This window comes from Balaenoptera acutorostrata, chromosome 2 (genome assembly GCF_949987535.1).
Source record: "Balaenoptera acutorostrata chromosome 2, mBalAcu1.1, whole genome shotgun sequence".
In the NCBI taxonomy this organism is placed as follows: domain Eukaryota; kingdom Metazoa; phylum Chordata; class Mammalia; order Artiodactyla; family Balaenopteridae; genus Balaenoptera; species Balaenoptera acutorostrata.
The window spans coordinates 91,246,419-91,823,134 of NC_080065.1; the positions used below are offsets into that span (position 1 = coordinate 91,246,419).

A 576,716-nucleotide genomic window follows, 5' to 3' on the forward strand; every position below is an offset into this window, starting at 1 on the left:
CAGGCTGCAGGGTTGTGGTGGTCCTGGGTCTGGTGTCTGACTACTACTAATTGAGGCCAGGTCCTGAGGCTACTGCCAGCCCAGTGGTGGGCAAAGGCTGTTCCCAGGGTCTCTGGTTGCAGGACCCTGGGGGATCCCAGAGTTGGTGATGACCCACTGGTAGGTGGGTCCAGGTCCTGGGTCCTCTGGTGGTTGGGGCCAGTTCACAGGGTGGCTGTGGGCACAGAAAGCCTTAAGGCAGCTGGCCTACTGGTGAGTGAGGCTGTGTCCCTGCCCAGCTAGCTCCTTGGCCTGAGACATTTCAGAACTGCTCCTGACAGGCTATTGGGCAGGACCAGGTCCTGTGGCTGATAAGCTAGAGGGAGGACTCCAAAATGACACTTGCCAGCACTAGTGTCCTCGTGGTATAATCAACTCCCAAAACGGCTGTTTCCAGTGTCTGTCCCCAGGGTGAGCTCCACTTGCCTCCTGCCTCTCTGGGAGACTCTCCAAGATCAGCAGGTGGGTCTGACCCAGGCTCCTTTCAAATTACTGCTTCTGCCTTGAGTCCTGGAGTGTGTGAGATTCTGTGTGCACCCTGTAAAAGTGGAGTCTCTATCACAGCCCTCTGGGTCTCCTGAAAGTAAGCCCTACTGTCCTTCAAAGCCAAACATTCTGGGGGCTCTTCTTTCTGGTGTAGGACCCCCAGAGCTGGTGAGTCTGATGTGGGGCTTGGACCCCTCTCTCCTTGGGGAGAAATGCTGCACTGTGATTGCAATTATTCTCCCTTTTGTGAGTAGTCCTCCTGGAGGTATGGATCTTGACTATATTGTGTTTCTGCCCTTCCTACCCTACTACTGTTTTATTTTGGTTTCTTCTTTATATCTTTAGTTGTAGAAGATCTTTTCTGTTAGTCTGTCAGTCTTTCTCATCAGTAGTTGCTCTGTAAATAGTTGTAATTTTGATGTACCCATGGGATGAGGTGAGCTCAGGATCTTCCCACTCCACCTTCTTGGCCATTCCTCTCTCCTATACCACATCTTCTTTATCCATTCATCCAATGGACATTTAGTTTGATTCCATGTCTTGGCTATTATAAATAATGTTGCAGTGAACATGGGAGTGCAGATATCTTTTTGAATTAGTGTTTTCATTTTCTTTGGATAAATACCCAGAACTATAATTCTTGGATCATATGGTAGTTCTATTTTGTATTATTTGAGATACATCCATACACATTTCCATAGTGACTGCTCCAATTTACATTCCCACCAACAGTGCACAGTGTTCCATTTTCTCCACATCTTCACCAACACTATTATTTTTTCTCTTTTTGATAATAGCCATTCTAACAGGTGCAAGGTGATATCTCATTATAATTTTTGATTTGCATTTCCCTGATGATTAGTTGATGTTGGGAAACTTTTCATGTATCTCTTGGCCATCTGTATGTCTTCTTTGGAAAAATACCTACTCAGATCCTCTTCCCATTTTTTAATTGGATTGTTGGATTTTTTTGTTACGAAGTTCTACGAGTTCTTCATATATTTTGGACATTAACCCCTTATCAGATAATGGATTTGGAAACATTTTCTTGGTAGGTTGTTTTCCATCTTATTGATGGTTTCCTTTGCTGTGCAGAAATTTAGTTTGATATAGTCTACTTGTTTATTTTTGCTTTTATTGAAGAGACCAATTTCTCCCCATTGTATATTCTAGACTACTTTGTCCATAAATTAATTGTCCATATATAGATGTGTTTATTGCTGGGCTCTCTATTCTATTCCATTGATCTTTGTGTCTATTTTGTAATAATATAATACTATTTTGATTACTATAGCTTTGTAATAGAATTTGAAATCCAAGTTTGTGATGCTTCCAGCTTTGTTCTTCTTTCCTGCCCCAAGTCACAGTACAGAGGCAGCAGATTGCTTTGGCTATTGAGGGTCTTTTGTGGTTCCATTAAATTTTAGGATTATTCAAGTTCTATGAAAAATGCCATTGGAATTTTGATAGTGATTGCATTGAATCTGTAGTTTGTTTTGGGTAGAATGGACATTTTATCAATGTTAATTCTTGTAATCCATGAATACAAAATATCTTTCCATTTATTTGTGTCTTCTTCAGTTTCTTTCATCAGTGTCACAGTTTTTACTGTACAGGTCTTTCACCCACATGGTTAAATTTATTCCTGGGTATTTTACTCTTTTTGATGCAATGGTATGTGAGATTGTTTTCTTTTTTAATTTTATTTTTATAATTGACATATAACGTATTAGTTTCAGATGTACCCCATAATGATTCTTTATTTGTATATATTGCAAAATAGTCACCACAATAAGGCTATATATCCATCACCCTATATATAGTTTAAAATTTTATTTTCCTTATGATGAGAACTTTTAAGATGTACTCTCTTAGCAACTTTAAAATATACAGTACAGTATTATTAGCTATAGTCAACATGCTATATATTACATCCCCATGACATTTATTTATTTTATTTTTCATTGAGGTAACATTGGTTTCTAACATTAGGTAAGTTTCATTTGTACATTATATTTCTACTTCTGTGTACCCTACAGTATGCTCACCACCAAAAATCTGGTTTCCATCTGTCACCATACAGTTGATCCCCTTTACCAGTTTCACCTTCCCCCAAACATTCCCCTTCTGATAACTACTATTCTGTTCTCTGTATCTATGTGTTTATTTTTGTTTGGTTTGGTTTGTTCATCTATTTTGTATTGTTTATCTTCTATTTTCCACATATGAGAGAAATCATATGGTTATTGACATAACATTTATTTTGTAACAGGAAGTTTATACTTTTTTAACTCCCAATCCATGAGCACTGTGTATGTTTCCATTCATTTGTGTCTTCTTCATTTTCTTTCATCAATGTCATAGTTTTCTGGGTACAGTTTTCACCTCCTTGTTTAAATTTATTCCTAGGTATTTTATTATTTTCGATTCAGTTGTAAATGGGATTGTTTTCTTTCATTTCTCTTTCTGAAAGTTCATTATTAGTGTATAGAAATGCAACAGATTTCAGTACACTGATTTTTTTATCCTGCAACATTACTGAATTCATTTATTAGTTCTAGTAGCTTTTGGTGTGGAGTCTTTAAGATTTTCTAAATAATATCATGTCACTTGCAAATAGTGAAAGTCTTTCCAATTTGGTTGCCTTTTATCTCTTGTCTGATTGCTGTGGCTAGGACATCCAGTACTACATTGAATAAAAGTGGTGATAGTGGATATCCTTGTCTTGTTCCTGATCATAGAGGAAAAGCTTTAAACTTTTCATTGTTGAGTATGATGTTAGCTCTGGCCCTCATTATGTTGAGGTATATTCCCTCTATACCCAGTTTGTGGAGAGCTTTTATCATAAAAGGATGTTGAATTTTGTCAAAAGCTTTTTTCACATGTACTGAGATTATTATATAATTTAATGCTTCATTTTGTTAATATGGTGTATCATATTGGTTAATTTGTGGGTATTATTAAACCATCCCTGCATCCTGGAATAAATCCCACTTGATCATGAGGTATGATCCTTTTAATATGTTGTTGAATTTTGTTTGCTAATATTTTGTAGAGGATTTTTGCATCTATATTCATCAGGAATATTGGCCTGTTATTTTCTTATTTGTAATCTCTTTAATTTATTTTGGTATCAGGGTGATGTTGGCTTCATAGAATTAGTTTGGGGACATTCTTTCCTCTTCAATTTTTTGCAATAGTTTGAGAAAGAAAGTTAATAACTCTTCTTAAATGTTTGGTAGAATTCACCTGTGAAGCCATCTGGTCCTGAACTTTTGTTCATTGGGTTTTTTTTTTAATTGCTACTTCAATTTCATTACTGCTGATTGGTCTGTTCAGGTTCTCTATTTCTTCCTGATTCAGTCTTGGAAACGTTATGTTTCTAGAAATTTATCCATTTCTTTTAGGTTTTTCAATTTGTTGGCGTATAATTGTTCATAATAATCTCTTGTGTTTCTTTTTATTCTGTGGTGTCATTTTTAACTTTTCCTCTTTCATTTCTTATTTATTTGGGCCCTCTGTCTTTTTTTCTTGATGAGTCTGGCTAAAGGCTTATCAATTTTGTTTATCTTTTCCAAGAAGCAGCTCTTAGTTTCACTGATCTTTTCTGTTGTTTCTTTTAGTCTCTATTTCATTTATTTCCACTCTGTTCTTTATTATTTCCATCCTTCTACTGACTTTGGGCTTTGTTTGTTCTTTTTTTTAGTTCATTTAGGTGTAAGTTTAGATTGTTTGAGGTTTTTTTTATTTCCTGAAGTAGGCCTTCATCACTATAAACTTCCCTCCTACTACTTTTGCTGGATCTCATAGCTTTCTGGAACATTTTGTTTCCATTTTTATTTGTCTTGTTGCATCTTTTTTAATTTTCTTTTTGATATCTTTGACTCATTCGTTGTTTACCCTCAAATGTTTGTGTTTTTTCCAGTTTTCTTCTTTTAATTGATTTCTAGTTTCATACGGTTGTGGTCAGAATGGATGTTTGATATGATTTCAGTCTTTTATTGAGACTTTTTTTGTAGCCTAACATCTGATCTGTCCTGGAAAGTGTTCCAAGTGCACTTGAAAAGAATGTGCATTCTGCTGTTTTGGTTTGCAATGTTCTGCATACATATCTATTAAGTCCATCTGGACTAATGTGTCATTTAGGGCCAATGTTTCCTTTTTCATTTACTGTCTGGATGATGTATCCATGGAGGTAAGTGTGGTGTTAAAGTCCCTTACTACTGTTACTGTGTTATTGTCAATATCTCCCTTTAAGTCTGTTACTATTTGCTTTATGTATGTAAGTGATCTTATGTTGGGTATATAGATAGTTACAAGTGTTACATCCTCTTGTTAGATTGATCCCTTTATCATTATGTAATGCCCTTTTAGTCTCTTGTTGTGGTCTTTGTTTTGATGTCCTCTATATCCACGATTCCACATCTGCAGATTCAACCCACTATGGATTTTGTAGTACTGTACTATTTAGTGAAAGAAATCCATATATAATTGGACCCATGCATTTCAAACTCATGTTGTTCAAGGGTCAACTGTAATTATTTTAGATATAGATTATTTTGCTACTTATATCTTTAACCTTCATGGTAGCTTTATACATGGTTGATCCACTACCTTTACTGCAGGCATACTTTGAAGATATCGCAGATTTGATTCCCGATCACTAAGTAAAGCAAATACTGCAATGAAACCAGTCACACAAATTTTTGGTTTCACAGTGCATATAAAAGTTTTTACTCCATCATAGTCTATTAAATGTGCTGTAGAATTTTGTCTAAAAAATAAGGTACATATCTTAATATAAAAATACTTTATTTCTAAAAAAAGACTAACCATCGTCTGAACCTTCAGTGAGTCTCATCTTTTTGCTGGTGGATGGTGTGGCCTCAGTATTGATGGCTGCTGACTGATCAGGGTGATAGTTCCTGAAGGTTGGGGTGGCTGTAGCAATTTCTTAGAAGAAGACAATAATAAAGTTTGCCACATCAATTGACTCTTCTTTTCGTAAACGATTTCTCTGTAGCATGCAATACTGTTTGACAGCATTATACCCATACTAGAACTTATTTCAACATTGAAGTCAATCCTCTCAGACCTTACTGTTGCTTTATCAACTTAGCTTATGTAAAATTATGTAACATTCTAAATCCCTTGCTGTCATTTCAACAATTTTCACAGCAGCTTCACCTGGAATAGATTTCATCTCAAGAAACCACTTTCTTTGCTCATCCACAAGAAGCAGGTCCTTATGCATTCAAGTTTTATCATGAGATTGTAGCAGTTCAATCACATCTTCAGACTCCAGCTCTAATTCTAGTTTTCTTTCTATTTCTACCACATCTGTAGTGATTTCCTGTACTGTAAATCTTGAACCTTTGATGTTACCCATGAGGGTTGGAATAAACTTCTTCCAAACTCCTGTTAATGTTGATATTTTGACCTCTCCCCATGAATCATGAATGTTCTCACTGACATTGAAAATAGTGAATCCTGTTGAGAAGGTTTTCAATTAACTTTGCCCAGATCCATCAGAGGAATCACTATCTATAGCAGCTATAGAGTTATGAACTATATTTAAGACTTGAAAGTTGAAATTACTCCTTGATCCATGTGCTACAAAATAGATATTATGTTAGCAGGCATGAAAACAACATGAATTTCATTGTACATCTCCATCAGCATTCTGGGTGACCAGGTCCATTGTCAATGAGCAGTAATATTTTGAAAGAAATCTTTTTTTCTGGGCATTAGGTCTCAACAGTGGGCAAAAATATCCAGTAAACCATATTATAAACAGATGTGCTGTCATCCAGGCTTTGTTGTTTCATTTATAGAGCATAGGCAGGGTAGATTTAGCATAATTCTTAAAGGGCCCTAGAATTTTTGGAATGTTAAATGAGCACTGGCTACAACTTCAAGTCACCAGCTGCATTAGCCCCTAACAAGGCAGTCAGCCTGTCCTTTGAAGCTTGGAAGCCATGCATTGACTTCTCTCTAGCAATGAAAGTCCTCGGTGCCATCTTCTTCCGATAGAAGGCTGTGTTTGTCTCCATTGAAAATCTGTTGTTTACTGTACCCACCTTCATTAATGACCTTAGCTAGATCTTATGGAATGCTTGCTTCAACTTCTACATCAGCACTTGCTGCTTCACTTTGCATTTTGATGTTATGGAAATGTCTTCTTTGCTTCACCTAATGAATCAACCTCTGTTAGCTTAGGATTTTACTTCTGCAGCTTCCTCACCTCTCTCATCCTTCATTGAATTGAAGAGAGTTAGGCTCTTGCTCCAGATTAGGCTTTGGCTTAAAGGAATGTTGTGGCTGGTTTGATCTTCTATCCAGACCACTAAAACTTTCTCCATATCAACAATAAGGCTGTTTCACTTATCATTCATGTGTTCACTGGAGTAGCACTTTAAGTTTCTTTCAAGAACTTTTCCTTTGCATTTACAACTTATGCTGAAGTTAGGCCTCTTGCTCCAGTTAACTATCTTGGCTTTTGACATGCCTTCCTCACCAAGCTTAATCAGTTCTAGTTTTTGATTTGAAGTGAGGGATATGTGACCCTTCCTTTCACTTGAACACTTAAAGGCCACTGTAGGGTTATTAATTGGCCTAATTTCAATATTGCTGTGTCTCAGGGAATAGGGAGGCCTGAGGTGAGGGAAAGAGATGGGGGGGATGGCTGGTTGGTGGAGCAGTCAGAACACACACAACGTTTATCAGTTTAAGTTCACTGTCTTATGTGGGTACAGTTCAAGGAGCCCCAAGGCAGTTACAATAGTACCATCAAAGATCACTGATCACATATCACCATAACAAATAAAATAATAATGAAAATGTTTGAAATATTGTCAGAATTACCAAAATGTGGCACAGAAACATGAAACAAGCAAATGCTGTTAGAAAATGGTGCCAATGGACTTGCTTAATTCAGGGTTGCCTCAAACCTTTAATTTGTAAAATACACAGTATCTACAAAGCACAATAAAGTCAAGTGCAGTAAAACAAGGCACACCTATATATGTTTGCCTTTACCAGTGAGAGATTTTTCTTTCTTTATTTTCTGTTTCTAGTTATGGCCTTTTCTTTTCCATCTAAGGAAGTCCCTTAGCCATTTCTTTTAAGGCCAGGTTAGTGGTGACAAATTCCTTTAGCTTTTGCTGTCAGGAAACTCTTTATTTCTCCTCAATTCTGAATGATAACCTTGTAGGGTAGAGCATTCTTCTTTGTAAGTTTTTTTTTCTTTTAATACTCTGAATATATTGTGCCAGTCCCTTTTGACCTGTAAGATTTCTGCTGAAAAGTCAGCTGATAGTCTTCTGGGGGTTTCCTTGTATGTAACTAGTTGTTTTTCTCTTGCTGCTTTTAAGGTTCTCTCTTTACAATTAAAATGGTGAAAGTGAAAAATAATGTGTCTTGGTGTGGGTCTCTTTGGGTTCATCTTTTTTGGGACTCTCTGGTTCCTGGACTTTGATGTCTGTTTCCTTTACCAGGTTAGGGAAATTTTCAACCATTATTTCTTCAAATAGATCTTCTATCCCTTTCTCTCTGTCTTTTCCTTCTCAGACCCCTATAATGCAAATATTAGTATGTTTGATGTTGTTTCAGGGGTCCCTTAAACTATCTTAGTTTTGGGTTTTTTTTTCCATTCTTTTTTCTTTTTGTTGTTCTGATTGGGTAATTTCCACTACCCTGTCTTCCAGATTGTCAATTTGTTCTTCTGCCTCCTCTAATCTGTTGTTGATTCCTCCTAGTGTATTTGTCATTTCAGTTTTTATATTCTTCAGTTCTCATTGTTTCTTTTTTATATTTTCTATATATTTGTTGAATTTCTCACTGAGTTTATCTATTCTCCCAAGTTCAGTAAGCATTTTTATGACTATTATTTTAAACACTTTACTTGATAAATTGCTTATCTCCATTTAATTTAGTTCTTTTTCTGAGGTTTTGCCTTTTCTTTTGTTTGGAAGGCCCTCCATTGTCTCCTCATTTTGCCTAATTCTCTGTGTTTGTTTCTTGTACAGGCATACCTTGGAGATAGTGTGGGTTAGGTTCCAGACCACTGCAATAAAGTGAATATCCTAATAAAGCAAGTCACACAAATTTTTTGATTTCCCAGTGTATATAAAAGTTATATTTAGGAATTCCCTGGTGGTCCAATGGTTAGGGCTCTGTGCTTCCACTGCAGGGGGCATGGGTTCAATCCCTGGTCAAGGAACTAAGATCCTGCATGCCACATGGCATGGCCAAAAAAATAATAATAAATAAATAAATAAGTAAATTTTAAAAAAAATAAAATAAAATGCTGATATCTTTGTTATTTTTTTAAAAAACATATTTATACTATATTGTAGTCTATTAAGTATGGAATAGCATTATGTTTAAAAAACAAAGTACATAATTTAAGGATACTTCATTGCTAAAAATTTCTAAGCATCCTCTGACTACAGTTTGTTGCCATAAACCCTCAGTTTGTAAAAAAACACACTATCTGAAGTGCAATAAAGCAAAGCATAATAAAATGAGGTATGCCTGTGTTAAATATATCAGCTATGCCTTCTGTTTTGAAAGAATGGTCTCATGTAGAAGGTGTCCTGTGGGACCAGTGGACACCAGGGCCAGGTGTTCTAGAGACATATCCTGTGTGGGCAATGTATGGCCTCCTATTGTGTTTGGGTTGTGATTGCTGTTGATATCTGGTGGGCATTGCTGGCCCCTGGTACGTCTGTCTGTGAGGCGCAGCTGCAACCACCGTGCATGTGCTGTTGTGCAGAGCTAGCCCCCCAGAGGGAGAAGGGGCAGCGGTGTTGGCTGGGGTGGCTTGCTGGGTGGGGCAATGCAGAAGTCACTTTGGTGAGGCCAGCAGGGTCAGGTAGGTTGGTCAAGTCTGGTCCTCAGGAGAGTTGGAGTAGGGCATGTGGTGTTAGCTAGGTTAATGGAGAGTGACAGAAATGGTGTCTGCCAGCACCAGGCCAGTTAGGTGGAAGGAGAGTAAAAAGAAAATGGCACCCATTAGCACTTCTGTCTCTGAAGAAAGTTCTACCAGATCCCTCTCCCCTCCAGCACACACTATAAAATTAGTCAAGTCTCCTTCTCATATAACCCAGGTGCTTTTCAAGCTAATGCCTCTAGGCCAGGACTTGGAGCAAGTAAACTTGTGCTCGAGCCCTTAAAGGGTGGAGTCTTGGTTTTTCTACAGCCCTTCAGCTCTCCCATATATTCGCCCTGCTGGCTTTCAAAGCTAGACGTTATGGGGGCTCATCTTCCTGCAGCAGGTTTCTTGGGCTGGGAAGCCCGATGTAGGGCTCATACCCCTCAATCCTCAGGGAGGATCTCCACAGTTGTGATATTTCTCCCACTTGTTGGGTTGCCACACTAAGCATGGGTTCTGACTAAACCATGACTCTGTGCCTCCTATATGTCTCAGATGTGGCAGTTTCTTTATATTCTTAGTTGCAGAAAATCTGTTCTGCGAATCTTCATGTTTTTCTGAGAGATAGTTGTTCTATATATAGTTGTAGTTTTGCTACGTCCATGGGAGGACATAACCTCAGGATCTTCCTACTCTGTCATTTTGATCCCAATCCCTCTTTTATTTCTGATTTTATTTGAATTCTCTTTTTTTCTTGGTGAATCTAGCTAAAGGTTTGTCAATTTTGTCTATTTTTTTAGTGAACCAACTCTTTTCGTTTTCTTGTTCTCTATTTCATTTATTTCTACCCTAATCTTTATTATTTCTTTTCTTCTGCTCACTTTAGACCCACTTTGTCATTCTTTTTCTAGTTCCTTTGGTCATAGAGTAACGTTGTTTATTTTAGATCTTTCTTATTTCTTAATGTAGGCATCTGTTGCTATGAATTTCCCTCCTAGAACTGCTTTTGCTCCATGCCATAAGTTTTTTTATGTTGTGTTTCCATTTTCTTTTGTAAAAAGATATATTTTTAAATTTCCCCTGTAATTGTTTCTTTGATCTATTGGTTGTTCAAAAGAATGTTTTATTTTAAATACTCGAGAGTATTTTTATTTTTTAATTTTTATTAGAGTACACTTGATTTACAATGTTGTTACTTTCTGCTTTACAGCAAAGTGAATCAGTTATACGTATACAAATATCCACACTTTTTTAGATTCTTTTCCCATATAGATCATTACAGGGTATTGAGTAGAGTTCCCTGTGCTATACAATAGGTCATTATTTGTTATCTGTTTTATATATAGTAGTGTGTATATGTCAATCCCAAGCTCTCAATTTAACACACCCCCCTTTCCCCTTTGGTAACCATAAGTTTCTTTTCAAAGTCTGTGAGTCTGTTTCTGTTTTGTAAATAAGTTCATTTTTATCATTTTTTTTTTTTAGATTCCACATATAAGTGATACCATATGATATTTGTCTTTCTCGGACTTACTTCACTTAGTATGATAATCTCTAGGTCCATGCATGTTGCTGCAAACAGCATTATTTCACTCTTTTTATGGCTGAGTAATATTCCCCTGTATATATATGTACCACATCTTCTTTATCTATTCCTCTGTCAGTGGGCGTTTAGGTTGCTTCCATGTCCTGGCTATTATAAGTAGTGCTGCAGTGAACATTGGGGTGCATGTATCTTTTCAAATTATGGTTTTTCTCTGGGTATATGCCCAGGAGTGGGATTGCTGGATCATATAATAGCTCTATTTTTAGTTTTTTAAGAACCTCCATAGTTTTCTCCACAGTGGCTGTGTACCAGTTTACATTCCCACCAACAGTATAGAAGGGTTCCCTTTCCTCCACACCCTCTTCAACATTTATTGTTTGTAGTTTTTTTTGATGTGGGCCATTCTGACCGATGTGAGGTGATACCTCATTGTAGTTCTGATTTGAGTTTCTGTATTAGTGATGTTGAACATCTTTTCATGTGGTTTTTGGCCATCTCTATGTCTTTGGAGAAATGTCTGTATAGATCTTCTGCCCATTTCTTGAGTGGGTTGTTGTTTTGTTATTGAGCCACATGAGCTGTTCACATATTGTGGAGATTAATCCCTTGTTGGTGGCTTCATTTGCAAATATTTTCTCCCATTCTGTGGGTTGTCTTTTCATTTTCTTTATGGTTTCCTTTGCTGTGTAAAAGCTTCTAAGTTTAATTAGGTCCCATTTGTTTATTTTTATTTCCATTACTCTAGGAGGTGGATCAAAAGAGATCTTGCTTTATGTCAGAGAGTGTTCTGCCTGTGTTTTCCTCTAAGTGTTTTATAGTCTTTACATTTAGGTCTTACATTTAGGTCTTTAATCCATTTTGAGTTTATTTTTGTATATGGTGTTAAAGAGTGTTCTAATTTCATTCTTTTACATGTAGCTGTCCAGTTTTCCCAGCACCACTTATTGAAGAGATTGTCTTTTCTCCATTGTATACTCCTGCCTCTTTTGTCTTAGATTAGGTGACCATATGTGTGTTGGTTTATCTCTGGGCTTTCTATCCTGTTCCATTGATCGATATTTCTATCTTCATGCCAGTACCATACTGTTTTGATTAATGTAGTTTTATAGTATAGTCTGAAGTCAGGGGGCTTGATTCCTCCAGCTTCGTTTTTCTTTCTCAAGATTGCTATGGCTATTTGGGGTCTTTTGTGTTTCCATAGAATTGTAAAATTTTTTAGTAGGCTAAATGCATATAGAAAAGAAAAAGGATGATAAATTTAAAAATTCAGGAATGGGGTTACCTTTAGGTGGGAGAGAGAAGGACATAATTGCAGATTTTTAGAGAGAAAGCTTCAATAACATTGGTAAAGTTCTGTTTCTCAAATCAGGTGGTGAGTTTATGGCTATTTGTTATATTTTATATCTTACATATAACAAATTATATAAATGTAGCCAATATTTGATAATAAAATACTTGAAATGATAGGAAAAAATTGTAAAATTTTTTGTTCTAATTATGTGGAAAATGCCATTGTTAATTTGATAGGAATTGCATTGAAACTGTAGACTGCTTTGGGTAGTATAGTCATTTTGACAATATTGATTCTTCCAATCCAAGAATATAATACATCTCTCTATCTGTTTGTGTCATCTTTAATTTCTTTCATCAGTATCTTATACTTTTCTGAGTACAGTTCTTTTACCTCCATAGGTAGCTTTATTCCTAGGTATTTTTGATGCAAAGGTAGATGGGATTGTTTCTTGAATTTCTGTTTCTGATCTTTCATTGTTAGCATATAGGAATGCAAGAGATTTCTGTGTATTAATTTTGTATCCTGCAGCTTTACTAAATTCATTGATGAGCTCTAGTACTTTTCTGGTAGCATATGCAGGATTTTCTATGTATAGTATCACGTCATCTGAAAACAGTGACAAGTTTACTTTTTTTCCAATTTGGATTGCTTTTATTCCTTTTTCTTCTTTAATTGCCATGGCTAGGACTTCCAAAACTATGTTGAACAAAAGTGGTGAGAGTGGACATCCTTGTCTTGTTCCTGATCGCAGAGGAAATGCTTTCAACTTTTCACCATTGAGCATGAAGTTGCTGTGGGTTTGTTGTATGTGGCCCTTATTATGTTGAGGTATGTTCCCTCTGTGCCCACTTTCTGGAGACATTTTATCATGAATGGGTGTTGAATTTTGTCAAATGCTTTCTTTGCATCTATTGAGATGATCATATGGTTTTTATTCTTCGATTTGTTAATGTGGCCTATCACACCAATAAGTTTGCAGATATTGAAGAATCCTTGCATCCCTAGGATAAATCCCACTTGATCATGGTGTATGATCTTTTAATGTGTTGTTGAAATCAGTTTGCTAGTACTTTCTTGAGATTTTTGTGTCTAGGTTCATGAGTGATATTGGCCTGTAATTTTCTTTTTTGTGGTATCTTTGTCTGCTTTTGGTATTAGGGTGATGGTGGCCTCCTAGAATGAGTTTGGGAGTGTTCCTTCCTCTGAAAAATTTTGGAAGAGTTTCAGCAGGATAGGTGTTGTCTCATCTCTAAATGTTTCATAGAATTCACCTGTGAAGCCATCTGGTCCTGGGCTTTTGTTTGTTGGGAGTTTTTAAGTCACAGTTTCAATTTCAGTGCTTGTGATTGGTCTATTAATATTTTCTTTTTTTTTCCTATTTCAGTCTTGGAAGATTGTACCTTTCTAAGAATTTGTCCCTTTCTTCTAGGTTGTCCATTTCATTGGCATATAGTTGCTTGTAGTAGTCTCTTATGATCCTTTGCATTTCTGTGGTGTCAGTTGCAACTTCTTTCTCATTTTAATTTTATGGATATGAGCCCTCTCCCTTTTTTTCTTGATAAATCTGGCTAAAGCTTTATCAATTTTGTTTATCTTTTCAAAGAACCAGCTTTTATTTTCATTGATCATTTCTATTGTTTTCTTCATCTCTATTTCATTTACTTCTGCTCTGATCTTTATGATTTCTTTCCTTCTACTAACTTTGGGATTTGTTTGTTCTTTCTCTAGTTGCTTTAGGTGTAAGGTTAGGTTGTTTGAGATTTTTCTTGTTTCCTGAGGTAAGTTGTACTGCTATAAACTTCCCTCTTAGAACTGCTTTTGCTGTATCCCATAGGTTTTGGATCATTGTGTTTTCATTGTCATTTAACTCTGGGTATTTTTTGACTTCCTCTTTGATTTCTTTGGTTAACCATTGGTTATTTAGTAACATATTGTTTAGCCTCCACGTGTTTGTCTTTTTTACAGTTTTTTTTCCTGTAATTTATTTCGAATCTCATAGTGTTGTGGTTGGAAATGATGCTTGATATGGTTTCAGTTTTCTTAAATTTACCGAGGCTTGCTTCATGGCCCAGCATGAGATCTATCCTGGAAAATGTTATTTACATGTGCATTTAAGAAGAATGTGTATTCTGCTGCTTTCAGATGGAATGTTCTATACATATCAGTTAAGTCCATCCAGTCTAATGTGTCATTTAAGTCCTATGTTTCCTTATTGATTTTCTGTCTGGATGATCAGTCCATTGGTGTAAGTGCCTCACTATTATTGTGTTACTGTCGATTTTCCCTTTTATGGCTGTAAGCATTTGCCTTCTATTTTGAGGTGCTCCTCTATTGGACGCATATATATTTATAATTGTTATATCTTCTTCTTGGATTGATCCCTTGATCATTATGTAGTGTCCTTCCTTGTCTCTTGTAACAGTCTTTATTTTAAAGTCTATTTTGCCTGATATGAGAATTGCTACTCCAGCTTTCTTTTGGTTTCTGTTTGCATGGAATACCTTTTTCCATCCCCTCACTTTCAGTCTGTGTGTGTCCCTATATCTGAAGTTGGTCTCTTGTAGACAGCATATATATGGGTCTTGTTTTTGTATCCATTTCGCCAGTCTATGTCTTTTGGTTGGAGCATTCAATCCATTTACACTTAAGGTAATTATCAGTATGTATGTTCTTATTGCCATTTTGTTAATTATTTTGGATTTGTTTTTGTAGGGTTTTTTTTCTTCCTTTCCTCTTTTGTTCTCTTGTGATTTGATGATTATCTTTGGGATTGTGTTGGGTTGCTTTTCTGTTTTTGTGTGTGTATCTGTTGTAGTTTTTTTAGTTTGCTATTACCATGAGGTTTTTATATAGCAGTTTATATATGTACAAGGTTGTTTTAAGTTGCTGGTCTCTTTCCTGCCTAGAGAAGTTCCTTTAGCATTTGTTGTAAATCTAGTTTGGTGGTGCTGAATTCTCTTAGCTTTTGCTTGTCTGTAAACCTTTTTATTTCTCCATCGAATCTGAATGAGATCCTTGCTGGGTAGAGTATGCTTGGTTGTAGGTTTTCCCTTTCATCACTTTAAATATGTCATGCCACTCCCTTCTGGCCTGCAGGGTTTCTGCTGAGAAATCGGCTGATAACCTTATGGGGATTCCCGTGTGTGTTATTTGTTGCTTTTCCCTGTTGCCTTTAATATTTTTTCTTTGTCTTTAATTTTTGTCAATTTGATTAATATGTGTCTTGCTGTGTTCCTCCTTATGTTCATCCTGTATGGGACTCTCTGTGCTTCCTGGATCTGAGTGAGTGTTTCCTTTCTCATGTTAGGGAAGTTTTTGGCTATAATATCTTCAAATATGTTCTCAGGCCCTTTCTCTTTCTCTTCTCATTCTGGGACCCCTATAATGCAAATGTTGGTGTGTTTAATGTTGTCCCAGAGGTCTCTGAGACTGTCCTCATTTCTTTTCTTTTTTTTTTTCTTTATTCTGTTCCATAGCAGTGACTTCCACCAATCTGTCTTCCAGCTCACTTACTACTCATTCTTTGCCTCATTTATGTTTCTACTGATTCCTTCTAGTGTATTTTTCTATTTCTGTTATTGTATTATTCATCTCTGTTTGTTTGTTCTTTAAATATTCTAGCTCCTTGTTCACATTTCATGTATCTTCGTGGTCTATGCCTCCATTATTTTTCTGAGATCTTGGATCATCTTTATTATCATTACTCTGAAGTCTTTTTCAGAAAGATTGGCTATCTCCACTTTACTTAGTTGTTTTTCTGTAGTTTTATCTTGTTCCTTTGTCTGGAACATATTTCTCTGCCATCTCATTTTGTCTAACTTTCTGTGTTTTTGGCCTCCATTCCTCAGTCTGTGGGATTGTTGACTCCTCTTACTTCTGTTGTCTCCCCACTGGTGGGTGATTTTGGTCCAAGGGCTTGTGCAGGCTACCCGGTGGGAGGGGCTGGTACCTGCCCACTGGTGGTTGGAGCTGGTTTTTGTCCCTCTGGTGGGCAGGTCTGTGTCAAAGAGTGTTTAGAGTTGGCTGTGTGATCAGGACAACTTTAGGCAGCCTGTCTGCTGAGGGGTGGGTCTGCATTCCCACCCTGTTGGTTGTTTGGCCTGAGGAGTCCCAGCAGTGGAGCCTGCAGTCTGTTGGGTGAGGCCAGGTCCCAGTGCCAAAATGGTGACCTCTGGGAGAGCTCACACCGATGAAATTCCCTGGGGCCTCTGCCACCATTGTCCTTGCCCCCACAGTGAGTCACAGCTGACCTCTGCCTCACCAGGAGACCCTCCAAGGCCCACAGGTATGTCTCCCAGGCTCCTGTGGAGTCACTGGTTTTCCCTGGGTCCCAGTGTGCATGAAAACTTGAGTGAGCCCTCCAAGAATGGAGTCTCTGTTTCCCCAGTCCTGTGGAGCTCCTGCACTCAAGCCTGACTTGCCTTCAAAGCCAAATGGTCTGGGGGCTCCTCCTCTTGATGCCAAGACCCCCCAGGCTGGGGAGCCTGACATGGGGCTCAGAACTCTCCTGTGGGAGAAGTTCTGCGATATAATTATTTTCCAGTTTGTGGGTCACCCACCCAACAGGTATGGGATTTGATTATATCACGAAAGCGCCCCTCCTACCCTCTCATTGTGGCTCATTTTTGTTTGGATGTAGAATATCTTTATTGGTAGGTTCGAGTCTTTTTTGTAGATGATTGTTCAGCAATTAGTTGTGATTTTAGTGTTTTCATGAGAAGAGGTGAGCTCAAGTCCTTCTACTCCACCATCTTGTCTCCACCTCCTATACTCTCTTTTATAACATGATTTTATTTTTGTTTTAAATCCTCATGATCGCCTGACTGATTGGGAGCTGTGGCTCTCTGCCACTGCCCAATATCAGAGGAGAATATCATACTGCATATCACAGCTCTGCTTATCTCCGAGTCCTGGGCTTCAGATCACTTCCTACCTGATTGCACGAAGCCCCGCCTGTGGTTCTGCACAACTTTGGGCACCATCTCATAAAAGCGTTGTTTGATTTTCATGTGTTTGTGAGTTTTCCTGTTTCCTTCTTCTCGTTTTATGTTATTGTGTTCAGAGAAGATACTTGGTATGATTTCAGTCTTCCTGAATTTGCTAAGACTTGTTTTATGGCCTAACATATGGTCCATTCTAGAAAATGTTCCTTATGTGCTGAGAATAGTGTGTGTTCTGTTTTTGGATAAAATGTACTATATATGTCTGTTAGGTCCTTTTCACTTATAGTGTTGGTAAATCCTCTGTTACTTCACTGGCTCTTTGTCTGGATTTTCTAACCGTTGTTGAGAATGGGGGATTAAATTGCCCAATTATTGTTTTATTGCCGTGTATGTCTCCTTTTTAGCTTTGTTAACACATTATTGACCGGAGACGTGTTAATACATCTTTTGTTACCTGAACGTTATTGACTGGAGAAGTATTAATCTGTTTTTAGAGAGTGATACAAGTAACATCACTGTGCAAAGTTGTTAGAGCTTAAAATTGATCAAGAGTAAATTATACAACTTATGATCGTCGTTATCATTTACATTTTGCTCCATTAGGTTTTTGTTCCAACATTGCATATATTTTAATCACATGTTTATTACTGTAAAGTTTTCAAAAATGATGCATTGTGAAATTTTGAGTGAAGAAGAAGTTTTTGGTGAATTTTATGCAGGTGCTTTGTCTGATTGTCCAAGCAACATACATACTAGTGTCTCAGAAGATGATAGTTCTTAAGAATATAGTTCTGATTCAGACGATGTGAATATTAGACCAAAAAAGACAAAAAAACCTTAGTGATTGATTCTGATACAGAAAGTGAAAATGAAACTCATGGTGCTGGAGAATGCTCCTTTGCTTCTAGAGAAGTGTGGATTGAAGACAACATTTCATGAAATTACAAGACATTACAGGTGTGTCAGATGTAACTATTGAATGTAATAACCTGCAAAGTGTTAGTGAAATAACAATTAATTTTGGTAACAACTTTTTCAAGTTGGTTGCTTCTCAAACAAACTTGTATTACCAACAGAATGAAAAATCATATAAAAAGTATGATAAGGCTTTAAAATGGACTGATGTAACCAATAGTGACACGAAGAAGTTTCTTGGATTAATAATTTTGATGGGACAAATAAGAAAGTCACACTGGAAAGAATATTGGTCGACTGATCCCTTACTTGAAACATCTATCTTTCCAAAGATTATGACGAGAAGAAGGTTCAAACTAATAATGACATTTCTTCACTTTCATGATAACTCGGAAACTCCGCTTCCTGCAGACAGAATTTCAAAAGTTAAACCTCTTTTGGATTATTTTCTACCAAAATTTCAATTGATCTATATACCCAAACAAGAGCTATCACTTGAGGAGGCAATGATAAAGTGGAGAGGATGACTCAGATTCAAAACCTATAATCCTGGAAAACTTACAAAATATGGAATTTTCATCAGGATAGTTAGCAAAAGTGACACTGGATATATATGCAACCTTGAGATTTACGTAGGGGAAGGAAAGAAACTGCAAGAAGCAATATTATCGGTCCTACAACCTTATCTTGGTTCATGGCACCATATTTACCAAGACAGTTATTACAACAGTGTGTCCACATCTGAAATATTGTTGAAAAATAAAACCAGAGTTTGTGGGACTGTAAGAGATAATCGTGGTCTACAAAACCAATTAAAGGAGAAATCTCAAAATCTACAGAGGGGAGAAATGACATTCTTATGGAAGGGAGAAGTGATTCTTCTTATATGGAAAGACAGGAGGCTAATCCGCATGGTGACAACTATTCATGATGCCTCTACAGCATCTACAGAAAAGTAAGACAGGAAGACTGGCTATCAAATTACTAAGCCCACTTGTATATTAGAGTATAATAAATATATGAAAGGAGTTGATCGGTCTGATCAATATCTGGCAAACTTCAATATCCTCTAGAAAATTAGAAAATGATATAAAAAAGTGGGTTTCTATTTGAGTAATTGTGGTTATTTAATGCATTTAAAATTTATTGAAGCCTTAATGCACAGAATAAAATGACTTACAAGCAATTTTCATTAGCAGTAGCTAGAGAATGGGTAACTGACCATTCTGATGAATGTAGTGATAGTCCCGCACCTGGTCCTTCTTGTGGCATTTCTAAAAGATCCCCCCGCAAAGATCCACTTTGTCAACTATCAGGTAAAATAAAAGAACATATTCTAGAGGAAATAATACCAACAGGACTAAAAAAAAAAAAATGCCACCAGAAAGTGTAGAGTCTGCTCTTCCAGGGGAAAACACAGTGAAACACAGTATATTTGTAATAGATGTTCTTTTCCGCTGCACAGAGCTGCCTGCTATACTGCCTATCACACTCTAACAAAATATTAGAATGCTTTACTAAGATATACAGAGTTTCAAATAAATACATTAACTGCAAAATCATTTGTTGATATTTACTCAAATGCGGGTGTTTTGATATTCATTTACATAACAAATCGCTGACCACAGGCATTAGTTTCTGCAAAAATCCCCCAGCCATTAACGTGTTAATTTTGCTTTATATATTTGGGTGCTCTGATGTTGGGTGCATACAAATTTATAATTTTTATATCTTCTTGATTGACCCCTTTATCATTATATAATGACTTTCTTAGTGTCTTTTGACCATTTTAAGTTGAAAGTCTATTTGTCTGATATAAGTATAGCTTACCCTGCCGTTTTGGTTGCCATTTGCTTGAATTAACTTTTTCCATTCCTCTATTCTCAGTCTATATTTGTCTTTAAGGATTAAGTTAGTCTGTTGTAGGCAGTATATCACTGGATCTTGTTTTTTAATCCATTCAGCCATTCTGTGTCTTTTGATTGGAGAATTTAATCCATTTCCATTTAAAGTAATTATTGATAGGTAATGACTTAGTATTGCCATTTTGTTCATTGTTTTCTGGCTGTTTTGTAGATCCACTCTTCCTTGCTACTTCTCTTGCTGTCTTTTTTTGTGTGTTTTGATATCTTGGTATCAGTATGCTTTGACTTTTTTATGGTATCCTTTTGTGTAATTATAACAGGTTTTTCCCATGTGGTTACCATGTGACTTACATAAACTGTCTTAATTATAACATTATATTTTAAACTGATAACACTTTAACTTTGATAGCATTTTTAAACTTTATACTTTTCCTTCTCCTCTCCCTTACAGTTTAAGTAATCAGTGTTACATTTTACATATTTTTACATTGTGTATCCAATAACAGATTATTGTAGTTATGGTTATGTTTATTATATTTTTTAACTTTTAAACTAGAGTTATAAGTGAATTATGTACCACCACTACTATATAACACAATTTAACTTTGACTATATATTTATCATTACCAGTGTGTTTTACACTCCCTTCTTATGTCTTTATGATATTATCAACATTTTACTTCCACTCAAAGAATTCTCTTTACCATTTCTTATAAGGCAGGTCTAGAGATGATGAACTCCCTTGGCTTTTGTTTTTTCAGAAAAGTCTTTATATCTCATTTATTTCTGAAGGACAGTTTTTTTGCATATAGAATTCTTGGTTGACAGTTTTTCCTTTCAATATTTTGAGTACAAAATTATCTTATTCTCTCCTGGCCCAAAAAGTTTCTGTTGAGAAATCTCCCTATAGCCTTAGGGTTTTTCCCTCGCATGTAACTTCTCTCTTTTTTCTTGCTGTTTTCAAAGTTCTTTTTTTGTCTTTGATTTTTTTTTAAATTAATTAATTTATTTATTTTTGGCCACATCAGGTCTTCATTGCTGCACGTGAGCTTTCTCTAGTTGCGGCAAGCAGGGGCTACTCTTTGTTATGGTGCGTGGGCTTCTCATTGCGGTGGCTTCTCTTGTTGTGGAGCACAGGTTCTAGGCATGCAGGCTTCAGTAGTTGCAGTACACGGGCTCAGTAGTTGTGGTGCATGGGCTCTAGAGTGCAGTTCAGTAGCTGTGGCACATGGGCTTAGTTGCTCCACGGCATGTGGGATCTTCCTGGGCCAGAGCTCGAACCGGTGTACCCTGCACTGGCAGACAGATTCCCAACCACTGCATCACCAAGGAAGTCCCTGTCTTTGATTTTTAACAATTTAATATAATGTGTCACAGTGCAGGCCTATTCAGGTTAAACCTATTTGGGATCCTTTAGGCCTCAAGTATCTGGATGTCCTTCTGTTCCCCCAGATTTGGGAGTTCTCGGCTATTATTGCTTTAAATATACTCTGTCCCTTTCTCTTTCTCTTCTCCTTCCAGAATTTTTGTAAGGCAGATATTATGTGCGTGTGTGTATTTTTTTGTGTTCCATAAGTCTCATAAGCTTTCTTTATTCTTTTTCAGCCCTCTTTCTTTTTACTCCTCTGACTAGAGAATTTCAAATGTTCTGCCTTGTAGGTCACTGGCTTTTTTCTGCATGCTCAAGTCTGCTTTTGAAGCTCTCTGTTGAGTTCTTCAGTTAACTTACGGTATTTTTCAGCTCTAGGATTTGTTAGGAGTTTTTTTGTTTGTTTGTTTTGATTTTTGATTTCTTTGTTGAACTTCTCATTTTGCTTATGCATTGTTTTCCTAATTTTGTTTAGGTATCTGTCTGTGTTTCTGTAGTTCATTCCTTGTCTGATATTTCTTTTTATATTGTGTATCCATTAACAAATTATTGTAGCTATTTTTACTACTTTTGTCTTTTAACCTTCATACTAGCTTTATGAGTTACTAACTTACCACCTTTACAACATTAGATTATTCTTAATTTTACTGGTTACATTCAGCAGTGATATTTTATATGTTTTCCTGTCACTAGTTGTAAAGTCCCCTTAACATTTCTTATAACACTCGTGTAGTGATCTGCCAGCGTTAATTGTATTTGGAGAGTATTTCAGTAGGCTTTTTTTTTTTTTTAGAAGAATTAATTCCCTCTACAATTTTTTTTTAAATTAATTAATTAATTAATTTTTATGGCTGTGTTGGGTCTTCGTTTCTGTGCGAGGGCTTTCTGTAGTTGTGGCAAGCGGGGGCCACTCTTCATCGCGGTGCGCGGGCCTCTCACTATCGCTGCCTCTCTTGTTGCGGAGCACAGGCTCCAGACGCGCAGGCTCAGTAGTTGTGGCTCACGGGCCCAGCCGCTCCGCGGCATGTGGGATCTTCCCAGACCAGGGCTCGAACCCGTGTCCCCTGCATTGGCAGGCAGATTCTCAACCACTGCGCCACCAGGGAAGCCCTCAGTAGGCTTTTTGATGTGTGTTAAATTAGAAGCCTGCCCCTTAGGCTGAAGCTTTTTTTTTTTTTTTTTAATTTTATTTATTTATTTATTTATTTATTTATTTTTGGCTGTGCTGGGTCTTCGGTTCGTGCGAGGGCTTTCTCTAGTTGCGGCAAGTGGGGGCCACTCTTCATCGCGGTGCGGGGACCGCTCTTCATCACGGTGCGCGGGCCTTTCACTATCGCGGCCCCTCCCGTTGCGGGGCACAGGCTCCAGACGCGCAGGCTCAGCAGCTGTGGCTCACGGGCCCAGCTGCTCCGTGGCATGTGGGATCTTCCCAGACCAGGGCTCGAACCCGTGTCTCCTGCATTAGCAGGCAGATTCTCAACCACTGCGCCACCAGGGAAGCCCTAGGCTGAAGCTTTAAGATAAGTTGATTGGCCTCTTCCACAGAAACACTGGGCACATTTAATTCTGCTGCCTCTGCACTGTGACTTGGGGCAGGAGTTTGGGAGGTAGCCAGTTAAGAACTGTTCTTCTGTTTGTTTCAATCCTATTGGACCTGCAAAAGTAAGCCCCACTGGCCACCAGAGGCAGGCAATCAAGGGGCATCTCCTAGGTGGCATCCACAAAAACTGGTGCCAGACATTTGCACAGTCTCCTTTCTGGGAGATACTGGTGACCTGAAACAGGGTAGATGGAGATTCAAAAGGTGGTATCTGTTGGCCTCTGTGGTCTTTAGAGAATATTTCAATAGGGCCCTGTGTGTTGAATAGACACCTGCACCTAAAGTTGAAGCTTTTACAATACGCAGATAGGCCTCTTTCACAGTCAACTCTATGCACTGTACCCTGGGGTGTTAGCCACAGTGAGTCCACACAAGCCTTTTAAGAACTTTTTCTTTGTTCGCTGTAGCCATGAGGGTCTCATGGACACAAGCCCCATTGGCTTTCAAAGCTAGCTGTATCAGTGACCCATCTCACAGATGCAGGTCTTAAAAGTTGGGGCTCCAGGTAGGGGCTTCAAACCTGTCACTTCTCAGAGAGAAGCTGGGATTTGTGAGTTCCCTTCTAATTTTGGGTCACCATGCTGGGGATGGTCTTTATGGAAGATTGTGTCTCTCCTACCTGTTTTGTTGTGGGGTTATTCTTCTTCATTTGAGGTGTAGGAGTTGCTCAGCTAGTTTTTTGATTTCTTCAGAGGGATTTGTTCTGTATGTTGCTGTAGATTCAGTGTATCCATGGGAGGAGGTGAGTTCAGGATTCTTCTACATTGCTGTCTTGAGCTGGAACATTTTTTTAATGGAAGATGGAAAAAATGCATAACAAATATAGGACATGCAAGACTTTTTTTCTTTTTCAAAATTGCAGTTCTAAAATTTGGGGTAATAAATAGTCCTCCACTGGGTTAAGCATATAAATGACTGGTACTGAATCTTTGTAATCAGACCAGCTAGCACTGTGTTTGCCTGATTTTGTACCTATTATGTCTACTGAGTATATAATTAAATAGGTTGAGTAATTATGCTATGATCTTTGTTGGCTGTTCTCAAAAGCTTTTCACAATCAGGTCCCATTTCTTTAAGTGGCAAAGGGGTGAAAGTGGCGTTTAGTCAGAAATGTGCTGAAGAGCATCCCAGTGATGGCAGAAACCTCTGTTTATTGTTCCCAAAGGTTTGAGACATGTACCCCTACTGCCATTAAAGATGAGTTATTCTAAGTGGTGGGTAGACCTGACATTAAATAACTTTAAATGCCACATGAAGGAATACAATATATGTCCCTTTCAAAAGTCTTTCAAGCTCTTAGAAAAACTCAGGTGGTACTAAAATGTCTCTCCTGAACTTGCCAGTCTCTCTCTTCCCACCTCCCCCCACCCCCCTTACTTTAACAAACAGCAAGGCTAGGACTCAGAGTATTTGACAGCAAAACTTCCCAGCTGGAGTTTACTAAAACTGGTTTATTTTTATTATATTTATTTTTATAGTTATCTCAAGTGATATTGACTTGTCCCTTTTATATTAGTGACATAAATTTTTCTTTAAAAAAATGTGTGTAGGTTTTTGCTAAAAGTAAGCCATTTAAGGAAAATGTAAGCAAATAATACAGATAACATGCAGATTTTTAAAATACTAAAGTGGTCCAGAAATGGATTTTGAGAATCATTACTGAGGACTCTGAAGAGAGATCTCTTATTCTCTGGCCTAGAAAATAAATGAATGCAGTCTTTCTGTTTTTTTTGTTTGCTTCCAATTTTAATATGAGTAGTAGAAGAAAAATCTAGGTTTTGTTTTTACAATTCACTGAACAAGTTATATTTTCTCCTTAATCAGCCCTAGAGGGGTTTCAGCTAGAGCTTCATGGGTTGCGGCTATTAAGGGTAGCTCCTGATCAATACCCATCAGAGACAGCTCAGAATAGGAATTCAGCTGGCATTCTAGGCTTAATTGAAGGAGGACATCAGTCATATTCTTTTACATATGAGATTGTGTTTATAATACATACACCTAAATTCATGTTATTTTTGTTCCTTGTGTACAGTATGTCTTAGTTACACTCTGATAATTTATGTATGGAGACCTAGAGAGGCTAATACGAAGTAATCTTTAAGAAAAAGTTTCAGAAGCTACAAAACTGATTACAGAAAAACATGTTAGAGAGAGGGGATTCATTCAAATAGTTTTTTCAGACCACTAATGAAATAGCTATGTGCAAGACACACATATAAATTAAAAATTTATGTTCTAAACAATACATGCATTTTTTGTTTTATTACCTTATGCACTTTTTTTTCCTCTCCTAGTTAAAAATGTACATTATTTCTTTTTTGTCATGTGTGTCGTCTGGTCATTTAAATATGCCAGATGTCTTTAAATAGACCAGAATACGTGGCAAATAAAGCTATTCACATAGCAAATAATTACACAGATTTTTATAAAATGCAAAATCTCTCAGAACCAGTTTTTTAATCAATAACTCTTCTAGACAACTCTATGAATGAAGAAGCATTTGGGTCAATGTTATGAACCACCTCAGAGATGGCAAGATTGAAGGATAAGTTGATTATTTGGAAAACCAAAGCAACAGTTGAAGTATTTATTTAAGTGTTTAGATAAAATAAAATAACAAAAATATTGGTCACTTAGAAGAAGATAGAAGTGGGGTATAGGATGGGATTTTAACCTGATTATTGTGATCAAATGTCCAAATGATCAAATTCATTGGTTAAGTGTTGATATCATTCATCTGGTACAGATATAATCACAAGTTCCAATGAAACTGTGGGTAAGACATAAATATACATTCAACCAGGACTGACTTGGATGTTACTATGGGGATTGCTCTTTCTTACAGTTATTGTGGGATTAGCATTTTGAGTTAAATGATTCCAGTTTATATCCTGTTGGGGCTTTATTTTAAATTGTGGAATTGGGGGAAGGAGACACCCTAGAAAATAATTCTTTCATTAGGCCAAACCATATTTATCCCAACCTGGAGAGTCAGACTAAGGGCTGCCATGAGCTCAGAGTACCCTTGTGCAAACCAGAATAGTTGCTTTTTCCTCTGGGTGTACACAGCTCTACTTCAGAGCACTCAGCATGGCAGATGGAGTGTAGGATGGATTTCAGCCCTCACTTTGTCCCTCACTTAGCCAGTAACCTGTACAACTGTATGGAACAGCCCTGAACAGAATGAAGGATTTCTATAGCATCATCAAGAATATATCTGTTTGCACTTCTTCTTGACAACTTGTTTGAATGTTTAACAACCAATATTATCAAGAAAGTCTTTTCAATAGTTAACCAACTACCTTGACAAACTAGGTCACTTACCTCTATACACTAATAACCCTTCAAATTTTTTACGAGAAACCCACTGCTATTCTCATTTGTGAAAAACAGATGCCCTGTGATAGGCACATTGAAATTTTAATCATTGAAATTTTCCTCAAGGAAAGCATTGATTCATGACTTGCAATGATTTCAACATTGACCCAGTGGCCCTGGGAGCACAAAGCCTCATATAAGAGCAGAGCTTATGTGGCAATTCAATTTCTATCTGGTGGAATTATACTGAAATCCAAAAGACAATAATGGTTAGATCCATTAAATTAACATCTGTGACAATAAATATAATAAAAACATCTTTTAATGCAATTTGTTCCACCATCCCAAGATTTAAATGTAATTGATTTTAAACTTTAAAATATCTTTAAAATTATACTTTAGGATTAAATTCTATAGTTCCTTGAAAGTAAAATTGTGGAAAATATATTTAAAATATTTTAAGCTCTTTTAGATGTCGCTGGGTATATAATTGGTATATTTTTCTTTGTTCCAGATCATTAGGAGTCTCAAAAACTTTGTATTTCCCCCCCCTGCTTAAGGAAAAAATCAGGAAAGGAGATGACCTTTAATTTAAGAAGGCTAGAATTATCATATCATGTGGTATATTAAACTTGCAAAAATGCAGGGTCCTCATTTAACTTGCTTTGGGGAACCTAGTAATCTATAAATTCGACATTATTTTTATAAAGTACATTAAAACAAAAAATGCAAGCTGAATTCTTATTAAATTTGTGTAAATGCAGTCACTAAATTATAATAGTAAAGCATTATTATGCAAATTGGAGCTAATTTTACAATATCCCTACCTAATTGTTTACAGTACAGCAGAATTATGGCACTGTTAAGCAGGACAGGATATTGTATGAAAGAGCGTGTTTTTAATTTGAACCATTTTTACTCTCTGCGATTTTTTTTTTTTCCTTTTAGCATGGAAAAGGGATTTAGCATGGAGAAAACAAGGGCAGATGTCTCCTGCACTGTGTATTCATGGACTTAGCTAATTGATATTTTCCATGTGCTTTAGATGTAGAGATGGAGATGGGCTCTCTTCAGAGGTGCACAAGCTTCCTCTTTTCAGTTTTTATGAGATGTCAGACAGAACTGTCTACAAAGACTTGCTCCAAGGAATATTTTTAAGAGGTTTGTTTTGAGATGAAGGGCTACTTGAGTGTGAAGCATCCTAAGTGGTCCTCGGCCTCCAGCTGTGTTCCTTAGCAGAAGGGGTTAGACAAGGCTGCTCTGATGTGACAGTACCAAATTACGTTTGAAACAGCACTTAAGGAAGGTTTGGGGAAGAGTACAAGACCACTCTCCATCTAGTGGAGAAATCACACTGAATAAACAGTTTTAGCAGGAGGTCAATGAACGCTGCTTCAAAGGAAAGTCCCTTCATCTTAGATAAGCAAAAATCAGTGTCTGGGATTCGTTTGTGGAGGGCATTCTGCTTCCTGTTCCCCTGAAAATCCTTATTTTATCCTTCCTATTACTCAGCGATTTCATATAAGCTAAACTGCCAGCATATGAGAAACCTCTCTGCCAATGAGATGATTTTTTTTTCTAGAAAGGCTTGCCAAGTTTATGAGCCAAGAAATAGCTGAATTATAATGGCTGGAACTTGAAAGAGAAAGAAGAGTGAAATGTATTAAAATATTTTTGTAAAAATCCCTGACTCTTGAAATCAGCAGGAGCTGATCAGTCTGAGAATAACATAGTAAATTTTACGGATGGGACAGGGAGGGGGCTGAATATCTGGTGATAGGAAGGTGCCCCCAGGTGGAGCCTTCTTGCCTAGTTATTCTGAAAGTCTGAGGGGGTGAAATGTGACTATAACATTCAAGGGAGAAACATGTCAGATGAACAGGATTGCACTGTTTTTCTTTTGGCTTAGCACAAGTTGCCCTGCTGATGTGATTCACTTTTTTTTTCTCTGTTTTGGAATCTTCCAAAAAATCTCAATGCAAAGCCTCTTGATCACTCCTCCATTTATATTAAAATGAGGCAATTTATTATCTTTGTAGTTGTTTATTTGGTATGCCCTCCATGACAACTACAAACACCTCTTTCGTTCACTCTAAAGCGTTCCATCTCTACTTTCTCTGTCCTTTGAAAAACCTGCTGGACAGAAATGACCATAAACTCAACAAGGGGACCTCCTCCAGGGGACTTCACATTTCTACAGAGATTAAAGCTTAAGGCTAACAAGATTGGGAGGGTGGGAGGGAGGCGCAAGAGGGAGGGGATATGGGGCTATATGTATGCATATGGCTAATTCACTTTGTTGTACAACAAAAACTAACACAGCATTGTGAAGCAATTATGCTCCAATAAAGATATATTAAAAAAAAAAAAAAAAAAAAAGACTAACAAGACCCATTGCCTTCTAATCTTAGACAGTAGTGAGTATTTTACTCCAGATACCAATTAGGAATTTTGGTTGACTGCTAGTAACAGAGACTAGAAATAACAATGACTTAAATAAGTGGGTTTCTCTCAGATAAAGAAGTCCAGTGATAGGCAGTCCAGGAGTATGGGTACTCCACAGTCATCAGGGATGCAGTCTCTTTTACTTTTCTGCCTCTTTATTCTGAAAGCATAGTTTTCATCCTCAAGTTCACTTTGTGCTCTAAGATGGGTGCTGTCATTATGTTCACGTCCAGGCAGGAAATAGGATAGGGGAGGGTATGCTGGTCTGACTGTCCCCCTTTTATGGTGTTTCCTCAGAAGTTCTCCAAACAACTTTGGGCTTACATCTTATTGACCATAACTTTTGCCTGGGAATATCTCTGCCCTAAATAAATTCAGGGGGGTTGATATTAAGGAAAAAGAAGATAATAATTATTGGATAGGTGACCAGAAGTTTCTGTTGTACCTCTTAATATACAAACTCCCTGAGAGTTATCTACCTACTTCAGTTATGCCCAAGCCCAGTCCTCTCACTTTTTTAAAGGACCTAAATTGTAGTTAATATAAGGAAAGAAATGTGGTCCTATAATCAAGAGTGGTTCATTTCTTATTCTCAGCTATATTGAGAATAGCCGATTGAGCGTTTTTATTGCTCAGAAGTCTTTCATGATTAGGCAACCCTTAATTTTTCACAGTAATGGGACACTAGATTATCATGGATAACAACAAACAAAGGAAGCTGGTGAAATGCCCAAACCAAACACCAATTTTCAGAGTTTGAAAAAGAATCCCCACTTAAATTGTCAGTTGAGTTTCACACATATGAAACTAAATGAAGAAACCAAGTACTTTTCTAAATAATCTCAAATTCTGTGCCTGTAGACAAACCCACACACAGAAGAAAATTATAGTTCGTATAAGTGAAAAAGGCAGAAGGAATTCTTCCTGTTGTTTAAAGGAAGTTGTCAAGAAAAGTGTCTTAATATTTTAGTATGTTGGTGTGAATTATATGTCATGTAGGGATAAACAACTAAGGTAATATCTTTTTAGTTTCTCTCTTTTGCCTTTCCCTGTTTACCCTAACAGAGTGGGGTTAATGAGGAGTCAAATAGTAAAACTCTGAAGAAAGCCAGAGTCAGGGCTGCCAGAAAGCATATGGTTAATGCTACATGAAGGAGCAAGGGAAGGACATATTCGAATCCACAAAGTGTGTCATAACAGCCATGAAACTCTTGGATTGGTTAGATAATCCTAAAGCCTCTTCCCCTTGTTCAGTTAAGACCTTGGCAAAGGTCAGTTGATGGCTTTTGCTTAAGCCAATTTGACTCACCAGGACTTCTTGGTGGATGCTGGACTTGTAGTCACACACAACTGGCTTCAAGTCCTTGCTCTACTCCTTAGAAGACCGGAGTCTTTGGGCAAAGGACCCAAATTTTCTGCAGCTTAGTTTCTTTATCTCTAAAGTGTTGTTATGAAGATGAGGGAGATAACATGAGGAAGAGATTGGTACATAATAGTGGCTCAAAAATTTGTTAGGTGCTAAAGAGACAAGGAGAGAACAAGAGGCTAACTGGAGACTTTCAGACAAAACCAGGTGTTGTTTTTTTGTTTGTTTTTTGTTTTATGTTGGAGGATAATTGATTTTAAAAGTTATGTTACTTGCAGGTGTACAGCAAAGTGAGTTAGTTATACATGTATCTATTCTATTTCAGATTCTTTTCCCATATAGATTATTATGGAGTATTAAGTAGACTTTACTGTGCTATACAGTATGTCCTTGTTGATTATCTTTTTTATATTTAGTAGTGTGTATATGTTAATCCCAACCTCCTAATTATCCCTCCCCCTCACCATTCCATTCCCTTTGGTAACGTAAGTTTTTTTTCTAAGTCTGTGTGTCTGTTTCTGTTTTAGAATTAAGTTCATTTGTAACATTTTTTAGATCACACACATAAGTGATATCATATGATATTTGTCTTTGTCTGACTTACTTCACTTAGTATGATAATCTCTAGGTCCATCCACGTTTCTGCAAATGGCATTATTTCATTCTTTTTATGGCTGAGTAATATTCCATTGTATATATATACTAACTACATCTTCTTTATCCATTCATTTGTCAAAGGACATTAGGTTGCTCCCATGTCATGGCTATTGTAAATAGTGCTGCAATGAACATTGGGTTGCATGTATCTTTTTGAAGTATGGTTCTCGCTGGGTATATGCCCAGGAGTGGGAGTGCTGGATCATATGGTAATTCTATTTTTAGTTTCTTAAGGAACCTCCATAATGTTCTCCATATTGGCTGTACCAATTTACATTGCCACCAGCAGTGTAGAAGTGTTCCCTTTTCTCCACACCCTCTCCAGCATTTATTGTTTGTAGACTTTTTGATGATGGCCATTCTTACTGGTGTGGGGTGATACCACATTGTAGTTTTGATTTGCATTTCTCTAATAATTAGCGATGTTGAGCATTTTTTTCATGTGCTCTTTGCCCATCTGTATGATAAACCTTTAGATAGACTCATCAAGAAAAAAAGGGAGAGGACTCAAATCAATAAAATTAGCAATGAAAAAGGAGAAGTTACAACTGACACCACAGAAACATAAAGTATGATAAGAGAAAACTACAAGCAACTATATGCCAATAAAATGGACAACTTAGAAGAAATGGACGAATTCTTAGAAAGGTACAGTCTTCCAAGCCTGAACCAGGAAGAAACAGAAAATATGAACAGAACAATCACAAGCACTGAAAATGAAACTGATTTAAAAACTCCCAACAAACAAAAGTCCAGGAACAGATGGCTTCACAGGTGAATTCTATCAAACATTTAGAGAAGAGACAACACCTGTCCTTCTGAAATTATTCCAAAAAATTGCAGAGGAAGGAACACTCTCAAACTCATTCTATAAGGCCACCATCACCCTGATATGAAAACCAGACAAAGATACCACAAAAAAGAAAACTATAAGCCCATATCATTGGTGAACATAGACACAGAAATCCACAACAAAATACTAGCAATCTGAATCCAACAATACATTAAAAGGATTGTACACCATGATCAAGTGGGATTTATTTCAGGGATGCAAGGAATTTTCAGTATCCACAAATCAATCAGTGTGATACACTACATAAACAAATTGAAGAATAAAAGCCATATGATCATCTCAATAGATGCAGAAAAAGCTCTTGACAAAATTCAACACGTATTTATGATAAAAACTGCAGAAAGTGGGCACAGAGGGAACAAACCTCAACATAATAAAGGCCATATATGACAAACCTACAGCTAACATCATACTCAACATTGAAAAGCTGAAAGCTTTTCCTCTAAGATCAGGAACAAGACAAGGATGTCCACTCTCCCCACTTTTATTCAACATAGTTTTGGAACTCCTAGCCCCGGCAATCAGAGAAGAAAAAGAAATAAAAGCCATCCAAACTGGAGAGGAAGAAGTAAAACTCACTATCTGCAGATGGCAGATGACATGATACTATACATAGAAAATCCTAAAAATCCAGCAGAAAACTACTAGCACTCATCAATAAATTCTCTTGCATTTCTATACACTTACAATGAAAGATCAGAAAGAGAAATTAAACAATCCCATTTACCATCACATCAAAAAGAATAAAATGCCTAGCTATAAACCTACCTAAGGAGGCAAAAGACCTGTACTCAGAAAAGTATAAGATACTGATGAAAGAAATCAAAGATGACACAAACAGATGGAGAGATATATTATATTCTTGGATTGGAAGAATCAATATTGTCAAATGACTGTACTACCCAAGGCAATCTACAGATTCAATGCAATCCCTAACAAATTACCAATGGCATTTTTCACAGAACTAGAACAAAATGTTTTCAAATTTGTATGGAGTCACAAAAGACCCTGTATAGCCAAAGCAATCTTTATAAAGGAAAACGGAGCTGGAGGAATCAGGCTCTCTGACTTCAGACTATATTACAAAGCTACAATAATCAATACAGTACGGTACTGGCACAAAGACAGACTTATAGATCAATGGAACAGGATAGAAAGGAATCTACCTCAACCTAATAAAGGCCATATATGAAAATCCCACAGCTAACATACTCAATGGTGAAAATCTGAAAGCTTTTCTTCTAAGATCAGGAATATGACAGGATGCAACTCTTGCCACTTTTATTCAACACAGTATTGGAAGTCCCATCAGAGCAATTAGTTAGAAAAAGAAATAAAAGTCATCCAAATTGAAAAGGAAGAGGTAAAACTGCCACTATTTGCAGATGACATGATATCATACATAGGAAACCCTCAAGACTCCACCAAAAAAAACATTAGAATAAATGAGTTCTAAAAAGTTGAAGGATACAAAAATCAATATTCAAAGATCTGTTGCATTTCTATAGACTAATAGGAATAATAATATTATTTCAAACTGATCATTCATGTTGATGATTTATATACAGTAGGTGGAACAAATTTCAATCTTTGCACATGTTCAATTAACCATCATGTCCCACCAGACAATCATAAAATAACAAGAACATCCGGTTTTGGACAAATGTCTATTCAGGTATTCTGCCCATTTTTTGATTGGGTTTGTTTTTGTGGTATTGAGTTACATGAGCTGTTTGTATATTTTGGAGATTAATCCCTTGTCAGTTGCATCATTTGCAAATATTTTCTCCCATTCTGTGGTTTGTCTTTTCATTTTGTTTATAGTTTCCTTTGCTGTGCAGAAGCTTTTACCAGGTCCAATTTGTTTATTTTTGTTTTTATTTTCATTACTCTAGGAGGTGGATCCAAAACGATAATTGCTGTGATTTATGTCATAGAGTGTTCTGCCTATGTTTTCCTCTAAGAGTTTTATAGTATCCAGTCTTACATTTAGTTCTTTAATCCATTTTGAGTTTGTTTTTTGTATGGTGTTAAAGAATGTTCTAATTTCATTCTTTTACATGTAGCTGTCCAGTTTTTCCCAGCACCAGTTACTGAACACACTGTCTTTTCTGCATTGTATATTCCTGCTTCCTTTGTTGTAGATTAACTGACCATAGGCGCATAGGATTATTTCTGGGCTTTCTATCCTGTTCCATTGATCTATAAGTCTGTCTTTGTGCCAATACTGTACTGTATTGATTATTATAGCTTTGTAGTATAGTCTGAAGTCAGGGAGCCTGATTCCTCCAGCTCCGTTTTCCTTTGTCAAGATTGCTTTGGCTATACAGGGTCTTTGGTGGCTCCATACAAATTGTAAAATTTTTTGTTCTAGTTCTGTGAAAAATGCCATTGGTAATTTGTTAGGGATTGCATTGAATCTGTAGATTGCCTTGGGTAGTACAGTCATTTGACAGTATTGATTCTTCAAATCCAAGAACATGCTGTATCTTTACAGCTGTTTGTGTCATCTTTGATTTCTTTCAACCACATCTTACAGTTTTCAGAGTGCAAGTCTTTTGCCTCCTTAGGTAGGATTGTTCCCAGGTATTTTATTCTTTTTGATGTGATGGTAAATGGGATTGTTTCTTTAATTCCTCTTTCTGATCTTTCCTTGTTGGTGTAGAGAAATGAAACCGATTTCTGTGTGTTAATTTTGTATCCTACAACTTTACCAAATTTATTGATGAGTTCTAGTAGTTTTCTGGTAGCATCTTTAGGGTTTTCTATGTATAGTATCATGTCATCTGCCATCTGCAGATAGTGAGTTTTACTTCTTCTTCTCCAGTTTGGATGGCTTTTATTTCTTTTTCTTCTTTGATTGCTGTGGCTAGGAGTTCCAAAACTATGTTGAGTAAAAGTGGCGAGAGTGGACATCCTTGTCTTGTTCCTGATCTTAGAGGAAAAGCTTTCAGCTTTTCAATGTTGAGTATGATGTTAGCTGTAGGTTTGTCATATATGGCCTTTATTATGTTGAGGTTTGTTCCCTCTGTGCCCACTTTCTGCAGAGTTTTTATCATAAATACGTGTTGAATTTTGTCAAGAGCTTTTTCTGCATCTATTGAGATGATCATATGGCTTTTATTCTTCAATTTGTTTATGTAGTGTATCACACTGATTGATTTGTGGATATTGAAAATTCCTTGCATCCCTGAAATAAATCCCACTTGATCATGGTGTACAATCCTTTAAATGTATTGTTGGATTCAGATTGCTAGTATTTTGTTGCAGATTTCTGTGTCTGTGTTCATCAATGATATGGGCCTATAGTTTTCTTTTTTGTGGTATCTTTGTCTGGTTTTCATATCAGGGTGATGGTGGCCTTACAGAATGAGTTTGGGGGTGTTCCTTCCTCTGCAATTTTTTGGAATAATTTCAGAAGGACAGGTGTTGTCTCTTCTCTAAATGTTTGATAGAATTCACCTGTGAAGCCATCTGTTCCTGGACTTTTGTTTGTTGGGAGTTTTTAATTCAGTTTCATTTTCAGTGCTTGTGATTGTTCTGTTCATAGTTTCTGTTTCTTCCTGGTTGAGGCTTGGAAGATTGTACCTTTCTATGAATTTGTCCATTTCTTCTAGGTTGTCCATTTTATTGGCATATAGTTGCTTGTAGTATTCTCTTATGATCCTTTATATTTCTGTGGTGTCAGTTATAATGTCTTTTTTCATTGATTTGAGTCCTCTTCCTTTTTTTTCTTGGCAAGTCTGGCTAAAGGTTTATCATTTTTGTTTATCTTTTCAAATAACGAACTTTTAGTTTCATTCATCTTTTCTATTGTTTTGTTTGTCTCTATTTCGTTTATTTCTGCTCTGCTCTTTATGATTTCTTTCCTTCTGCTAACTTTCAGTTTTGTTTGTTCTTCTTTCTCTAGTTGCTTTAGACATAAGGTTAGGTTGTTTGAGTTTTTTCTTATTTCTTGAGGTAAGATTGTACTGTAAACTTCCCTCTTAGAACTGCTTTTCGTGCTTCCCATAGGTTTTGGATCATCGTGCTTTCAGTTTCATTTGTCTCTAGGTATATTTGATTTCCTCTTTGATTTCTCCAGTGATCCATTAGTTGTTTAGTAGCATATTGTTTAGCCTCCACGAGTTTGTGGTTTTTTTAAGTTTTTTTTCTTGTAGTTGATTTCTAATCTCATAACGTTATAGTCAGAAAAAATGCTTGATATGATTTCAGTTTTCTTAAATTTACTGAGGCTCACTTTGTGGCCCAGCATGTGATCAGTCCTGGAGAATGTTCCAAGTGCACTTGAAAAGAATGTGTCTTTTGCTGCTTTTGGATGTAGTGTTTTATAAATATCAATTAAGTCTATCTGGTCCAATGTGTCATTTAAGGCCTGTGTTTCCTTATTGGTTTTCTGTGTGGATGATCTGTTCATTGATGAAAGTGAGTGTTAAAGTCCCCCACTATTATTATGTTACTGTCAATTTCTCCTTTTATGGCTATTAATATGTGCCTTATATATTGAGGTACTCCTATGTTGGGTGCATATATATTTACAATTGTTATATCTTCTTCTTGGATTGATCCCTTGATCATTATGTAGCGTCCTTCTTTGTCTCATGTAACTGTCTTTATTTTAAAATCTATTTTGTCTGATATGAGTATTACTACTCCAGCTTTCTTTTGATTTCCATTTGCATGGAATACCTTTTTCCATCCCCTCACTTTCAGTCTGTATTTGTGCCTAGATCTGAAGTGGATCTCTTGTAGACAGCATATATATGGTTCTTGTTTTTGTATCCATTCAACCAGTCTATGTCTTTTGGTTGGAATATTCAATCCATTTACACTTAAGGTAATTATCAATATGTATGTTCTTATTGCCATTTTGTTAATTGTTTTGTCTTTTTTTAAAATTTATTTATTTATGGCTGCGTTGGGTCTTTGTTGCTGTGCATGTGCTTTCTCTAGTTGCGGTGAGTGGGAGCTACTCTTTGTTGTGGTGCGTGTGCTTCTCATTGCGGTGGCTTCTCTTGTTGTGGAGCATGGGCTCTAGGCATGCAGGCTTTAGTAGCTGTGACCCGCAGGCTCAGCAGTTGTGGCTTGTGGGCTCTAGAGTGCAGGCTCAGCTATTGTCATGCACAGGCTTAGTTCCTCTGCAACATGTGGGATCTTCCCAGGCCAGGGATCGAACCCATGACCCCTGCATTGGCAGGCAGATTCTTAACTGCTGCACCACCAGGGAAGTCCCTAGTCTATGTCTTTTGCTTAGAACATTTAATCTGTTTATGTTTAATGTAATTATCAATATGTTTTTTCTTAGTGCCGTTTTGTTAATTGTTTTGGATTTGTTTTTGTAGGTCTTTCTTCTCCCCTTCCTATTTTGTTCTACTCTCTTGTGATTTGATGACTAACTTTAGTGTTGTGTTTGTATTCCTTTTTCTTTTTTGTGTGTGTGTATCTATTGTAGATTTTCAGTTTACAGTTCCCATGAGGTTTTGATATTGCAGTCTGTATATAAACAAGATTGTTTTCTATTGCTGGTCTGTTAATTTCAAATGCATTTCCAATATCCTGCATTTGTACTCTCCTGATGATTGCTGGTTTTGATATCATATTTGTGTGTGGATGATTTTCTACCTTTACTGTATGTTTGTCTTTACTGGTGAGCTTTTTTATTCATAATTTTTTTGTTTCTAGTTATGGCCTTTTCTTTTCTGGCTAGAGAATTTCCTTTAGCATTTGTTGCAAAGCTGGTCTGGTGGTACTGAATTCTTTCAGCTTTTGCTTGTCTGTAAAGCTTTTGATTTCTCTGTTGAATTTGAATGAGAGTGTTGCTGGTTAGCGTATTCTTGGTTGTAGGTTCTTCCCTTTAATCACTTTAAATATATTGTGCCACTCCCTTCTGGCCTGCCAAGTTTCTGCTGAAATGTCAGCTGATAACCTTATGTGATTTCCTTTGTATGTTATTTGTTGCTTTTCCCTTGTTGCTTTTAATATTTTCTCTTTGTCTTTAAGTTCTGTCAATTTGATTACGGTGTATCTCAGGGTGTTCCTCCTTGGGTTTGTCCTGCCTGGGACTGTCCTTCCTGGACTCGGATGACTGTTTCTGTTCCCATGTTAGGAAAGTTTTCAGCTATTACCTTTTCAAATATTTCCTCAGGTCCTTCCTCTCTATCTTCTCCTTCTGGGACCCCTATAATGTGACTGTTCGTGCATTTAATGTTGTCCCCACAGGTCTCTTAGACTGTCCTCTTTCTTTTCATTCTTTTTTCTTTATTCTGTTCCATGGAACTGATTTTCATCATTCTGTCTTCCAGCTCACTTATCCATTCTTCTGCCCCATTTATTTTGCTATTGATTCTTTCTAGTGTATTTTTCATTTCAGGTTTTGAATTGTTCACCTCTGTTTGTTTGTTCTTTACATATTCTAGCTCTTTGTTAAACATTTCTTGTATCTTCTTGGTCTATACCTCCATTCTTTTTCTGAGATCTTGGATTATCTTTACTATTATTACTCTGAATTCTTTTTTGGGTAGATTGCCTGTCTCCACTTCACTTAGTTTTTCTTCTGGAGTTTTATCTTGTTCCTTTGTCTGCACAATATTTCTCTGCCGTCTCATTTTGCCTAACTTTCTCTGATTGTGGTTTCTGTTGTGCAGGCTACAGGGTTGTAGTTCTTCTTGCTTTTGCTGTCTGCCCCTTGGTGGATGAGGCTGGTCTAATAGGCTTTTGCAAGCTCCCTGGTGGGAGGGACTGTTTCCTGCCCACTGGTGGGTGGAGTTGGGTCTTGTCCCTCTGATGGGCAGGGCTATGTCAAGGGGTCTGTTTAGAGGTGGCTGTGCACTCTGGACAAGTTTAGGCAGGCTGTCTGCTGATGGATGGGTCTATGTTCCCACCCTGTTTGTTGTTTGGCCTGAGGCATCCCAGCACTGGAGCCTACAGGCTGTTGGGTGGGGCCAGATCTTGTTGAGAAAATGGCAGCCTCCAGGTGGGCTCACAGCAATGAGTACTCCAGAACTACTGCCACCAGGGTCTTTGTCCCCACAGATGGCCCTGCCTCCGCAGGAGACCCTCCAATACCAGCAGGTAAGTCTGGCCCCGGGCTTCTATGAGGTCACTGCTTTTTCCCCTGGGTCCTGGTGCTCACAAGACGTTGTTGTGTGCACCCTCAAAGAGTGGAGTTTCTGTTTCCCCCAGTCCTGTGGAATTCCTGTGATCAAACCCCACTGGCCTTCAAAGCCAGATGCTCTGGGAGCTTCTCCTTCCGATGCCAGACCCCCAGGCTTGGGAGCCTGATGTAGGGCTCAGAACTTTCACTCCTGTGGGGCAACCTCTGCAATATAATTATTTTCCAGTTTCTGGGTGGCTCACCCGGCAGTTATGGAATTTGATTTTGTCACGATTGCACCCCTCCTATCTTCTCATCGTGGCTTCTTCTTTGTCTTTTGATGTAAGATATATTTTTTGGTAGGTTCCGGTGTTTCTCTTTTGTTTGTTTGTTTGTTTTGTTGTTTTTTTGTTATGGTTTTTTTCCCCAATGATTGTTCAGCAGTTAGTTGTGATTTTCGTGTTTTTGTGAGTGCAGGTGAGTTCAAGTGTTTCTACTCCACCGTCTTGTCTCTGATTAGGGAAGCCTTCAACCGAACAGGAACCTGAAGTGTGTCTCTTGTAAGCAGCATATAGTTGGGTCTTTTTTTGTTTTTTTTTTAATCCGTTCAGCCACTTTGTCTTTTCACTGGAGATCAAGTTAGTACATTTATATTTAAAGTATTGATTGATAAGACTTATTGCCATTTTGTTTGTTTTCTGGATGATTGGAAATTCCTCTGTTCCTCCTTCTCTTGGTCTCTTCATTTGTGATTTGATAATTTTCTGTAATGATATGTTTAGTTTCCATTCTCTTTGTCTTTTGTGGCTTATGAGGCTTACACGAAACAACTTATATTTATAACAGTCCTTTTACATTGATAACATATTAAGTTTGATCACATTCTAAAGCTCTACATTTTTAGCCCCCCTCATGTTTTATGTTGATGTCAAAATTGACATCTTTTTTCTTGTGTATTCCTTAACAAATTATTGTAGTTATAACTATTTTTTACTAATTTGTCCTTTAACCTTAATATTAGCTTTACAAGTGATTATCTTATCAACTTTACAACATTAGATTATTCTGAGTTTTACTATTTACCTGCCTTTATCAATGAGATTTATACTTTCATATGTTTTCCTCTTACTTATTTGTGCCCCTTTTCCAGCCTGAAGAAGTCCTTTTAACTTTTCTTGTAAGGCCAGATTAGTGGTGATAAACTCCTTTTGCTCATCTGGAAAACTCTCTATCTCACGTTCATTTCTGAAGGATAAATTTGCCGGGTAGCATATTCTTGCTTGACAGTTTTGGTGTTTTTTTTTTTCTTTCTGCACTTTGAATATATCTTACCACTCCCTTCTGGCCTGCAAAGTTTCTGCTCAAAAATCTGCTGATTGTCTTATGTGGGTTCTCCTGTACATAGTTGTTTTTCTCTTGCTGCTTTTAAGATTCTTTCCTTTTATTTAACTTTTGACACTTTAATTATAATGTGTCTTATTGTAGGTCTCTTTGGATTTCTCTTGTTTGAACTCTGGGCTTCTTTGATCTGGGTGTCTTTTTCCACAAGTTAGGGACGTTTTCAGCCATCATTTCTTCAAATAAGTTTTCTGCTCCTTCTCTCTCTCCTTTTTCTGTACTCTTAAAATGTAAATGTTGATTGCTTGATATCCATAACTCCGTTAAACTATCGTCACTCTTTTTTATTCTGTTTTCTTTTTGCTTCTCTGATTAAGTGAGTTACACTACTGTGTCTCTGAGTTCACTTTTCTTTTCTTCTGCTTCATCTAGTCTGCTGTTGGACCCCTCTATTGTGCTTTTCAGTTCAATTATTGTATTCCTCAGCTCGATGACTTCTATTTGGTACTTTCTTACATTTTGTATGTCTTTAGTGAAATTTTCTTTGCTCATCTGTTCTTCTGAGCTCAGCAAGCATATTTATGACTGTTATTTTGAGCTTTTATCCAGTAAATCACTTATCTCCATTTCACTAAGGTTTTTTTCTGAGGTTTTATCTTGTTCTTTTTGGAACATATTCCTCTTTTTCTTAATTTTGCTTGACTCTCAGTTGGTGTCTATGCATTATATCAAAGAGCAACATCTCCCCATCCTGAAGGATCTGCCCTTGCTCTTGGTTGTCTCTCAAACCTTTGTGACTTTCCAATCAGCCTATTTTATTTTTAGTGACTCCCTGTAGTTGAGGGTTTGCCAAGATCTGTCATTGTCCCAAAGGGAAGGATCTCAGTCAGCATCTAGATTCAGACTGATTGGAAACCAGACTCTCAGATAATAGATTTTAATGCCTGAAAATATACCTCTTTCAGAGGAGACAGGGAGCTGGGTTTTTCTATTTGCTCCCTCTGTGCTTAGCCATGGGGTAATTGCCAGGTAAGAACTGTTTGTTTCTTTGCCACTGTCCCATTGAACTCGTGAACACAAGCTCCACTGGTGATCAAGGGCACCCCTGGATGGCAACCAAAAACCTGGGCACCAGACATTAAAAACTGGGGCACAAGGTGCATGTACAGGCCCCCCTCTGGGAGTTACTGATGCTCAGGAGAGTGGCAGAAGGATATCGTGAAGATAGTGCTCATCCTCCAAAGTCTCTGTAGAAGATTACAGTCAGCCCTTAGATGTGTGTTTAATTAGACATCTGCCCCTCAGGTCTCTGCTCTGAAGAAAAACTGATAGGCCTCTTTCACTGAAAGACTGGGTGCCACAGTCTGTTGCCTCTCTCCTGGTCACCAGAGCCAGGCAATCTGGAGTTGTCTTCTGGGTGGCGGAAGCAAAAGTTGGGGTGCTAGATGAAGGTACAAGCTCCTCTCTCAGAGATACTGATGAGCTGGAATAAGGCAAAGAGAGAATGTAAAGGTGGCCCCTGTCTTCAGAGAATATAGCAGTAGGCCCCTGGATGTGTGTTAAATTAGATGCCTGCCCCTTAGGGCTATACTTTAAGATAAGCAAATAAGCATCTTTCACAGAATGTCTGGATGCTTTTCAGTCAGGTCCTGGCGTGAGTGAGCCTACATGTGAGCTCTTTAAGAACTGCTCTTCAGTTTGCTATAGCCTTGCAGGTCTCGTGGACACAAGCCCCACTGGCTTTCAAAGCTAGATGTTTTGGAAGCTTGTCTTTCAGGTGCAGATTTTAAAAGTTGGTGTGCCAGATGTGGGCTTCAAAGCCTGTGCTGCTCTGGGAGAAGCTCAGGGTTTTGAATTCCCTCTTGATGTGGGATCACTTAGCTGGGAGTGGGGTTTATTGCAGTATTGTGTCTCAGCCTCTCCTACCTACTTTGTTGTGGGATTTTTCCCATTTGCCTGGTATATAGGTGTCACTCAGCTAGTTTTGGAATTTTTTTTTTTTTGGAAGAAATTGTTCTGTATGTAACTGCAGATTCAGTGTATCCATGTGTCTGGTTTGCCATCTTGAACCAGAACCTTCATCATTTTTTTTTTTTTAATTTTTCAATTTAGTTTTTGGCTGCGTTAGGTCTTCATTGCTGTGCGTGGGCTTTCTCTAGTCGCGGCGAGCCGGAGCTGCTCTTTGTTGCGGTGCATGGGCTTCTCGTTGTGGTGGCGTCTCTTGTTGCAGATCATGGGCTCTAGGCATGCAGGCTTCAGTAGTTGTGGCATGCAGGCTCAGTAGTTGTGGCACACGGGCTTAGTTGCTCCATGGCATGTGGGATCTTCCCGGACCAGGAATCGAACCCGTGTCCCCTGCATTGGCAGGCAGATTCTTAACCACTGAGCCACCAGGGAAGTCCACATTTTTTTTTTTTTTGATCGTTCATAAAGTATACTATCCTGTACGCCTTGGGATGACCATGATTATGGGAGATTTTTATTGTACTGCCAAAAAATACTAGTAAATAAGACGCCCAGGTACAGAAGTTTGCTGTGTTGAATGCTGTCAACCTTCACTTGCCTTACAAGTATTATTAACTAGTTTCTAGACCAGAATGTTCCCATTAGGCTACAAGTACTTTCACACAGCATATAAAATGCACATCTTGAGCTGAAAAATAAGAAATCTGATCTACTCCATAGTAAAAATTTCTAATTGCTGAATTTTTCACACATTTTAAATTACATGATATATTACAAATGTGAGAAATGTCACCATCTCTGGGTCTATAAAGTGATGACTGTGACTGTGTATATTAAACACAAAGAGAGTTAAGTAGCAAAAATAGTTGTCCTTCAAAGGAATAACTTTAGAAACTCATACTGATTCCAGAAATACTGAGTTTATTCAAAATATCTTTGGACTTTCCCTCAGAAATGCTGAAAATCCACGCAAGAAAATTACATCAATGCTTCACAAGTTAAATTTCATTTTTGCTTAAAAACAGTACTACACAGATAGATCACCTTCTGTACTTATCAGTTTTGCTTTCAAGAACTTTTGGCTATTTCTCAAAATTAAATGCAACTTCAAAGCACACAAATTTATCATCATCAAGGACATTGAAAGATTTTTAAAACATTTACAAAATGGGAATGTTGAGAAAACTTTTTAAACAAGGGTAGCAACATTGGGAGTACGTGTATGGATTCCAGAAGGACTGTTCAGAAGCAAGAGATTCTCATTTGGCAGGATATGTTCTGATGGGTTTCTTTTTATAAAGCTGTCATCTCAGGTGTACCATCTGCAGAACTTTCCTAATTCTGTCAGACAAGAACATTTGCATCATTTCCTCTGTTCTTAAGGAGTTTGACAAGCAATAGAGATCAGGGTAGAATTTGGGAAAGCTACACATTTGCATCTCAGGTAAAGGAAAAAGAAAGGGAAGAGAAAACAGGAGAAGATAAGCACGAAAAGGCAAAGTAGGAGGAATTAGTTACTATGTTCAAATATTTCCTAGATACTGTTTTAAATATTCTGGTTGGTGACAGTTATTATTGAACATTTAACATGAGCCAGTCACCATGGTTGTTACTTGACATATAATGTCTTATATAATTCTTTTAATAACTGCATCTAAGGGAGGTGTCCTTACCAGTCCTTTATGGGTGAAAAGATGGGGAAATTTTTTTCCTGTAAGTAAATGGCCTAGACAAGATTCAAACTCACGTTTCTCTGATTCCAGAGCTAGTGATCTATTAAATTGTACCAAGAAGCGAACAGAAATCAGCATCTCACTCATTTTTAGTAAGATGGCAAGTTTAGATACAACTAAATCTCTCACGGGATTAGGACCATCTGTTTGTCACTCTAAACCTGTCACTCTGAACCTGTCTCATGTGGTTTCTGTGGATTCCATCGTGTACCTTTATTTTAGACTTGGCCCATCTTTTGAGATCTCAAAGTACATGCTTGGGATCAAGGGAACCACAATTAGATTGAAATTAGTCATTATGGTACTACTTAGTACTGTTTTATTTGATTGATTAACTTTCATTTTAAAACTGTGTAAATTTTTTCCACAAAGGTTTTTGGTACATGTCTGTTTTCCCCATGACCTTAATACTTCAATGCCACGAAAAGCAATCATTAAGAATTAATTACCTTAACTAATGAAATACCCATTGAATGGAAAGAGTTGACACAGACTAGTGCTGATATTTTTCTACAGATCATTATTGCCTTAGGTTTTCCATTCTTTTCTTTTTCTCTCATCCCACACTTCCTGCTCATCCTTTGTAAACTGAAATAAATGGAGCAAGAAAGCAGAAAGTCTTCCTTCCACTGGCCTCTGACCCCAGATAACCACGCAAACTATTTTAAATGGTCATTTTCCTCCAATCTCTGTCATGGATGTTTTACCTATGGTTTTAGACACCAAGTCCTTGATAGTAGGTCCCATGTCCAGCTAAGTGTTACACTGGATCTCCACCTGACCGAGTGTGACCACCATACCCATCAGAAGCAAAAGTCAGACCTGAGGTCCTGCTCTTTGTCTCAACATTATTGTGATGTTATAATCATGTTATTTTGGTACTGTCAGCTGTTATTGTACCTGGTGCACAAATAAATTGTTGGGTCTCCTAGTCCATGGAATTAGGTCCATTGGAATTGGAATGCATCTACATAGATTTCAGCCTTTGGAGTGATTAAGTTTTTTGTTTTGTATGATTAAAAAAAAAAAAAAAAGCCTGCTTGTTTCTTCTAAGAGATCTTTGAGTTTTTCCTGCCAGTCAGGTGGCAAGGGCAGAGACTTTTCTTCCAAGGCTACTTAGTCTCCTTTCTATTAGGTTTTCTTCTTCTCCATCCTTTCTTCTTCCTCCTTCCCTTTTAGCTTTCCCTCCTCTAGCTCTGTTTCTAATTCCCTGGGGAGGCCATCCAGGGTCTGTCCTGTATGAATCCAGTTCCCAGTTACTCTTTGCTGTATGAAACACCTATCATCACTTCCGCAGATTTTAATACCTAGACAGATGTGTGTGCTCCATGAGAAGGGCTGTGGAATGCGGTATGTTGTGTGCCAAGACTAATCTTCTACTCTGTAGATGCTGGTACTCAGTCTTGAGTGGGCAATTCCCATGTAGCTTTTGCTTAATGTCTGAGTTATTGGAGAGAGAAGGACTTTGGTCTGTAATTTCTCCTTTTGTGACTTCCTCTTTTTGCACTTTATTTGAGATTACGAGTGAGTGTGATTTCAGATGTGAAACACTTAACAGTGAGTCAGGGAGATGAAATTTCACTGAAATGAAGAATGCAGGAAGAGAAAATGTGTGAAAAATCACGTTGACGGGGTTTTCTTGGTAGCTAGTAAAGCAGAGAAAGGAAATTCCCACACAGCAGGCTTTAATAAAATAGGCAGGCAGCGAAGTCGGACTGTGTGAGATACTGGTGAGGAATATAGAGATGGAGAGTGAGTGAAGGAATCACAGGGCCCTCTCAGACATTCTTTCTCTGCACCTAATTTACTCTTTAAATGAGTTTCCAGATGAGAATTGTTTTCCCATAAATTTGCATCAATAGATTTATGAGCATGATTGTGCATTTCCCAACACAAGGGTTAACCAAATATTAGGCAGTATTATTGTTTGGTATTTGTTTTCCAATCCCAAGTATAGTTTATGTAGAGTGGACATTTATGTCTATGTATACCAAACTCAATATATGGAAATTCAGACTCCCAAAGGAGATAAAGCAGGACGTGGTCATTATTTAAGGAAGGTATTCATCATGTGATTGTATTAAGACACATGCTCCTTAAGGACTTAAAAATATCATTTGATTTTCATACAATTTTCCTGGAATTTTTGTATTTATGACATCAAGCGAGCCTATTCCCAAGATAAACATGGAAGTCCTATTTCCTTGTTGCCTGAGTCACTTTATCAAGTATCCACCATTTACTTGGTTTGCTTATGTTTTATATTCTTTTCCACCTACCAGTTTGTAAGATTCTTGACACAAGACCATTGTTTTTCTTCTTCCTTGATGTATCACACACGCTTAGTATATTTTGTGGCATGTAATAGGTGCTCAATAAATATTTACTGAATGAATGAATGATCTTGGGGGATGGGGAGAGTTTGCTTCACATGAGTAAATCACCTAAGCCAAAGGTGGCAGCTAGCCCAGAGCTCCTTGATCTAATCCCCCATTATGTCAGTGGCTGTCCTTTGAGTCGCTGCCAGGCAGGCTGCAAGAGAGTAGGAACTGGGACAGAGAGTGGCCTTACATGCCAGAGCCTGGCAGGTTCACATAGGGAATTCTTTGCCTTTAATATATGAAATATTGGTGGAGATAACAACCGTAACGTTTACCTTTTTGGAAACTTCTGCTGAAGGCCCTTCCCAAGTTGAGGTTTGTGAGAGAGTCAGCAGCTTCCAGAGCAAGGGCCTAGCAACTTTAGCCTCAGCCAAGTGCTTTTTAACTAGTAAGTGGCTCAGAAGAGGCAAAGCAGCAAATTCTGGTGGTGACCGAAGCCTGAAACAAATACTGCAAGGTCACTTGACAACAGTGTCTGTCACCCTGAGCTTCCCTTACCTCCAGAGGACACCGTGAGCTTAGGCACAAAGTAGGGATAAAATGCCTATTTTAGCTGAAGACATCTGTTAAAAGAGTGGAGAAAATAGGCTAACCTCTGTGCCCCTGCTTTGCACTTGGTTCTGGTGAGAGAGGAGGGGAGGCCCGCAGCTCCTGCTGTTCTCAGTGGGGTCCCTCCAAGAGCAGTTCTTGTATTAACCACTTCTCTGTTTTGTCCCCATCTTGTTATCTGTTCTTGTTAGAATCTTTATTATTCATGGATGCAAAAAAATCCCATCATTAAACCATCATAAATATTCATAACACTTTGCAATTGTGTGCATTTCATTTAGCCACTTGGCAAAACTCTGAAGAACCAAGAGTTTTAAGGAAATCTGGCTAATGAGACCAGAGCTCAGGAAATGCAGGGTGGCTTTTCTACTCTCTGTTATTTGATTTTCACCTGAAAACAAATGTAGACTATAAATAATAATTAACAGAGATAAGCAGGGGTGGTGTTCCCTTGCAGTGAAGAGCCGCACGTTCCTCGGCTTTGTCTTGATGGTGCTTTTGTGTCAAGCGGAAGATACGGGTAAACACTGTACTACCAGAGAGGGGCTCACGAGGCTGCAGTGCTAATGGATTTATCCAGGAGCCTACAAAGGCCAGATAAACCCCCTGCTTTGGTTAACAGGGATCTCTCTTCTCATGTTCTGTATGATTACTGACATCAGGTTGGAGTTGAGATAAGCATGGCTCCTTTCTTGGTCTTATTATAGTAGACAGCCATCCCATTTTTAGTGTCTAAGAAAGAATTATATCCATCTCTCTCCCTTCTTCTAATCCAGTTTATCTAAACTGTGCACTCTCCATCAGTACTGAGAGCTTTTCACGGGAGTCAAAGAGAACCCAGCAAACTTTGGCAGCAGCCAAGTAGAATTGGAATAATGTGTTCCCCACGGCCACCCCCTCCCATTCAGAGCACACAGATTCAAACCAGTGGGGACATCTTTTTGTTTCGTACCAAAAATTCATGCCTTGAAACGTTTCTTTCCTGCCTTTTCAGCTTAAGGATTCTCACCACTGAAAAGGAATTTTTAAAAGGTATGAGCTTGTAGAGAGAAAATATTTATTCCAATATGTGTCATGGGCCTTGCCTGCACAAGTTGAGGATTCCTCCATGCCATTCTGACAGCATTTATGTTTGATAATGAGATTCATTCCCTGCGTAACGGCTACCAGGTGCTGGAAAATACTGGTACAATCGAGACTGCTCAGCAGGTTCTGCTTTCCCTGGGGAGCTTGTGCTAAGTAGAAACAAGTTACCACCAATCCAAGTATTAGCCTGGCTGCTCGTGTGTGTCACTTTGTTAAGGAAGTGTCACGTGTTAATAGGAGAGTGCTCCTGGTTCCCAAACAGAGGACCAGTTAAAGAAGTTTCTGCTTGGTCTGCTCCTGTGGAATTAGAGTCGGTCCTTTTTTCCACTGTTGATCATTAAGCTCATTTGCGGTGGTGTTTGGCAGTTGTCTCGTTGTTTGTTGGCCCATCTCAAATACTCTCTAATTGGAGACTTAACTCTTGTAACTCCTCTCTGTACCAACTGATACGGGGTATCAGCAGGGAGAAGAGGCTCTTTTCACCATTTTTTACATTGACCCCACCAAGAGAAAAAAAAGTACAAGTCTTCAAGAAAATCACGTGTGTCCTTTTATATAATTCACTGCGTCAATTTAGATATGGTGACCTTTGAAATACGGCAAATTTCTTCAGTACTATAACTCTGAAATTCAGAATCAGGTTTTGAAAATTCTAGCAGTGTTAATTACTCCCTCTGTGCTTCCATTGCACTTTCTTTGTACCCCTCTTATCCTATCATATTTGTTTAATAGACTATTTTGCTTGCAAGGAACTATGATTCACTCAGGCTAGCTCAAATAATGAGGGCTTATTTTAAGGATGTCTATGCCAGTAATGGAATCAGAATCTCATGAACACTTCAAAATAGAAGCCAGATAATGACCAGGCATTACAGTGACTGGAACTCGAAAGTGGTCCTGGGTTTATGGAAGCAGCTCTATGGAACTGAGCAGGTAAAAGTTAGGGCTTTGCTAGAAGAAATGTGACCAAATTGTTTTCTGTATATCTGCTCCTTTTTTGTTTATCTCCCCCCCACCCCTTGCTTCTAACTCATTCTATTTATATTATCTCTCAAGAGGGCCATACTAATTGCCCTGGGTAATTACTAAATAGCAAGTAAAGGCAGAGATGTTTTTTCCTTGCAAGGACACATATAGGACACTGACTAGCCTTTGGATTGGCTGCCTCTGAGTCAGGTGCCCGGTCCTTGTCCAATCAGCTGTGACCATGGATGTGAAGACGTCATATATGACATGGCTTCCGAGGACTGCCTCCTTTGGTTTCCTTGGAAGGGACTGTGGATATGACAGGCCCTATAACTGCATGTATAGCCCATAATGACTGGGAGCTTTACCTGGATGAAGCCAGTCAGTCTCCTATTAAAAAATACCCACAGTGCTTAGCGCAGGTTCTGGCATATAGTAGGTGCTCCATAAAGTGTAGCTACGTGAATAAGCGAATCTTATATTTTTTCTTGGAGCTTGTTTTAGGTGGAGTGAAATAACTTGCAGTCTGCCTGTGATTTGATATCATTTATTTGCCAACAGCATCCCTGCTGGATTCTGGATTCTAAGGCACGGTGTATCTTACTTTCCCTCTGTCTTTTCCAGTAGATTTTTTTCCTTGATCTATCAGAACCAAGCCATTGTGGTAGAGTCAGCAAGTTAGTATTCTGTGACGTGAAGTCTTAGTCAGCTTAGGCTGCTATAACAAGTACTATAGACTGGGTGACTTAATAAAAACTTACTTCTCACAGCTAGAGGCTGAGAAGTCCGAGATTAAGGCGCCAGCATGGCCATGTTCTGGTGAGGGCCTTCTTCTGGTTTGTAGGTGGCTGTCTTGCTGGGTCCTCACAGGGTGGAGAGCAGGTAGAAGCAAGCTCTCTTCTGTCTCTTCCTATAAGGACACTAATCTCATCATGAGGACTCCACCCTCACAACCTAATCACCTCCCAGAGGACCTATGTCCAAATACCATCACACTGGGGGGGACTAGGGTGTCAACATATGAATTTTGGAGGGATGCAAACATGCAGTCCACAACAAGGCTAAATCTCATTTTAAGATGAGAAACTTGCTGTGATTCCAGCTGTTTTCTCTAATTCCCTGGAGTCACTTTCCGCAGGAGACTAGAATAAATCCCCACTAACTTCCATGGGAACAAGTTGTTCTGAGGAATATAAATTTGTATTCTGGTTTCAAGGAGGTCTGGGCCTGTTTCTTTAGAGGGAAGCCTGAGATCCTTCCTCACAATGTGAACTCCCCTAACGGCGTGCTCTGCAAGGCCATGGACAGATGTCACAGATGTTGGGGGTAGGGGTTAGGGGGGGCATGGGTCAGCCCCCTCACAGGGATTTCAGGCACACTGCGTGACTATGCTTCAGTCTCTCATGTAGATTTCCCAGTGGGAGGGTCTCCAGATGACAACTGCACCAAGATTCTGTGACCACAGTGGGCAGCACAGACGTGCAGTACCAGTTACAGGATTTTGCTAGACAAAGGCTTTTTCCTTATGTCCCATCACATAATCATCATTCAGTTGTTTCTGCCTATACATCCATAAAACTTGATCAGGGCAGAGAATGGGATTAGAAGCAGAGAAAATATTGTAGTGAGTGGAAAATCAATCTTCCCTTTTGTAAATCACCCACCAAAAAAATGAATGTCTGTTCCTCTGAGGTAGGTTCTTGGTTCTTCCCATATTGCTTGAATGGAAAACATTTTCTGGTACTTGGGGGGCTGCTGCTGACAGGCCACCCACTGCACACAATAACTAGGCTTCCTGATGACTCCGTTTCTGCTGATGCTTTTGCTTCCCCATGGCATTCTGGGGAGTTTTGGTCAGTTTCTGTGGAAATGTAGCACTCCCCCACTCTTCCCTCCTCTCTATGGAGCTGTCAAAATTTGGGCCAGAGCAGTGGGATGTGTGAGCCGGCTGTGAACAACTTAGCAAAGGAGCCTGGTGTCCTCAGTAGACAGAGTAGCTGGTAAGTCGTGTGGACCGGATCGATGATAAACGGAAAAAAAAAAAAAAAAGCCGAACTAAGAGATGAGGACAGCCAAACAGATTCCAGCTAAAACTGATTCAGCTTGCTAATGAATCCTCTAGCTGGTACTGAATTCTCCTCACTTCTCAAATCAAGTTAAAAACTTGATTCCATGCCAGTTACAAGGGGCAGAGCTGTCACTTACCGCGGAGATTAACTTGCTTTGTTGAATACTGACAGGGACCAGGGACGGGCAGGACCCACACAGAATGCAGGGCACTCTAATTCATGGTAACCTCAACTCTGAGGTAGAAGTGAATTGAGGGTTTGTAATTTGCACTGGTGTCCGGTCCAGACTAAGTTAAACCTAGAGGGAGAGTTCAAGGAAGTCCTCTGTGGGTCCTCGTGCCATGGCTAGTCAGCCCTTTGGAGGTACAGACCCTAATCCCCTGGTGCTCATAGCCCACACCCTCCTATTTAGCCAGCTAGACCGATCAAGCAAGTTGTAGGTCTGAACGCTGATGTAACGATGGCTCTGTCTGCCTCCAGAACTTGGGGTACTCTGTGGGTGGGCAAGTCAGCTGAGTTGAGGAAAAGACACCAAGGATTCAAAATGTCAAGTGATTCTCCCTGCCAGTGTAGAAACTTTTCCATTTACAGCTGGGCTCTGGGAAATGATCCACACTGTGGTCAGATCTGTGAACACCACAGGGCCTGGCTGGCCATCCCCTAGCAGGATTTCTTTTAACCACTAAGTTTTTGCCCTATGGCTTTAGATGTTATCAGATTGATGTTTAAATGTATCTCAAGTGACCCTCAGTGTCCTTACACTGCTTTGCGTAGATGATGTCAAGAAAAAAAGTGCTGTGAAAACATAAAATTAGAAAAAAATGTAAAAGTGTGAGTGTGTGTATGTGGGTCAGGGGAAAACGAATGAAAGAGGAGATGATACAAATGATTCTTCTCTTAAATTCTTCCTAAGTTTTAGATAGGTTTGAATATGCACAGAAACTGGGACTATCTTGAGAAATTACAGAATTAAAGTTTTGTTTAAAAAGTCCACTTTTTTTTTTTTTAAAGGTTGACTTGCACATTTTATTTTATTTATTTATTTTTGGCTGTGTTGGGTCTTCGTTTCTGTGCGAGGGCTTTCTCTAGTTGCGGCGAGCGGGGGCCACTCTTCATCGCGGTGCGCAGTCCTCTCACTATCGCGGCCTCTCTTGTTGCGCAGCACAGGCTCCAGACGCGCAGGCTCAGCAATTGTGGCTCACGGGCCTTGTTGCTCCGCGGCATGTGGGATCTTCCCACACCAGGGCTCGAACCCGCGTCCCCTGCATTGGCAGGCTGATTCTCAACCACTGCGCCACCAGGGAAGCCCCGAAGTCCACTTTTATAATAAAACAGACAAGAAGATTTGGGGAAGTTGCCTAGTGCCCCTCTCCCAATTGTACTGCGTTAGAAACTTCTCAAAGACGGGATAAACATGTCATTTGTTTTCCTTTTGCTGGAGCTCTTAATCAAGTTATTAGGAAGGAAGAGTAACAGACTGGGGCCCTCTGTCCAAATTTTGGATCAACTTGACTCTGGATCTTTCCCTGGGCTACCTGACTTAAGTCGCTTTCTTCTTGTATCTCCAGGGAAGAATGATGACAATCCTCCTTTCCATTTCATTCTTCCCAAGCTTGTTGGAAAGAGCCATTAGTTCATGTTTTCTTCTTTATGCCCGTAAGATCTTGGGATGAAATACTCTCAGTAAACCACAAAGCCTATTACTATTTTAAGTACCTGCATCTTCTAGGAGAAGGAACACGCTGACTCCCTGCAGGAGAAATAAATGGAGTCAGCTTGCTGGCTGGCACACTGTCTTTAGGAAAGAATAAAAAAAGACACAGAACTTCTTGTTCTGTCTACTGCAGAAAATGTGTCCAGATCTAGTAAAGCAAAGCACAGATTTCAGGGGAGTTATGTGTTCCACACTCTCTGCTACACAAATCAGGGTTTTTGTTGTTTGGCCCAACAGAATAAGCTCTTAACACAAAAGGAGAGGATACTAGGGTGTTGATAAAATGCATTTTCTAAGATGTGTGTAGGAAGAAACATGTTCTTTCTCTTATTTTAGTGACTTGTTTCATGGCTGTGATGGAAAGAAAATGACTTTGGCTCCTTGCATCTCAAATGATACATGCAGTTTGAGGGATCACCTGGCACTTGTGAACAAAACAGCATGCAAAAATATTTTGTTCTGCTTTACCATTGTAATCTTAGAGATTTTTTTGGTCCCTCTCTTTGTGTTCTTGTCAAGATTGACAAGCATCTGTGTGTTACCAAGTGACATGAAGTTCTTGCTTGAATAATCATGACTAAAATCCAGGATATCTCAAAGCACGTTATTGACTCAGAGAGCCACCCAGTAGATTGAATTCTTCTGAATTAACTCTCAGTGACAGCATCAGGGGTAGTGCTTTTACCCCAAATTGTCAGGTCCTCCCATGTCCGCACCGTGGCTCTGATGCTGGCATCCTCATCCCAGGGTGTTGTGATAGGGGTTGTTACTAAAAATGTTTCTTTTATTAATGTTACAGAAACCCCAGTATTTAGGACTTAAACTGAGTCAAAAAGCAGACAGCAAGAAGAGGAACTGAAAGTTCTTTTTATTTGACCTTCCTTCAGGGTGGACACTAAGTAGTGCCATTGCTGGGAGTAAGATGGCAGAACTCATGGGACTCTTAGAATGGAACCAGGGGTGATTTTTTTAATGAAAACTAATGAAATCATGCTTTAATCTTAGAGCGTACTGCAGTTCTTGGGAAAAGAGTATGATGATCTCCGACGGGAATTGTCAAAAGGGTTATTATGTTGGGATGTGCTGTACTTGAGGCCTTTGGTCCCCTTCCTTCTGCCACTTCAGACATCATGTATAGGAAGGGCTTAGAAGCTGCTTTCTGTTTGGAAAGGGGAAGGGAGGGAGGGAACTTGCCTGGAAGCAGCGTTTGTACAACAAGCTCACTGTTTTTACTTAGGTGCTATTTTTTTTTTTAAGAGTGGCTGGCGAATCACCCCTTCCCCAAAGCAAATGAACCCTCGGTGATGCTCTTGACCAATTCCTTGGGCAATGCAATTTCTTGCCTTTTTAAAAGAATCTTGTACATTCATTTATCATCCATATTTTAAAAAGGACACACAATTATTGCAAATTTACTGCTTACAGGGTCCATCAGCACTTACAACTCCATTTTAAAAATAGGCACACATATGTATTTAACCACTGAACAACTTGACCAATATAGCGGAATGTATCAAACTAAACGCTGACGGAGAATATCGGCCTGATTAGTTATTTGCAATCATTTTCAGAAGCACTTGTTTTCCAGAGGGACTGTGCAAAAATCATCATGCTTTTCACAGCATTTTTGCCAGAGCTTTCCTGAAGTACGCTTATGTTATCAGCAGAATATGGAACTAAGCTTTGCAAACAATCTCTAAGAAACTGTTTTGCCAATAGTTCCTAAAAAACTGTTAGAATGGTCAATGAGCAGTTCATCAGAATTATCTTGAACTTCCTTTACGGCACCTAGGTTATATACATTCCTATAATAAGAGGTGAAAGATTCTAATCATTATCACTGGAATAAGAGATTCAAATACTTATATGTGTCTTACTCACCACAATTTCTCCTTTGATTCTTTTTGTGTAACAACTTAGGTGACTCAAGAATTCCAAATACTTTGCTACCAAAGTGTGGTTCTTGCAGCACTGCTCATGTCCTATCTCCGGTCCTGCCTGCTTTCCCGTTACGTGTGCAGCACTATCTATCAGGAACTGGCCTCTTTAATCAGGGACTCACAGTCACTTTCAAATGATCTTAGTCCCCACTTTTGCACGTTTTGCACTTTATCCCTTTGCTCTAATCTAAGAAAATGTAGGCTTCATCTTGGCTGAGATCCTGGACAGCTCACAATTCAATGTAGATACAGTCTCAGCTTCCAGAACAGGTGTATGATTATTCTCTAAAGCAGAATCTGAAGTTGTCATCTTTTCATCACTTCCCCTACTTTCTTAGGGCACTAAGGTGATTCCTCTGGACCAGTCTCCTCATAATTTGCTTCAATGATACTCAGGTTTTCTCATCTCCAGTCACCTTTGTAGCTACTATGAAAATTGACTCCATGCACTTCACTGTCCTTTTTAAGCCCACAGTGCTTTTTAACCCACCAAGATTTCTATTTTGTAAGAAGCTCTTAACCCCATTTTGACAAGATAATTTCCTTTAACTCTAAGCTTTCTAATCTGAAAATCCCGATCTTTTTTTTTCACTCACTTTTATCTTTTAAAAATATCTATCTCCTCTCTCATTTATGTATAATAAAAATGCTTGAATTTTATATTTTCTCTATAAATCGTTACTGTTATGTTTACACGTAATGTCTGCCTTATGTTGTAAACTTTACAAGTACAGGTTGTAAACATTAACTTTATTCTGCATAGCGCTGAGCACAATGTCATGATCACTTAAATGCTTTTGATGATGATGGTGATGATGATAATGACCACGTAATGCTGTTCTGGTTTGAAAATATCACATAGGTAGTCCAGTACATCTTTTTTTAATGAGTTGTTCCTCATTCTATAAAGCTGTCATTCTTCATTAGCAAAAAAGGTTACAGTAAGTTGTAATTAGTGTTTAGTGCCCTGTCAAATAATTAAGTATAATAAAAAGCTTTCAGTGAGTTTAATGTTAACATGGTATAATTAAAGCCAAGTCTTGAAATGCATTAGGTGTCTATTTTGTCAGACATTTGATGCTTTTTCCCTCTCCAGATGAAATTCTCAAATTGTGCTTATAGCAATGTCATCATCAAAGACAAAAAACTCACATCTCTCAGATGCAGAATGGGCTTCACAGTGTCCAGCAAGGGCAGTATTTAAAAAATCAAAGCACTTATACAACCTTGTTATTAACTGATAAGGAAAGTGAGTCCCAAAGATATTGTGTGACTTGCCCAAGGTCACACAGCAGTAAGTTAATTTTCCTTGGTAGTGAGAATTGTGGCGTGGGATTGTACTGAGGTGATTATTGTCATTACTGTCATTCTTTCTTTCTTTTGGAAGTATATTTTCTGTAAAATTATTTTTATCTTTTTCTTGATGAGGTGAAAAAAATAGATAAATACATGCGAAGTAAAAGAACATAATTTGTGTTTAGCTCTTGAATTTAACACTTGTTTTAGGATGCAGGGCTTGTCATAGTGCCTATTTTAAGGCTCAAATACTGAGACAAGACTGAAATCTCACCATTTTCTCATCAGAATAACTGGAATGTGCCTAGATACTTGACCATTTCAAACCCTGCACGTTCTTTGACCTTCTCAGGCCTTCTCTTGTGCATGTCGTATTATCTTTTCTGTCCACAAAGATTTTGAAAAAATCAGCAGAGTACAAGTAGCCCCTGAAATAAAGGCGTCATTCAAGGAACAAAGAAGTAGAAGGAGGGCTCCACTTAAAATGATGAAAATCTTTAATTTTTATTTAGGTATACTTGTACGGACACGTGTATATACAAATACAGATCGTATGGGTTTGTTTGTGTGTGTTCTTTTTTTTTTTTTTTTTTTTTACATTTTCTTTTACGTTTATATAATGTCAGCGTTTCAAAACAGCACTCGATGAGTAAGTGCAAAGGAACTGCAAAGCGGGCAGTACAAGCACAGGAACACACGGAGCTGGACTTCACACCCAGACGCACACACAATGAGTGGCTTCAATGGGGTGTCAAGAGTAAGCATGGAAAGCGGATTTGGACTCATGGGTAACCTCCAACATGCCAGCATCTATTAAACTGTACAGACAATGGGAGCAAGCCCATTGTAGGGAGATTTGTCTCACATCCGAGCAGCTCTGGGGCAAATGCATGGGAAAAACTCAGTGATGCCAAACCAGAGACAGACCTGCCCATTCACGGTTCTGAGGGAAAACCAAACGTGGGAGGAAGGCGAGAGACAGAAAAAGTAAACATAAGAAATAAAAGGGGGGTGTAGGCAAACGGGGGTGTTGGTGGAGGTGGTTTCCAAAAGAAAAACTAGTGATCACAGCTCTGAGAGCAATGAATGGAGGGTAGGGGTTTAAACTGTTTTTTGTTTTAAATTTTGGGGAAATTAATAAAAATGGCTGCTGCCGTTGCTAAGGCACCAGAGACAGAGTCCCTGAAAGTCCACAGGTACTGTGTGAGTCTTCCTTTCACAATGACTCAGAGAGAAAGATCCCCCATTTAACCTTCCTAAATGAACTGGTTTGAAACCTTTCCCATGCTTGGGCTGCACGTGATACTGACAAGACTCTTCCTGGGGAAGAATGAAAACCACCACAAACAGAAAACCAAACCAAAGTACAGAACCGTTACTAAATTCCCTAAACCTTTTCAAACCAACATGCTGGGGGGAAGAACACCACAGGGCTCCAACATCAGACCTTGAAAACATTGAGGACAAAATGTTGATCAAAAAAGTCATGTTGTTCCAGGTCCCAAGATGGTGGAGTCTTAAGATTGGGAGGGCGACGACCACACGTGAGTCCTGTATGGAGCAGTGTCTCGGCCATTTGTGACTCCTCTTAGCCACGTCTACACTGGATGTTTCAAAGCCTCAATGCATGTTTTGTATCCTGAAAGACTATTGTTCTCACTTACAAAAGACATAAGAATCAAATTAATACTTTATTATCAAACACTATATACAACAGAGGTTGCTAATAATACAGAATTTAACGAATGCAGTTTTTTTTAACGTTTTACTTTTCTTTCCTCTGCCACCCAAGAAAGTACAGTACAAAACAATAGTCTAAACTAACACGAACTATTACCTGGTCTATTAAAGGATACACGGTATCCACTAAACAGACAGAGCCTTATTTTCCCTGCTTCATGTTGCAAAGCCCTTGGCAACCAGGGGCAAAGGTCGCTGGGGTTTGACTGACTGGGGCTGAGAGGCAGCAAAGGCTGCCCTTCATACTTCTGAATTGTTTTTGAAATTAAAAGCTGCTACAAAGTTGCGTCGACATCCTCCTAAGCCCCCTGAGGGTTGTAACACCATCACAAAAGGCCACCAGCACTTTTTGGACAAGATGAAAACTGCATGATACCAATCGTCTTCTTGAAAACTCCATGGCAAGCGTTACCTACAATTAACGTCACTTTTAGGGAGAGAAGCACATTGTCTACTGGTGTGGATAGTCTTGCTTTTTTTTTTTTTTTTTTTTTTTTACATTTAATTTGTAGCGGCACAGTGGTGAGGGGGTCTAATTTCACTGTTAAAAATGAAAGACAATGGCAGAGAGGGCCATGAGTAATTAATTATTTTATCATTTGTTAGAGACAAATGCTAGAAAAACCACAGAAGTCACCATTTCTAAAATGAAATTAGCACTGATAATGTAGTTATGACTAACTGGAATCATTACAGGATCATTTAATTTCCTTGTGGTCATAGAACATGCAATATTATTTTGGTTCTATTGATCCATTTTAGAAGGCATCTTTTTCCCCCTACCCAAATCCCACTGGACCAACAAGCCTGTAACTATTAATAAAAAAGAAGTATTACTGGATATTACTGAGAGTTCTGAGTATATAAATAGTTAATGCAAAAAAATAATCCAATGCTGTGAACTTTTGTTTCAGTGAAATCGTGGCTGCCTTCTGTGATAAGACTCTGCCACTCCAGAGAAGTTCCTGATGTCTGGGGGAATAGGATTTAATCGGAGAGGCTGGCAACCTCTCACATGGTTCCAAGTGCGAACAGACCCAGCATTAACATCCACTCCAAACGGATCGGGTAAGCCCAGATTACATTTCAACATGTGTACAACTCTCCAGCGTGCAGCGCCTTAACAGCTGCCTTTCATTCACATATCTCTGTAATTCAGAACCACTCACAGTTCTTAGCAAATTCCCATTCATGAAGTCTATCCATAATATGACCCCTCTTTTTTAACATGTACATTAAAAAAAAAAAACCCAGTATATTAAAAATTCCTTATTGTGCTGGAACGCTTCCAGCTTTTCACATCTTACACGATCATTGCATTTATTTTTTGTTTTGTTTTGAAAGGCATGGTTTCTATTATTGACATGTCCTGCAATAGCAAAAAAGGCTTGATTTCTTTTCTTTTCCATTGGTCTGACACTTTTCCCTGTCTAGGCTTTGGAGTTCAAAGTTCGTGACAGCCTCACCAGTAGCAACCCCCAAGGCTTGCATTTCCTGGTAATCGACTGGGAACATCCCTGTTGGCCGTGCTGATTTACTCTCCTCTTGCCCACCCCTACAATGAAACAGGGCAGCACCCCCCCCCCATATTTCTAAATGTATCAAGGGATACCACTTTTTCTCACAAGTTTAAATAGGACAAGCATATATACTCACTCTCAGCATAAAGTATATCTAAATAATGTATATTCTATTCTAGTGGATTTTTAAAAAAATAGTTTGTTAAAGTCTTTGGGACTCCATCTTGTTTATCTCCCACAGATAAACACATGTTCCCCCTACGCTTCAGGCTGTGTCAGAAAGGGAAAGAATATAAAAAAATCAACTCTTGAATTTTTTTTGTTCCAAACTTTGGAATTTTTATTCCAAATTTCCCTTTAGCCCTCCCAAGTAGTATTGACTCTTCCGGGGACAGGGGTTTGTTGTCTGAGCCCCTGTAGTCGTGGAGTGTGGAGCAAAGTGTGGGTGTGAGGGTGGGAGTCAGGGAAAGGCCACAGCACAATGGCGCTCCAGCAAAGCCAAATTACATCTCCTCTGGCCACTGACACCCTTTCCTTGGTACACATTGTTCCCCCAGAGGAGTATCCAAAGCTATTCCATATACACTCATCAACCCTGGCTTGTCAGCCTCGGGGAAGGTCACTTTATTTGTAAAAATGCCTCTTTCAGTTTCTTTAAAAAAAAAAAAAAAAAAAAAAAAAAAAAGTTGTAGCACCATGGTGATCTGTATTCAAAGGAAAAGAAAAAAGTCTGGTGTGCGCTGCCCAGTCACCAAAAAAATTAATTAGAGGCACTCACACATATATATCCCCCACCCAACGTAGCGTGTTTTCACACTTGCTCTGTGCTAACATTCCGGCACTCGACCCGCCTCCTAGACAAAAAGGCTTCTTTTACGGAGCACAAGTTTTGCTGTCAAGAATGCTTTAAGAAGACAGTCAGTCACCTTTTAAAAAAAACAAAAACAAAAAAACAGAAAACCAGTGTCTCAACCTTTCAGAAGCCTGTTCATTTACACACTCCTAGAGGAAATGGTGTAATATTATATCTATTCTTAATACCTCCCCTCTGGACTTGACATGGTGACATGATGCCCTGCACGATCATCTTACAGTCCTGAATGAGAAGGCGTAAGTAAGTATTGCATGGGAGAGGAAAACCCTCCTGGGCCTCGGCATCACCGGCTGCATCTGCCACTATCCTTCCTCGTCCACGTACCGCTGACACCGCGCTAGAGGAGGTGAGCTCTCGGAGGAGAATGCACAGGAGCAGACGACCACGGCTGTCGCTATAACCATTGGGCATTTTCATCTGGAGTCCATCTAATTTGCAAGGGGTGAGAGAAGGCAAGGGCAGGGGTGGGGTGAAGTGAGGGAGGCAGCAACTGTGTTAGCTCCCCCGGCCCCAAGTTGTTGCTTAGAATTCAGGCTGAAAGAAAGAAAACAAAAAATCTGACATCTGCCAAAAAACCAATAACAAATCCCTTCTTAGGATGAGCAGTTGGGTGGATCTCTGGTGTTCCAAGACCCTGATGTTTTCTGTGACAGGTGACGGGAGGAGACGGTGCTATAATGTCAAAAGCATCGCCAGGAGGAACAGCAGGATTGCCAAAAGGCGGCTGGGTATCCTCGGTGTTTGTGCCGCATTCTCGCCGCGGGATGGCTCGGCTGACTCATGTACGGTATCATCTGTTCAAATAGAAAGCACACATTCCAATGAGATTTCACATCCTTAATAACTCTCTTGCAGCAGCCTGCTGTTAACAGACCGCGCCACCCTCTGCAAAGTAGGGTAATGAACCTTGTGCCACCATTGACTTTCATGTCTGCATAATCACTCATTATTTACAGCAAACAAAGGAGAGGCAGAGGAAATTGGACTTTCTTGGCAATATTAATACTTTCCGTAAAAGCTGAGGTGAAAAATGTGCACACACTGTAACCTTTGGCACGTGAGCTACTCGGGTTTGCTAGCAGTCAAACAAACACACTATGCACAAACTTGGTATCTGAATGTACCTTTTAAACCCAATATGCCATGGAGAAGCGAGTAACGGGGGCAGGGGTGGCAGGATGCAGTTAATGTTGGCATATTAGTGGTTAACCAGAATGGGCTGCCCTTTTTCCTCTTTTTAGCGGTTTCATAGGATTAGTGTTGAATGCCTGGTTGCTGGATGTCTAGATGAATTTTCAAATGTGAAGAATTAAATGCCAAAACAACAGCATTTTAACTAAACTACACGTAATGCTCACTAAACCTAAATAAATAAATTGGTGCCCACTGGCTTGCCTACAATTAGGAATCAATTATGGTGCTATTTCTATTACAAACCCTGTATCTCCAGGATTAAATTACTTGAACTTGACTATTTTTATTTTTGTCAGGCTGAAGCTGGGCACATAAATTATCAGTGTGGATGCAAATTTTCCTCTAAATAAAATGGATTAAGTGAGGTAAGCTTCTTTTATTTCGCTATAAAGTGTTCTATGAGACTGCCTCTGACTTTGGATAGCCTTCCTGAGCTGCGTGATTAACAGGCTTAACTTCGAAACAGGAACTTTGCAGCAATTAGTACCCAAAGATAGACTGGAGGCTTGCCTATGAGCCATGCTATGCTCTGGTGTTGCCGGTCTTCTTCCTTCCACCTGGCGTAACTCGTGCTTTTAGACTCAGTGATCTCTGAACTACACGTGGGGTCCCCAGTGGGATTCTTTGGTAGATTTTATTTTAGCATCAGGAGAACTTCCTGTAGGAGCTCAGCGATTGTCAGGCTGGATTCACTCTATGGTCAGTCAGAGAGAATGGGTACAAGTGAGACTCTAGTGGTTGTTCCCAATTCTGTAGACCTCAAAGGATAATCCCTAGATATCCCTGAATGACCCACCTCGAACACCTTAATGGATTAACTCTATTCTATTAAATTCATTTCTGTTTTCACATCACACAGCACGTCACAACAGGGATGCTTTTTCTTTACTAGGCGGAGTCACACTCCTTGTTATTTGTCCTAAAGCGACCACCTTTTAGGCTCAGGCTGGCCTCTACTTCAGGTATGCTCACGTGGGCTGTTTCTGTTCATTACATCCACTCCCTATATGAACTTAGAAATATGTCTTCTCAGCATCGAGGCTTCTGCTCTGGAGTGCTCGTATCATTTTAGCCTGTCCCCACGTGTAGAAGCTGCTGCATCCCTGTGTCAAATTTGCTCTCCTCTCCCGGACCTTAGCAAACCTGCGTGGAATACCTATTAGCTTAGGAGACTAGAAAAGGTTAGGGAGCAAGAATGGGAAGTTAAATGGATGCAGGGGAAAATATAAAGCCCCACATGATGCAGTCAAATACTTGTGTACTCTTTTCTCTGCTGTTTCTTAGCCTTGCAGATGTATTAAATCTGTAGTTAGGAGGTAGACATAAATGCCCTCAACAGCCCTGAAAAGGAAATCCAAATCACTGTCTTAAGAGCACCAACCTGTTGTTATTCGGAATAATAGAGTACTTCAGGCTTAACTGTGAAAGAACCATAAACCCAGAGGATTCCAGAGTTCATTGTGAAATACCACTTATATTCATACACCTGAAATTACATCAGCTATTGGGTTCTTCTCAGTCTTATCTTCACCAACACATTACCCAGTCCTCTTCCTTGTAAAGTTTGGAAGTGTACTGATAAAAGAGGTACCCAAGTAACACGTCGATACTCAGCTGTGAGCTTGACGGGGACTCGCCTTCTCAGTCTGACCAGGGTGCTCAGCGAGGGCTGTCCATGCTCTAGCCCACGCAGCACAAGGTGGGGGAATGAACCTTGCACACCTTTGAGACGAAAGCGTTTGTTTATCATGTAAGAGAAGCCATGAGGCCAATGTGCCTTTTGATCCTCGAATCATGGCCATCTTTGGAATTAGCCTTTTTCTAAGCAACCAACCAGTAAGTACCCTCTTGCCCTCAAAGGAGAAAATCAGTCCCCTTAGGGGACCAGGGTTCTTCTCTTCTCACTGTAACATTGGTCCCGGCCCAGGATTCTACACAGCATCCTTTGATTAAACAGGGAATCAGTGTTGGGAGGTTCTACAGCCCCCAGGAAGCAAAATGAAAAACAGGCTGTTTGTTATTTAGGTAAGTCTGAGCAATTTCAGAATTCTAAAGAGGAATTCATAAGCCAAATCTATCCCAATGGAAATTACACCTAAACATGAGAGAATTTCTAAAACTTGTAACAGTGAATGTGGCTTGGAAAAAGAAAATACTTCTCTTCAGAAGCCAAATCAAGTCTTGCCTCCTGGCTACAGGATTCCACAACATGAGGGTTTCAGTGGTTTTGGAGCATATTATGTGTCAGTGTCTGCCCTGAGATCATCCTGTATCCCTGATGATAGGAAACTGGCAGGCAGAGTGTACAAGCAAACAAAAAAGACAAATACATTCCAAAGACAGGTGAATTAGTATACATTGCTGAGAACATGCAGTGGAATCCTTTCAGCCTTGCTGGCTTCATAAAGTCTGGGTCTGCACTCAACCATCCAGCACAGTGGGTGCGGAGCTGCAAGTATGAATTTTCTAAGGAGTACAGGGAAGTATCAAATCTATTATTGCATTCGTGCAGCCAGGGATCATAGTTCAACCTTGTCTTACTTTTTTAGTGAAGGTGATCACCAGAACACCCTTAAATATAGTCATAACTGACTCAGGGAGCTTCTTCCTGCAAGCACACCTGCATGCCTCTCCCCAACACACACACAGTCTAACCACATTCTGTCAAAGCTTTGCAAACTTCTATCAGTTACAGGTGTATAGATTTGGGGGCCATCATGGATTTAAATGCTCACTGAAAGAAGAGTCTGTTTCCCCAAAGACAGTGAAATATGTTCACATGTGAATGCATGTTAGTATCTTGCATTTTATCATTAGTTGAATTCAAAGGTAGTTTTCCTAATGTCAGAACAGTCCTCAGTGTGCCTCTTCATTACCAGTGAAAAACATGCAATCTGTTATGTTTCTAAACAGCCTCTTGCTTTCCCGATAAGCAATGGAATTTACCTGGAAAAAGGATTACTGGAAAGCTCTGCCTACATTCTGCAACGGTGCAACGGTGTGCATCAAAAACTCTTAATTCAGGGTAACTTATAACATGCCCAACCCTGCCGCTCAGCCTACACGTGACTTATGAACAAAGCCAAGATAGTAAAGTTCTCTCCATGGACATTTCTATGTCTAGCAATGGTAAGAGAATCCTTTTATACTAATGTAGGAATGGGAGTTGAGAAATATGAATATTACACCTGGATCTGTGTGTAACTAGCTGCATGGCCTGGGCAAGTTACAAAAGGAAGAGTGTAGACTCTGGGGTCCTTAAAAGATCTCATCTCACTCACAGATCCTGTGATGGCCCAAGTCCTCAAGCTTGTGAGGAGTCTGGAACCTTGAAAAGCCACAGTAATGCTTCTAGATTTCCAGAACACAATTAAAATGTCTCCATGTCAGCACTCATTCCTTGCAACTTTCTAAAGCAGCTAACGGATCCCTGGGGAGCCACTATGGCCTCTGAGAGCTTATTGTACACACCTCTCCTCTGTGCTCTAGATAAGATGCCTGCCTTAGAAAAACAGGAATGCTTGGGGAAAAAGCCTAACTCTTCCTGTCAGTTACAACGTGGAAGCTATTGTATGTCCTGAGGCACCACATTTACTCAAGGTAAGTCTCCCTAGGCTCATTGACTGTGTGTCCCAGTAACAATACTCAAAGGATAAAGTGGACCTCACAACCTTTTAATTTCCAGGGCCATCAGAAAGGTAAGTCCTACTGCAAATAGGTGAAAAAAAGTCTCTGTTTACATAAGAGGGGGCTTACAACTTTCTGGGAAGAGGAAATAATTCTACTGTCCTTAAGCTTTGAGATAGATAGTCACAGGAGATAAGTAAGGAAACGAGTGAAGATCTCAAGCAAGTAGGGTGAGGAAAGGAAACCGCAGGTAGGTGGGCATCCAGGGGCTTTGAGGCACACTCAGTGAACAGAGGATAGAGGGCTCCCCACACCTCATAATCAGTCTAGCTGCATTAAAGAGCCAGATTGGATTTATAACCAAATGGAGAGTTTACAGAGTTTACATTATCCACAGTATGCTGCAGTACAAAGGCTTCAATGATCCCGTTGGTGGGTTTTATTTTTCTTCATAGTGATGATGGGAAAGTTTGGGTGTATGGAAGATAGAAGCAGTAGAAAAAATTTACTTATCCTCGATACTTGTTTTGCCTCAGTTATCAAGGATCACGTTTGGCTCGACAGACTACTGCGGATACGTTTGTGGGAGCAGCAGGTGCCTGAGTTTGTGGTGTTAGGAGGCAACATGATTATGCTTCTCCAGACCTATTTATTTCTATTGACAACAGCACAAATAATATTTGAAGTAAAATGAAGTCCTTTAGATCAGTTCAATGATGCATGTGAATTTCTAGAGAAAACTAAATAGGTTGAATTAGTTGCTATTTTGTGCACTAGTCTTATGACTTTTATCCATAGGTTTGGATATAATATAAAAGTAAAGTTTTATAAGCACATACAGTAGACATTTTTTTCTGTCTTACATGAAAACAGATCCATTAATAGTCACAGTGATTCACCAGCATGCTCAGAGGATATGGTAAAAAAGTAGTGAGACGTTTAGCATTCTGATGGGGCTTCTATACTAGGATACTGCATTGTATCAAACCCATGTCAAAAAAAAGAAAAGTCATAATTTATCTAACATGCATTACACAGAGATACTGGAGGAATGAGGTAGAATATAAGTAATATTAGCATTGCTAGCAATGAGCAAAAGCAGAGCAACTGTAACATGCAAACATGCGGAGAGGAAGAAAGGAAAAAAAGTACTGAAGCACCAGAGAGAGATGCATTTGTTAAGAGAGATTCTCTAAGCATACTAACCTGCTGGTTCTAATGAATTTTCTACTTTGTCGTTAACATCGAAAACACGATCATGAACACCTATAGTTTTCATACAGCTATCTATAACAAAAATAGAGATAACAGCCAAATATGTTAGTGAAGACACCCTTAAACTCCCGTTTCTTTCTTTTTTCTTTCTAATTTTTCCTTTTACTTATGGAGAGACTGTTTTACAATCAGTGGCATGTATCCAAATGCCAATATTGTTCCCATTTGCTGTGCACGTACAACAGTCTGAGAAACAACAAGTTAGCAACTGCTGTGTACTTAAAGGCATCATGAAAAATAATGAGAAAAAATATGATGAAAACTGAAACATGGATGTTGATAATACAAAACAGATACCACACAGGATTTACAGTAAAAAAAAGTTTTACCGCTGTGAACCAGACCACACAATAGAGCATGCGCAGTGAAGCCACCCTCGGAAGCTCATTTTAGTGAACTTACTTGTTGGTCGCACAAAGACTTTGAGCTTTAGACAGGACCGTCTTCCATTATCTGGGATTGCAGAGGCTGTGGAAAAGACAAAAAGAGAGAGCAAGAGAGAAAGGAGAGAACACCACCAGATTATTCATTTTCAAATGCAAATGGTCCACAGTAAATTCTTTCATGAACAATGGGCGCTTACTCTAATTCTTCCCAGAAGATGAAAACAGAAATACTTTTCAGACTGACACTGACTGACTGCTATCGAAGGGGCTACTTTCCTATACCTATCTTTCCTTTGCAATACAATAAAGAAAGAATCATGCAAGAACATTGGTAATCTACAGAAGAATACTTTGGATTCTTATTTCAAAGGCTCTTGCGTTTAACTTGATCTGTAATCAGTTTTCTCTAAAATACGAAGATAACGCCTGAGTCCTCCTGCTTTCATAGAGAGCTCCTCCTCTGCTGCAGGAAAGGGGCCCGCAGCCACCAGAGCCCAGGGTGTAAGCGTTGGCAAAATCCAGTTAACAGTTACAAGGCCAACTTCAACATGACCTAGTTCTGCTGGGGAAAGCAAAGCTCTGTCTGTCCTGAAAGCCTGTCTGTCAGTGCTTTGCAGGTAATTCAATTAGAGGTTTTACTCAGAACTTGGCTCCACATTCTGTGTGACTAAACCGAACCCAGCAACTTCCATCAAGCTATTATAAGTACAATATGCTATTGAGAAAGTACTGGGTTGCAAATGGTACATTTATTTTTAAAAATTTGCCACAGAGAAGGATGGAATTAATAAAGTGGGCTTACCAAAACATGACAACATGTTTCAAGTTATAAATCATTTGAGGAAGAAACTTTCTTCTCCTCTTCAAGATAATAAGACTGTAAACCTCCCCTGCGTTTGAAAGATGATCGCGCCTCAGTATACCCAGCATAACGTCAAAGGGATTTCCAAGGCAGTAAGACCCTTAACAATCACATATGTTTACACATGCATTCTAGAGATGACAAAAATTACAGACATGAGTGCTGCATACTTTCCTTCCTATGTATTTGCTTCAAGTGTTTTCTTTGTTCAGAAAGAGCAGATGATATCAGTCAAAATACACATGGCTCACAATTAGTTTGGTAATACCCTCAGTGACAAAGCGAGGACCAGTGTTCAGTGTGCCTTCTCCCTCCTCTATTCTTACTGTCCCTCACGGTGAGCCCAGAAAACCAAAATGCTGATTTTGCAGGTGAGAGGATTCAAGATGCGAACTCCAGACTAATTTCCCAACAATCTCCTCATGTAACTCCAGGTCCACATCCTGGAGGAGAACTTATAAAGTCAGTCACCACCTAAAAGACATCAAGCTGGAAAGGACCCCCGTGTCGCTATTCAACACCTGTTGAAAACTCTCTTAATTCTTAGACCAAAGTAGATACAGAAAAAATGTTTTCAGCCCTCCTCATCTTCGTGTTCGCTCTGACAAGCAGTTAAGAAGTGCTAACAGCTGGCTTTGCTGTAGGCTTTCATTAAATCAAAGTTGGAAAAACTCCCTCTACTGACATTTACAGTAACTAGTGTGTTATTTAGGGCACAATATTTGCACTCTGTGGTTTGATCCAGGAAATGATGTCCTTCCTGTGGACCCCAACTGCAAATGTGCATGTCACAAATACAGTACACATAGGTGACTCCAATTCATTAGAAAAACCATGGGTTCTTGAGATAGTTTATATCTTATTTATGAGAGGTGGTGTGAAAAAGTGACACATGGATATTTACGCTGCTGTGCTTATGGATTTCTGAGCTGAGATGAACTTACTGCAAGCCTCGTGAACTTGATTTACCACATGCAATAGCTGATTTTACTGATGATACTGTAAGATATAACAGGCTCAAGGCAAGATAAAATGTTTGTTTTAGTGGGGGAACTTCTTAGAGTTAGCACACATTTTTCAGATTTATATATAGGAGAAATTCTATAAATCCAGGACATAAAAATCAATCATCGTGGGGCACGCTGGAATAACTAAACATCAACAAATGATAAACTGTCCAGGAAAAATTCAAGAGAGTTCTCTCACCAGCTCGCAAAGAGGGACAATTAGCCTTAGTTACTGGATGAGCTATATTATTCTGTACACTAAGAATATTAAATGTACTTTTTATATAAAGACCTCTCTTCCCCATCAGACTTCTCCCTTAGTTCCTCTTCTCCTCTCTATCACCAGAAAAGCTATATAACAATGATAACGTGACTGATACCTTATGATGCTGTTTGACTATTATACTCTAATCCTTAGAAAGACTGATGAACAAAGAATATAGACATATAATGTGAGTACACAGTGCAGATTACATTAAGTCACTTGACTCCACAGCCTCTGACCTGAGCTCATGAAATCTTAACCTAAGTCGGTATAACTTGGGTTCCTTGTTTGCCACGTTGAAAAACAAAAATGATACCAGAAGGCATAAAAACTTTTCCCATATGTCAGCAAAACTCAATTTTTTATGCAAGCTTTAAAAAACTGGGAGTGTGGCTTTATTCCATGTCATGTTCCAGGTTTCTTAACCCCACACCTCTTGCCTGACAAATAGAGGGTGCCTTTATACCACTTACTAAGAGCGATTATTATTAATTATTAGTAATATTTGAATATATAAGGTAATATGAAAGTACTTTACTAGTCACACCTAAACAACAAAGCAGAGGCTTGAAGCATTAAAAACACAAAACAGAGGAACTGAAAAATGTAATAGTCACACAAGTAAATTTATAAAGAAAATCCTCTTGGGATCAATTATGAGCAAGATTGAAGATGGACAGTAAAAACTGAAAATGTGTCTGGCCTTTGTCAGGAGGTCGGTATTATCGATCTCTATGATTCTAGAGACACACATCACTTTATAATAGGCAACACTATTTTAGTTAAAACAATACGCTGTTTTCCTTAGAAAATTAATAGTGAACGTTTGGAAACTGATTGATAGTGAATAATTACTACCATGTATTATATATTACTGCAGCTTTATCTATCTAGCCACTCAAACGCTTTTAAAACTGCTGCTATGCACAGTTGCCCTGTTAGGTGCTATGGATGCAAAGATGTAAAAGACAAACTGTTTCTGTCCTTGTGCTGTGCTTATCCCAGCTGAGGACATAGGTAGGAAACACAGTTTAGGGACCAGGAGGCATCCATGTGGTAACTGAGGTTTGCATGAGCTTCATCTGGGCATGTGAGGGTGTCCCGGGAGTGTATATCAGAGGGAATTTTATCCAGGCTTTACAGGTCCTCCAGAAGCCAACCAACAGCAACTGGGGCAAAAGAATTATAACATTTCATCCCTAAGTTCCCAAATTGGAGCTTTAGCAACCAAAAAGGGGTCTTCACCTGCAACAGGGGAAGAAAACCTAGACCTGAACTCTTCCTATAATGATATTTGGATTTTCTGTGCTGGAGAGGGTGTGGAGAAAAGGGAAGCCTCCTACACTGTTGGTGGGAATGTAAACTGGTGCAGCCACTATGGAGAACAGTATGGAGGTTCCTTAAAAAACTTATAATAGAACTACTGTATGACCCAGCAGTCCCACTACTGGGCATATATCCGGAGGAAACTCTAATTCGAAAAGATACATGCACCCCAATGTTCACAGCAGCACTATTTACAATGCCAAGACATGGAAGCAACCTAAACGTCCACGGACAGATGGAAAGATAAAGAAGATGTGTATATATTTATACAATGGACTATTACTCAGCCATAAAAAAGAATGAAATAATGCCATCTGCAGTGACATGGATGGACCTAGAGATTATCATACTAAGTGAAGTAAGCCAGAGAAAGATAAATATCATATGATATCACTTATATGTAGAATCTAGAATACAACACAAATGAACTTATTTACAAAACAGAAACAGACTCACAGACATAGAAAACAAACTTATGGTTACCAGGGGAAAGGGGGGAGGGAGTTTGGGATTACAATATACAAACTACTGCATATAAAATAGATAAACAACAAGGTCCTACTGTGTAGCTCAGGGAACTATACTCAATATCTTGTAATAAACTATAATGGAAAACAATCTGAAATATATATATATATATATATATATATATATATATAACTGAATCACTTTGCTGTACACCAGAAACTAACACAACATTGTAAATCGACCACACTTCAATAAAAAAAAAGATATATGGATTTTAAAATAGAATTTGTCAGATTAAAATGAGAAATTCAATTCATGTCTTGAACATTTGTCACATAATCCAAATTCATATCCCTTTACTCAGTTTACTGCTGAAAATGTACATTTGGAGTCAGGAAGCTGGGAGTAGGGGTGCGGGGACCATTAAAACAAGCGCAGCCTCCCATTCCACGATCTTAATAGCAACTTTATAAATCAATCCACAGAGTCCCTTCCCCCTAATGATCTGCAAAGTAGCCATCACAACCTTACAACACATAACGAAATATAATCTAGGGGCCCTCTGGTTCTCCGTGTTTAGAGTAACCTGCTAAAAAAGGGCTGCTTATCTTCACTCTGTTGCATGACCTCAGACAGGAGCTCTAACTTCAGCCATTCCTGAAAACCTGTTTGCTTGCTCTGCTGGGGCGCAGGTGAGCACCGCTCAGCACTTATCAGCCAATTTGATACATAAAGGGGACCACATTCAATGCCTCCAAATCAGTACTTCCAAAGGCTGTATTCAGCATTGCAAATATTTGTAGCATTCACATCACAATTAACTGTGGGCCCGTCGGCTGGATGTGGCATCCTGCTTGTGGCAGGCAACTTCTGACCTAGCTCCCACAGTCCGCACCTGGTACGCATGCGCCGTGTCTGCCCCTCCCCTTGAGAGTGGGCTGGCCCTGGTTTCTTGCTTCTGGTGAGTAGAATACAGCAAAAGTGATGGGATGTCACTTCTTCGATTATGTTGTAAGAGACTGTGCCCTCCTTCTCCTTAGCACTCTCGCTCACCTTCTGAAGCAAGGTGCTATACGGTGAGATCCTCAGCGGAAAGGCCCACCCACATGGCAAGGAGCAGAGGGAGACTTCCAGACAAGCGCGTGCAAGGAACTGACACCTCAAGTGCAACAACCCGCAAGGAACAGAACCCAGCTAACAATCACGCGACTGAGCTACAAACTGAATCCTTCTCAGCCGAGCCTTCAAATGACTGTTGCTTTGGGAGAGACCCAGACCCAGAGGACCCAGCTAAGCTGCCCCTGGATTCATGACCCACAGAAATTGTGAAATAATAAATGCTGTCTTAGCCACAAATTCGGGGCTTAAGAGCTAACTGACATAATGCTGTGCAATCAAGGGTTTCCCATGCCCACTTGAGGCTTCAGGACTGAGGCACCGGAGTGCACTGTGCTGAAGGCTTCCCCAGCAGCTGCGCCCTGATTCCGCTGCCACGTCTAAACAAACGCACCCCTTAGGAGTTTACTTTTCAAGCTACTGGTACAAGTCCACTTAAAACAGGCCTTGAAGAGAGGTAATTATAAACTGCTGTTGAGGAAACGCTACAAGACATCTCTATTTGTTTTCACTCCAGCATTTAAAAACTGTTTTTCATTTTCCTCCCCATGCCGCTTAGCTTTTGCTAATGTAATCGCAGCCTGTGCCGTTTCTCGTCATTAGCATGATGCCTCACATTCACTCCAAATTGCTGGGGGAACCTAAATGAGCTTTGATACAAGAACGTAAACTTAAATCATAAGAGAGAATGCCGTTCCTCAAATGTGAGAAATAGAATATAAAGATGGGCTTGAAAACACTGGAAATAAAAGGACTTTAAATAATAAGTTAAAATTTCTCTTCGTATCAAAAAACTCCTATTTATCTTTTACACAGGCTCTCAAATTAAACATAAACATCGTGAGATTTTAAGCAACTCAAAAGCAATCAAGGAAACAAATGTTCTTCTTCATAAGGAACCGAAAGTTTAGAAGGAGAGGGTTGATTCTCATATTTTCTTCACATTTTCAGGCCCAATCCTGTACTCATTAGTTCATTTTATCATCCCTCTGCCTAACCTTATTCATCCTCAAATCGTAATTCCAAAAGCCAAATCCTTCTCCTTTTCTGTGTCCCTTGTCAACCTGGGTACTTTGGGAAATTTTATTTTTAAAAAATAATCAGCTGCTTCTTTTCCAAAGAAATGAGTGTGTGTGTGGGGGGGGGGGAGGGCGGGTATTAAAAACACAGTTTTCCATTGTGTTTGCCACAGACAATATTTCTTAATTTGTGCAAGTCCAAAGAAAAGATGGGCTATTAGCTGTTAGCACAGCCCAGTTTTTCCTCTGGCTGGGTAGGTTTTCATGTGGTCTCACATACAACATAGATATATGTAAATTAGAAAGGCGATGGCAGAATTAAGCATTAATATTCTTTTCACAATAAATGCTGAAGAAGTAAAGCCCATTTAAACAAATGGTACTATGGAAAATGTCTTGTAGAATTTAATGAGTCAATAAAATCCATTTTGTGTATGTGGGTGGAGAGTGGGTAACAGAAGAAGAGGTGGGAATAGGATAGAGATTAACCAAAGCCATATGGACTTCTTGGAAAATGGTTACCAGATCCTCAGGAAAAGTCTTAAAACAAAAGTTAGGCCTCTTGAAAGAAGACCCCAGCAACAACTTGCAGCTGGCTATCTGCCCTTCTTAAAAGCAGCACAATACCTAATTTTCATATTAAAAACAAAATCACCAGTTATGATGCAATACATCTCACCAGTCTACCTTTTGAGATTTAAAAGTCACGTTTTAATAACCTGCTTTTGGCCCTGGGTTTATCAAGCTTGCCCCCTAAGAGCAACCTCAGCCCCCAACTACTCTGCCCACACAATTCATCTCCCACAGCCTGCTGTGTCTCAAGACTTGAATCACTGGCAGGTTAAGGTCAAAGCCCCAGAGGTAAAACTTGGAAATGAGGTTACTAAGTAAAGGTGGAAGCGTTGGAGAAATTTAAAATATCATGTAAACAACAGATACTTTGATATGGCTCTGGGGATGTTTCTTTTTAAAAAACTAGAAAAGGAAGAGGGGTATTTCCAACAATAAAATAAGGGTAGAGTGTACTCTGCAAGCTAAATCTTGGTTTCAACAACAGGGAACTGTAACAGGGATAACAAATTAGAGCAGAGTTCAGGGTGAGAGAAGTAAAATAAGTTCCAGCTGTGCAGCCTCAGACAAAAGAAAAAATAGGCGGTACCCACCCATCACACCCATGTCCCCCCGTATCTCTCTACCCCCTTAGGCAAAGTTTCCCTGCAAACCCTAACCTAAGTGTTATTTAAATTCCAGCAGCTAAGCCTCAGTAGATCAATTAATTTTTCTTAGCAACCTCAAATAAATGGCTGAGGACAAATTCTTTCCGCTGATTTCTAGGAATAAACAAATAAGACATTATCATGTTTTTGTACACATTTGAAGTGTGGGCAAACTTTTACTTGCTTTTTAAAGCACAGTGACAACAAACTTGTTTCTACTGCTTATTGAGGAAGGCTAGTCCCATGTATTTTGATATCTATTAAGGCATGACCAAAAAATAACCTGGATTTCAGAGAATGCTTTTAAAATATCCTCTATAAGAAGCATTTCTAATTCTTTTTAAGAAAAATTTAAGTCAGCTTAAACCTCAGATTCTGAACCTAGACTTGATCTTCTTCCGTGATATGACTGGCAAATTCCAGCCCACATAGGCACAGAATGCAACATAACACTTACATATCATTTGAATTGTTAACAAAACCTTAAACACGAGGAAATATATAGTTCAGTTCCTAAATGGATATTTTACTATTTTTCAAAAATTCACTGAACATCTTTGAACAGTTAGGGGGAAAAAAAGTTTCCTATTATACACTAGTGTTGTAACTATTTTCTGAGACCTGGGCTTGCCTGAGGCAGTACTACTGAAATGACTGTACCAGGCCTTTAAGGTCAGATAGTTCTGTGTCTCTTGTTTGTGATGATTTTGGTGAATTTCACCTGCTCTACCAAATAGGTATAATCTGGCAAAAGACAGGAAAAATGATTCATTTATAAAGACTCTTCTTCAGCTAGAAGCCACATAATAAAGGTAATAACAACAAAAACAAAAACTCAGACAAATGCAGAATTCCTAGAATCCCAAGGAGGAACTGTTTATATTATTACTTTGACACAGGGTCCTTGGGTCATCTCTGTGATGTGCTATTGGGGTGACAGTTAACTGATAAGCAATGAAAGCCACAAATGCCATTACTCATTTATACAGTATTAACAGAAACAATGTCATTATCATACAGCACTAATGTAGCAAGACAGCAAATTACTAATAAACATCAAGTTAATACAATCTAAAGAAACTCCTAGAAAAAAGTTAATATTTCTTTGAACCCTTCATAACCACTTTCATCCTTATCTTCCTTGGTGAAGGGCCTTGGAAAGGACATGGGTTAGTAGTTTGAGTGCATGTATAATGATGATCTGAACTTTCTCCCTGGTTCACCCGTTCTGACTTGTTTTGTGCCTTTCAGTCCGCTGGTAAACCCACATAGGCTTTGGTTTCCCTGTGAGATTACCCCTCTAGAAAAAAAGTTGAAGTATGACCAACTTTAGAGGGCCTGTGAACTTCTATATTGCACTTGGAAACTCAGGGGACAGATCCCTTTAGATCTAGAACATCATTTCACTACTCCACAGATTGATGCCATCAGCTCTGCCCGTATTGCTCCCTCTGCACGGCAATTTCCCTAAAGCAAGCAGCCTCTGGTTCTAAGTGCAAATTTAGAGGGGGGTGGGGAGAGGGAGGAAGGGATCAGCTCTGGATAGTTGTGACAAAAAGTTATTTATGAGGCGTAAGGGAAACCAGGGGGACAAGTGTGACCCTTTATGTCTAGCCTAAATTCGACAAACTGGATTCTCCCATAGTTTTGTGTGTATGGAGGTTGGGGGTGGAGGGCAAAGGGGTTTATGTGAGGGTGTGGCCTGAAGCTGGGGTGAGAGTTTAGAGAAATCGGAAAGGGCAGTGAAAGACCCTGTTCCTTTTGGAAAAATCATGCTTAGTTTCTGTGAGTTCTTTTTTTCAACCCGTTTTAAGAGTGTGAGCATGTGATTATATTAGAGGGACACTGCCAAAGATGAGGACATAAATCCTGTAGAGAAGCAACCGGGCTGTGCACTGAGGCGGCCTCTGCAGCTGCACAGACTAACTGTGCTACAGCGATGGCCCTAAATAAAACCAGCCCAGAGGCGGTGCAAACACTGCACCCATGCCCACACCCATCTCTGGATATTGTGCTGCTGTAAATGGTTCCTACTCCTGTCTTTAATGTTCTTTTGCATCACATTTGGGTAAATATCTCTCTACACAAATCAGTCGTTTCTTTGGTTGTTCTTAGTCAGCAGGTCACCGTCCCCCCACTGTCTGCCATCTCTAGTAGTATGATTCGTATCTAGACAGGAGTCGCATTTGTTTGGGCAGCAGGCCCCTAAAGGAACCCTAGAGCCCTGAACAAATTAATGTTCTCTCTTTGGAAAGTTGAGTTCTACCAAGGATGGAGTTATTTAGGCACCAGGACTGTATGTTTTGTTTCACACCAAAAATGCTTTCCTTGATGAAGAATTTATGTTGACGGAGTGAAGAAAATCAAAGCTAATGATAGGGGCTGTATTCTTGTTTGCTCTGGTTGTCTCTAGGTTGGACCACTTCCAGTCAAGTTAAGGGGTGTGCGTTGCAGGGCATCACGCCACAGAGAGCAGCCAGGGTCTTTCATAATCTGCCCAACCCTGACTTGCGTCTTTCTCTCTCCTATTCTTTTCCCTCCTTCAATCCACATTAACAGCTAGTCCCAACAGTCTTTCCTTTCAGAACCCCCCTGGCTCCCTTTTCTCATGTGACCTTCCCTTTGCCTCTTAAAAATCCCAGCTTGCTCTGGCCACGTGAGATATTTCTCCATTTTTCCAACACACAGCCCTTCTGGGTTCTTACACTGGTCTGTTTCTGTCCCCTTGGTAGCACACAACCCATATTTCTGTTCTGTCTCAGAGCTGGCTGCTACACTGCATCTCTGCTACTAGAGTTACGAGTTTCCGGCGGGCAGGAGCTGTGCTGGGTTCTCAGTTCTGGGGAGGCCACTGCTTTGTTCGTAACATGTTCGATAAAGATGTGATTAGTCTACAGGTAACAAAAATCTGTATAGCTGCAAAGTGATTTGTTGACCAAATATAAACAAACTCAGGATTAGAATAAAAAAGAAAAATGAAGAGAGTGGTTAAGGAAGTTTTGTTTTTGTTTTTGTTTTAATTTATTTTTATATTTATTTTTGGCTGTGTTGGGTCTTCGTTTCTGTGCGAGGACTTTCTCTAGTTGCGCAAGCGGGGTCCACTCTTCATCACGGTGCGCAGGCCTCTCACTATCGCGGCCTCTCGTGTTGCGGAGCACAGGCTCCAGACGCGCAGGCTCAGTAGTTGTGGCCCACAGGCCCAGTTGCTCCGCGGCATGTGGGATCGTCCCAGACCAGGGCTCGAACCCGTGTCCCCTGCATTGGCAGGCAGATTCTCAACCACTGCGCCACCAGGGAAGCCCCGGAAGTTAGTTTTTTTTTTTTTTTTTAATCCCCTTTCCTGGAAGGTTCCTCAGCCCTCTCTACTGGCTCCTTCTTATGGAATGATGTTGGAAATTGAGACTTGATAGCCAAAACCCGAAGAGACATACAAAATTCAAGCAGGTATTATTTTCACGTTTTTGCGTATGTGGTCTAAGAGATAAGAAGTAAATGAAGGGAATGTGGGCATCATTAAACCCAAAGACATGCAGAATCTCATCAAATACCCAGCCTCAGTAGGGGTTGCAGGCCTCTCCAGTAAACAGGAGAATAAAGGCAAGTGGTGCTAGAATACAGGTGACCATGGGCTGCTTTCAGTAAGGACAGGAAAGTGATGTTTGGGGTGATTATGATCGAAGGTGAGAGTGAAGCCATCTGGCTGAAACCCTCTAGTCATTAAGAAGCCTTGGCAAGTTAAGGTACCTCAAATATTAAATGAGAACGTAATCCCAAAATTGTGTTGAGGGGATACAACCATACTTTAGTCACAGTTGAGTTTAAAAACAAAGTAGAGGCATTTTTAAAAGAATCAAGACCACAGAGCTAGTAATTTTTGTGTTAAAAGAAAGCATCTGAGGGGCTTCCCTGGTGGCGCAGTGGTTGAGAGTCTGCCTGCCAATGCAGGGGACACGGGTTCGAGCCCTGGTCTGGGAGGATCCCACATGCCGCGGAGCAGCTGGGCCCGTGGGCCACAACTACTGAGCCTGCGCGTCTGGAGCCTGTGCTCCGCAACAAGAGAGGCCGCGATAGTGAGAGGCCTGCGCACCACGATGAAGAGTGGCCCCCGCTTGCCGCAACTAGAGAAAGCTCTCGCACAGAAACGAAGATCCAACACAGCCAAAAATAAATAAATTAATTTAAAAAAAAAAGCATCTGAGAATGTGGAACTTTAATAAGCTGTAAGGTGTAGGAATACTTTGGCCATTTAGAGTAACATGTCAGACATGTAACTCCAATTTAAAATATATAATGGAACAACTATTTAGACTTGTGACTAAGTGAAATTGTAGGTTGATACGCAGTTTTAAACCATTTTAGAGAACTAAAACCTCATCATATTTTTAAGTTTAAATTATGATGAATGATAAGAATTACTTAAGTACTTGGGAAGTTTTATAGTCAACTTAAGTACTTAAAAAGGAAAGAAAATATATTAAATCTTTAATGGTTAGAGGAGTTTAATTAACCAAATTTGTAAATAGAGCCAAATACTTAAATTTACTCATCTTATATATAGAATAGTAAGATGTATAAACTAATCTGAATAGGCAAAATTTGATGTTTTACAGAATTATTTTTAAAAATGTGTTACTTTAATAAATCAAATATCAAAATTTAAATCCTAACTCTTTAAATAATCTTTCTTAAGACAAAGTACTATCCTGAATATTTCTGGCTTATTCAGTTTTTTTTTTTTTTTTGCTTATTCAGTTTTTACTTCATTTATTTATTCCTTCAAAAAATCTTTTTTTTGTATGCCTGCTTTGTACCAAGCACTGTGTCAAGTTTTGGAAACACTGTGGTATATTAAAAAATGGTTCCTGCTTCTGGAGCTTACAGTTTAATTGGGATAGAGACAATAACCAGGAAACAAACAAATCCCTAACTGCCAATTATACTAGGACCTATAAAAGGAGCATCTAGCTCCTGAATAAGCCAGAAATATTCAGGTCCGTATATTACAAAAAATAACCAAATGGACCAAGGTGTCGAAACTTGAAATCTTCACTGACTGATGGGCTATGTTTTTCACTCTCTGAATATTACTTTTATATTTCCTCTTGCTAAAATGCAGAGAAATCTCATAGCTAGATGACAACTTTGCCCACTTTATTGCTGCAGCAAACTTTTTGAGATATTTGTTTACTATTTGATTTGCCAGAAAGCCTCGTTTACCAAGCAGATAATGCACAGATGATACTAAGATGAGATAGTAAAAGGTTGATACATTACAATTATGACTCTAATATGAAGTATAGTAAATAAATCAATGATGTATTTTTTAGAAGCTTCTAGTATTTGAGAAGTCCACAGAATGGAGAAAGGGATAACCATACTTCAAAATATGTTCCTATTTCTTAAGAAATCTGTGAAGCTAGCATATAAACACAAGCATTCTATCCACGAGCTATGATATTAAATCCAGGAATCACATTTTGATACTGATTCCATATGTCATATTAACAGGAATTTTTTTGTTGTATATCGCATGGCATTTTGGGCAAAAAATTCATTTTATTTTTCTTTTGCTTAGTAGAAGAAAAAGTATGTACTCTTGGGTCAACTTATCTTTTTAATCTAAGAGGTCTCAGTTGAAATTGGCTTTGAAGTTTTGCTAATTACAAAACTCAATAGGGGTTTTTCCTTATTTGGTGTAACTCATATTTCTATTCATTAACCCCAGTTTTAAAAAGATTAAAAAGTCTGAAGAGAAACAACTTAAAAGTTTGAAGAACAGCCTCTCCCCTGTGATACCTTTAGATGCTTCAAGTGCAAACTTCCCCCCATACTATCTAATTATAAATCTTTTGTGGTTACGGGAAGGGGAGGTAAAACTTACACATTCTGAACTTCGTAACTGCACAGTGCTGCAGGGAGATGAGAAATCATCAATTTTTTGTACATTCTATATATTGGGAAAAGTAATGTCAACCTGAGTCACAAGGAAATCAGGGTTCTGAAGGGCCATCCTGCTAGCTGCTTTTCTCAGGGCCAAGCCACTGGGTTCAGATGCTTTCATTCTGGTGAAAAGATCATTACCAGGCGGCTCTGGGGAAGTTGGCCCTCCTGTAAGTGTACTCCTTTGTTATGAATATGGAACAGATGGAGCCAAATCTATCTGCTCCGTAGGAACAAAAACACTTACAACCCAGCTCTCTCTATTAAAGACTCTACTTAGCTCCTTTATACCATCGGCTTTCTGTGCACTGCTGTGAGGTTTTGACTTTATAGAAAAAGGCACTTCATAAAAGCAACAGTTCTTACTCTTAAACCAAAGTGGCCTAAGAACTAAAAAAGATGGATACATGGTTTCACCCACAGGACTCCTTGGAGATATGCAGATATTCAGTTAGGGGCGTGTGTGTGTGTGTTTGTGTGTGTGTGTGTGTGTGTGTGTGTGTGTGTACTTGGAAGACAGTATTCAATTCTGGTAAATGTCTGCATTAAAACAACATGAAAATACAGAGGAGAGTGATGGAGATGTCATGTTTCTCATTATGAGGATGGCATCTAATTGCTCTAGCATAATAAAATGCCAGGATTTAATTTTGTATATATGTCTGTAAGTCTAGCGAGGGCTGCCTTGAACAAAAAATATGACTTATGCATAACAAAATCACGCGGGTAAATATAATTAGTAATTAGGACCTATCACAAAACAAAGGCTATACTATGAGTCCTCCCCATGAAAAATAGTAGTAATTACATTCAGCGTCATGCCAATTTGTTTTTATAATCGGGAAGATGTAAACACTGCAGGTAAAACCAATGTATGCGCTTGTTTATCATGCTGATGGGCCGAAACTCATCCACGGGCCATCCCTACGGTGTGCTGTTGCCAAGATATGCATGTTGACAGATAGCTGGGTAAGTCTCACAGGCTTCAGGGTGTGGATGCCCAAGGGTAGATGCACCTCCCCTTGATGGCAGCAGGGGGAAAGGAGTGTCTGCCTTATTTCATTACATTTATTATACTGATTCATTTACATTCTGACTGCCTCTTCGGAGATAATTGAAAAAAGAAATTCTGTGGCGGGATGCTTTGATTCTGACTAAATCAAGTCTTCGAGCGAATATCCTTCTGCCAGTGGAAGCACAGCTTGCCTGAAGTCGTAACCTTTGTTGGAGGAAAGGAACTGGCCTTGAAGCAGATCATGAAGCAGATGTTTTATGCCAAATCAGAGTCTGGGGATACGTAGGCTACTGCAAATAAAACTCTTCTTCTGTCTGTTCAATCATTTCAATTCCCTGCAGTGTGAAATACGAACTTGCCAACAAATGGCCAGCGTGCTGTGCCTCGCAGCAGGGGGGGAAAGTGCCACAGCTGTGCCCGAGTCTGGAAGACTTGAGACGCGCATGACATGTTCATTAGTTCTCCTGTTCAGCCAGGCCCGAACCAGGCCTTTCTCCGGAACCCATAACGCTGGGCAGGAGCAGGACTGCTGACTCCGCCCAGGAGTCAAAGACATGCTTTCCACCAGAATGAGGTGCACAACTTGGCCTGACCTCTTGGATGACCCCAGAAGGTTAGTCTTTAAAACAAGAAATCATCGGGGTACGAATAGATTGAAAAAAAGATGTATGAAAATGATCACAGCTTTTCTCTAACTTTATTAGCAGCCTGCTCTGTGAGCAGTAAAAAAGTGAAGAACTGAAACGTACTTCGAGCCTCAAAGCATCTATGGGAGACTGCAATGTCCCAGTGAAGAACTCATCAGAAAGATATCTTGTCTTTATCAGAAAGATGAAATTGTGGAAACTGTCCGGCTCGCCTGTCACTGGCAAGTGGAACACTAGTTCTTTCTAGGTTGATTCCACATTACAGTTCCCCAATTTAAAAAATGGTTAATTTATCTAAATTAAAGTAAAATTAGAGTAACAAGTTTCAATGTGAGGTCCTTTGCAGTATACTGAACACACATATTCACATATCTCCTTATGCTGTAATCCTAGATTATAAATATCCCATATTCACATGCTTTCTAGTGCCACATTCTTTCACGTTTTAATCACGAGCTCCTTAAATAGAAGTCATTTGCATCTGTAAACATTCCCTTGTAGTAGTATTTAGCAGTATATTCTCTTTGTGAAGAGCAATTTAAAAGAAAAATAAAATTTAATATGGAATAACAATCAAACATAGGCACAAAATGATAAATCAGAGGCTTGAGAAGCCTATCTAACCTCTTTATGCAATTTCTGAAAAAATGTTTTAAGTTTCCCAATCTTAAAATAGCCCAGAATCATATAGGTTATTCTGGATGTCGGATTATAGGATTACTAGTCATATAATCCAAAGCATGACCTAAATCATAGGGGCATTTTCAAGAAATGAAATGAGTTTGAAATAATTTATTATTTTGAAACCAGGCCAAATAAGTACACATGGTTCAAGCTCGAAATGATAAACCATTATCACAGCTAATGGCCAAGTTCTCATTAGTTTAGCATTTCTAAATGAATGCTGTAGTCAATAAATCTGTCGCACAGTGGTTACAAATATTGTTTTAAGGGATTAATAGCAAGACCTATATTTTTATTTTAGGATTCTTTTGGTACCAATTACTCTAGAATATTATTTCCCCATAATGTTTCTTTTTCTCTATTTAACTTGACCAAATACAAATTAGAAACATAAAATTATTTCTTAACTGATATGGAACTTGGTGGGAGGGAACTTCATTTCAGGATAGCTACCATTTATCTACTATTTCTATGCAGCAGGCACTGTGCCAGGTTTCTTAAATTTAAGCCTCAGAACAGTTCTATAAGGCAGATATTATTATCCTCATTTTAAAGATGAGGAAACTGAGGCTTAGAGGGATAAGTAGTTAGCTGATGCCATACATAGCTCGTGTATGGCAGAGCAGACATTCAAATCCAAGTCTTTCTGATGCCAAAACTATACAACCTCAGTTTACAGTATAAAGCATACTTTTCTTCATGACAGTCCCACTTCAAATATTTGTTTCATAATTTCCCGTAAGTTCTTAAAAGTCCTTCCAAAAAGTCTGGGGGTAGATTAAACTTGGTGGAACTTGACTATGTAGTCTTAAGCATTTGCAGTGGGTTTTAGTAAGAAAACCAAGTGAGAGTTTTGCTGCAGAGACATGCCCTATGCCTATTTCCTAATCAGATGCATGTCACGAAAAAGCCTTTAATATTATATTACTATAACTGATGTACTCCTAAGTACCCCTATGCACCACTGTAGGAGGAAATATGAAACAAAACACAGTAACCCAATGTTCCAAAAAGAAAACGGAAAATTGGCAGCGTCCTTAGTACACACAGCCTTAAAGGAGAGATTTCTCAGCCTGGCATTGCTGTCTCTGACCTCATGGCATCCCTTGGGATTTAGGCACCTCTTGCCTGCTCCCACCCCTGTGGTGCCTTAGCCTTGGCCCGGAGGAGAAGTAAATTAGCTGACAACGTTGTGGCACAAGAACCGAAATTCACATGTTAAGCAGAAATTCCTCTTCTCCAAAACCCAACTCAGAGGGTTGTGTCTGGGGGAGAGGCCTGCTGAGCCCAAAGCCGCCTGCCTGTATATATGTAGACAGAGTCAACCGCCTTTCCTGATGCCTCAGAAAAATAAAAACAGATGCAGCAGATTCACTAACTTTTACCTTAAATTCAATAAGGATACGGGTTCATTAATAAAGTGCACCAAGGGTGATTCTGTATCTATTTCTTCTTTTTCTCTTGCAGTATAGGTATTTGATCCATGAATGTCCTACTCAACAACGCATGTAACATTTTTTTCTGCACCATCTATTTTCCAAGAATTCCTCCCCTTAATGGACTACATCCAAAGGATCCCATCCAGCCAGAGAAACAAAAGACCCTGCTCCACTTTGGACAAATGGACAAGAGTCCCAAGTGATCCTGGCAGAAGCTAAGTCAGATCATGTTAACTCCTCAGCTCAGAACCCTCCAATGGCTCCCATCTCACTCAAGAGTGAAATCCCAGACCCTTACCATGGTCCACCACGACCCTGCCCTCTCATCCATCTCACACACACTTGCACACATTTACAGAGCTCTCCCCCTGCTCATCCTGTCCCAACCATGCGGACGTAGACAGGCAACTCTCCTCAGGCCCTTAGTGTTTTTCTGTTCCCTCTGCCCAGACAGCCCTTTTGCCAGACAGACACGTGGTTTGCTGCCTCACTTCTTTTACGTTCCTCCTCAAGTGTTAACTATTAGAAAGGCCTTTCCTGATCACTCACTTTCTATTTATCACCCCTATATAATTATAGAAATATATAATTATATAAAATTATATTGATCACCTTATATGTAAAGATAGATTACCCTATATAGATATATGTTTAATACATTATATATTAAATATATATAAAATAGTGATTTTTTCCCTACCTTTATATTGTCTATTCTCCTTACTATTTTATTTTTTCATCCTAGCATTTACCAACTGCATGACATATTGCATATTTATTTATCTGCTTGTTTATCCCCTTCCCCACCCCCGGCTCTTCATTAGATTGTAGGCTCCATTAAAGCAGGGCTTTTGCCTATTTTTTTCTCTACTGCATTCACAGAATCTAAAATATATCTGGCCGGCAGTATGCACTCAATAAATATTTGCTGAATGAAGGAAGGAAAGAAAGGATAAATGAGCGAAAGACAAAGTGAGCCCAAGAAAATGCTTGTTTGCTCACTGAGCTACTATAAATGCCCCACAAAATCACAAGCTCAGAGTAGAAAGGTAAAGTAAAAAAGCCAATAACTGAGTAAGCATGTGGGTTTCCTGCAATGTAAGTAGGTCCTTAAGCCTGCTATAAATGTGAAGAAGTGGCTTATTTTTCAACATAGAGTGGGTTTTTCCCCCCACATTCAATTAAAATGCACTAAAACATATTTGTTTAAAGCAAAATGATTTTAAAGTACCTTTGAAAAAGCTACTAACTAATAACCTGATGGCTGTTTTCAAGGCATTCCTGTGAAGGGTGAAGGCAGATGATGACAAGATATCAGCTAAGTATCAAGTGCAAGAAGGAGGTCAGGTTTTTGTTGGTGGCCTTTATTTGGAGTAATGCTGAGCAGCAACAGCCCTGAGTAGCCTGCAAATGCATAAGGGGCTGACGTGGACCTGGAGGTGAATCTCATCACCATCATCATCAAGAGCTAAATAAACAATGGGCACTTTTGCATCCTTACATCAGCCTGCAAGCTTAAATCACTCCATCATAAAACTCAAGGTCATGAACCTTAGGGACCATCTAGTTCAGTCTCCTCACTTTACAAGTTTAAGATACTGAGCTTCAGGGTTTCAGGGAGGCCAAGTAGCCCACCAAAGTCCATCTTACTTTGGAGAAGGATACTGAACAGGCTGACATGGCCCAGGGACATTTATCAAAAGCAAAAAAAGCTTTCACTCGAACTACCTTGGACCTAACTAGAGCAAAGAAATCATCCCCAAAGCTCCTCTTCAATACAAAGAACCAAAGTATCAGGAAGTAAATAATTAATGAATTTACAGTATAGCTAGTTGTGCTAAAATTTATGAAATAGTCTAATTGAACTTTTTATCTGCTGAACATATTCTTTAGAGTGCATGTAAAATCAATGTGTATAATACATTTATGTCCCCTTTATAGAAAAGAGTATAATTTTAGTATTTTAAATAAATGTGGAAGGTATGGCTACTGCATCTTTGCCTCTGACACAGGGGTGATCATAGTTATAATTTATTTTTTCTCAAATATATGGTCAGAGACACAGTCTCAATTAAGATATTACTCCTGGAGGAAAATGAGAGGCACTTTACAACTCTCTGCTTTATGATTCTATTTCCAGAAAGCACAGCAGTGAAAAGTGGGAGCTGTCTCTGATACTAATTTGAAAAACTAATGAAGTTATAAGAACTGTTATTTCTCATAAGTAGCTACCAGCCCTCATTCTCTGCACAGTGTAAAACTGTATTAACATGTACAATTTCAGCCAAGGTGAGAGCTACTGCCACAACCCGCCCTCAGCAATACAACACACACATAACTCCTTCCCCCACCACTGCCACCATCTTACTGAGGACGAGGTTTACAAAATGTTATCTCGATTCTCAGGCATCTAGAATTTCGTCCCACTCTCAAAGAAATGTTCTTTCCATTCCCTATAGCTGTCTTTTCAAAATTTTCAACTACTTTTGCTCCTTGCAACCAATTTGATCCTGAAAAATATATGTAAACTGGATTTTTAGAAATCAAATCATTTAAAAAATGCTCAAAGGCTACTGAAAAGAATTCCATTTCTGTAAATGGAATGATCACTCTGCAATTTACCTTTTGTAAAATCCGAATTTTCATATGTCATGCTTGTTTAAAATGATATAGACCTGTTCAGATTTCCTCCAGGGGATAAAATCAACATTAATTATTTCTTTCTACCCCATTTCAGTTGAAAACTTCCTCTAGAATAGAAAGCAGAATTTAAAAAATATTTTGCAGGGTCTGTCTTAGATTCTTTAAATCTGCACCGATCAAACAGTCCAGAAAGCAGGAATCCTCACTGTCAAAGCCTTGGTGGGCTGTGTCTGAATCCCCTGAACTCTCATAGAGGTAGATTTTTATTCTTTATCTGTACCTCCTTCCGTTCCCCGTGCCACTATGTTTACAATAAGAAAGAAGAGATACACAGTCCCTGCCCTCAGGACCTTATATTTTACAGAGTATGGGACGAAATTCGAAATTGTCATCAGGGTTCTGAAGGAAGAAGCAAGGATTTGATAGACAGATGGAGGCTGGAGGCTTTGTATGGGATGGGGTGTTTCCATCAACTTTAAACCAAAGGACCTGATCAAATTTGGGCACAAAGACATTAAAAGCCTCCAAGGGGGCAGGTTCAATTAGGGCCTTTTGGCCCTCCTGCTCACCTGAAGGGAGTACCAGACACAAGGCAGTTAAAAAGCATTACCAAATACCTATTCCATGCTCACCCTAGGACCGAATGCGTGTGGGTAGGAACTATGCCTCATCCTTTGTTTGGGTATCACTAGCATAGGAAGCCCCTATATAGCTACATCCCAGAATAGCTTCCAAAGATATCAAGGATTTGGGGACCCTTTCGGCCCAGCGAGCAGAACCTCATGATTCAAAGCTCCACGGGCACTTTCCACATGGGTCCGTGGGGAGGAGAAGGACTCATGAGGGTACAGCAGGGACAAGGCCTGGAGGGGCTACGTGGGCAGCATGAGAGAAAGACTATTAGATGAAAAGACTTCATAGATGAGAAGTCTAGTACCTCGTACAGGAGAGTGTAAAACTGGCTAGTATTCCTTGCCAAAATAGGAAAATCACTGTTCAGGACCAACTTTGAAGGCATATTAGTGAGTGCCTCCCTTCCTGTAGCCCGCTGCTAAGTCATTCTTAAGGTATTACTTAATATTTTCATCAGAGGATGTGAGATGGATTTGAGAATAGGTTTATAAGTAGAATTATTTGGGTGAGGTAACTAGTCCTCTCAGGCAACTAGTGAACTGGTCCACAGAAGTGGGATGAAGTTCAGTAAAAAATAACACAGGGGCTTCCCTGGTGGCGCAGTGGTTGAGAATCTGCCTGCTAATGCAGGGGACACGGGTTCGAGCCCTGGCCTGGGAAGATCCCACATGCCGCAGAGCGGCTGGGCCCGTGAGCCACAACTGCTGAGCCTGCGCGTCTGGAGCCTGTGCTCCGCAACGAGAGAGGCCCGCGCATCGCGATGAAGAGTGGCCCCCGCTTGCCACAACTGGAGAAAGCCCTCGCACAGAAACGAAGACCCAACACAGCCAAAATCAATCAATCAATCAATCAATCAAACATACGCATCTGATTCAAGATCCTCATTAAAAAAAAAAAAAAAAAAATAACACAGGACAGAAGAATGGCAGACTGCAGGCATAGGTATATCTCAGGAAAGACAACCCCCATGGCGGACTACAAAGTGAACATGCATCACACGGGTCTACTTACCAGATCTAATCACAGTGTTGTTTTCATGTTTTGGATCTACATTTAAAATAAGACTCCAGAAAAGTTAAAAAAGTTATTTGCAAAACTTAAAACAGCTCTCATAGGAACAGCCAGAGGAATTTAAGCGGCATAATTCACTACAAACACATGAATCTTTGAAGGACGAAACAACCAGCCTGTAGTTGTTCCTCATCTCCAAAAAGGATGAGATGCAAGGACGTGGATTGAACTACACAGCAAGTCTGGTTATGCGAACTACGTAGAGAGGGCTGGGTGATGAATGCTATTAAAATGTATTCCACATTTTTCATGACTAGGAGAAGTATATACTTAGTATATTTTAAAGCTGAATGGGGTTTTATAAATAATCTAACCTTATCCCATGGAAGCCAGGTCCCTCAAGATGCTCCAATGAAGAAAGAGTTCCAAAATCCAGTAAGTTTGGTAAACAATATATATTATATCACTCTCTTCGGAGAGTTACAATCCATGGTATCACGTTTAAGGCCCCAAGAAGTCTTACAGGGAAAAAAATTAACTTTATTTAACCCAGAATTTCCCAAACTTAATTTAAGCTTGACTGTCAGCAATTGTAACATCTGAATAATTTCTTGTTCCTTGGAACCACCTTGGGATCTTCAAATCTAGCCTAAACCCCCTCATTTTACATTTGAAGAAACAGTTATATGACCCAAATCTGACTAGAGTTGGGCAGTGGCAGAAATGGGACTTAGCCCATTCCACTACATTTCTTATATTCTGTTGATGTCAATGAAATAAAGCTGGAAGTCAAGAAATAGGGTGTTTCCCTTTTTTTTTTTTTCGGTCCGGAGTCTTTGCTTTCTCATATTATCTCCATTAAAAGAAAGAAAAGCAATTAAATGTGAGAGAAATCCTAACTGAAAAATATGAGCCACGTTTTTTAACTTGTTGGAACACAGTAAAGCCTGCAAAAGTACTAGACAAAGATAAAATATTATTGTACAACGAACTAGAAGTATAATGTTAAATTGATGCTCTGCCCCTCTTTCACTTAAAGGGTTTATTACATAGATTTTTCTCTTCCTTTTGAACAATTCCACATGTTCTACACTACTATCCGTCAATGAAATATACCTATGTTTTGGCCAGTGGTGGTTTCCACCTACTTGGCATCACTGCCTATCTTCCTTAGGTTAAAAACCAAACAACAATAACAAAAACGTTGAAGAACTCCTCTTTCCTTATTCCATGCAGTCTTGGTGGGGTTGTCAGTCAAGGTGCTCTTCATTCTTTCCGAAGGAAAGGCATATATGCCAAATTCCTTTTCCCAGGAATTTGAATCCTGAGTAGAATGATCCAAGGAATGGAGGAATGTTAGAGTTGAGGAAATCCAATGGTTGGGTCTTGATGAGATAATTCTATTTACTTGTTTCTATGTTCTAGATCCCCAGCATTGCCTCGGTTTCTGTCCATCCTGAGGTCTTCAGTTGAAATAATCTCTTTAGTAGGGAAAGAATTCTTTTTTTGTTTAAGTTAGCTAGAATTGATAAAAATTGTTTACGAGTGGAAAACCTTAATGAATATAGTACTCATCTATGGGGTACACTGCAAATGGATGAGGGACATTATCAAATATTCATAATTATTATAAGGGTCACGCAGTTGGAGATGAATTTTTCCAGAAAGAGAGTGGACATAAAAATGAAATTTAAGGGTGATGGGTAAAAATATAGCTGCTCATATTCTAAGATTAGATAGGCATTTTGCTTATTTTATCTATAAACAAGGCTTGCCACAATTTAAAAAATATGGGTCAGGTGATATAATCCTTGGGTTCCTTATTGATTAATCTGTTTCTGATGGTGGAAAGAATTATACCAACTTGCGTCTTCATTGTATAATTTTATCAAGGAGATGACAAGCCATGCTTTTCAGAGACGCCTTGAACTGAAGTGGAATGTACAGTAAAATATAGATTTCCTCAAATAAATTGCCAAAACCATTCATCTTTATCTAAGGACCCATAATAACAGTTTGTTCTCAGTAGCAGGCGGGGGAGGGAGAGAAAATGTCTTCCAGAAAGCACTTTGGCAGTCAATCTGGTTGATAATAAAACTTGATGAAACATCTGTGATTAATATTAATTCTAATTCTTCCTTTAATGGATAATTGTGAAAAAGATAATTTATCCCATTTCATTTAGACTACAGCTGAGTTTTTCAATTTAGGAAAAGAACATTTCTCTATATTTCTCAGGTATGAGACTCTATGGGGAAAAAAACAGGTGCATAAAACCTGCTAATGGTGAAGCAATTTTCTAGTTAGCCCTGGAAAATATTTTGAACGAATTCAACTGACCACTGCAGACTTGGACGTGATCCAAAGAATGGTTCTCTAAGTGACAGGCTGGTATTTCTGCATCTTTACCCTTGTAGAATATTCTAAATGAACCACAGTGAACTAATTTAATACATTTTGGTCATATTTGATCCTGCAAAGAGTGTGAGAAAAATGCCCTTGTGAGTAAATGACAGTCAGCTATTTCTGACCACCAGTGTATTTCAAACTAGATGATGAGAGGAACTATTTTTGACACATGTAGATGTATAATTTAAAGTACCCATAAAAACTTGTCATGGTAGCTACCATTAATTTTGACAGAAACTCGGAAAGTAACTAATTGCCTTTCAAATATCAATATTAAGAATACCATTTTTTAAACTAGCACTTTAACTCATTTATATATGGAAAACTTGAGGCATGGCTTGAAGCCTTCCGCCCAAATTAACACACCTAATAAGTGACGGACTCAAGAGCCAGATCTCCTCATTTTCATCTATTTTTCTGCACTTAATAGTATTTTTAAAAGGAACCTATTAAATAATGGTCTTACTTTCTAAGAATCAGAACATATTATATGGTTAAAAACATGATTGCTGTCTAACTTTATAAGTAGTAAATAGTGATTAAATATACATCACTGTTGACCTTTAATCAAAACCAAATCATGGCTCCATTTAGATATAGTCCTTTTTCATCAGACTCTAACTAAACATCAGGGAGAAGAAAACATAAACTGACAAGCACGAAAGGTCACAGACAATAGGTACCCACTTCTTTAATGTACCTTCCAAAAACCTTGTGTTATATATATAGAATATTAAAATAGAATATTACAGGAACTACTCATTATTCTTTCCTTCCTCCCCAGGCACACATTTTCCTTCTAAACTATTGGTCCAAAATGAATATTTCTTATCACTTGATATCATGCCTGTTTCCTCTCTATTTTTATGTGGCTTTCTGATTCTTATCCTCACTTAACAAAGTCTACCACTTTGTAAAAGGAACTCATTTTATAACAAAAATTTTTATAGTTGTATAAGAAATACAAAAACTCCCACAGGGTTACCTAGTTCTTGTTTGCAGCAGCCTGGTGAAATTGTATCTTATTTACAGATGAAGCAAATGAGACAGTTTGCTTTGTGAGGCAGAGGAGAAATTTGTTATGACCCTGGTGAGGGAGCTGACTCCCAGAATCTTAGCTTCTCTTAGTCTTTATCGTAGACTAGGACTAGCATGGTCTCTCTCTGACCAGAGTTCCCCGGTTTAAACAAACATTCGTATAACAAAGCCTGCCTTTTCTCAACACTGATGCTGCTGTTCCATCCACTCAGATCCTCCAATACCCGCTGCTGCTATGTCTTGAATTCAGACCCATCTACTCCCACTTTAAGCCAGTGTTCCCAAAGTGTGGCACAAAATCACCTTCAGGGGAAATTTCTCGAGGGCTTGTTAAAAATGAAATTCCCTATGCAACCTAATAAAATTGAATGAGTCAGACTTTCTGGAAGAGGGTTCCAAGAATCTGCATTTTAACCCCCCTGTGCAAGTGGGTCACTAAAGTTAGGACAGTATCTTAAGCCCGGAAACCTGAATTCCACCTTGCCTTGCAGATCAGCACTTCACATCTTTAGCGTCTTCCTTTTGACACAATCTTCTTTTTTTTTATGGACAGTGTCAATCTTGTGATTTACTCCTTTTTTTGCTATCATTTTCATGGATACATTTTTCTCATATTGGAATATGAGCTCCTGGAGGAAAAAAATTACATCGAGTACTTTCTATTGTTGCCCTACGGTGTCTGCTACATTGGCCTGATGGTAAACACAGCTCAGCGAGAACTGAAGGGTTGACTAATGAGAATACATAATACTGAAGTATATCCTTCTATAGCCACTGTAGATTTTCTACAAATTTAATGATGTACAAGTACTGACAGCCCAAGTAAAGTTTAACAAATGGATTTGTATAGCATTTTTAATATAAATATTTTAGGAAATAACTACAATAAATCTTCTAAAATGGACTTTAGTAATAAACTAACACATCATATCAAAAGGCCAGAAATTCAGCTATTTGATTAATAATCCAGCAACTGTTATTGATTTAGCAATTTCACTTAACAGAAACATCATAAAAACCTACACACAAAAAAAACCAAACACCCTAAAACTCTGCAGCAATGGCAACGAAGCTGAAGGCAATATAGAAACAATAGAAATTCAAGTAAAGGGTATTTATATCTCTGAGATGAGAATAATTTTTTCATAAGTACCAGTAGTATTTATGGAATAAGCTTCCAAACATTACTTGCCATTCAGGGAAAAGAGCTAAGAGCATGAACATTGGAGTTGGGATGCTCAACTCTGGCCATCGCCACACATGGACAGTGTGATTTTAGACAAGTTATTTGACCTGCCTGTGCTTTGGCTTCCTCACCTGTAAAATGGGAACAATAATAGTGCGTAACACATAGTTGAAATAAGGTATGGATGAGACACCATATGTAAATAGGTGGGCTGGATAAGTGTTCACTACCTGCTAGCTTTTATTGGATAGCCAGCCTGCATCTAGCCCTAAACTAATTATTTCAATGTAGTTATAAGGCCCAAATGAGTTTCCATTTCAGAAACATACTACTCCCTAGTGCCTGCTGGATAAGTTCCTAATTCTTCAGACCAGACGTAATGGCCCTCAACAGTCTGGCTCAATCTATCCAGTTTTATTTTCCGAATACCTTCCATTCCAGTCAGACGTGTCTTGTCATTGATCCCACAGTCCTTGCTGTTCTGATTTCCTTATCCGGAGAGGGAGGCAGGTGAGAGAGGAGCCCCATGCGCTGTGTGAAGCCTGTTCTCTGGAGGACTGCCCGGAGTCTCCCCAGCTCTGACAACCACCCTCATGAATCAGAGCCAGGACCCCTTCTGCGTGAAATCTGGGTGCTTGTCAATCCCAGACTCACTGCTATATTTAAAATGGATAACCAATGACCTGCTGTATAGCACAGGGAATGCTGCTCAATATTCTGTAACAACCTAATTGGGAAAAGAATTTGAAAAAGAATAGATACATGTATATAACTGAATCACTTTGCTGTATACCTGAAACTAACACAACAATGTTAATCAACTATACTCCAATACAAAATAAAAAGTTAAAAAAAAAATATCTGGGTGCTGCACATGGCTGCTGCGATTCCTGAACCTCATTCTAAAGATTTCAAATGCTCTAAGTTCTCAGAGTGGCTCTTCTTCTCGTAGAATCTCTACTCCTGTTTCTTGAATCTGCAAAAATGTGTAATAACCAAGTCTGTGAAAAACTCGTGGATTTTAAATAACAACGACAGCAACAGCAAGTACAACTAATAATAATAGAAACAGTAATTGCAGCTGCTGTGCTGCTTAAGGATGAGCGAAGGCAACAGGCAATCCCCAGCGCGTCATGTTAACAAGCTGCGATGTTGAGACAGTCACCAGGCTTTGCGTAATATCCACCAATGCCTACAATGTGCTATTGATTCTGTTCATCAAGTTTAAACCTCTGAAAAATGACTCAGGGTACCAAAGAGACATAGACTTTCAATAGTCTCGCTAATCATTAAATGTCTTCATTCCAATTGAAGCAGGGAGAGTGAGTGACACATTTTATTATGTCATCATGTTCTGACACCACAAACCATTCAATAGTGCTCTACTTTGTTTTAAAAATCCATAAGCATCCTAGTATGTGAGTCTCAGGGATAGGTTGACATGAAACATCCCTCTGTACATCACATTAGCCATTTTTAGAGCTGGGTCTGCCTTGAATTCTTACCTAATCACTTGCCAAGGGTGCTTCAAATCTCTCTCCTTCTAACTTCTTTTAAAATATTTATTATAAAAAATATTTATTATGATATAAGTGAATAACAAGTTTAGACTTGGAGTCAAACTGCATGGGTTCAAATCCTGACTCCACTGCAAACTACATGATCTCAGGCAACTTACTTAACCACTCTCAGCCTCAGTTTCCTCACCTACACAATGGGGATAATAATAGTACCCACCTCACAGATGAGAATTCAATGAGTTAAAACAAGTAGAGTGTTTGATACAGTGCCTGGCACATAGTAAACTTGCAATAAATGCTAAATCACATCATTATGATTGTCACGGGGAGCATTATTGTTAGGGGAGCAGTTTTCAGGCAATGTATGAGTAAGCCTTTAGCAAAAGGATGCTTTTTTACTCCCCTGTGCAGGTTGGGCACTAAAGTTAGGATAGTATCTAAGCCCTGAGACCTGAATTCCACCTTGCCTGTCAAATCAGCACTTCACATCTTTACTGTCTTCCTCTTGACGCAATCTTCTCTTTTTTTTTTAATGGAAAAAAAAACCCGAAAAAAAACTCTGAACTGACCTTTATTTAAATCATTACAATATTCATTACGTGGTCTCAAAGTTGACTGAACTGAACTGCCCCTGCCCCTGGTGTATATAGCAAGACCTTTAAGCAATCTATTAAAAGTAAAAAAAAAAAAAAAAAAAAAAAATCACCTGTCCTATATTTGGCATCTATTTTTACTCTCCTTGTTTAGATTTATTCCTTAAAAATGAGGCCTACAATAGAGCAAGAAGTTCTGAATTCAAGGTTGAGGACCCACTGAAATGGTTAAAGCAAAACATACAGGGAAACCTCATCAATTCAGATTTTAGTCAGAGCCTGTGATAATGTACTTAGGGAGAAAAAATTGACTTTGAGAAACTTTTGTTAAAAATAAGTCTGAAAAAGACAGTTTACATTAGAATCCAGATATTGGAGCTACTAACATTTGGGCAGGTTCCAATTAAAAACAATATATATTCTTTCTTAATGACTCAGAGACATTGTTTTTAAAGATTTGGCTGTAAATGGGACTGCTAACTATAAACTAAAACTTACCTAACATTAACGTAGATGAAACTAGTTGGAAATATTGCACATCTCTGAAAATAGTAAAATGAAAAAGATATTGTAATTCCAATTTCTAACAATAATAGACTGGCTGGCTATTCTCCAATTCATGATACTTTACTTTTGGGGCTCAGAATGAATTAATATTTTGTAAAGCTTTAAATTTTAAAACTAAACCTGGATATAGCCCATCTATTAAAGTACTGTTCCTAACGTGGACTTTCTACAACCTGCCTAAAAATATTTGATGGAAAAGAAGCCTGTTGCCAAAGTCCACATATTTCCCCCATTAAACAGAGGTAAGCCATATCCCCAGAAACCATATTTCAAGCCCACAGGATACTCATGAACTAAAATAATGAATGATAATGTCTCGTTCTCTGCATTAATATTAAAGAAAAGAGAAAATAGAAAACTTTATAGCCACTATCAGCCCTCTGGACCATAAATCTCAAGCTTTGAGAATTGCTTCTCAAAAGGGTAGGGAGCGGGGATGAGTTGTGAGAGAGCTCTGGAGCCTAGAGATATTTTTTAGCAAGCCAGCAAAGCACTGACACAAATTTCTACATATCTCTGGCTGTGAAAAGTCTCATTTGTGGTGATTTATATTTCCTCATAAAGAACTCAGTAGATAATATAAGCCTGCTGTGAGGCTGTCTGACAACTTTCAAACTGAGAGTTACACGACCATTCTGTTAAAATAGAGCACGAATAGATGAGCGGGAAAATCTGTAGAAATAGTATTTCTTCTGACGAAAGGCCAAAATACTGTTCTTCCAGCATGCACAATGTTGACAGAGTCACCTTTTCACTCTGTGTGCATGCTTCATGGATAATATTTTGGTCGTCTATATGAGGAAGTACTATTTTTTTCTGAAGATTGACTATGCATTTCATGTGTGCATGCTTGTATTAATTTACAACAAATGACACTTAGACATCATCACACTGGAGTTCAGTTGCCTTAATAAGTTACTAAGGGAAACACAGAGAATCGCACGCTGACAACCCAAAGTCAATGGAGTATAAACACTGTTATTCCAAGTGTCACTGGTGTGTTATTTCCATTTCTCCTGGCATCTGCTCTATGTAACACTGCACATACACATGATACAGCAGCTCATTAAGCTGCTTTCAGTTAACTCTGAAACCAAATTAGTACATTACTTGTTTATAAGGCTGAGAATTACCGCTTCCCCGTGAAATTACACAATTAATCAGGTGTGTTTTTTCTCTCGGCGATGCGGCCACTTCTGACATTTAGGGATTAAAAAGAACAGTCCTTTCATTTGTTTCCACATCAGCATTTAGTCTCAGTGGGGTAAAAGGAAGCAAAAGGTGACATAATTCCTTCCTCCCCCTTAGGAGGTCAGAACTCTACATGTTCCCTCAATCTTATAGCATTTTAAACTCTTAAAAGGAACACAGAAATTATTTTGTTTTTGAACTTCTTATCTGAGTGTCACAGCCTTTGAAAAATTCGAGCAATGGGAAGAATTCTTATGAGTCTTCTGTTTCTTATGGCTGATACCATGAATTGCCAGCAAGCCCCAATTATTCAATAGGTTTTAAGGCTCCCTTTGCAAACTTTAAGAACGGTCCCAAAGTCAAAATCTATTAAGCAGTGATGTTTGCCCCAGTTTCCTTTTTCACAAACCCAGCATTCATTTCTCTGATTCTTTTTAACAGTATCTCATCCTTTAGTCATTTAATAGGGCATGCATTTCTTTTTTAAATTCTCCCTACTTGATCAAATGATACTGCCCAAAATTTTAAAAATAATAAAGTGTTTTAAAATATCCTTTGTTCCTATTAATTGCCTCCTCCACCTTTGATTTCACTCAGACTCTGTGAAACACACCAGGTGAAGCGTCTGTGCTCCAGCCGTGCCCGAGCTGACACCCAGCCTTCCCGTTCAGGTTAACAGGGTACCTGGCAATAAACAACCATTTTCATAAGAGAAACCTACAGTTAACACAGAAGACTATCCTGAAGTCTCTAAATATCCTCTTTTATGTTCTTTATTTAACCTTCATTTAAGAGCCCTTGAAATCCATTCAAGCTTTCCTAAAAGATGGCTAGGGACAACTTGAAACAGACACAATTCTCTAAACTCATTCTTTAAATAAAAAGGTGCATTCTTGCAGGTTCACTAAAGACCACTGGAAGTATACGAAGGGAATAGAATGACTATTTTCAGACAGAAATCTGATATAATCCCAGACAAGCGTCTAGTGTCTAAGTAGAGAAAAACTGTTTCATTGTTTGTTAAAAATTTTTTAAAACTTAAGAAAAACCCTAAATTTTAGCAACTAAGATATACTCTGTATCTGAGCAATTACTATTTGATGTCTGTGCCATATTCATTCTTTTCCACTTTAGAAAATATTAAAATTTGTCGATTTCCTAACACTGCCCTTCAACTCCCTTCTCTGTTAATATAAATATGCATCACTAAGTACCATGCTCTGACTCTACATACCTAAAAAAATGCAGGAGGTGCATTAGTATTTGACCACAGTCCTGGAAATTTCAGTTATAAGCCCCTTGAATCTCAGCTGGAGTATGTGCTAGAACCTTTAATGCTAAAATAAGACTCCAGTAATCAAAAACATTTTTCGATAATAAAAGCAAAATGCACACACACGCTGAAGCAAATATTGAGTTGTTCATTTTAAGACAGTACATTGTACTTACAGGTCACCTCCCCTGCAAGAGTAAAAGACTATGAAAGATGAAAAAGATTACCTCCTGCTTTGATAAATATGCCGTTTTGACACTCTTCTATTTCAATAAGAACAACTCAGAAAAAAAGGCAGATTCATGTGAACTGTCAAGACCAAAATAATTCTTAATGCAGATTACTAAAGTAAGCTGCTGAAAATCCAGACATCTAAAGGGGGATGAAGACTTCCTCAGGCATATGTAAAACTGGCATAATATTCCTTCACAGTATAGGGCATGAGCTTAAAACGTGAATTTTTATGAGGCATTTATGACGTTTTCTTTTACTAAACTAAAATATCAATCAGGGCTATTCAAGTTGCCATAACTTTTCAAAGGGTGCAAAATTTTGGGGATGTAGATTATTGAAGTTATCTTTTTGGTAGTCAATTGGTCCTTTAAAAATATTTCTTTAATTGAGCCTTGGAAATAAGAAAGATTGTGATAATAAACGATTATTATATACCCATCTTACAGATTAAGAAAGTGAGGCTTGGTGAGGTTAAGTTACCCAAAGTCACATAGCTATTAGGAGTATAGAAGAGGGATTTGAGCCCAAGGGTGCATTCACTAGAGTCTGTGCCTTTTCTTTCTTTTTTTTTTTTTTAACCGTGATCCACTCTCTCCTTTGATGCAATGTATCCCCCTCTCCTTTGATATAATCCCCAGCATATGATCAAAAAATGTTACTAAGAAACTAGGGAACTGCTGCAGTGGGTGCAGCAAAACCTAATGCTTCTAATTTATCTGCTTGTCTCAAACAGTATCATCTAAGAAAAATTTTAATTGCTTTTTCTATTTGGTTTACTATTACAGTATTTATTCATTCAACAAATACTCAACAACTCTTCTATGTGCTGTTTTCTAGTATTTTTTTCACTTAAAATATACAGTTTTAAATCAACATTACGGTTAAGCAGATTTTCCACATTATAGAGAGCTTGCCTGATTTTAGAAACACTTGTGTGAGAAACTGCACTCTAAGTTCCAAACAACTCACCTGTAAATAAGCTTTTGGAACATATCCCGTTGGCAAGTGAAGCACTTTCTTTATATTAGTATTCTCTGGATTTACTGAATATTCTTACACTTCTTAAAGGATAGTCAGTAACCATCTTATACAATCAAATGGTTTCTGTAGCTGATCTTGATCATTTCAATAAGATACCTCTTCAGGACTTAGGTTTCTTCTTTTGTCAATTTTAAAAACTGTGTAGTAGATATTAAAATTACTTCACAGTTTAAGACTGTAAATTTTAAAGTACACAAAGCAGAGAATTAGCAGTTAGCCACATAAATTCAAGTAAGCACTGAAGAATGATGCCCATAAAAACATAAACTGTCCTCATGATTTTCATTCTAATTTTAAAAAATATGTATACCAAAAAGACTGGAGCAGAAAGCTTCAGCTCCTTGAAAGTTCTTTTCATTGATGAGATTTTTTAGGATTCTAACTTCAAGGAAATGGACATTTTCCAGCTCCACACTTACATCACCATGTCAATTATGAAGGAGTAAAACTAAAGCATCATGGGTATTCAAGTTTACTTGCCAATAAGCTTAGGAAGAGTATTCCCTAATAATCTCCCAGAAACTCCTGGATTCCACCTGAACGCTATGACTATAAACTATCTTTACTCCAAGTATCTTCTTTTGAAGGAGATCAGCTATACCTTAGATGTGGCAAATGCTAGAAGAATTCTCTGCCTTTTTAGTATCATTTTAAGAAAATGACATCTGTCTTCCTTATTGTAGGTCTCTCATTAAAAATCACTCGTTTCCTGAATCGAGTGTGCAATCATAATTTAGTCTGGATGCTGAATATTCAGTGGATTTAAGAAGAATTTCTTTGAAAATACAACTTTTCTGAAGTTATTGTATTAAAAAGGTCAACCATCTGGGAAGATACAGTTGAGATGGAAGAGTATCCTTTGGAGAGCTGAAAATGTATAAATGTGTTTAAAATGTATCTTGCACTACCTGATTTGGGGTTCCAGTAGAGTTGATAAAGTAATATTCTCTAAACAGTAATGCTAATAATTTCTAATCTTTTTTTAATACAAAATATATTTTTTCTTTTTAAGCATATAAGACCTAGGACCTTATCTCTTCACTTCCTTTTAGTTGTTTACTCACTTAATTTCTTCTCAGATTAGCTACGTACTTCTCGTTTGTGTGAACTTTTTTCAAGTTAGCTAACTTTTCTGTGCCTCAGTTTCTCCACCTGTAAAATGGGAAATAAGAACAGTACCTCATAGTGCTGTTTTGAGAACAGTAGGGTGTTTAGAACACTGCCTGGAACAGAGTGAGTGCCACATAAACACTAGTGAGCCTTATTTATTGATCATCTACTACATGCCGAACAATATAATAGAGGACATAGAGCAGAAATAGCCATGAACAAACCAGCATAAATATATAATGTGATAAGTGCTTGAGCGAAAATAAAGCAGAGTTAAGAGTGTAGAGAATGGTACAGATATTATCTTTATATAGGGAGGTCAGAAGAGCCTCTCAGATAAAGACATTTTTTGGCCCAACCTAAAGCAAGTGAGAGCAAGGGATGTGGATACCTGGGCCAATGAGAACCTCAGGCAGAGAGAAGATAAAGAACCAAGGCCTTGATGTCAGGGGGTGCTGAGCAGGTATGATGAACAAGGAGGATAGGGTGGCCGGAATAGAGACAATAGGCAGAGATGGTAGGAGGAGAAGTCCAAGAGACTGAGGGTGGGGAGGAGAAGAGGACTTGTCTCAGAGGACCTTGTTTGCCAGGTTAGAGACTTTGGATTTTGTCTTGGTGAGACAAGAAGTCTCTGGAGGGCTTTGACAGAGCAGTGACATGAGGAGGGGAAACAGATAGGAGCCTGCCACGCTAGTCAAGACAGTGGATGATGGTGGCGTGGATCACGTGGCCAATGTAGAACTAGTTCAATAATTCCAATATGCTGCTCCACTCTCCATTTTCCTTAAAAATATCCCTTTAACTGGCATTTATTGCACATCTACTAAGTAAGGCTTTGGGCTGGGCCATTTTACAGATGTTAACTCTACCCTAGTGTGCAGACCCTATGATAAAATATATTAAAGCTCCAAGAAAGTTTGAAATCATCTATTGCAACCTCATTATTTTACAGATGTGGAAATAGAAACCCAGAGAGATTAGATGATTTATCCAAAATCATATACCTCGTTAGGTCAAGAGAAGGGCCCAGGACTCAGTTTTCCTTACTTTACAGAAGAGGACACATTCAAAACCAGCGGTTCTACTAACTTACAAAGATAACTTATGGTGCCCTTATTTATTCCCCTTCGCCTCTTCTGATTTAAAAATAACGACACAAAACTTCTTTCAAACATGTCCTCATTAGGTCAATGTTTATGAGAATCATTTCTAAAATGAGCATTTTTGAAGTTTCTAAAATAACTCTTTGCCTTAGGAACTCTATATAAATGACTATTGCCATAATCTATTGACGGGCAGTTCTGCAAATCTACCACTGGTAGAAAAACCACCGACCTTCTCTAGTTATTTTAGTATGCCAATCTCTTACCAAAATAACTCCTGTAGATTAAAAACAGTATCTGTCAGATTGAGAGGATGGGCTCAGTCTGCCTGACCGATAATTGGCAATTCCAACAACTTAGTACACTGCCTGTTCCCAGGGAAAGGAAGACATGGCATAGAGTCGTTCTTGGGACAAATAAAGGATCTAGAATTGTGAATGGTATTTTATTTTTAATGTAAACAGGAAACTTCATGAGGTATTTCCAACTACTGTATTTTCTTAATTTTGTATAACTTGGAGAAATTAAGAAGGAAATAAAGCTTGTTGAAGATAAAGCAGAACTTGATGAGAACACTCTGATCTGTGTCCTGAGTCTAAGTGATGAGGTGGACTTCCTGTTATGAACTATTCCTCTTCCCTTCCCCCCCAGTTCAAGCTTGTATCTGACTTTCAGTCCTCTGCAGTCACCCCTGAGCTTAAGCCTTCCTCCGGCACCTTGAAGCAGGACTGTCAAAAGGCTATAGCTTTCATTTTTCTCTTGGAAAACTTGGAAGAGATTTTAAGGCCTTGAGGAGCTGAAATCTACCCCTGGCCTAGTAAGGACGTTTTATAAAACTGACAAGTGGGCAGTCAGGCTGGCTCCTGAGATCAGCAGTAGGGCTCCATGTAATGTAATGAGTGGGAAAAGAGCCATTTCCCAATCATCTTGTTCATTCCACGCACATTAGGAAAGAGGAAAATTCAACTGAGGGCCAATTCTCCCCTAAGAATCCTTTAGTTTAATTATGACCACAGTATATGAAACGTCTGTAAGACGACCACAGTATATGAAACGTCTGTAAGACGTCCACTCTCAGCAGTGAAAGGAAGAGAGGAAACCCTTTCCCTACTAAAAAGACAGGGAAGGATGCTCTTATGGTTCTAAAACATGGTTGAAAATTCAATTTAACCGATGACCAGGCCACTGCGCTTCTTGTAAATGAACGTCTTTTTGCTGCTAATTTTGTGCTATTTTACCTTTCATTAAAAGAAGTAATTCAGGTTAAACTCAGCTGAACAGCAAAAAGCTCTTGATATTTTGAAGCATTTTGAACAATTACTTTGACAGGAGCCCTTGACAGTTAAATGACTCCGTTAAATGAATGTTATAGAAGACACATAATGATTTTTAGTGAAATATTGAATTTAACCACAAATGAGGAAAAACCAGTCATAAGCACTATGGGTGTATTTGAATAATAACATCTTGCTTATGAACCTCAATGGATTCTATAATTTCTAATAATCATGCAATCAGCTAGTTAGCTAGTGAGTATGTTTCCCATCTTCGTGCCCTCTATTCATTTTTGCTTTTGGCTTTTGTTGCTGTTTGTTAATCTGAGAAACCATGTGAAAGTTTTGAAACTGGTAATAATATCCTCTTACATCAGTATGATATTTTAGAGTTAGGCAGTTAATGAGTCTCTGTCCCACAGCTGAAGTCTTCCTTTTTCCTTTTTCTCCTTTGCTGAATGAGATTCTTTCACAAAGTAAAAAATCAGCAAAAGGCAAGAGCCTGCTGCCTGAGAACATGTGAATTCACTGTATGCTAGTGTTTCCTCCATCCACGGGACTCAATATTCCTTTTCTTATTTTATGGATCGAACGTGAGATACTATCGAGACTTTTACATGTTTCTTCATGACTAGCGACTGAAATATGTACTGAAATAATAAAACTGGTGCTGTTCAATTTCCTTCTTAAATTCAATTCCAATAAGTGAGAGTGCCCTTGTGATGGGGAAATCCGGCTTATTAGAAAACTCTGTTTTCTGGAGAAGAAGAGGAGCTAGAAATCCTTGTAGACTTAAAACATGTGGGTGAGGAGAGGTGGGGGAGGACACTGGGATTGAAGAAATGAATCAGAAAACCAGGAACGTTCTTTATCTCGTTTGCCTGGCAGGCGGAGGTGACAAGCAGCTCAGCACACTGGGAGGCCCCGCCTGGCTCTGCACTTCCTGATTCTTCCAAGCAGGTGAGGTCCAACCTCCCCTACGTTCCCACGGCTCCCTGCACTCATCGGCATTCAGCAACTGTCTATTTCCACTTTCACTGCCTACTTAAATGTCTGCTCCCCACTAGACAGTCACTCCTTGAGGACAGGGAGTGTCTTTTCATCTTGCATCCCCCAAATTTCTGAGCCATGATAAGCTGGTCAGTAAATGTACTTCTGAACAAAGTACTTTTAACATTTAACTCCTTCAGCTGACAGTCAAAACACGTGGGAAAGGCCAGATAGCTTAAATATCTGATACTAGTTAAAGGCAAGTCCAGATACACAGCAAGCTGCCTAAATTAGGTATTTCCTATAACCCTGCTAACTCAACTGTGGGCCATAGACCAGCAGCAGTGGCATCACCGGGGAGCTTTCCAAATACCACATCTCGGGCCCCACCCCAGGCCCCCTGAATCAGAATCTGCATTATAACAAGATCCCCAGGTGACCTGTGCACAGTGAAGTTTGAGAAGCATTTACCTAGAATACATGCCCAGTATGATGCCTGAAGAAGTAATGGTGTGTAAGATGGAGAAAAAACCAAGATACTTCTTCACGCTCTTTCCTGTTTAAAGACACAGCTGCTCTTAATAATTGTCTTTTCTCCTTGGTGCAAAGCGAGTATTTATCATCAGCTTGCTGACATTTGCAGGAGTTTTGGCTTTCTCCAACTGAAAATGTGGATGATTGAAAGGATATTGCTGACACCTGAATGAGAAATCCAACGACTCCAAGCTATGTAAATTTAATTATTTCCTTTAATTCTTTTTTCAGGAATCTCTTTTTCTTTTCCTGAGCTTTGGAGAAGTCCTAGCCATTTTCATTTAAAAGAAATACAAGTCAGCAGTGGTTCACTGAACAGGCTGACACGCAATTTCATAGGGGGAGAGGCGCTGTGTGTTTAATCTAATTTGTGCTCTCAATTCCCAGCTAATGTATCTAGGGATCCTGATGTATGCATGTACAAGGAGACATGTATAATGCAGAGTCCAGTTCTCTGCAGTTCTCTGAAACACGGCTAAAAAATCAGTCTGGGTTCTTGCAGCTGCCCTACAACATGATAAATCTCTGTATACTCACAGATGTAGAAATATTCCCGGCCTGGTCTGAATTCAAATCCTAGGGAAAAGGGTGTGAAGAGCTGGAATTTTTCAGAGAACTTCAGTGGTCCGTTTGGAGAGTGAGGCCGGTTACATTCCCATCTCTTGAACCCTTTGGAAGTATGGTCGCAGGCACTGTAGCCATCAAAGTTCACCATGTAGAGGACATAACGCTCAGTCTTATCTTCCGGGACTGAGTCCTCATAGTGAGGGCAGAACACATCCAGGTAGTCATTGATACAGACGTCAATGTGGTAGTCACCCCTCTGGAATCTGTTGGAAGAAGAAAAAGATAGGATTATTCATAGAGGAAAGGCTTCCTGCTTGGAATCAGTGGTTGAACCCATTAATAACGCTCAGGCTAAAGATGTATTATGGTAAGTTTTTATTCGGTGCCGTATGATTTGAGGCGTGGTTTGAACTGTTGCTGTTCCGAATCTAAATAACAGCATGCCATTTTACAGAGGAATTCTACTACCGTTGTTTCAAAGTACCCCACCAATGGAGTGCTTCACTTTCATTTTAAGTATTAAAGGTACTGATTTGCTGTTTCCCTTTCATTGTTAAAATCAGAGTTTTCACATTTCTAAAGTAGTGTTTCATTTCATAAATGTTTTTGAATAAATGAGTAAGAAATTTAAAGAATAAATGAGTTGTATTTGTTATAACTGAGACCATTCTTAATTTCCTATGCAACTGTGGACAAGTAGAGTGATAAAATTGAGAGAATTAGAATCATAAAATTTAAAAGTTGAAAAGCAAATTCCTGGAACAACACCTCCACTTTAGAGGAAAAGAAAACCCGAAGGCATAATGATGAAGCAATGAGCCACTGAGCTAGACCTGGAACCAAGACTTAGGATCCTAGATAGGTGTTTCCCTTAGTAAATCTGCTTTTGTCACAAACTCGTTTTAGCCAATCTCTGTTTTGATGCCCTCGCCCTTTCCCTATTAAATTGAAACCATCTAGGTCGAATGACTTTTCTGCCCATTTCTTTCACTTTCATAGGTTGTGTTCTAGGGCTGGACTGAGGAGTAGAGAAAGTAAGAAGTCAGATGAAAACAGCAAAACCACGGCCACTTCATCCTGAAAGGGTTAAATGTGTGCACACAAACACACCACTGCCCACATCACAGTGTCTGCTTCAATTCTTATCTTGAAAAAGTTTTGCTTATTTGTTTTAACTAATGTGCCTTTCCCCATCAACTGAACAGTTTTTCCCAGGACCCAGTGGTGTGTGAAACAGGAATTGTTATGTACACAACTTTCCAAAATCAGAGAGGAAAAGCCTACAAAACACTTTTGTTTTTAGCTGGTGAGGAAATTCTTCTCTGAGCCCTTAGGAGGGTCATCACAAAACTATGTCACTGCTGAAATACAATGCCCATAAAGTCATAAAGTCTTCAAGTCAGACAGTCTCAGGGAGAACACTTCCCAGTGACGGTGAGCTAGTCTATTCTATCTTTGGACATCTCTAAATGTTAGCAAGTTTCTTCTTATATTGAACATAAATCTACTTCTGTGTAATTTCCATCCAGTGATCCTACTTCTGCTGCCTGAAATTACAAAGAGCAAATCTAATTCCTCTTCCACCAGGTAGTACATAAAACATTCGGAGATGTCAGCTGTATCTCTCTGTATCTTCCTTTCTCCAGACTTGAAAATCCCGATTCCTTTGGTTATTTCTGGTATAGTTTCCAGACTCCTCATCATACTAGTATTTTGACCCTCTTCACATCTTCTAGTTTCCCAGTGTTCTCCTTAAAAGGCAGCACCCAAACATAACAAGGACCTCTGACAGGTTGTTGTGAATACTACCTTTGCTCTGGATGCTAAATATTCATTGACAAAGTCGAGAGTCCCTTCTGAAATACACCGTGGTAAAAGTGGAAGAGCTACTTATTTTGAGTGAGTAGAACTAGATCTGCTGCTGGTTGAGTAGGAGAGTCATAAGCCATCCTGAGCCTCAGTTTCCTCACATGTTAAGTAGAATAATAATGAGAATCTTCCTTGCTGACCTCACACGGCTGCTTCAAGCCTCAGATGAGGAAATGTATGAAAAGCACACGTGAATATAAAGCACTGTTACTATTAACAGGATATATTAAAATGGGTAAGTAACAAAGTATTACTTTTTAAACAATGGCAGTAAGAGCATACAACAGAAATAAAAATAATCCCCAGGTTTCCCTTTTTAAAAATCCCAGAAGAAAGGAAATCATATAAAAATCCTAAATTCTGTCCTCAAATATCAAATGATCCCCAGAAACTTCACTTGCTCTGTGCTTTTGAAAAGCAGCATGTTGATTTATGCAAGAGAAATAAGGAAAGATGATCAGATCACTTCTCAGTTAGAGGATCTCAAAATACATAACCATTTTTAAAAACAAGAAAACCCTCAGAAGTATTTATTTCTTTATATTTACAGTGATGACGAAACCAGGTTTTCTTTTTCTTCATTACTGGCAGACAACGATTTGTCAAGATACAAGGAAAGCCTGTGTTGCTTTGAAAAGATTTTTGAACATCAAGGTAACATCACTGCCAAAGTACAAAGAAAAGACACTGCAACGTTCAGATAAAAGGGTGCTGGGCTGTGAATCATCAGCCCTCAGAGTAGGCTGACAGTTCTGGCTGAGAGCCAGACAAGAACTGCAGCAGAAGGCAATGCCCAGATGCACTTTATATTATTATATTATTATTATAGATTTTAAAGACGTGCAAGGGGGAAGTTTTTCCTTTCCCTAAGTGTCACTCATCTTAGCTTCTACTGGCACTGGACACTGCTTAAAAGTGAAAACTAAGAAAACTGCCACTGTCTGGATCCATTCGGTTATTGCTTTATTCTACAAATTGTCATAGTTTTTTGGTGCCTCAAGTTTAGCTACCCTTCTTCTAAATTTTTATCCCTGTTAATTCTGCTATAATTTTAATAAAGCAAACCATGAGACTGAAGACCCATTTTACATTGGGTTGACCAGTTATCCTTTTCTGGTGACAATTTACTTTGTGTGGGGTGTTAAGTGAATCACCGTAGAGCCAATTTTAAACATGAGATTGTCCCAGCACTTAACGCTTATACCCTTCTATGCACATGACAAAGAAATGATTATGATTTACCATAGAATCAACGTACACTTCTGTTTCAGATATTCAACTTGCATAAATTATTTTACTAATGTAAATTTCAAAGAATGGACAATGTGAACATAAAAACAGTGACCAATTGGAACTCATAAAAGGCATCTGTATAATGTAGCTAAGTACAATCCAAAGAAAGGTTGAGCGTTAGATAGTCTAAGACTATCCCAAATTATGCTCTTTGACTACAAAGTCACACTGAATCATTCTTTTCTGGCCTTACTGTGAAGAAGCACATATGTATGGCTAATATTATTGAGTGGTTATTATGTTACATTCATTATCTCAATTTAATCTCCATCACAACGCCACAGAATAAACACTATTAGTATACTCAGTTAGAGATGAGGAAACTGAGATTAAGAAGTCAAGGGCTTCCCTGGTGGCACAGTGGTTGAGAATCTGCCTGCCAATGCAGGGCACACGGGTTCGAGCCCTGGTCTGGGAAGATCCCACATGCCGCGGAGCGACTAGACCCGTGAGCCACAACTACTGAGCCTGCGCGTCTGGAGCCTGTGCTCCGCGACAAGAGAGGCCACGATAGTGAGAGGCCCGCGCACCGCGATGAAGAGTAGCCCCCCACTTGCCGCAACTAGAGAAAGCCCTCGCACAGAAACGAAGACCCAACACTGCCATAAATAAATAAATAAATAAAATTTAAAAAAAAAAAAAAAAAAAAAAAGAAGTCAAGCAACGTGCCCAGTGTGACAGGAGTAATAAAAGGTGGAGGCAGAATTCAAACCCAAGCAGTCTGACCTCAGAACTGAGATTTAATTGCTCAAGTCAAGTTCTTAGGTCCACTCTGTATTTCGCCAGTGGGATGATTCTCATTCTTGATGGGGTTTCAGTTCTCTCCTACATTCACTCATGCAACAAATATTTGCCATGTCCAGGATCTGCTATTTTATGGCTTTACGTCTGTTGTCACATGAAATCCTCATTGGGTAGTTATAATTAGTTTCATTATACCAATGAGAAAATGACATTCAGAGAAGTTGTTACCCACTTAGTTCAATTTTTTTCCATAGGAAATAAGTAGCAGAGTTAGGATTTCAACCCCAGTCTGATGGCTTCTGAAGCATATATACTTTCCTCCTAACCATAATGGCCCAAAGCTTTACTGACTGTAATTCCCCTCATCCTGTTTACACTGATCTTCTAGGAAAGTCTGCTGCAAGGGGTCCTGGCCCTTCTCTCTTCCTCACTAGGTTGAGCCTAAACTCCTGCACTGAAAGCAGAAGGGTGCATCAAAATCTGAATAAGCCTCAGATCACAGGGTTAGCTCCTGACTCATGCACATCATTCCAACCTTTCACAGGATAAAGTGCTTTTAGGCTCTGTAGCCATTCACAAGAAGGGAACTTTTTTTTTTTTTCCCCATCAGGAAACTTTCACGAGCTTTAGTTCATATTAAATGAGCAAATTCACCTCTAGGAAGAATGATTCCACATGCCAATATTTACAAATTTCATGGGTAGCCCGCCCCTGCTTTGACACATTTGTAAATTTCTGGGAAATTTTCTTATAAATATCTCCTCTTTACTCCTAATCTTTAATTCCATCTATTGTATCTGTGGTTCTCTACCTCTCTGAAACCATTGCATATTATGAACTGTAGGAATTTCTGGCTGCATACCAACACGCCAACAATAATTACAATACAATCTCTACTAAATTATCACAGTGGTTTACAACGTAAAAGCAGGCATGGTTGCCACACTTAGAAAAGTGACTGCGTTTGAGTAAAATGATTACCACTCTGCCTGTGTTCTCACAATACAAGTCCCAAGTGCCAGGAAACATCTCATATGCATAGAGTGATGGCCCTTGTCCTCCACTGGGTTGCACAGCTACTCAGGTCAGTGTTCCATATAACACGATGACAAGAACACATTGTGTACATTTATCAAAATGTGGCAGTAGGCTGGTTGAGAATGTCATATATATTGTGAAAGGATCATTTTAATTAAGAAGAATAAAATTCAGTACGGCAACTAATTCTTCGTAATCAGTTCAACTACTAAAACTGAATTATGCACTTTATGATTGTTTTGATGACCCAGAGGCTGCCTGAAGGGTTGGATAAAAAATACAGTTTGGGGCTACCGACAGCAAACAACAACAACTAAAGGTGGGATTTGAGCTACAAAGTCTCTATGCAGACATGTGTTTTTGTCTTAGTTTGTCTTCAGTGTTTACCTGATGACATTCCACAGCTAAATACAGTTTTTATTATAAATTTAAACTACTATTAATATCTCTTTCCTTATATAACCTGTCTGGAGAAAGTGAATCATGGATTGACTATTGGAATTCAAGTGAAATCAAGACGACAAAGGTGAAGTAAGAGTTGACAGGCTGTCTGGGACTTCCCTGTGGCGCAGTGGTTAAGAATTCACCTGTCAATGCAGGGGACATGGGTTTGAGCCCTGGTTGGGGAAGATCCCACATGCCGCGGAGCAACTAAGCCCGTGCGCCACAACTACTGAGCCTGCGTACCACAACTACTGAGCCCGCGCACCACAACTACTGAGCCCGTGAGCCACAACTACTGAGGCCACGTGCCGCAACCACTGAAGCCCGCGCACCTAGAGCCCATGCTCCACAAGAGAAGCCACCGCACTGAGAAGCCCACGCACCGCAACAAAGAGTAGCCCCCGCTCGCCACAACTAGAGAAAGCCCGTGGGCAGCAACAAAGACCCAACGCAGCCAAAAATAAATAAATAAATTTATAAAAAAAAAAAAAAAAAGAGTTGACAGGCCGTCTTTGCATTTAGTTATCAACAATGTGCCCCCAAGTTTCTACTGAGACAGGGACCAAAACATTGTTTCATGACCATAGTTAACCTGATCCGTAGGACTCTGCTCCTAACTAACTAGTTTATTTTCAAACTTGGGTCGCTCCACTGGGGACATCTAGTACTTGAACACTCCAGTCCTTGACCTCAAGTGGAAGTTCTCTACTCTGATCTCGGTTCCTCTTTGCTTTGGCAAGGAGACATCACCTAGCTTTCTTTCTCAATGGATAGTTTTTCACGTCATTGACCTTACTTCCTCCTCTATCACCATATGCTCTCGTGGTGTGGAGACTGACAGCTGGGAGGCCGAGTTCACAGGACACACAGGCAGTGCCCTGGGCTCAGGCTGCAGAGAAGCAGCGCCATCATCATCATCCTTCTCTGAGTTCATCTTTAGCCACTTTCCCCTGCAGTGTTCCTCCTCTCATTCCATCCCTCATTTGCTAAGGCCAAAATACATTTCATTTTAGTAGCTGGAAAAGGAAGGGTACGGTGCATATTTAAAACGTTCCAAATTGGCCTTCAGCATATGTTGCTGGCACAGCAGAGAGCCTGCTTCCAGGGAAATACGTACTGAGGTATTTTATCAAGCAGCTCCTGAGTGAAGTTTCTTTACTCCATAAATAGAGAAACAGCGTTACTGAAAGGAGACAGTGCTTATGAGAGGTTAGGAAGCTGTGAGGCACTTTCTTCCCCTTTTCATGTAATGTTTTAAAGGACTCAATGATGAAAATGCTATTTCTCATCAACTGGAGAGTTGATTATTACATTTTAAATGTATTTTAATCTGTCAAGGAGGTGATTGTTTTAATATTCCTATCTGAACAGAACTACACTGTCACGTCTTTAATTACAAGGCAACTTATTATACCACATTCTGAAATTGAAATGTAACAGAAGGATGATTTATGGTCAAAGATTAAGCAAATTTATCAGCTCAGGGTTCCTCCCAAATTTTAAACTAAATCTAAAGTGAATATGTCTTGACAGCACAGTCTTTCAATTCTATTACAGATTTAAAGGCTAATTTCAGAATAAGATGTCTTTTTAACCAGAAGAATTTCTCATTTGTCCTGAAGGGCCTAATGGGTCCAGCAACAGACACAGGATTTGTTTTATAAATACGTTTTGGGAGGAGATGGGCAGGACGGCAGTCTCTGTTGCGTTGCATAACACGTCTCTTCTTGTCTCCTTCTGTTATTCCTTTCAGCACAGAATGCAAGCCTTATGGCTTCCAGATCCTAAATCTGAAGATGCTCTTTTTTTTTTTTTTTTTTTTCCAGCAGAGGTTAAAGCGAGAAATACAAACAGCAAAAATCAAACTTGGGGTAGATAAATCATATTAGCATCAGTGGGGGATGAAGAAAGACTTGTTTTGCTGAGTTTAAATGTTCCCTCTCTCTCACAGGCTGAAATATGCCAACCTTTCAAATATATTGGTCATTGACCTTTGTTTCCAGTTCTGAGACAGTCAGAGTCATAGACAGTTTCACTGTTACCAGGCCAGTTGTTAAGGCTGAATGAGGTGTAGTACATGGTGACCAAAACCCACCATTTCAGGCAGCCCAATCCAGCTCTTCCAGGCTCTAGAACATACCAAGAATGACTAAAATTCCCATAAAAGTGAAGATTTACAAGTGTAAAAAAAACCTACTCAAGGATGAATTTCAAAGATATCTCCTACATATTCTTTTGCAGTTGAAAGGCTGTAGGCTACAACACACACTTTCATTCAACAAAGCACATGATACTGACAAAACATTTAGAACCCAGAGTTGGTGCTCTGCTTATCCATTAATGAAAATTAGAATAAAGTTCTTACACATGCAAGTTGGAAGAAAGGAAATAAATGTTGTAGTAATCACAAATTCTGCAGCATGAGAGCTTTGTCTTCAATTTAATAACTGTTGGTGATGAGAATAGGATGTAATTTACTTAGCCAGATATTTAGAATTTATTAGTGGTCTAGTATACTAACCTGTCCTTTTTTTTCTCTCTGTGTGTGTGTGTGTGTGTGTGTGCGCGCGTGCTTTAAAAGCAAGTGGTTTAAAAATTCCTCCATTAACATTAATTAGTCATCTCAGATAGATGGATAGACATCTCAAATACCTTGTGTTATTGCTTTTCTAGTTCAAGTCACATCAGGCTGAATGACTTTTTAAAATTGATATCTCCCAGGAGGAGTACCTGTTTCAAATACAGGGCCCACAAAATGTTCTCTCCTCCAGTGTTTTAACTCATTTGGAGTTTGTTTTATTAGCCTGACTGAGGAGCTCCAAAGGAAACAAAGCATTAAATTGGCGGAGCCTAAACAAGACTTTCCTTCAGGAAGGGACCCGGAGCTCTGGGTGACAGTCTAATTGCTTCTAAGCCCCCAAAGAGGCCTCGGGCTTGGAGTAAGAATGTGTCAACGTCAACAGGCTAAATCAGCCAAAGAATTAAGCAGGCAGAGTTCCACACACCCGACACATCGCAGACCACTGCAAATGGTTTTCAAAAAGGGATTAAAATAAAATAAAGAATTATTGTCTGGCAATCAGTGTATGGCCTCACAGAGGTCACTTCCACAAGGCAAAACAGGCTCCTTCTTGACTCCTGCTGGCCAGGAGCTTCCTGACGAAGCTGCCCTTCATGCCCCAAGTTATCCAGAGTTTTACATCATGTCAAGCACACGGAACAGAGCAGCTGAAACACACACACAGATCCAAAGGCAGATGCGGGAAATCACTGACCTGGTTATCCAGCCCCTGTCCTAGGAGAACAGGATTCAACAAACTGATTCTGTTCTGAGGATGCAGGAGGTGGGGAGTCAATCAAACAAATAAGCCACCTGCCAAACTGCTTACATACGTGTAGCCCTTTTGTATCCTACGAGGATGGAGTTACCCAGCAGAATTTCAGGTTATTCCTAGTTTCAAAATTAAGAACAATAACCAAAGAGATATAGTAAATGTCCTTCCTATTAACCACCTCAAATAATGATTTCGTAGTTCTTACGTACTGCTGTACAAGCAGTAAATTAAATATTTGTATTATGGCTTGATGATAACCTATTGGAATCATTACCATCTAAGTCTGAAATTTGGCCCCGACTTTTCAAAAACTGGGTGGGTGTTCGAGATCTACATGGCGTGGAACTACTGTCTATTAGTTTATTGTTAAACAAAAAACAAGCTGGAAGAAAGGAAACAGATGTTTTATGGCTTTCTTTTATGTTTGATCTTCACAGGACCAGGGTAAGCAAATATCTTGCAACGCTAGGGCACAATAATGGTAATAGTGTTTTATACAAAGCTTTAGGATGCAAAGCAGAAACTGTTGCTGTTTCTATGCAAATTGGCACGTGAGAAGTAGTTATTTTTATTTGGTATGGTTAGGACCTTGTGAGCAGTTGGATACAAATCTGGAACCAGGCATGAGGCTAAGGTGAGAGAGAATTGATCTAGAGTCATTAGAAATTAGGTGGTGGGTAGAGCCATAGAAAATATTGAATTCATTCAAGGTAAATGCATAGATGTAGAAAAAAACTGGGACTGCACTGAGAGCAGATCACTGGAACTATGATTATTCTGGTATTTTTATGGAGACCTCCGTTCTTTACACTGAGAGCCCCTTGAAGGTGGTGCTGGTGTTTACTCATCTCTGCATCCCCAACGCTCAGCACAGTGTCTGCACGAAGTGGTGACTTGAGAGACGTCCCAGAAAGTAAATTGTAGCTGATGGATATTAGAAGCAATGTTTGAAAACAGAAAAAACTTTGTAAAGTGCCCAATAATCTCCTTCTGTGTCCTGGGTCCCAGTATCAAGTTTTGAGAACAGCTAAATAATATGACAAACAAAGGTCAAGATCAGGAAACAAAATAATGGCCGACGGCAGAAAGGAAAATGATAATCAGGCCTATTGTTCAAGCAATGCTAGAAAATCATGCCTAGCCAAGTAGACGACTTAAGCACCTAACGCAGAATGAAAGTTTCTCTCTTGTCATTAAGTCCTCTATTCAATTACCATTTATCGGGGTAATTAAACACTGGAAAGTGATGCCAGGCTAATTGTTAGATTATGATAATTACATGTCTTTGCTATGCTACAGCTGATCAAAATAAGATGTGGTCCCGTGCACTTCGCTGGAACTGCTCTGTAATCGTCAGACTTCCGGAGAGCGCTAGGCCATTTATTACCAATTCATTACAGATCAGGCGGAGAAGCTTATTATTTGTAATGCTTCTTTCTTCCCCCCACATACAGTCTCCTGGAACAAGACTCCCCAAAGGTTAAGCCCAAACTGCTGCCTCTCATTGGCCCATTTCCATCCCAATTACACAGCTGAATGGCATTAGGTGCCTCTATTTGAGAGGGTTCATCAGACTGCTTCACAAAATCCTGCAAGCGCCTATCACATTGGCAGGAACACCCAAGGCTCCCTTTCAGCCTCTGCCAACCACTGTTGTGCTCTGTGCTGTGTCCCAGCAACCGCAAGCTGGCAGTGCCGAGAATCTTCTGGTCTGAGGCTCCCTTCTGCTCAGGTTAGGACTAGACCAGGCTGGGGTATGCCCGGGGTTTGCCCCAGTTCACAGGAGTCGTAGGGATACAGACTGTGCCTCTCCTGTCAGGATATCCGGCTTTTGTTGCTCAGGCCAGGATCACGAGAGGAAAGCAACTTCCTCGTCACCTCAAAGCTACCAAATAGTAGCTCAAATCTTTGTAGAAAAAGACTAGAACCAACCCCTTGTCCTTGGACATTTCCGGGGGTTAGAAATCTCCCCTCCCATCCCTCTACTGTTGGAAGGTGGGAAGGCAAACAGGTATTTGAGAGTCTTCCTTTGGCTTTTTCCTGGGACTTCTCAACTCTCCCCTGCAACTGTCATCAGAGTGTGTTCACGTGGGCCATTGCCAGTGGAGGAAGCGCAGAGTGTCAGGTCAAAAGTTTACTAACTGCTACAAAGTTCATGTCATGTTATGGTTCTCTATTTTAGGGGTTTATTTTCTTCTTTTATTTGGGCAGTATTATGGACTGAATTTGTCATTCATATGTTGAAGCCCCAATGTGACTGTGTTTGAAGATAGATATGGAGGAAATTAAGGTTAAATGAGATCATAAGGGTGGGGCCCCAACCCAACAGGATTGGTGTTCTTCAAGAAGAGACACCAGTGGCCCCTCTCCCCTTCTCCACTTTCCCTTCATGTGCCTCTGCAGGCCAGGAAGAGAGCTCTTACCAGAAACTGACATTGCTGGACCTTGGTCTGGGACATCTATCCTCCAGAATTGTGAGAAAATAGATTTCTGTTGTTTAAGCCAACAAGTCTATGGTATTTTGTCACTGCAGCCTAAGCGGACTAATACAGGCAGTTTAAAAGTTAATTAATGGGGCTTCCCTGGTGGCGCAGTGGTTAGGAATCTGCCTGCCAATGCAGGGGACACAGGTTTGAACCCTGGTCCGGGAAGATCCCACAACCAAGCCCATGCACCACAACTACTGTGCCTGCACTCTAGAGCCCGCGAGCCACAACTACTGCGCCCGTGTGCCACAACTACTGAGCCTGCACTCTAGAGCCCACGAGCCACAACAACTGAAGCCCACGCACCTAGAGCCCATGCTCCACAGCAGGAGAAGCCACCGCAATGAGTAGCCCGCGCACCACAAGGAAGAGTGGACCCCGCTCGCCGCAACTAGAGGAAGCCCGCACGCAGCAACGAAGACACAACACAGCCAAAAATTAATTAATTAAATTTATTTTTTAAAAAAGTTAATTAATGGTAGATTTGGGGGTGGGTGCTACTGAATTACATCACTGCCAGGGACTTCAGAGACATAAAGAATTATCGAACAACAATAAGGGAACAATGGCCAGGAAGGAAGGGAGTAAAGGAGGCAAGAGAGCGGAGTTAAGCCACTGCCAGCACCCCGCAATACCCTGGAGCAGGGGGGACACTCAATATCCATCTGCTGTTCTGAGCAAGCGGCTGGTCTGAGGGGAGAAGGCACATTATATTCCTACGTAAGGATAGTTTCACCCCTGAAATTAACTCATAGCACCACGAAAATGACTGTATTCTCACCCAGCAACTGTTATCTCACTGTTTCAGCAAGGCTTTCGCCCAAAGATAGAATGAAGGGTTTTACAGAAAACTCACATACTCCATTTTACCCTTCCTCGACCCTGGAAATTAAAACAGAATATGCCACTGCCTTTCAAAAATCATATTAAGTGCATTCTGGGGACAAAACAGACCGTGAGGTACCTTTGTTAACACCGGAATACATAAAACTGTCATTTTATGCACACATTTACTGGTGGCCTGTGGCTCAAGACTGGGGAGCTGGGAACAAAGGTACTTTGGTTCATCACATAAAAATGGTTTTGCACTACTTAGTATTATTATTTCCTCCCCACACTCATTAAAAGGATATTCATTCATACAGCTGGATCCTCTATTTACTTTTATAGCCTGGACCACAGGAAGATATATGCAAGAATAATGTAATCATAAAAAATAAGAAACTAATTGCTCTATCCCAAGGAAACATAAGGGGGAGAAAGAAATAAACAATTCACCATTTATTTCTCAGAAATAAATCTAAGCACTTTAGGGGATTCTCAAGTGCTATAATATCTCCACCTACTTAAATGCTTGTCTGTCTCAATGACAGAGAATAGAGTTGTTTTTCCCCTCCCCCTTCCATTTTAGCAAACTCTACTTTCAAAGTGTCTACCCTGGAAAAGAACTGTAGTTCAAAGCAAACGCACATGACCCTCCTCTTGAACTTTCAGAATTTTTGGTCCTGCTACAAGCTCTGAATGAGCCACTTGTAGAGATTGTGAAATTTCAGAGGGATGGTTAATGCCAAGACACAAAGATGAAGAAATAAGAGCGTGATAATGGGCCTGCCATGCTGGGTGGCAACTCAGCACCGTGAGCCTTGAGAGGACAGGGTCACAACTGGCTTTCTCCAGCACTTAGTAGTACAATCCCAGATCCCAAAGTTTCGTCCATGTGCACATTAACATTTCATTGCTGTTCAAGAGAGGAAGAATGTGAGCTACTACTGAGTTATCCACTCAGTGCTGATGAGCTGGGTCAAAAAACAACAAAGGCATGAACGAAACCTATGGGAGCTATTAAATGAGCCTGGAACTTAGCACAATCTGTATCCAGTGTAGAGACAAATGGGACTATATCGCACTGATCAATTTATTTACAAAATAGGGCAATTTCATCTATTGATGTTTTAATTCAACATCTGGGTACCTACTCTGTGTGTGTCAATTATTTAATTAAAATCATAAGCCATTTGGTATTCTAAAAGGAATGTAGATCTTTTTCCATTCTAAATATAAACTATACCTAAATAAATTACAAATATAAAATATACCTTTCACCCTATCTCTGGGAAGTAAAAGGGTAACCAAACAGGATATTCCCTTTAGTACACTCTCAGATTCTGTCTCAGGCACCCTGTAGCTGAGAAAAGATTCACAGCAGCCAAAATCTACCCAAGGATGTTTTCATGAATCCAGCCATTAACTGAAAAGCCTGAGTCTTGGTCACTGAAAGTGCTGGTGACTCTGGTTTTATGAACGTGACTAGAGAAAGTAACATATGTCGTGCGCTGGCCAAGTGGGCAGCCTAGAAGCACAGTCTACAAGGTTGGTCGAGAGTACACCCACTATTGGGGCTGGGGGGCGGGGGGGGGCCGCCCTATGGCGGGCACTGCATGCAGGGCTGGAGGAAAGGAAACGGTGTCCGGGCTGCAGAGACACCTCTCCTGCTCTGCTCCTACCGGCAGCCAAGTGAGCTCGAGCTGTGTTTGCCACAGGCCTGGGACAGGGTCTGACGCTTACACGCACCTCAACAGGGTCGTGAAGCCTAAGAAGTTACAAGCCATTCTAACCCACTGGAGGACATGAACTGAACAGTAGGAACTCTGGAAAGTGTTGTTGGCTTTTGTTTTAGTTTAAATACGAGTTTCTGGCATGAAAGCCGAAGGAATCAACTTACTTATTATGCCCAGCAGCACTTCCCGGCAGAGTATTAAATTTAGTTTTGTTTATTTTTAAAATCAGGGTGGTGGCTTCAAGATATAATTAATATCTCTAAAGACGTCAGAGATGTGTGGAAGTCTATGGGAACACGAAATACTGCTATTCTCTGTTAGACAATTAGGATATGTAAAAATTCGTATCACATGTGAGGAAACTGTATTGGTTCTAATGACTAGGAAAATTTATAGAGCAACTCAAAATTAGACATATCACTCCTGTTTCTCTTAATGGTAAAATGCAACCCAGCATCCTCAAGCACTCACTGGATTAAAAATGGAACTCTCAGCATTACAGTTGCAGCTAAGTATTTATGTATGCCATTGAATCTACGCACTCCCCTCATATGCAACTTTCTGTAGTTGGTTTGACTCAAGAACAACCACAACCAAGTTACTAGAGTCTAGAGCGATAAAATCCTAACTCACCACTCCTTAAAAACAGCAAGTTGCTTGCCTTTGTAGTCCTAGACACTACTCATGTTTACTAGTCTTAACCTGCAGTAATTATAAATTCTTCAGCACACAAAGCATGCATGACATAGGCTTGGTAAAGAGACAGCCTCTGGTCTTCCCTTGGGACCCGATATTTGATAATAATTTCACAAGAACCCTACTTCTGCATCAAGACTAGAGAGACACACACTAGTGGAAGGAACTTTGAGCACCATCTCATCCAGCTGTTTCCTTTCAGGACTATTAATTATCTAGTCTCTTAAAAAAAAAATCTCCAGGGAGAATTCTGAGTCTTAAATAGCTCTTCCCAGGACCTGTGGATGTCATTCAAAATCCAATGCATAAAGAAATTCTCTATTCAGGGGCAACCAGCTTTCCAGTGTTGTTCAGAGCATTTCCCTCACTCCCGCCCGATGAGAAGATTTGAGAGAAAAATAGAGGAAATTTAGCTCATGTTTTCCTAGGAAAGTCGAGCTGATTGTATTATCGACTGTCTACTGCATTAGCAATTTCCAACTGAATTACAAACTGTTTCCCTGCATTATACTGCTATTGTTCAATACCATTTTCATTGCCCTAATGAAACAAAGCTATATAATATAACCATAAAGTACTGATTACAGTTAACAACAATGATAGAAGAGAGCTAAGGAGAGACCTATTTTTAAAATATGCAAAGAAAAAGATACGAAATGCTGATACTCAGCAGACTATTTTTTTTTTTTTAACTCTTTTTGGCTTTCTGGATTGAGATCAAAACAACACTGACAAGTTAATTCTTTCTCTTCCAACAATACAAATGGTATTTCCCCTAAGATAGAATTTCTAGAAGATTTCCCAAAGAACAAAATTTCTCCAGGTGCTGTAAAAAATAATAACAACAATGATAACAATGTGGATTTCACACATACTTTGTCTTAAAAAGTGCCTACTTCAAACCAGAGGATTCCCTAATATCATGAAAGAGGATAACCAAATTTTCCCCAGGGTGCAGGTTTCTCACCGTCTATAATTGAGCTCCTTTAGAGAAGAGCCATCATGAAAGCACCAGGGTATTTTCTATTGGCCCATATTAAATCAACCAGCAACACAAATGATCACGTTGCTGGGCTGGACTGAAGGCTGCCCCAGTGAGACAGCAGATCCATGGCTGAGATTTCTGCCTTTTAGCAAAGGCCCTGAAGGTTACTTGGCAGCCTTTTATACTCCCAGTTCCTTTCCCATAGATAGAAGCAGTCAACAAAGAGGTGGAGGGCACAGGAAGAAGTGGTAGAGAAAATTCTTGGGCATTGCTAATTATATTAAGACTAGAAGCTGTAGCATCAGACACTTGCTACCCTCTGACATTCGTGCCAGAGCTACCATATCCCACCCCCCCCCCCAAAGCAGAAAACAATCGGGATAATGGGGAACAGAGCACGTTGCTGTCATTCCCTAAGAACTCCTTGAGCCGAGCCAGTGACAGATAATGAAATTACTGTATGGTGCTCTAGTGGCAGATGATCCGTGACTGCCCAGGTCCTAGACACCCAGACATCCTTCATCTGACAAATCCTTCCTGCCATTTCCTGAGTGGACATGGTGTAAACATAGAGTTCACTGAAAAGGCCTGAATGTCAGTATCAGAGACTAGTTCCTCCAAGACAAACTCCGGTCTTGGAACAAACCTTCCTCAGGAGATCTTTCTGAGTGTTTATATTTCTACGAGCAACACTGGATAGTGTCATCCATGTGAACACAACATTCTGAGTTCTACGTACTGTATTTGAAACACTGATCTGATTTCAACGGTTCAGAAGAGTCACCTCAACGCTCACTTTACTCGCATTTTCTAGTTTTTGGAACCCTGAAAAAAAGATTAAAAAAAAAATCAGGATGGTATCTGTTAGACCTCTTTCAATAATGTGTATCACTTGAAAGATGAAAGGGAAGGTGCATTTATCTGTTCCTATTAGAGTGCTAATTTATGCAAGTTTCTTTGCCTTTTGCATCTATTGATTGGATTCTTGTTGTTTCATCCCCTGCACTCCATTAGAATCCTTGCTGACCTCACAATAATGCCAAGCCCGACAAAATGTGTACTACAGATTTTTATATGCTCTTGCATCTACAGCCTATTTAAAAGTTGGCATAAGCAAAATGATGGTGTAAACAGAAATTATGGGCAAGATGAAAAAGTATTTCGCTTCATCACATCAGAAAGAAAATCTTAGAGAAGATGAGAAGACTTAATGGTTGAACTTCTCTCTTTAATTTTAAATAGTCATGTCTGAACATTTGAAAAGACTCCTGTGCTTTAGGCATGCTGAAATTAAAATAGAAGTGCAATTTGGGATCACAGATTATAAAACCAGTAAGCACAGCTGCTATACGGAGGGCAGGAATGGCTCTTCTTTTCCAAATCCATTTTTGTAAGACAGTCAAACGTGGAAGTAAAATAACCTTTGCTGTGAAAATTAGAAAAAGGGCTAGACCCCAGGAGAACAATTTTCAGACATGGTCTGCTATTTATTTGCTCCCAGTCTCAAATAATACTTTTGTTTAGTGCTTCATTCTGAAGAAGAAGAAAAAAAATGTAGATATCATCACATATTTTTCAGGATTTATTAGTCTAAATGCTTTCTGTTTATAAGCCCAAGTAAACAAATTTAATTTTAGTCTTGGGACTAATAAAATAACTTATTTAAGTATGAAGCGATCCAAAGCCGTCAATCATAGGACAAAAGAATACAAAAGTTGCCATTTTGAGATACGATTTTTAAACCCCAAAGAGCATTTTAATCCACTTTGTACGGAGAACACACCTGCTTTATTGAAAGGTTTATAACTATTTCTTCTTGTTTCCACCTCACTAATTTACCTATGTCCAAAAAGGCATGGGGGAAATGTAAAAGCCCAGCGAGAATCTGTTCTCATCTTCCTGCGGGGTGATTCCTGGCAGCACGGATTTGACAATGGAGAAATCACAAGTTGTTGAGACTGTGAATGGGGAGACTCCCGCAGCTTATTGAGCATTCTAGAATTGCTCAGGCAGGGATGTCAACAGGGGCAGAGGGACACCTGGCAAGTGTGGAGTTCAACCACCCGGACCTCTCTAAGGATGGCTGCAAATCGTACAAGATGTCCAGAAACACTAATAGGCGTCCGCTGAACCACTTGGGAGGCGTCACTAATAAAAAGTGAAAATCAGAGTGGAAAGAAAATTTCATTTCCAGTCCTCCTCATGGCACTTGGCTTTTTCAGCACATATGGTTTGTAAAGTTTGCTAATGTCTGGTGGTTATCAAGGAAATCAGAGTTGATTAAAGATATTTCAACTTTATCTTCATTTCCCAGACTTTGCAGACATCCACCTGATGACTGAGAAGGGAACTACTATCTGATCGTTTGTGGCAGGCAGCACAGGAAAGAGGTCACGAGAAAGGGATAGAGAGCCATCTGCCAAGCTTCAAATCTGGCCTCTGCTACTACTGACTCTGGAACCTTGGCAAGTTATTTTACCTCTCCATGCCTCAGTTTCCTCATCTGTAACACTGGAATAAGAATAACACTGCACTCCTAGGTCACCAGTTAGGATCAAATGAATAAATTAAATGAGTAAATCAGGACTGACTGTAAAGTGCTTAAATAGTGCTTGACAAATAGTACAGGTAAGAGGAACATGTACAATTACATTATTTACATAACTAAAAAGGTATTTTTTTGAGCGCTAAAGACAAAGAATTTTAGTACTTTGAAAAATATCTTGAGAATCTCAAAGATCTTTAGAAATAAAAATGTTGATAGCCATTGCAACATCTCTTGAATAGGCAGAGTGTAATTATAATAGATTTTTGTTTATGAAATAAGGAAGTGTATAGAATAGGGGAGGACAAGTGCTGACTCTTTGGAGGAACTGGGCATACACAAGGCAACTCAGCTTTGTGGAAGTGTGTTGGATATAAAAATACATGGAGGAAGCATGGGCAGTTGCCCGTGTGGTGTGATTTCTGGGACACAAAAGCCATCTTTAAACAAAAAAAACTTCCCAAGAGGGAATTTCAGTTCTTAACTGTGTAAAGTGTTATTTTGCCTGGGAGGGAAATTATACTTGTCAGCCAATGCATTAACATATTTTCATTTCTCTGACTCATTAATACCTGTCACCTAGCAGAGTTAAGGCCCCTGAAAGACTATGGGATACAGCAGGTAAATTCTGATGAGAAAGAGTAAGTGGTCTACAGGGTTGGGAGAACAAGCCTCAGGAAAGGGGCACTGGACACAGGTGTAGGGCAAGGTACTAGAGAAACACTTGACACTTCCCAATTCTGCTTAGGTCAGCTCTACAGACTAAATGTCATCACATTTCATTAGAATAAATGGCATTCTCTTCAAGAAGGCCTATTTTAACTTAAAATTTAAAATTATACTTCCCTTGAACAATATGATACTAGACTGACCTTCTATCCTTTCTTAATTTGATTGACTTTTCACATATTTATGTCCTATCTCTCTTTGTTCATTCATTCATTCTTTCAACACAAGTATATTGATTGCCTCCAGTGGCTCAGGCATTGTTCTTGTGGACAAACAAAAATGAACCAAGACAGAGTCCTACCCTAAAGAAACTGACAATCTAGTAGGGGAGACAGTAAATAAATCACTGCAACAAAATGTGATACATGTCAGAAGAGAAATTTGTACCAAATACTGTGGAAAATAGGAAACAGCAAGAGACTTTGAAAGAGTTCTGGAAGACCTCACAAAGGAGCCAGGTCTTGGAAGATGGACTGAATCATTCCAAGAGAAGGAGCAGGGGTGGGCTTTCTAGACACAGGTGACAGGTACAAACCCTGAGACTTGAAAACAAGGAGTTTGTTGAGAGGGCAAACGAGGCTACAGAGGGAGGTGAAAACCTTATTTTGAAAAAGGAGTTGATGAAGGTGATGAAGAACCAGGGAAGATTTTTAAGAAGGCTCACAACATGATTGGGTATGTATTCTTAAAGTGATTATTAGCCCTGGACAAGACAGACTGGGTGGGGAGAAAGCCTGGGGTAGGATGATCACAGGAGTCTACTGCAATGGACCAGGCAAACAAATATACACAGACATTACAGGCTTCAGCTGAGGATTCCTTACTTCCTCACACCTGACAATAAACTATTCCCTTATTCATCCATTCAACCATTATTTGTAGAGGCCCTACTTTGTGCAAGATACTTTGTGTTGTAGAAGCTACAACATGAGTCGGACACAAACTCTTCATCTCAGCTTCTTAGGATTGTCTAGACGTGAAGAGCTTGAAGTAGGGCATTTGTGGAATTAAACAAAAGGACATGGACTAAAGAAATTTCATAGATGCAGAAACATCAGAAGAAGATTAAAAGTAATCCTTACCATTTGATCATATTTTGCAGTGCTTAAGTATCACCACATATATTAAAAGTTAATCTGCAGTGGCCAAAAGAACAATGATAGTGGCATTAAAAGACCTAGGCTTAAATACTGTCTCTGTCTTAAATATGGTGTGAATTGGGCAAGTCATTTAATCTCTCTGTATCTCACGTTTTGAATAAATAAACAAAAAACTTGATGCCCTAAAGGTTCTACAATGCTATTTAGGTTTGGCATAGAGATAATGCAGAATCATCTGACTGTATCATCTCAGAAACTAAATAAGACATAATAGAACACTAAGATTTTGCCAAATTCCATTCCTGGATTTCCATTCACTACATCCATTTCAGTAGAGTGAGGAACAGCTATAACCAAACTCTCAAGTTGGTATCATGTCCAGTGCCTGGGGGCATAGGGGGTCACGATGACTAGGTGTCCAGTGTCTGGTACGTAAGGTTAGAAGGGCAAAAATATGGCTAAAATCATGAAGAGGATTCCACCCTTTCCCATGGAAAGGGGCAAAAACTAGGGACCATTTATGTGGTGACAACTCATAGGAATGTCACCACGGATGAAAAGCTGTAGTTACAGGTTATCACATCATCACATCCCCCCGACACCTGCTCTCAACCTTACTGAGGGCTGAAGCAGCACAACAGGAAATGGCGAGCATAATGATAAGAATCAGTGAGGTCACCATTTAGAAGTTTCCCCCCAAGTATCTTTTGAACTGTTTCATGGAGTCTCTTAACATCTAAAGTCCTTGAGGAGCTCTCCTGGTTCCAATGTCCACATCTCAATTTCAGGGATATAAATACATAATGCGTACTTAATCAAAATTGCTTTACACCTGTTCCCTCCTACTAAAAACGATGGGAAAAAAAACCCCACATCTGTATTACCCTCTCTGGACAGATAAAACTTCTTCTCTTCCAAAGTCTTTTGGAAAGTAATTAGGGACCTTAAGTGTGGAGGTAATTTAAGACTTTTGTCCGTCTCCAAAACTGTTGACGATATGTTAAGCAGATGGAGGTCATTTCTTTTATTTCTCTGACTTTCCCTTTTGGCTCTCTGATGAAGGATATGCTGACATAAATGTTTTGTTGTTATGCATGGTAGATAGACCTGCAGGTCCCAAAGGTGAGGCAAATCATGTCCTTTCAAATGATCTGTTATTTTTGGCAATAAGTTTGGGTTAACTATAACACAGAGCCTTGAAATATTTTATATGCCTCAACTTTAGCATTAATAGGACAGAGGGGGGGTTATAAGAGAGGGAATGGGACGTGCCAAACAAAAATGTGTTTGGGTCATTTTGATTCATTGAAACAGAATGGCTTTTGGAACACCCTGTGACTCTGGAGGTTTATGGTTAGGATTCCAGAGACAAAGTTCTTGGCTTCTCTGGTTGACAGCAAAAACTTCACTTCCAGGAAAACTGGTGCTATTAGCCTAATTGTGGCTTGCTTTAAATTAAGTCACAGGCCTTGAAGTGTGAAACGCCTTCTGCCATTTTCTCTTCTGAACTAGTTTTGCTGACTAAGTATTTTCTCCTCTTGATGTCTTTAAGCATGTTCAAAGCTATAATTCATACATAACATTCATAAGAGCCTACTGCCTGAAAGTATTGCTCAGTAACTCAAATGTTTTTTTTTTCCTACTTTTGCACCCTTAAATTTTGCTTATAATTGATAAACGCATGAAACACCGAGCAATTAGAGGACGAAGGGTGAAAACCAGGGCACTGGCTCTATGTGGTTCATCTACTAAATCCTCCAACAAAGTACTCATTATTTCACATGAACTGGACTCTGTTTCGTGAGACACTGGGGGTGTTTAGAATTCTAAAATTATATGGTGTACATGAAGTCAACCGGAGACCACTCAAACCCGTGAGGATATGAGAGTTTTGCTTATATGTCGCAACTCATAAGCAAGATTTAAAAAGTCACAGTGCTTTATCATTCGTTACATTTCTTAAGAGAACAAAGGTAATGATTCTGGAGGCTTTTCATTTTCTTTAGACAACCGCAGGAAACTGAGAGCTACGTGGCCTTGGCTTTTGATCCCTTGGGGTTATTCCCTTGGGAAGTCAGAGAGCTTTCTTCTCAGTGTGTCGGAGGGCAGCACTCCTCTCTTGCATAAAAGCTGTAGATCTCACCAAGATCGGAAACCTTAAATATAGTTTATTAGACTGTTAAAAGTTTATGACATCACTTCTCTCTTCTCTGGTATTCACCCCATTGATCTCTACAGGGATCTTAACGTAGCCTCTTGTACAGTAATACCTATGTGCTCAAGCTTCAAAGACCCATTTACTTCACATGTGTAATCTGCCCACTTATTCCTGCTGAGATAATACTCCTGGTTTAACTGCTCATGGAGCAACTGGATAAATCAGCTACATTGGTTTGTGTTAGCTATCTATGCATATGTGTAAAAGCAAAAAAAAAAAAAAAAAAAAAGCAAGATCGTTCAAGCTATAAACTGCAGAAATTAGGATAAAAATACGATTCCTATGAAGAAACAGACCCAACAAATATTTCTAAATTTTGAGAAATAGAAAGGAAAAAACCTTAAAAACATACTTGGAGGTATTAACTACTTCACTGTTTAGGGAGGTAGATAATAAATATCCTCAATATATGTTCATATATGTAGATTTATTTATACATAAAGAGAGAATGAATGATGATGAATGACTTAATGAATAAATAAATGAAAGCTTGAATGAGTGAATAAATAAATGCATAGAGATATTACATAAATTACCCAAGCCTGGTCCCATTTAAGAAATGTCATACTTATGACATTTGCTTGGAAAAACTCAAGTTTATTTTCATCAAATGATCAGAACTATGAAAGAAAAGTCTCTTTATATAAAACACGCTATTATTTCTTATGTATTAAACTCTTAAAGAATCATTTTCAAATTGATCTTCCCTGTTAGAGTCATTAGCTAAATATAAGAATTATAGTGCATACACATGTGAAAACTCATGAATACACCAACAGGCACACACGAAGACCTAACTCAAAAATATAAAATTAATATTTCAGTAAAACACCTTAAGCCTTCAAGTAACTAAAAAGGAATGCTTGTCTGGTTTTCCCTTTCTCTTTTTTTAAAAAATTTTTATCAATGTTGCATCCTTGTATAGAATAACAAGCTCCACACTGTTTTAAGTAAATCTCTCTTTAATCTTCTTGCTTCTAAAGACACTCTACTTTTAAATGATAATATACTCATTAAACTAGATAGTGAAATAAATGATATGTATTTGACTACAAAACCCTAGAACAGAGTTACATTCTAGACTGAGTTCTAAAACTGGCAGAATGTTCAACTAGAAAGATGTGACGCCTATTTAGACATATCAGGTATTAAAAGAGTTGATAAAAGGCATTGCTTTTTTGATTAGAAAACTTTTTAGTATCTGGAAAATCAGGCAATGACCAGACAATTATAATAAATAAATCTAACATTCAGAACAAAATTTATTTCATTTGAAAAATATGAAAACGTATTATTGTCAAATGGGTTTTATGTCAGATTGAACTAAGGCTTAAAATATGCTAGGCCTATTATTATATGTGGGACTGTCTTATGCACTATATGTTGTATGCATTTTACATAGGAATTGAACTCTATAAATCGAATTTCGTAAGTGCATAATAAATACAGAAACAAACAGAAACCTATTTATAGGTAATTGATTTCATGATTTTTAGAGCTATTGACTGGGTAATTTTAAAATGGTACCAGCAATGGAGGTTGCCAAGTTTCCACTTTTGAAAATTTCAATACCTTGTGGTCTCAATTTAAATATACAAGAACTCACAAACTCAAGCAATTCCAGAAATGAGAGGCAGACCCTAAGGGCAGCAGGCGGAGCAGAGGAGGTATTACTGAAATACTTGTTGATATGTTTCAAGAGTGCTCAAGGCCATCTGATGCTAAGGGCCACATGCGAAATCAGCAGGGCCCTAACCTGACTAATTGTCTCCCCTGATTGTGACAGTTTTGATTAGAAGAATAATCAGCTCTCAGCAGCCTGTAGGCAAAAATGCCACCTGAGGGGTGTGTGTGTCTCTGTGTGTGTGTGTGTGTGTGTGTGTGTGTGATGAATGCACAGCTGAATGAATGCAGATCACCATTAACCCACTCTTCAAACATTAGAGGGATTCCAATATGAACAAAGCCAATAATTCCCTTCATAATTAGTGTGAACATTTTCCTTCTGTCACTCTGCAGTTGATTTTATACAAACTAAAACAAATGCTGATACTCAGGCTTTCTAAAAGTAGAAATGTACTCATATTTTGTCACTGAAATTTTGAAGATGGAAAATTGAAGTCATAAAATTCTATAACCCACTTTTTAGTAGTTATTTTAAAATAGTTTATGCTAAACTCAATGAGAAATTGTTTTAAGATAAAGGAAACTTTCCTTAACTGTTTCTACTTATTTTTACCTAAATATTGATGAAAATTTTAAAAAAAGTTTAATTTTTTAAATAAAGATTAGGAATATTAAATCATCCAAAATGCTACATTAAAATCAGTTCAATTCATCATTTGAAACCCTACTTTGTGATCTTCTGCTTCTTTCAATTTTAGATTAAAATGACTTCAGTCTTTCATAAGCTTCGTGCAGAGAATCTTTTACCTAGAGTGGTAATCTACTTCAACTAATATTCCTATGTTAGTGATTTTTAAACCTTGAGATTTAGAAACAGAAAACTTCCAGAAGTTATTAAGCTGTTGAAAGTGAAAATTTACGGAAATGTTGTAATATGCAAATACTAACATTTTCAGTAGCCATGATAAATTTAAGGGCATTTTGTTAGTGTGAGAACGTAAAATGTATCATGTTTAGTTTTATATTTGCTCATAAATTTATCATGTTTAGTGTGTTTAGAGATGGGTAGGGATAAGGTAGAAAACATTCCAGGAAAAAACATTTTATAACTACTTTGTAAATATAACTTTTACTTCTTAAACTTTCTTCCTGCTGTGGCTATAAAAATCAGAGACTGGGTGAGAGAGAGAGAGAGAGAAGTATTTAGGTCTGAAGAGCTAAAGCTAGGTTATTTTGAGCTCAATTCCATGGACAGAGGTGAGTTTATCTTCAGTTAAGTGTTTAAAGACATGTGATAACATTAAGTGTGATTTCCATCTACCTGACGGACTCGACAAAAATCTCAAACCCTCGAACGGTGCCTCCAAATGTAACTGTCAGTCAGCTAATGTCAAAACCTAACGTCTTTTCATGGCCTTACACAGCTGGTCCCTGTCAGTGTCAACAGGCTTTGTTGGATGCGGTGTCACGGCAGGCAAGATGATTTATATACACAGACCCAAAGATCTCAGAGCTTATCCGGAAGAGGCATTTCATCTGGTGTACTTGCCATCAACAAATGATTGACTGAAATTAAACAAAACCTTATACCCTGAAATTTAAGCAGTCTCTGCTCCTCCCCTCACTCAGATCATTAATATATTTAGTTAGCTTCGGAATTCACAAAAGACCCATGTCAACAGTCTATTAGGGAGAGAAAAAAATGCGCATTAAACACCTCCATGCTTTAGCCTCGGACCTCCTTAAACTGGCACATTTTTAAAATTCTTTGTGGGATAAGGAATTACTAACCAGCCACACTGGGAACTCATGAATATGTGGTGTTCAAACCTGACCAACGTTTTACTTGAAAAGCTTTAACTGAGGGAAGACCTGACATACTATATATATCAGAAGTGGGCACTGCCTTTATCAAATAAATTATTTAAAATACTGTATCTATTGGATTAGGATGGAAAGGTCCTCACTCTCTGCCTTTAACCCGTCTTGATTCCATCTCCCTAGGACAACACACAGGCATGTAATATATAAGACACCCAAAAATGTCTCTGTTTCTCTGCTGTTAAAAAGCTCATTGTTGCAATATCTGGTAATGGATAATTCTCTCCACTTTACTCAGCGTTAATTATTCTTTTTCACAAGCATCGTAATGATCTGTAAAACTAACACTTTGGTCCGGTTAGCATATGTTCAGAACAAATTTAATGCACAGTTGCCCTGACTGGGTGCAGGCAAACTTCTGATTTTGAGTACTTCCTGCAGAGAAAAGCCATTCACTGACTGGAAATGCTCCATACGCTACTGTTGTTTGATCCACACAGTTTTAGCTTTGATAGACACAGTACAAGTTGGAGGTACTGACTGTCCCTTTAACTTAGAACTCTTAATTCAAAAAGAATTAGGAAGCCGGTGGGTGGTTACAGGTCCACATTCCACATACAGGGGGCTCCTTAAGAGCTCCGGGGTGGTGTGTGGGTGGGTCAGCTCCTAAAAGGGGATGTCCATATATATCAATCCGAAGTTAACTTCACCTAAGCTAACTAGGGTGTGACATATATTTTTATCCCAGGGCTCTAGGCCATTTCCCACATACCTCGTTTCTAACATGCTGAAACTTGCTTAAGCACTGAAGGAAGAAAAAAGTAAGTAATGACTGTTTAGGTAATGTCATGGCAGTGCAAATCAGCTCCTGACGAAGCCAGCTGTTCTGCACTGTCATCTATCTAAGCAGGCTTGCTTGAACATGCAAAACAGTGGGGTACAGTGCTTTCCATCTAGGTAAAGGTGTAATAAGTGGCATGTGTGGCAGCCCAGCAAACAGAAGCAAAATCTTTTCAGCTCTTGTTAAGCTTCTAGGGAGCTGAAAAACAGTCCATTTTAGGAAGAGATGATCTGAAACCAAGCGCTGCTGCAACCATGCCAGTGGTTGGGGTATTTGTCTCTGTTAGTTGAACAAACCACACTTCTCCCAGCAAATCAATCTGGCCTGGCTACTGTTTTGGACAGGGGCTGACCCGTCACCGCTTCTGCTTCTTTCATCACTTATCTCCTGTCCAACTGAGCCCCCTGGCTGTTTTAGCTTTCCCCTTGTTCAAGATGGCCCTGCAAGAACTTTCTTTGGGCTTTTAAAATCCAATAATTCCTTTAATGACAGATGCTGTTTATATATGCAGAGAGCTTTCCATAACCCCAAATGTCCATTTTGACTCTGTGCTCAGTGGCTCGGCCCTTGTCCACTGCTTCCCTTCACGCTCACTGTGCTTTTCCAGCTGGGGAGTCCCCTCTTTGACAGGTCAAATGCTCTACACTGATTTCCCCTTCTCCCAGCGTCAGCTGGGCCCACAGACTCACAGGCCCTTCAGTCGACTTACCAGTGAACAGCCACAGTGACCCACTCAACTCTGCTTGAAAACCCTTTTTTTTTTTCTTAACAGACTTAAAAAGTGTGTACATTCTAAATTCCAAACGCTAGTGAAAGAAACATAACTTGCATGATTTTTCCTGTTTTAACTTTTATCACTGACCTGTTATGTCTCAAGTTATCTTCTCCCAAAGAAAGTTCACTTGCCACTTAATACTGCACTCCATAGAGGTGACAGAAAATGGCCAGATAGTCTTTAGAGATAAAGGCACTTTACTTGGCCTCTGACCCTATTAATTATATGTTTACCATATAATTTAAGTAAGTTATCTAGTTAAAAAAAGGAAAAACAGCAGTTAACTGTTCTAAAAAGTAAGTCTACAATTAAAAAAAAAAACCCATAGAGACCCTCTGAATGACCTCAGTCTTGAACAGCATCTATATTCACCTCACATGTATTAATTCTTTAGAACAACTCTATAAAGTAGATGTTGTTCTTCCCATTTTGCAGATGAAGTAAATGAGATGAAGAAAGATCCTAGAACTTGCCCAAGGTCACTAGTAAATAATGAAGCCAAGATTCAAATCCCCTTCTCTGTCCCTCCAAATCCTACGCTGCTTCCTCTAAACCACATTGCTTTCTACTATATTTTGGTCACGTCATATTTATTGTTGGACTTGGCTGCCAGGCAGCTTAGAGCTAAATGAGAGTAAGATATTACCTTTGATATATTTGTTTCCCTAACCTCTTTCCATTTTAACTATTATTATAATTATTACTATTTGAACGGTCTCATGTGACATGCCTTCAATCAGTCATTCAAAAGCCTTCACTGAGCTCTACCGAAGTGGTAGGTATCAAGTTGGACAAGAGTACTAGGATGAATGAGATACCATTCCTGCTCACAGAATTCAGCCTACTCAGGGAGACAGACGCATAAACTTGCAATTATATTCTGAGATGTAAAGATGGGATTCCACATATATCCTTGGAGATAAAAGGCTTCCTAGAGTCAGAGTTTGAATAGGAGTTATCTGAAGGCAGCGGAGGCAATCTAGGCAGGGTAGACAGCATGAGGGCAACAAAAGGCACAGAGGGAAAAGCAGGATGCATGGAACATGGACTACTTAAGCCATTTTGGAAGTAGTGAGACAATAAACCATGGTTATAAATAAATACTTTGTTATAGCAATTCTGTGATGCAGAAACAGAGTGCTGGAAAATCTCAGTGTAGGTCAGCATCATGAATTATCTGCTGAAATCATAAGGGAAACTAAGCTCCAAACTCCCTCTACCTCACAACTGCATTTAAAACATTTGTTGAACGGACCAAATCTCTGTATGGAAGAGTGAGCCTTTTAGGAAGTATTTTTTTATTATCTCTCTGTTATGTGCAACAGAAACTCAGAAACTTCATCACTCATTGAACATCAGAGAAAAAGAACAGGATAATTTTAATCTTTCTTTGGAAATTTCAGTATATAACTGATATCTTAATAAATGCATTTTAGATCTTTGTGTTTTTAAGTTTGATTCTTTATAAAGGCTCCTTAGGTTTAAGTCTTAATTATTGGGATCAAAAAGTTCATTCAAAAAGTTCATTCAGGTCAAAAAGTTCATTCAAAAAGTTCATTCGGGTTTTTCTGTAACATCTTACCTTGTCATATTACCTTGACATCGAAATATACTTTTTTGTATATTCAAAAAAAGTTCAAAAAGTTCATTCGGGTTTTTCTGTAACATCTTACCTTGTCATATTACCTTGACATCGAAATATACTTTTTTGTAAATGCTTATCTGACAATCCTTTGTTCTTTGACCCAAGGAACACTTTTTTCTTTCCTTTAAATTTACTTTTAAAATTAACAGTGTTTTATTTTAGAACCTCAAGTATCAACTGGAATACTATTTTTTTTAATGTCCAGGACACAAAAAAAATGAAATGCCCCAGGGAACAACAAAAGTCCAGAACTGCAAACAAATGGAGGCTTAGAGATTAGAGGACCTTGGGGATCCTTCATCCTATGCCCATATTTTACAGCTGAGTAACTGACACCCAGAGAGGTAGTAGACTCACTTGGAAAGATCACCAAGTATATTAATGACAGAGTAGAATGAGTTCCTGAGTTCCAGGACAATGTTATGAAAATCGTCTCCTGGAGTTCTGTGAGTACAAAAGAATTGAAGACCCTGTAGGGTTGATATCTTCTTCCTCAGGAACATCAAGAAGATACCAGTGGAGGAGAGGACTGGTCAGAATTGAGCTGTCAAGCAATGGCACAGGCAGAAGCAAGCTCTGAGCTTCAAATGTGATGGGTGAGTTTACACCACTTCTTCAGTGGGTCCACACCAGCAGCTCAGTGAGGGGACATCAGCTGACGATGGGTCCTGCAGGATGCTTCACGGGGGTTTGCTGCCTTAGTAGCCACAACTCTCCAGCTGCCAGCAGACACCAGAACCTGCCCGACACAGGCGGCTACAGGTGGTGCTGTGGCCACTTCATACTCTTGCTTCTACTCTGTTTTGTGCCACTCAGTTCCTTGTCCTTAGGAACTGTTCACCACTGCAAAGGAAACATTTTGGACTACATTTTGGCTTTTCTTGTTTCATGCTATCTCTTGAATCAGGAAAGGCTACTGTGCCACACAGACAACTCCTACATCCAATAAGGAACCACATGCAGGAATGGCCAGCTCTGCCCATCAGAAGGGACAGAGACCCTTTCATTTGACAACGATTGAACAATCTTTATTAGAATAAAAGCAGAATGATTTGTAAAGGTTTGGAAAGTATCTGCTTTTTTATTTTGCTGATGCCATATTCATACGGATGAGACCAGGATTTTTATTTTAAAAAGACACTAAAAATGAATTAAAAAAATGGACCCAGCACCATGGAGCAAAGGATTATGGGCCCCATCCATTTGTGCTCTGTGTCTTCTATTATTGCCTGCTGACTATTTCTGCTCATAAGGGACCGTGAACTATCCATGAGTGGAAAATGGATACAGCACAAATTGATTCAGTAACATCACACAGACATGTATGAATAATGAGGTTCAGTTGCAGTCTGTCACACAGCAAGCACATCAGTGTAACTGATTTATTGAAAACCTGACTGGGTAAATTCTCATTCTTAAGAGAAGGCATCAGATGCGTTTTGTGTGGTTTTTTTGTGTGTTTTTTTTTTTTTTTTACTTTTTTTGGTAAAAGAAACAAATTTGAGCAAACTCAGATTTTGTAATTTACATGTGGAAAAAGCTGAAACTGGCATAGAGCTGACCTAGTTCCTCTCTCTTCACCAATAAATGGAGGAAGAGGAGGAGGAGGAGGAGAAAATGATACTAACATTACCATAAACCTTGAAGGCTCATCAGAGATGCTAATCAATTTCAAATTTCCTAAGGAAAGCTGTGTCTTCGTATGGGTGTCTATAACTGTTAAGAGGAATATAGCTAAGTCATTAAAACAAGAAAAAATGAGCTTCTCATTAACCCCTCCTTTAGAAATATCCTAAGATATTCTGTGAGAAAAACGAAAGGGCACTCTGCATTCATTCCTCATTCGTCATGCAAATATGGTGGGTGTAGGTGTCAAAACCAAAAAGGAACAGTAGCCCCTCAGGCCCAGCAGCCCACTATTTCTGAAACGTGCCCCGTTATTTCTTTGTGTTTTCTGAGTACAGAAATTTCAAATTCTGACCACCTGCCCATTTAAATGAAAGAGGTAGGAATCAGACTACATGACACCCAAGATTTCTTCCACTTCCCAGGTTCTGGGAGACCTTGAAGTTAAAAAAAAAAAAAAAAAAAAAAAAGTAAAGGATAGAACAAGGAAAGTTAAGATTTTCTGAAAAGAGAGATTGCAAGTAAAAGCATGGGTTAAAATACTCTTAATTACAACATGTAGTCCTATGCAACTTTCAGATAAAGCAAGGACAAAGTACACAGATGTAGAAATTGAACTTGGCTAAGAGTAGAGAGAAAGCTATTCAATGGAATTCTTTAAGGGTATAAAAGTATCACTTAGTAAGTCACTGAGTTCAAGCCCCAAATAGCATCTTTGTGAATCTAGTCAATACACCCCTAAAGAGAGGCCCTATGTGCTGGATAGTAAATACAGAGAAAAAGACCCTTTCTACAGGTTGGAATCCAGACGAGAGAGTACAGGGGAAAAGGTGAACCACCACTCAACTAAACAGACCTGAAACAGCTTATATAGATGCAGCATTTCTTCTATAGGTCAAAAGTGTTTAATTTTATACAAGGATAACAAAGGATCCTGTTATTGCCTCTATAAACAAGGCATTATAAAAAAAAAAAAGTGGGGAAAATTAAGCAAATCCAGCAATAACTTGATTAACCTATGTAGTCATGTTGGTTCATAAAAAATCAATCATTTAATATAGGCATTAAGTAAAAAAAAATTTTTTTTAAAGCATCTGTAATTTATTCACTGGCCCTGGGGATATCTTTGGAATCAAAGACAGCTTAACTGAGTTCTGAAGTTCTCACCAAGTACTTGTACACGTTTTCGAAGGGCCGTGAAAGCAGCTGGGCACTTTCTGCTTCGGGCTACACATTCACTAAATTCCAATGTGCCCCGCACAGACCAACCTCTTGATCAATTATTTCCTGCAACTCTTCAGAATGTTCTTTCTGTCTTAGGCCCTGGGATCTCTGGAGAGATCCTGAAAATGCCAGGACACACACATTCACACCCCAAACCTCGTGGTCCTAAAACGCATGCATCTTGAAATGTCATCTTCACAGCAAAGAGTGAAGAGCCGCGAGAATTCAGAAGAGGTCAGGAGGATAGGGTGTGGGGAAGAGGTCTGCAGCAAGAAAAAGTCAGAAGGGAGAAGGAAGAGATGGGAAAAAAGAGAAACAGAGAGGAGCATCTTTTGTTTAAATCAACAGTTTCCGGGTTGAATTCTTTATGTTGAGAAATCCAGCAAAAGAATGGGACAAATGCTATACTGAGAAACTGGTATAACCATTTCAAACGGAAACTTTGCTCCACAATAAACACCCACAATGCGGAAAGCCCATAGTAGATGGCCCCAAGTCCAGGCTATGAGCTAGACCTAAAGGTTCAAGCACAGCTAGTGTATTCTCGAGTCCCAGAATTTAAGCCATTAGTTCAATGCAAACCATCCCCACTAATCTTTGCGATGATCAAAAACCGAGAAGAGAGATCAAAACGCCTGGCAAAGTATAAAGCTGCGTTCCGTCGTGAGGGGCACTCTCACCCACGCTCTCCGGACCGAAGCACTGCCCGGTAACTATTGTGAGTAAGCAACCTCGCAGCCTGGGCTCAACTAAGTTGGGTTCCCTCTTCTTCCCTTTACTAATCCCTTGTGTGGATGGCTGATGCCTTTTTTTTGTGCTAGGATTCAAAAGGTCGATGAACCTGAAGCTCATTCATGCGAGGAAAGAAACATACCACACAAAGATGTGTACTGGAGAGAAAACCCAGCTGGCTGTGACGGAGGAGGCCTGGGTCCCAGTCCTCCCTCATTCTGCCACCAACTCCAGTGACCTCGAGTCTGTCCTACACTCTCCAGGGCTCAGTATCCTTATCTACGAAGAGAGGGCGCTGCAGTGAGATGGGGGAGGGGGCTCTAGTTCTACATTCTTTAATCTTAAGGTGGCACACTTTTTATTGTGCTCCAAAATACAACCACAATCATTCGCCAAAGATTTTGACATAGTTCAGTTTGGTCATTTCTCTAGTAAAATAAATATTGTATTACTAAACGAAAAAGCAGATTACAATATAAAAATCATCTTGATTATGTTAAAACACTCACACACACAAATATCTATCTTAAACCCTATATATAAAATCAACACTCTGAATGGTAGTATTATGAATAAAGTATATTTTCATCAGTGCACTTTAAAAATATATATATATTTCTAAATTTCTTCAATGATAATGTACTTCTTTTATTATCAGAAAAATAGCATTGGAATGAAAAAGTTAAGCTACTACGCCTAGCTGTTTTCAGGACTATCTTCCAAGATTTCCCCAACAAACATTTGTGACATACATACATGGTTGTGTGTGGGTGTGTATATAATTTATAAAGCACTGAGATTCAGTGAGAGAAATTGTGACACTTAGTAAAAACAACTGACCTCAACATTTTAGAAAACAATTAAAAATTAAAATCTGTTAGAGGGCTTAGAAGAATTCTGATAATCAATAAAAAGATAAATTCAGTGAACAACAAAATTAAAACTATTGTTTGAATTAATCTAGCTATAAGAATTTTCTTATAATCAAGTAAAATTTATTAAGATTGAGCTTTTCTATATTCTTTCATACGCTTCCATATACTTTCCTTCCACAAAATCCATGGACATTACTTCCCTGCAAGGATGACCTGAAGTCAGTAATGTGGACGTCAAGGGCGTAAAGTCACACCTCCCCCACCACATCTAAGCCCTTGATTGTGAGAATGTTGCAGGCAGAATCAGCCACCTCATATTAGACCAAAGTTTACTCTGTATGACAGCAGCAAGGGAAGTGGTTGAAAGCATTCAGAAAGCAATTTTAAAGCTTAGGAGACCTTTTAGGAAGTTGTAATACTCAATCTCTGAACCAGAAGCAATGAGTACAGAAAGGCGACAATAGTAACTTTATGAGATTTAAATAGCAGGCAGGGAAATAACTTAGGCACACCTTGCCCTAACACCTAATCAAGGAGACTGGGCTGGCTTTAATTCAGCCTCAGGGACAGCACATCAGCGGTTTCTAGAGCCAAGAGGAAGTTTGGTTCATTCTGTTGTCCTCCAGGGCTAGGTGTCTCAGCCTATCCCTACATCCTTCATCACCCCTGTCACAGCTCAGGTCCTGGGATGCTTTCTGATACGATGACAGTATCTGAGCCGCCCCTACCCAGGATAGACTAGAGCAAGGCTGTGCTCTAGCAAAGGTGGGGAACAAAACACGGAGGTGACACTGCTTCAAAATCTACTGTCTGTATGTCCTCAGGGGACAAGGGGAGAAATTCTGCACATCATTTTCCAGAGAAGCAAAGCATCACAGAGGATTTCGGGCACAGACTTCTCCTTCCTGCCACAACTCTTTTCTCTGGGGATGGTGAACAGTTTCATTTCCTCCCTGAGCTTTCTACAATGAACTCTAATAACTCAGCCCTCTGCTGTCCTGACAGTTTAGTTAAACCCACAGAGCAAAATGTTACAAATAGAATCCCAGGCAAGAAGGGAGTTGCCCATAGGCTCAAATTAACTACCAGTCCCCAAGTAGCTAACCTTCACTTATCACACAGAAAGAACTCTGAAGCCAAACCAAACCCATGAGCAAAATTCATCATGCCAGGAAACAGAAGAGGGGAAATCAACACGTCAAGTCCATGGCTACTGATTCCAACTCTCCCTCCTGACTCTGGGTCCCGACAGAGACTCTGTTCACAGCCAACCCTCCGCCTGGAGAGGTAAACCTGTTTTTAAAGCAAAACTTCTTTTTTCTCTCTCTTTTTTGTCCTTGAGACCAGCACTGAGCTCACTGAGGAAGCAGGGCCTAAGGGTTTACACCTGTGACCCAAACTTTCCATTCTGTGTGAGGTGTTTTTTGTTTTTTTTTTTAAAGAAAAACAATTCAAGGGAAGTTTCTGAACCACTGCTTTTCCTGAGGCCAATGGTTACCAACAGCGACAGAAAAGTCCTTTATTTTCAAATGTGACCCAAATTATGGCTTATCCCAGACTTCACCTTCACTTCTTTCCAAGTCCCTCCCAAGGCCATCTTATCTTGTGTACCTGGAGAGAGTGAACATCAACATGTAAGCCTCTAAAGATAATGGTTGAATGTTACCTAAGATGGTGACCCAATGTGATTTCTTTCCGTTTCCTAGATCTTGTTCTGTCCCAGGTTATGTAGGACGCTAGAAGAAGTAATATGGCCAGGTGACTCCTAAAAAGGAGTCGTGTATGCTCTTACAGGGCAGAAGACTAAGGGTCTACTTCTTCGCTCCAGGGACACCACATAAACACGTGGCTTTGCCTAATAAAGTGTAAGCAAGTATGACAGCAAAACCACGGTGTTCATGAAGCATGGAAGTTAGCGTGTGAGAACTCGAGTCCAGCACAATTGAAAATCAAATAAAGAGGTCGCTAAATAATTAACAGAGGTTTTATTCCCAAGCAGATCCATCAAAACAGCATAAGAGGGCTTCCCTGGTGGCGCAGTGGTTGAGAATCTGCCTGCTAATGCAGGGGACACGGGTTCGAGCCCTGGTCTGGGAAGATCCCACATGCCGCTGAGCAACTAGGCCCATGAGCCACAATTACTGAGCCTGTGCATCTGGAGCCTGTGCTCCGCAACAAGAGAGGCCGCGATAGTGAGAGGCCCGCGCACCGCGATGAAGAGTGGCCCCCACTTGCCGCAACTAGAGAAAGCCCTCGCACAGAGACGAAGATCCAACACAGCCAAAAATAAATAAATAAATAAATAAAATTAAAATCTCAAGCTAAAAAAAAAAAAAAAAAAACCAGCATAAGAAATGTAATGAACACTGATGATAATACTCTTCTCCCCATTTCTGGCTATTTCAGCCTGCTTGCAGAAATGTTCCCTCATTTTAAATATATTGTGGAAAAAAACGGGGGTGGGGTGGTGCACTCCCAAAGATACACACAATTTAAGCAAGAAGGGACCTGAGATCCTCACTGAAAACCAAGAAAAAGGGGAATGAAGCAGGTTCCATGACTACTGGTGCCGTGCGGTCTACACCACCCTGCCTGCCCCAGCACACCCAGCAAGTAAGAACCATGGTCCCATTATCATCTCCAGCTCACATGAGAACATCTGGGGCACTAGGAGGCTGACTCACTCACGTCAAGTCACCCAGCTTCTAACTGCAGGACTAGGATTTGATCCCAGGTATTTCTGACCCCCAAGCATGTTTCATGATGCCATGATGCCAAAGATGATGCCCGAGTTATTCAGAGATGCATCCCTTTGCTGAAACAGTCACTGCTAGTGCTTTGCTATGATACCAAAGTTTCACGGTGGATTTAGAGACAGTGGACAGCTCATAAATCATGTTAAGCCATAGTCTATGTCAAAGGTGCAGGTATTAAATGCCAAGTCACTGCTATGCTTTGCAGAGATAATACTTTATCCTGCCTGTCCACATATTCTAGCCAGTCAGCTAGGCTTGGAGAAAGACAGCTCAAGTGGAGCTGGGCGCCAGAGCTGAAACGATAGAAATGGTTTCTCTGTCCCAAATTCCCTCGCCTACTCCCACAGCTCGGCAAGCCTCAGTGTCTGCCTGTTTTAATGATTCATACACAAGAGAACACAGCTAATGTCACAGGGCCAAATCTGGGTGAATGGAATGCTACCCTCCCCAGCTGTATTGCATGAGGAATATTCTTGCGAAATCAGCTTAGAGAACTTGCTGTGACACTCGCTTCTCCTACTTTCTGTCACAATCAATGAAGTCAGATCTCCTGTTGATATACCACTCACCTGGTGTCAGCTAGAGGAGGAAAGGCGAGCTCACGCTAGCTATAATGTAAATTAGCGGGGTGAGTTCCATAAGGAAGATGCACAGAGCCTTCAACATCTGGGGTGGGCCATCAGAGAGGACACAGAGGTGTTGGCATCCGAGCCCAATGTTACAGACGGTGTGACAGCCAGAGTCTTGGGGGAACGAGAGAGAGACTGTCCTAGGCTGAGAGAAATGTCTAAGAAGAAACTACCACCCAAGTTAATTGCAAAGAGTGTCTGTTTGTCTAAAGTATTTCTTTCATTCTTCCACAGCCAGAATCTCTAGCCCGTGTGTCCCCCTTTGGAGGAACCTTAGTCTCAATGAAGAAAACGAATCTTTAGAAGACTACTAAGGGGTTACAGAGTAATTTACATTTAAATAGGTAATTACTGAACAAAATCGAAACATAAATCTAAAGGAATGATTATAACAGTGGAATCTGAGACAACATGACAAATGAGGGGCCCCGTTTAGCATCTCTCAAATCTCATCACTTAAGGCAGCATTTTCAAAGTGAGTGATCTAGACCCCTAGCAGTATTATGAGACCCACAGGTGATATGCAGATACAGCATTAACAAACAATGAACCACATGATGAGAAAATTAGTCCTTTATGAACCCTCTCTTAAACAGTCAAGGAGAAAATCTCAGTATGTTGCTAATAGGTCTAATACCTCCCTAACACCAGCTAATCTCTACTTTTAACAGTAGGTTTCAGGAACAGAGCCTTGTTTGCTTACTTGTGGCAAGTAATTATTCATGGCAAAGGCATATTTAGGAGGAGGATATAAAGTTTCCTGGAAAAAAATATTAGGTAAAAAATATTAGGGTCTAGGGCTTCCCTGGTGGTGCAGTGGTTGAGAATCCGACTGCCAATGCAGGGGACACGGGTTCGAGCCCTGGTCTGGGAAGATCCCACATGCCGCGGAGCAACTGGGCCCGTGAGCCACAACTACTGAGCCTGCGCGTCTGGAGCCTGTGCTCCGCAACGAGAGGCCGCGATAGTGAGAGGCCCACGCACCTCAATGAAGAGTGGCCCCCGCTTGCCGCAACTAGAGAAAGCCCTCGCACAGAAACGAAGACCCAACACAGCCAAAAATAAATAAATAAATAAATAAATAAATAAATTTAAAATATTAGGGTCTAGTTTTAAAAAATATGTTAATTCTGGCATAGGTGACACATGCACATAGCAAAACTTTGAAAGTGGCACATAGATGATCAAACTTTGAGAAACCCTGTCTCATAGACTGTCCGTAAGGCAGCTTTACCTTTTGACTTTACTGACCCAGAAGTAAAATCAAAGAGTGAGAGTCAGCAGGGAAAGCCAGCTCTGAGCACTGAGGGCAGCAGACCTAGAGGCAGCGTATGGAAATGCGACCACTCTGACTTTCCCAGGAAAGCGATCCGTGACCCATGTCCAGGGTCTTTTCCTTTGCACAGCAGATCACAAATAATCAGAAAAGGTAACAGAAGTACGTATGCATACATGCTGACATCAAAACCAGGCTTCGGGTTTTTTACAGTCAATTCAGAATCATATTATAGTTACAGGAACGAGGACTTTAAATCCCAATTTTCAAATGCAACACAGCATTTTGTTCTCTTTTCATGACCTATTTATGCTGATAACACACAAAGCCATATAACTTTCCTTTTTAAGAGCAGAGTTATGTAAACTGTGCTTTAAAACGTGCAAAGAAATGCGAAATCACAATATTTTTTAAAGGGAAGAAATCTTGGCTGTCCTTTGTTTTGTCAGAAAGAAAGTTTATCACCCAATAAAAAAGAAATTATACTTACAGCTTTAAAATGGGCAAGACTCACATTGTCAAAATGCACATATTTTCTTGAAAATAGTCTCCCTTAGGCAGGAAACACAAAATTGCTTTTAATGACAGAACTTTTTAGATTGTAGTTGGAAGGGAAGGGTGTTTATGAGAAATAAAGCTAATGAGTCACAGAGCAAAATAAAATGAATGGAGTAGTTCCTCACTTGTCAGTACAAAACTTGATAAGAAACCAAGCTCTGCCAGCAGGAATCATTAAATGTCCATTCTGCACTGACCCAGTGCCAGGTGACCTTCCTTAGAAGGTGCTTTTGAAATCTTCCAGGTCTAAACAACCACACCCTTAGAAATTAAGGAATGTGCCCCAGGGTTTGTGGGTGTTAAAACCTCACCATTTTTGATATTCCACCAGCTTTAACAGCTCTTTTGGTTGAAATACACATTAAAAATGTATGAAACTAAGCTCATTATTTACTACTTCATATTTCAACATGAATCCATAGCCTGCATTGGATATAGAAACACCCACTTGAAAAGTAAAAAAAATTAGGTCAAACAGGTTATTTGGCATCCTGTATCAAGGAAATACAGCTGCTTAACTAAAGGACATTTTTCAAAAAGGAACAAGCCTGCAATGTTGTCAAACCAGTTTGTGTGTTGATAAGAGTACAGAATTTAATTACTCATGGGTGGTTGAGCAGGCTCTGACTTCTAGCACACGTGGTGAAATTTTAAACCACATTCTGCCCCAGTCACCAATGAGTGCTCAGTAGGACCGACTATGTCATTTGCAGGGCCCAGTGCAGAATGAAAATGTGAGACCCCTTGTTCAAACATTACTAAGAACTGCAAGACAGCAGCAACGTAACATTATATCAAGCGTCAGGCCCTGTGTGAATGAATGCCCAGGTCGAACATCCATGAAGCCTGTTATACCTCTTTCCAGCCCTTAAGAAAGCTCTTTCCAAACCAGTGTCATAGAGATGCCCCTCCTACGTTCAAATGAACGTCTTGGTCCAGATTATTTGGGACATTTGAGGATCTATGCCCCAAACAATATTCCACTTAACAGATTCAAAGATTGATAAACTTCGGTATTTCCTCTTGCTCTCTCTATTTTTTTTTGCAAGCCTGAATAAAGATGTCTCAAAATATTTCAGTTTCCTGTTGCAGAGCTAAGCCAAGGAGCCGCTTGGTTGTGAACAACAGGCAGTTCAGTGTATTGTAAAGGAAGAAGTTCACAATCATCTGAAAGTTAAGGCCTGGAGCCCACCACCGTCTGGCTGACCTTGCCACAGTGGCGTCTTTCTTTTCTTGTTAATGTGCCTTTCAACATTCAAACAGGATGTCAGCTATGAATGAAAGTTTCTGCCCTTTTCCTGCTATAAACCCCAGAGCCATTTCCACGCCTCACAGGAATCCGTTACTTTCCAGCGATCGTCTGTACATTGTGGCTTAACCTCAAAATGAAACAGACATATAGTACCTTAAAAGTAAACAAACACACACACCAGAAAGAGCAGTCATCCCACAAATTCTGCCCTAAATTCCAGCATCTTTTCTCTTTTCTCCATTTGGAAGCTTCAGATGATCCTCTTTGAGTTTAACAACTCTTTCTGGCAATGAAATGTGAAGAGGTGATGATTTCCTCCAAATTAGCAGGACATTAACAATTAAGTGTTAATGCGAACACCGTTAACAGTAATGCAATTATAACTGTATTCCACAAAGGGCAATAGGAAATAATTACTCTGATTCTCAAGTGATAGTTCTAGGAGAATGAGATTCCCAGTCTAAAATTCATTAGGAGGGGCTCTAAAACTCAAACGCACACCTACAGCTGGAGGAGCCTCTCCTCCCCTGAAAGGATGACCCCGTCGGTGCCCGCACAGGCACTCTATGGCCGTCCGCTTTTGCTCCTGAAAAATGGCTGCAGTGGGGGCCCTGGCACCACTAACTTGCTGTTCCTGGAGCTGCCATCCAGTCCTGAACAAGGCTTATCTGAATCGCCAGAGATGCCGTTTTAAGCCTCCAAGCTGGACCAGAAGCAAATAACACCCAATCATCATTGTATGGCTTCTAAGGATGATGAAGCATATCCCAGGAAATGACTAATGTCCAATTACCATATGCATGTCAGCATTGAGACTTGACCAGAGAGAGTGGTATAATAGCAGATCAACCATTAATGCCTGTCTCGGTCTTATTTGATTAAAATTGGAGGACTAAACAGAGAAGCTGATAGAATCAGTCAATTGCTAATGCTTTTTCCTAATGATGCATAGATGGAAGTTTAAAATGTGCTTCTAAATTCCATGACAACCCTCGATGTTAGCAGTCCTTCAATAATCCATAAATCCTTCTCCCCTTTCATTCAAAGCTTAACAGTACTAATAATGAATAAAATGAACATGTTGAAATTTCATTTCTCTATTCCCTGCTCTCTGATAGACATGGCCACAAGAATGATTAAAGGAAATCAGGAGAAAGCTGTCTCTTTTTTTTTGGTCTCTTTTCTTCTACACAAGCTCATCTGTTATATTCTGATGATTTCTTTCTCCGCGATCCTGCTCAGAGCTATCGTGATCTATTGTAACACCACAGGCTCACACAGGCCCTACTGTCACACATGTGGATTAGCATCATCACCTCCTAGCTGGTCTCCCTTATTCCTTTCCATTCTCTCTGCCCAATTCATCAGGCCGTCCCAGGTGAAGAACCCAGAAGACTCCCTATTCTGTAAGAGCAAGTCGAATCTGTGCTCGGTCCTTCATCACACCCTCCATGCTTTGGCACCATGGAACCTCTCCGACCTCAATTCCCAAGACTCCTCTGTCAACCTGGCCTTCTCACGTGCCCTGTGAGCTCCCACCTTAGGTCTCTTCTGATTCTCCCTTTGCCTCTAATTCCCTCAATTCCTCCCCTGGACTTTTTGCAGTGGTTCAGCTCCTCTATAAAGCCTTCACCACCTTCATAGCCCACAAAGAACTCTTCCCTTTCTGAAATCCAACAGGACTGAGAACATTATTACACAGGAGGTGTATATTTATAGAGATGATCTTTTCTAAATTGGGGCATGATCCCAATTGCATTTTATATTCTTTGGCATTGATAAGGACCATGTCACCATCTTCTCTTTATCCTTCATTTTGGGGTACATGGTCTACAAATTCATGCTAGTCAGGTGAGGATAGAAATATCAATCCTCCAACTGAATAATGCAGCTTGGTTGACTGATAAGGAACTACTTCAGCTAACAGGTTAGTCCACCCGCAAATTATGGAGAAGGCAAGGCCATGTTGCTTAGTGATGCCAGACCATGAATTGTGGCGTTAAAAGCAAGTCCCCCTAAAACCAAGGTCCTTTGCTGAGTTTATGATTAACTTCTCTACCCAAAACCTTATTCCCTTTCTTGCCCTGCCCCTAGTCCTCTCAGGATTGAGGGAAATCAAAGAAAAGGGGGGACTGAAACCAAGCAGAACCCTTCAGGTCCCTCCCAGGGGCAAGCCCCTCAGTGGCCCCTGCTTCTTGTTTGGCCTTCCCTGAATTCCAAAGAGCAGACTCAAGCAGTTAATGATTAGGACAATAGAACCACAGGACTCCTAGTTCCTCCTGAAGGGATATAACTAACAATCCGATGTATACCTTTGAGCTGTTCTGCAGGAACTAAGATCCCCACCCAGGTGGAGGATGGTGACTACATGCTGACCACAAGCACACAGACCTCAGACTGGTTAGAACCAGAGGGTTGAGAATTAAGATTCCCGAAACATCACCATGTTACCTCACCACCAACCAATCAGGAAAATGTTCAGGAGCTGATCACACACGCACCCTGCCACCCTCACCCCTAATGCTGCCTTTAAAAATTCTTGCCTGAAAGCCATTGGGGAGTTCGGGTTTTTTAAGCCCTGGCTGCCTGTTCTTGTTGCTTGGTACCCTGCAATAAATGCTGTACTTTCCGTGACCACAACCCGGTGTCATTGAGTAGCTTTGCTGCCAAGGAAGAGTGATTCATGACAGTACGCCTTCTACCAAAAGATGCCAAAAGGAATGTATTTGGTTATCAGTTCAGGTGTAAATGGTAACCAAGGAAAACAGAATTTAAAAATCAAAAAATTCAGTATTTCCCTTCACAGCTTGGCATTATATTTATAAGGAATAATAAAGTCATTAATATTACATGTATAGTAGTTCTTATACATAGTTGAAGATTCCTCTATTATTTCTTTCAACATTTAGTAAGTGACTTCTGTGTCACAATATTTTAGAAATAACTGCTGTAAGATATCCTTGCAGAAAGTCAGAATAAATAGCCTTAAGTCTGAACTGATATACCAAATTCTGGAAATTGTAGAAAAAGCTATAGCTCTTCAGAGAAAACACATACACACATGCACAAAACCACATACACAAAATATAACAGGTAACTGAATAATTTATTACTACAGAAAAAGACGACAATGTAGACGTTGAGGGAATAAAAACAACTCCAGTCTTTACAGTGCTTGAGGCTGGTTTCACCGACAGTAATTGGACATCTTGCAGATCTCTGAACTAGTCAAACCAGTTCTTCCAAACACTTGCCTTATCACTTATTGCACAACAGAGTCATTTAAGGGTCTATGCTTGCAATGAGTTGAAACCAGGTTTCTTTCAGCTATGACAAATAATGATGTTAGTAACACTAGTAATGATAAAAATTGTAACATTTTCTCAGACCCTAAAGAAGAACCCGAGATACATTTTGCCTTCCTCTGTTGCTCATTAGCAACCATCACTCCACGGCTTTCATATAAAAAGCATGGGCACTTGAAGACTCTACTCCTTAATGAACGTTGCTCAAAGGACGTTAGCAAGAAGCATGCATCAGGTGACAAGATAGTGCCACCCAGGACAGGGGGACTGGTCAGACTGTGCAACAGGATCCCAGGGACCTGTCTCAATCAAGTTAATTAGAGACATCTGCAGCACAGAGATCAAGCCAGGCAAGCCTGGGCAGCTTATTTGCACCAAAAAGGTACAAGTCATGTGGGAGGTAAGAGGGCTAGAATGACAAACAGATAGCAATCAGTAACGTGAGCTGCTCTGTCATCCGCGCATACTCTCCGCTGAAATAAAGCTGGTAGGACCAAGGGATGCAAATGTCCCAGTTGATCAAAAGGCTAAAGGATATTTGAATAAACCTTTGATATTCTTAGCTCTTGGCAGGAATCTCACCACTATAAATGGAGTCTACCCCCAGCACCTGCTTGAACTCTTCATTCACCTGTGTATCACCTGCCTCCCGGGGGTTGCTCCAACTCATTCCAGGGACCCTGCCCACTGTTTTACTGCAAACAACTCTGCCCTCTTCCAAGATGTTGTTTCGGATGGAGATCTAGCTCAGAGATATGCTGTGTTTGAAGTTGTAGCCTTTGTATAGCTGACACTTTGAAACTTTGCCTCTGGAACTTACACTCCACACAGCTCAACTCTTGGCTCAAGGAAGCCATATATCATTCCCAAAGGCTGCATTCCAGGCCTGGTGTTTAGCAGCCTGGCTCTACTGAAGTTTGCAGAGTTTGAGTCTTTAAAGTATTTATTTTATTCAACTCTTTGTTCTTATTATTCTTAAATTCCCAAAAATGATAGCACCCAGCTTCTCAAGGATTCCACTGGATTCCACTGACTATGCTTTGCATACAGACACTGAGAAGAACTAGATGTCTTCACCAATGACAAACAAGCTGTTTTCTCTAGGTTATTACTAGGGATGATGTCTTGTGTTAATGTTAACTACAGCTCACTGGAGAGGCTGACAGAACTGTGCCCCAAGTCAAGAACTGTGGCTGTGATAGACCCAATTCTCAAAGCTCAATGAATCTGAAAATACAATTAGCTTAGCCATCTATAATTTGATGTGGGATGGATGTCATACCACGACATATTCTTCCAGCCCCAGAACATGTTTTGATTCAGTGTTCTAATTTATTAATAATTATATTTTCATTTGACTTTAACATCCACATGCACCACTATCATGATTTAGAAATGAATCTCCATAAAAGCCAGATTGTAAACTGATAGCCTATGAACCAATTTCCGCTCCATATGTGTAAGTTTTGGCCAATCCAGTGTTTCAGACTAATCTGAACCAATCTTTAGGAATCCAGAGATTTCACATAAAGTACAGATTTCGGCCTTCTAGTGAAAAATTGGAAGATCTGGCATCATTGGTTCCATATTCTTCTTTCACAGAAATATTCTGCTAGAATGGGTGAGCAGCCATCCCTTTCAGTAGGGTCCTTACTCACCAAGTTTGTACATCAGGCCTGATATTCTCACTGAGGTATCTGTCTGGCTGCAGTAGCCATGAAAGTTTGCATTTCCTGCTAAAGAACCTCTGTCTTTGTCATGTCTCTGAGTCTGCCATGTAATCAATAATATTTTACAGATTGTCTTCTACTTTAAGAAATATTCATCAGCACAGAACAGCCAGAATAGAGTTTTTCAAGGATTTCAGACAGTCTGAATTCCAATTTTGAATGTAAAAATTTCCCAGAGGATCAGAAACCCCTGTTGAGTTTTCCTCCAAGCATGACTAATACAATACCGGGAGGTGTTATCATGCCCCCATGCATCTTTGAGATGGCAATGAGGAATGGCTCAATTGCAGTCCTCTACCTAAAGCGTCTTGGGATGGCTTTAACATGCTGGAGAGCATATCTCTAGGTCAACAACTCTGTTAGGAGATGCCAGGCCTGATGGTGTCAGCTACTGACTCATGCAGGGAATACCATTTCGATCTTGTTATACCTGTTTGGGAATGAAAATTACTGATACCAGGCCACCATGTTCCAGCCAAGAGTCACTCATTCTAAAGACAGAGGGAAAACCATCAACTGTTCCAGAATGATGCCGGCTGACTTGCCAGTGGGAGGGACCAAGGAGAAGCCATGAAGATCAAAGACAATGTAGATGGCATGTGTGACTAATTCAAGGCCATTCTAAGTGAAAGGACAAACTGTGGTAACTCATAACTGTCCAGGCTCCAACCATTCAAAAGCTATTACATTTCCACCCAAACCACTGTCTATTAGAAGAATTCTGCCCCACTGTGAAGATAGTGATCGTGCAATTTGAGGTTACTTCCTGCTTCTACACTATGATTGCACCTTATTAAATAAACTTCCGGGCTAAGACGTTTACTTGACTGGGAAATGACTACTAACGAGCTGTTAAAGGACATATCCTCGAGTTACTACCAGTGGCGTTTGTAACGCGTCCCCTGTTGAACAAAGTTGTCACAATGGCACAGTGAACAATCTTTTTTTTTCTCCCTGTAAGTTATACAGTATTAAATGTTAATAATTAATTTGCCTTTGTGAATGAACACACACTATCTTGCCAAACGGCTACTGGTGCAAACTCACCCCACTCTTGCGAGATGGCTCATCATTTCACACACTTCACACCTACCCAGCTATCAGTATCACTGACCTCAAGTAGCTGAGTGCGAAATGGCAGATGGTTTGTGGCACTCAGTGATGCCCTATGAAAATTCAGCAGAGCTAACTACAAGGGTTTTTACGAAGGATGGTGGTTTATGCAAACTTCCCAAGGAACTCAAGAAAACAAAATACTACTCCTGTCTACGTCAAAGGATTCAGTGAGGCTCCTGGGAGAAAAATGTCAAGAGATTTTAAGGCCTTCAGTAGTACAATATTGCCAAAGTGCTCCAGAAGTTATTTTAACCTGCTGCATTGCTAAAAGGGGAGCAGAGCCTGAAAAGCCAGTGTAATTTTGAGGGATGCTCAAGGATTCTGTCAACAGCGCTGTAACCTTGCACAGGGCTCACACATTAGAAGATAGACTGTTCTAGGCTCTCCCCAACCTTGGGACATATTCCTCATGAGAACATCCCATATTTGTACCACGTCAAAGTGAGAAAGTGGATTGTTCTACCTAAGATTACATTACTTCAGTGTCTCAAAATACCCAGGTTGAATTGTTTCTGGAGCAATGGGATGTTGTTAATTAATATCAACACTTCCCAGATCCTCTTCAAACGTCTAATGTCAAAATATTTTCCAGGAGTGAATTTCAAACTGTGTTCATGTTTTTCACAGCATGGCAGCTGTTTGAAATGGTATAGTTTGAAAATCAATAAAACATGAGATGGAAGATACCAGGGTGGCTTGAGAGTTTTTAAGGAACTACACTCTTGAGAGCAAAACAGAGTACATAATACTTATGGAAATAGGTAAACCTTTACAAGTTTATATTTTCATGACTCCCTCATGAAGCAGGGATCCGGTGCTGTTTTACTGATAAACAAAGCCATCAACTGACTTGTTTGGAGTTTCAAAACAGACCCTTCTATTCCTGCTGTTTCTCCTCTCTGGTTTAATTAACTATAAAATAAATGAAAATGACCAGTTCCATGAGAATATCTGAATATAATTTGGGGAGGAATACTTCATTACCTTTCCACCAACCCCAATTCCTAGAATTTTATGTGTCAAGATGTTTTGAGTTTAACTCCTTAAAGAAATACTTTATTCTTAGTCCATTTAGCTGCCTTTAAAATGTGTACTTTCATACACACACACACACACACACACACAGAGTAACATTCAAACCATGTTGTTATCATATACAACAAAGCACATTCGTTTCATGTTTATTACAATACCCTGACTCCTTCATGAAATAATTTGATGGGGTTCACAAATAAGAATCAGACCTAATGAAACCATTTAGATCGTAGACAGTTTAAAAACAACAACAACAAAAAGTCAAATATAAAGAGAATGGGAAGTCGATTTTAATGAAAAACAACTTCGTGATACACCTGCTGATTGAGTATATATTTAGTAAGCATGTGCTGCTAGTGGGCATGAGGCAGTGAACAGGAGATGCTGTGTGGCAAGCAAACACAAAACTTAGCTGAGCTATCTGGTGGCCAAGACAAACAAGGAAACAATGCATCACACAGTTTCAAAGGGGGAAGTTACTGGCTTATCAAGAGAGGGAAAGATTTTCTTGGTAAGAATCTGAGGAGATATTTAATGGATAGGTCAATGTATGTAAAGTAGATACTAAACAGAATAGTAAGAGAACTTAAATAGTTATCTGTACACTGTACCTATCTTAGGGCTCTCTCTTTCTCTTAGAACAGGTTAAATAATTTGTAACCTTTTGAACTAAGAAATCAATAGAGTAACGTGTGGGGGAAACCCTTACCTTTCTTGCCTGTTTACAGATGCAAATCTAGACCTAAAATTGCATATGCTGCCTATGAAAGAGCAGAAAAGACATGTTGGAAAAGGACTTTCTTTATGTGAAGTATTACTATTCTAGAAAAAAGTTTTCTATATTGTATTTGTAATTGTAGAAGAATCTCTGGCAATTACGTTCCTTTGTTTTTCAGGTGTCTTTTGGTGATACATGTTATAAATCCTTTTTATTTCTCTACATGATGCTACTTTCTTTTGGGTGGACCTGATAGTAATAACCAAGCCACCAGGTGAAAGGGTCTCAAGGTTTTCTATAGGGTTCTCTTGACTAATTTCCAGCTGTACTGTTTCCTTTTTACAGGGTGGTTCTTATGTGACTAATCTAGGCCACAATATATGAATGTTTTTTCTTTTTTAAGTTAGGTAAGAGTAAATGTCTCCAGACCTTTAATTTTATAGTGCTTTATTTGCTAAATTATGCAAATCAATACCCCCTAAATCAAATATATACCTGCCCTAAAGAGAGTTCCCCTTAGTTTTGAAACTCACTTTAACAAGCTATCAATCAGAGGCTGATATTTAGAGGTAGCATAACTGATTGGCAGCAGTGGGATTTCTGGCCATTTTCAGTGGTTATCTCTAAATATGGGAAGAGCAGGTTTTGAAGCCCTAGGAAGGAAAAAGCCTCAAAAAAAACCCCTAATAGATATATAACGCCACAACAGAAATACTACTTATTATGTCATACCTAATAATCCACCTGTGCCTTATCACACAGATGTTTGTTTACACCCTGTTGCCAAAGAAAGTGTCTCCCTTCTCTTCCTCATCCACCAATTAATACGCACCTCAAGCACAGTGGCCAGACATCTATGTAGAAAGAAGAGACAGGCAGGGGATCCGCAAGCACAGAGACCTAGGCGAGTAATACTCTCAGCATTATCCAGGAATATTTAGTTGCTTGCTCAAATGCATCATTAACAAAGGGCCTATTTCCCAAAGGTTTGCACTGTGTAATTAGCAGCAACAAACACTGCCCCTGCTCAGGTCAACCTATGGGATTAGTTACAAAGGTTTTGTAAATTTCAGAAGCGATCTACACAGATGTCTAAGAAAAAAACACACAAACACACAGAACAGCATAATGGATGCAGCCACAGCCATTAAGTAGTTTAGGATTTGTGAGACTCAGACAACCAATACATTTTATGGGGGAAGTCATAAAAGTCAGACAGGAAAAAATATATAGCATGAAAGTTGCAAACTTCTAGACAGCATGTAAAACATGCTGAAAAGTGGCAGGGGCAAAGGAATAAACATACCAACTGGAGCTCATCAGTCTAGATAAATAAGACAGGGTCACCTGAGTTTACTTCTGGAATCAATATACATCCCTTAGTATTTAATTATTTTTGTTAAAGGATTGAATTCTTTTCATACTCCCATTTACTGTTGTCATTAGATTTGCTCATACGTCATTAGAACATTTTCTAAAATGAAACCTTCATTTTATTTATGGAAGTTGTTATACTTTCACGCTGCTCTGAAAACATACAATTAAGCAATGCTAACCTTTCGATCAGGAAGGTATACTATACGAAGAGAGATGCAAATACATTTTGACAATTCGTATCAATTAAAAGCCTTCAAATTAACTCATCACATTGTACACTTTAAATATCTTACAATTTTATTTGTCAATTATTCCTCAATAAAGCTGGAAAAAAGGCCTCGAATTGAAAAAGTAATTTTAGGACTTCCCTGGTGGTGCAGTGGTTAAGAATCTGCCAGCCAATGCAGGGGACATGGGTTCAACCCCTGGTCCGGGAAGATCCCACATGCCGTGGAGTGGCTAAGCCCGTGCGCCACAACTACTGAGCCTGTGCTCTAGAGCCCGTGAGCCACAACTACTGAAGCCCCTGTCTCTAGAGCCCGCCGCTGCAACTACTGAGCCCACGTGCTGCAACTGCTGAAGCCTGTGCGCCTAGAGCCCGTGCTCCACAACAAGAGAAGCCACCGCAATGAGAAGCCCGCGCACTGCAATGAAGAGTAGCCCCCGCTCGCCGTAACTAGAGAAAGCCCACACGCAGCAACAAAGACCCAAGGCAGCCAAAAAATAAAATTAAATTAAAAAGTAATTTTAATTTAGATTAAAAAAATAATTTGTTAGTGATGGGATCCGGAATAACGTGAATAAAAGTTAAGGCTGATGTCATGTGAACAATGAATTACTCTAGTTTGCAGAGATTTATTCCTGTTTAGTAAATAGCACTGTTCATTTTTTATGATGGTTATTAGTGTTTAAACAGGTTGGCAACTTTCAGTTCAGAAGTCAAAACTATTGTCTTGGTTGCCAACAAAAATAATTAATAAAACACCTCTAACCCCAGGGTAAATATGTAAGCAAGTGCATGGTAATGTATAATAAAATAGCACTTCCATCTACATCTGGGGCTAATTAAAATCTGATCGGAGTAATAATTGAGCAGTGCCCAGGCTACCCTTGATTTTTCTTGTCAGGTTTCAATTGTTTGACACAAATGCACTGACCTCAATAAATGAAAACATATTTTTAAAAAGCTAAATTATAGCTATCCTTTTTCAGGACAAAAAAGTGATTTACTGGTGCCACAGGGTTTTAAGGTTACAGGTGACACAAGTCTTCTGGGGAGTCACTCATGGCCACTGCTGTTCAAGAATTAGAAAGCACCAGGGAAGTCCATGAGACTTTTCTTCCCAGTCTCCCCCACCAAACACACAATCCCCTCCCTATACAAATCCCAGTTAAAATAAAAGAATAATATTACCTAACCATGTATTGAGTGTGTGCCAAGTACTCTAAGAGTTTAAAGGTACCATCTCAAATCTTCAGCATCCTAATGAAGTAGGATCATGATTAGCCCCATCTTACACATAAGAAAACTGAGTCTCAGAGCTCCTGACTCCAGAGCCCTCATTTTAATTTTATATACTATCTGAAAGCAAAAAAAAAAAAAAAATCTTACCAGTATATTTTGAAAAACAAGTAAAGGAAATAGGGTTTCCCAAGTACAATACTTACACACTGAAAATACTCTTCTATTTAAAAAAAAAAGGTAAAATACTAAACTTCAGTTGGAATAGGACTGATTTAATTCTTACAATGTGATGTCTAAAACCTACCAGTGCCTGCTTATATCAGTTTTTTAAAAAGTCATTAGAAAACTCAGAATAATACATATCTCTATGTCCAAAGTGCCCTACAGATATGCTTCATACACACAGGCCCTAGTTGAAATTGGAAAAGCCAACATATTACTACTTTTGATATGATTGCTTAATGAAATATATGCTAACGCTCAAAGTGAAGAATTTTTTTCCATAAATCAACATATTGCTAGCACTGTTTGCATTTTTATCCAGTCAACATTCACTCTTTTTATTTAAACTTAAATTCAACCACATTCTCTGTGAACCTACTTCTTGCCCTATGAAAGGACACAAAGATATATCAGAGATGCTCTCTGCTCCTAAGGAGTTTAGTGTCAGGGACCAAGAAATGCCAACTATCCAATATCAACTATAACATATGGTAGAATATCATAAAGGATAGAATTCAATTTTTTTTTTTTTTAATGTAACGCACCAGGCTACATGTAAAGCACCGTCCTAGGTACCAGATGGATATCAAGACCAATGTCACAGACTCTGCCCTCAGAAGCCCTCTCTTGGAAGGGGGAGGTGTTCAATAGTTATGCGAACATCTGGCTCCCTTTGGTTAAGTGCACGAAAGGCAAACAACCTTAAAGGAGGGCTTCTCAGGGGCCTTCTCAGAAGAAGCCACAATTTAAGCAGAACCAAGCTGCTGAGACACTGGGAGGCTGGGCTTGAGTGGGAGGACATAGAAATAGTGGAGAGTGAAGTGAGACATAAACAAGTGCCAGATTGAAAGGAGCTTTGGATGCTATTAATCATGAATCGTCTTGACTTTGTTACGACAAGAAGTGATCTTATGTTTTTCGATGCATTCAGATCTGTGACTGGGGGAAGTCATTCTGACAGCAGAGTGGGGGATGAACGGACCGCAGGGAAGGCAGTTACCAGCCTCTTGTAAGTTGTCCGGGAAAGACTAGCGGATGGCTTGCACGAGGGCCTGGTAAGGGGACTGAAGATGACTGGAAGGCCGGAGAGACGGTGGGAAGCCGATCTCCCAGGATGGAGGACTGCTCAGCAGCGAGCAGAAAGGAGAACTTGATAATGAGCGAAATCTGAACCAGGGAAGGAGAAGAGCTAGCCCAAAATGGCGAACAAATAAGGAGAAGTAGGTTTGACAGTCAAGAGAAATAGGTATGGTACTGACTTCCTGGGTTTGAGGAGCTGACAGGGGGACATCCTAGGGAGAATCATGTATTTAATTCATTCAGCATATATTTATTGAGCTCCTACCACATGGCAGGCACTGTTCTAGAATTTGGGGAGACAACAGTGAACAAGACAGACATCAGAGACGTGCAACAGGCAATAGGGAATGAGTGTCTCCTGCAGAAGCAAAAGCCAGAAATAAGGCCTGGGCGGTGAGGAAACTCCACGGTTCTCCTGGATTCAGGAGAGTTTCAGAAGGAGGCTGGGCCACAGCAATGAATGCTGGAGTTGGTGGGAGTGACAGCCCAGCTCCATGAGAACTGAGATCAAGGGGACCTGATAACAAGGAGGTCGTCAGGTAATGCTGAGACAGCCTCCCCCCAGGGTTGGGCCAGGAGCCAGGGAGCAGGTGACAGTAGCAAGTGCACCTTTAAGAAGTGTGATGGGGGCTTCCCTAGTGGCCCAGTGGTTGAGAACCTGCCTGCTAATGCAGGGGACACGGGTTCGAGCCCTGGTCTGGGAAGATCCCACATGCCGCGGAGCAACTAGGCCCGTGAGCCACAACTACTGAGCCTGCGCGTCTGGAGCCTGTGCTCCGCAACAAGAGAGGCTGCGATAGTGAGAGGCCCGTGCACCGCAATGAAGAGTGGCCCCCGCTTGCCGCAACTAGAGAAAGCCCTCGCACAGAAACGAAGACTCAACACAGCCAAAAATAAATAAATAAATAATCTTTAAAAAAAAAGTTTGATGGTAAAATAAAAAGAAAGAGGATGGTATTCTCATGCACAGTTTTACACCTAGTTCTCTAAGAATACAGAGAAAGTAGTGATTTGTTCTGACTAGGAGACCTGGGAAAGCCTATGGTAGGAAGCAAGGATGTTTCCTGTTTTTGCACAAAATACACAGGAAGAGAAGCAGAAAAGAGATGATCGCCAAAAAAAAAAAAAAAGAAAAGAGATGATGGAGAGTCAGAGTGACAACAGAGTTCATCTACTGTCCTAGTAACATATCTCTGAGTTAAAGTTCTGAAAAAGAAAATGTGTTACATAAAAAAAAAAAACCTTGCTATTCTACTTTAAATTAAGTAAATATAGTTATCTGTTGCTTAGGGAATAAAAACTTAGCCTTGGCCGGTCCTCCACCTAGAAAATATTTGATTTTAGAACAAAAAAAGTAAGTTTCTCATTTGAACAAGGGCATGAGAAGTTGAAGATGGCAGGCCCCCGGCCCAGCCCTCATGCTGGGTCTCCCCCCCCCCCGTCTGCTCTCAGGAAACACCCAGCTCCTGGGAAGCAAGGATGCACCCGCTGGATCGGGCCTTGCTGTGCTGCGAGCTGCCACAGTGCTCTGAGCCGCAGCAGGAATTCCTCTGGGCCTTGTCATGACATCATTTGTGCAATGTAGCCTGTGATGGCAGAAAACGAAGCTGGTATTTATACAGGGTATTAGAGGGGGACCCGCCCGCGCCAGGCTTAAGATGACAAAATGTCAGCCTCAGTCATCTGACAGGCTTTGGTCTCCTTCTGTAACCTCTTTCTTTTTGGCTGCTCTTTTTTTTATATACATATGACACTAACAGAAAAATAAATTGAAAAGAGCACTGAGGCAGAGTGTATTTCACGCACTGGTGCCAATGTTTCACATCTCATGAACCTCGGGAAAACAATTCGTAGAACTAATTAGTTTACAGTGTTTAAGCAGCTTGTTCCTCGTCTTTAATCTTCTTTATGCAATACTGTGAACAAAGCCATGTTATCTTCTGATTTTTTTATACAGTTTAACAAATATAATCTCCCTTTTCTTTCTAGAGATTACTTCATTTAGACATCAAACTATGTTGTTTCCCCCAGGGAGAAGGGGTATAAATAAATTGACATCTATCCGCAGAGGTCTCAATGGTCTACCAGATCCACCAGGCCCTAATCCTCTTTGTTGGCATGGAATCCACCTGGCTTAATTATATTTACAGTTTTCAACTATACCTCATGGCATGCAGGTTTCCCCTGAAACTTTGCACATCTTCCTGCATCCTAGCTATAAGTCACATCTAGGCTGCTGTCTCTTTCTTAGATTCTGGATAATGACAAGACCATCTTGCCTTACCTGAAACTTAGCATCAGGTCCTTAAAGAATAGAGCCCTGATAAATCTACCCTCAGGTAGTATTACGGCCCACCAAAAGAACACGATTTAAGGGCCCTCATGACCTAGAGCCGTATGAATGGAAACAGATCATGCGTGCACAAATTAAGTGGAGAAAAAAAGCAAGGAAGAACCGAAAACAAGCTGGGAAAGATTCAGCTTTAAAATATGGCTCATCAAGTATGACTTTTAAGAGAAACGGCGTCTTTTTGTGCCTTTCAATTCTAGATCGCTATTTAATCGCTAGGCTGTTACAGCTATGATATATTAGTCCAAAACCAGGCACCTGAAATCCAAGAACTGGTGAAGGCTAGTGTTGAAATAATTATTCATCTGGTAGGTGATGTAGCACACACATAACTACTTGCACTACTAAGGCTTTGAAGCAATGTTATTCCCTGAGAGAAACTCCTTCCAAGTGGCAGAAAACCTCCTTCAGACTTATTTATACATTCGAATCCACATTATTAAAGACATTTTATAGTCTCAGTAAAACACGGTACTTGGTGCAAATTTTCTTTTTGCCTGCTTGAGAACTGTTTACCGTCTCATGGTACCAATCTGCCTTAAAGTTCACCCCGCCCTTAATTGTCAAGCAGATTCATGGTAACTCCTAATTAGTGCAAAGCAGGTAACACAGCTGCGACTCTGCAACTGCTGAACACCTTTAGCATCTCTACCAAGCTGAGCTCAGGAGCTCTCTCTGCTCCCCTGCCAAGGTCAATGGTTTTGAGTCTTCTGAGAATTATGAAGTAGGTGCCCAGAGTGAGAGGGGACGCCTGGATCTCCAAACTGCTGCTTCTACCACTAACAGAGTCAGCATATGAAGTTGCCAGCTTCCAGCAACCATAACAGGGGAGAAGTTTCTTTCTCACTGCACAGCCTCCAAATCACATTGAGGCTCGATTCAGAGCTAATATAGAAGATGTAAATGGATCCAACGCAACAGACGTTATGCATGTAGCCCACTGGAATTAGAGAGACTAATCAGAAAGCTGGGTGGCACCAGATGGTCTCCTGAGGAATCTTCTGAGTTTAAGACACATGAGTCGGTGATACGAACTACGTTAGATTTTACTCTAAGAACATCAGCACTGAAAGTAAGACTACTAGGAAACCCAGCTCTTCCACTTTCCTGCTCTAAGACCTTGGGCAGATTAATGAAATATGACGGATGGTGGAGGATTACAGAGCGTACACCGAAAGCCCAGAGCAGCTAGGCAGGGCACAAGGAAGATGAGGAATGGTTACTGTTGTGACAGTTATGATTATTTTGCATTTGCATCACAATCTGGGGCAGCAGAATTTGCAAGCGACTGCAGTGAGGTGTATATGGAGAAGGAAATCTATCTTAAAAATAAATGTGCCGGGCTTCCCTGGTGGCGCAGTGGTTAAGAATCTGCCTGCCAATGCAGGGGACACAGGTTCAAGCCCTGGCCCGGGAAGATCCCACATGCCACAGAGCAACTAAGCCCGTGTGCCACAACTACCGAGCCTGAGCTCTAGAGCCCATGAGCCACAACTACTGAGCCCACGAGCCACAACTACAAAGGCTGCGTGCCTACAGCCCGTGCTCCACAGCAAGAGAAGCCACCGCAATGAGAAGCCCATGTACCACAACGAAGAGTAGCCCCCGCTCACCACAACTAGAGAAAGCCTGCACGCAGCAATGAAGACCCAATACAGCCAAAAATAAAAACAAACAAATAAATTAATTAATTACAAAAAAATAAAAAATAAAATAAATGTGCCAAGGAGAACCAAGAAATAAAGAACATGGAGGATGGGAGAGAAAAAGAAAAAAAAAAAAAAAAGGAATTTCAATAGAAATAGAATGATAATGCAAAAGGAAACAAAGAGGAAAGACAAGAAATACACATCTAAGAGGAGAGTTTGAATTCCTAATCCTGTTCTTTTTCCTTGAACTTCTATTCAAATCCCTTTTCTGCATCTCAACTCCGTCTGCACCATGTGGCCCAGTTTTAGCCCAGTTTCCGCTTGCAGCAGTCGTTCCCTCTTAGCTATGAAGAATGAAAAACGTTAAAATGCAAACACAATGTAAAAAAGAAAGCAAGACTCCACAAACACTTCATAGCAGCGACTTCTCAGGCAGAAGTGGAAGCCAGAAAGTAACTCCCTGAGGTGTGTAGTATAATATAAGTGTTTCAAGTTTGCCGGATGACAGATAAACAGCTAGCCCTGTTACTACTGAATGAATCTCTCTTTTTTCAGGGCAGAAAATGTTTGTGGTAGAATTGGTCCTTAAGAAAGAGTTAATTGATCTGTTAGCTTTTTGTGTTGGGCCAGAAATAATTATAGCCATACCTACTTCCTATGGATTATGTTCAAAAGCTACAGATGCTCACTTATTCTGTTTTTTATTCTATGGGGAACTAAGCGGAACTGGGGTTTGCTTCACTGATTCTCTTATTTTAAAAGTCAGGCTTAGGAGGGAAGAAAAAGTCAAAGAGATTGACCAAGAAAGGATGAAATGTGCAGTCTGGGTAAGCAAACACTGTTTCAGATAAAGTGCTCCATGGGTCTCGACCTCACCTTCTACAGCGTATGAATTCATTTTGCAACGATCCTTTCTTTTTTTTTTTTAAATCAAGATCTTTGTGTGCTTATTTTCAACAGGGGATGGCAATTGATTTGTTTTCTATTGAACCTCGCCAACTGGATGCTGAAGAGAGGATGGCATATTTAGATGCCCGTAAACATTCAGATTCACCTTTAAAATGTGCCAAGGCAATGTCACATTCAGGGTAAATGTGCAATTTTTGCTAGGCCAGGACCGGGAATGAGCGTCTCACAGGCAAAGTGGCATTAAAGGCTTTACAGTAAAACAGTCAACCTCTACTGATTCATTTTAGTTCCAATCAAATTCCAATCATCTGATGGACGTGAAATCCCCAACAAAAAGAAAAACAAATCAGATGATTCCTGACTGTGTGTAAAAGAGCATCTAGGACTGGATAGAAAAAAAAACCCCAAACCTGACAAATTCAGTCCAAAGTGTTTCCAAAGGAACCCACTTAGCTTACTGGCTTGTCCTGCAGTGTCAGGACCTGTGAGGGACTATAAAAGTGAGAAGATGTAGAAAGCACAAATCCACCCCTGAGAGCTTACCAGCTTCAGGCAGTTAGAGGAACAAGGTACAGGAAGCAACAAGATGATAATTCTAAGGAAATGTGTAACTAAATAGTAAAGAGTGGATCAGGTAATATACAGAAATCCTGAGGAAACAGAAGAAAAAAATGACCGTAGATTATGGAGTGGTAGGGGTTTCTAGGGTTCAGGCATATCTACTTTCTCCTCCTTTGGAGCACAGAGAGTATTATACCCCCTCCCACTAACTTAGAGTTAGAGTTGTGGGCAGAAGGAAGGTGAGTCGCTCGTGGGCTGAAGTAATAAGACCCTTCGTGTTCTCTTATGTGGAAGCTTGTGGTGAAATGACAAAGCCACAACACTGAAGCAGCCTCACTGAGGCTATACTGAGTCACCGACTGGAGAATAGTTACCTGCAATAAGAAATAAAGTTTCTTATGTCCCTGAGATCCTGGGGCTATTTGTTACTGCAGCGCAACGTATCCTGTCATAAAAATTATACGTATACCAAGGCAGAGAAGATCAAGAGGATGCAACTCTGAAAATGATTTTAGGATCTCCTCATTGCCTTTCCCCCTTGGGTTGGGCATATTCCAACCCTCTGGCCTGTCTGCTTCCACCATCTCTCCCTCAAACCCTCCACACTGCTGCCAGAGCATTCTAAAACCCACATCTGTTTCCATCTGTGTTGGAAGCTCCAGGTGGATTTTCCTAACACAGAAGCTAAAGAACAAATTCCCTGGCATAGGAGTCAAGGCCCATGATCATCCGGCTCCCGAATTTTGCCAGTGTTCTCTTCGCCCACTCGGGTCCATGCTATATTCCTGCCACCAGCATCCCGATCAAGCCACACTCTGCCTGCATCCATGAGTTGCTTCACTCAGCTTCTGTCTGTGATGCTCTCCCCTCCCTCTTCTCCTTGGGGAGCACCCCATCAACTGCTGGCAAGATTCCCTTCCTCTGTGAGGCCTCGATCTCCCCTGTCCTCCCTCAGCACTTCACGTGCTCTGTTCTAACACAACACACTGCTCCTTAAGAACTTTGTTTTCTTGTCCTTCTCTTCCCACTAGACAGTAGGTTGCTCAAGGCGGGGACTGATTCATTTTCATTTCCCCCAGAGTCCCTAGCACAGTATCTGACAAGCTGTGGTATTTGCAGAAATAGTGAATGAGCAAAGGAAGGAAGGAAGGAATGTGTGGATGGATGTGTCCAGGGCCGTATTAGGCAGAGGACAGAAGCCGCACAGAGAACTATAGTAAAACATAAATGTAAGCAGCTAGGATGGCATCAAATTATGAAGACTGGAATTTTTTCACTTGATCCAAAAGGTGACAGGGAATCATTATAACTTCTTGAGCAGGGAAATGACGAAAATTTTTGTTCAGCCTCATAGCACCTTGTGCCTTGAATGACACCTATGTTTCTACCACTCTTATTTGCCTTTCGACTGTAAAAGCTCCCTGAAAACAGGAGCTGTGTCTTAATCATGTTTGTATCCCCTATAGTGACAAGCACAGTGTTTGTATTACAGGTGCCAACAAATATCTGCTGAATTTAATTCTAGAAAAATTACTCCCTATGCTGTGAGGCTGGAGAGACAAGCCAGCCGGCTATTGTACTGGATACAGCATTAGATGGGAAATGGACTTGGTGGGGATTAGGAGGCGTGATGCCTATGGAAGTATGGAAGTAGAAAGCCAAGAGAGCCTAATAGTCCAATCGCCAGGTTTCAGGGTCTCTAACGTAAATGAATGTTTTGAGCCTGGGGTCCTACAAAAATGGTGGTACATTTAAAGTACAAATCTTGGGAGGAAGATTTGTTTTTCCCATGGGGTAGATGAGTTCTATGCTGACGATGTGGCTTCTAGAGTGGCAATGGGACAAACAAAAGAAAATATACTATAGCTACAAGCAGCCACAAATACTAATTGTCGTATGCAAATTTGATCCCCCATCTTGGGATGTGGTTAAATTTTGATTAATTCACTAACTGATTCATTCATTTGTTCATTCTTTCATTTAATATTTACAAATTATTCACATTGTGTAAGGCAACGTTCTTTCCAAAGTTTATTCCAAAGTCTACTTGGATTTATTGTCTGTTTCACTTTGCCCTTTTTCAGTTACTCACCAAAGGCAACGACGAGTGAGGTAAAGGAATGATGTAAATGTGCCTGTTCCTTCTATTGTGTTTGGTTCCCAAATATCTCTGGTTACTCACTATCAGGCAGGGTTTGCAGGGGCCTCTTCTTGTCGAAACATTGTTTTGAAAGCTATAGCTGTCAACGTGCAGTCCTACAGGCATCTAATTATTTTATGAATTATTTTATGAATTCCAAGTCAAAAGATCTTCTTAAGAAGAGCTCTCTCTCTCTCTCTCTCTCTCTCACTCACACACACACACACACACACACACACACAGTGATCTAGTTAAATTATATCCTTAAAAGAAATATTAAGAGTGAAAACAGAATCTCTCTCTTAAGAGATCATCTAATACTCAAACTTGAGGAACTCAGTCTTGAATATTCCAAAATAGAAAATGTATTTGAAACAGAATTCAAGGCATACATAACATGTTATCAATAACTTAAGCGTTCTCATTGTTACTAACACATTCAATATGTCATTTAATCTATAGCAAACTCATGTATTGAACTAAACAAAATCTAAACCAAAGTTCAGATTTAAATTTGCCTTGGGTTAATTTTAAAAGAACATTGAAAATAAATAAATAAAAGAATACCTGAGAAAGCATTACTCCAATGTAAACTAAGAAGGTACCCAGAACTTATTTCATTGGACCCTGAAGCTTCTGAATATTTCTTGGTTGATCTGACTCACACCTACAACCCACAAGGTCTAACATCAATATTTCATTCCGGAAACTGAACATCAGCAGTTTTTCAAATCATTTATTTGTTACAAATGGAGAAAAAGCACACGCCCATGGCGAGGACCATGCCTTCCCAGTACATTCATTTTTAACCCACCCCACTCATACTTTGAATTAAACAATTATTCTTTCTCTATGAATTGCTTTACACTTGCCAAAAAAGAATCAGCAAGTCATTAATTTCAGAGGAAGTCGAGCATTTCTTGCTCCCTCACCCTACAGCAATGAGATGCCAGGGGGGCTGCAATGCTCACAAGAAGCTCAGTATGAACCCCAGTCACACAAACTCCGACGTGACATTATCTTAACCATTCCCACAGTGATATGGTACCTTTCAGAGATGCTACTCATTATACATTTGGAAACAGGATGAGATGTCATTAACCCTTTTACTCAATCATCTTTAAAACCCACCTCCAAGAGAGCAAACTGGGCTTCATGCCTGCTTAAGGCTTAAGAACACATTTTACATTTATTCTCATTCAAGCCACATTTTGACATGATTTATGAACTAGGGAGCACAAGTGTTACCAGAATTCAGTTATAAAATGTTCAGGGCCCCTTGGCTTTGTCACCATCGGGGACAGGACACATGCTGGGTTTTCCATGGCCCAGCCAAACTGCTTCCAGGTAGTTTAGATGACAAGGCTCTTCCTCTGGGCATATTAAAAATTATGAGATGAGATGTGCTCCAAGCAGCGCACTCTTAATTCTAACATTTTCTGTGGCAATACAAAAGGCTTCCACTATGTGCCCCTCCCCCCCTCGGGACTGTAATAAGGGAAGTCTGCAATTTTTATGGTTTTCTTTGTGTACCCACAAAACCTATGAATAAAGGTTTGCCACTTGAGGGGGGGAACTAGATAGTTGAGAGCAAAAGTGGGAAGGAGACATTTTTCACCGTGTAACCCTTTCATAGCTTTTCAATTCTGTACCACGTACACGTGTTCCACACTCGAAATTTAAAAACAACTTAATTTTAGAAGAGTAAATAAAAGCAAATAAAAGCCCCCAAATTTCCTAATCTATGTTTAAAGGAAATCATCCATTCTTATAAAGTTACCAAAACTTAAAAAGACTTAGTAAAAAGCAAACCAGTATTCACAACCGATTTTATGAAAATGCTTCAAAGACTCTATACCTAAAACACTGCACTTAGGCAGACACTATTAAGAATCATATGTCATCCTTTTATTATGATTACTATTCAGCCAGAAAGATCATTACCTTCTTCAGTATTACAAAAGAGATTTTTAAAAGTAGATAATATGCTTTTAAAGCAAAGCATGCTATTTTTTCCTCTAACATATTACTGACAAATATTTAGCATTTCAAGCAAATATGTATTATTTTCTTTATTTATTGTGAGCATCTGATTCTCTTCAATATGACCCATATCACTCATTCTCACACACTGGGATCCCATTAGAGAAAGAAGCCACCTGTTTACGGTCCTCATAGTAGAAAATTAGGCTGAGGATAAGTCAGGTCCCTCAATTTCACCCAGGAAGGAAATTAGCCTTAGGGCCTATTCTTGTGTTTGATTTTCAAATGGAGAGCCAAAAAGTGCTAAAAAACAATGAAGTCGAGATTTGAAGCCACCAGTTAGGGAAAAGTAAGTATATCCTATTTGTTACTAATGCCCCTCTGCAATAATTATTTTTATTTGTTCATTTTCTGGAGCAGACACAATAGTTTTGTCTTTACCTTTTACAACCAAACACTTTTTAGTAAACAGGAGATAAAAGACCAATAAAACCTCTGTTCTTGCTCCCTTTGGCCACCCCCTAAGGCCTGTTTTATCTCCAGAGTTGTTATCTGAAGTGAATTACTGATAAGAAAAATTAAAGGACTCAGAAGCTGAATGTGTAAGGTAATTTGCAGAGTGTTTCCCACACCTTGTTTCTGTTCAACTGGGTCCCACCAAGAGTCATCACATTCCCACCTTCCAGCTCTGCAGGCATCGACAGCAAGTTGCCTAAGTAGAATGGTTCCCAGGCCCAAATTCCTTTTCCAAGAAGAAAAACCAGGTAAATAACAAGACTCTGAAAAATCAGTCGTACATTTACACTGCTCTTATTTGTATTTGCAAACTACTAAGTGGCAGGAGAATATGAACTTGTACTTTTAAAGGACCTTCATGTACCAAGAGATTATCTTTAATACCTACCTGCACATACTTTATAATGAGCTATCAGTTCTTTTTTGTGACTCCCTTGGTCATAACCGGTATACTCTGCCTTCTGCATAATATCAGTAGTGAGTACTTATTGAACGTAGGCACAGCCCTAAGCACTTTACAGGTATTAACTCATTAACTATTCAGCTCATACGATTACCATCCTCACCTCACAGACAAGGAAAACGGAGGCACAGACGCTTATCATTTTTATGATTCACTGACTCGGCATGCATCCATGAATTCCTGATCTCTTACTATTATCCATTCTTAGTAAACAATCTCTAGAACGTGCAAAGTCTTGTGTCAGATATCTGAGAGGAACATGAGGAGGGGTGACAACACATGTTCTCAAGTAGTTGGGAACTTCTTGGCCCTCCTCTCCCTCAAAAAAGAAAAAGAAAAGAAAAAACATTAAGAAGAACATTTCCAAACATCCCTGGAAGCCAGGCTCTTCAAATACCCACAGCCTTCGGTATAAAATGGCTCCTGATTGGTGGTGTTGATTGGTTGCCGGGGCCAGGGTAGGCACAAGTGAATTCTAGGACAGGCTGTCAGGGCACGGGTGGTCTCTGTAGTCAAAGGCAGGGGCAGAGCCTTGGGCACGTCCAGTACTGGCCTGAGATGAGGCCAAGAAGTCGCCCTCCTGATTGCCTGTCCACGTTTTTTTCTCTCTCCTTCCGCCAACTCCCACACGATCGCCCCAACGTGAATTTTAAAAACAAGACAATAGTATTCCCCTCCGCAGCTCTTTGCCACAGACCAGATGAGGGGTTCTGGCTCCTATCAAGTTTCTGAGGTAATGTCTTCGTGAATTACTCCATTTTTAGGCTGCTTGCGTCTCTCAACAGAGGATGATCATTTGGCTCAAAGAGGGGATTGTGAAGGCCTTATGACAACTATCTCCCACATGGGGTTCCTCCCACATTCCTTCTGCCCTCATGAAAACAGATCTGTGGCAGAAGAAACAAACATGGCTTTCCTGCGGAAATGTTGCCAACTCCTGCTCAAGACCACAGCCGATACAGTGTGTTTGGGGCTTGCTAAGCAATCAAGTGTACATACTTAAAGAATAACTGCAACTTCCTTAAGTGCCTGACCGATTCCTAGGGAGGAATATGCTGGGAAAGAAATCTGGGTCAGCAAACCTATGACAAAAACCAGATGGGGGTAGGGCTTTTGGCGTCTCCTTCTCACCCTGGGCCATAATCTCTCCTGCTGAAATAAAATGGTTTGGGGATAGTATCAAGTAGACACTTGGCGTGGTTGGCTCCTAGAAGCAAGTCATTCTTGGCTTTGTGCTAAACTCTGGGAAACGATCGATGTCCCCTGGGCTCCTCTGCATGGCTCACTGCCTGCCTTCCTCCTCACCAGCTCTCCCACTGGCTCCAAGGAGAGATCTGTGGCTTTATAACCAGCTCCCTGAGGTTGCTTCCACTTAGTAAACCAGTTTGGACCTAGAAGTTGGTTAGTAAGTCGCCTTGGGTGAGAGTGGTATATGGGCTTACACATATCAAGAGCAAAGTGTTGGCCGTTTCTGTCTGTGGTGGTAGGCACACTTTTATCAGAGAACCGTTTATGTTCATGAGGGCAAATAAATCAACACACCTATACCTCCTAATTCATCTGCAGGAACAAAGGCACATGCTGCTGAAAACAGAAAAGGTAGGAGAGGGTAAGAGGCAGAGGCTGGGCAGGGGGGAGGTATTTTATAATGTTACAACGCTGGTACAGAATTCCTTTTGCAAACCATGTCTGGAAGGTAAAAGGACCCTCACGTATCACTGGAGAAAATTACAGTCATGAAAAGACACGTTGCCTAAACATAAAGTCTGCCAAAGTTCCTCTGAACAGGTAGAAAATCTGAAATGTGGTGGGATCTGGTTAAACGGGAACCTTTGCCTCAGTAAGGCCCTAAAGGCGGCATAGGTGTGTATCTGGTGTCTGCGTCTCACAGGCTACCTGGGGAGCATCTGATCTTAGCAGCCTCTTCAATCAGACTCAGTTTATCTGAAACTATAGACCACTGAGTAGGGCCCACTCTATAATTTGCAGGGCATGGTACGAAATGAAGGGCCCCTTGTTCAAAAAGCAGGAAAAAGAGTGCCATTAAGTGCACTAAAATATAGAGCTTTTTCCTTTCTTCCATGGTCTCTCTCAATTTCTCATGATGCTTTTTATTTACTATTTAATGTTATGCTAAACAAAGAAAAACTGAAGTATTTAATTATTAGCATGCATTTTACCATTCATCTTTATATGGTTCAATGACAGTTTTAAATGCAAAAGGAATGGCATTTAACTTGTATGTGGAATCACCAAACAACACAACTTGCATATTGTAGTTCATACATGCATATGTATTTTGTCCTTACTAGGACAGTGGAAACACTTCATGTGGCTAACTCAACTGAAACTAACTCAACTTTAAAATCTTACTTCTTGATACATGCATATTCTACCAACGTTCTATGGAAATGGGCAGCTGCCATAAAATGCTGACCTTGTACTCGCTTGGAGTCCCTGAACTCCCATACATCGCAGTCTGTGCTCATGGGACGCTGTGAACACTTTTTGCAAACTGTGCCACAACAGGTGAACACACGTATTTTATGTACCACTTCCTCTGAGGCACATGCTCCACTTACAAAACGCTGGTTCAAAGATAAGACTAAGACTTGTGAGATGGTGACAGCAGAGCCTTAAACGGAGCATGGGGCCCTTGTGTGAGCGGACCCCTGGCCATTGTTGTGAGAGGGACAATTCCTGATCACCGGCCGACAGGATCAGGGCTCTCCAAGGATGTAGGTGTGATGGCAACGGAACACACTGTGGTAAGGCTGCAGGGGACTGACTGCCTATGGTGATTACCCTGTAAATTATCTGTTCACACAGTTTCCCTGGGGTGTGTGGTTGGGCGTATAATTATATGGGGCTGTCCTCCTTAAGGAGGCTCTGAATGTGGCCTAGCTGCTAGCCCAGGAAACAACCGAGATAATTATTTATAGCAGCCAAAGGAATGTATAATTTCTCTTACTGTGAGCTCTTCTTGGCCGCTGGAAACAAACACATACTTTTCTCCCTTCTCTTGGTTTTCAATGTGCCATAACCAAACAGCAAGCTCACAGATTTTGGTTAGTCATTCTAAGTCAACAAGGACCCCCAAAATATGCAGGAAGGTGTCAAAATAACAGAAGGCAAAGAAAGTTAAGTAATAAAAGAAATCCGGGGAGGGCTTCCCTGGTGGCGCAGTGGTTGAGAATCTGCCTGCCAATGCAGGGGACATGGGTTCGAGCCCTGGTCTGGGAAGATCCCACATGCCGCGGAGCAACTGGGCCCGTGAGCCACAACTACTGAGCCTGCGCGTCTGGAGCCTGTGCTCTGCAACAAGAGAGGCCGCGATAGTGAGAGGCCCGCGCACCGCGATGAAGAGTGGTCCCCGCTCGCCGCAACTAGAGGAAGCCCTCGCACAGAAACGAAGACCCAACACAGCCATAAATAAATAAATAAATAAATAAATAAATAAATAAATAAATAAATAAATAAATAAATAAATAAAATTAAAAAAAAAAAAGAAAAGAAATCCGGGGCAAGTAAAACCTGCCCTCGATACTGTACCTAAATCCTCCACAACGGACAACAAGGAAGCTACACCTGATGTGGGCACTGCCCTGGGCACACTTCCCTCCCTCCTGCGCTCCGAAGAGCAGCGGGTTTCAACCAGTTTGACTTAGGGAGCCAAACTGCATCTGCAGCCAACAGCTGGAATTCAGCAACTGTTGTTAATCCACCTTAATTGCTTATTATTCTATCAGTTCCCATTTGTGCTTCTGTTATTCAAAGTGATTTTCCCTACACACACAACCAAGCATGGTTTTTGCAAGCTGTGGCCAAAGAATTCTTGTGTTTCAATCCTAGGGCTGTTACTGTTTTGTTTTGAAACGAAAACACGTCGACACTGGATTTAAAAAAAACAATAAAGTTAGCAGCGATGCCCACAGATGGACTAACATTGGCCTGTATGTGCACAGAGATGCGGATATGAGCCACCTCTAAATGAGAACAAGGCTTCTTTTGGTGCTTTAATTAGAGTGGCAGTTAGCGTGATTGCTGTTTTCCCTAAACAATTCTTCTCCTCCTTGCTTTAAGGAGGGATTTTCACTCCACCACTTTTATTGCACTAGTGAATAAATGAGATCCCAGGATTCCAGGGAGAAAAAAAATGACCAATATAAATGCATCAGGTGCAAATTACCAAGGTAAATAGGCCCATGGAGACTGTAAAGCTGGCAACAGCAACTGGAATATCTGAGGGGGGGGGCCAGCAGGAGAACGCCCACGGGTCACGGCCCCAGTTCTGCAGCGCACTGGGCAAGTTCAGCCCAGATCATCCATCCTGCAGCCTGCAGGAAGGAATCCACAGCACAAGGCAGTTGTGACTTGGCATTGACAATATTCTTACTAAAGCTTCAGTTGTAGCTTTTCTCTGACTCTTTAATTCTCCCAAATGCCACTCTGGGTAGCATCTCTCAAAGCAGATTCCCCCATCCAGGGAGACCACCACAATATAACCACCTCCATCTATAAACTGATCCCCAGTAATAATCTGTTTTGTGAGATTTTGTTTATAATCTACAGTAAGTCAAAACCAATGCAAATTTATCATTAGTAAGTATGATCCAAAGGGCATGAAGACTGATCTTTCATCTCTTCTGTACAAGGTGTGTGTGTTTATATATATTATAAATATCCCCTAAGGAATGCATTTGTGGCTCTGCATAGTCTTCTCACCATAACACTTGACTGCAAAGTCCTTCTTATTCTCTAATGATTTTACCAGTGTAAGCCTAGTCCCCTGTAAGCTTGGTACAAAGCAGAGACCTATCACATACTTGTCTCTTCCACAGTACCTCACTATTTACTGAACTGAATTCTATTTTCTCTAGATGAGGAGACAGGGCTCTGTATTAGCCTGGCCTTACGTCCACCTCGCACTGTCCTCACAAGGTGTGGCTGTCTTACCTCTTACCTTCTTCTGGGTCTATCCTGAAGGCATAGTTGTTAGTCTTATTTATCTCCCTATTTGTGTCATTGAATCAAGTCCCTTAAAAATTAGTCGGTTCTCTCCACAACAAGAGAAGCCACCGCAATGAGAAGCCCACACACCGCGACGAAGAGTAGCCCCCGCTCGCCACAACTAGAGAAAGTCCTCACGCAGCAACGAAGACCCAACGCAGCCACGAAGACCCAACGCAGCCAAAAATAAATAAATAAAATAAATAAATTTGTTTAAAAAAAAAAACAACTAGGCTGCTCTGCCAGGACTAGAACATGAGACACTGCAGGCGACTGAACATATGTGCAAACTTGAGCTATATAATGACGAAGGTCTTTAACGGATATTTGCCTTGCCCTTAAATCACCCTGACTCTGTTTCTTCTCAGCAAGAGCTGAAAAAAAAATTTTTTTTTTTTAAAGTGTTTCCTGGGAATGTTTCAGCGAGGACCATTCATCCTGGAGCCTGGAGGAAGAAACCTGTGAACCAGCGGGGAGAATTTACGTTGGAATAGCTTTTGTTTCGAACTCTTACTATTTATTCATATCCGGTATGGTCTTGGTTTTATGCCTCCTGTTTTAGGGTACGTACCAGGCTAGGTAAGGAAGTATTGTATGCATGATATAAACTAACATGAGGACGATTTCTACAAGCCTTCTTTGGCATATCCTTCAAGTGTCATTTCCTAACGACCACAGACCCTTGTTAAAACCATTTATTCCTATGAGTTAAGCCTCGTTCACAGAAAGTGAATCAACTATATGATTTTTAAGTATCGTTTTCAAATAGTCCTTTGCTCATTCAGGATATTTCTTTCTGTCTTCATACTATCAACTATATAACCAGCAAACTATAGCCTTTATCTGTAAATTAAGCCTCTTATTCAATTTGTAGAACAATTGTTATGTGGTTTGGTGATGATCTGCAGGAGTTTTAAATGCATTATATCCTGTTATATTAGAGATGACATGTAACTGCAAATATTATAGCTTATTAAATCAGCCTCACATTCATCAATTCAGTAGCAATGAATCAAATTGCCCTGATTAGCAAAGAAGTTCCCAGAAACTATTTTTGCTCATTCAAGATTGGTGATTTTAATCCTTTAAAAAATATTATAGTTCAGTACTTTATTTTAGCACAGTCATTCAGTATTTGTTTAAAAAATTTTAAACTGTAATAACATTTTAATACAGTCATTATTAACTAAAATTTTAGATATATACTATACACTACATTTCTGCTCTGGTACCTTAACCCTCACTTCGCTGAACCTGTGATGATTTTCATAACGAAAATTAAAGAATGCTGAGTTTGTATGTGAAAGATAGGGGTGGAGGAAACTACCCCACTTTAATTCATGGCATTAAAATTAAAAAAAGAGAACACGGCATCAAAATGATAGGTGACAACTACGTGAAAAAAAGTAGCAGATCTAGGATATTGTGAGATTTTTTTTTTTTAATCAAATTTAACCTCTTTCTTGCCTTAAAGACAAGACCTGCAGCTGTGATACAATTCTACACTTCCCCCCCAACCCCAACCCTTAGAAGCTGAACTCAAGGAGGAATCCCCTATCTGATGGGTTTCTAAGATGACCCTGGGCACTTCCTACACAAGTCAGTTAATTACGCCAACCTGCAGCTGTTAGTGCCGAGACGTTGTTCCCTTACCCCCAACACAGGACGGTAACCAATCCTCTCACTTCACTGATTTAATTTCGGTTTTCAAGCGCCTTGGCAATCCATGGCGCCTCCTTCCCTCACCTCCCTCCTCTGATTCTTTCAGAAAACGAGATGAAGCTAATTTATGTTCATTTTCTCCATTTCCCCTCATGCCTCGTGTTTAGACCAGTCTCATCTTAGCCATGAGCTAACGATACCATCATCGTTTAGAAAGAACCGTCATCATAGCGCTGTCAGCATCAAAACTGTTCCTCAACATTCTAAATTTATCTAGCACATCTTCCTCATCTGATGCAAATGAACTAGCAATAATTTTAGTGGATTAGGCAGTGCTTTAACGAATTGTGAGCCTGATCCTGAGGAGGCTTACACAGTACATTACAGAGCACAGCTGTATCCTGTTGTTTTGTCTGTGGGGCTTTTGACAGCACATGACTATAGCTGCTGAAAAGCATGTACACGGGGTTGATATATACACACATACATACATACTCGGGACGTGTGGAGCAGAATGTGGCCGTGCTTTAAGTGTATCAAACTATGACTTCTAAACTCCTTTCCATCAAATGCCAGTAGAAGCACTTGATAAATGGTCCCTAGGAGAGCACTTCTCATTGCCTCAGGATGGAATGGCTTGCAGGCATACGACACTCCATCAATATAGAGAGCTGGCAGATTGAAAGGCGGAAGGACTATCCCTGATACGGTGCATCTGCTTACTAACAGCAGCGGCGTTCCAATCCTCTTCCCATTCATCGCCTACAAAAACCACTCCTGAGAGGCACGCCAGTCAACAGATGGTCTCTGGCTAAGGTGTAATCAGGAGCAGCTTGCTAAATTTACCCAAAACAAATAGAATTATAGGCTTTTGCCCGAGTCTGAAATTGAATTGAGAACTTGGGTGGTAGATAATGGAAACTAAACTGGAGGAGCTCAAAACGAATCACAGCACGTTGGGAGAGGGCCGGCATGGGATGAAGTCTCTGCTCTGAGCTTCTCTATTTACTACCAGGTCATCTATTTCCAATAATCCCGTCTACCATGCAGGATGGTGTGCCCTCACTATCAAAGCTTCCAGAATTGGTACAATCATCACCGGCTAATGAAGACATCTGCCTTGATCAGATGTGCAGTGGACAGAATACTACCCTGGTATTTTGACTATGTTTTGCCCAGTTACAACGCTTTACTTTTAGGATGACTGGAAAATGTCAACAGTTTTAACCATTCTTGCATTTAGGAGGTAAGGGCTAAATTAAGGGCTCTGAATAATCTTGATTTTCTGAGCACTGGTGTTCTTGAGTCTATCCCCAGAATTCCTCACTGTTTTGAATCATGCATTGCTTAGAATAATGGCAACATAAAGCCTTAGAAATTGCCTGAAAAAAAAAAAAGGCAGCATAAAATTAGAGTAAATCATTTAACCTATGCCTGGGTTTCACTGCCTACATAGTAAGAACTGTGCCACCCATGCAAATCACTGTATAAGGATGCTGTAAAAGTAAATGAGGCAAAATATGTAGACACTTAAGTTCCAAAGAGATAAGGTCTTAAAAGGTAAGGCCATTTTTAACCCAAACTATCAGCAGTCACCTTAAATATTATTAATGATTATGAGGATAATTTATCACCAGTGAAACTTGTTTACCCACTTAAAAAACGTAAAATCTCAGTGACAGCATGCATGAAACTACCTTTAAATGAATAATCAGAAAATTCTCCTCTTTCTTCATGATAAAAACACCACACTATGGAAAATTTTATTTTCCTATATCAGTCAGGCTAACATTTTCAAACATCAGTTATATGAGAAGTGTCTGAAGAGTTTTCTGGTTTCTTTAGGTATTTTTGTTGTAACGAACCCTCTGCCATACAGGAAAGGAATCCCTAAAGAAAAGTGTTTCTTGTGGCAGGATGAAGGTATTTAGGGAGAGAGTATTTTTTATTTTATTTTATTTTTAAAAATAAATTTATTTATTTATTTATTTATTTGGGTTTTTTTGACTGCGTTGGGTCTTCGTTGCTGAACGCGGGCTTTCTATTTGCAGCGAGCGGGGGCTACTCTTTGTTGTGGTGCGCAGGCTTCTCACTGCGGTGGCTTCTCTTGTTGCAGAGCATGGGCTCTAGGCACACGGGCTTCAGTAGTTGTGGCACGCAGGCTCAGCAGTTGTGACTCGCAGGCTCTAGAGCGCAGGCTCAGTAGTTGTGGTGCACGAGCTTAGCTGCTCCACGGCATGTGGGATCTTCCCGGACCAGGGCTCGAACCCGTGTCCCCTGCATTGGCAGGCGGATTCCCAACCACTGCACCACCAGCGAAGTCCCAAGGAGGACACATTTTTAGTTATGTGTTATAAAAAAGAACTAGATGCTAGACCTACCTTACTAAAATACATACCCTCTCTATAGGTAACTTTATAGTTACCTATCCTTCTCTTATCTTCTTATATAGAAATAGAAGATGAAATACAGAAAACAACCATACTTGAATAAAATAAAGTAAAACAAATGAATTACAGAAGTACACACAATTTGTATGCTTATAGGAATCAACATTTTGAGCAGCAGAATAATCTAATAAAAAGAGCACAGATACAGATACCTGATTACTACATAACCCTGGGCAAATCGTTTAACTGCTCTGTGATTCAGTTTACCCATCTGTAAAATCAGTAGAGCAGGCTCCCTACCTATCCCCCCAAGGTGTTTGGTGAGAGACCAGGAAAAAGTGTTGATGAAGCCTATTTAGACACCAAGCCTAAAAGGTTTGGCACACATTTGTGGAAATACAATTATAATGATTTTCATTACTATATTAGTAGACTCTGAATTTTAATTGCTAGGAATAATTCTTGCTATTTTACTTTTAACTGCTTCAAAAATATAGCTATAACAGAAAAACCTAACATATAATTATTAGTAAAATTATGGTTCTATAATATCATATTTATTATTCCATTATTGCTTCAATAATCTATTATATGTTTTAAAAGTAGCCTGTGTTTTGTGTATTTTTAATTCAGTTTGTTCTGAAGAACTACTCTGACATTAATAATAAAAGGCCAAGTCCTGCAAAAAGAAAGCGCCCAATAAGGACTTGGCAATAATCTCAGTTTAAGGCAAAAATGCTATGAATTTTAACATGAGGGACCTGTTACATACTAAGTAAATATTCCTAGTTTATAATTTGTGACGCAGTAGACATTGTATATCTATGAGAAAAAATACTGCTCATTATATGAAAGGCAATTTTAAATAATATCAAATGATCTAACTTAACAATGACTCAGGAGAGCTTCATGGCATGTTATTAATTTCATTAGAGAAGAAACTGTATCCTGCACATAAGATGTGAAACTATGAAGGACACTGTGTACTGACTCTCCATGCAACAAATCTGCAAACACTACCTATGGCATGCTGTATGAGAAATCTAGGCAGCTGGAAATCACAGTAGACAAGAAGTTTCAGGTCATTGATCTCAGAATTGGAAAATTTCCCCTAGTGAGCCAAAATGAACCCGGTGCATAGCATCAACACACACCCACTCCCTCCCACCCCCTCAGATAAGTAGCCTATCACTGAGAGATATCATTAGAAAATGCAGCCTTCTGTAATAGATAAGGTATGAATACATAACTAATTGATTGGCGGCAACGTTCAATCATTCAGTAAATATTCATAGAACACCGTCTATATGCATGGCACCTTGAGCATCAATAGTAAGAGATATAAAATAACTAATAATTATTAAGCATTTTCTATTCTAAATCCTTTACTTAATTTAACTCGTGTAACCCCCCCCCTCCTCCTTCCTAACTTTCTCTCTTCCTCTCTTTCCCTACCTTTTCCCACATTATCATTCCCATATTCCATTTGAGAAAACTGAAGTACTGAATGACTAAATAACTTTCCCAAATTGATAGAGCTAATAAGAGACAGAGGCAAGATTTGAACCCAGGTCTTCTGACCCCAGTCTGCACACCCAATCACTAGGCCATACTGCTGTAAAGGAGAACCACGCAGGAGGCACAGGGAACGCCCCCAGCTCTATGGCATTCGGGCTTAATAGCGCCGTTCCCACTGCCTGCAATGATTCGCCGGCCCCTTGAACCCTCCCCAGATCTCCCTCAGGAACAGCTGTCCACTCCCTCCTCTGGTCTATCAAGGTGCCTTGTACATATTCCAATATTTGCACTTCTCAGATCTCTAATTGTAACTACTTGCCTGAATATTTGACCGTTTTATGTTTGGGGCCTGGTCTAGAATCCAGCATCCAATTGGTGCAGTAATTAAAAGATTAACCTGTTCTTAGAACATGGCAGCTTAGCAGGAGAAACAGCCCAAAATCTATTGGTATAAATGTCTGTGCTTGTTAAAGGCAGCATGTGATAATGATAAATAAGAATAAGGGTTACGGCAGCACAGGTTGCCAAATTATGGATTGGGGTGAAGATGGGGCTTGAAACTGACTCCGTCTAGCCTTAAAGAATGGGAATGAGTCTGATAATTGGAGGAGAAGAGAGGTAGTCTGGGGGGCAGAGGAGCAGGGGCAATGGCGTAGAGAAGGGATTGCCTGAGGCATGTCGAGGTGGGTCAGGCAGACCCATCTGCAAACAGACATGGCATATTCAAGGGGGACTCAGTGCAAGGAAAAGTGAGGAAGCAGGCTGACGGCCAGAATGTGTATCCAGTCCCTTTAATGCCAAGCTGAGAAGCCTCAAGTGTATCCTTTGGGGCACTGAAGAGTTTCGAGCTTGAGAGTAACATGACCAGAAGAGCAAGATAGGAAAAACAGTTTGCGTTGCAGGAAAGACAAAAGTGAATGTTGAAAAATATGAAAAATCTAGTTTTTAAGGGTGCAATCTACTCAGAATTTCTTTAGTAAGAAAAAAGGCAGCTGCTACATTCATCACTTGCTGAAATATCCCAACTTTCTCCACCAAGCAAGTTACTATAACCAGTAGTTTCTTTTCTTTTTTCTGGTTGTTTTTTGTTTTTTTAAAATTTTTATTGGGGTATAGTTGATTTACAGTGTTGTGTTAGTAACCACTAGTTTTTTTTTTTTTTTTTTTTTTTTTTAAGATTTTTTTTTTTAAAGGATTTTCTTATTTATTTATTTATTTATTTATTTTTGGCTGTGTTGGGTCTTCGGTTCGTGCGAGGGCTTTCTCCAGTTGCGGCAAGCGGGGGCCACTCTTCATCGCGGTGCGGGGACCGCCCTTCATCGCGGTGCGCGGGCCTTTCTCTATCGCGGCCCCTCCCGTCGCGGGGCACAGGCTCCAGACGCGCAGGCTCAGCAATTGTGGCTCACGGGCCCAGCTGCTCCGTGGCATGTGGGATCTTCCCAGACCAGGGCTCGAACCCGTGTCCCCTGCATTAGCAGGCAGATTCTCAACCACTGCGCCACCAGGGAAGCCCTAGTTTTTAATGTAAGTAAAAATTAATTTAACACTCATTGCTGCCTTTTTATCCTATGTACTAAGGATACAGAAATGATACCATTACTTTTAGGGATAAGAATCTCAATTTTTGAAAAGGAACAGAATATGGAATAAAGAAGAAATTCATAGGGGCTTCCCTGGCGGCGCAGTGGTTGAGAATCTGCCTGCCAATGCAGGGGACACGGGTTCGGGCCCTGGTCTGGGAAGATCCCACATGCTGCAGAGCAACTGGGCCCGTGAGCCACAACTACTGAGCCTGCGCGTCTGGAGCCTGTGCTCCGCAACAAGAGAGGCCACGACAGTGAGAGGGCCCGCGCACTGCGATGAAGAGTGGACCCCGCTCGCCGCAACTAGAGAAAGCCCTCGCACAGAAACGAAGACCCAACACAGCCAAAATTAAAATAAATAAATAATTTTTTAAAAAAGAATTCATAAAAATGATCACAGATTTGTTTGCAAAGGTCAGCAAAGGAAAACTACTATTCTTCTATAATATAAACTGTCAAAAGAAAAAAATACATTTGTTCAACGACAAATTATACAATCAGAGAATAGGAAAGGACATTAGAAGAAATTTAATCCCACAGCATTTTACGGATGATTAAATTGAGAGGACCAGAGAAGTTAAGCAATCAGCCCCAGGTCACACAGAAGGTTGCTAGTATTATATGGAATACAAACCTAGTCTCCAAACTCTGCTTTGCCTCTGCCATCTTATATAGATATAAACGTGAGTACACTATAAAAATAACTTCTAGTACATTTTGACACAAAACAAATTTTAACTCTTTAATAATATCTACATGAACTTTAAAAGATTAAAACAATAGTGCTAATGAAAATGGAACATTCATTCATTCATTCAGCAGCCTATATAAGAAAGAACCTAGGCAGATAATGTGGGGATGGAGGAAGGTTCAGATATAAATAAGGAAAGATGCCAAGCCCTACTCCCTAGACATTCACAGTCTCTGAGATGTGTTGTAAGTGTAAAATGCACACCAGATTTTGAAGACAGTACAAAAAAATGTAAAACACCTTATTAATATTTTATATTGATTAGGTGGTAAAATAATATTTTGGATACACTGGTTTAAACATAAAAATAATTTTACCTCCCTTTTTTTGTACTTGAAACTTAAAGTCACATATGCAGTTCACATTATATTTCCACTGGACAAAGTTGCTCTAGAGAAACAGCAAGGAGATTAGCCAGCTGTGGGCTCTGGCCTGCCCAGGAAGGCCAGGAAAGAAGACAAGATGTAATCTAACCATTATAGAGATAAGGATCTTAAGAGAAAAAAGAGACTAGTCTTCAAGGCATTATGTTATCTCACAGGAAAAAATTTGGGGAGTTACGCATGGGAAAGGAATCTCTCCCATCATCTTTGGAACTTCACAATATAATGCCTTTGGGCAAATCAGATCACCTCCCTCCTCCCACTGAACTAAACGTGCAGTTTATCTTTCTGTTTGTTCTCTGTGGAACCATGAGCCAAGTGAAGTGCACACGGATGGCTTCTTAGAACCGAAAGCATGCCTGTCCTTATGTTAGAAAAGCAACCACCTTCAGTGACCACAGTTACAATGGGAACATCCTAGGTCCTCACTCAGGAGGTCACCAGATTACAGAAGCAGCTCTCTGGATAATTAAGTACAATACTACACACACACACACACACACACACACACACACACACACACTAGAGATATCATCACAGAGTTGTTAGGTATTATTTAAAAAGAGACACAGGCCCCAAATCGAATTACTTATGCTAAGCCCACACCACCAAACCAAGACTTAATACCTAACCTAATCACAGTTTCAACCTCCCCCAGGAAAGTAACATTAACCAGTCAGTCTGGAATTTCCTAGTCAGCACTAGTGAGGTAATCTACCTAATAGACCCCTTTTGTCCCCTAAGGGAAGGTAGGGAACCTTGCCTGAAACAATCCACTCTTTCCTCGTCCCTCCCCAGTTTCTCCCTATAAAAGTCTTCCATTTCGTACAGCGCCTCGGAGCTCCTTTCTATTTCCCAGGTGGGATGCTGCCCAATTTATAAACCATTGAATAAAGCCAATTAGGTCTTTAAATTTACTCAGTTGAATTTTGGTTTTTTTTTTTTTACACTTTAAACAGACACTATTTCCATTCATGTCTTATGCTGCATAGTTTCTTCAACTTCATAATATGCTTTTTAAATATAAATGTGGGATTCACCTAAATTATGCCAACCTTAAATACAAGAACTGTAGACAAACTTTCAGAATGGCTTTATGTTATCAAACTGGCAAGAGCTAAAATATCAAGATCAATTTTGCCATTTTCTAATCATCTCTGGTCACTGAGATACAGCAGTAACACTTAAGTAGTTTCTCCTCGAAACTAAAGGTGAATAAATCAAGCTAGAAACAACATTATTTGCAACAGAAAATAGTATACAAAAAGCTAGTAATACAAGTATGTACAACACTGGATAAATCCAGTTTTCATGTTGAAAAAAAGTTTTAGAAGTTAATTTCATTTAAAGGTGTTTCAATATTTAATTTCAATAATTTAACTTGTTTTCTCACATTCCAGTGTCATTAAGGAGTTAGGCCTATCCACTACTTAAAACATTTCATTTAATCATTCACACATTTATTTTTTGCAGTATTTGTTTATTGTATGCCATATTATTCTGATATTTATACTTTCTACATTAAATGGATATTTCAGGTATTGTAGTCTAAATTATCTAGAAGCAAGCTTTAAGTTTTTAAACCGTATTTGGACAAAGCACTGTCTTATAAATTTACTTATAGAATGGCTTTGCTCTGGAGTTGATCACAATTTGTGTCACATGATAACGTTGACTAGCATTGACATCTTAGCCTTTATTGAAATTTTGCCTAAAATTTTCTTATGTTCCTTTGAAACATTTGACTAGATGTCTTTAGATAGCCCTTTCAGACTCTTTGATACAACTACTAGTTCTTTTCATCTAAAAGAATCAACACAAAAGAATAAGTGTCAACTTTTCTACATTCATTAAAAACACAATCATATATGTCAGAATGGTTTTCGAATGATTTTAAAGTATGTTTGAGGAACACTGGAATGTATCTTCACAAGGGCAGAAACTGTTGCATGTTATATTCATTGCTATACCCCTAGAACCCAGAAGAGGTCTTGACACATAGTAGATGCTCAGTAAATATTTGTGTATTGAATGACACATAATAGGCACTCAAAATATAAGTGGTTAATGATTGAATAATTAATGGTAATGGTAAGGCCATTAATTATTAACAATATGCTACATGATCACCATTTCACTCTGTGCTACGATGTGAACATTTTAAATGGTAGCTGTCAGAAATTATTGTATGTTAATGGCAAGTAAGTGCTTAATAAGTTTTCTTGACTAAGTGGATGAATAAATAAACTGCAAAGATTGAGTCAGGGTTTAGAAAAATGAGTCACTGAGACATCATGATTTCAAAACTACACGGATATTTTGAAAAGGTGCTGAAAACCAGTAGAATTGCCCAATCTTTTCTTATAAACCTGCTGGAATGCAAGTTTTAACATGGTGTTAAAAACAAGTTGTGATCAGGTTCTCCAAAATTACATATAAAGACTAGGACGGGAACGAACCAACCAGTCAGGAATTTGTCAGCATCAGAAATCTTTTCTTGATTTAGAATATTCTCAGATACCAAACTAAATGGTAAATTCAACCATGTGGGCTAGATGGTCATCACGATGACTGCGTAATTATTTCAACATAATTGCATGCCAGGACCTAATCCTCTACACAGTTTGAAAAAATGATGTTGAGATCAAGGACGTTTTGAACACATGTTTTTTTTAAGTAAATGGTATTTCCACCTTGCAAAATACATTTGCTTTGGATGTATATTGTATTTTGCTGTACTGATTTCCTATGCCTATCCATTCATAAAACCTTAGACAAAAAAGTACAAAATTCCTTTCAATTTAAATTGGTAAATTACCTTAAATAGTCTGATAGCACAGTTCTAAATCCACCCTTACCACAACTGCCTATTTAAATCAAAACTGTCCATTAAAAAAACTCACAAATACAGTATTGTCCATCAATGCATACACATATACTTTTCTCTTAAAAAAAAAAAACCAACAAAAAACCCAAACTAATAATGTGGCTTATGAACATGTCATGTGCAGATGTGGTTTGTTCAAAGGGCAAAGAAGCAATTATAGCCCCATCACTCACAATACATTCCCCCCAATTTTCATTAGCTTACATCATAGTAAGACTTTACAAAATTTTCATTTGAAAAGACCTACTTTCCTTAAGATCTTGAGCACAAAACACCCAAAAGGTGCATTTTGGGAGAACGAAGGAAATGCCATGATGCTATCTATGGCTGCTGCAACACTTGTTTTACTTTCTTTTGTAATAAATAGAAAGTCAAAGGAGATTTCAAATGGTGGGCAGATGTAAATGGCATTTGTCTGAAAAGACATAAAGCAGCATTCAAGAGGGAAGTCCCACCCCACTGAGTCTGTATAAGCGCTCACTCCATCTCTGTTGTAGCTGAAGACAGGGGCTGTCAATCAATCCACACTCTGTGGTTAAAGAACCCCACATAGGCTCCTCAGTAGGGTGTAAATTGCTCCAACAGTCTAGGTAGAAGCAACTGATTTGCAAGCTGACAGGGGGAAAAAATGGTTTCTTCTTCACATACTCTGAAGTCAACGCTCTGGCCTGTTTTCTATCTTCTCTAGAAGCTTGAGGCGCTTAGGAGGCCATTATTACAGATCCACAGAAGGCACAAAGCTGAAAAGCTCACTCAGCTTAAGAAGCCGAGGACATTGTGCGCATTTTCAGTGATTACTGCCGTTAAAATAGAGCAACAAGATAAAGTTCTGCCAGAGCAACACAAATACCGTGGTGTTTTCATAGAAGTATATACAGGACCTTAACTCTGGCGGGTGGGGGGGGGCCAGTTCCATCTTGCAGTAATCACCAAGAACACTGTTTTGAATTCAAAGGTAACCTTTCTAACCACTATTTTCTGAGTAAATCACTTAACCTCTTCGCGCCTCAGGTTGTTCATTCTGAACTACCTCCACATGGGTTGCTTACCAAGAAAAAGTCATTAAAAAAAAAAAATTGTGAAGCTCTTTGAAGACCTAAAATTGCTGTAGAAAAAAATCAACTGTGAATTTAAGTCTATGCTCCTTGGTGAAGAAGTTGCCAAGTGAGTCTGATTAGGTATCTCCTTTGGGCTGTTCTGCCTTCAGGGTCTCTGCCCCCTTGCTAATGAGTGTTTGTGTGCATTGCAGCCTGGAGCCAAACTGGAACCCCAAGGGAGGACTGGAGCCAGGGCCCAGGCTGGGGGGCACTCACTCATCCTGAGACACGGTGGAGGCACTTGTTCTGCAGAGTCCGGGTCCAAGGCACCACCCCCGCCCTCCCCCTGCCTTGGGACCCAGACTCTGCAGTACAAGTGCCTCCACCGTGAGGTCCCGCTGCTGTGTGTAAGCCCAAATGTAGTCAGAAATTCTCGACTGGGACAAAGAAAGGAGGCTTTTTCCAGAGAGGCAGCCTTAGCACCCTCCTGAGCCAAGAGGAGAGAGAGAATGTTAAGCTTGATGAAAGCAGAATGCCTGTTGAGATTTACAAGGAAACACTTACTTGGGAGCTGATGAAGAGTAAGATACGATGAACATGTTGATTCTGTGGGGTTTGTTTTCAATATGCTTTCATATCATTTGCTACCCCACTCCCCTGCAGAGTATTCCAGAAACAGATACTGCCCCATTGTAAAGATGGGGAAATTAGTCAAAGTGTCTCTGTTGCGTAGCAAGTGGAAGCCAGATGTCCGAAGCCTTATGCTGGGCAGATGTTAAGAGTTTTAAAATGAGAACTACCTGAACAGCCCTGGATGAAAACATGGTATTCTAAAAATAGGACACTGACAGCCCACCGAAATCAACTGTTCATTTATTTATTCTACATGAAGGATACTGTAGGGTGCCAGCTTCTTGCCAGCCTACAAAACTGCACTCATGGATTTACAAGATGCTTCTAGACAGAGAGGCCAGTGGAAGCTGTTGGTGAAAAAGACTCACCACTGAGATACTGGGCTCCATATTGTTTTTCCATTAAGTCCAAAAACTCAGATAGAGGGACAGAAATGCTGGATGCATAGCTATGGGTGGATGAGCAGGGGGGATAGGGAGTAAGTGTCACATGTAAGCGGATCTGTGAGATACAGTAAGAGTAGAGGATGTTTCAAGGCAGGCCTGGGTCAGTGTTGCACAGGTGCTGGCGCTGGAATGTGTTTCCTGAACATCTGTGCTGAACACAAAAACAGCCAGGACCATGGGGGGAGAAATAACAAACCTCACATGGCCTTAACAAAAACAACAAAATAAAGCACAGTCTTGTTTTTCGCTGTGTCTGTCATGCTAAACGACATCCCTGTCCCCAAACTTAGCTATACGTCTTGTCACCTCATAAAACCCTAATCAACCTTCCCTTCTCTCCTGGCACCAAGTTTTGCACACCCCTGATCTCCCAGAGCTAAAGAAAACAGCGCTGAGACAAGGCTCCCCCATTAGGGGGAGGTTTCCTCTTTGCTCAGAATCTGAGACTAAATACAGATTGGAGTATTCACTTGGGAATTCAACAGAGATCCATCTTAAAGAAAATTCCAAATACACAATCAGAAAGAAAGTATTTGTGTGCTTTTCTGCTCCTAGAAGAATGTGGAGAGTAAGAAAAGGTCACTGTTTCATGTAAAGTGATTTCCCCCCTTGTCTGGGTAAGCAGAGATCACATCAGCCCACCTGGAATGGGAGTCATTTGTGAAATGCTTGTTTTTAATCCAAACTTCTCTACAACCTGAAGATAGACCCGAGAAGCAGACATAAAAGGGCAGATTTATTTTTCCACGAGAAGGGAACTGTCAATGCAGCGGCCAATGGTAACCCTAAAAATAGGAACTTGCCAACATTTTTATTGTCAAGCAAAACAAACCCAAAACCCATTCTTCTTCAGAACGGGGAGAAACAAACGCTTAGAACCCTCCAGTGGATTCCTGCCTCGCTCAGAATAAAAGCCCAGGTCTCTGCAATGCTCCTGCCAGGCCCCTCCTTCCACCTCTGAAAATCTCCTACTTCTCTGCCCTTACAGCTGCTTCCCTCCAGCCACACCAGGAACACGCCGCGGCCTGCAACTGTCTTCCCCCAGAAACCAGCCTGGCTGACATCCTCCCACACTTCTCCTCACATTTCACCTCCTCAGAGAAGCCCTCCTGACCCTGACAGCTCCCATACCCCTCACTCCCTTACCTCACCCTGCACTGCAGCACTTAAACTAGCTCCCTGATGTAGCCCCACCACTTAGGACAGTGCCTGGCTCACAACAGGTGTTCAGTCAGTAGTTCTTTTTTTTTTTTCCCAATAAATTTATTATTTTATTTATTTATTTTTGGCTGCGTTGGGTCTTCGTTGCTCCGCGCAGGCTTTCTCTAGTTGTGGCGAGCGGGGGCTACTCTTCGTTGCAGTGCGCGGGCTTCTCATTGCGGTGGCTTCTCTTGTTGCGGAGCACGGGCTCTAGGCACACAGGCTTCAGTAGTTGTGGCATGTGGGCTTCAGTAGTTGTGGCTCTTGGGCTCTAGAGTGCAGGCTCAGTAGTTGTGGCACACGAGCTTAGTTGCTCCGTGGCATGTGGGATCTTCCCGGACCAGGGATCGAACCCATGTCCCGTGTGTTGGCAGGTGGATTCTTAACCACTGTGCCACCAGAGAAGTCCCAGCAGTTCTTTTTGAATGCAAATTTACTGTTTCTTGACGAGGGCATCTTCCCAAATGATATGCAACCAAAAATGTGATTCCATTTTCCACATGAGAGTAAGACATGGGCAGCGGCTTTCAAAGGGCTCTGTTTTATCTACGCAAGGCCTGGACTCCACAAATCAAATCAGTGAATTAGAATATACAACTCTGGGCCCTTCTTAATCTCACAACCTCATCCCACGCTCATGCTCATGCCCCAAAGGTATTTATCTATCTATGAGATACATTGTATACAGGAGAACCCAAGCCCAGGCAACTGAAAATCATGGCAAAGTAGTTTTAAAATGAACAAAGCTGATTTCACTATACAGTGTGTTAACATCATCCGTTTGCTGATTACCCTTTAAGTTGTGTCAGGGTTAAGTCCTGACAATTCAAATGACCTACTGTCCTGAACACTGTAGCTTTGGTTTTCTAAGCAAAATTCTCAAAAGTCAATTAGAAAGCCCTCTAGGAAGAGAATGATTCAGCCTGTGTCCACATAATGCCCCTCCCAAAATCTGTTGGTCTGCTAATCTGTTAATTAAGCAAACTTTTAACTTTTAACATAAGAAATAACCACCTCAATTTATTTCTTTCACAGTATTGACAGCTTTCGTTCACCTAGTACATGTGCAGCTGAGGAATAAAAGGATGCTTGAAATAGCATGAAGGCCCCATCTAAGTCCTTAATTAATTATCTGGGAAGCTCATGATGACAGTGCTGCTGCCGTTTCCCCTCAACGGTAAACTCTTCAGGGCTCCGGCCGGGCCACCTAAACCTGGTGTGACAGCTACAGATCACAACACTGAGTTATTAAAACCAGCACTCCTTCACTTCCATGGAGGCAGCTTTAGAAGACGTTTGAAAGAGGTCTGCAAATAATGAAAAATTTTACGTGAAAGTCCAGTATCCAGAACCTCAAAATCACACCCAGTGAAAGAAGCCAGACACAAAAGAACACGTGTTGTATGGATCCAATAATACGAAATGTCCAAAAAGGGCAAGTATCTAGAGATAGAAAGTAGATGAGAGGTTGCCTAGGGCTGTGGTGGGAATGGGGAATAACTGTGAATAGGCACAAGACTTCTCACTAGGATGATGAAAACGTTACAGAATCAGACTGTGGTGATTAGACTGTATGACTCTGTAAACATACTAAAATTCATTGAATTACACATTTAAACCCCTTGAATTTTATGGTATATAAATTATATCTCAATAAAGCTGATTTAAGGAAAGAGTGAGAGAAAGAAAAAAAGGTCCAATATCTGTAAAAGCTTTAAGTTATAATGGTTGGGGAAGGGGGAGAAGGATTAGAAGAAAATGATTCATCATGCAAATGATGGCTTCTCTTCTTTTCCCCACTCCTGTACCATCATGACGACCCACGAGAGGGTTACCAGGGTGTCAAGCACAGCAAAGGCAAAAGCGTGAACTCCAGGCCAAGCTGCTTGGGTCCAACCCACTGGCTCTGTGAGTTCATGGCAAGTCACTCTAAGACACTCCCTGTGCTTCAGTTTCCTCATCCACAAACAGCAATAAAAATAGTACCTACCTCATAGGGTTGCTGTAAATACTAAATTCAATATTTGAAAAACATCGAACACTTCCTAAGTGTTTGCTATTATTGTTCTGCCTTTAGCATCTCCCTGTGTGCACTATAAATATAGTTTTCTGTGAATGCCAAGATACGAGAAAAGTTGGGGAGCATGCCTTACACGTGAATCAAACTGCATTATGTCTGAATCGTTTTCTGTAAGTCATATTATGAGTGGTCCTATTATATCATTAAAACGTACGTGATAATGTGTGAAAAAAAATTAAGTGGGCTACATACGAAGATTTTTTCCAAAAGAAGAGGTCACTTAGAAGCACATTCCTAAGGATCTACTGAACTCATATTTTCATCATAATCTAGTAAGTAAGAACATTATAAATGTACTTCGTCTACTCAATTGTCAGGGTCAAAGTAGAAATGGGTTGGGTTTATTGGTGTGTCTTTTAAAAATACTGCATTTTTCTCATGCAATGAAGCGTACCCAGTGGGGATCCAAACTATATACACAGCAACAAAGCACGATTAAGAGCTTTTTAATGAAGGCACTGTAAACAGCATTTTCCTTCTGCTTTAGAATATTTCAAATACAAAATTAGCAAGCCCCAGAGATTGGAATTTCTGCTACAGGAGAGATGAAAGGTTAACTGCCTTAAAAGGAAAGAATATGTTTGACATATTCTATTTAGAAAATAAAAGAGGTTCCTAATAAAAGCAGAGTCCCACTTGATGCGCCTAATGCTCCTTCAGTGTTTGCATACACAACCGGATAATTAGAAAGCCCCACTGCAAAGAAAAAAAAAAAGTGAATAAAAGCTATCGCTGACATCGGTCCCTTGTTTACCAGGCTTGCTAGAGGCCCCCAGAGGTCACTATCATTGACAGGATTTTGGTATTGTAGGAGGGGTTGATAATGTACACACACCTCTTGAGAGGAGAGTCCTGACCAGGCTTAATAGAGAAGGGCAGCTGCTATGGAGAACAATGTAGCAGGCAAAGCCTGGGGGCCTAGTGGGTGGAAGGATGTTCAAGGATTGCAAATGACATTCCCAGTCAATTAGTACCCATTGGGAAGCCGAGGTAAACCACGCCAAAAAAAGAAAACTAAAAATTCCCAGGGCAAGGATCTTCCTTTGCCAAAGGCAAGGCACCCTGTAGCCATTTCCATTAGGTACACTTCAGTGACCCCAGATCCCAAAAGCATCCTTCTGAGCTGTTGAAGCTCTAGTCATTTTGGAAAAGCAACACTGGTTTCTATAACGTATGGCAATGTTATTTTCATTAGGCATGTCTGAAAGGCAAAAAAACACAGCATTAAGTCACAAAGCCAACCTAACTCTGTCTCCCTGTCATACCTGAATTCCTAGAAACTCAACGAAAAGTATTTTCTATATTTCCAGTCATTGAGAGGAACCGTGTTAATTACTCCCAAGGTTCTTATACTTGAAGATCCCTGTGACCCAAATTTAACAAGAATATCCAGCCTGTTTGATTTGATATAATGCTGTTTGGGATATGGGGTTACAGAGAGTAGATTCATTTCCATGATACATTATTAGATTAGCTTAATGAACATGACTTCAGCCAAGGAAGATTTCACTCTTTGGGGTACACAAAGACAGCTGCTATAAGAACTTGTGGTTTGGGGACTTCCCTGGTGGTCCAGTGGTTGAGAATCCATCTTGCAATGCAGGGGACGCTGGTTTGATCCCTGGTCAGGGAACTAAGATACCACATGCCGTGGGGCAGCTAAGCCCGCACGGGACAACTAAGCCCATGCACCACAAATACAGAGCCCACGCGCTCTGGAGCCCGCGTGCCACAACTAAGACAGAAGCCCGCGCACTGCAACGAAAGATCCTGCATGCCACAACTAAGACCTGACACAGCCCCAAAATAAATAAATAAATATTAAAAAAAAAAAAGAACTTCTGTTTTCCTGTCACTGTACTAGACTTCTACTTATTAATGAAACCACCTATCAGCTGCTGCCCACGCAAATTATTAACCATCAAAAAACCCTCAATCTAAAAGTTAAAGCCTAGTGGGCAGAATCATGGTCCAATTGCTGATTCTGCTTCATAGAACATCAATTAAAATTATGAGAGTATATATGCTAAAATGTAGAATTGTACCAAATTGGAAATTTACCTTTTCATGACTCTTTCACCCGAAAATGCAAGCCATTCTTTGAGGCAAAGGAATAAAAATAATCTTGTCTTGACAATGTCACACTAGGTTTTTCCTAGCTTAATCCTTCTGAAAAACTTCTACTCACTTAATCCACTTCATCCTGGAGAAAGTCTTGTTCAGAGTTTCATATAATATTGAAACAATAAACATACACGCATGGTGTCAAAGCTCTAAGGGAAAAATATCCGGAGATCTTTAAAAGAGTGTTTTGTCTTTCAAAATAAAAAGTGTTCTTTGGGATACTGAAAGACATGCTCCCCTTAAAAAACACACACTGCAGAAAAAAATATAAAATCAGACATCCAACCAAACACCATAAATAAGCCACAGAGCAGGTGTTCTAAAGACAATTCAGGTTAAAAACAATGCAACGTGGCTTAAGTCAACGTACTTGAATATTTTCACTTGAAAGATAAAGTTATTTTAAGAAAAGAGAGGGTTGTTAAAGCATTTTCATTCTGAGACAGTCAAAACTGAAACTCAGCCTTTGAAGGAAAGCTTCCTTTCCCCTTTGAACTATGAGCACTGCCCTGGCGTGATGAAGTGCGTGCAGCAGTGACGGAGCACACCGACTCCCTTCCCCATCCTCTCCCGATCTCTCGTTCACGGCTTTGTTTCCCTTCCTAGAAAGGGGGAAAGGACCCTCCGTTCATTTGCCACAAGGTTCACAGAACCATTCCAGGGCTTACGGGGACAGTGTGTCACCAGGACAACTGAAATAAACACGAAAGACAGATGTGAAGGCCAGAATTCTTCAAAGGCAAGAGGGTTTGACACTTCATAAATCACCGTGTCACTCCGGTACAACAAAAGCTGTTCTCATGTACTGTACTCAGGCTTTCTCCTGCTCTCCTTGCCGGTGGAGCCTGTTTGCGTACCACATCTGGCTCATCACTAAAAGCTTTATAAATGCAATAAATCAAGGAGAGTGAGAAAAGGGCAAGGGCTTCGTTCTTGATACAAGAAAGCCCTCTGAATAAATTCAAGGAAACAACTACTAAAAAAAAAAAATCAAAACACAAAAACTGTCTCAGGTATGAAATAAAAATACTTTAAACTTGAACATATATAAAATATACTTTAAATTTGAACATATATAAGAAAGCATATAAAAAATACATGGTAAGCTTTATGGTTTCAGTTGTATGGCCACTTTTGGCATACTCACGATGATGGTCTTCTCAAGATGATAGGTACAAAATACCAAGCATCCATTGTTACCTGTGTTCAAATCAACTATTCTGTCTTTTACCTGGTAGGCAGATCAAAACTCCTATTGAGTTTTTTTAAAAACTCAGTGTTTGTTACATAGAACCAAGTAATTTTGCCGTCTTAAAATTTTCCTCTGAACAGGTACAGTACAAGAAGACCTAGCCTCATGCATTGTTGGTGGGAATGTAAATTGATACAGCCACTACAGAGAACAGTATGGAGATTCCTTAAAAAACTAAAAATAGAACTACCATATGACCCAGCAATCCCAATACTGGGCATATACCCAGAGAAAACCGTAATTCAAAAAGACACACGTGGGGCTTCCCTGGTGGTGCAGTGGTTGGGAATCCGCCTGCCAATGCAGAGGACATGGGTTTGAGCCCTGGTCCAGGAAGATCCCACATGCCGCAGAGCAACTAAGCCTGTGTGCCACAACTACGGATCCTGCGTGCCACAACTCCTGAAGCCTGTGCACCTAGAACCTGTGCTCCACCACAAGATAAGCCACCGCAACGAGAAGCCCACACACCACAAGGAAGAGTAGCCCCCGCTTGCTGAAACTACAGAAAGCCCATGCACAGCAATGAAGACCCAACACAGCCAAAAATAAATAAATAATTTAAAAAACCAAACCAAAACAAAGAGACACATGTACCCCAATGTTCATTGCAGCACTATTTACAATAGCCAGGACATGGAAGCAACCTAAATGTCCATCAACAGAGGAATGGATAAAGAAGATGTGGTGCATATATACAATGGAATATTACTCAGCCATAAAAAGGAACGAAATTGGGTCATTTGTAGAGACATGGATGGACCTAGAGACTGTCATACAGAGTGAAGTAAGTCAGAAAGAGAAAAACAAGTATCGTATATTAACGCATATATGAGGAATCTGAAAAAACTGGTATAGACGATCTTATTTACAAAGCAGAAACAGAGACACAGACATAGAGAACAAACATATGGGTACCAAGGTGGAAAGTGGAGGGTGGGATGAATTGGGAGATTGGGATTAACATATATACACTATTAATACTATGTATAAAATAGATAACTAATGAGAACCTACTGTGTAGCACAGGGAACTCTACTCAGTGCTCTGCGGTGACCTAAGTGAGAAGGAAATCCAAAAAATAGAGGATATATGTATACATATAGCTGATTCACTTTGCTGTACAGTATAAACTAACACAATATTGTAAAGCAACTATAGTCCAATGAAAAAAAAAAACAAAAAACTTCGCCAAAAAAAAGAAGACCTAGCCTTCAAACTATAATTAGCAAGTTTTCAGGAATGTGTGAGATCATGTTTCTGTCTGCTAGGTACCATTCATGTCTGCTTAAAACAGAGTGAATTGATAGTAATGACTACGGATCAAGATTTTTTTGGCTGTTTCTTTTAATATATTATCTTTACAGTGATAGTTCTGGGTAGTTAGTAATTATTCACATCCTGGTCATATAGTCATTGCAATATTTAAATGAATCATATTGAATAAAACACCCTTTTTGTCTGTCTTCCAAGCTTCCACCCTCTTAAATTTAGTCCATAAATATTAATTATCAGATAAATGTAATATGATTTCAATCTAAGTGGAAAATGAATGCATGCCATTTTATCATTAGACCTATATATTAGCTTTGCTCTCTTTTTCTGATAGAAGACTTCATGCAGCAGAAATGCAACTATCAATAATTATTATATACCTATGGATCCCAATATTTTCAAGAACAAAAACTCCAACATGAAAGTAGTTGTATTTCTTTTATCTGAACTCTAAAAAATGCTAAATGACAAAAACTACTCAAGGGAAATAACATTTTTATATGAATCTATATTTTACTAATCCCAACAGCATGCATATTTGTTTGAAAAAGAATGGTATATATATATCTCCAAGACACATTTGCACATATTTATAGTCCCTTCACCAAGGGGATGTGAAGACCCCTTTGAAACATCCACAGGTCACCCAGGGCTCTGCCCCCCAAAGCCACTAAAACCTGTGTCCCCCAGCTCTCTCTCATTTCTCTGGTCTCAGTTCAAATATCACCACCTCAGAGCCATGATCTTCACTGACCACCCAGGCCATTTTAGCAGCTTTCCTCCACCTCCTCTTCTCTATCACATCTGCCGTTTTTATTTATTTTTTATTCACATCACCACCATCTCCAATTCTCTTGTTTATTCATTTATTTGAGAGTTGTCTGTTTCCCCCACTCAAAATGAAGCAGGGACCCTGTCTTATTAACGAACAGAAGGGTATTCCCAAAATACCTAAACAGGACTCACCCAATTTAAAGACCATTTAATTTCCACTGATACAGAATCGACAAGACAAATGAAGACAAGAGACAAAATGGCTTAATTTACCAAGTTAATGTTACTAAGCTCCATTACTACTGTTTTAAAAAAAAAATCAGGGCTTCCCTGGTGGCGCAGTGGTTGAGAATCTGCCTGCCAATGCAGGGGACACGGGTTCGAGCCCCGGTCTGGGAAGATCCCACATGCCGCAGAGCAACTAGGCCCGTGAGCCACAACTACTGAGCCTGCGCGTCTGGAGCCTGTGCTCCGCAACAAGAGAGGCCGCGATAGTGAGAGGCCCGCGCACCGCGATGACGAGTGGCCCCCGCTCGCCGCAACTAGAGAAAGCCCTCGTACAGAAACGAAGACCCAACACAGCCAAAAATAAAAATATAAATAAAATTTAAAAATTTAAAAAAAAAAGCTTAAAAAAAAAATCAACAATGGCAAGTCATTACACAGTCTGTAAAATTTTGCCCTCTTTTTGGTTTGTTCTTACCTTTCTTTTGAAACATTTTATATATGCCAGAGCCCTCCGGAAGAACAGCAAACTTAGCATGTTCATTTCCCAACTCCTGATAATGCTATCAATCAGCTCTGAAAACTGGAAATGTGTGCTTGCTTCCTTTTATTTTTAGAAATGAAAGGAAGACATTCAATTTGTTTGTCTTGCATTTTGTTTAAATGCAAAACAATCTAAGATGTGCTTAAGGCAGTCCCACTGCTTTGCAGCAGGCATACTGCTCACAAATGTGCCTGGCCCTTTGTGCCAATACCCAAAAAGGCAACATCGCTCAAAAGCTCTGGTCCACAAGGGGGCCAGCAGGTGGAGAGCAAAAGAATCAGCCATGAGTTTGTGTATCCTGCCTACTAAGAAGCAACGAAGTGCCAAAAAGACAATTACGGTTCCAGCCACAACATCAGTCTGACCAAGAGGCTCTATCATTAACAGAGAGTACAGAAATCATCTTCGGTACCCAAAGTCTCCAAGCTTGCCATGATGCTCAGAAGGTTTAAAAGTGCACTATCTGACATCCCTTCACCTTATTTCTTTATTGAAATAAATCCCTTTGTAATAACAAATGAGAGTTTCCGTCACCTTACGCAGATGAGTGATGCACGGATGCTTTCACACTTGGTTGGTGGGGAAGAAAGACGGGTAGCAGAAGCGGACTGTGGATTACCATTTGCAATTAACAAGAGCAGATATATCTCCTTTCTTCCAATTCCTTTCACTCTTCTAATAGAAAATAATTAAATCGTGCGACAATTTAAAGTAACAGGTTGGTTCCTGAATATCTTTAAGGTGGTGCGGGATAGATAGCAATTAAAAGGTTCTTTTTTAACGCCAGTAGTTTGGATATTGAAAGTCAATCTGTTGGGTTCTTCTGTTTTGTAATTCATGTAGTTCATCAACCAAAATAATACTATTTAACCTCTTTCTGCCCAGCCAATCTTTACTGTAGATGAAGTCACTGAACCATGCACACTCAAACTTAAAAATTACCATAAGTGACTCTTCAACTTGAAGGTACTCACCTACGTTCCTGACAGACCAGCTGTGTGAGCACAAAACTCAGTGGAAGTAACATAAAGGCCATTCTTGGCACCAGCTGTCCCAGTAGGAACAATGACTCAATAGGCAAGAAGGGATATTAATAATGGTAAAACACTGTTGCTTGCCTGATCACACAAAAAAGGCCCAGAGCAGGGGTCAAATGAGTCACAGCAGAGCAGAAAGTGCTTCAAAACAGGCCAGTGTCTCAGTACATTAAAAATGCAACAACAGCTTAAGGTAGGTGAAAAAACAAAGGGCATTCCATACTGTTTACACATCATCTACTATTCACTACCCATCAACTACTATTGACTTCATTAATATAAACGTAACTAAATGCAGCCCTAAAGAAACTGACAATATGCTGAAGATAGAAAACTTTGAAATTATTTGCTTTACTAAAAGCCCAACTAGGTTTTTATACGTTAGATATAGTTGGACCTCATAATTAAACCCAAGGAGAGGTAGCTGTACTTGGCATCCTTTCAGGCCTATGGTGAACCAGCAGAAAATCCAGAAGTGCAGAAGAGATACAAGGTTTAACCTGTATCCATGTATCTTTGCTTGCAGTGATGCCACTTTACGTCTTTAATAATTTTTTGGATAGTTTCCTCATATTCCTAAGAGTCACCCTAGGAATTTCAATTGTAAATAATTAAATTTATAAAAAGGGCTTCCCCGGTGGCGCAGTGGTTGAGAATCTGCCTGCCAATGCAGGGGACACGGGTTCAAGCCCTGGTCTGGGAACATCCCACATGCCACGGAGCAACTAGGTCCGTGAGCCACAACTACTGAGCCTGCGCGTCTGGAGCCTGTGCTCCACAACAAGAGAGGCCGCGATAGTGAGAGGCCCGCGCACCGCGATGAAGAGTGGCCCCTGCTCGCCACAACTGGAGAAAGCCCTCGCACAGAAACGACGACCCAACATAGCCAAAAATAAATAAATAAAATTTATAAAAAAATATTAGCATGTGAGCTCACAGTTTTTAATTAAATTCATACTGTCAATGCAGATTAGGCATATATGTGTGTGTGATACACAAATTGTACTTCTGAACTACATTTTATTAATCTTAGAGTAACAGCACAGCATAAGGGAAAAGAACATGAGCGTTGGAGTTGGAGATACCCTAAAGGGATTTTCTTTCATATCCAGCATGGCAGGACCTCAAACAGAAAAGTTAACCTCTCTGAGTCTCCATTTCTTACATAAAAATGAAGATAACTATACTACAACTTGTGAGGGTTTGAGATTAATGCGATTGTGAGATTAATAAGGTAATGTATGGGAGAAAGCACAGTTCTTGGTACACAGAGGCTGTGTGGCCAGCACACATCATAGTGGACATAAATGTAGTGTTCCTGGCATAGTCTCAGTGTATGTTGCTTTCTTATCTCTTTTTTCCCTATTTCATATTTTAATGTGGATATTTCAATTTCAAGGCTTTTTTGAGCAATGAGCACCTCACTCAAATTTGAAGCAATGGGAAGTGCTCTCATTTTCCTAAAACTTATTTCTAAATTTTCTTTCAAAGCTTTTATTTAGTTAGCAATCAAATTTAGATCGCTCTGTAGAAGATGTTTATGATGGACATGCAAAAGGACCAAACACTGCCCAAAAAAGTCAATCAAAAGAAGACATGATACTATTTTGCTTATAACCATCAGTATAGAATCACAGAAAACAACAGAAATTTATTAGCTTATCCAGAAAGTTAAAAGGACAAACAAGTTATATCATTCTAGAACAATCCTAGAATCCAGATTCTAGAGTTTAGCAGAACACTGCTTTTTGTAATAGTAGATTTCATCTATAAGACTCAAAGACTCAGAAGAGAAGACTGATCCTGGTTCTAGCTCCATGGGTCTACAGCCAGAGTTGCCTTTTCTCTGCACCAATACATTCCAACGTAAGGTTTACATGTAAACATTCTTCCTGAAACCAGGACTGGGCTTTACGTGGGATTTCTGCTTGCTCTGTCAGGAGAAAGCAAACAGCCCAGACTTGGCTGGACCTGAATACGGACACCCTCTGCCATGGTTATGCTGCTATATTCCACAAGCAAAAGCTATATGAGTTCGCCTTTCTAGAAATCATCTTCATATGTACTTTTATATTCAGTCATGGATTATAAATAGATTCTGATTAAATAGTTTCCCAAGTGAAAAGTGTAGAGAGAAGAATAGAACAGGATTTACTTCTGAATGTGAAAGTGCATGATTTTTTGCTACCAGCATCAATGGAGTAGCAAGTCATCGCAAGGAGATCAGGAAAGCAAATTCCTAAATAATAAGGTGTTATGGTAAAAAGCGGAGTATGAGGATAAACTGTAAGTACAATGTGAGATTCTAGTTTCTTCAGTTGTAGTGATACAATAGCTGAGAGTGCCAGAAAATTACTGTCAAGCCATTAGAAAAGCTGCAAGTTATGAAAAGATGGCTTAAAGTGAAAAGAAAGGGACTCTAGCTATGCTGTTCTTTTGCTATAATGACTGTAGGTACCACAATGTAGTTACATTTTTGATATAGAATAACCAACTATATTAACTAGAAAATTCAGATTTCTACTTTATTTTCTCCTGAGTAAATCAGGAGAAAATATTTTTGTGCTGGGAAAAATTCAGTTACTTGGGCTTTTTAAATTTTCTAAGTTTCTGACCTGAAAATATGGCCTTAAGTTCTGTCTAAGAACCAGAAAACCCAAAAGTCCCATGTTCTTGTTTTGTTTGCAAATTGGTTATTCAAATAAACTTTACAATGACTATTTAAGATTCTTCTAGATTGGGGTGCAGGTGTGTGTGCATGTGTGTGTGTGTGTGTGTGTGTGTGTGTTGGGAGAATGGGATGAGGGGGAAAAATAATAATCCTAATATGATTATATTGATAAGATTAATTTATCTGTTCTCAAATGCATTATCTTATTTTGGATGCACAACCATCTTATGTGGCAGGTAGGAAAGTTTCAGAATAACCTCATGTAACAGATGTGAAAACAGGTGGAACATGTGAAAGGATACGAGGAAGGTCAGATACTAACAAACAGTGATCACATCAGGCAGCCAGGTTCCATTCCTGCACCCCACCCCCTCAGAACATGACCACCACCCACTATGCTTTCTCGCCCAGAGGTAGACGGCGTTCAGAACGTTCTCCACAGATGTGACTTCAAAACCCAAGAAATAAAATGATTTTCAGGAAACAAAGCCTGGAGGATAAATGGACTAGAGCAAATAGTGTTGGCACCATTAACACAAAATCACACCTCTAAATTGATAGAGGGCTGGTGACTCCACAGAAAGTTACTCAGCGTGTTAGTCATCTGTACAACGGAAATACCAGTGTTCACCTCACAGGGCTGCTGTGACCGCTGACTGGGAGGACTCAGGAAAACAACCTTCACCTGCAGAGCTCCACATTGAGACTAAGCCAGAAACAGGACCTCTGGTCCTTACTCTTTGGGACGTAAGTTATTATGAGAAAAATAACCATGGCTTTTACTAAGTACCTTGTTCATTATTAGGAAACTTTTTTTTTTGTCATCACAATCAACATCAATTTAATTTACTCAGAGCATCTCCTAAGTGCACTTAAAACTCCATGATGTTTAAAAAAAAAAAAAGTAAAATTCCAAGTTTAATAAAAATGAAACCATGAAACTTGCTTGACCAGTCAGTTAAACGATGGCAATTTTATGTACGTAATACAAGTCTAAAGGGACAAGAAACCCTCCAGCTAACTTCTATTCACTTCTATTCTTGGTTGCATTAATACTTCATTAATTTTCTCTCTCCATCTTCTCACAGCTGGAAGGTTCTTCCTAAATACAACAATAAAAGCCATTTGAAAATTAAATGTGTAGTATTTGTCTCAGTGATGCCATTTTGGTCAAAAGTACTGCAAACTAAATTTAATATTTGAGTTTCATCATATACAAAGATTTAGGTGTAAAGGGTTACTTTATCATATACAATACGATAGACAGACAGACAGACAGATGAGGTATATTCTAGGCTTTTCAAACTGGATCATGACCCATTAATGGGTAGTAGCTTTTTTCTAATAGAATAGAACCAAATAGAACATATCACAGTTATTTACATGTGGTAAGGGAAGTATTCTTCTACAAGATTTTTGTTTTCATTATGTGTGTATTTGTGTACATGTGTTTTCTCAAACACTTACAAAACAAATTTCTTACTATGGCTCAGTGTAAAAAAAAATCAGTGTTAAAGAAACACTATCTAGGGTTTTTGTGGTGATTTTTTTTTTTTAAGATTGTTCAGGTTCAAGTTATTCTGTTTTCTTAACAACTAAATTAGCTGGGCTGATGAATTATTCTGATATTGGTAGACAAATGGTTGGTACAATTTGAAAAACTAGTCTAAAACACTGGGATATCAGAGTTAATGGGATTTTTCAAATCATTCAACCCACTGTACTCTGTTCATAGGCTGAGGAAACAGAAATCTTGAGTGGCAAAGGGCCCTAGACTCAAGGTTTGTTAATGTCTGTATTAGACTCAATTTATGCACCAGGCCAGAGAAACTCAGGCTGCCACCACTAACTACACCACAGTCCAAGAAAACCACCTGGCAAGAAGAGCCAGCTATGGCCACATACTGTCTAGACGGTACCCTCCAAGGTTCTGGTTTCTCCAGAAGCTGCCCGGGAGGGTACAGGCAGCAGGACTGGAAATGCATGGGATTTTGACAAGTGAGAGACAGGAAAAGGCAAAGAGCCAGTAGATGAATTGCTTGCCCTTCCTCTCTCTGATGGATTGGTCCAAGGCAGAGTGGTTTTGAAATACCGTCTTTCTGGTGCCACTTCACATGACCAAGCGACCACTTCTATTTTGTGCTGAAGCTATGGCCGGCTTAATGACATATCACCTTGTAGTGCTTGCCCACCTTTCCTGCCTCAATTCATTTCTTCCACTCACTCCTGTTTCCCTGGAATTGCATGGTCAACCATCCCCATCCCCCAACAACGTGTTAGCACATAAGTTATTGATTCACGCTCTGCCTCCTAGAAAGCCCAGGCTAAGATAATGTCTTATATACAAATGCTGATTTCACTGTGCATTAGTAACATGGAAAATAAAAAATAGAGGTTTTAAATATTGCTTACACACAGAGGTTGTCTTATATGTTTTCATATCAAGAAGTTTTTCCAGGTAAGTGTAAATTTTCTACCTTTTAATCTTAAACAGGGTTAGGATTCATTACAAGCAACTCAATCATGTTCTAGCTTTGGTAATCTAGTTGTAATAGGATAGGTTAGATTATGAAGCAGTAACAACCAACTCCCAAATTGTCATAGCCTAAAACCATAAGGGTTTACTTCTTGCTCGTACTGTTTGCCCACTGCAGGTCGGTAAGGGGGCTCAGCTCACTGGAATCACTCAGAGACTAGGCTGACAGACAGTCCGCATGTTCATGGTCATGCAGAGGTGGAAAGTAGTATGGCTACTCTGGCGAAGCACATGCTGCTTCTTAAAGCTCCTGACTAGAAGTGACATGGGTCGCTTCCACTCACACTTGGCTGACCACAGCTAGTCACATAGTCACACCAAATTTCAAGAGGGTTGGAGGCGCAATTCTACCACATGTCTGGAAGGTAAGAGAACCAAACCTTTGTAAAAGCCTGAATGACTAACATAGATAATGTATGGAGTAGGTTATCTCCACTATGGGAACATTTTATGCTTGGTGTCTAATCCATTGACTTGCTGTGGTTTCAAATGGGCTATGTAAAATATTGGGGCATTTGAGAACTTACCTTAAAAGCCAAATTAACATACACAATTTAACACAGACATCAAGGTAGAGTGCAAAGACAGAGTGAGAAATCTGGGCTGAAATCCTGGTCATGCCACTTACTAGTGTGATGGCCTCAAGCAAGTCACTTAATGTATCCTAGTCTGGTTCCCACATCTGTAAAAGGGAAAACAATATCCACCTTGTAGGTTTGTTGTGAGGATGACTAATAATGGTGATACTGTTCCACATTGGGCCTGGCAGATAGATAGGACACGCTGATAAAAGGCAGCTGGCACTGATGACTGTTTTCCAGGAGCTGTGCATTGCCTCTTCTGTAAAGAGGCACCCAGGTGTGTTATTATTTCCTTTTGCCATATTTGTATACTTTACTAATATAGGTGCAGCACTTTATAAAGAGAATTTTTAAAATTAAATTTGCCAGTGAATTAGAGCTGTAAATGATTTAGAATTTGACAAGATGCCCTTTAATAAAGGTATATTTTTTAAAGCCCTACACTCAGTTTCAGAAAAGTCAACTACAAAGAGCCAAAAGGGGTGGGGGGAGTCTCTAACTGAAGTTCATGTGAATTAGTCTGAGGGATCTTGGTTAATTGCAAGCTCACCATGAACCAGTGAGACAGGGTTGTGCCCTAAAACCTAAGCAATCTTAGCCTTTAATCAAAACCTAGAGTCCAGATCAAGAGATGTTAACCTTCGATTTATACCTTATACAGTCAGACAACAAACTATTGCAGTGCTTGGGGGTGTCCCCTTGAGAAATTCTCCTGACAAATGTAGGGGGCAGAAAGGATGGTGGGCCTGCAGAAAGCATGACAGATGAGAAATGGCTGAAAAAAACTGGAGATGTTTAGGCTGGAAGAGAGATGGTCTCAGGAAACATGATACCTACCCCTCCAATAACTGAAAGGTTGTCATTCAGAATAGATCTTTCTCTGCGCTGCTCTAGAGAACAGGAGGCGGATGAAGTGGTAGGGATCACCCCTTGACTGCTGGTGAGATCACGGCCAAGCAGAGGCCAGCTGCTGACCCGCTGAGGGTACCATGGCGATTCCAAATGGGCCGGAGCCAGAGCTTACGATGTTTAATGTGCTTTTTTCCCAACCCTAAGCATCTATCAGTCTTTGGACGTGCTGTACTTGCTCTAAATAGGCATCTTCTCCTTCCTTTTTAATAAAGACATTATAACAATAATAATGTAATGTGCAGGAATTCATTTACACTGCTTATGCTACAGAAATCTTGATTTAGTAGATATCCCTTCAGGTTACGATTTCTGCTGCTGGCTGCAATATAATAAAGATGCTGACAGTCGTGAATTACTTTACTGAGTTCTACAAATGATCAACTCCAATGGTAAATAGGAGAGAAATCAAAGGTAAAGTAGGTGGCTAGGTGAACAGGGGTGATGCCTGTCTTTTCTGCATAATTTAAGACCTCCTGAAAAGGATGGCAAATGGGTGCCTCTTGCTGAGGAAGAAGAGAAAGTATATAATATGGCTCTAAGTTTCAGGACATAGAGGTTAATGGAAAATGGGAACAGCTCTGTTTTATGGGCCCTGCTGAAGACAGATGGCTGGGGAGATGGGCAGGAGGAATTATTTCTTATCTAGAAGAAACTGAGGTTAAGAGATGAAGCAACGGCGTGTGAACGCACCCGGGACAATTATTAGAGGAGAGCTCTGACTAAAGGTGAACGTCTGCTGGGAGATGGGAGACATCTGATAGGTGAAGTCAGTCTTGCCCTGGGGCCATGACCTCATTAATAGTTAAACAACAGCACTGAAAATTAATGACCCACACCTGACTGCCCAGTGAAACGGCACTCCTCCTCACAACTGTCCGGAAATCCTTGCATGCACATTCCAGCAGGAGGCTTGTGGCTACAGCAATCCCGTGGGGAACTGGCCGGGTTAAAGGAGCAGCGGCAAGACAGATGAAGAAATAGGCTCCATCTGGCCTCCGCGATTCAACCGGGGCCGAAGGAAGCCTGGAGTTGCTGAGGAGGAGAGACTGACCACATTGAAGGTATTTAGAAAGGAAAAACCATTGAACGGTCCTCTGTCAGGAGTGGACGTGTGGACCGAACGGCACTCATCGGAGTGAGGAAGGCTGGGCACCGCAGTGACCTCCACCCCCATCTGCCATATGGCTGGCTGACAAAAGCGATTCGTCAAGCTTCCTTGTTGCCAAATATGTGGGCTTGGAATTGCCAGGTGGAAGGGAGGACATTTTAAAAGAGCAATTTAGACAACTTCCTAATTTTAAATCAAGAGACTTTTCTCCTCCGCACACGAGATCACCTAAGGTGTTCACACCACCATTAATGTCTGAGAAAACAAAGACCATCCCCCACCCCAGTCTCCAGGTTGTCTTTCTGCTTCGTGCACAGATTTTTTGACAATAGAGTCCAATAAATTCCATGCAGGACAGCTTACTGCAGCTAAAGAGTGAGCTCCTGAGATGCGCATTTTTATTTATTGGGGTTGGGGAAGGGAGGTGGTAATGTTTCCTGTATTGGATGCCTTATGCTCTGCAGACCTTTGGGGACTCATCTCTGCTGAATTCTTTAACAGCTGAGATGACAGGGATGTCCATTACCCAAATGGACAGCACTCGCTATTGATCAAGCCTCCACTTAGCGATCTCATTTGTCATCCTATTGTCTCTCATCTTCACTGCTCTCCATAAGAAGGGGGAATCTTTTTTCAGGTGTTAGAGAGTTAATATACATTCCAGGCACAGCTGAGCAATTAAAACATATAATGAGCAGAACACTTTAGTGCTTCACCTACAGAGAAGCCTGCATTGGGCTTCTCCCTATCTCCCCCCCAACAGGCCATAGGAAGTTAAAGAGGTAATCCACTCCTGGAAAAGCCCAGAAGAATAACTATAATACTCTTCAAACCTTAGCTGTGTCAAGTGCTTGCTTTGCCTCCACTTCTGGTTTCAGAAACTCATTTTAAAAGATAAAAAGGAATATTACAGGAAGAAAGCCCAAATCCCAACAAAACAAAGGAAGGTCTACCTCATCTGCCAGTTAATCATTTGGGGAAAAGTCTTGCTCTGCATCTAATTAGATCTATGCAGTTAAACATCCATCAAGAATTCGCCTATAAAGAGTACGTTTTATGTAGTTCTCATACGAGAGATTAAATTGGGCATGTGGAAAGCAACGCAGATCCATTTAATGGACTCCTCCAAAATATACATCAGCATCCGTGTCACGGAGCTAGATGGCTTCTTTATCCTCTCCCCAAAAATGCAATAACAGAAATAATTAAACATCTCTCAGACCTGAACTGTGTAGTCATTAGGCAACAGTCAGTGACTGGAACAGTCATGAGAGCCTGAACCACACTTTACCCTGGCTTTTCTAGCCATTTTGATTCGGAAAGCTTTCCATATCCGGATCTCCCCTGAGAACCACTTTATGATGCTATAAAGACTGTCAACCAGAGGCAGGAGCTCCCCAACACCTGAGCCACACACAGAACTATCAAATAACGTTTAATTGCTAGATGACACTGTATGTCTGGGCTTGCTTTCTGATCTCCAAATATTATCCATGCAACTGTCTGCAGAGATAAGGTTGTTACGATAACAGCAGATAAAACCAATTAGACCTGGGAGCAGCAAATACTTCAAGATCTTGACTTTCACCAGAGAGTTTGAGGATATATAAACTAAAAGAGGTCTGATGCTATCTCCCGTATGTGAGGAGCATTACTGGAGGCCTCTTTCCTCTTGCATATGTGGGTGAGTGTTTTCATGTAAACACGAGTAAGAGCAAGCAACACGTGCAAATTGCATGAGCTACTAATTACTTTTACATCTAGTGTTGAAGAGCAAAGATGATAAAGACTGTAAACTAGTTCATTTTTTTTTAATACATAATACTGCTTGTGGTTTCATTGATAAACTCAAGCAGGTTATCCTAAGTGTACTCAGCACAATGTTCTTTCTTTCACATTTCAGAGGCTTTTCTGCTTTTTAGCTGACAAGGTTCTACGAGTGTCTCTAGCTGTTTGTACACATATTATGTCTGCTTTGTGATATGTTTGCAGCACCAAAGCTGAAACACCAGGAGGAAGTGCCAAGCCTTAACCCCAAGTTGCTTCTGGTGGACCACATATAAGGAAAAGAGCACTGAATTGGGGCGAAAATGAACAGTATATGTGAGCTCCCCAGAAACCTTATCAAAATCTGACAGCTAAACAGGATACTAGGAAATTTATCAACCAAATGATGTTCTAAAGGAAAACAAACTTGATAGAAAGGGAGTGGTATAGCTTCAAAGGGAGCCTGATTCTTCACAGCATGAATTTCTTTCATGAAAAATAAATAAATAAAAGCGTAATGGAAGTTTGTCACTAAGGAAAACATTCCATTTTCTTTGTAAAAATGACTTTCTATACTTTTTGTGAAAAAATATGATATACCCTCCTACATGTATGATTTTCTGAGAAAAAGGGGGGAAAAATTAGGACCTATTTCAATTTAGCGCTCTCTCAGACCTGGGGTATATATAGAGAGGATAATAACTTGTATTGTCCAAGAGAGGAGGGAAATAGCAGAGTGGCATTCAATAGTGGTGGGTGGGTAGGTGGGTAGAGGACTGCGGACTTAGAAAGGAAAATAAATATCACATGTAACAGGTGAACAATGATTATTGGTAGAGACAGGAGAAAAGAGGATGGAGGCCTAATGACCCCCGCATAACAATCAACATAGTGTACAGTTTAAAAAGAAAGTAATTTACCAGTAGTATCAGACAAATAATATTGAAAAACTTCAATATAATTGTCTTATAATATATGGGTCTGATTGCACTCTTCCTATGATGCACTCTAAAGGTAAAATACTTGCACTCTTCCTATGATGCACTCTTCCTATAATATATGGGTCTGATTGCACTCTTCCTATGATGACTCTAAAGGTAAAATACAGAACAAATAGACTCAAGAATGAAGACTGGAAAATAAAACTAGTAGGAAGTTTGAAAATTTTAATACCGATCTTCATTACACAAGAATATTTTACAGAGAACAGAAACTAGGCATTCTAAATTCAAGATAATATAAAGTTCTCTCATAGCAGCACAAATAATTTTTACCAGCAATAAGAAGAAATTTCCAGATTTAGAAAAGTTATATGCAAAGAAAGTAGTGTCTGGTCTATTTTCTTACTCAATGACAGTTATATCTCAAGGTCCTTTTGGACTAAAGACTTAGCAATTAGTTTTAGTCATGAAGATCGTCATTATCATTGCTCACAGTTAACACTGCTGGAACCGCCACTGCGTGCAAGGTCTAGAGGAAATGCTATAATCACTTGTTCTGCAAATAGCCAGAAGTCCTCACTCAGTGTCTAGTCTAAACTTCTTGTCTGTCCGGGAAGTTCCTATTTCATCCTCTGAAGTCTTTTCTTACTCTTTCAAGGCACACTGCACACTGTCTTCGCCTCTGACTCCACAGCATTTTCTACATTCCTCTTCCCACTAGCCAGGCCCTCTTCCATGGCAGGCACCACTGCTTGAGCAAGTCTGCACACTTAGCACAGTGGACCTCACATGGAGAAGGTATTCACTGAACTTCTAGTAAGACTCAGATGACACCTTATAGTTATTCCACTCTCCCTGTTCTATTTCTTTGCAACATCCCTACTGCCAGAGAAGCAGCTGGTTAAATAAGACACTAAATGATAGCATGTGGCAATCGTCAAATAACCTGTTCCTTTCACACTACTCACCGATAGCAATGACGGGCTGACTCTCTACACAAAAAAAGAGATCCTGATTTAATGGGGCAGAGCCCAAGTATTTGAATTATGGGGGCAACTCAGGTGATTCCAATATGTAACTAGGGTAGAAAATTACTGACAAAGAATTATAACTTCATCAAATTCTTTTCTTCATTTCCTACCATAAGCCACTCAACTGCATCTTTATATTGCTTGTGGCCAAGTATATTGTTAATAAAAATTATTCAATATTTTAAAAATTTATTGCAAGCACACTTAGAACACTGCTTATAATCTATTATTTTTCATGGATGGTCAACATACCAACCTTGAAATGATGATAGACAGCATGACAGAATTCTTAAGTCAGAAAGTATTTCTTATTAAAAATACATAAAAATATGTAAAACAGATGCTCAAAAGTCTTCCAATCAGCATGCTAATATATCAGTCAAAGAAAAATTTTTTTCAGCACTGTCAGCCAGGTATGATTCTCAGTTTGGAGACAGAGAATACAGAGTTCCCTCAAGGAACTTATACCCAGTGGAATCTGAAAACATTCTTTTAATTAACAATATTTTTTCATCAGTACATTGGTTTACAATTTTAATTGTAACACCTGCTCATCCATAATCTTACTTAATATTCATGATAGTTCTGTGAGAGATTATGATCATTTTACCAATGACGAAACAGGTTCAGAGAGGTAGAGTGATTTATTTAGCTCACACAGTTATTAGGTAACAGAGCCATGCAAGTTTCTGAACGCTTTGCTCTAAATCCAGGGACAAACATCATGCTGTATTACCGTGCTGTATGCAAAGAGATTAAACTCTGGTCCTAAGACCTCAAAGGAGGCTGCAATCTACTTATGGAAGGAAGCCAGACACATACAAATGATTAGAATATGATACACTGCAGTATTTGCAAATACTAAGTAAATGACAGAGGAAAGTCAGCTGTCCTACAGGGCTGCAGAGAAGGAGCAGACTGAGACTAGCAAAGTGGGGAAGCCTTTTTTATAGGGTGGACCCTGGGCTGAGTCTTAAAAGGATGGGTAAAGCTAGGTAAACAGGAAGAGGGGAGGCAGAAGCTCTACAGATGATGTGTCTCACTCTAGTCAATTTGGAAAGTTCAGGCTAAAAACAAATCCACACAGTATGCATCACCAGTTTTCATTTAGGATATCATCTGAGGCCAAGAACACTTCACCACTATAGCCAAGTTAACTCCATATAAGGGAACACCTGGATTCCTCTCTCAAATGTATCCATTCATATCCATTTTCTTAAGGAAAAAATTAACAAATTAATCATCAAGGTATTGACTGAGCCTCTACTATGTGCAAAGTACTGTGCTTACCACTCTGAGAAGCACCAAGCACTGTCTTTACTCTCCAGTAGTTTACAATCTCATTAAGCACAGACACAAAAATTTAGATGCTCTACTTAAATATCACGTGACTAAGAAACCTAAGAGTGGTCTGCACAGTTAAGTGTAATGAAGGTATAGAGGAAGACTGAGTTGTAGAGGAGCTGGAAGCTGGGATGGAAGTCCTGGCCAGTTAAGAGCACAAGCAAAGGTGACAGGGATGGGATGAGTAAAACGTACTCAGTAAACTCATCTGACAGACTGTGTAGGGTCTACTCTGTGTAAAGCACTGGAGATACAAATTTCACCAAGAATCCTGTAGCAGGAATAGAAGGTTCAAGAAGAGATGAAATAGTCACTCTATGTTATGTTCATAATTTTGTATTCCATCCATAAAGTCCTAACTCGGCTTCAATGGTCTGGGTGTAGGGGTTTGGGGAGAATATGCACCTTTTCATGCAGTAGATCCTTTGAGGCACTCAGCTTTTCTCTATTGTTAGGGCTGCCCTGCTTTGATATGGTTTCTGCATTCCCGGCTTATAAAATTAACAACCGCACACATGGCTGCCACTATCACAACATTCACAGTTTTCAAGGCATCATACACAGAATGTACACTCATGACAAGGCAGACTTTAAAATCCCATTCACGCCCAGGAAAGCCATGCCGCACCGACATGTCTTTGGGAGCTGCCTGGGAGACACTGGGTTCTTGTCCTGTGGCCCTGATCATTTTCTCAGAGAGATGATCATGCCTTCCAGGCCTGGACTGTTTTAAGGCCACATGTGCTAACTGAATTTACGGTGTTAAGAAGAGCTGCGCCATTTGCGAGGGGAGTGGAATGCTAAGGGCTTCTCCCAGCTCTGTATCTGCAAGGGGCTCCCCTGCTCCTCTGAACAGGAGAACAGCAGCGAGAGCCACAGAAAACACTAACTTCAGCCTGGTTGAGGTAGTGTTCTTAATCCACGACCACCAGAGGTGTGGAGACTGTGCTTGGAAGGGAAGTGAGCTTTTGCAGCGGGGGAGAGGGGGGCGGGATCACCTGACTTTGAAAGCTCTTAAAAGGATTCAAACCAGCCCGCATACCATTGGAGGAAAATTCTGCTTCAAAGGAAAAGGTGGGGGGGTAGGGGGGTGTCACTGAAAGAGGCTTTTGGATGTGGGTTTTGAAATCACACCTCAGCCGATGGATTCTGGCCTCAGACTACACACAGGGATTGTTAAGGTCATAACAATTTCTGCATTTCACGCAGATAATGCTCATCAGCTTTTCTTTATCCATGACCTTTCGTTCTGGGGGATTCTGAGGGGGTGAGGGAATGTTAACTCCTTAGACAGATGATCTGACAGATGGACTCAAGGGAGGTGAAGCTCCATCTTGGGGGTGAGTGGGGAAGGGAACAAGAGACAAAAAGCAGATAAGAAAAACACAAAGGGCATGCTACTCCTTAAGCTTTATGAATACACACAATCATGCCTGTAACTAAGATACATAGTCAAGACAAAAGAAGCATCAAGTAGAATTCTAACAGATAATGTAAAACCAGGTTGAGAATGCATGACAAAACCTGTTTATGAAACAGTTAGCTACTATCTTAAAAATCCGATTTATTCTTTCACATATTTAAAAAAGGAAAACAGTCTTATTAAAATGAAATGGATGTCACTGAAAAAAATTGATTATCTTCAACTTTTTGGCCCTAACTTTATGAAAACATGATTGCAAAGAATATGAGCAGATTCAAGAAATAATATAAATGTAGCATACACATGAAAATGCCCATCAGTGAGGCAGTCAGAGATGTGGAAAGCTAGTCACTTTTGCTATAAATTATGAAAGCTAATAAAGATAACCCAATACTTTCAGATGCTTTAGGACTATAAATTTGTAAGAGCTTTATTAAAAAAAATTAGGCAATCAGTATACATTCAGAATCTTCAAATGTTCATAGATTTTGACCAAGAAAGTCTGATTCTGGGAATCTACCCTAAGGAAATCATCAAAATATTGATAAAGATTTGTTTAAAAGCTTTAATCAAGAAAAAAACTTTATAAAGATTTTAATGATATGTATAATTATACTATTAACTGAGAAAAATTAAGTTGCAGAATTATATTCACAATATGATCACGACATAGAAACAAACAACAAATCAGTGCTTTTCATATGTATACAGAAAAAATACCGAAAGTTAATGCACCAAAACACTAATAACAGTCATCTATGGATTCTCATTTTACTTCATTAGAATTTCACAAATATGTTAGAAATGATAAATATAATTAGAAAAAGAGCAATCAAAGTCTACAACTCCAAAAACAGCAATAAAAAATTACCACAAAGCTACTCCATGAATTATTTATGAAGGAAAAAAAATTAGATTAGAGCAGATATGGTCAATTCTCTAACACAACGTAATATTGACCTGAAACTTATATTGGTTATAGATTATATAGAGAGGCCAGGTGGTAATGTCTCGCCATTTGTCTACACACACATGCCCAGATTAAGGCAGGCATACCTCAGCCTCAAACCCAACAAACTGTAAGAAAGAAAAAAAAAATAATGTTCTAAGTTGCCAGAAGCCAACTATAGATTTTGTACTTGATAAGATGATAGGGAAAAATGAAGAGCTATCTTTGGAGAACTTGACTGAATTCCATTTGGGGAATTTTCATGGCTGACCTGTAGAAACAGGCCAGCCAACATTTTAATTATTCTCTCTGTTCTGCTGGTATCTTCAGACACTTAAATTATTTTTGTACTGTGTTTGGTGTTTGGTAGATAGACTCCAGTTTTACTTTTTTATACATCTCTGTTGTTATAGTATAGAGTGACCATCCTTCAAACTCACATGTTTTCCAGCAAATGATATATTGAAAAAAAACACTGAAAATTCTTCATGAAAAATTAATTTTCCAAAAAAATACTGCTAAAATCTGATTACACCCAACCCTTCTATTTCCCATATGCTCAAAGAGCTGAGCACACACCAGGGGCCACACTTTAAGGAAAAAAAAAAATACATTGTCACACACAGCACGTCTTTTCAAATTCTGTCCAATTTAAAACTTTTAATATCATAAGACTGCTTACTAAAAGTTTAAGTCTTGAAGAACGAGAAATGAGAACTCCCACCCCATGCTCCCAAAACTGTACAGAAAGGAAATTGCCGAAGAGGACATAAAGTAAACTCTGCTAAGAGCTCCATATTCTCTAGTCCTGTGGGCACAGTGAGAATTTCCTATGGAAAGAACAAGCACAGCTGGTGTCAAATTAGTAAGAGATGGTGGAGAGAGGATAGAGTTATTTAGGGTCTGAACTTTGAAAATAAAAATGATGAATTTCCATTTTCAAGTTCGGTAGGTAGAGTCTGCAGCTTTCATGCAGGCTGCTCACCAACCACCCACTTCACTTTACTGTTGGTACGTGTGTTGCTGCGGTACAAAAGTGGGGTGGGGGAGATACAGAGGGTCATGCCTTCTCTGTTGGCACACATGACTAATGCGTGTACCAGAAGGGGAAAAAAAGCACACACCTGGTTATAAGCTGGCCTGACTCATGCCTCTAGGCATTTTACAACAAGTATCCAGAAACTCTGGTTGGTATTTAGAGAGATGTCTATCAGCTGCTTTCACAATATCTGGGGCAATGAATGTACTTCTCCTCTCGTTTGTAACAAACATTAATTCAGTTGCTGAAAGTTGTTTTTAACCACCTAAGAGGAAGTCAACAGGCTTGCCTCACCACCTAATAGGGAGCTATCGTTCGTCCTATCCTGATTTCGAGGCTCAAAGGCTCAGAGAGCGGATGGACGATCACAAGTGAAAACAAAAGCAGTGGTCTACTACCAGGTGCGTTCACATCCTTCACACTGTTGCTACACAGCCTGGCAGCACCAGGAACCTGTAATCCCAAGTGGAAGAAGCCAGCGGGGAAGCACCTACAGGTCTGCTCCGAGCCCTTCCTGGGCAGGGCTGCCGGGCAGAGTTGCACAACATCTGACACATGTGGGGCGCATTCCCAGAGCCTCAGTCTGCAGGAACCAAGTAGAAGGGAACAGAAGTTGAGGACTCCAGGGTAAAGAAAAAAAAAAAAAGATTTTCAAAGCAATTTCTCCAAAGGCCCTTTTATATTTCTTTTGAGACATCTGAATTTAAGTGACACTGTCAATCATTTCCTTTCTCAAATATGACAATGCTATTCTACCCCTAACTTGCTCATGGCTTGATGGCAATGAGGGGGAAGTGATTCTCCTCAACCCAGAAATTCACACAAAGAATATCTTGGCAAGGGCAAGTAATGCAAATGTTTTCTTCTCAGTGTTCTCTTTAATTTAGTTGTTTCCCATTTACTTATGATTAAACAAACTTTCTAAGAGAGAGTGTACAAAATTTTCCTAGGATCTCATTTGGGAACACAACAGACTAAAGAAATTAAGAACACGGATTGCATAGAGGGTAACAAAGTGGTGAATACACCGAAGTATAATTAAAATTTTTTTCTTATGATTTCCAACTTTTCAGAAGCCATTAAGCCATCATGTAAACTACAACTTTCATACCCCAAATATTATCCTTGGTGAGACTATCACTTACATATTTTAATATGTAATAGGTTTTTAAAAATGGGATTAAAAATGCCTCCCAAATAAGCACTCCATTCATTCCACAGATTCTGAAACTCAAAAACCAAAACCAAAAGCTACAGAGAGTCAGCTCTGGCTCCCGAACCCCAGAAGCGGGGCAGGAAATCAGTGTACAGTCCAAGAGGCTGTGAGTTCCAGGCAGTGCAGGTATTTGAGAGAGAAGAAGCTCGTCAGGTGGGCCCTGGAGGGAAGCCCATTACATCTGCGGGGGTCCTGACATTTGGGGTAATCTAAACCTTGTTACTGTGAGAATCACCCCTGGTGGGAGGGAGATTCAGAATGGATGCCTCTTTACCCAAGCAATTAAGATCATTTGGGAAACAGAAAATGGGCAATAAGGATCTCCCTCCTAGAGCACGCTTGCTGGTGTTCAATCAGACAGTTCCAATGACAGCTCGTGGTGGAGACAAAGCATTGGCTGAGGAAGACACCCGAGTAAACGCTGGGGCTCAGCCCCACAGGCGGCTTTGAAAAACCTCTTAGGGGGGCACTGCACAGGGCATCAGACAGCTGTCACCTCACTTCCATGGTGTCCCTGAGCACCTGAGAACCAGGTGGAGTGAGGAGGCATTTTTCTGGGGGCCTCAAACCAGGAGCAAGCTGGTTCTGGGAGAGAGACTGTGTTCTGTGAATGAATGTAAAACTCTGCAGCACTTCCCAGTACACAAAAGCGGCACTTGGAAAAAGCCAACAAGGAATCCTTCCAAGCTCTAAGCATTATCTTCAGAGCCTACTTAAAGAATTTGAAGGGATAAGAGCAGTTCAGGGGCTGGTCCCACAGAATAAACCACTCTCCTCTCAATGTTCTTGGAATATTCTTTCTTCAGTTAGAGCACTTGCCACTGAGAACTGTAATTACTTATTTACTTGCCACTCTCCCAAGTACCCTGAGAGCACAGAATGCCTTATTCACATCTTAACGCCAATGGTTAGCATAACACCTGACACATTTTAACTGTTAAATAAATATATGGTAAATATATGGTGAGAAAAAAGCTCAAGAACTTTCTCAGATATGTGATAAACAAACCCTGAAAGACTACCATCATCTCTGGGAGTTCACCTCATAACAGGTCTGTACATCATTTTAGTTATTTTTGTCCACCTCTTCCCCTCTCCACCCTTGATACTGTCTTTGAAGCCATGTGACTCGTAAAAAATCACTGAGGAGAAGCATTAACTAACAACTTCTAATAGGTGAATGACGAGCGAAAACATAATTCTTGTCTACCTGCTAAAGCCCTGCCCAGGTCTCAGCTAAGTGAGGAAATAAAAGTCACACATCGAAACTTTTACTTTCCTTAATTCATCAAAGACACATCTTTCAAAAACATTGCCTGTCACAGTATCAGGGCTCGGCCAAAGGCCTTAGTGTTTGTTCAGCATTATCGGCTGTTAAGCCAGGTGAGTCCAGGGCTATGGGCCACATTTTAAACACATTCAGTATTTCTGATGGTCTTGTATGTTGGGTATATTGAGTATGAAATTGTTTTTCTAAAATCTGATGAAAAAGAAATCACCCAGGGCTTCCCTGGTGGCGCAGTGGTTGAGAATCTGCCTGCCAATGCAGGGGACACGGGTTCGAGCCCTGGTCTGGGAGGATCCCACATGCCACGGAGCAACTACGCCCGTGAGCCACAACCACTGAGCTTGCGCGTCTGGAGCCTGTGCTCCGCAACAAGAGAGGCTGCGATAGTGAGAGGCCCGCGCACCGCGATGAAGAGTGGCTCCCGCTCGCCGCAACTAGAGAAAGCCCTCGCACAGAAACGAAGACCCAACACAGCCAAAAATAAATAAATAAATAAAATTAAAAAAAAAAAAAAAGAAATCACCCAAAGGAAAATATTCACGATGGGACTGAAGAAGCAAAAGAGAGACCACAGAAGTGCAATAAAAACATTTCAGCCCCACCCGGGTTTTAGCAAGTCAGTCCTGAACCTAGCAGAGCAGCTAGCGCTGCTTCACACTTGCATCCATTCGTTCATTAAGGATGAGGACGCCTTTTTCCACTCACATGCCCTTAGAGGACTCTGTGTCTCCTCGATGGTTAATTACGTTAGGCCAGGGTCAAGAACCTGCGGTTGGAAAGCCACATGCAGCTGCCCAGCAGCTTGCGTTCAGCTCTTCACTCTGCTGGCATCAGACGGTGATTTTCAATAGTACACAAGTGCAGAGGAGTTTTGTTGCCAAGAAGGGCCTTTTATGGCTCTGTAATCAACTCAGCTTCAACAGGCCTTTTGCACAGACTGAAAGCAAGTCCAACTTTTGGAAAGTCATTAGTTTTCTCCAAGTAAAACACTATCTTTTGCCTCCTAATGCTGTTCTTGTGGAAATGACTTCTATGAACTAAGAGAAAGTTTTGTCAGTAGCTTTTTTGAAAGCAAAGCAAATAACACTTCAGCCATCCTAACATTAGTGTTTTGTTGTTAACTGAAACTCAACATCAAATAATGTATTTGTGATCAGGAAGGAGAGAGTGGACCTCTGGAAAAATGGATTTTCAGTAGATTTTTCTACACAGAGATATTGAGGTTGTTTTCCATTTCCATTTAGCTGTCCCAAAGTGGCTGTATTTTCAAATGCAGAAGTGAACAAAGTAGAAAAAAGACTGCCTTCCTTCTTGTTCTGCAGTACAGAAAAGAGCTAGTAGACAACCGTCTCAAAAGATAATACAGTTGGTAGGGGCCGCCCTCTAGCACTGGCGCTGCTTCTCTGCCCATCCTCACAGATCAATCTGGTCGTCCCCAGCACATCTGCTTGTGCGCTGACAAATGATGAACTCCATCTCTGAATCCATAAGCAGAAAGGAGCCTGCTGATAAACAGCTATGAGCAGAAATGTATGCACCTTTCATAAGCAAGACAAATCACTCATTCTCACCAAACCCTTCCAACAGGAATACTAATTTTGTATTTATTTGCACGGCATATGTACCACGTCCGAAGCAGTGCATTAAAAAAGATCTCAAGCAGGCAATTGCTTTGATTGCATTTATTCATTGCAGTATTACAAGGGCTCAATGGCAGAGCAATGAAGTAGGAAGCTAGTGAAGACAGAGAACACCTTATCAATGGCTTGTCAGGGTTAGAGATTTTTCTGGTGCATAACACGCACACGTACGCACACACGTGTGTGCACACACACTCCTAATGTAGGAAAGAATTTCTTTTTTTAACAAAATACTGTGGCCATGCATCTTAAATCTGCCATATGCCTTTCCCGTCAACCAGCAGTTATTTTTGCTAATAACTCCAAGAACATATTGTGGGATTCTTTTTGTTTTCTGATCCGGTCATGTGACTCCTTTGGCACCAGGGAACACTGGGTAAATTGTAACATTCTAACAGGCCAGTGAATGGTCTCTTTTAAAGTCAAGTTGATGATGAATTGATATTTGCTAAGGCCTAAGCAAGCACAGGGCACTATATATACTCCTTCTTCTGTGCTCTCTGCAATGATGGATGGAAGTGAGCAGCAGAGAAGTCACAGAGACAAGCTCAAGCTGACAACCAAGCAACTACAAGTGGATTGTTTTAATCAAGCCACAAAAGAAATGGCTTTTTGTATTACTTACTGTGGCTTCATTCTCCTACTGTACACACAGATCATGGATATACTGTACCACACTGGCCTGACTGAAAGTTGAAATGCAGTAGGAAAAGCGGATGAGATACAGCTTCCTCCAGGCCCCTAGAGGAAGGTCGTTGAAGCCAGGCATTTTCCCAGAGGTGCCAGAACTGGAAATTCACACTCTGTCTTCCTGAGAAATCTGACTTTCTAGAGGAGGATCAAGATGGGTCTGTTGTTTTCCTTTAATAACCCCAATTCCTCCCTACAACACAAACTTCTGGGACCACGACATAGGTGTGATTGGTCCTCCCAGCCCTCTGACAACAAAGCTCTCTTGGTCAAGGGTTTTCAGTTTACAGTTTGAAAAGTTAGGGCAAGATACTGATGTTGTTCAAAGAAATATAAGCCTACCTCATGAAACCAAGGCATGCTGTGCAAATAAATATAGAATTAGCGTTTACCCTTGGCAGGACATTTTTGGTTGAGTTGGCTGCAGAACATTAAAAAAGACATTAAGTGGATTATACATTCAGATGAAGTCTCCTGTGATTTTTAGCCATTAAGAAAACCCAGTATTTTTCTTTTGGATGTTATATACTAATTGTGAATGATTACAAGAGGCGACTGTGTAACTGTGTTCTCCCCCTGCAAGAAATTTCATGGTAATATAACTTTGGTAAAATAGTTTAAAATAAGGGCTTTGGCTTAGACAGAATCACCATGTTTTGAACAAACAAAAATCATACCCTGAAATAACCATCTTCTCTGAAATGGAATGCTAATTCTTTATGTAGTAGGCTCCAAGTTCCTAAAAAGGTCTCTATAAAATTCTGTGATGGTTGTCTAAGCTAAAAGCCACAAAAATCAAGTGGGCTAAACTTTGATTTTACAATGAGGATCATGAGAAATTAAGAGGCAAACTAACCCACCCCAAGGAAATATAGCTAGCATAGCTGAAATCAGATTCAAAGTTAAACCTCAGAATATGAGTCATTATTTTAGTTGGGGTAGTGAGGAGCAAACTAGCCGTGCGTTCTTTCCTTTGAATTCTTTGAAGTTTAGAACCAACATAAACTTTATGAAACAAAGGACCTCTAAAACAATCTCTTTTCCCACACTAGAACTATATGGGAAAACTGGATATCACATATGCAACGCTACCATTAATGATCAAAATATTTTTCCCTACAATTTTGCCTCACACTTAAGATGATTTTATTATTTTTATAAGGGCAACAACTCAAAGGAATGTTGCAGACACACCTTCAGACCATTTTTTTGTAGGGAGTGTAAGTTTTTGAAATGATCAACAGGTAAAGCTTGAAATCTGGGAAATACATACTTTGATTCCTGTTACCAAATGGGCTACAAGACACCATCACATAAATAACCCACTGCTGAGATGCACAGCTGACGTGAGATGTGAGCAGGAGAAATGTCCAGCAGAGGTTCAGAGACCGATGCTGCGTACCTGTTGAACCAGCCCTTTGTTTTAGGACCAGATGTGCAAAATGTGAGACCACCTGTCAGTTTCCTCATCTGTAGGAAGCAGTCTTTCAAAAGTGAGTTGCCTTTAGTGAATTTTCGTGATAGGACTAGTAACTCCACAAAGTTCAACAGTGCAAGTGGAATTTGGCAGAGATCTAGCCAAAAAGTCTGTGAGAATTTTCTCCAGACAAGATAAAGATTCCCAAGCCCTTCAGTGTCTGAATTCACATAATGAGCAGGAAATCATATACACCTGCACAAATAACACCTTGCAGTCTGGATGTTTCTTTTCTATAAAGCTCAAGGAGAGTAAAAAATTCATTCAAAGTTTGCCAAGAACCTTGTTTCCTAAAATAGTGATCCTGATACATTTTCGAGTTAAAGTCCAAACTATAATTGTTTTACATGATAGTTTCAAGAATGCTTATTTTCAAGAATGCTTATTTTCTTTTTGGTTAACAATTAACAGTGGTCATAAGTACTGAGGCTTTCAAATATATAAGTACCTCACCAATCTCAATCTGCCTGGCAATTAATCAGGAAATAATTATATGCCATAATCCTTCTACTTAAATATAACAGACATCATTTCATTTGATCCTCACAAGGTCTTTAACACAGGCAGGGTAAGAACTATCCTCCTTTTACAAGTGAGAAAATAGATGCTCATAATTTGCTAAACTTGCAGAGCTAATAAGTGGCAGCTTTCCAGTCTCCTCAAGCAGATGGAAAGTAAGAGATAAGTATCTAGTCCCTAAGAGTAAACTGAGGTGTTCGTGAACAGATGGGCCTGGAACGATCATATTCCGGGCTCATCCACATTGAGCACCCACACCTTTCAGTACCTCGTGCCAAATTCAGTCTTTTCAGACACTATCCGAAACACGATGGGTCCCAGGTTCCCCATGGTGGTAAGAGGGAAGGGATGACCCCGTGTGAGTCCTTGCAGTGGCTCAGGCTTTGCCACAGGCTAAGGTGTGGCCATCCAGAGCCCTTCTCTCTTGTCACAAGGGACAAGCAGCCTACCTTTCTAGGCCCCCTATACTCTCAAGATTCTCACCACCCAGCGGGCTGCCCGACCCAGGCAGAAACAGTGCCTATCTCAAACGTAAATAGGCATTTGGTTATCACTTTTGACTCTCTGGAAATGGAAGTCATTCCTTATAAGGTATGCCTACCTTGCAGCTTTTAGACTTCTGCCCTTAGACACATGCTTAGGGTGGCAAACTGTACTCAAATAGGGGACTGCTTGTTAAAGGGTCTTCTTAGAGCAGAAAAGACATGAGCAAAGAATACTCTAAAATAGCTCTCCTCGGGACTTCCCTGATGGTCCAGTGGTTAAGATTCCACGCTTCCACAGCAGCGGTGCGGGTTAGATCCCTGGTGGGGGAACTAAGATCCTGCATGCTGTGTGGTATGGCCAAAATAATAATAATAATAATAAAATAAAATAAAATAGCTCTCCTCATGGCCCAAGTGCCCTCACATGGTCCCACTAAATGCAGGGATGCTTTTAGATGCACTCTGATTTCTAAGTGCATACAACTGCTGGTCCTCACACATAAGCAATACATCTGGTCAGCAATATTCTCAGAGATGTCAAATACCAATTTAACATAGAAATATTATAACAACTCAATTTAGAATATTTATTTTAATATGATTGAATTAAATAGCAACAATACTCTGTTACCATTTATATTATCTATCATCCTCCTCATGTATGCATGTGGGGGAGGCAGTGCTGGGACTTGAACAGAGGAGACAAGTTTATTCTCCTTTGACAGTGTTGTAGAGGAGAATGACCACGTGCTTACCATTTTAGGCAAATTGGCTCATCTTTATGAGCTGCAATTTCTCCCTCCATTTCTCAAATGGGAAGAAAAACGCATACCTTGCAGTACTGGTATGAGAGCTAAATGATAAAATGTATGTGACGTACCTTGATTATAAGGCCAGTATTCTGGCGTTCTAGGTAAAATACTGTTATAGTCTAGGTAATATTCCTGCTAGATACAATGGAAAACACATAGTTTCCATAAGTTTCCATAACTGTCAATTGAGCAATTTTAAAAAGATTTAGTATATAAATATCAAGTGTTATGCAAGCAGAATCTTGTAAAAAAAATTGTCCTTTAATCCAATGGTACCCTAAATTAGCAGGGTGCTTTAATCACGTAACTCTTACGTGGAACTTAATAAGTGCCAGCTGGTGCCCTAAGAGCTTTTTAATGTGTCTAATTATATGTATTAACTCATTCCACAGTCTTGACCACCCCATGGCATTGGTGTCGTCATCATCTTCATTTTACAGATGAAGAGACTGCGATTACGGAGAGGTTAATTCACCAGCACAAGGGCTCCGTAGGTGGCAGAGCTAGGTTCAAACCCAGGCCAGTGGCATTAGCGTCCATGGTCTAAACCAGGGCTCCACCAGTTTTTTTTTTGAAGGGCCAGAGAATAAATATTTCCGGCTTTATGGGCCACACAGCCCCTGCCATAGACAATCCCTAATGGGTAGTCTGCCAACTCCTGTTTGAAACCATTACACTCTTCTGACTCTCAAATGCTTTGTAATTTTCAAATTAGTTTGATCTGTAACCCATTTGATTCTCACTACAACCTTCTGCAGTAGCAAGAAAACAAGCACGATGTGTATCTCCCTTAAAGCAGCAGCAGAGGCTAGAGCAGACCCACGTGCCTGGACTCCAGACTGAGGGATGCATAGAAAGACTCCTTATGACCTGCTCTAGCAACTCCCTACAAATCTCCGTGTTCCCCTCCACCGAACAGTACACTTACCAAACAAGATGATCAAAGCAGCAATGACGACACTCATTTTCCCCCTCTCTGTAGTATTGATTCATTCCATCTCACTCCTATCCCATCAGAAGAACTGATGTCTCTGAACATCTATTTTAAAATTTCCCCTAAGACATGATAATTCTTTTAACTCTGAGAAGGAACTACAAGCAAAATATGTAAGGTTTTTGAAAAAAGCCTGGTAGATTTTACAAAGCTGAAAGAATCCCCACTAGTCTTTCCCATGACCAATACATTCAGTTAAAAGTGTACTTTATAGCAATCTCTTTTTTAAAAAAATTGTTATCCAAACTTTTTTCAAAATTGCCAAATATATATACTATAAAAAAATGACTTTAAAAAAAAAAAAAGGGCTTCCCTGGTGGCACAGTGGTTGAGAATCCACCTGCCAATGCAGGGGACACGGGTTCGAGCCCTGGTCTGGGAAGATCCCACGTGCTGTGGAGCGACTGGGCCCGTGAGCCACAATTACTGAGCCTGCGCGTCTGGAGCCTGTGCTCCGCAACAAGAGAGGCCGCGATAGTGAGAGGCCAGCGCACCGCGATGAGGAGTGGCCCCCACTTGCCGCAACTAGAGAAAGCCCTCGCACATAAGCGAAGACCCAACACAGCCAAAAATAAATAAATTAGTTAATTAAAAAAAAAACAACAAAAACACAACTCTGGCTTTGGCAGAGGTATGCAATCCTGGCCACTCACTGTGGCCAAAACACTGCAGGACATGCCCGGTGTTCTCATGGTCTCTGGTAACTTCTGCTGGGAAAAGTGAAAAAAATGCCTAAAAGCCTGCCACATACTAGACTTTATGGTCATGACAATAACAGAAGTGAGGGAAAATAATTACCACAACGATAATGATACTAAGAAAGACAACATTAATAACTGCCAATATTAACTGAAGGCTGATTATGAGCCAGGCATTGTTCTAGGCATGTATTAAATCATTTGATCCTCAAGCAACCCGTGAGGAAGGTACTATTATCATCCGCATTTAACAGATGAGGAAATTGAGGCAGAGAAGGGTTACGTAACTCAGGAGAGAGAAGAAAGCTGGCATGTTATAGACTATGATTAAGGCTATGACTGCTGGCTCCAAGGTCTATGTGAACCATTCTCAAGTGTTCCATTGATGAAACAATATCGGTGTCTACTTAGAGCAAGGCATTATTGAAAATGCTAAAAACTCAAATTATATCACTCTGAAAACCATGTACATAAATGGACATCACCTCATCACAGAACTCTATACATTTCATGAAGCTCTCTATTTTACAAAGCCAAAGGGATAAAGATTTTTAAACATCTAGAAAAGAGTCTTTTAATGTTGTCCATGTGCAAGAGAGATTGCAGACAGCTGTCAGTGGATGGTGAAGTGGAAAAGACTAGCCCATGTCATGGAAAAGGATTTCTGGTTCCAGTTCCTGGCTCTGTCACTTTGAGCAACAATTTCTATAAGCTGTAACATGGGGACAATAGTAATTTACCTCTATTAGTTTAGGGTACAAAGGAGACAATGTGTATGAGGACACTTTGTAAACTGTGAAGGGATAAACAAGGCTGATCACCCTATAATTTGTTAGCACTATTTTTGAAGTGGTACAGACAATAAAAGTTCATTTACTGAGGCTTTTTTTTTTTTTTGCTATAAAGTATTTCAAGGTTATTTTATTATTATACCTCTCCTCTAAGGAATTAGGTTTTACATATAAATTTCCTTCCAGAGGGGAAAACCTGACCATGAGGCAACATAAACAGACCAACAAAGAGTGATGAGGAAAGGAAAATAATTGCCGCTGATCCAATTCAACAAAATTCCCCAGAACTTAAGGTATTTGCTTGGTTTCCCCAGGGACCCTATTCAACTGTGTGCAGGTGGGGGTCCCCAAGGATTGGGTGAGCACTAAATGCCTGCTCTGCCATCACTGGCAGCCTTGCTCTATAACCTTAGGGAAGAAGAGTTTGTGACAGAAGGAGGGGAAAGATGGGAGCCAGGAATGGTCCAGCCACTACTCCACCAATGCCCCGCTGGCCCCTGCTTTCAAAACCTGATGAGGGTCATCTACTCCAAAGGTCAAGGCCACAGTAACTCCAGGGAAGGTAACCCCATCCGTTAGATTGTATATCCCTAAAGGGGAGAAACCATCTCCATTTCACACCTCCCTGAGGTACAGTTGTTTTAACATTCAGAGGAGACCTTGACCTTGAACAAAATCTCTTGTTGGCCTAACACAGACTGCCTTCTAGTGACAGAGCAATTATCTGGCAGGATACTATACTTTGTGGCCATTGCTATCGACATTAATGTGTCATCTTCAACATTCAATGGGAATTCTATAGATTTCGCTAAATAGATACTAGAGATGAGACGTTGATTCCCTTTATGATTTTCCTTCTGCTAAATGAAGAATATTGATTACTGAAAGGGTTTTTTTTTCCCAAATGATACATACATTAAATCATTCCATGGGGTTAATTCTTTATAGAATCAGTGAAAAAGCATTTAAATGCTTTTTTTGTTTAAAAAAAGAAAAAACTACACCTAGTAGGTTCTTCCACACATCATTTTCTAACTTTTCAGCTGTTTTTTGATTACTATTTTATCTGGCACGTGAAAATGTCTTTTATGATACTTTATAAAAGGAAATTAATACTTAAAGAGTTCAGAAATAATTCCTTTAAAAGTAGAATATTTTATGATAAATTCTGTATGCAGAATAAAGAGTTATTTCAAAGAAAAGGCAAGCTGCAATTGATGTCCAAAAAGCTGGGTGATCACCCTATAATGTGTTAGCAATGTTTTTGAAATGGTACTGACAGTAACAGTTCATTTACTGAAGCATTTAATTTTTTTTCCTATAAAATACTTCAAGGCTAACAAATTACAAAAGGGAGAAATTAATTACTCTAGAATATAAACAGATGTATATTAAAAACACGCACCTCATTTGTATTAGAAAAATAATTAAAGCGTTGAGCACCTTTTTAAGAATCCTCCCATTTTGATGTTCCAGTTGAATCCTGTACCCAAAATAAAGGAAGTATTACTGCCAGTGATTTTTCTGTCACTGATATGGGAACAATGAATTATTTGCATAATACATGTAAGATCCTAATAAAACAAAAACATACTAATAGTAAGTAATTGTGAGCTTTCTCTATTTATCTTCATAGAAACATTAAGCGAAAGACAGGGAAACAATTATAATCATTTCAGAAAAAAGGGTGGTGGAAAGAAACTAACTGACAGACAAAGTAAAATATCAATGATGAGCAAAGAGTCCTCAATTTATTTAATCCTTTGATTATACCTACCGATTATTATGTGCCAAATACTGTGAGATGAATTTTAATCCCAACAACCCTATGAGTTAGGCACACTTTGCAGATAGGAAAACTGAGTCTCAGAAAGGTTCTGTCTTGTGGGCAAGGCGTTACCATATGCCAGAGCCCAGATCTAAACACTTACGCTCTCCACACCTTTGGAGGGACACTTGCTATCAGATTCTACAGCAGCAGCTTCTGGCAGCTGGGAGGTACTGAGGTCACCATGCTGTCTGCCGAGCAGCTGTGCATGAGCAGCTGCCTCATTTCTGAACAACTGAGAAACATTCAGCTCCATCTGGAGCTGGGCCTCAGTCACCCTCTGCAACCTGGGCCCTCGCCTGGGTTCCCCACCTCCTGCTCTGCGCAGGACACTTGGTCTCACATACCCTGCAGAGTCAGATGTCGAGAGTGAAGCAGCTTAAAATGTAATGAGTCTTGGTAAACTCTTGGCTTATTAGCCCACACACCAGTTCACATATGACTGGAATTCTTAAATCAGACTACCTGACAGCCAATTTTATTATCTTGCTCCGGTACACCTTCAGAACCTCGAGACAGCCAGATATACATCGCCCATTAATCTATTTGGTCAGTCAACGTGCAGCTTTCTACTCCTGTTGGTGCAGTTACCCCCGTTCAAGGTTTTCTTTGTGCTTTTGTGTCCTTTTTTATGTTTATTTTGTGTATAGAAGGGGAACAGAGATTTTCTTGTATTTTTGACATATTTAAAGTCATCATTATTTTATTCTACAACTGAGACTTGAAGTCATTGATTTGAATTCCCACCTCTTTATGGCTCATGTAGTATCTTAAGCTGAATGTTAAAGATTCTTCCATAAGGAGTAAACGCTGACCACGACATGAGTTTAATTAACCTGGGACAGAAGAAAGGAACGGCAAGAATGGCTAATAGCTTAAAGTGAGATGTAAAATATACGCATTCTTCCATAAGTATACGCTGGGAGTATACGCTGCTCACTTGACTTTACTACAACTCTTCATGCAATCTCAAGCTAAAAATAATGGAAAGGAACTTCTTTATAGCATACCAACTAGTGCAAAGCTCCATTTCAAGGGTACAGAATAAAAAAAGCATTCTAGAATTTCTTTCTCAGCTTCCATCCAGGAGGCTGAGGAGGAAAGCTCCCTTTGGGGTACAGGGTGACACGCCCTGGCCTCTGTGAAGTGTCACCATCCAGCTCACCAGTCAGTCCTCCCGTGAGAACCAGGCATTCCAGGAAATTGGACAACTTGGTCTACACAGCTTAAAGGATACACCTTTAAGCCCCTCTAGAATATTCCCCTCCTGAACCCCTACACCACTTACTGCCTATTTGGTAAGTCAACCCAATAGCCCCTCTTTGGCTCACGTATATCATAAACTGCCCTTCTCGTGGATGAACATCAGGTGTCCACGCTATTCACAGTGTCTTATCCACCACCTTGGCTCTTCCCATACCAACTAGTAACAAGAAGAACTGAACTGAAACCGTACTTAACTACGTGCCGGGAACGGTGTCAACTGTCATTTGTATACCTTCTTCCTTAATCGTCACAAGAGTCCTGTTAGATTTTACCAAAAAAATAAACCCCACACAAGCTGTTTGGTGACAAAGTGTGAAGTAAAATTCACATTTTCTATCCTTCACCCTGGAACTCAGTTCCCTGGCCCACAACTGCCTTCTTAAATAAATTTCTCAAATCCTGTCGGTCTGCAGCAAGAAGAAGTTACCTGAACCAATGCCCTCATGAACCCAATTCATCACTCCACTTCACATTCCACTAATGAAAATCCACAGGAAGACGTTTTTTTGATCAAAATTTTGATCTCACTCAGATCCCTTCAGCACATTTCATCTGCCCTAAATTATCCACTATGTGGGAGACTGTTCATATCAAGGTTGGAACACTTAGGCAGAAATTAAATGACTGCTTGAGCCCAAACCCCAAGGCCCCTGTCCCAAATCCCCCTCCTGTAACTGCCTACCATCTCTCTCCTTCATTACTCTTAGCATACCTGGAATTTTATGTCCCTTTGTATGGTTATTTCTTTAATGCCTCCCTGCCCACTGAACTGGAAGCTACATCAGGGCAGCAGCCATGTCTGTTACCAGTCACACTTTGGCCCTGGTCCCTAGCACAGTGCCTGTATGTGGTAGGTACCCAGTAAATGTCTGTCAGATGAGGAGTGAGAGAGGGGAAGGATCGAGGCCAGGTGGAAAGCATCTTAGCATGAATCTGGACCAAGAATTAGGCAGCCGATAGTGAGGGCTGACAGGAATTCAGACACTGCGGTGCCAGGGGCAATGTGGTGAAGTGAGTTTTGCTTCCTCACTTCTAAACGAGGACATTTGCCAACTGACATATACGGGAGAGAATTCACCCTCGGTTAGTTGTGGGATTCTCCTCCATTCCCCCAGGACTTCTCTGTGTGTGCCGTGGTTCTCTCCTCCACACAATGGGGATTTAAAAAAAAAAAAGCCTCTTTGCATTACTGATATGAAATATCTTTCTAAATAAGTAAAATAATAAATGACCTTTCTCAGACCTTCCTTTAAAGACAAAGTAGTTTTTATATTCAAAGTTTTGGTACTATTGTATATGTTTAGAAATATGTTCACTTTTGAGTAAATGAAATATTTGGCCTCTTATAAAAGCGACGTAAATAACAAGGCAGTCCAGCATAGTGGTTCACAGCATAGATTTACAATCCAAGAGACTTGGGTTCAAATAATTTAACTGAAATGTTAGGCAAGATAAAGCAAGAACTGAATTACAATCCAATGACAGTACCTACTCTATAGTGTTATTCAAAGGATTAAGTGATCAAATATGAAAGGTTTAGAATAGTGCCTGGCACAGGGTAAATATAAATGCTTGCTATTACTATTTTGCAACAACAAAAAAATCTGAGCCCCAAAGAAATTGAATGACTCACTCAAGTTTATACTGCAAGATTCAAAAACAAAGCTAAAACTCAGGTCTGATTTCCCACCCTTGACTCCATCAGGCCATGACAGATGCATTATGTTTTTTAAAAAAAACAAAACAGAACAAACATAGCTGTTTGTTTACAGGCAGGCCATTTTTCCTTTTCCTTTTCTTTGAATTTTCCACTGAGCAAATAATTTCCTGGCTTTCAGGAAACAGTAATTGTTAAATGCTTACTACCTGATTATATTCATTAAAGATTTCCAAATAGTCCCGAGTCTAGCAAAGTAGAAATCATACCATGATTCTATTATTACAGAGTTGAGGGAAGAGAATCTATTTCTCTTCCAAAACTTCTATGAGAGTCAATATAATTCCCATTATACTTTCCCTGCTATTTTATTATCCCTTTCTTCATGAGAGGTTCAGATTTGAAGCTGTTCTAAGAAAAAGGATAGGAGTGGAAAGAGATTTAAATTACTCTTTGTCCACATTAAGTCCAAAGCTTTAGCAGATAAGGGCAAAGGGAAGGTTAAGTCACAATGGTCAAATGCTGTGACCTAGTTATGTCTTGGCTTATTTTCTCGTCCTTTCATTAAGGAGAATTAGCCAATTTAGACTCAGTTATTATGCAACCATGAAAGCGATATATGTTTAAATGTATAGCTTTCCCTTGATGTCATTACTAACTAAATGGGAATTATTTATGGAGCTGAAGAATCTAGGCTGAATCTAACAAAAGAGAACAAAAGAAAGTTAGTTTCTATGAGGTTTTTTAACTTTAATATTCAAGCAAAACAATTGGACGTAGACATGAAGAGAATTCTACAGCCAGGTGGGTGCTAAGATGACAGAATGGCAAGAAGAGATGTTAGACATAAACTTACCGTTTGAAGAAATGACACAAAGAGGTTTAGTAAATCACTGGGATTGTGAATTGGTCATGGTGGGGTCAGAAGCCCAGCCTCCCAAGGCAGTACTTCTTCCCCTCCCCGAAGGCCTCTCCCAACACTCATCACCTTTGCAGCCATGCTCAGTCCCATTTCCTGCAAAACCCTTCTTCACACAGTGACTTCTGCTGTCTGGGAATGTTTATTTCCTGATCATTCACCGGGACTCTTCTTCTTAAGCCATCATTTAACTCTCTCCCCTATGCCTATTTCACCAAAATGAAAAAATACATATACATTTCTTGAGGATGTCTTATTTATTTGTAACCCTCTTGGGAGGCAGTACAGTGGTAGCCCCATAATGATCAGTGAGCATTTACTGACAGAACAACATGACGGAATGAATTCTTCTTGGCAATAATGACATTTGGATAGAACACTCTCTAAAGAACCCCCTCATAATTTGTCTCTCCCACAATATACTTCATGACAGAATGCTAACTTTAAATTAAACAAAGACAAGATTACATCTGTTTAAGTTCACTTCACTACACGAAGTATTAAGTAATATGCACAACCCAAAGAATATTTATATTTCCTCTGAAGGAAAATACGGTCTCAAATAGAGCTGTTTTAAAGGTCATTCATGACACCTCTGGAAGGAGCCCTCCTGCAGCCATCCTGGTGCTAGGAGTGAAATTACTGAAAGAAAACAGAATTGTACCACATTGCAAAGATAAATATTGAAATATATATTGATGCCTCTGGAAGAGCAATTATCCTTTAGGGAGTTTATTTGCTTTTAAAAAAAATACTTCTTTCTGAATGCTTTTTCCCCCCAAATTTGAGAACATGAATATACTTTAAAACAAGGATTGTGCATATATATTGCTTTGCTTAACATGTGTTCTGAAATTGACTAAAGGAACAGGCTTGCTGTGAGGATAATATATTCATATCGGATCCTATATCAAACATGTTACTGTAAAAACACGTCGGTGTTCTAAGAGTATTAGGGTAGTTATATAAAACTAGATACTCTATTTTCTCAAATGCTCTAGTACTGAAGACGCAAGTATCTTGTGCTGAAAGTTTATTTCTAAAACGTTGCTTTTACATTGAAAAGCTAAAGAATGAATTACTTTTAGCTTCCAATTTTACATAATGCTTATCAGCCAATATACGAAGATTTTCATTTTTTACTTAACATATAGTCATTGGCTATGCTATTAAAGGCAAAGGGCCAACGAAAGCTTTTCAAATAATGTAAAGTGGAGAGGGGCAGGGAGAAGAAATGATGATCTGATTCCTTAAACAAGGTAACTAGGTAACTGATGGAATTTCCTCTTCTGTTTAGGTCATGTGTAGTACAATATTGCATTTATAAGCAAAATATGACCAAAGTATATTTCTTATATATTTTTGGTCTTCTCCTCGGTGCCTGGCTTACATCTCTCCAAACCCTTGGAATTTACTCAGTGTTGAGAGTGATAAAAGGTGTCCTTTGTTATGTTAACGAGATAGCTTTGGAAAGCCCCTAAGGATGGGGGCTACTTGCCAGTGTAGCCGACCCTGTGAATACAAGGCTGGAACTCTCAGTCCCACCCCCTGACTTCTGGAGAGGGGCTGAAGATTCTGAGTTCAATCACCAGAAGCCAATGATTTCAACAATTATGCCTATGTAATGAAACCTCCATAAAACCCTAAAGGATGGGGTTCAGATATCTTCTGGGTTGGTGACACGTGGAGATTTGGAGGAAAGTGGCATGCTTAGAGAAGCATGGAAGCTCTGGGCCCTTTCCCCATACCTGCCCTATGCATCTCTCCCATCTGGCTGTTCCTGAGTTATATCCTCTTATAACAAACCAGTGATCTAGTAAGTAAAATGTTTCTCTGAGTTCTGTGACCTGCTCTAGCACACTAATCAAAACCAAGGAGGGGGTCAAAAAAACCTCTGATTTATAGCCAGCCAGTCAGAAGTACATGTGGCCGGGGATCGGGGCGGCCCGGTGCCCGTCTTGTGGCACCGAGCCCTTTCCTTGTGGAATCTGATGATGCCCCTGCGTAGTGTCAGCACTGAGTTGAACTGCAGGACGCCCAGCTAGTCTCTGAGAATTGATTGTTGGTTTGGGAAATCACCCACCTCCACACGTTAGAAGTGGATCCAGGAACCCAACCATAAAGAGCAGGTGAATTTGGCTCTTTGTGTAAAAAGATACGTGAAAATACCCTAATCAAACAGTCACCCCTTTAATAGTACCCACCTGCCTTTCTTCCCACTCAACTACTTGAGCCATCTCCCACCTACTGTTTTGAAGGGGGCTCACCTTTGGGCCACAAATGTAAGTCAAGCTATTTTTTTTTATATATACATTCTAGTTTCACGTATGCTACGACCTAGATGGGTGACATGGATGTCTGGCCTAATATCAGAATTATATTTATAATTATATTTATAATAATATTATAATTATATATGTCAGAATTGTATTTATAATAATAAATAATTATATATATATTTTAATTATATATCAGAATTATATTTATAATAATATCAGAATTATATTTAATATAATATCAGAACTCTTTAATATCAGAATTCTCTTCTGTCAAAACAGGAGTTGGCTTAGATTGGGCTCCTCGCTTTGTCCCAGTCCCAAACACCTCCATGTAACACTGCAGGGACAGACTTCATCCACTGTAACAGCTGTTGCTTAGACAAGGCCTGGGGTGAGGCGCACTGAGGTCAGAATCCTAAAGGTGAGGCACTAAAGGGACCCCTGCAGGTCAAGCTCTAGGGATCCTTGTGGGGCTGCAGTTCTGTGTGGAAGTGCTACCTCTACATCAGGTTTCTAAAGACTGTGCTCTTTTTTCAACCAACAGGGAATAACTGCTTTAAACACTGATGAGGAATTAACTGTCAATTAACTACTCCTATGAAGAACAGGTGAAGCATTAGCAGACATGCTGTATAAGGGATATCATTCCTTTTCACGCCTCAGGGTTCCCCAGACTCTACCTTTTCAGGCCAGATAACCAAACTAAGCATACCTGGGCCACCTCATTGCCCTAGAAAACTGCAATGTGCCTTACCTTTCCTGCTAAAATGCCTTCTCTGCGTTACTATTCAAAGGCATGAATTTGGTCTTTAGAGGGTCATTAATAAGAAATAGCCATAAAATAAAATTTACAGGGCTTCCCCGGTGGCGCAGTGGTTAAGAATCCACCTGCCAATGCAGGGCACACGGGTTCGAGCCCTGGTCCGGGAAGATCCCACATGCCGCGGAGCAACTAAGCCTGTGCGCCACAACTACTGAGCCTGCGCTCTAGAGCCCGCGAGCCACAACTACTGAGTCTGCGTGCCACAACTACTGAAACCTGCACGCCTAAGAGCCCGTGCTCTGCAACAAGAGAAGCCACTGCAGTGAGAAGCACCATGACAAAGAGTAGCCCCTGCTCGCCGTGACTAGAGACAACCCGCGCGCAGCAACGAAAACCCAACGCAGCCAAAAAAAAAAGAACAAAATAAATTTTAAAAAAATACAAGTTACAAAACTCAAAGTAAACTCAGCTATTCTACCTGGTCCCATTTATATTAAGAACCACGTGACGAACATCTTTTGGTCATGAGAAAATGACAACTATATAAACAATCAGGTCTTTGTTTTCTCATAGCCACAAGGACAGTAAAAGCCAAATTTAATGCTTACATAGATATCCTGGATTCTTCTACTAAATTCTCCCTAAAATATTCTCACCTAAATTTCTGACCTCTTTTATAATCTTTATTTCAACTGACTTTTTTAAAAGATGTTATCTTTTTCATCTATGGCTTCAAAACATACTTGGAAATAAGTGAAGATATATATATTCCAATACCTCAGCCAGTCCTCTCTCCTGCGGGCCAGAAAAGTGGCAAAGCGCAACACATGGATCCCAGGGCAGCGTGGACCACACAGCCTCCTTCCCACCCAGGTCGGTGCATCCCGCCACATGCCACCTGTGGCCTGGCCACTGGTGAGAGAAGGTTTCCCCACGTCAGGAAACAGACATGTGGATTCACTGCTGAATTTCCTTAACCACACGGGAGCTTCAGACCCACCTCTACTCAGCTAGGAGTTCTGTTAGAGCTCAGCAATGTTGGTTTTTGATCTCTTGACAAAATAAATGATGTAGTAATTCATTACTGACAGGGCAAAAAATTTTGCCACAATGTTTACAAGCTCTAATAAATTATGGATAATTTACCAAATTACTGCCAGGGAAAAGAAGCCCACCTTTTTAGATTTTCATTTATCATTCTAACTCCTTCCTCCCACCCTTTCTGTCTCTCTCACTTGTCCTTCTCTCCCCGTCTCTCCCCCACTCCCCAACTCCCTCTCCGTCTCTTTGTTTCTGTTTCTCTCTCTCTCACACAGACACATATTTCCATAATAGATTTTGGCTTGAAATCAAAATTGGAATATAGTACAATTGGTATACTCTACCCTGTCCCATGGCTAATAAAACACTGGAATTAGACTTAAAGTAATGAATGGATTCTGTAGGAAGTAAATGATCATGAATATATTAAAAAAAAAAAAAAACCACTGCCAACTCCATAGTGGACTCACCAGACCACAGTAACAACCTTTGTTGAGTACACACTGTGTGGAAGACTGACTCCTCCATCAAGAAATTCTTAATCTAGTACAAGAAATAAAAAAAAGAAGAGTTCCCCTTTATTTTTTATGTTTTGGTTTGGCAAAAATATACTGGCATATGGCCTTATAAAGCCGAATTATTCTTAGCATCCAGATAATTTCTTGTGGTAATAATGGGAAATTATACTCATAATGTAATATTTATATTGGAAGAACTAGCATTAAATTACTGGGCTGACTGTTTGTGTTGTAAAATGTGAGGGGAAAGGCCTCATTTTCAGTGGATTCACAAACCAACATGAAAGTCAGTGGGATATGAAAATAATCACCCTCTGGCTCTACAACCATACAATGATGTCATGAGATGGATGCAAATGTTTTCTTAAAGATGAACCCAACTCTTTGTGAAAAATACCAGATTCCAACTTCTTTAGAGGATCAGAACTTAATGAACAATTCATGCCCTTTGATGATAAAATCTTTTAAAGACAGATCGCTCTTATTTTCTATTTTTGAACAGGTCCACACTAAGATCTCATCCCCAGCTCCCTATCTGAAGTTAAGTCTGACTTTTTCCAAACACCAGCCTCCCCTGTCCAGCCTTAAAAGGTGGATGTCACCCTCTGCTCCTTCTGTGCCCCTCTTGTGGCCAGATGCCTTCTCTTCCAAGTCTTGGGACACCTACTTTCTTCTCCTTGCCCAGAGTCTACTTGTATCCAAACCCACATCCTCTTTCTTACACTATTGTGGCAGCCTCCTAACTAGGCTTTTTACGTCTAACTTCTCCCTACACGATGACTCGTCCTAAAGCACCGTTCTCAAAACACCACAGTCCTGCTCAAAAGTCATCAGAACTTCCAACTACATTCCTGGTACAAACAATTGCTCAGGTTGTTGTTGAAGGACTTCCTCAATGAGCTGCTGTTGACATCCGTGATGCCCCAGCCAGGGCCTCTCAACTACTGTGCTCCAAAAGGGTTACATGTAGGAGAGGGGGTGGGGCAGGGGCTGGGAGGCCTGTCCTGGGCTGGAGAGGGATACTTTGCAGCACCTGCTGCTTCCTAGACTTGAGCTGGATCTGTTTACCCAAGTGGTCTGTATAAATTATTTTCTGGAAGATGCTCCAGGCAAAGTAGCCTGACAAATTACTGTTAAAGGCAGACCTTCTTGTCTCTCTGTCTTGGCTCTTAACCTTACCACCACCCCCCCATTCTGAATTTCAAGGTCCTAACACTTTATACCCACCTCTACTAAGAAACCCTCCCTGACCTCCCCCATCACATGACTTCTTCCCCTTCCTTTAAAGCCTAACAGCATGTGCTATATACTTGATGGTATTTGTGATATTAGTCCTGCTATTAACAAATGATGGTCTACTTGCCCTTTTCCCATTATTAGGATACCAACTGCGTTGTTGTCCCAAAAGCACCTAACTCATACTGTAGGGACCCAGTGAATGTTTGTCAATTGTCACACTGCTGAAGAAAAGATGGTTAGAACCACAGTTAGGATACTCTTATTTGCTTTGATTAGTTTTCTGATCTGATACTCTTCATCAGACAATAGTTCAATTAAGTCTCCTAACAGTTCCATAAGCAATGATCCCAGCAGGTAGGACCTTTCGCCCTGATCCTCATCCCCTTCTGGTTTTCCTGAGGGTTCTTTCTTTTTCAGGTTTAGGATTATTAATGTGCTAAGGATACACAATAATAAATGTCTAGCATTAATTTACTATCACTCTCTGATCTATGAAATCTTCAGCTGGAGGGCTGCCATAAACGTTGACCGTAAGGACTGAGCGTGAAAAGCCGCAGTTCTCCACTCTTAGTCATCTTCCCAAGAAACCACACACCCCTTAGCATGTGTGCTTGGCCAGTAGTTAAATTGTAGGTGACCTTTTCAGGGACTTGGTGCTAGAAGATGGAAAACTGGAACTGTTCTGGCAAACGTGAAGACAAATAATATGCTCTCATTCCAGCAGAAAGCCACAAAGAAAGTCCACACTGGAACTAATTGGTACCAACCAGGAAGTGTGATACAATACTCTCCCTTCCACTGAAAACCTTCTGTGGTTTCAGGGTGAGGACGAAGAGAATGAAGAAAAATAAACACAATATGAAATTGAAACCACACCAGGAACAAAAAATATGAACTGCGAGACCACAAAGTAGTATTTTTATGGGTAACTTTCAATTTTATCAAGATAGAGTCAGGAAAATAGTACGCATAGCTATGTTATGTGACTTAAATGCCAAGTTTTCATTTTGTCTTTACATTAATATTAGGACTTCTCATATTTCATCTCTGTTTATGTTTACATAAATTACATTTATATCAAATCCAGATTTGGAGCAACTCAGAATAAATACTTGGGTAATTCTTGTTAATATTTTCATAGGAGTTCAACTTTTGATTTTTAATGTTTCTCTGGAAGATAATGCCTGCGTGTATAAATTTAATTCAATCACATTACTATATTGCTATATTATGTTTTTACCATTTTCACAAGAAAACTTGCCGTATCTAATATATACTTTATGTCTGTTTAGAAACATGTATTTTTTTCAACTAATAGATGCTGAATAATGCTAGGTATATCCAACACAAAAAAACCACAAGGGAACTTTTCCCTCTATCACATTCTTTTCTAAGTGTTAAAGGGGGCATAACTTTTCTTAAAACTTAGGGGTTAAATGATTAAAGTTCTGTAAATCACAAAATAAGTGGGTGACATCAAAAAAAATACGAGCAGAATCAATCAACTTTCAACTGTAAGAAAGAAGAGGGAGGCGAAAAGGTTAATTTTACGTGAGGCTACATAATTTTCATTTAATTGCTGTTTCATTCAGTGTCTAAAAACACTGTTTGGGAATATCCTTTTGTCATATGTACAGAAGGGCTTTGCTATTGTCCCTCAGGAAGGCTGACAGCTGGCCCTGCACTTTGACCTCTGACCCTGCCTCAGCAGGGGGCTCATTGATATTCCCAGAAGCTTCTCTCAATGGAAGAAGATCATTTAAAAAAGAAAACCCCACCTCAAGGGCTGGTGGTCCTTCCACTCTCACCCTCTGCTCCTGCCCCCCTGAGTGGTGGCATGCAGGTCCAGTCAAGCCCATCAATTCCTGGGCCTTCATAAACTCACCATTTTTCATGTATATTTGATGGGTCCTTTCCCTCTTATTCAAAGTGGCTTTCACAGTCATGTTAGTGGGTGAGAGCCTTCTATTCTGGACTTACATTTGATTAATTTGTGGTATTCATGTGTCTAATTCTCTACACACAAAGGGAATGAACTAGCTTGGACTCTATCGACAAGCCATTTCTGCCAGGAAAGTTCAAACGTAAAGGGAAAGGCTGTGTCAGTGGAGATGGTTTCCAGCTTGCTAAAAGCAGCTTGGAATACAGCACAACAAAACAGTCCAGCTTAAAAAAACAAAAGGCAGCTATCATCTCCAATGCTTTTGTTAATGATATTTTAAAACACGTAAGCAAATTCCTAAACGCTGCATTCCGTGTCACGCATATGTACATCTTTACAAGAGGGAGCGCCTGAAATTACTGCAGCCTTACAGACATCACACACATACAAAAAGAGACTCCTGGCTTCCTTTCAAATCCCATCAGTCAACTTTTATCAACCGAAGGGGAAGCAGAAGATGATAAACACTGCCTGCAATATCGTTTGAGTTTTAAGCTTTGGGTCTTTTAAAACAGTTATGTTTACAAAAGTGTGAATACTTTTAAGGAACAGAATATTGATCAAATTCCTCATTTTTAGTACACAATGAATGCCTCCAAATATGTCCCTAAATGCAATGTTTTATGAGTCCCATAATTATCTTTGCTAATCCTTAAAGAATGATAATGGCCAAAAATTTACTGTCCTCAATAACCTTCTTACTACAGTTTCCCTTTTTAAGTTCTCATTTGAATTCGGTAAGTTAGTATTTACTATAAAAAACCCACAAAATTCTATTCAACAACTACTTGAACTTTTACAAACGGTTGAAAAGAACATAAAGCTAGATATGAATTATTTGAAGTCAACAGAATAAGAAAGAGTTGTCATATGTGTAGCACAGACTTCTATGTGTCCTTTAATAAAAAGCAGGACTCTGGTCATTCCATGATGTCACTGATATTCTGTACAAAGTAAAGTCCCCACAGACCAAATTCCACTTCCTTTCTATATTGCCAAAGATGAAATAAATCTTCAAAATGCAGGGGAGAAAATAATGTATATGAGTTCTTCAAGAATATATGAGGGAGCCTGCAGGGAATAATGTTAAAAAGATAAAATAAAAAACAACCCTGGCTTCCACTTTTGCTGATTTTACTCCCATGACCTTGGGCTTACCCTCCTGCTAGAAGTGGAATGTATGTGTGCACATGTGTGTGCATATACTCAGGCCCTGGTGCCTGAACCAGTCATCTGTCTACTCTGGAAAGGGGGGGAGAATACCATGCCAGGTAAATGGAATCTGAGACAAAGCACTCTCCCCACACCTGCCCCGGGGCCGAGATGCCTGAAATCAAGACACACAGGCTCCCAAGAAAGGACAAAGGACAGACATTCCCGCACAGTTGTGACAGCATTCTCTCTGATCTCACAAGGGTAACAGGACCGTTAACCTTCAAATACCAATAACCAGGTTTCCTGAAGAATATGGAAAGGAAAAACCTAGGCTGAGGTCTATGTGGCATCTCTAGGCTGCACGAGGAAAGTAAGGGGTGTGGTACTGAGCACTGAAGTGTGAGCTCCTGGGCGAGGCAGCCTGTGGCCTGGAATGGAGAGTGTGTTTCCAATATTAACGTTCAAGTTTTATACCAACATACATACACCCCTCTGCCTGTGTAGATATATACCTGTGGATCTCAGGTAGATATGGGGGGCAGCGCGGAGAAGGGGGAGAAGGGAGAAAGGGAGCTGAGAGACAGCTGGACTGGGGATCCTGCAAGGTACTGCCGAGGGGACGCGCTGAAGCAGGTGGGTGAAAGGAAGGAATGGTTAAATAATGCCCACAAGCAGCACTGTGGTGAGAGAACAGGCAGAGGATAAAAACTGAGCAAAGAAGGAAACCACACAGCACCCAACAGCTGCGGTCCTTAACTGCCTCAACTCAGGGATGCAATTACTCCTGCTTCCATCGCTCATCTTCAGGCTCGGGTCCAGAACGTGCCGAAGCTCCTCTGAGCAAGGTCCTCCTGGATGGAGGGCATACCAAGAGCTGTGGCACCGGAAAGAATCAGAAGTGCCAACATAAAGCTTAACAATTCGTTAGCTGTTTGAGCTTTGTAGTGAGATCAACTACTTGAAAAAATAGGTTTTCAAAAACTTGATAACATAGAGTATATCCTGTATGTAAAATAATAAAACTTCAGTTCTGCAAAATTATTACAAGCCCTCTCCATATTTTTACAAATCCATCTCAGTTTCCAGATTCAGCAGCAGATCTATGATGGGAACTGGTTCTAAAAGACCTTAGAAGGGACAATTTCAGGACAGCCCAAAGTATAACTTTTCATAAATATCACTAGTTTCTCTCACCCTGATTCTTTTTAGCCTGGAAACCACATCTTTTCCCTGAGCTTATAAATAAACACATGCAGATATACACAACACGTAAGCAGCATGATTTGTGTGTGTGTATATATATGTATATGTAAAATTAAATACATATGTGTGTACACACACACACACACGTGTTTATATATAATTAACTCTATACTTAGTGTATTAACTCCAAGATGGGCATAAAGACACTTACGATGGTGCTCATACTAGTCAGAACAGAAGCCAACCCTGGAGAACTTAAGCAGAAATCATATTTCCTAAAAGAGAATCAAGACTGTCACAAAATCTCCTGGAAGATTAGAACGAAATGGACGCAAACTGAAGGATGCAGCCACCGGAGCTAAGAGTCCTGGCCACGCTTGGTCACTCTCCGCTGGCCTTTTAGATTCAAGACCCCCCTGCCACTCGATCCCCAATCAGCAGACACTGGAGACCACTGCCAATGGAGGGGGCTCTAAAGGACCCATGATTCTCTATGTCCCTCCCTCTGGACTCCAAGTTGTGGGCAGAGACCTTAGATTGGTGAGTTTAGGCCACGTGCCTGTGCCAGAGCTGCTAGAGATCCCAGGAAACAAGAATCTGGCCTCTGGGGCTTTCCGTACTGGAGGTGAACCCTCACCTCCCCACAAGTGTCTCACAATGGTAGATGTTCAAGCCTGCCAGGAAAGGCCTTAAAGATGCTAGCCACCTCCAGAAAAGTGACAGCTCTACTCTCAGACACTTGTACACTGGGAGGCAATTACACCCCACTGTTTTTCAAGTATTAAATTTATTAACAGAGAGCCTTACAGATTAAAAAAATACAGTACCAGAGGAAATGGTCTCCTAGAAAAGAACAGCGAACTATTAAATTCCTCTCCCTAGGCCAAGTATATACTAATTTTTACTTGAATTCAAACATTAGAAGATCTTTGACAGGAGAAAAACTAGGACAGAATTATCTGGACTTTTGCCCTAACCCCAGAAATTGACATAGCATAACCAAGGCCTACTTAAAAGCTGGTTGTATCTGTTTAACACCAAACTCTGAGCAGAGAGCTACCTCCTAATGGTGAAAGAAGCTGTTTCCACATTTGGAGAGGCAAGACCCACAAAGGAAGGGCCTTTAATTTCTAGTAATTACCCTGGTACCTTAAAGTCGGTAATTACGTAGAGAACCATGCCCTGAGCTGGCCTTCAGTTTGTTCCAAACCCAGTGCGTGTAATTAGCCTTGATTAATATCCCACATTTCACATCAACAGAAACACTGAATCCAAATGGTCCCCACATTCTGCTGCCTCAGGAAACCTCACTGTTCGAATTCTGTACCTTTATCGAGGGAACATGCTGAACAAATGGGATCAAATGATGCCTTGGCACCCACCTTGGTCTAAGTATTCAGAGGGAAGCAGCAATGCCTTTCATGTAATCATCTTAATCCCCTGTATCAACTAATTAATACACAGAGAAAGCTTTTACTTGCATGTGAGCAATTATAGCAAGTTCCTGGTCGGTGTCCAAATATAATTCATGGCCAATGAGGCTCCGGGAAGGACAGCTTCTAAAGATGACTTTAAAAATGCAAAGGGGTTTTAGGGGGGCAGGAATGAAACAATTTTGTTAATAGTAGGAAGAGAGGACAAAAAATAAATGTCAGTTTCTCCAAAAATCTTTTTAATTTCAGAACTCTATTTTGCACATGACTTGCTTAAACAGGTCCATTTATGTGAGCGAAGTAAGACCCAAGAGATAGCAAAGAGCTTTGATTCTATGTCCTTATACAGCTGAAATGCCACAGAGTTACTTACAAAGGGCTTGAAAACAAAGAAAACTGATGCCCTTAACTAACTAGCTTCTGCTAAAAATAAACCCAACTAGTCTCACTGAACACAGACTTCTGAAAGGCAACTAAGATGTGAGCTCAGTGATTTCACATTCCTCCCAGGGAGGGGTGGGTACCTGTTGCACAGGCCCCCACCCCCACCCCCCACCCCCACCCCCGCCCAATGCAGGAGACTGCACATCAGTATTTGCAGCTGCCTGAGAACTGATCCAAGAATTGGGAGCACGGGGTGGCAGGGTTTAGGGAGCTGTGAGCAAGTGCGGGGGAGAGCCTGCACAAAAGGACATCTGAAGCATCGGCACCTGCTCTGGGGCTCCTGCTCTCCAGTCTGCCCAGACAGAGTGGGAATCGCTCCAGCGTCGGGGCAGCTTGCAATCCAACGTGGGGCAGAGGGCACAGGAACCTAGTGGCTCAGGCATTCAAGAAAAGGCTGTCAGTCATGAAGCACCACATTGTGGGAACAAGCCCCGGGTGTGCCCGTGAACTCTCCCTGCACAGATGGCTCGCTGTCTAGGGAAAGCATTACCCAGCACAGCCCAGTCGACAAGTACACTGAATCCAAGTTTCAAGAAACAAAACGTTTCCTCACATCACCCCCTCCCACCAGACTATGCTGAAGCTGCTTAAAAATTGCCAAGAGTTATCCTCTTTTTTTTTTTTTCCCTTAAAGAATAAAATGCTAATCACATAGGTTTGGGCTCTCTGAATTAAATACTGTACTGAGCCACCCTGGGAACCAGACGGTATCCTCCCAGCTACAAGGCTAAAGAATGAGCAATCACCAGCCCATGGAATTTTCATGATCCAATTTCCCCACCTTCCCGCCGCATACCCACTGGCAGGAACCAAAGGGCTGTCACCCTGATGAGAGAAAACAAAGCTGGGCACTGCGTTATGAAACAGGTTTTTCCTTTCCCATAGACACTGCTTTATGGCTAGGTCATGTAAAACAGCAAAATGCTCAATGAACACACGCGGTCCTGTTCCCTGCAGGTGATGGTGCCCTTCAACTTGACCTGAGATACAGGGACAGGAAAGAAAACCACTCTCCAATTTCTAAGTGAAAGGTGACCAAACGGCAGCTATGGCAAAGCAGAGCCTACTGTTAACAACAGAAAAGAAACTGAAAACAGCAATGTGGACAGCACAGTCATACAGGTGTGGGCCGGGACCTGAGAGGGCAAAATAAAATCCTTCTGGGGTCAGATCTGGAGCCAAAATTGACTAAAAAGGACAGACTGGCAGAGAACGTGATTTGAGTTGCTCTGGCACTGAGAAACCTGTTCTTATCTGGCAAGGGCACCCCCTGCTGGCCGAGGCACTGAACTCCATCTCTTGGTCCAGCTCCAGGCAGCCAGCAGATCTCTTTGGATAAGGCCCGGAAGGGGCAAAGAGCTCTGGCAGAGCAAGTCCCTTGTAAAGCACACAATGGGAGCCAAAGGTCCCGTCCTAGCACAGCCACCGCCCAAAGCCATAATCTTTGTCCAGTCACGGTTCTCTGCAGTCAGATAAATTCCAAGCTGGCTGAAAAGAATGAATTCAACCCTGATTGCTGTTTTGCCTGTGAGAAGTTTAGAAAGTTGGGGAGGAGAGGGAGGGACACAAAAGGGTCCCACTATAAAAAGATTCTTAAGACACTCACATGTAACAGTGTTTGATGACTGGAGGAAATCCTGACCACCCTTTTAAAGGCAAGAGTTTATTACGACATTCTTAATGGTAATCATTTAAATCCCAAGGATAGGACACTGCAGCACTGGATTAAAACACATTCAAACATTAGAGCAGAACTTAGTGTCAACAGAACATAAGACTAAAATCAGTTTTTGCATTCCCATTGTTTCTCTTGTACATGATGCTACTATACACACAGATATTTTCATGTTCCTCCCAAGTTTTCAATCCTTTTCATCTAATCTGTTTTTTTTTTTCATTTCTTTCACCGTTGGGCTCTTACAAAATCATCCTGATGTTTTGTAATATCAGCTCACTGTTCCTTACAATGATTCCCCTCAGAATCATAGCATTCAATGTCTTTGGCAGAAGATCCTGTGTAACACGGGCTTGTGTGTAAGCACATTCCCACCATCATCAATTGGGAATGCTTACTTAAGGAAAACTGCCAAGACATTCAGCTAGGCTCCATCCGCTCTGACAAGCAAAGAGAAACCTGTTTGTGAAGGCCGGGTGGGTCTCTCCCCTACTGGCACAAATGTCATACTTGTGTTATCTTCAGCTCACGTTATCTGCCCTTAGTGCCAGTGAGTTCAGCAGTTCAGGCTGAACTTGGCTTCTCCCTGGGACCTCAATCTCATGTCTGTTCCCAGCTCTCAACTTCAAACACAGGGGAGACAGAAGGCAAGGCATCTAGGCGTGAGCAGAGAAATATAATGGGCAAAACAAACATGTTTCATCTCCTTTGGGTCATTTGGTCTGGTTTTCATTTTCTGGTTTACATATGAAATCAGGGGGTAAGAAGTGCCAGTGGAATTACAGGCCCGAAGGACAAATGCTCTCATTTGAGAATTTAAAAGGAATTTCTAAAAGCTGGAAATCTCAGTGCTTGTTCTTTATTTAATCATCTTTGCTGAAAATTTTAGATTTCATTTCTTCATGTTCCTTATGCAACCAAAAGACAGTCCAGGTAAAAAGAGGGTTTGCCATCATTCTTTTAATTATTTTCTCAATGAACATTTACTGAAGGTTAGACTTTTTTTTGCCAAAATATCCTACGTGGACAATATATAATACAACAGTGGCTTTTATTCACCACTTCTTTTAGCTTGTACTACAGATGTCTATCCCTGGGAATAACATGATTATTTGGGCTTCCATGCTGTGGTTTGGAGAGTTCAACCTTTACCTATCAAAAGGTCTGAAATTGAGTGTGTGGGTCTATTTTTATTTATAAGAGAGGAGAGCAGAACAATTTTAGAATTAGCAAAATCAATCGGTACTGGTTTGGGGAATAAGCTTCTGCTTTGAATAGAGTTGTCAAGAAACTCACAATCTGTTTGGCCCTGTGTCCACAGGAGGCTAAAGGTTTCATAATCAAAAAGTAAGGGATTTTTATTCTTTGCCACTCCAATAGCAGGCGCCTCATAAGACTTGAGGTGATTTTACCTGTTCTATTATATCCTAAAGCACAAAAAAGCACACCTATATTTATACTCACATGCACATATGTGCAAAATAAGCTATAAGAAAAACAGAATCTTAGGCTCACTATTGCTTTATTTCAAGTGTGGGGATAAGCATGATAGCTATCGACTGTCCTTCTTACTGAATTTAAGACACAGTCAACTTTTCTTCAATAAGAACAGGTGGAAAAGAGTTGCTCGGAAGAGCTCTGCAGATTTTTACTCGTGGCTTCAAACGTCACTAGATGGTAAGCGCCACGGAAGTATGAGGAAAAGTCCTTCAAGAATCAAAACCTCGTTTTTGGACACTAAGTGTCTTTCTCTCATATTGTAACAATACTAAGACCCCCCCCCTTGCAAAAAAAAATCAATAAATAAGCTCTGACTGATACCAAACTCCTTTAGATTAAGCTCAAAATGTCATTAATATGAAAAGAATTTGACAGTTTACATAAGGGATGTGACCTGGTGCCAACAACCCTTGGCTCCTCCATTCTCCAGATGGTAGCAGATTAGTAGGCAGCCTTTATTCTCATAAGAAGATTTTTTTCTCCCCATGGAAAAACTATAAAGGCCAATTCTGTTCCAAACTTCAAGTCTCCTTCACAAATGTCTACTCAATTCTGGGCCTTAACTAATGCCTATTAAAAGAAGCCCCTGGGCTTGAAGCTGTGGAAGGGGGAAAAAAAGACTAAGGCAAACTTAACTCTAATGCCTGCCTTTAAAAGCTCTATTGACAGAAACAGTGGGGAGAGTTTGAACTAATGTTAACTTAAAGAAAAAGGCTGGTGAGATTCAATTGTGGATGTGAAGGCTTGCTTGAGTTTGATCTTGACGGGGCTTAAGATAAGGGAGATAAAAACCTAAGCCTACTTACATATTAAAAAATGCAGTTGTGCTAAATTCACTACATACCACTGTTCTCAATTTGATTTATGCCCATCATCACCAAAGACGCTGAAGGACATCCCTGTCTAATATGGTAAAAAGCCACAGCAGAGAGCACTAGCTCTGCTTTGCTAATGCTAACATGAAAAATCATTTCCTGACAACACACGATGTTCTTTCACATTAATTCTTCAAATGTAACAAAGGATTAAAAACGGAATTTTTCTTTGGTCTTGTTCTGGAGGTATAAATATAACAAGTGGTTAATCAGAAAGATCCTAGAGGTTAAAAAACAGCCCTTAATCTGCAAGAAATTCTTCCCCCAATGGATAGGAAGGGATCTTTGAATAATCAGGAAAAATATATTTTACACAGACTGACCATAGTAAAATTTTTAAGAACATTCAGCTGCACTTAAAATTCAGATAGCTAACTAGATACCTCCCCAAAATAGCTGGCTTGTTCGGTGGTCACCTGGACACATACTATATTTTTTAAAGGGAAAAATGTTTTTCTAGGAATCTTTTAAACACAGGAAGACTTCTTTTTATGCCCATTAGTTCATAAAATATTAGAGCTTTTTAATGTAATTTTAAATATTTCTATTAATATTTTCACAAATTGGTAAAAATATGATCAATTTTGCCTGGATTTTTTTAAAAGCAAGTTTGTCATGATCTCTGAGATCCTGACAACTGTAAAACAAACAAACAAACCAAAAAAAAAACTCTATAGTAGACCTACAATGCACAATGAAAATAAGTTGTACAGCATATGGTCCTTACCCTCAAGGACTTCACAGCTCACTAGGAAAATGAGACCAAAGAATGAAAAGTTTTAGTAAAAGTTCAAGATATTAGGAAGGAAGAGATCAAACAGAAAAATGACACAGGGTCTAAGATTCCACCTACTTAGCATGACCTATTTCTATCAATTTCCAAAATCATTTAGTTAAGAAGAACATCAGAGTCTGCTCACAGCAAATATATTTAGCAGTCCCCAGAAATAAAAGTTTTCATGGAAATCTCAAAGGCAATTAAAAAAAAGAAAGGCAGGATTTATTTAATTTCTTTTCTGCGAACTGCCTCATTTCCTTAAGGAGGAAATACCCGGCAAACAGTAATAAACACTGTGCTAAACACTCACCCAAGGATATCTGCCCAAAATGTTGATGGCCCAGAACTGTTCTCCAAAGGCACTGGTATGGTACGACACGGGTTGTTTTCAGTAGATGTTTCCTAGTCTTCTATTCTTACCACAGTGTTCTAACAGAATGTCCATTTCCATGGTCAGTATCATATTCCTTTGTACTGAGAAAAGCTACATCCAGCAAAGGAACTATCCCCCAATCCAATAACTGGGACCATCCCGACAATCAGATAACAAGTTTAGGAAACGGCTTAAGGAAATGAGCTAATAACTTGACTGCACACAAGCAGATTATCTCTGATTGCTACAAAGAATGCTATTAGGGGGGGACTATACTTCCAAGTGATCATTTTTCCAGCCTGTTACAGAAAGGTCAATCTGCAGCCTTATTCATAAAATCAATTTTGAATCATGCCAAATACAAAAGAATTACATTAAAAAATGCATCTTCAGGAACTAAGCTGACATTTTTTTTCAGTTGTGTTAGATGAGACTGATTCAGATATTCTCCCAATCACACGTTTACCCATGAAAATAAAGGGGAATATATGACTTTAGCAATACTCTGTTTACCTAGCAAGTTGGAGTTGACTCACATGAGAGGAGGACACCACAATGGTTGTTTACAAAGGCTCTCATAAAGCTATTAGCCTCAAAATTCTTTAGTTCATGAAGATGAGAGAACATGATCAGAGAAGCTTGTTTTACTGTTATTTTACTCTAAACAGCCTAAACCACCTTCCTTTAGAATCTCAGGAGCACTGCTTAGACTGTACAATACTAAAGTGTGATGAAACCCTTTCTCTAATCCACAATCTGATAGTCAAATCCTTGCACACACAAACTCTCCTCACCCCGGAGGTTAACATTCCAAGGTTATCTCCCGTCCAAAATATAGAAATCTGTTTCAACCTGCCCACCGATGCAAGCTTCAGTCAGAGAATTCCACCTGAGTAGTAAGCATATATATTGCACTCTTGGTTCAAAAAGACCCAGTGGCCAATTGCACCCGTGTTTTCACCCTTGGCTGGCAGCAGATCGGATTGTGAAATGTAAATCAGAATACCTTTCACCTGCAAAATGACTAACATAAATGCCAATACAGATTTTCTCAGGCCCTGAGGGAGTTTTCAGAGGCACTCTGGCCACCTGGCCACTCTGAAACAAGTTGATTGTGAACAGAAAACTCCAACCTTGCTTGAGAAAGGAGCCTGGGAAAACGGGAAATCTGCCATTCCCAGATGAAGTCAGTTTTTCAGCTGGGCTGTTGTGTCTATGAACAACATTTCGTAGTTCCTATGAAATCTAAATACCGGACATTACTACAGGCCAAAGGAGACGAGCTATGTGCCCTTTTCAGATATAGAAAACCCAAGGAAGGTTTAGCAATAAGGGTTAGACCCAAAGGGTACCCCGGAACGGAGAAATTTCAGAATGCCCCACTCCAGCTGGATTACATCCAACACCCACTTATCTGAGACAGAATTTGACCAAACGTCAAGAGGAGAGAATGGACAGGCTTACCCTTCGTGTACTGGGAAGAGCTAGTCTTAGTATTTTGCTGACATTTTAAGTATAAAAGGGTTTTATTGTAAACTCTGGACCCCCAGAAGGGCTGCTTCTAGTGAACTCTGAAAGGAGAGATTAGGTGGGAGAGCCTCGGCACCAGATTCCACCCTTCAATCACGTTAGACACAGAGCTTTAGTCACTTTTTTGCTTAAAGTCATGCATGTGGTCAAAAGTTTAATTATATCACCGGCTGCATCAGCAAGCATATTGTCTGCCATCCACAGGAGGGATAAAACCTTTTTGGAGCACTGGGGTTCAGACATCGTTGTGGAAGCCTTCCCGAAATCTTGGGTTATGCCTGACAGTTGGTATTTTTTCCCTTAACTGATCAAAGAACACAGCCTGGATCCTGATAAGATTATACAAGGTCTCTCTCAAATTCTAAACTTTGGAGAGGGAGTAGGGGCCTCACCAAAATAGCTGAGTTTTTAATGGATTGAGTCTAAACACAATCAAATTGGCACTTTTGACATAACCGGCTGGTTCTTTGCCAGCCACTCATTCCTTCATTCAGTCAATGAGAATTTATTAAATGCTTAGGTGTTGAGAAGATGCAAGAGGGCCTTTCCTGGAGAAGTTCATGATCTAAGACAGCCCAACATTAAACTAGTTATGAGTCAATCAAACTGGTTAGGCATGTGGCCTGGGCCCAAATCCATGAAGTATGAAGTAACCATCAGTTTCATTCTGAAAGTTGAGAAACGCTGATTGTAATCGGTGTTTGTTTGTGGATCTGAGGGGTACAAGGCAAGGAGAAGCTGCCCTAGAAACCAGCTTCCAACACAGAGAAGACCAGGAGGGGCCACATGGGGCCAAAACCAGCTGCCAGTTCTAATCAGCAGAGAAAAAGTGAGAAACTCTTCCAGACTTTTCTATAAATAGCTTTCAGTATGAAGACGAGTGCTGTAGAAGTTTTAAGATATGCCAAGTACCAGAAAAAATAAATGATAAACAATGTAAGCCAGACTAATCAGTCAAGAGCCATCCTTATAAGTTCCCATTGTTGAGAACATCTGTCCAGCTAATACCAATGACGACAGATTTCTGTTCTCCCCAAATACACACAAGTCACACCCATATACACTTGTTGAGCAGATTCATATTTCAGTGACAGGACATAACAGCGACATGATTCACAAAAGGTAAAAACCAGTGCTCTGAAGCTGATGGTGAGCTTGTGATGATACAGGCCGACTTATATAACTGGCACAGAAGGCCCAGTGCCTAGGGCCTATTCAGTGTTCACATTTTTTATAATAAAAGAAAACATGAATAAAATCCATCCTTAATTATATTTGTTTTTATATCAGCCCAGTCTTAAGATAGAATTTTCAATATTTTTCTTATGGAGGAAAGGGCCCATGAGGACAAAAGTGCTGGGGGCTACGCAAATCATACTGTGGCTCTGATCAAAACCTCCTGGATTTCTGCGGGCCTCCCAGATGCTACGAACTCGACATAACCTCTCTGTTCTTTCCAACATCTAGACTGGAAGTATTAACATGTCCCCATCTTACACATGTGTATATTGCACTGCACAGAACTTAAGGAATCTTGATTCAGATGAGAGATCATGAATTTAGGCAACAATCACATCTCAGTGGTAATTCTGGCTTCTCCATTAACGAACTATGTGATACTGAGCAAGGTACAGTTTTCCAGGGCTAAGAGAGTTAGTTAAAATATATGCAAAGAGCCCAGCACAGAATAAGTAATAAACAGTGGCTATTAGTATAAACATTACTATTGCCCAAGGTTAAACAGCTAATGGCTGAACCCAAATTGCAACTCAGGTCTGCTGCTGAAATCATTTTTTTTATGCAACCATGTTCCTCTTCAGACCTGTACAACAGACAAGAAGTTCCAAGAATTCTGTAGTTGTATGGTTCAGTCTTTAAAAGAAAAAAAGAGACTATCCTTCAAAAAAATCATTCTATGCAAAGTAGAAAAAAATTTTAAAGCCACAAATTTAATAGTGCCATAGACCTCTTTTTGCCTCTTACTAACAGAAATCAGCAATGTGACTTGGTAATTTCAGTTCAGGAAAATGCAGGATAAGTTAATTGTTCAGTTAAAATGCTTTCATGAACCCCTTGATTCACTTCCAGCAGAACTTTCACGTGCCCCACCTTCACGCAGTGAGCTGCACTTCTGACCTGTGTCATTAGCCCATTTCACTATTAGTCAATTGAACTCTCTGCGGTTGTTTACAATTTTTCCACTATATAACAAAGAGGTAGGATGTTTAATCAACCACAACTCAGAATATTTATAATACAAGTCTTTATCCATAAATCTCTTAATAGTTTGCAGTCACCATAGCATTTCCTGGACTTCCAAGGCTGACTTTATATGCCTTTGATGAGGACTTAAACAAGAATTCAGCTCCTCAGAAAGGTACATTAGAGGACCACATAGTCACACTTCTGAAGGTACTTGACAAGTCTATATAGCTACATACAAATTACAGTTTAAAGAGCTCTTTTCAGTTACCAACTGCCATTGCAATTGAAGATACTTAACTCTAAAAGTTAAATCTCTGACAAGACCTCGGGGGCAAAGTGAGGATAGTGCCATTTAGAGACAATTCTGATAATACCAAATTCTGTATATGAATTTAAAAATCAGGGCCATTTGCATGAGAACAGGGTCTATACCCTAGTAAACTCATTTTCTCCTGCTAGTTATTTTCCCCTTGCAGGGATCTTCTTCTCTTCAGGATTATCTGAAACGATGATAAATCGGGGTGAAAAACTGCAAAGCAAAAAGAGAAACAATTCCCACACTGTTTCACAGGAAATAAAAAAGAGAGGGAGAGAGAGAAAAAACCAGCACCACCACCAAAAGCAAGCACGCACACACACTGCACTGCACCACTCCATTATCTGTGCCTACACAAGAGCTTGGCTGTTTTGGTCAATTTGTTGCCTTTCAAACAGTAGGAATCTCTGATCTTAAAATCAGCATGCTAAAAAAAAAAAAAAAAATGAGTTTAGGGAATTTCCTGATCTCAACACTGGGCCAGTACATTGAGAATAATTTTTACTGTAAATTTTGTACTTTGAGGTGAAACTGGAAAATGACTTGGAATGAGAAGTTTTTAAGACGTGTGCGTGTGAGCCTGTGCACATGAAACATATCGTAATATGACTGTAGCAAGATCTAGTTAAAGTTGTGCAATGCAGGCTGTGGACAAAATTAGCCTCCCGCCCGACTGTGGAACTCAGAGCCAGCTCCTTCCTCCTGGTACGCCCCTCTGCCAAAATTCCATTAATCGCTTCCAGTAACATCCTATTTTTCACCTTGGAACACACTAACACAAGGTAAACTGTTTCGCCACAGTCCTGAAAGAGGCTTTAGAAACAATTTAGTCTACCTCGGTCCGGACTTGCTAAAGTTTCATTCCCCCTGTGATGTGATCCTGAGAGATTATTCATTATCATGGGCCTTTACCTTGGAGACACAGAAGGAATAACAAAGAGCAACAGAGACCCACTGTGTCTTTAGGGATGGTAACAGCCAAAAACAGTAGAAAATTTCACCAGTCGAGAGCATGTCAAATATCTGATTAAGCTGCAGGCCAGAAGTATACTTCAGTTCCGATGAAAAGTGTTTAAAATCAGTTTCAAAGTCATCTACACTGGTGACCCAGGGCTGCTGGAGCCTCTACCACCAAGCCCAAGGCTGAGATTGAATTTCCCCAGACAGTTCACTACTGCAGACAATAACAGTTGCCACATTCAAGTTTCATATGTTCTAACACCCTGTGATTTAGACTCAAGTTCCACTTGTGCAGCTGCCTGCCTTCGTGTGTAAATGGGAACAGACAGTAGAGTTGAGGTCCCCAGTGCAGGGAAAATAGATCCTTTTATGTCTTAAGAGACAAACTTGTCCCAGGGCCTCATGAGAACCAAGACTCCTGTATCATGTTAGCAGCCAAAACATCTCTGCTCAATATTCGGAAGGGAAGTTAGCTGCCTGTTGTGGGCTCTCCTCAGATCACCGACATCAGCTGAGGTCACTGCAAACAAAAGAGCATCAGAGAGAGAAAGCACCTCAAATCCTATCTCATCAAAGAAAAGGAGAAAAAGAACCACTTTCTGCATGTACCTGGACAAACCCTGGTGGCCAAGTCTCATTCCAAGTACAGGTGTATAAATTAATCATTTGTAAGTGGAAGATGTGTGAAAAAGATAGACTGAAGACTTATACAAAGTAGTAGCTCTAATAGAATGATTCAATATTACTTACAAGCCTGTTTTCACTTTTTAATTAAGTGTAGTATTAAGTGCTTTTGATATGCTAAAGTATCCACCTAGCACCCAGCCTGGCATATAGCAGTTACCCAATAAATGTTGGCGGATTGAACATTTTAGAACTATTGTATTATAAATCCTTCAACATAGTTGCATAAGACAGTTAAGTTCATTTTGGACTGGGATTATGTTTTGTTCACTTGAGCATATATAAACAGTATCCCAAATAATAAATGATTTAATAAATGTACAGAGAGAGAATAGGGCCTTCTGAAGACTTAAAGACTTGTATGCTACGTATCTTCTGCTAGTTTACGAAGCTAGGCCAAAAATGTGTTGGTGTTGCTCAACCTAAGTAATCAGAAATAATTTTCCACTGAATTCTGCTACAGGCCCCTGAGAAGAATATTGGGGAACGTCATTATTGTGCAGATATTCCTTTGAGCTAATTTTTAAACGTTATTTATATTTTCATCCCGTTCAAAATAATGAATGAGAATGAAACTAAGCATAATTTCTAAAGAGTTTATGACCATCCTGTACAAAAAAAAAAAAAGTAAAAATAAATGTGCTCATTCTCTTTTTCTGTTCCTCTTCTCTTCTACTCTCTGGTCAGATCGATGTCAATAAATTCCACATTCCATCTCAAACAACAGATGAATAGAAGATTAGCTTTTCAAGGAAACAGCTGTAAATAACTATAATCTAGTTAGGAGGATTCCTTTATGGCTGGAAAGGTTTTAACAACAGGAGTCCTAAGTTTCCCTGATCAAAAACTTTAATTCCCTCCTATAGGGAAACAACAGGACATCTTCTAAAGTTCAAAAACGAGGTCACATGTATAACATTTATATATACGAACTAGTAATAAAGAACCAGGATAAAGAATTTTAATCCTATAAAATTTAGGCAAGCAAAGATCCAAAGTTCTCATAACTAAATATTCCCTGAGGAAAAAGTAAGAAGCTGGCTTAATATGAATTAGCAGTCTTTGTCGTGAGTGACCCTCCCGCTTCCCCAAAATATAGCAGCCTAAGAGAAGGTCCAAATAAATTTGGCCATGTTTAAAACTAAAAATGAAGTAGGAATAATTTGTTTGGCCAAAAATTCTGGTTCAGACTGAAGTACCTAAATAAGGAAAGTATGAAAATACCAGTTTTTACTGGAACAGTAATAATTTGGCTATAAAAATATTAATTATAGACTACTATGTACCAGGCATTGGCAAGACAATGGGAATATGAGGGGTATAATTTCCTCACTCATGAAATGTGAACTTGCTTCTTCAGACATCTTTCCAATGAATAAGAGTTTTGCTGGAAATGCCTGTTGCTTGCTAAGAACAGAGATGACCCTCTGTAGGATTGGATCTGCCCCTCAAGTACCCGCTCCCTGAAGGCCAGCATGGGTCATGCTATGGCTGGAGAGCAAAGGCAGAGTGGACACAAGGGAGGAAAAGGATCTGGATAACAGGATGTCAGCACTGCCATGGAAAACCAGTCTGTATCTTAGAATATAGATATGAAAACTGCTATTTCCAATGAGTACTTTATTTGGAAGAAGACAGCTCTTATCCAATTAGAACGGAGTATGTCTTTCATTTGATAAATTGAGTATCTTCCTTCCTTTAACCACCAACTCTGGAAGGCACCCACAGCAAACCAGATATGATAGATGCAGGTCAAATACAGGCAGATTATCTGGTGACCTGTACACTTAACCTACACCTCAGAGCAGAGATGAGGGCCCTACTCCTAGCCACAGTTCCAGAAAAGAATACATCGTGGATCCAGGCAGCCTCAGTGTCCATGGGGAGCTGCACATCCCTAGAGAAGGACCACGTGCAAACACTCCCCGAGGTCCCAATTAGCTCCAGGGGAATAATAAGGAGGTCTAGGTTGCTCTGGGAATATCAGGATTTTCCCCACAGAACCAATCAGAACCCCCTTAGGAAGTCTACAAAACAGAACTCTGTTCTTAAGAGGCCAATAAATTGGGCAGTAAGCTAATAACACTGCTTGAGTTATCCTCTGAAGTAACCTTGAACTTCCAAGGTGACTGGAATTCAGTAGTCACCAGATTCACCTAAACCAATGGCCTCTAAATTACACCAAGGAGTTGGGCTCACCGAAGTTTAACTCCTTTTTTTGATGTCCCTATAGCAAAACAGGCTGCCCAGAATTCAGTCCTTTTAGGAACAGGAGCACAGCCAAGGCACAGTTCAGGTGCCTGGCTGCAGATTCTTCCCTGAGATTTATATATTTCTTAAATTTATTATTTCAGCATTAGTAACCTTTAAATGTGATAACTGAACATTTTTATTTCAAATATTATTTGAGCCTTTCATCACCTTATGAATATTGTCAGTCTCTCTTAGTATAAAACTCAACCATTAAGAAATTTAATGGGCGCAATTAATGTCTGATTTGTTTTCCTTCCCAATTGACAGCATTTACTAATAGTTATTGCCAATGAGCAACTTGCTATCCATTTTCATAGTTCCTCTTGCTGTGGTATCTTGTGTGAATTTCCTAGTATATAGTAAGTACTCAGCAAATCTTTGTGAAATAAATGAACGAACTGAGCTGTTGCTAGAATACTATGAGGCTCCACATGAAGAATATAAGAAGGGGTCTGACACGTTACAGGCACTCAATTATCCTGAGGCAAGAGTAGAAGTGGTGGTAAGAGTAGTCATCATAGTAGTACGTCTTCTGGTTATTCTACTGTAGGAAAAAAAGGCCCATCGGATGGAGAGTATTCCCTGGTCAGGGGGAAAAGTCATCCTCCAATGGATGTGGAAGAAAACAGGATAAGATTTGAACAGTTTCATGCAATATCCATGGCAACAGGCAGTGGGTTCCATTTTTTCCTGCTTCTCCTTTATAATAAGTACTGAATGGAAATTCTAAGTTAACTTCTGTAAAATATGAAAGCCAAGGACCGTCTAACTGGCACCCAAGCCGCTGGTTCATTCCTGTTGTACCACACAGATGGCAAAAAGGGGTACCTCAGTTTCTTGTCATTTCTCGTAACAGCAACAGCCAGTTCAAGGCAAGGAGGAAAGCAGGTGTGCGATCTGGACGGATAAATGATTCCAAAAGAGAGAATGGTAATTCAGTCACCAAGTTAGGGTTCTGATAAATTCTAAATAACATTAGGCTATATGTATAAATAGGAAAATTTGTGAAGAGCATCCTTTTGTACCTGAAAATTGCAAATAAAGAAATAGAATTTTCATAATGAACTTGGGATGAATCAAACAATGGGATACCAGATCAGGTACTATATCCGCTATCGAAGACAGGTGAAGTAACTACAAAAAAAGGTGTGTGGGGGGGAGATTTTATTGAGATAGTGAATCCTTTAAAATTAAATCAGTCCTCAAATATGGAAAAGAAGGAAGCTGAGACATATTTTGAGACAGTTTCTGCCATAGCAGAAATTAGCCCTAAATGTTTCAGAACTGTTGTTAGAAGTTACATAAGAACATCTGGATGGTGATAAATCAGTGGAAGATATTATATGGTATAAAATGAAATTACACTTTGGGGACAGTTTAGTTCACTGGTATGTTTAATGCTTTGAATAGCATGATAAGTAAAACTGCTGAAATGAAGACTACTATGTAAAGCAGATCACTCACAGAGAAAAATCAAACTGACATGAAAATCCCCATTAAACTAATGCTGGAGTGAGTGCCATTTTTAAAATGTGACTTCTCATACCACTGGACTGAAAAGTATTATGTTTACAATATTTTACTTTGTTTCTGAATTCTCTGGTTGACTCATGGGATTGCTCAAATTCAGGTATTTTTGTTTTATTCAATCATGCTCAATTAAGAATCAAGCCTGCCTAAATAAAACTCACTACATAAAGATCTGCAATTATGAAAATAATTGCTCACAGTAATGGTTTTTAAAAGGCAATTCATACCTAGAAATCAGGAAAAATAAACTAGCCTTTCCTATAAAGAACGAAACAAAAGCTGGTAAACAAATACAACAACCAAAATAGCAGACTTCATAAATCCATCTTTAGAAAGAACAGCTAAAAGCATGAGATTGAGGAAGGACTTAGAACCATGAACAGAATGTAAAGATGTGGACACACTGCTCTACCCATGCATCTAGACTCAAGAGAATGTACCTTGTGCTACTGTATTTTAGGCATCCCTGGAGTGTTTTCACTTGATGACTATTTCTACTACCCCCTCCCCAAAATAATTATTATCCATTCACGTATACATTGTAAATGCAGGGAGTGGTTTAAACGTGGTTTTCAATTTTATGATACAAGTCAATGGGAAATATTAGGCCATTCCTCCCACGGCCTAATATTTATAGAAACGCACCGATCTTAAAGGAACAATCTATAAAGCAAAGCCTCTCAGTTCAGAAGGGAAACCGAGAACGCGCCCTCAAAAATTAGTTATTTTAAGGGAAGAATTTAGGTTAAAAATGAGACACAATTTGGTCTTCAGAAGTTTTTAGCTTTTAAGCATATCAATGAATTACCAAAGAATACTGCAGAGTCTCTATTTTTGGAGTTAACAAATGCCTTTCAGATATGTCTAGGTGTAATCTTACGTGGACATAGAGGGATCAACCAGATTCTTTCTTACAGAACCTCCCCAGACCTGTATGTCAATGTAGACTAAATGGATACACCAAGTCTCTTAGAGATCGCATTTATTTTCACCTGTATCTTAGCAAAGTGTAGAGGGCAGGGGAAAATAAGGGGACATTGGGTTGGTTTTCTAAATAAAATCCTAATAGCAGCCAAGAGCCGCTTAAATGATTAACATGTATGAAACAGAAAAATGCTTGATAACAGGCTTAACCAAACCAGGCACTTCTCTGCCTGTCCTCACCTCCTCCTTCTTTTGATGGAAAATTAGGGGAGTAGTAAAAGTGGAAGCCTCTTGGCCTCCAAAGAAACCTGAAAGTTATTTCAGGATTCTCAGAAGACTTCTTGACCTACTTGTATGCTGGGGGGGAAAAAGGAGGGGCAGGAAAAGTGGCAGAAATAATATGTAAGGTTTTTAGAGGTACTAAAATCAGGCATTTACACTTGCAACTGTATGTAAGTGATTATGCTCTATACCACTAAGACAGTGTCATCACTTTTCTGTCTTTGTCGCCTACAACTTTAAGATACAATGACTGTTCCTCTCTTCTGGGGCTGCCACTCTCTAACAAACAGGAAAACAATCCAGCCAGCAGGAGATGCTAAGAGAAGGCACGTGGACCCTAAACTAACAACCGCAGGCCCTATGATGCTAGGCATCAGGCTGCAAACCAACATGAACAAGAGAAAGTGATGGAAGCCAGACAAATTGGGAGGGCCACACGGCTCACCACATGCAAGGATGAAGCTAAAACCTTGCAATGACCTTCCTTGGCTCATGCAATAACTCCTTGAAAAATATGGGTTGGCAAGAAATTAGACAAACCAAACCCCTGTCTGGGAAGACTATTCAAATTCTACTTGCTGCTTATGTGGTCGGAATTAGTCTTTAAAACAACCAGATTTTATTTTTATTAAAAACCTACAAAACAACAACAGCGGCAGCCACTAGGCCTTTTGGCATGTCGCTGCACAGTTAGAATACAAAACTGGGATCCCATTCTGGTCAGCCCCAACTATATCCTCATGTCCTGGAAGAGGATCTTCTCATGATTTTTCTTTTCTTCAAGTGATGTTCGTCGCCTATTTATCCCGGTCTCTCTGCACTGACACTAATCTGCCTTGAAATTGGCTGATTCCGCTCAAACCATGTTTACAGGGAAGCAAGTTTCATCAGGCCGTCCTTGTTCATAGACCAGTTTATGCTCTATAGCCAAGAGATTATTAAAAACTATATATTACGTGCATACACTTTAAAATGACTCAACTTGGGGAAGGTAACTATCGTATCTGCATTTCATTGCTTGTGTTGTAGAAAGGGGCAAGGTAGCATTACAATCTTGAATGAAAATTGTTTCCTAAATATATTATCCTCCGTGAGAAACATTTAGCAACTGTTAGTGCCCAGGAGACAAAGACTAAGAGGAAAAAATAATGTGCTCAATAGAATGTAGAGAGGGATGGGAAGAGAGAGGAAAAAGCCTCATTTAAATGATCAAGCTGAGCATTAACCACAAGGAGAGAAAAACAAATGTTCTCTGTTTTCCACAAACATCAATTACGTCTAGTAATTTAGCTGATTTCTCTCACCGAACAGGTGCTCTGGCTGCAGTGCAAAGTGCAGAGCGTGCACACCACCCCGGCTCCTATGAAAGGTACCAAAGGTCCTCAACTTGCTCTAAAAAAGATTTCCAACATTCCAACATTGTTGACGGTTTTCCCTGAGCCCCCCACCAGGTATGTGGCATAGTGGGAGTGAAACCTAGTCTAGGGACAGCCGAAAGACTGGCCACTTCAAGAGGCTGCAAATTTGGGGCAAACAGAACAAACTCAAAGAGAAATTATGCAAATGGTCATGGATTTAGGCATGTTAAGCCAACTGAATTATGCTTGACAAGGAGGAGCAGGACGAATGAATTAAGTCTACAGAGAGCCAAAAACTAAATATAAGTAACAGATTTAACTTTCTCATACACTAAGCCCCAAACTGCTTAAAGAACCAGAATCAGTCCTTTGAGTTTAATTCCCAGATCCCCTTTTACACAGATTGCAAAATGCAAAGTGACTGGAATACCTAAAACAAAGAGGAGGGAAAAGATATAATCAAGGGCTCTGCTAATATCCAACTGAGTTAAGCAGGCTCCAAAAAATGAAAACTAATTATAAACATAGACACACACACACACACACCCTAGTGAAGAGAATGAATACTCTTTTCCATAGTAAATATTTAAAAACTGTGGAATGAAGTTGAACTGTATGAGGTTTCCTCCGCAAAGAGGTACATCTCCCAAATGGGACTTGAAATGAAAAGGAGGCAGTTTGCCTCTATCTTTGTTATTTAATCACCATTGTTTTGGGGGGTTTTTTGTTTGTTTTTGAAGTCCAGAAGAGATCATGTTTTAACACTTTTTGTTTACTTTCTCCCTTGGTTACTGATGTTGATCCCCAAAGAGAGGGGTTTCTGTGGAAGCAATCATCTTAGGTACTAAAGCATCTGTTTGCTTGAGCTTTACCCCTTGCTAGGTCAACTTAAATGACTTGGGTGGGCTCTCTCTTTGCTTACAGTTCCAGTTTCCTAAATTTCTCCCTCTATAAACCCTGCAAGGAAAAGAATTCCCTCATGCTCCTGCCTTCTCTTGACAATGGATTGCTATATTATTACCTTGTCTTCTGTAAATACACGACCGACAGTATTTACATAGGACTGGGGAACACAGCTACTCATATTCCACGCCCTGGCTCCTGTGTGCCTCTGCACACACCAGGTTACACACCTCAGCTTGACAGTCTGTTCCAATGGGGGAAGAGGTAGCCTCAGAGGAGGTGGCCCAGAAGCGCATTAATGAGTGTTAACTTTGGCTCTCACTGGAGACAGTCATCTTGGATAGACAAGCCAGGCGTCTTTACCTTGGTTTCCTCACCTGTACAACAAGAATGCCTTCTACCAAAGGAGTTAAAAGGATAAATGTAAATGACTAAGGAAGGCGGTCAAGACTTTCATAAAAATGCTTAAGAAACATAACTCATCTCCTCTCTTACAATGGTAGTTCCTTCCTATATTCTAACCTCTACCCTCCAAATCACAACCCTAGGAAGAATGACATTCTTGAAATACTTCCAAATGAGTTCCATCCAGAGGGAGTAGAATTATAGCTCTGTGTCAAATGTCAGTGATCTAGGCACCGGCATGATTTTATCTTAAAAGTAAATGCCATGCACACATAAGGCAAGAATCTCACATGTTCCAGGGCCATAAGGCTGGACCAAGCTCACTGTAACCACAACTGCTTTCAGAAATTGTATTGAGAACTAATGTGACCAGAACTCATTTAGACAGTCATATGGATAGTTTATGTGCCCATATTTATGAGCATTTTCCACACCCATAATCATAGACGCCTGTAACCAGTTTGGTTCTTAAGGTAAAAATTTTAACAGTTGTGTGGGTCAAGAGGGGAGTATATGTGTGAAATGAATCTATTATTGTACATATTTTATTACCATCTGTTGTTTCAATGATTCTTAATTACTTAACATGCAGTTCTCTGTGCTGAGAATATATTTAAAAGGAAGCTACCCTGTTCAAGTAGTTTCCATGTATTTGGGGCTGGGTAGGGAGTAGGGAACAGAGTGACAAAACATCAGAGGTCACAAAAATTCTCAGCCTACTTACAAGCTTTACTTGGCTAGCACAGATTTTTTTTTTTTTCAATAAGACTTAAAAGTCAGCGTCAAATTGACCTAAAAATCTAGATTATTAGTTTGTTATAAAAATATGTTAACATCTGGCAACACTGTTCATATTACTCTTCATGCTCAGCCACAGAGCTGAACAGCAGCTGCCCTGTGAGGTAGGGCCTACGCTCTCCAGATGACCGCAGTCTCACTTCTGTCTGCAACACCCTATCTGCCTCACTTATTTGTGTTACCCTCTTGGCCTTTATTGGCAATTGAGTTTGAGACACCTGGTATAGCTCAAGGAGCTTAAACACCTGGAAGATGCTTAGTAAAGATCTATTGAATGAGTCAATGAAGGATCAAACTTTAAAAACATCAGAGTAGGGGCTTCCCTGGTGGCGCAGTGGTTGAGAATCTGCCTGCCAATGCAGGGGACACGGGTTCGAGCCCTGGTCTGGGAAGATCCCACGTGCCGCGGAGCAGCTAGGCCCGTGAGCCACAATTACTGAGCTTGCACGTCTGGAGAGAGGCCGCAGTAGTGAGAGGCCCGCGCACCGCGATAAAGAGTGGCCCCCACTTGCCGCAACTAGAGAAAGCCCTCGCACAGAAACGAAGACCCAACACAGCCATAAATAAATAAATAAATTTTAAAAAACCCACAAAAACATCAGAGTAGATAGACTAGAATATATATTGGGTTTGTCTATTTCTCAAAGCAGTTATTTTTACTACTGTTAATGTTATAGACATTAAAGCGTATTTTCAAATGGGTTTCCAAAATTTAAAAATAGTTTGTGTAGAGGAACCTTCAATTTTACCAACATTCAACCTCCACTAAATCACAGTACACATTCAATACACAAATCTGACCAAGAAGCCAATCAAGGAATGTAAACCCAGCCCTAGTTCTTGAGCAAAGCTAAGCCTATTACTGCATGGTTATTTGTAACATGGACAGGTTTTAAATATTCTACGAATCCTCTCATTTTTTTAAATCTGAAAATCTGACCGCACCCAAAAACCTGCTGCTTTAAAAATTATTTAAAATGGACCTTGAGTTGAGGAAATGAGGCAAACCCAACGATATGACTTCTTTTAGATGGTTTTAAACTCCATGGAGGTTAGGGGACCCCACACAGAACACTCCTACCAAAAAGCTGCAGAGACAGGCTCCGCAGAACAGGACCCCTCTAGAAGGACCCCAGAGCTGAGATATGGCGTTTTCAACATGGATGAATCAGCATAGGTGGGCAGTACGTGCTGGGGAGCTGGACACAGCTAGGGAGGTGAAGTGAAATCTCTGGCTGTGACTAAACCATCACGCTTTCTAATTTCTCCACCAAAATGACAAAACAGGGAGCCCTCTGCTATTTTTTTTCTGTGAATGAGTTCAGCCTGCAAGCCATAGTGGAGACAGGAAAAAACCCAAGCTTCTTTGACTCATTTTTCAGCCACAAGAAAGCATCAATGAAGCAAAATCTGTCAAGTTTAACGTTTCACAAAAGCAGCAGTGAAAAATATGAAAAGGGATGTGAGAAACTGACCTCCAGAAGAAGTTGTAGCATGTCATCTCTGTTCACGCTCCTTATTAGCAGTTTCTGTGTAATTCCTTGCTGTCTAAGGATGTACATTAGCACCTGTTTTGAAACAGCTCTGAGAGCGGTGGAGTGAGCCCAGGATTGGGGAAGATACTCATCAGATATAACTACTCGGCCCTTATGTGCACTCTCCGCTCTCAGTCATCCATCTGCGACTGTCAAGCAAGGCCAGACTGTCCCAGGAGGCAGCACCTCTTCCCAGCAGAGAACCGGACTTCGGGGTTGAGCCATTCGATGGCTGTGCACCAGGAGAACAAATCTGTTCTCTTTGGAAGGAGAGATTTCTGGCCAATCTGCTTGATTACTCTAACGGGTTGAGAAGGCTGAGACTTCAGTGGAGAAACTGCTCTGCTTCTGACTTAAAACCCAACCTTCTCTGCAGTCCCTAAGGCATGCCCAGTTTAGTCAGAGATTTTTAAACCTTTACAGAGCAGGTTCTCCTGTGCTGGCTGCACATTAGAATCACCTGGAGGGCTATTAAAACCACCGCCACTTAGACCTCATCTGACTCCAATCAAATCAGACTCTACAAGGGTGCGGTCCAAGCACTCCCTGCCCTCCCCCCAAGGTGATTCTTAAACGTGCATCCAGTGTTGAGAACCACAGGTCTAGGAGATGCAAAGTGAAAAAAGAAACAAAACCAGAAAGGAAATGCTAACTCAAAAGAAAAAGGTAGAGTAAAAGATGGGATGGTTCTGTAAAAGGACCACCCCCCCCTCCTCACCAAATACTTACAAACTTACCCTAGGTCTCCCAGGACAACTCAGAGCTAATTCCTCTCCTGACCCAGCTATCACCCTCTTTCCACCTGAAAATCCTTCAGTTATTTATAATCCAGGTTTTTTGGTTTTTTTTTTTTTAATAAAGCTACTAAACTAGAATTACATTCTGCCTACTGGAGAATCCTTGCTTCTAAAAAAAAAAGAAAAAGAAAAGAAAAAGGTTATTTGATTATGTGATTAGTAAAAGGGATAAGACAAAACAAGGTATGTGCTTGTCCTCTCATTGCTTGTCATTACTGGCCCTTTGAACAATTAAACGAATGGAAAAAGGGCATCTTGTTTCAAATAATACTGTAAGCTTGTATATATTTGCCTTGTTGATACAACCTGCTTCATCTGTACTGAAAATGGCAACATTTGTGATAGTGTTGAAGGCCTTTTATCAAAGACCAATTTGGAAGGTAAGGTGGATTGTTAAAGATTATGTATACTGACACATTTTTAATTACCTTCTAAATAATGTGATTGGATGAGTCAGCAAAGCTACTCCAGGCTTATAATGAGGGGTAACAAGAACGGCTATCTGGTGGTGATCCTGAGAGGCACTGGGCCAAGAAAAGGAAGGGAAGCGGGAAGGCAGGCGGGGGCAGGAGGAGGAGGGGAGAGGAAAAAATGAGCTCTGTCATTGCAGGGTGTGACAGTAAGGGGTTTGGATAACTGTGCCAGCTGCCGTAATCACCACCATCCACAAGCCAAACCCTTACACATAAGCTCAGAGATTCAACTTTTTTCAAAAGTTAATTTTTAAAAGCAAAACCCAAGTTAATAAAATGTTCCAGTAATCCCCTATCATCAAATTTTACTCTATTTGCGGTATGGAACTTCATTTATTCATATTTTTAGCTACCAAGTCACGGCCTGCTTTCTTCCAACCGTCTTCTCATCCTTCCCCCTCACAAAGTGTCCCACAGACATGCCCTGTTGGAGGCCTCAGCGAGCGGGACACCCCTGTGCTCTGCTGCAGATGCTGAGGCGCCCTGCTTGAAATGAGCAGAACACAAAAGAATGGAACACGCATCATTATTCCCACATACAGATGGCATTGCTCATTTTCGTGACCTGGATACCAAAGGAGACTTTGGGCCAGAATGGCGGCTGGGTGGGTGCGCCCCTTCTTTTATTACTGTATCTCATATCAGAGAGTTTAATTTGTGTGATTTGTGGTGGATGGCTGGATGACAACACGAAATGAAAGGGAATCAAAGAAAACATGGAAGAAGAAGGAAGTGGAGTTACTGGTTCCCCCTTTAGTAGCCAAAAAAGTACAATATAAAAACCAAGATTGAACCTTTGGTTTAAAATTTTTTTTGACTTTGATTACACAGTTGGGTTGGCTTGTGAATATGGTAATAAGTTTAACCTTTAGAGTGGACGGCCGGATGAACAGATGGACCCTCATTAATTGTGAAAAATTATTAATCTGTCTTCCTGAGAGGAAGGAAAGTCGGTCATACTTTACAAAGGAATTTGTCTGTACAATGTAATAAAGGCAAGACTCACTATACAACTGGGGGCTCGTTATGAAATGGATATGTTTGATCAAAGTCTGTACCAAACCCTAATAATTAAAATCACCTCACCCTAACATAACAAGCTTGAATATACCATTAACACGAAGCTCAGTTGTTGTGTATTGCCATGTACCCTTTTAAATCCATTATTCAATAAATATCCTTTACAGAAAAAGGAGCAGTAACTCCTTCTGGGGAAACTGAGCAGGGAAAATAAAATTAATTTACTATGAACTCCACTTTCTCAAAAATTATAAAACTTATTTAGAGAAGGATTCACTTCTGACTAGCCCCCCTGCAATGCCACAAGTCACACCATTCCCCTCAGCGTGGACATTACAGCAACAGGATCAAAAGCAAAAGATTCCGGATCAGACAGACCGAGATTTCATGCCCAGCTTTGCCATTGCTAGCTGCGTATGAATCACGTGCAAGATAATTAAGCCTTTCAATCCTCAATTCCCTAATCTCTAAAATGGGGTTATAATATACTCCATGAATGTTACCTATGAGAGAAATTGATACATGAACCTTAAAAAGTAAAAGTGGGGGGGGGGGGAAAGGCACTTATATTTCCAGGTGGTAATAAGCAAAAAGACTTATATTGCTAGCAGGTGATAATCACAAGACTCCAAATATTTATTTTTCTTAAGTTGTCTAGAAAAAATATTTCTTGCTTTCTACTTCTGCTTGTCAAATCAAGACTGAGAAATAAAACTCAAGTATAAGAAGTAAAGCTACAATTTTACTTAAAACTATTTTGTTAGAAGAAAACATAATTTTCTTAGTAGAAAGTGATAACAGATGTCTTTCCCTTTTTATTAATTTATCAATAATAATTTTGATCATTCGGAACAGAGCCCAAATTTATCTTTGGACTCAAAATGTTTGAAAAGTTATTCAACTTGTAAAACTGAAATGTCTCTGTCTCCTGGCAATAGGATATATGGAATTAGCAGATTATGACCACGCTCCTCCATCCTCCCCTATCCAAAGCACACAAAGGAATATACTGAGGACTCTTATTTTTGTCACCACTGAGGTTTTATATTCTGAGAAAACCAGCACAAAGTGAAGGTCCTAAAGTGAAATCTCCCTGCCACTTCACTAAGACAAATCAATCAAAAATTGGATCAGTGAGATCAAGACCCCAAGACTCAAAATCTAGCTCTTGTCACTTACTAACTCAATGGCTGTGAGTAAGTCATTTAACTTCTCTGAGCTTATTTTGTCACCTGTAAACTAAGATTAACAATACTTCTTTTAGGACTGATGCAATGATTAAATGCAGTTAAACAGCCAGCCACATAAAAACTATTTTAGAAAATAGCTCATTATTATAAAATTTGACTTAAAATATTTTTTTAAACACCCACCAAAAATTTTTAATAAGGGGAATGAGTGCTACTATTTTAATCCTTTTAAAGCCTAAAATTAACTATCAAAATGAAATTATATCCTATATAATATATATACACACACATAGCACAAGGTATATACATGAGTAGACAAAGGCAAATAGCATATATATACAGCCTTGTCTTGGTCAAATTTGGTTTCTATCAGACAACCTAACAAATTCCAACGTAAGCTTGTACTCAGCCAACATTACTTGGAAATGGATTCATCTTCCACAAAATTATTTCCTTCCACTGGCACTGACCCATCACCACAAACATCATCTAGTTTTTTCAGAACACTGAATTAGTAGCTGGATGCAAGAGCTGAAGAACATCTTGAAACACAGCCATATTGTATCACACAGAATATAGCTTGGAAAAATATTACTTTTCACAAACAAAAAACTTGGCTAGAGAAAAGGGGAAGAGAAGATTAAAACAAAATATCTCCAAGTAAAAAGTGTAGAAAAGGAATTGAAACAAAAACACTGAGAATTAAGTGTACTCAAGCCTTGTGCATTGTTGCTGCTTCCAATAGATGCATTTTAAATATAACAAGATGAATTTCAACAGACCATGAACCAGAGATTTTCAACATGATAAAGGGGAAGCGATATGTATTCAATTTTTACAAGTACTGAGTGAGCAGAAAACTGAAAATTCTTCAGCTGCTGATAATGTGCTGATAGAAGTGCATCCCCCAACAGAATTCCTAATGAACTGCCAGAAAAATAGAGAAGTATTCAACAAACTAGAGAGAACAAATGACTACAGAACACTAACATAGATCTCTAACAACCTCTAGAGTCATTTTCCTATTTTTGAATGAGAAAATCATTAAAGACCATTCCAACAGTTTATTTAACCATTTACAATAACCTTAAGAGTCTTCAAAGACAAGAGAAACTCATAAAGCAATATACGTAGGAGATAATGTAAAACATCTAGCATTTCCACTATTCAATGAGAGCCTCACACAGGTCAAGCCCCATGCTGGGTACTTCACGTGCCTCACCACTATCCATCTCTCAGTGACATAGAGGGGAGACACAGTGCTATTACTTACTTTTCACAGATGAGATTCCTCTGTAAATTACTTAGCTCAGAGAAGTTGAGCAATTTTCCTTACCTGAGCCTTGCCCTGGGCTCTGCATTATTTTTAACATCTTATCCATAGTGACTGGCTCTGACACCAAACTGAGTGGGATAGTAAATACTCCAAAAGGACAGATGGCAAGCAATAAACTGAATTTATCCATGAATAGAAGAAATTAAATTCTGGGAAGATTAGTTATGCTTAAATATGGAAATAGCAAGATTCATAATGGACCACAGACTCTTTGTATAATGGGAAATACAAGAAAAAAAAACTGGAGAATAAAACAGAATTATTCACTTGAAAGGTTTACAGTATTTCCTTTGGGAGGCTACGTATTATAAATGTACCCACAAAGCAACTTCGGAACCCATAAATACCTAGAGATCAACATATAAAAGGTCTATGAAAGTCAGAAATCAGAATCAGAATTATGAACCCTGCCTGACCAGTGTACTATGACACTAATTTGTTGCTCATCCAGTTACACTTAAATTCTCAATTCTTAAACTGCAATATAACATTTTTCATTCTTTTTCTCTAAAGTAGCCAATAATCTAATTAAAATTTTAATACTTCATTGCATGGCAAAATACCACAAGGTTTAATTCTTTAACTTAACTGAATATGGAATACTTCTTCTGAATTATAGTCACTGTCTTTTAGCTCAATTCACTGAGTTAAAGATGCCCGAAGAAATGGGACTCAAATGAAACACCAGAATTCTGGACTGGGGGCATCCTAAAGTTCAAGACATTGTTTCCCTACTCAGGAATATTGTGGATCTATTAAAGCAGATAAAAACATCACGCGTAACTCATTTTTACAGTAGCTTATGAGGTCTACAGGAAATGGACAAGGAAACAGGACAAAGATCAGTAGACACATATTGGAAATGAAGTGTGCACAAGGTTATACATTACAGCATTATTTACATAGAAAAATACTGCAAACAACCCAAGGGTCCATCACTAGGGACCACCTAAATAAACTACATCCACACAATAAAATGGTATGAAGTTGTAAAGAATAATGAGGAAGCTTTCTTTGTACTGAAATGGAATTTCCATATTTAAATCTCCAATTTAAAAAGAAAGGTACAGAACAGAGTATATAATAAGCTCTGAGTATAGTATGCTTTGAGTAAGAAAGTAGGGATTATACAAAATATATCTGGATGTGCTTGTATTTGTACAAAAATGGAACACTCAAAACTGTAATAAAAGAGGTTCTCTCTATAGGGGATAGTGGGGACCAGGGGGATGGAGACAAGGATGGAAGGCAAACTTAATATATATATACCTTTTAATATCGTGTTGACTTTTTAACCTCCTGAATGCATTAACTATTAAAATGTAAAATCAAAGTTTTACTGACAACGGAAACGGATAGAAAATTTTTGATAATATATAGTAATTATAAATATCACTGCAGTCTAGAAGGACTTATCATCAAATATTTAATGAAAAGTAGCTACCTATAGAGCATGTGACAAAACTTTGGAGATTTGGTGAGGAAAGAAGAGTAACTGCCAATGTATGTTTCCAGGAAAATCTTACTATAGGCAGTTCACTCTAAAGACTCCAGAGAGAGCTCTCATTTTCAAAACGCATCTCCTAGGCTGTGCCTTGCAGAAACTCAATGGCAGCTGCCTCTAGGAACACACATGGAAAAACCTGAGTGTCTGTTGGAGTCCAAAGCAGCAGCTTCCCTTCAGGACTCTCCCCAGTCTCCTGAATACATTCCAAACTTGTAAAAAGAAATATGAAGTGGAAAGACTCAAGAAATGATAATTACGACAAAACCCAGAACGACAGAAGAGCCTGGATGCTGGCGTTCCTCGTGATGTCATCTGGACAATGAGTTTGAGTGAACAGTGTCTGTCAGGGTTCATCGTAGGCTACTTCCCAGAAGAAGTGAATTTGCACCAAGGTTTAAAGGTGACAAAAGGGAACTGAAGGCCAAGTTGACAAGAGATGAACTGCCGTAGATTTCACAGGGCTGTGTGAATAGACAGAAGAGTGGCACAGAGATGAAATGTGGGCAACTGTAATGGCGTGCATTTAAGGGAAATGAACATAAATTACATTTGGAGGGTGATCAATGGGCTACAGGATGTTAGTTAGAACCCAGGAAGAGGAACTGTTGGCTACTGACGACGATTCACGGAAGATTACAAGCTAATACACTGCTGTAGCCCAAACGCCAACAATAAGCTGAAGGTAATCAGCTAAGTTATTAAAAGTGTTCCCCTCTTAATGCACAAACCAAAAGTATGTTTACCCTTGGTATTCCATCTTAAATTTGGACGCTACCACCCAAAGAGCTGAAAATAGTCCAGAGGAGAGAAATTACAGTGATCAAGATAGGGAGAGTCCCCAAAGACCTATAAAGTTTAGAATCCCTCTGTCTACAAGAGTGAAAGCTGAGAAAAGTGATGATCCAGTTCTTATTACCCTCAAACCTGGTAAATATGAGAAACTAAAGCAAGCAGTCTTTATGAAGTATGTGGCAAACTTAGAGAACTCATTACCCCTAGGGGCGGTTCACGCTGAATCTAAAAGTGACTTCTAAAGAGGTTTAGATTATTTCATGGGAAATACATTCACACTACATTATTATTAGAAACAAGCACCATTTGTAGTATATTCCAAGGGAGGGAAACTTTGTCTATAGTCTTTCGGCCCTGTTGGCAAGCAAAGAACTCACAATGCAGTCCCACCTCTCTCTCAGCTCTTAGGTCCACTGGCAGGACCAACGGAGGGGAAATCTCAAAGGAAAACAAGGCAAACCTCAAAGTATAACGTTAGAGATGCACCAGGTAACTCACTACCAGTGTCCGCTCACCACTGCACTGGGCTACACCATCTTCTCAGGACTGCAGGAATAAATGCCATTCTGAAAAATCAACCTGAATGAATCAAGTGTACAAAAGTAAATGAGGTTAGGAAATCTGTACAATTCAATCTCAAGAAGACTGCAAAATAACAGGAAAAACTTCTCAGTTGATTTAGAGGATAAGGCAATGATCCTTTTCTTAAAGAAGAGTTCACACCATTTAAACAGAAAGGATTCCCTGACACTGACATTAAAAACATTTCCTGGGGTTTCCCTGGTGGCGCAGTGGTTGAGAATCTGCCTGCCAATGCAGGGGACATGGGTTCGAGCCCTGGTCTGGGAGGATCCCACATGCCACGGAGCAACTAGGCCCGTGAGCCACAACTACTGAGCCTGCGCGTCTGGAGCCTGTGCTCCGCAACAAGATAGGCCGCGATAGTGAGAGGCCCGCGCACCGCGATGAAGAGTGGCCCCCACTTGCCGCAACCAGAGAAAGCCCTCGCACAGAAACGAAGACCCAACACAGCCATAAATAAATATAAAAAATTAATTAATTAATTAATTAAAAAAATACTGAATGTTTCCTTTGCTTTAAAAAAACAAAACAAAACAAAAAACATCTCCTAAGGGTGAGAGCATGAGCTGAGCACTTACTAGTCACTAGACACTGTGCCAGGTGCTCTAAGTTCTTTAACCCACGTTTTCTCCTTTTACTTTTAATACCTTTACAGAAACAAAAAGGAAAAAAGAGCTAGATTAATTTGTGGGGGTAACCTGGAGCCCTGAGAACGTGACCGCATGCTGATGACTCATTGAAACGATAAACTCTGCATGCCAAAAGACTCATTAAACGCATTAGTTGTATTCTCAAAAACCTATGTTTTAGGGTAGAGTAATTCACAGCTTTCCAGGAACTAATTATTTTTCCCTTTCTAACCTTAATGCATTTTTAAAAATTTTTCTTAATTTACTGAATACTTACAATGAGCATTACGTTGAATTTAACACTTAGGTTAATCTTGGGAAAGAGATGGGAGCTCACAAGAAGCCAGGAAGGAATGGGAATTTATGATCACTCAGGAAATATATGCATTATTAATGGAATTCAAAGCAGAGACATGATCAGTATGAGTAGCCCTTTCGCAGTCTCCGTTTAACGCAGGAGTTTAAATTTGGAAAATCGACATACTTCCCTTGACTATCGAAAATCCAGCCTCTTATAAAATGTTTGTAATTCCAAATATTGTTGAGGAGTTAAGGGGGCACGGTTTGGGGCTTCATTACTTCTAATCAGGCCTGTTAACGTACGTGGATGTATAGTCCTAACAAATAACCATTCCAAGGAGGAAAACAGGCAAAGAGACCATGGAGCAAAGACAGAAATCAAGCCTGTTAACTGCCTTTGGAAGGGAAAGTGGAATTGCTTCTTGTTTTGGGGTCACAATTTAGTCAGGAAACCCAGAACATCAGGAACAAAACAAAGGCGCATTCAAGCGAAATTAACACGGCAACTACAAAGTCCATGTACTTCACGCAACAGGAAGGTGGTTAGACCCCTCGGCCCCATCACACACCCCACAGGTTGGGGACAGGACTAACAACCTTACTTAATTACAAGGTAATTCTTATCTGGATTCAACCCGAAATCCTCCAACTGGTCCTAGGTTATAAACGGAGAAAGAAAAGAAAAACCAATTTGGGATTCTGGAAGTCAGAGCAAGTTCTCAGTGGTTTAAAAGTGGCAGAGGAGAATAGAAACTATGAAAAGGGAGCAAAAAGAAAAGAAAAAAAAAAAAAGTAATTAGAGGAGCACAGTGACCAGAGGCTGTGGGCTTTGGGATAAAAAGTCCTAGACATTGGCAAGAGACAGGAGAACCAGCCATCTGGGAAATATCATAAAAAGTCAGGCTAAACCTACAGACCTCAAAGGCTCCCGAGTGCATTCCAGTATTACCAAAGAGTTCAATAACTGGTGTTCTTAATGAGGGCCCTGGTTCATTGAAAAAACTCACCATACTCTACCGGACCACGTCTGGTAATGACTGTGACATTTTAGAACCATTTGCAATGAGAGCAGTTATAACTGTTTCATTGTTTAAAGGATTAAGCAGATTTAGGCAGAACTCCTCCTTCCTGAACACTCTGGATAAATTAGTTACTATGAAGAAGGTTGTAGTTCAAGGTGTATCAAAGAGTCATTCTTCCTTTTAGTGGAACGGCCCACCTGACTCAGCCCCATTCCATTTTTAGCTTAGAAAGGAAAGAATACACAGAGTTAATTATGGTTCTTCAAGAAAATATCATGGCAATTTTCATCCCTTACCTTCACATAAATTTACAGGCTTTTCTAAGTGACAGGATAAATCACTGTCTCTGTTACGTGAGGACTTCTACTCAACAGAGATTAATAGGCCATATCTCAGGAGAACAGCGCTCCCATCCTGAATGATACACACGAACCAAGGGAAAGGTGCCATTTCAGTCATTTACTTCCACAAAATGCAACTTAGTCACTTCAATTACTGCTGTGACTCACCTACTAATTACTGGCCGCAACAACATCAAAAACATTCAATCACCAAATTTGTCATCAGTGTTTTTGTACATGTTTCCCACGCTTGGTAATCTGCATTTGTTAAGAGCAGAGAAACATTAAAAGTGGAAGCAACACCACAGATACCGTCCTCGCCGTCCTGCCACTCTACCCATGAGGAGTTGTGACTTATGTTAGCAAGTGGAAACTGGTAGGAATGAAATTTCTTTTACAAGAGCAAGCCAAAATGATAGCAGAAATTTACTTGCTATGTATAGTTTTACAGAGCTGCAGCACGGCTCCTGTGCATCGAACAAAGTGAGCTAATCTACTTTGCAAGAAACAATGACCTTTTAAAGCAAGCTATGATAGGTTTATTCCTTACTTTACAAAAAGACTATCAGTTCTTTAGCAGAATCATCAGGACAAGGTGATTTTATAAGGATTAATTCAGGCACTCCTTTTTCAAGGTGAAGTACACACATTTCTCACATCTTAGAGGACATAAACCAGCAGTATTCTGCATATATATGCAATAAAATTCAGATAACCAATAAATCTTGAATAAGACATCATTGGAAAGCTAAGTACCAATGAGAGAACGGCTGTTCCCTGTCACTAACACTAATCTTAATTTTTTTTTTTTTTTAAATGGACCAATTTCACTTTTTAAAAGTCGCAAGAAGAAGACATTGGCTGTGTGGATTTCACGTCTTACTATCTCGGCAGCAATATGAAATAAATGGGAGCTGGAAAGGAGAAACAGAACACTAGTTTCCATGAAGGAAATAACTTAATTCAGTATTCTTCCTGCCCTAGAAGCATCTGTCCTCAGCCTTTCTGTATTAAAAAAAAACAAAAAAACAAAACCATGGAAGAGGGAATAGAGACATGAATAAAACACACAAGAAAAACATAATCTAGAAATTTTAAAAATGAATATAATTAGTGCAAGTTGCAATCCACTTCCCCTGAAGACATGTTGGAACACAAATCTGTTTAAGTCTACACTCCTCACTCCCAGGCTTATGAAAATTGAGGAAGAACATCAGGGGAAAGAGGTTGGGCATGCATGTGAATTTTTTAAACACCCTAGATGATTCTGACTGGTCATCCTAGGTCAAAACCACGTATCTGTTCAAATCACGGTAGTACACTCACTGGTTCACAGGCTCCTTTATTTGGTCAACTAATTTCATGGAGTGTTTAACTGGTAGGTATTTTCATAGGTCCACTGGCCCCTAAATGGATTCGGGCTTTGTTCTAAATCTCTCCCAATCTACAAATGGGTATCATCTCCTTCCTCTTCACAGGCACCTGCCAACCAGCAACCTAATGACAGTCATCTACACTAGCAGAACTAGTTAATTCTTCATAACTGCTTGCTTTCCCTCAAATAGTGCAGCAGGGAAAGGGACAGCAGCTCCGCTGGGAGGAAAGCCATGTGGGACAAATTAGGTGCCGCTGTAAGATTTAAAAGCTAGGGGGAAAAACAGAGCTAACTGGAGGCAGCTGTTAGGATGTGGTTTCTCTGTTGATATTCTTCTCCTTCCCCCCTAAAGCCTCTTATGGGTATTAGGAAGGAAAGCATGCATACGACCCTACGGAGAGAACAGGCTCTCTTGACTGTACATGGGGCCGGAGACCATAACTCAGCATGTCTGAGACACAAAAGTTACCTGCCAGGGAGAAAGAGGTAAACTGCTGTAAACCTTTATTTGATAATTTTTAGAAACCCTCTTCTATCTAAACACAGCCATACAGCAGAAAACTGCACTGCTGGCAGAAAGCAGTCACGATAACTAAGAGAAACTCTACAGGAACAAAAAACCTTAGCTAACTGGAGATTTAAGGCTGACCTACCAGTTGGCAAATGGTACATCCTGTTGCTGTTACGACCTCTGCCCTCCCCTCCCCCAACTCCACCTTCAAACTCTCAACCCAAGATTTCAATATGGCTCATTGCCAGCACCTTTCTCCTTTCTTGGGTGCAAAATTGGTTCTGATGATCCACACATATTTCAAGAGGCTTTGATTTTCAGCTTTAACTGAGAATTAATGTCACATACTATTTAAAATAACACAGAGAAGGTATTGTTCTTACAAGAACCTCCCTTTCCCCTGCCTGCCCTGACCTCTCTTTCCTTCAATATTGTCCTCAATAACGGGCTTTCTTTCCTCCTTGTTAAGCCAGTATGGGGAACTGAGAGGAAGCGGGGTGGGGGGAGGGAAGTATTTCTATTTCTCTTGGCACTGAATAAAATGGTTTTCTAGGGGATGGAGTATCACTCCTATTTTAATAAAATTCCTGTTTCCTATATAATATCACTCAGGTCACTTCAACGTGAGAAGGTGATCAAAAACAGAGACGAGAGCAGGAGACTACACTTGCGAATAGTAAACAACACAGCCCACATGCTCCAAATCAACGCAGCACGACAAGCAAGCCCTCTACCCAGTGCTCCAGCTACTCAAGTACAGCAAATCTAACACTGTCACGTGCTCAGAAAATAGCTGTTGCAACAACTTAATGCAATGAAGTCACATTTTACTTTTTTTTAAAAAATCCTTTTACTTTCCCAAGCTCTGTGTCATAATGAACATCCATCGAAATTGACTTTTCCTGGCTCCTAGGGCTTGCTTACACCTAAAGCGTTAATGCAGAATAAAGAACAGACTGGAACAGTGTTGGTCTGAACTCTTAAAATAGCTTTGCTCTTCCCACTGGGTAAATGAGTAAATGAATCCCTTTGATTCACAAAGGGAAACTTTTACTCCTTCCTCCCACCCTCTCATCCATCCATCTATCATCTTCCTGTTTTATTTTTAATTGCTTTGATACTTCAGCCCCTGCTACTCTATCCCAATTGTAGACACACACATGCGTGTACAACACGTACACACACGGATAGGAATGTGATGTGGCAGAATTTTTACCTGAACTACATACTGGCTGTAGGACTTCGGCACGTTACATAATATTTTCAAAACTTTAGTTTTCCCCTTCCATAAAATCAAGATGATAATTCCTGGCTCATAGGGCTACCAAATAATATCCCAGCAGAGCATGAGTAAGCACTTTATAAATATTAGTTCCCACCTCTTTCCCTCTCCCCAAGCACAATGTACTTTAGTATCCTTTAAATATAGACCTTGCAGGTCAATGAATAGGAAGGAGTATCTTCTGGGGGTCGCTGATGCTGGGAAAAGTCCCCAAATTTTTTCCAGTGCCAGTTTCTTATTTCAGCACTTCTTACCTTTTCTTTCATAAATCTGTATTCTCATATCTTTAGTAGATTGATGTTTTCTTTGCTTTTCTAATCTTTCATCAAGGTAATGAGATCTAATATACTGTAACTATATTGGCAATAGATACCAATTTGAAACAAAACTATAAATATAGTCATCCTGTTACTAGCCTTGAGTTTTAAAGCTATGTTTAAAATGTTAAAAATTTCCCACAGCAGTGAAAGCCAATATAAAGTTTATGTCCTAAAAGAGATCATCCACAAGTGCAAATAAAAACATTTCTGAACCAGACTACTAGGACTAATAACATATTTCAACACATTAAGATGAAAAATGGAGGAGGCTTGTGATCTCCTCTGACCCTAGGGAGGGAGGGAAGCATAGACACACACACTTATATAACACAGTGAGTGGGCAAACCCACTCTCTTCTGGGGATGGCACTGCACTCATTTCTTCTCCATCTCCAAACATCTGCAGTAAAGTTTGAGCCCAGTGAATCGATATCTTAAAAAAACTGTTTAAACACAATAGTGTCTATTTTACTTTCTGGTCATTTAATGTACAAACTTTTAAAACTAATGATTTTTTACCCCCATGGATTTCAGGTTTTACTAACCTATATTACAAAACAATAAAAAACAATCTGTTGTGACATTTAAAATCAATACTCATCATGACAGAGACTATGATATTTGGTAGCTGAACTTGCATCTTTTCAGCTGAAAATTCAAAAGTTTGTCTTCTTTTTCTTCTTCACTTCCCAAAAAGTTTGTGCAGGGGAGGAGAAGAGTCAGGGTGGGGACACGGGAGAGAAGAAAGTAAAATATAAATAAATCTTCAGTGGCAAAAAGGGCCTCACCTTGCTTACCATGTATGGCCCATACCTAAGAACAGACCTGGACCAGAAAAACCTATTCATTCCTCAACGTCTCCCATCTCCCTAACACCCCTCCATCGTACTCTCCCAAAGCCTCCTTCACACTAAAATGCAGATAAGCTGTCAGAGCCTGGAAGTCTAAGCCATCTACTACCCATCTGCTCACAAATTTCCCTGCGTTTTTAAAATTCAGCACCATACAAGGAAAACGACATTCAGCAAAGCCAAAAGGAACACAGACCCTGTTCTCGCCTGAAGAGGGCTGGCAATGTGTACATCGCTGCTGCTGCAGTTAATTCTGAAGCAGGAGTTGCACTTGTAATATAGAAACATGTCACTTGAACTGAAGCAAGGGCTTCCGAAACTAAATGTCCGATGCCGGCGTCTAGATGTCTCGTCTGCCACTCAGAATACGTACTTCTCATCTCAGTCCCCAAATGCCTGGGCACCTCCTAACCGGTTCTGGGATTCACTCTGTACCCCCCTTGAGCAACTGTACTAGGAGACTCGATCTAGTCAATGATGCGACAAAACAAAGCCAGACTCCCAGGCTGTGGGCTCACAGCCTCATACACGGTCTAAAATGTTAAGCCTCATTCACCGTAGAAAGACACCGTTCAAATCCTCGGTTCCCCTCTCGCTCATGCAGACGTACTTTCAAACGTTACGTCGCATGCAGGCAGGTCTTTCTGCCTGGCTATTTCAGCTGAACATGTCCTTTGCAGGATGTTCTCTTTGTCCCCTGTGTGCCACTGTGCCAGGCAGCCATAAGCAGAGGTGTCCTGGGGTCCGGAGAGAGGGGCTCCCTGGAGCCTGAGATGGAAGCTCCGAGGCCCAGCCTGGCCGGTGGCAAGCAGGACCCAGCTCTCGGCAGAGGAGTGGGAAGGGAAGCAACTCCAACCTCATGTCTGGGTGCTACCCCTCTGCTGGGCAAGACACGGCCACGCTCACGCGGGCTCCCCCTCCACAAAGGGCAGCGGAGCCCGTCCGCGGCCACAGCCTCCCCCCTTGTCCGCAAGGGCGCTCTCGATGGCCGCGGGCAGCCCGCGCCAGGCTCGGCTGATTCCGGAAGATCAGTGAAGACTTCAGTCTCTGTCAATGTCCAAATACCCAGCCAACAGATCACTTAACTAGAATTTGGAAGGCTTTAGGCTTTTTAAATTAACCCTACACAGTGCTTTCTAATTGCGAGATGCTCAATAAATGGGCACCACAAAACCTTCCCGGGCTTCTTCACACAGTGAATCCTGTGTGTAATATTTCTTCTTGGGAAACACGGATTTTACATATTCCATACACATCTATATGCAGCTACAATAATTCATACAAGAAATCTCAAATAATCAAGAGGCTGTTAAATTAAGAACGAAGGAAGTTGGAAGGAGACCAACTAAAATGACACAGTGTAATTAAAAGGGTGTGCTTTCTAAATTTCTAATACAATGTGCTTGGTTGTTACCGTGTATATGACTTTGTATGGTTTTTATGCCAGCCTTCGGTATCCCGCAAAGAAACAAAAACAATGAAAATTTACTATCAATAATTTCCATTCATTTAAGCAACAACCGAAATCTGTCACTACTAAAATTACCTATAAAAGTGGTCATTAAAACTGTCTGCCAAGCCAGCCCAGGCTGCCCTCCTCCCCTCCTCCCGTCTTCCCTGGCCTCCTTTGATCTTTCTCCCCTGGTTATTAACATTAGTGGCAGGAGTAGGAGATCCACGTCAAAATGAGAAAAATAACTCCTAAGCAGAAGAGGGCTTAAAACGCAGCAAGCCCCCCAGATGCTGACCCATGCAAAGCGGGGGAAAGCAAAATCACCCCAGCCTGTCTGGGACTCAGAGGCTGTATTACTGCAGATGCCTCGCCTTGCGTCCACCGACAACTCCATCGACCGTGTTCAGCAGAGAGAGTGGATCACTGTTAGAATTATTTCCCCCGAATGTCTCTGCTTCCCAAGGCCACAGGCCTCCAAATATACCGCCCTCTGTCTTCCACTCCAGCACCTGCCGGCCAACGATTAAAATAGGATGACTGAGCGGTGCCCCTTGAAAGGTCGCGATAACAAATCCAATTTACGATTCTCAAAGGGACAAAACTGAAAGGTGGGAGAGTCTGAAAAAGTGAAAAACTGTATTATCATTTAATTTTATTCATCAACAAGATCACCTCTCATTTAAGAAGCCAGGCTAGATAGCACTGTTCAATAGACCGGGAAGGGGGAAAAATTGCAGGGCGGGGGGTGGGAGGGAATCCCACCTGTCCTTCAAAGTATAACCCTGAGTTAAATTCTCTTCTATTATTTCCGTCCTTAAAATAGTCAGATAGCAAAATGTTCAAAGGAACACAAAGCAGTATAGTAGAGCCGCCTTCTTTCAAAGGGCCACAGCAGCGATTCCAAGAGTTATTCAGGTCACAGAGAAATTACACTTCTTTATGCATCTATAAAGAATTCAGAGTTTTCCATTTTTATTAGCACTATTATAATATTGAAGGTTTTCAGGCATATCATGAGAGGAGCATTTACAGAGAAATGCTGAGCAGACTAGCCTCACGCAGCACCCGCCTCCCTTTCTGAGGTTCCAAAGCCTGGCAGACATTTTGAAAAGCCTAATAAACACATTCAGTTGCAAGATCTTGTTAATTTACAGATACATACAGCCAAACACTTTATGTGAAAAAGCAAATGATCAGTTATTTTGGTCAACTACTAAGATGTAACACGCTACTTTGTCTTTATGAAGGCAAATTATTTAGGGCCAACCCTACGTTTATAGAACTGTCATGCTATCATTGAATCATCACAAAAGTGTCTCTTTCTGTAATCCTTTCTTAAATTTTGCTATTGAAAAACGAGAATTATCTTTTGATTCTTTTTCAATGCACATGATGTCAAAGTCCCATGTTTCCTATATAAATTCCACGAACACTGAAAAAAATTAATACTATCATGTCACCCACTGCTCATTTTATTCACATCTTTCCTGCCTTCCCCCTGGCACTCTTTATGGCAGCCCTGATCTTCCTGTAGCAGCACCGAGGCATAGGCACATATTCAAAGGCGGGAGACCAAAAAGGTCATAGAGCAAGCAGAGAATATTCTAGCAACGAAGGTTTCGATCTTTGCTATTTCAGTGTTATTCCCGCTGAGCCTCGCGTGCCAAGAATACCACTGGCGCTGTTCAGAGACATTCATGATGACTCAATGGAGAATCAGGAGACCTGGGCACTTAACTATGTGCCGATTCCCAATGATATTCTGTCTCAACTCATTTCCATCCTCATAGAAACATGAAAGTGGGGCAATGACAGATATGAAGCCCAGCATGAACTGCCTGGCAGAACTCTGCCTAGCAACACAGCTTTATCACTCCACCACACGTATGAGGCCAGAGTGCACAGACAAAAATAATGACATAAAAACCGAGCTGGAAACGCCACAGTTTAAGGAAAAGCTACAAAAATCATATCGCAAAAGACAATGTTTAAAATAGTCTTAAATTCAATCCAAGTACAAATGAAATGTTAGTAGATATCTTAACCCACAATGAACCAAATACTGAGTCGTCGGCATATGTTTTTTTGCTACATAAAATTACACATTACCTACAAAAATTTAAGGTTGTAAAAATTCCATAGGAGACAACAAAATGATTTGCTCAAGTCCTGACTTAAGCTTGGCCCTCGGTGCAGAAAAAGGAGGCTGAGGTTACGTCAATGAGCATTCAAATTTTGTACACAAATATATTAGATTTTCTTTATTCTATTTCATTGACAGACACCATATGTGTCTGGACGGTTATTTCTTTTAGTTTTTTTTTTTTCTTTAAGAATTCTAGGTTCTAATTGCAGATATATGAATATGAAAGACAAAGAGCATAAGCTTGCTTTTTTTTTTTTTTTTTCCCAGAGAGGATATGGGTTTGTGCTGCTGTAGTCAAACCGATCTTTCATTAGTTCCAAAGATGAATATTGGTGAGTGAGCAAGACAGGCATTTTTAGCCTTGGAAAGGAATTAAACTAGTTAGTCTAATGCAGCCTGAACCCACATCCTTGACCTGATTAGTAACAAAAAGCACTGTAGTAGCAACCAAGGAATGAATGAAGGTGCAAGGAGCAGTCATTTCAAATCATTTTCTCTGCTAGATTTCATTTAAAGAAACTGAATGGGGTAACTGCTTCTGTACCCAGTGACACAACAATTCTGACAACATACTAACCTGACATTAGCATAGGATAGGAAGTGGGGAGTTAGGGATGATTAACACATAGCCTTCACATGTATCTAGTCTTCTCAGAAATTAACCAAGAATTTTAACATAAAATTTACATTTATCAAATATCATCATCCAGTAGAGAACTTCAAGCTATTTTTTGCTATGGCTTATGTGATATATAAACACATGAAAATTATTTCAGGTTCCTAGACTAGAACTGTATTTCTCTTATTCATTTCTGATGTTTCTTAGGAAGTAAATTGTACTAATAAACATGAAACTTGATTAGTTATAACTTCCATGACATTTATAATGAGTTGTATTGTAATGACATAATGAAATTGTACAGAATCAGGAAAATACATGAATCACTTAGGAATGGTTAATAAGGCCATCTTAACTATGAATTCTGGACTCTTACAACAGTAAGAGGAAAGCCTGTATGTTTTAGAACATGCAATCATCAAGAGCTCAAGCAAGCAAAAAATCAGCCCAGAAAGTGAAAATTCTCTTTTCAAAATAGAATTTGAAACAATATTTTAAAAAATAAAAGCTCATCCAAAATATTTACCTTGATTGGACCCTAAACCTAAGTGGTAACTGTTGAGGTCCACACAGAGTTAGTATTAAAAAGTTATCAAGGAGAGCATGCTCTTTGTTTAATCAGGATATAGATGCAAAGAGAAGCAGTCATTGCAACGCGCAGTGAAGATCTGGAACAAAGCTGTGAGCAGCTCTCCAACAAAAAGGCCCCAGTTGTGATATTCCTGTCAGTCACTTTATTAATACAGGGGAAGCCTACTTAATGAACTGCTGAGAACGGAAGAGAGCCACTATGAGAATACATTTTGTGTTTACCAGACTGTAAAATCTGCAACAAGATCCCAGAATCCTCTTAGATGAATAAAAGTTAAAGGAAATAACCTTCTAGACATACAAACTCAGTAGCAAAACAGGGAATAAAACAAATTGTTTCCAAATAAAATTTCTGAAAGACTCATTGCTTTGGCAAAAGCCACAAAATTTGCTTCATCATCTAGAAACACTTAAAGTAACCCAAACAACTAAAGATAATTTCCTAAAAGACATGAAACCCTATAACTTTAACCATTTTCTTTTGCAATAAAAAAAAAAAGAAAGATGAAGGTAAACCTTGGGAAAGGCTGTGATTTTGTTCCTTTTATTAACTAAGCAATATAAACTTGAATTATATCACTAAGTTTATTTGCTAGTTACTCATTTCTGAATGTCTTACGCTAATAAAAATAAAATCTCAAGTGTTTTATAAAAGTAACAGGCCTGGAAAAATTGCTGAGGATATTTTTTCATATCATGTAAGTTTCTTTGTATTTTCATGCCTTTGGGGTTGAAGAAATGACATGCAAGTTATTAACTATAATGTGACCGGTGTAATTACTACCACCAAATTAAAATAAACGTAATCTTCAAGATGTTTCAAGTTTCCTAAAAAGGAAGAAAACACTGAAAATTTGCTATAAATTGGTGACTGGATGGCACAGCGTGACCCTTGCTGTATGAACTTCTGTTCTCTATTTCTTCCTGACAGATCGTGCTTCTAGAGTGAAATAAATTAAAAACAATTTTCAACTGATTGATAGCTTTTTAAACACAGTGCACCTTGAAGGAAATCATTTACATAAAGTACTTCAAGAGTTACATTGCTAAGTTAAAAATCAAAGTAATGACCCCAATAAGAGATTCCTGAATCACTAAGTAATTTCAAATAAATGAAAAGAGAATGAAAGGCATTTTTCTCACTGGATGATAGACTACTGATTAAATCTTTTTCTGACACTAAAGTAGGCCTTGCAGTTCTAACAACTCTTCATTTCAACTAAGGTCATCATGAAAAGAATGATTATCAAATAAACGCAATCAGAAAAGACCTCAAAAATTTTCAGGGCCTCCAATTCCTTAAGATTTTTAGGCATCCTGATTGACAGTCTTGTAAAACATAAGGGTAATTAAACTGACATGAAAATCACTACCCTGCATAAATCCTAAAAGCAGTTTATCTAACCTTTTGATCCTTAGAGAACTCATAGCCGTCCTAGCACCTGTTCCTACTCACCACCCAATGACCTTCATAAAAAGATTAACACCCAACTCTCACACCCTGTATAGTTTACACACATAATCCAAGTCCCCCACAGTATCATCGATGCGCTAATTACGCAGATAATGCTTCTTGCTGGAACTGGTTCATAGCAACTTCAGTCTCCTCCCTAGGCATGAGATACTACGGGATGGGTCTTCCAGAAGGAAGCTTTGCGATGCTGAAATGAAATAAAATTTTATCTTTAAACTATAAAACACTGAATATTTGACATATTAACTTGGTGCCGACAGTATTTAAATTTCAAGCAGTTTTCATAAAATCAGGTAGTGTTTTAAAGAATCTTAAATCATATACAAATTATCATCTAATGTAAAATCTGTAATTATTTTTAAATTGCCACTGAAATATACTAGTAAAAATAAATAAGCTAGTCATGCATGAAAACACTTAGCTTTCACTGGCTTTCTCCCAGGCAGAAAGGTGTTCAGACGATTTATCATGAGTCCATTTATAATTCTGCCTGATTTTGAAGGCAACACACATACAATCTCTGAGCACCTGCAGCTGACTCTAGATAAGGCTCTTTTCTCCAGTAAAGACCAATGGCTATTTCAGCTTTCAGGAGAGCCAGGCAGATACATTCAAATGGATTTCCTGTTAGGTTCCAAATTGTGCAAATATTCTCTCTCAAAAATCCAGAAGCAACTGTTGAATATTTGTATGATATTAAATCAAGAAAGGCAAAAATCCCAGCAATATAATCAACAAACCTTATCAGGAAGTTATAACATTACGAACAGTATATTTCAATGTTCAAACAACTCTTTAACTTTTTTAAATGAGTGATACAAACAAAAGCCCTAGGTGGAGAGAAATCTGAAAGCTCAGATTTCATTGCTGTTTTCTTTTTCTACATGGGATTTCACTTTATCTTGTTCTATTTTGAATGAAAACAAATTATTCAGGAGCCACAATGTTTTGATGTTGGAAAATACTCATGTAAACAACCAAAAAAAAAAAAAAATCAGGTATCTACTAGATTTTCATGCAAAAAGCACTGAAAAAAATGGTCAAGTCCTGTTTCTAAAAAATATTACCACTAACCTCTCTTACTTCCACTTTTTTAAAAAAAATCTTTAAAATGACAAGGTAATCTCAAATTTTAAGGAGCACCTGACTGGCTTGTCAGACTAAAGTGGCATATTAACTACACTCATTGTGGCACCAAGGGAGCCTCAGTTTTTATCATTTTGATATCCCCTCCAGGGTTTCAATCTTCTCTCTTGGAGCTCAATCATGCTCTGTGATGCTCTGTTCGTACATGAGTATTCGAGAGGATTTCTATTTAAAAATACGTTGCGGGGGGAGGGTGTCAGGCACTACTGATTGAGAAGGCATTCTGTGATGATCCCTATTTTCAGTTAAAATGTGCACTTATGGTTTTGGATTTAACACCCCTGCCTTTGCAGTCAGACAGTCATTTAGCTGGAGTCAATCAAGCGTGTGATTAGAAATAATAACTCACAAGCAATGAATTCAAAAAGATTAGATCTTTGCTGAAATGCACAAGTACAGCATCCCATTGTGCATCCTTTCCTCTCTGGTTTCTAGAGAGCAGACCAAAAAAAAAAAAAAAAAAAAATTCTCTTACACTCTAAAAGCTGGCTTCTCTTAAAATCTGACTAATAACTGTTCTATCCCATGATCAGAAACCTCAGTCAGTTGGAGGTATAATCAGCACAAGGCGGGGTGTCTCTTCTATCTTTTCTTTTCCCCAGTTAGGCCAAAAGCCATGTTTTACACTGAATAGGTCAGAAACTAGACACACTTTATCTTATTTACAAAGAATAAGAGAGAGGGTGTGTGATTAAAGCCCAAAGATGGTTAACTTCCCCCCCAAAAAAATCCATTTATAAATTATTCTTCAAATTATACATCACTTCAGGATCTAGTATTTTATTTAAGTAAGGGGTTTGAGAGGTAATTAGAGAAACTATATTTAGATTTAATAATCATTATATTGAAACCAATAACCCAAGTTCAATCAAATCTTCCCATGTAGCACCTTTGATCAAGTCAAAAGGATTTAATCTCACTAAGAAAGTTTGGCGAATTAAGGTGAATTATAAGATTTTATATTATGTGGTGCTTTATCTTTAATCAGAGTGCATATAATTCATAGTCAACAATGCTAATAATGGGTAGAATGATTTCAAAGGGCAAAAGATTGACAAAAATGATGAATATTTTGCCTTAGAATATAATACAGAGGGGATGGGTTGATTTGCCTCCCCAGCTTTGCTTGGTTTAAGCTGTTCTACCATAGCACACACTCATGACACTAACATAACTCATACAAATGAGAGCAGAGAGCAGCCTGGGATTTGACAAATTTCTGCAGATAATTCCCAAGGCTGAATAAACCACATGTGGGTAACTGAGAGCTAATTCAGTGAAGGAGATATATATGTCCACACACACTCTCTTAAAAAAATAAAAATAAAAAAGCAAAAAAGCTCCCATGCTTCTGTATGTTAAAAAAAAAAAAAAGCAAGAAAGGAAAGAGCCGCGTTTCAGTTGCTAATAGAAAGTACGGCGCCAAGTAAGAAACATCTAAACATGTTGAGCAGTCAGTTGCACCAATAAAGTCTCCTTTACATCAAGATCCACTATATTCATTTCAAGTTGTGGTGTCTTAGAAAGTGCCACTAAGAAACTTTTAGGAGCCAATCCTTTTTATTCAACAAGCACAATTTAGATTTTTTAAAAATCCAAATATGACTTTGGATGACTTTGGGTACTTTTGACTACATCTGAGAACAGCCAGACGTTACATTTTCATTCTCTTCCAGGAGCTAATTAGGGGATCAATTTCCACCCCTTTGCCTGTCTTCACATCCAAGGGCAGGGAGCACATCAGTGGTCTTGTGGAAGAAACTCTGACCCACCATTAATGTACTTTCAAGAGCCAAATCTAAAGGCTTTTGCATCTCTCCAGCTTTAACCCAGGGAAAATCAACCCAGACTCAGCTGGTAAAGCTGCTTTCTATCCTACCTTACCTATACATTTCAATCCATAAGAAAGGTGACCATCTCTCACACGCACACACCTACACACAGTCTCCAAGTACAGGAGAAAATGGAACTAGAGCAGTGTTCTTTACTCCTTCAAATATTAAGGTTCAGGTTCCATTCAAGAAACACATTCATTTAATACCAACCAGATGCTGGTCACTGCACCAGAAACTGGGGACAGATGTTAAAATCAGTAAAATAGGTTTTTGTTCTAGAAGTTTACCTCCTAATCTGAGAAGCAGGCTAAACCTCCAGCAACATCACCAGCGCCCTACGCTCACACCTTGCCCAGCTGTTGTCTGTAACTTTAGACCTTACAATAACAGGAGGCAAAAGAAGTAAGTAGAAAGAAAAAACCTCATACTAAAAGACAAGTTTGTCCCAAAGAGTTTGCATTTGTTCAAAAGTAAATAAGAAGAATTGAAAACCACTACTAAAATAAGTACCATTCTTCTTTCCTACCTTCTACGGTAGAAGGGTAAGATATATAAGGCGGGACGAACACTGCAGTGCTTTGCTGGGGCCATGGTGAAATGCAAATAGAAGTGAAAACATGGTACAGCTTAATTTTTTTCCATACAGAAAGATATCCACTTAAAAACCAGTGGATATATGAAATATGTAGATTAAAATGCATGCATTTCAAGAAGCAAAAAAAAAAAAGGGTATCCTTAGCACACTATCTACAACCCTCCATTCACTCATCGAACAGATTTGCTGAGCTCCTACCATTACCAAGCCCATTCTAGGCACAATATCTTTATGTGAATAACATGTATGCAATTCAAACATTTCATATTTAGTCCTGCCAACAATTCTCCTCTGCCTCTTTTGAACAGGTAAGGCCATAGAAGGAAAATTTGAAGCTTTCAGTGCTAATTCGATGATAAAATCTTGATGCATTTCAGTTACTTTCTATTGGTAAGGAAATGTGTGAGCGTGAAATTCATTATAAACAAAATTCATTATATGAACTTGTGACATTCTCATGCATTGTTTTTTTTCCCTCCATTTCTAAACACTAATTGACAGCACTTGAAAACAGTGATTCAGCTTCTGCATGTCACATGATTCCCAGGGACTGTAGCCATCTTCCTCAGGCCAGTAGACTGACAAATCAAAAGATAAGAAGTCTCTTTCAGCTTGAATCAACTGAAATATGTCAGAAAATACATTTGGCATGATCTTCAGAAATGTCAGGTTTGGCCATGACAGGATAGGCACAGTTTTCCTGACAGTTTCAGCACACCAAAGGTTCAGAGTCCACATTAGAATGAGGAGGGAGAAAACCACTTTGGTCTGCTATTTTGGAGAAAACTACTACACGCAACAAGAGAAAATGTGTGACATGCCACTTGAGTCTCTGACAAAAATGTCATAAAATGCCTGACTGCCTAATTAATGAAACATAAAACTTGGAAAACGTCCACTAAGATAAAAAGGATTAAGGTTTCTTTCAGTATTTCTGCTTACGAAAACCATCCCACCCGCTCCTCAAGGGATGTGCCCAGCTTCATTTCTCTTCATTTTCGCACCAAGCCTCGCACCAATTGGGTGCCTCTATAAATATGTGTCAAACGAGTTAATGGGCCAACGGCATCGAGCAAAAATGTTAAGAAACCGAGACTTATCTGAATGTATTACATGGCATGCCTCTACTGGACCCTGCATGTCATCTTACCTTGCCATGCCTTTGCCTTGGCAAATTAAAAAAACAAAATCAAATTAACACACAAGTTGGCAAATTCTAATCTACATCAGGCTCCTTTCTGATTTCTCCACGAGCTGGACTTTCCTCTATCTTTCATCACCACCATCTACGCCCCAGATGCAATCATATTCTACAAATAAAAGAAGAAACAGCTTAATCAGTTCTCCAAAAGGCACTACACAGAGCCAAGACCCATTTTTCTACCTCTGGCTACAGAATTCTGACTTCTCCAATTTCCCATTTGTAAATAGATCTCCAAAAGAAATCAGCCCGAGGGCACTAAATGGCTGTAGATGTCTGCAGGAGCACTGCACTCTGACAATCGCAAACCCCAGTGAGCTTCTCAGATAGGAGATGCAGGCTGCCTTATTTAGACACATTCCCTCCAAGTAATCTAACAACTCCAGTGCTGTCAACCTTCATCTGATTTTCATTTATAAATGATGTTGCGCAAATCTGCAACAATAAAGAATATTGACACAATCTTTGTTAACACTTGGCATCTCTCATTTTCTAAAAAACAAAAACAAGATCCCCACATTCGGGCAACTCCTGAATGTGCTAGCCACGTTTCATTTACTTTCACCACCAATTCAGCAGCAATCTGTCAATATCTGTAACCGTAAATTACCAAATACTCTAAATTACTTACTTTAAACTGATCATGCATTTACATATTTATGAATGTTAAAGTTAAAAACCATTTCTTTATTGACTAAATCTATACATACTGTCTCCCAAACTAGATGTACCAAGTCAATTAAAAGAGATACTTAAAAAATACATATTCTGACTTAATATGGGTCCTGTATTTTCAGCATGGCTTCACAATCTTTTTCCTTTTCAAAGGGGCAAAGTCAAATGTATTTTTTCACTATATTAGGCAAATGTAACACAATGTAATTTAAGACATTGCTGCAAAAGGCTCTTATTTCATCATTTCCCAAGAATCAGTCATTTTAGGATATGTATTCTTCAGTAAACATTTATTGAGCATGAACTATATGCCCACTACCATGTTTAATGAAGGAAACAGAGTCCAGGGGAAGTAGGAATACTTGGAAAGTGCCTACTATTAACTTATACAGGCAAAAAAAGAATGAAAGAAAGGAAAGAAGGGAGGGAGGAAGGAAGGAGAAAGGCAAATAAGTACAATGTAAAATAATTAGCACAATAATAGAGTTTTGTGTGTAAAACTTCAGGTGCATAGAAGCAGGAATAACTAATGTGGCCTGAGAATTGAAGAATGAACAGGAACCAATAAGGTAGAGAAGAGAGATAAGAATATTTCAGATTTGGACCACCAAATCTGTGAAAGGGAATAAGAAAGCATGGAACTTTAAGGGAAGGGAAGGTAATTTGGTATGTCTAGAATAGAAAACAGTGCGTGGGAGGGCAATGGTAAAGATTAATATGAGAAGGTGGGCCCAGAAGGTAAAGAGTCATCCTCTGGGAAATGTGGAGCAATCAAAGGTTTTTAAGCAAAAGAAAGATGTGGTCCTCCATGCTCACGGCAGCATTATTTACAATAGCCAAGATAGGGAAACAGCCTAAGTGTCCATCTATGAATGAATGAAAAAAGAAAATGTTAAATGAATATGTAATATGCCTATCTATCTAACTATCTATCTACCTATCCATACACAATGGGATATTATTCAGCCATAAAAAAGAAGGAAATCTTGCCATTTGCAACTACATGAGTGGACCCTGAGGGCATTATGCTAAGTGAAATAAATCAGACAGAGAAAGACAAATACCATATAATCTCACTTATATGTGGGATCAAAAGAAAAAAAAAATGAGCTCATGATACTTAGTGGTTGCCAGAGGCAAGGGGAGGGGGGTAGGCAAAATGGGTGAAGGTGATCAAAAGGAATAAGCGTCCAGTAATAAGATTAAATAAATTCAGGGGATGTAATGTACAGCATGATGATTATAGTTAATACTGTACTGTATATTTGAAAGTCGCTAAGAGAGTAGGTCTTAAAAGTTCTCATCACATGGAAAAAAATTTTGTAACTATGTGTGGTGACAAATGTTAACTAGACTTACTGTCATGATCATTTTGCAATATATATAAAATCAAATCATTATGTTGTACACCTGAAACTAATATAATGTTATATGTCAATGATACCACAATAAAACACACAGGAGCAACAATAACAAAAAACAAAAAAAACACCAAAAACAAAAACATGTGATCACATTCATGTGTTTGAAATGTAACCAGATAAGTTAGCCAGATAGGCCTGGCAAAAGATAACTTTAGCAGAAAAATCTAGCAGAAAATGGATTGGGGGACAGGAGTAAGGACAGAGAGACATCAAGAAGCTACCAGGAGGGTCCAGAGTTGGAAGATGTGGTTCTGTGCTCAACCAGCTTCTGCTTCCGGCACTTGTGCCACTGACAAGGGTCCTTGTCCCAGAAAGTAGGGTTGGGCCACTCACTACCCAGAGGAGGTCATTCACCAGGTGACTAAATATGTGAAGCAAGGGTTCAAAAAAGTGACTTAAACACATCATTATCATCTCATTATATTATGCAGTATCATAGTCCATCAAGACTTCTGCAAAAATGGCATAAGCAGATTAAGAGATACAAACCACTATGCATAAAATAAATAAGCTACAAGGATATATTGTACAGCACAGTCATTATTTTATTACAACTTTAAATGGAGTATAATCTATAAAAATATTGAATTACTATGTTGTACACCTGAAACTAATATTGTAAATCATCTACACGTAAATTTTTAAAAATGGCATAACTAATATAAAACAATAATAACGGCTACCACTTTTTGAATATTCCATTATGCCATTATGTAGGCTCCTTGTAAATCATTTCACACTCATTTTCTAACTCAATCTCCATAACAACACTCTGATGTCAATATTACCATTTCATTTTTACTTCCTGGAAAACTGAGGTTTACTGAGTTTGAGTAATTGCCTTCAGAGTCCCACAGGTTAGTATACAAGCCCAGAACTAACTAAATCCAAGGGAGTTCTCCTAACCACCACAGGGTATGCCTCTCTCCAAATGAGTTTTACTAGCTTTGATTTCTTCTAGGGGTGCCAGTGAAGGTGCTAATGAGCAGTGAGGTGGTGGGCAGCAAGGAGGAGGAAGAAGATAACTGGTAATATTTAAGATCCATCTCCTCTGAATAACCAGGAATTAACCTTACTTCTTGGGTCCTACGATTTGCTCAACAATGGGCCTAACGGAAAATCACTTTCCTTTATCCATCATGTAGATCTATTTAACACAGGTTTACATTTGTTTCCATGTAAACTTCTCTCTGATCTAGATCCAGAAATGTACCAAGTTCTGATTAGATTCCAAAACGTGAACAGAAGCACCGAATCCTCACCTCTTTTCAGCTTCCTGGTTTAGAAGTTTAAATAAATCATGTGAAATGCATAGAAAAACTCATCTCTTTCTCTCCTAATGTTTAATGATAATTTATAGCCCTAGAACTTTTGTAAATTTAACAGCCCATCAAAGTGTCTGAGAGCACACCAGTTCTAAGGACTCATTACATGGCATTAAACACAACTTTCCATAAAGGGCTATACAGCATGAATGGGTGGGCAGGCTCATGAACAGCCACCACTACAATAATTTATCGTTTGTAATTTTGCCTTATTACTTGCAAAAACATTTGTTAAGGGGGGGGAGGCAGTTGTGGCAGTCTTACAAAAAAAGTACTTCACTACTCTGTCAATGCCGTAAATTACGAAGGCAGAGAAATCCTTTATGATCCTAAGGATGTGCTAATTCTTTTTCCAGCCACTCAAAAATGACAGGGAAGAAGTTTTTGGTAAAGTCTTACAGGATGTTAAAAATTCATTTCTTTGAACAGGGTGGTATTGTTTCCAACTTACCTCCTTTCCAAATTCCAAAGAACATCAATAAAAGGAAACCAAAAATGTAGAAATTTTTCCAATATCAAGTGAGAGAGTCCCCTACTTTATCCAAATCACATCTTTAAAATGGTGTTTCTTTTGCTCCAGAAACATCTACGGGATCAGGTCTGAAACAGGCCTTTATCCTGTGTAACTGGATTTTACACTACCGCAAACAGCTACCCTAATTTTGTCAAGGCATTCATCCTAAATAGGCAAAATCAGGACAACAATTATTGCTATAATTAAAAGGGAATGCTAACTTCACAGTGACCACAGACTAAGTTACAACAATAAAAGTCATGGTTGAAGTTTAGCATTGCCACCTGCATAAGAAACACCCTTCACATATTTTCCTTAAAACCACCCTACCAGATAACCAGGGACATTATGCAACTTTCATGATTTTCATTCTTTCACCATATACTATGACTGCAGATTTAATAAAATTCCAAAGTTTTAACTATCAGTGCGTTAAGTATAATACAATAATTTTGCTGATAGCATAATTTTTACTACTACAAAGTAGGTCACTTATTTAGTTTAAGCTTAGCTTTAAAAAATGCTTTCTTCCCCTCCTTCTAGACATGTGGCCCCAAAGTCCCAGCACAGGTATCTTTATTTCTTTGCCAAATTCCACATATCACTTTTACTAACTTTGTTGACTGTAAAGACTCTCTCCATAAACTTCAGCAACTGAAGTGGTGGTGAATTTCTGCAGCAGAAATAGTTTTCCCATGTGAAAATTAAGTCATGGGATTAACTTCACCCCAAAAGAGCAGTCATTTGAAAATGACCCTACCAAAGTCATAAGTAAGTTTAGCTAATTAACTTTATTCTTATGCATATGGAACAACATACATGAGAGTCTCGGCAAAATCAGTGGCTGCTTTATACAACGGATTCATTGTTTACCTTTAAAACTTCCTTCCATGAATAACATTATTTAAGAGAAAAAATATGGCTTTCACAAAAATTATATGTTACATATAAACAGTCACTTGCCAACTACTTAATACAGTCAAGACAAACGGTTCAAAAGTAATTTCAGTGATTTTTATCAGGTTAATTTTAATGTTTCCATAAACTTTCTGTGCTTCTATCTAACATGCACAAGATTGGCCCTAACACAACCCAAAATGCAAACATCTAAATATGGCTGGGAGATTTATCAATTGAGAGAAGAAAAACTCACCAAAATAACTTCTAAAGTTAGACTGCAGCAATTAATTTTTAAAATTCTACTCAGAATGGGACTTCCCTGGCGGCGCAGTGGTTAAGAATCCGCCTGCCAATGCAGGGGACACGGGTTCGATCCCTGGTCCGGGAAGATCCCACATGCTGGGAAGCAACTAAGCCTGCACAACTAATGAAGCCCACGCACCTAGAGCCCGTGCATCGCGACAAAGAGCAGCCCCCACTCGACGCAGCGAGGGAAAGCCAGCGTGCAGCAAGGAAGACCCAATGCAGCCAAAAATAAATAAATAAATTTATAAAAAAATATAAAATTCTACTCAGAGCTAATAAACAAGGGAGTTCTTTTTTTCTCCCCTGAATAATCAGTGGTTTGACTCAATCTAGTGAATTTAGTTGGCTCTTTTGACTTCAGGTGGCTTAGCTGACATACACTCTAAACTTGACAGGTGAGGTGTTTTGAGACTGGCTCATGTACATTTCTGTATTTAGCAACCACCAATAAGTTAGCACGATTATTAAATGCACAACTAGCCAATTTCTTCCAACATATATGAACAAAGCAAAACCAAGACAAGTGAAAAAAATCATCATCAGGCTGCATGCCTTGATTCTTTTCCTGTCACTAATGACAATTTATATAAGCTACATAACACGTGATAATTTGAAGCACTCTGTTTACATCCAAAATTATAATTCTAATTCTTTATTAACTGGCGTTAAGTAAGAATTACTAGATTATTCCAAAGCTAATATTCCATAATAGCAAGCAGACACAGGTTAAACAGTCATCTAAAATTAGCTTATTCACTGTAAAATAAAGATTGAATGTTAAGGTATAAAATTATTCTAAATCCCCAAACACAGCAGAACCAATTGTGAAATTAAATGTGACACTTTCCATAATTCAAACTACAGTACTTGATTTTCGTCTTTCTCCTCAGCTACCCCTAAATTAAATTAGTTTTATTGATTATAACTCAGAAATCCCTGTCTTGTTACCATGATTTTCAAATTTTAATGAAATGTGCAATTCAGTTGTACATAGTTAGCTTGGTTTTCTTAAATTACAGTATAGGAGATTAAGTATACATTCAATGAATATCTCAATACTATAGCTGACAGACATAGTGAAAGCCAATTTCTTTGCTAGCTTAAAACAACTGATAAATTCAAGCGTCACAAACCTGTTTTCGGTCTACCATGATGGATGATCACTCATTATTGAAGTAAGATCTTATGCGTTGATTAGCAATGTTATTTAACTAATAAGCACTGGCTGCACATAGGTCCTGGAATGGAACAGAAGCCCTAGTCCAATTAAAATGCGTTACTGTGTATAAATGATGGTTAATGGCTTTAGTAAAAGCAGAACCACCACGTTAAAATTCGCAAGTCTTTATACTAGAAAACAGAAGAGTACACAGTATATTTTCTATAAATTTGCTAATGAGACATCTATACTATGGACAGCAGCTCTGCTGGACCAAAAGCCCACATTATGTGCTTAGCCCTGAAAAATATCGTTCTGGTGTTACATACATTATAAGCAGCCTCAAAGAACACATTTATGAAACTCAGACTGTTTTAGCATTACTTTCAGTGTAATGGGATTTGGATTTGGTTTTGATTTTTTTTAACTTAAGAGAAAAATATTTCTTAACAACATTTCCTTGACAATCACAGAGCCCTCCCTGGGCCTTGTTCTTTATTAAGAATAGAAAGGATTTGTAACCCCCAGCCTCATCTCCAGACCATTTCTCCTGCATCCCCAGCCGAAAGCTGCAGGACTCACTCTCAAGCTTGCCTTACTTGTAAACAGTTCTGAGATGCCTTTCTTCATGGCTGATATTCGATTTTACACAGCATCAACAAATATGCTATAATGATTTCTGTTACTTCATTAACTGTTGCTTTTTTCTAGTAAAGAAATGATGTGTACCCCCCCTTTCAGTCTTCTTGTCATAATAATATTTAAGTGATTTATTTCCATTTATTTCTGTTTGTTAATTTTGGTGAAATTAACATAAAAATATTACTAAAGAGGGATATTAGAGTCCCTGGATGAATTGATTTGAGCTCTCATCTCTTTATTTCCCAACGAATGGGGATGAAACATTCATTTTCTACACATAGATATAATAATAAATGTTATTAGCCACTTTATCACCTGAGGAATTGTCACCAAAGGAGTGTTTAGCATGCAAATGTCTGTACCAGAGCAACCTTCTTCGTCATCAGAATACAAGCCAAGGCTTTATTAAATACTGCCTGGTCATTTACAACACACCAAAAACAACGGAGCATGCTACTTAAGATAAGAATACATTAGCATTAAGAGCATTAAGCCACTGTTTCTGTGTCATAAGGCACTAATTCTCAGCTGTAAATACACATATATATTTAAGTGTAATGTTTCATTTATTGAATCATGTATTTTATATTATGATGAATTTCAATTTCAATTACCAAAATGAGGTTTACACAAGCTGCAAACATGTTTTTTTTTTCCTAGAGGAGAATAAGTCCTATTCATTAGCACTGCTCACTGTCAATTATGAAATACATTAATTTTCACTATCAGACCTATACAATACTTAGTTTCAAAATACGTCATCACTCAATGAGAATAAATTAAAATAAAGCATCAAGATTAACTAGGTTAGATCCACAGTAGCCTATAACCTATAAATAATAAAACTTAATGCTTATTAATTTCTTACAATGTGCCACACACGGAACGAAGCACTTCATGTATACTAACTCAATGTCATGCGTAAAACAACACTGTGAAGTAGGTACTGTTTTCATCCCTATTTTACAGATAGGAAAAAATGATGAACCAAGAAGTTAAAGAATTTGCCTATGACTACATAGCTACTAAGTGCAGATAATTAGTTCTAGAGCTTAAGCTCTAAAATCTAAAAGAAGCCAGTATATCATGCTGCCTCTGAAGAAGTCTTACATGAATCAAATGCTGTGTATTGCCAGCACCAAGAGGACTTTAACTTTTAAAATAAAGTAATAGGTTTATTAAGTTATTTACATTGTAGCGCTTTAGAAGGTTCATGTTAGACACAGTCTCAAAAATGTATTAGTATATAAACTGAAACTCAAAACACAAAGTAACTAAAATAAATACTTTGCATAAATTGAGTACCTCCTCCTCCACTTTCCCAAATCCATTCATTATGAAAATTTGTCACTAGGTATATATAATATTGAAAGTATTTCTTTTTGTTTCCTACTTAGACTACAAGTTATTCATGGTTTGGAAAAGCAGCTATTCTATACATTATTGAAAATGCCACACCATACTGTACCCTGAGAACCCTTGATAAATACTAAATATTATGTTGACAATGAGTAATGGCAACTGAAAACAAAATTACAATGTAACTCAAGGATGAAATATGAAGCTGAAATAAAATGGATGTGAGTCCCATTCAAGCTGTCCCTTGGTCTTTTGAGGTCTCTGAAAAGAGAAGTCCTTATTTAGGACAAAGGAAGGTAGTATTTTTGAGGTCTGGGAAAGAGAATGACATCAATCCTGATTAATATTACAATATTAAAAAACGAATTGTGTGAGAAAGACAGGAGGAAGGATGAACAAGCCATTACACATAATTATTTTATTTTCTGCATATACAGAAAATAAATGCAATAGGGCTAGCATATGATCTCAAAAATGTGGTTTTTAGGTATCTTAAATGATTTTCTTAAAGTCTCACATATTTGCCTCTAGTGAAAAGGAAAAGGGTAGGAAAGGAGACATTTTCATTCTGTACCTTTGAACTGCTTTTGTGCTGTTTGAAAATTACTATGTGCATGTATTACCAATTATTTTAATAGAAGTAAAATTTTAAGTGTCAGTCTACAATCAAAAATTACAATACTCAGTAAATTCTACTTAGTTATCTTAAACAATTAATAAATGATTAGTAAATAATTCTGAATATTCTGTATCTAAAACAATAGGCCAGGGAGAAAAATATAAGCCTATATTTAAAAATTTATATAAGCTCTATACTTTCCATATATATATGGAATATACATACAGACATACACGTGTATATACATATATATGTATATATATAAATTTTGCCCATCATAAAACTAAAAGGGTATAACTGTAAATATTCACAGAGCAAACACAGCTTTCCTAGACATCAAAAAAATTACTAGTTTATGTGAAAACACAAGAACAGTTCTTCCTATAGAACACTGATGGATATGAAAAAATTGCTATCAAATGTTTATTTTATACCTACTTTTTAATGCAAATGAAGTATAATTTGGAGATGCAGAGATGTATATTTTTCTAATGAAAATGGAAGATAAATATTTATTTACATCCTCTTACATTATCTCTAATTTATTAGAGGTATTTTAACCATCATACAAAATATTTTAGCCATTATCAATTTAAAAAGATTTAACACAAAGTATTAATTTTCCCCTAGGGAAAAATAAAAGAGGAAAACGAAAGTTATCAGAAAGGCTTTTTGAGTCTTTACGTGGGGTCAGATTTCATCAAGTAACACATGTATTTGAAGGTTTGGCATTTATTTGAAATTTCTTAGGCATCACTCTGATTTCCATCACCCATCACGGGATGGGGCCAGTTTCTATAGGAAGCAAGGAAGCAGCCACTTGAAAGGGGGCCCCTGCACTAGGTCCTCCAGGAGGCCTTGGAGAGGCGCTGGCCCCATGGCACAGCCTTTCAGCCACCAGCAACTCAGCACCTGAGTAAGAGAAGGAAGAGCAAACAGCGTGATGGGAGGTACCCGGCTGCTTCTCTAACTCATTCTCCTCTCTCCCTTTCTCTCTCCTTAATTCTCCTCTCCCCCTCTCCTTTTCTCTCTCTCTTCCCTTTTCTTTCTCTCTCCCTTGTCTTTTTTGCCATCTCTCTCCCACTCTCCTTGTTTGACTCCATTCTTCTGTCCTTGTCTTTTTCTCACTGGCTCTCCACTCCTCTCTTCTCCAGGTTATTTTTTTTTCTGTCTCTCCTCTAACATTTCAAGTAGCTATGAACTGTGCCCTTCAACAAAAGCCTTGGCACCTTACAAGACTACCCCAAATTCTACCACTTGGGGAAAATTCCAGCAGGGAAAAACACAGATACAGCAGGTAAGCAAAACTAGCAAATACTGGCTGTTTCCTCGTTCTCTTCACTACACCTGCAATTCCCCATCCTGCCAACTATCTACTTTTCTCCTCTTTTTAAGCATACTATTCTCTGCTTTCTTGTTCATCCCCCTCTCCTGCATCCTTTCCCCCCTCCTTTGTTCTTCTCTCCGTCTCTGTAACACTTCTTGAGTTGTATAAATTATGATTTCATAATTAACCAAGACATACGAGTTATACATTTATAATTAGCCAGATGCTCCACAACCTTCCTCTTCAAATATACGTAAAATCTCACCAAATTTTATCCAGAGAACATTTCCTTCTCCCATCCTTTCCCCTCTTGTTAGCAAGCTTATAACAGAAAATTGGGAGGATGTGTCTCAAATAAACACTCTCCTAGAATGAAAATAATACTGTATCTATACAACTTTTTAATCCACCATAAGAGATCTCCAATATGGTTGTTGACGACATTCTTTGAAAATATTTTCCTAATCTATTCATGGGTCTCAAAATATTTATTTAAACTAAGTTTAAAAATTGTCCTTTCAAAATAATTTGGCCAAGGTTACATTTTTTTTTAAGATTACATTTTAGAATTTACCTCGAAGTTCAGTATTTTATGTTTCTTTATATGCACTGAATCTGCACTAAACTCATTCTCCTCACAAGTGCACTTTTATGCACAGTGCAGAATATTTTCCATTTCTTGCCTTCCAATAAATGCACACAGAGGTATAACAAGAAGGGAAAAGTCCTTCAGTAGTCTAAATTTAATTTATTTTTTCATGTGCACTCTGCTTTTTGCAAATTTCTTCCTGCTTTCATTATTTCTGAGTCATTTGTTAAACTTCATACCAATCAGGCCAAACTCGGGGTCCTTTTCTGAAGGCTGCCCGCCCCGCAGCCGAGCCCCCGCGGACGCCCTGCGCTGCTGCAGCACATTACTTCCGCTTTTCTAACTTTTCCACTTGTGAGCACCATCAATTATGCACTAGAATAACAGAGGCCTGGCAAGGCAGTGTAACATAAAGGCCGATTATGACGATAAATAATTTAAACACCTACGTGCCATGTTCCTTTTACCACTGATAGGAGGCCAGGGGAATGGGATAAACGTTGAAGATTCAAATGCACCACAACCACTAGTTTGGAGAAAGCCCACCGCACACTCACCAGTGAACCTTGCTGTTCACTGTCTGCCAGGAGCAAAGAGGCAAAAGAAATGAACTGCTCACAAAAGTATTCACACTTGCAAAAACTGAATAAGAATCGCAGAGTCCACAGATCCTAACACCTGATGTTTATTTTTGGCCCTAGAGGCAGCCCAGGAAGTTCAGGGAACACTATTTCAGAGGGCGTTGGCATCTTATACCTTCCAGAAAAAGGTAAACAACTACATATACAAAGGTTTTAAGAGAAAAAACACACTGTTTCCATGTAAAGTTACTTAAGCTTCAAGGAAATTCCAACGTGGAGTCTCTCACAAGAGTCTATACCTTCATTTGATGATAAAGTATAATTGGGAGCTGGCAGGGGATCAACAAATGTAGAGACTGCTGGTCTAACTCTCTTTTCAACTACCCTATCTCTCAACTGCAATTCAGAAATCCTTTACTTTCTATGTTTTAAATAGTGATTTGAAAATTCACAGCTGAGAAGAAACGTTACGTCCAAAAACTGCAGAAAAAACAAGTATCCTCCTTGCAATGCCCTGGGAAGTTCAAAACTCAGCAACATTGACAGCATCTGAATGCCAGGAGGACGTTGTTCCTTGTCCACACAGGCAAAATAAATTTTAAACTGACTCTTTAACACTGTACACCCAAACTAAAAAAAAAAAAAAAAAAAAAAGATTTCCAAACCGTGAAAGTTCAGATTAACTGTCTTGAGCCTATTCGTCTCCTTTATGGAGATAACTCCTAAAGTATAATGCAACATTTCTAATGCTCAAAAAAGGAAGACTAATCCCAGCGTTCTATGCAAGAGTGAAAAAGGGAAAGAATAAAACTAGACACCAGTACGCATGTTTATAAATCAAAAGCTGACCTTAAAATATATGAAATTCAGGAGAACAGCGGTTAATTCATGTCAAATGATACCCGGCTTCATTTTTGGAATAAGGCTCCCATTAACTAGAAATATTCCAAAATTAATCCTTAGTCTACATGAGAGCTAATATTACATTTCTAAATGCAAATTGACGAAAACTCTAGGGGGAAAAACCATTTTGAACTGTGGTTTCCAGAAGGCTTCAGGTTTAGTCATGTCAAATTAAAGGGGGGAGCAAAGCTTCTTAAAATAACATTCTTGTTAAATCGCATCCATATGATTTAGCAAATTGATATGGCCAAAGTCAATAAATCATGATGCAGAGTTTTTATTTTAATGTGTCACTGCTTTGATTTTATTTTATTTTTTGCTTTAAGCCAACTCCTTATCATTTTTAGCCCAAAGCTGGATGTATATTGTTGTCTAGGCAAAACAAGCTACTTCTCACAAAACTGGGTTCCTGCTTTTTAATGCCAACCCACCACCAGGAAAAGAAATGTGCCCACCAGTTCTGTGGGGCACAGAGCTAGCCGCCTTTGTGGATGCACCAACGTGCATCCCATCAACTGCCTTTCAGTCAGCGGTATTTGAACTTGTAGATTTTTCACCACTTTTCAGCATGTAAGTGCTTCTTTTTTTCTTAACCCCAGGGATTTCATTTTGTGCTGACACATACTCAAGAAGCAATCTCCACGAAACTATCCTTTTAAGGCAAGCATTTTGTGCACTCCTTAATGATGGGTGTTTAAGAGAAATGGTAATTAGGATAGATTTTGAGCCTTAGGTAACAGTCAGTCTCACAGTGAGAGGGTTCACTACATTTAAGACCAAACTCCTCATTAAGAAATGGAGATATAAGATATGGGGATATATGTATATGTATAGCTGATTCACTTTGTTATAAAGCAGAAACTAACACATCATTGTAAAGCAATTATACTCCAATAAAGATGTTTAAAAAAAAAAAAAAAAAAGGAAATGGAGATACATCAATTCAGATCCTTGCAGACACACCGACAGTGAAGTCCAGGTTAGTAAAAGCACTCATCCTTACGATGGATGGTCTCCTGAATGAGCCAACACAAGGCAGTGCTAGTCTGCCCAGATTGTGAGCAGATGAAACTTCCTGGAGACAATTAAACCTAAGGGACATTGGTTGAAAATATTATTGAAAGTATCAGTGCTTTAAATATCGTTCCCCTCTTTCTTATTCTTTTTATGACTAAAACTTTTTTGTTTAAATATGCCATTTAAGCTACCACATGAGATACTCTGCATGCTACGACTCTGATTCTGAAATCACAGTTTCAGACAAAAGCAGACTACACGCTAGTAATGAAACTACCATGAAAACATATTATATGTGTGTATGTGTATAGGTATGTTTTGTATATATATTTGTGACTCGTATGAGTCTCTCAAAACACATTCCAGTTAAACATTACTGTTAAATGAGAAAAAAAAATAAAAAGTAAGAAAACAAATCCTTGAACCAAGATGCCATGACCTCAATCCCTTCCTCACCCACGTACATGCATAAGTTTTCCTGCCCAGCTTGCCTGCAAAGATGGCAAACAGAATTTAATATTTCATGGAGTCCAAAGCACAAATCATGTTCAAATTCAATACAAAGAAATGCTTTACCTCATCCTTTATAGATTAATAACCCAGAACTGTGAGAAACTTCAGAAAGCCATGACAAGATTTAGCCAAATGACGTGTAAGTTTCTTCAGGACACTCTCAAACCATTAATGAAATGGAAAATATAAAATAAAGGATTTATTTATCAGTTTACTTTAAGATACTTGTTTCCAGAAGAGTTGCTATATCAAGCTACATGATTTATTAGAGCTAAAATAACTTGGAATATCATATCCAATTTTTTTCTCAAGAGATAAGATTATATTCTCAAATATGGATGGCATCAGCCATGTATCTTGCATAACAACACTTCAATTAGAAAATTTAAAAGCTAAACCCCATGAAGACTGTCTAAAAGGGAAAGAGTGAAACATGGGCAAACACAGTCCCATAATAACCAGCTGTGAAGGTTACAAGGTTCTGACAGAGGAGTGGGTGTGATGATACTGATACGGGGCAATAATCTGTAAACCATCAGAAAAGAGCATGAAAAGTATTTAGCATTTTATAAATATTTGAGAACCAAGCAAGCATTTCTGGTTTAAATCAACCATATTTTAAACTTTCTGGTTTTATAAGAACATCCTACTATAAATCTTTCTAAAATTTGCCTGCTTTTTGTTTATTTTATTTTACTCAGGCCAGTAATGACCACTACAAATATCTAAATGCTGAACTAAGCAAAGATTCTATCTCTAAATTTTAATGTGGGAAGGTTAAATTTCTTCTATAAAGCCAATGACAGTAAATAAGCTTAGTATTGGTCATTTTCTTTTTTTCAAACCATAACTGAAAAATAAAATCTTCATAGAATCTTAAGGGGAATCAAAAGTCTGGAAAAAAACAAAACTATTGCCATATCCTCTCCAATTCTTAATCCACCCCCAAAAAAAGATTTTTAGTTAAAATAAGTCTTTTCAATCTATAATATTTAGAATGACAAGAGAAGTCCTATGACTCCATCCTGCTTCCAGCATCTGTCAAGAAAATCACAAACCTAACTCTCAATTCATGGGAGAATGCTAACAGGAGATGAATAATGCTTCAGAGGGAGAAAACATATTATTAGAAAGGTTCAAGACCAAATATTCACAGAGAGCTGCAAAGCCATTTTTTTTTTTTTTTTGCTTTTCAAGTGTGAGTTATTGAATTAAAAAGATAAAGAACAAGTTATTTTTTAACGAAAATCCTCAAAATAGGAGAAAAATATAATGCTGTATATACGCCATTATATATATATATATATATATATACATATATATAAATGTAAAATCTTCTATAAAGAAAAATAATTAAGCTAATGGCGTACTTTCTTAGGTCATTTTTGCGTTTCAATCACTTTAAAATTTTTTTTTAATTTTTATTTTATATCGGACTATAGCTGACTAACAATGTGTTAGCTTCAGTTGTACAGCAAAGTGATTCAGTTATACATATAGATGTATCTATTCTTTTTCAAATTCTTTTCCCATTTAGGTTATTACAGAGTATTGAGCAGATTGCCCTGTGCGGTATGGTAGGTCCTTATTGGTTATCTATTTTAAATATAGCAGTGTATACATTTAATTATAAAACTGCCTTTAAGGGCACCTACTGTCCAATCCATACAACACATCTTATCAAAGATACTCACGTGAGCTAAATTGTTGAATACTGTAGAAGCATATAGTCTGTACTGTAGGTAGTAAAAATTCAGCCTTCAGTTATAAAGGTATTTCTTTTAAAACACAACATATTACTTTGGACATTTAACACTCTCCCACTTTTCTCTATCCTATATCCTCACATACAGAAGAATAACATGCATAAATTGGGATTTTAAAATATGGGATATAATCTACACTTTCTAGAGTATTACTACTTTGAAAATGGCAGGGGACTCGAAGGGCAGTGACACAGCAGCATTCATTTGGTAAGTTTAAGAATACAACATTTACTTGCATAATAATAGCGGTAGCCGAGGCAGCACAGCAGAGTTCAGAGTAGTCTCTGAAACAGATTGCCAGGTTTTGTAATCCCGGTTCTGCCACTTACCAACGGCGTCAACTACATCACCGTATTTAATCTATGTCTTAGTTTCCTCATCTGCAAGATGAGATGGCAATAAAAGAAGCTACCTCATAGGGTCATTATACAAATTATATGACTTAAACATATGCACACTGCTTGAAAAGAGATGGGTACGTAGTAAGAGCTAGGTAAGTATTCTCTTATTTTAAGGCTGTGTAACAGACTATGAATGCAGTAAGCATTCAGCACAGCACCAGATCCAGCACAATGGTAGCCAGTAGCAGTATTTTTATTCCAAAGGCACAGGTTAATAAGAGCAAGCTTTACCAATCATTAGTGCCTTTATAAACAGTGAACAAATAAATAAATGAGCAACTCATCTCACTTATTATCAAAGAAATATGTATTAAAACAACAGCTCTTTCTTGTTCATTAAATGAGATCCTTAAAAAAAAAAAAAGTACCCAGGTCTGGTAAGAGTATTATGAAACTATAAAGCAACCTGACAATATTACCAACAATTACACACTGTTAACACTGTTCGACCCAATAATCCTACTATTCTACCCTGGAGAAAAATCCAAAATATAAGGTAAGCTTTAAGCAAAATAAAAAAAAAAAAAAATTAAGTTATCTATGTGCCATTTATATTATGGAAAACTATTATGAAAAGTTATATGTCTAACAATAAAGAATAGTAATTCAGTATTTCTAAATAGTCAGAAAGTTTTGGATATGCCACATACATGCTCCATCGTGGGCCTATGCTCCATCGTGGCCTGTCAGAGATTATTCATATGTTAAAGGCACTCAAAGGCTCAGATGTAATGTCATTTCTTTAATCCAGCTTTTCCCAGGCATATTGGTAACAAACTCTGGGGGAAAGCGTAGCTAATAAGATGGAAAAGTATCGGTTAAGTAAGTAATGATTAATCGTCTTGATGAAAGTTTATCCAGTCATTGACAAGGATAATTTCAGTATTATACAGGCTGCTTCCAGAAATATTAGAAAATATTTACTATGTAATATTAAGGGAGAAAAAGCTAGATGCAATGAATTAATTAATAGCCAAGCATATGAGAAAAGCTCAAATGGAAATATCCCAACATGAGTTGTAGAACTGTGGGAAAATGTTTCTCTAATGTGATGCTACTTCTCTCATGAAAACAAATCCGTAATAATAAAACCAGGTGAGTTAGTGATATCAAGTCCCATCTTCCCTCTTCCTGATTTGGAAGCATAGTTTGTTTATCTGGTTGTTACTTTAATAAGGCCTGAGGGGAGACTCCTTACTGAAAGTGACCTGTAACAAGAAAGTAGAAAACAGAGCAATCATTCAGCTTCACCAGAGGGATACGTGGAAGCAGCCAGCCCTGTCAATTTGAAAGAGGCTAATGAAACATTATCTGCAGGTGAGCGGATTGTCTCGCCGCATTACAACTCTAAGCTACAAATGATTTCCTAACCACAGAGGTAACCACTCTACAGATACTTTGAAAGACAAATGAGAATGCTGGCACATACAAGGTCAATCACAAACCTCCCAGACAACCTTGGTGTTTCTCCTTCCGCAGGAGAAGATGATCTGGGGGTCCTGCTGGGCGTACCTAAGCAAGCCACACCACAGTCACTTCTCTTGTATTTCTGAGTTTGAATTTTAGCAGCCTGGTATACATTCCTATTTATGTCTAAATAAATAAAATGTATGTATACATAAACTAAAGCTCGCACATAATTTGAAAGCTGTGATTTTCATTATGTTGGAGAAAATGAATAAACATCATTTTCCAATCCCGATAAATGTTTGATTATGATTAAAATGGTTTCACGAAATCATTATACAAGAGCATAGTAGGCTATAAACTATGGGGGGGAGAAAAAAAATCAATAATGGACAGTTCACTCTTATCTATGAACTTTTTTAATAAGTCAACTCCCCAGGTTTACTGGGACCATGGTTTTATTTGATGCAATACATTCTAATCAGGGATTTTTATTTTAATTTTCTTTTTATGACCTAATGATGCATTTAATTTTTAATTAAATTTCATTTTGAAGTATAGAGTATGTATAAAAGCCAAAGCAAGTGTGCAGCATCTGTTCATTGCATCTGCACTCACTACCACAAAAATTAACCCTAATCTAAAGAGGCACAAATGGGTTTTTATGCCATCAGGAGGCCCAAGTGCTTAAAAATCAATGACTGTCCACCCAGGCAAAGAACAGCTGTTTCCTAATATTCCAGCTCCACATTGAGGCCAGCCTCAACCCCCAAGGACTAGCCTAAAAGTGCCCACATTCTCGCTTCTCCCAGTTGAAAGTGTCAGAGAAGGACACTATCTAAAAGCCATGAAGTAGGTTAAGTGGAGACAAGACAGAGAGGACCTGGCCTAACCAGATGGTATTTGGAGAGGCAGCTTCTATCACTATCACTTGATGCTTTCGTAAAATCATAATCAATATTACTTTCTGTGTCCAGAAAACTACCTAAAGAAAAAACTTACCCATTTGCGTTAAAAGGCCAACGAATGTTGAGAGTAGACTGATTCCCAACCCTGTAAAGCAGAAGTTCTCTCTCTGGAACCCACGTGACTTCTAAAGAATACTGCATAGGACTTACCTGGTGGCGCAGTGGTTGGGAATCCGCCTCCCAATGCAGGGGACATGGGTTTGAGCCCTGATCCAGGAAGATCCCACATGCCATGAGGCAACTAAGTCCGTGCGCCACAACTACTGAGTCTGCGCTCTAGAGCCTGCGAGCCACAACTACTGAGCCCGCGCACCACAACTACTGAAGCCCGCATGCCTAGAGCCCATGCTCCGCAACAAGAGAAGCCACTTCAATGAGAAGTCCGCACACCACAACGAAGAGTGGCCCCCACTCACCACAACTAGAGAAAGCCTGCGCACAGCAATGAACACCCAATGCAGCCAAAAATAAATAAATAAATTTATTTAAAAAAAAAAAAAACATTGCATAATCGGGCAGTCATAACAGCCTCAGAAACTGTGTGCTTTTACCTTCCAGAATGACATGACATCAAGATGTAACGGAGAGAAAATAAAAGTTGACGTGTGCAAAATAGGAGGAAAGAGAGGATACAGAGGTTGGCCATAGTTTTCCTTGGCATACTGGGATTTTCTAGAAGTTCTTTCAGGGATCACTTTAAACACAGAATTCCATAGGAGAGAGAAAGGGGGAGAAAAATCTCAGAAATCACAGATGAGAAGACAGACTCATGCTCTGTGTGACATCTAAAATGTCATTTTGCCTCCTATTTTTCCCACCTACAAAAACAAAATTAAACAACAAAATTAGATGAACTTGAAGAACCCACGTGGCACCATCTTTATAAAGCTTTCCTGATTCACTCTAAGAACTAAATTTTAAAAGCCACATATTGGGATAAATTACTAGGTAACATAAAAAAGCTACTAGGTGGCCTTCACAATTAAGTAGCAACAAGACATTTCTCTTCCAACATTGAGGCACTCTGTACCACCTGACCACCAATGACACCTCAGGAGATCTACCAAATGAGCTCAGCATCTTGCCATCTTAGTGTCCCCACTGTGGGCAGCCTCCCACCGTGGGGGATGATAAGCCCTGAACCATGGGACTTGAGTGGTGGCAACTCTGGCTGATCAGAGATTTAAGTCCAGTAATTTAAGGGAGCATGAGTCAAGTGGGTTGAGAAATCATGCAAAGCACCCTCTACTGACTGCACAGAAAACCATCGCTCTATTGACTGCTTCCCAGTCTGTCCTTTGGGGCCCAGAGTCCTCGCTACGGTGATGTGCTGTGCTCCATGCACCCTGGGGTCCCGCCTGGACCCAACCATCTGGGCCCTGAAAGTTTCCATGGTCCCCAGCCTGAATGGTGATTGTCTCCAGAAGCGTCTTTACTATGTTTCAAGCATCAAGGCTTATTAAAACCCCGAAGGGAAGTAATCCCTGAATGCCACTAAAAGATCTCCAGCTGCTACCGTTTATGAAGTAGGCTTGACAAGACAGGGAGAGGAAAAGGGGTGGGGGGAGCAGGAAGGACGGGAAGAGAGAAGAATTTAGACAAGGGCAAGTTATCCAAACAGAGCCCCCATCAAAAAAGAGTCATGTTTTATCAGCTTAAGCTTTCCTGCCTCCTTTCCCAAAAGTATTTCCTCCCTCAACTCTCATTAACTCTTCTTTATAGCTGTCTATTTTCTTTAAAAAATAATAATAAAGGCAGCACATGGCTAGAGAAAGTCCCTAAGTGTGTGAAAATTAGAAAGATGAGCCAGATGAATTACCTGGGAACAGGACTGAATATGTCTTCCCTAAAAATCTGGAAGGAAAAAAATGGTTTTTTCATGGAAGAGAATTAGAGTAGCTCTCAGTATCTGTCTCTCCCTTCTTCATTCTTTTGAAAAGGTCTTTTCATCTCATTAAGTTAAGCTGATTAATAAAAATTCAGCAGTTTGCCCATGGATCCTTTAGAAGTGGCGTTACAAGCTGAAAGATGCAGGCGGAAGGTTTTTGTGCTAGAGACAATAAGGGGATGACTTCTTAAATCCGTCGTTGTCACCCTCCATTAGACAGAAATAGTCACCTTGGCTCAGATTCGTCTGACAAACATTGTACGCTACTTGTTAGCTCCTAGTAACCTTCGCAAAAAGTTTAGTGCTTACTTATAAACAAAAGGAGGGAAAAAGAAACGTTTAGGAAGAAAGTATGAGAACATTTTGCTTCATTTCAAAGATTATTTATACAAATTAATGAAGAAAACATGGCCTGTAGAAGAAGGTTCGTTAAAGGGAAAAAGCAATGTTATCTAAAGAAATTTCTCATGTAAACACAAACTTGTACGTTTTGCAGTAAAGCAAAACAAGCAGATAAATTCAGCTATTCATTTATGAATAACTGTTGATTTTGTTATCCAAAAATACTTTTGTTAATTACCTAGTCAGTACCTAACACAGTAAATGCTCAAGTTAAAAAATGAATTTCTTCAACGAATTTAAGACTGTCATTTACTTTTAAAGATGAAAAAATTGTCAGGTTATATAATGTCACGACTTGCAAATGTTTTCAACTGTTCCAGTATGAGTTAAATTCATCCAGAAAAAATGATTAAAATGAGCAAATCTGCTTTGTAGGAGTTGAAGCATTTTCTTAGCCACCTTTAACCTGCATAAACACTAAATTGTTCATTTGTACTTTATCCAGAGATGACTAAATTAAATTTACACTACCATTCATGATACTTTATTTAAACGTCCCCCTAAAAGGCACTCACTATTCATGTTAACGTCATTACCAAATTTATTTCTATCAAATCTTTGTATACGTGACAGTGGTTTTAAGTGCCATCTTAAACAATTTGCCCACAATATATTGAATCAAGTTTTATAGTTAGTCTAGTTCTAACATTAAATTTGTCCCAAAATACCAGAGCAAATAAGTGTTTTTGTCTGAATCTTAATTCAAAAGGATTTGGGGGAAAATGTTATTTTTACTTTACTCATATCTTGTGGACACTGCATAGACTTAAAGTCATCAAGTCTGTACAGAATAGCCCCCAAATATTCAAAGTGTTTGGCATTTTTAAAGATGCAATTCTTGATTTGAAGATCGTTAAAATAAACAAACAAAAAAACACCATTAAAGGCCTATCCTAAGCCATGACCAAATCAGCCATTAAGCTATTACTGTTTTCTCCAGGTAAATATGGAGGATTCAGTTACATGAAGAAAGCCAAACTCACTTGACCACACATTCCCTGTGGCCTGAAGCCTGTCACCTGCTTTGCCATCATCAATCCATCTCTTCAAATACCTAAGAGGCTGAGACCAAACAATGTGGCTGAGAAAAACAATGAATAAGGATCTATTTACACTTCTACTGTGAAGAATAATCATAGGTTAGCTGTGGCTTATAATTATCAAGTACAAAACGTGTTAACTAAAGCGTAGCTCCTTTTTAATGAAATGAAAGATGAGCGGAATCTAAGCAGATGCTATATGCTTAATGGCATTATCATTCTCATATTTTAAAAATCCTACAAAGCGCCTACTGTGTGCCAAGCACTATGCCAACTACAGTAAAGATTAACAAGGCATGACCCTGACACCAAGGCGATTACAGTGTATCTGATATAATTAACGTCTTCAGGGAGGTGAGACAGTTGCTACCAAGGGATACGAAAGGTAATGGGGGGAAGGCACTAGTTAAACGTGTGGGTGCTAGTTCTTCCTTTCACAGATCCACTTGATTTCCTGGTCTCCCTGTAAACATGGAGACAGGAATAGTTACGTGTACTCATGTTGAGTGTGTCATTAGTGAAAGACGTAGCTGTTAAAACCATGAGAACATTAAAACTACTGCTTCTGAAAAAATAAAGTATTTTCATGGAAGCGTGGAGGTAGGGCTGGGGATACTGTTACCTACTACCGGGGTACTGTCACTGAACGTAGTTCTTAAGACGGAAGAGTTCCTGACTCCGAAGAAATGTGAAAAAATCTTACTGAAAAGGCTTCATCATGTAGGATTTTTTGTGTGTAAAGGATACACATTCGAGATCAGCTCTCCAAGTTCCTACAGATACAGTCATTTTACTGTGGAATTGGGACTTCTGGATATTATTATCAGTGCACTGTAGATAGCTAATAAGCAGGTTTAACTAAAATATCATATAAATGATAGTTATGCATAATATGGGTTCTATAATACAAATTATTGACTGTTTTTCAAAAATAGCATCTTTCTGATGATGTCACTCTGATAATATAAAACAAAAAGCAAATGACATAGTAGATGAAATAATTTGCAGATAAAATGCAGTTTATATATGTATTTAAATAAAATGATTTGTTTTCTATATTAACTGTTATCAATGTATTTCTATCTTATGCAATTCTGGAAACTTAAGAACCAGACACTCAAATTTTTCAGTCTAAGTATACAGCTATTATATATATATATATATATATATATATATATATATATATATACATACATACATACATACACTTTCTTCAGCCTCTCACAATTTCATCATGGGTACAAATGTCTATAATGGATTAATAGTAACTCAATATTTGTAAAAAACATAGTTTAAAATCATAGTTTCATAATCAGCATTGTTATTATAATGAGCTCTTATTTTAAGTAGGTTTTTTAATCAACATACCTATATTGTTAGCTAGAAATAAACATCAGCAAAATAAACCTACTTTAATACTCATTCTGAAAACCAACAAGGAAAGGTTACAAAATTACAAGCTAAGGGGAAAAAAACAGAGTCTACAAAAGTTAAACTTGGATTCTTTAAATTTAGTCAGACTGCTTTTATTAGATAGCAGGGAAATGAAAAATGTTACATTCATGTCCAACAAATTACTAAATGCAGAAACACACTGCAAACACACACCCGCTGTCCGTAATCGCTACTGCTCACAAATCAATCTATTTGGATGAGAACAAGACCTGACCTCTAAGAGGACACATCTTCGTGCTCCGTGATTGTGATTAGTCCACTGAAAACCCACAATGCCACAGGAATTGGGGTGAAGACAGTCCAATCTACCCATGAGACTGATTAGGAATAATTTGACTAGAAACTACTAAGAAAATAGACCCTGAGGTGGGCCAAGCATCTCCAAATAAATGAGACGATTTCTCCTCTGTAAACAGGTTTCTCTAATACAAGGAAGGCATAAAACAGGTAAGTTAGCTAATAATTACTCATTACTCTTTATGTCTACATTTATCATCATCGTGATACAAATGCATAAACCACTTAAAATTTTAATTGATTTTCTGGCTGACTCATTCTTTCTTGTATAGTGAACTGGCATCTTTGAACTTATTTTAAAGATCCAGTGTGTCTTGCCCACTTCAGTTTTCACTGATTACTAAAGTAATGTTTGAAATGTTCATTTCATATTATAAAGCCTACCATGACATTATTTAAATTTTTTTAGTAATAATGTAAAAATAAGTATGCAAAATTAGACAAGATACAGCAAAAAACAGGACAAAAGACTGAGTCGTAGTTATATAACTTATGATAAAGATTTAAATTGTACAACTGTATTCTGCGTTCCAATACTTATACATTTACCCAATTTTCTAAAGTCTTCCCTATTCTACTGCATAACTCCTCCTAATGGAAAACAAATGAAAACCAAACAGTTCAGTAAATCAACTTGTGATTTAGATCTTACAGATGTGAACTAAAGAATATTTTTTTTAATTCTAGGTCCTTCTTTTTCTTCTTTTGAAACACTTCTTAAAAACTCTTCTTAATTTTTAGAACCAAATTAAAATGGGTGTTTAATCAGATACAATTCTGCCAAAGTCTCCCTGTGTCAAATCTCAGGATTGGATTCATTAACTCAGATGAGAGTGGATTGGCTAGTTTGGGTATAAAACATATACCCAAAGCTCTGAAATTGTACATTATTTTTCTTACTGATTAACCATAACTTCAGGATGGCTTTCCAGATAAATACTTAAATTCATGTTTAGAAGTAACACAGAAAAAAATTTTTTAACCTTTAAAGTTTGAAAGTAAAAAACAAAAAATCATGAGTGTGTTTTCTTCAAAAGTTTAGACATGTAGATACATATGTATTAGTTCCTCTGCATTAATAAAGCAAAAATGAAGTTGACAATGACCTCCCAGAGGACAGCAATCCTCTCATTTCACAGATGAGGAAACTCAACCAAGGTTAAGTGACTTGCCCAAGGTCAAACAGTTAAGTAGTGTCAAAGCAGTGACACATCTCAGATCTTCTGAGTCAGATGCTCTAGCATAAGAGATGAACTAATTCAGTCACCTTGTTGTCAAGATGAAAAACAAGAGTCCTGGAGCATTCAGTGATTTGCTTAAGGTCAAGCATCTAGTTGGTTAAAAAAAAAAAAAAAAAAAACAGTGACATCCACATCACCTGACTCCAGGCCTTAGTATTTTTTTTTTTGAAAAGATATTACTTTATCTTTCAAACTGAAAAAATCAGAAAGGAGAATTTCCACACAATTAACACATGAGTTCAGTTAGGTTACCACAACGTTTGGCAACAGGCAGGAAAATGAAGAGAGAAAATCTATGGGCAGACAATGTATCTCCTAGGTTAATACTCAAATGATTCTCTAAATTAATAATGACACCTAGATTTCACTGAGAGGATATTATGCAGCAGGTATTTTACATGTATTTACTTTCTCACTGGATCATCACAAATTATACATCCTCTCTATTTTACACAAGCAAAACTCAGAGCTAAGGAAAAGAATCAGCATTTGAACCCAGATCACCCAGACTCCAAAGGTAGTCAATGCTGTCTCTTTAATATGTCTCTGTACCATTTTAAGATTTTTTTGTACATAAAAAGATAATGCAAATAAAGAAATTCATGCAGAAGTATTTATTAGTAGCTAACTAACATTACTAATCACATACTCTGTGCCAGGAATTGTTCTAATGTAACATGTCATTTAATCACCACAATAACGCTATCAGATAAATACATTTAGTATTCTCATTTACAGATGAGGTAGGTGAAGCGGGGAAAGGTTAAGTAACGTGTCCAGGCCCACAGCACCTAGTTAGTGGAGGAGCTGAGAATTATACCCAGGACCTGCCTCAGATTCTTAACCATCATGGGCCAGACCTTGTATAGAGTGCTTCTGCATATAAACCACAATCCTGACCTCAAGAGTCTTATCATCTAGGGAACAGAACACATACAAAAATGCAGATAGTGTACACCAACTACAGTATTGTCCATATGCCAATATTATTCATATTCACTAAAGAAGAAGAAAGGGTAACAACTTCCAGTGCAGAAGCACAAAGGACTGTGCATGGGCGATGAATCACCTCATGTTTCCAGGCACACGTTTCAACTAAAAGACCTGGTTTAGTCTGGCAAAGCAGATGTCCATAACGGATAAGGTGCCAAAACTCTTTCTTCCCCTCCATGTTGTCTCTCTGGAGATTAGCTGGGAACCTGATCTACCCACATCCTATCAGGAGACTTTTGTCTTTGAAACTAATCAGGAATAATTTACTGGCTGTTAAGCTACAGGGCAAAAACTCCTGTGATGAAAGGAAGCAACAGCAAGGGGAGGAAGATGGGGGGGTCGTGGGGGGGGTGGGAATTGGGACACAAAAGAATATAGAGTCAATTATTCAGGCATTCATATGCTGTTCTCGATAGCTTAAGAAACACGTGTTTCTTGCTCAGGATGTATTTACTGTGGAGTAGGCAAAAGCTGCATTTAAAATTTTTAAAGTAAATTCGTATTGTTATTATGTAAATCAAAGCTGACTGAAAGTGCAGGAATTTTGATGAAATATAGGGGAAAATTTCCTGACAACATGATTGTTAAACTCAAGCTTTTATTCAAGGAATTCTAGAATTTCTCCTAAAATTCTTCAAAAAATTGCACTGTACTTTGGCAAGGCCTCAAGAATCAAGCTTACCCGAATGCAGAGGAAGAGGGCTAGCTGGCAAGTGAATTCCCTACCAGTCCGATTATTCTTCATATACAATGCACGCTGTATATGTATACACACAGCCTCACAATTAGCTCCAAAGGAGTCAAGGAAACATTTAACCTCCAGTGGGTGGTACTAATTATCTGCTGTAGGTGTACCAGTTGCGGCTTGCAACCTCTCAATCCATTAAATGCTCAACAAGGGGGAACATAAGTGTGCATTTTTAACCCTCCTTTCATATTAGCATATGGTCTCTATCGTTCTTCTCCACTGTGCCTCCTCAAAAATTCTGTTTCAAGGTCACCTTTCAACATTTCACTAATTGTGTTAGACAGTGTGTCACTCCACACAGCCCAGCTAAGCAGTTTAAGAGCCACTTACTGGCCAAGGTCAAAGTATATAAAGCTCAGTTTTCTCATCTGTAAAAGAGGACCATTACATTTCCTTCTTCATAAAAGGTGTTGTCAGGATTAAATACATGATAATGATTGTGAAGTCTGTAAAGCACTGTGCTTGGTACACAGTAAGTGTTCAATAAATGGGAGCTATTCAGAAATACCTCTGTCTCTAGAAGGGCATAGGAGCACTTCTGTGCCTGTAAAGGCAAAACTGAATCATCCTGCACTCCTCTGAGTAACCGCCAAGGCATTACTTGGCGGTTTGGAAAAGGGACTCAAAGAGCCTGAGGAGCTCCGCACAGCCTCTCAGGAGCCTGGGGCCAGAGGCGGGTGGAGCCCCAGACCCCAATCTCTCCTAAATGCAGCCTGATGTTTGTTTGATGCTTTTCGTTTTTCTTTTTTTCTGTTTTATATATTAGTTTTCTGCTCAAGATTTTTACGAACAATGTTTCTTGGCTAAAAAAGAAGTTTGAAAACAACCGCTCAATCCATAAATCAGAGAAATAATTGAGATGTGATACAGCACTCTCAGGTTCCATCTGGAAATATTAAAACTCCCCTGATTTTTACCATCCCACCACCTAACCACTTATAAACCAAGCCTAATTTGAGACCTTCAGATTTTTCTGGTATTCAGTTATATTTGCAAAGCAATTAAACAGCGGCTAAGACACACAACAGTGCAGAATTATAATATACATGAGAACATGTATATTATAATTGATATACATGACCCTCCCCCTTGATATTAGAAGCCTCACAGTGAGACCCTGCAACATGGCTAACCCATTGTAGCCCAAGCTTCCGATCTTCCACCAGATCTCATTCGCTCGGAATTGACTGCTTTCTGTACGTCCCCCAAATCCACCTACAAAGTTACAGCCAGCAAGTCTTTACTCCTGTTGTTATGAATCCCTGGAATATTCTTCTACTATTTGTCTCCATCTCTATTAAAATCATAACCATCATTCAAGGCCTAATCTACACTATTCCTCTTCCAGCAAGTAGTTCCTGATACCCTGAACAGATGTGCTTTCTCTCTCTGTCCATAGCATTCCATGCTTTATTGTGACATTCTTTGTTTGTTGTTCATTATTAGCCTGAGTGAAGCAGAACATTTTGATCACTGCCTTGACAATTAATGAATTTTCTAATTGTCTTGGTATTTGCCTGCATGTGGTCTTTAGCACTGACGGGTTCACATCAAATGTCACAGAAGACCAGGCATTAAGATGTAGGGACGTTTACAATATCAGTCATAATGAACAACAATCCAAATATGCTATTGGTGGTTTTACTGTGTCTTTATTAAAAATCACTTTGCCGTCAGGACACATGAGAATTTCATTTTAAGGATGTTTACTTTTCCAGTTAGTAAATGTACCGGGATGGTTTTTACTAAAACATAAGTCAGCCAGCTGTTTGTTTGGGTTCTTGAACTGAATGGTAAAAATACAGTCAGCTTTTACTCAAAGTACTCCACTTTAAACAAGGGAATCTGTTCCATATTTAAATGATTTAATTTTCCTTTTTTAAAATAAAGTTTCAATTTTTCATAAAATAAGAACATCTCCTCTTCAGAACTTCAGAAGTTGCATTTCAGATGACATATGGTTCTCCATCACCCATCTGATACCCCAGGGATGCTGAAGCACTTAGGAGACCCAAGAGAGTGTGTAATCCGACATGACAGCTGAAGTTGGAAAGGCTGACAGAAGCATCAGAACAGGTATCAGGGAGGGAGAAGGATTAGTCTGGAATCCAGGTTCACCCCTCATCTTTCTTTCAACTCCACCAGAATGCTACACTTCATGTGCCCTTGAGAACACAGCATCTGGCATGAAGGGCTGGACCCACCAAGACCAATAGCTCCATGTACCTTAAACTTCTGAAAGAGGGCAGAGAGTGTTTTGGCACTCCAGTCTCCCAAATTCTCTGTAACCCAGCATAAGCTCCTGCTGGCTTTGTAGTCAGCTTCTCTTTCCTCTATATGGTGCATTTACGAGTTCAGCTGTGGGCCCTGTTAATTTCCCTGCGCGGCCTTTCTTCTCCTCCTAACACATGCATACTTGAGCTGGCTCTGGAGTGCTGACTAAGCAAGAACAATAGGAGGCTTTGAGCAGGCCTCAGCCAGCCCCAGACCCAGTCAATATTTACTTCAGTTTAGAGCCACTGTTTTAAAGCTCCTTCCAAGCAGAACTCAACAGTGGGGAGTCCCCAGAGGTTTCTAGATTTTATTTAACAAGAGGGAAGAGGGCTGTAGAGACAGAGTAAATAGATTACTGTCCAAACCACTTTCTCAGAGAAAAAAAGGGAGGCAGTTCAACAAAACAGGTTAGACTTTCGATACTAATTAGCAACTTACAACAAGAAAAACCAATCGCCTTCCAACACTGATTACTGCAGTCTTAAAACTCCGTATTAGGCCGCAGTGCAAATCCACTTAGTGTGACCCCTGTATACCTGTGAACAGGGCCCTGATGCGATCAACCACTCAAAGCTTGCCAGTGTTTGCCTGCTCTGCCCGGAAGGGCAATGCGAGGGCCCTAGGGGAAGTGAGTCCAAACTCCTTGGCTGACTCCCAAACCAGATCTCACGTATACTACCAATACAAGTGTGTCCAAAAAAGAAGTTGTGATTACCAAACACCCAGAATCGAGAGCGTGCTATGGTAAATACCGGTATGCGTGTCTGCTAGCTTGGCGACATTGAGAAGGTAGATCTGCGGCTTTGAAGAGAGTAACCGAAAAAAACAAGGCACAAACACTCTCTTCCCACCAGCGACAGTAGCTTTCTATGGGACGGCAGGTGGGAGGTGGGATGCGGAGGGAGGTGGTTCTAATATTACATTCGAATCAATGGAGTTTTCCCATAAATTTACATAGTCTTTTGTTGATGTAAATATAGAGATACTCTCTTTATTGAAAATAAAACTATTTAACTGTAAAATTTTTATATTTGCCCAGTTGGTTTAATTTTATTTTTTTAAGGAGTCAATTGTCATAAAACTAACCTGAAATGACAGTTGGGTAGTTTTACTAAAATGATTAAGGCCATATAAAATTACTAGAGATTTCAGTTAGATACCTGAGGAAAGAAATTCATAGTTGTCTGCCATAACCAATTATAATGCTCATTATTCCATTCAAATCGATAAGTAGACTTCATTGTTTCTGCTTAAAGACCTAACTATACATTCCATTCGCATTTTACAATATTTCCATAAGGACAGTCAGATGATCCAAAAATTTTAATAGGAGAGAAACTAAAGAGGCTTTACAACTGTCTAAATTTAAAAATTCTAGTTTATGATGACCTAGTATTAAAGGGCAGTTCACCATTGTCTATATTTTAAACAAGCAAAATACATTGACATAATTTGGCTTTCACAAAGAGTATGAAGAGAATTCAAACCACCCTTCCTCAAAATATATGAGATAAAAGGTTAGGTATATTAGGATAGGTTTGTTCTATCATGTTTGTTTAAATTCATCAAATGCACTGAAATATGTTCAGCTCTAATCTTTACTACAATATTTACCATATTAATAAAAGCTAAATAATTAAAATGCAACTCAATCCAATTACTGCCACATCTTAAGGAATTCCTGGATTGCTATACACTTAATTTGATCAATCAACATGCGCTCACGGAAAGAAAATACAAAGTCAGCCTAGCTGAAATGAAGCCTCTGGCTGATATTTTTAAACTGATATATAAGAGTTACAAAGAATTATTTTTTTAATAATACAGAGTGTCAGTGAGTAAGTCATCAAAATTTAAACTTCTTGACTACCCTTTTGCCAAGAAAGGAAGCCTGGAACACAGGAGGGATTGTAACCATTAACCATTCATCATACTGAATCCAAGTAACATAAAATTACAAAGTTTAAAGCTTGAAATAAACTCATAGCAAGCTCATTCCCTTGACAAATCTTAACTTCCAATTTAGCAGGACAAAAGAAGCCTTCTTTTGTATGAAATGATACAAATGTAAAAAAGGTCAGTCTGATATTCTGGTGCGCATAGCAATTCCAAATATTAAAACACTGAACTTTTAAGGGAAATCAGTTATAGAGAGTTACCAGTTCTCTTTCAAATAATTTTGGTATTGCTAATACTAACTTCAATATTTTATTGCTACTGGCCAAGTGCTGCCCTCAGTTGTCACTAAATTTCTCGGTACAGCACATAAGGATCATTGACAATTTCCTTTATGAATTACATTTTTTTTGCCTTAAGTGAGGTTTATATCTTCAGGAGTAAAATGTTATAAAATAATTATGTAAGTATACAATTGCAATTTTTAAACAAGTAACAGGCACACTTGCTATTCTCCTGAATAGCTATACACATTATGAAGTAAAACCTGCTTTGAGTAGCCAGCCACCAGACAATTCTACAGGAAAGTGGCCCTTTGACAGTAATGTGTTAAAAGAAACTTAGGTTTCAGTGCATTAAAATACGTGTTCCTTGACAAATTCTGTCTCTTTTCTTAGCTAGACGCTGTTACGATCTATTTATGCTCCTAACATCAATGTGTGTATAATTAATATGTACTAAGTTTAAAAGCAGTCAATAACAGGAGTTTTTTAAGCACAGAGGCGTCAAGAGGCTAAACCCTGTTTTTCTGGCAGTAGGATTCAGAAGAATCCAAGGATCCCAGGGACAGCTGGGCTGCCTGTAAGGAACAGCCCCAGACAGGAATTGATTTGTTTCAACAAGCTCCTCATTGGAAATACAAGCATTCTCCAAAAGGGTGTCAGTATTCATTAATTTCTCCTTTGAGATGGAGATATCTCATTACACCTGTGAAGTCCAAAGCAGAATATCAGGGTTTTAGAAGTCAAAGAGGAAACAATATATTGGAGACAAACTGAGAGGGCAACAACTTCACGAGGAGATCCAAATTTCCTTTCTAGAAGAAGGTCCTAGCTGACTTGCCTCTCAAGTGTCACTCTTCACACATTATTACTCATGTAGAAATCACAAGATAAAGCCTGAAATGTGAATTCCTTTAAAAGAAAATCCTATATAAATGCATAAATCATATCTATCAGGGACAGCATATATTACGAAATAAGACAACTTGATCTTTTTTAAAAAGTCAACTCTTCCATGATGTTTTGAAAATAAAATTTTATTTGTAAGACTGTATTTCTACACAACTTACAAGAATATATAGAATTATACAGTAAGATGCATCAGTGCAAAGTGAGGTGACCCCCTCAATCTCTACTCTAATTTTTATAACCTTTTTAAAAATCCTGCTACAGATATACTTTCCTTCAAATTTTCACAGATCTGAAGGAGACATTTTGATTACACCCATTTATCTGTTAGGGTGAAGAAACAGGTTCAAAATTAATCATTACAAATGTAATGGCACAGTTAGACTCAGAGCTGAAATTTAACTAGATCTGAAATGTAACAAAAAAATGTTAACAAAGACAATTTAAAAATCAAATCTGACATAGGATTTTTAATATCTTACTCTCTGAGCCTTGCCTAGACGACACCCAAACCCATTCAAAGTTTTATCCAAAACAGCTGCTATTATAAAAACTCAAAACAAAAAAAAAGTATATATATTCAATGCCTTTATTTTATGCAGTCAAAACAATCTGTAAATGTAGAAATATCAGTATATCAAAGAACTTGGTTATAACCTATTAATCTGAGGACAAATCACTGTTAATAGCCTTGAGCTAAATAAAAACTGTTCAATGAATGAGGACATATCACTGTTAATAGCCTCGAGTTAAATAAAAAGTGTTCAATGTATTTATTTTCCCTTTTAAAAAATGGAGGGGCAAAACAATAATTAGAACTATTGAGTATCTTCTGCTTTATCTAAACATGGAAATGACCACAAATCTTAGGTATATTAACTCCATTTTGAACAAAGCCATTCCTTAGAGATATGCAAATGACTTCATTTTAATCAATAAAGATATCCTATTTATAAATTTAATAATCTTCTAAGCATACTTCTTTTTTAGGAACCACTTAAGTTCACACATAGTCACAGAAGATTCTCGAATTTCTTTATCTATGAGAATCATAAAACTGGAAACTCTAAGTGGGTGTCACCTCAAAGTCACTGTCTCAGACGCTTATTTACACCATAATGAGAATAAACATAGGGGCTTCCCTAGTGGTGCAGTGGTTAAGAATCCGCCTGCCAATGCAGGGGACACGGGTTCGAGCCCTGGTCCGGGAAGATCCCACATGCCGCGGAGCAACTAAGCCCGTGCGCTACAACTACTGAGCCTGTGCTCTAGAGTCCGCGAGCCACAACTACTGAGCCTGTGTGCCACAACTACTGAAGCCCGCGCACCAGAGCCTGTGTTCCGCAACGAGAAGCCACCGCAATGAGAAGCCTGCGCACCGCAACAAAGAGTAGCCCCCGCTCGTCGCAACTAGAGAAAGCCCATGCAACAGCGAAGACCCAACGCAGCCAAAAATAAACAAATAAGATAAATAAATTTAAAAAAAAGGAAGGAGAATAAACATAAACCTACAAAAACCAAGCAAAACAGACATGTCTTGATTTACTATTCTTAATAATATTCATAGTTCTTATAAAAGTTAGACAATATTTTAATTAAATCCATTTTGCCAAGGATTTGAAAATGAAAAGATTTGCTTCTGTTTGATAATTAACTATAAAAAAGTATTGGTAAAATCGTTATTAAGAACAAAAGGATATTTGAATTAAGAGTGCTCACCATCCTTCCCTTCTCTGGGTTTATTTTCATACAAAAATAGCTGGTCTACAGGCAAACAGTTTCATCTTCCTTTTAATAATTGCTCCATAGAGGTATATCGGTTAAGTAAGTCTACTTATGCTTTCAAAGACTTTCAAGTTCACTTAGGAGAGTGGGAATATTGCATTTATACACAAAGAGTGAGGAACAACAAGTAAGCAGGCAGAGTAATCTGAATTTAACTAGTTCCACCCTTTACTTGTGAATACAAGCATCACACAATTGTTTTGCAAAAGCAAATGATATATATGCTGTGAAAAAAACAGAAGCGTATTTATAGACTTTATATTACCAAGACTCTATAGAAACAAAGATTACTAAGGACACGAGAATCATGGAATTTTAGAGCAGACAGCTGTTTTCCTCCCAAGTCTCCAAGGAAGTGTAGGCTCCTAAAGTCACCCACAAGAAACCCTGCCAGTGGAAGCAGAAAAACTGTTAGTCATCTTCTGTGCTGAATGTAAGATGAACATTTGAGGTTCATTTAACCATATGGATTTCAATTGGAAAGTGTTAAAAATCTGTTTCTGAGGTGTAATTCTGGCATTGCCATAGAAAATATCTCTGGGGAGGGTTTGCAAATATATTGAGACATTTATGACAGGATCCTCCTTAAACTTTTTGGACCAAGGCAATATTTTCACTCCAGTAGATTTGTCTATAAAGAGCAAGACTTACATCAAAATCCCTGGCCTGTTACTTTTGTTAGTGGTGTATTTTAATGACGTATAAACCTCAATGTAAAAATCTATTTTATTTGTCTGAGATTTGGGGTAAAGTCGCAAGAAATGAAGACTACCAGGTCTTAAGACAAATAACTTGCACTCACGCAAATACTAAGCCACTTGAGAAACTGTAGAACTATACAGAAAGTTCAGGGCAAATACAACCAAGAGCCCTTGATAAGAAACCAGAAGTAATCTCTCTCCCCACTGATCCATCTAGAACCTGGCTGCTCCAACTGTGGTTCATGGGCCGGCAGCATCAATACCACCTGGGAGCTCGCTAGAAATGCAGAATGTCAGACCCCACCCCAGATCTACTGAATTAAAATCTGTATTTCAACAAGATCCTCAGAGGACTTGTGTGCACATTAGAGTGTGAAAAGCAGTGATCTAGAAATTGCAAATTGACTGCTTCATGATGGCAGGGATGTTGTTTATATATTGTTTCCTGCAATATCTCCAGTACTAAGAACAATACCTGGCCCACAGTGGACACTCGATAAATATTTGCTGAATAAATCCATATGTGAACATTTCTTAGAGTATCTTCTACTTTGCACTGTGATTATGTGTATACAGTTCTTAAACGTACACAAAACTGCAAGTTCCTTAAGGGTACAGATGCTGTCTTATGCATCTCCGAATCCACTGTGTGCCTCTCAGGGTCTGCAGGTATCACTCAATATTTTATCAATTGTAACCTTTAGATATTCAATATAGGAATACATTACTACTGTTAGATATTTATCTATAACGTTGTTTTAATGTGAAAACTTTGGAAAACTAAGTTTAAATCAACATATAATTTCTGAATTCGCCCATTTGGCTCTGGTTTTAAATACAGTACGGAGAATTCACCCAAGAAATCGAAGTAGTAATGGAAACCATTATATAGGGCCAAGTCCTGATTCTACGTGGTACCAGAGAACAGGAATGGCATGGATGATTAAAATCCAAAACTGATTCCAAACCTCAAGTTATTCAATAGCCTCAAAGTCTTTTCTTACCAAATCTCATACGAAAGCTGCTATAAGTTTCAGAAACATCATTTTTTGTTTTATTTTCTTTCTCAAATCCACCTACTGAACAGTGAAATGACCAAAGCCATCAAAAGAGAAACACAGTGACAGAGAGATATACATAATAAACAAACTAAGTAATCAGTCCTCAAATAACCAGATACCAACACAGAACTCTAAAGCAAAGCAAAGAAATAATTTGTGAAAGAGATAATTATACAGTAAATAATCAAATACATTAATAGCATAGATGTACTGGTAACAGGACCATTCCAAAATGATACTCAAAATAATGAGAGGTTCAGAGTCATGATTATTGCTGACTCTCTTAGGCCATATTTTAAAGGACGGATACTAAATCAGGAATACTTTCCCCAATAAAGAATTGCTTTTTTTCTATTTAATTAACTGAATTCAATTGTCCTTTATACATTTTTTTTTTTTGCTTCAGGGAACCCAGAGTTTTAAGTTAAGCCATCAGATATGTCCGACCTCATATGTATATAATCATATGGAATATCCTGTATACATATACACACCCCACCATACATACACACACACACACACACACACACACACACTCTGTCATGTTGTTGTTTTCCCAAGAGTATAGTCGACAATAGTGATAGCAGAGTGTGTAATAAGTTTTCATTGTTCCCCTGACAGCTATAGTTCCATACAAGACCCTTTTCTTTTTAGGTTGTAAATGCTATGGAAAAAATAAACTAATAACAGGCATTTAATTATGGGTTCTGCAACCATAGTGGGAACATTGCCAGAAAAGACTGGAACCTCTGGGAGAGCAAAAACATATATTTCCAGGGGAGGGGAGAATTTTGTTCTTCAATTATAGTAATGCTTAAAATATTGATGACAGGCATATGATAGAAAAAATTTTTAATTTTTTCCCAAGTCTCTATCAAGGGTAAAGTATGTATACAATGCTACATCAATACTAAAACCAAGAATACTATTATATCTGTACTAAAATATTAATAAGAATAAAGGCATTGCTTATTAATAAGCAAAATACATAAAGAATAGCTTTATGTTTTGATACTATCAGTGAAGAATACAAAGATTCAGTTTCAATTTTGGTTTCTGCCTTGCTTTATACAGACTTAAAAAAATGAACACTTGTGATATCAAATATCTGGGTGCTATAGTCCCTGAGGCTTACTTCAATTTGTTTTACACAGTATTTAAAATAAGGCATCCCCCAGGTTGCTGTCATGGCAGACACCAGATCTGTCACTGAGGTCCTTTCTCGCCTGATTAATTAGTAATTGGGAGACACATCTTGGCAGCTTTCATTTCCCTATTATTTTCTCTTGTTTGACACAAAACCCTGTCAGGAGCACCACTCTTTGAACTGTACCCTTCTTAGTGCTGGGTCACTAAATTTTAATAAATGGAGCCCCTGCCAGAAAACTACAGAAATAGGCATAGAAGTTTATTGCAGCAGTAACAGTAAACAAATATATGAAGAAAATACTGAATGCCACAGTATCTAAAACATTAATGGTCTGTCTGAACCCAGGGGCTATTGGCGAGATTGCAGAGCAGAGACTAAAAGAAAGGGCCTTCCACAAAACCACTGCTTTCATTTGTCTTTAAAAAAGTACATATTAGCTAAATAAAGCAGATAAATACTTGGTGCAGCAGAGCCATACATCTGAGTTTCCTCCATTATCCCCACCCGATGAATAAATCTATTGGGAGGAAAAGATTGATAGTGACTACAGGGATAGAGACCCCTTCTAGAAGTCACAAAAGCACTGTCTGAGCCAAACAAAGAAACGTTTTTCATAAAAGGTAAGGTGAGGAACTTAAAATTGCAGCTAAAAAGACTGAGACTTCGGAGAGCTACAAATAGCTACAGAATCAGTTTCAGGTTCTCCATCTCAAGTGTCAGTCACTTCAAAAAGTGCTGCTACGATGGTGGCTCGGGACCCTTGTGTGCCACAGCAGTGTGTGGGTCAGAGGTCACAGCTTCCACATTCCGACATCTGTCTGTATTTTCTTGCCCTGAAACAATAGAGGGGAACTAGGCTCATTTGCTCCCACTTTGTTTAACCTAATTGTTAAACACAAAAGATAATTTCCCCATATTTAGAATTATTTTTCCTTTTCTCCCTAATCCCATTTGACTCCATAGGATTAAATACCATTAAAAATAACTTAACCGAAAGGTTAAGTCCCCTATATATTAATAAAGTTAGGCAAATGTGACAAAGCCGTATATCCTGCCGGCACCTAAGTACCAGAAAACATCAAGTATCAATACCTACCACCATCAAAATCTAGATAACAATTAGCACTACAATTATCCAACCAAAATAAGCCATGACTGCATCAAACCACAAAACTGCATTTTTAATAGGAGAAAATACTTTCATTTACTTTTATAATATGTATTTTCATAGTAAGAGGCAAGAGCTAATTGTGAATTATAGTTTCTACATACATAAATAAATCACTAATAAAACTAGAATGGATATTCTGACACCTTAGAAGCGGGAAGAAAAAACAAAAGTATTTGTTAGTTCATTTAAAACAAAAAGGTCATTTTGAGCCCTTGGTTATTTTAGTCTTCTCCATCAGTCAAAGAAAAACAGATGATGGATAGCAAAGGAAAGCGTTTTGGTACAAAAACTGTCAACTCACTCATACTTGGACTTTAATGAGAAGTCCATGAGATGTATATCCGATCTTAAAACATGTATTTTATTTATCTCCTTTACACTGTACTTGCAACCATCAAAAATTCTACTTCTAATGAACTGAAGCAATCTGTGACATAAGTAGTATTCAATTTGTACCCAGTTTAATCAGACTGACTGAGTCAGGTTACTTTGAAATTAGTCTTAAGACGTTCTGTTTTTACTTCAGTACATGAGACTAATGTTCCCAGACATCATCAAACAGATGCAGTGGCAAGACGTGTAGTATAAATTTTTGGTAAAGTTTACTAGACCACATGTTCCTCCAAATGTATCCAGAAATACAAAACATGGTGGAAAATATAACAGTCTCAATTAGTATACTCTCATAATTTTTAAAAACAAATATGAATTTACTTCCAAAATAATTTTCTATAAGAACCCACAAGAATGGTTTAGTAATGAGATTGTGAGAGCCTATATTCCAGGGACCAAAAAGGCTCTGGCTTCATATAACGCTTCTTAAAGCACCCCAAATGCTTCATTTTTGGAGGTAACTATATTTTTATCAGTACCACTTACTACAGAAAGATTCCTGCTAACGCTGTGCAATTTGGAAAAAAAAATATCAACCAACAAACAAAAAGGACTGCTTAGTACAGTAAGAAAAAGAAAGTCAGGGTTTGGGGGGGGGTGATAATAGGGGCTACTAATATATCACTGAGAAATTAACAATAAATTATAAGCTTCAAGAGAAAACTACATTTGTAAACATGGTACAGCCCAATATTTAACATGAAAATATAATATGCCTAGGTTTAAAATATATCATTACTAAGTTAAAATACCCTTTTTTTTGTCAACTAAATACAAGAAGATAGCATTCTAGTGAGCTCACAAATAACTTAAGATAGAGCTTTAAATGTAGAGCCCTGCCAAAATGATCCCAAAGTGGTTTAGTCCTTTTCTATCGTCCATATTCATTTCCGGACCATTTTCATGAAAGAAGTAAAATCGGTCTTAAAACAAGATGGCTGCTTCTAGGGGAAAGAAAAGAAACGCTGATTTAACTGAAAGCCAAAAAACTAGCTTTTCTAAATCAAGAAACAAGAACTTTGGTATATTTTTTCTAATCTCCAAGTATATATTCATGCACTTCCACATGGAAATTTACGGATTACTCTGTGCAGTTACTGAAAATTATTAATAGCAAAGCAATTTTTTTTAAAGGTTTGATCTTTGTGTGCTAATAAGGTGATTGTCCAATGCATATACATAGAGATATCACAAAACCAAAATTCCCAATTATCCTTCGTATCAGAATCATGATCATCAGTCCCAAAAATCAGGTCACTTGATAAGCAGTTAACAGGAATAATATTGATATCTTATAACTCTTACAGAACTCCATCATAAAATGCCCAGTGATAGAGATCCTGTTACAAACAAATCAACTGTATTTGGCTTTTCCAAGGTAATACCCTAGGAACTTAGCTGTTAGACAACCTCTCCTGGAATTGCACTTTGATGACCTTCCCTGAAGCAAATGGCAGATTAACTCTGTGACATATACATAAAAACTAAAAAGATTTTCCTTCGTTTTGAAATAAGTTTTAAATAGATTTTTTTTTAAAAAATCACTCAAAACTATTTTTATTTCTCACTTGAGGGGAAAATAAGACCTGACAGTAACATTTTCTTCAACCTGTCAACTGTCAATTGCATGAAGGATGTTTCTCAAGACGACAAAGGTTTATTTTTCCTATTGAAAATGATAGAATTCTACCTGAATGAAAGCTGAGCTAACCATCACTGTAGTAGACTACCGTCTCCCAGCAACTAGCTAACTCAAGGAGAAGTTTTCACGGTTTTAAAGTAATGGTTTTATTGAAATCTATGGCTCACTGTTTGAATACTATATTCAAAAGCCTAAAAATAAAGAGTTTCCATCTACACAGATTTCAGATTAGAAAACAGTGTAGAGACTTCAGTAGTTCACAATAAACCCTTCAGAGTACAATAAGGAGTATAGATTATCAAGAATAGTAAAATAGAAGGAAAATTTTTTGTTTATGCTCAAAACTAGGCATAATAGTTGTAATACAGAAAAACCTGCATTATTACTTTTTACTTTTAAACTAAGTTCTTCTATGTCATTATGCTGCCTTGTTTATAACTGACAATTTTGAAAACATGAATGCAGGCAAATTCCAGAGGAAACAGATCTCCTGGTAGTGAGTAATATCCCATTCAGAAACACTGGAAGTTCAAATTAATCACAAGAAACTTTTCCACAAAACAGCTCAGGGTATAGTTGAGAAGCAGACTAAAATATAAATCTAATAATATAAATCAGGCCCTTAAAAGAGACAATAATTTATTGATGTTTAGCTGTCTAAGACCACCATCATAAGACAAATTACTACAAGTGAATATTAATGTCTCATTTCTTACACTCCTCTTTGAGGTTTTATACCTGAATATGAAGGTATTATCCGTCACAAATGATGAAAGGCAATTTTTTCTCGGTTTGGAAGACTAGTCCTGACTGAGCATCCTGGGTAAGTGGCCAGACCTTCCTCACTGTGCTTAGAGACATACAAGCTTCCTTTTCAACACAGACATTCTAATCAGGGCTGCTGTTTTAACAGTTTGTATACTGTTTCTGAAAAGAAAATTGACTATATGGCATCAGTTAACATAGAGTGGTTCATTATCTAAGATAAAATATCATAGCTTTTTAAATTCTCATTACTGCTGGAAGTTATTCAAAACCAACACAAAAAATGAAGAGGGCTGAGGGGCATCTTTTTAAAAAAACTATTAATCAAATGATATATATTGGACAAAGAAAAAAAAACTAAACAATAAACCAAATGTTACCCTCACATAAAATTCTGTTCTTAACATATTCTTACGTTTTGTTCATTTTCTATTTCAATGTTTTCTCTTCCTCAAAGGTACATTCTTTTGGCATATACTTCTAAGTTTGCAAAGGCCAGGACTCCTGAAGGACTAATTGTATTCATTAATTTTCTTGGCCCAGCATGAAGCTGGTAGCTTGCTTGGCTCATAGCAACAGGGGAGAAGAGGAGGCGCTCATCTTTATCTGTCCCATCCAACAGGAAATCAGGCCAGTGGACAGAATGCAATGAAACGCCTCCTCAGAGGCACCTTACAAGATTAAATGGCAAGAAATTCACAAGGTTAATTTGCCCCCAAATAACTAAATGCTCCCTCCAAATCTGATCCTCAGTCTTCAAAGGTGGAAGCCTCTAGAGCTATTGATTATCAGCCAGAACACATATGGCAACAAGATATTCATTCAGTGAGCCAATGGCTTAGTTAATACCACTAAAATCAACGAACAGGGAGTAATGAACTACTGAAGGCTCTCTCTGATTCTTTTAATCATGAAGAGTATATTGACCTTGGTCTCACACTGTACAGCCAAGCGTGCCTCAAAAAGCACTGATGTTCCAGTCACCTAAGAAAAAGACAGTTGACTATTCTGATAGCTTATTACAAATACATAACATAATGTATAAAATCACTGGAACATAACATCTCAATGGCTTATTTTGCTTTCAAACTTCTATGGAAAACCGGCCAAAAATAAGAAGCACACTTTTCTTCTACAAATTTCTAGATTAAACAAAGGGTAAGAGGGGGAAAATTCACTTCAGGTCTCCTACAAATGGATAAGGGTAAAAACACTTCAGGTCTCCTACAGTGGATATAAATTTTCATCACACTGCTTTATTTTTAAAGCAGATGTTTATAAAATTCTGATATAAATATCAAAATAACAAAATTATCCCATTACATCTAATAAAATGATACATTACACTGAGGTTCAGAGTTAATAAAGTTAAGATTCTAAGTAATGTCTTTTACTTGAAGAACTTTTGTTTCTAATATATGAACTATTATTTACAACACTTAAATTTTCAAAAATAAAGTTATCAGGGTTGGTAATACAACTCATTCAAAACCAAGATCAACTTTCCATCTTTCCTCAAAACAAATTCTTAGATTTAGACCAAACTTATTTCATTTGTCGGTGGAAAAGGCACAGTACTGGTATACTGGTATATATATATATAACACTGGCAGCTCAGATTTTTTTTAATGAAACAAGTGAATTTTGAAAGAGAAAAAATATGCAAGGGCTATATGATCAGGGAAAAATGTTACTACTTCTCTCTACTTAGTCACATACATATCACCTATACTGCCTGAAAGATTTGGGAGTGTTGACCTAGAATTCACATCACTTTCACAACTCAAGATTACATGTTTGCAAAACTAAATGGTGTCAATTACCTGCTACTCTAACATGAAATGTTTAATTTACAAGTCCAAAGAAAACATATGGTTAGGCTGAAATTTAAAAAATCGCAGATGAATTACAGGGATATCTTTTCCCATAAGAGAATAACATTTTAAATTGGTGATTCTCAAACCTTAACAGAAACAAAGTACTAAATAAAGAAAATCGGTACTCTTAAAGTATGCTAGTTATATTTGCCACTGTTTTATTTTACTATTCCATCTATTAATGCCAACCAGTAGGAGACATGTTTAATTATCCCAGCATCATTTTGGCAAGTGGTCAAATGAATCCAAGAACTTTTCAACATACACAGCATTTGAAAGAATGTTCTCTTTGGAAGCACCAAACTGTTTATAGCATGTTTCAAATTAAGCGGCATACTCTTAATATTGAGTCACATCTACCTTTATAAGCGTAGCTACTAAGGGAGAATGTAAAGGAAGTTTTATTATTGAAGTCCTTTTAAAAGTTACTTAAAAGCTTTTTCCATTATTAAAGAAATTAGACACAAATATTCTATCAATAGTTATATTCTCCTTAACTTGAATCTTCATTACTCAAACTTACTTAGTAACAGGCCGGTTCAGAATAGAGCATAAAATTAAAAGGATCTTTCTATTACTCTCACGATTTAGGTGAAACTCATACAACTTTTCAAATGTTTAAAATATGAAAGATGCATTTACAAAAATGTTATCATATATTTTTATTCAGACTCAGGTCTCAGTTGCTATTTTAGAGATTTGTAGCAAGTCAATACATAAAATCAGTGTGGTCCACTGCCCAATAAATACTGGCAATTAAAAAGTTATCAGCATTTAAAAATTAAACATCTATTTCCCAGAAGTGAATGCTTGGGAAGACAGATTCTAACAGCAAAACTATCTGACAGCAAATAAGTTTTACATTTTTTTCCTCTGTGAACTTAGATCTATGGACGCTTCTGTTACCAAAGCAGTCAGTAATGAAACTCAATGCAGCTGATAAACTCCTGTGACTACACAAGTTACAAAATAAGATATTTAAATCCTGTGATCAAGATGTAATACTTAATTTTAATTTTATCTAAACATAATTTCAAATGAAGTACAGTAGTATAAGCTAAAATATATTTACTTCATTTTGCCACAATATCCATTTATTACCAGCTTAATGTGTCCACTGAACTCTTCTAAGAGTAAAATCTTTAAAGTCTATTTAAGTTGCAATTAAAGTTTTCTACTTTTTTCGACAAGATTGAAGTCTTCTGATAATATTATTAATTTAGCAAAATCTTAAAAGATAGGATTTATGTCAAACCAAAAGGCATGGTTAGCTTACTTTACAAAATGATAGCATAGATGAAAAGAAAATGTAAAACATTAAAAACTTAAAATTTAGTAGACCCCTGCAAATTTTCTAAAATATTTTTTCACTATCTTTTGTGATAAACTTATTTCTAAATTACTTATTTTGCATTTGGCTCCTTTTAAATACATCCAAGCTGACTTTTCTTCATTCATCAAAAAAGCACCGTCTTATTCCACATTTCTAAGATAAATCTGCCTACCAGTACCTAGTTTTAAAATTATATTATTTTTTAAAGTAAGTTTTACTGTGATAACGTATGAAGATAAACACACCCACAAATCCCTAAAAATACTAAAGTTAGAGCTGAATCCTTTTTGGGGGGGGGTTGCATGATTCTTTCTTTTGAACATTATCAAATTGATAATGATCAAATACAGAGGTATTTCCACAAACTTCAAATTAAAATACTGACTTGAGAATACTCTTGGTATTTTAAAATTCTACAGATTAACTTTGGGCAGGTTCAAAGACACCATGCCACCCTGAGCAGAAGAGTTTTCCGCAGGCAGGGCAGATCTATTAAAAAACATGACCTGTGACAAAAATCAATGTGCTAATCTCAAACCAAACAACAGTATCAAAAGCATAAAACAGAGATAACCTAAGATAAAATGTCCTCAAACTAACTCAGACTAGTTTGACAGATTAAGAAGGAGGGGTAAGAGTGGGGATGTTGCTGATTCTTTCTGTTTTAACCCAGGGTGACTGGAACACCCAAGTACCCAAATAAATTAATACCAAGAGAAAAAGATTACACTGTGAAGTTTGGAGTGGGAAACAAAAGACAAGCAAGAGCAAAATGTCCCAAATTCAACTAACCAATTTCACTGTTGTTTTATTTGATAAGGCACTAAAGTTTAAAATATAAATTCCTCTGTTTCGAATATGCTGTCTAAAAAAGCCCAAAGGGGAATAAAACCAACCAACATAATGAGACTTGCTTTTAACGCCATCACAACTGGAAAGCTTGCTCTATTTGTCTTGTCAGCTTTAATAAAAGGCATCTCCTCTGGCAGGATGGCTTCTCTTTCTCTTTTCCTAATAGCGGTAAGTGGCATGTCAAAGAAGAAATAGCTTCCCATCCCACCACCCACCTCCAGAAGACTTTTTAAACCAAACTTTGAAGGATGTCTCCACTTGGCCCAAGCGATGCAATCAGGACTTGGGCTACCTGGGTGTGACTATCTTTCCTGGGGTAGCAGGGTGGGGGGACTCTATCCCCGTTCGGCAACCGGTGTACGGCTCGTAGGGAAATCTGCCCATCTTCAGCTGAGAGAACATTACTTCAAGCGGGGGAATCCCTCCTATGCCAGCATAACAAAGGAAGGCGGGAGGCCGGCGGAGAGGGCCACCGGGAGGTAGGAAAAACTAGAGGCGCCCACCAGCCCCCTCTCCCCAAGCGCGCTGGGCGCGCAGCAACCACAAACTCTTCCCTTGGCCTCCGCCTTTCTTCTCCCAACTTCCACGCCAGCCCAGGGAAAACCCTGGGATTTTAGGTATAATCGATGCTATTTCCCTTCTCCTCGGCGGGCACCGAGACCAGCCCACAGCTGGAAGCTGGAAGCTGGCCTCGGTCCCAGAAAGGCAGAGCAATATGGGCCCAGCGGGGCCGACTGCTGCCCGGGAGAAAGTAGGGCTTGGACCTGCTCTGGATCGGGAGGGGTCCGCCCGGCACTCTGGACAACCCCACCCGTACTCCTCTTCCAGGGTCCGTGAACAAGGAACCCAGGCAGGTAGCCAGGGTCCAGCAGGAGCGCTAGGGCGGCCCCGGGCGCCCATCTCTAGGTTTCCGCGTACTCGGCTGGCTTCGGAAGCGCCCGAAAAACGTTTCCAGGTAACCGCGCGTTTTCCTCCGGCTGCACACTGCCAGGCTTCGGACGAAGGGCTCCCACCTCCCGGTTCGGCCAACTCCAGCAGCTAGCTCCGCAAGCATGACGTAACCCGGCATTAGATCAAACTTTCTGGCACCTTGAGCCCACCGGGAGGTGGAGGAGGTGGGAGAAGCCTCTTTACTGCCAAGAGAGCCGGGACCAGACTGACTTAGGGGTCGGATGATTTCCTCGCAGTTAAAGAGGAAAATATAAACCCAAAGCTTCCGCTTCCCAACCCCCCACACCTCCCCCAGCCAGTGCGCTTTCTGAGCGCACCGGGGAAAAGGAAAGGAAAAATTTTAAGAAACAAACAAACAAAAAAACACTTTGGGGATGTTTAGCGGGTTCTCCCCGCAGTCCCTGCGCAGCCACGCTCCAAGAGGGAGCTCCTGGCGGCTTGCACCCAGGGCTCCCCATGCCCAAGCGCCGCGCCTGGATCGGGATGCTGGCCAGCCTGCCCCGGTGGGAAGCGAAGTCTCGACTCCCGGGCTCCCGCCTTTTCCGAGTCTCCCCGGGCTTCGCAGAAGCAGCGGGTCTGGGCAGCCCCGGGGACGCCCAGGGGCACTCAGGCTCCCTGCCGCACCTCAACAATGAGGGGCACGAAGTGAGCGTTTCCCGCGGGCGCCTCGAAAGCCATCCGCGCCCGAGCGACGCAGACTCTGAGAGTGCGCGCCGCTGTCGGCCGATGCGCGCGGGTCCCCGGCGCCGCCGCTCCTTCCGCAGGGCCCCGAGGCCCGGGTAGCCCCGGCTCTCCGCCCCCCATTGCCTTACCTGGGGTTGCTGCTGTTCCAGTAGACGGCGTAGCGGTCGGCGACGGCCTTGGAGCCAGGGTCCTGGCTGAACACACACATCCAGAGCACAAGAAACAGCAGCGTCAACATCTCCACGTGCAACATCACGCCTGGCCAGCGGCGGAGCCGCCGACGCGCCACTCCGGGGAGAGATCAGGGATCCGGAGGGAGGGAGGGAGGGAGAAGGGGCGAGAGAGAGCGGGAGAGCGGGAGCCAAATAAATATGAATAAATAAAAATGAAGAGGGGCGAGAAAAGGAAGAGGCGCACACCAAGCTGAGGAGGGGGAGGAGAGAGAAAAAAAGGTGGAGTGGGGGGAATAAAGGCAAACTCGCACCCCCACTGGAGGGCTCAGGAGGAAAAAAAGGAATCACAAGATGGAGAGAAGCGTGCGTGTGTGTGTGTGGTGGCGGCGGCGAGGGCGGGGGAAGGGGTGCCAAGCTGTGTCTCGGGCGGCGGCGGCAGGCCGGTCACCCCGGGAGAAGGAGGTGCGCGCCGGGCCGGGCGGCGGCAGCGCCGGTTGGGGCAGGCGGCGGCGCACGCTGCACAGTCACCGGGAGTTGCGCGCCACGGCCGCGGGGAGACATACACTGGCCCGCCGGGCCCGGCTCAGCGTCGGCGCCGCGGGCTGCGCACGGCTCCGCCGCCGCCCAGGGCCCTCGCACTGCGCCCCGCTTCGCTCCAAGTTACTTTGGCGGCCTGTAGGAAACTGCAGGAAGAGGGCTCCGTGTGGATGGGGGTGGGGGGGGCTTCCCGCCTGTGGTCCTGGGAGTCTGAGGACCCCCTTCCCCCGCCTCCTCTGTGCTTTAACCCGGTAACCCCTGGAAATCTCGGAGGAGTCTCGTAGGTGCTACGGGTTCGGGGCGGTGCGCCGAGAAGGGTGGAGATCTGGAGCCAGAAACCCAGCCCCGCCGGCGTTCTGGAACTGGTTAAACGGCAGCTAAGCGGGCGAGGAGCGGTCTCGCCTCGCAAACCTCAAAGAAAAGTTTGGCTTTTCGCGTCTTCCGGCAGGTCCCCTGTCGGAGTCGGACTGCGACGGTGGCGGGAGGCGACACCCCGGCCGCTGCCTGAGTCTCGGGGATTTCTCGCGCGTGCTTTTCTTGGCCGGGAGTCGGTGCACCAGAGTGAATGGAGAGCAGAGGTCTGAACCAGCCAGCCAGGCGGAGCTGGGATGCCGAAACCTGCAGGACGATGCCAATCCAACTGTTCAGCAGGAGAGCGGGAGGGGAAACAATCACTTTCAAATGAATCCCTCCAACTCCTGGATGGGCTGATGTCAGTCTCCGATCGCCTTCCGGGAGCAAGAATGAGCCCCCAGACGCGGTGCCAAGAGCCCTGGGTGAGCTCTCAGAAGTGTCCCTGCGACTCCGACTGGTCTGACCCCAAGCCCGGCAACTTGTAGAGAGGCATCAATCAGTTTGAAATGCGAAAGGAGAAAAAAAAAGAGAGCGCGCACGAGAGCGTGTGGCACCTCCCCGATGACTACATCAGAAAACCTTCCCGATCCTCCCGCAGCTGCTCCTCTTTCCCTCCTTGGGCACAGCAGCAACAAGAGGTGAAAACCACCGACAGAATCCCAAAACCTTTACCAGGCGGGAAAATAAACTTGAGTGCAGCAGCAGCAGCAGCACGAGCAGCCCGGAAGGGATTGAAACGACTGGCGAGAAGTGGAAAGGGGTAAAAGTCAGTTTTGCAAAAGAGAAAAAAAAGAGAGAGAGAAAAAATGCTTTATGGGAAAAATTTCCTCGGGCACGCCCCCTCGTTAATGACCTGCGTGTAAAGCCGACAGCAGCGGCAACCCAGCACCAGCCGCCGTACCGGAGCGCGAGGCCGCGCGCGTGAACGTGGACGTGGGCGGCGCGGGTGGGCGGGGGGGGTGGGCGTGGAGCGCAGGGCGCAGGGTCGGCGGGCGGCGCGAGCGCCGGTGTGAGCTCGGGACCGAGAGGGGGAGGCGCTGCCAGCCCGAGCCTAGCCAGCGCTGTTGCCGCCGCGGCCCGGGTCATGTGGGCTGCTTTTTTTTTTTTTTTTTTTCCCCCTCGCAGTTTACTTGGGAAGGGGTGGGGGGTGGCTGGAGCAGCCAGTCAGGGAAAGGCCTGCTGTTTGCTTACAGATCGGGTTTTTTTTCCTCTCTCTTTACTCCAACCGGATTGGTCTGCTCCAGGAGAAAGAGGCGTTTTCCTAATCTCCTCCCTTCCCCACGCCTCCTAACCCCCCTCCCGGGCCCCACCTTCCAGAAACCTGACTAATTGAATTACTGGGAGTGCTGAGGCGCCCTCTCCTCCGCCCGAACCCGGCAGCCGCGCGTAACCCTTTGGATGCTGAATTCCGTCTGGCCTGAGGAATGATTTGACATCTTTTTAGCTGAGAGTAGGGTCTTTCAGTTACAAAGGAACCGGTTCCCACCCTGTAGCCGGAGAGCCGAAATCTGTCTCCGGGGCCCCTCAAGTGACACGTAGTTCCAGCAGCCGGCTGGCAGGCAACGACAGTGACTACGTGTTCTTGGAAATCTCTGCCCTGTTCTTCACAAGGCGCATTGCCCGGCGCCGGGCTATCTGAAAACCTGAGCATCTCTCATGTGCCTTTCAACTCCCCTCTTCCTACCAGGGATTTAAAGGTTCATGAGCAGCAAGCAAGACTTTTCTTTAAAGTGATGCTTTGAAAACACATTTTTTTTTAGATAGAGAAAATCACAGGGTAAAGTGATTACAATTCAGTGCGAATCTTCGGCAGGGAGGAAATGAATGCGGCAGGGTAGCCCACCCGAAATACCGTACACCTTTTCTATTTCAACTCCGAAGTTGGTTCACTGCCCACTCCCCAAAGGATAAATGCTTTGAACGAACCCGGTGGGGGAAGAAATGGAGGTCAGGGAAGGAATTCCTTTATTATTGGAAAAGGCCTTGCGTTCCCGGGTTTCTAGAGCAGGTTGCAGTGCCTCGGGCCCTCGGCCGCCACCGTCGCGCGATCACCTGACAGCGAGGCGGTCCTCGCGCCTCGGGACGTGTGCCGGTGTCCTCCAGCGCCCGGGAAGCTAGCCAGGCGCCCGGCACTGCGGGGCTACAAACTCTCGAGACTCGCCCTCGTGGGGCTGCGCGGGCTGGGGCCTGAGTGGTATTACTCTAACTCTCTAGGGAATTCGCTGCCTCGGCGAGAAGGGCTAATCCCAAGAAAGAAAACAGCGTACTTTTGCTCCCAAACCTGCCTGTTCTTCCCTTTACTTATTAGCCCAATAAAATCAAAGATCACGTTCTTCCTCCTGCGCTTTCCAGTCCTCGAGCTCTAGATTTCCAGGCGCTTCGGAGCTGTTTGGAAGCGTCCAGACGCCCTCCAGTGGTTGGCCTGCAGTCCGCACCCAGCGGGGCTATTGCCTATAGTTCAGCCGGCATTGAGTTTGATGGAGAATCTGAGGTCATGAACAATACCGATTTGAGAGGAAAGGAACAGTCCACATCGGCATGGGATTATCTGGATGTCACGGGCTCTTGCCTAGAAGTTGAGTAGTTTCTCAATTACAGAAATTTTCCCTATCTGCAGAGACCTGAAATTGTCCTCGAAAAGTAACTCTTCTGTTTTGTGAGTAGATATAAATTGCAATCGGTGTAATTACAGATTGCACTACAGACCACCCTAACAAACCAACCACCTTCCTAAATTAAGAAACGTAAATTCAGAATATTAATACAAATTCTTCTCTACCATCTGTATATTTCACAAAATTCCATCAGTGAGAAGTCAGAAAACTTCAGCTAGAGAACTGAAGGATAAGCTTTAATTTTTTAAATCAAATTTTCACTTAAAGCTTTACCTGATTCCCCCCGCCCAGTGCCCCCCAGTTTTGCTGATGTTCAAGTTCTTGGTCTATTTTAGGGTGCACTTTTTTTTTCTGTGGTGGGAAGGATGCATTTCTTCCCTCAGTCTTTCTGATAGTAGCTCTAATAGGTGCTGCTATGACTGAGGCAGTTTTGCAGGAAATATTCTGGACCCTTTTAAGGGACATGTGTATCTTTAGGAAGATGAGAATTCACGACTCCTATCTTGGAGAAAATGCTGATTCTCATCGGAGAGACTTTTTAGTCAGGGAAATATCAGGTATCAGGGAGTTAGCAAGCTGGCTTCCTGTGGCATCAAAGCCAAAAGGAGTAAAGAGAAAGAAATTATATCCACTTATTTCCTATTTAAAACACATACTGTAAGCAAATGTGAAAAATCAATATATCAAAAGAATATGGATGTTCTGATATTTTAAATATTTCCAATTTGTTTTAAAGTCTGGATAGTCTCATTTTAAGCAGAAAAAAAAAATTCATACATGATGGTTTTCCTTAAAATGATTCAGGGAGTTGGAATAAAACGCATTGGAATTTGCAACTGTTCAGAACATAATTCAAATGTCTATGAGAAATAATTCATAAACTTAAATCAAATGCCTCCTTCTGGGATTATATACCTAAGTACTTATTGATATTGGAGTAACTAAGCAGCAATATGACAGATACATACTTAGATAAAGTTTGAAGAGAGGTATTAAATATACGTATCATTAGATAATGTGGCTTTGTCTCCTCAGGAAAATATTGAAGTGATTTGAATTTATACAAATCAGCATTATAGAAAATAATTATGATTAGCCCAGTGTGACAGAGGCAATGACTCTAAAGTTGGCCATTTAAAGGATAAGTAGCATTTTGCCAAGTTCAGAAGGAGGTTCAAGTATGTCAGAGAGAAAACAGCAAGAAGCTAAATCATGGAGGAATAAAGGTGCAGGGAGTGTTCAAATACTTTGAGTTCAACAACATTGAAACAGGGTTGTAGGGAGCTGAGACCTGAAAAGTTGGTTGGAAATGGACTGTAAAAGGGCTTAGCTATATTCTAAATATATTTGGATTTAAAGCTACCGGTAACCGAGTGCACTGGTGGTTTTAAAACAAATGACACTGAAAAAATGGCACTGAAGCAATGCTTCAAATTAAAATACAGATAGGGATTTATCTTTCTATTTATTTGTTTATTTATTATTTTTTGGCCTTGAACTATCTAGGTGGGTGTTCTAACCTTGGCTACGAGTTAGAATCACCTTGAGAGATTTTTAAAAAAGAACATGCCAAGGCCCCACTCCCTGTTTTAGGTTAGGGGCCGGGATTTTGGATCTGTAATTTTTAAAAGCTCTCCAGGGAATTCTAATTAGCATAGAGAATAGAGAATCACTGATCTAGGTAATTTCTTTTTACCTTAATGAGTTCAATATTTCAGGAAAAAAAAAAAAGTAAGTTCTGTACTTAGAAATGTCCCAGCTAACCATCAAGGCAGGAAAGTTGATACTTCCAAGAACTGAATTTCATGATCCTCTCTATTAAAATGAAGTGATACTATAAAAATAATTTTCACATAGCACAAAACAGAATACCATCTCCAAGACATGGTTGCAGGGCAAAGCTTACTTTTAAATATGGATTAGTCTTCCTTTTTTTTAGACTAGTCTGGACTTCCTTTTTGTATTAGCTGCCTCCAGATAGAAGTGGAGATCTATTGAGTCAAGTGTCCAGATAAATAAACGAAACAAGCTGGTGTATCAAACCCCAGAGTCCACAGACTAAGCAACTCTTGTTTAATATAGCAGTTATACCCAGAAGAAATAATAAAGGAAATAAACCCAAGAGCAAAGATTAAAAAAATAATAATTAGACAAAAAAACTTTCTAACAGGTGACTAACATAATGGTATTTAAGCTAACCCTGCTATCTATCTTCCTAGAACTTTAGAATTCATTCCAAAGGCCTAAGAACCCAGGTTCTATCACCAAACTGTCACCCAGCTATCCTGTGCACAGACTATTTGAAGTTACTTAATGAAGGCTTCTCCCTTCTTTACCCCCTTTTATAACAGCTTTCTCAGAATCTTTAGGAATAACTCTTCACTAGCTTTTCTTTCCTTACAGACCTTAGGAAATGCTCCTTTTCTATTTCTGATCTAGTTGCCTCTCCTGCGTGCAGCCTAAAAGAGGGAGGAAAAAAAACCTCTACTAAATAGAGTACTATGTCTTTACCTTCAGCTGTGACCTTCAACTTCCATCATGAATTTTCCACTTTTCCTCATTCTCTAATTTTCTGGCACTTCCTGGAGTTTGTTTCCCAGCATGCCTTCTCTTGAAGTCTGTGCATAAGTAGAAGCAGTTTTACAAGTTGCTGAAATATCCTTAAAGAGGCATTTTTAGAAGTTCTTACTTATGAATTGCCTATGTATTGTTTTGCTCATTTCAAAATATAGTTTAAATAAGACCTACATAGCAAACTTTTTAAACATACAGAATTTTGAGCAGTCATTTTGATAAACAGCTAAACCAAATAATTAGGCACATATGTAAATATGTGTTGTGTTTCTGTGTATTACAAATGTGTATGTGCTTACATATAATTTCGAAAGAAGAAAACAAGAACTGGTTGATTCAATCAATTTCCACATCACTTTTCATTAGCTACACTTCAGTATATATACCATAGAGCTATGTGGCCAATATTCAACCATAAAGCTGATATTGGTAGGTGATATTATTCCCATGAGAAATGTTTGTCTTGTCTTTTACTATTTGAACATGTATGTACTTTTACTGCTCTGTATTTTCCCTCTTCAAATTTTTAAATAAAAATCACCAAATAAAATCTATCTGTATTTAAAAAATCTAATCAATCAAGTATACTATCCTAAAATGGTCTTTGTGAATTATTAAATAACATTACACTCCTTGCTTAAAGGAATACAGATTACCATGAATGCACATTACAAAATAAATAAATAAATAATAAATAAAAATTTGTATTTATGTTTTATTACAATGGCAACATAGATATCTACAGCATGCCTTTATTTAAATAAAAAGAATATTTGTAGCCTTTTCAGAAATAAAGTTAACCTGTACTTTTTTTCTCAAATATATACAAACTAATAATTAGGATACTTTTCGCCCACCAGCTACATCTACCATCATCCGAAAAGCATGTAAGTTTGTGTGCTTTTGTATTTTTTACTTGTTTATAGACCCCCCCCCAAGGCTAGAACATCTTTTTTAAAAATTTAATTGATGCCGTTATGTACATACACATATATACACATGTAGCATATTTATGAGCATAAATACAGACAGAGAAAGAACTTATTTTTCAATCAATGTTACCCCAAGATTTTCATCAACTTCTATGAGAATTCTATTTAAAGACGAGCAGAGGATATAACCCTTAGTCAGTGAGCATGATTTCATGAAATAGGAAATGCTGTTTCTAAGCCCCTTTTAGCATTGGCTTTACTTTTTCTCCCCAGATCTAAACTGGCTAAGCAAAATAGAATTATGGCAAACTAAGAAACTCTTTCCTCAAATTATGTGCATATTTTTTACATAAAAGTCTCAGGGGATATTGCGGAGTGTGGATTTTTTTTTTTTGTAGTCATCTAAATAATTGTCTCAAATTTTTTCCCATTTTTCTTGGCCATGGTAGAGATGGTCTTTCAAAGTATATTATTTATTTTTTAGGAAAATTGTCCTTTTACTGTAGATTTATAACTCTAGTCTGAGACTTCCAAATACCTTATGCCAACATTGCCAACATTGTAAATTTTATTGTGATGTCATAAAGTTACAGTTAGGGTATAATTTTTTAAAGGCATTTCATTTTGGAATAATAGTTATAAAGCTGGTCTCTATAGAAACCACTGTAACTTGTGATTTTAGAACATAAGATAATAATGCAGAGGATTATTGGCCAAAACTTTTTTTTTTTTGATTTTTAAAGAATTTATTCTGTTAAGAAGTATAACAGGGGATGGCCACAGACATATTACAATTGCGGGCCAGGGGCAATTGAGAGAAAAAGCCTCCTTTTTTTTTTATCGCGAAATCAAAGACTCTACTCCCTGAATACAGTCCCTTTTCAGGGTTGATGTTGAGTTTCCAGACCTTTAAGCACTATTAACATCCAGCTTTCATTATTTCTAGGTGAATTCAACAAAACTCCATTCTTGTTAGAAATTGTGAAAGATGTTTCTGTGAAAGCTGTTAAAACCACAGTCAAGAAATCTGGTAAATTCTACTAATTGGTCCGTTCCATTATTCTTTTTCTCATCTCAATCTAACTATCATTTGTTTGTAATATACACCTACAAACAAGAAACATCAAGACAGAAATACAGAGGCACTGTCCGCAAACTCTCTGAGGGCTAGCAGTCTTCATGAAACTTCATGTGGAAGTAGAAGGCTTCTTGATCCGGGAAGGATTTTCCACAGATGTAACAGGAATGGCCGCCATCCTCCTTGTGTAAGCGTCGGACATGGCTGTCGTGGGCAGCATCGGACGCAAAAGATTTGGCACAGTACTTGCATTTGAAGGGCTTCTCCCCGGGGTGCTTCCTGACATGTGTGCGGAGTATACTAGAGGCAGTGAACTTCTTTGTACAATACACCCAGTGCTAGAGTCTGTCTCCGGAGTGGACTCTCATGTGTTTGTTTAGGTTGGAAGATTGAGAGAAACATTTCCCACACGTAGAACACTTGTGAGGCCGATGCTTCTCATGAACGTGAAGGATATGGATCCGGAGCCGTTCTCACTTCTCAAAGGATCGTTTGCATAAAGAACAGGGAAATCTCCTGTCACCCTTGTCCACACACGGGGTGTACTTGAGATGCTTGTCTCTGTAATATTTGTAGGTAAATACTTTTCCACATCTTTCACACCTGTACCCTTCTGCAGACTCTTCCGAGGGCCCTGATGCCTCGTTCCCCTGCTTTATGACCTGCAGGCTCACGGGAATGTCCAAAAACTTCTCATAGCAATCTCCATACCACACAAGGAGCTCTGGGTTCTGGTAGATCTCCTTGCAGCTTTCGTAAAAGATCTGCCCTTGACGTTGTACAGCAACTAGGTTCTGCTCCATGGGGAAACGAGCCCAGTTGACATAGGACATCCAATTCCCTGCGCCTCCTTTTCCATCAGTAAAGTGGCTCAAATGATCATCTTCAAAGATGTCTCACATCAGGGAATTACCCCCGTACATCCTGACTTAGCTGGTGTTGACCACTTTACCCTGAAAGGGCCCGAACCTGACTCCTTTGTTTGTGACAGGGCTACTGAAGAACACACCAAAATGTGCCACTTCATCGAATTTCGTCTGCCCGAGGCAGAGACCTTCTGGTAGCTGAAGGGAGTCGTTATCCAGAGTCTGAGGAAGAGAATCAGACCCAGAGCTGTCTGTGGGGACCAGGAGGCCTGAAATCGCGTGGTGCAGGCGGGCGGAGTTCTGAGGGCTGGGGATGACCCCATATAGAACTAAGTGCAGGTCTTCCTGGGTGAAGTGGTAACGGTGAGATGCCTTCCCCTCTTGGTTCACGAGTTTGGGGCCATCGTCAGAGCGCTCTCTTTGAGAGCGCAGCAGCCGAGCACTCCAAAACTTAAAATGAGAAATATTTTACTGAAATGACTCTTTCTAAACTCAAGTCTGGAAGGAAAATGTGCCGTTAAAATGATTACCTTTTAATCAGAGATTATCACTCTCCTTTTCCATTAGTCTACCTTTTTGGGGGCATATGATGTATACTAAATTAAATAGAATTTATTGGTTCATCTAGATTCTGAATTACCCTCCGTTCCTATGGATTAGGAAAGTGCTTTTCTTAGCCCTTTTCCTTGAAATCCATCAGGATCTTTTATGTGGACTAGCTAGTATTCTGCACACTTCCAATGCTTAATAAATATTACATTACAATATTAGCATAATAATAAATCATCTTAAAGTACTACATGGGCTATTAAGTGAGATCCTATTCAGTTTGAGCCAAGACATCAAAAAGTTTTGTTTTCTCTATATGCATACAAAGTAATTTTAAAACTCCCTTTCCATGAAATGTCCTTGCATCCATAAGATGTCTACATATTACAGAGTGAAGTGGTGAAGTGTGTATCTTCCAGTTATGTATTTCATTGGTTCAATTTATTCTGGGGCCTGAATTTGCCATTTTAATAAGAGGAAATTTAAAATTGGGCAGACAAAAATGGAAATAGCACCATTTGTCAAGTAAATGCCCTTTTCCCAGTGGCAATTCTGAACTCTTTATAAAGGATTTCCAGGCCAGCAGCTAGGTAGTGTTCCTTGCCACTAAAAAGTCCTGCTTTGTCTGTGATTGGTTATGTCACACTCACCTAGACTAACAACCACTGAAAACATGAGGATTTTCTTTATAGTTACAGAAACAAGAATGAAGTAAAAAATATTCTGTTAATAAAATCTCATCCTAACTGGTTGCTGTGAGGGAGGTCCTAGTTTGAAACTGCCATCAAAGCTAAAAATAAAGACATTTCCCCTTCCAAAATATTGTTCAAATATTATACATTTTATCTACCAATATGTGACTCAAATAGGATAAAAATGATGCAGAATCTGTGATAGATAGCAAAATGGCCAAAATGTTTTCTCCCGTACAGTTTAACTTGGCAGTTAGCCCCTCGCATCAGTAGAGAGTCTATTTTTTCACCCCTTGAATCTGAGCTGACCTTGGACATCCTTTGGCTGAAAGGCTGTTGAGCTAATTCTGAACCACACCTCAAGAGGCATTCAAGTTTCCACTCTTTCTCTAGGAACCCTGCCCAATGGCCATATGGACAAGCTGAAGCTAGCTTTCTGGTTGATGAGAGACACGTAGCTCATACACCCCCATTGTCCCAGGCAATCCCCAGATGCAGAGCTAACCAGCTGACTGGCAGCGACCAGCAGATACATGAGAAATTTCCAGCTGAGACTAGAAGAGCTTCACAGCTGAGCCCAGCCTAAACTGCCCACCCAAAGAATCCTGTCCTCAATAAATGGTCGTTGTTTTGAACAACTAAATTTTGGGGTGATTTGTTATACAGCAATAGACAACAGATTCATCCATTAAATTATCGGAAGTAAAATTTTGGATATTATTCACCCCAAATTAATGTTATTCTTTCATAACTTTGATTTCCATTACTGAGTTACTTGGTGCTAAATCTGTACTTGGGGAACTTCCCTGGTGGTGCAGGGGTTAAGAATCCGCCTGCCAATGCAGGGGACCCGGGTTCAAGCCCTGGTCTGGGGAGATCCCACATGCCACGGAGCAACTAAGCCCGTGTGCCACAACTACTGAGCCTGTGCTCTAGAGCCCGCGTGCCACAACTACTGAAGTCTGTGTGCCTAGAGCCTGTGTTCCACAACAAGAGAAGCCACGGCAATGAGAAGCCCGCGCACCACAACGAAGAGTAGCCCCTGCTTGCCACAACTAGAGAATGCCCGCACGCAGCAACGAAGACCCAAAGCAGCCAAAAATAAATAAATAAATTTATTTACTTAAAAAAAAAACCCTGAAACTTTAAAATAAATAAGTAACTAAATCTGTAATTGGTGACATCATTTTCTGAATATTTCTCATAGGAGTGTTTGTTTCTGCTACTTCATAAATTTCATAGGGAGTCTTTTTTCTTCAATAAAAATTTTACATGGAACCCTAAATGAACACAATTAACATTCAGGCCCTTCTGATCCTCTTAGCATAATGTCATTTGGTTAGAATAGCAAGCCTGAAGAGATGATTTATCCAGAGGTGATTCTTCTTCTAAAGTGGTGTCCAGCCAGAAAAAATGAAAAGGTAAAATCAAAGGAAGCTATGTTTAGCTTCATCTCAAATCTCCACATCACTCGCTACATTGATTTAACGTCATGACACCTCCATCTTTCAGCAGGAGGATCTGGCACAAGACAGAAACTGTAGTGACCCTGTAAGGATCATCTTGCTGTCAGCCTCAAATTACAACATCTCTGCTCTTGGCTGACAGCCATGGCAGGACTGGGGATGTACAGCCCTCTTTCCATAGGTGGAATAGATGGGTTTCAAGGAAGTGAGATATAAAGTGAAATGTTATATATCAAGTCTTCTCTGCCTATAATTTAAAGTTCTAAAATGGGAGAAAGTTTTGTCAAGTTCCTTATATGTAATCCCCCTAAGTCTATTTACTAGCCTGAGTTTCTAATCTGTGCCACCTAGGGTGGAGTCTAATCCAGACTCAAAGTTGTCTTGTCAGCATTCATCTCACTTTCTTTCTCTGTAGCAACTGAACCACTGGCCACCCTTTCTTCTTGAGACCTTCTTCCCCTTTGATGTTTGTTACTCCACATGTTCAGAGTTCTCTTCTTTTGTCTCCAACTAGTTTCTTCTGCCTGCTTGACTATGACTCACAGCCCAGTGCCAGGCACATAGTGAACACAATACATATTTGTGGTATGAATGTCCAGCCATTAAATATAGGTGTTTTTCTTTAGCCGTCTTTTCTTTCTTTACTGACATGATCTTTAACAATCACATTCATATTCATAGCTCCAATTATATTTTCTTTGTGGATCAGGATAAAGACCCCCATCAGTTCCCAAATGAGAATTTCTCGGTAACAGACTTGATAAAGCAGTGGACTCACTATTCTGTCAAGGGATGTAATGCTTCGTTTCTCGATTTCTCATTTCTATATCAAGTTGCCTCCGAACCAATCTCAGCCACCCACTCTTACCTCCATCCGATATTTACTGCATTCTGCAGCTGGAGTGATCTGTTCCAGAGGGAACCGTCACACTCTACCAGTTAATGGCTTCCCATACCTGTCAAAATAAAGATAAAATTCTTAACATGGCTACCAACCCCTGCATGAGCTGATCCTTGCCTTCCTCTCTGACCTCATCTTACAGGACCCTCCCCACGCTCACTAACTCCAGCCACAATGACTTCCTCTCATGTCCTCAAAGAAGCCTTGCATCTCCCTGTCTCCAGGTGCCCCCTCTGCCTGAAACATTTAGAGTCCCACCTGTTTGACTCATATTCGTCCTTCAAGTCTCAGCTCAGATGCCATTTTCTAGGGGAAGTCTCTTCTGACTCCATAGAATAGAGCAGGACTCCTCTAGCCACATGGCACTGAGTTCCCTTCATACTATCCACACTGGTCCCCTGATTGAAACTGTATACTTGTGTGGCATTTCCTCCGTGTCCCCTTCTAGTTCAGTTGCTCCCCGTCACCTCTCTAGAGCTTAGCACTGTACACAGCACACAGTAGACACTCTATTAATATATATTCAGCGAGGGAAGGAAAATAGTGTGCTAGTACTTTACACTGTGTTTTCCCTAGTGTTTCCTGTGAGGAACCAGATCTCAGGGCTATACAAAAGGCAGTGGGGATGAGAGGGAGGGACAGTTAAGTGCCTCTCAAAGACTTGGAAATGAAGGATTTCCCTCAGAAAGTTTAACCAGAGAAGTTCCGCACAATGAACCCCAGCAGAGATGTACAAAAACAGCCTTGAGGAAGTACTTGCAACCTAGAGACAGAGCTAAAGGAGGGTCTCTCCATTTCTAAAGAAGGAAGGCGGCAACCTCAAAGGGAGCCAGTCAACTATGGAGCAAAGAAAATGAAAGGAACTGAGGCAAATTCAGTTCTAATTCCTGAAGTAGTAGTCCCAGGAAAGGGTGCCTGGTCAGCATGACAGGCAAATCCAAATTGTAAACATCTCCACCCAAGAGTCTCAGCATAATACCTGAAACATTTAACTCATCTAATGTCCTCCTTTGTTGTGAGGCCTCCAAACATTTGCCCACCCTCCCCACCCCCCAACCCTCCGCTGCGAGTAGCTTGCCATTCATTTATTTTTTCATTCATTCATAAATTTATTGAGCATCTAATATGTGCTATGCCTTGAGGATATAGTAGTAAGTAAGACAGAGCTGGTCTCTGCCCTCACAGAGTATACATTACAGTCTATCAAGTGACAGACAAGAAAACAATTTACCATAAAAGTGTTGGGTCCTAAAGCATAATAATGCTGCCTGCCTGCCTAAAATCCTTTCTTCAGAGAATCTCTCCTCTCATCCGGTGACGCTATCCATTGCCATGACATAGCACACTACCATACCACCGCACCCTTATCACCACAGGGTCAATCAGGCTGGCCAGGGCCTCACTGAGATTTGTGAATAAAGCCAGGATTGAGAGGGCCTCTCTTCTTTGGGGATTTTGAGTTATGTGGATATAGGTTTGGGGCTGCCAGCAACCATCTTGCCTATGCTGGGGAAGAGAGCCACCAGATCTAACAAATTAAAATACAGTACACAATTATTTGTTCAATCAACAAACACTTATTAAGCACCTACTCTGTGTCCAGTACTGTTCTAAGAGCTGAGAATTCATCAGTGAACCAAACAGATTAAAATCCCTGCCCTATGGAGTTTCCTTCCTAGTGGAGAGAGAAATTAACAAATAAGACTAACAGATAAAATACATGGTACATTGAAGAGTGATACATGCCAAGTTAGGGAGGTAAGGGAGCAGCCACATGAATACAGGGAAAAGCAATCCAGGCAGAAGGAATAGCAAGCACAGGGGTCTGGGTGGGGAAAGTGTCCAGAGTATTGGGGGATGCCACCCTGGCTGGGGAGAGTTGAATGAAGGGACCAGCAGAAGGAGATAAAGTCCTAGGAGGCAGTAGGGGCCAGATCTTCCAGGCATCACAGGCCTTTGTAAAGATTGCGACTTTTACTTCCATTGTGACTCTTACTTTGAGTGAGATGGGAAGAGTTAAGGGTTTAGAGCTGAGGGTCAGACTGACATTTCAGAGGCTCAATCTGGATATTCTGAGAATCCAGGGCAGAGCAGAGAAGCTGGGAGACCAGTAGGAGGACTTATGTTAAGTACAAAGTCTGCTCTTGGTTAGTTGCTACTATCATTAATTACATTATATTTATATTAGGTAAGTTGTACATGTCAGGATTTCAGAATTACTATATACTTTTATGTTTTTTATTAATTTTTTTCTTTCCTTGGTACCATTTGACATTGAAGCCCAACAAGGTTCAGTTTGCGGTTGAAGAAATGGTAATGGAGATACTTACATATCAATAAATGATCCCTATCCCAGGATTTCAGTTTTAGAAGCATTATTATATGAGGGGAGATTTTAAACGTTATCACCCTTGTTCCTTGATACCACAAGTCAAAAAGCAACCCCTCTACAGCCAGAGGGCAAATTAGTTGCTGGTTCCTGTGTAGATGAATTATGGCTTAAGGAGTAACAAAAATTTTGAATTACTAAACAACTTGCATTGAAAGAAATAAGAAGAGAGGAAAGATGCATGAGCTTAGGGAAAGGATTTTATAACGTACCCCAGTTGACTCAATGATAAATGTACATAATTAATCATAGATGCCATTTTTGCAAATGATATTTTTAAATGATAGAGGCAATTATCTGTACAATTACATATGCACAGCAATGCATTATTTTCTGCTTTCAACAGGCAACCTACCCTACAGAACAGGTAAGGAAGAGACTTACCTAATTTAGCATCCTAATTTTAACCTCTATCTCAAGAGGACATTTTTGGTAATTAGAGGAGATTCAGAAAAAGAATGTAAAATGGTGACTTCTTGGTTCGCCTACTATTCTGGTGAAGCTATTTAATCACTATGGTTTAAAGCTATAAAATACGTTACATTCTCTTTTTTTAAAGAAATATAAAATAATTTTCTAAATGCCTTTCCAATAAATGTTCTGGAAATAAATTATAAAACTTGTGAAAATGAAAAAATATTTGCTACTCTCTTTTTTTTGTTGTTGGGGAATGCTTTTTTATTTTTATTCTTTTTCGTGTTTTTTTTTTAATTCACATCTTTATTGGAGTATAATTCCTTTACAATATTGTGTTAGTTTCTGCTCTATAACAAAGTGAATCAGCTATATGTATACATACATCCCCATATCCCCTCCCTCTTGCATCTCCTCCCACCCTCCCTATCCCACTCCTCTAGGTGGTCACAAAGCACTGAGCTGATCTCCCTGTGCTATACAGTTGCTTCCCACTAGCTATCTATTTTACATTTGGTAGTGTATATATGTCAATGCTACTCTCTCACTTCATCCCAGTTTACCCTTCCCCCCCCAGCTCCCATGTCCTCAAATCCATTCTCTACATCTGTGTCTTTATGCCTGTCCTGACCCTAGGTTCATCAGAACCATTTTTTTTTAGATTCCATATATGTGTGTTAGCATACAGTATTTGTTTTTCTCTTTCTGACTTACTTCACTCTGTATGACAGACTCCAGGTCCATCCACCTCACTACAAATAACTCAATTTCGTTTCTTTTTATGGCTGAGTAATATTCCATTGTATATATGTGCCACATCTTCTTTATCCATTCATCTGTCAATGGACACTTAGGTTGCTTCCATGTCCTGGCTATTGTAAATAGTGCTGCAATGAACATTGTGGTACATGTCTCTTTTTGAATTATGGTTTTCTCAGGGTATATGCCCAGTAGTGGGATTGCTGGGTCATATGGTATTTCTATTTTTAGTTTTTTAAGGAACCTCCATACTGTTCTCCATAGTGGCTGTATTAATTTACATTCTCACCAACAGTGTAAGAGGGTTCCCTTTTCTCCATACCCTCTCCAGCATTTATTGCTTGTAGATTTTTTGATGATGGCCATTCTGACTGGTGTGAGGTGATGCCTCATTGTCATTTTGATTTGCATTTCTCTAATGATTAGTGATGTTGAGCATCCTTTCATGTGTTTGCTGGAAATCTGTATATCTTCTTTGGAGAAATGTCTATTTATGTCTTCTGCCCATCTTTGGATTGGGTTGTTTGTTTTTTTGATATTGCGCTGCATGAGCTGCTTGTATATTTTGGAGATTAATCCTTTGTCAGTTGCTTCATTTGCAAATATTTTCTCCCATTCTGAGGGTTGTCTTTTCATCTTGTTTATGGTTTCCTTTGCTGTACAAAAGCTTTTAAGTTTCATTAGGTCCCATTTGTTTATTTTTGTTTTTATTTCCATTTCTCTAGGAGGTGGGTCAAAAAGGATCTTGCTGTGTTTTATGTCATAGAGTATTCTGCCTATGTTTTCCTCTAAGAGTTTTATAGTGTCTGGCCTTACATTTAGGTCTTTAATCCGTTTTGAGTTTATTTTTTTGTATGGTGTTAGAAAGTGTTCTAATTTCATTCTTTTACATGTAGGTGTGCAGTTTTCCCAGCACCACTTATGGAAGAGGCTGTCTTTTCTCCATTGTATATTCTTGCCTCCTTTATCAAAGATAAGGTGACCATATGTGTATGGGTTTACCTCTGGGCTTCCTATCCTGTTCCATTGATCTATATTTCTGTTTTTGTGCCAGTACCATACTGTCTTGATTACTGTAGCTTTGTAGTATAGTCTGAAGTCCAGGAGCATGAATCCTCCAGCTCTGTTTTTCTTTCTCAAGATTGCTATGGCTATTCAGGGTCTTTTGTGTTTCCATACAAGTTGTGAAAATTTTTTTTCTAGTTCTGTAAAAAGTGCTATTGGTACTTTGATAGGGATTGCATTGAATCTGTAGATTGCTTTGGGTAGTAGAGTCATTTTCACAATGTTGATTCTTCCGATCCAAGAACATGGTATATCTCTCCATCTGTTTGTATCGTCTTTAATTTCTTTCATCGGTGTCTTATAGTTTTCTGCATACAGGTCTTTTGTCTCCTTAGGTAGGTTTATTCCTAGGTATTTTATTCTATTTGTTGAAATGGTAAATGGAAGTGTTTCCTTAATTTCTCTTTCAGATTTTTCATCATTAGTGCATAGGAATGCAAGAGATTTCTGTGCATTAATTTTGTATCCTGCTACTTTACCAAATTCATTGATTAGCTCTAGTAGTTTTCTGGTAGCATTTTTAGGATTCTCTATGTATAGTATCATGTCCTCTGCAAACAGTGACAGTTTTACTTCTTCTTTTCCAATTTGGATTCCTTCTAATTCTTTTTCTTCTCTGATTGCATGGCTAAAACTTCCAAAACTATGTTGAACAATAGTGGTGGCTACTCTCTACTAAATTATTCTTTCTATTAAAATGAGAAAGAAAATTTCAGCAACTACAGTAGGCAATGGTCTTTTTTTTTTAACTTGATAGAATGAATACATCCTCTCTGTGCTTTCTTTACCCTGATGGTCTTACCTTACAAAGGCAGTAAGCTGTGGTGAAGGGTTCAGTCTGGAATCAGACCAAACATAGCTTCAAATCTGGTTCAGCAATTTACTATGATTCTAACCTTGAGCAACTTACTTAACATTGCTAAGCTTCAATTGCTTTGTAAAAGTGAGTCTAATCATATCAATCTCATAAAATATGCTGTGAGCAGTACAGGAGATAATGTTTATCAAGTATCTGGTCTAATGTCAGGGATTCAACCCATGTTCAATACTGTAGGTAGTATTAATGTTAAGTCCTCCCCCTCAAGTTCTTTAACACCTTATCTGTCTAAAATAAATCGTAATGTCAACTATCATTCACTCATTCTACCAATGTGTATTGAGTGCCATGCATACTTACAAGATATCAGTGTATAAATAAATGAGTCATTTTGGATGTAAGTAAAGAAAGGATGGATTATTCAGGTTAGCATTGATCTCTAACTCAGATTGTCTAAAACTGTGTTGTCCATACGACCGCCACACACATGGCTCTTGAGCACTTGAAATGTGACAATTTAAAATTGAGATACACTGAATATGTAAAATATACTCCAGATTTTGAAAACTCATTTTTAAAAAAAAGACTGCAAAGTATCTCTTTACGATTTTTTTGATATTGATCACATGTTGAAATGATAATATTTTGTATATACTAGGTTACATAAAATATATTATTAAAATGAATTTTGTCTGTTTCTTTTTACTTTTTGAGATATATGGCTATGGGGAAATTTTAAATTTTGTTGCTCACATTTGTGGCTACAATTATGTTTCTACTGGGCAGCACTTATCTAAATATTTAAATACAGTAAGAAAGGAGGAAAGATTGGAAAGGAGGGAGGGAAAGGGGAAGGAAGGAAAATAAAAAGAATCTTCATGAACTAAAAGATATAAGCCTTAAAAGATCACATAGTGGAACAGTCATTTCTCCACATAACACCAATGACAAAAAAATCTGGGAGACTGAGATACTGTGCTTATAGCACAATGCCAGTTACTTGGCAAATGCCAGCTTGTAATACTTATTAGTTTCATGATCACCTCTCATATTTTAGGCACCATACTAGTTGCTACAGTTACAATGATGAACAAAACAATCCCGTCTATCCAGGAGTACTCAGTCTAATGAGAATTACAAACAAGAAAAAATTTTGCAAACTTTTTTGTTTTGTATTTTATATTGTTCTCATGGACCTAAAAGATACTATGTTCTAATTTTCTTTCAAAGAGTTTGTACATACCTCTCCACATCTGACCCTTATTAGCATAATTTCTGTTTTGTTCTTGTGAAAATTAACAGCAAGGGGATATCGAAAGGCATTTTTAGTTCCTTTGGCAAAAATTTCATTGACTAATATACTGCAAAGTTGTTCAGTAACAAAAGTCAATTTAGAAGCACTCAGCTGCCATATATTTCTATATCATACATATCATTCTCACGCAAAATCATTCCTGAATCTTCCTACAATATTTCAGGCTGCCTATGTAGTCATGCTTGTATATATGTGTATGCAAACCATTTGCATACAAATATGCAGAGCAAACCCTTCATTTTGGAGCAATCACAGCCCTCGCCCGCCCCCTCCCACCACCACCTCCCCCAACTAAGCTCTAAGAGGAAGGAGCCCGAAGCTCTGGCAGCTCCTGGCCTTTTGTCGTGCTGATTAGAATTGAGCTGAGCTGCAGGATTTACATCTTAAAGGAAACCAAGCCCTGGCCCCAGAAACCGATCGATCCCTGAAGGAGGAGGAGAGAAAAGGAAAAGCTTACAGGAGTCAGAGTTGGGAAGCCGAGTTTGGGGGAGTGGGGAGAGAGACAGAGAGAGAGAAAGGAAACAGAGAACAGTTACCATGGCGAGCTGTGCAAGATATTGAGATTTGAGATGAAACTGAAATACTGAGCTATTGATAAGGGAGGAGATTCTGAAAGAGAAGAGAAATGAAGGCAGAATGAGCAGAGGCAAGAAGATCCCAAGACTTGCTGAGGGTTATATAATCCTTTGGTGATTTTCTGAGAGGCTGCAATGAGGATTTAAAATGCTTTTCATTAATTCTTGCCTATCCAACTGGTGTTTCTACCTGCTTTGTAACCATTGACGCTGGTGAGAGCAACTGGGTTAAATTAATTAAACAAGAGTCTGAGGCTGTTAGACTGATGGGGCTCTAATGCTGTGCCAGCCTGCAGGCAAACCTAAACCTAAGCTTGTAAATGCCTCCAGGTTAGGAATCAAAATGCTAAGGACAACCAATCACAAACAGCCTACCTGGCTTTAAACTACAGCCAGTCAAATAATTTACTTTCTTTGCTTCCACACTTTCTCTATATTAAGTCTTTCCTGAGCTCCTGTGGTCCAGTGTTCCCACCACTTCTGGTCTGGTGCTGCCTGATGCAAATCAATTTTTGCTCAAACTTAAAATTTTTATTCTGCCTCGGTTTATCTTTTAACAGTTCAAAGCAGTCCAGCTCTCTCTGGGTTCCTGGTGCTACTTCAGTAACTCAGTCTGGAAAGTGAAGGCTGTCCCAAGCCCTGTGCAGCACAGCGGCCACTATGGCGGTCTCTAGCACCCTCACCCAGAAGATGCTCCAGAAATATGGGCTGAATGAAAAAATCTCTGGGGTCTGAAGGGAGATTCGATGTTGGTATCTCCAAACACAGACTAGGTATGCGGCAACCGACCGAATAAACGCATCTGTATGGCTGGAGAAAGTGACAAGTACCGCCCCAAGCACGACCCTTCAACTTTCATGTTTGTGACACCAAGAGCTAGAACAGACCTGGTTTACTGGTTTTGTTCAGCTGTTTTGTTTTGTTTTTTGATATCCAATTGTCCTTGACAAGAAATACACATTCTCAGTTTAAATACACAAGTCACTTTACTGCCTCTCCCACTTCCTCCTGCCCCAGGTTCCCTAGTTGCAGGGCCATCCCACTGTCTCTTCAGCACAGGGCAATCCTGGGGGAAGGGAAGACCAGGGTATGTTGCCTAGAAACCTGAGAGAAACCGTAGAGTTCCAGGTGAGGTGCACAATAGAATCATCAAAATCTTGTTTAGGCCCAATCCAGAATCATTAAAATTGAATTCCCGGGCCTTGTAATTTTTTAAAGTCCCTGGGTCATTCTGACACTTCGTTAAGAGAAGAGAAGCACTCTCCCCTTCATCCTGACCAAGTTCAAGTCTGAGTCTTCACTTTCGACATCATAATACCATAGGTTACAGTGAAGGCCTCCAGGCCTCTACAATTTAGTCAATAGCCCAGACGTGAATCTGAAGGGAGATTCCTTACTTTATCCCTAACTATTGAGACCTGATGCCTTGGCTGGCTGGGCTGGTCCCGGGTCATGCTGGCATCTTGGAAAAATTACTAACAGCTTCTCTTTCTCTCTTAAAGGAGCTCAGGTTTGGATGGTAAATTACATGGTCCCTCTACACATATCCAACAGGGAAAACCCAGCCTAGCCTAGCGTAGTATTTACCTGGGATTCCTTCCAGCAACAATGTTAATGTTCTTTCACTCTCTTCCTTCCTCAGATGTCTTTCTTTCCAGTCCTTTCTTCTTCCTCTTTCATCAGATAAGACTTAAACACTCCAAACAGTTCATTCCCTCACTCTCCCCACACCCGACATCCCTGAGAGTTTTCCTCTTCATCTCCACATGTGGAGAGCTCAGGAGGAGGCTGCAGCTTAAAGATTTTATCTTGTTTGTCCTGTTTGAGAGCCAGGAGAGATGGAAGTAGCCTGAAGCTCTGTGGAGCCAGACCACCCCTGGCTTTTCTCCAGGAAAACCAGAGATATGGATACCTTGGTTAACTAGAAATATGGTCTATCAAGCACAACATTCAAAAGGAAATCACTGCAACTGATGAGGGAATCAGATATTGTCACCAAAGTGTGGACCTCAGACTACTACAGATAGAAAAAGGAAACCACGGGTTTTCCAGATTCACCCAAATCACAGACTTCCCAAAAAGGAATGCGAAGGCCAGAAACTGGCATCTGCATCATCTTTCCCATCTTACCTGTCTTCTGGCTTAGGCCCTAAACTTAGTATCCTAATTCCTGTATCTGATACTTCTTACGCTTTGGTACTGGGTTTGCTTTTTGCTCCACCTTTGCCTTGTACCCTGATTGCAGTGCACTGTAATTCCTTCCACCCCCTATCTTGGGCTGACTTTCACCTCATGGAGCTCTTCCTGGGTTCCGTTTCTAATTCTGGTGATTCCCCAGGAACACAGTCCAGGACTCGGAACTATCACTTGGGGCAAAGATGATATACAGGCCATGTCAATGGTGGAGAGTCTCTGACATTGTCATAAATGTCATTGATTTCTCTTCATGTTTACTACCTGGCCTGCTCTCTTCTCACCAAAATTCAGAAGATTTCTCTGCAGAGCTAATACTAGAAAGCAGACTGGATCCCCTGAATCTGTTCTCACATTAAAGTATGATTCTTTTCATGACCCTCCCCTTCCATTCAGTCAGGCTCTCTCCTTTCATCATATTCCCTACCGCCCTCCTAAGCTGCCTCAGCTCTGCATCTGACTTCGATATGAGTTGTTAAATTAGTTTATGAACCAATTTTTGGATCATAAACTAACTACTGACATTTCCAGTTACAGAACTTAATTGTCCCATAAGGAGCAGGAGTTGCAAATTCAAATGACCACGGGGGGCAGAAGACAAGGTAACTGAATGAAGCAGGCTGGGTGGCAACTAGAGCAAGATGGCAGGCACCTGCTCTGGATAAAGGGTCTAGCTGCTGTCCTTTCTCAGTGAACTGTTGCCATGAAGGAATGCTGGCCCCAAATGCTAGATCTTCCCAATTTTCCAGAAAAAAAAAGAGATATCTAGATTCTTATGAACAATCTACTATTTTTTAGAATATTGATGACTAATTTTAAAACATTTAAATTTCATCCTGGATAAACAAAACTCATCGGTGAGTAGGATCTGGTTTTCTGGTTGCCAGTGTGCAATGGCTCTTCTAGTGTATGCTCAGACAAATTTCTACGTAATTTTAAACATGATTTTAATATGGAAAAATCATCTGAGGCAACCCAACATCAAGGGATGTGAAATGCTAAAGGATATCGTGGAAATCTACAGATGCTGGTGTTTATGCATAAAAATGACAGCAGCAACAACAGAAATTCCTATTAAGTGACAAATAGCCACTTAAGAAAAATCTTTGAACGAAAGGAGATTTTAAACATTCTATAAGAGGTCCACTGTGCATGTTTTGTGCCTGAACACTTCATTTTTCATAAACAAAAAGTGTCTCATTGTCTTCCATTTTTAAACATCTTTGTCAGCGAAGATATTGAGGAGGTAGTTAGAGGGGGAAATAAAAACACTATAAAAGTTAGCAGTGAAATCAGTTAATCTCTTATCCCTTATGACAGTTTACATTTTGAGTGACAACTAAGGTTATCTACTTTGCAAATACTGTAGCTTTATTCTTGAGCAAGGTGATAGGAAAACACATTATTTTCCTCTATTACTGGACATTATCTTTTTAAAACAATCAGGATGTAATGCTTTAATACTTCAACACATGCAATACTTTGAAATGCAAAGTATTTCAACATGGGATGACAAAAATTGTCAACTGACAAAAATGCTAGAGCGGGGCTTCTCAACCTCAGTATATACAACTGACATTTTGGGTCTGATAATCTTTTGATTTGGGGGGGGTGTCCTGTGCACTGTGGGCTGTTTAGCAGCACCTCTGACCTCTATCTACGAGATGCCAACAGTACCCTCCCCAGCTTGTAACAACCAAAAAGTATTTCCAGACATTGCCAAATGTCTGCTGGGGGCCACATTTGCCCCCGATTAAGAACCATTGCTCTAGAGGAAATGTTGTACATCGCAACTTGGATTTTGATTTTCCAGGAAAGTCTTAAAATGGAACTTCACACAAAGGGGAAGATATTGGAAAAAGCATCACTGCTGACTTCATTTAAGTCCTCAGGGGACTGTGGGGATTGGGGAGGGAGGTCTTTGAGGCAAGAGCAGTGAATGTATACTGACAAGAAAGTTGCTGTGGGGGGCAGGTGGGGTCAACCCTAGATGTGAAACCCACTCTTCTTGACAATAATGCCGTGACAAGCAGGAACCAATAGAGACCTATCAGGCCAGGCAGCAACATCTGGTAGATTCCAAGCAGGCGGGGTCAACCCTAGATGTGAAACCCACTCTTCTTGACAATAATGCCGTGACAAGCAGGAACCAATAGAGACCTATCAGGCGAGGCAGCAACATATGGTAGATTCCAAACTACATATGGGGAACTCCAGCCTTCCTCTGGCCAAGTCTGAGGCGAATTTTCAACATCTTGAAGAATAGGATGATACCAACCAGTTACACATTTAATAGGAAATCCTTTTTTTTTTTTTTCCATTTTGGAGAGAAAACATTTTTCCAGAAAAACATGAAAGGTTATAATAGTGGTTGGAAATCAGTAACTCTCAATTTTTTCTTTGTGGTTATGGAAGAAATCATCAATTGCATTTCTCAATAGAACCTCATAAACACAACAGGCCAGATGCCAGAACAGAAATTAAATGGCTTTGTGAGCCTCAAGGGAAGACATACTTTAACTATGAAGTATTCACACCAAACTTTGAGAACAGTACACGAAAGAGAATGGGCTAGAGTATGTGGTGCCCGCATTTGCTGTTTTTGACAGCACTGTTTATCAAAATAACTACAGCTTTCAAAGACAAGACTACTTAATTTTTACTATACTGCTTTTCTGACTGGTAGGAACTATAAAGAATAAGTTCACTAAGTTTTTGGTTGAGTTTTAGTTCATTTAACTTGTTTCAACCACAGTTAGATGTTTCAAAATGGTATCTTCTAGTCTCCTTCCAGTTTCCTTGTATACTTAGTTAGCTTAAAATCTGTTTGGATGATACGGTAATGGTGGATATGTGTCACTATGTATTTGTCAAAACCCCGTGGAATGTACAAAGAATGAACAGTAATGTAATCTATGGTTTAGTTAACAATAATGTATCAATATTGACCCATCAGTGTATCATATATATCACATGAATGCAAGATGTTGACAATAAGGGAAGCTGGCGGGTGGAGTGGAGATGCGTGGGCAGAGAGGGCGTATAAGGGAACTCTGTACCTTTCTGCTCACTGTTCCTGTAAACTTTAAACTTCTCTAAAAAATAAGCTTTATTAAATTTTTAAAAATCTGTTTTGTAAATTTTATAATAAAAAACTCAAGAGAGTTAAAATTCTTTAAGTGTCTTTTAAATAGGCCTTTTGATGATTGTTCTGCTACCTGCTTATATAGTGATGAAAGATGATTGTTCAGGATGAAGTGGGGAGAGGACAGGACTTCCTTCCTTGTCTGAGCCTGGTCCCTGACCACTCTCCTCTAAACTCCTGGAAAGCACTATTTGAGCACTGTGAATAGTGAACCTCGAATTGCATTACATTTATGCATTTTCTTCATATCAGCGATTTCACATGCTTTTATGTTTTTTCCCCACAAAATAACTTTTGAAGTAAAATTCACTCAAAACTGTTTATAATGCATTTTACATGACAGGCCAAATTTGTTTCTAATTAACAACATATACTCTTTGCTAGAGAAGCAGTAAGTTATGATGAATCAAAGAGCTTTTTGTTGGACTTTATGCAACAGCAAACAAGTTGTGTTGAAATATAGTAAATTTGCTTTCTCAGTGGCATTCTATTCACCCTGTCATAAAAACTGTTGGTTCCAGTTTTAATCTCTGCCACAATGGGACATTTTTCAACATAGACGCTTCTTGGATGGTTGTCAGAGACTCTCCAGGCTAATTAGACCATCATCTGTCAAGGGAAGGCTCAGAGCAAAGCTTCACACTAGATGCTCTGAGGGGAAAGAGCAATCTAAAGAAAGTTTTAAATGATCCTGTGTTCAAAGGATACTCGTCTAGTTGAAAGGATAGAACTACATTTATGACAACATTAAGAACACACCCAAAGCAGATAAGAGTAAGCACAACTGAATTTAAGAGAAAGCTAGCACTGAAAATTGCCAAACACTTAGAGAGTTAGGAGGTAGAGAACAAAGTAGTAAACTCATGGGCTCTGGAGTCCTAGAGACTCAGGTTCTACTCCAGATTGTGGAATCCTGGGCAGGTTACTTCACCTCTCTGGGTTTCCAATCTTGCATCTGTGGAGTGAAGCAAGGTGAGGTCATGTCTTTAGAGAGCTAGATTCATGGTAAGAGTGCAATAAGTGATAGTTTTATCATTATTGTTAAGAGTAGTAATAGCAGTAGTAGTAGTAGCAGTAGTTATACATTCTAAAAAGAGACATGTTTTCCAAGAAGGTGAGACATAGTCAGATGAAGTAAGGAGACTGGATTTCAAGGTGAAAGTTTGTATTTCCAAAGAAGTGGGAAAGAATGAGTCACATTTTGAGGTAAGACTAAGAAAGGGAAGTTCCTTTGGGAGATTTATATGAAGTAAAAGCAATGCAGTTAATATCATTTAGGGAATAATATCTGAAGGTTTTGGGGGAGGAGAGCAAAAGGTAGAAAGAAAATTGGTTCAGGAGTCAGAACACCGGGGCTCTGAACTAGGTTCTACCTTCCGAATACTAATTCCTCTGCTGACTAGCTGTGTGACTCTGGGCAGGGCAAATCCTCTCTGGGACTTGAGTTGTTCACTGATGAAATTGGATGTGTGGTCTTGGAGGGTCACACAAGACCTGTGGCAAGTAAGAGTCTAAGTTCTTAGGTATACAAGAGGCATGATGAAAACAGGAAGACAGTTGCTCTACAAGCTCTTTGTAGAATTGATTGGAGAGGGAAATAGAGAAGGACCAGGACAGAAAAGACTTACATTTACAAAGTACTGTCACAACAGGACAAGAAGGATTGAATCTGTTAACTTGGTGCAGGAATGGATATTAAGAGGCCCATGAGTTGGGAGAATGGGAATAACATGAAAATTACTAAAACTGAGAGAAAGGAATTATTTGTAGAAGAAAGGGAACGTGATAAGCTAATTTTTCAAAGAAGTTAAGTGTCAAGACGTGGCAGGAGATCTTTAATATTGACTAATGAGCAATAAATTAGATTTGATATAAGTAGAATAGATTATATTACACATTTTAATTACCACTTTATCACATTAAAGATTTCCTAAAAACTGACTATGAAATTCATATAAGAGGGCTTCCCTGGTGGCGCAGTGGTTGAGAATCTGCCTGCCAATGCAGGGGACACGGGTTCGAGCCCTGGTCTGGGAAGATCCCATATGCCGCGGAGCAACTAGGCCCGTGAGCCACAATTACTGAGCCTGCGCGTCCGGAGCCTGTGCTCCGCAACAAGAGAGGCCGCGATAGTGAGAGGCCCGCGCGCCGCGATGAAGAGTGGCCCCCGCTTGCCGCAACTGGAGAAAGCCCTCGCACAGAAACGAAGACCCAACACAGCCATAAATAAATAAATTAATTAATTTAAAAAAAAATTCATATAAGAGCATAAAATTCCAAGGATAACCGAGACAAATTTGAAGAAGGAAATATGAAGGAAAGATTTGCTTCATTAGAGATCATGAATTACTATAGTGTACTACTATATCAGCTAAAATAATGTGGTGTTAGGGGAAGGTCAACATATTAATGAATGGAAAAGAAACCAGACCTATCACTGAATGGAAATACCTAGTCTTACATAAGACCTGAGTGCAAGCAGAGGTGACCTTAATAGCCAGCAGGCTTTATAAGTAGCTTCATTCTCCATATGGAAAACAGTACAGTTAGAACCGTACCTTACATATCATACTTTAAAAAAAAAAATTCCAAATGAATTAAAGACATAAATGTGAACACAACACATTATATCTTTTCATAATGCAGAGAGGGAAGAAATTCTTAAACCATGCTCAGCAAGTAGAAAATCATAAGGAAAAGATTGATTAATTTGACTACCTTATTGTTGGTGAAAGTATAAATTTGGAGAGCAATCTGGTAGAAGATGCATGTATTCTAGACCCAGAAACCCCAGTTGTTGCCGTAGACTTTAAAGAAACTTGAACATTTACACAAAAGGAGACATGCTGCATAGTCTATATAGTGAAATATTGGAAGCAAACTAAATCATTAGAAGAATAAGTAAATAATTATGGTGACCTATTTAAATTTATTTAAACCTTGATCTACATGTATTCATATAGGTAGAACTTAAAAACAAAATATTGAGTGAAAAAACCAAGACTGAAGTATAATATCGTTTATGAACTTTTAAAGAACTCACACAAATACTATTTACCAATTATGGTAAAATATACATTTAGTAAAAATGTAGACAATAGATAGGCAGGGTATATGCCTACTTTAGGATAGAAGCTATTTTGGAGAGCAAGTAAGGGAAATAACACCAGGGAGGGGTTTAAACATTCTCAAGTACATGTACCTATGTTTATTTTTTTTATTTTTTTTTTTATCTTAAGTTATTTTTTTTTTTTTAATATAAGCAACTTTTTTTTTTTTTTTTAAGATTTCTTTATTGATTGATTGATTGATTGATTGCTATGTTGGGTCTTCGTTTCTGTGCTAGGGCTTTCTCCAGTTGTGGCAAGTGGGGGCCACTCTTCATCGCGGTGCGCGGGCCTCTCACTATTGTGGCATCTCTTGTTGCGGAGCACAGGCTCCAGACGCGCAGGCTCAGTAGTTGTGGCTCACGGGCCTAGTTGCTCCACGGCATGTGGGATCTTCCCAGACCAGGGCTCGAACCCGTGTTTCCTGCATTAGCAGGCAGATTCTCAACCACTGCGCCACCAGGGAAGCCCCCCTATGTTTATTTTTTAAACAATAAAGAAAACCTGTTAGTATTTTAAAATTCTGAGAAGTAGGTAATGAATCTTTATTATATCACTCTTTATATTTGCCTGTATGTTTGAAATATTCCAAAATAAAAGACTGTTAGTAAAGCACAGTGGGAAAATCTTTATCACTCTAATAATTTAAATATTATCTATGTATAGCTATTTGAATTTTAAGGCATTGTAATTACTGTTTTGTAAGTGTTTGGAAATTTTATTTCAAATTTTCAGAATGATTTTGTTTGTTTGTTTTACTTCTCCATTTCCCAAATTGTTGAATACAAATACATGGGAAAGAAAACCTGCCATAAAACACTGATAGTTACATCACAAAAGCATTCTTAGCTTATAACAAGATTTATTTCATGGCTCCACTTCAATTTGATCAATTAAATGATCAGGGGCCATTACCAATTGAAAGGATTAGTGGATTAATACAATTCAATTCACTAAAATTTACTTTCCAATATGTTTCAAACATAGAAGTGCTGTGTAAAATGAGGTACACCTGTAATTCCAAAGTGTAACTCAGGCTCCTGGGACCATAGACCCCTTTGATCTTGTCACAAATTAGCTCCTGGAAAGCAGAAGGCCTCCTGGACTCAAGTCTCCAGGGATTTTACCTCTGAAGCATCTCAAAACAAATAAAATGACGGAGACAGATGCTGGATCCAGACAGAATGGCAACCATTTCACAAAATTAACCCCCAAATGATGAGAACAGACAATTCTCCACATGTAATTATGGCTTTTGTTATTTTTCTCCCATGAAAGCATTCTATTGCTTTGGCTTAAATGCAACAGATAGAGGTATTCAGCCTCGGCTGGCAATATTTCTGATCCATATTTCAATAGATTATCCTGAATTGGCCTCCTGGAAGCATTTATGCTGACCAGTTTTGAAAACCTCTTTGTCAGCCCTCACCCTTACCTGCTAACGCCCAGCTCTAATGGATGAAAGCAGGGGGTGATAATAATCACTGTCTGCCCAGCCCTGAGTGCAGTGCCTGCGTCTGCAAAACAGTCTGCCTGGCGGGGGGAAAGAAAAAAAAAAAAAGGTAATGAGGAGTGTAATTCAATGAATACTTGAGAACCAAGCTTGAGGGTTACTTTTTCTTTTTAAAGGAGTAGTGATATCAGAAGCAGGATTATGAAAAAGAAAGAGTGAGTAAAAATAGGATCTTTGTGAATTAGAATAGCAAGGCCATTTCAAATTGAATTACACAGGATCATGGCAATTAGAATTGGAAAAGATCTCTCAGTCTTTCTCTGTCAAAGCATGATTACTCCCAATGGTATATTCTCCCAAGCTTAGTTCAGTCCAATTTTAAATGATTCAAGTGATGAAGCCTCGTTGGCTTCTCTTGGGATATCACTTCACAGTCTAAAATAGCTAACTGCTAGGGAAACCCCCCCATATATATATATATATATTTTTTTTTGCCTTATTTCTATTATTCGGTTTTGTATTTCCCCAATCCACCTTAAAACTATTTGAATTTAATTTTAAATGGGTACAACCTACATTTAAATGATTAAACCCAGCCGAGTCTGGGTCTTTTTGGATGGGTTAATGTCTCTCTCTCTTTCTCTGTCTCTCTCTCTCTCACACACACACACACACACATATCACACATGTACTCACATATACAATTAGAAAATATTACACAGCCACAATGTATCTATGGGAAAAAATTAATAAGGACCCTTAAGTTTTAGGTCATTCATTGATAAAACAATATAAAAACATCAATAATCTACTGCCTTTAAACTGACAAAGAGGCAACAAACAATAAACCTAAATGTTATTCCACTTTGTGAATATTATATCTATTGTACATGAGTAAAATAATATGATCTAATATAGTGTTTTCTATAGCTTATTCAGTATAAATAATATAGATATACAATATGGTGCTAATGCCATAAATATATTTATAGAAATTATTTTATTGAAACATTTTTTTGCATCCATTCAAACAATAGTGACTCATACTTTCTTTGTAGATAGACTCATTCTTACACTAAATTTGGTTTGAGCTTTGAGTAAGTTGTAGAGCCTGGGGGAGCAGCTTGGAGTGTTCAAGTTTAATGGAGGGTGCTTAAGGGTATTTAAATTTGATCAAGATTTTATATAGCTTTCCATGTCCTTTCCAAAGAGCTGCCCTAAAGTATTTTTCACACCTGTCAATCAACCAACCAATATCCAATCAGGTATGAAAATGAGTACCCTGGGAAAAGGAGAAAAAATGTAAAGAAATGATTTGAGCTTAATTTAAAGAAATGGAATTTACCATTTTTGTCAGCATGATTTTTTTATGTCATCAGTTCACAAAATTTTGAGCTGGAAGGAGTCTTAGAACTAGGAATCTTTGAGCTAGAATCATCTAGCTCAGTGATTATACAGTCATGGTGGAAAAATTATAAAGAGAGCCTGTGCAGCAATTTAAACTTTTGAATTTGTCAGTTGGGTGAATTTTAGTTAAATATGTGGATTGAACATGTTTTTTACACCAAATTCCTCCATAAATCTTGTGAAAATTACAACAAAGAAATTTAAAAGAACAAAAAGGAAGTGAGAGAAGACAGTAGCCAAGGAGACATGTCTATGCAGTTTTTTGAAGATGAAAGCAAATGGAGGGGTAACTGAATGACTTGAATGGAGGAAGTTAATAATATCTAATGATTTTTGAGCATTTATTATGTGCTAAGCATCATCATAAAAGTTTCACATAATTTAATTCAGTAAACCCTCACGACAACACTATAAGGTAAGTAACATTTTTATCTCCATTTAATAGGTGATGCTTTTGAGGCAAAGTAGGTTACTAAGAAAGCTGTTAAGTGACAGAAACTGGTATGTAATCCCAGAGGATCGAACTCCCACATCCGTGAGAGGGGAATATCAATGACAAGCAAGCCAAATTGCCCCACCCAACACCCCCAAAAGCTAAGTGGAAGAAGGAGTGAGCAGTAGGGCTGAATGATGGTTGAAAGAACATAGAGAAAAAACGTAGACCACTAGCTCCCCTTTACCACACCAAATGAAAGGAGATTTTGAACATCCAAGTGGATCAGAAGATTGGAGGAGTCTTTACGGCAGAAACTGATCTCCTTGAAAAAATATTTACAATACCTGACATTATGGCTTCCCATAAAAAAGCCAGATAGCCAACAAATCCCCACACAGTGGTGCCTGTTTACAAGCTCCACTCGTGTACGGAGAGTGCTAACAATCAGATTTTACCGCATCTTTCTTGATGTCTGTTTATATTGACTGCTTTATCTTTAACAAATAGGTTGCTTTTCCCTTGTTTCTTTGTGTCTCATTTTCCACTGAATGCCAGACAGTGTGTGCAGAAGACCAATGGAGACTGAGGAAAATTTCGTCTGAATATCCATATTAAAAAAAAGAACCTTGACTCCTACCTCGCCCCATATACAAAATTAATTAAATATGGATCATAAACCCAAATACAAGACAATTAAGCTTTTAGAAGAAATCACAGGAAAATATATCCAGGACCTAGCAGAGTTTTCTTAAAGGGCAAAAAAGGCACGAATCATAAAAGAGCAAACCGATAAACTAGATTTCATTAAAATTAAGGAAATTGATTCACAAAAGACAACATTAAGAAAGGGAAATAAACACACAAACAGGAATTATAAATCTGTAATACAGATGTATGACAAAATACTTATGAGATTATGCAAAGAACTCCTTCAAATAAATAAAAGACAAGTTATTTGTAAAAATTAAATGAAATACTTGAAAACAAACATCGTAAAAGAGTATATCCAAATGTCCAATGAGCATAGGAAAAAAATACTCAACATCACTAGTCATCAGGGGTATATAATTTAAAATGACATTGGGATATCACTGTTAAACCACCAGAATGGCTAAAATTAAAAAGAGTGACTATATCAGATTTGGGTGAGGCTTAAGAGCAATTTGAACTCATATATTGCTAGTTGATGTGAGTATAAATTGATGCAACCACTTGGGAGAACTGTTTGGCAGTATCTACTAAGTCTAAATAAATAACTATTGTACAAGTCAGCAACTCTAGTCCTAGGTATATACTCAAGAGAAATGAGTTTATATGTATACCAAAACATATGTAAAAGAATATTAACAGTAACTTTATATATAATAGCCTCAAACTGGAAATAATCAAAATATCCATCAGTGGGAAAATAGATAAGGAAAGTGTAGTATATTTATATGGTAGAATAGTAAACAGTTACATTTTTTTTTAAGTTTTAAAAAAGAATGAACTACTACTATATACAACAACATGGATAAATCTGCCAGGCAATATTTTAGTGAAAGGCAGATGTAAAAACATATATACTACATAACTCAATTTATATGAAGTTTAAGTACAGGCCACACCATCTATGGTATTAGAAGTTAGAATAGTGATCACCTCTCCAGGGGTCTTATCTGAAATGCTGAAATGTTCTGTATTTTGACCATCTGTTGGTTACTTGAGTTCATACGTGTAAAAATTCATCATGTACGTTTAATATCAGTGCACACTACTGAATATACACTATTCTCAATGAAAAATTTTAAAAGGCTAAAACAAGTTCAGCTAGGATCATGACATATTTGAAGAAACCTCTAAAAGAGAACAAAATGAAACAAAACAGACTACCCTTTTTCCCAGAAAGTCAAGAGGATATATATACATCCATGAAATAGAAAGCAGGAATTAAAAACATAAAACAAAGAACAGAGAAAAAGAAATAGGTTTTTTTGGGGAAAAAAAGATAAAATGTAAAAATTCCATAGAAATAAAGTTGAGGAAATTATCTAGAAAGCAGAACAAAAAATTGGGAGATAGTCCATAAAAGTTACCAGGTTTTTAAACAACTTAGCCACTCCAGGCAAAAATGCTCATCTCAGGACATGGTAGTCCTTGCCCTCCATGATTTCAGCCTGACCTTGGGAGGGCCTGGGCATATTTTCCTGTAACAAGGCTGCTCATTGACTGCCAACAGTGTATTTTTGATTTTTTGAGAAATTATATCAATCCAGCTTGGTCACAACTATTTCCTCAAATATGATTAGCAAATATTTTTTGAAAACAGTTGAGAAAGCACATTAGTTAACCTTTACTTAATTTTGTTTGGTAGGTAGAGGAAACATTTCAAAATATGAGGTCTATATGAGAGGGAGAGAATAACAAATATAGTCTCTGGTGGTTATAAAAACAACAGCAACAAAACAATAAGAGAGGTGGGAATAGTTGAACATACTCCTTTTGGTATATCACAGAATTATTCAACCCTCTGTATTTATCGATCTTAGAATATTGTATGTTATCATTTCAAAATCGTTTCTGTTTTTCTATTTTCTTAAATAAATAATGTGTACATTCTAAAAAATCTGGATAATACAGTTAAGACACAAATGGAAAAATCAGTGATGTTTCTTCTGCACACAGATAATCACTATTGATATTTAGTTAAGAATTTTTAGAGTTTTTTTCTCTTTCACCATATATATATATTTGGGGGGATAAAATCGAGATCATGCTATATATATATATCAATACAAGCTTGAATCATTTTTTTAGTTAATAATATATTGTGGACATCTTCCTATGTATATAACCATTTTTAACTAGTAATATTTCACAGTATGGATGGTACATGGTTTATTTACCATTATCTTATTGTTGGACATTTAGCTTGTTTCAATTTTAAAATATTATAAATGATATAAAATATTTGTACATTTTTTGTACATCTGATTCTGATTCTGATTTGTACATCTGATTCTTATTGCCAAATTGCCCTGAGAAATGTTACCTAAATTTACATTTACACCAGACACTGCAAGAAGTGCCTGTTTCACTGAGCTGTAGCCAAATCTGGAAATTTTCATTTTTATAAAATCCTCAACAATCAAAAGGGAAAAAAAAGTAACATTGCTTTTTAAACTTGAATGGCAAAGTTTCTAATATTGTTGAACATTTCTTCATATGATTGCTGGCATTTTAATTTTTTTCTTTTATGACTTTCCCATTCATGATTTTTTTTCCCCAAGTTTCAATTTTTCTTATTAAAGTATAAGATCTTTAATAAATTAAGGCTAAGACCAATAATTTTCAAATGCTTTTTCTCTTTGGGTGTTTTTGTTTGGCAAATTATGCATGTCTACAAGAAGGAACACGTGTGATGGGAAGATAAGTGGAAAAACAAGGGTCAGAGGGGTTGACAGCTCACAATACCTTAAGTGTGGACATATTTGAAGATGGCATCAGTAAATCAAGAAGGAAAAGAAGGCTAGAAGAAAATGGTTCTTATGGATAAGATGTATTTGTGGGAGTTTTCCATATATTTGTATAACATAAGTAGGGTATTAGCAGGATAAAGTCTCTCTCAAAATCTGGAAGTCAATTCTTCGAATGATGACAGAAATCTTTCTTTTGCAGAATGAATAAGTCTTTTGGCTAAACATAGATAGAAGCTTTTGCTCAATATGGCATAATAATTCCAGTAGGCTCACAGCAGCAAAACTAAGTCTGTCTCAAAGTGTCTTATTACAATAAAATCAAATGTAACCTCCTAAACCCAAGACATACATCACTCACTTTTCTTTTCTTTCAAACAATTTGTTAGTATATTATCATAAATGCTACCTGTCACAAGACTGATAGCTGTCAGTAGCTCAAAACTATGAATAAAATTGAAAATGAATTTGAATATGGGAACCATAATAGCATTTCATAGAAAGGTGACAATAATAAGAGGTTGTGGCAGACAAGAAAAATTCTCAGGAATAAGGAAATCAAGAAAACTTTCTTCAAATCAAATAAGCTCCCAAATCAGTCTCACCAGAGTTATATTTCCACCAAACCTAACAGTCAATAAAATACTTATTGGCCCTTGGTAGTCTTTAGCAATGGCAAATTGAGTTTACCTTGTGAATTTTTATATTGCAAGTATGTATCAAGTTGCAGAGCATAATTTCAAAATAACACAATCTGAGTTTATGTGTCTTTCCAAATGTTACCTGAAACTTTCATTAATATTTCTCCAACAATGTAAAATTCTCACTTGAATTTTAAAATATAATTTTAATCACTAACTAGGATCAATAAACACAATGTCTTTTAAAAGATCCAAGTCAATATATTTCAGATAAAAGAAGTTTCATCCAAACTTTAGGACTCAATTTATATTTCTTTTGCATTTTCTGGTTTAAAAAACAGTATTACATGCAATTATTTCGATGGATCTCAAGGGAACTATGCTGAGTGAAAAAAGTCAGTCTCAAAATTTATATACTTTATGGTTCTATTTATGCAACATACTTGAAATGACAAACTATAGAGATGGAGAAGAGATTACGGGTTGTCAAGGGATGAGTGGAGGTGGGTGTGACTAATAAAGGGATAGTGTAAGAGAGTTCCTTTGTGTTGCTAGAACAGTTCTGTATCTTGATTGTGGTAGGAGTTACAGAAATCTATACACGGGACAAAATTGCAAGAACAATACACACACTCACAGATAAATAAGTACATGTAAAAACTGGTGAAAAGTGAACAAAATCTGCACTCTCTGAACTGACATACTAATGTCAGTTTCTTGCTTTTGATATTGTACTACAGCTATATAAGTTGCCACTATTGGAGGAAACTGGGTAAAGGGGTCATGGAACTCTAGGCATTAATTTTGCAACAGCCTGTGAGTTTAAGTATTTAAAAATAAAAAAGGGTTTTAAAAACATGTTTTCCACTTATCCACATGTTTAACTTTATGTAGACAATTGTCAGAAAGGAAGCAAATTAGAACTCTTAGCAGCCAATACTGATCACAAAAATTCATGCACTGGCAATAATTCATTTTACTTATTGGAGAATTCCTCAGGTTCTCATGCAGTGCCTACTTGCTCTGACTTCAAACACATTTCTAGTATACTTGGTAATCTGTTTTTCTCAACTATAGCAGATACATTCATGCAGTCAGTCAGCAGTCATTTATTCATTTATTTATGTTTATTCATTCATAGTTTTGCTGATTGTGCCAAGTAATGTGATAAGCATGACATCCTGATGAATGACACAGTTTCTGTCTCCAAGAAACTTATGACTTAGAGTGGTGATTTCTACACAGAGGTTCGGAGAGAAATGAGGAAATATGTATCTGAAAGTTACAAGCTTTTCAAAATACATACTACCCCATCCCCAAAACTCTTATATATCCCTGAGGAAGACATCCTCCCACTTCCTAGAATAGAGGGAAGATGATAAATGGGAAGGGAGAGGTGAAGATAGATGGGACCAGATCAGGAAGAGCCTTGTATGTAGGAGCTTTGGACTTTATCCTTAAGGCAATGGGGCACTACTGAAGGGTTTAGGCAAGGGGGTGGGGTAAATAATCAAATTTACAGTGTTTTTCAAGATTACACCAGCTTCAGCGTGCAAGTCTGGAGGATGGATGACTAGTTAAAAAGCTGTTGCAATGATTTTGAGATGGAATAATAATGGCTGTGGGGATGAAGATAAGTAGACACGTTTTTGAATTCATTAGGCAGAATAACTGCCAGGACTTGGTGAGCAGTTATTCCTCATCTCCACAGAAATGGAGGTAGCCAAAGTTTACCCATTGCAAGGTGGAGAGGGTCATGACTGGGTGGGACATAGGAGGCCTCCCAGGTTTCCAGTAATGTTTTGTTTCTTGACTTGGGAGCTAGTTAAACTGATCTATTTACTCTGTGAAAATTCATTCAGCTTGTACACTTATGATCTGTGCACTTTTGTTTCTGTGTATGTTAAACTATGATTAAAATTTTACATAAATTATGTACATAGTAGCAAAAATACACTGAAATGCTGTATGATTTGCATGGTAATGAAGTGTATTCAACTGCACATCACATGGGAAGAAAAAAGATAAATTTTAAAGATTCCCCTGTCATAGTGATAAGTCCTTAAAAGCCAATATATATATGCAAATGAAAGAAAGAATTAGGCCTTTGGGCTATCAACCATCACATTCAACAGGCTGAAAAAAATATGTGCAAAATTTGGCAGTTTTGAAAGTACATGTTTTGTATTAGACCTACAGAGACTGAAAAACGTTTTCTTACTGACCTTTGATAAAGATGAATACGACTTTCTTTACTTAAACATAGTCTAGAGACAAGTCTAGGTTTACCCATAAAAGTATGTTCAGGGACTTTGTGTTTCTCATTGGTGTAAGGAGCTTAGAAGATGCCATTTCATCCTAACATCAAGTATAAAAGTGAACAAACTGAAAAGTCAACAACTCTTCCTAGATCTGTCAGAGAAGTGAGGTCATAAGCAAACCCTTGCCCCCCAGATTGGAGAGAGAGACAGGCAAGTTCAGAGAATGCCAACCTACTAGATCAGGAAACTCAGCAGAACCAGTGCTGGGGTAAGAAAACCTAAACTGTAATTGATGAATTGCTAGAGGCTCAGTGTGGACAAGTCTGAGAGTTAAAAACTCCAGGTGGACCCAGTCATAGAGGGTACAATACTTTCATTAGTTGTACCTACCAGTTCCTCATATTGAATATCAGAGAAAAATCTCTCCTTGTGCTCTGGCAGGGTGAGAGGAAAGGAAACCATTTTGAAATACACCAGAACATTCTGTTTTTCTTAATATAGCCTGCCTGAGGAGAAACTATTTCACTAGAGCCTAACCTGCTAGGGTGTTATCAGAGCATAGTTTACCTGGGGGAAGTGAGATACCTAACTCCAGCCTCCTGTAGCCATCCAGATTCACCAAAGGAGGGAAAAGAGAGAGAGAGAGAGGCACATTGGTGAAGTTCACAGTCCAGAGACACAGGCTCACCAAAGGCTGAGACCTAATCATAGAACTGTAAAATGCTTCTCCTCCACACTTGCCTTGCCACTTCATTATTAAAGTCTTAATTACTGCAGTTCCTTTTCCAAGTACATCATGTACACCATTCAACAAAAAATTACAAGGCATACTAAAAGACAAAAAATCAGTTGGAAGAGACTGAACAAGCATCAGAACCAGAGTCAGATATGGTGAGAATGTTAGAATTATCAAACAGGAGTTTTTAAAAACTATGATTAATATGCTAAGGGACTTAATGGAAAAAGTAGACAACATGCAAGAACAGATCGATAACATAAGCAAAGAGATAAAAATTCTAAGGAAGAATTTTTAAATGCTAGAGATTAAAAACACTGCAACAGAAAAGAAGAATGCTTTTGATGGGCTCATTAGTAGACTGGACATGGCTGAGGAAAGACCTTCTGAGCTTGAGTATACAGCAACAGAAACTTCTAAAAGTAAAAATCAAAGAGAAAAAAACCTGAAAAATTAAAACAGAATATCCAAGGATTCTAGGAAAATTAAAAAAGGTATAACATATGCATAATGGGATTATCAGAGGGAGAAGAAAGAGAAAAAGGAAAAGAAGCAATGACTAAGAATTTCCCCATATTAATGCCAGACACCAAACCACAGATCCAAGAAACTCAGAGAATACTAAGAAGGATAAATACCAAAAAACCCTACACCTAGGCATATCATATTCAAACTTCAGAAAATTAAAGATAAAGAAAAAAATCTCAAAAGAAGTCAGAGGGGGAAAAAATGCTAAGAATTACATCTAACTTCTCCTCCAAAACCATGCAGGGAAGAAGAGAGTGGAGTAAAATATTTAAGGTGTTGAGAGAAAAAATATCCACCTCCCTAAAATTCTGTACCCTGCTAAATTATCTTTCAAACTGAAGGGGAAATAAAGACTTTCTCAGACAAACAAAAATTAAAGAATTTTTTTTTGCAAGTAGACCTGCCTTATAAGAAATGTTAAAAGAAACTCTTTGGAGAGAAGAAAAATTATATAGATCAGAAACTTGGATCTAGATAAAGAAATAACATTTGAAGAAAGAATAAGTGAAAGTAAAATAAAAACTTTTATTTTTCTCATTCTTAATTGATCTAATAGATAACAGTTTACTCAAAATAATAATAGCAACAATGTATTTAGATATATATAAATCATACATAATTATATATAACCATATGTGACACATAATTATATCTATGTACATATATGATTCTGTATGCTTATGTATAAGTGAAATGAATGACAGCAATGAAACAAGGGACAGGAGGGAGATATTAGGAATATTTTGTCATTATAAGTTACTCACACTACCCATGAAGAAGTGTAGTGTTATTTGAAAGTGTATTTGGATTAGTTGTAAATATATATTGTGAATTCTAGGGTAACCACTGAAAAAAGCTTTTAAAATGTATGATTGATATGCTAAGAAAGGAGAGAAAATGGAGTCAGGTAAAGTGCTCAATTAACATCACAAAAGGCAGGAAAAGTGTGGAAAACAAAAATAGGAACAAGGAAAAAAGACAACAAATAGAAAACAGTAACAAAAATAGTAGATATTAATCTACGATATCAATATTAACTTTGAACATCAATGGTCTAAATACACCAACTAAAACATAGAGATTGTCAAAATGGATCAAAAAACATGACTTATCTATACATTGTCTCAGAAAACCTGCTTTAAAGATAATGGCTCATACATATCAAAACTAAAGGAATGGAGAAAGATATACACTAATCAAAAGAAAGTGGGAGTATGTTTTAAATTTCAGATGGAGCAGATTTTGAACAAGGAAAGTTATTGGGGATAAACAGGGGTACTACATAATAATACCCCAAAGAAGACATAGGAATTCTAATGTGTATGCACCTGGTAACAAAGCTTTAAAGTACATGAGGTAAAAAACAGAAAAATCTACGAGGAGAAATAGATGAATCCACTATAACATTTGGAGATTTTAACACACTTTCATCAGAAATAGACAGATCCAACAGTCATATAGTAAATCAGTAAGCATATAGTTGAACTCAACAGCATCATTGATCAACGGGATATAATTGACATCTATAGACTAATTCACCCAACAACAGATGACTACACACTCTTCTCAAGCTCACATGAAACACTTACCAAATAAACCACATTCTGGGCCATAAAACACACCTTAACAAATTTAAAAGAATAGAAATCATATAATGTCTTCTTTTAACCACAGTGGAATTAAACTAGAAACCATTAACAGAGAGATAACTGGAAAAATCCCAAAGTATTTGGAAATTAAACAACATACATCTAAATAACACATAAGTCAAAGAAGAAGCCTCAAGATTAAATTAAAAAATATTTTGAACTAAATGAAAATGAAAATACAGCTTATCAGTATTTGTGGATGCAGCAAAAGCAGTGCTAAGAGGGAAATTTATAGCATTGAATGCAGGTATTAGAAAATAAGAAAGATTTAAAACCTAAAATCTAAGCTTCAATCTTAGGGAACGAAGAGCAAAATAATCTAAAGTAAGTAGATGAAAATTAATAATAAAAATTAGAGCAGTAATCAATGAAATTGAAAACAGGAAATCAATAGAGGAAATCAATAAAAACCAAAAGCTAGTTCTTCAAAAAAGATAACTAAAATCAATAAGCGTCTAGCCATGCAAACTAAAAAAAAAAAAGAGAGAGAGAGAGAAGACACAATTGATATCAGAAATGAAAGTGGGAACATCACTATGGATTCCATAGACATTAAAAGGATAATAAAGAAATATTATGAACAACTCTATGCCCACAAATTTGATAACCTAGATGAAATGGTCCCATTCTGTGAAAGACACAATCTACCAAAACCCACACAAGGATAAATAGACAACCTGAATAGGCCTATATCTATTAAAGAAATTGAATCAATAATTAAAAATAGAAATAGATTTAATAAATCTATTAATAGATTTCCAAAATAGAAATCACCAGGACTGGATGAATTTACTGGTAAATTGTACCAGAGATTAAGGAAGAACTTACACTAATTCTCTACAATTTCTTCCAGAAGATAAAAGCAGAAAGAATATTTCCTAACTCTTCTATGAGGCCAGCATTACAAGAAACAAAATAACAAAACAAACAAAGGCATTACAAGAAAACTACAGATCAATATCTTTCATGAACATAGATGCAAAAATCCTCAACAAAACACTAGCAAATCAAATCCAACAATGTAAAAAAGAATTATACACGATGACCAAGTGAGGTTTATACCAGCTATGCAAGGTTGGTTCAACATTTGAAATCAATTGATACAATCCATCAAATTAACAGGCTAAAGAAGAAAAAACTTACATGATCATATCAATAGATGCAGGAAAAACATTTGACAAAATCCAACACCTATTCATGATAAAACTCTTGACAAACGAGGACTAGAAGGGGAACTTCCTCAACTTGATAAAGAATATCTGCCAAAAACCTAACAGCTAACATCATACTTAATGGTGAGAAACTCAAAGCTTTTCCACTAAGATCAGGAACAATTCAAATTAAAACAATGAGACAGTACTACCCGCCTATCAGAATGGCCAAAATCTGGAACACTGACAACACCAAGGACGTGGAGCAATAGGGACTCTCATTCGTTGCTGCTGGGAATGCAAAATGTTACAGGTACTTTGGAAGACAATTTGGTAGTTTCTTAAAAAACTGAACATATTTTACCTACAATCCAGCAACTATTCTCCTTAGTATTTAACCAAATGAATTCAAAGCTTAAATTCACACAGATATTTGCACATGGATATTTGTAGCAGCTTTATTCAGAACTGTCAAAACCTGGAAGCATCATGATGTCCTTCAGCAGGTGAATGGATAAATAAATTGTGGTACATCCAGACAATCAAATATTATTCAGCACTAAAAACAAATGAGCTATCACATCATGAAAGATATGGAGGAAACTTAAAAGTCTATTACTATGTGAAGGAAGCCAATCTGAAAAGGCTACATACTGTATGATTCCAACTATATGACTGACTTTCTGGTAAAGGCAAAACTATGCAGACGGTAAAAGATCAGTTGTTAAAGGGGTTAGGGAGGAGGGAGGAATGAATAGGGCAAGCTCAGAGGCATTTTTAGGGCAGTGAAACTACTCTGTATGATACTATAATGAATACTTGTCATTATACATTTGTCCAAACCCATAAAATGTACAACACCAAGAGTGAACAAGAGTGATAATGATGTGTCAATGTAGCTTCATCAATTGTAACAAATGTTCCACTCTGGGGGAGGATGTATGTCGATAGTAGGGGATGTTGTGCATATGTAGGGGCAAGGGCTATGTTAAAACTCTCTTTACTTGGTGCTCAATTTTGCTGTGAACCTAAAGCTGCTCTAAAAAGTAAACTTTATTAATTAAAAAAAGGTAGGTTCAGAAAAACTTACACCAATTTGCACACTCACATTTAGAATTTCCCTACACACTGAACTGTGAGAACTAGAGAGAGATGATTTTTTTTTTTAAACAGGAACAGAGACTTTCACTCCTTCAATTCTGATTCCTATCAATTTATAACATATACTTTTATTTTTATTTATTTATTTATTTTTTAAATGAAGTTTCCCATTTTATAGCTACTTTATTTATTTATTTATTTATTTTTGGCTGTGTTGGGTCTTCGGTTCGTGCGAGGGCTTTCTCTGGTTACGGCAAGTGGGGGCCACTCTTCATCGCAGTGCGGGGACCGCTCTTCATCGCGGTGCGCGGGCCTTTCACTATCGCGGCCCCTCCCGTTGCGGGGCACAGGCTCCAGACGCGCAGGCTCAGCAGTTGTGGCTCACGGGCCCAGCTGCTCCGTGGCATGCGGGATCTTCCCAGAACCAGGGCTCGAACCCGTGTCCCCTGCATTAGCAGGCAGATTCTCAACCACTGCGCCACCAGGGAAGCCCGAGAGAGATGATTTTATTCAATTGCTTTTAGAATCATTGACACCACTTAGGTCTCTTATTTATTTTATTATTATTTTTTTTTAGGTCTCTTATTTTTTTGAGCCCTGAGGCTTCTTTTCATGGCAGAAATATAAAGAAATTCTCTTCTTCTCATGCTACTTTCCATTTCATATTTTTATACAATCCTCTATGATTTTATATTTTTATAGAGAAAAATATTTCATTAAATCTCTTAAAAATAGCTTTTTGGTGTTTCTGCTGAGGCTTTAAAAATACGCTAATAATTATTTTATTAATCTCTTTTACTTAGGCTAGCATGAATATGAACATATACGTAATTTCACTTTAATGCTAATACATAATACATTGTGTTTAGATTGGTTAGATATTGAAAAAAAATTTTTTCAATGTGATTTTTTTTATTACCGAAGAAGTAATTTATGTACTTGAAGAAAAATGGAGCAAAGTATATGTTATCAGGTACATTTTGTGATTATCTGCAGGTGGTAATGTTTATGAAGAACTAGGCAATTTTTTTTAAAAAGTGTTCATCCCTGAGCAGATCTTTTTCTGTCATCTAGTCTGTGCCCCCTTCTAACTGCACCTGTTATATTTGGAGATCATGTTGCATATAATGATATAATTATCTACTTTGGGAGATTATTGATATGTTATGAATGAAAGATAATGGATCAGTCACTATGTGAGATTATAATTTTTAAAAAATGTTACCAATAATATTTGGACAATGAATTCCATGAAGAATGAGTAGAAATCGATTCTCAAGACTTGGGGAGTCCCGAGAACCAGTGGAAAAAATATTTTAAAAGACTTCTCAAGGTCTCAAAAGCAGAAAGTTTCTACAGACTCACTGAAAATTTTTTAATGTATGTTTTTTTAAAAAGTAACTCCCAATATATTTATAGAAATGGCCATCTGATGTTTCAAGTCTTCATTCTCTACTAGAGAGTATTTCCTTCATACCAAATTTACTGACCTTACTTCTAATTATTTTCAACCTCATTTTTCTCTGATTTTACTTAATTGCCTATCCTCCAAAGAATTCCTATAAATGGTCCTAAATAACTATCTTTTAGTTTTCTTCCATGATTTCTGACTACTCTTCTATGCATTATTCTCTATTCTGACTCCATAGGGATAATGAGCTCCATGCTTTGACTCACCTGCTCAGGCCTCTTGAGAGATATCTGAATGTCACCATGGTGACGGGGTACCACTCAAGGCCCTGTTGGGAATGGGATAGGGCTCAAGGGCTGAGGCATATGTATGACAGAATGAGTTTAAGTACTCTTAGTTGGGAGAGAATAAGAGGTAGACAGAGGTACATAAAAAAAAACTATGTTCTGATGCCGACAGGCCTTGGAAGCCAAATTTAATTCACTATTTCAAGAAACTAAATCTTGGTTTTGCAGCTTCTCTCTCTATTCAAGTGAAAGGGTAGTCAAAATTCAGGCCCCAGAAATGTTGCTGTGTCATCTCTGTGTTAATGAACCTGAAAGAGTATGTGCGTGTGTGCGTGTGTGTACGTATGTGATACTATAACACCCTCAAACTAGGCTGAACATTAGGTTCCCAGTCTTCTATTTGTAGAGGTAGTTTGGGAGTAATTAGTGTTAGGGGAAATAATTATTAGCAACCTTGTTTTATCAAAGTGCCCTAACAGAGGACAAATAATCCAGCCATTTCTTCACTGACTGATTTTAGATCACTATTGTTAGGAGATGTCCCCACAAATGCTGAACATCTAGGGAAACCTGCTTCCTTAAGAGTCCATAATTAATGATGCAGTAGCCACTTCACAACTGTGGGCTGGCATATAGAAAAATATATATATATCTCAAGATCTTCAATACAGATTTAAATCTAGGTTTTTCATTACAAACTTTTAGAAAGCAAAATTCTAAACCACATCTTTTCTAAAATGTCAAAGCTATTCCAATAACGTTCTCAAATGGCTGCAGAAGGGGGAAATAAGAATCACTTATTGATCGAAGTCAAGAAAAAAGAGAATCACTGGCTCAAAGGCTAAAGTTAAAGAAAGATTTGAGGTTACAAAATGTGTTTTGAGTTTCAAAATGCAGGAAGTAAAGAAATAACAGAACACTTAGGTAGTATTTTGCAATTCTAATTTCAAAGGTTTGGTGTGAGAACTAAAATGAACATCTTTGTATATAGGAGAAACATTATAACCCAGCATCCTACAGTTTCCTCCTCATTATTTGGTTCCATGTGCGTCACTCTCCAGTTGGACCCTAAGTTGTTCTTGTCCAGAATGGTGCTAGGAATGAAAAAGTTTTCTGCCTCTGGAACACTCCCTCCACAAATACTTAGGGATTAGGGAAATTTAAGGATAATGACTGGATTGGAATGCAGTTTCCTTGAGTGCTAGAGCAATGGTTCTCAAACTGGAGCCTGCATCATCTGGAGGACTTGTTAAAACAGAGTTTGCTCGACGCCCATCCAGTTTCTGATTCAGTAGGTCTAGGGTGGGATGAAGAACCTGCATTTCTAACAAGTTCCCTGGTGCTCATCTGGGGACAACAGGTTGAGGGCCATTGTTCTAGACCAGTGGTCTCCACCGTGGCTGCACGTGACAATAAACTGGGGAGTTTTTTGACTCCTCATGCCCAGATTATTACCCAGACCAATAACATCAGAATCTATGGTGGTCGTGACTAGGCTTCAGTATTTTTTAAAGCTTCCTAGTAGATTCCAATGTGCAGCCCAGACTGGGAAACACTGTTCAGTCTCATAGTGGTTCTCAGCCCAGGCTGTATATTAGAGTAACTTGAGAAAGCATTTTTTTTTAATTGAGCTATAATTGACATAGTATAAAAATTACCCCTTCAAAGTGTACAAGTCAGTGGTTCTTATTTATTCACAAAGTTGTACAACCATCACCACTATCTAGTTCCAGAACCTTTTCATCAACTTCTAGGGAGATTTTTAAACAAAGTTCTGATACGTCGGTTCTACTCTTAGAGATTCTGATTTAACTGGTTTACAAGGTAAAGGCACCAGTGTTTTTGTAAGTTCCTCAGGTGATTCTAATGTCCAGCTAGGGCTGAGAACCACAGCTCCTGAGTTTTATTACTGACCTTCCAAGACTGTTTTAGGAGTTAAGGCCTATTCAGGAGCTTTCATTGACCCAGGCAGGGATGTGGTAAGTACAGAGGAACTAGCACACATTTTCTGTCTAAACTTCTGCTTGTCCATTAAATATGGTCAATCACAATACAGGGAAAACATCATCCTTGATTTCTGGCGCTCAGAGCAGAGAGCTGGGTGGCCTTTAACAGATGGACCTGGAGGTGACTCTGGTAGTGAAACTGGCTCCACTGTCTGTGGCATTTCCCTGAAAACCATAGCTCCATTTTAGAGACTTCAAGAGCCTCTAAGGCTCTTTGGGCCCCCAGTAGGACTCAGAGCTGTTAGTTAAATTTTTAAACATTTGCTTCTGTTGGTCTGATGTTGTTTCAGTGACGGGCTTTGTTGATTAAGGCACAGAAGCCGAGTTAGAGCCCTGGCTCCTGCAATTACTATTGCCTGATGTGGGGTAAAAACATTTTCCTCATTCTGTAATAATCCCTTCCTCCCAAAGATATTTCCGTTATTAAGAAAAATAGTGTATTGGGTGCATTCACCTCTGCATAATTAATTCAGTAGAAAGATGATGAGATTTTACATCATGTGATCTGGATTCAGTCCCTGGCTCTGGCCCTTTTAGCTGATGTGATTTGAGCAAAATGTGAGCATTCACACTCCATAAAAGGGGAATCCAACAATGACAACAATAATAATAGTACCTGACTCACCTTTAATAACACCTTTACATATTTTTGTGAAGATAAAATGGTATAGTTCACATGAAAATGTTTTATATACTATGGCATCATATAAATGATTATGCCTTAGGATGTAACTAGAGGGACAGACTTATGAAAGGAGGAAAGAATGCATAATTTATAAATTAAGATGATTCCTTTTGCTATGTAGACAATTTGAACTTTAGGACCTCAGGAACAAAAGGATACTTCTCCTACAGATCATTTAAAAGCAGCTATTGCCTGAAATCTAGGTAATGAAACCTCATTAAAATGATTTAGGGAGAAGGAGATCCTAAGTTGGTAACCCATAAGTAGTCATTTTTTCACTTTTCCTGATTCCATCTATCTCCCCCTTTTCTGGGGTCTTTGTCTATACAGAATTGAGTTAATTCTCCTCTTTAGTTCATAGCACTTAACTGGTCCATATGAGGCCCCTCCTTTTAATTTATTCTCCTCCTTCATCTCCATCCTTGATCCCATTTCCCATCCTTACATAGTCCCTATTCTTGTGTTTGCAGTGTGGATTCTTCCAATCTACCTTCTGTACATTTGTTTATATGTATATCTGTAAAAATATTTTTCAGTATGTATGAAATTTTTGACATTTACACAATTATTGTGCTATAAATTTCATTTGTTTCACTTAGCAGTAGGCTTTTATTTTATTTCATGTGGTAAGAATACTTACATGAGACCTACCTTCTTAACAAATTATGTGTATAATACATTATTGTTGACTCTAGGTACAGTGTTGTACAGTAGATCTCCAGAGCTTATTCATCTTGCTTAACTAAAACTTTATGCCTCTGGCAACTACCATTCTACTCTTTGATTCTATGAATTTGACTATTTTAGATACCTCATATAAGTGGAATCATGCAGCTTTTGTCGTTCTATGACTGGCTTATTTCACTCAGCAAAATGTTCTCAAGGGTCATACATGTTGTCACATATTGCAGAATTTCCTCCTTTTGAAGAGTATTCCATTGTATGTATATACCATTGTGAGATTGGTCGTCCTACTATATGAAGATCTAACTCATTTTTTTGACTGTTGCATATCATTCCATCTTAGGCAAGTACTTAGGCAAGTACTCTATCATACGTACCTATTCCCCTAGGGAGGGATACACATTGCCCCCCAACTCCCACTGCCCAAAACAATGGTGCAGTGTTTCTCCTTGTGTGTCCCCTTGTACATCACTGTACCAGGAGTGGAGTCCCATTTTTCTGTTGGGCTTCTGTCTTTCCTTGAAAATTTTTGAGAATTCCTAATATATTCTGGAAGTTAATGTTTGCCTGTTATAGATGTTGTGAAGATCTTCCAGTCCATGAGTTACTTTTTAAAAAATTATTAATTAATTAATTAGTTTTATTTTTGGCTGTGTTGGGTTTTTGTTGCTGTGTGAGGGCTTTCTCTAGTTGTGGCAAGTGGGGGCTACTCTTTGTTGTGAGTGGGGGCTTCTCATTGCAGTGGCTTCCCTTGTTGCGGAGCACGGGCTCTAGGCACGCAGACTTCAATAGTTGTGTCACATGGGCTCAGTAGTTGTGGCTCGCAGGCTCTAGAGCACAGCCTCAGTAGTTGTGGTGCAAGGGCTTAGTTGTTCTGTGGCATGTGGGACCTTCCCGGACCAGGGATCGAACCCATGTCCCCTGCATTGGCAGGCAGATTCTTAACCACTGCTTCACCAGGGAAGTGCCCATGAGTTAGTTTTTAATATTGTGTATAGTGTTCTTTGTTCAATAGAAACCATGAATTATTTTGACGTAGTCAAATTCCATCCTTACTCTTTTTAGGGATTTTACTTTGAGGGTCTATTTTAAGACACCCTTTTCTGCCCTGGGGTCCCAAAGGTTCTCCTGCAGGGACTGTTTCATAACTCTATTATTTCTTTATCATTTGTTCTTTCCCCAGTGACATATTGTTTTAACTATTATAGGTTTTCTTAATATCCATAATATTTCTTAATATCTTTTAGGTCAAGCTCCTTATTTGTTCTTCCTTTTCAAAACTGTCTTAGCTGTTTATGGGCTTGTATTGTTCCATGTTAATCTTAGAAGCACTTTATCCTGTTCTCCCAAAGTATTCTGCTGGAATTTTTATTGAAATTGCATTGAATTTATAGATCAATTTGCAGAAATCTATATCTTTGAATTGTAAAGATATCAATCTATTCACATGATGTGACTTTACATTTATTCAAATCTTTGTTCCTCTTTTATTATAATTTTAAAACTTCTCTGTAAAGATCTTTATTAGATCAGTTTGTAGATAGTTTTTAGCTTTTGTGTTATTGTAAATGATGTTTTATTTTCTACTGTATTTTCTAATTGGTTATTGCTGGTATGAAAGAATGCTACTTATCTTTGTTTGATATTTTATTTCTTGAACTTGCTAACCTCGAACTCCTTTATTTATTACTTTTCATAGTTTATTAGTTCTCTTGTATTTTTATGTAAATTATATAATCTACAGACAATGGCAATTCTGTCTTCTCCCTTCCAAATTTTATCACTCTTATTTCAGTTGATTGTCTGATTGCAGTGGCCAAAACCTCCAGTACTATGTTGATCAACAGCATTCAAAGAAATTAGCCTTGTCTACTTCCAGACCCAGTCATGTCGTGGTTATGAAACTCACTGTCATATCTTCTTGGTTAGAAATGTGGTAGGTTTTTCCATAAGGCTCTTATCTTCCTGTGGTGGGGAAGGGGAATGGGGCAGAACCTGGCTAAAAAAGGAAATATATGAAAAGTCTTAGATAACACTTATAAAGCCAGGGACTCATTATACCAAAAGCTGGGTAATTCTAGTAAAGATACATTTTGGGTTTATACTTGAGTGATTACTATAATCCAAAATAAATCCCCTTCCTTTATTTTCTCTCTATTCTCTCATGCCTTAAAAGTGCTCTGAAGCCCCTCTGTCTTTAAACACCCCCAAACTCTTTCTTGATATGAGCCCACTGGCTTTTCTGTCTCTTCCTCTACAGGTCCTCCTTTCCCGCTTTATTATGTAGCTTACTTTTTCTCCTGGAGAAAACATAACCCTTCCTTTTTGGAAATAGAGTATCCAAATAGCAAGTGGGTGCAGAAAGAGGGCTGTGAACATTCTCATTATTAATTTTTGTACTTTCTGCTTACATGACTTGGCACATTGAGGCAGATAATTAGATATCCAGGTAGAAATATTTGAAAACTCTAGTTCCTTTGGCTCTATATCCCTCTGCCCTATCAGTCTAACCACAATTTGTTCAATATGACATCTGCCTCCATCACCATTGTGTCCTATTTATGCAATGAAATGTAGCTTTATCTGTTTATTTATGTAGGCAGCTGTATCACATCTCTGATCCACTTTGAAATTACACTTAACTAAGCTTCTAGTGTTACCCAGTTATTTGTATAATTAGTTTTTGGATTTAATTCAAAGATTTTACATTTGTTCTTAAAATTCCGTTCTGACGCTCTAACATATGAAGAGTTTTATAAACTGATTTCTGTTATCCAACATACTATCTATTGCTCCAATCATCTTGTCATCCATGGAATTTGATAGGAAGGCCATCAGTGTGCTCATCCAAACCTTTGATAAATATGTCAAAAAGGACAGGACCAGGGAAGAACCCTAAGGCACACCACTATAAAATTTCCTTCAGCTTGACATGGAATTAGCATTCTTGGACATGACTCTTCAATTATTGATGAAGTCACCTGACTGTACTTGCATTCACTCCACATTTCTGCACATTATCCACAAGGTTTTCATGAGAAACACTGTCAGATTCCTTGCTGAAATACTAACACACCGTGTGTGCAGCATTTCCTTGACCTACCCAATTAGCAAATCCATGTATTATTCAGTTCTATTTTGGCTTCAAGTAACAAAATTTCAACTTAAACTCGAATAAGCAAAAGAGATAATTCATAATTTACCTAACTGTACATTCTATACCATCAGAGCACTGGCTCTTTCCACCTCTTGGCTCTACCATCCACTGTGTTGGCTCCATTCTTACATTGTCTCTCTACTCTTGGCTTCAAGATGACTACCTGCAGCCAGGGAGTTTTAACCCTACAATTACTCTGACATCCTAGAATTGAGTCTCATTGTCTCAGACAGGATCATAAGCCCATCTCTAAATCAAACCCAAGGAGATGGAAGGATCTGAGCAGCCAGCCTGGGTCACATGCCCACCCTTGAAGCTGGAGCTGGAGTCTGCTTCACCCAAATTACATAACCTGAGAAAACCTCAAAGATAACAATGATATCAAAGGAAGAAGAATGAATGGATATTTTCTACACCCAATAAAAATGTCTCAGCCCTCAGTGTATGCTCCAAAGTATTTTCTCAGGAGCCTCACAACTCAAGGATTATTCACATTATGTCTACATTTGTACAATCAGTTACTTTATACAAATATATATATATACACACATACACACACATATATGGAATACATATATTCAACTATGTATATATATATGTCCAGTTGTTACACAGTTGGAAGCAAAGCTCTGTTTGGATAAACAATGTATCATCAGAAGTTTATTTCTACAGGGATGACTAATGAGTGTTCGCCACTCTGCAGCTGGCCTGATGACTTCAAACCCACCCACCACAGAAATCTGGGCAAGAGAGTGGTCTACAGATGAGGGGTGAGGGTATCATGTATGTATTTGTGGTGAGCTGTCCTGAAATGAAGAGATAATTTCTTGGTCCTGATTTATTTGGACGGCAACAGTAATATATGGTCCAAAATATAGTGGCCTTAAAGCAACAGGAAATGCCAGGGGTGAAAGCTATAAGAACGAGAACTGTATTTGGCTTTAATATATCTATTACAATTCGGGGCTGAATTGCTTTTTCAGAGATGGATTCTCTAAAGGCACTTAATGATCTGATTGGTTTGTCACCAAGGTACTTTCCTATGTACTTAATTTTATTCGTTCCAACCACATTCAAGTCCATGGAGAAGTCTTACTCACTTGTGCAAATCTGCTAATGAGAGAGTCCAGCAATGAGCACTGGAGAAGATGTTCTTAGGGAACAGTTTAAGGGGATGCTCTTGCAGGGGATAATCTTGGGAACTTTTATTTCATGGAGCTTTTCTAGAATCATTTATAACCAGACTCAAGACAAAATGAAGACACTTCAGGTCTGACTGCCTGATAAGAGCAGCTTTCTCATGTCTATGCTGTCAGACATCCCAGAAGGAAAACCACTAGCAACAAAGGCAGGACCCCACTCCCGCTGCTTGACCATCCAAACAATACAATAAGGCCCTGGCCTGAACTATATACCTCTATATATTTTGGGTAGTGTCTGCTACATTTCCTGTTCTTATTTAACAAATGTCCTGTCTTTTGTGGTAGACAAACTTGATGTTATCAGAGTCAAATATCTAGGCAGCAGCAGAATCACCATATCTTACTAACACTGAGAGACAGATAGGCTGGCAGCAGAGAAATAACAAGAGGATTGTCAATTGTCGGGAATATATTAAGCTTTTCCTGAATGTAGTAGATATAAGAATGAAAGCAAAAATCTGTTGGGAATTTTGCTACTATGCTATGAATATTAGTACATTAGGGGACCACCTTCAGAGAATGTAGGGAACCAGTGGATATCTTAGGAATCCAATAGAGAAGACAAATAAGCCTCATGTTTTGACAAGGTAGAGCCAACCATATAACCATAGAAGTATTGGGGCATCGTAGCACTTTTCAGGCTGCTCAATAATATTAAACACTGCAGTTAAGTCTGACAAAATGAAACTAGCAAGAACATATCAATGAACACAAATAACCTGATCATTATCATTCCTAGGGTGTAAAAAGCAACAAAATTGTAATTTATCTGAGGGTCCCACCATTAGAAAATAGGACAGAGTCTGAATTTCCTTTCTCATTTTCACAATAAGAAAGTCAATCCAGTGCTCCAGGCACTATTACATTAAATACTGATATGGAGTCACTGTATAGTAGGTTTTCCTTCTAAGAAATTGATTAATCCTTAATGAAGAATAGGGAGACAGAGCCCAACCTAAATGGGTAATTCGTTCAAATACAGTTGACTTTTGTCTTTAGAGTCATTCTTTTCCCATATTATATAACGAATGATTTTCTTTGGAATTTAATTTTTCTGACAGTAACACATACATACCTAATAAATCTTTCTAGATTCTACATGGACATTCTTGGAAAGCTTTCATTTGGCACAAATGGAAATGAGCTAAAGCTAGCAGGGAACTGCCTTAAAACCTACGTTTCATATCAGGCCCAACAATCAATAGTGCCCACTAAGGATAAAAATATAGATATATATGTGGTTGGCTGCAAGGCTTCTGCTTCTGCTGCTTTCTGAACCCTTTGAGGCTATCAACATTCTCTGTGCTTCTAGGGAGAAGTGGAGGGTACAGACTTCTGGAACTAAGAGGGCCCTGAGATGTCCATCTGCATCAGAGCTACACAGAGCCATGGAGGTGCGTCACTGTCAATTCAAGAGTTCAGTTCCTTTCACTTCAGCTCAAAAGTTTTCTGCTGAGCACTTAAGTACAGAGGTGTAATGAGAGCTAGAGATAGGAAAGGTGCAAAAGACACAATTCCAGTCCTCAAGATGCATATCATCTAGGACTTATTCAAAGCACCCACACATGAGCTAAATAGTCAGGATCAATGTGTGATGATAATATTTACCAAGCTACATGCAGAGATGCTAAGTGGGTGGAGTTAATTTTTGGACTGAAGTGTAAAGAAAATGACAGGGTCATCTTTTGGCCTTCGGATGCACTCACCTATGGTATCACTGGAAGAGTGTCCCAACTGAGATGTGCCTTAGGAGATTTGGATGAAGAAACCCAATGGGGAATGCTCTTGGTAAGTTAAAACGGTGTGTTTTCTGGAACTGAGTGTGTATTTTTCTGGAGATCCCAGCAGAGCACTGCTCAGAGGATGGCCAATGAGATGTTCCATACAACTTGCAGATGACCTCTAACCAAATAACCAGAAACTGGAGGGGGTCGCCCAGTCATTTCAGTCATTATTCTGCTGTTCCCCATTCCAGGACCACACAGAATCGGGGAGCTTACCTGGATCCCAGAAAAAAAGGGATCAGACTGCTAACTGTCTATTCCAGTCTGAAGATGCTGACCATTCTTATTTACTGAACCCATAATGGCCCCTTAAAGTCTTGTGACTCTGCTGTTTTGAGACACAGTGGCATATAGGAATCTTTGCTAAGGCTTTGAACATGGTCTCAGCCCCTGGGTAGAACCTAAAGCCAATGTTTGTGAAGTTGTGCCTTTTGCAGGGGACATTGCCGCAAAGGACACACTGAGTTCTCTGTCTCAGCAAACTCTACGCCCTTTTCTGAATCTTAAGTAATCACTCTCTCTCTCTCCTGTGGCTACCTTCAAAGTCTTCAGGGAACTCAGGTTTTAAGAATGTGCCTTGCAAGGTATCAGTTAATACAAATTTCCCTCCAAGGAAGAAGACAGCCAAAAAGCTGGGCTGCCTTTGTGGAATGGGGTAGGGAAAAATAGATGGGGAGATCTCCTATTAATTAATATTTCAAGGTGTTTTCCTGCCACACCTGGATATTTGGAATTTTTCTTATAGACAATATGCTTTAAGTGGTAAAATGATTTTTCTGAGAGCAGGGGGGCAGGATGGATTGGAGAGGGGAAGGCATTATTGGGAAACCAGTTAGAAGTATATTGTCAAAATCTAGACATGATGTGAAAGATCCTGGACCTTAGTAATGGCAGTGGCCATGGGAAACAGGACAGACATTAGAGGCATATAGAGAAGACTTTAATCACTGACTAGATATAGAAATTGTATGAGAAGGAGGACTCAAAGACAAATGTGAGCTTTCAAGTCTCAGGGAGTAGAAGATATTGACTTGGAGGGATAGGAAGGGGAAACAGGGGACATGGAGATGTGAAGGTGTTAGCAAGATAGTCAGTGACGTGAGATATTCAACCAGATGAGCAAGTTGTGAGGTTGAAATTCTGGAAAAGAATTAAGGGCTAGGGAAGAAAATTTGGGACTCACTTGAAAAAAGAAATAGTTGAAAATGTGAAGATGAATGAGAACTCTGACAGAAAAGTAAAAAGGAAACCAAGACAAGGCTGGGCCCTGGAGTTTGCTGGTGTCTGGCACAGGCAGCTAAAATCCAGAAAACTGTCTCATGAAAAGGAAGAGAATCTTCTTCAGAGCTCTGTCCCTGAAGCCTCAGGGTCAAGTCAGGGTCAATGAAACTCGACGTTTTAGAAAGAACAGGAAGAATGGGAATAGCCAACTCAATATCAAGTTGGGAAACTAATATTAAAAAGTTATTGGAGTAGGTTTCCAGCATCTTTGTGAGAAAAGATTTAGTCATTTAGTGGGAAGACAAACAAGGAGTTCAGGCAAAACTAGGTGGTGAAGAAAAGGAGACAGGGCTTATAGACCCATTCTTTAAGAAATCTGGCTGTGACAGTATGGTGAGAAATGGAACAATAGCTAGAGGGTATCGTAGAATAAAAGGAAGAGTTGTTTCCTCTTTCCACATTCGTCAAGAAAATATCTTTTCTGAGGGGCAGAAGTATCAGCCAGATACTGTTGAAGGAAATAACCAGGTTTTATAAGAGTTTGCCATTGGTAATAGTCATAGTGGAAGCTGTTTGCCTAGATTATTTGGCTTAGGCTCTACCATGACTCAATAAATGATTAAATGTCCATTTTTGTGGCTTTCTGAAAGAGACATTCACCACCATGGCACGGTCAGCAAATGACGGTGGGTTCTTTAACAGTCACTAAAGTTGACCACTCCTGCCCAGTGGCTGTCAGTTCACTGCAGAAGATACAGGAAAGAGAGCAAGAAGTTGGAAAGGAAATGTATACTTCAGTCCCACACAGAGATCTAAAGGGCTGGATCTAGACTTGTTCTCTTTTCAGAATTTGGATTAGAAATAGGCAGAGATGGAGTCTTGGAGAACAGTGCCTCTGGCATTATGACTCACTATTTAAGGATTTCATTAGGAGGGGAAGTACATGCCCTTCAGCCAGTCATCAGGAAATCACGACTGTCCGCTTATTCTACCAAATCCTGCAGAATTTAGCTGGAGAGGGTAAGAATCTGGAGGTGGAAACTTCGACATTGTAATGATTTCCTTGCCTAGATCCAATCTTTTCTATTTCAAGTCATGAAAACACATATTTTTAGATGGATTGATAGACATACACACATACAGAGTGCATATATATTATCTTTTCATAAACATTTACCTGTCAATGTCTGTAACTTAGGGTACCTTTAAATAAAATCTCAACTGAATTAACCGAAAATACGATGTTCTTATACCAGTTCCCAAAAGAAGATGAATCCTAAGAAGGACCACTTAAGTTCATTCCAGAGAAAATGGGGAATAAATGAGAATACCAGGTAGAGTTAGAGGGTCGTTATGATGAACTGATTTCTATATAATATGACGGAAGATTAGAGCTCATAGGGTTCTGCATTTTAAAGTAAATCACTGCATGGAGGCAGAGGAAACATTACTAAGAATTGTGTTCTGACGTCCGGTTAACACTTTCCTCTCTTTAGAGATTTCAAAATTTCAGAGGGAAAGCACAATTTAAGCAGTCCTTTCACCCATTCAACAAAAAAGGCATTGAGGGCCTCCCGTGAGCTAGGCACAATGTTAGGCTCCAGGACAAGAAGGTGAACAAAAAAGACCTTTCTCATTCCTGGAGCTGAGAGGATAGTGGGGAGAGGGGGAGAGCAGTAAACAATACTAGCACTGATGAATGTGTAATTACAAACTGAGATAAGTGCTTTAAAGGAAAAGAATGGAGCCCTCTAAAAAGCAAAGAACAAAGGACTCAAGGTGGAAGGGGGGTGTGCAGGGACACGGAAAGGCTTCCCTGAGAAAGGGCTATTTGAGCTGAGAACCAGGTTGAGTTAAAACTACCCAAGGGGGCTTCCCTGGTGGCGCAGTGGTTGAGAATCTGCCTGCTAATGCAGGGGACACGGGTTCGAGCCCTGGTCTGGGAAGATCCCACATGCCACGGAGCAGCTGGGCCCGTGAGCCACAATTGCTGAGCCTGCGCGTCTGGAGCCTGTGCCCCGTGACGGGAGGGGCCGCGATAGAGAAAGGCCCGCGCACCGCGATGAAGAGCGGTCCCCGCACCGCGATGAAGAGTGGCCCCCGCTTGCCGCAACTGGAGAAAGCCCTCGCACGAACCGAAGACCCAACACAGCCAAAAATAAATAAATAAATAAATAAATAAATAAATAAATAAGAAAATCCTTTAAAAAAAAAAAAAAAAAAAAACTACCCAAGGAAGGGGTCGGGGGAAGCAGCCGATACCCAGAGAAGAGCATGCGCAAAGGTCGATCCCGCCCCCAAGCTCAACCCGCAAAGGGGCCTGGCTGTGCAGCTCCTAGCTAAGGGTTTAGTCTTTATTCCGAGAACAGTGGGACGCCATTCAAGGGCTTTAAGCAGGTTGGTGACATGATCAGATTTGTGTGTTGAAAGAGCACTCTGGCTGCAACGTTGAAAACAAATTGGAAAGACATTGTCTAAAAGCCATTGTTTCACAAAGTAAATGCTAAGGCCTGCAGCTGTCACAATCACTTTCTTGTGGTCACCTGACCCCACTAATATTTTTCTGCCCCCCCCCGTGGACATTTGGAAGCTATTTGAGGCTGAGGATTAAGAATTTATCGATCCCAGATTATTATACGATTATGTCAACATCTGGGCTAGAGACACAACACCTTTCTGTCTGCTCAAAATTTTGATTAGCATGACTAATCACCATTCTTGTCCGTGATCGAACAAACAAGGCCTAACAAACAAACTTCCGCATTTTACAGTCAGGCACAGTATCATATTACCCTTCTCCTCCTTCCACCTCCATCGCTGTAAATGCTCATCATCTTTCTAGTGGCCCTGTCTGTGTTTTGACTCTCCGTGTATCTCACCCTGTCTCTGACTTCCCTGGTTTCTCATCATGAGCCCCTGGTCAGTCGTTTCAACAGTGCTCTTGCTGTGGTGCGTGACTGAGGACAGCAGAGAAGGCACCGTCAAGAGCAAGGCAGAGTCTTGGGTACCAGGCAGGTTCCAGTCATCCTGAGTCGTTTGTAACGTTATTGTAGAAAGACCTGATTGCATAGGCCAATTTACCAAATTTCAACTCACCAGGGCTAAAACCGTGAGTGTGCAATTGCCCTCACCAGAACCCTGCATTGCCCTCAGGTGGCCTCAGCAGTATTCCTGGAGCCCAAGGAGGGCTGAGCTGCAGTACAGGCTGGTGGTCTCGGCTGACATACACAGAGGAAAGCAGGGACGGGGAGCCAGGCCGGTCCTGATGACCCCAGCCCGGAGAACCCACCTTTAGCCATACCGGCTGTGAAATGTTGCTGTAGAGTTGATGTGCTTAGGGGAGCATCCAAAACCTCCCCTCCACCATGTGAAAAACTCTCTTCAACATTCCGGGCAAGTGGCCATCCCTTGGTGTCAATAACATGGCTTTAGTTGTTATATCTTCCTTATATGGATCCTAAGCCAACTCCTCCCTTAACTTCCACTAACTTAAACTAACTGTGGCCCCTGCCACCACATAGAAGGTGAATCCTTCCTTGACAAGGTGGCCCTTCAATACTTTAAGTGTGTCATTATGTCTCCTCAATCTTCTCCATGCTGAAGCTCCCTATTTTCTTGCATGGGTGCTTCTCTGGTGAGGTTTCTAGGGCCCTGTTGTCCTGGCTGTACTTCTCTGGACTTGCTAAGAGTTTGAAAAATACCATTCTTGAGAAACGTGTAATTGGCTGATTAAACAAGCTGGGCTCAATCAACTTTATTCTTGTATCCATTCTTTTCAAACCAGTTCTTTTTCCATCTGTGTACAAAATTTGAAACAGACCCCATAGATTTTCCACTATGGGAAATATTATTAGTCCCTTTGTTTGGGCACTAAAAATCGAATAACTCTGTCCCAGTCCAATCCACACCAGTTTAGTCAAAATTCCAAATACATGTCCAGTTTAGGGCTTACCCCCCACTCCTGCTCAGTTTAGGGCTTACCCCCCACTTCAACTCAGCCTGGAGTTGGGAACAGTGTGGTTGCCTGCTTTACTGTTCCATAGCTCTTCCTCTTCTTCTCACCAGCTGCTGTTCCTAACCACGCCAGGGCTGGGCTGGGGTAGAGGAGACTAGGGGAAACTGGCTGGTACAGTTAGGTCTGTTGATGTCCTCTAAGCATAAGAGATACGCAAAGCTGATTCTTTCTCTTATGTGGCACTTTTGCCTGTCCCTCAGATATGCTCTGCTGGTGACATCTAAGCCACTGCTTCTCAAAGTGTGGTCCACAAATGAAAAAATTATTATCACCTGGGAGTTTGTTAGAAATACACATTTTGGAGCCCTTCCATCCTAAGGAATCAGAAACCCTAGGAGTATGGCCCAGGAATCTGTGTTTTAACAAGCCCTCTGGGTGATTCTAATGCAGGCTGAAGTTTGAGAAACATCGATCTAAACAATGATTCCTCCCCTCTTGCTGGTCACTTACAACTTTGTTCATACCCTGGGTTCCTGGGCACATTGCACCTCCAGGCCTGTGTTCTCCTGCTGAGCTGAGCCCACAAACCAACCCCAGGAAACTACCCTTTCCCTGTAGCTAAAGGCGGCACATTTCCCTCCCAACAATATCTTCTCATTGCTGTACTCCTCAGGGGTCCCTGCACCTAGATTGTCCATCTTAGACTTATGGGGACATGTAGATGCGAATGTCTCTGTGCCCCAAACTTCAGGAGGTAAGTGCCAAGCTCTCAAGATGTTCTCTTGAAGCCTCCCTCTCTTGGCTTAAGGAGAAGACTATGCTCCTCTCCTTTACCTCCTACTGAAGTGGGTGATGAGCTCTTGCTGACCAAACTGGACTTATGATCTGTTAACATGTTCCATGAAATTGATCTAGCACACCCCTTTGGGACATGGGAGGACTTTGATCACTCTTGTACTATTCATGTCCTTTGGGGCCTACTGCAAAAATCCAAGACAACAGTAGAGTTAATATTTAACATCTTTTTGGACACGGCAACCAAATCTCAGTCCAATTGGGTGGTTGTACTTTGTTCTGCATGCTACTTTTAGTAATGCAGTCCAAGCTCACATTGGTCACATCCCAGCATTGACATATAAGGAATATATTGTCAATTTCCTTAAATAATTTTCACTCATGTTCCTCTTGTCATGTCTCCCAAAATTTATTCTTAGTTAGGTCTTTGTGTTTTAAAATTGATTTATGCTTCTCTTTATATTTAGCATGGTCATGTGCCACTCACGCCTTCTTGTATTCATACATTGCTGAGCTCATGGGACTTTTCAGACATTAACTTGCCTAATATCTAGACTATCTGTCCAACTATGCTACCTACTTTTAAGTGAAATAATCACTGTTCCCATTATTCCTAGCATTTTTCCTTCTTGTTGATCAGAATTAAGAACAGATTGCTAATTTCCTGATCAATTCCTCTACAGCTGAGAGATGAAATCATCAACAAGGCAAATGAAGAACTTATCAGATGTCCTGCTGTCATTGCATTAAATATCCTACAGATGCTCATTCTGTATATGAGCTATTCACCTTTCCTCACTGGGCACTCACTGCTGCTTGGCAACTGATTTCTTAACTGCTCTTTATTGCTTCTTCATGGAGCTTACACTAACTCTTCTTTACCCCTTAAAATCCAGGCACCATTTCTTCCCATCACTACTCATAGATGACCCCTCATCCATTTAACTAAAGAACTAATGTCAGACAATATGAGCTCCCTCAGCTTCCCGCTTCTTGATCTCAAAATCTCCCATAATTTGATTCTTTTACTTTCTCCCTGTTATTATCTCAGAAAACATACCTCTTATGCTTTCCAAGACCATGCCTCCATCTTTGTTATTTTTCTCATCCTCTTTGGGACTTTCATTTCTTTTGCCTCCTTAACGTGTCTCTCTCCACTAGCTCCCTGACATTGGCCAAAAAAACAAAAGTTTTAGTCCCATATCCTACAAACCAACCAACAAGAAAACACCCCTAGACGCTCAAGTTGCCATCATGTCATTTTCCTTTGCTTCACTCCTGTTGACCAATCTCAGCTCACTTTTCTCCATTCTCCTGATAACTTTCCATTCAGAGTTAGTCAATGATCTCCTAACCATCAAATTCAAAAGCTTTTTCTTATTTTTCTTCTTCTTGGAACCACAGACTTTTCATATTACACTTTATAGTCTTGACTCTCCACTGGGCACATGATAAGTCCTCAATATAGATCAGTCTCGATTGTTGTAATTGCATCAGCTTCAAAACTGATCTCCCTACTGAAAATCTCATTGTATATTCCATTGTCAGAATTACTTTTGTAAAGGAAATTCAGCTTTGCTTAAATCTCTTAAATAATCTATCCCCAATATCCATCTCCAGCCTTATTGCCTAATGTTTCTTGACACACCAACCAAAGTGGATGACACAGAATGGAACCATTTCCCTCTTCTCCAAACAAAATGTTTTTTATTTCTTCAAGCTTTTGATTATGATGTTTTTCCACTTTGAACTTCTCCTCCTTCCCAGTTCTTTGTCATAGTACTTATTCTTTAAAGTCTATCACAAATGCTACCTCTTCTGTGGAGACTTGCCTGATTCTGTTAGATGAGTGACTTCTTTCCCTCTAAATTTCTATAGTCTATTAGCATCCCTCATGTTATACATTCAAATACACAAATATGAATAATCACTAAATTTAGAGAGCATCACTTCTTTCTAAAATGACTACATCTTTCTTACACAAGGAAAACAATATAAACAAATCCACCTTTCTTGTCTTGCATTAGTTTAGACAAAACACCATCTGAGAACTGGGAAAACCATAATTTTCTTTAATGTTTTGCCTGTAATTTGTAAAACAACAGAAAATATTCTTGTGGACATGTTTAAAATTTTTCCCAGATGCCATAATCTCAGTACTGTATGGCAATGTCTTCATGACACCCACTGAACATCCAGATGCTCAAAGAGTCTGAAGGACAGGATCTAAAATGATTAGCAATTTTGGAAATAGGCCCTATGTGGAAGTAATTTATATATGAAGAAGAAGGAGGAGGAGGACAAAGAGGAGGAAGAGGGTGAATTATTTGACTCAGAAAAGAAAAGGCAGGGGCAGGAAATGTTAGTTATTAGTCTCTGAGTGTCTAAAAAAACTATTATATGAGAGACAGTGAGCAGCTTTTTCGTGTTCCTACTCAGAGGGGGACAAATGCTTTGGGCTGTTGCATGAGAGATTACAAAGAGACAGTGGGATAAGTCTCCAGACTCTAAAGTTGATAAAATTGTGGGGTATGATAACATGTTGTCAAAGAAAGGGAGGAGAGACATCTTTCTACACTGGGGTCAGGGTGGTACCTTGGCTGAAAGAAAAGATACTGGAGATAGGGTTTTTATTCCCATGGGATCATACATGTAGAGAAAGAAATGATTCTATCACACAGTGTATGAGAAAGCTCTTTCAGAAAACCTAAGTTAGGAATCTAATCTATACCCAAGGAAGGAAGAAAGGTTCTGAGAATATGGCACTGTGGGTAGATGCAGTCTTTCAAATGACATTCTGTTTACTTCTCATGGATCACCCACTCCCTAGCATTGTGACTCTGGAAAAGTTATTCGACTGCTCTAAGAATTAGTTTTCTCATCTGCAAAGTGGGGATAATAGCTGTGCCTCCTTCACAGAGATGTGAGTACTCTCTGAGATGATGCTCAATAAATGTTAATTTTTAACATTGTATTAGATATGTAGCACCTTCTAGGTACTATGTTAGGCATATTCCCAATCATTATCTCCTTTACAGAGCAATCATCCAAGCCCTATATAAAACAGATGATGTGACGACTTTTCACCAGAGTTATGTTCTTTAATTAAAAATGAAAGCCCTAGGTATCAAAGACCAGCCTGCTGAGTTTCGTTACCTTTCCCAACCACGAGACATTTCCCTGATGTCTGCAGCACGTCTTTGACGTCTGGGACAGAAGACCAATTTGCCTTTACCCCCACATGGCTCCACCTGTCACCATTATTATGTGATCTTTATAAAATTAAACTGAGAAGGTACCAACCTTTTTTTTTTTTTTTTGCTGTGCTTTCTACCAAAGCCATTAAGCTTACAAATATGGTGTCCGTTTAATAAGATGAATGGATACAAGAAAGAAAATTCCTGTATTTAATTTTATATCTTCAAAACAGTATTTATACCCACTAAAGTACTCATGATCAATTTGAGCTATAATGTATTTCTCATCATCTGATGAACTTGTGATAGAGGGTCTATTTGTAGCCAGTGGTTATTATAGAAAGCATATTTTCCTCTGGGTCATTGCTTCTTTCTTCCTCTGCCACTTACCTTCACAAAAAGCTATTTTCTCAAGGATTCCAGGGTGTGAATCCTTTAACTCTTCTCTGTTTCTATCAAGGGAAGAGATCACCATTCTGATCTGGGCAGTAGTTACTGTGTATCAATATAGACAACTGGTAAGCTTTCAAGTCCCCATTTGAGAGTCAGTTAAGAAGCACAGGGCTTCCCTGGTGGCGCAGTGGTTGAGAATCTGCCTGCTAATGCAGGGGACACGGGTTCGAGCCCTGGTCTGGGAAGATCCCACATGCCACGGAGCAGCTGGGCCCGTGAGCCACAACTACTGAGCCTGCGCGTCTGGAGCCTGTGCCCCGCAACGGGAGGGGCCGCGATAGTGAAAGGCCCGCGCACCGCGATGAAGAGCGGTCCCCGCACCGCGATGAAGAGTGGCCCCCACTTGCCGTAACCAGAGAAAGCCCTCGCACGAACCGAAGACCCAACACAGCCAAAAATAAAAATAAATAAATAAATAAATAAAGTAGCTATAAAATTAAAAAAAAAAAAAAAAAAAAAAAGAAGCACAGAATGCTAAAGTTACCTATGTAGTTGTATTAGAGTGTGTGTGCTTGTGCGTGTGCGTGTGTGTGCGTGTGTGTATACATATGTATTCCCTTTTTTTAAGGAAAGTTTGGATACTCAGGAGCAAGGATAATGAGACATATGCTCCATTCTTTGCAAAATAAAGAGTTCAGTACAAAGCATTACATATAGCTTAATGCAAAAATATATTAATGACTATCTCTACGCTAATAGTGAAATTTAAAAATCCAAACTGCACGGTTGAATTTACATGGCTGAGCCAGAAATAGTCATCATAATTGGAATTCGGCAACATGTTTGGATGATAGAAATCAGTGGGGCATGACAATCTTTACTTTGAGTTATACATAAAGATAGCTTAGGACTGGAATGAGACATGCATGATGTATAAAGGAGTCCTTAGACACTATGAAAATAGTTCGCCACTGTGAAGAGAAAAGGGGAAGGTTAAATTACTTTGGCTATAAAACCCCATGTAATGCAAAAACCAACTGAACCAACTTTGTTTTCCAGATGTCTTAAGAACTGCATAATTGCAGAAGTTGGAGGAGTGTACGAAGATAATTTCAGGGTATGCCTGATACTTTATCACAGAAACAGCAACAATAATGATAAAAGTTTTAAATGATCCTAAGATGAACAAAGGAAATACTACTGCACAGGTTTAATAGACATCCTTTTATAGAAGATGCCTAAAGTGTCAGCCGTTAGAGTACGAACCACTTGAGTTTGAGCCCCAGTGTCACCATTTACTCTCTGTTGGACCTTGAAAAAGTCCTTTACCTCACTGAGCTTTAGTTTGCTCACCTGTAAAGGCTGACCAAACAGGTCAATGTGAGGTTTAAGTGAGATATGAATAAATTTCTTAGCATAGGGTCAGGGGCAAGGATTAAGGGCTCAATAAATGTCAGCTATGGTGTTGATAATGATGAAGAAGAGGAGGAGGGAGAGCATGAAGAGGAAAATCAGCTAGATTGTCTATCTATAAATCCTTGTTAAAAGAGACTCCCAAGAAGAAACAATTGTCTGATGATGAAATGAGAGAATCCTCTCCTTCTAGGGGAAAGTTATATTATAGTACATCATTTAGGTGCATGCCTATCTGTCCTTGTAGAAGAATATTCACTGTAAAATTGAAATGAGGTCATATGACTTCTGTCAGATGGAAAGAGGAATTTTTTTACCTAGAATTAAGAACAAACCTTAAATATGCTATTAAAAAAAATCTGTCCTTTGGCTAAATCCCTATATAGCTAAGAGTTTATGAAAGAGAGCGGTTTCTTCACCGTCCCTGAGTCTGCAGGGACAGTGGGGGTAGAACGTGGCACATCAAAAGTTAAGGCGCGATGAGCAGCAGTTCTTGAAGTTGACAAGCCAATCCTAATATTTATATGAAAATGTAAAAGACTGCAAATATTTGGAGCAATCTTGAAAAAGAATAACAAAGTTGGAGAACTTACACTACCTGATTTCAGTATTCTGGGAAGCTACAGTAATCAAAGCAGTGTGATTGTGGATTCACAGAGCAATGCAACAGAATACAGAGCACGAGACTCCCACTCAGGTGGTCATTTGATTTTTGGCAAAGGTGCCAAAGTAATCCAATAGGAAAAAGAAATTTTTATCAGTAAGTCGTACAATAAATAAAAGGAAATAAGTATCAATACATTGGATATCCATATGGAAAAAAGTGAACCTTGGTCTCTACCTCACATATACACATACATTAATTCAAGATGGATAATAGACCTAAACATGAAAGCTAACACCATAAAATTTTAGTAGAAAACATAAAAGAATGTCTTCATGATTTGGGGGTAGGCTAAGGGTTGTTTTGTGTGTGTAATGGGACAAAGAAACACTAACCATCAAAAATGTTTTGATAAATTAGTCTTCATTAAATGACAAGCTTCTTTCATCAAAAGACACTACTAAGAAAATGAATAGGCAAACTGAGGACTGGGAGAAAATATTTGTAAAATAGATATCCGACAAAAGACTGGTGTCTAGGATCTAAAGAACTTTTACAACTCAGGGACTTCCCTGGTGGCACAGTGGTTAAGAATCCACCTGCTAATGCAGGGGACATGGGTTCGATCCCTGATCTGGGAAGAGCCCTCATGCTGGGGAGCAACTAAGCCCATGTGCCACAGCTACTGAGCCTGCACTCTAGATCCCATGCGCCAAAACGACTGAGCCCACGTGCCACAACTGCTGAAGCCCGTGTGTCTAGAGCCCATGCGCCGCAACAAGAGAAGCCACCACAATGAGAAACCCACACACTGCAACAAAGAGCAGCCTCCACTCAACACAACTAAAGAAAGCCTGCGCACAGCAACGAAGACCCAACGCAACCAAAAATAAATAAATAAGTAAATAAGAGAAATCATTTTTAAAAAAAGAAAGAACTTTTACAACTCAGTAATATAAAGTCAAATAACTCAAAACTAAAGGGGGCAAAAGATTTGAAGATGTTTTCCAAAAGAACATGTATGAATGGACAATAAGTACACAAGAAGATGTTTAACAACATTCGTCGTCAGGGAAATGTAAGTTAAAACTACAATGAGTACCAGTATGTATCCACGAGGAAGGTTAAAATAAAAAAAAAACTGACAACATCGAAATTTGATGAGGATGTAGAGTGATTAAAACTTGAAAATATTATTGGTAGGAGTGAAAAATAGTACAATCTAAAGTTAGTACAATCTACTTTATGACGCAGAAATTCTACTCCTAGGTATTTACCCAGGATAAATTAAAACATGTGTCTACAAAGGCTTGTACAATAATGTTCATAGCAGATTTATTCATTATAGCTAAAAACTAAAGACAGTCCATCAACAGGATAATGTAGAAACAAATTCTGCTCTATTTATGCAGTGGAATACTGCAATAAAAAGGGGAAAAGCCATACTGATTACAGACAACAATATGAACAAATCTCAAAAACAATACTGAGGAGGAAAAAGAAATTTTAGAACAGGAAAAAGTAATTTATGGCAGAAAAAGTCAGAACAGTGAGTGCCTGAAGGGGGGGAATAATTGACTGGGAAGGAGCATGTGGGAGCTTTCTGGAGTATTGGTGATGTTCTATATAGGGGTTTGGGTTATACAAGTGTCAAAACTCATGGAATGTTTCTTTAAGATTTGTGCATTTCATTACATATAAATTTTACCTCATATAAAAACAAGACCATAAACAAATATTGAACCGTAATTAATAATATGCATACTGAAATGTTTGGGGGAAAGTGTACTGACGTTTGAACTGGCTTTGAAATGCCTCAAAAAATAAGATGGATTGATAGATGCATTGAGGGATGGATAGATGGACTGTTACGTGATATGTGATAAATCATGTGATTGATATGTGATAAAGTAAGTATAGTAAAATGTTAATGGCACAGTCTAGGTGGAGGGTATGTGGGTGTTCACTGTAAAATTCTCTCAATTTTTCTGGATGTTTGAACAGTTTTGTAATAAAATGTTAGAAAAAGAATTTAAGGTTGAATGAGTAGTTGATGGGTTGATCTGGGTCTGACCAAGACCCAGATGAGTGAGTCTGGTCCTCTCCTGTGGAGTATAGAATAGAAGAGCCAGGAAGGTTATAAGCAGGGCAGTGCTATCATCAGATTTACATTTTAGAACGACCTCTCTGCCTGAAGTGTACAGGGTGAATTGTAGGCAGAGGGAGAGGAACTAACTGCAGTCTAGGAGACCAGTTAGGAAACTATTCTAGTTGCACATGTGAGATATTTAACAGGGTAAGGTCTATAGAATCACAGTAGGTGACGGTTAGGTAATGGGGGAGAGGGCCAGGAAGGAGTCCAAAAGGGCACCCGGGTTTCTGGCATTGTTCACAGAAAGAATGGTCTGACAATCTCTGGAGGAAATGGAGATGAAGCAAATGAGGGGTTGAGGGTGGTGGGTGAGAAAAGATGTTTCATTCCATATCAGACATGCTGACTTTGTGGTTCTCTGTGGTTCTCTGAGATGAAGATGTCCAGGTGGCATTAGTAATAAGGGTCTAGAGCTAAGAGAAGAAGTCTAGGTTGGAGATATGGATTTTGAAATCATCAGCTAAATGATGGCAGTTGAAGCCATGCCAATGGATGAGATGGTCCAGGGGGAGAACATAAATGAAAGAGCCCTGGGGTTACTCACTCTTTAGGGTTTGGCTGAGGAAGAGGAGAAGGCAAAGAAGGCCAAGGAGGAACTATGTAGAGCAATGTTTGTAGATCTCAAAAGTACTAAGGGCAAAATTCATATAGAGGAGGGTACAAGTAACTCTGTTCGGGCTTTTGGAGTGGGAAGAAGAGGATGCAGAAAAGTTTTCACAAAGGAAATACCAGTGGAACAAGACTTTAAAGGGTGAATAGGAGTTTTCCGTGTGAACGAGGGAGGTAAAAGAAAGGCAAAAGGAACAAAACGATAGGCCAGAGGTTTCAAGGAGTATTTAGGGAATTTCAGGCCATGTTTTGTGGGGGTTTTTTTTTTTTTTTTTTTGACCCTAGGTTGGGGATTACAGTTTAGCTTTTTCACTAGGTATCAGCCTGTTGGAATATAATGTTGGGTTAGGGAAGGACGATTTCAGTACTTCTCCCTGATATAAACTACTAGTTTTCAACTGTAGTGCACACCAGAATCCCCTGGACAGCTTGTTAAAACAGATTGCTGGGCTCCACCCCCAGAGTTTCTGATACAGTAGGTATGGGTGGGCCTGATAATTTGAATTTCTAATAAGATCCCAGGTGATGCCAATGCTGCTGCTCCAGGGCCCAGACTTTGAGAACCACTGAGAATGCAGAGAAGAAGAGGTGCCACACTATCCCCCAGAATCAGCTTCTAAGGGCAGGCTTTCCCTGTCAGAGGGGACTAGTTATATTGTGAATAAGGGACTGTTCACATCACACAGTCTTCACATCTTTCTCACTTTCTTGGTAGACAGCTCCTTCCTGTTTAATCTTCAACTTATAAAAATTTTGGAAAATTTCAAGGCTGGGTTCTCTTCAACAAAGCAGACTCATGCTCGTGTGAGTCCCAGGGCCTCCTCTGTCCACTTACCGTGGTGACACACAAAAAAGAAAATGACTGCCGTGCCTTTCTCCCCAGTCTTGTCTGCCTTGTGGAACTGATTTACATCAGTTCATCATTTTCCCCTCCTGATAAGCCAGCCCAGTTATTACTGGAAGATAAAATAAGCAAGCATAAACGATGATAATGTATCAAATTCCCCACAATAGCTCCTGGTGTGGTGGTGACCCTAGTGACACCACAGCCTCTCCTAGAAACTGGTGACACTTTTTCATTTAAAATTTATCTCTTCTACAGTTCTGCGACATTTCAACAACACAATCTAATGCAACATCCCCAAACTAATCAGGAATTGTAGTCCCTCCATACCCTCCCCTCCCAGATTGTAGGGTTTTATGGCAGTTGAATTTAGGATGCCTATTACTTTGTGAGAATGAGCTGCTTTTAACTCTCCTCCTTCCCCCCAAACCTTGAGATTACGGGGGTCTTGCATATATCTCTGTGCCACCATGGTGTGGGAATAGCATAGTTGATATGTCTGCAAGGTGAGTGCCAATTTACTACCCCAAGCCTCCCTGAGATTCGTGGAGAAGAGCTGGGCTGCTCCTGTGCCCACAAGAGGGACACAAAAGGGATGAGCAGGGATCAGAGGATCAAATTAATCTGCCGCAAGGAGGACGTAGCGTGACCTGTGGGGCCCGTGACAAAGGCCATGGTGAGAGGGAAACTGAGCTTCTTAGATGACATCATAATCCAGAGAGGTGTTTACACCAGGTAAGAAAGTTTAAATAGGGAGAATTATACACAATGGTAGAGACAGGGCCAAACTAGGATACACTTGGGAGATACTTCAGAGTTTTAGAAGGCATTCAAATCAAACTTAGCCAAAGAAGAGATAAAGTGACGCAATTCCAGGAGAGTCTAAGGGAGACATTATCGCCAAAATACGAGGCTCCTATAGTCTAATCCATTCCTCTACCAAACTAGGTTCAGTTTATGATAAAGATATCAAAATGGGGGGACGGTGTAGGATTCAGAGCATCAAAGAGCCCTTACACAGTGTGTGATCTAATAGAAAAAAAACAATGCAGCTGAGCCTCAAAAAGAGACAATTCAGGGGGAAGTGACATTGAATATTTTAAAGTCTGTCATGTGAAAGGGGATGAAACTTGTATGGATGGGTAGATGTTACAGGGAAAAGATTTTAGAGCAAGAAATATAATAAGGAATTTTCTAGAAGGTAGAACAGCTTGAGGAGGTAGGAGCATGGGGTTTGGAGCAAAGCTGCTTAGGTTTGAAGGTCCTGTAGTAACCTTCTGATTGATTTACCCTCTTGGTACCTCAGTTCTCTAATCAGCATGATGGCCTTAAGAATAGTATCTTCTGGGCTTCCCTGGTGGTGCAGTGGTTGAGAATCTGCCTACCAATGCAGGGGACACGGGTTCGAGCCCTGGTCTGGGAAGATCCCACATGCCGTGGAGCAACTGGGACCGTGAGCCACGATTACTGAGCCTGCGCGTCTGGAGCCTGTGCTCCGCAACAAGAGAGGCCGCGATAGTGAGAGGCCCGCGCACCGCGATGAAGAGTGGTCCCCGCTTGCCACAACTAGAGAAAGCCCTCGCACAGAAACGAAGACCCAACACAGCCATAAATAAATAAATTAAAAAAAAAAAAAAGAATAGTATCTTCTAAGAGTGTTGTTGGAAGATTAAAGAGTTAATAGTTCTAAAATGCTTACACAGTGTCTGGCACATGCCAAGGGTTATAATTGTTGTTATTCTTGTTACTGATAGAGCTACTGATGGAAGAATGGCTTTGAGGGATGGTGTGTACCCTCTGAGGAGCTGTCTGAGCAGAGATGTTCAGGTAGGCAGGAAATCAGAGAGGAAGCAGTGGTAGGAGGGCAACGGCACCAGAATGATGGTTTCAGCGATAGGTAGACACGGGACTTCAGAACAACTACAAAGGATTAATTCTCCACCATCTCTATTTCCACTCACAACAGCATCGTGACTACTTCCAAAGGTTGTTTTTGCTTTAGTAAAAGCATGAGAACTCACTCCCACAAATACTTCCACAATTATAATATCTTTAAAACTGTCTATAGATGATATTTACATTTTCAAAAACTAATAAAAGTCAATCTTGAGAAAAAGTGAGCATTTTGAATCAGGTAAGATGCAGGGACACTCATTCATCCTTTCATTCAATATTTATCAAGTAATTCATATGTCAGGCACTATGCTAGCATTGGAGATATATATATATTAGTAGTGATAAGCTACATTCCCTTGCCTTCAAGGAGTTTATGATTTAGTCACATTGGTCAGAAATAAGATACAAGAGGTTAAGAACCACTATGTGAAATAAACCTAAGAGAAGCCTTTCACTGTAGAGTGAGAGTCTACAAATCTACAATTCTTGCCCCGGTAAGTAGCAGCAGCAACAGTCCCGTGGACAAATTAAGTACAGAGAACAGATAAAAACCAAAGCCAAGGGCTTCCCTGGTGGCGCAGTGGTTGAGAATCTGCCTGCTAATGCAGGGGACACGGGTTCGAGCCCTGGTCTGGGAAGATCCCACATGCCGCGGAGCAACTAAGCCCGTGAGCCACAATTACTGAGCCTGCGCGTCTGGAGCCTGTGCTCCTCAACAAGAGAGGCCGCGATAGTGAGAGGCCCGCGCACCGCGATGAAGAGTGGCCCCCGCTTGCCGCAACTAGAGAAAGCCCTCGCACAGAAACGAAGACCCAACACAGTCAAAAATAAATAAATTAATTAATTAAAAAAAAAAAAAACCAAAGCCAAAACCCAAAATCCCAAAACACACCCCCCACCCCCACCCCCCCCGCGCCAACCCACACACAGCAGACTAGAATCAGCCTTGAGGTTGTATAAGCATGTTGAGTTAAAGGCACTGAGGGTCACTCTGCTTTTGAGAAGTAAAGCGTAAGGGCAAGAAAGAGCAAACCCTGTGTGATGAAGCAGAGAAATGACTTTTCAGAAAGAAAACAGAAATTCTTTAAAGTAAAATATAATCTAAAAAATAAAAATCTACCTGGCTATAGCCATTGAGGTGTTAAATACATACATTAAATTCCAATGGGGGGCTTCCCTGGTGGCGCAGTGGTTGAGAATCTGCCTGCCAATGCAGGGGACATGGGTTCGAGCCCTGGTCTGGGAAGATCCCACATGCCGCGGAGCAGCTGGGCCCGTGAGCCACAATTACTGAACCTGCGCGTCTGGAGCCTGTGCTCCGCGACAAGAGAGGCCGCGGAAGTGAGAGGCCCGCGCACCGCGATGAAGAGTGGTCCCCACTTGCCACAATTAGAGAAAGCCCTCGCACAGAAACGAAGACCCAACACAGCCATAAATAAATAAATTAAAAAAAAAAAATTCCAATGGGATGGGGTAGATAAACATACGGTACAAAAGAGAGATTGTTGAGAACCTTTATGAAAACTACATATTGTAGTTGAGAAGCTGGATGAAAAACTCTGTTGCTAAAGATAAATTTAATAAAGAATAGAGAATTTAAGACGTACAGTTTCAACAAAAGAAGTTTAAGGTAAAACAAAAATTTCTCCTGCAATCATTTTTAGCAAAATGTTGATGGAGACTAAAGTCTCTTCCAGGAAGTCATTACGTAGCACTTAAGACATGTAAGTGTTTCAACTCTCCAAAGCCAGGTGGTATTCATTGTGGGGTCCCAGGAGGACTCACATGTGAATGGCCACAGTATTGGTCAGGACGTAAAATACAGCCTCGATGTTACGTACTTACCTAAACATCAGGCTCCACTGGGATTTTTTTCTTGAATAAAGGTTTGAGAATTGGGTCCCATCATCTATTAGTGCAGAGGAATTATTTCTGGAAATTAGAAAGGTGTTTTGTCCTCCAGAGATACAAGAAATTTAAAAACTCTGAGCCTCTTGAATTCTAAAACACTTTCTTCAAAGATTAATTGAATCACTATGCCATTATAATCGTGATATATTCTGAAGTAAAAAATAAAATCAATATTCAATTTAAATTCTTTCTGGGGAAGGACAACAAAATGGGGAGAAAAATAATCCAACATTACTTTCTAAAAGTGATTTATATTTTTCTGGTTTTTTCCCCAAATTTTGTCTCTTGAATATGTATCATTTCCATAATCAGGAAAGATGGTTGAAACAAAGAACTATAATATACCAATATTAAGACATTTCTTAAAATATTTATCTTAAAGAGTGCAATTAATTCTGGTAGCTCCACTCAAAAAGATTTAGGAGAGCCAAGCATAATAAGAGTTAAGGTGACCACTCTGGATTAAGACTCCAAATAGAGAGTGCAAGATGGATGGTCCAATACATGGTATGAAATTGAACAGTCTAACATTATTTTATTCTAGAATAGACAAAAATTATTAGAGACTTTGTTGAGCTATTTAAGCCCTCAGTGTAATCTGAGCAACTCCACATTTTAACCTATGTGCTAAGGGGAAAAGAGGGATGCTGTATGAAATTAATAACCAGGAGAATTAGTAAAAATATGAATTAATTTTTCACTCTATATAAAGTATAGAATATTGTGTCAAAGATTATAGTGGGAAAATCATGGAGGTATATATTTTACGATCATTAATTATATTTGTCTCCACAAGTATAAAAATATTATTCTATCAAGTAGGTAATACAAAGCTATCAAAAGCAATAGGACATCAGTTGATTACTTACAAAAGAGATTACATTTATTTCCCTTGCTCAGTAATATCACACATACTCATTGGTTATTTTACTATGGGGTCAATGGCAAGCTTATTTTAGTATTAGCAGATGTTAGCTACTAATGAAACAGGACACCTGGTGAGGGGGACCAAATATTTGATCATTTATGGGAGATCTTTATTTCTCTTGCAAGATTTTTCTTTAAGAGAAGCTCTTGGTCCTTAGTCAGGAAGACTAGTATATTTCCCAGGGAACTGAAAGCTCTGTGTAAAATAACCTCTATTATGCATGAGATACCATCTGTCTCTGGGTCAAAGAGATGATACACTGTGTTGCAGGACACTGGTTCCTTTTTGCTCCCATTAGATTAAGTCAGACACTTGGCTTCAAGGGACCATCGGCACCAGTCCCATACCCCAAAGTTTACCCATGGCCTAATGTCAATCAACAGTCTGGAGGGCAGAAGCTCTTCCTATGTAGCAACAATACTTCATTTTAACTGACAGCTGATATCCTCCTTAATAGCAATTAGCACGTTGAAAACTCCCAACAATTAACCTTGGCAGGAAAACAAATAATTACGATTAATTTCTTTACCAGGGTCAAAGACTATCATTTCATTATGCTCATACCCTTGTTAGTACATAGATTTTCTATTAATTTGCTGATCATGTATGGACTTCAGTTTCAGTGTACATATTTAAAATTTGTAGAAGTTGATCCTATAAAAAACACTATCCTGTGACCGCTTTAATAGAATTAAAATGCCTAAGCAGCCCTGCCTATACAATTCTTCCTTTGCATATCTGACTTCTAAAAAACACACATTCTCTTTGTAGTGTTCAAGCAAGTAGCCTTGAGCTGGAAGCAAGAGTGAAGGTCAAATAAGAGAGGAAATCTTAACTAAATCAGATACATTTCATTTTGCACAAGAATTTTCTATCACAGTTACCTCTATCAAAAATCAGCCTATCTTTCCAGTTTACTTTTTACCAGCAGTAAAAATTAGTTTGCAGATTGTAAATGTAGGGGGGAAAGATAATTTAGCACACTGTTTTATCACTGTCAACCCAGTGGTTTTCATAACTGAATCCCACATATTCTGAGAACGTCATTACTGCCTTGCAGTGTTTATAAAGCAGAGTGGAACAAGCCCATCTCCACCAAAGGTCAGAGAGAGAAACCGAATGACCCAGGGAAGGACAGAGTGTGACCTGTTTGTGATTAAACTCTGAACAAGATCAATTGAGTTAGTATAGTAGGCAGAATGAGAGCGAAGGAAGATACACACTGGGAGCTCAGCCATATTGCCTGAGGTTTTTCAGCCCCCCTGCCCCTGCACACCCTGATGACACCAAGGCTGATAACTGCTCTTTTTAGATCAGGGCATAAATGCTCTTTCCTCTGTGTAGTCATTAAAGCCAGGAGAAGGTGAGGATCTTATTTAGTGATGCCAGGATGCACTTCTGTTTATTCCTTTCTGCTTAAGGACAGAAAGAGGCAAGGGGAGTTTACCCTGGGTTTCAACATCTGTCCACATCCCTACAGAAATTTTCAGCAGCTGAAGTCAATCAGTTTCCGCAAAGTGCTAAGCAACCGTACCAAGTGCTCCCAACTAACATTACCTCTGAATGTGCATGACCAGGCATATTTCAACGTGCTCTGCCAGGCGGTGTTAGTAATGTGAGCAATATGCAGCTCACTTTACTTGCTGACTGGCTTAAAAAGAGAAAATTAAATACATTTCTCATAAGGATATTTTGTGGAATTTTTCCACATCATTAAATAAAATGTAGCCCTGGTTTAAAGGCATTTCCTGAGAGAAAACATTTCTTAACCTAAACTAACTGAACGATGTGAAACAATCTGCCTGTATACACCATAATATTTTTTTCCTGATTACATGTAATGGCTCTCCTATCATCCTGCAAGCTTACCCATATCATCGAATGTTTCATGGCCAACCGAAAAAATTGACTGCAAACTTTTTAAAGCTGTTCTAGGGAAATGGGTGGTTATTCAATTTTCTCCTCGTAGTTACAAAAGACTGGATGGTATCAGAGATGACGTTTCGGAAATAATTAAGAAAAATAACGACTTGCTTTCTTCAGCTAGGTCCACGCTTCCTTCACAGCTTCGACATAACAAGCTATAACATTGCTTTCTTATTGCTAGAATAAGGAAGATAAGCTCAAATGTGACAGACAGCAAGAAGCAGATGTTATAAAGAAACACAGAATCAAATGGAAAGCTTTCTTGTTTGCCATCAGAATGCATATTTTTCACTTTTTTCCCAAGGAAGGACAGCACATCCCTAGTGATGACTTAAATCCATTCAGAGTTTGGGTTTGCGACACCGTTTAATTACTTTAGATCCCCAGTGAGGTAAATTACCACTCCTAACTCCAACAGTTTTGGTTCCTGCATAGGGACTGAGGTGCTGTACAAGATTTGTGTTTCTTTTTATTTTCCATTGGAATAGCCACATGAGATGTTCTGATTTTTCAACAGACTCTCCTGGCCTCTTTGTCTCAGTCAGAAGTTTTCTATTAAAAAGAAAGGGGAAAAAAAAAAAATGCTCCTTACAAGAAGATACCACACATCTTCTGTTTAACCCCAGGAGTCCTCTCTCCAATTTGAAAGTCAACATCAGACAGAGAGGTAATGTAATGCTTTTTTGTTTTGTTTCAATCCGAACTCTCACAGTTGTTCAAATTGAATCAAGAAGCAAGATTTTCAAACTAAGTGGTGAGCTAAAATAAAACTGGGAGACATGCGTTCTACAAGGTTGTATGGGAGAAGTGCTGAGTACACCCTGAGAGAAAAATAAAGGAGGGGGTAAGGTCTGCATAAAGAGTTTATGGCTACACAACAATCCACAAAGCAATGTGTAGGAAGAGAATGTACACACCACCCGCAGTATAATCCAAGTTGCTGTAATACAGCTTGGTGAAATATTTCAGCACTGGGGTTTTTGAAAAAACTCTGTGAGTGAGATGCCTTCAGAAATAAAAACAAAGTTGGGTTCCAAGAATCTTAGTGATTCTCGCCCCCATCTGGCAACACGGACAAATGTGCATGTGTGAGTGCGTGTGCACCCACCCCCCACACACACGTGATAGGACAAGGCTGCTGTGTCTGAAGAGAAACACAGAACAATTTTCTCTTTGGGATGCTGGATCAAATTCCCAGTCTCCTAACTAGGTTAGGACTTTGTCCCCGCTTTGGGCATTGCCTTGTGGCAGAGAATAACCTCCTGCTCCATTTCTATTCCCTGCAAAAATAAAACCTTCAAGAAGAAAGAATGTCCTATTGTTGGAGCAGAATTATTCCTCCAGCTTCTCGAAGAGGAGGTATTTTTGGCATCTGGGAAGAGATTGTGTCCAGAGGGGCTTCTTAGTTTTACAGCTGGGTCCACTCAAACCAGTCCAACAAGCCAGCATTACATAGAGGAGCCCAGCCAAACACAGGCACTTCAATCACGCTCAATTCACTTGGGTTCTGGTAAATGAAATAAAACCCCAAAGCTTGGCTTTTTATTTTTCTTAGGGCAAAGTCCATTTAGAATTGATATAATCGCTTGCTATGGTTACATATGCCACATTTATTTTTAAATAGCTCCACATCCCAAGGGCTCCTGATTTCCATCCACACGGCAGGTAGAAAGGCTGCAGGAAAATAATTTTCAACACAGTCTACATTTTACTAGGTTCCAAAAAAGCACATCTGGAGATGCACACCTAAGTTGGTAAGAAGCTGGGCTGCTTGGTAAATATGCCCTGCATTTTGTGCCCTGCTAAAGGATGCCCAGCCAAAGACACAGCTGGGGATGAAATCCATCCCGTAATCTGCTAGCCAAGCTGAACATCCTGTCAAGGGGCTGCAACTGCCTAGAGGAAGAGGCCTTTTTTTTCCCTACCCTGTGTAAATATGTCATCCACTCATAACTCTTGTGCATGTGGGGCCGTGTCTGCAAGTCACCTAATAGGCGACTGGGGGCCCTGATTAGGAAGTCCTGTGTTTGCTCTCGAATACCAGTGGAGATGGATCTATAGAAGGCTGTTTCTCTGCTATAGCAGGGCTCAGGGGCCAGACTTTCACGGCCCCTGCCAAGAAGCTGACTAAGATGCGGACCAACACTGGGCTAAGACTCGAGCTCTCTGACTCGGGTTCCTCTGCTTCCTGGCCGAATGGTACTTTGTGCTTCTCCTAAGGAAGGTGACGACATTTGCCTACTGTTATCCAGGACTGGTGCTTTACTTCTCTTCCTTATCAGTTCCTTGCAGTCAGGGACTGGGTCTCACTCATCTTTGGATGCTAAATAGAGTCCAGCTGAGTCTTGATGGTTAATATCTTGTTTAATCCAGAAATTGCAAACTGTGACCTGTAGACCAGCCTGGCTGCTTGTGTATCATCTGGCACAGATAGAGTTTAGCAAGTTATAAATTAGGTTTTATGTTTTACATACATTCTTACATTTCCACATTAAAATCTGCATTTCTGGTTTCTTTGGAAAAACTGGGAATGCTGGCATCACTGGCTTTGCTTTGTCTCATGACAGCATTCAGCCAGAGCAGAGGAGCTGCTAGGCTTTTTGATCTGGCGTGTTCTCTAGGTCACAGAGTCACCATGGTGCCTTATTCCTTCCTGTGAATTATCTGCCTTGCTCTTCTACGAATACAGTTTAATTGAATAGGAGTCCATTGGAATAATGATCCAATAATCTCCCTTATTATATTCAGTTACCGGATCCAATGCTGTAGCATGGAGTTTGTCAACATTTTTTCCTCCTTATCATCCATGGTAGATGACTTTCACATGTGCAACACACTCTCAAGGGTGCTGTCAGTGTTATTCTAGCTGTAACAAGACTGTGAGATGGTTGCTATAGCCTGGAAAACTCTCTTCTTAGAAAAAGAAAGCAAATACTTCGCAGGCTTCAGAAAAGCTATTACTGGTAACAAATTTCTTGTGACATCTCACAACTGATCATGACACACTTGTGTGGAGTGAGAGTGCAGTTGCGAATAGCTTTGAAGCTGAAAAAGGAAAAGCATGAATAAGTTTAGAGAATTGTGTTTATAAAGCATGATAGAAAAGAAGCATCAACAAGACCTCCCAGTAAATAATTTTAGGTCAGGGTAAATACTAGGTTTACTAACTTCAGTTCAGTTTCCCACACATGTATTTATGACCAGGGCCAGCCCACTACATGGGAGAAATTGACAGCCACCTTCTTCTTGTGACTGGGCTGGTAAGGAATCTCTACTATTAGACTCATTTCCAGGATTTAGGTAAAGACAGGGTATTGTCTCTAGGAGACTCTTGAAGACAGAGAAGATCAACAGATTCTCTCAGATGCTCTCCTAGAACTTGAATTAGGGTCGGTGTCTTAGATTTGTAGTTTGTACCAAGAGAGTAGCAGGAAACCTGGATCCGTCTCAAGAGAAGGCGTGGAGGCTGAGAGCTCAGCAGCAATCGGGAGGGAGAAGCAGTAGGTCTGGACAGGGGGTGATAGAACCAGATGAAGGATTGACAGAGAGCCCTGGGGTGCTGAGTGCTGACTTAGGGAAAGAGACCCAGGAGATGAGCTTTTGAGAGAGAAGAATGGAGTAATGGCAAAATCCATGGGGATTGATTACTCCAGAAGTTCTTTCCAAAGCTGGCTTTGCTGGTGATTTTGAAATTCACCAGTGTTATACTGGCTCATTTAAGGCATGGTTGATGGATTGCCTTCACCTGGGGGGCAAGTGGAAAGTCAGATGCTAGTCCCTAATGCAGAGTGTGGTTTTTGTCTTAATCACCAATCTTTTTTACTTCAGGATTTTTAATAGGGTGACTGGCATTTTGCCTGAGAGCAATAGGGTCTTAAGATAAAGTATTGAAAGTCTGATGTTTCTAGGAATTAGATTGTTAACAGGCACAGTAAATGAATCAGGTGGTTCATTTTTCTTTGCAGTCTGGATTATGTACAAGTTGGCCTGGGCAAATCAGGAACCATCTATTGAGAATTAAGTATTTATTACTCTGCCCAGGCTCTGATTTCTTCAAATTCAAAGATGAAGAATTTTGAAAGAAAAAGAGATTTCAGAAGCTTCTAAAAAGGTGGTGTAGACTAATGGTTTTAGTCATAGCTCTTTAAGTTGTTTTTACCACCTCTCAGAGGGACTTAAATTTCAGCTGTCTGAGGCTGGCTAATTACTGAGGTAAAGTCAAAAGTTGTTCTGTGCTCAGAGAGGACAGGGGAATAAAAGCAGTGAACCACGAAACTGTGTCAGGAAAGTTTACTTTTCATGGTCATTGAATTAACGAAGGAACACGGCAGCTCTGGTCCGTCTCTGTCTGTCTTCGTGTCACCCTGGGCCTCGGTGCCACAACGGGAGAGACTCTTGTCAGACCCAAGCACCTTTTCCACCAGAGGGGAGCTGGCAAAACAGAATGCTCCTTGATTAGAAAAAAAAAGGTTGGAGATTGCTAATTCTCACTTTCCACTCACTTGCTTAAAATGTGACAATTGTGTTTCTGGGGTGTCCTTTGCGAGACACAAGGATGAGAAGTGGAGTTGGGGTGGGGGGCAGAAAACACAATGCCTGCCTTTTCTCCCTCTGGAGACGGAGAGAGCAGCATGACTTGCAGGTGGCCCCATCTGCAGCCACAAGGAATGCAACGACTTGGAAAAGAGCTCTACTTTTTTTTTTTTTATTGCAAAAAAAGAATGAGAAGAAAATGCTAATAGTTGCAGTTAGAAAATATGCCTGGGAGAATGGCCTTTATCATCTGCTTTTGAAGTAGGGGTTGAGAAAGAGATGAAGCCAGGGAGAGAACCCAGAGGGCTGATCAGGCATACAGAGCGCTGTGGGCACCCGGACACATTTGGCACCTGAGGGACTGAGAAACTTTTCTGTAAAGTCATTTCAAACTTGCTCGGTGATTTGGTGAGAATCATTTACATGGTCTTCTAAATGGTATATTCCTGTTTCATTCTCCAGACAAGAGCACAAGAGATGTTTATAAAGACCTTAGCCTCTGTTTAGGGATGTCTAAATACATTCTGGTAATTAACTTAACTTTGATCCAATGCAGTGCTTTTTCTTGGTAAAATAAATAAATCAGTGAAGGTTCTGGAACACTCTCCCCTTTGAGACCCCTACCATTAATATCAAACTGAATTATTTCAATGGATATTGTTAAGTCTGTTTTTTTTTAATCTCCTATCTGGTTTTCCTATTAATAAATAATATTAACTATCTATTAATAAGAGTTCAAAGTGAAAAACTTTATTAGTGCAATGCTTATCTTTTCTCATAAAACAAAACCTAAAAGTGTTCTATATAAGACTGTCCACAGGTTGGTAATATTCTTGTCATAATCTGCATCTCAGTTTCTCACTGTATTGTTAGAAAGTCTTAGTCACATGGCACAAGCAATAAAGAGAAGAGACCACACTTCAGCTTCCATAACAATGAATGGATTACGTACATTCAACTCTTGCCATTTTTATGTATCTCTCTTCCCTGAAACCCAGAAGGGAAAGAGTGAGGTGGAATTACTATTTAGCTGAAAAGTATCACAGGCTAATATGTACCAGATATGCTGTCACCTGCCTCTTGTCCCTGTTTCCTGGTATTTCCTCAGTTGTGGTGTCTGTGAAATGGGCTGGTCCCATATCAGACCTGGAGTTATGAAAGGAAGTATGATTCCTTTCATAAAGGGAGAAACATATATTTAATCATTTCATATGAACATTGAATTTCATCAATATAGAGCATAGTCTCATGTACTAACAGCTGATATCTTTTTAAAGAAAGATTTTAGAACGCTGTTTCAAATTGTTTAACTGTAAGAGTTTCTAGATAATATTCTTCTATAAAATATACCTGACCCAAAGGTAATAAAAAAATATACTTTAAGGAAGAAAATTTACTTGTATCTCACCACTTAGAGATAATCACAATTAACATTGTGAACTATTCCCTTTCAGAGTTTTTATATGCACATAAAATGACATTTTTATAAAATTTGGATCCTGCTGTATACATACTATTTATTGTACTCTGATTTTTTATTCAAAGTTAAATCCCTTCTCCCATGTGTTATTTTATTTTATTTTATTTTATTTTTTTTAAATTTATTTTATTTATTTATTTATTTATTTATTTTTGGCTGTGCTGGGTCTTCGGTTCGTGCGAGGGCTTTCTCTAGTTGCGGCAAGTGGGGGCCACTCTTCATCGCGGTGCGGGGACCGCTCTTCATCGCGGTGCGCGGGCCTTTCACTATCGCGGCCCCTCCCGTTGCGGGGCACAGGCTCCAGACGCGCAGGCTCAGCAGCTGTGGCTCACGGGCCCAGCTGCTCCGTGGCATGTGGGATCTTCCCAGACCAGGGCTCGAACCCGTGTCCCCTGCATTAGCAGGCAGATTCTCAACCACTGCGCCACCAGGGAAGCCCCCATGTGTTATTTTAAAATGACCATTACCTTTTTGTAAATGAAAATTACACCTTTATATGGCGGGAAAAAAACCAATACACTGCAAAATATGATGATGGAAAGGAACACTCTTTCCCATTATAGACCTCAGTTTTAAATGCTTCCTAGGGTTAGGTAAGCATGGTCCACAGTTTCTCATAGAGATTAAATTTTAGTGACCGGGCTATACTGTCTTTCTAAATTAGCATCACACTAAAGCATTGAGCAAAACATCCCACAGAATGTTAATTAATGAGAAAGAGAAAGTTCCCGTGCTGTACTTTTAAGATGATGTGAAGTCAAGCCCATTGTTAACGTCAGCCGAATTATTTATGTGATTGTGCAGGTGAACAACCGAGGATTTGTATAGGTAAGTGCAAGCAGCCCTGGAGAGTCATAGTATGGTCAGAGGAGTTTTGCAGCGGTCCCCAACCTTTTTGGCACCAGGGACTGGTTTCGTGGAAGACAGTTTTTCCACGGATGGGCGGGGATGGGGGTGAGGAATGGTTCAGGCGGTAACGCGAGCGATGGGGCGCGATGGGGAGCGGCAGATGAAGCTTCGCTTGCTCGCCCCGCACCTCCGGCTGTGCAGCCTGGTCCCTAACAGGCCGTAGACCGGTACCAGTCCGCCGCCTGGGGGTTGAGGACCCCGAGTTAGACTATCCAGTGACATTGGCCCCTAACGAAAAGACTGTGGCATCCTTGAGAAAGGCAAGGTATTGTCATGCTTGATATAGGATACTGCACCCCACAATTCTTCCCAGCCACACTCTTGCAACTCGAAGGTTGCAAATTCAGGTGCCTGCTTGGCCAGGAGAGGAAACTGAGTGACTGAAGTGGGAAGGTGTGAGAAACGAATAGGGAAAGATGGGAACCATGGTAAACAGGAAAGAATGTCTCATGGTGTGAGTGTGGAGTTACCACTCAGACTAGTACTTAATGGAAATGCAGCCTAGTGTCACCCTTTTGATTTTTTAAATGAGAAATAAGAAACCTAAATTTTCATGGGAATTTGCCCAATTTTTTAAGGTTGGCAATTTATTAAAAAATTTAACAGCGCTGGACTGTCCTTGCCTATTGGCTGCCTTAGAGGGCAGTCTTATTTTTCTTCCATAAAAGCCCCCTCACTGAAGACGACCATTGCTTTAACTTTACCTGCAAGCCCTAGCTTCTCTAAGCTCTGGAACAGACCTCCCCCTGCCCATCTGTTTCCCAGAAGGAAGCTCATGTGACACAGCTGGCTGGTACAGACCCTGACATAACATCACAGCATATCCAGGGCAAAAGATGAGCAGGGCCTTGGGGCAGGCATAGAATGAGGACAGTCCCATTTTTGCCATAGACAGAAAGTGGCATTTTGACCTTCTGGTTCTGCTACTGTGATAATATAAGGGGACACCCGAGGCTGCAGTGTTAGGATGGTACCCACTGCCACAAAATGGCCCTGTCTGTCTCTGGCGGAATTCTCCTTCCCGTGAGGGAGCACTTACGCCAGGGAAGTTGTGAGTAAGAGATCTGAAAATGGTCTAAATATCTTTTTTAAAAAATCCACTTAAGATGGTCTAAAACCTTCTCCCCCGTTCTAAAATACTCTTTCTGAAACCCAGCCCAACTCCCTTTATTTGTGTTAGCATATTTGCCCTTGAGTGTGCCTGGGTGAGTTTACTCTGTCACCTAAGAAGCAAAAGAAAGCAAATTCAATTTTATATAAGTAGTGAAAGAAAAATACCATCAAGAATCTTCAGGGCAGCAATTGTAGATGTTTTGCACCAGGGGAATTTGAGAATGTGCTTTGTGAAAATAACAAAAGGTTGCTAACAAGAGTCAACAAACCAGTTTGGGAACTGATGTCCCATAGAAATGATGGCCACCTGACAGGGTATGGGTGCCTCAAAGGGCTCTGGTGCACAACAGAGACCTCAGGTCCTATCTTTACAATGAGGCAGGCATCAGGTCACTCAAAATGGCTTACAACTGATGTCTTTGCTATTCTCCTACCTAAAGCAGTGTCTCATTATTGGGATATTGAAACATGGAATCAAACAAACCTATCAATCTATTTCTCCTAGTTATTTGCATTTCAAATTAGTGAGGTCTTTTAAAATATTCATGTTCTTTGACTCAGTAACACCACTTGCAGGAATTTACTCCAAGGAAACAATTCTACACAATAGCAAAAAACAGAAAACAAGTTAAATATTCAATAATAGTGGAATGGTTAAGTAAACCACAGTCTGTGATCTCAGTGAAATGTTATACAACCATTGCAATGATTATAAGGACTATGCAATAACATAGAAAATACTTATGTTAAAATGTTGCCAGAAAGGCAAGATGCAAAATTCTAAACAAGCATGATTATATATTATACAAACCAGCCAACTAGCGAGCAAAAAAATCCTTCATGCAGGAAATACAGGATTACAGGAAAATTCATTGAAAAGTTAACAGTAGCACTGTCTGGGTGATATCAGTTTTTCTCTTCTTTCCTTAATTTTCTGTATTTTCTTAAATAAGCATATATTACTTGTATAATGAAAAAAAGTATACATTTAAAAATGGGGCTCAGTCCCAACGCTTTAGAAAATGATAGCTAGGGACTTCCCTGGTGGCGCGGTGGTTAAGAATCCGCCTGCCAATGCAGGGGACACAGGTTCAATCCCTGGTCCAGGAAGATCCCACATGCTGTGGAGCAACCAAGCCCGTGCACCACAACTCCTGAGCCCATGCGCCACAACTACTAAAGCCTGCGCACTCTAGGGCCCTCGTGCCGCAACTACTGAGCCTGTGTGCTGCAACTACTGAAACCCGCGCGCCTAGAGGCTGTGCTTCACAACAAGAGAAGCCACTGCGATGAGAAGCCCATGTGCTGCAACGAAGAGTAGCCCCCACTCGCTGCAACTAGAGAAAGCCTGGGTGCAGCAATGAAGACCCAAACGCAGCCAAAAAAAGAAAAAGAAAAAGAAAATGACAGCTAACACAAAATGAAGCAGTCTCTTCAACAAAGTGGATCTAGGGTTATCATTAGCAGGATTTTCTAAAGCGAAAATGTTCATCCAGTGCAATAATGATCCAAAAGCACTGCTTCTGAGGAGGGGAAATAAATCCAACATTTCCCTCAAATAACTCTGCCAACACTGTGCACAGAATCAAGTTAATTATTCCAAGGATGGTTTACAACCCAAAGCAAGAGATTTTCTTATTTTTATCATAATCTCAGTGAAACCTTGTACATGTGGTACAATCAGTGAGAAAATTAACCTTATTAAAATCCAGCTACAGTATTAAATCAGGGATTTCCATGGAAGCAGATTCAGAAAGTTGAATGAATGTAAAGTGAAGTGGAATTTCCTTTCATTTTGTACCCCCTCCCCTCATAAATCTCTGCCCTTCAATTTCATCAAGTGATCCTTTGTTCTGACATTCTGGGCAGGAAGTATGGAGAGAACTGATCAGCTTTCCTAACACCTCTTGTGAGTTTTGAATATGCACGTGTTTGAATACATCAAACACATCTGCTTCAAGACAGTCCATGCTAAATAATCTCACCATGTGTAATTCATACACCACACCAGCTCCCTTCCTCTTGTCTCCCCTTCATGTAATAGCAACTCACACAGACACACACTAGAGTTTTCCCAGCCTGATTTTTAAAATGGAGGAAAACAAATTTGCAACAGGAATGTGAAAAGCACTATGTTGCTATGTCCAAATAACCATCAAGAGAGAAATAAATCAAATTCAGCAAGTGAGAGGAGAGATGGGAAAGGGAGAGGACTGAGAGGAGAGAAATTTAGGCTGGAAATTCCATTGTGTGGTTTTCAAAGGCTTTTCTGAGCTTTCTCTTTCTATTATCACCTTACAAATAGCCTATTGAGTAGAAGAGGATGCAAATATTTGTTTTGGGTTTCTTGCTACCTTCTTCTAGAAGATGGAGAAAAATGTTAAAGAGGATATGTTATTATTCTTGTATCGTTTTTGCTTTATTTCACTGAAGTGGCAAAAAGACACAAAGTGAACACACAAAAACAAGCATTACTATTGATGCCACATTGACTTACTTTTTCATCTTGTTTTCTTCGTGTGTGTGGCTCAGGCTATTAGAAGAAATGTATTGATTGGTCGACAATTATTCCTAAGATCCTTCCATAGGGATGTGTATGAATTAAGTTTGTATGTTTGAAGAATTAAGTTTGAAGTAGACAAAGTTTATATTAGCTTTCCCTAGTCATTATCATCTTTCCTTTCATTTGTACAAATTAAATACTACACGCTTTCCCCTGGCCTCTTTCCTAATTTGCTTGGTTGTATCTGAAAAGTCTTCAAATTTGCCACGGCTTATCCTCAGAGGAACAGACTCACCGGCATTGACATCTACAACAAGGCTTCAAATTTGGTTCTGAAAGTAATCTGGGCAGAACTATTTTCTGTCCTTGAGCATTAGTTTACTTATTTGAGTCTGTTCAAAAACAAGGTTAATAGTACAGAGCTTAACTGAATGGAATTCCCAAGATGTTAAGTTAAACATCATTTATGGAAAACCGCATTTAGTTCATAAGCCCATCAGCAACACTCAACAAGGACATGAGGATGGATGTCCTACCACTAAATGCTGCCTCACAAATCCAGCAAGTCCTTCCCTTTCCTAACTGGTTTTCGATTCACAAAGGGATCTGACCTTTACCCTATGGTTTCTTATTTCCTTTAAAAGTCAGAAAAAAGCTATGAAAGAGTTTATTAAAACGTCTTATAAAAGACTGTCCATTCCTCAAAAGCTGGCCCTTGCCTCTCAGCTTTTCTCTTCATCCATTTCCACTGGGATTTGAAACATTACTTTAGTTCCCAAGTCAGGGAGGACATTTCTCTTTATTTCCCACATATTCCTCCGACCGGAGCATATATTTCAAATAGCAGTAGCTTGCAAAATTGAATAAACAATTCCACAGGTGTTCCAGTGCCCACTCAGACTTATCAGGAGGTGTGGAGATGGCCTCTGAATGGTTGGGAGACTGGCAGAGCGGTGCTAGAATTAACCAATGTAAGAGTTCCTCAGTGAGGTGTTTCTCAATTAAAAAAAATAAAACAAAAATAGGGCCCCATAGCTACCGTGCCCTGTGTTAAGAACATTATGCATTACTTATTCCAATCTGAACGATTCCCTGGCCTCTGCAAACCCTTCGTTTTTCCTCCCAGTCCTCTGTCCCAGGAGGAATTTTGCTATGTGTGACCCTAGCAGGCACCCCAAGTCTTTATTGGTCTCAGCTCCTTAGTGATTCCACTAACATCTACCTCAAAAACTTTGACACTTCCTTTTATAGTGACATAGGACAGACCATCTCTTTGTGATTGTCCTAATGAAAATGGAATTCAGCTAGAACACACACACACACACACACACACACACACACACACACACACACACGCACCCCCCGTACACATACAAATTCTTCTCTTGCTTCCAAACCCAAATGCTTTTACTTTCCTTTGATTTTCAGCATGCCTCTTTGGGAGTGAAGAGCTTCATTGTTCGAGGAAAGTTTCAGCGAATGGGTAATTTCCTGGCCTTCTGCATTGCGAACACACTCATGATAACAATTAATGAGAGGAAGGGTTTTTATGATAGCGTCTAGCTTCCGGTTTTCAGCTCTTAGATTCTCCCTATATGCGCACGGATCCTATTACCTCTGGGAGAGCTCTTATTAATCTCAGTGTCAGAGCTGTTTCAACAAATCTACTGTAATAATGAAAAGTCATCTTATCACACTTTGCTCTCAGTAAATTTACCATTCTTTGATAAGGTTGCAAACAACTGGGAAGTAATTGATCTGTAATTAGCGTGGCAACTGCTGAAGAGAGTCTGGGCTGGGGTTTCATCATTTATCTGCCCAGCACAGTGCATCCTTCTCCCCAATGCTAAATTATTTAGCATTCCTTTCAAATACAAATGGTCTCAATGGGTTCTCCATTATTTTAAGAACTTTCTGAAGAGGAGGCTAACATTTAAATTTGTGATTATCTGTCACCAGTGCAGTGCTTAGAGGAGCTGGGAGTGGAAAGGGATCATTTTTCACACATGACTTGCCTGCTGAAGCCAGCCTGTGCTATGAATGGAGAAGGACAGGGGCTCTTTGATCCGAACCAAACTTGCACAATTTATCTTTCAAATGCACTAAAGCTTTTGATAAATGTCAATTTGACAATTAAATTCTTCAAGGGCCACAATATATCACTATCACAGTGTCTATTTTTGAGGGTTGGTCAGCCATAACATCTTTCAGCAGACTGCAGCAAGCAGAAGTCAGAGGAGAAATGATAGCTCTCAGGCCTCGCTCTTCTACACATGGTATTTTTATCTCTTGCTGAGTAAAAGAGCTGTGATCTTTTCCTTCAAGACAGGGCACAGCTCTGACGGCAGAGTTTAGGGTTTGCCTTGCAACCCAAAGGGATTGTGTTTGAGATCTGTCCTCTATCATTTCTCTGGTAGTTCAGGGGAGAAATGCATGAAATTTTTCTTGTCATTTGCCCTTTTTGACAGTCTATTTGCTACATTAATATATATATATGTATAGTCTATTTACTATATTAATATATATACGAATATATATGTATTTCTCTTCTCAAAGGTATTTTCCTTTGTGTTTTGCAAGAGTCAAGACAAGGCAAGCCTGCCATTCTCAAAAGTCTCAAAGTTGGTAGGAGGAGCAGAAGTAGAATCACTGAGTTAGGACTTTGGTTTTATGTAAAACCCAGTTTAATGACAAAAGTCATTGTTAAGTCAAAGAGTGTAGATCGTAGTTGCAGGTTGAAGGGAATGGAGAAAATAAATGGTAGGCATGAGGGTTTGAGGTGAGATTTCACCTTCAAGGCCATTTCAATCTTTCAGGGTACAGGAACTACAAAGTTATTTCATGCCTAAGCCTGGATCTTTCTATGCTTCTTTGAGAACTAAAATAGCTATCAGATCATGAAGAAAGACTGGTCCCTGCCTTCTCAGGGTTGATGTTCAAAAGCACTTCTCCTCTTTGCTCTTTTTGCTGTATGAAAACTCAACCCTTACTGGAAGAATAACAATTGTAATGTGACATTTTGAAATGTTTCACATGAAAGATTATTGCGAACTCCACGGTTACGAAGGAGTTTCTGAAGTGCTGACAAAGGAAGATACTTTGGACGGAGCAGCAATGCCTCTGTGATCAACTTTTAAGCTCTTCCGTCATCACAGATAGTGCTGCCATGGCCCAGTGTGGTCCCACCACCCAGACATTTGGCACGGATATGATTCTATCTTTTGACAAAACTGACATTTCAGTATGATTGTGAAGAAGACTAAAGCTCCCTCATCAGTTGGCTGACCTGCTGAAAATACAGACATAAGATGCTGCTCTGATGTCTGCATGGTACCTTTTCTCAAGAACTGAGGAGAATCGCTATAATCCTTACTATCTCTAAGAAAAAGTAAAAAAGAACCAACTGACTGAGTGTCTTGAGGGCATCTCACTGTTTCCAACACAGATTAATTTTTTGGATGGGCTACCATGCACTATTGTCAATCAAACCCTCCTAGAATCATAATGTGACATCAGCCCTCAGTACAGCTAGAGTCATGAGTGCTGAAAGTTAGCTACAAAAGAAATGGAGGTCACGTCCCTGACCTTCAAAATGTTTGCAGTCTCTAACTTTTTTTTAAGGACTGAGAATAACAATTATTCTGTAGTTGGAGCTACCAGAGGATATTTGTCATATGTTTAAGGTTATTTCATGATGGCAAAACTGGGTGTAATGACAGGAAAAAAAAAGTTATTTTGGTCAATGACATTTCAAAGTACAGTTCTAAATAGCACCAACAACTCTAGTTGAAATTTAGCAAGTGATCATTTAGCTTTTCTATGGCAGCCGTGTAATATTTAGCTCTTTGTTCTGCTGTGCCTATTATTGTAAGGTACACACATGCCCTGCAAGTAAAATTCTCTTTTCTGTTTTTCTCGTATTTTCTCCAACCATATCTTATTGGATACACTTAATATATGATCAGTAAGTAGGTAAACCTCTACTGATGGATAAACAATTATCCATTTTAAGTACTGATATTCAGACATTCCATATATCATAATGCATTTTTTAAGAGATGGGCAACGTCCTTTGGAACGATATTGCTGATGTAATAAACTTCTAAACTTTCATTCTCTATGTAAATTGTCTACTGAAATATCACTAAATTAATCATTGACATTAAACATATGAAATCAGATTAAAAAATTAATCCATAATTGAAAATTTCATCATTTACCCCCAAATAGCACTTGGTAAGTATCTCATGTTATCTAACACTCTCCCCTGCATCACTGGATGAACTGCTTCCAGAACTGCCCAGATTTTGTCCTTTTCACTGACTTTTGATACATCACACACTGTAGTAGGTGGAGTCTGAGGCAGAAGCACAAATATAGGCCAATATATCACATCTAAATATTTAAAAGTTACACATTATGTCTAAAAATTATAAAAGTTACACATTAAAACTAGCACTCAATAAAATATGTTTATTCTTCTACCTTGGTAAATATATGTTCATAATAACAAAATTGAGTAACGTGTTAAAAAAAGCAGAGTTTTTATATGACTGAAAGTCAGCAAAATATAAAAAATGACAGAATTCAGTTACTTTTACACGTCTGGATGTTTTGGTGATGTGCTGCTGGTGTTTGGATGAATAATAAGACATATATAATTCATAAGTTATTTATATATTTATCCCCTAAAATTCTTTTTCTTGCCTTCCTTTCAACAAAATTATATTGCTTTATTTATTTTTAAAAAAATTGTATTTAGGTGAAATTCACATAATATAAAAGTTACCATTTTAAAGTGAACAATCAGTGGCGCTTAGTATATTCACCACATTGTGGAATCTAGTTCCAAAACATTTTCATGACCCCAAACAGAAACCCCACCCCCTAAGTACTCACTCACCGTTTGTCACTCCCCCAACACCTGGCAACCATGAACAAAATTATATTGTAATGATTAAGATTTTTTTCGTAAATTTTTGTCCTATTACCAAAAATCATGTGTTAAATGTGAAAGGTACTAGTAATCAAATATATGAAATACAAATACATTTTTTATCAAAAACTTAAATCACTGGGTGGGAAGGAGGGGACGCTGCCCTGCAGATGCTGGACCCGCTTGCACCACGGGTGTGGCTGCCTGCTGCACCTGTGACGTTGGGGCAGAGAGGAAGCAGCTATTTCTATGCTTAGTGCTCAGAACAGTGGGTGCTAAGAATGGTTTGTAGCCGGACATCGCAAAAAAAGCCAAAAAAACAAAAAAAAAACCCTACTTAAATCAAACATAAATATTTATTATTATTGGGTTGGCCAAAAAGTGCCTTCAGTTTTTAAGTAAAAATAAGACACATTTTTCATTTTCACCAAGAACTTTTATTGAACAACGTAGTCACCATTTTGTTCCACTACCTTCTGCCTCTTTTCAGGCAACTTCATAATTCCATCTTCCCAAAACTTTTTATCTTTTTGAGCAAAGAACTGCTCCAGGTGCCTTTTACAGTCTTCCAGGGAATTGAAATTTTTTCCATTAAGAGAATTGTAAAGACCAAAACAAATGCAAATCCGAAGGTGCAATGTCTGGTGAATACAGCAGATGAATCAGAACTTCCCAGCCAAGCTGTAACAGTTTTTGTCTGGTCATCAAAGAAACATGCGGTCTTGCGTTATCCTGATGGAAGATTATGCATTTTCTGTTGATTAATTCTGGACGTTTTTCGTTGAGTGCTGCTTTCAGTTGGTGTAACTGGGAGCGGTACTTGTTGGAATTTATCGTTTGGCTTTCCAGAAGGAGCTCGCAATAGAAGACTCCCTTCCGATCCCACCATATACACAACATCACCTTCTTTGGATGAAGACCGTCCTTTGGTGTGGTTGGTGGTGGTTCATCTCGCTTGCCCCACGATCTCTTCCATTCCACCTTGTTGTACAGTATCCACTTTTCATCACCCATCACAATTTGTCTTGAAAATGGAACGTTTTCGTTACATTTCAGTAGAGAATCGCACATGGAAATATGGTCATGGTCAAGAAGGTTTCGCTTCACTTAGGTGGAACCCAAACATCAAAACAATTAACATAACCAAGCTGGTGCAAATGATTTTCAACACCTGATTTGGATATTTTGAGTATGTTGGCTATCTCCCGTGTGGCATATGATTGTTCTCAATTAATGTCTCAGTTCCACTGGTCTACCTGACCATGGAGCATCATCCAGTGAGAAATCTCCAGCATGAAACTTCAAAAACCACTTTTGACAAGTTCGATCAGTCACAGCACCTTCATACACTGCACAAATCTTTTTTTGTGTTTCAGCTGCGTTTTTACCTTTCTTTTTTTTTTAACTTTTTTTTTTTTTTTTAATAGATTCATTTATTTATTTTTGGCTGCGTTGGCTCTTCGTTGCTATGCGCGGGCTTTCTCCAGTTGCGGTGAGCAGGGGCTACTCCTCGTTGCGGTGCGCAAGCTTCTCATTGTGGTGGCCTCCCTCTGTTGCTGAGCACGGGGTCTAGGTGTGTGGGCTTCAGTAGTTGTGGTTCACGGGCTCTAGAGCACAGGCTCAGTAGTTGTGGCGCACGGTCCTAGCCGCTCCGTGGCATGTGGGATCTTCCCGGACCAGGGCTCAAACCCGTGTCCCCTGCATTGGCAGGCGGACTCTCAACCACTGCGCCACCAGGGAAGCCCCATTTTTATCTTTCTTGAAATGATAAAGCATAATATGCCGAAAATGTTGCTTTTTTCTTCCATCTTAATATTAAAATGGCTACAAAAAATTCACCGATTTTGATAAGTTTTTTTTTAAAATGCAAGCTGATATGACAGCTGTCACAATACAATCTAACAAAATTGTTTCAAATGAAGTTAAAGACAACTAAGCACTACTAGAGCCAGCTTATGGAAAAAACCGAACAAACTTTTTGGCCAACCCAATAGTTTTCATATATTTTTCAAGAATGTTATTTTTCTACTACAATATTAAAATTACACATTAAAATTAAAAAGCAAAATATAAACTACAATTACTGACTATATGAATTTTTCATAAACTTTCAAAAGTAAAGTTGACTTTTTAATGTACTTTTAAAAAGTTGTATTATTTTTACAAAAATAAAAATATACACAATTAACGTTCAGTGTTCATTTACAGTGTAAGATACCTACATATATACAAATTTAATAGTAACATTAATTATTTTATATTGCAAAAAGTTCCTCAGCTACCACACTTTCAAAACTGTTGCAAATACCATAAAAATTGTGGGTACCTCCAGAACAATGAAAAAGGACATGACTAGACAAAAAAAAGAAAAAAAAAAAAAAAAAAAAGGAAACTTCATACCAGTATGCTGCTAAACCAGCATGGGGAGAGAGGGGATTAGTACTAATTAATTACTAATTAGCACTAGTAATGTCCTGATTAGTAATATTTACCTATTTCATTTAAGGCTACCAGTGATTTAAAATCTGGCTTGCAAAATTCCCGCCTTTTTAACCACTGGCTCTTGGGAGCTGGTATGAGCTAGCTCCAGCATACCACTGTTAGCACCTTGGGAAATGATACTTCACTAGGCAGGATTTGTAACATTTATGCTATCTGAGAGTAAGAATTTGACAAGTTACTTAATATGTCTTTTCTCATAACTAAGCATCCTCAGCTTAATGCTCCCCACTCTTGGAAGCAGTCTCCATCTGTGATGTAGAGAGAAGCACAACCTCCAAAATTTCAGGTCACTTGGACATAGTTCCCTTTTGTTTCAAAGACATAGGGCAAGAGATGTGGTGAAGTGTTTCTCTGGGGCTTGAATGGTGTTAATGAAAAGATGGATGTTTAGGAATTCTAGTCACTCTGTGCCAATGCTGAGCATCAGATTCAGAGAGAAAGAGACTCCTGTGTATTATTTAATCAGTTTTATGTGTTTGCAAAATTCAGAGTCCTTTAAATTACAGGGCCCCAGGGTCCCTTAATGGTGAAACTGCTTATCAATCAGATCAACTATACTACTTACGTTTGTTAGATCTACCTCTTTTTTAGGTTCTGATCTACTTGATCTGTCTTAGACTCAGAGAAGTAAATTAAAATCTTCCACCTCTAGGACTTCTATTTCTCTGTACATATCCTTGTGATTTTGATATACATTTGTCTCATGATTAATGATGTTGAACATACATAAAGGTGCCATCTGTGTATCTTCTTTGGAGAAATGTCTATTCAAATCCTTTGCCCATTTAAAAATTGAGTTATTTCTCTCTCTACTGTTAAGTTGTAATAATTTTTATATATTCTATCCAAGTCCTTTATCACATGTATGATTTACAAATATTTTTCCCATATTGTGGTTATTTTTTCACTTTATTGATAGTATCCTTTGAATCACAAAAGTTTTTAATTTTAATGAAGCCCAAATTATCTAACTTATTTATATTTTTTCTTTCCTTGCTTGTATCATTATGTCATATCTAAGAAACCATTGCCTAACCCAAGGTCGTGAATATTTACTCCAACGTTTTCTTCCACATTTTATAGTTTTAGCTCTTATATTTAGATCTCTGACCCATTTTCAGTTAATTTTTGTATATAGTGTAAGGAAGGAGTCCAACTTATTCTTTTGCATATGGATATACAGTTGTCTCAGCATTGTTTGTTCAGAGGATTATTCTTTTCCCCATTGAACATTCATGACACCCTTGTCAAAAATAATCTGACCATAAATGTAAGAGTTTGTTATGGAATCTCATTTGTATTCCATGAGTTTGTATGTCTATCCTTATGCCAGAATCACACTGTCTTGATCATTGTGGCATTATAGTAAGTTTTGAAATTATGATGTGTGAGTCCTCCAACTTTATTTTTACTTTTCAAAATTATATTGGCTATTCTGGGTAACTTGCACTTCCGTATGAATTTTAGGATTGGTTTATCAATTCCTTCAATAAAGGTATCTGAAATTTTGATAAGAATTGCATTGAATGTGTAGATGAATTTGGTGATTATTGCCATTTTATCACTATTAGGTCTCCTGATTCATAGACATGAGACATCATTCCACTTATTTAGGTCTTTAATTTCTTTCAACCATGTTTTGTAGTTTTCAGTGTTCAAAAAACTTGCTCTTCTTTTGTTTAATTTATTGCTACCTTTTTCTTTTTGGTGCTACTGTAAATGGAAGGCTGGAAGTCCAAGATCAAGGTTTTGGCAGGTTTGGTTTCTCCTAAAACTTCCCTTCAAGCCTTGCAGATGACCTTCTTCTCACTGTGTTCTCACATGGACTCTCCTCTGTGTGTATACACCCCTGGTGTCTCTTCTACCTCTTACAAGGACAACAGTCCTATTGGGTAAGGGCCCCTCCCTTATGATCTCATTTAACCTTAATTACCTCTTTAAAGACCTATCTCCAAATACAGTCACTTGGGGGCTTAGGGCTTCAACATATTAACTCTGGAGAGGATACAGTTCAGTCCATAATGATTGATAACTTTTGCTTTTGTTTTCTGCCATTTTAAAAAACAGAATCTTTGTATTGATGCTGGGCCTATTCCTTATTTCTCATCACTGAATGAGTTGTATTTTTCCAGACCAGCTATTTGCTTGTATAGCTTCCTCTGTTTCTCTGAATCAAAATCAGCCCAGCAGAAGGCTATACAAAGCTACCACCCATCATTCGAAACAAAGTATATGTAGCTTGTCTGTTTCTGACTGAGTCTCACCTTTAGAAAATGTATTTAAAATTGAGGTATAATTTATATACAGTGAACTGCACAAATCTAAAGTGTTCAAGATGATGAGTTGACCACTGTTCATACCTTGTAACCCTCACCCATATCACATTATGGGACATTTCATCACACAGTAAAGTTTCTTTCCTGTCAATCACTACCCCTTCCCACCTTCATTTTCTTGCATGTCAAACGCTATTCTGATTTTTATCACCATAGATTAATTTTGCTTGTCCTATGATTTCATATAAATGTAATCATACACTATGTACTCTTTTGTATATGGCATCTTTCACTCAGCATAAATTGCTTGAGATTAATTCATGTTGTTGGGTAAAACAGTAGATTATTCTTTTTTACTGGTGAATAGTGTTTCATTATAAGACTATACCACAAGTTGTCTACCTATTCTCTTGTTGGTGGACATTTGGGTTGTTCCTAGTTTTGACTGTTATGCCTAAAGATGGTATGAAATCTCTTGTACATGTATTTTTATAGACAAATGTATTCATTAATCTTGGGTAAATACCTGGGAGTGGAATGCTGCATCATAGGCAGATGTATTTTTAACTTTATACATCAATCAAAGTTGTTGTACAATTTTATATCTGCACTGGAAATGTATGAGAATTCTAGTTGGCCCACATTCTCACCAATACTTCATCTTATCAAGCCATTTTAATTTCATCCATTTTCACGGGTTGTAGTGGTATCTGTGGTGTTAATTGGCATTTCCATGATAACTATCAATGTTGTACTACATTTTGTGTACGCTTTGATCAATCATATATCTTCCTTTGCAGAGGTTCTTTTGCCCTTTGTAGTAAAAAAGTTAGTCTTCACAAAGAGAAGATTTGGCCTTTGCCTTTGCTTCTGGAAGATAATCTATATCATACCTGATAGGAGTGTCTTTATTAAGGGCAGAGGCTGGCCACCAAAAGATCAATCATATGAATAGAGGGTGGGTGCTTTAGGTCACATGGAGTCAGTTGACCTAGAGGCTGAGATCAAGCAGATGGGCAATCAATCAATCATGCCAATGTAGTGAAGCCCCAATAAAAACTCTGGACCTCAAAGTTTAGATGAGCTTCCCAAGTTGGCAATACTCTATGTGTACTGTTACACATCAATGCTGGGAGGGTAATGCGTCCTGGGGACAACAGAAGCTTCACATTTGGAACCAATCCCAACTATGCCTTAGGAGTCTCTTCCTTTGACTGATTTTCTGAAAAATTTTTTTCTCTCTAATAAACTGTAACCATGAATATAAATAGCTTTCAGTGAGTTCTGTGAGTACTTCCAGAGAATTATTGAAACTGAAGGTGCTTTTGAGAACCCCTCTTCTCAGAAGCGAGGGTGGTCTTGTGGAGAACTGTGCCCTTAGGCCCTGTAATTTAGCTAACTCTGGGTATGCCCCCTTTTATTGTCTTTGTTATTGAATTATAGATGTTTTTACATATTCTGAATACAAGCACTTTGCCAGATATATATATAAAGCAAATATTTTCTCCCTGTGTGTGGAGTGCTTCTTTACTTGTTTAACAGTATCTTTCAATGAGCAGAAGTTTCAACTCTGAAGAAGTGAAATTCATTATTTGCTTCTTTTATAGTAAGTGCTATCTATGAGCTAAGAACTCTTTCCTGGTCCTGGTGTCATAAAGATATTCTATGTTTTCTCTAGAAGTTTTATGCCCCTTATATGTATTTTAAAATTTGTTGATTATATCTGTCTCCTATCTTCTCACTGAAAATGATGTTTACAGAAATTTCTTCATTTTCTTTTGCTTTTGTACAGAGCAAAGGGGAGACCATGTTGACCTGTACTGCTCTGGTCATACCAGGAGTCTACAGCAATGTAATTTGAATTTAGAAAACCAATCCCAATATCCCATTAATTTTATATATTTGGAATCTGTTCCATTACAAAAAGTCATGAATTTATAGCTCATTTAAAAGTAAACTTTGCTCCAGGAGATTGTACGACCAGCCCCAGATAAGCCAAGTATATGATATTGAAAGAACACCTCAATGCTGAGGGGGAAGAGGAGGAGATTAATGACATGTGCTTTTGAGACAGGGAATGGGGAGACAGGGACCCAATGCCCCATGCACAAATATTACCAGCTGGTGTGTGAGTAAAGGAGGAACAATGGAAGAAACAGAACAAAAGAAACCATGGTAAATTCTTCAATCTAAATGCTGCTCTTATTTTTTCCTTAAAATAATATTTAGAAAATCTGTAATTCCTCTTTCTATAATAAACTCAAAAGTCCCTCCCACAACCCTGATGACTTTTACAAATGCTGGTTTGGTCCAGATGAAGGAATGAGAACTACATGCACTTTGCATAGAAAAGAAATATTTGGTAAACACAATCTTGAATAAGATTGGTAAACTGAAGTCATAAATACAAATATGTTGCTGTCTAGGCCTACTTACCACTAATAAAACATAAATGGGCTCAGAATTTCAGTGTCGCAAGAGATTAGATGATGAGTTAGTAAGGTTAGTAGAAGGAATGCATATGACAGTGGATTTAATTATTACTGAGTATCCTAGACTTAGTTGAGATCATGTCAGAGCGTTTACTACTGTGACACTATAATAAGACAGCATTGCTGGGAAAAATCTTTTGTATAAACATTTTGCTGCAGTATCAACCAAATGTGTACCTACATGCATGTATATACATATGAATGCATATTATTTGTAAAATATGCACATGGTTTTCTCGTTCATTATTTCCTGTCTAATAATACAGGGCAAGAACAATGTCTATATGAGTTAAGACTAAGTCTCTAATTTTGTTTATGTTTCCTTTTGAGTTTTTTATGGTAAAGGTGACTAGTTTAAGAAATTAAGATGTTATATGAGCTTTTTGGTCCCATTTGTAAAACTTATGACATTTAACTCAGACTCTTTATAAAACCCTACTCACCCTTCTAATATGACAGTCTGAAAAGTTTTTTAAATAGGATATAGTCTGGAGCTTGCCCTCTTGTAATGGCTCTGAAGGTGTTTTGTGGCCTCCCTGTGTTTAGAAGGCAAACTTAATTTTTGTCATTGGCTATAAAATAGTAATTTCCTTTCACAGATGGCTGCTGAACTCACTACACCCACCAAAAGAATATTCAACTGGTTCTTGCTGATGTAAGTTCATGAAAATACGGAAGCAGAACTCCTTGGAAAATAGAAAATGTTCTTTCCTTTTCTCTGTTTCCACAAAATGACAAGAGTATCAATGAACTGACAAATGAGCAGAGTGCCAATTTCATCTGAGGATTTCACTATTTCAGAAATACAGGTACAGATTAATATGTCTTTAGATTTATATTTTGAGATGAAATTTTAACACTGCAATACCCTTGATATATAATAAAATATAAATAATATTCAGCTGTTATATTCCATGCTGAAATTATCCTACTGATTCTCATCATTTATCATTCCTTTCTAACTAAAGAAATCTATAACTCTTAAACTGATGAGTTCTCTTTCATTTACTTTGAGACTGTGATTGTAGCAGGATTAATAAATTCACTTCTTGCCTCAGTTCAGTAGCTATCTATAACCTCTATTTGACATATTTTTAATCCCCTCCCTAATTTCAATAAAAAGTTTCTTTAGAAATAATAAAAACAAAATAAGTGTATTATATTCACATTCATTGATTATATTCTGGAAGGTTTACCTATTGAAGCCACCAGGTCATTTGTACTTTTAATAGAACTGCATTCTGCTGATAGTGTTTTCCTTCTAGTTTCATTTTGTGCTGGAAAAACCCTGTAGCAGGTTTTTCCAAAGTGTGTTTCTTGAAGTATCAGAGTCCTGCAGGATATTGTAGGTCTTCAGCCAAAATAAAGGGAGGCAGGATTTAATGAGCCAGCGTATTTGGGAACTTCTGGGTTAAAACAAGGGAAGGCGTTTTCACCTCTTTACTACAGAATCCTCAGGGTTTTTGAAATGCTGGTATGTACTGTGACTTTCTAAAAATGCCATGAATTCTAAAACTTTTCTCAAATATTGGAAACCATGAAATCATTCAAAAATATATGTTTTTAAAATGAAAACAGGTTGTATCAGGTTAATATCCCAATTCCCTTTCCATCAAGATACTGAAATCAACCTTAAATCAATTAAAGAATAAAGAAATAAATTACAGAGTATACAGTAGAATATTGTACAGCCATCAGAAATAATTCTTTAAAATATTTTTTAATGGTATTGGGACATGCTAATGATATAATAATATTGAATAAAAAATATACAACTATAGAGAATTTGGCAATATTACTGGACGTTATTGAAAATTACCAGAAAAATAGTAGAAAATTAATGAAAGGAAATACACACACAGGAAAAAAATGGCCATGGTTTTCTGGTTTATTTTCTTCCTTGCATGTTTCTATAAATTTTACTTTTTAAATATTAACATGTATTAACTTTATAATACGAAGAAAGTGAAAACTTTCCCCTTCATTTCATTTTCTCTACTATTGTCAGCCCATCATTATTTCTCTGTTTTAGCTGACTCTTTACTTTCTCTTTACCTCCAATCAATCCTCTGTATCAGGAGCCAGCAATTGGGCTGCTGCCTGTTTTTGTCAATAAAGTCTTATTGGAACATGGTCATGCCCACTTGTTTAGATATTGTCTGTGGCTGCTTTTGCTCTGTGGCAGAGTTGAGTAGTTAAGACAGAGACTGTATAGCTTGCAAAGCCTAAAATATTTACTTTGTCACCAGGCTAGGAGCAGAGAGGCAAATAGGGCCCCCAGGATGCACTCACTCTCAGGAGAGAGGCACTTACTCTTGGGGCAATGATGGGTTCAAATGTGTGCGGCACTCACCTGTCCAGTAGATGCTTGTGTCAGTTTGGCCTGTGAGGAACAGGTGCAATAAAAGAATTGGATGTGCAAGAGGTTTATTGGAGGAGATGCCTAGGGAGAGGGAGAGGAAGAGGAAGAGGAAGAAGGAGCAGGAGTAGGTGTGTGTTCGGGGAGGGGAGTCATCAGACTGACATGCAGGTCTGACCATTGTGACAGGAGAGAGGGACAGAAGATCTGTTAGGAGGCGCCTCACAGTACAGAGCTGCTCTGTTTCAGCACTGGCCCACATGGACCCCAAGAGCAAGACTGACGGTGGAGGAGTCCCACAGTGAGCAGGAGTGGCCTGAATCTAACACCCCTGCTTCAGCAGGAACATCCAGGTGGGTCCACAGGTGCCACTGCTGGAGGCTGTCACCTGAATACATGTATCACAGAAAGTTCTTTTGAAGACACATCTGAGCGGTACATCTCCATCCACCACGGGGCTTATAATATTTGCCTCTGTGATTTGAGGTGTGTGGTGAACATTGTGGTTATTTTCTCCAAACCATCACACCTCTGATTTTCGGCTTGGGAGAGATTGATTCCATTTTGGACTAAGGCAAGCAGGGGTAGGTCATTCTGGGCCATAGTGGTGCATGGATGGTTCAATCGGAATGAACGTTAGGACTTTTATTAAGTGGGTGGAGTTTGTAGCAGGTTCTCTCTCCTTGGATATGAACAAGGAAGCATGTTGCTGGGTTAGTCAAGAATGCTTTCAGCTAAAAGTATCCAAAATACCTGATTGGAGTAGTCTGTTACAGTTAAAGAACAAGAGGACTAGAGATGCAAGGTTGCTGGCATTAGTTCAATGGTTTTGAGGGAACATCCACTTGGCCTCATGACTGCAGCAACTCCATCCTCACACATTCATATTCAGCGGCAGGGGGTAAAGTGGCACAAAGCACCAGGCATTATTTCTCCTCACGTGCCTTCCGGCCCTCCTCCCATCAGGGATGAATAAGTATCATTCTCAGACACCTCAGAACCATGACTGGGTTACACACTGATATCTAATGCAGACCGTGGACCCACGTTCCCTGAGATCAGGGAATCTCTACACATAAGACAAAAGTAGGGTTTCACCTAGCGTGCAGGTTCCAAGGAGGCGGAAAGATAGCTTCTGGAAGGGCAACACACAGAACTAGCACTTAGTTATCTTACAAGGCCAGCCTGAGGATGAAGCTGACACACAGAGATAGAGCTGGGAAAACATAGAGAAGTGGAGCCAGAGCCCCCATCAAACCACACACCGACGTTCACTCTATGTCAGGAATTTTCTGTTACATGAACCAATGTAACCCTTTGGCGGTCCAGTAAGTTTAATTGGTTTCCTCGTTCCTGCATGTGAAGAACTCTAGTTAACTGAAGGAAAGAAAGGTATCTTTGTCTTTAGACTTTCTAAAGTTGAAAATAAAGGGGGTTGGGTTGTATTAGTTAAGATGCTTTGGGTTATAAGTTACAAACAAACAAAAAAATTCCTAACTCAAAGTGACTAAATGGTAATGAAACACATGATCTCTTCTAGCAGGAAATCTAAAAGTAGGGCAGCATGCAAGAACTCAGCAGCTCAAGAACATCATCAAGAAATGAGATTCTTTCTGTCTCTCCACTCTGCAATCAGCATCAATTTCAGCCTAAGGCAAAGATGGCTGCCACTGGCAATGGAAGCTACATCTAAGAGGAGAGAGAAAGAGCACAGAACCCAAGGTTTCTCTTCAGTTTGATAGGGTCCACCTGGACCAACAACACATGAAAAACAATGGAGAAGCAGCAGGGATGAGATTTGGGAAGAGCTGATATGTATGTATATACATGTGCATGCACACACACACACACACATCTATGTAGCTAGTGGCCTATTTCTTCAGTTTAGAATAAATATAGTCTTAAGTACCACTTTCATCATCATAATTACATAAACTAATAACTGCTAAGTGTTTACCATATGCCAGGCATTCTTCTAAATATCTGTACATGCACTATCTCATTAAATCCTCACTGTAACTGCCCTTTGAGGCTGTTTTCATCATCCCTGCTATACAGAGGAAGCAACTGAAGGCACAGAAATGTTAAGTAATTTGGACAAAGTCACACAACTAGTAAGTGGCAGAGCTGATATTTGACTGCAGGAAATTTGCGTACAAGTTTTAGTTTCAAACAGTCCTGGATTTGGGTCCTTGGCTCTGTTATTTTCTGGCTGTGCAACCTTGAGCAAGTCACTTCCACCTCTTCAAGTTTCACGTTCCTCCTCCATGCAATGAATCAGATGATAGATTATGATGCACATCATGGATATGCTCGTCACTGTGCTGGAGTTCTCCAAGACCACCCTACAATTCTTCATTAAAAGGACTCAGAACTCAGAAAAGCTGTTTTACTTATGATTACAGCTTATTGCAGTGAACAGATACACATTAAAATCAGGAAAGGGAGTACAGTGCAGACATAAGCTTCCAGTTATCCTCTCGCAGTTGGAATCTCCAGACAATGCTTAATCCTCCCAGCAATGCCGTGGAGCAATATACACAGAGTACTGCCAACCAGGGAAGCTCATCCGAGCCTTGGTGTCCAGGGCTGCTGTTGCAGGTTGGTAATGTAGGCATGGAGTACCCACATGGCTGACCATAGTCGCTCAGGCTCCAGCCCAAGGACAAACTGATGGAGTGTGGCCCAAGGTTTCCACCATCCATCACATCATTAACATAAACTCTCTGGTGTGACCCAAGGCCCTAGCTATGTAAAGTCACTCTTATCAAGCAAGATATTCTGAGGATTTAGAGGTTATCTCCCAGAACCCAGAGAAGGGCCAGTCCTTTCTTTGGGATACAAAGGGTTTGAACAACCCAGGCCTGCGAGTTAACCCTTTACTGCATAATCAGATTACATGAAATTTGTAAAATGTAATCAGTAACATTTGTCTCCTGGCAATCACTCAGTTCTCTCCTTTTTACCCCCATCTTCATGGCCAGAAAGGAGCATTTAGCAATTAAAGATTTGAGAGGATCTGTCCAGTTTCAACTCATTGATTACCCTTATTCAGAGATTAATACTATTCCTGGTCCCACAACTCATAAACATCAATAAATTGCAATATTTTGAAATCTCAGAACCAAGCACTTTTAAAAGGGAAGATTCCTCAAAAGTGATAGCACTGGGCAGAGTTCATGTCTCCTCACAACTAGGGCACCTGCCGGATGCTGGTGGGGGACCCCAATGCACCCAAGGAGATGGGAAGAACCCCCAAGTGAACCAGTAGGACATGGGGGGACTAAGGGGGGAGGAGAAGTGGAGACCAGGTAGGACCGGTGCCCCTGAGGGGTGGCTGAGAGGGGGGAGGGGTTCCCACACCTGGAGGAACCCTCAGGGGCTCAGATCAGGGGGGAACGGGCCCAGCGTTTCTCCTGCCCAATCAACTGGGGAAGTCTGCCCAGCTCTCAGGCCAGGTCCTACACCCTCAGAGGTCCCTTCTGGGCTGGGTTGGTCCTGGGGGCGTAGGAGGGAGGCCGGGGAGGTCAGGAGAGGCATGCGGGAAGGGTCCTCCAGGACCAGAGGAGCAAGACAGGAGTGGAGGGTGTTTACCCCACCCACTTGAGCCCAGGAAGCCTGCTGGGCTCCCAAGTGGGGTCCCCTGCCCTCTGAGACCAAAGGCGGGAGGCACGTCTGGGCCCCTTCTGTTCTTTTGAACCTAAGCCCACCCCCCACACCTCCTGGGACTTTTCCAGGCCTGTGGGTCCTAAGCATAGGCCCCACCCACCACCCAAACCTCACTCCTGCTTAGGCCCCAGCCTCCACAGCCAGGGCCTTTTCCACCTTTTTTTTTGCCTCCTCCTCTTTTTTACTACTGTGGTTCTGCTTTACCTTCTAGTTGTTGTTTCATGTTTTTATTTTTATAAATATGTTTTTATTTTTATATTTTTTCTAATGTAGCTGTTAGTTTCCTAGTCTAATTTTATTTTTTACTTTGTTATTGCCCTCCTTTTTTTTTTTTTTTTTTTGCTGCCCCAAGCAGCTTGTGAGATTTTGGTTCATGAACCAGGGGTCAGGCCAAAGCTCTTGCAGTGGGAGCTCTGAATCCAAACCACTGCACTAACAGAGAACCTCAGAACCCAGGGAATATTCATCGGAGTGAGGTCTCCCAGAGGTCCTCATCTCAGCACCAAGACCCAGCTCTACCCAACAGCCTACAAACTCCAGTGTTGGAAGCCTCAGGCCAAACAACCAGTAAGACAGGAACACAACCCCACTCATAAAAAAAAGAAAAAAAAAAAAAAAAGAGACAGCAAAAAAATATGTCACGGATGAAGGAGAAATGTAAAAACCTAAAAGACCAAATAAATGCAGAGGAACTAGGCAACCGATCTGAAAAAGAATTCAGAGTAATTATAGTAAAGATGATCCAGAATCTCAGAAATAGAATAGAGGCACGGATTGAAAAAATACAAGAAATGTTTAACAAAGATCTAGAAGAACTAAAGAATGAACAAACAGAGATGAACAACACAATAACTGAAATGAAAAATACACTAGAAGGAATCGATAACAGAAAAACTGAGGCAGAAGAACAAATAATTGAGTTGGAAGACAAAATGGTGGAAATAACTGCTGAGGAGCAGAATAAAGAAAAAAGAATGAAAAGAATTGAAGACAATCTCAGAGACCTCTGGGACAACACTAAACACACCAACAGCAAATTATAGAGGTCCCAGAAGAAGAAGAGAAAAAGAAAGGGTCTGAGAAAATATTGGAAGAGATTATAGTGGAAAAATTCCTGAACATGGGAAAGGGAAGAGTCACCCAAGTGTAGGAAGCACAGAGAGTCCCAAACAGGATAAACCATAGGAGAAACACACCAAGACACATGTTAATCAAACTAACAAAAATTAAATTCAAAGAAAAAAATATTAAAAGCAGCAAGGGAGGGGCTTCCCTGGTGGCACAGTGGTAAAGAATCGGCCTGCCAATGCAGGGGACACAGGTTCAAGCCCTGGTCTGGGAAGATCCCACATGCCATGGAGCAACTAGGGCCGTGCGCCACAACTACTGAGCCAGTGCTCTAGAGCCCACGAGCCCCAGCTACTGAGCCCATGTGCCACAGCTACTAAATCCCATGCACCTAGAGCCCGTGCTCCGCAACAAGAGAAGCCACCACAATGAGAAGCCTGCGCACTGCAACAAAGAGTAGCCCCCACTCACCACAACCAGAGAAAAGCCCACGTGCAGTAACAAAGACCCAACACAGCCAAAAAAATAGCAGCAAGGGAAAAACAAAAAATAACAGACAAGGGAATCCCCAGAAGGTTAACAGCTGATTTTTCAGCAGAAACTCTGCAGGCAAGAAGGAAGTGGCAGGATATACTACAAGTGATGAAAGAGAAAAACCTACAGCCAAAATTACTCTACCCAGCAAGGATCTCATTCAGATTCAATGGAGAAAACAAAAGCTTTACAGACAAGCAAAAACTAACAGAATTCAGCACCACCGAACCAGCTTTATTACAAAGGCTAAAAAAACTTCTCTAGGCAGGAAACACAAGGGAAGAAAAAGACTCACAAAAACAAACCCAAAACAATTAAGAAAATAGTAATAGGAACATACATATCGATAACAACCTTGAATGTAAATGGATTAAATGCCCCAACCAAAAGACACAGACTGGCTGAATGGATACAAAAACAAGACCCATATATGTGCTGTCTACAAGAGACACACTTCAGACCTAGGGACACATACAGACTGAAAGTGAGGGGATGGAAAAAGATATTCCATGCAAAAATGGAAATCAAAAGAAAGCTGGAGTAGCAATTCTCATATCAAACAAAATAGACTTTAAAATAAAGACTATCACAAGAGACAAAGAAGGACACTACATAAGGATCAAGGGATCAATCCAAGAAGAGACATAATAATTGTAAATATTTATGCACCCAACATAGGAGCACCTCAATACACAAGGCAAATGCTAACAGCCATAAAAGGGGAAATCAACAGTAACACAATCAGGGCTTCCCTGGTGGCGCAGCAGTTGAGAATCCGCCTGCCAATGCAGGGGACACGGGTTCGAGCCCTGGTCTGGGAAGATCCCACATGCCACGGAGCAACTAAGCCCGTGTGCCACAATTACTGAGCCTGCACGTCTGGAGCCTGTGCTCTGCAACAAGAGAGGCCGCGATAGTGAGAGGCCCGCGCACCGCGATGAAGAGTGGCCCCCACTTGCCGCAACTAGAGAAAGCCCTCACACAGAAACGAAGACCCAACACAGCCAAAATTAAAATAAATTAATTAATTTAAAAAAAAGAAAAAACAAAAAAACAGTAACACAATCATAATAGGGGACTTTAACACCCCACTTTCACCGATGGACAGATCATCCAAAATGAAAATAAATAAGGAAACACAAGCTTTAAATGACACATTAAACAAGATGGACTTAATTGATATTTATAGGACATTCCATCCAAAAACAACAGAATACACTTTCTTCTCAAGTGCTCATGGAACATTCTCCAGGATAGACCATATCTTGGTCACAAATCAAGCCTTGATAAATTTAAGAAAATTGAAATCATATCAGTTATCTTTTCTGACCACAACGCTATGAGACTAGATATCAATTACAGGAAAAAAACTGTAAAAACCACAAATACATGGAAGCTAAACAGTGCACTACTAAATAACCAAGAGATCACTGAAGAAGTCAAAGAAGAAATTTTAAAAATACATAGAAACAAATGACAGCAAAAACACAAGGGCCCCAAATCTATGGAACGCAGCAAAAGCAGTTCTAAGAGGGAAGTTTATAGCAATTCAATCTCACCTCAAGAAACAGGAAAATTTCAAATAAACAATCTAATCCTACACCTAAAGCAACCAGAGAAAGAAGAACAAAGAAAACCCAAAGTCAGTAGAAGGAAAGAAATCATAAAGATCAGAGCAGAAATAAATGAAATAGAAACAAAGAAAACAATAGCAAAAATCAATAAAACTAAAAGCTAGTTATTTGAGAAGATAAACAAAATTGATAAACCCTTAGCCAGATTCATCAAGAAAAAAAGGGAGAGGAGGCAAATCAATAAAATTAGAAATGAAAAAGTAGAAATCACAACTGACACCACAGAAATACAAAGGATTATAGGAGACTACTACAAACAAGTATATGCCAATAAAATGGACAACCACGAAGAAATGGACAAATTCTTGGAAACATACAATTTTCCAAGACTGAACCAAGAAGAACTAGAAAATATAAACAGACCTACCACAGGAAATGAAATTGAAACTGTAATTAAAAATCTTCCACCAAACAGAAGTCCAGGACCAGATGGCTTCACAGGTGAATTCTATCAAACATTTAGAGAAGAGCTAACACCAATCCTTCTGAAACTCTTCCAAGAAAATTGCAGAGCGAGGAACACTCCCAAATTCATTCTATAAAGCCATCATCACCCTGATACCAAAACCAGAAAAAGATATCACAAAAAAGGAAAATTATAGAGCAATACCACCGATGAAAATGGATGCAAAAATCCTCAACAAAATACTAGCAAACAGAATCCAACAACATATTAAAAGGATCATACACCATGATCAAGTGGGATTTATCCCAAGGATGCAAGGATTCTTCAATATACACAAATCAATCAATGTGATACATCACATTAACAAATTAAGGAATAAAAATCATATGATCATCTCAATAGATGCAGAAAAAGCTTTTGACAAAATTCAACACCCAGGGGCTTCCCTGGTGGCGCAGTGATTGAGAATCTGCCTGCCAATGCAGGGGACACGGGTTCGAGCCCTGGTATGGGAAGATCCCACATGCCGCAGAGCAACTAGGCCCGTGAGTCACAATTACTGAGCCTGCGCGTCTGGAGCCCGTGCTCCGCAACAAGAGAAGCCGTGAAAGTGAGAGGCCCATGCACCGCGATGAAGAGTGGCCCCCGCTTGCCGCAACTGGAGAAGGCCCTCGCACAGAAACAAAAGACCCAACACAGCCATAGATAAATAAATAAATTAATTAAATTTAAAAAAAAAATTCAACACCCGTTTATGATAAAAACCCTCCAGAAAGTAGGCATAGAGGGAACTTACCTCAACATAATAAAGGCCATATATGACAAACCCATGGCCAACATAGTCCTCAATGGTGAAAAACTGTAAGCATTTCCACTAAGATCAGGAACAAGACAAGGATGTCCACTCTCGCCACTCTTATTCAACATAGTGTTGGAACTCCTAGCCACAGCAATCAGAGAAGAAAAAGAAATAAAGGAATCCAAATCTGAAAAGAAGAAGTAAAACAGTCACTGTTTGCAGATGGCATGATACTATACATAGCAAATCCTAAAGATGCCATGGGAAAACTACTAGAACTAATCAATGAATTTGGTAAGGTTGCAGGATACAAAATTAATGCACAGAAATCTCTGGCATTCCTATTCACTAACAACAAAAAATCTGAAAGAGAAATTAAGGAAACAATCCCATTTACCATCACAACAAAAAGAATAAAATACCTAGGAAAAAACCTACCCAAGGAGGTGAAAGACTTGTACTCAGAAAACTATAAAACACTGATGAAAGAAATCAAAGATGACATAAACAGATGGAGAAATATACCATGTTCTCGGATTGGAAGAATCAATACTGTGAAAAAGACTATACTACCCAAAGCAATCTACAGAATCAATGCAATCCCTATCAAACTACCAATGGCAGTCTTCACAGAATTAGAGCAAAAAATTTTACAGTTCATATGGAAACACAAAAGACTGTGAATAGCCAAAGCAATCTTGAGAAAGAGAAGCGGAGCAGGAGGAATCAGGCTCCCTGACTTCAGACTATACTACAAAGCTACAGTAATCAATACAGTATGGTACTGGCACAAAAACAGAAATATAGATCAATGGAACAGGACAGAAAGCCCAGAGGTAAACCCACGCACCTATAGTCAACTTATCTATGACAAAGGAGGCAAGGATATACAATGGAGAAAAGACAGTCTCTTCAATAAGCGGTGCTGGGAAAATTGGACAGCTACATGTAAAAGAAAGAAATTAGAACACTCCCTAACACCATACACAAAAATAAACTCAAAATGGATTAAAGACCTAAATGTAAGGCCAGGCACTGTAAAACTCTTAGAGGAAAACATAGGCAGAACACTCTTTGACATAAACCACAGCAAGATCTTTTTTGACCCACCTCCTAGAGTAATGGAAATAAAAACAAAAATAAACAAATGGGACCTAATGAAACTTAAAAGCTTTTACACAGCAAAGGAAACCATAAACAAGACAAAAAGACAACCCTCAGAATGGGAGAAAATATTTGCAAATGAAACCACAGACAAAGGATTAATCTCCAAAATATGCAAACAGCTCATGGAGTTCAATATCAAAAAAACAAACAATTCAATTACAAAATGCGTGGAAGACTTAAATAGACATTTCACCAAAGGAGACATACAGATGGCCAAGAGGCACATGAAAAGATGCTCAACATCACTAATTATTAGAGAAATGCAAATCAAAACTACAATGAGGTATCACCTCATACTGGTCAGAATGGCCATTATCAAAAAATCTAGAGACAATAAATGCTGGAAAGGGTGTGGAGAAAAGGGAACCCTCCTGCACTGTTGGTGGGAATGTAAATTGATACAGCCACTATGGAAAATAGTATAGAAGTTCCTTAAAAAACTAAAAATAGAACTACCATATGACCCAGCAATCCCACTACTGGGCATATACCTTGAGAAAACTATAATTCAAAAAGAGACATGTACCCCAGTGTTCACTGCAGCACTATTTACAATAGCCAGGACATGGAAGCAACCTAGGTGTTCTTCGACAGATGATTGGATAAAGAAGATGTGGTACATATATACAATGGAATATTACTCAGCCATAAAAAGAAATGAAATTGAGTTATTTGTAGTGAGGTGGGTGGACCTAGAGTCTCTCATACAGAGTGAAGTGAGTCAAAAAGAGAAAAACAAATACTGTATGCTAACATATATATATGGAATCTAAAAAAAAAAAAATTGTACTGATGAACCTAGTGGCAGGGCAGGAATCAAGACATAGACATAGAGAATGGACTTGAGGACATGGGGTTGGGGGGGGTGGGTAGGGGGAAGCTGGGGCAAAGTGAGAGTAGAATCGACATATATACACTACCAAATGTAAAATAGTTAGCTAGTGGGAAGCAGCAGCATAGCACAGGGAGATCAGCTCAGTGCTTTGCAATGACCTAGAAAGGTGGGATAGGGAGGGTGGGAGGGAGGCTCAAGAGGGAGGCGATATGGGGTTATATGTATGCATATGGCTGCTTCACTTTGTTGTACAAAAGAAACTAACACAGTGTTGTGAAGCTTTTATACTCCAATAAATATCTATTAAAAAAACAAAAACAAAAAATGTCACAGCACTTATCATAGCAAGAAATTTCAATGGTTTGGGGTTACACTTTATGATGCTACATCAGACTGGCTCCTTTTAAAGTCAGATTATCTCTTTTCATTGTATTCAGAAATATGTGGACAGATCAAGGTAGTTATTTTTCTGTTTGCACTTCTATGCCAGTAGGTGTGTGATTGCACACCTACTTCTAAAATAACTTTGATCTCTCCCCTCCAATTTATGTGTATTAATTATAAATTACATGCACTTATACTACTGTACTAATATAATACATGTATGATAAAAATTACACACTCTCAATAAAAATCTTAAGAGGATGAAATTGAAAAGTAAATGTAAATAGAAGTTCTAATACTGTCTTCCCTTACTTGAGTGGATCATCTTGTGAAACCCTTGGGGTACATGTCTCCAATGTGGATATCGTTATTCTCCACATGAGAACCACACCACAATTCCTTTATGTCATGCTATCCTGGTTAGCCTGGACCTCTCTGAGGTCCTCACTTTAGTATTATGGCAACAGCATTGAATTATGGAGAATATTACTTGATAAGGTAGTAGGAGAAAGAATCGATCTGTAGGAAATAACCCAAAGCAGTGGAACGCTAAACTGTGTGTCAAGGGGATTAGAGGTTGAAGGCAATCTCCAGGTGTTGGACTTATTGGACTAGGGTAGCCAGGAAGGGTCCACGAAAGAGGGAGAATATGGCTGGCTTTTAAGATGGATGGAACTGGGTTGGAAGATGGAAGCATAAAGTGAGCAAAGCCCTGGAGGAAGGATTAAATGTGATCAAAATTGGGGAGAATGTGAGACCAGCCCAGTTGAAAGACACAACCCAGGCCAACCTTGAAGCTCTTGACCCTTTCTCCCATTAGGCCACTAAAGTGATCCAACCTGGTTCCTTTCCTAACTCTCAGGAGCTCTAGAGGCTGAAAGCTGTCCTCTCAAGCCTCATCTGTCAAGGTAACTAAGGACTGTCCATAGTTCTCAGCGGTCAGCTCCTTGCAAACTCCTTTCCGAGCTTTGTAGCCTCTGGCTGGCTTTCAGGCTCTCCCCTGAGAAGTCATCAAGCCCAGGCTTCCTCTAGGTAGAACTAAGCTGTAGGTGATGGAAAGGGAGTTTTTGACAGGATTAGGACTTCCCTGAATGGTAAGCAATTTGTGTTTTCAAGTTAAAAGTCCTGACAGTAAGCTATGTAGTGTCTTGTGCTGTGTGCAGTTTTCATTTAAAACGTGTGTGGGGCTAAGGTTGAAGTAAGATTTCACTGATACATCAACTCTCTCAGTCAAGTTCACTTGGGATCATGTCTTGAGAATGCTCCCTCTCCCGTGAGTGGGTCTGAAGGAAGATCACTGAGAAGAGAGCGACGATGGTGGGTGGTGTGGCAGGAAGTATGAGTTAATGGAGTTAAAAATTAATCGGTGTGTGTGTGGTAACAGGAAAAATGAAAGGAACAGATGTTGAGGAGAGGCCAGTTGCCAGCACACAGGGATGGATGGTCTGTCTCTCTGCCAGGGCTCAATCCGAGCTCCAGGGAGAAATGGTTTCGCTGCCTCAAGGTCTTAATGGAACATTAGTCAGGGCTGTGGGGACTAAGTCTTTGCCAAGGAGACGTCATCTCAGACCAGAATTCAGAGAGGCAGGGGAAGTGGGGGACTCTGCCCCTTATATGCTGTTTCAGACAGACAACTTCCAGGCTTGTGTGCTCTTGTAGCACTTTCACGAAAGCAAAACTCAAGGAGCCTGTGGTTTTCTCTCGACACTCATTCTGAGTGATCGCTGACACATTATAAGCCACTGAATCTCCAGATTCAATCCAGCCACAAAACAGGACTCAGGCTGCGCCGGTTATCCTTTACAGAATTACAGCCTGTTAGGACACTGGGGCTTCTGCAGAGATAGGCTTCCATGCATAATTCTGTTCATTCATTAAGTCACAACCAAGATACAGTGAGTGCTCCTGCTGTACTTTTTGGCTATGTACCAGAAATATATCAGTGAACAGAACAAACATTTCTGCCCTCATGGGGCTTACATTCCAGTGGGAGAAGATAATCAATAAACAATATTCATAACAAATAAATTATATATTATGATGGAAGGGATGTGTGCTATGGATGGAAAGAAAAAGTAAAACAGAGTAAAGGGGATAGGGAGTGCCAGGGCTGGAAGTGAATGACAATGTTAAATTGAGTAGTCAGGGCAAGCTTCTTCATTAAAGGGGGTATGTGGATATTACGGGGAAGAGTATTTAAGGCAGTGGCAACAGCCAGTGTAAAAGCCCAACGTTGGGAGGTACATGAGCAGAATAAACAAAGGAGAGAATAGTAGCAAATTAGGTCAGAGAAGAATGGGGCCAGAGCACCAAGGACCTTGTAGACCATTGTAAGGGCTTTGGCTTTGAGTCCAAGTGAAATGGGAGCCATTGCAGTGTTTGGAGCAGAGGAGGGACATGATCTGACATGGTTTGAAAAGATGTCTCTGATTGCAGTGTTAAGATAAGGGGCAGTTACAGACACAGGCAGATGCTTTAGGAGGTCACTGCAGTGATACAAGGAAGAGATGATGATGGCTTGGAGCAAGGTAGGAAGGTAGGAAGAAGCAATTGGATTCTAGACATATTCTTTTGAGACTGTCCTCCTCTTATGTTTGAGCGTCCTAAAGTATAAGCTACCGCATGGCCTTCACCATGTGCGAGTGACTCACTCTATCTTGAATTTCCCAAACATACTTTTTCATATAACACTCATTATGATTAATCTTGGAAAATGTTGTTTTAATGTCTAAGCCTCGGGGTGAAGATGGGTAACTGGCATCCATAGGTTATATCTGGTATAAAGCTTTTTGTTTCTGTAAAAACTGAACTAGCATTCTAAGAACAAGAGATTCACATAAAAATCTGAATTCCTAGTTAGCTTCATTTAAAAAATCAGGAAGTTGGCAATACATTTTCTTATGGCAACCATCAGCTGGAATTGAGTAACTAGTCCCATTGTGTCCTTCAATTCCCCCCAGTCCCTACTTGGCCTCTTTCACATGTTGACATTACTTGCTTAGACCATGTAAGCACCGGGGTTTATGAAATGGCCCTAGTCCAGGGGGAGTTCTGAGGAGGAGGAGGAACAGGGCTATGGGTCAAGACCACAGAAACTACTAGGCCATTAGTCTCTGACTGTGGGACACTCAAGCAGACAAAGAAGTTTAAAGCTCTTTTGTCTAAACAAATACCCTCTTCAGATTTTCTCTATGGGCACGTTTGTCTCTCTTCCTCAGTGGCTCTGTCTCCTCTCACACAGTGGTGTGATGAATGAAACCAGGCCTCTTCCAGCTTGTGGGAAACTGCTTCTCTCCTGTAGAGAGCCCAGTGGGTCCAAGGAGGGCTTCAGGCACTAGGACCCATGGAGTGGGTGGCAGAGGCCACATGCTCTAGTCTTTAGGGGGAAGATTGCTCTCTCTTGTTTTCGTATCTACCATTTTCTGCCTTTTCTTGCCTTCTGACTGGTAAGAATTGGAGGGCCAACACTAGTGAGAAGTTCTAAGTGACAAACTTGAGCCACCAGCCTTGGGCAACCCCCCCCCACCCAGCTCTCCAGGGCCAGGGGCTCCATGGAGGCCTCGGGACCAATTTTCTCTAGTCATGAAACATGTGCATCTGCTTAGTTTCCCTTGTAATCCTAGAGTGTCTGTAAACAAATGTTCAAAGACATGGTGACTTGAGGCTCTGGCCACCTCTCTTTACATAAGAGGTATGTGGCCCTCAACTGAGAGTGCTTAGTCAATGAGAAATATTTCAAAAGGCCTTATTTCTGAATTTATTAGGAAAATGCAAGGAAAGACTCATTCTTTCCCCTCTCCTCTTGCTATGGATCCTGAGGATGGAACAAAAAGGTCTACCTTACCCATTTTACAAAACAACCTCAAGCACACTCTCTCTTCCATGACCCTTACCAAAATCATCCACACACTTGATGAGGCTTGAAATTCCAACAGTCTTTCATTCCACAGCTAAAAATAAGACTCAAAATGCAAACTGCAGAAACACCATCCTCTAGTACTGCTGCTCCTATTAAGGTCTCAGGGAAGCATGGAGAAGGCAGAGGTGATAAGAGAAAGAATCCAGGTGTGTTTACCTTTCATCACATAATGAGAATCAAGCAATTTCTTGGTCTAGGCTGGACTCAGAGGAGGACATATTCACAAAAGTTTTATAGCATCTCCTTATCTTTTCCTAATTCCCATCCTCCCATCACCATGGCAACCCACATGTTACAAAGGCAAGTGAAGAGGTTTGTGAATCTTAGCTCCTTGACCTTCAGGCCTCTTTAAGTTTTATTCTGTGCTTTTGAAGAGCATAAGTTAGCTAACTTGTACATTGCAGGGAAGAGGATTTCTATGGAGAATGTAAGAAATAGAACTTCTAAATGTTTAGCTGGAAATAGCAGGAGAGCCTTCACACTAATGACTGGCCACTCAAGGCTATTCCACCAAGAGAAGAAGATGTCAGGCCCCTAACTGAGAATGGCTGTGGGGAGAGAACTAAAATGCTTATGACTCATCTAAGTTCACTCCAGTCTTGTTCAAATGCTAGACCTTCTTATCATTAAAGTTTACCTTTGCAGGCTAAACTTATTATTACATATAAGTAGAAACATGTGAGAAAAGTGATGTACACACACACACATATACACTCTAATTCTCACTAAGGTAGAAATGACTGACTCGAGATCATTCCAGAAAAACCCAGTTTTAAACAGAGGAAAGAGAACACCAAATCTAAGAGCAGAGGTGAACACAACGGAGCAAAGAAAATCAACTAACTAGAAAAGTTAGTAGGCGATAGGCACGGAAGAATGCTGGAGTATAGCATTTAAACAGTTTGCTTTTAGATGGATGAATTACACCTGAGTCTAGAGTGCAATGGGAATGTCAAGCTGTAGGGATGGTCTTTGCTCTCACAAAGGAGTTTACATAGTGAGTTTGATAGGGTTTTAAATTCTAATGCATGTCTTGATTCTGGGTGAAATTTCAGAATTTCACCTTTCTGGTTCAAATGGGTCTCAGCATTAAATCATTCCTGGTATGAGGCAAGTCCATTCAATGTGGTTCCCAGATGCCCCTTAACAAGCTCTAATTTGAGCCAGGTGCTCAGGCATGGTCACCTCCCTGTACTCAACTAAGTCTGAGCTGTTGCCTGAATGGCATGTCCATTTTTCTAAGCCCGAAGAAGCATACGGTCAATGCATTATTGCTAACGGTAATTAGTGGCCCTGCTGAGGTCTGGGGCTTTCTCCCGGCTCCTGCACAGAGCCACATTTGTTGCTGCCCACAGCCAAATAACTGGTTCTTTTTTTTTTCAATCGTTTGAAATCTGAAGAGGGATTTAGACCCTCAGGATGTGAATGACAAAATGCACGTCGTACCCTTGTAAGTGGTTGGAGCCCCTGAGATTCTAGTGTTCTCATCACTGACACAAGGACACAACATGCCAAACGAGGAGAAAGATTCTGCTTCAGCAGAGAGCGATTCCCGTGGACATCCTGCTGTTCTCAAATAATAGTGCCGAAACGGAGAAACAGGAAAACAAGATCCGCCATTCCGGAAATCAAAAAGAGATGGAGTGAAGGGTGGGGAGGGATGAGACAGCAAACATATGGAAGAGTTTTCACTTATGGAGGAAGGAAGCCAAACACGGGGGCCATTATTTCAATTTTCTTCAGTTTTCAGCCTTAAGAGATGCCCAGGAAATACTTTATGCTAATTCTCTTTTCTTAAAAAGCTGAAAAATCTTTCAAGACTAGAGAGAAGTAATTGTGGCTTACAGCTGGTTTGGTGTTTTTTTCCCTGCCTTTCAAAATAATCTGCATTTGTTTTCTACCCGGGGGTTAACTAGTTCAAATTCGATTCATGAGTGACAATTTCACTAAAATAATCTGAAAATATTTGCTATGCGGAAATTCTCATGACGCTAAAGACTGCATGGGAGCATTTTATACAACACTGGATTCATTCACTTTAGAAATCCTGAACACATAGGGGATACCTTCTATTAAGAAGAGCACTCTGGACTTTTATAAATTTCCACAGTGCTTCTTGGCCTATTTTCACCTTTTTGTCAGTAGCATTCTCTGTAGAGAAGCAATTTAGTGGAAAACAATAAACAGATCAGAATTTAAAGCAACTCTTTTATTTTTATAAGCCTTACAAGGTTTCTATTTCAATCAACATAGCCTAAAATTTTCATGGGGATAAACATCCTTTTGTAATATTTTTCTAACAAAAATTTTCATACTTCTTTTAAAAACTTACATTAATTAATATTCATAGCCATCAAGGTGAAAATTGTACTAGTTCTATTACGAAGTCATTTTAATCACTTAATAAACATAAGGTGTTGATTGTTTCCTTGGATAGCAAGACAAGCCAATCAAAATAACAGAGAGTAGAAAATAATCTCAGGCAAACAGACCCCGTCATCTCTTCATACACAAGTGTAAGTTTGTGAGTGTATGTTTGTGCATGCAAGGTACATTTTAAAGTAAGTTTTAATTCTCCCAAAATGTCACTTTTGAAACAAAGCAAGACTAAAGGTGAAAATTTGAGAAATTAAATCTTAGCAATAGTTCTATCTTTAAGTTTAGTAATAGTACCACCTTTTAAAACACAGTGTTGCTTGGAAAAGAATTCCCCTAACCTCGTCTTCATCTTAAAATTTATGTATTTAAATTAAACATGCCTATTCCTTGGTACATATACCAGGATCACAAAAGCCATCGTATCGTTTGCCACAATCGAGAAATAAATATATCATTATCACAAGTAATAAGGAAAATTGAGATGCTTACAGTCTCTTGGCAATGAAATCTCTTGTACGTGCCAGTTCCTTGTGGTATCAGAGTAAATCCTTTTAGAGACTCTGTGGAGAACCACACCAATCCCCATAACCAGTGTCAAGGGAGCAGGTAGTGGAGCCATGGGGCCACAGGTGCGGTTGGGAAAGGACGTCTGTTGCGGGAAACTAATCAGAAGTTCTGGCTCCTCTTACAAAAGTGGACAACCTGACAACATAGAGCATGCGCTCCTACCAGGAAATGCTGGGCTGGAGCCCTGCCCCCTTTAGACTTTTAGACAGTGCGTGCATTCTGTCTGCAGCGTTTCTCACACCTTGCCTGTTGCAGTCACTTGTGTTACCTTCCTCACACCTGTAGGCACTTGAGTTGACGCTGACTTTATGGAACACGTGACCCAATACCCTTCACCTGGCAAAACTCTACCCGGCCTTAGGCGCCCTCATCTAGGAGCCTTCCCTGCTCTTCTGAAGACGAGCCTGGTGTCCTTATGCCCACAGGGCCCTGTACCCTTCTCTGCCATTGTGCTTTTCATGTCACCTGACGAGGACAGCTTAGTGTGTTTGCCACCCCAAGGTTTGCATATAGCCCCTACTCTCCGCCAGGTCCTGGAAGGATGCTGGAATAAGCATAACATATTCTCCAAAGACATGAAAAGATAGAAGATGGAATAGGATAAGGGCTATATTCATTGTTCACTTAAGGAGATCAAGAAGGGCTTCTTGGAGTAACTGACATTGAAAGTGCTTTGTGGAGGTTTTCACAGGAAAAATGAGGCAAGGGATGTGTTCCAAAAGGAGGAGACAGGAATTGGAGGAGCGTTTAAGGATCAGTGAGTTTATAGGGTGTGTCTGAGGCACAGGGAAGACCGGCAAGCAGGGTGGAGGAGTGGGCACTTGTATAAATAAATGAGAGCTCTTTGGGTTGCACAGTGACATAATCAGTGCTGGACTGCGGTGACAAAGCAGGAGGAACCGGAGAGGAGAGACATAATGTGAAAAGGAGCAAGCATTTGTTGAGTGTGCCAGATCTGAGCTACATGCTTTTTATCTATGGTTTCTCTTATCCTCACAGCCCTGTGAAGAGGTTGCTAGGATTTTTGTTGTAATTTCAGAGGGGAAAGCTCAGACACAGCTGGTTAAGTAAATTGCCAAGCTCTCAATTTCTGTACCCTTAACATCTTGCCTGGTGTTTGCTGTATGAGTACAGAAAAAAAGAAATGAATGGGGACTTACCTGGTGGCGCAGTGGTTGAGAATCCGCCTGCCAATGCAGGGGACGTGGGTTCGAGCCCTGGTCTGGGAAAATCCCACATGCTGCGGAGCAACTAAGCCCGTGCGCCACAACTACTGAGCCTGTGCTCTAGAGCCTGTTGAGCCACAACTACTGAGCCCTCGTGCTGCAACTACTGAAGCCCACGCGCCTAGAGCCCGTGTTCCACAACAGGAGAAGCCACCACAATAAGAGGCCCGCGCACCGCAGCGAAGAGTAGCCCCCACTCGCCCCAACTAGAGAAAGCCTGCGCGCAGCAACGAAGACCCAACGCAGCCAAAAATAAAATTAAATAAATAAATTTAGAAAAAAAGAAACGAATGAACAAACAAATGGATGGAGCTGGCACTGAGTCAGTTCTGCCTCATGCTAAGCCCATTTCCTGCCTTCCACTGGCTGGAAGATATTCAGTAGGCAAGAACAGGCTCAGTAAAGGTCAGACCTTGGGTTGTGGTGCTGAGGGTGGACGGAGGAGCCAGCAGGAGAGGGGGCGGTGCGCTACAGACACAGCGTGGAGACGTCATTTCTAGGGAGGCCAAGCACCTGATTTTCCTGGTAAAACTGGGACAATACCAGGCAAACCAGGACTGTTAGTTCTCCTAACTGGGAGCCCAGAGGTAAGAGTCCTATATTCCAAGGCAGAGGTTCCAGGACACCCATTGGAAAATAAGTAATGCTGTAAGTGGACAGCGGTGGCTCTAAAACCACCAGCAGGCATCAGCGTCCCCTGGAGGGCTTGCTGAAACACAGAGTGCTAGATCCCACCCCCAGCGTTTCTGACTCGGTGGTGTGGGGTGGAACCTGAGGATTAGCATTTCTAACAGGTGATGCCGCTGCTGGTCTGGAATCACACTTGGAGAGATGCTGCTTTCCGGCTTGCAAAGCTCTTCTGCAGCCTCAGCTCACTTGCTCCTCATGATGACCTTGCGGGGTGGGCTGGGACCACTGGGAAGGTCTGAGGATGACTGCTGGCCCGTGGAGCTGTACGGTCTCAGACCAGGGAAAATTAGAAACAAATGTCAGACTAGACACTGCCTTGGAGTCGAGTCCCTGGGGGTTTCTGTGTACTTTCTTGTCAAAACCAACCCTGTTGCTCTTATACCATATACATCCTTGGACCCCCCAGAGAGCTTTTATGCACAGTGAATGCTATCCTGGAGTCCCGGAATTCATGAAGTCGGTCTCATAACTAGACAGAATCATGAATGTCTTGCCTTTTCCTGCCATATGCTGTGCATTTCTTACCCTGTGATCCCGAGCAAATGGTTTCTTTTTTAAAAAATTTTATTTTATTGAAGTATAGTTGATTTACAATGTTGTGTTAATTTCTGTTGTACAGCAAAGTAATTCAGTTATATATATATTCAGTTTTATATATATATATGTATATTCTTTTTCATATTCTTTTCCATTGTGGTTTATTACAGGATATTGAATATAGTTCCTGCTTCCCAAAAGTGCTCTTCCAGAAGCTGCTCTCTTCTGGTGTTTACAGAGATGCCTGGCTATAGGAAAGGAGCTATTCATTTGTAATTAACAGTTTTCCAAAAGCACCCCTAAATCTTTATCTGACAGTCTCTGGATTAAGCCAAAAGTTGCTTGCATTAGTTTTTATGCTTAACTATTGAAGATGGTATATAGGCTACCAACTTTTACAGAAGAGATCAGAGGAAAAAAGCTTATTTTTATGTATTCCTTACAATTTACAAAGTTCTTCATAGGTCATGTCGTGCTCAATCCATATAAAACCCCTCTGGGTATATTCCACGTTTTCATAGATGAAGAGGATAAAGTGATGTATCCTAGGGTTGACAGCTAAGAAGAAATACAGTTAGGACACATTCTCCCTTCTACCCATTGTCTATCTCTACCATTCATAAAGGCAGAAAGTCAAACCAGCTGCATTCTTTCATAGATACATCATGAACATGCATCATTCTTTCATATGAATGTCAAGTCTGTGAACTATCCAGATCCTAGCCAGACCTTCAAACCCATATCCCCATAGTGAGCACCCCCTTCTTTCCTATAGTTCTTCATCCACTTTGTATCATAAATTTCATATGTACATGTTTATTTTCTCCAATTAGATGGTAAGTCCTAGCAGAGTCTTGCATTCCTTCCATTCTTCCTAAGACCCTAGAACAATGCTATATACATAGCAGGAGCTCAGTGAGCATGTGCTGAACGCTCAGTGACTATTAAATAAGAACCTGGCCTTCGTGCAGCTCTATAAATACCAGACAGAGTGAGATGTGTTTTAGTTTCCTATTGCTGCTATAACATATGACCACAAGTCTAGTGGCTGAAAACAACACAGATTTATTATCTTACAGTTATGGAGGCCCGAAGTTTGAAATGGGTTTCATGGGGCTGAAGCCAAGGTGTTGGCAGGACTGAATGCCTTCTGGAAGCTCTAGGGAAGAATCCCTTTCCTGGCTTTTTCCAGCTTCTCGAGACTGCCTGCATTCCTTGCCACACCACGACCTCTCTCTTCCATTTTCAAAGCCAGCAGAGGGGGTTGAGTCCTCACACTGTGTCACTCTGACCTTCTCTTCTACCTCCCTCTTCCACTTTTGCTGACCCTCGTTGATTAGCAATCTTAATTTCATCTGCAGCCTTAATTTCCCTTTGCAGTGTAACATAATATTCACAGGTTTCAGGGATTAGGCTGTAGACCTCTTGGGAGGAGAAGGAGAGCCTTATTCTGCCCACCACAGTGAGGGAGGAAGAGAGTAAAAGGTGTCCAGAAATTGGTAAAATCCAAATAAACATAACTCACTAAAAGTGCCTGCTACCACTGCCTACTGTTTGAGCACTTAGGAGGCGTCTCGCTCTTACATATATGAGTGCCTTGTGTATATTTTGTGCATCATTTAATCCCCACATCCATCTAGTGATACTGGTATTAGGCCCATTTTCAGACTAGGAAACAGAGGCATAGAGAAATCATGCAAATTGCTTATTATCCGCACAAGAGCTCAGTAAGGGAGCCAAGATGGCGCTATGCTCTTCACACCACTGCACACCCAGCCTCCTGGGGTCCATCTCAGCTCTGCTCTGCAGGCCACACACGGCCTTGCATTTTCCTCAGCTCCCTTCCTGTAACTCCCAGCCCAGAACCTGCTTAACTACACAACAAGAGATAGGGTAAAACAAGACCTGGCAAAGCTCTCCAGCAGGTAACTCTTAGGGGATTTGTTTTTCCTCTTATTCTTGTTGTTCAAGGAGACATGATAATTAAAATGTCAGAGCTCTTCATGCTTCCCTGATCAAGATAACTACTTTACCACAGGTGATAGGAAGGCAAGGAGGAAAATGTCTGCTGTGGGGGAAGGTAGGTGATGATTCTGACAGGGGGCAAAGCTGGGGAAACCGATCCCACTGAGCTCAGGGGGGAGCTGATTGCAGCTTCGGCTGAACCAGGATGAGTGCTCACCCATGGGGTCTTCAGGGAGCTTCCCACCCCAGCCCTCCTCCCCAAATCCCCATCCCCACCGGCTCGAAGGGAGCCAGTTCCCAGCGGATCCATCCAACAGCTTGCTAATTCTATCCAATCTCTCCAATTCAGTTAATTCCCAGTTTCAGTAACAGAAGCAGCAGCTGTCAAGCTCGGCAGCTGTGTTCTTTGTCTCTCTAGCTCTACCTCTCCCCCTTCTCTCTCCAAGTTAACTGAGTGGATCACATACAACCTTCTAGGGGGAAAACAGAATAAAAGTCCTGGATAAGATGAGAGAAGAAAGGAGAAACAAACTTGTAGGTGCTTGAAATTGTCAGGTCAGCTGGAGACAATGGAGAGAATTCTTTCCCAGCCTGAAGTCTCAGCTTAACACTGAACAGTTTCCTCAATGCTCATGTGCTCTCTAGAACAGACAGGGAAGTAGCTTTTAAATTCTAATCTGTTGCAGGCCAGTGCATGGATCTACTGTGCATGACTAGGGAGCAAGCTCACACCACACGTGACTCACCCCCAAAGGCAACAGTATCCAGGCTGCCCTGCACCCTGTTCAAGACACCCCATGCGTGGATGTTGCAGTAATGACAAGCTGCCATAAAAAATTCCTATACACTTCAATTTCTGTATTTATCTCATTGACCAAGCTGCACTGTCCTAGAGGCCTCATGGAGAAAGTATGATCTGCACAAGGATTTAAGTTATGTTAGTTAGCCTTGTGAATTTCTGGAGAAAGCATACTTCAGGCAGAGGGAACAGCCAGAACAAAGGTGGGAGACAGGATGGGTAGAGTTGAAGGAATGAGAGGAGAATTTTAAAATGATGAGATCCAGCAGGTAAGGGAGGGTAGTAGGTCATGTTGGGCACTGCAGGTTGTTGAAAGATTTTGAATTTTTTTTTACTCTGAGTGAAATGGTGTGTGTTGTAGGATTTTGAGCAAAGGACTGGCATGATCCAGCTGCAGTGTTAGGGGGGCAAGCCTAGATGCAGGGAGAACAGTAGGTGCTACAATAATTCAGGCAAGAGATTGGAGGACTGACTACAGAGGATGACTGAAGATAGAGGATGGACAGGGTACAAGAGAAGAGGAGCCAGGTATGGTGTCATTGTTTTTGGCCTGAGCCACAGGAAGGGTGGAGCTGCCATCACGGGGTTGGGGAGGGCATCACGCAAAGTAGATCTGGTGAAGGAGAATCCAGACTTTAATTTTCAGCACATTGAGATATTGAAATATCTAAAAGACGTCCAAACTGAGATGAGAGATGAGTTGGAGATACAAGTCTGGAGTGTGGGAGAGACATCTGGGCTGGAAATAGAAATGATGGAGTTGTATTTCAAGCCATGGGGTTCAATGAGATTTCCAATGGAGTAAATTTAGAAAAGAAGGTACTCCAAAATTAAGAGATCAGGGAGAAGAGGAGGAATGGGTAAAGGAGGAGGAGGATGGAAACCAAGAGAGTATAGTGACATGAAAGCCAAGGGAAGAAAGCATTTGAAGCAGGGACTCAGGCAAATTGCCAAGCTTCACTTTCTACATCTGCTAAATGGGAATATTAACGCCTCCTGTGAAGTTATCGTAAAGATTATAAATGAGTTAATCCATTTAATAAATATGTACTAAGTGCAGTCACTGTACTAGGTACTTGGATTTGAGTAACATATGGGTTCCCTACCTCGAGTGGGAGGTTAGCCATTTGTAAAACACCCAGCCCAGTGCCTGACCCCAGAAGGTGCTCAAATAGGTAACATTACTGCTCGGGTAAGAATAGCAATTGCCTGTGTGTGGCCTATGTGGATTCACACTCTCCTGTGCTTCTTGAGACCAATTAAAATTACTTAGTGCTAATTAGTGAGTATGGGTAAAGCAGGGAATCTTTCAGTTCCCCACCACACCAACCATCTCAGTCTAATGCTCGGATACTCCACAGAACATATGGATTTCTTTCTCGGTTGGGGAATAAGAAGGGACCATTTCGGGAACTAGTAACTAGTCTTACCTGTGTACACAACTCAGCCCCAACTCCCCACCTCCCAAGCCTCGAAGGAGATGAAATAAGACAAAGGGCAGTTTCCAAAGGGGAAGAAGATCAAGGAAGGGGAGCCTGAAGCCTGTGGCCTGGAGAGCAGGCCCAGGGAGAGGCTGTAGAGCGTTCATTGCCTACACGTTCCCAGAAAGTGCACATGGGTTTATGTGTTGATATGTAAGATTCACTTTTTAATTTTCCCACAAGCCAATCAGCTGCCTCCTTCACCTGTTTGCTTTGATATTCCAGCAGCCTGCGGCCTCCCTTCTACAGGCCGGATCCGACACTAGGGCTCCACGGGCCAGGTAGCCAAGGTAGCCAGAAGCCCCTGGAGCCCAGGAGGCCTCCCTGAGGACAGTCCCCAAGGGCTACGGGCTCCAGGCAGTCAGCAGAGGGCGCTCTCCCAGCTGCCTGTTTTCTCCCCTGATGCGCCCTGCCTACCTGGCCTGCTGCGGAGGGAGGCTCCCGGGGCCTGATGTTTTCTTTATGACTATGGGTGACGTTGCACAGGCACTCCAGTTTCTTTCACAATGCCTTTGTTTTGATCTACAAAAGTCTGCTGAGTTTCTTTTGGGCCTTGTCATGTTAACAAAAACAAATGTAATAATATGCCCTTGAAAAGGCTCACAAGTCTTGATGTTCTAATAAGCTTTTGATGCTACAGGGACCTCTTCAGCTTTTAAAAGTTTAAAGTTAATAAAGAGAGTAAGAGAAAAAAATACGAATTGTTTTTAATTATTATTATACAAGATTAACCAAACCAGTTGTGTATAATTAGACAGTAGCTACCTTGCATAGTAGAGGCAGTAAATAGGTCCACAGGGGGGCTGCCAGAAGGCTGAGGTGTTTACAAGGCACTGGAGATGTTTTCACCAAGCACATAATCTCCATTGCAGTTACTATTGCTTTTATAATGGATGTGTTCATTACAACCAGAGACTAATAGACGTATCCATCTTCTTTCTAGCACAGATGACTCTGAAGTGGGGGATGGCAGTGGAGAGTGTATGATATAATCTGGTGGCAAAATTATTAAGAGGACCCACTGGTATGCAGCTTTTTTTGTGGTTTTATTTTTGTTGCCATTGCCGAGAGGAATTTTAAGTTAAACAAACAATTGCCAAAGGAGTGATGATTAAGATATTGCTAAGAAAGTGTGGTTTAAAAACAAAAAACAAAAAAACCCTCCAGCATTGAAAGCAATGGGTCAGGAGTTCCAGGGCTTTGTTATGAACCAATCTATGACTTCAGGGAATCCATTCATTAACTTAACATTTATTGAGTGCTGCCATATGCCTGGCATTGTCTTAGGTGCTGGGGGGAAATAATCAGTAAGAAACACTGAACCTTTCTTCCCAGGTGTTCTCAAAGAAGGACATCCCTCAGAGTCACCTGGAAAGCTTCTCAAAACATATTCACTGAGAGAATGCAGCCCAGAGTCAACAGAGCTGGGTATGACCCTGGGCATATGAATTTTGATAAAGTGTTTCAGTGATTCTGAAGGTTGTTGACTGGAGTGGGAGAGATACATAATTAAACAACAAATATGATGAGTGCTTGACTGATCTGAACTTCCAGTCCTATATTTTTATAGTGGGGATAATAGTATCTGTCCTACATATCTATCTTGGGTCAGGTTCCCCAGGAAGCAGACTCTGAGAAGGAGTGTGTAGGGAATTTATTGGGGAGTGGTCTCATTTTGGGGAGTGAAACGGACCAGTCATTATCTCCACCCCCCCGCACCCCCCCGCACCCCCCCACTCCCCCCCGCCCCGGTAGGGATGTGACTTGGGGCAGGGCAGCTCTCTCCAGCCCTAGGCTAGTTCCTGGTGTAAGTTAGCTGACAGTTATCAGCCACAACCTCTGCCGCAGTCCCACTAGCTGAAGGAACGAGGCCCTCAGTCCTGAAGGGGGATGGGAGTGGCATGTCATAGCACCCTACAGTATAGCTATTTCCTACAGAAATAGATATTGAGATGGAGACTGGGAAGTAGTCTAGACTAAAAGTTACTCAAGACTAGAAGGTACCCATTTTCTATCATTAACCCATCACCAAATTTGCTCTTGACAATGACTTTTGAATTTTATTCATTTTTGATGTGAGAATGATCTGTGAAGTGTCACCCCATAATTACCAGTGTTGATTAGGCTGAGCTGGCTGGCTGGGTCAAACCTGCACACCCGGATTGAGAAGGAAACAAAATGAAAAGACAACCCACAGAATGGGAGAAAATATTTGCAAACAATGAGACAGACAAGGGATTAATCTCCAGAACTTACAAAGAGCCCATGCAGCTTAGTAGCAAAAAAGCAAACACCTCAATCAAAAAATGGGAAGAAGACCTAAATAGACATTTCTCCAAAGAAGACACACAGATGGCCATCAGGCACACGAAAAGATGCTCAACATCGCTAATTACTAGAGAAGTGCAAATCAAAACTACAATGAGATATCACCTCACGCCAGTCAGAATGGCCATCAACAAAAAGTCTACAAAGAATAAATGCTGGAGAGGGTGTGGAGAAAAGGGAACCCTCCTATACTGTTTGTGGGAATGTAAATTGTTGCAGTCACAATGGAGAACAGTATGGAGGTTCCTTAAAAAACTAAAAATAGAATTACCATATGACCCAGCAATCCCACTCCTGGGCATATACCCGGAGAAAACCATAATTCGAAAAGATACATGCACCCCAGTGTTCATTGCAGCACTATTTACAGTAGCCAAGACACGGAAGCAACCTAAATGGCCACTGACAGATGAATGGATAAAGAATATGTGGTACATATGTACAATGGAATATTACTCAGCCATTAAAAAGAATGAAATAACGCCATTTGCAGCAACATTGATGGACCTAGAGATTATCATACTAAGTGAAGTAAGTCAGACAGAGAATGACAAATATCATATGATATCACTTATATGCAGAATCTAAAAATATATATATATATACATATGTATATATATGTATATATATATATAAATGAACTTATTTACAAAACAGGAACAGACTCACAGACTTATAGAATGAGCTTACCAGGGGGGAAGGGTGGGGAAGAGGGATAGATTGGGAGTTTGGGATTGACATGTACACACTTATATTTAAAAGAGATAACCAACAAGGACCTACTGTGTAGCACAGGGAGCTCTGCTCAATATTTTATAATAATCTAAATGGGAAAAGAATTTGAAATAGAATAGATACATGTATATGTATAACTGAATCACTTTGCTGTGTACCTAAAACTAACACAACGTTGTTAATCAACTATACTCCAATATAAAATAAAATTTAAAAAAAGAGAGAGAGAAGGTACATTTCCAGGGATAAAATAACTGAGTGTTGATAAGAGACATAAATGAGCTGAGCTCTCTTGCTACACGCTTTAAACAAGCTTGCAGGTTCCACTCATAGTCATATTGCAACTACGTAAAAAATGGTAGTTTTTTAATTCACATTTGTCAACTTTTTTTCTTTGATTCTCCTACTCAAGGATGAGTTGCTGGAGTTGATTCACGCATTCAAGCAAAGAGTTGAAACCTGTGCTTCTCCATTCCAGCATCTAGAAATGAAGGGATTAATTCAAATGACCTTTAAGGTTTCTCTGGCTCTAACCTTCTATGATGACCCAAGTATTTATCTTGGGCTGGGAAGACCAGATTTCCTCTCAGAAAAGAGCAAGCAATGCAAGGAGACCTCCAAGCAGGAGCCTGTTTTGCTAGAATGAAAGTTTTATAAAAGGTCTCTAAATAACAATAAAGCTGGAAGATTTTTTTCCATGCAGCTTCTCCAGTGGTGTCTCTTCCTTGTCTACACTGTGGAGCGTGCAGGTCAATAAGTGCGTATACACAGTGGCAGGAGGGGTACAAATAGGAAGATACTACAGATGGGAAGAAAAAAATTGATTTAAAATTGGGTAAAAAGTTGGAGTCTCCTCCATTGTCTTGGCTGGACACACGTTACACTTCATCCCCATCCTCAAATCATATTTACCCATGTTCTTGATGTAGTCAAGCAATCTGATGTCAATTTTTTTTTTAATTTTACATTTATTTAAAGAGCCATCTCTCATGAAAGCTGCTCCATCTCTCAGCATGTTCAAGAATATTTTAAACAACAAGAAATGCTCCATGCGACTTCACTGGGGCCTAGAACTCCCTGCTCTGGGAATTGAAAACCATAAACCAGTTCGCTGGGGGATAGTAAACCAAAACACAAATAGAGCTAGAAAAATACTTGGAACTTGAGAACCTAGATGGCAAGTTGGAAATGAGTTTTCAATATACTCACTTGATTTCTAGGATTTTGAGCTTCAACCACAGGCCATTGTATTGGATAGATATATAAAAAGGTATTTGCATAAATACATGTTTGTGTAAAATTTCCATAATTTTCTTCCCTCTGGAGTTAGAGATGGGGCCATCAGGACAACCTGCCAGGCCTGGAACCAGGCTATTTTGGGACCTGAAAGGGAAATTAGGAGATGGGGTAGCTACCAGGATTTGGTGACTAGGAAAAGTGAATAATGACAAAATGGTTTAAGAAAAGATGAAAGAAATACTTTGGAGCAGAAATGGCTAGGAGGAATGTTAATGGTCTGCCTTCATTGTGCTGTATAGGAAGTGAAGTACTGAGAATCCAACGAAGAACCCTCATCCCCCTGGTATAGCTGGGAGGTATAATAGATGGAATTTAAAAAGAGAAATTTGAGACAGGCATTAGGGAAGAGACCAAACTTCCGTGTTCCCAGGGGAAGGGGAACACACTCAAGGCATTTGAAAATTGAGGTTGAATTAAACTCTAGGAAATATTTTCTATTGTCAGCAACAATTCCATGCTGGCCCACTGGGATGGAGTACATCATCTAACAAGACGTTTTCATTTCTAATTTCTTTAACTTCATGGAAAATCCTTCCTGAATTCTCCACAACTCTCTGTGGTGTTTAATAAGTGAAATAACTTAGTGCCCTCCATGGCCTTCACTAATTTACCATCCACTCGCTCCTCCAAATCAATAATAAACACATTAAATAACATTGGTCCCCAAACGGACCACACTATTAACCTCCCTCCACTCCAAGAGACCAACCGACACTGTTTCCTGCTGCTTAGCTGGTTTTATAAAAATCTACAGTCTTTGATTGCTCCTGCCCAGCTGGAAGAAGAGTCCAACTCTGCTTTTGTTCTTTCCTGGCTAATGCCGCGTGACTATCAGGGCACAGGGCCTGGATGCCTGGGTGCAGGGGTGGGATGGTGGGGGGGTAACACCAGTTGCTTTGATGGGAGGTGCCAAAGATTGAGCAAGGGAGAAAAAGAAGGTAGAAAAAGTTCATTGTTCTTGCTGAAAACTCAATTGCACTGCCATTTTTCAATTCCATTGAGAAATGTCAGTGTTCTTTCCCACCGTCTGGCGGAGGCAGATTTGACCAGGTGTCTCCACACAGAGTGGGTTCTCACAGTTGGGCTGCGTGTGTGTCATAAAGCTAAATAAGGAGCCAGCTCAGTCCGCCACCCCCCTTCGCTTCTGCCGGCCAGACACACTTCCCCATATGACAGTCTTATAAATAGATGCTGAGCAGCTGGTCCTCCTCTCACCTCCTGACTCCATCAGCTTCCCCCATCAGAAGCCCCTGACAGTCACGCAGCTGGGAGCTCTCCCTTTCCCTTCTTCTCCACCCTCCACCTCCGACGCGTGGCCGCCACCTCAGCTCTGTCCACTATAACCATTCAGAGATTGGCTGGTGTGGGAGACGGGCTCAAGGAGATGGGGGCTGGATTTGACACTGAAGCAAGCTGTCACCCCACTAAACGAGGGGATGGAAGGTTGTGAGACACCCAGCAGCCCATAGTAGGGGGCCCAGATGGCTGACCCAGCCAACATCCCAGGAAGCCTTCCGAAGTGAGTTAAACGCTCTAAATATCTATGGGGCTCTGCTATACCTCTATCTATATATGTAACTAGTCGAGAATAGTTTGGGGCAAATAAATATAAGATAAAATGCATTTATTAACTTCTACAAAGTACCAAGAATGTATTCAGGGTTCAAATAAGGGTAGGATTTAGGATAAGGAAAATATAGGAAAGAATTAAAGATTTGGAAGCCACTATGTAATTAGGAGGTAATATAATAGAAGTGATATTTTCTTCCTAAATACTGTTATTTTTTATGAAACATTAAGGCTTTACAGGATATCAGAGTTACAGGGATGGTCAGAGTCAAGTCATCTTACAGGAATTAATTGAGTGTCCCTATGTGCCGGACACAGGGAATGCAAGGAGATATCTCCTGGCCTTGATCGGCCCCTGGGCTGGTGAGACAGACAGACAAGTCGAGGGCCAGGGAATGATGCAGAAGATGGAGTGGCCAATTTTGCTTTTCGTAAGGAGAGTTTGGGAAGTATGCAGAGAGGACATAGTGTCGTCTAGGCTACAGAGACAGCAGGAGTTTGGGCAGCAGGAGGTGCATTTCCGGCAGGTCTAGGAAACAGCGAATGGATCCACTGAGGCACAGGGTGCCTGCTGGGACTGGCTGACATGGGCTGGGGCGGAGGGCGCCACCACAGGAAGGGGATTATAAACGTGAGAGAATGGAGTCTTTGGACAAAGTGTGTGGTAACCACAGGTTAACGCTGAAACTACAGATCTCGATTGTCACCTAAAGAATCCTTCCACTTTCTGGCTCATTCAGGTAGGCTAACCTGAATATTTAAATCTCTCATAGTTTAAATCTCCTACCGAGGAGTCATCCTTAAACCAGGGCCCCATCAAGATCGTTTCCCAAAATACCCACATATTCACTGGAGATGCATAGGCACACCTCCACTGAGGGACCCTTCACAAAGTGGATAAAAGTTCTGGTCCAGCTAATGCTGGACCGGGGCTCCCTCCTGGGTTAACACGCACCAAGTTGTCACATTCTACGGGAAGGCTTCCCCGGCCCTTCCTTATATACTCTCATAGCACCATGTACCTGTTCTTTTCATTGTTGCTGTGACCGTATGATTTTTTTTACTGATATCTGTTCCTTTCTCCCAGAGGATGGCAGAATAGCTTTCCTCCCCGCTGAATCTCCTCTTTCTACACCTGCCTGGCACACACTATACACTCAGGAAATAACTATTTCTTGAAGTTTTATAAGAGCTAGCATTTATTGAGAAGTTTGTGTTTAATCTTTCACAACCACTTGTGAAATAAATAGTGTTAATTGATCCCATCTTACAGACGAGTAAATGGAGAATCAAAGGATTAAGTAATCTGCCAAATGCTAACGAGAGGCAGAGCTGGGATTTGAACTCTGGTGTCTGACTCTAGAGGCCATGCTTTACCAGCTTGCATGGGCTGGGAGCAGCCATGGAGAGGGCCTGGTGGTGGAAAAGCAAAGCACAGTGACCCAGAGAAGGGGAGGCAGGGAAAGTGGTGGATAAGGAGTGGGGGGCGTATGGAAATCCTTTCTTCCTTTTAGGCTCAAGGGACCCCAGTCTCTGGCTTTACCACTAGCTCACCTCCATCTCAGCTGTGGAGAGTATTTTAGTCAGTGAATGAGGCTGGTCATCCTCAAGAAACGCTGCCCACCCACTCGGACGGCCCTCCTCAGCCGTGCGCTGCCGAGTTCAAGCTGTTGATTGTTTCCTCAGGTGCCCCTCGGCAGCAGGTCCCCCCAGCTCCCCATGCAGGCTCCCTGGCTCTCACCTCTGACCTAGGCCCTCTTCTTGGGAGCGTCTCCACAGCAGGTAAGAGGCCAGGTGGCTCTGAGTTCAAGGGTCACATAGTTCCTGGGAAATACAGGAGATGACCCTAACTAAGACTATCACTACATGCGTGAATTTGAAGTGTCCCGTAACCTCCCTGAGCCTGGGATTTAGATGGTCCCCTGCAAATGTGAGTCCTTCTCTATTTCAAAGCCATTTCATTACCTGTAAGTCTTAATTTGATGCCAAGTGGACAATATTTTGTCCTGTCCTGAAAGTCAAGCTGGCTTTCTCAGGGTAGTTTTCTTAAATAAACTGAACGCTGACCTGTGCTAAGTGCTCTACATTTATCGTCTCATTTCATCCTCACAGTAGCCAACGGGTAGGTATTAGTGTCTCACATTTATAGATGAAGAAACGAAGGCTCAGAGTGATGAAGGCACTTAGTGTCACCAGGGAGTGAATGGTGGAGTTGGGATCAGAACGCTGATTTTTCTAAATGACAACTAGGGTACTATAGGTTAAGAGCCCATTATGGCTGCCAGTATACTATATGTATAATTTTTTTCCATTTTGGGCTCTTGAAAATAAGATTTTTGAGCAGTCAAATCTATTACCTGAAATATTGTAAGGAGTCAATGTGAGGATTTCTTTCTCAATCAGCAGCTTGATTGTTTAATGATCTTTTCTTTTAAGAAAATTAGCCACCAGATTAATAAATCCCATCTTGGTCTGTAGTGTTAATTCTAGGAAGCCTAATCTTTATCTTCATAGAGAAAAATGCAAGGGGAAAAAGGGGGGGTAGTATTGTCTGAATGGTTTCATTTGGGGATTTTTTCAACAACAGCTTTTGTCTAAGAAATTAAATGTGACAAGAAATTAATCCACATTGTGATCTAATTATTTTTAGAATTATGAGAAAAATGGAAGGTGTCTCAACTATTTAATTTTGAAAAGTGTCTACCGAAATTAACTTTTATTACCTTTCATAAAGATTTTTAGTTTTTTTGCCATCCTTAAATGGCATTTTCAACAGTCACTAATGTTGCTATTGTTGTCATGCAAGGTCACTAGCATATAAGGTAGGGTGTCTTACAAAGACTGACTTTAAAGAACATGTGACATATCATGGTCTGGGCTTGTCCAAATATAATTTATCAAATTCATGAATGAGAATGTGGGAGCGAATTAAAGACCCAGCCATTTTCCTGACTTCCTTTATGTCTCTAAAGGATCACCTGTTAATCAGGAAGGAACCCCAAACACGGGGAGCTTCCTTGTGGGATGTTAAAAGCAATATCAATCTGTCCCTTGAAAATTAGACTAAAGTAAGACCAACAATAATGGAAAAATGGCTAATGGGGATGGAATTAGTTAACATAGTTAAAAATATTTGAATTGGGGAAGAATTCACAATTGTGACATTTTAATAAGGAATGTTTTGGAGATGTTTAAATCCCACCTATCTTTCCCAAAATATGTCCCCCAACTGCAGGATCCAGTGACCCAAATTCTGAATATTGAAGATGATCTTCAGGGGAAAAAGGCACTGGATCCAGAAGGCACCAATCAAACTCAAGAGTGTACTCTGGGAAGACACCTGCCTAAGTCACCTACTCTCAGGAAAAGTGAGTTTTTACAGCATTAGGTAGAGAACAAGTCACAAGTGAAGTACAAGAAGTTCTGTTGAGGGGAAAGTAAAGGGGAGAACGTGGAGCCCCAACAAGAGAGGGTCCACAGTGATGGTGGAACCCCCAGGGCTGCGGGAAGGAGCTTCAGAGGTGGGGAAAGCCAAGGGATGCTACATTTTATTTACTTAGCAATTCTGTAGGCCCTTCCGTCATTCGGGATCCTAAATTCAGTGCTAACCCCTGGGTATCTGTAATCCAAAACACCGGTGCTCCTGAATACCACCTTTAAGCCCCGGGGAAACTCACATTCACTTCTCTTGTCCTAGATCCTCAACACAAATGGCAACCACATCCAAAGGCCATGCAGGTCTGCAGCTAAGGTGCAAGCTGGAGGGGATGGACTCTGCTTCAGAATACGGGAGGGGGAGGATTTCCTCAGCAGAAGCACTTAGGTAAGAGAAATGACAAATTAATTAACTTGTCAAATTCTTACGTTCACAAAGCTTGAATGCAATGGATTTTAACATAACAAGACACCATTTCCCTGCAGTGCCAAGTATCCATTTACTTGCTTCCCTTCTTTCTCCAACTGGGGATTCCGAAGGTACTCACACACTAACGTGGCATTCAGAACAGTTACACATGGCTGCTAATGTGTATCACTCTGGTATTTGAATATATACACGGGCCTCTATGTAACATGAGTGAAGTATGATACTGATTCTTTACATTGACGGCTAGATGGACATTTAATAATGGGGCTGCAAATAGTTTTTTTAACAAAAATATATGACAAGATTTATATTTAAAATGTTAAATGGAAATCTAGCATTTAAATAATGTATATTTAAATTTTTAAAAATTTTAATAGACTGGATATTTTTAAAGAAAAATTTTTTTTGTATAAAATACATAACATAAAATTTACCATCTTAACCACTTTTAAGTGTACAGTATAGTAGTGCTAGCTATATGTGTCTTGTTGTATGACAAATCTCTAGAAATTTTTCATGCTGCAAAACTGAATCTCTATACCCATTGAACAATGATACTCCCTCTTTTCCCCCTCCCCAGCCCCTGGCAACTACCATTCTCCTTTCTGCTAAAGAAAAAATTTTTTGAAAATATAAGTCAATTTTAACTCCTTTCATTTTTAAGCTTTACTTTCATTTACATTTTTATAAAAATAAATTCAAATTGTATGTATTTTAATAAAATTGTATCTTAATATTTTAATTCTTTAGACATTACTTTCAATAGAACACAAATTATATGAAAAATCTTGACTGTAATGTCTTAATTAGTGATTTTGTTGAAATGAAGGCAAAAAATAAATTTTATGGAATAAATACATGATTTTTTATGAATTATGTACATCTTTATTATTCATTCAAATATCTCTAGCTCATCAACATAACACTCAGACAAATGCAATAACAATTATTTCAGTCATTTTTGACATTTTGCCAACTTTAAGTCATATAAAGGCTATAATTTTTCTCATATTTTTCAATTTTGTATCTATGAAATATGTTTTTCAAGGAAGAAAAATAGAACATATTTCGTTTAACAGTTTATTAGCTTTAAATATTTAGACATATGGTATGTGGGCCTGTATTTGTACTCCTGTCTGGCCACCAAAATATGAGCCTGCCTGATTGCAATTGTATGTCTAATTATCATTAATAATGATACACATGTTATCACCATGTCTTCACCATGTTACTATAAATTTTCAAGGGGCAATTATTTGTTTTGTTTATCATCATATCTCCAGTGTTTGGAATAAACCTGGTGTATAATTGATCCTCCTACAAATGTGTTAAATTATATTGATGTCACCTTCATTGATGACAACTAATTAAGCTACTGAGTGAGCCATTGTATTAAAAATCCATATAGGTACATACCAAGTGCTATGGACAGTAAGTCTTGCTAAATTCTAGATCCCATGTGTAATATAGGGATAATAAAATTACCTACTTTGCAAGGTTGTTGTGAAGATTAGAAAAGAGAATTCATGTGAGGCACTTAGCCCAGGGCTGGCACAGGGTATCCACCCAATAAATGGTGATGGTAATACAAGTAGTAGTTTTGTAATAGTAGTAGTGGTCCTGGAAATTGTAGTGGTGATAGTTGTAATAGTAGTAATGGTAACTGATATGGAAGTTCAGGAACAAACAGTGTCTATGGGCTCAGATGGTCAGGAAAGGTGTCATGAAGGAAAACACAGAGGTATTAGAGAGTTGAGCATACTTGAAAAAATGTATTTTTGAAAAGATGTGTCAAGGAGTCTAAGTTAGATAAAAAAGAATTGAAGAAAGGTAAAGTGGAGGAACACACAGGTCAGTAGATGAAAGCAGCTGTAAAGGAGACAGGGTGATATAGCTGAATGGTATAGTTCACAATGGAACTTGACTGCAGGGAAAGAAGGTCAGGGAGTTACAGTCAAGGAATAACAGCAAGAAGCAGAGAGGACGGACTCTGAACCCTCTTGCCAGTCTCGAGGTTTACTGGACGGGAAAGGATCAAGAGTCACACTGTGAAAGAGCTTCAGGGAATGCAAAATTCGGGGGAAAGATAAAAGCTTCAATTAAGGGAATGAGTTAAGGAGAACACTCTGATAAAAGACTATAGACCTGTTTTTCTGGAATATGACAATTCTAGACAGCAAGGTAGAAGCGTTGACAGAGTTATGGTGAGGACTGGATCAGGAGCAAGGAAGAAAACAGGTGATGGAGCAGTTCGGCAGGATGTGAAGAATATATCATCCCAGTCCTGTCACCAAATCTGTATGAATTTAGATAAGTGACTCAACTTTCTGGGTTCATCTCTTCATTTAAAATATAAACTTAATAATACTTGCTTTGTGTATCAATGAAAAACAATTTTTAATATATAAATAGTTGGAAGCTTGAAAAAGTGAAACATGCTTTAAAAATATAAGGTATGATTATGACATTCATATATCAAGTCAGATTGGGTTCTCAGTTCAAATATTCCAAATACACTAGTAAATATGTAGAGACACGTGGGACACCAGCTTCAACTACCTGATGGACTTTCGTGAAACACAAGTGATTCAGAGCATTGGTCATAACAATAACATCAACCATTGGCATGTTACAAGTCAAGCTGGATAAAGAGGTACGTGAAGAAAGAAGAGAGCAGACTACGAGAAAGAAGGAAGGACAGACATCTGGAAGGTTCTATGAAGCCAAAGAACAGGGGTGATGGAGGAGAGCACTCCATAGCCAGGGCTTCCACTGCCCCACTGGAGCCGCAGCTCCATTACATGCCACAAACTCAGCAGTCTTGAGTGCAGAAGCAAAGAATAACTTAACAGGATACAGTTTAAATTAGCCTCATGGGAGAACCTGAGTCATATTTGGGTAGAACAGTGATATTATTTCCCTGGCTCTAGCAATAGTTTTCCCCAAAGCTTGGCTGTGTATAGCTTTAGTCACACATCTCTCCAGAAAGTTGTAATTCACTGTAGTTTCTCACGTGTTAATATATCACATTGAGTGTTGACAGGATGGGCATTTAATTATCTGGCGATGGCTGTACTTTCTCTGCTTCTTGAGTAATGAACTGGATTCTATACCAAAGTGTGAGGTACTTACAGCTTCTCTGAAACACCAGGGACTCTTCCTTAAGTTGCACAGGGATTCAGCTATTCACATATACCCCAAGAGGGTAAGTGAAGCAATTATCTGGAGATTTCAGGAAAGCCACTGACTCATCTTAATTATCTGGATATAAGTAAAATCCAGTTTCAACAAACTTTAAGACACTGTCCTAATTACTTTGAATGTTGAATATTGTTTACAAGAAGTGACTCATCATTTGGGCCTTAGATCTCTGTTGTATAGGCTGTTATGTTATAATGGTGTCTGTGATAATTAGTTTTAACCTGCTTGAATTATCTAGAAAATGGCCTTAAATTATCATTTCATTTTTGCAAAAGTATGTAATCCACCTTGAGTAGAGACAAGCAAAGCAGAAAATACTCCTATTCAGTAATGTACTTGGATTTGCAGACCATGAACTCTGCCCCAGTCAAATTATGGTTCTTACAAAACAATTTATTCTGAGTTCACTGGAATGAAGGCAGCAGTGGGTTTAGGCTCCTTGTCCTAGTTAGTTTTGCATTCTGGGCTGCTTGTTTAGATCAGCTTGCACATGGTTTAGTTCAGCTGTTTCTGAGTATTGCCTTTCCTTAGCCTGGCCCTTCATATGGGCTGGTTTTGTGAGCTGCTTCAGTTGCCAAGGTCATCACTCCCTGGCCGCATTTAGACAATACTACAGGAGGCTATGAGGTCTTGTAACCTTACACCTTCATACCATTATAAAGGCTTTAAGTACTACAAGGCCACAAGAAGGTGAGCTCCATTAAGAAATGGAAGAGCGGGCTTCCCTGGTGGCGCAGTGGTTGAGAATCTGCCTGCCAATGCAGGGGACACGGGTTCGAGCCCTGGTCTGGGAAGATCCCACATGCCGCGGAGCAACTGGGCCCGTGAGCCACAATTACTGAGCCTGCGCATCTGGAGCCTGTGCTCCGCAACAGGAGAGGCCGCGATGGTGAGAGGCCCGCGCACCGCGATGAAGAGTGGTCCCCACTTGCCACAACTAGAGAAAGCCCTCGCACAGAAACGAAGACTCAACACAGTCATAAATAAATAAATAAATAAATAAAAGAACGTGAATTTCTTTAAAAAAAAAAAAAAAAGAAAGAAAGTAAGTCCTCAATAAATGCTAGTTAAATGCTTTAAAAGAAAAAAAAAAAAAAAAAAAAGAAATGGAAGAGCAGCATACCAAAGTATTACCTGAAGGCCTAGCACGGTGTCTTACACACAGAGGGTGCATGAATGTTTACTAAGTAAATGAGAACGTGGTGTGCCCCATATTCAAACACAGTTGCCACAGAGCTATGTAAAAAATGGCTTCACACACTATTATAGTTTGATCCAACTTTCCTTTTCAACTTCAGATTTATACTTTCAACTAATCAATTGACATCAGCATCTTAAGACCCCATAAGCAGCCCAAAACCAACATTCTAAAAGGTGGTGGGGTAGGCAGCCCCTAAAATGGCTCCCACTGATCCTGCCCCTTGGTATTCATGCCCTGTGTAATCCCCTCCCCGAGCAGGCTGAAGTTGCTGACACGCTTCTAACAAATAGAATATAACCAAAGTTCTGGGACACTACTTGTGAGGTTAGGTTCCCCAAAGACTCTGGCATTTGACTTGCTTGCCCTCTCTTGCTCCCTCACCCTCTCTGTCTCTCCCTTGTTCTCTCTCTCTCTCTCTCTCTCTCTCTCTCTCTCTCTCTCTCTCTCTCGTCCTTGCTCTGGGCAAAGTGAGCTGCCCTGTTGTGAGCAGCCCTGTGGAGAGGCCAGTGTGGCAAGGACCTGGTACCTTGGCCAACGACCAATGAGGATGTGTGGCCTGCCACAGCCACACAAGTGAGCTCGGCAGTGGGACTGTTGAGACCTTCCAAGAGCCACGTGAATGAGCTTAGGCATGGATCCTCCCTTAGTCAAGATTTGAGCTGCCTGCAGCCCTGGTTACACCTTGATTGCAGCCTTGTGAGAGACCCTGAGTCAGAGACACCCAGCTAAGCCTTGCCTGGATTCCTGGCCTATAAGACTGTAAGATAATAAATGCTTATTGTTTTCAGCTGCAAAGTTTTGGGGTAATTTGTTACACAGCATAGATAACTAATACAGTCAGTTCTGTGTTTTCTAGGGTATTATAACGATCTGATAAATGGCATCCTTGCTTCACACTATTTTTTTCCACCACAAATCCAATCATATTCACCTGACTAAAGATGTTTTATGGGCTGTTGTTGCTCCAAAAGAAGAATTCTAAAAGTCTGGCACAGAACATCCTAGGTCCTTTGTAATCTGGCATTTACCTGCAGCTTTTCAACCTGTTTTCTATCAGTGATCCAACTTCTAAATGTCTCTGCTCCAACTACACCACATTACTTACAATTCCCAAGTGCATTACATATTTTTATGTTCCTCTGTTCTGTCCTGGCTGTTCCCTCTGCCTGGTATGCCCTCTCCATCTCACACCTTACCCTCCTGGAGAACTGCTACCCATCCTCCAGGCCTCGGGCCCCAATCTTCCTCTCTGTAAAATGTTCTATTCCAGGCAAAGCAAGGCACCCCCTCCTCTGTGTCCCGTAGCACTCTGCTCCCGCTACACCATTCTCTCTCTGAATACAACGTGGGTTTCTCATAGCTAGGAAACATGCTTCCTAGAGCATGATCATTAAAAGCAAAGGATTGGGAGCCAAACTGACTGGGTTCAAAATCCTGACCCGATCTCTTTACTTAGGGGCAAGCCTTGGACAAATTTTTTAACCTAAATCTCAATATCCTAATCTGTAAAATGAGGATAATAATAGAACCTACCTATTGGGTTGTTTTATAATAAATGAGATAGTGAAATGTGCCGAGCATAGTGCCTCATGGTAATAAGAGTTCAATTCATGTTATTATTATTTGCATCGCCAGCCACAGAAACCAACACATAGTAAAATTTCAATTAATGTTTCACGATTCTTTGAAACTTATTTGCACTTCCAGTGGGGACAGAGTCTGGCAAAGAAATAAATGTTAACAGTGGTAGAATTTCAGGCATTGTGGACACCTGTTTTGCCTCCTCCTAAGGTTGGCCCTGGATATTAATCTGAAAAGAGCTAATAAATTAGCAGGTAGTCAAGAGAGCAGGGTTCATTTATTCACTGGGAACTATTTGTCAAGGGTCTGGAAATGAGAAGATTTTCCCTATTAATGTGATGAAGTGATTATAATTTGAGGATGAAGAAACAATTTCCATTTTTTTGAAAGAAAAATTGCCAGGGAATCAATTTGAGAAGCCCATAGTCTTTGACAAGCTCTTTCAAGCAGCATGAGACAATAGAAGGGGCCTAGGCTGAGGAGTCTGAAGACCTGGGCTCTAGATCCAACTCTGCATTTACTGGTGTGTCTCAGGGCAGGACACACTCATGCCATCTGTAAATGGGGGGTGGTGGTACCCATTCTCCCTAAGTCACAGCACTAAGCCACAGTCGGAAGGAGCAAATGATCATATATGAGAAGACAATGTTTGAAAGTTTAAGAAAACAGAAATGTACGATGTGTATATTTTTGTAGTTTCCTATTTAAATAAGAAATAGTCAAGCACGTGTAAGGACACAATGGAAGACATAATTGATTCTGCTTATGTAAATGTGGTGTTTCTCTTACACGCTTTCCAAAAAATTCAAAGGAAGTCATAAGACTAAAAGTCATTTTAAGGAACTTTATTTTTATAAATTGGAGTAAAAGTGATTTTTCTTTTTTGGAACTAACAGAACATGACTTAAAAAAAAAAAGAAAAAAGAAAAAAGGAAACCCTGAGGGATTCAGTATTTAACACAAAGGAACTCAACGTTAAGAGCCAGGAACTAGCTTTTTACTGTGTGCTTGAGTTCTCACAGATGTCATTGGGTCAGGTAGATCAGCTCCAAGATATTAGTAAGTCTCTATATTTCTCAGGGGGTCTATTTGGAATCTGCTCATTGTTACTTGTCTTGAAAAGGCCAACCTATCTGATCTCCTTCAAAACCATTGTTGTAAGTAGGAATTTGAAAACATCAAATGCAAAAGATGATTCCAGATAAACTAGATGAGCATGGTTATCCGTAAAGACTGATTCATTCCAATAGAAAAAAATAATGAAGGAAAATGGTAGCCAACCAACATGGTCTCCATATTAAACAGGGCATTCCAAATCCAGAGGTTTCTCCTTTGATTATCTCTCAGAGACAAAAATCACTCTTCACAATTTGAAACAAAAGTAAATGGAAGTTTGCAATGCTAAGAACCCCTGTGGAAATAAGGCGAAATAAGACAAGGCCTTTAGACCTGTGAGAAAAATCAATCTGATGGAAAATTGACAAACTTGTTTAACGTGAGGCACAAGAGCTGAGGGCTGACCCCAGAGACCTCCACCGAGACACCCGTGAAGTTCCCGTCAGATCCCTTAATCCATTCAATTACACAACAGCATCTCAAAGGAAACCTTTTTTTTTAAAACCAAACATCATTTTATATTAACTTTTTTGCCATTGTGCTTTAAATTCCAATTTCTTTCTCTTCATTCTCTCTTCTATACTAAATTATTAAAATCACCAACTGCTCTACAATCAAAAATATTTCAGAAAGCAGTGATGCCAAATTTGGACTGACTAAAGTGAAATCAGACAGAAGGAAAGATATTTTAAACATTTCCATGCTTGGTGCATTGTTTAAGGATATGGCAACAAGTAATTAAAATTGACTACTTGGCTTTTCCCCATGAAACCAACGCTAAGCTCAGTGTTTGGTCCCATTACAGCCTAATTCAGACCAGGGAGGCATCTGAGTGAAGTGAAACACATGAATATATTTATAAATAGACAGATTTTTTTCTTCATCTATAACTTGTTCCTTTTTATATATATTTATAAGCCACGGTAAGATGATAAAATAAGTAAAATTACATGTTGGTTGGAAAGCCAAATTGGAAAGTCAGAATGAAAAGACAAGATAGATAACCTTTTACAACTAGAGAATGGAAGAGGTTCTTGATTGTTTTTAAAGAACAGATTTTACTCAAATGTCACTTAAATGGACTTGCATGCATAGCTAGCCATAGCAATTCTGACCTGTATGCTTTTCATTTGCCATCATCTATCTATATACACACTTACACAAATAAAGTAGCGTACCCAACTACACAGAGGGAGCAGAATTGCACTTCGCCTTCACACACAAGTAACAAACACACCTCCACCACTGGCCTTGCTGCCTTCTGATGGGTGATCACCACTGTCTCCTGGTGAGGAGTTTCTATTCAACGCCTGTCAGCTCCTGGCCTAGCCCCTCGCTTTACTATGCTGTCATATGCATCTGCCATCTCAATTTCATTCAGTTCAACAGTTGAGTTCAACCAACACTTACTGAATTTTCTCTGTGCCAAGCACTGCGCTATGCACTAGAGATGCAAAAATGGCCCCTGTTCTCAAAATATTTATGGAATAGTGAGTCCCTTAAAGTTCCTTCATTGAAGGGCCCTGTATTCCAGGCAGCATGGAGCAGAATAAAATTGGTGAATCCCAAACTAACAAGTAGGCTTTGTTTAAAAAGAAAAAAAGGGGGGACTCATTATTTGACTGGAAATCAATTCACATTTTTTTTCTGTGATAAAAGAATATTCACAGTGGTGGTGGTGATTACATGGCTGGGCCTGTGGATGCTTATTTAACTCCGAATGTGGCTGAAATTCCCTTTGATGCCAAAGAAAAGTGCAATGAAAGGAAACTGCACTGCTGTGAATGTGGACCATTTCAGATATGTTTCCTACTTTTAAAAAAGTCTGTACTAACTTTCAGAGTCTAGAAACCACTTTCAAATATTACCTCGTTTGACCCCATGAGATCAGAGGCTTATTGATCTCAGTTATTACAAATTAGGAAACCAGGCTTGGTGAGGCCAAGGAACTCATTAAGAATCACCTGGTTAGGAAGTGGTGGTCCCAGGACTGAGGGTCTCCCGATGCAAGAGCCCGTGCTCCTCCTTCTACCTGAGGCTGTCTCGGGAGTTCTCTGGGGTAATGCAAGCTATTGCACCGAAACACTGAATTGCATTTAAAAATAGAAATAAAATGTTTCACTTTGTTATAAAGCAGAAACTAACACACCATTGTAAAGCAATTATACTCCAATGAAGATGTTAAAAAAAAAAAGAAATAAAATGTTCACCTAGAACTTTCCTGTGCTCCTGGTATATTTGATTTCTTCCTCGTGACTTCAAGGAGTAAATATACCTTGGGGAAGAATGAACTTATCCTGAAGCCGTTTTTCTGGCAGTGGATGAGTAGCTGGTGAACCACGTTTTACTTGGCTTACTATTGCAATAGTTAGTTCTTGGTTCCATTTCTAGATAATGACAATCTTTAAAAAAATTTTCCCCTTCAGTTTTCAGGTTTGGAAATTGACATACTGATTAATTAGAAAAGAGAGAAAGGAGCTGCTGCTAAAATAAAAGGGGATGTTTGTAAAGACTGTTTGGTTTTGGACATGGGTCACCTAAATTTTCATTTATTTCTTAAATGAAGGAGTTTAAAAAAATGTCGTCAGTTATCAAGGCATTAGTTGGATAAAGATTGTATATTTTATCAAGCATTTTATGCAAAAGATAGATCTTTAAGAAAATCAGACATAAGTAGCCTTTCTAATTATGGGGACCCATAGTGTCACCAAATGAGTGACACTTGGAAAAACTTATTTTAAAATTAAAATGTCCAGGGCTTTCCTGGTGGCGCAGTGGTTAAGAATCTGCCTGCCAATGCAGGGGATAAGGGTTCGATCCCTGGAAGATCCCACATGCCGCGGAGCAACTAAGCCTGTAAGCCACAACTACTGAGCCCACGTGCCACAACTACTGAGGCTGCGTGCCACAACTACTGAAGCCCACGTGCCTAGAGCCTGTGCTCAGCAACACGAGAAGCCACTGCAATGAGAAGCCCACGCACCACAATGAAGAGCAGCCCCCGCTTGCCGCAACTAGAGAAAGCCCGCGCACAGCAACAAAGACCCAAAGCAGACAAAAATAAATAAATACATTTAAAAAAAAAATTTAAATGTCTGAATTTCAGTCTTGTGCTGAAGATAAGGAAACAAAGGCGTTTAGACCACAAATTGCTAGGCTGAGTGTCAGAAGCAAATCTGTTGTAAGAAATGCAGTATCTCCTGCTATTTTCGGGTCCACAATACACCTCTGTGTGCAGACTTGCTCTTACCTCCTCCGCCCAACTCCATTTCACTTAGAATACACACATAGTTTATTACTGTACCATGCAATGGTGACATATTACTTTTACTTTGTGAGTCGAATGTTGCACTTTCCCACATGTTACTGAGCTGCAAGCTTTTGTGAGCTCTCATGGGAAATTTGTGATGGTGTGAAGTGAACTCCTGTCACCACTCAATGGATTGCAAAAATAGTGTAGCTCTTGCTGAAGACCTGGATCATATCTTGAAAGATTGCACTGATCAAATTGATACCTTCAACAAGATTTGTTGTAGCCAACCTCGTTTAAATGTGTGAAATGGATATAGTATGCTTAAGAACATATAGTTGGCTATCTCCTTCCATTGTACTCCTTCTAGCTAATCTTTTGGTATGGATTTTTATAAGTATAAAAAACAAAAGGTAAGTATCCAAGCACGAATATTGGCATTCTGTGAAAAGAGGATGTTTTGGAGTCTCACAGACCTAGATTCAAAGCCAAGCTCTGCTGCTAAGTAGACGTGTCACCTTGGGCAAGCTTCCTAACCCTCCTGAGCCTTGGTTTCCTTCTATGCAAAATGGAGGTGATGATGTCTGCATCACAGGCTTGAGAAGTACCAAGCACAAAGCAGTTACCCCCATATGCTGATTTACTCTCTTTTCTTCCCTACTAGGCACCATTCTCCTTTTGCTCCATGATTCACCCACTTCTCATCTCTATATTATCACACTCTTGAGTATATCTGTACATTTAGAGGTGTTCATGCATATGTGTGGATTTACCCCTTTACATTCATATCATTGAATATTGAGCTGAACGGTGATTTTTTTTCCTGCATTACCTTTAGGAATTTCAAAATAAGTTCCTTTTTTATATGATTTAACATAGGCCATTAAAAAATTTTAATAGCTATTTTAATTTCTAATTGGTACAATCAATAAAAAGAAATGTTCCTTTTAAAAAATGGGATTCCTGACCCCAAAATATGTAAAAGGGATTTGTAATTAAAGAGGAACGTCTAAATGAGTTCTATTTACTTGAAGCTTATCTGACAATATACTGAAAAAGTAAGCATATAAAAAAGGGTGTCTATAAGAGATTTATTCACATACTAAAGAAAATATTGGCTTCTAAATGGGAGAAATTTAAAGTGAAATACTAGAAGAGATGTTAAGAAAAGAAAGAGAGCAACATATTACTGAGGGCCACACACTCCATTTGCATATGAATTTTGCCCTCAGGATACACCAGGAAGAACAAAGGCAGGCTGGGAACAAGACAGATCATGCCAGAAAGAGTCCTGGCAATATGGCTTTAGAAAGTGTCTGCAGTCCTTTGCTTAAGCCCGGACCTTAGAACACAACAATTTCAGAAAGTAGAAACAAACTTTAGTGTGCTGAAAAGCAGCCATATTTGAAAACCTAGTGGCAAAATTCATAGACTTTGCCCAAGGCCTTCATCCTGATACACTATGCTTCACCCTTAGCAAGCAGGCATTAGGAGCTGCATCAGAGGGACCCTCTCGAGAGATTTTTGTTTATTAAGCTCTTTTACCCTTGTGGCCGAATAATATTTTTGAAATTTTAATCAATCAATTTTAAGCAACTCTTTCAAGCAGCTGGGCCACTTTAGGGTCATTGTTCAAGGTTAGGAGGCTACAGCAGGGTGGAAACCAAAATTGCATTCATGGCTTTTGTCATCCAAAAGTCAGGGTCCCCGAATGTCCCGAGGAGAGAAAGTGACAAGAAGTTTGAGAGCTGAGGATCTGAGTGGGAAAATGTAGAAATGTATTTCTCCCCACCTTTAACTCCTCAGACTAGAAAAAATTCCCTGGGCTGGAGAAGATGGAAAAGAGATAGGAAAGAATCCATAAGAAAACAGATGGTGGTGGCTCTTGGTTAGAAGGGTCTTTTGTCCCTATCTCCTGGGCTGAACCCTGCGGAAGCAGGAAAACCCTAGGCGCTTTCCGAAAGCTGAGACCGGAGAGCAGCTGTGCCCTTTCCCAAGGGGTGAAATGGCTGTGCAGTGAATCTAGGTAGCCAGGGTAGGACCCACAATAGTCTTGCAAAGATTTTCATGTCTCAGCCTGGCACATGGCACGAAAAGAGCAAAATGATGACTCTGACATCATGCATGGCATCGAGAAGCAGAGAGAGAGAGAGAGATTGACCTCAGGGGTCCAGGTGAGCAGGAGCAAGAAGGCTGACAGACTACGAAGCAGAAACCGGAGTGGGAGAGGCTCCAAGGACTAAAAGCGTCCCCCGTCACCCTCCTTCCACACGGCCCCTCTGTGCCTTCAGATGCCGCCCCAGAGAGAAAGGGAGGGTAGAACCTTAGATGACGGAGGGTAACTTTCCTCCACCTCAGCAGAGCCCGGACTTAATATAAAATTAACCAGAGTTAAAGAAAAATAAACTCTGATACCTCTTGCCTACCTGATTTGTGATGTACAGCCTTATCAAAACCTAATAAAAAGTCCAGAGATGAAACTAGATAGGCTGCCGAGGAGAGACTAGGGGGCGGGACAAGGGGCAGCTGGAACATGGCTGGGGCAGGAACGGCTCCTTTGGTGGGAAGAGCGTCCCCTCCGCTCCCTTCCTGAGTCTCACTTACAATTCTGTTTAAGTTTTGAAGCTGAGAGAAGAGAAGGCCCGTCGGAGGGAATTGAGGCCTTTAACACCGTGCACTGCAGTTAGTTCTTGAAGCACAGCAGCTCTGCCAAGGTGTTTAAAAATGAAGTGCAGTTCCCACCTCCCCACGCCTCACATTCAGGAACTTCAGTCAGCTCACATTCCTTTCACGTTTGTTGCAGGGGCTCCCCTTACACCTGAGGGGGGAAGCTCTGAGTTTTTCAACTGTTCAAATGCAGTGTTTTGAGACGGGCGCGCAAAGTTTCCATTCCATCCATAGCAGTAGCGGTGGAGAACGGAGCCCGGGGGCGCAGCGAGGCTTTCTTGCCGGGTCCTGAGCAATGTCGGGGCCTCTGCGAGGCCGCCTCCGAGGGGCTGTGGACTCAGGCCCTCCAACAGGAGCCAGACAGAGCCTGAGACTCTGTGCTCATGAAAACACTGAACAGCTGAGCCGAAAAGACTTCAGGTCACTCAGCCACAATAAAGCGGGCTCTGCTTTACAATAGGACACGGGCGCTGGTCGCTCACACTGAAGGAAGCTGACAGATGAGCCATCTGTACCCCAGGAAGGAAATAGGACTGGCTGAATTTTAAGCAAAAACCTTGGAACGACAAAAACAAATAGGTTAAGGGCTGGCCAAGGGCAAGTCAATAAATAAAAAAGGGAAAGTCTCCCTGGTGTGGCTGCCAGAGGTTGAGATTGATTACTCTGCATGTGTTGTAAGAGAAGTTGCATGTAATGCACTTCATATTTTTGCTTCCAATCACACCATTTCTGGCTCACAGGGGAGAGCTCTGGTCCCAGAGGCGCACTGCCAGGCCTGCCAGGTAAGGGAAATGTATTCCTCTGGGCAGCCTCTCTGTAATTTGCGGTCACAGTGAAATCACTTGTGCTGTCTCGGATTCCTTTCAGAGTGTGGGAAGGAAGATGACAAGAGCATCCCCTGGGGGCTGCAGGGTCCTCTTAGGCCACCTCTAAGGCAGGTGGGGCCTTAGAAGGTGCGGGTCTACCTGGTAATATTTCAGTGACACCTGGAAGGCTCTTTGTCCGCCTCCTCCAATTGCTCTCAGTTGCTCAGCACTCTTCTAAATAAATAACAATCTTTCTTTCCACTGTTAGAAAGAATTTCATAGTAAGGTGTAAATGACTGATAGCATATCCATTCCCGAGGATGGGTTTTGATAAGAGGAAAATAAGGGGAACATGGAGTTATTATTGATAGCTGGAGTAGTGCCTTGAGGAAGGGAGGAAACTCTGCGTTGGGGAAAATGATGAAAAATGGGAAAGGCGTGGTTGCCAAAAGTTGATCACTTCATAAATTTCCATTGAGTCAGCCTTATTCAAAAGTACTGAAATGGCTTTGCTGAGCCATGTGAAAGTGTCATTTAGAATAATCTACCAGTTGAGAGATCTTGTATGTTCCACATTATTAATATCGAGGTAGGTAGAACTCCCACTAGAACATCCTGCGAACGCTTGGCATTCTCCAGCTCTGGCTTTCTGGGTTACATAACCTCTGAGTAAAACATAGTCCTGATTAATACCTGCCCAGCGGAGCTCACTGCAGTGCCTGGAGGGCAGTGGTCAGAAACCATCAGAATACCCTTAGACATTTTACAAATGATGGACCCAAAGTGTTCTTGATCAAGAAGTCTTAAGAATCTGCCTTCCAATGTAGGGGACGTGGGTTCGATCCCCGGTTGGGGAACTGAGATCCCGCAAGCCGTGCGATGTGGCAAAGAAAAAAAAGTCTTTTCATCATAAATATCCCAATTCTTCCTAAACTAAGTTATGAATTTGACATGACCTCAACAGAAGTACTAACAGTTCTTTTCTGTACCTAAACAAGCTGTTTTTAGAGGGCAGGGGGTACTACAAATCAGCTCTAGTAGATGTTAGAACATACTAAAAAGCCTCAATATTTAAAAAGTGTGACACTGCCACATAAAATGACAGACCTTTGGAACAGAATAGAAATTATAGAAGAATAAAATACATATAGAATTTAATATATGATAAAGATGGACTTTTTATACAGGGTGTTGGGACAACCAAGTATCATATGCTAAAGGATAAAATTGGATCCATACTTTACACTATACAGCAAAATTAATGATTTAAATGTGCAAACTGAAACCATAAAAGTACTAGAAGGAAACATGGGAGAATTCTTTTATAATCTTGGTATAAAAAGGGCCTTTTTAACTATGACTAAAAATTTAGAATCCATAAAAAAAAGATTGATAAAGTCAGCTACATTAAAAAAAAAAAACAAAAAACAAAGCCTTCTCCATGTAAAAGTAGCATCAAGTCAAAAAGAAAAAATAATTGGAACTCATATATAGACAAAGTGCTCATTTCTCTATATAAGGAGCTCCTAGAAAAGAAAAAGAGGCTAACAACCCAAAATAGAAAAATGAACAAATGACATGAGCTAACAGTTTGTAGAAAAAGAAACACAAATGCAAAACATCAAGATTATCAGTGTCACTCATTACAAGAGAAAAGCAAATTAAAAATATAGAGAGATGCTATTTTTCCCTGTGAGATTGACAAAAATCCAAAAGTAAGACAACACATTCTTTTGGTGAGACAGGAAAAGAGGAGCTCTCATTCACTGCTGGTCAGAGAGCAAAATAGCAAATTCAGAGGTAGGTATTGGGGTGGCCAAAAAGTTCATTCAGGGTTTTCTGTAATATCTTACTTTTTGGCCAACCCAATAATTTGTCAGTACCCCCAGATTAACAATGCATCTGCCAGACTTCTGCTTTCAGCCATGATAGAGTAAGATAAACCAAATTTACTTTCTCATCTTAAACAACAACAGCAAGGAAAAGGAAGAAACATTTGAAGCAAAAGTTTTTAGACATTGGAAAATAAGCAGCACAGGACAATTTTGATGGTTAATTTTATGTGTCAGCTTGACACATGGGTGCCCAGATATATGGTCAAACATTATTCCGGGTGCGTCTGTGTGAAGGTTTCTGGATGAGGTTAACATTTGAATTGATAGACTGAGTAAGGCAGATTGCCCTCCTTCATCCAATCAGCTGAAGCCCTGAGAAGAACCAAAAGGCTGACCGCGTTGTGAGTGAGAGGGAATTCCTCCTTGCTGACTGCCTTCAAGCCACCATGTTAGTTTTTCTCCTGTTTTCAGACACAAACTGAAACACTGACTCTTCCTGGATCTCGAGTCTGCCGGCCGTCAGACCAGAACCACACGCCATCCTGGTTCTCAGGCATTTGGTCTGACTAAAACTACACTGTCAGCTCTCCTGGGTCTCCAGCTTGCTGACTGCAGATCTTGGGACCTGTCAGCCTCCATAACTGCATGAGCCAATTCCTTATGATAAATCTCATATATATTCTGTTGGTTCTGTTTTTTCTGGAGAACCCTGACTACCACGACAGTGAACCCTGAAAAGAGAGAAACAAGTAAGGTGACGCTGTGGTCGCTACAGCCTACTGCCTAGAGTCAGGTTCCAGCCCAGGGAGGGGCCTCCCCAAGAGCCCACAGCCTTGCTAAGTTGAGGAGACAGAGTTCAGAATTCTGAGAGGCCAGGGAGACTAGAATTCACAGGGCAAAATACCAGAGAGGTAAGAGCTCACAGAAAGTTCAGAGATCAAAGTGTTCCCCTTGAGGGTTCCCCTAAGCCAGGACTCTCTTGATCCATGAGTTCGTCAGTTCTGGGCTCTCATGGGGGGAGCATCTTCACAGGCTATGATTCTTGACCATAAAAGACCCATTTCCTACACAACAGGGTCTCTAAACCCCAACCTGCTACTTCACTTGGTGCGTAAATTAAGAACAACGATCTACTCTGAAGGAAAATGTGGCCGTGTTGGACTCAGTGGAAGACATGTGTTTGTTTCCATCATGGTGCCTTTCTAAGAGATTTTCAGAGGCTGTTTTGTTGACCATCTGCTATTTTGACCTGTTGTAGGCTTCATCTCTGTGCAAAATGCAAATCAAATGAAATGGCAAGAGTGCTCGGTTTTGCATCAGGAGGCTTGTTGTTGGCTTTAGTCTGTCACGTAACCTCTCTGGGTTTGTTCTCATCTTTACAAAAGGAAGTTGCTCCAGTTTGTGATCTCTAAAGCCCCTTGAGTTCTAGAATTCTATGAAAACTTCTGATAATACATCACAATCACAAAGAATTTACAGTGCTCCAAGATAAGGCATAATTGCACTAGTTCTAAAATATATAGTTATGCTATTTAATTTTACAATGAGATTTAATTAACTTTCCTTTTCCACTGTCAAAAGCCTCAGTGGAATAATTGTCTTTGCAAATCGTGCAGAGCTTTGGTGCCCTGATCGGACACTCCAGATACCCAATTTGCTCTCACAGCAGCAGGAAAAACCTTGGAAAGCAATAATGCTTTATTCACTGGAGAAAAGGACAGTGTAGTTGCCACAGGAAAGCCACCTCCATCCTCCTCTCCGCAGCCCCAGAAGAACTGTGGTACCAGGCGCCGGCTAAATGCCATGAGAAGGATTTAGCCCGATGGATAAATCTTGTTCCTCTGGCTGCCTCAAACAGGTGGATCCATCTGAAGCAAATGTTACGAATTGGACTTTTTCATACAGCCTTGTGGAAATAGCCATTGCCCTAGGCCCCCAGAGCCATCAGGGAATGTTTGACTTAACCACAGTTTTACTCATCTTTCAGCTGAAGCAGACCTTCAAACATAAACCTGAGTCACGTTGGGGCACTGAGTGGATTTGTGACCTTCCCTGGAGGCGACTGGCTCCAAACCCCGGGAATGTGTTATATGAAAAAATAAATGCCTTTTTTTTTTTTTTTTACCATCTGTAAATGAAAAACATTCTTCATATGTTTAACTGTTTCAAATTGCCATATGTCTCACACACACACACACACACACACACACACACACACACACACGCACGCTGCATGCCTGCTGGGGGCTGGGATCAAGTTGGTACTCAAGATTTTAGGTCCCTCTTCCAACCCTCTGCTTTTTCTTTCAAGGAGGCTACAGGTAAGAAGCTTCCAGGTTTGTACCCACCCAGAAATAGCACAATTTAAATCTTAGTGGAGATGCTATGGCTGGCTTTTCTGGAATTTCAACCATCTGCTGCAATTCTCCCCCTCCCCTTTCAGCCATTCACTTAAACTGTCCGCATGCTGCCACAGAATCATAAACATCTAAGGACTAAAGCCATGGCAAAATAGGGTAATGCACTTTATGTTTTAGTTTATAAGAGGGATGGATGGGTAGAGAGAAAGGGAGAAGGAAGAAACTAAAAGAAACTTTTGAATTCAATTGTCCCTCATTAACTGAGTAAGAGGACTAATTAGCTTCTTTCAGAGACTTTTTGGTTGGGTGTTTGCTGCTTGAATTTTTCTGGAAAGCTAACAAGCCAGAGCTTTTCTTATTGTCTAAAGTTCTTCATTCCTCCCTCAAAACCGTTAGGGGATGAAGGCAAAACCCCTAACAGTACCCACTGCAGGATCTATTTTGGTCTGATCTGATCATGGTGATTGAGGAATGGTCAGTGAGCAAGGCGGTGACCCATGGAAGACATGATTCTCTAAATCTAGAAGGAAACCCTCTCACGAAGGACCTTTTAAATTGACTCACAGGTATTGCCAAATAAGTCCTTTTATAGCAAGCAGTGGGTACTGATGTTTGCTTATCCAGATCAATGCCCTTCCTGATTGGCTGGCACAAATGTTTCTTTGCTCCAAAGGGTTGACACTGATTCCATTCCCCCGGATAGGGTTTCAATGGAGTCATGATCATGTGACCCAATTCTGGACAAAGAGATATAAGAGGCTTAGAACTTCTGGGAAAAGCTGAACAACATAGGTAACGTTCACTAATATCTGGTTCTCCTTTACTTCTGAATACATGGAAAATTGTACCTCCCTACCCCCTTGAAGTGAGGCAGGGCCATGGCCGGTTTCTGGCCAATGAAATCGAAGAGGAAGTTACAAGAACTATAAGAGGAAGTCACTTCAGGCCAAAAGATTTATCAGCAGCCTTCTTTTTTCTTGCCACTACAAACTCTGAAGTTCTTTTTAAGATGAGAACCTCCATTAGTCCGGGTCCAAGACTGAGCCAGCAAATCTGTGTAAGTCATGGAGCACGAGCAGGCAATGTGCTTTTATTGTTTTTAAGCCACTAAGATTGGGAGGTTATTTGCTTCTGCAGTATAATCTATTCTATAATGACTGATACAGCTTTTCTTGCTCTTGAGAAACAGACATAAGATGCAATAAGGAAGAGCTACTTTTCCTACCCTGGAGACAATTTGGTGAGAATATGACACTGGGTCAATTTAGTTCAGAGGAGGATGCCAACACATAAAACCCTAAAGAAGCCGGGCCCTTGACAACATCACTGAACACAGAATAAACCTGGACGTCACCAGACTTCTTATGTGAGATAATAAACATCTCATTTTTATGCCACTTTCAGTCTCATATTCTCTTATTTGCAACCAAAAGCATCCTAACCAATACACTACAGAAGAGGTTATCCGCCTCTCTCCTTCTTTCTGTATCTTTTTTTGTTTCCATCTATCCATCCATTCATTCATCTATATGACAAACAGATATATCAATTATTTTTCAGGCCACACCAACCATGGGAAACAAAACACAGCAAAAGACCCCCATGGTGGGACTTCCCTGGTGGTCCAGTGGGTAAGACTCTGTGCTCCCAATGCAGGGGGCCTGGGTTCGATCCCTGGTTGGGGAACTAGATCCCACGTGCCGCAACAAAGATCCCAAGTGCCGCAACTAAGACCCGGTGCAGCCTACATAAATTAAAAAAAAAAAAAAAAAAAAAAAAAGACCCCCATGGTTTTAACCAAAGCCATACACAGATTCCCTGGAACTCTGGCTCCACCAAATCACCCCAGAGATCACTGGTGCTGCTCTTATTACTGACCACCTCCCAGAGTCCACAGTGAATCTTAAGGTATTACTGGAAAGCCGAGGGTCATCTGGGCCTCTTTCTTTGCTACTTTCAGCTTTTAAATCTACTCCGTCTCTAAACATGTTTCCTGATATAAGCTCCATGCTGAGTACTGAAGTGAGTGCAGGGAACAGCACATAGTTACTGCCGTGGAAAAGAAACAGGGTGATTGGGCAGGGAGGTGAGACAGGCAAATCAACAGGCCAGTTGAACACAGGGCCTGCCCCTGTGAGCTACAGATCCCCTGCAGATTCTCACCATGTTCTCTTCTGGACACCAGTCTGCCTACCACATCTGGTCACTCCTGTCAGCAGGTTGTGCCTATCCTATATGCTCCAAACCTTCATAACCAAGGATCTGTCAGGTCCTGAAAGGACTTTGCTCTGTGAGGTCTAGACCGATGCCCAGAGTTGGGTTAAAGCTTTTCTTTCATTCTCCACTTGCCACATTGCAGCCTTGCTTTCCCTACCTCTAACCAGTGATTGCTTCAGGACAGTCTCTTACCTGCAGTCACAAAGCCAGAGCTTTTCTTATTGTCTAAAGTTCCTCATTCCTCCCTCAAAACCATTAGGGGACGAAGGCAAAACCCCTAACCGTACCCACTGCAGGATCTATTTTGGTCTGATCTGACCATGGTGATTGAGGAATGCTCAGTGAGCAAGTTGGTGACCCATGGAAGACATGATTCTCTAAATCTAGAAGGAAACCCTCTCATGAAGGACCATTTAAATTGACTCACAGGTATTGCCAAATAAGTCCTTTTATAGCAAGCAGTGGGTACTGATGTTTGTTTATCCAGATCGATCCATCTATATGACAAACAGATATATCACTTATTTTTTCAGGCCACACCAGCCATGGGAAACAAAACACAGCAAAACACCCCCATGGTTTTAACCAAAGCCATAAACAGATTCCCTGGAACTCTGGCTCCACTAAATTCCCCCAGAGATCACTGGTGCTGTTCGTATACTGACGACCTCCAGGAGGTGGTCAGTAATAAGAGCTGGGTCTGCCAGGTCCCCTGGCAGGTGGCTTCCTAAGTATCCATTCCAAGGATTGGAAGGCCAAATTCATCTCTGTTCCTTGATGCTCGGACCAAAGGCCCCTACAGAGCTTGAAATGGAATGCGTTCTCCAGAAGCAGACATTTAGATAGACTTTGGGGTACAAGATGGTTTGTTTTTTTTTTTCGCGAATAATGGCTGTGAACAAAAGGCAGGATTAGGCAGAGGAAGAAGTAAAACTATGATGCAGGACCGACCAACCTCAGCCAACCCAGTACACTGTGTTGGGCTGAAATGGCCAGGCCTCCATTCTGCTCCTCCTAGCTCAGTCACCAGATGAGAGGGGCTCCAGGAAGAGTGTGACCCTGAGGGAGGCTCCTCTACAGCTGAGGCAGACCGTGACCGAGCTGACAGGGGGAGCTGTGTCTGCTGGGCTCCCCGCAACTGGGCGGCAAGTCCTTCTCCGGAAGGGATCTGGCAGGCCCAGCTCAGGGTCCCCCACAGTCCACCCTTTGGGCTGCTTGGATCTACTTCTCCAGGTGTGCTCAGCGAGCAGCTCCCCCATGATTCCTGTGGGCCTCTTGTAGAAAGGGGAAACAGGTGGACAATTATAGCCCCCAGTGTGATCGTCTGAGCAAGGCAAGTGCTTTCAGGGCCCACAGTTAATGCTTATTTTCTCCTCCCCCATTCACTCTCGGGTACCACCTCGGCAGACTCAGACCATCCTCTCCAAAGTTCACCATATCCTTCTCTGATGGGGCTGCTGAATCTGTCCATCCACAGTTACAATCGGGCAAGGAAGTAAAAAGGGGCACCCATTTGGTTCCATACATATTCCTCACTGGTCCCATGGTGTAACAGAAGCCCACCTCCCCCTGATGATCAGGGTCAGCTACACCTGCAATGATCTTGCCCACCTGTCCCTGGATACAAGGATCCTAAAATGCCTGGGCAGCAACTGTAGTTCGAATTCAATGGGACTCTTGCTGTGTCCCCTAGAGAAAGTCTGTCCCCTCTGGGACAACTTTGGGTTGCAGGGACATAAAGCAAAAGTTCCCCAGTGAGTCACTGAAAGTGGGGTGGGGGAGTCACTCCTACTTCCACCTGTTGGTTCCCAGATCCATGTATTCTTCCTACTGAGAGCATAGTGCTATGGGGACACAGCGCCCTATAAAGGCCTCTGGTTCAATGCATGCATTATATCCTTCTGGGCAGTGGGGAATGTGATATGACCAACCCGTGGATCCCATGGTAGTGTGCCCATTCCTCATATCTTTGCTGTAAAGTGGGTCCCCTGTTGGGATGCCATGTTATATGGGATCCTTTGCCAATGGATCAAATACTGCACAAGCCCTTAGAGAGTAGTGCTGGCTGAGCCCTGATGGTGGGAAAGTCAAACTTGTGTCTATTCTTATGACAACAACTGCTGGCTTTTCCAGAATGGAAAAGGTTCAATGTAGTGAGCTCACCACCAAGTGACCAGTTGATTTCCTTCAGGACTGATGCCATATTGGGCACTCAGTGTCAGTCACTGTTGCTGGAAGGTGGGACAATTAGCAGAGGAGTAGCTAGATCAGGCTTGGGAGGTGGGAATCCATGCTGTATGTCCTGCATGTAGACTCTATCTCTGTTGCCATGGCCACTACATTCATGTGTCCATTATGCCAGCACTAATGTGGCTGACGACAAAGGCTAGATAATGTCAACTGGCCTGGTCATTTTGTCTACTTGGTTGTTTAGTGTTTCTTCTGTAGTGGTTGCTCTCTGGTGGCTTTAGCATGTTGGATGATGATCTTCACATTTGGTGCCACTCCCCATGTTCATCTGCATGCCTCTGCCTCAGATTGGCTTATCCCCAGTCTTCTAATCTTTTCTCTATCGGGCATCTAACCAGAAAGCCAGGAAATTTGCTATATCTAGCCCACAATATATATTCTAATCTTGGGTCATTTTTCTTTTTGCAATTTGGTGAACGGGTACATTGGGAAACTTTCCACTGGGAAGATTTTCCCTTGATGCTCTCTTTCAAGTCCATTGCTGATGAGGCTATATTGAAGCTGCCGTCCATTTTTGGCTTAAACCACATATTGAGCCAATCCATCTGTGTACTAAACTCAGGCATTTCCCTCTATTTTAAGCTGATCGTACAAGATGTCCTATGCACTCATTAGCAAGAGCTGAGGCGGGGGAATGTACAAAAATGGTGGGTGCTCTGGTCTGGGCTACCTGTTCATGCAGCTTGCTTGTGCACTAGGTCCTCCTTGTACTTGATCCCAGATGGATCAGGTCCATCTTATGATGGATTGATGTGGAGGGTGTGACAGGACCCAAACCCTGATGGATAATGCCTGGTAACTTAGTATCCTGTGCTTAGGGTGACTATCTGTTAATGCAGGACTGAGGGATTTCCCATGATAAAAGACTTTCAGTGTTAAAACTGAAAATCTGGGAAAGTCTTGGGCAAACTGGGATGTGTTCGCCATCCTACCCATGGTCAGTCACTCTGTCTCCAGGAGGGCCCCATTAACACGCCAGCAGTTGTATTTCAAAAGGTGCATAGGGCTTCCCTGGTGGAGCAGTGGTTGAGAATCTGCCTGCCAATGCAGGGGACGCGGGTTCGAGCCCTGGTCTGGGAAGATCCCACATGCCGCAGAGCAATTAGGCCCATGAGCCACAACTGCTGAGCCTGCGCATCTGGAACTTGTGCTCCACAACAAGAGAGGCCGCGACAGTGAGAGGCCCGCGCACCGTGATGAAGAGTGGCCCCCGCTCACCGCAACTAGAGAAAGCCCTCGCACAGAAGCGAAGACCCAACGCAGCCAAAATAAATAAATAAATAGTGTTCCCTTAAAAAAAAAAAAAAAAAAAAAAGGTGCATAATTCTCCACTGAAGGTAACATGGCTTTGTTCCAGAACCCCAGGAGCCTCCTTTGTTGTTCCTGCACTGGGACTTGCCACAACTCTTTGAGGGAATCCACCCAGATATTGTTATTGCATGTGTCAAGGTCCCAGGTTTCCCAGCCCGGGTCCTGACCTTGGGTTAACATACCTGTCTTGGTTGGTTCGTCCACTCTGACTTGAAGTCCTGGGCTTGGTCCTTGGCTTGCTGCACTCTCCAGCTAGGGAAGATGAGAGCTTCACCGTGTGTGAGCAAAGAGGCCCTCCGGCTTTCATCCCTGACTTTCAGTTAGTTGCCTGTTACTCATTTTCAGGTGTTCACGATCTTCCGAGGAGTAGCAACAGCACCTAGCAACGGCCATCCAGTCCCACTTTAGGGCTAGATGTTCATAAGTTTCAGGTGCCTCATATACCGCTTTCACTAGTACATTCTCTGTTACAAATACACCATCCCAATTCACCACTGAAGGAAGTTTTAATGATAGGACCACCACCTGGTGCCGGAAAATGGGCCCTAATTGCCAGCCAGGCGGTGAATGATTCAGCTTTAAAGCTCCATCTTACCCTCTGCTTTCTGAGACTTTTCTCAGCACCAACTGTTGCAAGGCTGGTTCTTCAAACTGAGACAGTCTGGGGAGCAGGATAGCTATTACAGATGAATATACCTAAAAGGGAAAGGGGGAAGAGACAGGATTGGTCCCAGGAAGAAGGTGATCTGTGACGCAGGCCTGACAAAGCTCTGGCCAACCAGGCGAGGCGCTCTGGAATGAGTGTTGTCTATAGAATCTAGTGCAGGCGGCCCTGAAAGAGTATGACAGACCACGTGGCTTCTGTTGAAGGAGCCAACACCTGGAGGCTGGCTGTTAACTGCACCCACTCCCTGTAGCTGACCAGGAAGTCCCTCCACGCCTACCACCTAACGCTCCTCCGACAACACAGAGACCCCCGGAAACACGGCTGTGGCATTGCACAGGGCCCGTGGTAGGCATGGGCCCTTGGCCATACTGTGATTCCTGGCTTGTGGGTTCTACAAAGTGAGTCCTTTGTCTTCCCATCGGGGAAGAAGGGGAAAGATGGCGGAGAGGACCCAAAGAATCAGTGTTTGTAAATTAGGAGGTGAAAAGAGAAAAGCACCACAACAATCTGAGGAGAAGAAAAATGAAAGCTTGTCTCTCTCCAGATATCCTCTTTCATTGTCTTTTCTTCTCCATATTTTCCAGTCCAAGACCCAGAATAAAAGCATCTGGACTGGGACTTTTCTTAAAGTGTCCTAGAAAAGAGCCAGACATGTCTGTATGGACCTTTCTTCCAGCTTTCTGCCAGAAATGTTCAATCAAATGATGACTGCTCTTCCTTGTATTGGGGTATCCAAATAGGGAAAGAGAAATCTCTTATCTTGTTCCATAAACCCAAGTCCTAGGAATTCCACCACTGGCCCCATTTCCCACTCTCTCCCCAACCATCTATGTTCACCCCACACTGACCATCCTGCAGGGAACTGACCAAATGTGTCCCTCTGGCATGACCAGCCATGCAAACGTAGTGAGACCACTTTCTAGAGGTCTACAACATTGCATGTTTAAAAAGTTAAGAGCAATTTAAAGTGCAAGTATTACTCTGAAAATGCTCCCTAATCAATAAATGTTCTACATTTTTATGTGGGAATGTTTAATATTTAATTTTTCAATAATTTTATCATTTATAATTTATTAAGTTTATTTTGTGGCTTATATTTATTAAAAATTGATATACTTCCTATTTCTTTTACTCCAGTGTTAGATTTTTATGCAAAATGAAAAAAACTGGTGCTTTTCAGTCATATGACTTTTTTTAAAGCCTCAATTGCAATTGTATTAAGGCTCCAACATCCTAAGCTTCCCTTATGGTATCTCTCCTGACATTTTCTCAACGACTATTGCATTTGTGTAGGTCAGGGGACCAGCAGCTCTTTGGAAGTGGGCTAAGATTTTCAGCTTTTTTCTCCAATGAGCTGGTTATAGCAATTATTGCAGCACTAAAACTTCATGGTGTTGGAATTGTGTGGACTTGGAGCTACAATGTTCTATATGCCCCTGAAAATTCACACCCTGTATCAAGATGGGTTGAGTAGGGATTTCTGGCCCTCAGGGGTTGACAGCTCAAGTGCATTAAGTTTCCAGTTAGGTAATAGAAGGGAGGGGCTGGCAGAGAATACTAGAAGTGGAGTTGGTGTTAAATGCCCCAACGATTCAAAACCAAATATTTTCAAAGAAACAAAACATGTCTGATGTCTTTGGTGTGGATTCTGCAAGTTTGCAGCCTCTGCAGGGGAATCCTTGAGACTTTGAAATGAAATCTGAATATTGGGCTGTACATCTTCGTAGGTAGAGGGAGTGCCAATGTTAAAAGTCTCCTTTCCGTACTGTGGATTTTAGGCAAGCTCAAGTTATGATTAAGCTCAGGAGACCACATATGCGTTAAGTGGAGGAGGATTTTATACCGATAAAATTGGCAGGCACACAGCAGGTTCAGTTCATTCAGTGCACACGTTTATTGAGCATTTACTATGTGAGGTGCTCATGAGGTCAGATAAAAAGAGAGGTGCAAGGGGTGAGAGGGCATTTCGATGAAAGTTGGCTGCAAAAACAACAGAGGGGAAGAATGACCTTTGTCACTCTGTAAGTCACCAAAATTCTAAAACAAAAGCCCATCAAACAGGGCTGTGAAGTGTTTCGAGATGCTGGGTTTAAAAATATGATATAAAATCATTAATGTCAAAATCTACCACTCATCACGTTCAACATTTTTAAAAATTTATTTATTTATAGTTGCGTTGGGTCTTCGTTGCTGCGCGCCAGCTTTCTCTAGTTGAGGCAAGCGGGAGCTACTCTTTGTTGCGGCACGCGGGCTTCTCATTGCTGTGGCTTCTTTTGTGGAGCACAGGCTCTAGGCACGAGGGCTTCAGTAGTTGTGGCACGTGGGCTCAGTAGCTGTGGCTCACCGACTCTAGAGCGCAGGCTCAGTAGTTGTGGTGCACGGGCTTAGTTGCTCCACGGCATGTGGGATCCTCCTGGACCAGGGCTCAAACCCGTGTCCCCTGAATTAGCAGGCGGATTCTTAACCATTGGGCCACCAGGGAAGTCCCACATTTGACATTTTTTATGACAGCTCTTGAACATGTTTTCTCACCCCTGTTAGAACCGAGGGCAGAGCCCACCTCTGTTTTATCTTTACTTCCCTGCATCCTGTATAGCGCTTTGCTCACAGTAACTCCCATAAAGATGAGCTAAATGAGTTCATGTTTATACCCAGACCATCTCTAGCCTGTAAGCTACAGGAGGATAGGTTGGATGCATTTTTCATTGATGTTTTCCGAGGAGCCTAGAATAGTGCTTTGCACTGAAGGTGCTGAATAAATGCTGGTTCAGTCAAAGAGAAACCTCTGACACCCTACTCTTTTTATGATCCAGGCCTCCCCCAGTGCCCTTCTCCCAACCTGGCAATGCTGAGTTGGGGCTCCTTTAGTGCCAAACACAGCTCGCTCCTGTAATCTAGCTGCTGAGCGTCTGTAGCATTTTGATATAATGCATTAAAACATTTCCTCAGCCAAGTGTTTTACACAACATACAATATTTTCCTATGCTAATGTTTCTTTTATTGAGTTTTTTACAAAAAAATTATCACACATTCTACAGATATTCAGCAACACTTACTCAACTGAAACACAAAATAAAATTACAGAAACACCAAATACAGACATTCTCTCAAATTAACTGGAAAGAACTGATTGTGAGGAATCAACTCCACGTAAATTGCTGCGTGGCCTCTGCATAGGGCTCTCTTTGGTCAAACGTCACATTGGTGGGGCAATTTCCAGGTGGGTCAACTCCACTGTCCCTTTATCTGCCAACCCAGCAATCAGGACAAAGACTGAGCATCCCAAGTTTAAGTTCATGGAAGAGGGCTTATATTGTAGCTCCAAGGGTCACAAAGCAGACAGTTGCTACACCTTGTACAGCCCAAGATGAAGGCAAGTGAAGAGGGTATGTGGACTTGGCAAGAGTTACTGAGTTGAGAGAAACACTTGTTGCCAGAAGAATGTGCAAGGGGCCCCTCCCTGTGGAAGGACCATTGTCTGGGGAAAAGGTGACTTAGAGAAGAGAGCAGATAGTAAAGGTCTGGGCATGGAGATGAAAGCATGAGGAGGAGGAGGTGTAGGGAGCAGGTCAGGTAGGAAATCAGTGAGGGGAGGTCACGTGGGGGCACCTCCATCCTGGGAATTGAGACCACAGCTTGTGTCAGGTGCTCAGGGAAGACTTAGAATAACCTCCCAAAGCTCAATCGTTATACTTCCACTTGTAACTCTAAATCACACCAGTTTCATCCCCCTGTGAGGTAGAAGCAAAGGGTCAAGGAGCCTAGACCTTGGCTGATAGGGTTAATAGCATTCATGCCTATGTGTATCACTTCTGATCCTTGAAATCACCCCCAAATTCATCAGAATAAGTATTTTCACTCTTAGTCAGCAGATGAAGAGACCAAGCAGCAGGAAGTTTAAGTCTCTTGCAAATTGTTGCACTTGGCATAAAGGGGGAGACCCAGGACTGGGATTCAGGTCCTCTGGCCACTCACCTACTGGTTTCCTCCCTTGTTTCCTTTATACCTCTGTGCAAATTTTACCCTCTCAGTGAAGGTGATCACCATTTATAAGTAGGAACCCTTACTCCACATCAGTACTCCCTCACCCCCATCCCTTCCCGAATACTCATCACCATCAGAAATACTAATATTTACTTGTCTGCTTATTTATTGATCTTGTTTCCTTCCACTATTACAATGTAAGCTCAGTGCAAGCAGGATTGTCTGTTATATTCACTGCTGTACCCTCCAAACCTAGAACTGCACCCGGCATGTCACCCTTGCCTAATCCTATTTGAAATGTCTGGATTAAGACTTCTGAATCATCCAGGGATCTTGCTTGAATGCAGATTCAGAAGCCTGGGATAGGTCCTGTACACTCATATGGCTGGTCTGGGGAACACTCGCCATCACATGTGGTTTTCCTTTGGCTTTGATTTGGTGGTAGGTGGAGATGGCTAAAGAAGAGGGCAGGGTGGGGCCTGAATGGAGGGGAATAGCTGAAGGAATCTCTTATAGGTAATTTTCTATCCTCAGTAGTTCCCCTTTGATCTCACGTGCATCATGAATGTGTAATATTTCTGAATGGTACTTAAGCAATAGGTATTCTCATCCCACAGCACTTTGACAAGCACCCAGCCTCATTTCCACTGGGCCTCCCTGATGAACACTCTAGCAGTCGCATTGCTGTTGAAAACTTGGTTCAATTCTGAAGCCTACCTTAAAAACAGAAAAGCCTCAAAGGCTGCAACTAAAGGAACCAACTCTCTGAAACAGGGATTTTCTTTAGGATCTGTTTGGCTAACACGTATGTTTCTTATTTTGAGGCAGGCCATGTCAGCAGTTTAATTTAAGACATCAAATGAGAAACAATCTGTCTGGTATAACCTTTTGCCGGTGAGATGAACAGCCTCTGAGCCAGCTCCCAGAGAACACTCTCATTATCCTGGTCTCCGTGACATGGGACATATTGTCTCTTTTCTTGACTTGACCTTAACACATCACTGATGCAAAACATATTTTTAGTTTGAAAAATAGTCATCTAGAAAATAAAACCACTTCATCGTCTCAGCCACAGTTCTGAGCCTCAGTGCTATTGAAAATGTGTTTTATTTGTTTGATTTGTACCACTGACTGGTTCTAGCCTCTTAAAAAATTAGGGAAATATTTGTGAGCATAGGGGTATCCTGCAAAAATTTATTCTTTCCATTCAAAACCTAAGGTTAACAAACTAAGATCAATGGGAACATGGACTCTTTGACTCTGGTCACAAAATGTTCTTGGAAACTGAGGGATAAAGGGAGTTTGTTTGGAAGTAAAGACTCATGATCAAATTAAAGAAAAAAAAAATCTCCATAACTGTTTAAAATAGCAAAAATGTGATCTACATCATGGAGAGTTCCAGTGGAATGGGGGAGGAAAATTAGGGGCCATTTAGTATAATGAGACATTTTCAGAGATGAGGAAACTGTGGCCTGGTAGGGAGACTTGCTCAAAAATATGTAGCTATAGTGGGAAGAGGCAGGACTAGAATTCAGGTCTCCTGGTTTGTGGCTAATGACCTCCCACTTCACCTACTTTCTTCCCTGTAAAAGTCCTACGTGACAGATATACTTGCACTAATTGGTGCATTGCCAATATGAGAGCCTCTTGTACCTACATCAGTTAGGATTAGCATCAACTACTATTAACAGGGGCTAGAGCAAGATAAAAATTTATATTTCACTCATTTAAAAGAAGCCTGGTGGTAGGCAGATCTGGTGTAGTGACTGCACAGAAATTAGAGACCCACTCTCCTGGTAACTCTTTACTCCATCTTTCTATTGCCAATTTATGACCTAAGATAGATGTTGAAATTCCAACTATTATGTCCACACTACATGCTGGAAGATGAGAAGAAAGACAGTGGACAAAGGGGCTTCCTTCTGCTGTCTCTTTCTCTTTTAAGGTAACTTCCACAAATTTCCTCCCAACAACTTCTGCTTATATCTCACTAACCAGAACTTATATTGCCACAAGGGAGACTGGGAAATGTGACTTTCCATCAAATTGGGGTTCTATTCCTGAAGAAGAAAGAGAATATTGGTATTGGAAGGCAACGAGCTGCCTCTGCAACTATACGAAGTATATTCATAGCACTGAAAGCCATCCTCTGGTCTAAATTTGGCTTTTTTAAAATCAATACATTAGGAGTCATGGTTCTGATAGTGGTATAGCAGCTTGTATTGGACTAACCATCTCACAGATAATGATTAAACTCTAGGAAGAAAACAAAAACAAAAAACCTCTTGAAGTCACTGGAGAACAACCCAAACTAGGAGCTAAAGGGAATTCAACCATTTAAAGAAAGGAAGGGGGGGGGGCAGAGTCAAGATGGCGGACTAGGAGGATGCAGAATTCGAGTCTCCTCACAACTAGGGCACCTACCAGGCACTGGTGGGGACCATGGACACCTAAGGGGCCAGGAGGAACCCCCAGGTACTGGGTAGGATGTGGGGCATGGGGGGAGTGAAGGGGGAAGAGAAGTGGAGGTGGGACAGGACTGGCACCCCTGAAGGGCGGCTGGGGGAGGGAAGGAGTTCCTACACCCAGCGGGATCCACCCACGGTTAGGGGTCCAGCAGGGACAGGGGAGACCCTGGGGGAGACAGTGGGGGAGGGGCGCAGAGGAATGGAAGGGAACGTGGCCAGTGCTTTCCCTGTCCACTTAGGCATCGGAAGCATGTTGGGCTCCTGGGCCTAATCCTCTGCTCTTGGAACCTCCCTCCTGCCATGCAGAGCCCAAGCCCCGCCCCTACACCCCCACCCAGGGCCCTACCTCTACACTCGGAGACCCCTCCAATGAGCTGGGCCTAAACCCCACCCACACACCCTCACCCAGGGCCCAAACTCCAAACTCCAGAAATCCACACTCCAGAGGCCCTCCTTTCCACGTGCTGCCTCTCCCCTTCCACACGGGTCCTAAGCAGCAGCCTCGACCCAAGCTTGAAAGTCATCCCACTGAGGCCCTGCCCGCAGGGCTTTTTCCAGCTACCAGCGTCCTGAGCCTAGGCCACGCCCCCCTCTCAAACTGTCACCATCCCACCCGCCTAGGTCCTGCCCCACCCTAAACCCCACCCCTGCCTAAGTTCCACCCCGCCTAAACTCCGCCCCCATAGCCAAGGCTTTTTTTTTTTTTTTTTCCTCTTTCAGATTGGGGTTCTGTTTTACCTTGTTGATTCATTGTTGATTCTTTTATATTTTTATTTTTCCTAATAAATCTTTTATTTTTCTAATTTTATTTTATTCTTTATACTTTGTTATTGTTCTCTCCTTTTAGCTTCTTTCCCCCACCCCCCCCAACCCCTTTTCTTTTTTTCTTTCTTCTGTTGTGGTTTTATTTTACCTTGTTGCAGTTGTTTCAATTATAGTTTTATTTTTCCTAATATAATTTTTATCTTTCTAATTCTATTTTATTTTTTATTCTTTGATATTGTACTGATCCTTTTTTTCTTTCTTTCTTTCTTTTTTTTTTTTTTACTGCACCATGAAGCTTGTGGGATCTTGGTTCCCAGGACAGAGGTCGGGCCCAAGCTCCTGTGGAGGGAGCTCTGAGTCCAAACCGCTGAACTAACAGAGAACCTGAGACCCCAGGGAATATCAATCAGAGTGAGGCCTCCCAGGGGTCCTCATCTCAGCACCAAGACCCAGCTCTATCCAACTGCCTGCAGACTCCAGTAATGGACATCTCAGGCCAAACGACCAGTAAGACAGGAATACAGCACCACCCATCAAAAAAAAAAAAAAAGAAAGAAACTACAAAAAAAATAAGCTACAGAAGAAGGATCAAGGTAAAAACCTACAAGACCAAATAAATGAAGATGAAATAGGCAACCTACCTGAAAAAGAATTCAGAGTAATGATAGTAAAGATGATCCAAAATCTTGGAAACAGAATGGAGAAGATACAAGAAATGTTTAACAAGGATCTAGAAGAATTAAAGAGTACACAAACAATGATGAACAACACAATAAATGAAATTAAAAATAATCTAGAAGGAGTCAATAACAGAATAACTGAGGCAGAAGAATGGATAAGTGGGCTGGAAGATAAAATGGTGGAAATAACTGCCAGGGAGCAGAATAAAGAAAAAAGAATGAAAAGAATTGAGGACGGTCTCAGAGACCTCTGGGACAACATTAAACACAACAACATTTCGATTATAGGGGTCCCAGAAGAAGAAGAGAAAAAGAAAGGGTTTGAGAAAATATTTGAAGAGATTATAGTCGAAAACTTCCCTAACATGGGAAAGGAAATAATCAATCAAGTCCAGGAAGCACAGAGAGTCCCATACAGGATAAACCCAAAGAGAAACACACCAAGACACATATTAATCAAATTATCAAAAATTAAATACAAAGAAAAAATATTAAAAGCAGCAAGGGAAAAGCAACAAATAACATACAAGGGAATCCTCATAAGGTTCACAGCTGATCTTTCAGCAGAAACTCTGCAAGCCAAAAGGGAGTGGCAGGACATATTTAAAGTGATGAAAGGGAAAAACCTACAACCAAGATTACTCTACCCAGCAAGGATCTCATTCAGATTCAATGGAGAAATCAAAAGCTTTACAGATAAGCAAAAGTTAAGAGAATTCAGCACCACAAAACCAGTTTTAAAAAAATGCTAAAGGAACTTCTCTAGGCAGGAAACACAAGAGAAGGAAAAGACCTACAAAAACAAACACAAAACAATTAAGAAAATGGTAATAGGAGCATACATATTGATAATTACCTTAAATGTAAATGGATTAAATGCTCCAATCAAAAGACATAGACTGGTTGAATGGATACAAAAACAAGACCCATATATATGCTGTCTAAAAGAGACACACTTCAGACCTAGGGACAAATTCAGACTGAAAGTGAGGGGGGTGGAAAAAGATATTCCATGCAAATGGAAATCAAAAGAAAGCTGGAGTAGCAATTCTCATAATTCTCAAAATAGACTTTAAAATAAAGACTACTACAAGAGACAAAGAAGGTCACTATATAAGGATCAAGGGATCAATCCAAGAAGAAGACATAACAATTGTAAAAGTTTATGCACCAAACAGAGGAGCATCTCAATACATAAGGCAAATGCTAATAGCCATAAAGGGGGAAATCAACAGTAACACAATAATAGTAGGGGACTTTAACACCCCACTTTCACCAATGGACAGATCATCCAAAATGAAAATAAATAAGGAAACACAAGCTTTAAATGACACATTAAACAAGATGGACTTGATTGATATTTATAGGACATTCCATCCAAAAACAATAGAATACACTTTCTTCTCAAGTGCTCATGGAACATTCTCCAGGATAGACCATAGCTTGGGTCACAAATCAAGCCTTGGTAAATTTAAGAAAATTGAAATCGTATCAGGTATCTTTTCCGACCACAATGCTATGAGGCTAGATATCAATTACAGGAAAAAAACTGTAAAAAATACAAACACATGGAGGCTAAACAATACGCTACTAAATAACCAAGAGATCACTAAAGAAATCAAAGAGGAAATAAAAAATTACCTAGAGACAAATGACAATGAAAACACGATGACTCAAAACATATGGGATGAAGCAAAAGAAGTTCTAAGAGTGAAGTTTATAGCAATACAATCCTACCTCAAGAAATAAGAAACATCTCAAATAAACAACCTAACCTTACACCTAAAGTAATTAGAGAAAGAAGAACAACAACAAAAAAAACCCCCAAAGTTAGCAGAAGGAAAGAAATCATAAAGATCAGATCAGAAATAATGAAAAAGAAATGAAGGAAACAATAGCAAAGATCAATAAAACTAAAAGCTGGTTCTTTGAGAAGATAAACATAGTTGATAAGCCATTAGCCAGACTCATAAAGAAAAAAAGGGAGAAGACTCAAATCAACAGCATTAGAAATGAAAAAGGAGAAGTAACAACTGACACTGCAGAAATACAAAGGATCATGAGAGATTTATTACAAGCAACTATATGACAATAAAATGGACAACCTGGAAGAAATGGACATATCCTTAGAAAAGCACAACCTTCTGAAACTGAACCAGGAAGAAATAGAAAATATAAACAGACCTATCACAAGCACTGAAATCGAAACTGTGATTAAAAATCTTCCAACAAACAAAAGCCCAGGACCAGATGGCTTCACAGGTGAATTCTATCAAACATTTAGAGAAGAGCTCACACCTATTCTTCTCAAACTGTTCCAAAATATAGCAGAGGGAGGAACACTTCCAAACTCATTCTATGAGGCCACCATCACCCTGATACCAAAACCAGACAAAGATGTCACAAAAAAAGAAAATTACAGGCCAATATCTCTAAAGAACATAGATGCAAAAATCCTCAACAAAATACTAGCAAACAGAATCTAACAGCACATTAAAAGGATCATACACCATGATCAAGTGGGGTTTATCCCAGGAATGCAAGGATTCTTCAATATATGCAAATCAATCAATGTGATATGTCATATTAACAAATTGAAGGATAAAAACCATATGATAATCTCTAAATGCAGAAAAAGCTTTTGACAAAATTCAACACCCATTTATGATAAAAACTCTCCAGAAAGCAGGTATAGAGGGAACCTACCTCAACATAATAAAGCCATATATGACAAACCCACAGCCAACATCATTCTCAATGGTGAAAAACTGAAACCATTTCCTCTAAGATCAGGAACAAGACAAGGTTGCCCACTCTCACAACTATTATTCAACATAGTTTTGGAAGTTTTAGCCACAGCAATCAGAGAAGAAAAAGAATCCAAATTGGAAAAGAAGAAGTAAAACTGTCACTGTTTGCAGATGACAGGATACTGTACATAGAGAATCCTAAAGATGCTACCATAAAACTCTAGAGCTAAACAAAAAATTTGGTAGAGTAGCAGGATACAAAATTAATGCACAGAAATCTCTTGCATTCCTATACACTAATGATGAAAAATCTGAAAGAGAAATTAAGGAAACACTCCCATTTACCATTGCAAAAAAAAGAATAAAATACCTAGTAATAAACCTACCTAAGGAGACAAAAGACCTGTATGCAGAAAACTATAAGACACTGATGAAGGAAATTAAAGATGATACAAAGAGAGGGAGAGATATACCATGTTCTTGGATTGGAAGAATCAACATTGTGAAAATGACTCTACTACCCAAAGCAATCTACAGATTCAATGCAATCCCTATCAAACTACCACTGGCATTTTTCACAGAACTAGAACAAAAAATTTCACAATTTGTATGGAAATGCAAAAGACCCTGAATAGCCAAAGCAATCTTCAGAAAGAAAAACAGCGTTGGAGGAATCAGGCTCCTGGACTTCAGACTACACTACAAAGCTACAGTAATCAAAACAGTATGGTACTGGCACAAAAACAGAAATATAGATCAATGGAACAGGATAGAAAGCCCAAAGATAAACCCATGCACATATGGTCACCTTATCTTTGATAAAGGAGGCAAGAGAATACAATGGAGAAAAAACAGCCTCTTCAATAAGTGGTGCTAGGAAAACTGGACAGCTACATGTAAAAGAATGAAATTAGAACACTCCCTATCACCGTATACAAAAATAAACTCAAAATGGATTAAAGACCTAAATGTAAGGCCAGACACTATCAAACTCTTAGAGGAAAACATAGGCAGAACACTTTATGACATACATCACAGCAAGATCCTTTTTGACCCAGCTCCTAGAGAAATGGAAATAAAAACAAAAATAAACAAATGGGACCTAATGAAACTTCAAAGCTTTTGCACAGCAAAGGAAACCACAGACAAGACGAAAAGACAACCCTCAGAATGGGAGAAAATATTTGCAAACGAAGCAACTGATAAAGGATTAATCTCCAAAATATACAAGCAGCACATGCAGCTCAATATCAAAAAAACAAACAATCCAATCCAAAAATGGGCAGAAGACCTAAATAGATATTTCTCCAAAGAAGATATACAGATTGCCAACAAACACATGAAAAGAGGCTCAACATCATTAATCATTAGAGAAATGCAAATCAAAACTACAATGAGGTATTACCTCACACCAGTCAGAATGGCCATCATCAAAAAAATCTACAAACAATAAATGCTGGAGAGGGTGTGGAGAAAAGGGAACCCTCTTACACTGTTGGTGAGAATGTAAATTGATACAGCCACTATGGAGAACAGTATGGAGTTTCCTTAAAAAACTAAAAATAGAGTTACCATATGACCCAGCAATCCCACTACTGGGCAAATACCCTGCGAAAACCATAATTCAAAAAGAGACATGTACCACAGTGTTCATTGCAGCACTATTTACAATAGCCAAGACATGGAAGCAACCTAAGTGTCCATCGACAGATGAATGGTTAAAGAAGATGTGGCACATATATACAATGGAATATTACTCAGCCATATAAAGAAATGAAATTGAGTTATTTTTAGTGAGGTGGATGGACCTAGAGTCTGTCATACAGAGTGAAGTAAGTTGGAAAGAGAAAAACAAATACCGTATGCTAACACATATATATGGAATCTTAAAAAAAAAAAAAAGTTCTATAGAACTAGGGGCAGGACAGGAATAAAGACGCAGGTGTAGAGAATGGACTTGAGGACATGGGGAGGCGGGAAGGGTAAGCTGGCATGAAGTGAGAGAGTGGTAGTGACATATATACACTACCAAATGTAAAATAGATAGCTAGTGGGAAGCAGCTGCATAGCACAGGGAGATGAGCCAGTGCTTTGCGACCACCTAGAGGGGTGGGATAAGGAACATGGGAGGGATACGCAAATGGGAGGGGATATGGGGATATACGTATGCATATAGCTGATTCACTTTGTTATACAGCAGAAACTAACACAACACTGTAAAGCAATTATACTCCAATAAAGATGTTAAAAAAGAATGAAAAGAAGCACAGTTATTTCATGAGATCTACTTTTACATGGGTTTTCCCTTGAGGTTACTCCTCAGTCCACATGGTACCAGGAAGATTAGAACCTGAGAAGAAAGCTGCTGTCTATAGACTTGAAAGGCCAGGGAAGGGTCCAAGAGATGGGCAATTGAATGGGAAATCCTGGAAATGAAAGAGCCTCATCAGAATCTGCATATAAACCCTCTGCCAATCCCTGGCTGACTCCTGTTCTGCACATACATGGGGAAGGCTATAAAGAGCCCAGTGAAAGCAACAATTGGAAGGCTGAAAAGATTAAAAAGATATTTCAGCTCTGCCAACACAGGCAAGAGAGAGTTGAGAGTTTAAGTCCTTCCAAGTTAGAGGGACTCGGCTACTATTTTTTAAAATAATTTTCACCTTTATTATTTTCTTCCTCCTTGCCTGGGATTCAAATTGCACATACATTAGGCCAGTTGTACTACTTGTCAGTGAGACATTTTTCTGCCCCCCCCCACATTTTTCTCTCCATTTTTCAGATTAGATCATTTCTATTGCTATATATTCACATCCACTGACCCTTCTGCAAACTCCATTTGCTCCCAAACCCATGTTCAATAAATTTTCTGTTTCAGATATTGTACTGTTCAGTTCTAGAATTTCCATTTTTTAAATGTAATTTCTATTTCTCTGTGGAGATTCCCCATCTGTTCACTCATTATGACCACTTTTTCTCTCAATATTTGGGCATATTTATAATAGATTCTTTAAAGTCCTTGTCTGCTAATTCCAATATCTGTGTCATATCAGGTCTATTTCAACTGACTGATTTTTTTCTTGAGTATGGGTCAGATTTTCCTTTTCCTTCACATATCTATTAGTTTTTGATTGTACACAGGACATTGTAGATCATGTGTTGTAGAGATTCTGGCTTATGTTATCTTCCTCTGTTGATTTTTAACTTTTTTTCCATTAGGTAATTAGATTATTGGCTAATGACCTTGAACTTGTGGAGGCTTGGTTAGAGAGAAACACAGATCTCTTTGTTAGAAAATATAAATCACCAATAGCAGGATTGAAAAGGGGTATCATTATACAACTTACAAACATTAAAAAGATTACAGGGAGTTATAAACAACTTTATGGCAATATTCTATAACTCAGATGTAATGAAAAATATCCCTGTGTTTTCCTGATACAAGAAAAATTTCACTGGGGAATTCTTTTAACTATTTAAGAAATAAATAATACCACTTTTACATCCTCCTTCAGAAAATAGAGGGACATTAAGAGGCTAGAGTATACCAGAAGAAAATAAAAGAATCTATATGATCATATCAATCAATTACAATAAATACAAAAAAAAATGTTCTTCAGGATGGAGAAAAATGACATTAGAAGAAGCAATAGATATGAATAGATATTAAGAAAAACACTTGACAAAATTCAATATCCTTTTGTAATAAACACTCTCAGCAACCTAAAAATAGAAGTGAATTTTTTCAATCTTATGATTGGCATCTACAAAACTCTACAACTAAGATCATACTGAATGGTGAACGATTAAATGCTTTCCCCTAAGACCACGAACAAGGAGGTCAGCTCTCATCATGTGTATGTAATATTGTATGTAGTTCATAAGCCAGTGCAATAAATCAAGTAAAAGAAATAAAAGTATAAAGATTGAAAAGAAATCAGCATTGTCCTTATTATTGCAGATATTTTTTGGATTAAAAAATCCTCAGAATCTGCTAGACAACTACTAAAAACTAATAAGTGAATTTAGCAAGGTTGCTGGATACAAAGACAATGTACAAAAATAAGTAGCACTTCTATATACTAGCAGCAAACAATTCAAAAATGAAAAAATTTAAATTCCATTTACAGTAGCATCAAAGCATAATATACATAGGAATAAATTTAATGAAAGCAGTACAAGACCTCTGCTCTGAAAGCTACTCTGAGTTGGTGAGAGTAATTACAGAAGGCTGTAATAAGTAGAGAAATGTACCATACTAATGGGCTAGAAGACTCAATATTGTTAAGATGTCAATTATCCTCAAATTTATCCAAACACTGAAATAAAAGCCCAATTAAATCTCTAATGGGCCCCTAAAATGGCTAAATTTGAAAGACTGACAACATCAAATGCTGGTGAGGATGTAATTAAAACCCTCATTCTGGGGCTTCCCTGGTGGTGCAGTGGTTGAGAATCCGCCTGCCAATGCAGGGGACACGGGTTCGAGCCCTGGTCTGGGAAGATCCCACATGCCGCGGAGCAACTGGGCCCGTGAGCCACAATTACTGAGCCTGCGCGTCTGGAGCCTGTGCTCCGCAACAAGAGAGGCCGCGATGGTGAGAGGCCCGCGCACCACGATGAAGAGTGGCCCCCGCTTGCCACAACTAGAGAAAGCCCTCGCACAGAAACGAAGACCCAACACAGCCATAAATAAATTTAAAAAAAAATTTTAAAAAAAGTCTCTAAAAAAAAAAAAAACAAAAAACAAACAAACAAAAAAAACCCTCATTCATTGGTACTGGTAGTACTGGAAAATGGTATAGCCACTTTAGAAACCAGTTTGAGAGTTTTCTTATAAGGACTATGTTTATACAAATATCCTATGACTCAGCAATGCCACTCCTAGGTATTTACCCAAGCTATTCCACTCCTAGGAATATATCACATAAAAAGAGTTACAAAAATGTTTATAGCTCCTAGGTCTTCCCTGGTGGCGCAGTGGTTGAGAATCTGCCTGCTAATGCAGGGGACACAAGTTCGAGCCCTGGTCTGGGAAGATCCCACATGCCGTGGAGCAACTAGGCCCATGAGCCACAACTACTGAGCCTGCGCGTCTGGAGCCTGTGCTCCGCAACAAGAGAGGCCACGACAGTGAGAGGCCCGCGCACCGCGATGAAGACTGGACCCCGCTTGCTGCAACTAGAGAAAGCCCTCGCACAGAAACGAAGACCTAACACAGCCAAAAATAAATAAATAAATAATTAATTAATTCGGGCTTCCCTGGTGGCGCAGTGGTTGAGAATCTGCCTGCTAATGCAGGGGACACGGGTTCGAGCCCTGGTCTGGGAAGATCCCACATGCCGCAGAGCGGCTGGGCCCGTGAGCCACAATTACTGAGCCTGCGTGTCTGGAGCCTGCGCTCCGCAACAAGAGGGGCCGCGATGGTGAGAGGCCCGCGCACCGTGATGAAGAGTGGCCCCCACTTGCCACAACTAGAGAAAGCCCTAGCACAGAAACGAAGACCCAACATAGCAATCAATCAATCAATCAATTAATCAATAAAAAAAAAAAATGTTTATAGCTCCTTAATACATTAGTCAAAAACTGGTAACATCCCAAATGTCTATTAAGAGGAGAAAGGATAAATAAATTGTGGTATATTCATACAATGGAATACTACTCAGCAATGATTGATACACACAATAGGATAAATCTCAAAAACAGTCATGTGAGGGAAAGACATTAGACAAAGAATACGTGCTCTATGATTCCATTTATAAGATATTCAATAACAGGCAAAAATAATATGCAATAGAAATCAGAACAGTGATTGTGGTGGGGTGAGGTGATAGGGGAAATTTCTGGGATGGTATACACACACACATACACACATAAGTGTTTATATATGTATACACACATACATTGTATAGCTTGTTTTATATATATTATATAGCTTGTTTGAGGTATTTGTTACAAAATCTACATATTTGTCAAAATGCAAAGAACTGTACCTTAATACATGTGTATTTTATTGTAGGTAAGTTATGCCTCAAATGAAAAAATTGTGACTTTTTAAACCACGAGTGTCTATCAGTTGGGCATCTGTTTTGGTCTAAGCAGGTACAGTAAAAGTCCTCTTATCAGCATGGTAAGGACAGCTAGTTGGCCACTTACTTTTAAAAACTTATTAAAAATCATTTAAAAACATATATGTACATATATCTTTTCAATATTTTACTTTTAATATAAAAACACATATATATATGCATTCATTTGCTAATCTTTTGGTGTATAGCCAAGGCCTTTTTTCTTTGCTTTGTGTTCTACACTGTCATTCTTGAATAAACCATCTCCATAACATATCTATGATTTCTAGTTTCAATTTCTTTTAAAAGCAGTAAGAAATTAAATTCATTTTTGAAGCAATCTAAATGCAAAATTCCTCCAGGTTTTAATAAGTTTTCCACATTCTACATCTTGTGTGCCCTATAACTAACCTGAAAGATTTCTCTTGTGCCTATCTTTTCATCTGAATTTCCAAAGCATTCAACTTTGTTTTTATAGCAGAGGAGACAGAACTCTCTTTCTCCCATTCTTATTTCACTGGTTTACACGGTATTTAATTTAATTACATCATCACAATAACCATACAATTACATAACCTTAATAACCATACAGTTACAGATCCCTGTAATTTCTCATTTAAATCCAAGATAATGGCCTCCTTCCATACAAAAAGATGTAATAACGTCATAGGAAGATAAAGGGCTAAAGTCACAGGAAGATGAAGGGAAAGAAAGCTCTGTCTTTTTAATCAATAAACCTCTTAAAGGGTCTCTCACTTTCCTTGCCCCCTTTACATACCTTTTTACCCACAAGCTATGATCCACAGTGAAATTGCGGCAATCCTCTCAGGCCTTTCCTGTCTATGTTCTTTCTTTTATCTGAAACGGGAAGGCAAACATTGGTTTAAAGGTCTTTACAACCATTATTTCCTAAGTAGCCAATAAACATATGAAATGGTACCTAGTTTTTTAATATTCTGGAGAATGCACACTAAACCATGATAAGATACCACTACAGGGCAATCGGAAGCAAACAGGTGCTCAATAAGAACTTCCATACTCTGCTGGTAGAAATGTGAATTGGTTCAACAGCTTTGGAAAATGGTGTGGCATCACCTAATAAAGTTGAAGATATTCAAATAGTAGCACTTCCTCTCCTAAGTATGTATCCTGTATGCTTGTGTGCACTATGACACTTGTACGAGAAGGCTTCCGGCAGCAGAATTTTTAACTGTCCCAAACTGGAAACAAACCAAATGCTTTTCAATAGTAGAATGGCATTTCCACACAATAAAATGGATGGATCCTACAAAACACATTTCATCAAGTAAAAAAAGAAAGTTACAAAACAATATACACAGTATGATTCTTTCATGCAAAGTTCAAAACCAAGCAAAACCAAACTATATTTTTCAGGAGGCATATAGGTGGTACAAGAAAAATAAAAGCAAGGAAATTATTTCTATAGAGGCCAGGAGAGTGATTACATCTGGAAGGAGGGAGATGCCTGGGCTTGGGGAGGGGTATGGGGGGGGGGTGCTTCTAGGGTGCCAGTGTTGGTCTATTTCTTGACTTAAGTGGTGCTTGTTTTGTGATTTTATTACAACTGTATGTGCATGTGTTACGTGTTTTTCTCTGTTATATTCACAACAAAATATTTTAAAACATGGAGTATTTTACGTAATTCACTTAATTCTCCCTGCTTCTCCCCAATTCCTGTTTGGGGATTACTTTCAAATCTATCATTAATCCTTGGAGGCATGAAGAGCCTGATCAATAATTTTCTTAGACTCTTTGGTTAATTATAATAATGAAGCATAGCTAGGAAGAAATGGGGACAGTAATATTCAACAGCAGCCACAGGAAGAGAGTAAGGAAGCGGACTAAACATCCCTTAGTATACATGTGAGCAAATTCGGTCATCTGAATTATCTAATAACAAGGGATGCCAGTAACTTAATTTTCACATTAAACCCAATTATTTAAGTTATCTATGAGTGTGTTTCCCAGTATTTGCCTCTCTATATTCATCCATGAACCCTGAATAGTAATCCATCTTTTGATTTGGAATCGAACACTGCACTAATAAAAGCTTCATTGAAATCCAATTATCAAAGATGTCTTTTTTTTTCCACTTAAGCCAGTAAGTGAGCCAGTGGCAAGATGCTGCTTAAATTACAGTAGAATTATTTGCTAACAAAATCAAGCTTGCTGAGCTTTCTCCATTAACTTTGGTATTATTTATAAAAATCACCCTTGTCAGTAGCCACCAGGCCCATCAAGGCAGCATCTATTATTTTAATAACAATTCTTTTAAAAAGCCCTCCTTCAGTCACTGATTTTTCATTTTTGATTATGTTAATCACTAAAAACTCCAAGGAAAAAGAAGACTAAATAGATTGCATTCAGCAGACGTCATTTATGATTGTATGGTGTATGTGAGCACATGAGCATACACACATACACACGCACACACACACACATAGTCACACCATTGAAGATTTCAGGCTAGAGAAAGGAACTCAGTGAGTGCCCATCAGCCTGGTCCAGTCATGAATCCTCATGCCACTCGACATGATGCCGAGCTGTGGAAAAAGTACAAGAAACATCCATCCGTCATGGGGTGAATAAAAGAGCCGAAATAAACACTTGCCCCTTGAATGTTTCTCTTTTCTTGGGCTGATGACATCCATACATAGTTTTATTAGCCAAGCAAAATCGTAGGAAAGGAGATAGATGCTCTTTAGGAGATGATTTTAGTTTTCTGAAGTTTATTTCTTGGAGACAGAAGGTTGCATTTCAGGGACTGAGGAAGCAATATTGTTACATTTGTATCTACTATCTCTCTCAAGAAACTGGGATTAATTTTAATAAGCATAATGCCCAAACAGGAAACAACCTAATATCCACCAATGGTAGTATGGGTAAATAAATTGTTGTTTATTCATATAATGAAATAGATAGACTTGACCCTAACTGACTGTTCCATTTCAACTATAAATTATCACATTATCAGACAAGCCTCTGATTACTAAAAGATTTTGATACCAGATTTGTGTAATTAAAAATGAAGTGATAGTTCTATTTTTAGTTTTTTAAGGAACCTCCATACTGTTCTCCATAGTGGCTGTATCAATTTACATTCCCACCAACAGTGCAAGGGGGTTCCCTTTTCTCCACACCCTCTCCAGCATTTATTGTTTGTAGATTTTTTGATGATGGCCATTCTGACCAGTGTGAGGTGATACCTCATTGTAGTTTTGATCTGCATTTCTCTACCAATTAGTGATGTTGAGCATTTTTTCATGTGCCTCTTGGCCATCTGACCCAGCAATCCCACTACTGGGCATATACCCTGAGAAAACCATAATTCAAAAAGACACATGCACCCCAATGTTTATTGCAGCACTATTTACAATAGCCAGGATATGGAAGCAACCTAAATGTCCATCAAAAGATGAATGGATAAAGAAGATGTGGTACATATATACAATGGAATATTACTCAGCTATAAAAAGGAACAAAATTGGGTCATTTGTAGAGACAAGGATGGACCTAGAGACTGTCAAACAGAGTGAAGTAAGTCAGAAAGAGAAAAACAAATATCGTTAATTAATGCATATATGCGGAATCTAGAAAAATGGTACAGATGAACCTATTTGGAGGGCAGAAATAGAGACACAGAGGTAGAGAAGGGACATGTGGACACTGCGGGGGAGGGGGAAAGGGGGGATGAATTGGGAGATTGGGATTGACATATATACACTACCATGTATAAAACAGATAGCTAGTGGGAACCTGCTGTGTAGAGCTGGGAGTTCAGCTCAGTGCTCTGTGGTGGCCTAGATGGGTGGGATGGGGGGGAGGTTCAAGAGGGAGGGGTTATATGTATATGTATAGTTGATTCACTTCCTTGTACAGCAGAAGCTAACACAACATTGTAAAGCAACTATACCCTAATTTTTTTTAAAAAGCTACTTTCAAATATTAAAAAAAAAATGAAGTAATAATGAAAGGGCCCCCCACTGTTTTACAAAACAGTGTAGTGGTCCTTTGATTCCTGTAGTGGTAATGACATGACAGGTGTGCCAGAAGAATTCCCACAGCTGTCTCCCTGCCACATGGACAGCTGTTCCACTTAAAATTCCAATGATGGTTGGATAGAAACCAAGGAGTTAACGCAACGCTATGCTCCCAGCACAGGTGAAAAGAAAGGTGAGACTAGAATGTTCTCCCACTTCTGCCACCTGCTTAGACATGGGATTGTGTAAACTCTGCGTCACACAGAGCTAACCTCCACTACCAAACAGGTAGGGAATCTTGCATCTAGGTTTAGCAATTTTGGATAATCAATCAGTTTAAACAAGGTATAAAATTTTCTTTAAAAAGTTAACAAAATATTCGATACAAAATAATTTGTTACATATGCACACATTATGAAGCCTATTAATAAAGCAAACACTGGTGAATCCACACTTCAACTAATGAAGTAGAACCTACAGATTCAGTTGAAGCCCTCCATGTGGTCCCACACCTGCCCACCCAAGGGTAACCACCACCCTGAAACTTTGCAGTTGTTACCTTTTCCTTTTTCCATTTTTAGTAATACACTGTGTCCCTAAATAATAGCTTATTTAATTTTGCTTGTTTTCACTTGATTCTAGGATAGAACACACTCCTGGTTGTCCTCCTTCCTCTCAGGTTATTCTGTGTCAGTTTCCTTTGAAGAGTTTGCTTCCTCTCCCTGCCTTCCAAATTGTGCAGTGACCAAAGACACAGTCCTTAGACTTCATTTTCTATCTAAAGTAATGGATGATGACCAGAGATGACGATTTCAGACCGGCTTATGGTTTGAAATGCCATCTGTATACCTCTCCTCAGAACTGAACTCCTATATCCAACTGCATACTCAATATACTCATTTGGAAGTCTAATGAGCATCTCAGAATTAACTCATCCAAAACTGAGCCTTTGATATTCTCCTCCAAAATCTTGTTTTCTTCTTAAGTAAATGGAAACTCCATTATAGCTTTAAACACTGCCATTCCCTTATTCTATTTTTTCTTCTGCAAGATTAGATATGTTGGAAAGTCTCATACTGTGTCCCATGTGTCTTAACCTCTCAGTCATCCATATGGAAATTATCCACGCAAAAGAAGAAAAGCTTGTGGGTTTTTTTACCAATTTTCCTTTTATTTTACTCACATTTACCTTTCCATTTACGAATTATCCCTATAGCTGAATCTTTTCTACTAATGCCTTTCCATTTTAATATTCAATTATATTTTTCATTTCTAAAAATTCTATTTAGCTCTTTTAAAAATATTTCTGTTCGTTATAAATAATTTTTAATATATTTGAATATATCAAACATTTATTCCGAATTATGTGTCTTAACATTTAATATTGAAGCCTTTGAGGATGTGGGTCTATTGTTTGTTTTTTCTGTTGACTTGAACTAATGTTGGCTTACCCCTGCTATTCTCTGTGATTTAGACTGTGAGTTCATATTTGCTGGCAGGCTATTTGTTTTTCTTTTGAGGCTTTGGATGATTTTTGTCTGCTTTGTTGGGCAATGAACACTCCTGAAATGAATCCTTTTAAAAATAAAATTACAAGTGATATAAACAATGCAAATACTGTAGATTCAGAAAAACCCATGTGAATGGTAGCCAGTGGCTACTTATTTTCAGAAGAACCTTTTAAAAAAACAATCCATGAATAGCCAAGGCTGAAAATGGTAATTTTTCTGTCTACCTCTTCAACTTTTGTTTTGCTTTGCTTTATTTTAGTTCACTCTTTGTAAAAGGGTATTGCCTTTCCTATTTGTGCTCCGTCTAATAATTACATCTACTGTGCTCTGCTACTAGGGCTAGTTTTTAAGACTGTCTCCTTGCTATGCTATGAGCAATTTCAGGATGGGAATGAGTTTTATTTATCTTTAAATGCCCAGTGCCTGGCACATGTTTTTTACTCAATAAGTTTATTTATTTACTTTTGAGAAAATGAATAAATGGCTAAGTAAATGAATGAGGGTTTAGGGAATGGTACTTTAAACGGACCACTTGTTTAAACCCTTGAGGTTTTAATCTTATCTCAGTACTCACTGGCCAAATGCAAATCTCCTAAATTCAGTCTTGTTTATTATTCTGGGTTCACTGAACCTACATAAAGTCTGCAGTGAAACACCCAAGGACACGGACCGCTGCATGCATCACACCCAACCAGCATAAGGGAGGCCATTTATTGTCTCTAAAATAAAACAAAAGACACTGTGTTTTCTTTCTCTTTTATTGCAACCCATTGCAAGGTCAAAAGATTCACAGAAATATAGAAACTCGAAACTGGATGAATTTCCTTTATCCACTCAAAGAGACGTTAAAAACAAAGGACCAGAATTTTCCACCACAGCAATATATTTCATAGTCTTTATTCTGAAAATACTATTGACATTTTGGAGAGGATAAAAAGCCCTGCATTAAACATGTTCACATATATTTATGACATTCTAAGCAAAAAAAGAAACTCTATATTACCCAGAAAAATCATTTTAAGCCTTATTTCAAAGCATCTAATGAGAGCACATTCAACAACCATCACAGGATCATTCAAGGTGATGCTTTTTCTGGTTGTTTTTGTGATTAACGCTTTGAGGCTAGATTGATGTTTCTACAGATTCCTACAAACACACCAAAGCAGTTTTCCAGGTTATGATGCATCAGGCTTTCTGGATTAGTCAACATCTTAAAGAATAAGTGCAAGTCCCCAACCCACCCCCACCCCCAAGCTAAAGCATGTTATAGTGCTGTACTTGAGATTCCAACAACGCAACATTAAAAAAAAATTGTTTACACACTTCTGAAACCATTTGACAACCAAACTGTGACATTCCAAGGATTATCACAACTTTGAACTGAAATGGTACCATCTATATCATCGATGGTTCTCCTTCCTTTTGTCTTTTTTAACTATTTAAAATATAGTGTGACATATATAAAAATTACACTTTTGCTTATTCACTCAAGCTACTATTACTTTACATATTGTCTTATAAATTAGGTTTGGATTAAAAATCAGTTAAAATATTGTGAATTAAGATAGTTTTCAGTAGTGGGGAAATGAACATGAAGATGATACAGTTCAATATTTAAGAAGAATTACAGTTTGTTAACAGTAAACAGCTTTTTTTTTCTTACATAAATTTTATTCCCTTCAAATTAAATTAGTAAGCCATTTAGTGATGGAAAAAGTACTCTCGGTGCCTAGTGACTAGATTTTCCAAATTGATTGGGATTAAAAGCAAAAACATGCCACATCAGAAACAGGTTGACATAATCAAAGGAAAGTTGTTTACACAAAAAGAGTTATTATAAATAAGTGAATGGCATTTGAATGTAAAGCTATTTTTCATTCCTTACAGCTAGTATCATTTTAGCAACACTGGGACTTATATAAAGTGAATCTCAAATCTTAGCATATCTGTTAAAGACCAAAAAACAGTTATGTCCACATTGGGAAAGAATAAATAGCAAACTCACAAGTCAGGGTTTTGTATATCTAACTCTACTGTGAAAGACAATCACTCTTTAGCTTAAAAAGCCTCCCTGCTGTCTTGATTATAAATCTAGACATAGGAAAGGTTATTTGAGCCTGAGTCCCCAATATGAATTACTCGTAAAGATGTGTGAAATCAAAACATATATTCATTTACTAATAGATACTGTCTAAACTGAAAACTGGCAATCTTTAATTAAACAAAGAAATGCTTATTTCTGACAAGTGTAAACAGAATCTTAATGAAAAGATTTTCAAATTTTTCTTCTTAACTCATACATTAACCAGCAACAGATCTTTGCCATAGCATAATAATTATTCAAAATATAACATGCATATATCCAAAAAACCTGTTCTAAAGCCCAAAGCAAAAAAAAAAAAAAAAAAAACTTAATAGAAAGATTGTCTACTTATATCTTACTCATGAACCTTCTACTAATGTGACTAGCCCCAAATCTCAGAAATATACTTTCATAATTACCAAAATTAACAAAAATAATTAAATGATCTGTAGAGTTTTTTTTTAAAAAATAACTGCACACTATTAATTACATTGGTGGCTTTAATGTGGATAATGCTAAGATTAGCTCCAAATATCATTAAAATATATCCAGACCAGTTACTATCCATTGTATTATAAAAGCTAATACAATGTTAACATGAAACTCAAAATACTTAGTACTCAAAAGAATTTTGTACAATAATGAATAATTAACTTTTGTGAGCTGGTCAGGGGAGTTCAGATTGTTGCCTCCATATGAAAACTTCACAAAAGGTTTTGTCCTCTATAGTCCCTAAGTCGCCCACCAGACAAGCAGGTTGGGACACCTGTGGGGACAGTGAGTTAGGCAGAGTGACAGTGGATGCCATGCTCCCTCAGTGGCCTGGAGAAAGGCCCCTGTGTCAGAAAACGATCTAGAAAGAAAGTGCTGTGGGGTGTGTGTGTGTATGAGAGTATGAGAACCTATATGTGTGTACGTGCTTGAAATCTTGAAAAGTACTGGTTTCCGGGCTTCTAATTAGCGCAACGTGGCTCCTTTCCGGTCATCATCAGTAGAATCGCACAATTCTTTCCCATCAAAAAAGAAGGCAGTTGCCTTCATTTGGGGGCATCTCCAGTGGCAGTCATTAGAAGCTCAAAATAATGGATCCGTTTTTTTTTTTTTTTTTTTGATTCTACAGCAAAAAAAAAAAAATTTTTTTTTTAGAGCAATAAGCCTTTGAACTTAAAAACTAAAGGTCTGTGCCTGTCAAAATCGTTATTTAAGGAAAAAACCAGCTCACCTGGGAACAAAATAGCAATTGAGCTTATGCTACGCAGTATGCAAACGAGACACAGATATACACACTCGGGTACACATGGAGACACGGGACGGTCAAAACCTTTGCAAGACATCACCCACCCCAACTCTACAATTGCTCTCCGCCCTCCCTGCTGGCTGATCCGCGTGGACCCAAGCGTGGGCAGGGCTGTCAGGAGGAGGCGGCAGACATGTTGGGGGTCCAGCCCATCTGGTAGGCTCTCTCCAGGGTCCTCTTGCAGTCCTGCAGGACGGTGCTGAAGGTGATATGGGGGTACTGCTGCACTAGCTGCTCCACCGTCACTTCACTGACCTGCAACCACAAAGAAGAGCCACGGTCACCCACGGGGACCACCGAAACCACCAGCCGCCCACGCTCACTGGGCTGCGCTTTCCACCGCACCGGGAACCCTCGTCTCCTTCCTTTTCAGCAGTGTGACCAATGCTTCGTGAGAAGACAGCGTCGCTTTTTGTGTGACCTCCCTGATTTCCTAAGTACTACATTCGCCCTAAGGGATTTTCTGAAAAGATGCGATATCAAGTTAGTGTTTTCTAGACGCATAGATGACTGTGACTTGTCAAGATCTTAACAATGTCCATTGAAAATGGAGTGCTTGGGAGGTGAGGCAGCAGTTAGCATCCTAGTGTGCATTTGACTTCATCGCCCACCTGACAGCTTTCTTAGGCCAGAACTGTAGATTGGTGGAGAGGATACACAGGATTCTGGATAGAAGTGTTGGGGAAAATGTTTATTTTTCTTCCCTTTAAACGTTAAGGTATTGCAAACTTCAAGTCCCTTTGTGGAAAGGGCTGAAATGTGAAGAATCAATAATTAAAACATACATGGCTGGCAGGTCAGGGATGGCCCCAATAGACCTTAACCATCAAAGATACCACTTTGATTCTTGATTAGACAAGGCAATCAGACAGGCCTAATTAAAACTAACACCTTTACAATTGCTGTGCTGTGAAGGGATTAATTTGTCAATTATTTTTAAGCTGATTGCAGTTCATATCACAAAAGTAGACAGCTTCCTTCATCCTTTAGATAAATAAATGATTAACCTAAGAACCGCAACTTTTAGGTAGCTTTATTTAAAATCTTTATTGAACACTCGGGCATTTTCAAATACATCAATATTTCACTTATACTGAGTAAGCTGGTCTGAAAGAAGGTGCTGGTGATACACATTTTTGTACTCCCTCTCCATGTCTGTCCACTATTGAAAAAGACCAGGACCACAAGGAAAAACCTAAAACAACATCAAACCCTTGCTGTTTGCTTTGAAAGCATGCTTGGGAGTATGATGACCATGACATTAAGTCATCTGCACTTTTCTGAAATAACATGGTGTTTTCTGAGTGATTTGGTAAACCATGTTATATATAATCTTTTTGTTAAATTTAGAGTTGATATTTCCACATTGCACTGATGATACTTAGTCTTTGTCAGAATTTCTATTCAAGACTTTCTTGTATTAAAATCAATTTTCATTCCAAATTCAACCAAGCCATGCAGTTAATTCTTTTTGTGATATAGATACAATGTATAACATTTTATTCACAAAAACACAAAATAATTTTGAATAAAAAAGAAAAACTGATATACAAATTAGAGTTGAGAATATCAGTTGATGATCTTAAAAGGAGTTCTAAGCAATATAATTTTTGATTTTTTAAATTTCAATTTCTATCCTAAGTCTTGCTTGAGTTGAGGCTGCTTAGAACAGTACACTTAGAAAGTCATGCATCATCTAGCCATGCTTATCTCTCTAGTATATTTTTTGATACTAACCAGTCACCTGACCTAATTTAAAGTTATCAAGCTGTCCGAGTTCCTTCTGGCCTCAGGATCTTTGCACATGCTGTTCTCTTTATCTGGAATACTGTTAAATCCACTTCCACCTGAATGTCCCCTTCTCATGCCTACTCCACCTTATTCTTAGTTCTTAGTTCAGTGTCATTTCCCCAGGGAACTTTGATCACTGCCCTCAGCCTGCTCCCCTCCCCACATTAGGTAAGGCTTCCAGGTTATTCACTCTTCCAACACTGCCTACTTTTCGTTCATGCTACCTTCAAAGTTAGTTTATAATTGCTTTGTTTAATGTCTACTCCTGTTCCCATGTAAGATCTTACAAGAGCCATGATCATTTTTGTATTCATGAGCCAGGCCTACTTCTCAGTGAATGAATGAGAAAACAATAACAAACTACAAATAAAAAATAGAAACCCAAGAGCAAGGCAAAGCCAGACACTCACATACTAATCACAACATACTAAAGACCAAAAATTCCCAGAGGAACTTGTATTCAGCTCAGGAATTCCCTCCTTCAGGAAACCTTCCCTAAGCAAGCCTATCTCCCCATGAGGTTGGTCTCGGTACACCTTCTCTGTGGACCCATGGCGGGTAACTGCAAGGCTTGTCTCTTATTTAAGCACTCTCACATTGCGTTGCAATCATCTCTTTACTTGCCTCTCTCTTCTACCTGAACCAAAGTCTGGGGACCAGAGACTGCCTTTTATCTTTAAGGCTATAGAGCTGTGTACAAAGTAGAGAAGAAACATGACAACTGTAGTTGACTTGAGAGTCAACCAGGCACAGGTCAGAATCCTGGTTTCACTTTACAATTTGGTTTCCTCAACTGTAAAAACTGGATAATAGTACTGAGGTCATAGGACTGTTACAAGGATAAAATAATATGCCTAACACTGCGACTGACATAAGAAGGTCCCCAAATGGTAGCTCTTATTAGTACAGCTGGCGTTCAGTAAACGGTCATTCATTGAGTTAATTAATGCTATGGTAGGGTGACCAGTTCTCTATAGTGATGCTCAATATTGTTCAACTTCTGAGATATTTCAGAAATAAACCTTGATAACATAAGTTGTAATGCTCAAAACAAAATCATCGCAGGGCAAGAAGTAACTGTACACTATTGATACTTTGTATAAAATAGATGACTAATGAGAACCTACTGTATAGCTCAGGGAACTCTACTCAGTGCTCTGTGGTGACGTAACTGGGAAGGAAATCCCAAAAAGAGGGGATATATGTATATGTATAGCTGATTCACTTTGCTGTACAGTAGAAACTAACACAATATTGTAAAGCAACTATACTCCAATAAAATTTTTTAAAAAATACTTCATATACAAGAAGAATCTATTCTACCTTAATGCTCTCTGGAGAAGAGTTCAGAACTTTTCTTAGTAATACAGTCCAGGTTTTAAATATCCACTTTCAGGAAATCCTCCCTTTTCTTTACCTGACATTCCCCAGGCTGTGGTTAGGTTACGTTCCACCCTCCAGCCATGAACAAACCCAGAAGGATGCAGGTCCTTCTAAGGGACAGCTGAAGTCATCTGGTCAGAGGACTTTCAGAAAATCTGCATCGAATTGGAAAGGAAGTAAACACGGCCCAAATCACTTAGCATTCAAGGAACAACTAACTGAAAAATAGATGAAAAACGGAGGGAGAAGGGAAAACATTTAAACACACCATAAAGATGGGGCCTGGGCTTCCCTGGTGGCGCAGTGGTTGAGAATCTGCCTGCCAATGCAGGGGACACGGGTTCAAGCCCTGGTCTGGGAAGATCCCACATGCCGTGGAGCAACTGGGCCCGTGAGCCACAACTGCTGAGCCTGCGCGTCTGGAGCCTGTGCTCCGCAACAAGAGAGGCCGCGATAGTGAGAGGCCAGCGCACCGCGATGATGAGTGGCCCCCGCTCGCTGCAACTAGAGAAAGCCCTCGCACAGAAACGAAGACCCACCACAGCCAAAAATAAATAATAAATAAATAAATATTAAAAAAAAAAAAGATGGGGCCTGTCTTCTGCAGTACATCTTTTCTAATCTACACATAGGCCTGTACAAAGTTTTATACTGAGGGTTGACAGGCATTTTGTTTTGGAGGTCCAATTTTTAAAAAGAGAAAATATCACTAAGTGATAACTGTTTCGCAAGAGGAGATATAAAATTAAGCAAACTTGATACGTGAGATATGGATTTATGAAATACATAAATTAGGAGATAATTGTTCACTTTAGCAAAGACTTTCATGGTAGGGTTATTTTTTGTCAGCTCTCTTAATGTGTTTTATATTCCTTTGATTTACCAAAATTCAATTTACCTATTTCTGTTGCATAAAGTAAGGTCTACCTATAGCTAAGAATATAGAATGTGTTAGATCTCTAGCTTTCATAGGTTATGGGCAAGAACAGACAGTAATTTGGCTTTGTAGGTGTATGAAAAAAGTTACAGGTAATCCTCTGTGGATATAATGTGTCTTCTAAGCAATCTTTTTGCTAACTGTGTTAGCAAAACAAAGCAGTAGGGAAAATGCAAATATTCCATTTTAGAGTTTTGTTGGGTAGAAGCTATTCAGGGGAAATACATGTACTCCCACTAGGGAAGGTTTTATCTTTTACTTATAGTGTCTCCTGGCGATACGGTGTGACAAATTTTATACTGAAGTTATTTTCATTTGCTCCTCAGAAGTATAAATTATGCTTACCTCTTTGTACAGACTCCATAAGTGCTTTGGTGCCTTAGAGAAAAAGTTGGGTGTAAGACACCAGGAGGGTCCAAATCATTTTAAATCGTTACGCCTACATACACATTTCTGCAGACATTTTGTCATGCACAACTCCACTTGCTAGAATGAAAAGAACCATTCTCTGTTCCAACTCATAAAATGTATGTAATATAAAAAAAGGAACATAAAGATGAATTTTAAAAAGTTTCCCCACGATCCCTGGTTTTCTGTAATTTTTTTTTCACCTGCTGAAAACTATCAATGGCAATTCTTATATTACACATAAGATTTGAAAAATGCAGCGTATCTTCCTAAAGAAGTATGCAGCAGTGTCATTTGAAGAAATTACTGTGATTAAAGGGGAAAAAAAGCATGTACCACAGGTTTTTTTTTTTAGTATAAGAAATATAGTTCTCTCCAAAGACTGTATAACAATAATTTACATTTTCAAAATTATTATAACTCTTTTTAAGGTAATAGCAATTTGTCTGGTATTTTAATCTATTTTGAGTTAACATCTATTAGCACTTTTTGAAAATGTGAGGCAAACTGCTATGCAAATTAAGGTAAATCATACTATAGTTTCATCCTATTGCTGCTGTTACTATAGAAGGGTGAGGAGAGATCCTTCAGAGTTTCTGAGATTCAGTTTAACCAATTTATCCAGACCATCACCCTGTTTCTTCACCTCCTTATTGACACTTTCCCCAGAAAATTCCAGAAAGTGTAAGCCTAGGCCTGAATTATCTCCTCAATAATACCTATTGTTCAAAAAATACAATTTCTAACGAAATTTTCTGCAGAAACCATTTATGTTAAGTGATTCTTATTTCCTCTTTGACTCTTGTTATAAAATAGAACATGCTTCTTATGTCGGGGGGAAATATTTGACATCTGAGTATATTAAAACCACACTTGAGAATATAATGAACCACTCAGGGACTTCCCTGGTGGCGCAGTGGTTAAGAATCCACCTGCCAATGCAGGGGACATGGGTTCGAGCCCTGGTCTGGGAAGACCCCACATGCCGCGGAGCAATTAAGCCTGTGCGTCACAACTACTGAGCCTGCTGCGCTCTAGAGCCCGTGAGCCACAACTACTGAGCCCACGTGCCACAACTATGAAGCCCTCGCGCCTCGAGTCCGTGCTCCGCAACAAGAGAAGCCACCGCAATGAGAAGCTCGTGCACCACAACAAAGAGTAGCCCCTGCTCGCTACAGCCAGAGAAAAGCCCACGCGCAGCAACAAAGACCCAACACAGCCAAAAATAAATAAATAAATAAAATTTAAAGAAAGAATATAATGAACCACTTAAAATCATTTTTTTTTAAATGAAGAAAGTTTCTCTGCAAAAAGTGGACACTATTTAAAATACCACAAGCAATAAATGTATTGCATTTTTCCTAGACCGTAAGTTCCTTGACAGCAAGGAGGATTTTAGTCATCTTCTTGTTTTCAGTCCTACACACTCTCTCTGGCATATTCTCATCCCATTAGAATATAAGCTCATGAGACAGGAGTTTTTGTGGTTTCTGTTCACTACCAAACCCCTAGCAGCTAGCGAATGCCTGGCACATAATAAGTACTCAATAAATATTTGTTGGCTAAATTAATATAGTAGCTGTTCCATAAGTGTGTACTGAGGAAACAAAAAGGCCCCAAATAATACTAATACCCAGAAATCATGGAGATAAGCTCACCTTGTTCCCAGAGCATTTAGCTATGGTGGTGGCAGTCTCTAATGTCTTGACATTAGGGCAGCTCCAAACTCCTTTAATCTTCTGAAGTTCACACCCAAGGTGATTGTTTGTGCTACTCTCCTTTCTCTTCTTGCCATCTGATATCACCGGGTGTCTCCTTCCAGATACACCTTGCCTGGGCTTTCCAATAATTTTGCACAGGAGACCAAAGCAGCCCGTGATGGTGGTTCAGCATCATGAGCTGGTGGTCGCTGGGCCATGTGGCTGTTGGGCAGTGCTCAGGAAATGCCTAGGCTCTACTTCAGATTAACTGACGGCAGCCTTCCTACTGGAGACGAGTGACACACTACACTGGGTAGGTGACACTGAGAAGCATGCTGATGGTCACTGCACATGCGCCAGTTTCCAAAACTTTGCGAAAACCCACATGGTTCAGAAGATTTCATACTTCAGCCTTCAGCATCAGTGCCCTGCTCAGGGTAGCAGACCCAGGAGGGCCCCAGAGAAGATTCTGAAGTTTTGTGATATTTAAGGTTCCTTCTGATGTCACAGTTGTCTGGTGACAGGGGGAACTGTGGGCAGATCTCCTGACTCAAAACAATGCTATTTCCACCCTCTGATTTCTTGCGCTTCAGCAATTCTACATGTCTTCACTGTTTACCCGAGGGGCTGGTTTTCGGTTGTTGTTTTCCTTGTCACAGTGGTATTTGGCATTTGTTGTCCCAGGGAACATGTAAACAATACTCCAATATACAGTATAGTCCCAGACAAGGAAAAATTCTGCAACTAAAATCGCCTCACGCTCCCCACCGAGAAGAACCGTACTCATCATGGTTAGGCTCCCATGTGCTATGGGATAAATCAAACGCGTTCTTCAGCATGGTTTATTTTGGCAAAATACTTGAAAGTGATTTGTTAATTTTTCATCCTGATGACCAATAGGCAAAATAAAAATATGTCCCCATTCCAGTAAGGATGGAGGAAGAGGGCAAGGGGAAAACATTCAGTGAGCATCTACTATTTTCCAAGCATCTAAGCGTTAATACCACTGATTACAGATGAACTGTGGCTCATACAGAATTAGTATTTCACACAGGGTCACACAGCTCGTAAATGGCAGCCAGGATATGAATCCGGGACCCTGCAACACAGGCGCTCTCTGCCCTGGGACACAGTGCCCTGCACACAATGCGATGCACGAAGCGTCAGACTGGGGCCTAGCTGAGCACCCACCCAGTGAAATGTTCACTGACATTCATTTTCCAGCTAACATCAAAAAAGTGATGGTGGTTTACATATAAATACAATTCAAAAGTCCTTTACAAACTCTTCAAAGTGGCTGCTCTATGGGAATGTAAATTACAATAGATCTCACTTGGCCTGCGGAACATTCTGCTGTGGAACTGTGGTTGTGGAGACTTTGACACGGTATGGAAACATGATGGAGTTGTAGGACTCACAAGGGGCCTTTTAGCAGGGCATCATGCCATAAACTGGCGTAGCTTTCCCTCCAATCTTCTACCCTTCAAAACGTTTTTCTGTGTCCCAGAGGTAGAATGGCCAGCATGACAGATATGGGCCCTGCCCTCTTGGTGTGGGGAAAATGCACAATTACAACAACAGCAGCAAGGCCTGAGAAGTGCTTTCTAGGGGAAGTACAGGTTGCTGTGGACAAAACTTAGTAGCTCCTGACCTCCGCCAGGAGGGCTGGAAAGGGCTTTCCAAAAAAAGTGATACTTAAGGGGACTCCTGAAGGATGAGGAGGCACCAGCTTGTGTACCCCATGCACTAAATATAGACATATTATTCAGGGGAGAAAGGAAACCTGCTCATGAGCTAGAATAAAACAAATAATCCGTCCTTCACTTTGTAAGCTTTGTAAGGCAATGCTTCTCCAGCCCATCTAACAAACTCAAGGGTATAACTGAAGTAAGTTCTTGTTTCCAATAGCACTGCTCTGAGGACGGGGGTGGGTGGGTGCAAAGAAAAGGCCCCCCCACTTTCTGCAGGCTGGAAAAGTAAGGAGCCCACAGTAAGTCTGTGAAAGTGTCACAAATAGCACAGTCAACTCCTGCGTCCTAATTCAGGGCTCTTGCCCTCACGCTGGTCTGTCACTCTTCACAGACTCCTGGGCAACGTCACTCACTGCTAACAGCCCCACAGGCTAACTCCTGGGCAATATGCCTCCGGAGTCGGCCTCCCTCTGAGCTTCTTGGCTCCCGGGAGAGCGCGCTGGCTCTCCGTGGGACCTGGCATTCACCGGGTGCCAGCTGCTCTTTCACCAAGTGCCCACTGGCCCCAAGATGGGCACGTATTAAAACGGATAAAATAAGGGTGACATGAATTTAGTAATACCTCAAATTCGCATGTAAATGAGATGAGTCATCTAAGTGCAGTTTAAAAGATTGTAAATAGGACACTAAGAAGAGAATAAAAGAGCAGAGAATACAGTGATTTGGCCAGGGCCCTCACAGCCAACCACATGCACCGGCTCTCCGCAGGCCAGGGTAGATTTTTTTTTTTATGATTCTATTTCCTCCCTTTGCAGCAGGACGTTTCACGTCCCTGTTTGGGTGACATACCCCATCCGGCTAATGTTTCCCTATGATCAGTGCAGGGAGGTCCAGGACACCAGGAATCTGGCGCCACTGTTACAATCTCTCACCTCATCTCTTTCCCTTCAGCTGCAAGCCTAGCGTCCCAGCAGCCAGCAGCTCAACAGGCAGAAAGAGGCTGCAGGCGGACCCCACAGGGAAGGGAAAGGCTGGCGAGGGCTGTGGAATGATTCCGGGCATGAGTGGAGCACCAGCTCCTTTTCTCCACCCTGCAGGCAGCTTCACGTGCCTTTCCTTCCCGCTTCCTTTCTCAGTCAAACCAAGGCCTTTCTCCACACTCCATAGTGACTCATACGTAACAATGATCAATCCACGTTTACTGATGTGGGATGAATTAAGCTGTATCTATAATCCCCCCAAAAGGAGAATCATTTAAGAGTTCTTTGGACTTCACCCTCAGAAGTAGCCAAAGAATTCGAGGGACAGTTTACCCCAGAAAACCTTTTGCAGTTATTGAAATTAGGGTATAACTAAGAATGTTCAGAACACCACACACACAGGTTAGGTGGTCTTGGTATATAACTCATAGTGGTGGGACAGCAGTGATTGTAAAATGAAAGTAATTAACCTGAACATGCTCTGTCTGGGGGGACTAAGGGGAAACAGGTGTTCAGCCTAGGAAAACGTTTCTCAGTGGATTTCCTAAGAAGTCAAAGCGTCTTGGGTTTAACTTTGAAATACAAATAACGAATTTTAAAAATTAAAAAGAAAAAAATTAAACTGTGTCTGCAACCAAGAATACGAACAAGAATACCGTGGTTCTCAGCCCAACTGCTCATTAGAATCACCTGGGGATCTCTGAAAAATCCCAGCGCCCAGGCCATATCCCAGGATATGGGATATCCTGGAGGAGTGGAACCCAGGCATTAGTATTTTTTAAAGCTCCTAGGAGATTCCAATGTGCAGCTCAGGCTGATTGAAGAGCTCCTAGAGGGCACAGGTGGTTTCTGCACTTGGGAATCTGAAGCCAAGGTCTGAACTACCATCACTTACAGGTAACAAGTACCCACCCACCTCCCATGCCACCCACCACATTAGACACTGAGTCAGGGGTTCTGGAGGAAAGAAGCTGTTGCTCCGACAGCTTGTTGGTCCATCTTGTTTCAGATATTCATCGCTGTCTGAAACAAAATGTATATTCTCTGAGTGTAGTAAAAACAGACTGGTTTCCTGTCCTTCCACCTTGGTCTTCCATCTCCAGTTGGGCACAGCCAAAGGAGGTGGCCACCTGACCTTCCCAACAGCTAACAGAGGGAAAGATTCCCCTAAACCCAGTTCACACAAGGACGCAGTGCTTCCTCAAGGACCACTCAAGAGGTGGGAGGAGAGGGCACACATGACTAAGTATTTCATATAATTTTTAAGAAGAAAATGATTATCTTATTGGAGCCTAAAAGCCACCTGCTAAATTATGGGCGTCAACTGATTATAGGACACCCACAATGCACTATGCCTCATGCATGAACCTCATACCAAGAGCCTGAGGCCTTTAAGGATGTATTTTTTTTATAGAGAGGTAAGAAATATTACTTTTGGGTGGCAAAAAACTCATCTAAAAATCCCAAAGCGTAGAAGGAGACAGATACTGAGAATGCAATGAACCTGACAGAGGCAGGCTCATAAATTCAGTCAACTTTGTCAAATGCAGTCATTCCATTTCAGGATCTGCAATGACTGGAAGTGCCATGCTCTGTCAATATCACAACAGGCCTGATTCATGCCGTCTCTTTTCATGAAATGTGGGTTTCCTGTTAACACTAGCATTGCTTCTGTTCACTTGAATTAGCATGGTGAGAAAGCTGCAAAGAACCTGGGAGGATGGAGATCACAGAAACACCTGCAGTATTAAGTGAGAACCAGGGCTCACCAACCAGAAGCCTCTAATTAGAAATTAGCGTGACAGAAGTCCGAAAACTAGACTGTCAGAAAAATTAGTGACATTTTCATTCCCTGTTTTACCAAGTGATCCTTCACCCAGAAGGATGTTTCAAGCCAATTGGAAGCTCCAGGTACACAGTATTCCATAGGACGTTCTGAGGCCACAAACCCATGGAACTGACCCATCGTGCAAGTCTGTACATTTTTGGTATAGATGTGCATGTGCAGTGCAGGTTAGAACCAAAATTGACATGTGTGGGACACCAGGATGGAGAAAGCCACTTGGGGAGTCTTGGTGGCGCTCTAAATGATTCAGTAAAAGACTATTTGAGAAAACCTGGGTCCTAATAAGATAATTAACATTGTCACTAAGTGAGCGGTAAGTGTAATGTATTTATGGAACACATCTGCGTGTTTCTAAATTAAACTTGCAAAGTTAAGCTGAAAAACACAATTGAGGGAGAAAACTCTCAGAACCAAAAATTATGTTTTCTTTTGTGCGTAATGGCTTTCTTGATTTCCGTTTTTATATTCTTACATAAAGCCTAGGATGGTGGTAATTACCCGTGGACACCTGACAGAAAAGAAACCTTTCTAAAATTGAGTTCCCATCAGGTAGAATTTATGGATTTGACCTGTTTCCTAAAACAAGTTTATTAGCAGTAAAAATTTATTCTGTATAAAAGTGATAAATCCATAAATTAAGAAACCTGAAAATAAGTGATATTTTTGGCTTTCAGAAGAGAGACTCTACATAAATCAGAGCATTTCAGGGTTAGGCTCTGAAGGATGCTGAGTCCCGTCACACAGCAGATGTCTGAACTCTGTCCTTGACTGACCTGAACCCTCGAGGCTGCACTCAGAATCCCCCAGCTCCAGGAAACTGGTATTAAATCCAAGGTGTCATCTTTCTTATTGATTTCCCTCTGTCTAGATACTTTTTGTTACCTATCAAATTATTCAGAGGCAGTGGGATCTAATGGTTTTCAAACTTGCTTTTGGCTGTAACAATACTTCTGCACACCAAAGTAATAAATAAGTAAACAAACCAAATAAATAACTGGATAAAGCAATAAAAGTGGGGTTGCTCTGGCTGAGGTTAGGTGCAAGGACCAGGCACTGTGGCCTCTTAGCCACTCTGTCATTCCTAGAGGCTCTGAGGAACCTCCTCGGAACCTTGGGGCCACACAGAATGCAGATGAGAAACAATCCCCAATCCATCTATCCATCACCCAACACATATTTGTTTAGCATCTGTTATGCACCAGCCACTGTGGTAGGGCCTGGCAATAGAACATAGACTAGAAGCCCATGGATCTTATAATCTAAGGAGGAGGGGAGTCATGGGGATGAGAATGTAAGAATTCACCACCATTGCAAGTAAGAGCTAATATTCACCGCTTACTTCACGTAAGGAATTTTACACATATTAACTCACTTAATCCTCTCAATAGCCTAGGAGATAGCTGCTATTTTTATTTCCACTTTACAGATGAGGGAACAGAGGCACAGAGAAGCAGTATGGGAGGTGGAGATAGAAAAGCCAGGAGTGTGGCGACACTGGAGACAAGAGAAAAGCATCCTCACTAGGGAGGGAGTGGTTACCACGTGGATGCAGCTGCTCAGAGACGGAGCAAGTTGTGGTCAGAGAAATGCAAACTGGATTTGGTGACACAGAAGTCACTGGTGACCTTGCAGAACAGAAAGAGACTGCATGGAGTGGTGAAAGGTAAGGACAACTGTTCATAGTCAATCCTTTTCAGGAACTGAACGGTCGAGTGCCAGAAAGATAAAACTGTAGATAGAGGACCATAGCGGAAAGCCAGGTGGGACCAAAGTGAAGTTCTTCATGCAGAAGAAACAGAATCGCGGGTGCCGTTTTGAAAATTAACTTGCAGTCTGATAGCACGGTAACTGCCCATTTACTCGTCTGTCTTCCCCAGCAGGCTGCAGGCTCCATGGGGTAGGAACTCTATCTCGTTCACTGTTTTTTCTGACCTGTCTCCTATTACAGTTACTGGAACACAGTAAGGAGCTCAGTAGATATTTCTTGAATAAATGGATAAAATATATAATAAAAATTGGACGCTGGGGAAGGAAGCTTAGGTTTATCTCTTGAAAAACGACTTGCCAAACAAAGTTTTCACTAGACCCAGCACGGCAGGCCCCGGTAACGTGCTGCTGAGCGGCTGGGCCTCGGGGGCGGGCGGCCCGTTCCCTTCCCCGGAGCCAGAGTCCCCCAGTCTCCTGAGCCTCAGCAGGCCGTCCTTGTTTCTACTTTGTGAAGTCAGGTGCTTCGGAGTTCTGGGATCTAATCTGAGCTCCATTAAGAAACTGCTGTTACCTTTTCTGTTCCTAAATTAGAAAAATAATATGATCCTGCAACCTAATTCTTTCTTATAATTACTTAAGCCAAATCAAAGTTCCAAGGAGATTATTTACTGCAAAGCAATGATGTTCCAGGGCGCCTTCAGGCAAAGTCCAACGTAACATTCTATTCACCCCACAGCATTCAGGGAGCAGTAGGCCCCTCCTGCCTCCTTTTTTAAAAAAACAAAAACAATTTCACTATACATCCATCCCGTAACAGAAGTGGGCAAAACATAAGCAACTACTTGCACACTCCCTTAAAAGGTTCCAGGGAGATGCCGTTTTTCTTGAAGAAACAAACAAGCCTGGAACTGACTGGCGGTCAGACTTGCCGAGTCTTACTCTTACTTACTCTCTCTGTTCACAGAGCCCTGCTGGTCTCTAGGTTTCTTCTTCCTCTATAAGTTTGACTGTAATTTAATGGGTCCTGACTATTAAAAAAAAAAAAAAAGGATCGTATTTTTTTTTTTTTAAGAATTGCTGTCCAAGTCTCAGGGGCCTAGTTTTTCTTTGTAAGATCTTAGCGTGTGAATTTATATTCATGGCTAGCATATATGAACTAGGCAGTTCATATCATGGTTAAGTATCAGATAGGATTCCAGAGCAGCCATGTATACATGAATAAATAATAATGATAGTAATTATAATAGTTGACATTTACTGAGTGCTTACAGAGTACATGACATTAGGCTAAGTGCTTTATTACAATATCTCATATAATCTCATAACAACCCCCTGGAGTAAATATTACCCCCATTTTTCAGATGGTAACACAGGCTTTTAGAGATTAAGTTGTCCAAAGTCCCACAGATAGTAAAGTGAAGGATGTAGAATTTGAAAACCTAGCGGTTTGACACTAGTGCTCACCAATTTAACCTCTGTCATAAAGCTCCACACCAGTGTCTCTTGCTTTATTACTTAAATACAGGAAAGGCCTTTCAGTTACCACTTCGTAGAAGTTTAGGTGAGGAGGGCTGGAAGAAGAAGTGACGGGAACTTGGCTAAAATGAGGGTGAGAGATAACCTCTGAATTTCAGCTGATGTGTTTTTCCCTGTTTCAATTACGAGCAATAATCAGGAGAGGGTTGTAAAAATGTGTTTTAAAGTATTCCTGTGCGGAAATCACTGGAAGAAACTGTTTTATCAGCAAAAGGAACAAGATGCTGATACTTCAAGCGAAGGACTTAAGTGCAGATTTTAGAGCCCCAGCCATACTCTCTCCCCGTTTTTCATCTCCCTTTTCTCTTGGAGCGCATGGCATTGCGGGCTGTTCGGGTAATGGTTATGTCTCCCACAATCTATAGGACTGCACGATCTGATACAGTCAGATCACTTCTGTCTTATTAGGGGAGGACGTTTTGTTTTGTTTTTTTCACTTTATTTTCTTTGATTAAGGCATACTTTGCAATATTCAATTTTGGCCATGGGCAATCTGGAAACAGCTGTGGATACATTGTGGGGAGAGGGGAGTCCCTGAAGGTACGCACTTTGTTTCATGGCTGAATTGCTACCCAAACAGTCCTGGACACAGTGCCCCACAAATTATTTTTCCCTTAAACTGACTTTTCCAGTTAGTTGTGTATATTAGTTACAGAGTCCTATATTATTTTCCCCATAGGGCTTTCCTGCTCATGATTCCTAAGCAAGCTGATAAAAACTCCATTTTCCCCACAGAAATCTTTACGTTGTTGAGGCTTTCTCTTACCATAATTACTTCCTGAAAAATGCAGTGGTCAATTCTTCCTGAATATTTTTACATTAAAATGGGCACATAAAACTTGGCCCTTGAGATTTTAAGGTTGCAAAGCAGATTCCTGGCTTTAAAGAGCCGACTGGCTGCTATTACTTGCTTTCTGTATTGACTTCTCATTGATTTGATTCAATCTCTCTACCATTTCAATGAGGAACTCTGTGCGAAAACAAGGATTTCTCATGACCTGAAGAAATCTTTTCTTATGAAAAAAAATCATCTGTTTCATTCCTCCACTAAGTACTTCAGGAATTAGGCCAGGTGAGGAGAAAGGTCTTGGCAGTGGCAGTTTGATGAGAAATGAATTAATTTGATTATTTCCATGGTGTGGATCAATAATAGCCTCCACAGAGGCCCCTGGCCTGAAGGCAGCTGGATAATCAATAGGATCACATAGAGGTGCTCTCCTCCCCCAGCAGCCTCTCTGATCTTTTCTGGGTGGACTCTTCACGCCTGTGTAATTCTAATTTATGTCAACTAGAAATCAAAGAAATTCCAAGAGGCTTTGGTCATAGGACATTGGGGTGGACCTTTCAAAATCTATTTATGTCTCTTCCTTAAGTAATGTGTCCCCCCCGCCCCCCCCACCACCACCATGGCCCTCCTGGTGCCTCTACAGGCCAAGGAGAGGTAGCTTCCCAGCAGAAGGGCTGCTATCTGCTCTGGGCAAAGGCAGAGGAACGCAGTTAGGTAAATCGAGGTACCCTTTCTCCTTCCTACTGACAACTCCGCAGAAACATAAGAACGAATAAGCATTTTAAGCAAAATGCTTTGCCAAGAGTGGCTCCCTCAATAACGCTCTTTAATGATACCCCAGACGCTGGCATTTTCAAATCAAATGAACAGTGTATAAAATTAGTTCTGCATGAAGTTAAAAAAAAAAAGTAGAAAGTGAAAGGGAGCTTTTAAAAGCTCTAGCACTTCTTCATCCAACTGCTTTTCACAAGGGTTTGGCATTTGAGAATTGTTACATTTATGATGCTATTTGCTGCTCATAATTCAGGCCCTCTGTCTCCAAACGTCTGTATTAACACTCGCTGCAGAGGTTTCCACCGTGACATTTTATCACTGAGGTTTCCCAAACCAGCCAGGCTGCCTCTGGTGAGGTCTGGTTTCTCAGCCAATACCATGCCACTGGGCTCCCTCCCTTTTCCTTGACCTTGTTACCCCAAACATTTTTCATTAACCTTGAACACTGCATTTCCATTTGCCCTACAGCTTTCCCAGGAATTTTTTTTCTTTTTGTCCTTTTTAGTTTTGTTCTCCATCCAAACTGCCATGTAAGAAGTGAGAGAAATATCATATTAGTAGAAGAAACAGATCTGTATAGAATCTAGAATTCACTGAAGTTGTGAGAATGATTTCTATGACCAAAGCCACTGACTGTCTGTAACTGTGGGAAGCAGAAAAAACAGACTGCTCTTATTAGACAGTCCCGTTGGTTATACAAGTAGTTTTAACTAAATCACCAAATAAATGCGTGCTATGTTGATATGTGATTTCGGGTCAACTCTAATTCCCAAGGTCAAGTAAGCCTTTGAACAGTCTTTAAGAATATAAGTTCACCCCAATTCATCAAAGCCGTCTCACACAGCGTTTTCTTCTCTGGGTTCTTACAATGCACTAAAGTTTAGGAGATTAAGTGGCGTCGGCTTCAAAACCGAAAGTAATGCCTCTAACGTGCTTATCCATCCAGCAATTGGAAAAGCCACTCAAACAGGGGCTTCTTAATGCGCTTCCTAATTTTACAAGTGCGCGGGGAACACTGCATTTGTCTAACTGCTGGAGGACTCCTTCCTAGGAGTCACCAATGTTGCAGCCAAATTTACTGCTGTTTAGCTTAGGCACTGACTGATAATCTAAATACATGTTGCTTTCATCTGCAAAGAATACATTGAATGTTTCTTATCTGTTCTTTGTCTACCTAATGAAAGAGGGAGAAAAAGAAACAGAGGAAAACCACTTTTTTTCCTACAACAAATACTATGCATTTTGTTATTGAATTCTTCAGAAGCTCAAGTGAGGAAAAAAGCAGACGTTTGGTATAGCTTCCAAATCAAATACAAGTGGCCCCAAATGAAAGAAAATATAATTAGCCTTCAATATTTCTGAGAACCCCAGAATTGCAGGACACGAACCCTGGGACACACAGATATCACAAACCCCATCTCTCTCCAGTGCAGGGATCCCACTGGCAACATGCCTGACAAGGGGGCTAGTTGTGGAAACCAGTGAGGTCTCTTGCCCCCTCCTTTAGCTCCAGTTGGTGTGCAGAGAGGGGAAAGAGAACTCAAAAGAACAAGTTTTTAGTGGTTAGCAGATTAGGTTAAGGTACAGGGAGAAGAGTAATAGGTCAAAATTAATTTTATTCTTTAATTCTTTGTTGGCACAGATGATCACGTTGAGATAGACAGTGGCTCTCTGTCTCTGTATCCTAATCATAATTTCACTGTTTCCTGTTTCTGTTCTTCTATTCTTTCTCCATTATTTTTCTTATCCTAGCCACTAGACCACCAGGAAGCCACATCTCCATTATTCTCCTTAATACTTTCTTTTTGTTTCCTTACTTATTTGAATTGTTTTATCTTCAACTCACCCTTGTCTCCCACTGCAAATCTTTCTTCAGCCTTATGCCTGGATCAGTAAGTTGATTCCAAATACACTGTCCCACAGAGGCATTAGTTTTCCTTCTTAAAGTGTGTTGAAAATGTAATTATTGATATATTTATGTAGAAAATAATAATCTTAAATTTAAGTGAGAAAAAAGTGAAAGGGCAACATCTTCTTTAATCTGAGTTAATTTCTTTCTTCTTTTTTAAAATTTCCTTTCAAAATGGCAGGCAATACAGTTTTTTTCTCATTTGGAAATTCAAATATCAAAACACAGGTTAATATAATGATGATGATAAGAATAATCATTAACACTGAGCATTTTATATATAACAAGCTTTACTCTAAGGGCTTGATATATGTTCACTCATTTAAATGCTCGTAGCATTTCCACGATTATCATCCTCACAGTAAATGACGAAACAGAGAGGTTAAATAACTGCCCAAGATGACACAACCAAGTGCAGAGCCCAGATCTGAACCTGAACTCTGGCTCCAGAGTCCATGTCCTCAGCTACTAACTTCTTTTCTTTGCTACTCGTATCTTCCTTTGAATCTTGATAACTTTAAAATCTGGAGACGGACAGGGTAATACAAATGTCAAAGACAGAATAGCTACTCACGCTAGATTTCCAACCAACTAAATCAACCCGCAGGCTTTTAAGTGCAAGGCTTTACGTGCACTGTGTGTGTGGTTTGGAAACTTCTTCCGTCCTCACAGAACTTCCCGTGTTTGGCCCTGAGCTGCCTTAAGTCTGAGGATGCCAGACGGCAGGGCTGGGCCATGCTGCAGCAGGCTGTGGTCAGACGGCTGGGTGTGAGAGCCAGCGGGCTCTCAGAGCTGCAGGTTGGTTGGAGAAAGGATTCAGAGGCCACCTGAGGAAAGGGCTAAAACCCTCAGGCATATCGCTCATCAGAACCGCCTTCTGATCCCATTTTGGACTAATTTGCATTTAGGTAGAAAAGGATCCATTGCCTAACTGAAAATTGGCAAAATGCTGGTCAGCAAATATGTCTGGAATACTCTCCTGCACTAACTGGGACACAAATTTCTACAATTCATCTCTGAAGGTGAAGCTGATCTCAACAAATCTAAAGAGTATGGACTAGAAACATGGTGACTTCTGAGAATGGTTGTGGCTACAAAGATACATTTTGAATGCGTACATTTTGGCATCCTTGCTTAGGTAGTTCTCATGCAGCAATTCCTTCTGGCGAAGCTGAGAAGCTCTGCTGTCACTGTTTAGTGTTTCTAGAACACTCTGCCTACTGTGGACCCTTTTATCTGTTTTAAAAGAAGTCATTTTAAAGTGACAGGGTTAGTAGCAGTGTTAGGTTAGTTAGTAGTGAAATCTGAGGGAGACTTGCAACCCCTGGGTCTCCGCTGTTGCTTAGTAACAAAGTCAGTCAGCTTTCTAGGCTGGGCTTAGAATATATAATAAAATCTCTCTAAACATAACTAACTGGCAAAAGGCCTAGTATAAGTTGGGATTGTATGGCATATGGAGAAAAGAACTAGGTCAATTCACAAAAATGACAAAACTCTTGGGCCATTCTTCTTATTTGCCCCCAGATTTGCTACATTTAGAAAATGCATGTCCTTTGAGAGGCATACATATTTAGTTTCACTCTCATTTGCTGGATTTGCTAGATTTGTCCCTAATCACCAATTGTAAAAGTAGCACACATGTGTAAATCATTACGTGATGCCAGCACTTTCAGAGCAAGTATCTGAGGTGGGTCTTTTCCAAGGAAGCATCCCCTTGCCTGGAGATAGCCCCCAGGGTGTGTGCCACAGGCACTGGACACAGACTTGAAGATCTGGGGTAAAGTCTTGGATGAGTGGCCTTGGGCCAGTGCCTGGTCTTTCTGAGCCTCTATTCTCTCCCCTTCACAGTACAAATGATTACTTCCTAGACTTGTTAGAGGGGAAAACATAAAAGTGACAAAGGGGAAGGCACCTCTCTAATGCCTGGTTATCAATTCAGGTTTTGATCATCTTTATTAAATGCAGCACAATTTCTCAAACTCACGCTCACATCTCTGGCCAGCTCCACTGAGCTTCCGTGGGGCCTCTGGGACCGTTTCTCATCATGTGTGAGAAGTGGCGCCTGAAACGTGGAGACAGGTAAATTCCCACATAACATTCCCTCACTGGCCCTTTCTTGCCCCCAGATGGCCAGAATACGTAGATGTTGAGCACTGAAATCGCACACTTCAGATTGCGACGAAACAATTTGGCACTGTGCTTTCCATCTTACTGTTGTAGGAAACTTGGAACCCAGAACAAAATTTTACTGTCAGACCGTGCACATTGCAGCGTGCCATGCACACATTTTTAATTGTGGTCCATAGACTTATGGACAGGAAGCCAAAATCTAAGCTGAGCGTGTGTATGACTGTTTTCTCTTTCTATGCATAAGCACGAAATTCATTTTTAAACAGAGAAATTCAAAAATCATCTCAGATAAGTTTAGAAAACCGGGCAACTTACAATGTAATGGTATATGCACGTGTGTGTATACAAACATATATATAGGGAGAGAGGAAGAATATAATATCAAGCTATTAACTACAGTGATATGCAGAAAAGAAACTTGATAGGCAACTCTTACTTTATCGCATCTCATCAGCCCCAAATATCTCAGAGACTTGCTGCTCTGTGCAATCAGGGTGGCTCCTTGGTCTGTAATTTCTTTACACCATCCAACATCCACAGTCTCTATTGTCATGCTGTATCGCCCAATGGCTATCAGTGCTGCAGGGAGGGACAAAGGGGAAGAAAGCAAGCATAAACGTTAGCAGGGTAAGGGATCTCTATCTCATTATGACTATTTCTCTCATTTCCTCACTAAATTTGTTCCTGAAATGTTGTGTGTAAATGAACGTTTTGTAAACGAAATTCAATTTAAAATGCTTTAGGAAAGCTTGCCCTACGACAAACCCTTTCACAAAGTGAATAATCATTCCATAATTTCCCTTTCATTGGAACACAACATTTTATCAGTTTTACTCATTACAAGGTTACCTGTACTTCCAAACATTCATATCTGCAGCAGGCATAAGTTAAAATGAATTACAGATATAACGTTACAGAAAACCCTAAGCAGTAAATTTTACCCAAGATAACTTTAATAATTTTTAAAAAGAAAAACCCATGTAAACACCATTTTGAGGTGTGTTATACTGCATATGAATTTCTTTACCAATTGGCATTTTTTTTCCATCTGTTCATGATCTGTAAAATGTAAGAGTATATAATATTTTTCACGTTAGTCCTTCTTGGGACCGCTAGGAATTAAACGTACATTATACATACAGTTGAATTTAATTGGTGCTATACTAGAGCACAATAAAGGGAATGCATTTGTTATGGGGAATTTCCTCACCATATCAAAAGTCTTCCTTCTATTAACATATGAAATGAAGCCTGTCATCTGAACATTACGACAGTATCTCTAGTCTTCTTGACTGTTTAGCACTGTACCACTACTGACGTGCAGATGCTTAGCCCATAATCTATGATGTGTACTACTTATCACTGCAAAGCTCCATAACCCATCTCCCTGTCAGAGCAACCAGTCGGTGAATTTGGCTTTTTGCTACAGACTTCTGATTAAATAGACGTGCACACTTCTACCTTTGCAGCACAGGAAAACAGATTTCAATACCTCCAGCCAGAAAAAGTTTACGGTGCATTGGTTTGTAAATGAAAACCCTGAAAACAATGCCAAAAATGTTAAAAAGGAATAATAAATTGTTTGCTAATTATTTCCTCATTCTAAGATAGGATGAGTTGATTTCTGTGACATTAAAAGCGGATGATATTTTCCAATTGATTAGATTGATAAGAGCAGAGTGAATTACTCATGTAAATAAATATTAACTCTTTTTTCACTTTAATTTGTTTTATACAGCAGGTTCTTATTAGTTATCTATTTTATACATATCAGTGTATATATGTCAATCCCAATCTCCCAATTCATCCCACCACCACCACCCCGCCTCCACCCCTGCTTTCCCCCATTGGTGTCCATACGTTTGTTCTCTACATCTGTGTCTCTATTTCTGCCTTGCAAGCCGGTTCCTTTGTACCATTTTTCTGGATTCCACATGTATGCGTTAATATATGATATTTGTTTTTCTCTTTCTGACTTACTTATTTATAGCTCGCAGAAAAAAAACACTTGGCAAAATCTCTTTGCTAATTACCTAAGTAATTTTTTTTAAACTAGAAAACTCATGCCCATGCATTCAAGTGTCAAAGCACTCCTAAGTAGCCAGATACTTAAAGTTTATAAAAACAATAATCATGATCCCAGTGTTTTCCAGTGAAAATGCTATAAAGGAAGAAAAAAAATTCCTGGAAGTTCCTCATGTTATCATTTGGTTGATGTTCTCATCTGTGCACATGCTATTTTGGCATTTAGTTTTCCAAGGAGGTGGGGCGGGGCAGGGGAAATCTGCAAAGGTTTGCTGAATGGTCTGAGTGATATTTTCGTGTAGTATAAGCAATATCCCAGGTTAATCCCATCGGTGTTCCTGACCTAAGAAAACTATTGTTATCTCTGATATAGTCATAAATTTCATTGGTTATGATATCCTGAGGATCTTGTATGATAGAAGAAGTAGAAGGTGCAAAAAGAAATTCCTTTCAATACAAAGTGCTCAAACTGTGATTTCAAAAGATGGAGCACAAGATACAGGATGACCCCACATTAGCGGAGAGCATGTTTTTACTGAGGTTTGAGACCAGAATGTGAAAGCCCTGCACTATCCAGAAAATATTAAATCAAGTGATCTGCGGAGTTTCCACAGGCTGCTTGATAAGCAAATGAAGAGTTAATAGCTACTAATTCCAGATGCTAAAATCACTAGTGTTTGGTATTTTCCTTTTTTTTTTTCTTTCTTGTCCAAATTAAACAGTAAATAAGACAACTGAAGATAAATCACGGTATTCAGTTTTTGTTTTGCCATAGTTCTATTTACTGAAGTTAGAATTAAATTTTATTTTTCCTTAACTCATTCATTTACTCAACAAACACCTCACGAGCACTCACGCTAGAGCATTTTTCTCCAATACTTATGGACTATCCATGTGCTAGGCATTGGGCTAATTTTAGGTGCATTATCTCATTTAATCCTCACAGCAACCTTACAAAGTCTTATCGTTAGTTCCATTTTAAAGATCAGGAAACTGAGTCACAGAATGATGGAACACCTTTCCCAGTATCACAAGATAGTAAGTGGGGAGTAGATAGTAAGCTGAGAGCCGGCTCTCAGTCCTGGCTGCACATCAGATCTACTAGTTCAGAATCATGGGCCCAGGCACCTGGCAATTCCAACATGCTGCGCTGCCAGCGTATGGAACTGTGGTGTGACACACCTGGCCTGTGCTCGGTCATAGGGACAGAAAGGTTCACAGAGCTCTGAGGTCAGTTCAGTGGGGATGGGGGCGGGGGGAGGGAGGGCTGGGTGGAAATGAGGAACAACCAAGTAAACAGTCACAACACAATGTTCATCCCCCATCTCTTCCCATCCCTAACTTCTCACTTTTCAGATCTCGAGTCAAAGGTCAGCTTCTCAGAACCCATCGCCCTGTCATTTTCTGATATTAGGAAAAGTTACTATTTATTTGTTCAGTTATGTACTTTTTTTGCAGCTCACTTCTCCCATTAGAATGACGGATTTCCTATTCACTGCTGTATCCCCAGCATCTAGCATACACCTGGTACAGAGTCAGATCTTAAAAATATTAGTTGAACACGCCAATGACTCTAAGGTGGTTAGCTCTATTACAGAGGCACGCCAAGGGGCATGCGAGCCCCTCACTCTTCAGGGGAGGAGAGCGATCACGGGAGCCCTCATGGAAGAGTTCAGCTAGGTCTTGAGGGATGAGTAAGGATTCTCCAGAAAAACAAAGGCGTGAGGGCTACTATGTCGGGCTAAGGAAATAGCACATGTAAGGGCAGAGAGATGGGAAAGGACTGGGGAGCTGCAGGTCATTCTGTGTGGCTGAATGCGGCTGAAATAAAAACAAGTACAAGGAAGTGGCAGATTTACTCCAGAAATATTCATTCCATGATTAGTAGCATTGGAGTTGGCATAAGACATACATGGAGTAGCAAAAATAAGCAGAGTCCTTGATGTCATGAAGCCCGTATTCTAGAAGGAGAGAGAGATGTGAAGTGGACACAGAAGTATATATAATTCTAAATTGTAACAAGTGCTTTGAAGGAAATGGAATGATCACTGTAAGAATGACACTTCGACGGCACCAGGAAGAGTCTTCCCGGTGAAGTTACTTTTTTTTTTTTTTTTTTTTGAAGTTACTTTTAATCCCTCCAACAGCACTGCAAAAACAATACCCATGGTAGAGGTAAGAAAACTAAGGTTAAATACCTCACCAAGGCCCCATGCCTATTAAGTGGCAAAACTAGGGTGCAAACGGAGATAGTTTGGCTCCAAAGCCAGGGCTCATTCTTTCACAGCAGCAGCATCCAGGGTGGTAGAGAAGCCTGTGTATGTTCAGAATGTATTTCCCTTTACCTCCATTCAAAATTTAAACACTACTGCTCATAGGTAGCCAAGTATTTACCCTGCGACTATAAAACAGGATCCAAGAGTATCTTTAAATCCCGAAATATATACTGAGTAATTTACCTCTCTGTGAATATACCCTACCTTTGGATATATTTTTTTTAATGTTTTTCATGAGCTAGCTGCGGTAGAGTCTCAAATTCATTTCCGGCCTCACTACTTAGTAGATGTTGACCTCAGGATGACATTTAACTTTCCTGAGTCTCAGCTTCTTCACCTGTACAATAGGGATGGTGACTATATGTCCTGTCTACTTCACAGGGTTGGTCTGAGGTTCAAATGAGATAATACATGTAAGGGACTTTGCACTACATAAATGTACTACATAAGTAAAATATCGATGTATTCGATATTTTCCCACGCCATTCTACAGTGGTGCAGTTGATTTAAAATGAAAAGACTTGAAAGAGTTTTGAAAAATAAGAAGCTCTGGGCAAATGAGACCATTATATAAATACGTAGTCATTATGTCACTGCTAGAGTTCTTGAATTGCCTGCTCTCCATTGGTGATCATGAACTTACAGACTGCACCTGGGATGATAGGGCTGTAAACGGAATGTATGATTACTATCTTCACTAGGGGCTGTTGACACATTATAATGGTATTTATTAAGCCTTGAAAAGGGTTAAATTATGCAAGACTAATTCCTTATCCCAATGCAATTTTAATGCACTTTTTAATGTGCTAAGTGTAACTAATAAAGTTAAATTTTAAAAAGTTACACAAATTCAAAGCTGTAATTCAGAAACATATGATGATCAAGGATATACATTAACTCACTAAAAGGTGTTTCCATAGGCATACAGAGTGACTGAAAGACACGAGCATATACGTAGTTAATTTTGACGAAGAAACTCCATTTCTAGGGATCTAACCTGAAAATATACTTCTAATTATACAAAATTACACATATACAAGTTTATTCATTAAAGCGTTGACTGTAATTGCAAAATAATGGAAACAGCCCCTAATGCCCATACATAGGAGACTAGTTAAATAAACTATGCTACATCCTCACAGTTGAACACTATGCAGCTTTAAAAAAAATTAATGGGGGAAGATCACTAGGAACTTCCAAATCATTCAGTGAAAAAACTAAAGTGCAAAAAAGAGTTTACATGATGTGCTACCACCATCCAAAAGACAATGCAATTAAAAAAACAAACAAAAACAAAAACATGAATCCTCTCACTTGTGAAAAAAGAATATGGGAAAGACACACCGGAAACTACAGAGACTGACTATAGGGGGTTGGTGGGAAAGGGGAGAAAAGAAGGGGGCATGGAATGTGGAGGTGAGGGTGGGGGAGTGAGGGGGACAAACACTTCTTAGACTATCTCTTTGGCTATAGCTTTGACTCTCTGAGCCATAGTAATGCTTTACATACTTCCCAAAATAAAAAATTAAAACCAGCCAGGATGGGGAACCCGAAGTGCAATACCAACAGTAACAAATGAACCTAACTGTGTTACAAATGAACAACATGGCCCCAACAAATAATATAACCATATCAAAGGGGATGGGAATTAAGAATTAAGTGGCTTTGGAAAACATGATTTTGACTGGATATTGTAAAGTGAAAACCAAAAAGAGCTGTCAGCAAATACTGCACTCTAGTTAGGAAATCTATTTCTCACAGGGGTGTGAGTTAGCAATTCAGTAACTACTTTACGCATAATCTAGGATTATAAATAATGAGAGCCAGTCTTTCCACGGTTAGGGAAAGAAGTTACAAATAAGAAAAGGCGGGAGGCTTATAATGAACCTTGTGATATTGAACTGGAATCAGAGATATTAGAACGAACTCATGGTATTTTATACACACATTACAGATAAATACATGTAGAAATAACTAATAAATATGATGTATGTGCATGCATGCATGGCTTAGTATACATACATACATTTCCTAGCTCTTGCTGCTGAGAGGAACTAGGAGCAAGGATACCCCAGTAGCAATGATCTACTAGCACTCAGATCTTGGTTTTTAAGTATCATTCTCCAATAAAGTGAATAAAAGGGATCAGGGCTTCTTAGAAAAATGGTTGATTCCAGAACTGGGGCCGGGAAAATAGACGATGATTCTGGGATATCTTGTGATCGTAGAAAAAAAGAAGTGCTTAAAAAAGAGTGAGGGTACATCAAAAAGACAGAGGATCCAATCAGAAAGAGCTGTCAATGGCCACAGCTGGAACAATTTGAGCAGCAAAATAAATAATGATAGTACTGGATTATAATTCAGAAAACTGAATAAGCATTCACAGATTCACACTGATATAAATAAATAAATAGCCAAGGAAGGGCACCTTACAGAAGAATTCCAATTAATAAATGTATAAGGAATGAGGGAAATAAAAAAAAAGTTATCAGGCAAAGACTAGAGTAATAATTATTGCAGGCAAGATCCACCAATAGGTGCTAAAATCAGTGAGTGAAAGTTTGAGGTGAAACAGAATATTGGCATAGTGCCAAAGATATTTATCAACTATCGAAAATTGTAACTTTATAGTGGAGAGACCCAGCAGACACCACCTTACCCAAATGATCAAGGTTAATATCACCAGTAATAACATAGAGATATAATGTATCGCCTGATCACTTCTGCAGTATTCTCACCAAAATGAATAATTTCAATCTACTCATAAGAAAACATCACACAAACCCAAAGTGAGAAACATTCTATAAATAATTCACCAGTACTCATCAAAAGGGTCAAGATAATGGAGTATATAAGAAAAGAATGAGGAACTGTTACAGATTTGAGGAGACATGACAACTAAATACAATGCGGGATCCTGGATTGAATCCTGGACCAGACAAGGAAATTAGGGAAAAACCTGGTGAAATTCAAGTAAGATTTGTAGCTTAGTTAATCTTATTGTTCCAAGTTAATTTCCTAGTTTGACAATTGTACTGTGGTTATATGTCGTCAACATGAGAGGCAGCTGGATGAAGAGTATATGTGAACTCTCTACTATTTTTGCAACTTTTCTGTAATTCTAAAATTGTTTCAAAGCAAAGAGAAAAAAACATGGATAAGTTAATAAGAGATACCAAGTGAATGAACTAAGTAGAGGACTAAAATTTTCTAAGCGAAAGCAGGTATTATTTTTACACTGTAAGATCTGATATATAAATGTTAGGACTAAAAATACATTTTTTCCTCATAAGAGAAAGATTAGTCATATGAGTGCACTAACAAGTGACCTGCATGTGCCATTCTGTCCCTTCCAGTTCTATCATCTGCTGTAGATCTATGTACCTGTAATAAAATCAGAAGAAATGCCCTGGTGCATGAAAGAATCAGGGTTAAAATTTAACAGTAGGATTAACATCTTTCATGTAATACTTGGATAAAAGCCATTTGCAAAGAAATTTCTTGGCACGGATACAGAGAGATAAATATGAAAAGTGCTCTTCTTTGTGGAAGCCACAGAAGCCCCCAAAACAGAGGCACGGTGCTTTCAGAGATACTTGTTGTTGCGTCATGGTCCCTGTGAAGCCTCCTTCTACCCCGCAGGGACTACGGCAGCGGCTCCTAACCCTGGCAGTTCAGGAGAATCACAGGTGCCTAAAAAAAGTACAGATGCCCGAGTCCCACCCCTGGAGATTCTGCTTCAGGAGAAGCTATAAAAGCTCCTGTGATCCCAATGTGAAGTCAAGGCTGAGAACCACTGGAACAGAGTAACCTACAACTCCAGCAAAGTCAGTCAACTAAAAACAAAAGAACTCATTTTTAAGGATATAAATAACTTATGTGTTCTGATATTTTAAAACAACTTTGCCTCCCAAACAGTTATGACTTCTTGTACATAATCCAATGCTTTTAATCCCTTTATTTCTAATTTATAGCCTTAATTCCACTTTTAAACATTATTCTGTTCCTCCCATTAGTATGCAGCAAACCCAACAGTGACTACACCCTATATTTTTCCAAGTGGTCCTTTTTTGTAAATATTTTTCTTTATTTCACTGCACTTACTTGTATTTCTAATGCTGCACATATCAGAGTTTGTTTCATATTAGAATTATTTATCAACATGCCCGTCTTCCCCAAGACTGTAAAATCTTTGAAGCAGTGAACATGGAGAGTGTTTTCCTAGGACCCCTGAATCTCTGAAAATCAAGTGTCACTCACTTTTTATAGTTTTAATATATTTTTTGGAAGTACAACATACATGTAGAAAATTGCACAAATCCTCAAGGTACAACTTGATGAATTTTGACAAAGTTAACATAGCTGTGTAACAGTATCTGGACTGAGAAACAGAGCATGACCAGCACCCTTAAAGCACCCTCATCCCCGACTCCAGTCACTACTATTGCCCGGAAAGGATAACCACTATCTTGACTTCCCATCACACAGATTAGTATTCTTGTTTTTGAACTTCATACAAATAGTCAAACACCCAACACACTTGTTTCTGGTCTTTTAGCTGTCCATCACGTTAATGAGATTCATCTACATTGCTATGTGTACTGGTGGTTCGTTCATTCTCAATGCTGAAAAGTATTCCTTCCTACTCTAGATGGACATTTGGGCTGTTTCCACTTTTTGGCTATGAACATTAGCACACATGTCTTTGTGTGAATATATGTTCTCACTTCATTTAGGTAAATACCTAAGAGTGGGATTTCTGGGTCATATGGTTAAGTTTATGCTTAACTTCCTAAGAAACCGCCAAAATGTTTTCCAAAGTGGCTATACAATCTTACATTCCCACCAGCAGCATATGAAAGTTCCAGTGACTCCACATCCTTGCCAATACTTGGTAATGTCTGTCTCTTTGATTACAGCCACTCTAGTAGGTATGAAGTGGTGCCTGATTGGGGGTTTTAATTTTCATTTCCCTAAGCACTAATGATTTTGTGCATCTTTTCACGGTGTCATACATTTTTAAAAAAATCCTAGCTTAGTGCCTCTATCCTTGCAAGTACTCAGTAGATATCTATTAAATTAAATTGATGAAGAGGAAAAGCACATAGATAATTTTTCTATTATTAGATTATAGCAGAGAACTAGCTTTCTAGACAACAGATAATTTTCTATGTAATTTGAAGGAAACTACCAGTAAAATAAACTTAGTCTATCCTCTGGAGACATGAAAAGTCTTGAAGTTTCTTAAAATAAGAAAGTAAACTCAGGGAAAAAAATAAGGTTATAGATAACATTCCAAATGCTCATTTACTTCTGGAAATTCCAAAGACTGTGGAGTATGCTTTACTTAGGAACTCTAAATCTCTAAAAATCAAGTGGAAAATAAATCTGTATGAAAATTGTCCAAAAATGGTGGATAACAGAGTGGAAACACTGAATAGTGCTAGAATTTTCAAGATGCCGCACATAGGGCATTTATTTTACATAACTCTGCTTACTGAGTTCAGAATAGCAACATCGAGTATTGTCTGACTTACAAAGGGAGCAAGCTGGCTGTGGCCCTTGACCTTACTGGGAAGAGGCTCTCCTGCCCTATATATCCTGAAACAGAAATGCAAGCACTATTTATAGGCTGTGTCTGCTTTCCTTCCTATGAGATAAACAAGTTGGTGGAAAAGTAAAAGTTCAAGTGAAGGAATTTTTAAAATAAAGGTCTTTTGATACATTAGGAGCAAGGATAAGTATTTTTCCTGCTTTATCCCTTCTTGATTATTTTTATTTTAATGCAGAAAGATACAAATCTGATTAAGTAGAAACTATTTCTGAATATGTGACATCCAAAAATGTAATGAACAAGGGGTGCATTTAGAACTAACCTTCATTTAACAGGAATCTGATCCACTACTCTGGTTTTCAGTAGTGCTGTATTTGGTGGTAACCAACCCTTTGAGTGGAATGTTAGGTTCCCCTGACAATCTCCTTATTAAATTTTAGAATTTGAGATGAGGAAGAAAAAAAACCTGACCACTCTAACATTAGCTGAGAACCTAAAGTCCCTGGTTCAATGATTCTTTTTTATTCCAGCCTGCATAAATACATACATTACTTATCAAAGAATTATGCGTCCTTTTCAAAATCCTAACATTATATTAGATTTCCTCACTTTATGAGAAGTGAATTCTGGGCTTAAATATGTTGGTTCATAGATATGGAAAAGTACATTAGTGTCTCTGTCATCTATCTGCCTTGGCCACCTTTCTGAACTGAATTTTCCACACCACCTTAAAGACAGGGCATCAATTTCAAGCAGGCGTCAGATACAAACATCTATCTGCCCCAGTGTGCAGAAAAGTAGGATGCGATTTCAGCGACTACCACTTAAGAAATACCAAGGTTAGTGACAACATATGTGTTGTCGAGCTGCCCAGTAAACATTATAAAAGTATCTTGATATTGAAGGGAGGGAAACCAAAGGAAGAAAGGACATGTGGGGATGTCAGCCGAGTGAATATATTATCTCTTCTTTCTTTCAACAAATACTAATTGAGCACCTACTATGCACTAGGAAATGTTTTAGGAGCTGGGGATAAAGAGATCAAATCCCTGCCCTCGTGGAGCTCATATTATGATTACAAATAAATAATACTATATAATATTTTGGATGGTAATAATGCTTTGAAGAAAAATAAAGCAAGAACCAGAGGTAGGAGTGCTCTAATTTTAATTAGGATGGAAGGAGAAGGCCTCACAGAGAAAATAACGTTTGAACAAAGATCTGAAGGGGAGGGGATCAAGCCATACAGGTATCTGAGGGAAAAGCATTCTGTGCAGAGAAAACCTAGTGCCAAGTCCGTGAGGCGGGAAGGTTGCTAGCTTGTTCTAGAGTGAGCAAAGGAGCAAGATGGCAAGCAGTAGATTTTAGATCAAGGAGTTGATGGAAAATGGGGTGGACAAAATCATCTTATAGGCCAGTTTAATGACATTGGCTTTCACTCTAAATGAAGTGGGAATACATTGGAGAATTTGTGGCAGAAGAGTGTTATGAGCTAAAAAATTTTCAAAGGACTTCTCCAGCTTCTGGATTGAGGACAGACTGTAAGGAGGCAAGAACAGAAGCAGCGAAACCAAGAAGGAGGCCATTGCAATTATCCAGACAAGAAGTGATAGTGGCTTGGGCCAGGGCAGCATAATAGAGATGGAGAGGAGTTGAATTATGAATAGATTTTAAATATGGGCCCAACAATATTTGCTGATGGATTGGATGTGGAATGAGAGAAAGAGAACAGTCAAGAATGTCAAGAGAAAAGAAATCTTTTTGGCACTTAGATTTGAAAGAAATTTCCTACGTGGGATTTTACATAGCTGCTCTTGGCGTCCTTGTGTGTCTAAGTGTCCTTGTGTTGGTAGGGATTTATTGGCTTCTTCTACTGGATATAAATTCCACTGAGAGGAGCAAAGGCCACCTTTATTCATCTTTATATCATCATTGTCTAGCATAGGGACTTTACTTGTTAGTACTCAAGGTATGTTCATTTAAATATGGGTATCTTAGATATCACAATTACAGGCACTTAGGGGAAAAAACTCAGAAAGGGGTTTTATGTGTATTCTCTGGAGTTCATATTATTCTTTTATTCTAAAAATATTTATTGAGTAGCTCTAGTATTTCAAACACTGTGACGACTGTAGGTATCTTTGGGGAGATTATAGGTAACATATATTTCCTTAAGTATTTATGCATTCTAAAATGTTCAACACTAGGCAAGTTTTACTTTTATAAAGGATTAAAAACCAGTTTTTAAAAAAGGTGCTACTGGACAGATCATTTAATTTTACCAAAGTGAAGAACTTGACATTTCCTATAATATCATTTCTCTCCAACTCAGCGCTCCTTAAGGCAAACTAACACACTTACTGGTGCCGAACTTCAATATCTAAAATCATGGGAAAAAAGCAAAAAGCTATTTGTAAACTAAAATGAAACACAGAAAGTTGAGCTCAGTTATTCCTCCCTGACTATAACCAGAGCAGCTGTAACTCAGGGGCTGTTGTCCAGTGTATGGACTAGTTTAGAAACTGGCAATAATTCTTGCTGATGGGCATTTCTGCCATAAGAAGGGCAAAGTAAATAAAAATATGAAATTCAAAGTATCTCAGTCTGAGATTTTAAAGTTTAGTGCAGAACTAGATTAAAATGTAGAGAACACTAAACTTTCCTATTCTTTTTGCTTTTGAGGGAGAAGAGAGAGTCCCAGCCCTGGATCCTCTTACCTGGGAGCTTGAACCATACACACAGGTTCACACGCTCACATGTGCACACAGACACAGATGCAGACATGCAAACACACATTTATTCCTAGGCCCTAGCCCACAGGTAGACCTACCCTGAAGCTAATGAAGGTTAAGCTTCAGGGTCCATCATTCACATGGACCTTTACCAGGGCCTGGTCCTAGAAATGTATTCACATGGTCATATATTTTTGTAAAATCAGTTAAAGCAAGATATTTTGCATTCATTTTCTTAAAGAGAAACCCCGAACTGTACAAACCTCAGGCCCTGAGAAACCCTGACTTTGTCCCTGACGCAACCCAGAATATTCTGATTCAGTGGCTTTGCGGGTGGATACCAGGAGGCTGTATCTTTTCCTGCTTCTCCTTTTTTTAAATGTCACCACGTGATTTTGATACACAGCCAGGTTTGGAAATCACTGACAAAGGACTACAGACTGATCAGTTTAATGAGTCCCTGACATCTAGGTAGTATTTCTTTCTGGAGCTTTGCCACCATTGATTGGGACATAAACCATATAACACTATGTAGTTTGGAAAAAGCTGAATATTGGCAACATTCACTTCCTCATTGCAGTGATGAATCACATAACCCTCTGTGCAGAGTAATTAACTATCCATTTGTATGTACTGGCTGTAGTGATAGAGTTTTTTCCACGAGGAAGGAAGGGAATTTGGACATAACATTAACAGTTGTTAATACCAAGCAAATAGAGTAAATTGGATTTATTAAAAAGAGTATGTGTGTGGATTTTTTCCCTAGGAGTTGACATAATTTGTCTAGCTTTCTAATTATAGCTAGGACAGAAAATGGCTGAACCCAGAGACCTCTCACGGTATCTAATAAACTTTTACTTACAGGGAGAACATTTCTTGGGCTGGAGAATGACAAATAATTTACTAAGCTTTTCCTGAAAGACAGCTAAAGGTGTTTCACCTATATCTAGCTGATGAATTAGCTTGAGCTAATAATCAGTGTCATGAGACAGGGAAAAAGCAGCCTGTAATTACTTTGAAAGGAATGAAGGAACAGATCTGATAAAGAAACTAAATCAGTTAATTCCTCTAGAGGCATACTGAGTGAGAGAAGCTTACTTTACTGCAAGTTTAAAGTGAGGCAGAGATGGGCGTATCGGTAGTTTTTACCTGCCCGGCATCCATTCATTCCCACTTTCTGGTAACAAACCTTCAATTTTCCTTTCCATAGGTGCAGTCTGGGGGCCGTAATCAAAGGTCCCCTCCCTTCTCCAGGTTGCAGGTGGGCATGTGCCCCAAACTTGACTAAGCACACTCACCGGCAGATATCTGAATTCTGCCTGGAATGACTTAAGAAGAAAAACAGCTGGAGTCCATGCATCCTGGGGGAGTTCCCTAAAGAGACTCTCAAGAGTCCCAGCTACTTAGAGATCCCACGTGCTTACCCTTCCCAAGGCCTACCTTATTTAGTTTTTATTTTTGATTCTGGGAGTTACCCCATTTTTTTTCAATAATATCTGTGCTTTTGTTCTTGGTTTTGTTTTCACTTAAAGTAGCCTCTGTTGGTTTCTGTTACTTGCAACCAAAGAATCTTAACTGATACAGAAAACCATGCACAGGATGGCTCAGTTATTTTCTACAATAATATGAAAACCCCAAAAGGATTCTCAACAGTGTTCAGCTGAAAGAGTCACAACAGCAGAAAATATAAATATGGCTCAGTTAATAACCATTTGTTTTGTTGGTAGATGTTACTGAAATATCTGTACTCACTTTTTAAAAATTTACTTTATTTATTTTTTATTGGAGTATAGTTGCTTTACAACATTGTGTTAGTTTCTACTGTACAGCAAAGTGAATCAGCTATATGTGTACATATATCCCCTCTTTTTTGGATTTCCTTCCCATTTAGGTCACCACAGAGCACTGAGTAGACTTCCCTGTGCTATACAGTAGGTTCTCATTAGTGTACTCACTTTTTTAGCAGTCAAATGAAAATAACTTTATCCAGTTCCATGACTTTTAAACAATGACTCTATTGAGTAAAAATGGCACAACTTATTACAAAAGTTAAATTAATAAAGGAAAGTACAAGAAAGCTTAAAAATTATCCCAGATCCCACTATCCAGAAATAGCATCACTAACTTTGGTAAGCATTCTTCTAGCATCTTCTGCATATACACAGCAAACGAAAGATAAAAATAATTTCAGAAATATATATTATTAAACATGCTTTTAAAAAGGATTTAATTGATTTTTACTTGAATTTAATGAAAATAAATGAAAATGAATTGAAATTAAAAGTATCATAGAACTTCAGTTAAATATATCTTCACCATAAAAGAGCAACTCTTAAAAGAGTTTACATAAATTAATTTTAAAATTTCATGAAAACTTTTAAGAATTCTGAGCTATTTTAAAAATTCTACACTTTAATCTCAGACAGAATCTACTGACTCTCTTCTAGGAAAGATGAGAAAACTGGCAGGCTTTTCTTCCTCCTCTCATATTTGTTAGCTATATTATTATTTTTACATTATCAGGTTTCAACGTTTCCATCTGCTTTTCTAACCACAATTCTCATGGCTGTTTTGCTCTGGTTTTATATTAAATGGGTGAAATACCATGATTTTCTCCATGATTGTTTTTTTATCCCTGAGTGTTTTGGGTTTTTTTGATTAATCTCTTGGGTGGCTAGGTAGCATCTTTAAGTAGTTTTGCTTTTTTTCAAAGATAGATTCATCATATAATTCCCTAAGTTCTTGAATGTTTGAGAAAGACTGTTACCCTTATGTTTAAGGAACAACGTGGCTAAGTATTAAATTTGGGGGTCATGCTTATTTTTACTTTCAGAGCTTTACAGACAAGTGCTTCAGTTTTGCTGTGGAGAAACTTAAGTACAACCTGATTTCTCCCCCTTCAAACGCGTCTTGCTTTTAATGTCTAGAAGTTATGTGACTTATTTCTTAGGATCAATACTATTATCAGGACATGTCTTGATTATTCTGTAGTGATTTAATTTCCTGGAACCTGTCAGATGCTTTTGACTTTTCTACAAAACTCTTTAGACACAAGATCCATGTGTTTCACTCTTGTTCTGTTTTCCTAACTTCCCCCTATCCCACCCTTCACCTTGCAAACGATGCGCTTAAATGAAATGAGAAGCATAGATCTGTTCCTTTCAAAATCGTCTTTGATTGACTGGGATTGGTTATCTGTGGGGAATGTGGGGAATATGGGGAGGTGAGTCATGAGCTAGAGCCGTCTGCAGCAACTACTTGGGAATCTTTATGTCTGGTATCTTCACCACAAGTCTATTATTTCCTTTATCCTCTCAGGTTTCTATGTTCAAGATGTTACATATTACTAATCACAAAATTATTGGGGTCATTTTTGTGTTGAATTTTGGAACTTTCTGCTTCTCTCCCTCATGATTCATCCACTTCACTTGTGGCAGTCCTCCCCATTCCAAAGCAAGCTGGTAGATGACAGAGATGGCTCAGCAACATGGTATCTCCTTTAGTGACCTCTTCCCCAACATTTTTGTAATGTGAAACTGGGACTCTGCTTGAACATTCCCACCTCTTCAGGGACTTGGAGACTCATGGCTCTAATCAAAAATTGCTGGATGTGCCTTTCTGAGTGGGGGATACCTATTTCATGTTAATCAAAAGTATCCCCCAGGATTTTTTTGTTTGTTTGAGAATTATGAAGTTAAAGAGAGTCAATAATGTTGAGAAATAACAAATTACATAGAGAATTGTTGAACTGTAGGTTAATTTGACTAATATTTGTTGTATGATTACTGCATGCAAAATGACAAAGGGGATAAAAGATGAGTAAAAGAAAGTCCCTTTCTTTTATGTTCACTGCTGAGCCAAGTAGTATACTGCGACCAACCTTTATTCCTCAAGTTTTATCTGGAGTTCATATTTGCATCATTATTTTTTGAATGTTCCTATAGATGGTTCAAATCCCTACCAATATTTTCCCAAAAGCTTAAACACATAAATTAACTTATTAGTTCCATTACCTAATCACACCCTCCTGTGTCTATGCCCTCCCTTCTGAAGTCCTACAAACTCCTGCTCCTGCTGAGGTGAAGACTGCTACAGATAGGTGCCCAGACATCCTAAGATTTCCCTTTTCAGCTGTCCTGTGGATCCCATGTCTTCCCCCTATTGTAGTTTATTCTCTTTTGTGATGAAACACATCTTCTAAAGTGCTAACGGGAGATAAAATTTGAGCCCTTAAATGTCTAAAAGAATCTTTATTTTATTTTCACAATTAATTACTAGTTGAACAGTGTATAGAATTCTAGGTTGAAAACCATTCCTCCTTAGTTTTGAAGGTATTGCTTCATTATCTTCTAGCTTCTCGTACTGCCCTTTCCCCTCTCAGCTTAACTGAGATATAACTGACATATAACATTGCATAAATTTAAGGTATATAACATGTTGATTTGATACACTTATAGGTTGCAAAATAATTATCACCTATATGGCTTGTAAGAGATTTGGAGCCACTCATTTCTGATCTATAGCATGAATCCGGTCTTCTTTCTTGGGTAACTTCTAGAATTTCCTTTCCATCCCTGGCAGTACAAAATTTCATGGTGATGTGCCTTCATGTAGATCTATTTTCATACATGGTGCTTGGCATTTGGTGGGTCCATTCAATCTGGAAACTCATACTCTTCCTTCTTTGAGAGCAGACTGTTCTTTTTCAAGGATGTAATTGCTTTTCTTACCTCTGAGAATAGTACTTAAGGTTTTTGATGTTTTCTTCTGCTATTCGCATTGCCTCTGTTTCCTCTTAGCCTCATTTTTCTGTTTGTTTTCATCTCTCTCTTTTACGTCAAAAGCTTTTCTCAAATGTCTGGTCACTTAAGGATTTTTGACCATATCACGAGGGCCTTTTAGCATATCTGATGCTTCTGAGAACTGAGTCTTGCAGGGGTTCTGCAGGCCAACAGGCTCACTTGCAACAAGCTCACCTGTCATGGAGGCCCTCTCTGAAAGCATGGAGGTTATGAGTTCCTCTGCTTTGTTAAGACAGTTAGCACTCTTCCTTCTGATTTCTGTTTTCTAAAAATGTGTTGACATCCCTTTCTCATCCTCTCTTATATCCTTTCCTACTCTCTCTCTTTTTTAATCCCATTATGTCACTTTAGCAAGATTTTAGGAGGAAGAGAAGATAAATGCATGTGGTCCATCAGCCATTTCAATTGGTGAGAAAGAACATGGGAAACCTATGGGCTTTCCTAATTGTTCCCAGTTTTAGGCATTCATTAAAAATTGCTTTTTTGGGCTTGAATGAAATATATAGTTAAAGGAAAGGTCAGTCTCTTTACGTGTGTACATGTTACACACCCAGTCTATTAAAAGCAAAAATTAAAGGCAGAGTAAAAAGCAGGAGAACTTAGCGTCAAGGGTGAGCAGTATATCCTGGAAAATATAAGTAAACCTAATAATTAAATAATAATATCTTCTTAGTTATTCCTGGTTCCTGCACTATTAATCTGCTCTATATTTTATATTACTCTTCTCTATATTTAGGTTAATCTATGTGGGTGAATAGATTATTTTAAACATCTATTGGGATATACTTTATCAGCCAGAGTAATATGTTTACCATTGAGTAAAACAATATTTGAAATAGAATCTCAGATGCTTGAAAATTCTCCATATATTCTCAAAGAATAGTTTATAAAATTTAAATCTTTCCTTCATAACATATTTGAAATACTTCTTCTGATTTCATCAAAACCTTAATACACTAAATATTTTTATTTCAAGATATTTGAAAAGAAACAAACACCTGGCATTTTATGCAAAAGTATATTTTCAGTAAAGGGACTATTTTTGCTAAAGTAAGTGTATTAACATGACTTGATTCAGTGCGGTTTTTGGTAAGAGAATTCAACTCGATTTAATTGCAACAAATCTTGATGAAATTCCATCATCTATCCACAATATATGAAATAGTCATTAAATTCAGTCAACTATTTTTCAGGTCCAGAGAGAGATGTCTTCAAGAAAATAGACTATGATTGACAGTTCCCTTAAATCAGTAATATCATAAATATTTATATACACAGTTATAAACAAATTATTATCAGTTTAGGAAATGCAATTTATCCTCAGTGATAATAGCTTTGAAATTTAAAAGCAGAATTTAAACATTTTAGTTCTCTGAAATTTTATGCTTTAAACAAAACCAAACTCTTCCAACTAAAGAATATCAGATAATGTAGTTCTCTACTAATTATTACATTTCAATTTTTTAGGATACGTATGTAGCATAGGGTAACCACCATGTGCTTAAAAATTATTTGTGTGCACTAAATACATCACTTGCAAGAATGGTTCAGATGCTAAATGAAAGATTTTAAATAAAACCGCATCCCCAAAGGACTTCTATTTAAGTCCTTTGCATTTACTGAAGATTCTTATAAAATCTACTGAATTTCAGGTGATAATCTCTTTCTCAGCTAAAGCCTATAAAAGGTGAAAGTTGCATCCACAGAGGAAAACAAACAAAGTGCAATGTAGTTAATTTCTAGAACATATTTATTAGATGCTAAATAGAGTAAGCCTCTCTAGAGAAAGCATTACATCTCAGGGCATTAGAAGATTTGTGAAGCTACTATCCTCTCATAATGCAGGGATTATTAACTGTAAAATATTTTCAATCATTACACTCAGAGTACATTATCACATCCATGAACATAAGCTATATTTCAGACTGTAATGAAGCATGGTACTGTATGTTTTAATTGCCTTTATAAGCTTCACATAATATCTGTAACTATTCTTCTATATATTTTGAATTTTATTAACCCAGATAAATCACTATCTCATTTTTTGATATTGTGGGAAAAGAAGGAATTCCATATAAGTGAAATAAGCAGGTAGCAGAAACTTACTACTTTATAGTAGGTTAATTAATGTGAAGCTGCCATTTTTGTGGGTTGAAGTTATTAAATATTGGCATCTTCAAATTCTTCAACTTATACACTGAAAGTTTCTTATTTTGACTATTTTAGATTGAAGTAGTTCTGGAAAGTTTTATCTACTTCTTTATCTTTTAAAATAGCATTTACTGGACCTAGCAAAACTTTCCCTTGATTATTATAACTTTACTGTAATGAGAAGCTGTGCTCCAGGCTATAGAAGAACTCTCTACTAAGCCCAAATGCCTAAAGGGCCATGTAGATAAAGTAAATGAGCAAAGCTGCTTTATTATATTTCTTTGACACAGACACACTTTGTTTGCATATTACACACTGAAACATTTTTCTCCTCTATAAAAAAAATGCACTTGCTCCCTGTCTTTTAATAACACTCAGCCCACTAAGCCTGCCTTCCCATTCCTCACTTTGATGGACACTCAGATGTAACAAATATTTTCTTCAGTTTCTTTTTAGCCAGACTGTAGATGAATGGCAACCAACACTAAGCTTCAGCATTGGTGAGACAATGGGGATGAGTGGGGACTGTGAATATTGAAATGCCCTCCCTAAAAGTAGGGGCAGTAGAAAACCAGATACCTCCATCTGCAATCAATATACTGCAGTCAATCTAAATTCCCAAGAACTAATTATGTTTTTTAGGAATGTAGATTCAGTGCTTCCAGATCTTCAGTTCTTCAAGGGAGACGTGAAATAAATTTTTTTTAATGTGAATCACCTGATACTTGTGTTAGGAACTGAAAAAAATCAACAAACAAAAACAAAAATACTGTGTAGATCAACAGATTGGGGGCTAAACTAAACATGTTTGTGAGATGGATATGGACCATAAAGCATTAGTTTGGAATCTCTGCTCTAACTGTTCCCACATGATGCTGTGTGGTTTTGCATCTCTCTATGTATTTCTCATTTCCCTGTTGTCATAGCTATTTTTCAGTAACTCCAGGTTGTTGGACAGCTTGAGAAATCAGATAATCTCACTTGTCACAACAATATATAAGGTTGGAATGAATGGGTTTGGCAGGAGTAAAGAACAAGAGGGTTCTTTGAAAATATTTAAATTTAGTTTATTGATTCCAACATGACATCACAGGGCGGGTTTTAAAGAAATATTTACTATTGGTAAATAGTACAGTACTAATGCAACTAGGAGTGCCAGAGGGACAGGCAAGAAGAGCAGGTGCCAAGGATTATTACCCTCTCACAGCATCCCCCTTTTAGGGTAGGAGTTACAGTCAGAGTCATTAACACTATAAGATTTCAAAAAGCTAAACAAGGATTATCCTTCAGTAACTAAGCAAAGCATGAGGATCTCAGAGGTTGTTTTCTTTCTTCCATAAAGTAAAGCAGCTATCTGAAGATGATGCAGTCTTGAAGACCATCTAAAAACATCTTTTCATACTTTCTTCTCATCTGCCTTTATTTATTTCTCAAAAGTTCTTATTATGGAAATTTAAAAACAAAAGTACAAGAGATTTTATGCATGTACTTTGTGGTATCTATTTTAATTGCACAGGTTTTTTTTTTTTTTTTAATAACTTGCAGGCTTTTCGTTTGTGTTCTAGTTGAAGTTGGTTGACAAGTGATCTCCAGACAACTGAAATTTCACTATAGTTTGTATAATAAAAATCATCATTCATGGCATTGCCTGAATAAAAATTGAAGAGAACAGAAATGTTGTTTTATCTCAGTAATTTATGAGACTGAAGAACTTTTCTTGTGTATTTCATCAACATCTATATAATAAAAATGAAAACCATTAAGTCATTTTGATTTTGTCTTTTTAACTGTAACCTGATTTGTAATCTTTTTTTTTCTTTCACATCTTTATTGGAGTATAATTGCTTTACAATGTTGTGTTAGTTTCTGCTGTATAACAAAGTGAATCAGCTATATGCATACATATATCCCCATATCCCCTCCCTCTTGATCCTCCCTTTGATTTGTAATCTTAAGCTTAAACAAAAAGATTTCGGCAACATACTTCTGGAAAATATTGATATTTCATATTTCACAGATCTTATTGTAAGACATTTCCTCCTATATTTATTTTACTTTAGATTTTCAATGTAAGCAATTTTAACTTTCCTGATATCATTTTGAAAATAGTTAATAGAGGCAATATTTAGAGTGGTAGTAGTCAATCATATAATCATTATTGAAAAATTTATTTATTGAGCACTTTCAAGGTAGTCTAAACACAATATCTCATCCTCACTGTAACACTACACAGTATTGGATTGAACCACATGAAATTGTTCTCTGTAGACTGAACATCTGCAACTGCAAATGAATCAACCCATAAGTAATATTAGCATAACCCTTATGCTACAGAAAAGAACACTGAGCAGACAGAGGTGGAATGTAGCCAGTTAACAGCAAAGCTAGGATTCACAGCCAGGTCAACCTGGTCCCAAAGCCTGTATTCTTAAATTGAAGAGCTGTCATGGGGGCATGTGATGACAGGTGAGGACAGACAAGGAGAAAAAGGAGGAAGACAGTTCCTTAACTATAAGACGTTTACAGTTTGCCTGGGGAGAAAATAATAATCTCAAAATTAACCAGGAAAAATAGAAACCATCATACCACAAAGTGCAAAATGACGGGACATTTGCTTTCACACCACGGTCTGAGCTTTACTATTACAATTTCAGAAGCAATTTTTCTCTGACCCTCTTCATCCCCCCTGAACTGGTTTTCTTGAGGTCATCAAGGCACTATGTCACAAGCTGGCGGGAGGGAAGCCTTGGTTATATGATCCAAGGACTACAAGAGAGCTTTCTTTAATACACCCATAATCACACATTTATAAGAATAACATTTTGAGGGAGATCAGCTTGGTGCTTTGTGACCACCTAGATGGTGGGATAGGGAGGGTGGGAGGGAGACGCAAGAGGGAGGAGATATGGGGATATATGTATATGTATAGCTGATTCACTTTGTTATAAAGCAGAAACTAACACACCATTGTAAAGCAATTACACTCCAATAAAGATGTTAAAAAAAAAAAAGGGTCATATAAGGCTATTGTTATGCAACTTGTACTTTTCCCTTGTTGGACATCTTTATATTTGTAGAAAAGCACATTCTATTTATGTTAATGCTGTATCAATGTTTGGCCTAAAATCTGTCATTTTATTTTATTAAAAATATGTTTACGTCGTTTTCAAAAAAAAGAAAAGAAAAACATTTTGACTTTGATATCAGTACAATTCACTGTACAAGAATGAACTTCTAAAACATTAATGACTCCAAGCCTAGTCCTCTCTCCAGAGCCCCACATTGCGTTTTTGCATCTGGGGCCCCACCTAGATATTCCACAGGTGTTCAAAGGCCACGTGTCCAAAAATAAATTCACCATTCTTGACTCCAAACCTATGACCCCTCTGATTCCCTATCAGGTCACGGCACCAATGAGTTGCCCAGATCAGAGCCGGGAGAGTCATCCTTTACTCCTCCTCTTCCTTGGCCGTCATGTTCACTCAGGAATTTATTGTACTATTGATTCTATCTCCTCAGCAGCTCTTCAACCTCCCCCAGATTCTGCATCCCCACTGCCTCTGTACGTATTTGGATCCACAATATCTCTTGCTGACCAGTGACCCAGTTCAATTGGTTTCCCTGCCTCCAGTCTTGCCCCACTTCAATCTAGCCTTCACAGAAAGAAAGCTTTCTAGTTTCCAGTCATATCAAGCATACTTAAAAGATGAAGGAACGACCTTATTTACTTGCAAAGCCCAGTTTAGGGCTTGAACCCCAAAGCTGGGACATAATAAATATCTCAATTTTTTGATAGGTAAGCAGCCCCCACTGACAGCAAGGTCAGGCCTATAAACTTAAGTTCTTAATGGAAAGTTTATACATGACAATAATCAAATAAAACAGCAAAAACCAAACAGAAGTATATTTTCCCTAAATAAAGTTACTAAAGGATCAAAGATATAAAACAGTAACAACTATCTCAGTGCCTACGTATTATCAGTCTGGGGTCACGCTCGTGTATTATCAGTCTGGGGTCACGCTCGCATATTATCATTCTGGGATGATGCTTACGTATCATCAGTCTGGGGTCACACTCGCGTATATCAGTCTGGGATCACGCTCGTATATTATCATTCTGGGATGATGTTTACGTATCATCAGTCCGGGGTCACGCTCACGTATTATCAGTCTGAGATGATGCTTGCGTATTATCAGTCTGGGGTCACGATCGTGTATTATCAGTCTGGGATGATCCTGAATTGCTATTAGACTTTTTACTCCAGGAGTAACTTTCCAGCAGATTGCTAAAGAACCCTGAATTCTGCTGAAGTACCCCCAGGTACTTCCTCAATTCCAGGGATGGGGCAAAAGGAAGAGGAAAGTGAAAGAGAAAGCAGAGGGAAGAGGGAAGGAAAATCCCAAGTAAGCTGGATTCCTGGTTTCCTGCTTCCAGCTCAAAGAGGGCAGTTCAACTCTGTTTTGCTAAATATATTGTGGCTCTTCATAAGACTTAATTATAAAAGGGTAATAATGCTTTAAATAGTAATTTAAAAGTTATTGCTCTAGTTTAAAAAATTTAGAGCAGATGAAAATTGTTAATTCAGGCGTAGCAACTAATTGTGCAAAAATAGCTTTTAACTAAATAATCATTAACATAATACCAATCTCTCTTTCATAAATATAAAACTGTCTATTCTGTGTCTTCTTAAACATTCTCTGTTTACAAAACATATCTAAAAGCAGCTTATCTCAAACTCAAGATTTTATCTGATATTATTGTGATCAATTCCTTTTGCTCTGATTTCTCACATAATCTACTTTTGATTAATGAGCAAGTATACCCTTAAAACAAGGTATGTGGAATACCTCTTCAGACTTCTATCTTAATATTTGCTTACTATTTGTGGAATAATGTACACTTAGTACTTAGTATCTACTGTGAAAACGAGACCCTGAAATACATCAAATACATACAATTGCAGATATTTGTAAATACAGCCAGTTACAGGTAAATCTGAACATACACTCACAACATATGTGATGTCCATATATACATACATCAGATAACACACAACACACCACATAGGTACATACATGCAACAGATGTACACATATACATACATCTCCTGTCTTTGGATATATAGTTGAAGCTATAACTTACCTACACTAAAAGATTATTTTCAGGCCTTTGTCCATCTGGAATGATTCTCATAGTAAAATTTCAAATCATACTATTTGAGTGGAGACTTGCCTTTTAATACATTATATATGTTTTATATTTTCTCTGGGCCTCACCTGCCTTAGGCAGCTGTGGTCTCCAGTGCTAATCTGTGGGTCTACCTTTGTGCCTCTGGGCAACATTTCTTGAGAATGATGTATGGAACTGCAGTTCAACTAAGCAGGAATATAAGGACATGACCATGTTGGGAACCAATCTAATATTAGGCCCAAATGAACTGAAAAGGAAAAGAGGTAGACTGCATGCCTGGAGCAGACTTTTTTTCTTGGGGAGTTTAGCAAATCTGCTTAAATTCCCTAGATCCAAATGTACATTTTGACCTTTTCTTGGAAGCTAGATGACAGGCCAGTCAAATAGTGAGAATAATTTCTACTAATACATATTTTTTGAAAGCATGTTCCTTAAACATCACAGCCATTAAAGGTATGTTATATCTAGCATGTACATCCAGAATTTAGTACTTCAAGGCTGTATATACTAAAGCATAATGGGTAAAAACTACTTTAAATAAAGGTAAAATAAAAGATAAAGCATACTCTGTAATGACCTATATGGGAAAAGAATCTAAAAAAGAATGGATATATGTATATGTATAACTGATTCACTTTGCTGTACAGCAGAAACTAACATGACATTGTAAATCAACTATACTCCAATAAAAATTAATTCAAAAAAGAGATAAAGCAATATAGTAGCCACCAAAGAGACTATGAATAACATAACAACAACAAAAGGAGTGACAGTTTATGAATATGTATTACCTGATAACATGGTGTTACGTTCTTTTATATACATTTACTCAATTAATCCTCATCCCCTTCTTGTGATGTAAATGCTATTTGTGTCATATAAATGAGCAGGCTACATTTCAGATGAGCTTGTATGACTTAAGGACCACAGCTAATAAGAGGTAGGGACAGGACCAGAGCCCAGATCTGTTCATTGTACCAGACTCCGACATTGCCCCTCCTACCACTGGATAATTAGAAACAACTCATAAAGAAAAGAAGGCAACAGGATTCCGGTGGGGAGAACATATCTAGGAACATGACTAATAAACATGAATTGTTATGAATAGTAAACTGAAGTAACCAAAGAGATTCAAAAGCAACTAAGGACTTTCATTTAAACAGTCTGAACAAGACAAAGAAACTACTCAGTCATAAACATTATGCAATTTTGGGGTCGCTTATAATACTACTGTTACATTAAACTTAATTTTCCTTTAATTAGGCATATCTCTAGTTTCCATTCTGCATGGAAAGTAATGTGATACTAGATTACAAGGGCAGACATTTCCCAGTCAGACTTGGAAATATAGTCAACTTTGGAATCACAATTAATACCTTCATAAAATAGATAAAACTCCCATGACATATATAGTAATTCCTTGATAGAGGAAAATATTAATAGCTAATTTGCACCTTCCTACCCTGTCGTCCTCTACCTCTCCTTGACCATATCATCCATTTACACTTCACACATTTACCTTGTAAAGATCTATGAAGTATGACTACAGTGTAATGAATAAGGAATAGTCTCAAAAGATGACTAATTTGAAGGAGATAACAGTGATCTAAATAGGACAGTTCTAGTATGTTGATTAAAGGTCAGTCACATTACTTTATAGACATCCTTTGGGCATTGCTACTGAACAGTTTCACATGCAATAGCCACAATACATACATATAAGCTCAGTACCAAACACTGTAATCTCAGCACAGTGCCAAATCAGAATAGCTGCAAACTAATTTTTCTCCAAAACAAACAAACAAAAAATCAACCAAGCAAACAAATAACCAACAGGACTCTACTTGGTATCTCCTGTACTTAGTATTAGGGTAAGACCTAATTCTCATGTATTTTGGTTATTTAGTCATGGTAGATTTATTTGCTAATTTCACCAATATTCAAAATACTGTCTTCTGTATAAAGAAAAATCCATTCATTTATCCAACAAATGATTATACGTATCTACTAGGTTCCAGGCATAGTTCTTAGGCACTGGAAAATGAAAGAACAGGTTAGGTGGAAGATAGATAAAAAATACATGCTTTTAAAGCTAAAAATGTCCATATATTCAAATTTAAAGGAACCTTGGGCCCATTCAAGAAAACTACATATACAAAAACTGAAAGATGTGACCAAAAATCTGTAAACAATTAATTCCCTATAAAGAGCCATGAGTTCAAAGAAAGGGAGAATCCCTGTGTCCTGGAATCATCAAAAAAGACTCCATAGAAGTGGGCTGTGAGCTGGATCATGAAGCATAAATGGGCTGATAAGTGATGAGAGGGTATTCTAGAAAGTGCATAGGGGAAGCAAAGGCTCTGAGGTGGGAATGTACATGGTAGGATGGGGTTCAACAAGCACATCAGTGAGCATATGAATCTACGAAAAGAAACAGTGGGTATCAAGGTCGTAAATGAAGATTGGGCTCTTCCTACAAGGGTCTGAAATGCTAGTTTGGAAAGTTGAACTGTATTGAAAGATCCCAACAGCCTTATACTTATGGATCTGGGATAGTGATCTCCTGCTGAAATGGCTCTTTCTGCTGTGCCAACACACACTTTTGCTGACTGCAGCACAACAAGTGGCCACAGTGATAGATTCTGCCCCATGTTAATTATGACTAACCAAACCTGTGACGATCTCACTTGTCTACTTAAATGAACATAAATAGATGTTTAGAACAACTTATACTGAGATTCCGGGTGAATAAATGAACAAAATTAAACAGAATTCTATACTGTGAATCAATGCAGATTGAGTAAAAATACAGTGAAGGGAATGTTTCCAGTCAAACCATTTTGAAGATTCATTATTAACTCCTTTAAGTGGATCCTGAGTACTTAGAAAGAACAATTGCACCAAGTTTCCATGGAAAGAACCACAATTTGTGCATAGTGTCTCAAGTCTGTCAAATTAGTTTCAAATAATGATACCTACTGTATGTGAACAATGTTTTTATTGCTCAGTGGCTACACATAACTTACATATTCTTTAGACTAACAGAGCTTCAAACCATAATTAGCTGCCTTGCCTAATGAGCACATGGAACTTTAGGAAGGTGGTTGAATGAAATCGTCTTCAAAATCCTTAAACGACAATGGAATGATGGAAATACAAAGAATAGCTATTAGTTCCACAGGTCTTTGAAACATTTTCCCCCTGAACTAAAACATTTCTCCAGCCTATCCTGCATCATAAGCTTAAGTAGCACAATCTTACTTTCCCCACTAATTGAGGCCTCTTTGCCTCAGGGATTTCTCAAGAAAACATAATACAAATGGCAGCAAACTCCTTCAAATCCTTGCCCAATGAATTCTGAGACTTTAAATACAATATAAATCTTGAATGCAGAAACAAGAGAGATAAGTGGGAGGGCTGCATCCAAAGATGGGGGAGGCTGTTAAAGTTAACCAACGCTAAGGTTAACTTTCCCTAAAGAATCTCGCTCAGAATTCAGTAAAACTCACGCTTCAGGCACTGGGACCAGACCTGAGCTATCTTCTGCTTCAAGGATGTTTAAACATTTCAGGGATAAAATTCAATCTTGAGGAAGGTTAACAAATATGTTTATATTTACCTTACTATAATTGAAGCTAAATGGCTTAATATATAGGATATATATTGGTTGCATTCTAAGAATCTGCTTCTTTAGAAAAGTAGGGTCACTAAATTCTTCTTGGAGAGCTACGCTGAATTAAAGTAACCTCACCATAAGCCACTCAAATAAATGCAGTTCAGAATCTCCAATGTCATTTGCTCACAGTATGGGATGGGGGTTGTGGGGAGAGACGTTCCAGGGTGGGTAAAGGCCTGGCCAGGGGGAAATAGGGGACAAACTATTCAAAGAAGTCAAGAAAAGAACCATTAAAGGAAGGAAAGAAATAATGGAATTGGGCCTGACTTTTCTGAAAACTAACAAAGAAGGAAATGAAGTAAATTAAAATTCTTTCATTCTTAAAAACTTAATCAGTGACAAATTACAAGTAAATATATTAGGACTTCTGCTTTACAGATGAAGAAGGCTGACAAAATTTTTAAGGTAAAAGTGCAAAATGAGAAACAGCATGGTGCAGTAGAGAGAGTCCCACTAAAGAGTGTTCATCTAAAACTCACAGCAAACATCAGACTGGAAGGTGCAATAATGTAAGTGTCCATTAAAGCCAGGAACAAGCCAGAGATTCTCTGACATTCCTAGCACCCAGGGTATTTATGGTCCTAGATAATGACAATAAAATAAGAAGAAGAAATGTGAAGCCTAAAAATTGGAAGGAGACAAAATGATCAGGATTTTCAAAAGATACAATTACTTACCTAAAAAATGCAAGACTGAAACTGACAGACTATTAAAAAATACTAAGACAGTTTAGTAAATTGGACAGTTACAAGATTCACAAAACCAACTGCATTTCAATATGGTAACAACAACCAGTTAGTTTTTTTTTTTTTTTTTTTGAGGTTGAGCAGAGAAAGGTTATTGCAGGGCCAAGCAAGGAGAATGGGTGGCTCATTCTCAAAAAACCTGAACTCCAATCAGTTAGAATTTAAAAGAGAAAAATGATCCTACTAACAATAGTAACACACACACAAATAACATTATATAGGAATATACCTAACAAAACATGAAATAGCTTTGTGAAGAAAATCATAAAACTTTATTAAAGTAATATAACATGACATAGAAGAAGACAGAAATGGAGAGTTGTACCTAATTTACAGATGGGACAATTTAATGCTATGAAATACATCCTCTCTTCAGAAAAACCTATATGCTCAGTGCAATCCCTCCAAAAACCAATATTGTTTTAAAATAAAATTTAAGAAATTGATTGTATAATTAGTATGAAAGAATACTGTGTAAGAATGAGAAAAGGCAATTTTGAAAAAGAATTAAGGGGGAATAAATCTACTAGATTTCCTGTCAAAATATAAAGTTACAATAACTAAAACAGTATAGTATTGGTGACAGAATAGACAACAGATAGAAGAGATTCCAGAAACAGGCCCATAAAGACATGGAACTTCTGTCTATGAGAGGAGTGCCATATCAAATCAGAGGGGAAAAGACATCGATAAATGATTCAGAGACAACTTATGATCATTACATAAAAATGTGTAGATCCCAACCCTACATGTAAAAACAATAAATTCCAGGTCAATTAGAGACCTCAACTAAAGAAAATAAAATTAAAATAATTACAATACTATAGAAGAATATCTTTTTGACTTTCGGTTGAGGAGGTCTTACTTAATATTAGAAAACAAAAAAAATAATAGAAAATAGAAAATGGTGTTCATTCTGTGCCTGACGCTTTGCATATATTAACTCATCCACCTCACAACAACCTATGAGGCAGATATTATTACTATCCTCATTTTATAGCTGAGGAAATGAAGGCTTTGAGAGGTTATGTAAGTTGTCTAAGATCTCAGGGTCAGTAAGTGGCAGAGCTGGGATTCAAATCTCAAGTCTCAAGGCCTAAAGCACATCAAAGAACAGACTGATAAATGTGGCCCCATAAAATTCAATCTCTTAAAGACAAAGATATTTTAAGCTAGGGTAAATAAGTGGCAGATTGAGAGAAAATATTTGAAGCATGTAACAAAGAATTAGTATCAAGAATATATTTTTTAAAATTTGACAAAAGTCTATAAAAATAGAAAAGTGAACAATGGCTACAAATAATTTAGAAAAGAAATCAAACTGGCTAATAAATACGTAAAAATATTCATCTTCACTACTAATCGAGAAAATGCAAATTAAAATGTCACTGAAAGGATTTTCTTATTGGACAGAAGAGCAAATAAAAACGTTTGCTAATACAAGGTGTTGGGAAGAATTAGGAAAATGAGCACTCTTACACTGCTGAGGGAATTATAAATCTGTGTGGCCACTTTGGAGGGCAATTCAGAAATACCAATTAAACTAAAAATGAGAGTAACTCAGGATCCAGACATTTATGCTGGATCATAAATGCTCACTTTATGGAGCACTTACTATGTTCTGAGCCTGTAACTCAGCACCTGATATATACTACCTCCTCTAATGCTTATAACAACTCTATGATGAGGAGAATGAAGCTCAGATTGTTTAGGTAACTTATCCAAGGTCCCACAGCTAGCAACTCGAGAGCTGGGATTTCACCAGCAAAATATATTGCTTTGTTGCACACAAGGAGGTCCACCGAGAAATTTGTAATAGTGAAAAATGAAAAAGAGCTTAATGTTGATCAATAGGGGAATAGATGAATATGACATGGCATGTTCATTTCATGAAATTCACAAAGTGGTTAAAAGAATGAGGTAGATATATATACATCAACACAGAAAAATCTCAAAAGGATAGTGTTAATATTGTAAGGGTACATACATATGAATATGTATAAAAATAGTCTGCAGGAAGTACACCTGTCAGAGTGTTTTCCATTAGGGAAGGGGAGCAGTAGCTAAAAGGAATTTCAGATTTACTTGTAACATTATACATGTTTTTAAAGGACAAAGTATTCATATATTATTAGTACAACTAAAATGTAATCTTAAAAAAAAGTTCACAATTTGGTGCCCAAAAGACTTGGGTTCAGATTTTAGGTTTGACACTTATTTCCATATTTGGCCAACCAATCAAATGTTGTAAAGAGATGTAATATAAGGACTTGGGGAAGACTTCAGGTTTGATGTCTAGGTGGGCACTGGGGACCATTTCTGAGGGAGTTTCAGTGGCTTAACCAGGGTGGGAAATAGCTATCATAAGACTATAAGTGGTTTACATAGGCAAAACATTCTCTGACGTAAATCATACCAGTGTTTCCTTAGGACAGTCTCTCAAGGCAATAGAAATAAAAACAAAAATAAACAAATGGGATCTAATCAAACTTACAAGCTTTTGCACAGCAAAGAAAACTATAAACAAAACAAAAAGACAATCTACAGAATGGGAGAAAATATTTGCAAATGATGCAATTGACAAGGGCTTAATTTCCAAAATATACAAACAGCTCATACAACTCAACAACAAAAAAAACAAACAACCCAAACAAAAAATGGGTGGAAGATCTAAATAGACATTTCTCCAAAGAAGAAATACACATGGCCAACAGGCACATGAAAAGATGCTCAACATCACTAATTACTAGAGAAATGTAAATCAAAACTACAATGAGGTACCACCTCACACCAGTCAGAATGGCCATCATTAAAAAGTCTATAAATAACAAATGCTGGAGAGGGTGTGGAGAAAAGGGAACCCTCCTATACTGTTGGTGGGAATGTAAGTTGGTGTAGCCACTATGGAAAACAGTATAAAGGTTTCTCAAAAAACTAAAAATAGAATGACCATATGATCCAGCAATCCACTCCTGGGCACATATCCAGAAAAAACTATAATTCAAAAAGATACATGCACCCTTATGTTCATAGCAGCACTATTTGCAATAGCCAAGACATGAAAACAACATAAATGTCCATTGACAGATGAATGGATAAAGAAGGTGTGGTATATATATTCAATGGAATATTACTCAGCCATAAAAAAGAACGAAATAATGCCATTTGCAGCAACGTGGATGGAATTAGAGATTATTATACTAAGTGAAGTAAGTCAAAAAGAGAAAGACAAATACCATATGATATCACTAATATGTGGAATCTAAAATAGGACACAAATGAACCTACCTACGAAACAGAAACAGACTCACAGACAAAGAGAACAGACTTGTGGTTGCCAAGGGGGAGGGGGTGGGGAGGTGAATTGGGAGGTTGGCGTTAGCAGATGCAAACTATTATATATAGAATGGATAAACAACAAGGTCCTACCGTATAGCACAAGGAACTATATTCAATATTCTGAGATAAACCATAATGGAAAAGAGCATAAAAAAGAATGTATATATATGTATAACTGAATCACTTTGTTATACAGGAGAAATTAATACAACATTGTAAATCAACCATGCTTCAATAAAAATAAATTTTAAAAAGAGATTGTAAGTAGCTTAAAGACAAGGCCATATTTTGTATCACAACAGTAATTAGCTTTTCACACAATAGGCTCACAAGAAACACTCACTGAATTATTAGAGATTTTAGGAGGATGTGTGTTTGTGTGGGTCGGTGAAGGCAGAAGGAGTATCAGGAAGCTGGTATGGACTATGAAACTGGCTACCAAGAGGCTAGCCATGAAGAAAAAAGAGAAGGTGACATTTGTGTGGAAGTGACAGATTGAAGAGAGGTTTGTTTTGCTTTGTTTGCTTTGTTATATTCTGAATGGGCAGAGGGGGAGGTGGAGAAATGGTGTCAAGTCTTGGAGTAGGACAGAGGAAATGGGATGAGAGAAGCACATGTGCTGGGTTAAGAGAAGTGACATTTTCTTCTGGGAAGGGAGCAAAGGAAAAGAAGATCTGTAAAGAGTTGGTGGTGATACTGATGATGGTGATGATCACAATGATAATGACGTCACCTTGTAACTTCCCTTGATTCTCTTGGAACACTTCTGAGATACGAATGGTTTAGAGCTTCCCTGAGAATCTTCGATCCTTAAGTGAAGCAGATCCATTAACTCTTCACTGCACTGCATCCTGGAGACTAGGGGTGCAGGTCAGGAGGGATGAAAGGCCACATTCTGATCCTCAGACGCCTTCCCCTTTTTGTCTAAGGACAGCATTCAGGGCTTAGCTTCATAAACTCAGCATGGGAGGACGATATTTGCTAAGGGTGACAGTATCACTGCTCATTCTGCAAATACTGACAGCGGTGGGTAGAAATTCAAATCCAGTTGAGGGCCAACCCAGGGAACTTTTAGGGCTGTTCAGTGTTCAGTGAAACAGCACAAGAGCATGGGCCATACAACTGAAATGGATGTACTCGGATGAGCACAGGTAAAGAAACAGGAAAAACACAGGGAAAGACTTCAGATTTCATTCTATGAGGTTGGTTTGTTTTTGTTTTTTAATGAGAGACACTTCACACAATCACATGAGTATACAGTGCAACCATGAGTCCACCATACGGAAGTTCAGCATTCTACAGGAATACATCATTATAAATTTAGTAGAAAATCTAAATGTAAAACTAGTAAAATGTTTATCAAATCTAGCTTTTCTCTAAACTGTATAAGCAGTTCACTGAAACCAGAATAGTGTTTCAAATCAGAGTATACAACTCAAGGTGGAATGATGAGGCACTAGAGTCAAGGGGGAAGATTCCAGTTACATCTGCTGATTACACTCCTCCTTTGCAAAGTGAATTTGTTTTCAAAATGGATTAAGAATTAACATGTTGAAGTAAGGCTGCAAAAGTCCTACTGGAAAATACCCAAATAATGGGATTGGATGACCTCTCTGCTGAGAGGTAAAGGGGGATAATGGGCAAGATAAACTTCCCCCGACTGATTTAAGCCTAGGTATCTAAGTCCGTACCCTTTTTAGGTACACAGTTGCAGAGGATACTTGCTGGCTGTTTCCTAATTATTCGCCATCCTCCTTCCCTTGTCCTAAAAACACTCAGATTTCCTTTAAGAATCAACCAATCCCTGAATTCTTAGCTGGACTTGGGTTAAATGGAATCCATCTTTAACCCTGGAGTTAGGCTTTGAAGAGCTTAAACACATCTATGAATTCCATACACCCGGCCAAAGCGATAAGTGGACATTTGATACATGCCAGTCCCACTAGAGTAAACCCCAGGACTTTGCTGGGAATGCTGGGACACAGATTCTTTCTTTCCTTGGGATGATATTTGTGAATTACTGGGTCTACAACTACCATAGCCCTTTTTTGCTACCACAAGGAGAGTCAGCCTAAGGACAACACCAATAGACTGAGGGAGACAAAATGCAAAGAACTGCAGGAAAACAGAACTGGAGCCTGAGAACACGAACCTCACAGGTAAACAGAACTACCTCTTCAGGTCCATGAGCCAATCAAATTCACCCCTCCTTTTTTGTTTAAATCAGTTGAGTTGGTGTTTTTATTAACTGCAACCAAAAGATTACTAACTGACCATATTCCATTCGTTAGATTAATGGTTTTAAAAATAAATATGGATAGAACACTGAACTACATTTTAGTCTTCGATGGAGAGGCTAATAAACTATCTTTTGTGTAGAGAAAAACTAGTTTCTTACTATAATTGAAATCTTAAAATATATTATTTGCTTAGACCCAACCATCCCTTCATTATTTTGGGAACTTCCTAAAATTTATGCCATATGGAATCTGGAGGGGGATGTTTGAATTCTAAATGAAGAGTCTCAACCATTAAAAGCTGTATGAAACATAAGTAAAACATTTTTGCCAATTTTTTTTATTTGTATACCCTATTTTAGATCTGGGAATCTGATGCTAAAAATGGTCTCAGATTTAATGCTGATTTGTACTCAATGCCAACAATAAAAAAAAAAAGAACCCTAGTTAATGTCTTTGGTGTTTTTATTTTAGAGAACTGCTATTTCATAAGAGCGGGTTCCCAGATTGAATAGAGGCTAGGGTCGGGGAATGGTTTATTCTTTATATGTGAAGAAAAATTTCCACCAATAGTCTGGAAAAAATATGCAACAGTCTTTTCTGTAAGAACTTATGAAAGTAATGAGATTTTTTTTTCTTCCTTAGCTTCTAAGAAATTTACAGTGAACCACATTGTTCTTGCGTAATCTAGTCTTGGGACATATAATTTTAGAAACCAGATGTACCTTTTTGCATGTAAAAATAAAAGTAATTTTGGTGCTTATAATAAATCAATAGCTAAACAGGAGAGCTGTGTTTACTTTAGCCTTGTCTGCTGCCTTGTTCAGCTGCTAGAACAAAATACCTTAATCCAAACTTGACTTCCCAAACATTTCATCGTTATTGCTAGTTCTCGCTGTCTCCCACCATCTGTGTTCAATCAGGCTGACATCTATTGGTTCAAAGAACTTTACACATATGCCAGCAGACAAAGGACACTTGGTGCCAGATAGCCGCGCTCACCCATAGGTACCTCTGGACTTCTCACCTCATCGTTTTGCAGATATTTTCTCTGACTATATAAAACCTCATTTAATCCTTTCTTCCTCAGACAATAGATTTTTCTTCTTGTGGTGGGGCAGTCTAGTAAGCACCTAAACTGGTTGCTTAAAGATCTTCTGGGTAGAGCAGACTTCACCTATGCCCCACTGGGTGGTGTAGCTGGTGCAGTAAACACAAAATCCAGATCCCAGGTATTATGTCCATATTTATTCAATAAAGACTAGGTGGTTTGGGACTACAATAATCAATCTCTTGTTTTCACAAGGTTTTATAAAATGTAAGACCACCTAAACATGGTTTAAGGTCATGCTTTTAAAGTCTAAAACAAAATGTACCACAGAGATTGGGAAGGCTCTTAGTCATGGCTAAAGTTGCTGTGAGAACTCCACCTGATCCACATCCTAGGTGAACACAGGGGTGGGTAGAGTTATCCCATTAACTTCAATTTCTTTTCTGATGTAATTTTCCTTAAAGCTGCATCACTTCCTGCTTACCTTTTTTTTGTTGTTGTTAATATATTGGAAAATGTCTTTTATTCTTTTTTTGTTTTGTTTTTAATATATTGGAAAATCTCTTTTATTCTTCTTTTTTAAATGTTATTTTATTTATTTTTTATACAGCAGGTTCTCATTAGTTATCTATTTTATACATATTAGTGTGTATATGTCAATCCCAATCTCCCAATTCATCACACCACCGCCACTACCCCCACTGCCTCTTTCCCCCTTTGTGTACATACGTTTGTCCTCTACATCTGTGTCTCTATTTCTGCCCTGCACACTGGTTCATCTGTACCATTTTTCTAGGTTCCACATATATGCGTTAATATTCAATATTTGTTTTTCTCTTTCTGACTTACTTCACTCTGTATGACAGTCTCTAGATCCATCCAGGTCGCTACAAATGACCCAATTTCGTTCCTTTTTATGGCTGAGTAATATTCCATTGTATATATGTATCACAACTTCTTTATCCATTTGTCTGTCAATGGGCATTTAGGTTGCTTCCATGACCTGGCTATTGTAAACAGTGCTGCAATGAACACTGGGGTGCATGTGTCTTTTTGAATTATGCTTTTCTCTGGGTATATGCCTAGTAGTGGGATTGCTGGGTCATATGGTAACTCTATTTTTAGTTTTTTAAGGAACCTCCATACTATTCTCCATAGTGGCTGTATCAATTTACATTCCTGTCAACAGTGCCAGAGGGTTCCCTGTTCTCCACACCCTCTCCAGCATTTGTTGTTTGTAGATTTTCTGATGATGCTCACTCCAACGGGTGTGAGGTGATACCTCATTGTAGTTTTGACTTGCATTTCTCTAATAATTAGTGATGTTGAGCAGCTTTTCATGTGCTTCTTGGCCATCTGTATGTCTTCTTTGGAGAAATGTCTATTTAGGTCTTCTGCCCATTTTTGGATTGGGTTGTTTGTTTTTTTAATATTGAGCTGCATGAGCTGTTTATATATTTTGGAGATTAATCCTTTGTCCGTTGATTCATTTGCAAATATTTTCTCCCATTCTGAGGGTTGTCTTTTCGTCTTGTCTGTAGTTTCCTTTGCTCTGCAATAGCTTTTAAGTTTCATTAGGTCCCATTTGTTTATTTTTGTTTTTATTTCCATTACTCTAGGAGATGGATCAAAAAAGATCTTGCTGTGATTTATCTCAAAGAGTGTTCTTCCTATGTTTTCCTCTAAGAGTTTTAGAGTGTCCGGTCTTACATTTAGGTCTCTACTCCATTTTGAGTTTGTTTTTGTGTATGGTGTTAGGGAGTGTTCTAATTTTACTCTTTTACATGCAGCTGTCCAGTTTTCCCAGCACCACTTATTGAAGAGACTGTCTTTTCTCCATTGTATATCCTTGCCTCCTTTGTCATAGATTAGTTGACCATAGGTGCGTGGGTTTATCTCTGGGCTTTCTATCCTGTTCCACTGATCTATATTTCTGTTTTTGTGCCAGTACCATATTGTCTTGATCACTGTAGCTTTGTAGTATAGTCTGAAGTCAGAGAGTCTGATTCTTCCAGCTCCGTTTTTTTCCCTTCCTGCTTACCTTCTTTAAATATAGTTTCACAAGATAAAAATGACATCAAATAAAGAGATTTGAGGATATACGATTTCTGACAAGACTATTCTTTCCTCCAAGGAACTCTACAATAAATAGGCATTATGGTTAATCATTTTAAATGAAGTCAGGTCTAAAATTTGCTATTTTTATTCCAGACCACAGTCTATACAAACATCTTTCTTCTTTCTTATATAAGAAAGCAAACTTCTTAAATAAGCTATCCTATTTCCCCTGGCAGCTGGGCATAAAATGTGTCATTTAACTAAAGAGCATTTTACCTCTTCCCTTTATCCTGTTCATTTCCAGCAAAATAATGTACATCTTTTACCTTCAGAATAGATTGAATGAGAAAATGCCTCAAACATATGTGGTTAAAGAAGTTTGTTTTCTGAATTAAAAATCCTCAGAATGAGAAACTGTTTTCTCAACATGCTAAAAAATTTAGTCTTTGAGCATGATCAAAGGTGTGTCACTAAGACATAGCAACTTTGGGTCTAAGATTCCTATTTAGGATTTCCTATTTCACAGCCTGTCAGGGCATTTCTATCCTTTCCTAAGGGCATTTCAAAGACATGAGTAAAAGTTTCTTCAATATATAAACCTTAAATATATTTAACCCTGTTAACTTGCAAATATTAGTAGATTAGGACCACCATGACCACCACTACTATTACAACTATGATTCCTGGTTGCTGACAGAAACTGTCAGCTTCCTAGAAAGGAATAAATACAGTGTTGTGGGGAGGCTTCCTTATTTTCTTTTCTAATTTCTAAGATTCCTGAGGATGTAAAATGATCTTGTGAGGACGCTGGTAAAACCGCAGCTGAAAATCCAGAGAATGAGCATTCTATAAAACCTAAGAATGAAATAATATCAAAAGCTTTAGAAAGCTGTGGATTTTTTTTTTTAAAAGAAGGTGAAAGATGAAAGGAAAACCTGCACAAGTAGCATACCAAGAAACAGATGGTCTTTTTAAAAAATGAACCAAGAGTGTGCCTTCCACAAGCATGCTTCTTAATTGTAGCATACTGAGCACTTTTATGCAGATTATTTCATTGCTAAACAAAGAGCCAAATAAACGGGGTTAGCTCATCGACATTAAATGACATAGTATACTTGGAGTTCCTCTACTATTTAGTCTGTAAACACCTGATATGCAAAATCGTATGAAGAAACTAGTGCCAAGAGGGTTTAAGATTGACCAATGTTCAGTGAAGATTTAAAAGCTTGGCTTTCATTTTGCAAAAGATGCTCCCTTTCATATTTAATCAATGAACTCAGTTCTGTTTTAAGCACTCGATTTAGAATATATGATTTTGTTTCATTTCAGCTTATTCCAAATGAGTTAAAGGAAGCTTAGAAACTGGGAGGGGGAGAGGGGAGGAAAAAAATAAGAACTAATGTGAGTTAAACAGAAAATTTCACAAGAAAATTTCCAAAACAAGTAGATTATCGACTTTACCTCCATTGGACAGACTGA

The 576,716-nt window shown here is 39.5% G+C and overlaps 2 protein-coding genes, 1 non-coding gene and 1 pseudogene across 5 annotated transcripts in view; 1 reads left to right on the plus strand and 3 right to left on the minus strand.

The window, feature by feature from the left end:
- Positions 1–56,197: 56,197 nt before the first annotated feature.
- Positions 56,198–334,389, minus strand: EFNA5 (ephrin A5). 2 transcript variants are annotated; one of them, XM_007192138.3, is made up of 5 exons: positions 332,528–334,389; positions 104,210–104,502; positions 66,334–66,399; positions 65,863–65,943; positions 56,198–60,629 (listed from the first exon to the last, which is right to left on the minus strand). In XM_007192138.3, exons 1-5 carry the CDS (start codon positions 332,650–332,652, stop codon positions 60,508–60,510), a joined length of 687 nt encoding a protein of 228 aa, XP_007192200.2. In that variant the 5' UTR covers positions 332,653–334,389; the 3' UTR covers positions 56,198–60,507. The 2 variants fall into 2 exon arrangements, with proteins under 2 accessions (XP_007192200.2, XP_028024812.2); XM_028169011.2 differs by lacking the exon at positions 65,863–65,943.
- A 6,362-nt stretch (positions 334,390–340,751) lies between these two features.
- LOC103011598 (PR domain zinc finger protein 14-like) lies at positions 340,752–345,109 on the minus strand (annotated as a pseudogene).
- Positions 345,110–424,436: 79,327 nt separating this feature from the next.
- LOC114239127 (small nucleolar RNA SNORA43) lies at positions 424,437–424,569 on the plus strand. The gene has a single exon (XR_003624312.1). It is a non-coding gene; the product is annotated as a small nucleolar RNA SNORA43 (small nucleolar RNA).
- A 90,611-nt stretch (positions 424,570–515,180) lies between these two features.
- FBXL17 (F-box and leucine rich repeat protein 17) overlaps positions 515,181–576,716 on the minus strand; it is a 470,181-nt gene continuing 408,645 nt past the window's right edge. For both annotated transcript variants that reach the window (XM_007192078.2, XM_057540929.1), the window contains 2 exons: positions 537,836–537,978; positions 515,181–518,075 (listed from right to left, as the gene is read on the minus strand). In XM_007192078.2, the coding sequence (XP_007192140.2) occupies positions 517,935–518,075; positions 537,836–537,978 (284 nt within the window). In that variant the 3' untranslated portion in view covers positions 515,181–517,934. The remainder of the gene's footprint in view (positions 518,076–537,835; positions 537,979–576,716) is intronic.

Bases quoted from the DNA above. Each gene is read 5' to 3' on its own strand.
- EFNA5 (XM_007192138.3), bottom strand. From the start codon at position 332,652: ATGTTGCACGTGGAGATGTTGACGCTGCTGTTTCTTGTGCTCTGGATG. The intron at 104,503-332,527 runs GTAAGGCAATGG...TTCTTCCAACAG, and splicing joins TGGAACAGCAGCAACCCCAG to ATTCCAGAGGGGTGACTACC. The intron at 60,630-65,862 runs GTTAGTATGCTT...CTATTTGAACAG, and splicing joins AAATTCATTAGAACCAGCAG to ATGATACCGTACATGAGTCA.